Genomic DNA, 405,222 nt, shown 5'->3' with positions numbered 1-405,222 from the left:
TGTGAAATGTCTGAGCTCATATGTTTCTGGTTTTGAAGCATAATAACAATCACAGCAATGGATCAAACTTGTAGACTATTGATATGCACAATTTCAAGTTATATCTTCTTGCAGTTGAAAAGATAATTTGCTGTTGTCTTCATAGCATCCAAAGAAATTAGACTATTTTTCAATACAAAAGGAACATAATGACTAAAACTTGAGTATGTAAGTAAGGATGCAGATCAAGCAAAACAAGTCCTACTCATGTTCTTATTTTAGTAAATATTCATTTAGCAATTAATTTTCTTCAAATGAAGCTGCTGGTTTGCCCCTCTGGAGTTAAAACCCTCCTCACTACCATTTGAGATACCCAGTTTCTCTTCTGCTCAGCAAAGATCTGTACAGATGGTTACATGAGTACTCTTTTTCTTTTCATTTCCCTTAGAAGCCACTACCATTATAACCACCTTCATTTAAATTCCCTCAGGACCTGACCACACCAAGAATTATTCACCATACCCTCTCTGCATTTTTAAACCTATAGTGCAGAGCCTAAACCTTCTTGCAATGTATAAGGCACAGCTGCTAGATCAAGGCTGGAGCTGGCCCTGGTGGGCAGGAGGCCACAGGAGAAGTTCTCCTCTGTAGGCAGCACGCTGCAGGACTGTACCTGGGAATCACCAGCTTCTCTGGTTGGTGCTCCAGCCACTGAGAGCCTCATAGACCATATAAAACTTTATCTTGTTTATTGACACAGATTTTACAGAGAATCCCAGAATTACGGCATGAAGCTGCCATCTCCATCATCCGGAGCTCTCTGGAGAGAAGAGCTTGCTGTTTGCTCCTTGCTCCGCTCTCTCATAAAACCCTTGAACTCTTTTCTAGGGCTGAATTGAAATGATCAGGCTTTCCCAGTTTAGAATGTTAATGCTTTATCCAAGGCTTCTGCTATTGGTGCTTCTCTCAAAATAAAGCTACAGGCAGTTTTAGCTAAATAAATCAAAGCACTTTGTGCCTTCTTTTTTTTTTTATCATTTCAACTGCTGTAATAATTATTTCCTATGTATCAGGGGAGTCCCCTGAACCCACTGGTTTAAACACTGCTTTCTTCCCTCTTCTTCTGGCACTTTTTGCAATGGAAGCAGTGAGGTATTTCTGAATAGGTCAGGGTAGTTTCTTTTAAAAACTGAAATCTAAATGATTTCCTGATGTTATTTGTTCCCTTGTCCCTAGACGGACAGTTCTTTGCAGTACATTTAGTTCTAGGAAATTCAGGTCTTGTGTCTTAGAGACTGGCACTTACTTGTAGAGCAGTAGTTTAGAAGTGTGTGTGTTTATACATATATAAAAATAAACAGCTACTTATAAGTAGCAGCTAATCTTTCACTGCTCACCTCAGCTTCTCTCTAACATAAACAACATCTATACGGAAAAATCCACAGTAAAGAGCTTTCTGTCTATTCACAAACTATTTCACATTAGAGGCAGCAGCTCCTCAGATTGGCTTCCTCAGTGGTTCTGGGAAACAGCTAATTGAAGACAAACTGCTGCAAGTAAAAACACATTTGCCATAATGTCCTTGGATTTTCTCAGACAGATCCACATAACTGGAAGACAATTGTACCTGAAGTGTCTAGACCCTGGGATTAGGAGAGCATCTCACAGAGACTGCAGGCTAGGTTTAAGTGGAAGATGCTGTACTTATTTCTCATTAGAACATATTTACATTAAGTAAGTCACCCACAAATGTTTAAATATGTGTGCTGCATGGCAATTAGGGGCTTTGGGATCCATTCAGGATGGAATGAATAACGTTAATGGAGATCTAACACATCACCATCAGCCTCAGGTCACTGTCTTGAACGTGGGCAATAACCTGGTTCTTCACAGCCTGTTCACATAAAATCACCTTTGTACTGTATGTTGTTACTTGTACGCTCTTGCCCTGGCTTAAGGGCATGAATGCCAAGTGTACGTGGTGGATAGCCCCGAATTCCAGCAAACTTGTAGAAAGGATTTGTCATCTCACCACAGACTCTGGCCCAGTGCCTGCTCCAGGGGAGCTCCCTCATGCTGGTGGTTTCTGGTGCTTGAAGACAATGGGGAAGAGGGAGCAGGAGGGAGGGGAGAGAGAGAAACAGATAGAAAAGTCCTTCACACATAAAATGGAGCCTAAACACCGAAAGAAGTGATGTGGAAAAGTGCTTGACTGATACATTGTGAGATAAATAATACCATTGACATGAAAACTGACTCCAGCCAGCCTTCTGAATTGTGCAACTGAAGTGTGCATCGCGTTTACAAGATGACATGTACGCTGGTGTCCTTTTCTGCATCTTACTGTCACGTATATTTTGGTCTCTAGCAAAGCAGGGATTTGTTTCATTGTCCCAGATACAAATTCAGATAGGCACAAGTTGGTCTGCAAGAGCACTTGTACATTTTATGAGTTATGAGGAAGTCCCGAGAGCACGTCACATGCTCCAGAAGTGGAGAGGATGGGGACAGGAACCCTGAGTTACCAACGCACAAAGCATCCAGTTCAATGACAAATGCTGGCCCCCTCCAAAACACTTTCTATGTGATCCTGGGGCAGTGGATGGGCCCAGGGGAAGAGCTGCCTCCCCAGGAGCCAAACGCCTCCTAGAGGCAGGGCTGAGCTGAATCATGGAGCCTGACCTGGAAGATCTGTAAGAGAGACCTTTTTGTCTTGTGTAGCCATCCCAGCCTTGTCACCTGGAGAACACTGGCAGGTGATTGAGGTCCAGAGCAGGCCAAACTTCTTTCAGTTTGTAACTATAAGAATAGAAAACTCAAGGAGCCTGAGACCACCCTCCCTGTCGGGGAATTGCTGCCTGAGTTGGAGTTCAGCTTTTCTAACTGGCAAATGTGAAAGGCACAAATGATGGAGTGGTAAATTCAGGCCAGCTTTGACCACCACACAGCGTCCAACCTGTAAAGAACTAATTCAGCTGCAGAAATATTTCTGTAGGATCTGGAAATTTATTTCTAAAATGGGTGGATTTAAAAATAAAATCCACTTGAGTGTTCTCTCCAGCATCACTGACCTTGTATCAGTTCACTGTCTGAGGGCACAGAAAGGGAAAGACCTGCTCGGCTTCACTTTTCAGGACTGTTACATGTCCCACTAGTCATAAAGTATGATAAAGGTTGATTTACATTAAATAATCACTTGCATTGTTTCCTTCTTATCAGTGGATTGCATATCAACAGACATTAAGATAAATATGTGTTCATTGCATGGCAATGATATAATAAACTGCCACTGCTCAAGTGTCACTTTGAGGTCTCAGAATCTACGCATGACAACAGATTGCTTTCCAAACTTGTCATTCCTCATTTCTCCACCTCTCCCACTCATCCCAGGACATTCCAAGGATCAGTTTGTCCGTATTAGGTCCCGCCGCCAGTTTCCACCGACCCTGAGGAATGACCTTTCCCAGGGCGTGATCGGGCAGAACCAGAAGGCTGGTACACAATTGCACGTTTTGTAGAAACACAAACCCCAACCATTTGTTTAAAGAAGCGTCTTCCTTGTCCTGCATTCCTGTTACCCAACCACACCTCTCCTGCCCTCCAAGGATCTTACAAAACTGGGAACCTGCTTAACAAGTTCACTTCAGCCTTTTATTACCCAAAGCAAAGACAGTTTCTTCCTTGTACTTGCTCCTCCTGAGCTACGTGCTCCTTGTTCTGCCTGACACTGCCACACTCTCTTCTTACCACACACCAGAGACCACGGTACTTTATGAACGTGTTTTGGCTCAGGTTCTCTATCCAGGAAACTTGCTTCACTTTTGAAGTGCTCACAAATTACTCCCCACAGATCTCATGACCTGAGTTGTGAGTCATTTTTTTAATTAACTTTTATAACAACCAACCTACGAGTGCTCTTTCAGAAGAGCCTGACAGTACAGACTGTTCACATCAATGGGAAATGCAACCCTCAGGCCCTTACTGGAGTTCACAGTGATGGCCGTTTTAGTTTTTAATGGTGGCGAATGAAATACAGATCATAAGCTACATCACTGTTCCTTAACAAAATTGCCAGCCTTTTGCTGGGGGTTTGACTGTGTTCAGATATCAGTTAACATGTGGAATTAGACTGAACCAGACCCAACCTGCCTGCACTTACAGCAAACCAATTGTGTTCAGTGCATTTAAGAGTGAAATCCTAAAACAGGGAGTGTACTGGGCAGCTCTGATAAAACATGTAAGTGGTATCAATGTTACATATTCACGACGAAGCATATGCAGTGAACGATGAAACCATTTAGGAGATGCAGCTACAGCCAACGGGCAGCAGGGAGCTTGCATGTTTCCTCAGAGATTTGTGTCTTCTTCCTGCCAACTTCTTCAGGCTCACTTGGACAAGGAATGCAGCACTTGCAGGAAGTGAAAGCAGCAAGAGAGGCAATTACAACTTGAACAAATGTAGCAAAAGATTTAAAAAGCCCGATTCATGAACCTGATTTTGAACCTGATTTTTTGTCTTTTTGACAGTAGGCCACAGATTGGTGGGGGGAGTTTATAGTGTGATGGATCCGCACACCAGGTATCTTCTGGTGAACAGCGAGCAAAGTCAGTAAGCAGAAAAGCTCATTGCAGTCTTTGATACTCCATGTTTCAACAATGGGATCCTCTTTGAACCAAGTCCAGCTCTTCCTTTGACTTGACAGTCAAGCTCCCCATGAGATTTTGGCCCTACCTACTGAAAAGATCAATTTCCTTACATGCCTGTGATCTTTTACATGAAGGACTGTAATTCTGTGGATCAAAGTGGGAGCTGTAGATGTGAAAGGCAGCTTCCACATCACTAGCTGGAACCTAGCTCAGTTGTGCTAACAAAGACAGAACTAACTGCTGTCCTTACGGGAGCCCCAGCACTGCAGACACACACTCACATGCTTCACTCTGCGGGTGAATAGCCTCATTGAGTTCACTATGGCTGTTTACATGGGTAAGTTACTCACGTAACTATTTGCAGCATTTAAGCCAAAATGCAAAGCTAATTTCTTGCCTTGGCTTCCCCACAGTAAGTTCTTCATACAGACATGCTATATTTTCAGAGGCAACAGTCAAGTGGTTAAAGAAATCAACTGTTACAGCAACGACAACTTAATGGATCAGGACAGAAGATGTGTTCAGCTACACCTCTTCAAGAAAAGACCATTTACCCCAGAAGTTCAGTCTGTGAGATCTGAGCACACAGGCAAACAAGGTTTTACACACTCACTGTTTTAAGGCTGTGAACACTGAGCTTTTGCCATGCATGGTCTTCGAGGTGATGAAGTTCAGTATTTGGTTCAGATCTTGAGGGTGACTGGGGATACCATAGCATTGCAGGAGAGAAGACAGTATTTTCTAGCTCTAATTGATGGCCCAACACTCAACAAACCCATGTTTTGATTAAGTGCATGCATTGAAATGGTCAGAAAAAGTCTTATCAGACAGAGCCTGTCTATTACTGGGTGGTAGTAGGACTATTACTAAACACTTTGCAGACTTTCTATCTTAAAAGGCCTAAATCATGCTGAGGGTTCCAGGAGGCCAGTTGGTGCATTGCTCTGGCTTGCTCCAGCTACACTGTGTCCAAGTTTAACGCGGCATTTGCATTTACCCTTACTTTTTAAGCCCACAGAGCATAACCTTCTGTGGAAGCTGTTTCAACTCCTCAGAGTTGGAGAGCATTTAAGGATCATGTGAAAGGCCCTTTTTTGGTGAAGGGCTGCAGTAATCATGACTTGCTTATACTGCTGAGATGTTACTTCTCCCTCAAGCATAGGGAAAACTCTCAAAGCGGTAGCTGCACACCAGCGCATATGCTGGTGTATTTGCTCGGTATAAAGCCAGCATTGTCCAAAGTCCTTATCTCCTTGTTCCTCCTTCTACTCCCCTCTTCAAGGTGATCTTCATTTCTAGTCTTTCTCTAGTCCACTCCTCTCTTGGTTTTCTCTCTTTGGCTGCTGTGTGACAGGGTTACACTGCAGGCACGAGTTAGGATATACTGTATCTATAAATAGGCATAGTTTTGCCCAATGCTGTGGGCAAATCCCAGTTAAGTAGGAAGGCAGCTAGGACCACACAGTGACCAGAGCCGTGCTGAGCTGGTGGCCACCAGTACTCAGCCTGCACCTTAAGCACTCATGTACATTCACATCATCCAACTGACTTCAGCTTTCACTACCAAATCACACCTACAACGGCTGCAACAATAAACTCCCCAGAAGCACAGTTTGAACACGGCTGCTATAGCACTGCTTGACATGCTTGGAGGTAAATAGATACTCAGAAAGCAAGAAAAGGCCCTGAATCAACAGAAGCAGGCTAGCCTGGAACCTGCAGCTCAGTGAGGCTGCTTTTGCAGTCTGGCGCAGAGGACAGGGCTGAAGCAGCCTGTTAAAAGCGGTGTAAGTAAATGTCCTTTCCAAACACAGCTGCAATTACATCAGGAGCAGTTGTGATTCCATGTTGTGTATAGACATGCACTGATCTCACATTCAGTGTCGAGTGCAGCTTTCAAGACTTTCAGGCTGAATTAGTGGAACCCTGGTGATGTTTAACACCTGACTTGGAGAAAAGCTATGCCCTTAGTTCCAGCCTGTACCTATGGAGAACAGCATGTACAGAATTTACCCCTATGCAGATTATTAGAAAGTTTCATCTTATGCTTTATCAATTTATATCATTTAAAGTGGTAGGCACTTATGCTGCTACAAAAAGCCCTAAGACAGTAAATCTCATCTGAGCCTATATCCGTCAATGTCATGCTTATTCAGTCTGATTTACATTAACCTAGTTGGCTCAGACTGAAATAAGGGGTAACGTTCTCCAGTTCTTTATGTGTCAGAGAGTTGAGGGCTGCAATGAATGTGTATACAAAAACCACACATTGTTTACATATTGTTGATGGCAAAATTCACGATGAGCCCTTGAGACAGAGCAAGCCAGCCACGGCTCAGAGGTCACAATCAGTTGTGCTTCACAGTTCAGCTGGGAGTGGGGCTGAAGCGGCTTTGAGCCAGAGGATTTTTCTGTATCAAGGTTTGAGAGATGCTCACTGCAGGTCTATAAACATGCTCATACTCAAAGAAAAGGCAGTGAACTGTTTCAGTGTCTTCAACCTTCTCATGCACAGCTCTAAGGGGTAATGTGGAAGTAAGTTTTACACAGTCTGCTTGTAGAACCTGACATACACCTAATTCAGCTCCATCAATTTTCCATTTTTGCCCTCCCTCAGCTGCAGGGAACCTCTAACTGCACCACCTCCTCCCACTGATTTGCCTGTCGCATCTCATTTTTCTCCCATCAAATGAATGCATTTTTTTGTTGTCTTTTCTCAAGTATTTCAGCTTGACCTCAGTTCCATCCTAACCCTGGTCTCCACCTTGCTGTTGTCTTTTGCTCCTCCCTTTAAAGCTCTTCACAGTACACTCTTCCATGTCAGTGAGCTCACATGGGCCTATGTAACGCTTGAGCTTTTTGCCTTCCTAATATTTGTTCTCATTTTCACCTCCATGACCACTTCTTGCATTCAACTCCTGAAAGTTCCTGGACTCTGTTCAATCTGGCTTCTCTGTCAAACCACTTTCCAGAGGCATTTTGATTTCAGACACATGAAATGCAGGACCTCTCTCCACCTCACAGTCCTGAAAACTCTTCTTCCTGTGGTGCATACTTTTTACTTCTTTCCCATCTTTCATATCCTGTCAGTGCACTTCAGCAGTCCTCCCCGAAGCTTTCCAGCAGCGTGGGAGCTTGGAGCAGTCCCTAACTTCACATAGGTGTGCTCTTAGAATCAGGTCTATCTCCCCTGCACAAAGGTGTTCCTAGCCGTCAGCCATTGGCTTTATCAGAACTTCCTCCACTGTTTTCCTTCTCCTACCCACTTTTCTCATTACCATGCTTGCTGCCACCATCCCAGCCATCACTGATGCCAATTCCCTTCCAGCTGGACTTCTCTGCTGTACTTCTGTCAGTGCATCAGGTTAGTATTCTGTCAGGTGCTATAGACTGAAGAGGTATGGTTGTTACCAATTCGGCCAACTGACCTGCAACTGTCCCTACTATGGGAGAGAAAGAAGAAAATACTTTCAGTTAAATATATCAACATAAATACAGTTACTTAACTAGTCAGACAAATTCAGTCTGACTGCATCAAAATCCACTTGAACTGTGCATTTATTATTACCAAAAAGACAATGTTTTGCCTCCGGGTAATATTTATAATGGAAAATTCTGTGTTAAAACTCGAGTTTCTCCATTTCAAGCCAGTTTGCATTCATAACTACTTACTGTGACTTGCTCTAGTTACTATTTCAAGGTTAAAACTGATCTTTAGGACCCCTTATGTTCTCTGCTGAACGCACCTCACAGGCAGAGGCCCCGGCTTTATCCTTCCCACTCAGAAGCATCATCTGACTACTCTGACTGGATCCGACATACGCTTCTTCCTTTCCACCTGTAGCACTACTCCCGCTGGCCTTGCAACACACCAACCCTTTCACTCGGGTGCTCTGAGAGCCAGCAAGTCACTTACTAAACTCAAATTACATTTCAAAGTTCTTTATTCTTTTATTCCACCACTGTCAGGTACAAATCAGCATGGACAAAACCAACAAAAAAAGCCTTTATGTCTGGGTCATTACACCTTAGGATACCCTTGCCAGAGTCTGCAGGCTTTTCTTAACCCAGCTGAGCTGCCAAATCACACTGGGAGAAACACAGTCTTGTTTGCAGTGTGCTCTTTGTGGTTCAGGGCTTATCACCTGCTTAACGCTGATAATCCATCCCCTCCTTCCTGCCAGGGAGTGTAATGCTTAGCTCTCATTTCTGCTGTGATCCAGCAGTGGAAAGAGTATTTTCAGATTGAAAATAGCAATAATGAAAAAGCAATTTTTATATTGTTTTTTCCCCTGAATGCCACTGATGATCTTCACTTTTTACCAGGTCATTTCCTTGCTTCAGCAATCATAACTGTTCTTGCTGATTGTCACTGGAACATCTCAACCATCTTACATTACACAGATACATTAGATTTAGGAGTTCAGTAAATTAGGAATGGCTGCAGCTGGATTGTGGGTGGTCTGCCCAGCACTGGGCCAAAGACTCTCTGAAGTGTTCAGGCTACACAGAGCCTCCCTCATCTCCACTATGTCTCACAACCATCCTCCTTACCATCATCTTTCACTCCTCAGCTACACTGAACAGCAGATGCTCTACGGTACAGCCACTGCCCAGCTCTTCCTTTGCAGCCCAGAGTCTGTGCTCGACTTGATGAAAGAGGCTTTAATTGCTGTACAACTCTCCTTCCACATCAACCTTGTAACACAGGAGCCACTTGTCACCAACAGTACAAGTATATTGACACTTACAAAACATGGAGAACACATTCTTCTCTTGATAATTTACTGTATGGTTTGTTCAATGTTAATACATTTAGGAAACTTAATAAACAGAATATAAGAAAAATAGTGAGGAAGGAAACAAGGCAATGCCGTGGTTTCTAATAAGAACAGCTGAGTTGAGTAGCAGTGCTGGTTCCCTGCTGGGGAACACTGGTACTGCTCAAGTCAGTTGTATGCCTCATAAAAGCTGCACAACTGCTTTCAGAATAAGTAACATGGCAGAATGGAACTAAACAAAAGGAAAGATTGTTCCACGACGGATTTCAATGTATGTATCAAATGACTTTGTTTACATCTTTATTCAGTGATAACTTGCAAACTTCAGTAATATTCTAAACCCCTTTAGATTCAATTTAAAATAAACCACAGCAAAGAAAGGTCTTGGGTTTCTGCAGAAGCTGATAAGACTGGATAACATTTCAGTTACGACGTAAAACTATCCACAATCCAGCACCCAACCCTGTGCTTATCTTTGTGCCACCCACAAGAATGGATACAGAAAGTAATGACATTGGGCAGGTTTTGCCTTGCATTTAAAACTGTCAGCTTACCTGAAATAAAATACATGAATGTAAGCAGCAGCAGTGAGCTATAAGACAGGTCTGTCAAAGCACACAGAAATCCATACAGGAAAACTGCAGTTTCATATTGCTAAAGCAAAGAAAGGCTGAGAGCTTTCTGTGATGAACTCAGTCTGGAATATGATCCAAATCTGTGCAAATCTAAGGGGAAAAAATAGGAACCTGGATGTACTTTAATGAAACATTACCAGATGGCCTGTATATAGTGCACAGATTTTTGTCAGCCTTTGCTCTGAGTAAAACTCAAATGTGGAAAGTGGAAAATCTACAATTTGCATGGTTCTATATTTTCTGGGTAGAGAAATATAGAAACGATCCTTAAACTGTACATCCAAACCCTATTTGGAAATGTTCTTTTTTAACAGCTGTTTCACAAAGTTGCAATGATTTGGACTGTCCAGTGGTGACAAGAGCCCATCGAGCATTGCAAAACCGCAGGAGGTCCGTAGGAAAGTCAAAGCTAATCTTCAGTGCAGGGGAAGTGGAAGGGGAAACCACATTCAGGCCAACTTTAAGACATCCCAGCTGTCTGAACTGTTTATAAAGCAGCAATCTACTTGCTATAGGTTATCCCAAATGGCATATATCATCAAGTTATTTATTTTCAAATGAATAATTACAAAACTATGTCCATGGGAAGTTAAGTGCATGCAGTTCTCTGACAGAGCTCCCAGCTAAGCAGTCTCTCACCTGTAGCAAATACAGGGTGATTAAACCACAGAAAGACAGTAATTGCAAGTTCTGTACCTCTGGGGAGTTGTAATAGGGCTGCTATCTGGGCACTAGCTCTCTTTTAGCAGAGAGGCCCTAAAGATACAAGTAGTAAATTAGGCACAATGTTCCCATGGCTAAAGTTCAGATTAATAGATAGTTTCACTGCCTTAAATAAACACTTCCCCCCCCTTCCCCAAACATTGCCAGCCAGAACTTCTAAAGTAGTTGTTACTAAAAATAAGGCCCTGAGCACTCTCTGTGTTGTTCAAGATCTATAAACTAAGCCAGACTGTCATCCTTCACTCGGTTTTACTTTGCTTCCGAACACAGGTTTCTTTTTCCCTAAGAGTAAAAACACCCATAGTGAGATTTTGACTGTCTTTAATTTAAAGATTGTATTACAGAAAAGTTTAAGTAAGGAATCCTTATAAGGATTAACTCTTGACATTATATATTGCCAAGATACAGTGTAGCTGCAAGGGCTCTATGTGAACCTTCATATAAGTCGCTTTCTTACATACACAGTCGCTGAACAACAAAAATGGTATTTACCATTTATAGGAGAAGACAGTGGTATTTAAACAGTCCGTTCACCAGTGCATTCTGGTTTTCCCAAATTAGAAACACGCCGTATTAAAACTGTAAAATCCTATTATACAGAAAGTTGAAAGAGATGAATTTCCTAAAGATTGCAACTGATGAAACATTCAAATGAAAACTAAAGAGTGTCGATCATGTAGAATGGTTTCTCTTTTACTGGCAGGTCAAATATACTAGAAACGTACAAATATTTGTGATAATCTAATTCCAGATGAACTCAAAACACTGAAGTAACATACACAGGCTAAGAGAATTCAATACTGTTCCAAGGCACTTACTGAATCTCCATGACTAGATGAAAACCAGAACAAATTAGGTCTGACAATTAAACAGTATATAATATAAAAATAACCTTTTGCTTACAATTTACAAAATGTATTACAATCTTTATCTCCGCTAACCTGCAATTCCGGCTGTGTGTGTCCAGCAAGTTTGGTAAAAAACCCCAGAAACTATTTTCTAAAACTTCAGGGCAAATAATTTACAAATAAGGTACACAAAAAATTTAGCTCATGCAGAGATTTCTTACATCTTCTGTTAATAGTTTATGATTGCAACTTTATCAAATTATATACTTACTTGCCCTGTACATATACAAAATAATGCATACATGGTAATCAAACGTTAGCAAAAAGTAGTCCATAAACACAATCTGTCCAAAGTATTACTATATTAACATATGTCTACAAGCAGCGTGTAACAGGGTTAAAAGACATTAAGGCAATAATACTTGAAGTTACAAAATAAATCATATGTAATACTTTCTCCTAAGTGTAATAAGGCAGGTAGATGGCCCAGCAAAAAGTTAAGTTGCAATACTGGAATCCACTGTCGTGAACAATGTTTAAGGTTTTGCATGGGATGTACTGTAAGGGTGTACCATTTGGTAGCTAGATCTACACTGCTCTGTGTTAGTCGCCCCCCCAAAAAGTGGAATACTATTTTTGTCTAGTTCTCAGTGGCACTTGAATTTTCCAGTATAATTTATTGATAGTATGTTATGTCCATTGGTTCTTGGATCATGTCCATTCTGAAGGTGGCTCTCTTGGTCCTCTGGGCTTTCCACAGCGGTTACCAAAACCTAAGGAAAGAAATGTATTTAATACTTCCGTTCACTCACACAGTGCAGTCTCACATATGCTGGCAGCAGTCAAAAGGAGTACTATAAGAGATGTCCCAGTTCGTACAGAGGAGGTTTATTCTGAGACCTAGAAAAGGACTTTGTAGTATTAAGAGTTCTAAAGGTACTATGGCCATTTGAGATACAAACAAAGAATTTGTACATATAATTCACTATTTAAACCTCACTTTGACAGTATTTTTCAGTAAATACAGTATTGCAGCCTCTGTTCTCATTTACCCATTTATTTTTCCTCCCTTGCTGCACACCAAAGCAGTTTTCTCAGGTATTATTTCTGAAAGTTTTTAGTGCTCTACAGAAATCACATCCCATTTGTCTAATTCTGTGTTTGATACACCCTAAACAACAAAGTGAAGAATGGCTGAATCGCTCAGTCCCGGAACAACTCTTTCAGCAGTGCTGAGGAGACAAGGCAGGCTTCTTTGGCTGGGTTCAGCACCTCAGCGAGTTGGAAGGAGACAGTAGTATCAGCTACCACTAGTAGAAGCTACCCAAACTAGTACTGTTAATAAGTCTTCTGTTTAAATCATCTAGTGATTATGCTTTGAATGAATTGTAATTACCAATATCTGTTACTTCTGCAGGACATTCTGAAATCTGACCTCTTGTATCAGTGGAACCAGAAAAAGAAATCTGAGGTAAAACGTCAGTTGGTGTCTTGTTGCTTCTTTCAGGACGATCTGGAAAACACACCCACCCCCCTTACTGTAACATTCACTGAGTTAGCACTGTGTGAATGCTATTTTTTCATTACAGCTTAGTCCAGAAAACAACTTGCATCGAATGTTATTTACAACAATAAAGATTTAAAAGCCAATTTCTAATTTCTTAAAAACCATTACTTCAAAATTGCTTACGAGGCAGATGTTCAGTGCCAGCGACATATTCCTGTTTGCCAAATACGGATTATTACATTTTTAGAAGTTTTTATGGATATTTAAAATCCCATGGAGCACCTACGTATAGCAAGAGCTCACAGTACCATTTAATACACCGATATAAATGCATGTTTTCATGTTCCGTCTAAACTAAAGATGTTTAAGACAACACGAGAAGTCTCTATGTTTTGCATTACGTGTATCATCACCTGATCAGCAAATCTGTAATATTTCTGAAAACTAATTTATGTTAAAAGCATTTAATGTACAGGTCCAAATGGACTGTAAAAGCCCATCCAAGTGTATACAGAAGACACATGGCAGAAGTAAGCTTACAGCTGAAGCAGATTGCTGCAAACATCAGGTGATAGACCGTTCTTCTTACTGAAGCCTTTTCAGACTATCAAAGGCTTGGGTAAATAGTCAACATACATATATACACACATATACACACTGCTGAACTTATCTGAGGTTTACGTCTGTCTTTATGAAATTAAAGATGTTAATTCAGCAACCTTTACAATTTCTGTTGCAATAACATCAGAATGTTCTAACTAAGCGGAAAAAATATTGTTATTAATATATGCATTTAAATTCAGTATTTTTAGACTTCAATATTTTAGCGTACCCAAAGTTTATCATTAATTTGTAAATCAGACCTGTAACTTGCCTCCTTACAAACCTCAGAAGCTTTAAAAACAGAAGACCTTTTCAGAAATGCCATTTTTTTTGGCAATGCACTCAGATATCTTCAGAGCAAAAGCCAAGCTCAGGCTAAGTTTTGCTCAGTAGGGAAAAATGTTTTGTTTTTTTTTTGTTTTTTTTTTTTTTTTTTTTTTTTTTTTTTGGGGGGGGGGAAACTAACCCAAAAACCACCAAGCAAACAAACGAACACTTTCCCATCACTTACCGGGTAGTACTGGAGAAGTCATTTTGAAACCCTGTTAATGAGAAATATTTAAAATCGTTCTATAAAATCCTTCCAAAATACAAAAAGAACAGCAGAAATTAAAGAGGAGGAAAACATCTTCAAGAAATACACAACACCCATGGATACATCTACATGCTCCTACATTGCTGACTTGCTGTACCTGTCAAAAATGCTACAGTAGTTAATACAGATTTTGCTATCAGAGCCTTACTTAATGAAAAGTTAATTGTCACACTGCAAATTATTTGTAAGATGAGGTAGATTGGTTCTTATGCTAAATTTATAGTCCCTGAAAATTCACACCTATCTTTTTTGTCACATTTTTAAGTGGTGTCCAAAGGTGACTATAAAATGTATTGGAGGTGCATGTAAAAGACAGACATGAATGTAATGAGGACTTGATATGCTTTTAAGTTGTACCAGCTCTTTATGCTGGATGACCTTGAGTCATTAATAGACTGGTGTGAAAAGGGAAATCTGGTGGGCAGAAAGCAGCTTGTTTAAAATAAATATGGATATAAAGAAAAACTCAAGCAGGCAGTGACAGAGGTTGCGCATAGAGCATATGAAGTCTCCACTTCTGGAAGTTTTCAAGACCCAATGGATGAAGCCCTGAGCAGCCTGGCCCAAGTCTCTGCTTTATGCCACAGGTTGAGGCTGCAATTTTCCATCTTGAATTATCCTCTGATCAATTAAGGCCAAACAGTAAACTCCATAAAAGCAGCATATTTACACTCTTAGAGCCATAATTTAAGGTGTGTTAAGAATGACTTTCAAAAGTATTGCTGAACCTGGAAAACCAGATAGTTTTTTTGGAAAGAAAACATGCTCTTAACACATCAGCTCAGCAGCTCAGGCAGAGAGAACACTGGCCAGTTGTAAGTAACTGTGAAAAGTTACAGCTGTTGGTTATGTATTTTGCTTTTTGCTGTAGTTCCCAACTAAACAAGAAATGACTGATTAGTACAGACTTGTCTCCTGTACTTACTGTAGGGGCTGTCTGCTCAGGGAGATGCTGATCATGCAATATACTCCACTCAGACTGTGCAATCAGAACCGGCCTCGGCAAGGGTGTGCCTAGGAAAAATTAAATCAAAGTCAACATACTTGAGTCTATCCATGATGAGGCGTTAGAACACAGCATTAGAAATGTGCTATAAAGCAATTTCTAAAAGTTAAATGCTTGTAAAAACACAACTCTTTCTTCACTCAGAGTGTTCAAGGGAAGGGAAAACTCCACAACGTAATTCAAAGCACAAGACTGCAGTGTCTGCATTGTGGATGTTCATTTCCTTCCTTTGGGGGTTCCTAACCAGCAAGAGAATTAGCCTCTTTTTCAAGGATGTTCTTAAAATGGTATTATACCAGCTGCGCAAGGATAGCAGACCCGAGAAAGACACACTAAGTAAAGAAAACACCCAGGTCAGGAGAGCCATACCTGCCCTTTCCTGACATCACGCAAAAACACATTCAAAACTGATGTGGCTTTAGCGATTCCAGTTCCAAAGAGATTCTCCCCCCACCATGCCCCCCAAGAAAAAGCTCTGTTTCTTGTGTTCTCCCAGAGAAGCAGCAAGTCCATAATAGCCACAGAAAGGATCACTGCGATTCTGAGCTACCTATGCTATGTTTGCAAGCCTTCAGATGTTTTTATGCTGAAAGTTACCATATTGAGTTGAATTACATTAAGTGAATCATATTTGTTCACAAAATTTTGAAAGCTTCACAAAGTGACATTAAACAAAAGCCTCAGTAAACAACTATGCCACACTTAAGCTTTTTGGAAGATACCAAACACCAACCTAACCTATCACTTCAATTAATCTTTCGGTATTCTGCCATTACCAGTTTCATGAATTAAATATGAAGATACATGCACATAACATCTGGAAGTTCTCTCTTTCAGCTGATGAAGGCAAAGAGTAAGCTATGTTAAGCAAACTGGGCTTGTTCACTAGATGCAGTGCAGTATGAAATATCATCTTTCCTTTGCCCAAGTAAGGAGAATCAGATAAGCACTGTGTTTTCCCATTCCATACCCAGGAGCAGTAGGAAACAGATAGCTGTGGAATCCCCTACCTGTAATGCATTTCCCAACTGTATCTCATTTCCGTACCCTTCAGACTGAAAAACAGCTCCACTAAAATCAATATTGAAGTCTCCAATATATATAAATATCACATAACAGCATGCTTAGTCAGAAAGGGAGAAATAACTTAAGTCTTTAAGGCCTTGTGAAAGCTAAACCTCAAAATAAGCCATTACACATGCTAGATTTCATTCCAGTTTAAAGTCTGCTATATAACACAAGATGAACCAAGAAGCAGGGACATTCAAATACAATACCAAAATGCATTTCACACTTTATCTCCTATTACCACAAAACATTAAGGACTCACTCTGTTCACTTGCTAATACAAATGATTCTGGTGTTCTTTCTGGGAGCGGGGGAGAGGAATCTTCACTAGCATCAGCATCTAAATCAAACATAACATTCAGGTAAGTTAAATACACTGAAATTTTCCTCCTAGGCTTTTAGAAGTTGATCTTTTGATACATGAGATCATCCTAAACTTGGTATTAATTTTAAAGCAAAAGGCAAGTTTGCTCTAAATATTGTTAAACACTTTGGTTTACCACACTAACACCTTGTGAGCAACTTCATGATACCATACCTTCACATTAAGTGAGTTAGATCAGTTTGTGTTTTAGGGCAGAAAAAAAGTAAAATACATTTTCAGCCTAAATAATTTGGGGGGAAAAACCTCAAACCCTCAGCAACAATGAATACTTCTGCTTCATTCTTTCAGAAACAGAAGACAAGCAGAACAAACAGTCTGCACTGCAGCAGTACCCTTTGCTTCTTGAACAAGTAACTTGCCAAGAACTGTAACCATAGTAGTTACTGTAATTTAATTGCAGCTCATTACAGGTCAACTTGCAGCCACGGCAAGTGAGTTACGCTCATTACAACACATTGGCTTCTTGAACTCTTCTGCAGATACTTGTAACTTTACACAGTTGGGGCCTACCAGCTGAACTACTGATGAAGCTCCCAAACCATGGTAAGAAGTGTGTTGACAGTATGTACGAGCTCTTCAGCTGTGCTGAAGGCTGTAACTTACTGCTGATGAACAGTGATTTGCATTTTTTCCTTATGTGGCTCTCACCATACTTCCTTCCAAAGTCAACACAGCAAAGCTAGATTGCACAATGCAAGGACATTAAGCAACGCTGCTTTACAAGACTGCACTGTAGTTCAGTGAGTGCTATGGAAACTCCACATAAGCACTACTCTAAATCCCCAAGTCTCAATCTTGCTTCCCAAATTCATCTTAGGCTGGCTTCCACACTACTGATAAAGCTAGTGTAACAGTCTAGTGTGATGTTTACTAGCCAGAAGAGTAAATAGGAGCCAGAGGAGATGGCTGATGCTGGTGCCAGTAACATAGCCTATCCCCAGTCTGTTCCATCTCTGCTCTCAGGACTGTGCTAACACAAGCTGTTCTGGCAGCAAAAGCCCCACTCCAGCCTGCTAAGGAACTTGCAGTACAAATGAAAAGTTTAAAACACTTCAAAGTAGCTGCTGTTATAAGAAATCTCACCTAAGAACTGCATTCTACACAGGATTCATAAAAAGATGGAAGACATTTCAGCTAATGAAGCCATGAAGCTTGCCCTGCCAACATGCCAACAGCAGGGAAAGGAACTCCATCATGTTTTATGTCATTGTGTTCAAAGTGACTTCTCCGAGACCTACCCCATCTCAAGTTTACTATGCAGCATAAGAAAAACCTTCTTTTATTGAAACAGTCTCTATAAAACCAACAAGCAGTCACTATGGAGTATGCACCAACTGCAAGTGAGTTTTCTGGGGTTTGTTTTGGGGTTTTGTTGTTGTGGTTTTGTTGCTGCTGGTTTGTTCTATTTTTTTGTTTGTTTTTTTTTTTTAACCTCAAAGTACAATTACTTTTCAGTTAATTTGAATCAAAAAAAGGATTTAATTACACGGTAAGATCATGCACGCCAACAGTTATGGGTTAAGCAACTTCATTGATGATTATACCCACATCCCCAGCTTCAGCCGGGAGACTACTGAACAAGCATGGTTTAGGATCACCAGTACAAAGTGATCTAAACCTATATTCTCAACTCCAAAATGGATTAGAAGACCTGCAGCCTGAATATAAAATGGGAACAGTACGCTAGTGTGCAAAAGGGAATAGAGACACCTTTGATAAGAGATAAATTTGAAAAACATACAGATTTGAAGCCATTCCTGTGAAATTATCAACTTCACAGCAGCTCAAAGGCTGTACTGTGATTTCAGGATGTTTCTGATAGGCAGTTACATGAAACAAGTTCTTGAGTGACATTTCTCCCATTCTTTATCATGTTTTTGACATATCATTTTATTTGCACGTTCTTACAGCATCTACATAGAGATGTGTAGAGAGGTAATGATTTTCAAACAGTGACAAACAGTGCTTGCCTTGGAAAAGAAGGGAAAATAACTTGCTAAAAGCAGTGTTGGAGAAATACTCCACCACAAAAATCTACCAAAAACAAAATCAAGGAGGACCATTTGGTATGAACATTGGAGTAACTATAACATACAGGGTTTGTCTCCTATGCAGAGCTTTTTTGAAGTGTCACAGGGTTAAAAGCATACACATACATGCAAGTATTGCTTTGTGTGTCTACACAGTATCACAAAATCTATAGAAACAGATTGGTTTTAAACTGCAAAACAGTTCACATTTCTGAATATACGATTTTTTGGTGAAAGCTGAGTTCACAAAAGCAAATGTATTCAATTCAGCTGTTTCTGCATCTTGCCTCACACACAGAGCCTGACTTGACCTCAGGAAGTCACACAGCCTGCATGGACTCCTGAAGCAGGGCTGTCACTGTAAGGAGCTCCCAGCACAAGAGTCTGATGTAAACAGAGCAGCTCATGCTCTCCTTTCTGCTCTGCAGCCTTACTATGTGCCTCACTGGACTTTTCATAGGCCTGTTTTGTTCTCCCCTGCTATGTCCTCCATCTGATCTGAGTGTGCCAGCCTGACTGAAACCTGAATCTGCACGTTTTAGGGCCTGTCTGCCTCCAGTAAACGATGTTGTAACTTTCTGCAGAAACAGCCTTGGAAATTTGCCCTGCTCAAAAAATTCCCCAAAGCAGGAAAGGGTTAAAAGTGACTGAATAATTTTCAAAGCGCTACTGAAGCAGAATTTGGATTTTTAGATGAACAGCAATATTCATCTCCCCCCACCATGTACAGAAAGAGAGGAAAGCAGAACTAAATATTTATAATGCTGTTAAAATGCAGGAGCCAAGTCACGAGCAACTTCAAAGACTGATACACTGAAGGAGGTTACATTTTTATGACCAGCACATCAACCAGCAACCATCACTTTGATGTGTTTTTGGACAAGCCTGTTTAAAATACTTCGACTATCCAAAATTGCCATTATTATAGACGCCTCCATGAAATCAGATGTGAAGAAAAAAAGACGCACCAACCAACAACACAGAAACCTGCAATTAAGAATGTGTTCATATCCCACAATAAAGCTTTTGAAGCAGCTTATCAAGGTCTGTAGTAGCCTGTTACAGACATAGCTCACATGCAAACCAAAAACCAGGAGGAAAGGAGTTGCCCCCTCTCTGAAGCTGCCACATTGCACTGTTCAAATTCACATTTAGATAACTGCATTGTAAAGCAATTTACGCTGTCCAACTCTACAACTGCAACCAGGTTAAGGAGTACCACTTCTGAACCACAATAAAACCTACCTTTGCCATCTTCAGAACAGGTTACAGCTGTTAAGTCTTGCCTAGCAATAGACATTGGCAATACTTTTCTGGCACAAACATTTTCTGTATTAGTGGCAGCAGAAACTGTGGCACTTGCGGTTGAAATGTTAGACGCGCTTTTGCTCATGGCTCCATCAAAGTTCATCTCATCTGTGTCAGAATCATCTGAATGAAGAGGATTAGTAAAACAGAGGGGTGCTCGAACAGAAATAGTGGGATGGTCAATATTACCACTGGAAGGATGTTCAACTGTGGTGTTGGATACCAGAGAGAGAGTTTTAACACCATGACATAAGATATCTGAAGACGTGTCTTCAGACACCGGCGTACGCAGTGCACTTTCAGGCCCATGCAGTGACCACGTGGCATGTCCCTTTTCTGTCAGAGGCAGACGATCTGGTCTTGGTGGAGTATCAGAAGCCTGCTGACTCTGCAGGCTTTCTGGTGATGGTATTAAGGCTGTGTTAGACTGTGGCAAGCTGCATTCCGCACATGAGTTTTGAGAAGCGTCTACAAATGAATCCCCTGAAATCTGTTCTTGTGGCTTAAAGCTCTTATCAATTACACAGGATGACACAGGCTTCATTTTAATTGCATGTCCCCTGTTCAACAGAGAGTTCCCATCAAAGCTTCGTGGCCCTTCCTGGAGAGGTACCTTCTTGATCTCAAAACTTAAGTTGCGCTCCAGCCTTTTCTCTGCACGTTCACTGGGTTCATTCGTCCCTGAATGTTCTATTGACTTATTATAATTCTCATTGAGGTCTGTTGAGTGCTCTGATGAAACCATGTGCAAAACTGGCTTTGGATGGTATCTGTCATTGTCCTGCCACACAGTAGTGACTGTCGGATAAGCTGATGGGGGAGACGGTGTTAAGATTGGTGGTACTGGCTGAGGCTCTGGAGGCTGCAAGATTTCTTCTTTAGCATCTCCTTCTACAAGGCAACTGCGGAAATACCAAAACAGTTGTTTAAGTTTTCTGTGTTTTGACAATATTTTGGATGTCTATCCATCTATCTCTGCAGCAGTAATGCTTTCATGCCAATTCTGAACTCCAGGCAGCACTACCACTGCATACAGATGATGATTATAGAATATGACTAACAGGGTAGGCAAGAACTAAGTCAACACACTCAAAACTTCTTTCAGAATATCACAAAGAAATACATTCAAGCCACATCTAACCCTCACTGGTAGTTCAAAGATTGCTCACATCCTTTCCCAGAAGGATTTTTTCAAAGACTGTAAGAAAGGCCCTCTTGTGGCAAGATTTCAGTACTTCCTGCTTTCTTCTTTCTTAAGAAGTGGCTCAGAGGAACTCGACATTTGGAATTCAGTTTGCAATAAAGCCAAGAAAAAATTCTTAAGAAAAAAACCAAAACCTTCCAGCCTAACACCAAATATTACTTTTATTTTTCTGCGCATGCCTGGGAGGATTTCATTTTTGTATCTGTGTGTTTAATAGTTTCCCCATAGTTGTAGGGTTAATGATGCTGACCAAATTTAGCTGAGATGAACTGAACACTTTACAAAACCCATTCACTGTAGAATATGATTCAAATTACAGTCCACATTAGTGAGACCACAGCACTTATTATTACAGTTCCTCTTCAGCTACACAAAAGGAGAAGCTCTTCAAGCATACGGTCAATTTACTTTCAGATTAGATATAGAATATTTGACTACAAGCATTCTGCACAACTAAACGTCTTGTCTGCAAACAGGAATTGGGCATTTTCATCCTGAGCTTTTAGAGCTATTTCATTACATAAGACCAGTAACAGAGGTAGCCAAGGTGCAAACCAAATGTGTGACAAGAACAGAAATACAATTAATTAATTTAAAGAAATGACACTTTCAATCCGATCAGATAAATCAAAGCACAGTGGAGTGCAGTTCGCAAAGGAATGTGATTGGCCACATGCCTGAGCCAAGAAACCAGCCCATTTTTATGTACAAGGCTCTGATCGCTTCTTGCTGTTTGCACAGGCATCCTTCTGGGACACCAAGAAGGTGCTGGGCCTCAAATTGCTTCTCTTCCTCCTCTCCCTGCACTCGTATATTGTTATTTTGCTTTACATTAAGATAGGAGGAACACAAAGCACATCACAAAACAATCTAATCAAAAGTGATTTAGGAACTCTTTTGTCCTCTGGATGTTCTTGGAAAATGAGCAAGCTTGAGAACAAGCCACTTGCTTGAATTAGTAAAGTTAAGTGGAAAAGTAAAACAGTAACTCTTGCTCCAATTTAATACCCACTAAGAAAGAAAGGAGAATTTCCCTCGTCTTGGAGGGGGGATAACGCAGTGCAAGTATTTGCTTACACAAATGTTTACACGCCCCCTTACCAACAGTGATGCTCATCAGTAATCTCCACTGAATCCTTCTAGTGAAAATGAAGCTTTTCCCTTATTGACCCATTTTCCTGACCCAGAGTTACACGTGCAATCAGCAAAAATAATTACTTCTCTGGTACAGATGTACTGTTAAGCACTGCTATTAGCTAAACAAGTTAGCATGAAACTAGATATGACAAGATACAGGCCCAAAATGCATGAAGTTCTTCCCTGATCATGGTTTAATGAAATCACTCTCCCATTTGATCAACTAGTAAACAGAACCCCACATGTATACAAGTAGCCCCCTTAGAGGTATGCACAGAAGGGATGATGCAGGAAATACTGCACAAGGCAGCAACCCAAAAGTTGTTTAAATCATCATACACAGCTGAACAGAGCTGTTGAAAATGTTGCCCATCAGATATGAAGTTAAGTTTCATTCTTTCACTCTTAAATGAGAGCTTAAAATGATCAAATCCAAAATCCGTTATCAAAATCATTCTCTGCCTTATCAATAGTGAAGAATGTCCATCCTCAGAAAATGAGATGCCCAAAGAGCATTTTGATGTATTTTATTTTAAAAGGAAATAGATGTCACCCAGGATTTCCTGGTTTTCTTTCAACATGTAGCAATTTTTCCATTTTACTGACATCACAGTATTATTATTTCCACATGTTCTGCCTTGCAAATGATGTTTTTGTTTCTTTTCACAAAGCAGAAATATTGGGCTCTGTATACATTTAAGAGGTCTTTGTTTTGCAGTAGCTTTTTCTATAACTCTTGCCAGAAAATCCTAGGCTTTTGGGGCTGCTGCATAATGCTTTCTTTGGGCACTTCCTTCGACAGCTGTGCCTCATAGACACTTCTGCCGCCAGAGACAGAAAATTATCTGATGATGAACTACTAATATTATTACAAATAACAGGAGACCATACAGTAAAACCAGCCTGATTTATATTACCAGGAAGCCAATAGAAAGCTCATGAATGAGGATATGAGATGGAAAGGAGTCAGTGAACCAAAGGATGCCAAACCATTCAAGAAAGAGACGTAAGCTTTCCTGTATTAGATCTTTAAATTAACCCTGCATTGCTTTTATATATATATATATATATATATATATGCACACACACACACACACACAGAGTAAAAGCAAGCATTTCTCAAGTACATCTGTAAAATCACTCTCTGAATAAAAAGATGGAAAGCCTGCTTGTAAGTCTGCCTTCAAGTGTCTCTTACATACAACTGCTACTGATTATCTTTTAATTCCACTACCTCAGCACCTCCTCATACATAACTGCATACAGAATTTCCCAAGGTGATCAAGGCACCTTTTTCATATGCTTTTATTGCCACACAATCTGAGCAATGTGCTTACATGTGTAAGGATGTAGTGCCTTACCAAAGACCTCAAAGTAATGACTTCTCACCTCTCAGATAAACCATGGATTAGGTAGTATTTTTTAATGATTTATCAAAATAAAAAAATTATAATTTGTTAAAAGTACAATAATCTGCCAAAAAAAAAAAAAAAGCCATTACACAGGATTGCACCAAAAATATCGATATGGCAAAAAACACAACAGAAAACCCAAACCCAAAGTGACAGCTATACTATTTTTGCCTTTTCTACAATATGTTCTATTTTTTTTTTCAATGTTTTAAAACCTAAGCCTTTCTAGCTTTAATGGAAAAAGAGCTATATTATTCAAACAGGGCACCACAGGTTCAGATTTAAGTGAAACTTGGCCAGTGTTCAAAAGAGAACAAACCCGTAAGTAATCCATGGTTATTCTATGCAGCATACTGTAGGGTTTTCTTTTCAAATAAGAGTGATGCCAAGGTCGTGGAATGCAGCTGCTATGATCAACCAAAAACAGATACCAAGCTCTACATCCTCCCTCATAATTAAAATAGGAAAATTAAACTCCATGTAAGCAGGCTGAAGCTACACAACCACATTATTCTACTTAAGGATTAAATCACTGCCATCCACATGGAAGAAAAGCTGCAGTTCAGTGAAGCTGTCACAAGCTATACTTTCATATAAATTATCCGTAGTATAAAGAATGCATAAAAGTAACCATCTGGTGAATATTTCTGGTAAAATTTAGTTACATGAGGCTTTACGGGTTTTCTTAATTGCGACATACAAATCAGAGACTGCTAAGAAGGAACACCAGTCAATGGTTTTTATCTTAGCTTTGCAGCAGATGCAAAGAGAGGGTCCTGCAGGGCTTGAAATGCAGCAGAAATGCATGCAACCCTTGAAATGCATTTTAATGTTACTAGATTGAAGTCCAAGCACCATCTGAAGAAATGTTTAACTGCTGCAGTATTTCACCTTTTTCTCTTCAGACAGTAGCATGTGGCTCTTCATTACACTGCATACAAAAAAGCTGTTACCACGTCTTTTATGTCTCAGTTTCCCCATTCTTTCACATTGCATTTGCAATGGAAAGGAAAAGATTTTTCTATAACCAACCTGATTAAAATAAACCCTTTTTCCAAATACTTGAGAATGAACAAATCACACAAATATTTCAAGGACAATGCCTTAAAGGTATTAAGATCTGCCATCTGAATTCTGAAGCACCGATCTTTGCTTCTAGATTCTAAGACTCCAGTTGTACAGTCATGTAAAATCATGTACAGTCCTGAACTGTAAATTTAAAACTTCATCTTTCTACAGTCTTAAGTTTAATAATAAAGTCAAAACTTACATATACCCTTTTCCTGCCTTAACCTGAGAATGGTTAAATAGGTTTAACAAAGAACTCTTTCCACCCCCCAAGTCCTCCAAAGAAATTTCACACAGATATACCTTCAAGGTGACTTTCACAAGAAGTAATCAGAAACTGCAAAGCTAAGCAATTTCCAGAGTTAGGTGCTGATGTATGCACTCATGAGCTGCTCTTGTTTACCTTCCTAATAATCAAGGGGTAATATTATATCATTTTTTTATGTTGACATGAAATGCAGATAGACATTAAGCTAAATGACTACGTACACATATTGTACAGCAAATATGAACTACATTAAAGCATTACAAGGTGATAAAGAAAAGCAATACAGTTCCAGAACCTCTGCAGAACAAGCACAGCTGGATGCTTCATGGTGAGTGAATAAAAGTAAACAAAATTGCAATTTAATATTGATTTAATATCAACAGCCTAAAGATACTTGTAACTTCCGAGCAGAAAAAGACATAAAAGAAGCCTAGAAAAGTACAAACAGATGTTATACTTTGTAGCGCTTATTCCCCAAGACACTCCCAGGCCAAGGCAAGTACTAAAAAGATTAGTTATCCCTCTCTGAGTTAAGCGTCCTATCTTACATTGTGTAAACCTTTAGTAGCATCTCATCCTCACTAAGACGTGAGAGTGAACTTGATACTAGCTAAACTTTAAGAAGAAATCTACAAGTTTAAAAGCAATATAGAGATGACCTCTCCCACCACCCTGTCACACAAAAGAGAAGAGACAGGTCAGCAAGCCAGCTTTAGAGAAAAATTCTGTAATGCACTGAGTGATCAGCCACTGAAAAGTGGCATAGAGGAGATGTCACCATCCATTCCAAGCAGCCTCGGGGCATCAGAAAATAACTATCAGGAATAGTAAGCATTACTATCTAAGCAAACATAGCTTGGTCTGATAGCTTCTCTGAAGACAAGCACCCCGAGGTCAAGAGGTATAAAGCAATTCTCCTGCTCAGTCAGGATCATCTCAGGCAGATTCACCTAAAACCATGCTGACACACACATGTAGCCCTATAGCTTTATTAAAAAAGCACCTGTTAAACCTTCCCCTAAAAACAAATCAAGTTTCTTTACTAATAACACATTCTAGAGCCACTATGACCAAGCACATAAAAGAACTGAAAAGCCTCATTCCTTTTAAAAAGTATTAGCTTTAGCAACTTGCCTGTAGCTTCATCAGACAGGGCATGTACAACTCCAGTGCACATTTAGCTGGCAATCTAAAAATGTTCCTGAACAAAGTATTTAAAGCAAGTTCCCAGAGGAAATTCTAAATCAAACTAAAAGTGTGGGCTAAACCAGGCTGCTTCAGAGTACCTACTGAATGTGAGCTTATTGTTCAAGGCAATGACTCTGAGACACCACTTGGAAACATTCACTACAGAAAAGATGTAGACAAATACTTAAAATAGTTGTACCAAGACATTTTTAGTCACAGCAATGTAGAGAGAAATAATAGAAGGGACATGAAAAAAAGTCATAAGAGAATGGTTTGGGGAAAAAAAAAGCTATAGGGAGCAATAAGGAGATGTATCATGTTTAACAGTTTCCTTCTCCATGCAGGGATTAAATTAGCATCTTTCATAGGTTCCACTCTCCCATCCTCCCCAGGAAAAGGATGTCAGCTCATGCCAGAACATCCACAATACGCAAACCCTGGCTCTAAGTCCTAACTGAATCAGGCTGCAGACTTGTAAAACTACCTCCCCCATGAAATAAACCCATGCTCATTAGTGGGTATTGGGAGCAGATGTGACTAGCAGCAAATAAAGACTTTCCTCAGAAGCATCTTCCATGAGGAGTGTAATTAATTGTTTTCAAAAATAATGTGTTAGAAGAAGACAACTGCTTTGCTAAAAGCTTCCTTTTATTCACCTCTAAGGGACCAATCTTCCTGCCAGTGCTGGCAGATGGGAAAGTATGAATTTATGGAAGCAGGGCCAAAAAGGACCAGGCTTTATAAGACAGATTAAAAGATTTTAACTTAAAGCAACAAGAACAATGCAATGCAGATATCAGACAGAACAGATGTGTGCTGAAACATAGTTATGTATATATTATTATTACATGAATATATAAATTTGATTAAAGCCTAGGTACATCTCAGATTGTTTCAAGGAACACTAATAAGAAAATTACCTATTGGACAGAATCCACCTCTAAGTTCAGTGACTGAGTTTCAAGAAAAGCTTGGAACTCAGGAAGAACACAGGTTAACAGCCTCCTCTGCCATCACCTTTATCTACATCATTGAATACAATCACATTACCACTAATGTAAATAAGGTAAAAATTATATCACTACATAGCAAACTGCCATTTGGTTGTGAAAAGCCCCAACTCATTTCCATCTCTCTTTCAATGTCGTATTCTCCTTTAACTTCTGCCTGACATATTTAATGCCAAGTAAACCATAAAATAGCTACTCATATTCCCACTACCAACCTGAACTTTGCACTGCTCCAGTCTGATTACATTTTAAAGCAGTAAAGAAAGTATACTTTCCTGATATTACTGAATGTTATGGAGAAAAATTAACTGGCTGCTTGTTTCTCATAACATTCTACAACTCAAAGAAACCCCAGTGCCTACCTTAAATGTCTATTCAATTACAGGCAATGTAGCACAAGCAACATTATCTGCCAAAGTTCCCTTTCAAAAACGACCCAGGTAACATAGGCACTTCAGGAATGCTGCTGCTTTAGCCATCTATCACTCAGGTTGGGTACCCATTTTAGGCAGATGAACTTATTAGTTCTATTTACTTTCGGCTTCCTTAAAGTCGCCTACATATTTTTAAGAGCTAGAAAGGATTTTTTTTTTCCTCTGTTGAACAAAAGGATGGGTGAGACCAGCTTTTCTTTCCAACAAGAAAAGCATTTCATTGGCACACTCTAGTCAATAGCAGTACTTGCCTGTCAGGTAACATTTTATTGAGTAAACAGATATATTTCATTATGGCTGTGCCTCTAAAAAGAGAAGGTTCAGTCATCTTTTGAGCCTATTTTGAAGAATGTTTTGCTGCTATCACCTAGCAGAATTAGAGCACAAAGTAGATCTAACACATTTGACTACTAAAGGGGCATGCTTGTCTACCCACATGTAGTCACTACAAGCATATTCAAACACAGACTTCACAAAGATGTTAAAGATTGTATTTATAGACTCAATTAGAAGACTTCTATTTGCATTATGTATATTTCCATTTGTAACTAGGAAAAAACCCTTTAAATTCTTCATAGCATCAGTGGTTTTAGTCTACTATTTATTTATGAAGCATGTCAATCTGTCAGCTTAAAATACAAAGTATATTAAGACAGTTAACTACCTGCGGGTCCGTGGTGGCTTTGGTGGAGGAGAATCCTGTTTCTCAGCATCTGAAGAACTGACAGCATTCTCTGTATTATTTTCATCCTGATTAAAAGAAAAAAGTTTTCATTTATGGCTGTAAAGCTGAATCACACAATACTTAAACTGAAAGGCCCAAAGACCTGCAATGATACTTGAAAATAACACCCAGCAATATTACATATTTTTGGTTATCATACAGATCACTTTCAAAGTTCTACTTAAATTCACAGTATTGTTTTATAACTTCAACTTTTTCTAACAACATTGTTTCATCTGTAATTACAACTACAAAATTCTCAGAAGCTCATCTTTCAGGTTAGCAGTGAGCAAGCTCCCTTTTGCCCTCCAAATTATTCATATTGAAAGCATTTATTTTCCAGTCAGTCTAATAATCTTCACTTGCACAACAACTCCACTGAAGACTAATGTACAGTGCAGTAAGGAAATGAGAATTTCAGCTACTCTAAAGTGACAAGATTTAACACAGTGCTCCAAAACACTTTTAAATCATCTCCCATTTGCACACAATGAAGTTTATCTTACTCAGGAAAACATGAAGGTTTTATTTCCTTTTAGGAGGACCATAAGAGATATATATTTTACAGATGTATACATTTTTAAATACATGTATCCATCCACATTTATATGTATATACATATAACATTGTTGTGTGGTAACCCAGCAAGCAGCTAAGCACCACACAATCACTCTTTTCTCCCCACCTTCCCAACTTCAAAGGGGTAAGAGGAATTGCAAAAAAAACACTTGTGGGTCAAGATGAAGTTGTTTAATAAGCAGGGGAGAAGTGGGAGATGAGAGAAAGAAAACAAAGAGAAGTGATACAGAAGCAACCACTAACCACATCCCACAGCTAGACCTCTGCCCAGCCAGTTCCTGAGTAAAAACTGGCCAACTTCACCAAACCCTCTTCTTTTCCTTCTTTAATGCTGTGCACAATGCTGTATGGCGTTATGGAATATCTCTCAGGTTAATTTGGGTCATCTGCCTCGTTGTTCCCCTCCCATCCTCTTGAACACCCTTGTCTGTTCACTGGGAGTGCAGACTAAGAACCAGAGGTGGCATTGGCACTATGCAAATATTGTTCAGCAATAGCCAGAACATTAGTGTGCTATCAGTTACGTTTTGGTCACAAATCTAAAACACAGCATCCTAAGAGCAGCCATGAAGAATATTAACTCCAACCAAGCCAGTACAAATATGTATAAATGTATACGTACAGAAATTAAAATAGACTATACAAAAGTCCATATATACTATTTCCATACACATGCCACAGCCAAAGGTCATCTTTGGTTTTGTTGGATCTTCATATTATCTTGAATTTAATATGTATTTTACCTAACACTTTTCTTGCAGGAGTTTTCTATGGTTCTATCACTCTTTTGGAAAGCAGTATTAAAGAACCACCACAAACACCCCAAATCTGTGTCATATATTTCCAAGCACAGTACCAGGTTCATACAACACGGTCTACTCTCTGCCAGCCTACCTGTTCAGGCTAGGTGACAGAGACTAACCTTCTCAGTCTTATGAAACAAAACAGAAGTCCCTATTAATTTCTGCTTTAAATGTTGATAATTGCATTTGAATTTGGTAACAGTTTCAGCTTTGGAAGATAAATCATAACTAACACTCAGGAGGTTAATACTCTCACTTAAAATTAGATGCATTTAGTTACATGGTTTTCACTTCCACAAGTTACCATATCACTGCCTGTTAGCATGAAAAGTCTATTACCAAATTCTGTTCCTCAGTGTATTAAGTGGAGCTTTTCCTGTGAAGAAAAAATACTGGATCTTTGGATCTTTCTTATTGTTCTTTACTAACTTCCCCCATAACTAGCTGTCCAACACAATATTCCAGAAGTACTCCAGCAGAAACACCCCATTGTTCCTGTATCAATGGCTTGTGTTAGCCCTTTCAGGCAAACCAAAAAGGGAGTTCATTGTCCTGCTGACCACTGGCTCTAACTATCAAGTTTGGCCTTTTTGAGCGAGATACAATTAGCAGATAAAAGCCACTTAAGTTTAGATGACCACAACTGAAGCTCCCATTACAGTCAATCAAGTTTGGCTGGTTTTCTAGAATCGTAGAATAGTTTGGGTTGGAAGTAACCTTCAAAGGTCACCTAGTCCTAACCCCCCTGCCATAAGCAGGGACACCTTCCCCTTGATGAGGCTGCTCAGAGCCCTGTCCAGCCTGGCCTTGAATGTCTCCAGGGATTGGGCATCTATCACCTATTTGGACAACCTGTTCTGCTGTTTCACCACCCTCATTGTAAAACGTTTCTCCCATTTGTTGGCTCTCAAAGTTTACTATGAGCTGGGATTTTATACATTAATAGGTTTTAATAATTCAAAACACAAAACAGGCCTCTTTTTTTTCTAGTCAGTGATGGAAAGAAATATTACCATGGGACATGGACATCCAAACCTCTACCAGCCTTCTTTCAAGCAGACAGAAAAGCAATTTCAGCTTTTTGGCACCAAGTGACAGGTGACCATAGAGACCATTTTGCTCTCAACATACATGAAAGTGAGTTTCACTACCCTCATTCAGGCAGAGTACCATTCTGAAGGTTGGTGCCAAAGATGCTGAGGCTCACAGTATCCAACAGCATTAGCTCAGTTTCCTGCTCAATGGTTGTGCCATGCTCTTCTCCACTTCCCTGAGCAAAGTAAAACCCTCCCTGCTTCCTTGTGCAAAGTAAATTCTGAGTCTTTCCAATATGTAGCCCTTACTATAGACAGCACCAAATGCGCTGATCCAGTAACTAAAAAGCCCTTCTTTAAACATAAGCACTAGCAACTAGGATTAGCAACTAATGCAACTGCACCCTGAGAAAAGTGGGCCGTTTGCCTTATTTCAGCACCACAGTACATCCATGTTTCATAAGGCAAACAGATACTAGGAAGTGTGAGAGTTCACAGGAAGAGTTCCTTCCCCTTACCACCAACTTCTCCATCCTACAACAGATCAGGAAAGCATTCCAGTTCAGTTCCACCCACATGGAAGTTTTGAGGAACAGAGCTCTTATTTATGCACTCAGTTTTCTAAGAGGTACTAGCAAGGGAAAGGGTGTGCCTGTTGGCTGTGGTGTAGACTAACGTGTCCAGAAAACAAACCAGCAGCTGCATCCCCATCCCTCTATGTTTGTAAAGTGAAGTGTTTGTGAACAGAATGTTTCCTGAGATATGCTTTTCTCCCAGGCGGAAGAAAAAGCCTATTAAAGAAGCTAACATATGTTAAAGCTTTTAAGTTCTATGTATACAGCAAGCTCTTTCCAGCTGACACAGGCAGAGGTAGCTGAAGAGGCACTGCCATTTTTGCTACTAGCAATAAAATGTACAGATACACCTCACAAATGTGTATAAACTGTAATGCCTGAGGCACATACACAACCATGGAGAATTCACAAAACCAAGTAACACACACAAAATAGTACTTTAAAATTCAACCCCAAAAGAGAAGTCAGGGGTTAGCCCCAACTTCATACACTGGGAAGGCTTCAGGTAAATATGGGTTCAAAAGCTTTCACTTCTGCATTAGGATAAAATCAGGATCAGCTCACTTTGTTCTAGTTACATTGAATCAGGAGCAAGAATTACGGAATTTTTGTCACCAAAGAAGACGTTCTTCCCTACTTTGCTTAATTAGCTCAACACATTGATGTTTCTGTGAAGGCTTCATTTACTTTCAGACAACTCACTCCCCAGGAAGTGAAGGACTTTAACTTCAAAGGTTGAAGATGATAAAAGTTTAAGACAGTAACCAAATGACAAAGCCGTGCAGGGAAGAAAACAGTGCTCCTACCAACTTTATGCTGCTGCAGCATTTTTCAGTAGTTCTGCTCAGTTACTACTGGATCTTTTCTTGTTTTTAATCAAAGAAAGACTGTTTGCTGAACTATCTTTTACTCATTCTCAGTTGTGTCACAAGACAGAGAACAACCAGTATTTTCAGCACCCTTGAGTAATACCAACTCACACATTTCCCCTTCTGTCATATATCAAAATGAACTGGAAAACATACAGAACAACTAGCATGGAGCAGAACAGAGGTAGCTCAACTGTAGAAGTGAATATAGGGTATCTCACTGGGATGACCACATCCACTGAGACGAGCAGATGGCAGTATTAAGGAAAAGCCTTCCAGCCTTCCTAATCACAGCTTATTGGCATCAGTCAACACACTCTTGCTTCTCTGGACAGATGTTGAATTCTCAGGCAGAACAGTTTTATAAAATATCAGCTTAGAAAAACCAGGACAACATATATAGTTCATGAGGGTCACCATATAGAATTAGTCCTTCAGAAACATTGATTAACAAATGTGCAATTCAGTCAATTAAGTGTTCAGTGCAGCCCCCTGCTTTCTTACAGAACAGGCTTCTCACTGTAAGAAAATAGAAGCATTAACAATATGTGGGTAGACAAAAGAATAGAAGCTTTCGCCAACCTTTACCACTATATGCATCAACTGCTGAACAGTTCAGGAGTTCCAGTGTCATAGAATCATAAAATCATAGAATGGTTAGGGTTGGAAAGGACCTCAAGATTATCTAGTTCCAACCCCCCTGCCATGGGCAGGGACACCTCACACTAAACCATCCCACACAAGGCTTCATCCAACCTGGTCTTGAACACTGCCAGGGATGGAGCACTCACAACCTCCCTGGGCAACCCATTCCAGTGCCTCACCACCCTCACAGGAATGAATTTCCTCCTTATAGCCAATCTAAACTTCCCCTGTTCAAGTTTTAACCCATTACCCCTTGTCCTGTCACTACAGTCCCTGACAAAGAGTCCCTCCCCAGCATCCCTATAGGCCCCCTTCAGGTACTGGAAGGCTGCTATGAAATCGGTGTCCTCACTGATTTGAGGAAGCAGTTGCTCAGGACATGTGAAAATGATCATAGTTAGGAATTTCTACGTATTCTGTTAAATTACATACATACATATATATATATACATACATATATGTATATATATAAACTCTATATATGTGTGTGTATCTATGAAAGACTACAGTAACAAATGAAAAGACCACAAAGTCAAGTACTTAGAAGTGTAGATTACATCTACTCTACAACAATACAGAGTAACTCATCTTCCTGTGGTAATTCAGAGGAACAACGAATTCTTATGGCACACACCGTGTCTTAATTCAACTTACTAAGACGACCTAAATTGAGCTGTCATCTCCCAAAGGTGGGTCTTTTCCCAATGTACTTCCTCCAATGGCTAAATCACCAACTGGAGCTGCCATTAACATTGAGCATATAGAGTACCACAGTTTCAGACTGAGATTTCACAGACATTGCCTACAATTCAAAACCTTTTGCCCATGAACTGCAATGCATCATTTTCTTTTGGAACTATTTAAATGTTTCATGTCAGTCAGAAGCTTTCTGTACTGGTAATGTACTAGCAAAGTTACTGCAAAGACTCCTCCAGAAGTAATCTCATGGGTTCCCTTAAAAGGAATTGAGGCATTCCTATTGCCCTTATCTTAAAGCTTCATGGGAACTATAGAGCATCAGTCGATAAGAGAAATACTTCAGACTCGAACAATACATTCAAATGGTGCAGATTAAATAAAACTTTCCAAGCACAGGCAACAAGATAAATGTGTCTGAAGACATAGATGAGTTTTAGAATGCTATAATGGCCAAAAATGTCTTCCCAAGCTGCAAAACAGCAGGGAATTTGAACAGCAAAGTCTTTTCACTTTGAGTTTCTAACGTTTTGAATATCAACATTCTTCTTACAGCAGTCAACTCCTCCGCAGCTTCTAAAAGTGCAATCAAGCGCAGCAACAGAATCCTGTCACTTTCACAGGAAGAAATGCGAAAGACACTTGAACTAGCAACGCCATATTTTGGAGAAAGTATCTTAACGCAAGTTTTTATCATGGGATAAGGATAAAAAAAGGCCTTGCAGTACTGTAACATGCTTGTTACTGTCAGGAGACAAAATTCAACATGAAACATTAGCAAAGAGATAGTAATCTTTCTGTTGTTTGTCTTCTAATCAATTTTCCTTTCTCTACATACAGAATATCCGACTTGAGGGATTTCCATCTTATTTGGACTTTCCAAGATAACCGTAATTCACTTCACATCATGGAAGTGATCTGAAGTCTCTCAAGTAACACAGAACATTCTACTGATAAAAACATAACTAATATCAGATGATCAAGACTAATCAGGTCACGTACGTTTCAAAACTTCCAACCACAAAGCCAAACGTAGTATTTTCACAGCCGCACTAACAAAACCAATGCTGGCAAGAAGCACACAGCTGTTAAACTTCAAGTACATCGCAATATGATGAAGACATTTAGTGGGAATCGGGTCGAGTCCAAGACTCAGTTTCAATTTAATTTGATAATCTAAAGAGTCCTACTATGGGGTGGGGGGATAGTTCTGATTATCAAATTTAGCATCTGAGTCTTCCTACCACAAAAAATTGCTTCTGAGCAACTTTGTCTTTGCCCTGAAATTTGGCTACTGTGGGGACTACTGAAATTGCTATGTTATCTGAATAAAGTTTTTCTTCATATAATTTAATCTGCATACTTTGTATTATTTTAAGCACATTCATAGTTCTATACATTCACAGTATGCATAACTATATGGTAAGAAATACAGTGACTACACTATACTATGTCATATACGCATCAGACTACATGGTTTTGGAATCTTCTATCAAATTGTAATAGAAATTCTAAGCCTATTGTACGCCTATTTCCAAACACTTCATGTGGTTTTCTTGTTGACTTTTTACAGTATTGTTTCCAGCAGGGCAAAGCTGGCAAGTTCACAGGAACACACGTTCAGGATTGTGTCTAAGCTACTTCCCTATGAATACTGCTACTTGTTGCCAATCAGATTAACTTTTTACTGTGATGTTACTGGCAAACAGTGCTTACAAAGCTTAGATAACTCAATTCATTTCAAACACTGTTTGAAATGTGAAGAGCAATTGGACAACAAAACCATGAAACCGACCCTACAGAGTACACCAGCTCTTCAGAGTACTATCAAAATATAGAAGATGAAAGATTAAAGAGAATTTCCCCCTCACTTCAGTACTATCTCCTGTATAACTAAGAGTAACGTATCCAAAGTAGGCATGTTCTTTTATTTGGCATTGTTACCACTGAATATAATTAAAACCCTTCACATGTACACGACTCCACAGTTGCTTTAGCATCTGTCGGCAGAGTAAGACCTGGGAAGGAACCTTAGGATATTACACTGTATTTAATAAAGTTATTAGAAAACTTCCTGCATCAGAGTTTGTCTCCTTTAAAACAAAGGAACATTCTGGGATGTGTCTTAGTTAAAAAAACTAACTAGAACATTTCTGGGGAAAACCAGATGTTATATACAACAGATGCTACATAACACCCTTGGAGGAAAAAAGGGAGCATATTCAGAACAGCAAACAAACAGTTTCCAGTGAGCCTCAAAATGCTGAGAATGAGGTTACAGCTACAAGCAGATATTTAACCAGGTACATGGGTAGAATACCACCTAATAAAACCAAAACAGAAGCTAAGCTCACACCAGTTCATTCCCCGAAGGCAAATTTCCTAACTATCTAATGGATAGTAGCAAATTTGCTTGCAAGTACCAAATTCTTAGATACAGGAACTCTTTACTTATGAGACCTATTGTCCTCAATCCTCCTGTAGAAATGTTCAAGCTACAATATGAAGAAGCCTCATTTCCTAATGTAAAAAAGGCTGCACCTAGCTGGATTTAAAGATTCACTTTGTCCCATTTCCAGTCCTGACTAAAAGAAAACTTACAGGGAAGAATAAGGACAAAACAGACATGCAGGGATCCTTCCCCAGGATGTTCTCCAACAGTTTGCAACTCTGGAATTTCACAGGTCAGAGGTTGGGCAAATTCATGGAAGAAGATTCCAAGATGATGAGATATTCACCTCAAAGCGACAGGCTTTCAGCTTCAAGGAGCTCTGCAGTTTCATGTTGCATGGAGGACTACCTCCTTTTATATTAAGCCTGCCAGGTAACATCGATACCCTTTAGAAAAGGTTAATAGAAATCAGCCTTTTACTGTTACTTAACCTCTATCTTATCCAACTTCTGCCATTTCTCTTCTAGCTCAATCTGGCTGTGCTTTAGATGAAACCTTCTGACACCTTTGATCCTTGTCCAAATTTTTAATGCTTGAATTCTGTAATAGGCTTTTGAGATAAGCAGAGCAGATCTACAGACAGTATGCAAGCTGCAAGGTATCCAGACAATAACATTATGTTCTCTGCTCTTATTAGTTTCCAAATAATTGCTAAAATTCAATTTCCTTTACAACTTATTGATTATAACCAGAACCATATACAAGCAAAACTCAAAACTTGCACTCCGTATTCAGAGTTTGTATTTCTTGTGTCTCAGCCCCTGCACATTACCTTTCCGTAATTTATTTGTGCTTGTTTTATTACTCAGTCACTCAAATCCCATTCAATGTGCTACAGACAGCACTTGCCTTTGTTACAGACATAGTATCACCATGCTTTGTCATCTCCTTATTCAGATGTTCTGGAACATGTGCAAATAAGAGACAGTTTGGATTGACTGACACAGGTCAGATCAAAGTCAAATAACCAGTAGACTGATCTGCCTATTAGTTTATGACCAAGACTCAAGTAATTTGGAATCACTTCTGTACAAAGCTAATAAATCTGCACAGTCCAAACGCCATCATGCTCATTCCTCAAAATAAAATGAAAGTTCACAGACCAGCTATGCTGAATATGAAACCTGTAACAAATTAAAACAGCCTGCCCTAATCATATTCTGTTTAGTCCATCAGGTTTCTTACCATGGCTAAAGACCTCAGAACTATTGCACGTACTTCAACACAACATATGTGAACCCAGTCCTGCTCAACTACATAAAGGCTGTGCTGGACCAAGACCAAGACAGCACATAATACCCCAGTCTCAACTGAAGAGTCAGATCAATGCTTATCTATGGGTTTAAAATGGGGCCCAACACCACACCAGGGAGAAGGAGAAAATGTCTATGAAGGTTTTCCCTTTCAGGAGTTTAACCTAAACATGGAACAGATAAAAGTAATCTATATATTTTGCATACACACAGGTGCATGTGTTTATTTATATATGAATGCATGTGTATGTAGGCTGGAGTTTAATTTTTTATAGATTTTATTTTGTATATGTTCTTGCTCTGTATCACCCTTTAACAAGTAATTTGCAGAAGGTCAGGCTTAGACATAACTTCATGTGCTGCCAATAGATCAGAACTGGGATAAGTACTGCCAATCAAAGCAACAGATCAGCTGTCAACTACTGCCACCTCACCAAAGTAAGGGCACATTTCACAGTTCAAATATTGAGTTAGACTCCTACATTTCATCTATACTAGAATCTTTTCTGTTACTTCCCCTTTGCAATTGCGTCTGGTATAGCCTTTAATTATCTGACCCAACTTTTACAACGAAGTCCTCAAGTGTAAGCTGGGTACAGGCTAGCTGTCCCTACACAGAAAAACCCACTTTTAGACCAAACAAGTTCCGTATGTGCCTTAACACCGCTGGACATCTAACTTAAAAAACTAGACTTTACAGAGAAATCCGATCAGAAGCTAAATTAACAACTTCAGAAGGGAAAGGCACATACCACTCCATCTGCAATCTTCCAGTCCGCACAGCTTTCATACTTCTGCAGTTGTTTTTCAAACAGTTGTGCTATGGCTCGATGGACAAGTTCATACTGCTCCTGTGGTAGGGTAGCAGATAAAAATTAGTGCATGAGATCTTTACACAGAATGAGTGTATATTATCATATGATAAAGATTAATCTTAAAACAAACCATACCTTTGTCTGCACTGCAGAATGCCTTTGTGTCCTCATTTCCTGTATTAAATTAAATACATTGAATTCTTCAGGTATTTTCTGAAATACAGAAGGAAGTCAATTACATTGATATAACTTTGTCAGAACAGCAACACAAAAGCTGTTAGACATTCGAAAGTATGTTTAACTTTTACAGCTAAACCAATCTGTCTTCTCCACATTGCATCTATTCAACGTGGACGCCTCTCCAGAACTGGTTTTAAACATTTGATTTAGACCACATGAGAGCAGTTCAAGTAATTTGAAAATGAGACACACAACGAAAGAGTTAATATGACACTGCAATATTAATGATGCTTCATAACCTGAAAGACCCAGACTGAAGTTATCCCTGTATATCTGAAATATCAAGGTTTTAGGAGCTGCAAGATTTAGAGGAGATATTGAAAAAGCTGAATTCAAAAATCACTTTATATTGAAATATGTTAAAAATAAGAATTTTGTGATCACTTTTTTTAGATAAAAACTTGCAGTCAAAGGGAAGTAAGTTCATACTAAAGCATGAATGCAATGAAACTAAACATCCAAACTGTCAAAAAGAGTTCTGGAATGTCTTAAACATCTCACTGTTATAGAACATTTGGGAGCTCAGTCAATCACCATTATGAAATGATGGAATGCCACAAAGTTTCTTCTTTTAAGATTCCTTACCCCAGCTTTAAGCAAATTCCACGTATAATCTATGGCACAGATGGCTCCTGTTCTTCCACACCCTGCACTATGAATATAAACAGGTGTGTTAGAAATTATTTTCACTGGTTAAAAAACACACTATTAAGCTTTACTTCCAGAGTCCACATGAAAAAGTAAGTATCTAAATACCTTTCAGTTTTAGCTCACTCAACCCGACACGAGTGTCTTAAAAGGAAAAATGAATTGGCAGTGCAAAATGCAAAATGGAGCATTAAAGCTTTTAATGCAAGTATTTCACAGACAATTGGAACCGCTACCATGAAAGATGCTTCAATGCTGACACTTTTATTGCCCCTTTTGTCACATTACTTCTAGTTACCACTGCTTCAACAGCAGGGGTTTTGTCCAAGTTTAACGACAGGTATGTTAAATGGCAAACCAGAATACATTAAAGACTTCCCACATTTTTCTGTTTTAGTATCATGTCTGTATTTTCTGCTTTTTATCTTAACAGCTTAAATCTAAAAGCTACTAAAAATGACAGTGAACAATCACTTACTCTTCCTAATGAATTTCTTTATTTTACACATAAAGAGTTATAATGCATGCATATTTATTACATTATAATTATACTGTTGTAAAGAACCAACCTTCACAACTGTATTCAAGAGAAACAGGACAAAGTGAAATGGATTTCAGGGCTAAGCAAGTTTTTAATGGTTTTAGACCTCAATTGCTTCTTAAGAGTATAATCAAGCTCTAAAGAGTTAAGAAGCCCCAGCAATTTAACATTTCCTGGCTTGTAAATCTGAATTCAGTTCTTTCAACATATACACATTAAGTTTTGTTGCTTTAAAAAGTATTAAATATCATAAGCAAGAACCTTTGCTTTTGCTCAGAAGCAAAGACTTACCAACCAGAAACTACAGCCTGCTCATTAGAGACCCTTTTTTGTCATATTAGAAGGCAGACAGAAGAGTTCTTAGGTAGTGATGCACCTGCTATGTTGTCTCTCCTATTGAGAACGGAACCTTCACTCCCAGATCTGATTTGCAATGATCTTCAAAGTCTATTTTGTCCTAATGAGGGTTTAAATGTCTTAAGAACCACAAAACATTTTCCTTTTCAAAGACTAAGGGAGAATATCAATCAGAAAAGAATTAAACTGAAATAGAAGCAAAATTTCACTGTGGCATGAGTTTAAAGACAATGAAGGCTGTACAATTTTGAGCCAAGTTTTGACATGAAGAAATAGAAATATTCCTTTTTAGAAAACAAAAGTAGATAAATTCCGGTTGAGAATCAAACTAGTGCATCTCATACCAAAAGACTAGACTTCAAAGAAACATAAATTGAAAAAATAAAGATATCTGATACCTGCAATGTATGCAAATTGGTACATCTTCATGTTCCTGGTATTCTCTCATCAAGCTGATCATGTCCAGAATAGAATCAAAAGATGATGGGACATCATGGTCAGGCCAGTTAACATAATGAAATTGGTAGACACTACGAGTCTCCTAAAGGAGGGGGAGGGAGAAAGGTGAGGAGTTTCTGTGAAATAACTAGTTCTATGAACCCTCAATTTCTTGCATGATTAAGCGTGCACAAGCAAAGCCATTTACTGTATTAAAAAAAAAAACCCATATGTTATACCACTTACAAAAGCAAAAGGGAAGTTATGAAGTCGTAGTACTTTGAGTGGTGGCTAATGCATAGGAGAAAGCGCTATGGGATGCTTCATAGAAGACCCTGTCTGTAACATATGGGTTAAAGGACCCACAACTTTGCACTGTGTTAGAAGATTGTCTGTCCTTATGGTCTTAAACTTTGAAAGAGAGAAAAGACCAAATCGTTTTTCAACATAGAAGTTGGAATAATTTTGTATATTTATGAGTTTCAATTTCTTTTGCATAGAATTTGGTATGATTCTCCATTGAAAATTTTATAGAATTGACAAGACTTTCCATTATTCTGGAAAACCAGAAAGGGAACTTGGAAGGATATTACGTTACACCCCAAATATGTATTTTCCTCCACAGTTCAAGGCTACACTTAGAATTTTCAAAGTGAGATGAAAAGTCTGTAATTCACTCCCAAAGTATGTGCCCACAGAAATGGTGAAGCAAATTTGCTAAGTAAGTTTGAAGAAAGATCATTTTATCAGCTGCATAGGTTGAATATTAACATATCTTGTTAATCCTTTCAGACACATTACTCGTTAAAGGAATGCAAACTTCAGGCTCTTTGAAAAGAACAACAGCTCTAACTATAGCTTTCTTTTTATTACTTGGTTTTTATGTAGTACACAGGCATTCTATAAACATTAACTGGAACAGAATTCACAGAAGCAGCTAAACATGATTTGTATGTATAGTAGATGCAAGCAATACTAGCTGCAGTTTCTGAAGTAACCAGTTCTCATCATATTCAGCTATAAAATGTAATGTAGTTTCTGCTTCAAGGCTTTTGATACTTTTTTTCACTTCTGTTTTTAAGTGCACCGTTTCAGAAAAAAATGTTTCAGACCCCACAGTTTTTATGCAGTTCATTTCTGCTATCTAAAGTTTCATAGCACGATCAGGTATGAGCATTCAGGACATACCCAACAGAAACAAATGGATTTAGAGTTCATGAATCCTACTGCAAGCATCTAACAAGCTACTCCAGTAAAAGAATTACTCCCTCAAAATTACCTTCCTCATGATTCAACAGTTTTCCTAACTGGTGTAATACTAGTTGTTGAAACAGAACAAAGCACTATTAAACGAAACCTAACCATAAGTGAGACTAACCTGTAGTAAATAATTTCTTAATACAGGATGCCCATTAAAAAGACATTCTGTAAAACAGACCATTAACCTTCCTGGTTTTGCAGGACAGCTCTATACTCGTCTTTATTTGCTGATAGTTGTTATCAGAATAATGAGGTTACATCAAATCTGAAACTAAAATTTGCAAGAAAGGCTTAAATCATTCCTTCTTAACACTTATGTGAGAACTCAAGTGCTTTTATTTCACTGGAAATACGACAGCTTTCACAATAAACACAGTTTATTAAGTAGGTCTCATGTTTTACAGTAGTTCGTGTCTTAAGTTTTCACAATGATGAATAAATTCAACTTTGTCCAATTATCCATTTACAGTTGCCAACTTAAATAGTGTAAATTAACTGCTTTACCAGAATACTTGCCTGGTAAGCCAATTCTACATCTTGGACACTAGGATATCAAATCTTCAAGAATTCCTAAGCCTTGAGCTCACTTTTAAAAGGACATTTCTATCTCGACCCTTGAATATATTACATGCTACTCCCCCATGCAGAAGTTTTCCAAGCAAAAATAGAATGCAATTCATTTAGTCAAGAACATTCCACATTTCTTATATCTATTTCCATTCCAAAAAGATTAACTTTTTACAAGCTAGAGTGAGAAACTTTGGGAATAAAAAGAGTTACTAAATTGTTGTCATTCTGACTTTATTTTTATTTGGCAATAAAAATATATGAACAGGCATCAGAAATATCTTTTAACATTGTAAAATCCTCTTGACAGCAAATTATAGGGCAAATTCTAACAAGCACACAGACTTTACCCAAAAATAAGCTAACCAGAGAAAACAGGGTCTTTTGACAAGTTTGATTCAGTTTGTCATCATGTTTTCAGCTGGGGTAAACTGTGAAATTCTCCTAGGTCGACAGAAGCTTTCTAGTTGTTAACATATGGTATTGAAGGCCATCAAAAACTCTGGCTAACCAAGAACTTATATAAAAAGACAAAGGAAGAGTTTCACTACTCTTTTCTTTTATACTAAGCCTTTAACATCACTTGAAAACTTTATGATTTACATAGAGTCAGCATATTAAAAGGTGAAGACACTTTCATGAGTTTCCCCCACTGTATCATTTCAGAGACCTTTGAGAAACCATTAAAGTTGAGACCAGAAGTGACTATACTTACATTTTGAAATTCAAGTAATAATGTTCTAATGAAGTAATCTGTTCTTGCTTGCTCAGCTTCCTAAACATGAAAACCAGTAATGAATTGGGGGGAGAAATGTATGTCAATATGCAGCATAAAGGATAACTAAAAATACAAACTTGGCTGTCTTTAATTTACTGGTTTTGTAGCTACAATTTCTCCCCAAAATGGGCAATCAAGCATTGATTTTAAAAGAGCAACTTACCTTACTACAGAAAATACTGTGGAAGATGTTACTTTTACATAAAATAAAAATGTGAGTGCTCAAGCCAGTGTCTAGCCTGCTCCTGGAAGTATCAATAACCTCGTAAGAGTATTTCAAAGTACTTCTATTGCTTTATTTCTCCATACACTCATTTAATTTACAGATTGCCTCCCACAGCCATCCTTCTGGAACACTTCTGCGGTATAGACTTCACCCTGTTATCACCCCATCCTGTGACATCCCCTTTCATTCTCCCCCCCCCCCCCCCCCCCCCCCCACTACTTTCAATTAAGGGTGCATCCAAATGGATCATTTTAATTATCATGGTTGTGGCCAAAAAGCATAGCTTCTATGCTCACAAAATTTCAAATCTGCCTTTGGAACACCAATGACAATTTATACTGTAAACACCAAACAATATTGCCATACTTAAAACATCAGTGATATCACAATTTGAAGATGTTTTTAAAAGCTTAGCATTATAGCTTCCCACAGTGAATTTAGGAGACTGTACATATGCTTTAGAATCACAGAATGTTTGTGCCAGAAGGAACCTTAAAGCTCATCCAGTTCCAACTTCACTGCTACAGGCAGGGACACCTTTCATTAGAGTAGGTTGCTTCAAGCCCCATCCTACCTGGCCTTGAACACTGCCAGGCATGGGGCACCCACAGCTTCTCTGGGCACCCTGTGCCAGTGCCTCAGCACCCTCACAGGGAAGAATTTTTTCCTAATACCTAATCTCAGTCTCCCCTCTGTCACTTTAAAGCCATTCCCCCTTGTCCTCTCCCTACGTGCTCTTGTGGAAAGTCCCTCTTCAGATTTCTTGTAGGCCCCTTTAGGTACTGCAGGACTGTTATAAGGTCTCCCCTGAGCCTCCTCTTCTTCAGGCTGAACAAGCCCAGCTCTCTCAGCCTGTCTGTCCCTCACTTTTTGCATTCCTATCTCTACTAGGAATATACCATTTTCTATCAAGAGAACAACTGCAGCACCTTGCAGATTTAAAGGAGATAGTGCATAGCTAGCAGCAATGGAGCCAACATATACCAGTGTACCCAACAGCAATATTCAGCTGAGAAGTCAATTACAGCATACATGCAATCCCTTTTCACAAACACTTGCCAGGTATGTGACCACTGCCCAGTAGGTACTGGGCACAAAAATCCCCCATTAAAACCCAATCCCACAAAACAAGTTTTAAATCAATTTAAGGTAGGAAAAGGCTACTCAACCTTCATAGACTGAAATCTGTAAGTACATGCTTTCCTGACAAGATGAACTTGAAGTGTACTTAATTCTTAGTACACTATTTCAAAGCGGGATTAAGAATAGCTCAATAAACTGACATGCTAGCTTCTTCTGAACACCTTAAAGCACTTCAGCTAGAAAATGGCAGCAATTCCTATCCAAACCCACATAATTTTGCAGTAAGGAGAAGATAAAAACAGTTTTGAGATCAATTTGGAACAGATCAATTCCACTGTTTTAGAGTAAGTGAACAGCTAAGACCAATCATGAACTCCAGAGTAAAACGTTCACAATCAAATCACTTACGCTGAAGTTAATTTCTTCCATGTAAGTGGTCCCCTTTGTGAAATAGCAATTGCACCATTACTTCTTTTACTATCCCAGCTTTCTCTACTAAGATGACTGCAAAAACCCACCAGGGTTTCTCTTGTGTGATGCTGAGATGACAGGTGCCAAAAGAATGATTACTTTCAGTTCCTTGCTCTGCTGTGCTGGTGTAAGAGATATCCACAGTCCCTCCTCCTGCCTATTCATCTGCCAGAAATCCTTATGTGACCATTTATGAGCATATATCAAAAGTGGAAGAGGCTCTAGTAGTAATGGTCAGAGATCGGAACTCCCAATAACACTGACACAATGTGCCATGGAAACATTCAGGTTTCCACCATCTTCCTGGAATCATGGCTTACTTGACAGGTACCCCCCCGAATTCTCCAGGATAACACTGAGACCTCACAGTGATCCGCTACTTGGTTTTGACTTTAAAAGCGACAATAGAAGCAAAGGAAGTCATTTCAAATAAACCTGTATCTGTTACTAATAGAAAAAAGTTAAAAAAATTAGGAGCTCAGTTTCCATTTTCTTTATTCGTGCTTTCATAATTAACTTTAGGTAACTTAAGGAAAATAACCTGCTCCAGCATTACTCCCATTTCTCACACACATGCAGAACACACAAGTCATAACAAACAACTACATGAATGTTACTTTACTTCATGAGTATGGTACTGACATTCACAACTGCATCATGTAAAGCTAAAGAAAAGATACACAAAAGATAGCAGACCAAGGCACACAGATTCTCCACTTAAAAAAATGAAGTTTCAAAACCCTACACAGCTTAGATACACATATTGTTTTCCACTGCACTCCTTTGAGAGTCTTCCTGTAAAATTTGGGACTGAACAATTAAAAAAGCATTTGTTTTGTAATACAGTTTGTTGAACAGTTATTTTAAGTTACAAAAGCATAAATCCTTCACAACTAATTTATACAGCTTTATACTTACACAAGAAACACGAAATGGTCCAAAAGTTACAGCTGCTTCTCCATACAGAGGCCAGTAACGTTCACATTTTTTCTGTTAAAGCAAAGAACTCTAATTTAATTCACATGTAATGTGAATGGCGATTAACACAAGCAGAGCAGACCAAATGATAATCTCAAATGCCTTATTCTCTTCTCTTATCCGGTGCTTTTCCTGAACATCTGCCTACTGGTGCCTTGCTGGACTTTAAATACAGCAAAGTATTTTTGCTCTTGGATACCAATACGAAAACTAAAGACTCAGATGACCCATAAAGCCAAAAAGGGCACTTTGGAAATGAGGACATGAACTTCACGACTGCCTACACAGGCGTAAGCACACATGGCACAGAGGGACACGATAAGAGCTTATTTAGGTTTTGTGAAAGTCTGGAGTTAATAATGGACCGATTTCTCCTTTTTACTTTCTCCTCAGGTCACATGAATATAGCAGATTTGAAAGACATTGTTTTCACAGCTGCATCGATTGACAGGAAATTCAGAAGGACTCAGGATTTTGATAGTTGGCCTACATCCCACAAAGAGCAAGGCTTTTTCCATACTGACGTAACAGACCATTGATACAGTTTGGTTTACAAACATGTATGGTATGTTCCACTGACTGAGATGACACCTAAATAATAATGCAACGTTGGAAACAAGCAAAGAAAAGCAGTTGCATTCACTATTTTCTATACACACAAATAGAAGGGTAGGCATTCTCATTCAACCTGGCAGATTACATTTACAGTTACGGATTTGGCACATAGAACTTCACAGGTATCAGCACATTGCCCCACATGGGCAATGCTCATTTAGTTTTGTATTTAGTATACATACCCTTCCCATTTCGAACTCCCGACAGGCCATTACAATTATCTGAAAAGACAAAAAGATGCTTGAAGTTAGCTGGTTTTAGATCAAATAACTTCCACACTTTACTATTTGCTTTTGTCTGGGCCAAAATTGATAATTGGTTACTACTGAAGATACAAATGAAATCTGTTTTGCAAACTGCAGATGCACACCCTTTTAATAGTACCCAAGTTTTATTCCACACAAAATCTACACCACTAACACAACACTTTAAGGTTACTTGATCTGAGTGCATTGTAATCCTGTACAAACACCTTATTTATTCAGCCTGATTGTAAAGTCTAGATTTAATCATAAAAATATAGAACCATTTGCTGACTGGAAGAAATAGAGCTATATTTGCTTAAAATTACACAGCCTGCTTAAAATACATGCAAAAACACATTTAAAAAACAAGAATTAGATGTATCTGAAATAGCTTTGCCTAAGACATGAATGTGGATAGCACAGGTAAGGTATTTGTTACACGTAACGACAATTTAAGTGTCTGATAAAACACTTGGAAAATATATTCAGAAATAATTTGTTGAACATACCCAGTTTTGGCAGTACTTAAAGTTAAGTCCTGACAATAGCAGTAATTAACCCAAAATTAGAAACCCCAAAAGTAGGCTTTTTTGTTGTTTCACATGCTGCTTCTGTATCTGATTTTGTCAGCTCACTTAAGAGTTGTAAGGTCTCCTAGAGGACAGATGTAACCAAGTACCAACCTATTCATGATTTCATATTCATTCAATGAAATTGTTACTTTGAATTTACATTATTAAATTGAATAAATAACATAACGATATAAAGAATGCTATTTAAACTACAAAAGCAAGATTTGAGAAGTAAATGGACTAAACTGTCAACATTTTTATAGTAATAGCCAGCTCATGCAAAAGATACCAAATCACTGTGCTATGAAATAAGAAAGTACTCCATTTTGGTTTATAAGCAGGTACTTACAGCAACATTGTATTCCCATATCATCCTCCAGAAGTCTATTACTGTATTTGCTAATGGTCCCTGGGTAGCAACATATGCTTTTGGCCCATGTACTCCCTAGGATTGCACAAAGGAACCATTAATGCTTATAAAGAAAATTTATCTGCACTGAGTAAAAAAGGCTTGAGGTTATAACCATGTAAAATTAGGATATCTTTAATTTTTTGTTGATACAACAGGAAGTGTGAATATGAAACGAGTCCCACTCACATTAGTGGGAATTTTGCAGGTGATTTCAAGAGGGGCCCAAGATGGCAACAGCTACTGTGCTGCCAGAGACTAACAGAAAATATGAAGCTTCTGTATGTTCAATTTCAGAAAGTTCCCTTAAAGCCTGCATTTTCTTTAGTACCCAAACATTTAACGATGATAATTTGAAAATCTGCTGCTAAAAAGCATCCCCTTGAACAAATATAAGTTCCCCCTTGAAGTAATGCCACATTTCAAAACTCCAAAATTTTAACATTTATTTTATATAAAGTTTGAAGGCATTTTCATTCATCTTGTAATACTAAACATTCAGCAACTGAGATTTATAAGAACACCCCTTTCTGAATAAGCATTACTGTACAGAAGCACCATCAGGATAAGGATACAAGAAAAGCCCAAGATATTCACCCTCTGAAACAAAAGTGTAACATCTTCAGCCAAATTCTGGCTTCTCTTTAAGAATATTAGATACAATTCCATTGCCACACTCCTGCCATGAACTATAGGAAGTGCATGTTAACATAAACAATTTGTCAAACACTTCATTTATAATGCCTAAACCCAACTTCTCCTCAAGTGTTTTAGATTGGATATAAGGAGGAAAATATTTCCTGTTAGGGTAGTGAGACACTGGAATCAGCTGCCCAGGGGGGTTGCGAGTGCTCCATCCCTGGCAGTGTTCAAGGCCAGGTTGGATGAAGCCTTGGGTGGGACGGTTTAGTGTGAGGTGTCCCTGCCTATGGCACGGGGGTTGGAACTAGATGATTTTGAGGTCCTTTCCAACCCTAACTATTCTATGATTCTAAGTGTGGTATTTTCAACACTGTCAGTTGTTAATATAACAGTATCTGAATTTTCCTATGTATAAAGTTCCAGTTTGGTTGCCTGTCACTTCAAAATGAAGTTGTTTTATATTAGACTAAGATTAAAACCAAAAAAATTGTCTCAAAAATGGCATCATCTTTGCATTTTTCAGTTATAATAAAATAACATCTTCACTCACACCTTTATATTCTTATCTCAGTCTATAATATTAAAATTACACTGAGAGAAAATAAAAGCTTAAAAAGAAGTTAAGAACTGTTAAGACAGTAATACATACCTTGATAAAGTTTGCATTAATGTAGTCTGAATCTTGTGGGGGAGTTTTTAAGGTCAGTTTAACCCGGCTATGATCAACTAAAAGAAGAATTTTTTTTTAAATACAAGAATTACAACATATGCAAATCAATATGTAACAGTAAATATAATATATACAGTACATAGTATACGTATAGAAGAAATTAAGCATTAAAGAATGTTTCCCAAAGATAAGTCACAGAAGCAAGTCAGTTTATTTAATATCCCTCCCCTAACTGGAATTCCAAAAGCAACTCATCACAACGACACAAAATTCAACTGATCAGAAATAACCAAAATTATAGTTACACAATATTAACACAGACCATGATGGTCAGAATTAAAGCATAGCTACAGAAAGCAGAAAGAATTAACCACCAGTGTGTAGTTGAAGCAGCCACCAGGTCTTAAGAGTCTCTGCCACGGAGGACTCCAAGTATTTCAACACTGAAACATGCACTGGGGTTTAATGCTAAGGCACAGAATGACATCTCTGAACACAAGGTTTAGGCACTTTGCTGGGGCACTTCTTAACTAGAAGCAGCAGATTCCTTCATGTAGGAGTGTTGACATTTCAAGTTTCTGCCTTGAGCATTACTGTGTCAGGAGAAAGCTTCTTACAAAAACAGCAGATCTTTGGAGACCAAAATCCTCAGCAGTCTTAAAAAACAGCCTTTATTACTTGTTGACAGAATTAACATCTTGGAATTCTCTTTGGTGTCAAAAAAAGAAATAAAATTAATTGCATTTTTAATAAAGAACTTGATTTTTATTAAGAAGGAGCGTAGGGGGTTGGTAGGTTCACCAGTCCTTCCAGCTCTTCTTGATACCAACACTTCCTAGCTACCATATTAAAAAAAAAAAAAAAATCGGAAAAAAAAAAAATCATTCAAACTATCTGTACACTAGAGGCTGTTTTAGTTGGGATCAAAAAAAATTAGCTTTGAACGCTACAGAAACAGCATCTGCTTAAGTGATTCCTGTTACTTTCTGCTCCCAGGGTCAATTCCTCAACCACAGAACAGCTGCTAAAACTTTTATTAGAGCTAAATTCAAGAAAAAAATATAAAAGGGAGTCTATTTTAAAGAGGAAATATGGTTGGTTGGGTTTAGGGTTGTTTTTTTTTTTGTCAAAACATCACTGGTAATAGAACAGGGAACTGTGCCCACAAGTACATGTTGAGAGTTATTTCTGTACAGAAACCTTTTCCAAAAAGCTTCCAAGATACTTGCTTTGAAGACAGTGAAATTTTCTGCCAGAGCACTGATAACATACGAAAAATGTTTGTGTTACCATGTAATGCTTCCTAAAAAAGCACAAGTGTAGATTATGAGACATTTAGATCACAGATCTGAAGACAACACACTCTCACATAAAGGCCTAGAGAAACCCCTTCAAGCATATTACACCATATTACACTCATATATCTAACATAAAAGTAAGAACACTTCTAAGCATGCAACGGTGTCACAGACTTAATACTAAAAACTACTTTATAATGGCAGATCTGAAAGGGGGAGGGTGTACGTTAGATGTACGGAATAAATGCTTTACTGTAAGTGTAGTGAGGCCCTGACACAGGTTGCCCAGAGAAGCTGTAGCTGCCCCATGCCTGGCAGTGCTCAAGGCCGGGTTGGATGGGGCTTGGAGCAACCTGGTCTAGTGGAAGGTGTCCCTGCCTGTAGCAGTGAAGTTGGAACCGGATGAGCTTTAAGATTCCTTCCAACCCAAACCATTCTATGATTTTACAATCTACCAAAATGCCAGCATAGAAGAAAGAGTGTAACAACTTTTACTTTTAAGACAAGAACAACTTCCCATCTCTTTTTCCCTTTCACTCTAGTCACTGAACAGGTTTTCCTCCCAACTAAACCAAACACAAAAACCCCAATAATATTTAACAATTTTGCTGCAGTTGAACTTAGTATTACACTATTCTTCAACATATGTATATATGTACACACACACATATACACACACACACATAATTCTCCAGCAAAATAGGAACACCTGTGTCTTTCCTTCTCAGTGCAGCAGCAAGCACTATACCACCACCTTAAACAATCTAAGGCCTGTGGCTTTAAAGGGAAGTTTACTGCTGGAAGTGTTGTTTCAAGTGCTGGTAAACAGTAAAAATTCCAGCACTAGAAAAAAAGAGCATAGAGGTGTACAACAATCTGAAACACACAGTCACTGGAGTTTACTACTAAATCATACCCTGAAATTGAAAGCTAATGATGCTTAAACCATTTTCAACTTCGAATTGGTTATAAACCTCCAAACACTTCTGAGAAAGCTGAGCAGAGTGAAATGTATCTGTTGCTCATCTTCTGGGATATGAAAAATAGCATTTGTCAGACAACTACAACTGTCAGCTGTTCGTACTGAGAAGCACAGTAAGAGCTTCTGAAATACACTGCCCATGAGCTACACAAAGTGAGGTCGTAACATGCAGTCTTGTCTTACAGGTCACTGATCCATTCTAGCCACACAGTGGTGGCTTTAAAATTTAAATTCAGCTCTGACTCTTGTTTTCTGTGATTGTATCTTAAAGAAAATTTCATTTGGGCTCTACCAAAATACAAACCAAGCATAATCCAGCAGTGAAAGTTCAATGACACCACTTGCAGGATACAAACAAGCAAAAAAACCCGAACCTATTTTACCTCAAACTACAAACCTGGGTTCCTTAAGCCTCCTTAAAATTCCATCTAGAATTTACGCTGACACTTATTTTCTACCATGAATAACATGGTCCTAAGGAAAAAATACAGTTAAGCACCTAGTAAAGTTCTAGACTATTCTGAGCCAAAATGGAACCGTCATCTTGATACGGCTTGGGCCCTAGCACGCATTTTATCTTTAGGTAATAGCTCTCCTAATATATAAGTATTCACTTTGCTTTCCAAGTTAAAAATAAAAATTCTATGAAAGTTATCTTTCAGCAAATTATCTCCAATCTTGCCTGTCAGTAATGACTAAATAGTAAAATTCAGAATACATTAAGAATAACAAGCACTTTCCTTTGCCTTCTATTAACACATAAATCAGACTTACATGGCAATATATCCTTGTATCTATTCTTTTTAACATTTTCTTCTTTTTCTCCAGTGGCTGTTGGGTAGATCTTCTCTGTTCTGTATTTTGTTGATAATCTTCTTAACCTCTGAAATAGAACATTTATGTTATATTTTCAAGTCTGCAAATAACAAACATCACAAGGTATTAGCTTCACTGATGAAGTATAAGATCACCCAATAAAAACTTCTTTCTTCCTTTCACAACATTCACTATGATGACGTTTAATAATCTAATTATCCAGTACTTTCAGCTCATCACCAGTCTGCAGCCAACTTGAAGCTGGCTCTATATTTCATGAGACATGGAGCTTTGGGAAAGCCACTACAGCACCAGTATGGAATACAGACATTTTATTTAGGAAATACATTGCCCTGTAGGGAGTGACAACTGCATTAAGAATACCTGTGTTAAACAGCAAACCCTGCTCTTGCTCAGAATACCTGGAGTAAGAGCTCAGAGCAGGCTGGCTTGGGAGCAGTCATTAGCAGCCCGTACTTTGCTCTGAAGCGTGTGGCTTTCAACACTGACATCTGAACACAAAATCTCACTTTTAACAGGCATCAAACTCCTAATGCCCAAGTCCTATTGAGTTTCAAGCTCACTTAGAGAAAGAAGGTCCCTGCCTCTCAGGCACAAGGTATTTGCAATTAAGACGGTGACAGGAGGTCTGCTGGATTCACAACACATGTCTTTTCCCCACCACAGCTCCCCCACATCCATGTATTTCAAATCCTGGAAATCTGAGAGAGTCAAAACATCCAATAATAAAAACCAGTCCATGCCTTCCAGCAACCTTGGAAATAACAAGAGCAATACAGCTTGTATCATCGCACTTGTGCTAGGCCTTCACAACCTTAAAACTGAGGAGGAACAAGAGTGTGAATTCTCTTTGGAAGGAAAAATAAAATCGAAGAGGAGCCAGAAGGACTTGTTATTTTAGACTGTGTAGACATCCAGATTTAAAAAAGGAACCTGAAGAACTCAGAAGTTAATTCTGGCTTCTAGCTAAAGTAGGTGGTTGTAAAACCAGCTGTTCTATCGACACTGACATGGTGGTGGTATACAAGATGATCAGAAGGAAAACAGAACATAGCTTCCAGCAAGTTTAGGATTGCCATTGAATGGTATGCTGCACAAGCAGAAGGACAGAGGTTGTTCATGTTCCCCTCCATATTTAATGCTTGATTATCATCCTTGAAGACCCCAAAAGTTCATGACTTGCTTTCTTTTAGAGAAGGGGAAGAATGAAGGATGTTGGTTGCTAGTTGGAAATATAAATCCTGTTTTTCACTGACTTATGCAACAACATACAGGCAGAAGGGCAACATAAGACACCCTGCTTGGAAAGCCGGTTTTCTTCTTAAATTCTTCTATAACTACTGAAGCACTCATGAGACTCACTGCACACTTCAAATTTTTAAAGAAAAAGGGAAAATGAATTGGCAACTCAAGTCCTGCAGTAATTCTTCTGGCAAAAAAGAAAACAACAGAATTTAGCGTTTTTGCTGTATAAACACTGATAAAATTTGGATAGGGTGAAAACCACCACAGATTTTATATGCAAATGTAAACTGTGCATTAACTTAGTTGAATAATATGCATCTAATAATCCATAAAAATGGCATCCATCCCTGGCAGTATTCAAGGCCAGTCAAACCAGGGCCCTGGGCAACATGGTCTAGGGTGAGGTGTCCCTGCCCATGGCAGGGGGGTTGGAACTGGATGATCTTAAAGTCCCTTCCAACACAAACCGTTCTGTGATTATAAGCAAGTCAAGTACCACCGGTTTTCAGACAAATTTTCTTATCTTCTCTAAGGACTATCACAGATGAAACCACTGAATGCTAAAACCAGCAACAGAACTAGCACACAGGCTTATTTTCTCTTAAAATGCACTGCTCTTTAAAAACTTGCAGTGTTAGGCAATGAAAAAAGAGTAAACATTTGGAGGTGGGACAGTGAGTCCCTGACCACACAGGGACCCAAGTGCTAAATATATTATCTGAAAACATTGCTACAGTGAAGGACAGGAAGATTCAATTATTGAAAACACATGTGAAAAGTTACAGGAAGCTTCCACCCAGACTACCCTCATCTTTGCAACACTAAAAGCAAATTCATAACCTGTACACATAGCAAGCAAAGAAACCTGATTTGTAACATAGTATAGACAAAGAATACCACTGCACTGGGAAACACACTGTCCTATGTAACACTGCCCTTACATGTATCAAAAAATACTGCCTGTGCTAAGGCGGAGCGCAACCAAGAGTCTAGAAATAGCAAAATACGCACACCTAATTTAGCTATATCAGCTAAGAATTGCAAGACTAATAGTCTGAAATCATCTATAAGCCTCCAACTCAGAAAAACAAACAAAAAAAGGCAAAGAGAAATGATAGTTTCCAAGCACAGCCAACAATATGATTTTGTATATTGTTCCATATCGCAACCTGGTGTATGTTTTTTCCCATCATACTGATTTTTATGGGACAAACACCATAACTCTGCTTAGAAAAAGTAACAGAAAGAAGCTCAGAACAGAAAATAACCTTTAAAAACCAGGAGCAGAAACAGAAGTTATTCTGCATGAGAAAGGATTCCCTCGAGGGAGTCACACAGGGAAAAGGTTAGGTACCAAAGAGCACCCTTGGAAGATGATCCTTTTTGGTTTAGCCCATTTTTAAGGCATGCAAGAAAAAAAAAAAAACAACAACCCAACATTCTCCCAAGAACAACCTGGATCTACCCTAAGCCAAAAAGGCTGGAGTGACTAGTACCAACTTCTTTTTTCTAGAAAGTGACGCTATGAGAATTCAGCATAGCCTTCTCCCATGTGTCAGCCAATAGATGTACAATCTGCTGAACAGCCTGGAAACTAGGATAAGCACAACCAGCTCTGAGGCAAAGACTGGAAATGAAACACAGGTTGATTTTAACACACATATGTTCCTAAAATACTTTAGGATCCATGCTTTTAACGCATGTTTCTCAGCTGTTCTGAGACACCCGCAATAGAAGAAAAGTACGGTCCTGAAAGGAATCAAAAAGAGTAAGGAGTACTGTTTATAATTTGTAGCTACATAGAGTAGTATCTACTTCATGCCTTTGGAAGAGAAAGAATTCATTAAAGAGTAAGGAAAGAATTAAAAAAACTGAGCTTTGAACAAAGGAAAGAATTCTAAAACTGAGCTTTGAACAAAGTACCACAGGAACGGCAAAGTTCCAAGCGCAGCAGAACATTTTGCTCTACACACAACAGTCAATTTCTGCAGAAAGCTATTGCAACGCGCATCCACCGCCACTGTAGGATGCAAGAGATTCAGTGCTTCCTAGGTTACAGCCTGGAGTGACCAGAGAGAGGACAACGTACTCAACAGCAGAATGGGGATAATGACAGGGCAGAAGAAGAAAGAATTTAGTTCAGACTAAAGGAAGTTGATGACAAGATAGCCAGTAAGATCTGTCACAGTCCAGTCTCATGCTAATTCGTAACAACAGTCTACAGTACAAAGCAGCACTCATTAGGGTTAAGTCAGTAAACTGCCAAGTCGCTTCCCAGAAGATACTCAGACATCAACAGCAGGGACATTAGAAGATTGAGCCTGGTGGCTCTGCAGATAACAGTGGATGCTTCCATGAGACTTACGTATTCACTGAAACTGCTATTCTGATACCACAAAAATCTTCATTTATTTATTCTTTTAAGAACAAAATGATCAAAAAGTATGTATATACTCATGATTCATCATACTTAAAGAACGACATTCACAAGGCCTTAAGTTCCTTTCTCATTAGAAAAGCTCAAGTTTAATTCTGCTTATTCACTGCGTGACAGAAGTGGTTTGTGGGATGGTGACAAACACTTACCACATGTGACAGTGCGGAGATGAGCCTTTGAAACAATTTGAATTCAGAAACATACTTCCAACTTCCACAGTGGTTTTACAGTCTGTACTACAAATGTGCTTCAGTGTTTTTACAAAAAGACAAATCAGTTTTTCAAACCCAACTTGTGGAATCCTACCATATTAACAAGAACTCAGTCCAACCAGTCCAGGAAACAGATCTGACTTTTGCAGTCAATTTTTTCATCTATTTAACACTCTAGAAAGGCTGCAAAGACTCACTGCTTAATGCCATAGATATGGTGTTTGTGGATTAAAGAAAATTAAAGTAGTAAATAAAGAAAAAACTTATACTTCCCATTGAGATTTGAAGATTTTGCTTTAAAAGCCTGAACCTTATTTAAGATATGAAAGTTCTTGTGACTCCTTTCTGGGCTTCTTTTCAAGGAAAGCACAGCAAACACTCCACAGGGTCTTTACTTAAAGGCCTCAAGTTGTCTCCTAAGACTTATTTGACATTTCCAACAGTCAAAACATCAGTTGGTGAACCAGTGATGTTGGCTTTAGTCTCCTTTTTGACCATACCTGAGGAGCAGCATGTATCAGTGTAAAAAATCAGCTGCTAGAATACTCCACAGCACCCATGATTCATTTGCTATGTGACAACAGGTAACAGTAATGGGCTTCAGAAGCTCTACAATGGTTGGCTATGGCAGCAGGGTCATGATGTAACACCCATCAGACAAGAAACATAAGCAAATTTTTCAAAACAAATTAAGTTCATTAAAATACTCAAAAATACTGAAAATTAAGGAAAAGCTTCCATAAAAGTCACCTTAAAAAAATCAAAGCATAAAAGATACTAGGAAACACTAAAAAAAAAATGTACTGATGCATTCATTTTATGAAATAAGACAGCTATTTCTATAGTAAGCTTGACATCACATTGTTCTCACTAGCAGCCGGGGAAGAAAACCACATGAATTATGTTCAAATGTGCTCTCATCCTAGTAATTTAGATAAACATTACTAGAGCAGAATAAATTTCCTAGTACTGTCATATAATGAGAAAAATGTACCTGTCAGGAGCAACATGAACCAAGCTACCACAGAAACATCAAAATAACTATCTTCTGCTTAGCTATGGTCGGATTACACAGGTTTCAGATTCTGTACCAATACTGTGAACACAAAGATGCCAGAATGCCTTTGACATTCTCGGAAATGTCAGCTCAAACGCAGACTCAGATATATCACTGCTCAAATGGGGCTCTGACTTCCTAAAACTGCTTTGGTCCCAGAAGTGTTTTTTCAAGTCCCTGCAAATCCTACTGGAGTTTCCCTATACCACTTCCCTATCACTGAGGGCTCTGGGAAACACCAAGACAAGCCGATGCCAGTAAACTGTTGTAGGATGGACTGTTCTCAGTCAGGGTGCCTCTGCAACTCCTGGTTGCAGTAGCAAGGAATAAATGAATGGAGTGAGCTGGCTTTCCTTTAGTCACTCTGCCAGAACAAGAGCTGCATGGGGTAGAGTCAGACACAGTGCAGCTTAGCCCAGAGTTTCTGGGAAAGACAGATCCAGTTGGGCTGAATCAACACTGAGCTGTACCACATGGGACATTAGTTATTTTATTCCTCTGTTACGTAGCACAAATAATGCAAAATTTAATTTAATTTCAAGTTCATACTTGCATTTAAGTCCCCCAACCAGCTCTGTGGTTTACATTTGTACATTAAATGCTTTGCATTTGTTATTACAAATAAACACAGCATTAGAACATGAAAAACCCCATACATGTAAGATAATGACTAAGCCGACAATTAAAATTAGTTATCAGACTAATACTTAGTACATGCATATGAAATTACAGATAAAACTAATTCTTAAGACTACCCCTTTCACCACTTTGTCTTTGAAGTAATCGAAAAGCAGCATACACTTGTGACACATGTAATCTTCTCCCAGTTATTCCTGTCAGCTTTCAAACAATTATTTTTCAGAATTCCTAGTCCTCATCATGGAAGGAAGAAGCTTTCTCAAACACCAGTCAAGCATAAACAGTGAAAGGAGAATGATCCAATTTTGTAAAAGAAAAGCTTCACCATATCTCAACATTCACAGATAGCTTTGGCTGCAAGGAACAGGCCATCAGTCTGGATTTAACCTATTTCTCTGAAATAAAGGCCTGCAAGGAGATTGCAAACTGAACTGATTGAAAGAACATGATATAAGAAGGGAGAGTTTTCACTACCTTGGCGTTCTCCTATAGCAACACCCCATAACTCTCAAGCTCTAGGTGCTCTAAGGGAATCTCCACTGAAGTGATAAATAGACAAGCCTGACAACTGTGGTTCCTTGGGAACTCTTGTCTTCTGCAGTTCACAGCGAGACAATGATGGGTCTAAAAACCCCACTATATTCAAGGAAGCCTGTGTGAAATACATAGAAGAAAATCCCCTCAAAAATCACCCAGGGAATCAAGAACAGCATCACTTCAGTATTAGATGGCATAGTGTTTTCTGTAACATCTTAACTCCAGCTGGTAGCTTCTCAGGGAAGAGGGGAATTCCCATTACTTCACAAATTGAAGACTTATATCCAGTAAAGCATTAGTCAATAAAGACAACACTGGTACGCCATTATGCAGGGGAGGCCAAATGACAGTAGCAAAAGGAGCCAGTTAAGAAGTACATCCTACTTTCTTCAGTATCACATTAAAGCTGGGAACTGGTAAAAAACAAATACAGACACACACCCTCCAAAAAACCCAAACCCTAAAACCAACACCAACATAAAAAACCCCAACCCAACAGCACAGTCTCAAGAACTAGGCAGTGCCAGAGTAAGACCAATATTTTTCTTCTTTCCAAACCTATATTTTCCCTAACAAAAATGTTAGGACCAGGCATGTCCCCCACACTGCTAACAACTGAAGATAACTCTGCACACACATCAAAATATGGGCTGACTTCTCCAAAAGCCTCATTTTCTCACCCTCATTTCTGAAACTATATTTATACTATCTATATGCTAAACCCAGCCTACATTAGCAGTACTACCAATTACAGTTGCAGTTCATTTATGTTCAGCATAACAGTTAAGCAACATACCTACCACTGGTAATGGGCTAGTTTTACAAGGCTGAAGACTGAAGAGATCTGTGGTCTGTTGATGAGCAAGTAAACAAGCAGACAAAGCAAAACATTAAATTACTAAAACATAAACAGCCAAAAGCACCCTGTGACAAGCATTCAAAGGAAGAGCTGGACAGACAATACAGACTGGGAACAATTGATATAAATAAGCAGCATAAGGACCTAAAGGGGTCACAGCTAAGCCTCTAGCTCTGAAGAATATTTACAGTTTGTTTAATCATGTGCCTTCTCCCTGAGAAATTCCATAATCTGTTACCATCAAAACTTTCTTCTCCCCACAGGCTTTACCATTCCCTGGCTTGTAACTTCAATGTGTGTGGAATGAGGCATTAAGTTTCACAGAGAACATATCTCGCTTTTGTTTCTGCTCAACACTAAAAAAAGGAGAAAAGAAAAAAAAAAAAAAAAAGAAAAATGCCAACTAAGTTCTCCTCCCTCTTCCTTCACAAGATGGAAAACTCTTCCTCTTTTCCCACGCCTTGGAACACGCTTCCTTGAGGTCAATGTTTGTTTTCAGCCCAATTCATACCAGGTGGAAAAAAAAGGCACCACAACTGAAACAGGAAACAGTGAGCTTTCACTGCAACAGCAGTAAACTAGAATTTCCTACCTGCTGGTCCCCCATTACCAAAGCTGCCATAACTAAAGGCACAGGAGAAGATTTCTTAAGCTTTTTAATAAATCTGCATCCCCCTAAAAAGAAAGGTCTGCTACAGATGTTATGTTTTGCCTTGCAAAAAGGCATCAGGGCTTTTTACCGGCTGTGACTTGCCCATTTAGCTGAAACAGAGATCCTGCCCAGTAAGACTCGCTGAGTGACTTCAAGCTGAAAAGCTGGAGCCTAACAAATGCTCTGAGTAAAAAGCATAGCTGTTTGTGCAGTCAAGAAACACTGCAACTGCCGTCTAGTTTGGAGTACAAATTACCTTACTGAATCATCTTTGGAACTCCAAGGTGGTGCTGTTCCTCTCAGTTATGTGACATCCTTTAGCATGCAGTTGAATTGCTATGTAATGACACGAGTTCAAGTGTTAAACATGCTGGTGTTTATTGGACATGCAATTAATTCCAATAAAAACACACTAGTTTTATCTTTCCTCACAAGTCTGATTTTGTTTTCTTATTTTTCAGAAGCAGGCTTGAACCTTGTATAGAAATACAGTACCTGTAGAGACTTTCAGTAGTTTAGAATCCCCAGTATTCAGCAGGCACAATTAGGATATTGCTAATACAGTTATGTTAGTTCCTAATTGGCAAGTAGGCACCCACAAGTTTTAATTACTATTCCCTCCCCAAAAAAACAGCCTAAAACCTTTCCAGACAAATACAAGAAAACTTTTGATAAGAACTGAATCAGTACTTCCATGCAGTGACATATGCACACGGAATATGCAAGAGGATGTAAAGGAAAAAGAAGGTATCAAATAGAAAATACATTTTTACTAACTGGAGAAAACATGCTTACAACTATTTTCACCCCTTCTTTGAGGCTGTGTCTGGAAGCTAAGGAATGTGCTAGTTATAAAGAAGCCATTTATGATGGCATTCAACAGCATTTTAAAAGCCAGAAAGAAGTAGCCTCATTAAAGATACAAACTTGTACTAAGATTTCAACTGTAATAACCCTACCTAATAACCAGCACAACATTTATGGAGAGTCAAAGGAATTTTGTGTCATAATTGTTTCTATTTGTAGCATCTGTTATTTTTTTGCCGAACAAATGTGTCCTTGACAGATCCAAATCACACACCTTCCACCAAGATTATGCCCATTCTGGTTTCAAAAAGAGACAGAACAGTGAATGCAATGTCCAAAAAAATTCTTATAACGCCAGCAGAAAGAACTGTAGAGTAACTACCCAAATGAAATCAAAGCAGCCATGGTTGGAACAAAAACAGCAAACCCAAACAACCAGTTACTCACAAGCATGATTTTAATGTTTTTCTGTCCGTTAACGTTTTTGTTAATGGTTGAACATTCAAGAGTTGGAAATAGCACTGCAAAATGCCTGAACGACAGAAACTTTACCATTTAGCTTGTTTCTGCTGAATTTTAAAAGAAGTCCTTAAACCTTCTCCACACATATTGTACACAGTTCTCTTCTACAGGAGTAACATAGGCACACATGCATTTTCCATGACCATATCATAGTAACACTCACACAGAAAATGTTTCTTTCTTTCCTCATTTTGTGCGATTAGCCTCCTCAAAAAAAGGAAAAAACTGCAATTAATCTCAAATATAACTATTTCAAATGTATTGTTTGACATACCATTAACAATTTATGGTAACTTTAATCACAGGTGTCCTCAGGCCATGCAAACCCAAAAGTGACCAGCAAAAGAAACAGCTGCCTGCTCTGCAGCCCTATATCATCATTTCATTAGAATACCCTGAGACAAAAATACTGAAGTTACTAAAAACTAAACTGAAAACACTGTTTCAATCAAAAAGTCTGAAGTTAAACCTTTTTAAATCATGAACATTTTAGAGGACATTTTTAAATCTGAAGACTTATAAAAGCCTGCATCAATCTAAGTAACAAACGTATTGGGGTACATTCAAAACAACACTGAGAACCTAAATCCCTGATATTAAAATAAGCCTTTATATACCTTTTATTGTGTTTTGTACACCAAAGCTGCAAGTCAAACTTTCAGTCTGTAGGATGCCTTTATTACACTTAGAATGTATTTACTTCCCAAATTCTTCTTTTGAAGAGCAGATAAATGTTTACCTCATATGAAGTATACACTCAATCACATACAGGTTTCTAAAGCAGCCTCTCATTGATGTGTGTACCCTGCAGGCTGTGTGTTATACAAATCATTTATGAAGCAGTCTTTCTACTATGCCAAATTTCAGCAGATAAAAAGGTGCTGAAGTCCATTGATAAAACGAATCTGGTTCAGGCAAGTTCCCTGTCAATCAAACTGCTGATAAATTTAAAACAACCCTCAACTGTCATGTCTTTAAAAGGCTGACTATTTACAATCTAGAATGTAGAAGCTGATGGGTTGTTTGGTAAACAACAGCAAACCCTCACTAATTTGCTTCTATCTGAAATATAAACAACTTTATTCAACACCCCTGGCTTCTGGATGATAGATTTACTGCCAGGTATTTCAGAAATACACAGGGATACCTTCAGATCCAACCTCAAGATCCTTATCTATAATTCTCATCTATGTGGAATAAGTGACAAAGTAATAACACTCTACTTCCTTTCTTGGGAAAGGAAGCTGTTCTAATCTGGGCTTCAAGTAAGCATTTGATACAGTGCCAATTCAAAAGAAGAGTATGTGAATTTTTAGAAGAATCCAGGCAAGACAAGAGTCTCTTTAGTTTGTTTTTACAAGGAAAAATATTGATAAAAATGAATCATCTGACTGGAGGGATTTCACAGAAGAAGTTTCTCCAAAACTTTCCACGGCAATCAGGCATTTTCCCTCATGACTTCCTATGAAAAGCTGAGAATGCTGTTATTTGATGATAAAGCTAGAAAACAATCAATGGGAGGGGAAGATGGGAATCTAACAAAGCAAGCAGACAGACTTTCAGGGTAAAAGAAATAAGACTAAACTTAAAAAATGCCAAGTAACACTGCGTACTAGAAGCCAGCACTGAAGGAAGCACATATGCCATATTATCCCAAATTAAGTGGCAACTCATAAGTGTTTACAGTAGCCACCAAGGGACTAGACACAGGATATTTACTGATAAACAGCCTGTACTCAGTAGTGTGTCCACCATGCTGGGAAGTTTCTAAAGATGAGAAAATATAAATTCTCAGCAGCCAACAGGAGAGAAAGCTATTTTTCTTCCTTCTCCTTAATTAAAATAACAGGCTGTCAGTTTAATTTGCTGATGGATTGTATGGTCTTATTTTTCTTCATGGTCAGATATTAATAAAAGTGATTCAACTTGAAATTTCTCTCTTAGGACAGAAACATTCATATTCTACTTTATCTATTGCTTGGCACTGCATAAGTGCCCTTTAGCACAGAAAACATATTAGTAGCCTTTACATTATATTTTCACAGAAAACATGAATCATTTTTACGTTACTGTTTTTGGTTGTGATAGTCCGTTTTTACTTGAAGATACTTTTGCTGTATCCAAAGAACACTAGCAAACAGTAAAATAATCTTAGCTTCTTTCAGAAAAAGAATCAATGTTTTCTCTAGCCATGGAAGCAATCTGTTCCTTTTTAAAGACTATCATCAAGCATTTAAGTCTAACACTTTCATTCTAAGCACCATCAGCCTATACTTTCTCTGACTCTCTTATGATTAAAAGGGGCCTGAAAGGCTTCTTTTTATTTTAAGCCATAATTTAAGTGCCTTGAACTAACTCCTTTTTTAACCTCATTTAGAGAGCTAGTAGATGGTCAACAAATCCAAAACCAGTACCTTATTATTTAACAAACACTAGTGCAGAATGACTTAAACCATCCTAGATCAAGCACTGCTCTGCAGCAATGGTGTTAACTGCTGACAGGCACTGTGGTTTACTTAGTTCACTGTCAAGTATCTGATAGCAGAAGATGTCATGCTTAACTATCAAGGTTTATACAGTGCTTATTTTCTTTGATAAAGAAACCTGAATTTAATTACTTCAACTGAAATGTCTGGTTTTGTCTTTAAAGCAATACTAACATTTTGATGACTGTTTCCACAAAGTTTGATTTCTAAGCACTGTTCCCTACTTTGGAACATTCCTAGACAAATTTGTGTTTCTGCTACCAAGTAGCTTTTCCTACTACTTGGTTCCCAGTTAAACCAACAGATGTCTGATACAAGCTGCACAGCAGCATTATCACATTGTTAGGCTTCAAGTTTCATTGACAGAATAGGCCCAGAACTGAAGGCAACTTAGAGGCACTGCCCAGAGGTGTCAAGCTGGAACATCTGCCTCTTTTTGCCCTGCCACATGGGTAACTTGGCATCTTCACAGGCTGGAAAGACAACTGGGGAACACAGGATCTTAAATCACTCCATTGCAAGCATCTGAGGCCCGTGTGCAGGCAACCTGACTGCGAAAAAGAAAACCAACTAAAAGCCAAACCCCACCACCACCAAACAACAACCAGTTTGACTGCACAAACCCCAGAAGTTACACAAAACTGGCTAGGCTTTTTTACTCTGAGGATCTAAACAAAAGCACTATTTAGGCAGAAGTCGAGAAGAGAGAGGACCTTCAAGCAGCAGTTTGCTTGCCCTGTGTCTGTGGAACCCATCCACTAGATGTCAGTGTCCTCTTGGGCAGAGGAAAACCTTCTTGGATCCCAACAAAAAGGCGGCAGATTATAGTCCTTGGTTAATCAGGTCCCCTGTAAAGGAGGAAATTCTTATAAACCATCCCCTGGGCATCACCTGGGCTACAACAGAAGCAGGCAGCAACAATAATATTTGTGGTTACCAGACACAGCACATAAATATAGCAGAGACACAAAGTTTAGTCAGTAAGGTAAGAGGCTAAAGACTGAGAGCCCTTTCATGCAGCCTTAGTGACTGAAAGTACAGCACATTAGTCAACAGATCTTAAGACACGCTGAAAATGGGTGACAAAAAGGCTGAAAGATAAAGGTATTTCTGTTTCCTAAAATACCACAAAAAACCACTTTTGGACAAAAAAAAAATACTAGACACAAGAATGGGCTCTACCTTTACCAATCAGGCTTAAACAGGCTTAGACTCAGAAGCAATAGAATAAATTATTATAGCACAGTGTGATATCCCCTGTGATAGGTATAAAAACACCACACCCTAAGTAAAGGATAGAGCAGAAGTCAAAGTTCAGGCACATTAAGTGCCTGTGGCAGGAAGAAATGGGTAGGTGCTTCTAGCCACCTGCATGAAAGCCAGGTATCAGATAAATCATAAATTTAGAGTATATCAGATAGAAGGGACGTAAACCAATCATCTTATCCATCAGCCTGACCATTTCAGGGACGCCCAAATTTGAGTCTAAAAGGAGAATGCTGATACAAAATTAATCTTAAACTTGACAGCAGGACCACATGCTCAGAATCTAATCCTACCCCTACAAATTATGGAGGACTGATGGGCAAGGGCATGCCAGAGGGGAAGCAGCATCATACATTAACAAAAGCAAACAGATAAAGAGAAGGAGAGGAAAAAAAAAAAAAATCAAGCTAAGATTCTGCAATATATTTTAACACACCCAGGATTGTGCAAGACCTCTAGTATGAAGAAAGCAATCAGGATGGTGGTAGCATGCACAAGAAATGGGGTAGTTCTTATGGAAGAGATTAGGAAGGGTATGAAGCTGAAAAATAAGAAATCAAGAGTTTCAGAGGGGTACAAAGTACAGGTTTCTTTCTTTTTAAAGATATCCAATCAATTTCCCAGAGAACTCTCCCTCAATCCCCCAGCAAGAAAAACACTTTGAAGCAGACCTGAGCAAGTGCAAGACCTGGCTAAAGACAGAGCTCCAGAAGAAACAACTGTAGTTACTGCATACTTATAGCAGGTATCCTTGCCAGTCAGAAAAAGGCTAAAAAAGAAAATATAAATTCACCACAACTCTTCCCCTTGGAAATAAGAACTTTAAAGAAAAAAAGAAAAAAGAAAAAAGAGGAAGCTCAGTGAAAGGAAACTATACAGAGCTAAAAAAGGTAAAACATTTCCAAGCAGCAGAAGGCTTGTTTAAGGGCACCTGCCCCTATCTTTTATCTTAGATTGGATATAAGGAGGAAGTTCTTTCCTGTTAGGGTGGTGAGGCACTGGAATCGGTTGCCCAGGGAGGTTGTGAGTGCTCCATCCCTGGCAGTGTTCAAGGCCAGGTTGGATGAAGCCTTGGGTAGGATGGTTTAGTGTGAGGTGTCCCTGCCCATGGCAGGGGGGTTGGAACTAGATGATCTTGAGGTCCTTTCCAACCCTAACTATTCTATGATTCTATGATTCTATGATCCTGACTGTCCACATGCAGAGACAGCTCCTGGTGTCCTGTGAGCACCAGCCTCATACACACAGTCCAGGAGCTTCTACACAGAACCTGCCACCAAGAGAAGCTGGGATGACGGCTGCTTCATTTCTTACCTTCTTTCTCTCAGTATCCACCAGTCAGAATAAATTATTAGAGTAGCTGTACATCTAACAACAGCATTTTTTTATATATTCTGAAGAAAGCAAAGTATCATACAATTCTGAAATTTAGCTACTTCTTTTCCTCCCCCATTACCTATTGCACCATGCACAGCAGATGGTACTGCGCTGCCTGGAAAGGATAAAAAATAATCTCATTCATGTTATTGCTTTGTCCCAGACACCACAATTACAGTTATAATCACTTTAACTGTTCATTATTTTATAACAAAGTTATTTTTAAGGGACTGTCTGTCTTCTACCCAACTCCCCAAGTCTCAGACAGTTTTACCTTTTTGCTCTTCTGCTGCAAATCCAAAGTAATCTCAAAAAAACTACCCTCCACATGGAAATGACTCCAGGTTTTTCTTACCATATGTACATATGCTCTACAAGAATACTGTGCTTGCTGGTCCATCTCTTTGAGGCAACATGAACAAGGAGTCCTTTAACAGCAACACAGGCAATAAGGGAGCAGCCTGGCCAAATTCCAACTCTGGCAATGTTTCCTGTAGGTCTGATCACCACTGTATCTTCATCCACCATGTTCACATTATTGGTTGGTCAAATGCAGGTGTACTCAGCACCAACATAACCTATCTGTAGATTCACCTACTCATCTTTCTCCTAGTTATGAATACACACATTGTACCATGTGTGGCAGATTCTAATTTTAACACCACTAAAAAACAGAACTAAAAATGTCTATAACATTTGGAAATCCTTCCCAGGCAGCCTAGGACAAACTCATTCATATTCTTCCTTTACCCCTGAACACCAGAGTTAAAATTATTAATATTCAACTAATTTACTATGTTCAAGTAACAAGCCCATGACCTCACCATACAAGTAGCCTTTACAAAGCAACACTTCTTTAGAGGTATATTAATAATTATTAAATCAGAATTCAGTATTTAGATACCATCAAAACCCTGTGGATTTGGGGGATTGATGGAAGTCACAAGTTTCTTATTTTAAGAAATCAGCAAAAAAATGGTAAAGCAGCAAAAGCTGATTCTAGACCTTCCTGTCTTCTAGGGAAAGACAAGTAGCCACTGTGGATACAACTCTATGGCATACCTCAGATTTTAAAGTCTCCTTCTAACTATAACCTTAAGTGCATAAACTGCTATTCATCTGCTTCAATCTACAGAAGCTAACAAATGGAATACAGGAAAACAGTTTTTGACGATATACATGATAAGATGTGGATAGAGGGTTTTTTTCAGTTTGGTATGCGCGATGTTGCTTCATCAATGCAAGACTGTTCAACTTCTGGTACAATGAACCATCACTAGGACAGTTTCGTACTCACCCCTACAGATAAACGGCACAGGTTTTACGGTACTGAAGGGCAATAGTAACTATCAGTGATACAGCTATTTATATACTGAGGTTTTACATACAAATCACTTAGGCACTGCACAAGTTTAACAGTATTCCATTTGCTTTCATCTTATTTTCTAAGCCACTAATCTCCTTTATTGCATTCCTTCTCATATCAGAGCAGTGTCTGTATAGTAACCTGCTACTGACACTGGCTGCAGCCCACGCTTGCCCATCTAGGAACAGGAAAGTTGCTCAACACTAAATGAAGTATTTCTCTTTTCTCTGGTCACAGATACATTTTCAAAGAATTCTGAGAAAACACTACAGCTGTGGTCAGTTCACATCCTAATTCTGGAAAATCGGAAATCATTTCAGCAAAGCCACAGAACGAACAAAGTGACTGGGTGAGACTAGCTGCAGACACAAGCAGGGAGGCAGCTGCTGGATTAGCACCACAAAGCCCAATGCCTGCAGAGACCAGAGCCAGGCCTTGTTTGACTGTAAAATACTGGTGACAGCTCCTGGCACAGGCAGAACTTCTTCCACATTTTTACTGCCTCCTTCAGCTCAGTACACTGCTCAACATACATACTCACAGAGATGCTAACCTGCGCACAAATAAGCCATTAAGACCTTCCCATTTTAGCTCACTAAAATGCAATGTGATCTCCACAAAGAAGCTCCTGAATAGCTTCCTCCTAACTTTTACTCTTCACTGCTTCCTTCTCCAACGAGTTGTTTTTTTACCTCCCTCATGACAAATTAAACTCCATAGCATTTTACTGAGTACTGAACTTAGAGATCTAAAATTGGAGAATTGACACTTACACTTTTGGATACTGGAAATGTAAGTTCGTGAAACTTGAGTGACGGCTCTTCAGAATGACAAAATAAGTAGATGAAATACAGGAAATTAGGAAAGTTGCATTACCAAAGTTACTTCCCCAGATCTATCAAAGCCACTCTTGGGAAAGGCTAGATAACAAAGAATGGACTCTAAAATTTGTACAAAGTAAAATAAGAAATGCTAAAAGCAAGAAGCGTTTTTTTTTTTTTTTTTATACAACTGGGAAAGCGAGTGAGACTCCTCAGCACTGAACAACTTGAAAGAAACAGGTTGCACTACTGCTAACAGCCATGAAAACTATGTGGCTGGCTTTTCAGTGTGGAAAAAGATACATCTTTAGTCAGAAAAATAACCCCGAACTTCTAAATTCCTGCAGATGTGTAAGACTGCCTATTGAAGTATTTCTAGCTAGGAAATAGGCAAGATATTGCATGCAGTTTGGACTGGTGAGAAACGATGACCCTTTCCAGATAACTGAACTCCCCACACTTACTAAACGGAGAACTATTTAAGTACACCATAAGTAGGACACAAACCAAGTTTCTCAGTCTTATTTTCCTTTGATGGAAGTGGCAGCATTCCAAACAAAATAAATAGCTTTAAAAGATCTCAATTTATTTTCAACACATCAGTTAAGTTTAACCTCAAACCCAATGTCTGCTGCAGTTTGACTTTAAGGCAGAGTAGTATTTTTCTAAAGCAATGCCCTCTTTAATCGTTGCATTGTGCCTTCCCTTAAAGGCTACCTTCTTCTCATTCCCAGTTGCTTGCATTGTGCATCAGTATTCCACTGGGTAACCAGAACAGCTATTAATGCTAATAAGCCCAGACAGGAATACACATTTGTTCTAAAGAGACAGTAACTGCATGACAAGTGATAGGATCTCATCATTGCTAAATCCTGACTTTAAAATGCAAGATACAGACATACATACTCTACAGCCAAAGTGAATTAATTCACAGGAGCAGTGAAGTATCACAATGTCTTATCAGGATGCAAGTGGTTCTTACAGATGTGAGAAGAATCAAGTACACTGCTTACTAGAAGACTGCATCATGATCCCAGTGCAAGCTGCACTGCTATTCTCTCTCAATATTGACTGCATTGAGGCTGCCAGGCCTCAGCATTTATTTCAAGATACTCAAATTAGGCTTTAGTCTCCAGCAATCTCTGTAACAACCAAGCTTAGACAACAGTTCAATACTACAGTTACTCTTTTGAGGGATCCATAAGCAATATTACCTGATCCAGTACAATCCCTGAAATACTCATCATGAGAACTGAACAAACCATAACATGAAAATTCATATGGAACAGTCTGTATGTTTCCAAAGAACCATTCCTAAAGAGAATCAAGAAAGCCAGCCCCTAGACTTAGAGAGAAAATAGCATGCTATATTCAAAACGGTTTTGAGAAACCCTTTCAATCCCTGCAGTGGCTTTTAAACAGTTTGGTTAAGCCTCGATGTCCTGCTTCCCAGGCTTCTTGCTCTGCTGTGCAGACCTAACACACTTCTAAGATTTTTCTTATTAAAAAGTGTTGATTATCAGAGCTAGGTAACATTTGCAAACTTGACTTTCTCTTTAAAAGAATAATAAAGCCAACAAAATGTGTAGCTAAGCTATTCTGTTCTGAATTTAAGATCAGACTTAAACAGACCAGGTAGTTCTACTTTGATCATTGAATTAAAACAAAACCCAGCAAAAACCCCACCCATATACCCTCTTTTTTATTACAACCCAACAACTGATCTATCACTCAATGGCTGCACAGCTTAAAAGGGTACCAAACTACTCCATGGACAATCATTTGCCTTCAGTTCATTAAAACCATAACAACCTGCATAAAGCTCATGGCTGCTCTGAAGAGCTTCCAGTTTAAAAGCAAGGCAAAGTTCAAGATACTTAACTTATGCACATGGTTTTCCACTCATCATGCAATGGGGTCTGTCTTCCAAAACCAGTAATAACCAATGGTTTAAAAATGTAAGGAAATCACTCTAGCAGTACAGGGATAAGGTGGCACAAGCACAGAAGTAAATGGGAGGGAATAAAGAATAACAACACAAGAAAACCCACACCACAACAGAAAAAGCATGAGGAGCAAGATGAACAACCATCCAAGATTGATCAAAGTTGGTATGTGTTGAATCAAAGAAAATCATGTTGCAATTTACAAAGATCTGACAGAAGTACTATGCCCAGCGGAAAACTACACACTTTGCAGTGATGATTCCATTACTAGCTGATATAAATGCAGAATTCCTAAAGGGTACCTTGTTTATACAATGTCCAGAAGCTAGATCAAACAAGTTGAAGACAAACCAAAAACCAGCATGAATGCAAAAGGAAGCCCACACAAGCATTTCTTCTACCTTCTGTAAAAATCCGTCCTCCATGGCATTTCAGATACCCTTAAAATTCACAACATGCTTCGCATAATTAAAGTTCCCAGCTTTCTTCTGGAGGTTTTCCCAAGCCTAATCTATAAATTAAAAGGTTTTATATAACTAACTTTCCACACAACATGACAATCATGTACCTATCAAGCTAACTTACCACAGGAAGGAGAAAAGGTTGTGACCTCTACCCGAACAAATCTTCAGTTCAAGCATATAAGGCTAGTAAGCTACATTCCCTATAAACAGAACACTTCACATTCTCAGTTGTTACCAGCAAAAGCTAAATTCCAATACCACACTAGAATCTATTACTAGGAAAGAAAAAGAAACAAAACCACAAAACAAAATAAAACACAAAAACACCCCCACATCTTACAAGTAAAGATTATCTGCTGTGTTATTATCATTTATCTTAAGACTCATTCGCAAGGAACATCACCTGAAAATCTACACCACCTGTACATGCTTTGGGAAACTCCTGACTTCAGGATCAAGTTCTAGAGGTTTAAAAGTGGTAAATAATACTACAGCCCCATAAAACCCAAGCCCCAACACACCCTACAAGATCATTCATCTGACTAAAATGACTGTCATTTCTAGTTAAAAGGTACTGTCTGTCCAGAAGTATATCAGTTCACTATTTAACTATATCCATGCATTGAATACCCTTTTTACTGCACTGCTACTTTCCTCACTTCTAAACACATCCTGGCCTGATATATACTTCATACATCTGGAAGTTATCTTCATCCATCAGAGCTAGAAATATCATCAATGAGGTTTTTATATCCACATACTTTCTTCACTGGATGATCATATTGCCTCTCTTTACCAGACATGGAATATTTTTTCTATGAATACAGGAAGGGAAGCCTATTATGTATGCTATAAGACTGTACAAACAGGATGCTGGCTTCATTGTCACACAATCACCAATTTAAACAGTCCTAATGCTTTTTCTAATGCTAGTGCCAGAAAGATATGTTGCTATAGCTTTACACCTCAAATGCTATGGTGTTTGACAATGTATATGTTACCAAATGTAAGCTCTCATCCAGGCCACTCCATATTAGAATTAGTTACGGAATTAGCTAAGCATTTTAGAAGCAAATATTATTTTCCTTTAGGAAGTCACAGTTTACACATGGATTTATGGCAACAGCTTGCTGACTTTTTTTTTTTCTATGGTAATGGTCTCTCAATTTGTTTATTAATAGGCTACAGATTTCTGTGATTTGCAGGTTTCTCTGCCAGAGTTTCATGGAGTTAAGTTTCTACCTGTTCTTTTCAGAACAACAAAAATAGGAAGTTGACATCCTAAATGATTTGCAGGCTGCATTTGCGCTGCAAGAAAAACTGAAGTTCAAATTTTATCTTCTTAATCAAAACATGAAGAAAATATCTGGCACCAGCTGAAGCAACTGAAGCAATATTAACACAGAGCATCAGGACAATTCCCATAGCAGCTCTGTGGAACAGTCTTTGGAAACGTTCTTCTGTTTATGAAGAAAGTATAAAAAGGTTGTAATTGATTTGTGAGTGACCACATGGCTTAACATCCAGCTTAATGACAACTTATTTCAGGACATTCAGTTTGAAACCCAGACGCATACGCAAAGCTTTAAGTGCAAAGCTCCCATGTTCCAGTCTCATAGCAATAAACTGTTGAAGGAAGAAACCTAAGTTACATTTCTCCCTTCTGGACCAAAAAAAAAAAAAATATCTATAAAAAGCCACATTTCTTCACTGAAATAAATTCCAGTCAGTGCCTGAAGTATGTTCCAAGATCCTTCCACCTACCTAAAATTCAGTCATTTTTCTCCATTAACATTTACATATAGCTCCCTATATGTCCATTAACATTTATACACAGCTATTTTTAAGCAACCTCACAGGAAATGAGTTAAAATTAGTTTTTACATTTTAATTTGGTCATAATAAAAATCAGCACAGCTTTGTGCGGCCACATAAACTACTAAAAATGGAAGTCTTAGAAGCAACTGTCAAACACCTAAGAGCTCTCTGGGGAGACTCACAACATCTAAGACTATTTCCTCCCTTTAGCACTTTGTGCAATAGGGGTGCTGCCACATAGCCAATGTATAATGAATTAATTTCTGCAGGAATTCCAAGGTTTTTGAAGCAGTTAAACTAACCTACATATGCCCTTCCCTCCAGCACAGTGTTTCATTTTCCAGCTATATTTTGAGATAAATCATTCCCTTGAGTACTCCTACTGGACAACCATATTCTTTTCAATTAACAATTACCTATTTGCTAAATATATTAGCATCTACAACAGGGAGTAAGTAACTAGTGATGAAAGCATAGCTTCCAGTTGTAATTCTGCTTCCTATGCAAGAAGGCAAAGATTCAAGTAGAAAATAAAGGAAGAATTAAGACTTGTTTTCTACATGTGGAAAACCATTAAAATAATAAAGCCATGCACTGCAAAAATGCAGGACATAATATTTTTACCACAGAGCCATCCTCATGATCTGTTTTACCCACTCAGAGATCAGCTAGTCATCAACTTACAAACCCAACCTATCAACAGTTTGACTGCAGTGCACTATTCATTTGACTTGGTTCGGTGTTTTTCTGCTTTTTATGTTAACTAATTTCTGGTTTGTGCAGTAAGACTGTGCAAATGCTGGCCAATTAATCCAATAAGAAAACCTGTTTAAGTAGAAAACTACACCCAGTATGTGCTACCAGAACACTGAGTGCCTTGAGAAAACAAGACACTGTTCTTCTAAGGGTTATGCATTGGAGAGTCAAATACAGTCACATAAGAAGTGAAACATTTAGTACAGAGTGGAACACCATTCAGGCTTCCCAAGAGCTGTGCAGTTCCCATGGCAATCAGCCATTTCAACTTGATGCATAATCTACACTGGCAAATCCCTTGAACACTTAAAGACAAGAAACCCATGTAAGCACCCTTTGAATTAGGAACCCAGTAGTTCAAAAACAGCTTGTGTCCTCTAAGAACTATCAGAGGAATGAAAATGATACCATAGTAACATAAATGAAAGACAACATCTATTTAATCTAAAATGGAAAATTATATGAGAATTCTGGACCAAAAGCCCCCTGAAACTCTCAAATGTGGTGAGTAGCTGGGAATCATGCTATTGGTCTCTGAAGGCCAGCCAAAACCTGCATGAAGCAGAAACTTGTCAAAACAGCTGCTGACATCCAGCTCAGCAGAAGAAATGGATTTCTCAACCACGATATTGACCCTACAGTAGCTATAAAAGATATCAACAACTGCAGAGGTGCTAACTGTTCAAGCTCAATAAAAGCAGGAAGATGATACAATGCCACTCATATACCATATTCTTTTATTAGCCTCTCATTGATTGTCTTTTATTAGCTGTCCAGAAGAGAAAGTCTTGGCCTCTTGTTCCCACAGCAGCTCAGCTGCACAGCTGAAAGGTGGTCATCTCTCTCTTCAGAAGCAAAGAAAGAACTGCTCTCAGTCTCACTGATTCACGTAGAAGCTGTTCTTCCTGTGATCAGAGAGTACAAAACATCTGTGTGTTTTCAGATGAAAAACAAAAAGCAGATGTCATCCACATGAGACAGTAAGAGTGACAGGACAGACAAACACAGTGAGATGCCTTTGTTCCAGAGGACACCACTGTACTCTGACTTTAGAAGAGCAAACAAAGCCATCAACTCCTTACAAGACTACGCAAGGAAGTTCATGCAAAAGTTTTAAATTGACAAGTCCAGTATCATAACTAAGTAAGATTCAAGTACGTTTAAAGCAATATGGGTTTAACAAAGTTAACTTCCCCTTAGAGACTAATGATATCCAACCCATGACTTTCTACACCAAACCTCATAGCTACTATCGTACAATTAAAACTTATATGCTTCAGTAATGTTTAAGAATCAAGGCCTGGTTTCTGACATATAAAAAAATAAGAGCATAGCCCTTCCTCTAAAGGGGAGGAATTATATATCCTAAGTTATATGGACATGCTTATAAACATTTAACAACTGGGTTAGGATTTCTGCAAATAGCAGCAAATTAAAAATTGAACAAGCCAACTGATCCATACAGCACTTACAGCTTTCAGTCTACTAATGTAGTTGCCCTTGGCACATTCCTAACACAAGGCAATTAATTTTTTTTATTGAACTAAGGGATCTCAGAAGTAAAATAAATTAAACAAAAAATTAGCTGATCAGAAGCATCATGGTAGGATTTCCTGCAAAATTACTGCTGCTTCCTTCTAGAAATCTGAATGAATGAAACATGTATCTTTATTTGCTTTTGTTCCTAATGATACATCTGGCCCGTGAGGCAACATCATTCTTAGCTTCAGTCCTCTTATAACAGCTAGGTCTTCTCCCCCACTGAAGTAGCTGGCTACATCAGCTTGCTACTTTTTACAGCTGATAATTCAATTCTTCTTGACTTTTCTTTCACAAGACACTTCCATTAGAGCAAAACTGCCTTTAAGTCTTTCCATAAATTGATTACCACTAATAAAATTACCTTTTAAAGAAATTAAAAGTATCACTTTGTAAAAGGATAGATAGGAGGAAAAATTAGGTCAACCAAACTAGGTCATCCATTTATACCTCTATTTATCTGGTACCTTTTGGGAAACTAATTTATCTTTTTAGCTGTGTAAGAATTTTTTTATTCTGAAGCTGATGGCAAATAATAGCTAGAACAAGGCCAGAGATATAGGCAGTAACTCTCCCATGCAAACCTAGCAGTGACTGAAACATCCTGACATCAGTATCAAAAGATACTTTGAAACAATGGTTCCCAACCCAGAACAATGATCATGAAGTCTGTCAGGCCTCACTGTTTTTCTCCCCTTACAACTCTTTCCTTACTTGCTGTTGCACTCTCAGCTTCCCTAGTAAATCTACTACCTTTGTACTTGTATTGTCTAACAGCACTAGGTCTGAACAGTTTTGTCTTCCAAAGATGTAGAGAGACTTGAGGCAGCGCTCTAACAACACAGCTGCTCTCTGGGTCTCCTAGATCTGGATCAGAAGCTCCACAGCCGTACCAGAGCACTCTCCTTCCACGAACACATTGTGACTGTTCAATTTGAACAAATAATTCATAAGTTAAGTTTATATTGGCAAGGTTTATTGCCAGATGAAGCAGGAAAACAAAGAGCTTAATCTCCCTGCAACATTCACAAGCTAGTTAACAGAAATAGAAATGCATATCCATGCTTCATTTACAGCAAATATACAGAGCTGAGTTATCCGAGCCTGCACTGGCAAAACTGTAGCAATTGTGGAGTACAACAGGCTGAGGAAAACACCAGGATGGAAATGCCACACTTCCTAACAGCACAAAGAGATTCTGCTCTACCCAATTAACTTATGCTTTACTCAGTTCCGTATCTGACTTTTAACACTAATGCCTCTCCCTAAATGAGGGTTGTTTTGTAACACTGAGGAAAAAAAGGCCATCTAGCTTCTGATTTCAGTTTGACAAATGTGCACTCAAGATAACTACTTACAGTGTTGAGAAAAGGTGAAACTAACACATACATTACTGTTTTCCATATTTCCTGTGTGCTAGGCATATTACAGTAGAACTGCGGCAGTACACAAATCTCAAACAGTCACAGTGAAGAAAATCAAATAGGATTTGTTTCTTACATATCAATGGCTTAACATGAATTTAAAAGTCTCAGGCATTTGTTCACCTACTATTAACAAATGCATGCACATTAGATAAGCAGACATTCAGACTAACCTTTCCCTGCTTCCAGAGCTGATAATTTCTATTCACAACATCAAGGAAAAATACCCTGACTTACTGCAGTTTTGAGGTAAATTATAAGCACACCAAAACAAGAAATTTGTACCATTCAAATCAGTCACACATCTATGCAGAGAAGTATATAGACATACATCCAGATATATACATATGTATGTATACGCACATATCTCTGGATGTATATAGACCTACAGAACTACAGATTAAGGGCTAGGGTGGAACAACTATGGTCTCAAGAGACACATTTATATGTAGGTATTTATGTATCCATCTGTATATAACTATATACAGCAAAAGGCACTGTAGGACTGAGATCAGAATAAAAGCAAAGTATGTATTTGACACGCTATCTAAATCATTAGGAGTATATGTAGTATGTCATGAGGTGCAAGGTCAAGATTACTGTTTGCTCCTCCTGAACAATTCTGTAATATTCAGCAAAACCAACAGAATCACAGAATCCCAAGGGTTGGAAGGGACCTCAAAAGATCATCTAGTCCAACCCCCCTGCAAGAGCAGGGTAACCTACAGTACATCACACAGGAACTTGTCCAGGCGGGCCTTGAATATCTCCAGTGTAGGAGACTCCACAACCCCCCTGGGCAACCTGTTCCAGTGCTCTGTCACTCTTACAGTAAAGAAGTTCTTCCTGATGTTAACATGGAACTTCCTATGCTCTAGTTTACACCCATTGCCCCTTGTCCTATCACTGGATATCACTGAAAAAAGCCTAGCTCCATCATCCTGACACCTACCCTTCACATATTTGTAAACATTGATGAGGTCAACGCAACCCTCTACTCCATAAGAAACAGTAGACTTAAACATTGCTGTCTTTGGAGGCTGAGCAAACAGAACTTATAACCATGCAAGCTATTCGACACAACCCAGAGCACTGCCTGACTTGTTTTAGTTTCCTTTGCCCAAAAGAGCTACCGCAATTTCAGGCAGAGCTTGCAAGTTGTTATACCCCAGGGTCACTACAGCAGCTTTGTGGTTGTATTCAGTTGCCTCTATGAAAATTCAGAATGGCATCTTTGAAACAACAGGAACAGCACTCATTTCCTTAGAAGGGGACAAAAAAGCTGAATATTTGAACTGAATGGCTGTTCAAAGTTGTGGATGACATTTAAAGAACATTATTTCAGAAAAATTTCAGAAGCTTCTGAAGTGAAGGGTTACCAAAATTGCTATTCAGTCATATTGCTCCAGCCAGACGTAGTATATGTAAATGAAGCTTTATGAATGGCCTGGATGACTATCACTGCTCACAATGAAGTCATCTGTTGGTGCGTGTCCCTCCCATCAAATCAACAGCATCTAGCTAAAACGCAACTAATGGAAATAAAACTGCAAAAATATATTAACACTCAAATTAAAGCATAATATGAAATATGAGTAGCAACAGACTGATTTTTTACCCTAAAATTATAAAAAGGCTCAAATCAGTCACTAAAGTGACAGCTGTCTGACCCATTAAAGCATCTCTAAGAGCAGAGCTCCTTATAACAGGTCAGCTGTACAACATCCTTACAGGTCATTTTCTCCAAGGTAATCATCACACTTAAGGAAGAGAAGTGCTCAGAATCCCCAATTTATAAGAATATCATGCACATACATGATAAAGCATAAGCTGAGAGTTCATGTTGCAAAATACATATTACAAGAATGAAACATAAGTAAATGCTAGAAGACAATTTCCAAAACTGTCTTATACAGTTTTTTTTTAAACTTAAAAAATAATAACCCAGAGGTATTATAATCTTACCTTTCCTTACTGTTTTCAGATTGAACACTTGCCTCATAAATTTGAAAAACACCCTCTCAGATACTCAAGACTCATTATTTGAATCAGAAAAGTTTACAGACATGCCCACTAATATACAAATGAGCTTTTAAGTAGGGTGTTTCCCACAGGCTATGGTTGACTATGGTACTTGTGATATATTTAATGTTATTTCAGAATATACAGGAGTTAGAAGAAAAATCAATGTCACAATTGCCATTAGCACATGGACTTTCACTCATGGATCTCAGTAGCCTTGATCAGTGGTTTAGAATAGTCCAGACTGCCATTTAATTTCTAGTAGTGTTATGCATTTTAGAAAAGATACACTCTCCTGATTAAAGAACCCAAATGAACAACAAAAAAACACAGGGAAGGCAAGTTTTATAACATTTTATAACATCTGGTGTAGCACTGCTTATGATCAGCTTAGCTTTTATCCTTAGACTCCAAGCACATTCCCCCTTCCCTTTTCTTAAATAGGATTTTCACAAAACAAGGAGGTAGAATTACTTAAAAAAAAATTGAGAATAAAACCATCAGGAGGTTAAAAAAGCATAGAAACTACCTTTTCACCTGTTTCAAGCCAATGATCCATTCAAACCAGCCTTCATACTTTAAAAAAACAGCACATGGAGTTCTTTACTATCTCCAAACCTAAGAGTTCCAGCATAGATGGACTGAAAAGAACACAGATACACAATATTCAGTTGAGTTGGTTACCAGTGTCCTCTTGAATGACACGTGTAACAAGATCTGACAAAATCATTGCAAAGTTGTTAAAAATCAGGATTTAGACTGATGATCTAAGACATCATGTCATCTAAGATAAATGATAAAGGATCATTTGATACCACTACCTCCAGACAAGAGCTGAGGGTCCCCTACACAGTACCTACTGTGAAAACCACAAACACTTTCAGCTATTCTGTGTTCCATGACAACAGATTAGCCAAAGATATGACTCAAAAGGTTAAGCAAGAATGTCATATACCACAAAACATTTGAACTACAGCATCTGATTTTTTAACATAAAGCTTTACACCATCCTATTTCAGTTCTCCTATAACAATGACAATGTACATCAGACAAACAATAAAGAGTATAGCAATGCTTTTGATGAGGCTGTTGCACAAGAAAATAAAAATGTGTTGGTTGTAGATAAATTACATGAAAAAAACAGAAAAAATATTCAAAGTCTTTCTAGAATCTAGAATATAGAAAAACTGTTTTCTTTGCCTCCATATAGAGCTTTGACTTCCAACCCTTTTTTGATGTATGACACATGCTCACTATAGAAAATCAGAATCTAGACCATGCTGGTTGCATTCATACAACATGAAACACCCAGAGGAAGCAATCTATACTTACTTCCTTTAGCCCAAATAGCAATGTCAGCAGAAAACAAGGGAAAAGTATACTCTTGGGCATACTGCAACCATACTAGTAAAATCCTAACCAACATTATTTTAAGAAGAAGCCCACTTGCCCCTGTATCCATACATACACGCTCACTTGCAGAACACACAGACAAGCCTAGACCGCTTTCAAACTCTCCGCTTCATTTAAACCCAATTGTGCATGCCCATAGTTCTGAAGTGATCTACTAATAAGTCCTGCTTACTTTCCAGTGCAAACTAATTTAAATTAAATACATTTGATTTCCAGTAACAAACTTGCTATTGGTGCCTAGATTATACCATTTATCTTGTAAGTGGCAGCAGGGAGGGTGAATAATCAACTTTCCAGCTTCCAAGCAGAACACATTTTCAGGCATGTCAATGGCATTATTAAATAGCAGTCTTAGTCATCATACTGTGGGCTTTCAATAGCATCCAGCCAAACTAATCAGTCTACCTGCATGTAACTGGAGCCTCTCTACCCCCTCTCCCAGTGCTCTCTGGCACCTGCCTATCAAGTGCAGTTTAGTTCATTCACTAAGGTCTAAATATAATTCCATAAGCCTATTACTCAACACATTCAAAGGCAATAAAGATGCGAAAACAAAGAATTGTTTTCAATTGCATTCACCCACTATTCTGTTCCTATTTTAGATTCCATCTTGACTGGGAAATGAAGCGATGAGTAACAGCAATTCCTATTCCACAAAGTTGCCACAGCTTAGCAGCAACAGTACATCCTGCACCTAAACGAGAAAATACAACTTCCTCCCTTTCTCCCCTCCCAAATAATCTTTAATAAATCTTAAAAACAAAATACTGAAGCTTTTCACCCTCTTCACCTCTCTTTTCTTCTCCCTTTTCAATCATTTCAAAGAGGATCTAAGCATGCTCTGTTAAAAAAAAAACAAAAAAAAAAAACCCACATTAACATGTTACCCCCTTCCCTCTCAAAAAAAAAAAAAAAAAAAAGCAAACAAAATACCTCAACATGTTAATAATGTAAAAACAAGCCCTAAAATGTCAGTAGTTTGGATTCTTGTCACCACACTAACCTGTATCTGGCTTACTAAAAAGGTGAATGTTGAGACTAATGTAAGCATTAAAGCCATAGATCAGCACTCTGGTTTCCTGCTTTTCCTAGAATTTATTATACAAAATTTAAAAATTAAAGTTTGTAATAAAAAAGGTTAAGAGGACAAAAGAAATTTTGGACATGACTCTTCCCAAAGCATTTAACACTGTTTCAGGAAACACATCTTTCTCCCAAAATGCCTTGCCAACTAGTCCCTACAATCCTATTTACCCATTTTTAGCAGCATTCTCTTTCCTTGCTGCCCTGTGAAAGCAATGGGAAAGATTACTGACTATAGAAACAACATGCTGTCAAATACAGAAATTGAAACAAAAGCTATTTTTCCATACAGGGGTGCCACTACTTCAAAGGAAGACAAAACTACAGTATATCGTTCAACTAGAACAAAGCTAAACCATGAGGCTGCTTATCAGGCATGAAATGGTAGAAGTGGGTTCAGAGATCTAGTATAAAGTATTTAACATAAAAGCCATTAAAAAAAATCCTGCATTTTCCACTAGTCCAGGCCACCCTTTCTGTAAAGCACATGAACAAGCCAGACTCATCAGTACAAGCCGTCAAATTGTGTTTAATAGCAATCATATTACTAAAACTATCGTTTAATGAAATGGTCCTGTCAAAGTCTGCAACGTTTAAAATCTTGTGTAGATATCCTATTCGGCGAAACAGAAGCGTCCTATTGCTCCAGCGCCATCCTTCATCCTACATATTTCTCTCTTCCTTTCCCACACACTCAGATGTTTCGCCAGCATACTTTCAGTATTTGCAAAATCCTGCCCAAAGAGCGTGGCCGATTTCCCACGGGCTCCCACCCCACCCTGGATGAACTCGTTACTTCCCAAAGTCCACTTCCTCTTCCACCCCTGGACCTGCCAGCGCTCCCAACGCCCCTCTGCCTTGCGCAACATCCGCGGCCTCCTCCCCACATTTCAGACAATCCCCGATGCGACATTTACATCGAGATTTATTTTTTTGTTCCCAGACCACTGGCAAAGACTTGACAGCTTAAAGGGCTAAGGATGGGGAGTTAATCCCAAACACCACTGGATAATGAGACAAGCTACAAAGATACGCGCATACGGAGATGGCTAACCCCTCATCTTCAGCTCTTCTGTGGGTCAAACTGTATTTTGGTATTAAGTATTTAAACAATATTGAAAAGTGCCAGCGGCATCTGCCCAATCAACATTATTGCTCGCAGCTAAAGCCATCTATTCAAAAGATAAATCTTCTCAAACATTTTAACAGCCCGATTAAACAACTAAAATAAACGAGGAAAACGGATAATTCTCCAATAAATTCTTCCCCCGAGCACACACGTTAACCAAAGGCTGACGATGAACTGATCTGGAAGGAAGAAAGGACGAGGGATACAGGCAGGGCTGCGGTGGGGGATGGGGAGCGAAGGGAGATGTTGGGGAAGATGAATATTCCTCTAAGGATTATTCAGTACATTTAACACATCTCCTCGGAAAGAAGAGCAATCTCAAGCAGACAGCTACAGGGGCAGATAAAGGGGGACAGGAGGAAAGGAGTGTCCCATTATCCCCAGATGACATTATAGATGGCAACCCCGCGAGAAGAGGGGCTGTGAGGCAGAGGAAGCGCTAACAGCCCCCCCGCCCCCCAAGCCGCTCTATCCCCTTTATCTGCTCAGGGAAGGAATGAGCGGAGGGGGACTCCCGTTTATTTTCCAGCAGCCGATCACCCACCACCTCCTCAGGAACACAGAAGGGCCGGAGTCAGGGGCTGCGGTCACAAATCTTCCCGGGGGACGGGGCAGGAAGAAGGGTAAAATAAGGCAGCCACCTCCCCCCCCCCCCCATCCGCCGAGCTCAAAAAGTGGCGGGGGACACGGGGGAGCCGGCCGAGCTCTGGGGGCACACAATAGCAGGTCACTCCCAGGGAAGCGGCGCTTCCTCCGGCGCGCCCGTGCTTGCAGGGGATGGCGAAGGGGCCGCGGGGCAGCCCGGCACCCAGGACCCCCACCACCCCGAGGGCAGGCAGGAGCCCTGCCTGCCCGCCCGCCCCTCGCCGCCGCCCCTCACCATGAAGTCGCTGGCGAAGTTGTCCTCCCCATTGTGGTCCGTGTCCTTCATGGCCTGGACTCGCTTAATGAATTTCCTCAGGATCTCCTCCTGGCTCATCCTGCCCCGCCGGCCGCCCTGCGGAGCGGGAGCCCTAGCTCCGGCCGCCCGCCCGCTCCTCGCCTTGAGCCCCCTCCGCCACACGAGCCCGGCACCCGGCTGCTTTCCCCTGCCTCGCCTCTCTCACCCCCCCGGGCCTGCCCCGCGGCCTGCAGGCGCGGCGCAGCTCCCCACCCCGCTCACGGCCGCTCGCCCGCCCGCTCCATCCTCCCCTCCCTCTGCCCGACCCTCCCTGGACACCGCCGCCGACACAGGGACACGACGAAGTCCCCACCTCCTCCCCCCGCGCAGGCGCGACTCCCACTCCGGCAGCGCTTCCTACGCCCGCCCCTCCTCGGGAGCCGGCCCTCCCCCGCTTCCCGCCCATTGGCTCCCCTGACGGACGCCTCGTCCTAGTGGATGCTGGGCACGCCAATCAGCGGCTAACCCCGCCTCGAGGGGGAAATCGCCCCGGTCCGCTAGCCCCTCCCGTTTCCCACGGATGGGACTTTCCGAAGGGCGCCGAATGGAGCTCTGGAAGGGACCACTTGGAAGGTGGGGGGGGAAGAGGAAGGGAAGACTGAGCGGGGCGAAGTGCGGTTTCCCCTGATCGGAGCACAATGGGGCTGCGGTGGGTGCCTACAACTCCGCGGCCAGGAGGCAGCGGCCGGCGTTGCGGCGTGTCGGGACCTGTACCCGCGGCAGTGCTGCGGTCCCCGCGCTCTGCCGTCCATAGCGGGAGAGGGGCTGTCGCCTCTTCACGAAGCGCTGAAACGGCGGGAGGAAAGGGGGTTCCTGCCCCGGGTAGGAAGCCCGAAGTCATGGAAGGAGCCCGGGGGACCCAATGGTGGCGGTCACCGAGGCGGAACGAAGGGCTCCCCGGGGCTGGGTCGCGGGCGGTGCCGCTGTGGTAAACACCGTGCGGCGGGAAGATGGCGGGCGGGCCGGGGCCGGGGCCGGTGACGGGCCGGGGCCAGCGACGGGCCGGGGCCAGCTCCTGCGTTCTGTATGTGTATGGACTTACTAAGATGTCCGTTCGCACGCGGAACTGGTGCTGGCCGGTGCTGCTGGGGGGCCGCGGGGTGGGTCTGGTGCCTGTAAGCGACGCTGCAGGGAGTCCGGAGCAGGGTGGGCTCAACGCGGCCTGACGGGAGGAGTGAGGTCCCCGCGCCCCTCAGCACTGCAGCGGGGTTTCTTCGGGCCTTCCTACCAGAGAATACTGTGGGTTCATTTCCTACCTGATGGTTTGGCAATGTCAGAATATGACAAGAGTGCTGTTTCTGTCTTTCTTTTACGTGGAAAAGAGTTAAACATTAAAGCAGCATCGTGTTTGATGTCCTGATTACAGCTTCTGCTTGCGCAAAGTAATTTTAGAGGTGTGTGTATGTAGCCTTATAGCATAATAAATATACTAAGTCTTTTAAAGTATACTTTTGTTGGTGAAGAACTAAACAGCCTATATGGGTGTAGTTGATGCAATAAAATTTTATCACATGGACTAACAATAAAGGTCTATGAAGAGAAGCGTAACCTGGTTAAGGCACTCCTACTAAATCGCCCATTTTCTACTGTGTATCCCACCCAGTGCGGTATGTTGTGTTTGCAGTTGCAGCAGCACAACCACTTGTTGGACCAGCTCAGGGAGCTCATTCAGCTGCAATATAAGCCCATAGAAAAACTGTTTTTTTTTCTTCTTGGCTGTTTTAATTAAGCTGGCTTTGCTACTGAAACAAACCTACATAGAAACTTGGTCTTCCTGTGGTGGTGTAAGATGCTACTGTTTTAGATGACAGCCAAAGATTACCATGTCTACACCGGAATTAGAAGAATGGCATGTTACCACCTTCAGCCCAATTTAATGCCCATCAGCTCATCATCTCCCAAATGGAGGCAAGTTATGAGCTACGGCACAGGACGCTGAACTGTAGCTGATGGTGCATGGGCACGTTTCCTTCTGCATCTGCTGCAGAAGCAGTCATCTCTGGAGGCAGTGCAGGTTGGAAATTTGAAAGGGTTAGCATTCTCACAACTGCAGACTTCAGCCTTTTATAAAAGGGTTATTTTTTTTTAGCAGCAGATGTTCATGGAGCACAGCAGACATAAGGACATGTCAAGGAACTGGAAAAGATCATCAGTACTTCTGTGCTGAGGTTTATGGAAGCCTGAGCAGCCCACACAAAGACAGTGGTCAGAGCTGTTTCTTCTCCATGTCCTTTGCACCAGCCTCCATAAGTAAGCTGATCAGTCAGCCCTAAAGAGCCACAAAGGTGCCTGGCTTTTTTGCTTTAATCCCTTTCTTCTCCTTTTCATTCTCCAAGCCTCTTTATCTCCACTACCAAAAGCAGCATGAAAGGGAAATAAAGAAACAAGATAGATGGATAGATAGGGCAGAGAGACCAGCAAGGATAGCTGTGACTTGGATTGTCATGTAACACCTTTTCATGCCACCTTGCTTAATTTCCATCTGTTTCAGGAAGGTCACTGAGTTGCTCAGCAGTTGCTCTGGCAAACCTGCTCCCAGTGCCAGATGGCATGTAACTTTAGGAAAGTGATACCTGGGACTAAGCAACCAAGTGAATGTGGTATGGTTTTCTTCAGTCTGCTCATTTATTCAGACAACACACTTACAAAGGAGAGAAGGAAAGGTCATGATTTATTGCATTTGAATCTGATGTCATTATTGCCTCACTGTGAAAAAGGCCCAGCTACCAGTCTGGCCTGGTTCATAATCCATCACTGCGTTGTAATAAGCTGTTGTAGCCTAGCAAGTATAACAGTGACCTTTCATTTAGGTTAACTGATAAGAAGGATATACAATCTCAGAAGAAGAAAAAGCCCTCCACACCAGGCATGTGTCGCAAGCCAAAACAATGGCATGTATGAAACAAAGACATTAGAAATAGCTGGGTGGAGAGCTTTGCCTGGCATTGTTTGCATATGCATGTGTACCTGTGAGAGCTGTCAGACAGTCCTGAGCACAAACGCAACAGCACCAGTTCTATCTCCCACAGCCCTGCACATGTTGCATGAAGCTATCTCATCTCTGTGCTACGAACATAGAAACCTAAACTTTCCACAGCAAAAGCAGTGCTTTAACCAAGACTTTTGATTTGAAACTCAAACTGTCTGGGTTAACCCCAGACATCTGACCAATCTAGCATGTGTGCATGAGTGTGTATTTATGTAGCTGTAGGAGAGAGGCGGAAAAAGAGACACAGGGTGAATTACTCACCCTATAGATAGAACAGGAAGTTGCAACCTGAATCTGTAGAAGAAAACTGTGGTTATGTTTTAACAATCCATACAAGTATGGTTCTTGGACAAAAGCAAGTAGATCACCTGGAGCATATTTGCTATTAATCTCATTTTGCCTTGCTGTGCACTGCCCCAGCTGCTGCAGGGAAGGAAGACAGACAATTTTTTTCTGTACAAAGGTGGTTTCTCATGTTCCCACAAGGTAAGCATGTGTGAACTGGCAAATGTGTTTCTTAGCATGCCTACCATGATTATGCCCAGTCAATGGGCGGGAGTACCAATGTCCTAGTTTACCGAGCTTAAGAAATTTCCCTAAAGACTAAGGTGGAGCATGGGCTCGCCGCGAAGCTGTTTGGCTACAAGGTCTTTGTGGCTTGGAGCCATGTTCAAAACCCAGTGCATTTTCACGCAAAACTGTTTCAGAAAGAAATCAAGTAACTGGGTGTGAGGGAAGGCTGAAAGAACCCTGCACCTCTGAGTAAGGGCATTATCTCCTATTGTTTGATTCCTCCTTTGTCAGGCTACACTGGACTTTATGCATTCCTTTTCACTTGGCTACATTACAATGATAACTCACTTTGTCACCAATTTCTCCCCTTTCCAATTATCTACAAACTCTTAGAGTTTAACTACTTATTTGGAGCAACATGTTAATTGTGGTGGTGTGTAATTACTAACATTACTGTAATTATAATTAAATTATGATCAATATATCCCATATATGGAACCTCAATTAATTTCACCTATACCAAGAGTCTGAAAAGCTTGTGTAATCAAGATCATTTAGGATTAAAAAATAGATGCTAGCATTCATAGATTCTAAAATAACACTCCTGAAATATATTTTATGTGCAGTTGGTTGGAAGTTGTCCTTAAAATGTGGTGTTTCAGTGGAAAATGCTGTTTCTGTAAAACTTAAATTTACCACAGGAAACAATTTTTGCCAGTGTTTTTCTGCTTCTTAACAAAAACAATGCTCTGTTATAGTTACTGATGCAGAAATGTCTTTACCATTGAAGACAGTACAACTTGGGATAAGGACCCAGCACGTGAAAGTACTGGAGCAGGGAGCATAAATGCCAGGAAGCTGTTGAACAGCTCAAGGGTACACATAAAACCAAGTCAAAATGAAACATTTGCCTTTGATCTGAAAAACTGAAATGCAATGTGTCTTTCCACAAATGTCAAAATGTTTCATGCTGGCTGAAAATAGTTAAACATTCAGGAATATCAGCATCAAGTACTTTGTGTATACTCTGACCCTCAAAACGCTTTAGTATTTAGCCACTTTTGTTTCTGAAGAGGATAAAAATAATGTATTGTGTGGCTGATCCTCAGTTACATTTTGACCACTTACATTGTAAGTAACAAACTAGCAAAATACAATGGATTCTCATGGATTCTCAAAATACTAGTTTTGAACAGAAAGGGCATTATGGACAATAAATCTGGGGAAGATGATACATAGTATCCTTTGTATACAACAAATAACTTGAATTCCTGATTTAGACCTGAAACTAATCTCATTTTAAATGAGTCATGAAGACCTGATCAGTGTCTGCATAATATGTTCTATTCATATTAACTAAGTGCCATGTGACTGCTGGATTTCTTGACATTTGCTTCTATTAGTCTCAGGCGATGACAGGCTCCTCTTCTATAATTACCAGTGAAAATGCCACTACTACAATTTAATTTTACCTGGCTTCCTTAATCTTTATTTATTTACTTGCCATCTTCTGGGATTCATTGCTCAATATTGCTAAAACACTTAAATGTGACATTTCCTACACAGCTAATAAATATTTCCGATCATAATTACTGAGTTTCCTAATAAGTGCATAATTTGGATTCCTTTCAAACTGTAACATACACACAACCATTTCCATACAAAGAAATTTTGCTCTTGCTGCTGTAGTTATTGTACCAGCATTTAGGTTTAGAGTGGTTTTTAGGTACTGCTAACAGGCAACTGAAACAAAAATAAGTGTGTGCATCAACGTAATCCTCTACCACAAGCAGTTCTAACCAGAAAACAGCTGTGAAACACTGTCCATATTTGATTTTTCTCTGTTTAACTTTTAAACAATTCCTTGAACTTATACACTGTTGATTGAGGTGTTTTCTTTGGGTTTTGTGAATGTAAAAAGGGGCGTTCAGAATACAATGAATATTTCAGCAAGATTTTAATGGTATTAAAATAAATAGCATATGGGCCCCAAATAAATTGCTGTGTGTCCTTTCAGTAGCTACTTTTTGATAGTTTCATTGTAAATCACTGAGAGGCCTGATGGTTGTTATTTATACCTGTCATTCTTCACGCAGGAACACTGGTTTCAGCTGGATACCTACTTTGCAATATTGGACGTAAGACAGGAAAATTAGGAGCCATTTTCCATTTGTATCTTTTGACCTTATTAAAATTGGATGTAAGATTTCTGAAGCAGGGAAATTTCTATCTTGTGACCTTGCCGTACATTTGACATGACATAATACAGGTCTGGTTTGCTGCCAGCCAGCAGCCAGCTGCAGCACTACGGTGGGCTGCTTCACGGGAACCTCATTTGCCCCCTTGTGACAAAGCTTTCATCGTGGGTATTCCCCAGGCATGGCTGCAGCACATGTGAAATGGAAATACCAGCAGCAGAAGGTAAGCCTGTGCACAGGGCATGTGAAGTATTTGCCTTCTCAAATCTTTGCCTGCAAGAATCAGAAAAGTATCATTAAAAGACTTCAGCATGTTTAAAAGACACAAGGGAAGAATGTGGATTTTCTAATGGGAGGCACTCATTCCAAATTTGATTTTGAAAACAGGTAATTGAACTAACAGTAAGTTTGCAGTACCCTTAAAAATAAGCAAAGCAAACCAAAAAACCTGAGTACTAAAATCTTGCATCAAAGAATGCAAAAGATGTGTAAAATCTGAACAAGGTTCACACCGTTTATCATATTTAGCTTTTTTGTATCAGCCTCAAGAACAAAAGAATCTATTTGTTACCAGTTCTGTTTCAAGATTCTGATCCATTAGTGAAACAATATTTGTATTATCCTTAAAGAAATATCAGGCTAATGCTTGTCTCTATTTTTATATTAATCAATACGAATTGAAATATTTCCACTCCTCTAAAATGCATCTTTACTGAAAATAAAACTAAAAATTGTTTAGACAAAATCGGAGGCAAAATGATCAAACACAGCATTAGCATTCACCTGGCATTAGCATTCTCTGGATGTACATATCATTCCATTTTACTTTGAAAATCCTATTAAAATAATAACAAGGACTGAGACTGCTGCTACTAAAGCATTAGGTATGACGGCAAAACTGAGCTGTCTTGAGTTCCCTCTGCAAAATGCCTGCTGTTACGACCATTAGTAGTCACAGTGGCCAGCTCAGATTCTCAACTATTTTGTAGATTTAAAACAATATCTTTTCAATAGTCTCTTAAGGGAAATAAGGAGCTTTGTAGTTGGGAAACAAAACCAGATGGAAAATTAAAACAAGAAAGAAGCCTAAAGACATCCCCTCCCCCTCAAGCCCATGAAGATCATGCTACAGAGAGCCACCCTGTATGTGACCAGGTCTATTTTTATATTAACTTCAAACAAATAGAGGTACAGTTCTGCTTTAGTCTCTAATGTGAGTTTTCTCCTGCATTTCAGCGAGAGGTTTGCTGTTATATCTGTGCACATTTAGCGAAGTGACATAAGCCTAACCTATAGTTATCAGTGAGCACAACAATAGTTCTATTGTGTAGGGCAGCTCTTCTTGGAGGTGGAAGGAAGGCTGCACACAGGCTTCCAGAGTGGTCCAGAAATACGATGGTGACACCAGACTGGCTCATGTAAACAGGAAATCAAACCAGGATGTAAACTGGACTGCTTCCATATTCAGTAATACTCAGCTAAAAATAAGCAGATTGAATAGAGGTAGGAAAACCAATTCCCTGTAACTCCATTTTTCAACTTGAATTATTCAAGACCTAATAGAAAATTTCAAATAAAATTAGTTTTACTGTTATCAATATGTCTGTAATGAGGCTGCAGTTACATCCAGAGGGCCTACTAGCGTGGAAAGAGCATGGGAAGTCTTTCTTTCCAGAGAATAATAAGGATGTGGAGATGAAGGCTGAGAAACGATGCAACTGCTCTATAAATATATCATGGGATTAAAAAAGAATCAGGGGGAAAGAAGTTCTACTTAAGCTAAAAGACAACATTTTCATAAGAATAAATCAATATAGACTGTGAAATCTAGAAATGATTAAGCATCTTATTCTGAGAAGAATAAGGATGTCCCAAGCAGCCTTTACAGAGTGAGGAGGGGAAGCTGGGTTTTTTTTGTAAGAGAATTGTCAAATGCTACTGCCTTCACGACCATTGTGTGGAGTTCACCTGGGAGATCCCCTGCAGTCCTCGGTTCCTTATGAATCCCCTGACTGTTGACCGCATCTACCTCTCAGAGGGAAGTCTTTCAGAAAAGGAGGAATTCTTCAGAATTATTTGTGTGACATGAGAAATACACATTACACACAAACCATTACTGAAGTTTCCCTTCTGCAAAAATCTATCTGAAGTATTGTTCTAAATATTGTGATTTGATGCATATCATGTTCTTAATGACAGTGTTGAAAAAATGTGGCACTTCCTTTGGCCTTTGTTACTTCACCATCTCTGTCAGCTATGCCAGATGCCATACAGAGAAAAAAAAAAGATGTAATAGCATCACATACAGCTGAAATCTGTGGGACTGAAATTAGGCATGACTGTCCCTCAACTTTAGGAATAGATGAACATAGGATAAGAACTGGAAAGGAGTAGCAGAAGTCACCAACTCTAAGCTCCTGCCCTCACTTGTAAACCTGGATATAATCCAATTAATAACACTGTCAAGCTTCATCTCAAAGTAAATCACATTATCTGCCTCCACTGGCCACATGAGAAGACAGTTCCAAAACCTCATTGCTGTAACTCTGGGAGGCTTTTCTTATTTCCAACCTTAGTTTTTTAAGGATATTCTTTTCCTGTGCAAATATCTTCATTGCAGTAATCTTTGTCTTGCTATATTAGAGAAGCTGCATTTTTGCTCTCCTTTTATGCCATAAACTTCTAATAATTTCTAACAGGTCTTCTCCATAGTTGGAGAATCAATTATTTAAACTGAATCAATCTTTCTTGGATAAAGAAGGTTAGATATGTGCCAAGTTCCAGATTACTGAAAAACTTCCCTAACCACTGGGTCTACTTATCAGTGATGAAGGGTAAAAGACAGCAGTGATGAAGGGAAAGAAGCAGTCACAGGAGGAAGTTTTGGTTAGAACTTACCTGCTCAGTGGTAAGCAACAGCAGACCAGCATGTCACTTACAGGATCTATGCTTGCTGCCCAAGGACAACAGCAAAGGAATGGCCAAAGATGCCCTAATGGGTAGCTGTCATTATTCCCACCATAAACCATAAGTTGCTCTAGGAATACAATGCAGTTATCAGTAAAATATAGACATCCATAGCACACTCCGTTAATATCTCATGAAGGCAGTGGCATTGCCATGGGCTTTGTGACATTGACACAAAATCTAGAAACCAAGTAAGTCAACTGGTCCAGCATTCAAGGAGGGCTCTTTCTTGCTTCAGAAAACAGTTTGTATGAGTCAGTCTTGGCACCTCAGGCCCACTAGAAGTGCAGGATAAGTAAATAGATAAGGTCCCTGGTATTTTCTCCCCCTGAGTGTTGAAATTCCTTGAAAACCTGGAGGCTTTGGAAGTAGAAAAGCCCAGACAGACTTGGCCTCAGGCCGAACATCTTGGTTCAGGAACCATGTTTCTGACCAAGAGACTCACAAAGGACATCCTAGATGGCAGGGGCAGACTTTAGGTGGCTGCCATGAGAAAGAGGAATCACAGTGCAGTGGAGGTGGTGCATTCACATGCCAGCTCTCAAGGGGCAGGATTTTTACATCATCTAGAAGATGTAAATGCACACTCTGTGACAAAGGCCTGTAAAGGAACTGCCCTCCAGTGCAATTGAGTTCACTCTTCCACCCTATTCCCAGTCCTCATGTTCTCAAGGATTGCCCTTCTTCCATCTAGACATACTTTAGCCTCTGCCACAAAAAGTTTCATTAGTATATTCTTATTTTTGACTATTAATGAAGGTGATGAATAGAACCATTGAATGATACTGTGACCATGACTGAATTCTGAGAAATTCCACTTGCAAGTAGCAATCCAGAAGTTCTTCTTGCAAGGACAGCCCACTCTTCGCTTTAGACGGTTTCATATTTACCTTACAATTTCTGAACTAATCCCCATGTCCTTACCGTGACTAGTCCTTGATAAGCATTGCCTGTTTACAGAGGTTATAGTTATCTCATTTCTTTGGTTTTGTTTTGTAAATAAATGAGTATCAGCATAGAAGCTAGATGATAACATATGTGATCGTATAAAAAAATGTTGGCATACAGATTTGGCTTCTCTAACTGGACCATTATGATAGAATATTCTCTTCAAAAAGCTGGTCTTTGTCTGCTGGCATCTATATTGACACTTGATGAATCAAATTTGATGGAACAAAAGAATCCTGAGAATCAAAAATATTAGCATGCAACATTCATTTGTTCCATCTTCATAGTACAGACTTTGGGCTTCTTACTTTCATAACAAACTAAAGTGGATGGTAAAATCTATACATTTCTGAACTAAAAAGAGGAAGAAAGAAATGATTCAGTGGTGATAAAAGGAAATATGCTGAAAGGGTGAGGGTGGAATACAATGTAGCTCTTACATTTCCATACAATACATTTCAATACAATGTAGCTGTTACATAGCTGTTACAATTTGTTAGATTTCAGCATCACTCATCAAAGAAAACTAATGTGATGCTCTGTTATAATTATCTCTTTTCCTCATTTTATTTAGCTCTTACATACAAAAATGCAGCAACTGCTCTAATAAATTGGTCATAAAACTATTTTGCACATGTATTTGGCTATCATTTTTGAGCATGCATACTTGAAGGTGCTAAGATTTCAGCATTAACATAACTTTGTTGCAGTATTGATTGCATATGTGTTTTCTGGTTAATTATTTAAATAGCTCACTGCTTTTTCCTTACTGGGTGTTGTACCAATTTATATTTTCCATGAGTAGGGAACACCTCAATTTCCATTCATCACAAAGAAACTCTGCTTGATCAGAGCCAGGAATCATTTTACCTGGTTATATTTTCTAAGTGCAACGCGTTCTCTGTACATGGAATAAATGACGTAACTGCTACACTGCCAGGGACTTTGTGTTTATAAATTGAGAATGGCCTTCCCTCCTCTATTGGTATAATTTCACACACTAAACAAGATATAAATCATTACTAGGTATTATAGCATATACTAAGCATTTTCAAAGCACTATGTGTCAAAGAATGCAACTGGGTGGAAATTATTAACGTTGTGAAAGAGAAAGATAACATAAGCATGTAAGCAGAGCAGCAAAGATAAAGTTGTGCCTTTCATTACAGATAGCATCAAGCCAAATTGAAAGTTTACATGATGGAGAACACACTTGTGTTCTTCTATTTATGATAGCAACAATCACAGGGAGTATACAAAACCAATAAGAGCATATCTGTTCCATTAATGCTTTTTGAAATTACAGCACATACCCTGCGATAGACACTGCCCAGACTGTTGGAATTTTTTACAATGATGATGGTGTCACTGTGTTGGAAGGATATATCTGCTGAAGAAGTGGCCAGAATAGGACACATAATTGACAAACATTTAATAGATCAAATCTGCTATATATGCATTCAGGCTGTCTTACTGGAAATACCTGCAGAATCTGTTAGAAACTCTTTAGATTACGTTATTTTTCCCCCAAACAACAGATAACCCAAGAACCTGTAATATAATGAGCCCCTTTTTCCCATAATCTATGTGTCAAAGTCAATGAGTAGATAATATCACAGCTGAATGCTTTGAATACTAAATATAAAACTAGAGAAAACCAAACTACTGTCAGGTCCACACACATCTACTACAGCAGAATGCTCATGAAGTTAGCTGTAGTCATGGTTTAAATCTGCTTTTAATTTTTAGCCTTTACTTCCATTATACGAATCCAGTGAAGTCAACAGTCATAATACTGTAAAACTAGTAGAACCAAATAAAGAGTCTTTTAATATGCTCAGCAAAATCTGCCATTCCTGAAAAGCCTGATCTATGGTTAAGTTCAAATCTAGATGCTGTCTGAGTGGGGTATTTTTTTAGCCTGGCTTCATTCTAAGTGAAACATGAATGGTTTTCTTCTATATTGCTTGCAGAAATTGAGATCCACATAGGAGAGCAAACACCCAGCAGCATTTGTATTAAGAGGTTTCCCAAACACGGTGATCTGAGCAGCACTACTCAACCCATGTCATAGTATGGACAACACAGCATCTTGGAGTCATCTCCTGCGTGTACTTCAAAGGTGCAGAGCTCCAGATACTGAATTGTGTATACATTTAATACATCTCCCACAAAAGACAGCTCAGAGAAGCCATTGCTAACCTTAGTGTTTATTATTCTGACACCAGTTTTTAAGCAAGACTTTAGGGCAGATCTTCAATACTCTGGATTAATAACCTGTACTGGTTAAACCAGAAGAAACGATAATAAACAACAGAATTAGTGGACATCAAGATAAGTATGGTACAATGAAGAAGAGTCAACATGGCTTTTTTAAGGTGAAGTCGTGCTTCACTGATCTACCAAACTCCTCTGACAGAGTCAATAAAACATGCTGGCAACAGAGATCTCTTTGATACCATCTGCCTGGATTTCCAGAAGGCACTCAAGTTGCTTCCCCTGAGGCTCTTAAGAAAGCTAATCAGATGTGAAGAAATGTTCACAAGATAGGAAGAAGGGAGAGGAAGTAATCGTTGCCCTTCACAGTAGAAAGAGATCACACGTGGATTCCCACGTGGCTCTGTGCTCAACACAGATTACAGGTGATCAGAAAACAGTGTTGAAAAGGGATGAAAATGTTTGATGATGACACTGAATTAATCAGTGATGTAGACTACAGCTGATTGCAGACTCACATTAAGAACCTTATCCCATGTAGTGAATAGGCAACAAAAATTCACTGTAGAGGAATGTAAAATGAAGGCAAACAATGCTAGAAATCACCACAAAAGGAATCAAGAACAGAAAATATCCTTTTGCTGTTACATAAATACATGACACATTCACATCTTCAGTAGTGTTTGTACTTATATATCCATCTGAAGACAGACACAGAAGTACTGTAAAAGATACAGGTAAGTGCAGCAAGTATGGTTAAAGATATGGAGTGGTTACAGGAGTAAGGACAAAAAAAATTATGGGAGAAAAAGACACCAATGGCTATTCAATACAAACCCCCTGCATCCAGTTTAGGAAGCCCTAGAATAACTGATCACTAGATACTAAGAAAATATTTTGGGAAGGGTCTCTAAAGGGTGCTTATAATCTCAGGACACTCACTTGGTGGTCACTATTGAAGCCAAGGTGCAGAGCTAGCTGAAACTCTGATCTTACCTGTTTTGCTCTTACTCAGGTTTGGACTGAGGTTATGCACTGTCAGTGCCAAGTCAGCGTGGACAATAAAAGTCTCCTCTGTTGGATCTGCAGAATAAGCTTGGAATTTCTGAGCAGCGCCATCATACCGTGTACACAAGGCTGCACTTTTTGGGGAAACATCAAATCTGCTTTACACACAAAGCCACAATCTCCAATGTTGTAATTGCCCAGGGTTTACAAAACCATGTCAAGCCTCTGCTCACAGCTGTGCATGCTCATTGTGATTGCAAAACTGTCAGATCTACCAGGAAAAAGGCTGCTGCATACCTTGAAATCTTAGACAAATACAGAATTCCTCTGTATTGTGCCAGATATTTCCTAAGTGAAAGAGAAGACTTATTCATGAGAAAACAGGATTGTAGTCCTATTTGAACATCTTCTTTTATCTGGACTGAATGCGGCTTCCCTGACTTTGAAAGATAGATTTTATATCATTTGGTGGTTCTTGTTTTCATTGTCTGCAAATAAGCAGCCTCTTGTCTCTGCTCGGTGGGAGGATCTAAAGGTTTGTTAGTTACTTTTCTTTACCCTCATCATTTTTGTCGTCACAAGCTGCACTCATAATGAGAGGTGGTTGATAACACCTCAAATGTCTGCATTTTTTCCAAACTGATGATCTTCCTGGTCCGTATTACAGACGTGAATGAGGCTCTTGAATGCAGAGGTGTGGCTTTGCAGTGAAGTAAACCAAGATAGGGTCTTAATCATCTTCATTTGCCTTAGTGTTTGCTTTGCTGTTTCAACATAGCTTTCAAAGTCCATTGACCTCTGAATAATACAGGCTGCAAGCATGCCTATAAAGCTTCCATACCTTTCAAATATTTCAAATTCCTGAGATATTTAATGTGTCCTGTTATCTGAAACAACTTTACCATAGATGTTGGCTAATTCTGGCCTGTCGTGACTCACTTCCTTGCTGACTAACGGATTGCTTAGCTGAATTTCTTTAAAAAACCTAACGTAATAGTCAACTCTGAGCAGGTCCTGGTCGCCTCTGTTCAAACAATTCCACTGCCAAATGCTCCCAGGCTCTGCTGGCTGCCTCACAAGTGAGCACAGGTTTATTGTGCATTCATCCTTAATATTCTCTGTACAGTGAAAAAACATATTTTTCTGATTCTTGCATGTTCTTTGGTCAGTACAATACTTTTGGAAAGAGACAAAAGTTCTGAGGGATTTTCCCCAAATCTATGCATTTTCCTCAGAAGAACCGTTTATTTTTCTCCTAAGGCTAATCCACTTCCTACAGTCAATTCTCTGTTCTCATTCGAGATGTCCCTAAGAACTGATGAAGTTTTCTATGAGCCATCCAGAAGTGGTTTTGTTTCTTTAAAAGCACAGCACCGCTCCTCTCTCTGATGGATGATTTGTAGATTACGGTAAGTGTATTGTGCTCTTGTTTCTCCTTGGCCTTACATCTTTTACAACTTCTCATGCTGTGAAATGAAGTAAGTGAGACCTGTTTGTCAAAATGTAAGGTCAGCCTGCAGGCTTATGTTAAATTACAAGGTCTATTCTTCCACCTTTAAAGTCTTCTCACTGAAAAGTTGGCAATGGAGGTACCAAACCTCTCTCAAGGATATTTTATAGGAATTGCTTATACCATCCACCTTTCCAGAGCTTGTCCAGACTGTTACCCTTGCTGTCCTTATTGCTGTGGCTTGCTTGCAAGTTCTTGTAGACACGTTATGATTTTCATGTGTCTCACAACAAAATACAGAGTTTTCTTACTGTTACTCATATGACTTTCTACCAGGGGGAGGCTGGTGCTTTTGGCAGTTGCTGAATGACCACAGATAAACCTCCCATCAGCTACTGAAAATGTGAAATCTTTTTCTGCTTGAGCATAGTTCTGCTGCCCCAGCACCAGTGCTCTCCATTTGCTCCATTCCTGCCACAAGGCTGCTCCAAGGGCTGCTTATGAAGCAGCTTATAAACCTGGAGCATTTTCCCTTGTTTCACACATGTTCAGGAATAATCAAGCTTTCCAGCTCACCCTGCTGTCAGCAGTCAGCTCAGCAGAACCAGTCAATCACCAGAAAGCTGGAGCTGCCACTGATTTTAACTGCTTGGCTTTTCTAAAAGGAAGCATTATACATGGGTGTAGTTATTTATTACAGATTCCTCCCATTTAATCTCCTAAAGGCTTAAGCAAATGTAATTCATCAATAATGAACAGCCTAGTTTACATTTTATGAAGTCATATTTTAAACTGCACAATGTCTCGCATGACAACACTTGGTGATTGCAGAGACCCCCGGCAGCAACTGCAATACAGTTTCTGTGGGAGATACTTGGGCAGCCCAAAGCCAGAGAGGGCACAATGTAGGAGCAGATGTTGGTGGCCTTTTGCCCTATGCAGTATTTCTGCTAGAGGAGATCAGTCCTGCTTGGACTTTTTGTTCCAGCACTCCGTGAGGAGGAATGGATGTAGCCAGCAAGGACACTTGTATGGGTCAACCACAGGAAAAGAGGTACAGGGAATTACTGATGGAGTTCAGTCAGCACCGGCTCTGGCAGTTAGAGTATATAGATAGCTGCTGAATTCTGAATCCCTTCTTTGTGGTGCGGCCGCAAGAAATTAAGACTTAAGATTTAAGCTTAAAAATATTAATATTAGGGGCTTCTGATGTGCACTTTCATTCTGTCACTAGCAATAAGTTGCAAAGGTAAAAATAAAATCCATCTCATAAATACCATAATCCATTGTGGCAGAGAATGCACAAGGAAGCTTTAGCACTACAAAATACATTCAGCTTCTGCATGTAAACCTGTGAAGCATCTGTCTCAAAACCCTGGGGTTCTAAAATAGCTTTCTGAAACTCAGGGTATTTCTTTTTTCAATATTATTACTTCATAATTTAACTGGATGTAGGTTCCAGCCTATGAATGCTAAATACTTGATCCTCTTGCTCATCACACACTTGTTTAATGCAAAATTCTTAATTTTTGAAGTAGTCTCCGCTGTTTTTCACAGAAGAACCTGCCCTACAGAAATGTTTATGAGAATACATTTCAGCTATTCTTTTCTTGTCACTTGGAGGCCTGGTTGATTTTAATCCCACCTATCAATCTGAACAAGGCGTTCACTTTTCTCTATTATTTTGTGTAGTTTCTACCAACATACTCACATGGACTTTCTCCTCATATGGCCTTTCTGGTTTCAAACAGCACCTGGAAGGCTTCATTTCCTCAGCCTCTATCAATTGCAAAAGTAAATAAGGAGATTATTATTATTTGATTGTCATTCAGATGTCTGTAGTTACAGCATTAAAACATCTTTTCATTGTTTGTACTGGGTGCACAACAAGTCAAGAGAACTTTAATAAAAAATTGATGCATTTGCAGAGCTCCAAAGTCTAACTGGAGACAGATAGACCTGAAGGCCCTTTGGAAGGAATTCAAAGCTCAATTGAGTCTTTCTGCAACTCCAGAGAGCTCTGATGTACTGAGATGGCTTGGTGACTGTGTTGGATGCAAAGAAAAGTTTGCAGTCAAGGTTCTGCTGCAGAAAATGCTTGCTACTGGTTATAGTGTTCCCTATGAGGTTGATGCTGTTCTGTAGAAGGCTTCCTGCTTACTGCAGTAAGCACAGAATAAAGCTATCCCATCCCATTGCTTCTTTGTTTTGAGAAGCAAAGCCCATTTCAAGCAGAAGGGATTCTGTATGCCATGTTCTGGGACAACCAAATCTCCAAGTCTTTACTCTGGAAAACTTTAATGGAAAGTAACAGTTCAAAGCAAGGACTAGAGTAGACAGTAGACAGTAAATATCCAACCTTAGTGGTTAAAAATTCATCTCCAAAGTAAGGAAAAGAAAAGTTGGTCTGGCATTTTATTGAACTTTATTTCATTTGTGAAAAATGGAAATGATCAGTGACAGAAATGTCAGGGCTGACATTTTACCTGCTCTTTCTCCATTCCTTAGATATTTCTGCATATTCCACACAATTCCTTATCAATTTATTTTAAAAAAATATAAATGCATTTTATGTCTATTTTCCCAAATGTTTTGCCTCAAAACTTTCACGCATGCACTTTCATTTGCACACTAAAAGCCAATTTACAATGCAAAATTTCATACTAATTTTTATATGCAATTCAAATTGGCGGAACAATAGTGCATACATTAAGAAAGCCTGCATTTTGAAAATGTAATCTTATGTAGGCACTAGATTGCTATTGCAGCTACAAAAGAATATCATAAAACAGTAAAACATGTCTCACAAGTCATAGCAAAAGACACATTAGCACTCTAAGCAGTAGTTTGTTTGCATTAAAATTAGCACTGAGGAGTTTTACTGGGAAACTGAGTGCTTGAGGTTTCCATTAAGAATGCTGAGTGCAAGATGCAGAGTGATTTCCATTTTCTCGTTTCTGTTCTAGCACACATGGAAATACCCACTTACTTTGAATTTTCTGGAAAAATCCCACTGAATTTTAAGCAGAATACTTAGGTTTCTATGAAACTGTATGAAACTGATAAAAAAGACTGTGCTGCCTGGATGCCTTTGGGGAAGCTATCATCACTCAGGAATATGATGCTGGATCTTAACAGGGATGTTCAGAGCTGCAGAAAGGCTAGAGGAATACAGTGTTTCCAAGACACCTGCCCCAGTCACTTCTCAAGTAATACCAGTGGATGGTTTGTACAATGATAAAGGTTAGAGTCTGGACAGCATTTAACAAGTTAGATGATATTGCTACAGAAATATTGTAAAGGTGTTATTGCCACAAGACCTAAAGAAAGGCAGAAATATTCACACTTTAGATGGATAAGATAGTGCAGCACCAGTTCTGCATCCTGCACCAAATGGTTCCCATCAGATATTTTTCCATAACTATGAGGTAAAAAAATCCCTTTTTGTTAATGACTTTAGAAATTCTGCACAGTCTGAATTAGTTGATAGTCCCCATTAATGCCCCTTTAAATGACACAGATCCATTATACAGTCTGTGTATACGATAACCCTGTTTCAAAGCATGCAGGGGGGACAGAAGTAGTGAGACCTGCTGAAACGTACTTGTTATTTCTTAGAGTTAGTTCTGTTCTGCTGAGTTGCTCTTGAGCTTTTACTATTCCAAGCTTTCTATTGTCTGCATTTACTATGCTTGTACTAAGTTCCCTCTACACAGCCTGGAGCAGGAAAAGGATTACCACAGCCACTCTGTAGAGCTTCAGTTCAGAACTCACACCAAGACCACTGGGGTAAATACTTTTTTTCCATTGTCAACTAAAAACCACATTCTGTAAAGAAATTAGTATTTTCCATTTACACAGAATTACATGTTTCTGAAATACTGAAAACATTTTAAATTGATTAATCCTGTCATACACATTGAGGTCAAACTTGTTTTCATGGGCAGCAGTGTTACTAGGATTAACTCAGCAGAGCTCAGTTTTTCCATTCTATTACATGATAATACAATTTGGCTTTTAGTCTTTACAAATATTATAAAGAGGTTAAAACACCAAATCAAATGTTGTCCTGATCAGCAAAGCCACTGCAGTGGTTACAGGATTCCATAGTTCTGAGCATAGTTGGGTAACAGATTACTCTGTGGGATAAAATCTATGCCTGAGACAAAATCACTGAATACAAATACAGGTATTTGCCAGTACTCCAGGTCCTTGCTACATCTGCACTACAAGTATAAAGATTCATAGCAGAGCAAGATGTTACTGAATTTACCCATGGCTACACCAGCGCATGTAGACGCTTGCAGATATTCATCCAGTAGAAGGGAGGGCTTCTCTTATTGCAGAGGAGTGCTTGTAGACTGGCACAGAGAAGGGGGAGTGAGTCCACAGACCACTACTAGGTCCAACACAGCAAATCCTCATCCTTCCAGTATTATTGCATATCATTATATTAAAAAATTATGTATATTATTGTGGATTAAAAAAAAAAGAAACAAACTCTCCTTAAATGAAGTGCAGATGGTTAATTCTTACTCATGGCCACAAGAGAAAACCCAAGGAAAATGCTTTCCAACATAAAGGATTGTTAAACACCAAAACAGGTTAGCTCAGAAGGCCATAGACTAGGAAGGCTTTAGGGAACTGGAAGTTTTAAGAACAGTTAAGCATCATTTTATTGAGGACGGTCCAGAATACAACTGGCCAGCTCAGTGTAGGGGAATGGACCATGGATCTCTTGAGATCCTATTAAGCTTTTTAGCACTACTATTCCATAGGGGCCGGACTGCCCTCAGGCCAGTGCAGTACAAACAGTCCTGAAAGTAAACGACCAACTGAAAACAACTGAACAACTGAATAAATTCAAGGGAAAGGAAATGTCCTTACAGTTTTCTTACTAGTCTTCATCTCGAAGTTATGCATCAGATTGGGTCAGCCAAAAAAGCAAATACCATATTCTGATGCAATCCAGTCCGGCCTGTGTTGCCCACATCACTGTTTCTTTTTCCCTATCTTGATTACAGATCAGAGTAGTAGAGGCTTAAAATTGCAGTTGTCAGAACAAGAGGTCACTTGAGTCATTGCAGTTTTCAGAAATGTGGCTTATGGCCTCAGAATTTTCTCTGGGAACATTTTATTGCAAATGAACCATGTTTCACATCACTGTCTTTGCAAGACTCTCAGAAACCTTGGCAAAGTGGGGTAGAATGGCTGAAGGGTTTTTTTGACTGCACAAACATTAGAACAATACATTCCTGGTTTGGCCACTTTTATGGCTAACTGCCTGCACTTCTGGTAAAGAAACAGTTTAAGTGAGTCAAACTGAAAGCTAATGCCCTATTGTAGTCATGTTGTCTGCATCACCCCTTTAGAGAAGGCAAATCCTTTTGAGCAGCCAGAGCCCAGCCTCTGAACCAAATTCTTCTCCATGTAACTCCTTTGATGTGTATAAACCTGACTTCTGCTTTCTTTGGTTTGTGTAAATTTGTGACTTGAGTTTACATACGTATTTTTTTGTGGTTTAAATTATATTTGTCTATAAAAATCCAAACGCTGACCTGAATGCAGTCTTGGCCATCTAATACTGTAAAACTAGAAACTGAAAACTGAAATGACACGTTTTTACAGTCATTCTAATTAATATTAGAGGAAGCAAACCAAAAAACCCCCATCAGATAAACTTTACTAATGTTCCCCTTAAATCCTGATTTTATTCCAACCATCAAAATTACCTGTCTAGCTAGTGTCTGGAAAGCTAATAGTTGATTTTGAAATATGCATCCATACTTTGCCTGTAAGTGTGACCTGTAAAGATGCAAATGGAATGCAAATGTTACAAACACTATGTCAAATCCAGGTCCAAACCAAAACCAAATTATGTTCCAGTTTTGCACCAGTAAATGCCCAGGTTGTGCAGGTCAAAGGTACAACCAGTAGCCAACAGAATAAAAGACTGAGCAAAAGCTTTCCTGCACCAACTACACTGAAGCAGGTATAAAAAGTACTACAAAAAATACTAGTGGAGAGTAAGCTACATTTATTCTCTAAATAGCAGACAAAAAAGTGCACATTATTTGTGGTTCTCAGAGCATTTAGTGGAAATCTTTCAAAATTGCCAGCTGAACTGATGGACATCTTGTTTGTACATGTTACATTACCGAAATTGGGCATTACTATATTTAAATGAGGTTTTGTTGAAGTTTTTCACGTCCTACCAGTTTTAGACTAAACCAAACAGTGGTTTATTGAAACTGAAACATTTTCCAGTCAGTCTGGCCTGAAGACAAGTCTTAAGTGACTTTAATCCTGGAATTGTTTCAATTTAAAAAAAAGGAAAGTTTAAAGATGTTACACGAATCATGCTCATTTGGGTTTGCTGCACAGAGGTTTTTCCCAGCTTTTATATTTATTAGCTACATTTACAAGATTTTAATACCTGCTTCTAATTCTCTTTGCACTTATCCTACATTTTAGATGGGTTGGGAGAGGTGGAAACCTAACCAAAGGTTGGATTATGGTGTTTAGAAAGTGCGCTGTAAAATGTAACTCAGCTATATACTCATGGGGTAACAGCAGCTGAAATATGAATCTAGCATCTGGGACACTCTGAGACCAATAAGCCAGTTAATTTTCAACAACATTCTCTTCTCTGTTGGGCAAATAAAAACAGAAGACAGATACTGTGCTACTTACAGACCCTAACATATCTGCTTCTTACTGTTCAAAGATAGCTCATTTTAAGCAAGAAATGACACCTCTTACATGTGCACAGCTGTGTTAAAATTTGCAGCTTTATCTTTCTGCCCCAGCAGTAATTCCTGGGTTTTTCTACTTCTGGACATTTATAGCCCCGTCCAGTCCAAAACCACAAACCCATAGGAAAAGACCACAGGTTTCCCCTACCTTTATGAAGATAATTCACCCTTGCAGACTATATAGCTCAGCAGCAGGCACAGCTCCTGGTTGCAATAGTTTTGCTAGCTGAGTTCATTATTCTTACACATTGTTTGAACAGCTTTGTATTACAGGATTGATAGTTACAAAGCATCTGGAGGAGGAACAACTCTTTCCCTTCTTCCTCCACTGGCTAAACAGTTTAGTCTCTTAGGTAATTCTCAATGACTTAGATTATTTCATTAGCCTTAGCTGTGTTCTGTAACTTTCTAGACCCCACTGGAGAAGATCAAGCTTTCCACCTCATTATCATCCCCTTCTACCATGGCGATGACTCTTACTTCACCCTTTGAAGTAGCCACAAGTTTTGTGCATCCTGGACATCTAAGTGAAGTAATGGCATTTTACCTGAAAGGACCAGTCCACACTGACTAAACTGGTCTTCCAGGAACAACAGCATGTTTCAAAGCACTCAGCTTCCCCTGCTTGTGATGACTCTTACTGAAAAGATGGAGCAATTGCTATTGCAGGGCTGCAGCCCTGAAAGCTAGCAGACACAGAGCTACTCTTACAGTAGTGCAGTCCAACGACACAGGTGTACTCACACTGATTATTTGAAAGTGAGTAGTAAATCCTGTGTGTGTGGTGAGCCCATTAGGTGTGCTGGAGAAGTGGCGGCTTTACGGACTGATCAGTGCTCTGTGCTCCCCACGGTTTGGAGAAGTTGGGGTCTTGGGGATGCCATCTTTAGTTAAAAAGACACAGGATAAAAGGCTGAAACACATTACTCACCATCATTAGCTTCTTGGGCATGTGAGAACTACACAAAGTGCAAACAACTGGTTAGATTTGCATGCTGTGCATTTGCACAGTGCTCCTCAACGTGTTCCCCAGCGGCATGAGCAGAGCCCGATCAGCAAGCTGGAAGTGCAGCTCTGCGGGATGCTGCCTGCCCTTCCCAGTGACCCTGACAAGTGCACCTTTGGGTTTCTTTGTGGAGTAGATTTCCTAAATCCACCTAGGTTTTAGGAAAGGTTACACTTTTGCAAACCTTCCATACATTACATGGCTTCAAATCTTTCTAGAAATGACAAAAAGCAGGTCAGCAGTCAGCTGTATTACTTTCAACTGACTTCACTGGCTTCAGTTCAGGCAATTTGAGATGTACTGATATTTAAACTGACCTATGAAGCTGACCTTTACATTGAGAGCCAAAAATATTATTTCAGGATTTTGGGAAAAGCAGAACTGATACTGACACAGAGCATGGACCAGTAAATCAAGTGTAGAATAAAGAATAACACTGTGGTAATTAACAAAAAGTAATGGGGGTTTTTTTGAAGCCCAGGTTAGAGATAATATAAATAAAATGAGTTAAAATAGCAGTGTCCTTAAGGTACCTAAACAACTGCAACCTCACTTCAAAGGGAAGTCACACAACAATCAGACAATTAGAATTAGAGCATTCTTGGGTGCATTTAGCTGCTAAATTATTAACTTTTTTCTTAAGCTGCATTTACATTTTTGATGTAAATGTGTTTTTTTCCCATCCTGAGAATACCACTCAAGGCTATTATTCATGGAGTTCTTAAAATAAAATTGCACAGAAACATTCACTCTGCACAATATGGGATGTACAACTCATTGCCTAACCTCCTTAGGCTCTCAGTCCAGAAAGTAGTTCAGAGTATCTAATTTGTGGACCTTAAACAGTTCAGAACCTGAAAACTAAGCAAGCTTCCTGTTCCCATAACCAGGAGCCATGGCCACACTGCTTGTGTGCCCAGCACATTTCTCTACTCACAGTCCCCACCAAGAATGTGTGAACATGTAAACCCTACTGAATCTACATGACATTGCTGTTTTCTGTGGCCACTTTCTTCCTGCTGGGCAAGAGCAGGTAAGAAAATGGGTTTGGCAAGTAGTGACCATAGAATCATGGAGTGGTTTGGGTTGGAAAGGACCTTAAAGCTCATCCAGTTCCAACCCCTTCCATGGGCAGGGACACCTTCCACTAGACCAGGTTTCTCCAAGCCCCATCCAATTTGGCCTTGAACACTGCCAGGGATGGGGTAGCCACAGCTTCTCTGGGCAACCTGTGCCAATGCCTCACCACCCTCATGGTAAAGAATTTATTCCTTATATCCAATCTAAATCTACTCCCTTTCAGTTTAAAACCATTGTCCCTTGTCCTGTCACCACAGGACTCAGTCAAAAATCTGTTCCCATCTTTCACATAATCCCCCTTTAAGTACTGAAAGACCACGATAAGGCTTTCCTAGAGCCTTCTCATCTCCAGGCTGAACTCAGCCTGTCTCCATAGCAGAGGTGCTCCAGCCCTCTGATCACCTCTGTGATCCTCCTCTGGACCTACTTCAACAGGTCCAAAACATTCTTGAACTGGTGACTCCAGAGCTGCAGACAGAACTGCAAGTGGGGTCTCACCAGAACAGAGCAGAGGGGCAGAATCCCCTCTCTCGACCTGCTGCTGGTCATGCTTCTTGTGATGCAGCCCAGGATATGGCTTGTTTCTGGTCTGTAAGCACATATTGCTGGCTCATATCCAGGTTTTTATCCACCAGTGCTCCCAACTACTTTTTCACAGGGCTGCTTTCAACACCTTCATCCTCTAGCCTGTTACTGGTACTGTCATTGTGTTATTGATACGGGGGATTGTCCTGTCCAGGACCTTGTACTTGGCCTTGTTGAACCTCATGAAGTTCACATGATGCTGTGGTGTCATACTATGGGGCTGAGGAATTTAGTTCACCTTGATATTCTGAAGTCTTCAGTGTGAATGGCGCCAAGTAAAGGCTGTTTCTACAGTGATTTTGCTGTCCCCATGTCTACCACTCCAAACAGCTGCTACCTGCCCTGGAGCTAAAGCTAAAAGCAATGTGGGAACTCCAATTGATAATTAACATTAGATGGCTTTTGTGCCTGTTGAAAGCAAACCATTCATTTACATGTCTTCATATAAGGTACTTAAGGAAATAATGTATAAAATGGAAATTAGAAGACTTAGGTGAGAATTTGCCAAGCAAACAGGCATTGACCTATTGCTTGGGAACTTTATTACAGTATTAAAGATATAACTTATCGATGAGACTCCCAAGAAAATAAGACAACAACTAAAAAGAATAAGGCCTCTGTATCCCAGTTAAAATGTAGTCACAGAAAAACACAAAGTAGTGTAATAAGGATGATAAGATGTAGAGCATAGATTTCACATTAAGAGATATTAAATAGACTCTTTACCTTGGAATAAAGATGGTAGAGAATGAAGATGTGATAAATGTATATAAAATCCTGATCTAACCATCACAGGATTTTTTGGATGCCAGAAGAATGAATATATTCCAGGTTGTCATGACCCCTGATTTTTATGATCTGGGAGTTATATAAGAAGGAAATACAATTTTTTATGTTTTTATGTATACTTTCTGTTAACATCTATTACTGGCCACTGTCAGAGGCAAGATGCTGGTTAGATGGACTTTTGCTGTGACGGGCACAGTTAGTCTAAAGTTTTATGCAAGCAAACAATAACCCTTGTTAATCTTTTTTCCATGATTGGCTAAGATCATATTTTTGTTGTAATAAAAATACAACAGCAGAAGGGCCACAGAGTAAATAACAAAGATGTTAATATAAACTGATAACTTTAAAATAAACCCCAGGCTGTAGCATGAGTATATATCTGCAAAATTAAGACCACAAGAGATTTCTAGGAATTAAAAGATGAGAGTCTTTATCATAAGGTCAAGTGGTCAACACAGACTCTAATGACAGACTCATAAAAGGCCTAACAATGAGCATGATAAGACAAACAGCTCTGCCCATGTAAAGGAAAACCATCTGCCTTATCATCTGAGTGTGCTGACAAAATGGAAACATGAGTGCATATAACTTACTTGTGCTCTTTAAAGAAAGTTTTTCAAATGCCCTCTTCAGAAGACATCCAGGAAAGGCCATAAGAATGCTTCAGAGCATGGAAAGCATCTTCTCTCCTGACAAATTGAAAAGATTTATCCTGGTTAACTTAGGAAAGAGCACAAAAGACTGAAAGTGCTATAGGGAAGATCGAGCAGGAGTTTGCATTTAATTCAAAGCAATTAAATGATGGCAGTTTCTTAAATAATTCTCTTTCTTACTTCTCTCTTACTTGTCATGTACCCTGTAATTAGATTGCGGATAAAAAAGGTCATTCATTCTAGAAGTTAAAAAGGAATTAAACATTTCTATGGATTTCAAGAATATGCAGAATTCTAATTAATCTGAATATCCTGGAATATAAATGTCAGACTTTGAGGCATAAATCAGTCTCTGACTATTAGAGATCAGAATGAAACTTAATGTCCAAGACAGGTGCGTAATATCTTTAGTTGACAACCGCAGGGCTTCTTGCAATCTGTCTCAGAAGCATTCAGAATTGACCATTTCTGAAGGTACAACAGTGTGATCCATATGTATTTTTAAATACATTTTCAATTTCTGTACTCCTGCCATGACAAAAACAATAGAGTAGTGCTGTGGGAAGAGGTAGAATCAAGCCCAGCTGAAGCATTCCTTGGTTTAGGACTGATGGCATTTGTAGTGGAATGAGGAGCGGTTAGCACAAAATGAGAGAAAGAAGTCTTTTTGGTTAGACACCAGGGCAGCTGGGCAATTTAAGCATGTCAGATATGATGATTTCAATGCTTGTGTTTGCTGACTGGGGCTAAAGGGGAGGAGTGCACAGAGGAAAAGATGAAATAGGAGGCTGCTAGTTGTGCTTGTAGGGAACTTTGCACAAACATCTATGGCAGGCTGGAGATGTAGAAGGGAAGAAATGACAAGGTATGAAGACTGCTGCTGGTTGAACATGTGGGTCACTGGTCATTAAACATTACGACTACATGAAGGAGCTGGAATGGAGAGAAGGGCTGAACCCAGGTCTAAGAGAAGTGTTTAATACATGTGGAGTTTCATACAATCAATAACCAAGCAAGTCCTGTTGTAGATGCTGCTTCTAAGTATTGGCCTAGCTGGTAAGAACTGTCCTGGGGTCCAGTAACTGTCTCCTCTGATGCCAATAATAGAATAGGGCAGACATGATCTGCTTTCCACAATGGCCTTGGCCTGATCTTGGGAGAGGAAGAAAAGCTGAGCTTCAGCTTCCGACATGTTTGATAAAAGGGCAGCTCCTTTCTGCCTGTGACCCTACTGTTTGTGGGTCTTCAGAAGCAAGGAAAGATGCATGTGCTTCCAACATAAAAAAACAGTGAGTTGTGGCCATTACACTCATGGTGTGAAGAAGCTGGGAAAACTAACAAGAGGGGAAGGATGCTAAACTCTGTATGTCCTGTATGTCTGTATGTCTACATGATCTCCAAGCAAACCTCGAAGAATTTGTGCTAGTCATGATGATCAAGTACATCTCACTAAGTTTTTACAGGAAGACAACTACTGTTGAATGAAATGCTACCACTTGGCTTTGGGGAAGTATCTATCTACACTTTAGAATACCTGGAAGAATAAGTATGTTGTACATTGGCAACATTCGCAGGTTACCCATATTTTTTGGAAGTTTAGTTAGAACTATAAAAGAATACAAAAAGCTGCAAGGGCTGGTGAAACTAGGCTAACTGGCAGTACAGTCCAATAAAGTCAAATGCTAATAAATGCATCACAGTGCTGATTGGAAGGAACTCCTTGAATTACTCAAAAGCATAATGAATTCCACCTTTACCATAACTACTCAAGAAAACAGCCTAGGCATCATAGCAGACAGTTAACTGAAGGCACCTTTTAACTGCATGCTTATATTTAAAAGAACAAATCAAATACAGGAGGTGCAAAGGACCACCATATAATACACTAATGATTCAAGTATATAACACACATTCACCATGTACAATAAAATACAAGGAAATAAAAAGAAGTGGTTTAGATGGGAACAAAAAAAAGCACTGGGAACTTAAGAAAAAGCACCTAAAGAGTTGCACTCTTTCACTTTAAAGTGAGAAAATAAGAAGGGAAATTAAAGAGATATGTAACACAGTACATTTTGGAAATAAGACACACCAAGTATACCTATTTATAACCTTTATAATTGGAAGACTTCAGACAAACTGAAAGATAGTATACTGCTAAGAATGTTTTTTTGATAGACAGCACATTTTGTTACCCATCTTCACTAATGACAATATATTAGCTTGCAAAAAAAGTATCATCCCCCATCAGAATGAAAAATAGAAAATTACTAGGGACATCAACACTAATTATAGAGTTTTTTATTTGTTACAGAAGGAGATGCAAAAAATGAAGGAAAAAATTACCACTGTCATACTGTGCTGGTGTAATCACCTAACACTGCAACAATATTCTACTTAAACACAACTGTATGTTGTTGAGAAAAAACAACTACTTTATTTATTAATAATTGTTATGATTCAGAAATTTAGTGACTACTTTATTCTAAAACTATATGCATTTTCTTGCAAAATAAAGAGAGCTCAGTAATTTCATTTGCTGCTGAAAACATGTAATTACACTCAGTTTGTTGCTTTGGTACTGAAAGCAGAACTTAGCTGCATATTTTTCCCTTGGTTTTGTATTTATAACATTGTAAAAATAATATATGCATATATGACTTGATTCTGTGACATTTACCAAGTCCCACTGTGCTGGGAACCAAGCCTGCAAAATCATACTCATGAGAATACCCTCCCCAAGTCAGGTCAGTGAATGAAAGCTCCCCACATGAGTAAGGCTATAAGAATAGACTAGAGGAGGTCAAGGTCAGTGGTGAGTTTTGGCTGAGTCAGGGTTGGAGGATAAGGCCCTTATGAATCCTATAAATAGTTCATTGTTAAAAGAGGTCAGATTGAATTCTGGAATTATTTTGGAAAAAGAAATCACTGCGTGACTAATGACGTACACCTACCCGAGCCCCTCTGCGTATTAATGTGACATTTGTTTGGAATCAACACATATGATAAATAAAAGATATTTTTAGGATGTTCCAGGGGAATTTATGCAGATTTTGAGAGAGTAATTTGAATGTATTTAAAGTGTTTCACTGTATCAAAGGAATGGTTGTTACTGCATACAAATAAGGTATTAAAAACTAGCGTTTTCTATTGATCCTAGTGGAAATGCGAAATCAGGCCAAGGATACTAAGAATGGGATTTACTCACCTGATTTACATCAGCCAAGAGCTGATACCTAGACTCCTTTTACTGTAAGCTGAGAGAAGCAGTTGCCTCCATGGACAATCAACCCCATCCTAAGGCTGTAGTTTGGCAGAAGCTTAAACTGGCCTAACTAAGCACTAACTCCAAGAAAAGCAGTCTCCCCAAGGCTCAGCATGAGTTATTTGTTACCAGTTCTGTAAAGTATCTTTATTTTGTTAACATAAAGGTTCAGTAAACTTGATAGGTAGCCGATACTACTGAAACCAGCCCCTCCCATCACCTCAAGGGAAAAAGCAGCGGCTGGGGAACAGATCAGAGCCATGCTGGGCAAAAATGATTGCTTCTTTCAACTCAGGAGGTAGAGGAAAGCGTTTGGCAAAGGCTCTGAATAAGCCACACAGGTCTAACACTTCACTGCTACCAATACAGGAAGGTCTTCGGTTCTTCTGTTTCCCTCCCTGCTGCCAACTGCACGGTACCACCACTTCCCTTTGCAATGGCTGTGGCAGTTGTGAAAGCCTTCCATGACCAGAGACACCTACCAGAGACACCTTCATAGCCTGGCAGAAAATTAAGCCATTAAAAAAAAAGTAAATAGATTTTAGTGGGTTAGCAGCAGAGTTGGATGACAGGGATGTCAGATGTGCAGCACAGCTGGCAAACAAAGAGGCTGGATGACCTGGGAATGAGGGTAGGGAGGGAAAAATGAGAAGAGAAGGAAGTTTGGAACCATCCTTCCAACAATCACCCTCAGGGCTCCCTTCCATATTACATTGCACGTGATCTAATTGGAGGCAGACATGGAAAGGGATGGTCTGACTTTCCACCAGGCCTCTAGCTGCACATTCCCAGTACACGTAACTGTAGATGGGAAGGGACAGGATACTCAGCATTCTGGCTGGGGCAAAATGCACCATGAAGTGTCAAACCCAGGTTGAATCAACTGCCTTCTGGAGTTCTTACTTTCCTCATTAACTAGAGGGAGCCTAGACAAAACTCCTACTAGAATCTTGGTTTTAAACCAGCTGAAAGTCAGTGAGATGAAATTCAACTGATGCATTCATCTCATGCTGTCCCTGACTGTAGTCCCCACTTTAACTTGCTGTAGCCTTACATTTTGAAAGAATGCATTTGCGCTAAGTATTTCTTCTATATTTTACAAGAAAAGTGGCAATGAAAAGACACCTAAAAAGTGAAAGAAATTTGAACCAATCTGCTGATAAATGCATTATTATACCTGTTCCCAAACAAATTGCAAGCCTGTTGCAGTATACCAACACCGTCCTCTTGCAATGCTAAATGAAGTCAAAACTGAAAGATCACAAAGGAAAAAAGGGCAAGTCTCTAAACACTACGGATGAGTCCTAATGAGGCTGTAGCTGGAAGTATAAATGCAGAGCAAAGAGCTCCTTCAGCAGCTGTTGAGACAGTGTGCGCTCACAGAGCTTTCATCAGCGCTAGCAGGGGTTAGTCTGTGGAAAGAACAAAGGAGCCTCAGAGCCTTGGCCACTGAGGGACAACCAGCGGAAACAAAAAGGCCACTTGGATGACAGTCAGGGACTTCACTAGGTCCCGTTCTCTTCCCTCCCTGGCTTTGAGGAATACCTTAATTGTTTCAGAAGCCTCATTGAGTTGAAATACTTTACTGGCTTGAGCATGTTATTGACTTCAATGAAACTATTTAAACAGTGAAGGTGCCATATGTATGAGTTTGAATAGCAAGATGGAATTTTTTTCCTTGGTAGTTAAAACACTATTTCTTATGATTAATTATTAAACAAAGCATAGCAAAGCATGCCTGTGAAGCACTGGCATCTGTAACGGATGCTGACTGACTTCAGTGAAACTACTCTATTTTGATATTCTGTGATTAAAGACACTTGAAATGAAGGTATTTATTCCACCAACCTTGAATCACAGCCTTTATTTTTACTGCCAGCATATTTCTAATTGCATCTTACTTGTGTTTCCTAGAGGGTTCAATAAACATACCAGCCACCTCCTTGAGGACAACAATTTATTTATATATTTTGTGTTTGACTGGCTGAAAACATTCTTCAAGGAAACAACTGTCTAGACACGATGACAATAAACCCTCTGTTGCTGGAATGGCGGGAAAAGAGGTTGCCCTCAGTAAGCAGCGCTTCCCGAAGCAGTCATGAGCTGTTTGCCAGGCTGTCACGCGTTTAAATAATTATTTCAGATATTCATTCTTCATACGAACCCTCAAGTGTAATTTCCTGATGTGGAAGACATTGATGATTTATGGCTTTGTTGGTTTTTTTCCATGAAAGAAGCTTTGTTCTGCTTGAGACAGCTGAAAGGTAAGTTAGACTCATCCATGCCAGGACAGGGGGCAAACCCTCATCAGCCCCATGCTTGTTTCTTGGTGTGATTTTGTCATTGCTGCCACATGAACTGTTTGAAAAGAGATGGTGGGCACACAATCAGCACAAAAATTGTTACTAGTAGGAAAAAAAATGCTGATGCTGATTGTAGTGTGATCAGCAGGGCTGCTACAACTTCTGATGATTTACTTGACTATGGTCTAGACTCACTCCAGCTACAAATTCGAGGGAGAGTGAAGGCAAGAAGAGATTCCTGATTAAAAAAAGGAAAACTGTAATCTGTCATTTTTTTCTAGAAGCTTTAGTTTCATATCCCTGTCCTAGAGGTTGCTCCATCAGGATCAGCCCCTGTGCCTATACACAGTTTCAGCCTGGCTCTAGAAATGCAAAGTAACTGAGCATGATGATCAGAAAAGGAAACCAAGTATAAATAGAAAGTGAAATTCACAATTTGGTTTCATGGTGCAAGCAAAAGGAAGCAAGAGTCAGAAATGGGCTCTAACATTAATTTCACTTGGCAGAGATAAGAATTCAGGTTGTTTCATGCTGTTTTTTTTTTTTTTTTTTTAAACCAAGAGCTTCTTTCTCCATTTAGCAAAGCTGGCAGATGCTATCAAGAATACATCAGGCCCTCTGTCTTAATTCAGAGCCTGCTGAAGAAAGCATAATGGTGTTTTTAGATACTTACAGCGTTTGCATCAAGCTTTTATGTATCAGGGTTGAAGTGGCAGAATAAACTGTACTGAGTTATTACTTGAAGTACGCCGAATGAGTCAGCTTTGTGGTTTCTGAGGAACGTGTTGTGCTTCTAGGAATTCAACCTGGATCTCTGTAGATACGGCCTCTAATGTGCAAAGACAGGTGGACAGCTCAGGGAATAATGAGTTTTACGTAACAAGCTCTAGACCTGTGAATTAACTTTTACAGTTGTGAAGGAAATAGATATTAAAGGTAGAAGTGAGAAAATAAAACCAGCAGATAACAGTAGGAACATAGGAAGGGAAAGAAGAAACCCCATCTCCCTTCAAAGCACTAGGTGCTATTCAGGTGACAGCAGCTGTAGCAAACACTTTGTGGTAACCTGAGGAGGAAGAGCAGCAGTAGATTAAGTTTTCTCCATGGCATTACAATTTCTTACCCAAGGCTGTTTGCGTGTTCCTTAAATGTAGGACTGAGCAGCCCCAAAACTGTGACTGTCTGTTTCTTAGATACGGGCTACCTTGCACACACTCTTGACCTTCATTTTAAGGTTAATGCTGACATCAATTCTCAGCATTTTTTGATGTTTCCAGTGATAATTCAAAAAGTCTGACTGCTAAGGTTAATCAATTCAGAAACTGCATCACTTTCTCCATTTGCTGTGAAGCTTATTTATTTGCTTGGAAGTATTTCCTGTGTACTTCATAAACACACACACAGGCAGGCAAACCATCTGTTTTCTCTTAAATATATTTTTGGCAACTGAATGCAGATATATGTATTTTCTAAAATAAATCATGACTGTAAGTTAAGCTCTCAAAATAAGAAATTGCCAAAAAAGCATTGTTTATACAAGCTTAACTAGTTCTCTTTGAAATATCATTCATCTTGTAGTATACAGTCCATTTTCCTTAAGATTTGCCTTTAATTTTGTTCATAGCATGGATTACATTTCAGAAATGGAACAAGATACAAGTAAGACTGTTATCTAAACCAGAAGCAGTTTTATTGTCATTTTTAGATATAATTTTGCGTGGTTTTTTGAGAAAGCATAGATGATCATACCATGGAGTAATAGTGACAGGCCCAGGGGTCATCAGAAGTGCCAGACCTTTAATACTCACAAGGAAACCTTATCACTTGAACCAAAGAAACTGGACAAAGTAATATCTTGTCTTTTCATACGGGTAAGCCACTGAAAATAGTGGATTTCAAATCATTTGCTAGACAACAGAGAAATTCTAGAATCCTGAAGTCAATTCTGGGAAGACTGACCTTAGTTCTACCTAGGTTATAAACCTTTGCTTGTCTTTCCAGATTCCTTCTTCCTCATTCTCTTCTGTTCTGTCTCCTTCCTCCTGTCAGTTCCTTCAGCTCCTGCTGGCACTGATTTCCCCATCTCTACGTGGTTGCTCTTTTCTGTCTCTAAACCTTGACAGTCATCACAAATCACCTCATCCCTTCCTGTTTCTTAAATCTCTTAATCTGTTAGGCTACCACTTCCTTCTTCTCACTAAAAAGACAGGGAAACTTCTGAGAGAATATCTGTTGCCTCAGTTTCAGGGACTAACATCAAGGAAGCTTTCAAGTTGCTGGGATGGTGCACTGGAGGTGAGGTCCCACTCTATACCAGGAGTCTTGAGAAAGCATAATTATAAAATTCAGTGAGATAATACAAATGTATTGGGCATACAAAAATAATGAAGAATCCTTTGCAGTGAAAACCCAGGCTGAGAGGAAACTTTGTTAACTATTTCCTCAAAGGTTTTTCCTACCGCATATCTGACTGTGAAGTCTTGTACAAACACTTCTAGCAACCTTACAAACTCCTGCAGTTCTTTGCTGAATAAGGACTATAGAATAGATCCTATGCACAAGCCAAGAGTGAATTAATCTCCTCCACACTAACTTGCCTGTGTAGCCACTCATCAGCTCGCATCAACTAAGAACATTTACAACTTCCTTTAACCATGTTAACCAGCTTAAGCTCTACAGAAGAACCAGCTGGTTAACTACGTGCAGCTCCTACTGTCTGAAAGGCCTTTCACATATTGTGTAAGATACTCTAGAAGAACAGCACTGTCGTATGATTCTTGGTCTGTAAATATCAGAGAATAATTCATCCATCAGTTATGTGGGCTCTCTTTCAAGAACTCTATGACGTGCCTGATTTTGAAACAAAAGAACAGTGACAAGAGTTGTTTGGGTTTTGTTTTAATGCAGGACCATCAAACTAGGCAGCTATACTTCTTTCTTTTCCTTTTGCATTTGGAGTCTGCTGTTACAGGCAGCCTCTCTGTAACACATCTCCATATTTCTTTTTGTTTTGCTTTACAGCAGAAGCAAAAATTCTGCCAGTTGGCTTCATCCTGGCCTTCAATGTACTCTATAGCACTGGGCACAGGAGACTTACTCCATAAGAAAAATCCCCTTCTGCACATACTTGCAGAATCAGTCACCTCATTGGCTTCATTTCCCTCCTTTGCTTGCCTTCCGGCTGTGTCATTCCCAAATACTCATAATCATGGATTAGCCCCACCTCATCTCTTAAAGAATGCATTCATTTGGGACCTTTTGTCTGTTTTCTGCTTTTGCCTCTGAAATAAATATTCCAGTCACATTTTCAAGCTTTATTTCACAACAGTGAAAATATAAGCTGAAATTCTTGCAGAGTCATTTGATCCGAGAAGCTTTTAGAATGCTGATTATGAAACTTGTGATAAAATTGTAGAACTTGGCAAAATGGTTTAAGAGATACCATATGTCTGCGTTGCAATTTGATTACCAACTTGCCTTTCATTGGCACTTTGCAGACGTACCTGATTCTCATCTCATCTTTATATAGCTCGAAAGGTAGAAATAACAGGGAAAAAACTTGGTACTGGATCACCTTTTAGAGCAGGCTCAAGCTGTTCTGTACTTGGCGTACGTCTAGTTTGGTGTGTGCTCTTACCACATCTCCACTTTCATGCCACTTTTAGCTGGCTGACATCAGCCAGCACATGTCAGAAGGGAAATGGTAATTACAGGCAGGCTATAGATAGCCATGGAGTAGCATCTTATCAGTGTGACAAGTGTTTTCAAAAGGTAAAAGAAAACCAGACCCCAAACCAAGCAACCAACCACAAAACTCCCTAAAATCACACTAAGCTTTAGTTCCCTTGCTAGTAGACAGATGAAAAGCAGGATTAGGTCAGGCCTAATCTGAGAGGACATTCTAAACTCTGCCAAAGCAGTTTGCACTGAAAGACTCGACCTATTCCACATTTCAGACTGCATGGTCTTAGAAAATGGGAATGCTGCTTGGAATTCCTGAAAACACACAGCACTTCCAGGGGGAATGTGCGGGTCACAGATAATAGAATAGTCAGGGTTGGAAATGACCTTAAGATCATCAAGTTCCAACCCCCCTGCCATGGGCAGGGACACCTCACACCAAGTCATATCACCCAAGGCTCTGTCCAGCCTGGCCTTGAACACTGCCAGGGATGGAGCCTTCACAGCTGGGGCTTTCTGATCAGCAGACACCGGGGGGCTGAAGCCTGACAACAGACCTCACCCGCAGGTAACTCTTTCAGGCACTTTGCGCACTCCGCGCGTGAAGCTTCGGAAAGCATCACCCCTTCCTCCAGCATGCCCCGGGAGAAGCCCGGGCGCCAACAGGCAAACGATGCCTTTCGCGTCCACCTGAAGCCCCCCCGACATCTCACGCACCCTGCGCCCCTGGCGAGGTTCCGGGGCACTACCGCCGGTAGGAAGCGGAACAACGCCGGGCCCCGAAGCCGGACCTGCCCCCCCCGGAACCCCTCAGCGCGTCCGCCCGCCCCTGGCTGAGGGGGACGGAGGGAGGTGGGAGCGCGCCCAGCCACTCCGCGCGGCCGGCAGCTGAGTGACACCCGCCGCTCCCAATGGGCGCCGAGGCGGCCCGAGCGGGCAGGCCCATGGCGGCGGCTGTTCAGCAGAGATAGTGCGGAGGGCCGGCGGCAGGAGCTGGGGGGAGTAGGGCCGTCGGGACGCCCTAGGCTGGCGGGTGTGCTGCGTCCCGTGTGGGCCGGGGCGAGAGGAGGGCGGCATGCTGCTTCACCTGGTAGCCGAGTTTGATCTGCAGAGGGATGTGGTCCCCTGGCTGGCGGCGCGGGGCTGGGCCGCGGCTCTAGGTAACGCGCTCCCAGGGAGGGCCGCGCCCGCCGCCTCCGGCCGCGGGGGCTCGGGGTAATAGCGGCGCCGAGTGCCCCCCTCCGGAGCCGGGCAGGGGAGCGGCCGTTGCCCCCCTCACCCTTCCCGCGGCCGGTCTCCAGAGCCAGCGAACTGTGCCGGCACCGGGGCCCAGTGTGCGCTGGGGGTCGCCCCGCCGGTGGCCGGGGGAAGTTGAGGCGGGGAGGTCTTCAAGGAGCTGCCCTCATCCGAGAGCGGTCCTGCACGTCAGCCGCACCCCGCAGCCCGTCTGCTGCCGCTTCACACGCGTTTGGGTTCCCCCACCCCCCAGAGACTTTTAGCATGGCGCCCTCCTTCACTGCTCCCCTTTCTGTCAGGAAAGAAAGCCCCCAAACACTTCTTTTCTATGTGGTAAATGAGCATTAGTTAAAATTAGATAAAGTGTTAGCTGCCACAGGAGCGTGTGATGGTTCGCATAGCAGGGGCTTGATGTCATGTTTGGGAAAAACAAAGGATGACTCCCTCTGGCCTTCGTGGCCCTGTGGTTTTTTGCTTGTTTGTTCTCATTCATCTGCAGGGCAGCTGGCTTAGTTCTGATAGAAAACTTAGCCTAAAAAAACCCCTAGTGTAATGATAATTGCTTTAGTAGGAATAGATGTCAGTGCACTGTGTGATGAACTTGAAACCTCTGATCCTTTAGTTGCTTTTAATGAACTCAAAATGCTTAACTTGCTCCCGTGTTGAGGGGCTGTTATCAAATATTAGTAAGAATTTGGTAAAGGTCAACCAGAAAGTATCAGCTTTTTTGGTTTTGTAAAATAATTTACCAAGCCATCAGTTACAAAAGCTGTAAAAAATTATTTCATGTGTACTAGATTGCTGAATGCTGTTGAATGGTGCACTGAAGGGGTTTGAGGTAAAATTCTGAGATTCTTCATGCATTATCACTTAACCTGTAAATTTATCAGTTCATCTGTGATGCATTTGAGTCAACCTATGAATTTGTGTTATAACATAGTCTCAAAGTGGTGTTGACCTGTGTTTGGGAATGGGACAATTGTACTCAGCTTTTTAAAACATAATACAAACTCTTTGTGCAGTAGATTTCTCTTGTAATACAGAACCAGAAGAATCGAGGCTGGAAGGTGCATCTGGTCAGATACCAGCATTGCTATACTGCATTTCAACTTTTGTCTGTGTATACTGACTTCTTCCTGTTGTGTAGTCCTGTTGTATTAGGGATGTGGAGGTGGGAGGTAGGAATCTAAAAAGTTTCATTTAAATGTTAAAGAAATACCTGTGCACAGAGAGCAGGTGATTTTCAGGAGTTACAGTACTTTGTGCCAGTGGTTTCAGATGTTATTTATAGTTTTCTTTCCTGAGGACTTGAAAGCCCTTGGCAGCATATAGGAATTTCTAATGGCATGGGAGCTGGAAGCAACTGAAGAGAAGCGAGCTGCAAGTGAAATAAACCAGTCTTGTTCTCTTTATTCCACTTTTTTTTGTATGAGCTGCGTGTAATGGCTTTCAGGAAATCAAACCCTGCATTCTTCTGAGTATGTTGATAAGAGTTGTTTGCCAGGCAGGCAGGTTGGGTTGGTTCTTCTGCAGCCCTTCATCAGCTGGTCTCACCTGTGGGGATGAGAAAGAAGTTGTAATTCTATGTGCAGTTTTACTGCAAGACTTTCCAAGGGCAGAGGTGATTGCTATTTCTTCTTTGGCTCCCTATTCTCACTGACAATGTTCAGTGACATGAACTGTATCACTTCTGGTAGAGAACTTTTTCAACACTTTTAAGATCTCTGGATTAGGTGATAGAGAAATTTGTTGATACAGAGATGTCTTGTGGACCTTGTTCTCTACCTAAATTCTCTTCTGAGAAAGTACTGTATGAGAGAGAAGTGTGGAGACTCTAGTACTCATCTTGAAAGTTTGAGGTGGTGGTTAAATTCTGGGAAGTTTCCACTAAAAGAAGAGCTGAGCATATGGTTATCTGAGCCTTTCTCAATCATCACCAGCTAGCCCTACTTTGTAGTGTATTTTGAGCGATCTCAAACCAGTGATGCCTCGTTAAGTGTGCACTTGGTGCGTTGTTAAATGTGCACTAAGGATTTTTGTTGTCCTCTCACAGTAAAATATAGAATTTGTTTCCTTCTGGTAGTACTTGTAAAAAAAGCTTTTTTCTTATCACTGGGAGCTGTACAAGCCAGTTCATAATATCAGGCTTGTGAAACTAAGTTTCACATGTCTTCTATCAATGCTTTGTGATAACTGCAAAGTAAATAGTGTTGAACTTGACTAAATATGTGACGAGAGTTATGGAGAATTGTTTTTGCTGATGCTTACTGAAATGCAGGCTGCCTTTATCTTAAAACTAGGACCAGTTGTGCCTTATTAAGGGCAAAACTTCCACTTTTAGTGACACTTTTAGCCATCCGAGGTGAACACATTTTAAGTGGCTGCAAAGATTAGAAAATAGAAAAGCAGCATCAGGAAAGTTTGGGTATGATACTTTATAATTTTTTCTTGTGTTTTTCTTCTTATTTTGTGCTGCTTTGTTCAGATGTGCTTTTCTCTTTCTGTGTCCATCTTAGCTTCCATTTCATGGGTTTCCCTTTTAACTCTACTCTTTAATTCATGCCCCACGTCATATCTCCTGAGCTACATTGCTTTATTCTCTTGTACCTGTAGGTATGTTCCATATTTTTATATACGTGAAAATATGTTCCATCTATTTATATACATATATATATGGTGTTTAATCTTTTGATTCTTGGCTTTGGGTTTTTTTTGGAGGGTGGTTGTGATGGTGTTACAGTTGTAGAATAATCTCTGAAGATGTAGTTTGTTTACAGGCATTCTTTTGGGATGCTGAAGGGGCAGGTGGGAGTAAGTGACACTTTACTTGGGCTAGTTTTATCTCTTTGTAGTATTCTTAGGATTGGAGGGCAGCTTCACCGTTTGAACTGCACGCTGTGTATAATGAATACATAAGACTTTTTTATCCTCCTGTAAATGGAAGATACTGAAAAAGCATCACAAAAGGTAGTGACCATTAGAATGACAGGTATAATGAAGAGTTAGGAGTTCACATAACTAATTTATGTGTTTTGAAACCCCTTAACTATTTTGTATTGAAATTGGTCAGATTTAAATCGTGGTATAAGATATATTCTCTTTTTTCAAGAAGGGAATAATTTTGGCATGTACAAATAAATACTTAAGTAAAAATATATTTAAAAATATATCTTTGCATAAAGTGTGCTTAGGTCAAGCAGCTCAAGTGAAAATTCTGTGCCTTTTGATTCTTATCATTTCAGATACTTCTGAGAATTCATCAGCCCTCTACATTGTGAATGTCGAAAGAAATGGAAAAATTATTTATACCTGGAAGGTAAGTCTGTCTCAGAAATTAATGGAAATTTAGCAGAGAATAACTCTGTATGTGTATCTATGCCTAATTGGCTCCTTGTGAGGGTTAGAACATGAAAATTCAACTGATTGCAATTCGAGGGGTTGGGCAATGGGAAAATGCACATCTCCTCTTCAGACAAAGGTTACGAATAATGAAATGGAGAGTAAAGAGATTATCTCATTAAGTCCATAGGGGTTCTGCTGTTGATATTTTTGGGGGCCAGAGTCTCACCCTGAATGAAATGTGATTTCTTTAACAGATAAACTCTTCATAAGCAGCACATTCTTTCATCCTCAGAATTTCTCAGGGAAGTCTGATTATTAAATTCCTGGGCACTGCTTTAGTTAAATGTTTCCTCCTGCCAATATATATGTTAAGATGCCATTTAGCTAACATTAATTCTGCTTCTGCCTTTCTTCTTTGTTACTTAAAGATTCATCTACAGCAATTTATTGCAAGTAGTCTGAAGTAACTATTGTTTATTTGATGTCTTGAAGTATCCTGAGCCCTGCTTTTTAACACAGGATCCTGCTCTCTGTGGCATATGTATAGCTTTAGGTTGAAATGCCTGTAGTTCCAAGTGATTTTTAAATGGCTTGCGAAGGTTTCGCTTTGATGAGGCAAGTCTGTGCAACTTGGAGAAATTGGTAGACGCAGCTGGGTTTTGGAAGATCCTGGTTCCTGAAGAGTACAGATCGGAGGTAGCAGACTCCAGTAGGATAGGGCTACCTCATGTTCCCCTCCAGCTCAACAATGCTAAAACTCTCCAGCTTCCCTAGGGTTAAGGGAAGAGGTGAGGCCTTCATCAGGTGTGGGTGGATGTTTCCTTTAGTACAGGCAGAGGGAGGGGAGTCTCTACAAGACAACAGTAACCATAAAAACAACACTAAAGAATGTGTCAAAATATTTTTTTCATTGCTCAGAACTGTAGAAAGGCTTAATGAAAGTAAACCATGTAACCAACAGGAGATGTGGTACTGTGTATGTGTGATGTTGCTGCTTTCTAATGTCTGTGGAATCTCACCGAAAGCTTTTTTGGACTTCTGACAGCAAATTCCAACTGTCTTGTGTGCTGTTCAGGCTCTTGCAACTGGCACAAGGCATGAGATGTAGCTCAGGGTTCACACAGCTAGACCCAGGTCTGCCTGTGAGCTAGGTGTCTGAGCACCCATTGTATTCAGTGGGGATCTGGTCAAAACAGTTGGTAGAGCTTAGAGAACTCACCAGTTGTAGCCTGTACTTTGGGAAGAGGTGTGTGGGGTGTAGGAGGTGCCAGTATCCACTGGACTCTATTGACTGAATAGGCCAGTGACTCTAAGGAGCATTTCAACACCTAGGCTTAGTTCACTGAACCTAGGGGTAAAGGCTGCATAGGAAGACACTGAAAAAATTCTCTGTAGTTTCTCTTTCCAAATTTTGGGAATAAGGTGACCTCTGCAGCCTGTGTGGTAGGAATGGCTGAATGACAGAGTCTGATAACTGGAACTAGCAAATTGCACAGCTGTGCTGTAGTTTTCACCTCTCAAATGTGAAGGTGAAAGAGGAAGGAGATCCTGCTGCTGCTGCTTTTCCTGTTCTCTTACCAGGACATAGCCTGATCATTTTCTCCTGAGTGAGTCAGCCTGCAGAAGAACCAGCATCTGTTTATTCCTCAATTGGGAAGAATGCAGCCATATTTTGTTTGCTTCTACTAGACGTGTATTTTGCAGTTGTTAATGGGCAAACTGGAAGATACTTCCAGGAGATTTCTCACAAACAAATGTATCTTAAAGTGGTATTTCATTAAATATATGATGCTTCTCCCAGAAAGAAGTTGTGGTGGTACACATTTCTTTGTCGGGTCAGTAAAAATTCTGCTCATCAGCTGAAAGTGTTTGTACCCACTGAGGTGCTGTTGATGTCAGTGGGAGTCAGTACATCCACACTTGTCTGCATTCATGATAAGAATATGTGGGTATGTCAGTGCCAAAGCTCATGTTAGTCTAGGTGGCTTGTATATTGGTAGGAACACACGTGATGGCCCAGGCTGTGGCTGTGTAGCACTAGCTCAGTGTCCTGAACAGGCTAGGTCCTGAGCTGCTAACACTGGGCCTTCCCTGATATATATACTTTTCTAACTGAGTTATGTCTGTGTCAGCTGCAGTCACACCCCAGGACTGTGGTACCTTAAAGCAGGACTGATTTTCCCCCTACCCAACCCTCTTCCCCCTTAAGAGTAGAACGCTACACAGTTTTTGGGAGTATTGTGTGTCTCTCTCTTTTTACACTTCCCTACTGACTTAATAAGGATTCAATCCAAATGTTTCCTTTTCTGAAACAGTCTATTGACAGTGTATGGGTATAGTTCTGTGGTTTTGGGGTTTACTGCAAACATTTTAAGAGGAGTATCTATTCATATTTACATGGAAGAAAAAACATCTTGGTGTGTGCATCTTAGTGAATGATGAGTAGTTTGAGGCTCCAGTTTGACACTTCTTTTAAATTTTTACAAACATTCTAAAATATAAGTATTCTTTGTGTTTTACTATTCTGTTCTACTAATATACATCATCACACTGGAAGGCTTACCTGGGTGAAACAGACTGCTTTTTGTATCTGCAGTTAGTCCTTCTGTTTCCTTAAACTTATATTGGTGAAATCACAATGTAATTATAGCTTCTAACGAACTACAGACCTTGCTGAGTTGTTAAGGCAGTTTAATATCTCTTTCTTTCTCTCCTCCTTCATGATAAACCTTAACTAATGAGCTACCACTTTTGTGAGACACAGCTATATGTCTGCGAGCCTTTCCTGCTGGTTTTATAGCAGCAAACTTTAGCTGTGACATTCTCAGTGAGGACAGAGCAGAAGCAAGGATGTAAACTAAATGGAGCTGCCCTGGCTTGTTGCCTGATTGATAGATGGAAATAGAAAACAACAATTGTCTCCTAAGTGGAAGAAAATCCAGTGCATTCTGTGTGAAATCAGGGAAAAGTGAAGAATGAGCTGTATTTTCAAGCTTATTTTATTGTTACATTATACTGTACTTTTGACAGTGTCTATCTTTTGTGAGGTTGATAGTGTAAAGGAAGATACTTTTAACAGAAGTGAATTCCGGTGTCAGCAGTTCTGTTTTGCAAGGCAATATGAGAAACTTCAGAGAAAACATGAAAACAAGTGTTTCAGCTTATGTGTAGATACGGGCACTTATGTAGTCCTGTTACTTATAAAGTATATTTTTCAGTGGCTAAGTACGGAGGACGCTAGTGTTTCAGACACACTGGGAAAGAATGGTTATCTGTGAAAGCACTTGCTTAACCTTAAATTAGAAGGCCTGAAGCCATGTCTTGATACAAAGACATTTTGTTTTCCTTGTTTAAATCAGAAATCAAAGACTTTTGTCAGTGCCACAACAATAATGAGACAATCAGAAATAGACCCCTTAGGAAGAGAATACTCAGGCTTTTGTTTTAACTTCACAAAGCAAGATGCCATAACTTTGTAAATAACCACAGACTTCTCCCCTCTCCCCACAAGCTGTAATTAAAAACAATGATGCTCACTGTTTGAGTACAAGTGTGTGTGGCTGGATTACATTTCAACAATTCAGCAATTTAGTGCCTATACCTAGAGTATATTAATGGACTTCAGCTTGAACTGGTGCACAATATATGCTGCCAAGCAGCTTTTTGTCAAATAAATTTTGACTATTTACAGCATGGTAAAAATTACCAAGAAGAAAAGTTGTGATTTGTATAATCTTAGAAGTGCCACAAACAAGATCATTGTATGTTGTTACCAGTCAGCTAAAAAGGATGTGTATTATGCTTCTTTTCAAAGGCAGCAGGCTAAAGGTGTCATCTGAGCTTGTGAAATATATTTAGCCTTCAAACAATCATTTCCTAAGCCAGAGCTGAAATCCTTTTCCAGCCTGCAGCCAGATTGCTGGAAGCTGTGTTTGGTGACGTTTGATGTTTCTGTGCTCCCTTTTGGAGCAGCAGCCCACTGAGCTGGTGAGGTTTGTAAGACCAGCCTTAAACATTCCAGAAGCCGTAGCATCCCCTTTTGTTCTTGTACAGACATCTCTTGTCCTGGTCCGGCTGCCTATAACTATACCCAGTTTAGAACCAAAATGAGGAGAGGCACTTGGCTTATGCAATGTCTTGTGGGCTGCAGATTGGCCACATTTCAACTTTATCCCATGTGTTAGTTCTAAAAGAAAAAAAATAATCTTTGTTTTTTGCCTCGCTTTCTTGGCATTAGGTGATTAACTGCCTGTTTATAGGACAGGGGTGTGTGTGAGGATGGGTGTCAAGGGGCAGGGGGAAGAGGAGAGGGAGGTAGGAAAAAATAAATCAATGTTTAACTTTGTATATATTTACGTTGCCAGTGCTAATTTGTTTTCATCCATAGGGAAATCAGAGAAATACGCACATCGGATTGTACGATCCTCAAACTAAACAAAATGAGGTGAGACCATGGCTAGTGTTTTCCCTGGTCAAAGTGCTGCAGCATTTCAGATTTGGATGCCTTGCAGCACAGTTTGCTGTATCCTTAAGTAGTATATGCTTATTTGAAACAGTGGATACTTGATTGAAACAGAAAAGAGACCAGAACGGTATATGAATGATGCTCAGTAGTATTAATATGCAGAACATTACGGAACGTCTGAATGATTTGGGAGCAGTAAAGCATCATGTCTGCAGTCTTTACTTCTGAACAACCAGTTCAAGCCCTTTCTGCTCCTCTTCTTAGTGAACACGTATGCTAAAAAGTAAATTTTGGGGTTTTTCTTTGTTATGAAAGAGAACCTCAGTGTGGTTGCTGCTACAACTTGTAAGAAATTATTCTAAAACTGAATGTACTGCAATTCAGTGGCTGGAATCATAACGTGCTGTTGCAGGTGTCCCCATAACAGTATGAAATGGGTGAAATTTTGTGTTTACATAGAGGTCTGCTGTGCTGCTCTAGTGGCAATGTAGAGCTCAAAAGAACCAGTAAGAAGTAAACAAAGGAGAAAAAAAAGAAATGATACAATTGAGGCTTGAAATATGTTTCTTCTGGCCATGAAATTATTTGTTTTAAAAACGAAACTGATGTACTGGTCAGCAGTGTTTTGCTACAGAGAAGTAATTAGATGGATTTAAAATTAATTTATTAGCATTTATATGTTTCTTTATAGCACCTCTATATGTTTGAGAGGGATCTCCGCATCATCAGTTGTTCTGTCAACAATGAAAGGACATTATTGGGTAAATAGGTGTTTTATCATTATTTTTGTTGTGTGCTTTGTCTTTTAGTTTAGTAGGATGGTGTATTTGGGTCTAGAATTACTTAAATCTGTTTTGTTCCTTGTGTTGCTTACAGCTGTCTATGCATTTCAGTTGATCCGTCGCTAGATAATGTAGGTAACAAAGGCACAGCTGTAATGATACTGTCGTTCGCTTTCCCCTCTTTATACATGCTTCCTACATCTAGAAAAGCTTCTGTTCCTTTAATATAAATGCTTTTGGTAAAAAAAATTGTGCTGCTTGCTCTCCAAGAATGTTTGATAGGATTAATGTCAAATGTGCAAACTCACTGTGGAATGTTTTTGGTTTTTGTCTTTTTCCCCTTAGCGGTCAGCTTCCGTCAATATACTGAGGAAGAAAGAGTAAGTCAGCTGTTACAGTCAGGTACTGTGGATTGTTTCAATACTGTTTGAAATATTGCATTCTTTTGCTAAAAATTAATGTTACCTAAACCATGTTCTTTTTGCAGTATCCAAGTATTTAGCCTTGCTAATTGAAATTCATCCCATTAATAATGTGAGAGTCCTAAAGGCTGTGGATAGCTGTGTTCAAGTACAGGTAAATTATTCAACTAATCTAAATATAAACCTTTTTAATCCACTGTTCTAGAGAGGAAAGAGTGGTGGAGTGCAGAAATATCTCACCTTACCTTGCAACTGTTACAGAGTTTGTTTCATAGCATGAAAAAAGTGAGAAACTTCATAAAATGTTTGATGTAGGACATTTCTTTGACATGAAAGCTACTTTCTTATTTCTCTTCAGTCCCATGAAGCTTGCAATTATAGTCATTGGTGAGTATTAGTCTGTAATAATAGCTATTTTTATTAATTAAATATCATTAGTGTGCCTGTCTTAATTTAAAAATATGTAACTTTCCAGCTAACCCCACTGTTTTAGATTAATGTTCTAAAGTACTCTGGTTATTTACTTACTTTTGTTAAACTTTCTGTTTAGTTTCTTTATCCAGTTGAAGGCAGAAATGCTTCTACAGAAAGTCGCCTCTTGCTAGTTTCAGAAGATAAATGTGAGTTAATATTTTGATAGTGTGTATATACATATTCTTTTATTTTAAGATCCTCATTATAGATTACATTTTTGGTAGACTTTTGGAAAAGAACGGGAAAACAGAGTGAAAGCTATTGTAGGTATTGCAGATAACTGTATAATTTAATGGGATTTTTTTGTTTCAGTGTTAGCAGAATGGCCAGCTTTGACTGCAATCGTTTGCTTAGTTCATGCATTCATCAGTTACCTTTATTTCTAAAAATAATAACAAAAACTTTTATAGCTGTCTATAAATTTAGAGCAGATACTGACTGAGAGATGGATTGTGATTTAGTTGTGTGATAAGTGGGATAAGAATATGACAGTAGTTCTTCGAATTCAGCTAACATTGCATGTTCAGCCTAATTTAATGGGAGGCAATGGATAGAGGTGGACATCTGGAAAAGGCTGTTTATCCCTCTTGCCTTTCCATCTTATTATAGAAATTTCTTTTCCCATCTCTTTGGAGAGGCTGTCTTTGCTAAGCTAGACACGAACCGTTAGGTACTTTGACTTATGTGGGCAGAGTTCACCTACTAAATACATTCACATAGTGCTGTGAACTGTATCAGAAACACTTAGAACATCTGCTGGGTGAATCTTGCACTCTTCATGCAGGCAAATGATCAATAACTTTAGGAGTTTTGCACGGAAAAGGACTGTGTGGTGGAAGGAAGTGAAACAGGGTTGGGCACAGGCATGCAGCTCCGTGTGGCCTTTCTGTGTGTGCTCTTTAGCTTGGTTTGGCATGTTGCAGTTAGCATCCTCCTGCAGTGCTCCACTGATGGCACAGAATTTTTTCCACAAGATGGTATGGCTGAAGCCACCCTCAGCTCAGGAAAGGAAGAGAGTCCAGGTGTTTGCATAGGCACGTGGCTTCATGTATCACAGGTTTCCTCTTATGCTGAGTTGAACTTTCCTGGCCCTAATATTTTCTTACAGCATTCTAAGAGGTGAGAGTGTTTAATAAGCTGTATAAAAGCATATAAAAATGTATGTTTGTAATGACTTTTTTTTTTTCTGGTGTATTTTAAAGATATTGAACAATTTGAGATTCGTGTTGTTGCAGAAGAACACAAAGTGGTAAGACTTAAAATACGGGGCTGCAAGGGTTTTTTGCTTTAATTGAAAATTTAAATACCTGTAATTTTAGCTGACTGTTGTGTAGTTTTATACTTGGACACCACAAAGCATAGTAAAGAAAGTACTGATAAGATGGCAACTTAAGAAGCTAACCACAAAGCCTATTGAGAAACTTGCAAACTCTGTAATCTATGGGGAAAATTACTTATTTGATTATTTTTCGTTTGTTGTTGAATGTGTCTGCATGATAGAAATTGGGAGTAAGTGTTAAATAAATATGTTTTTAATAATTAAATAAATGCACATTTTTAAGCCATTTAAAATATTTGCAGTCACCTTCCAAACTTAGCCTTTTGAGTGTCTGTGTGTCCCAGTGAAGGATTCATTTAAAAAACAAGTAAACAAACAAAAGACATAAAACTTAGGTATGCTTCAAGTACTGTGAATATTCCAGTCACTTTTTTCCCCTCATCTTTTTCCTGTTTTTAATAGGAATTTTTCTTCAACAGATTGTGGATGTTTTGCTTAGAAGATTTATTATTAATAAACAGACATTTATTATAGTAAAGAATTGTGTCATGCAAGCCAATGTTTCACCTTATCTAGGCAAATGTAAGCTGGGAAGGAAAACATAAGGACTGATTTTAAGTCGTTTTGAAGTCTTTCATGGTTTTCTCAAAGTTTATCATTGCTTTTAATTGCAGATGGGTTTTATCTGCTACACTACAGTAGTGAAGACTGTCATCAGAAATAACAGATGAATCTGATGTCCTTCTAACAAACAGATTTGTTTGGTTGACAGGAAGTCTCCCTACATCTTTCAAGAGTGCCTTTATACAATCCCAATGGTTTTCTACAGTTCTAGCCCTTTCCCTAATGCCAGTACTCTCCATCATGTGGCTGAGACTTTGGACAGAAATCCTTTTGGAGCTAACATATCTTCCTTCAATAGTTAATGTGGCTGGTTCTGAACTGACTGTGGTATTTCACTCCTCTCTGTTTCTCTATGATGAAGCATGCTGTCTGCTTTTCTTAATTCACTTTGAGCAGCTTAAGTGGTGAATTTCTTACAAGCAAAGACATTTCAAAGAAAATACTTGGTAGTAGGTGTACCCTGAAAACTGTGCTTCTCGTTTCATTAAACTGAGCACCTTGCAAACAGCAAGGGTGGACTTTGTCCAGCTAAAAAAGAGGCATATTTGATACAAGCACCTTTTTACATCTCTCATTGCTTTTCTCTTTAAAGCACAGACTGTGTGTGATTGTTAGAGAATCTTACTTAATGACTTCTAATGTTCTTTCTTTTCCTTTAGGTGATTCAAAACTCAGGTCGGCTTCCAAGAGCCAGAGTTGCAGATGATCTCATTTGGGCACAATGGGATATGATGGAGCAAAGGCTGTTCTACATGGTTCCAAAGGTGAGATGAAAGTCATTCTAGTAGTTTTGGTTTTGTCTGTCTTATGACAGTAAAGTTTTGAGTGTGTGTGCTAATAATAGTGTGAGTTTGGTTTTCGTTATAGTTGTATGTCTTCTTCCTGCCTCAAATAACCTAAAGCAAAAGCCAGACTTACCACAACTGCTGTTTGTGCATCGTAAATTGCAAGAAGACTGGTGGTTTTAGTGATTCTTATATAAAAAAGGGTGGATTTCTTAGGTTTTTTGACTTTAGAAAGGCCTTTTGTTCAAAAGGATTTAAATATATCAAGAACTATCATGAGTATAATGTCTGTGTTCTAGAGAATTCGCATCTAGAAGTTATGTTGTACACATGACTTACTGAGTGACCAAATGAGGGCAGGTTCTTGGCTAGGAATGCTGAAACTCTTTGTATTTGTTTTGTTTTGCCTGAGGGACTATTTACACTTGATGTGTTTTACTTAAAAATTGATTTTTCTTAACTCCTTTTAGCCACCTAAAAAATTTGAGTATTAGGAAATAACAGGAAGCAAACTGTGATGGAGAAGTATATTCCTGGGTTTGTTTCTGAGATACCCTTTCTGAACTAGCCAAAGTAAGACACAGTTTGTTTTGCTGTATAGAAAGTTATGGTAAACATATTATTTTTCAGCCTTCTAGAGTGTGTGTGTCTGTGTGAAAGACATGTAATGTGGTGCTTTCAAGTGAGAGCCCACGCAATTATAGATGATTGGCAGATAATGATCTGAGACAGGAAGGAAGCTTGTCTTAGTGCTATTGTTGGGGGTTATATGTGGTTTTTAAAGTTGTATTTTGTCCCCTAACTTCTGCATATCTGTTAGCAAAGCAGGTTGAGTGTGGAGAATGATGTGGAGTATCCAGTCACTTTTCAGTCTGTGTGATATGCTTTCTATTTGACCAGTTACAGTACATATCCTTTTCATTCCAGGAATCAAAGAGTACTTTAAAATGTGTCCAGTTTTATCCTGATGAAAACTTTAACTCAATAGTAAGTCATGAATATTTTTATACAGTGGTTTTGAGTGGGATGTAATTATGTGTTTTCGGCACCAATACAGGGTCTCTTTCAGTGTCTTTTATTATTGGAGCTTATGCAAAGGAAAACTGTTCTGGTTTTTTTTTTTTCAGTGTTTTGTTTTTCGGTTTATTATTTGGGTGTTAGGGTTCTTTTTTTATTATATTCTTTTCAAGAATATATTCAGTCAGATTCAGGTTGTGCCATGGGAAGGTAACTTCAGTGGAATCACAGATATTGACCTAAAAGTAGGTGGTATTCATGACATACTATTCTTATACTCGAGTGTGAAAAGCTGGGTTATCAAATGTACGAGACAGAGAAACTGTGTACTGATTTTGTGTCAGTTTTAAGCAAGATAGGAAAATTTGCTGTGGCCAAAATGCAGACAACAGTACGTAAAATATACAGCTGTTGAACTTGTCATTGTTACTAGATTGATTTTGTCCCAGTGGCTGAAATTAAGTTAAATGATCTCATTATTTTTTTAAGAATCTATTTTATTGTTGTAGGGGTGATTGTATGGATTAGAGGAGGAAAATAAACTTGGTTAAAATTTTTAATCTCGTGAAATGTGCGTTTGACACATTTGTCTGGTCTGAAAAACTGATCGTAGCTTATCATAGTGTACTGACCTCACTAAACAGGTTTGTTTTCATTTTTGGTCAACAGCTGGAGTCGCACCTGGATATATCTGTAAGTGATACACAATTAAAGTAAGTTTTTTGAATGTTTTGTTTTCCTTTCTTTTTAATGTATCGGGTGATATTTTACAAATTGAACTAAAATTTGTCCCAACCACAGTATCTTTGTTTGCAGTTGCCTACATGGTACTTATAGAGTCATAGAATCATAGAATAGTTAGGGTTGGAAAGGACCTCAAGATCATCTAGTTCCAACCCCCCTGCCATGGGCAGGGACACCTCACACTAAACCATCCCACACAAGGCTTCATCCAACCTGGCCTTGAACACCGCCAGGATGGAGCACTCACAACCTCCCTGGGCAACCGATTCCAGTGTCTCACCACCCTAACAGGAAAGAATTTCCTCCTTATATGCAATCTAAACTTCCCCTGTTTAAGTCTTAACCCGTTACCCCTTGAGCGTAACAATAATACAACCACTGTGTCTGAATCCCCAGTTCCTCTTATTTTCATCATGGTGAACGGTAAATGAAATGTAATCCTCAACTGCTTTTTGGTGCCATTTCTAAATATTATTCATTAGAAGAGCTAGCTATAGGTTAAACCCCCTGAGTATTCTGGCCCTATTTAAATTAATTTGTTTTAATCTTGGGCATGTTGTAGTGGTGATGTCAAAAATCCTGTCAAGGGAAACTGCGTTTTTAATTGCTGTTACATGTTTTAGTGTGTAGTTAACCAGACCAGTAGCTCCAGTAGCCTTTGAGACACTGCCTGTACCCTTTCCTGCTCCAGCATGCTATTTCCAGCCAGCCTGCACTTTCAAAGGCTAAGATTCTGTGTGTCTGCTGTGCATGTGACTGCATCTGAGCTTGTCTCCTTAAGGCTCCCTTTTAACTGAGGAAAGCCTAGTCAGGATAGTCTGACTCTCAGCTGTAATTCACCTCATACTCATCTATCTTCAGTCACTTTAATTTACATTCTAAAAATGCCTGTTTCTCCTTGAAATGAGAGGCTAAAGCGACTAGGTCAGATACCAATAACTGAAGGTAGTTGAGTTACTTCTTGTCCAAACTCACCCTCAGGATGTCTCAGTGATAGGCAGAAGGCTCAGTATGGTGTTACAGCACTTGCAGGTTGCCCTAAAAGAACAAGGCATCCTCTTGCTGTTAGTACTGAAAAAAATCCAACTCTTCTAAAAGCTTCAATGCCATAATTCTTTTTTATTTTTATTTCTTTCAAAATTATTGCAGAGGAACTCGGGGAAAATCCTAACAGGATCAAAATCCTTTCTGTGAGAAGCCCAAACAAACAAACAAGCCAAAGCAGGCTGATTACAATCTTTTATTGTGTGTTCTGTATGGCAAAAATAGAACTTGTAGATTTAAAAGATATGTAAAACCATTAAAGCACAGGCAGCATGAGGCTGAAAAAGTATGTCTTGGTATAAAAAGTTCTGTGTAAGCGTGATTTTCTTGCTTTCATTTTTGAGTATTTCCGCTGCAATTACTGTACCTAACTGCAGATTGAAATGTAGCTTTACAGACATAAGAATGGTAGAGCTAGGCTGCAAAGCCCTTGGGTTCTCAGATATGATGAATGTTTGGATTTTCAGTACTTGATCAGAACTTGCTTTCACTTCAAAGTATAGGAACAGTTGGACAATTCTGTAGTTAAGTGAATATCAAGTTTGCAGATGTAAGCAGAATTGGTTTGTGATAGCAGTGCGCAGGCTTGGGATTCTCATTTCTCACATCATTGGATAGATCGGTTTAAGCCCAATGTAACTTGAGTTAGAGAACATTTGATTGTAATTTAATTTGTATGTTTTGATTACATAGTGACTGTGTTCATGATCTTTGTGTTGTGATGAATCTCTGTGGATAAAAAAGTGAATTTATTTAGTGATCCTTATTTGGTCTTAGGCTTGTGAATTTTGGATATGATTACTGTGAAGATCAAGATGTTGCATCTAAATCTTTGAATCTTCAGGTTTTTACAAGTAAAGCAGGTAATGAATAAATACAGTATATCGACACTAGTAATTATACAGCTTAATTGTAAATGGTTACTAAATTTCTTTGTAAGGCATTATATGTGTTTGTATTTTTTGTGTTGTTTTTGTATGAGTTTGAAATTTCATAGAATCACAGAATCATGGAATAGTTAGGGTTGGAAAGGACCTTAAGAGCATCTTGTTCCAAACCCCCTGCAATGAGCAGGGACACCTCACACTAAACCATGTCACCCAAGGCTCTGTGCAACCCAGTCTTGAGCACTGTGAGGGATGGAGCATTTACAGCTTCCTTGAGAAACCCATTCCAGTGCCTCACCACCCTCACAGTAAAGAACTTCTTCCTTATATCCCACCTAAACTTCCCCTGTTCAAGTTTTAACCCATTACCCCATGTCCTATCGCTACAGTCCCCAATGAAGAGTCCCTCTCCAGTATCTTTATAGGCCCCCTTCAGATACTTGCAGGCTGCTCTGAGGTCTCCATGCAGCCTTCTCTTCTCCAGGCTGAACAGCCCCAACTTCCTCAGCCTGTCTTCATACGGGAGGTGCTCCAGTCCCCTGATCATCCTCGTGGCCCTCCTCTGGACTTGTTCCAACAGTTCCATGTCCTTTTTATGTTGAGGACACCAGAACTGCACACAATACTGCAGGTGAGGTCTCACGAGAGCAGAGTAGAGGGGCAGGATCAGCTCCTTCGACCTGCTGGTCACGCTCCTTTTGATGCAGCCCAGGATACGGTTGGCTTTCTGGGCTGCGAGCGCACACTGCCGGCTCATGTTCAATTTCTCATCGATTGTATTTTTTGTTTTGTTTGGGTTTTTTTTTTTTTTTTTTTATTTTTTGTATTAATTTTGTGGGGTTTTTGTTATTTTTATATTTTTTGCATTATTTTTGTATTTTTCTCATCGATTTGTATTGCTTTAGAGTATATCTGACAGGTAACTGTGAGACATAGAAGGCAACTGTGCCCGGTTTTTCTTACTAAGTTTTTTGTACTCTCTGAAAACTGCATTCCAATATGAGCTGAACAGTACCAAGGGGTTTATATATCAACACTAACAATAAAACAGTCACCCAGAAATTATCTGGTAACCCAGCTTCAAAGAGATGGTATCATGCACTCAGATGGTGAAATATCTCAGTCTAAGCACGCTGTAGCATTTTCTGCTGGTTTCAGAACACAGGTGGTACCAAGGCATGGTTGCGAATTACATTAGAGCAGTTTAACGTTAAAACTGACCAAAAATCTGTTAGAAAGTAAATTCAAGGAAGGTTTTGGCTGGGAGTGTTGTCTGGGTATCTGACATACTCTACAGAGTGGACACACATAAACAGAGCATGTGCTGTACAGATTCGAAGAGATTCATACAGCTGTTATATGTAGAAGGTCCAAGTATGCCATACTAAACCTAGTATGTGATACTTAAGGATTTAGTATATATATGATTGCTTAAATCTAAAACATGCCTTAATCCTTTAGGATTTAAGGGTTTTCCTGCATCCTAATGCATGCCATGAGCTTTTTTGATTAAAAACTGGTCTTGAGGCATCTGTTCACCACAGATGTCTGCATTTTCAGCTTCTAAATTAGACCATACCACCAATCAGAAATGGTATTTGATTAACCTTTGAGTAATCTACAGAGTTGTGTAGGGACATGATGTGTTGCAGAAGCGGCTTTACCTCTCACTTCTTAAGGCATGATGTATGCGTGCAGGCACATAGCTGACGTATTTGGCTGTTGTGTTGAAATGACCATTAGTGCACAGTTTCCTTACACAGATTTTTTTCTTACTGAGGCAGACAGCATGCTTACAAAGATTAGAGGGAAGGAATTAGAAATAAGAGAAAGCCAAGTTTCTATCTACCAAATGTAGATTAGGCTACTTTTTCTCTATTGGCAAGACAGACTGTTTCTTATACAAACAGCCTGTCCAATAACGGAAAATGTTATTGATTTGTATATATATGTTTCAATTTAAACCTGTCCTCCCCTAGGGTTTGTTTGGACTGAATTACCTTCTTTTAGTTTAGGATGAAATTCAGTCTTATTCCAGCAAGACTCCTGTTTGGTTACCCTGAAGTAAAATGTTCTTTTCCATGTAGTAATGCAGCATTTAATTTCTGCGTGGAACCTTTTACATGCATTTTTCATTGTGCTTAATGTAAAACACATAATTTGACAATTACGCTTAATAAATGAGATTATTGTATGTGGCTTTTCATTAAATGTTGTTTGAAACTGAGGATTACTTTGCATAACCAGTTTTGAGTAATTAACAGTTTGGAGCAAATGGTTTTGGTGCTGAGACCAGACCTGGTTGGTGAAGGACACTGTGGGTAATCACACTGAAGTTCCCTTTTGTGCTCTTGTTTGTGATGATTTACAAAACCGAGCTGCAAGCTCTTTAGGGTGCAGATGATGCCTTCTGTGGAACTGCTAGCATGCTTCAAATATTAATGCTGATATCCCTATTTGTACCATTTAGACATCTCTGGCAAAGAATAATTGGCATAACTTCAAAATGGAATATTCCATGCAATTTCCCATTTAATAAAACTGTTATTGGCTACTGCCAGTCTGAACTCTGAATGAAATCACTCTTCCTTTCTCAGACTTCCGCAGTAGAAGAAAAGTAGCCCTGTTCTTTATACTCAGCATGGACAAAATGTCTCCAGATAAAACCCCCTATGTGCTTCTAGATGAGCTGAGATGAAGCAGTTCTAGTCTCAGAATTAACTTTGTCCAGAATTTGATGGTTATTTAAACAACACTGGGCTGTTATGTTTTCTTTTAGCGCTTTAGAAATGCTTTTCAGTTTAATTTGTCCAGTATTGCGAAGAAATGCAGGCAGTAAAATGACATAAAACCTGTATTATCATCACCTAATTTTACCTGCCTAAACTTTAAGCATATGGACTATATTTATAGAGAGAAATAGGCATCTCCAGGGGATGATTGCTTCTGTCCATATTTCTTCATTCATATTTTCTTCATTCACTGTATAGGAGCCAAATGAGAGATGTTTGGTTGGCTGCAGTTAGGTGAGGCATGTCACTCTGAAGCCAGTACAACTAGGCAAGATGCTGTACTGCAATGTAGTATTTGAATTATGACACCCAAATGCCATGTTGAGATGTTGGTACAGCCGTATGTCTTCTTCATGAACAGAAATGAGGAATTTGAAGTTTAAGTTTCCTGGGGAAAACTTCCTATCTTCATAGGAAATTTCAGTGTCATGATGTGTATTTATCAACTGACAAGAGTAGTAACTATTGTTTACCTAGTTCTGCTGACTGTATTGTTACTTGTAGCCCTCTGTTATCTTGTGTGAGTAGAAATGCTTTTAAATGTTTCCTTTTCTTTTTTACTTTGCTGTGGTTGAGATCTTTTTTCCCCTTTTATTTCTGAAAAGATCAGAGTACATCCAAATATATTTTCATGTTGGTCTTCTCACCTTGTGACATTTAGCTATAGCTCATACTGTTTGCAAATGATTTTAAAATGGATAGTGCGAAAGACCTGGTTCTACCTTTATATGAAACACCTACTTTACAAGTGCAATAAGATAACAAGCTTTCTTAGCATTAGCACAACCCAGCTCTAATTTGCAGAGTGCACTGGTAACGACAGAAAAGGAATTTGCCTTATATTCTCAGTCTCTGGCTGCTGTCCTGGGGTTGCCGAAACTATGCCAGATGCCGCGTTGCTTGGGCACTTGCCGATCCAAGACTGTCATGTTTCTACCTGTGTTAATGTTTGATATTTTGTGGAGTTTGTAGTGAAGTTTGTTGACATTTGGACCAGTATTCTGGAGCTGAAAGATGCGTGTCCTATTAGTCCCCCATAGCCACTGTTTTTGTGATCAGCTTGTATCTATTACTCGCTGACACTTCAGTCTGAACAGACTCACTTGCATGTTGCACAATTTACAGAACACTGTATACGCTAGGCTCCAGCACACAAGAAAGAAATCTGCAGTGTTGGAAGGGAGCTGTTGATAATAAAACAGCATTGTGGATTGCTGGAGCTTTTCCAGTCTTCCTCATGAGTCCTGATGCTGCTACTTTAAAAATTATGCATGCTCTGAAAGATGCCAAGTGCTCTGGCAAAATGCCCTGTCTGTTGTCTGAATGACTCAAATATCCAAGCAAAACTGTATCAAACAGTATTCAACCACCTAAGAATAAGCAGGAAAAAAAATGCATCTCAAAAAGTATTTACCTTCTCCAGCCATGTGAAGTGCCTCAGCCGTATCTGTATCACAGCTATGGTACAGCCTTGTGGTCTGAAGTGTGAGGCATTTAACCAAGTAAAACATCTTGGTAGCTGTGCTTTTTTTATGCTTGTACTTTTTCCACTCTCTGCCCTTTTCCTGTATACCTTGTATACGTAAACTTTCTGTAAGTATCTCTATTAGTATTACCTCCTTTTTTTTGGTTTTTCTTTTAAGTGATAAACTTCCAATGAAGGTAAAAGGTGAATGGTCATCGTGGCCCAGGTTTCTCAACTGCATTGGGATAATGTGTTTTGGAAGCTGTTTCTAACAGTAATGCCAAAGCAGGTAGCCAAAGCATTGGAGTAAGTGGATTAAAGTTTTTCTAAGGAATGGAGGGAAGGCTACTATCCAGTGGAGTCAAAACAGTACCAGCCTGGTTTAGAATTAGCCTGGGAGAGGGAAGCATTCCTGCACAGGGTACCTTGGCTTAAACAAGTTGGTGCCAAGGACTGGCTTTCCCCTAAAGAGGGAATTAATGGCTCTCTGGGCTAGAAAGGGGAGAAGTGACTATCATTTTTAGTGTGAGAAAGTTCTAGTAGTATATCGTGCTGCTGCCCATATGAAATTACTTAGAAAGCAAACAGACTGTGTCTTACTATGCTCTGTGCATATTTGACAGTCCCTGAATAGAAAATATTCAGAGAGATTGAGGCAGTCTGTGAAGAGAAAGGCTTGATCAGTTTGCTGGCTGCAAGCGTGTTTTATATGGGGAAGGGCTAAAAATGCACTTCTAAAGAGAAGAACTGGCCATGTCAGAAACCAGGTTTCCCTTGTGCTATATTCCCTCCTCTGCTCTCTCTTCTTTTATGTTTCACTAGCTAAATGGCGGTTAGAGATACGTATGTCTGTAATCTTTACCTTTTTTGAGAGATTATTTTTAGTTTCTAATTTGAAAACATCATGCTGAAGCTTTGTGCAGTGTGAAGATGTCTGGGTTAGGGTGACAAGTCAATTTTCTTTTCCTTTTTTGTCTCTTTAGGAGGCTTGTGTGTGTGTTGCAGTCTACCCTCTGATACTCCTGATGAAATAACATACTCCATATACTTCTTACATAAAGGTAAGCTTAACTTGTTCAGTTTTGCTTTATTTTGGAGAATGTTGATTTGCTGAAAGACTCTCAGAATCCCTTGCAAAACAAATAACTACCAAAATCTGCAGACAATAACCTACTGTGGCTGGTGTTTAAAGACAGCAGCAGCCTTTAGCTGCAAAGCTGACTCTCCTGCTGTACGCTTGACATCCTGCTGATGCGGAACAAGTAGCTTCAAACCAGTGGCCTTGTCAGTGGCTATTAATTTGGTCCCTTATTTCTAGCCAGACTTTCTGGCGAGCTGAGCACAAACATCAGAGAAATCTGTGGGAGCTTGCAGGTGTGTTGTACATATGCCATAAGCCATTTGTATGGGAAATAGAGCCAACAGCTCTTAGCTTAAATGTCTATTTAGATTTCCAGTTCAACATGTTATTTTCACAGCAAGAGGTGCAACACCCACTGGCTATAAGAATAGCTGCTATGTAAGTGGTGCTCTAGCTCTTGATTTTAAGACTTCTTTTTTTTTAATTGAAAAAAATAAAGAACATTGTTCTGATCAGAATAAAACTTGTCATTAATCTTTCTTGTTTTTTACATGAAGGAGAGAGGCAAATTATTTCTCAGTTGAGAAGCTGCATGTTATGGAGTAACCACGTTCAAATGAACAACATTCAAATGTTTGCTTTCTTGTATCGGGAACCTTTCCATGTGCCAGGGCTGCACTAACACGTTGCTTTGCTGCTGGAACATTGTGGGATCAGATGAACTGCATTTGTGTGTTCTTGAAGGCATTAACAAATTGGCAAAGTCCCTTCTGGGTGTGGCAGTGCTCTGCCTTGTACTGCTGTGAAGGGCTGATTTCCCCACATGTACTTGATGTGTAGCTGGAAGGTGACTGCATTGCTTGGAGCCAGCCATGGCCCTTGTACATCCCTGTCGTTACCAGGCAGAAACTGAGGATAAATATGGTGACATTGACCAGCTGCATCTCAAGTGGAATGGAGTTGTTTGGTACAGAGCTGTTTGTGGATTCATATAAGATTCATTAGTCCTATGAGAGAATTTTATGACTGGTCCTGAGATGATCCACAGAAGCAGCGATATATGAGGTCCATAAGCCACATTTTGGAGACATATAAGGAGTTCAGTCTGTGCTGCAGGATCTGTAAGCTCAGAAGGAAGCTTCCCGCCCCCTGTTAAAGCAGTTGCTTGATGTAGCACAGACGCAAATGTCACGATGCTGCGGTTGTAATCTGCAGTGCTGGTATTAGCTTGCATGTGTTTGCATTGGCAAGGAGCAGGGTGGTGATCATGAGTATACTGACTCATTGCAAGCAAGCTTCAGTCAGTATTTTGTATGAAAACCTGTTTGGTTTTGATGCCCTTTAATCTGTAGTGTTGCTGTTGGTCTTGGAGGTCTCATTTTTTAACTCCTTTTTTGCAGCATAGCTAAAGCATCTCTCTGCTAGGGTCAGGAATCAGAGTCCTGGATGAGTGGCTCATCCATGGCTCATTATCTACTTTTTTTCCCATTGTGGTCCTGTAAACTGTGGATCAATCTGCTTGTCTTGAATTTTCACACAGTATTAAGCAGCATCCTGATCATGACACCATTTAGCTTTTAGCATATTACAGCAGAGATTTGGAGGCCAGTCATTGACTCTGTATTTTAATCTTCAGCTTTTCTCAGAGACTGGGGAAGTTTGAGGGCTCTGTGTCATTCTTACTGGATACCAGAAGAAGTATGGTGCAAGTGTAGAATAAAACAGCAGCTGTGCTGATGCAAAGCCTGTGCAAACACAGCGGGTCCAAAATTAGCCTATGTTTAAACAGAGCTGAACTAAATTACAGCAATAGGGCATGCAGATAAACAGACTGGAAATTCTTTAAAGCAGCTGAAAGATCACCAAAATGTGAAGCACAGCTATGTAAAGCATTTGTGTTTGGCCTTTGGGGGGGGGGGGGGGGGAAGGGTCGTGTTCTTACACAAACTTGTTCTGGGATGGAATGCTTCTTTAAACTCCAACTTAGGCTGTGCTGTGCATAGCCAGTTTCTGCATACTGAAGAACTGCATTATGTGGGTGTAGGTCTACTAAGTATGCAGCAGCTCTCTTCAGGATGAAGTAAATCTGTCTGTGCAGACAAGCCTGTAAACCAGTCTAAAATATCCCTGTTTGGGTGTATTGGCGCTGCTGAAGTTTCTAGCTACAAAGTCATACTTGGCTTGTACCAACAGCTTGTAACAGATGGTGTTTATTGTTTGGGTTTTTAAAAAGTATTATTATTTTTCCCCAGGTTACAACAAAACTTTTACAGTTTCTCTAGAAAGAACAGAGCCTCATCAATTGAAGGAAGTGGCTTTTATAAATCTTGGTAGGTTACTTGTGTTACTTCCCTGTGTGACTGCCATTCCCTGTCCCCAGTAGGGAGACAAATGGCTAACCCTGCTCTAGAGGGAAAGGATTTTTTTTTCCTTGACTTTAAGTAGTTGTGTTATTTTGCTGCTTTTTTTTTTTTTTTTTTTTTGCTTAACTTCTGTATTTGGCATTTGATACTGCAGTACCTCACTATTAGTAAGCAGCTTCCTCTAAAATTGCTTCAGAATCTGCTCTGGAGATCAGCTGCTGAGTTCTTAAGTGTCTCAAGCACCTTGAATCCTCCCCTGGAAATCCAAATATATTGCTAGTGTTTCCTGTGTTAATTCAGCAGCAGCTTTTAATTAACTCCTTTTATATTTCCTAGATATAATCAATTCCATCAGAGAGAAGTGGGCCAAGATGAGAATCATGTGAAAGAGACTCTTAAAGAAAATAAGTGAACAAGTGCTAAACTGACCACTGTTATTTCTTTAAATAGACTATTATGTGGCTGCTTATTTGCCTGGCCAGTTCCTGCACCTCCTGAATATTCAGCATCCCGACCTGCTGTGCTATAGTTTATTTCTGACAGGTATGGTGTGACTGCTGCTTGAACTGATTGTATCGTTATAGTGGAAACTTTTTCAGATCTCTTCATATGAAAGTTGTGTTTTGCTTTATTGCACAGTGTTCTGAAGAAGAACAAGAGAGACTGAAAAAATACGAATGGCATTTTTGCCACTTTCTGTTTTAAAAAGAGAATCTGAAGTGACATTTCATACTTCATCTATTACGCACTTCTAGCTTGTTATGAAATGGAAGAAGACCTTTCACTGAATTTGCAATCCTTTGCCTTGGTTTCATAGTTTCCCTTCCCCCATCTTTGCACATGCTTCTCCGTCCTCCACTGTTCTCAAATTTCACATGGAGATGTAAATTTGATTTTACATTTCCTTCCTCCAATTGAGTTGGGCTAAATGTGTGTGTTTGGAGGGTGTGGGGAGAGGAAATCTGTGTTTCCTTCACCTGATCAGGCTGATGCAATTCGATTTAGAGTCTCATCTGAAAGGCACGTTATTACAATTCCAACAAATACATCTTTATGGGAAGTGGGTTATTTTTGGAAGTGGGGGGCTTTTGTTTGAAAACAGAAATCTGTTCTTCTGATTGGGTGAAGGAGAGGTAAGTAGTGGGAACTGGTGCAGGGGCAGCATCACAAGAACTAATACCTGTTGTATATACATAATGAAATATTAATCTGCTAGAAATGAGTGCGAAGCATCACTATTACATGGTGGGCCTGATTCTCTGATGCAGAGGTCCTGGAATCCTACTGTATAGTACTGTGGTGCTGAACCTTAGCACTAGCATAAATAAAGTGGTTTTGTTCTGATGCTTCAATCAGTAATCACAGAGTAGAACCTTCTTGTTCTGGCCATTGGGACTGATGGTAAGAGATCCTCCAATACCAGTTTGTATCATGATTCTGCACATCAGTAGTTCTGAACTGTACCAATCTGCTTTGGTGCCAGTTCCAGTGCTGAATCTCTATTGCTAGCCTTGTGCCCTTCTCTTTTTATCCGATGTACTCTAACTGGTCCTGTGATAGCATTGTGACTCTCAAATATACACATCTTTTCTTCTTCAGCAGTAGAGTAGGAAAGAACTCAGTATAGACCGTGCTCCTTATTTACTTGCTTTACCCAGCAGCTCCATTCCTTTTCCTCTTCAGCATAATACCAGGGCAGCTAGTACAAGAGCCAGACTGTTTCGTACTGCTGGGGATCTGGGAGTATTAAGAGTACTGGCAGCAGCCGAATTTTATGTTCTTAGTCCTTTTTTATTCTTAAACCAATGTTGTTCAGGTGAGGATGCAAGAATTGACATGTTGCAGAACTACTCTGTCCGATCCCCACTCGTTTCAACAGTCTTGGATTGCCACATAGGAAGTATGTATGCTGTGAGCATCAGTGAGAGCGCCTTACTACACCTCCTACAGAACAGCAAACGAGACAGCGAGAGATTGGCAGCTCTACATTGTGCCCTGTTATACTTCCAACACACGGAAGACTTGGAAATGCAGGTGGGAAAAGAGCCTCCTTACATTTTTTTCAGTGACTGATGTCTTATACAAAGCAGGGTCAGGCCATGAAGACAGGAAAGTCCCAATTCACATACACCTTTTGGCAGTGCTGGGCTGCCCAAACTGCTTTATTGGTCAAGGCTGTTCTGAAAACATTTATCTCTGTATCATTACTTCATGCAAAGTGTTGCTACCAAAACCAAAGTTTCTATAGTCTTTTACAGCACATGCTTAAACAGAGAGATGTGACGAACTCCCCTATTCTCACACTGACAGATTATTTGGTGGATTTCTGAGAACCTGTCAACATGTGATTCTTTTGACCCCATTCAAGAATTTATCATCGGTAAGTATTTCTTTTCCTGCGTACTGAATTTCCTTGCATACCCTAGTTCTGACTTAGGGAGAAGCCGCAATTTCATAAACTAACTCTCTTTTCAGACTTTTCGGTTATGATTTATGTTAACTGGCATTGGTGTTAGAGATAATAGCAGTAGTTTAGAAGATATGTAGATCTCTCAAAATCAGATTGGCAGTAAAACTTGTCAAATGCCTTCTTCTGTCTAGTAGGGCAAAGAGATTTACTGTTATTTTAGGTCACTGGAGAGTAAGTTCTCCATCTGGCTCCTATCTTGGGTATCTGGGATGTAAATAATTGAGATTGGAACAGAGGAACAAATCTCCTCTGGCCTAGCCCAGCCCATTTTTTCATAAGGATTTGGCTTACCATATTCCCTTCTAATAACTGATTCCTCAGTGAATGTCCTGTGCCTTGAGCCTTTTTGTACAAAGGACCCCCTGCAGCACTGAGCTGTAGCCAAGCAGCTGACCCAGCCCTGCAGCCATCTGGACTTCTCTTCCTCCTTTTGTGCACAGAATGGGACCAGTTCCACGGTGGAGGAAGCTGTTGCAGAGACAGCAGCAGGATTTGTCCCTAAAAAAGTGCTAGATAAGGAACTGACTCTGAAGCTTACTGTTGTTGACTGATAGTTTATACAATATTGCCCTTACAAATCTTTGTACATTGCATTCAGCCTCACTGTACTGCAGAATGTGTCCAGAAACTCACAACCTGGATAAACTTTTGCCCTACACATCACTGCTTGACTGGATTGGGGTAAGAAAACAGCTGGTGCTTTAATTAATAGCTAGAGGGAATTTGTTTTTTCTCCCTTAATACAGCCTTTAACTTGTATGCCTTATCTTTTCATAGACATTCCCTAAATCTATATCTGTGCTCTATGCCCATTTTATTTTGTCAAGTTTTAACTTTAGCGGCGTTTACCTGAATTCCTGTTTTTTTCAACAAATAAAAGCATTTACAAAAGGTCATCAGCTACTGTAATAGAATGGATGATTAAATCTGTCTGTTTTCGCAATGAGGTTTAATTTATTGCTTGTCATATGAGGTTTATAATGAATACAGAATATATTTAACCAGGAAAATCATGCAGTTATTTCCAAGACAAACAGTATCAACAGAGTGAAGATTAATGAGTAAGCTTGCAGAAGTAAAATAACTTTAGGCAAGATGCTACAGTTAGAGCAAATAACTCAATTGCTCTGACACTGTTCTAATGCATTACCTTTTTTTAAATGAGATGAATGAAACATCTTCAGTGTTTCTTTTTAGCAAAACTGAACGTACAGTTCTGGCTGGCTAGCTAATTTCACAAAGGAAACAGTGGAGATTCACTTAGATACCCAGAGAGGCCCATGTTTTATGCTAAATTATTAATATTCTTATAATTTGTCTGTATTTATAGATTATCCCTGGAGTAACGTGTGCAACAGACATTATTCCTCTACCTGTGTTACAGGTAAGTTCCAGTATAAAACCACATTTATATTTGCTATTAGGAGCTTTTTTTTGGTGGGGTGGGAGTGTGCTAAATACTAAGAAGCAGTGTCCCCACAGCCCTATCCAAACACAGGGCTGAACAGGAAATTGCCTTGTTTGAAACGGCTTATGCATTTACTAACATACCAGTTATTCAGGCTGATATTTGCTAGGTCAAAGCTGTATTTTTTTTCTCCAATTTTTGAGGAGCCTTCTCCCATTCAACAGGGAAGATCCTTGAAGACTTAGTTCTGCTTAAGAAATAGTTCTTCATTTTGTGACCTCATTAGCTGGGGGTAAACTTGGCACAACAGATGTGTAGGATTTCTACATATCCCTCCTTGGAGGAACATTTCATTGTGCTGCCATAGGTACATGACCCTCTCACTTTGTTTTGTCCAGAGCATCCTGTGATTGCAGTGATGTCAGGGCTTTGGCCAGCTAAGCTAAATCTAGACAGATTCCTGCACAGCCTGGAAAAGCCAGTGAGCTGGATGGGGAGAGTACACGCTGTTTGGGTAGGAAGTTGTTTTTTCCATTGAAAACAACGTGGGTGATTCTTTGCATCTTTCATTCTACACCTTCAGCTCCCGTTTAGAGAAACACTTGAAACTTTCCTAAGTATTCCCCTACAAAATCTCAGAGAGACTTCTAATAAAGCAGTTTGTTGTGGAGGGCTAATGGGAGGAGTCAGAGCTTGAATGCAACAGTACCAGCTCCACATGGGAACAGTCTCCAGATACATGACAATATTGTTTCATGCAGCACCTTAAATTTCCTCCCCAGTGCTTATAATTAGCTCATAAAGCTTCACCGTTCATGAAAGCATTTAAAATCGGTGAAATTACCGACTACTCCCTTGCTCTGCGTCACAGCTGTGCTACACATTCACATGACTGCTGTCAGGGAATCAGGCTTTGCATGCTCTGCTTGGGAAGGCTGCCCTGGGAGCTGGGACACCTGGGAAAATCAGATCTTGAGAAAATTTGTTGCTAGATAATCGCTGTAATTCACTGAGGTCAAAGTTAGGAGCCCTTTAATTTGTCTGAGATTGAACCTCAAGCCTCTGGGGGCACATGCCTTTAGCAGCTATACTTCCTGATTGTGGAACTCATTTCCTATTTTCTGTCTGAAACCTAAACAGATTGAAAAGGTCAGAGTTGAACTAAAGACAAATATTTCCTGCTACTTTTGACTGCAGGTTGCTCTGAGTCATAAGTGAGGACAAAGATGATAATACACAGGGTAAGGTTTAGTGCTTTGCTTGCTTTGTACCACTCCAGTGACACAAACCCATCACGGCTCGAGTTCAGTTGTTTGTGTTTCAGGTCGTGCATGTTGTTGGCATCACAGGCCAGACCCTGGTGATGGATTGGGCTTACAAGTAGGATTTCTTTTGCAAAGATTTTATGGCATTTCACACAAACAGTGATGAATTGTTGCTTTGAGAAGCTTTTCACAGTTCGCAAGTCCGTGAATTGTTGAGAGCCTTTGGGAAGGCTATGACCATATTCACAAAAAATAGTGCTGTTTGGGTAACAGGTGTATTTTAATCACAAAATTCCCATTCAGTAAGAGAATATACTGAGAGAGTCTGTGGGAAAGGGGGAGTAGTCTGTCCAATGGTCATAAAGCTTTACATACGGATTGCCGATTTAGTGAGTCTGATTTTTATTTTTAGTTCCATTTTAAACACAGAAACCAAATCCCTTCAGGGTGCAGAAAGGCTTGATCAGAAGGGGAGAAAGAAAGGGCAGGAGGAAGAAGGGAACTAAATAGGAGGATGTCCACGAGAAGAGTAAAAATGTGTGGTGTGAGCAGTTGTTGGAGAGATCAGCACAGGAAGAGGTAGCCTCTGCTGCATGCTGTGCTGAGCCACTGGGGAGACAAGTGGTGTTCTTAAGGAGAAGCTGCCTGTGCAGCTATGTAGTTAGTTACACAGCTTTCCAAATACCGTCACTGCTGGAGATACATAGCTCTACAGTTCCCCAAAGAGGACATGTGCCTCTTAAAGGTCACTGTCACCCTGCATCCTTTCAGAGGGGTATAGCAGAGAGCTTTCTTTGTCTTAAAAACATTACTTATAAAAGGCTGCGTGGGAGCTTTTCATGGATTGCAACCTGATAAGGCCTTGTTTTGACTTGGGGTAATATAACGTCTTTTGGGTATTTGTGCTTAGCTGTTGATTCCTGACTCTGTAGAAGTGTATGCAAAATAAACACCACCCAAGATGAAGAAGCCTTCTCTTTCTTGTCCTTGCCCTGATGATCCTCAAGAAATAACAGATTTAATTGAAATAGGACAAGGGGCAATGGGTGTAAACTGGAACATAGGAAGTTCCACGTTAACATCAGGAAGAACTTCTTTACTGTAAGAGTGACAGAGCACTGGAACAGGTTGCCCAGGGGGGTTGTGGAGTCTCCTACACTGGAGATATTCAAGGCCCGCCTGGACAAGTTCCTGTGTGATGTACTGTAGGTTACCCTGCTCTTGCAGGGGGGTTGGACTAGATGATCTTTTTAGGTCCCTTCCAACCCTTGGGATTCTGTGATTCTGTGATTCTGTGAATACTTTATTTTAAACTTTTTAATGAGATCTAATACCCTGTGGATTTTCAGTGGTGTCTGCTTTTAGTTCTGAAGTCCACCACTTCCTGTCACAGATTCAATATGTGAAGCAAGCTTGCTGTCTTGCTTCCCTGCTGCCACGATCAAACAAAATCCAGTATGTCCTGAACTCTTTCGCAGGGGTGATGCTGGTGCAGTTGCCTATATTGGTCACTAGATGATACCCTTACGCTTTGTATTTGATTGATACTGGTAACATTTAGGCAACTTACTGCAGTAGTAGGTTGTAGATCTTGTTAGTTAGCTCCAGCAGGGTGAACATATGGTGCCATATGCACTCCTAGTTTCCAGCTGCTAAATATAGCTAACATGAAGCAAAAACAAGGTTTATTCTTCTTTGCTGCAGCTACAATAATAAAGCGACAACCAGCACTGGCAGCAAGAGGGAAGTGGGTGGCAGGATTGAGTCTCTGCAATTTATTTTCCTTGGCAAATTGTAGTTTATAGTAGGAAGTGGTTTTAAAGGCTTCAGAAGTTTGCTTCTGAGGTTATTGGCATTGTAGAAAAGCAGGGGGGAGAGAGCAAAATCCAACATGCTAGTGCAAGAGGGAGGAATACTGTGAAGTCAGACCTCTCTTGCTTCAAGTGTCCCTACTGTAGTATCTGTGTTGGGAAACATACATAAAGGGGGCAAGAACAGGTAGTACCGTCTCGTTTCTTAAAAATGCCCAAATTAATTGCCTTAATCTCATCTCTTCCTCAGCAATGATCACATCACCCCCCCTTATAAACAGCGGCTTCGAATCTTTATACCCCGTCCAAGAACTAGCCCAGGAAACCAGTGTGTTTGGTTTTTTTAACTCCTGTGTGATCACAGCTGAGTTTAAATTTCAGTTTAGAGTCAAAAGCTTTAGAACAGCTATAGAAATGTTTGTATTTTGTTTCTTTTCTGCGATGAGAACCCTTACTTGAGGTTGGCAAACGGATGTTTGCAATGTAAGTATTAAAGCAGCTTGGAAGTAGTAGCAGCCTGTAGTTGCTGGTGTCATGACAAGTATTCCTCTATTTGGATCTACTAGAAACCCATAATGGGATTTATTTGACCAAATAGAAACATTTTTATTTAAGTCAGTTGCCTAAGGCTCCTTCTGCCATCAGTGGAAGACTAAAGAACACGACCAGTGTACTCTGAGGTACAGTTCTTCTCATCCCAAACATGCGAAATGGATCAGATGAATTATAACCTAGAAGTACTCATTTCTTCTGGTGACTAATTTTGCCAACTTAGGATCCCTTTATCTATATTACATTCACCAAATTTTGAGCTCAGGTTTGAGTAAGTGCTACCCCTGCCATCAAATCAAGGAAATAAAAGCACTGGGAAAAAATAGTGTAACTGCTTTTGTTTTAACTTTATTCACTTAGATTGTTACAAAGCTACCTTAATCACAGTTCTTTCCAATCACTTACGGGATGGTGCAGCCTGTGTTCATGCTTTCCCTGCAATACTTTACAGTTCCAAAACTCCAAAGACTTCTGGAAGAAACTCAACTCAAACTTGGAGAGTGTGAAGTATGCAGAGCCACACTTGCATTACCACAATAATGTGCTCAGGAGGGAATGGCGCAACCTTTCAGAAGAGGTAGATATGCATCGCTGATATATGCATGCACTGAAATAGTCTCCAGAGCTGCCTCTAAAGTGGGTATTTTAAAGCTGAACGTGGAAGAGTTGGCTGTTTTTACATTAAGGATAAAGAAATGGGGATCTATCTGATCATGGGAAGTGAAGAGACTTGCAGTCAAGTGATTGCCTGTAAGTCACGCTCTGTTAAAATAGTGCGAGAAACAAAACAAAAGCAGAGCTTGCACATACCTGTATTGTCATCTAGGTTAATGTGAGCGCCTATGGGGATGGGTGTTTGGAAGGTGCATTGAAGCCCTGCTGCATTATTTCCATTCAAAAGGAAAACCAGCTTAATTTCCCATCTTGATTTTACGGGGGAGTATTTTAATTTGCCTTCTGCTCTGTTCTTTTGGGGATTTCTGTTTGTTTGCAATCAGAGAGAGGAGAGACCCACCATGGCCTATTTGAGGAACATTTTTGAAAATGCCAGAAAGTAAGTTCTGTTTTCTGTTGTATTCACCTTTTCTTGTTTGCTTGAAATGTGTTGAAGGATTTGATATTCCATTTACATTAATGAGGTAGCTGGTTAGATATCGTACTTTAAATAAGATTATCCAGCTGAAAATCAATTATTGGAATCCTTGTAATCACTACAGTGTGATCTCAACTATCCAGGCCTCTAGAGCTAGGAAAGGTATGGTAGATGTGAAGGTTTATTCTTATGCAGATAGAATTTTTTTAATGCTATGTAATATCTTTACCAAGTGCATTCACATGTACAGTTTTTGGATTTCTTTAGCTGTCTTTGAAAGATCAAAGTGTCATTTAAGTGTTTTAATAGCCTTATGCAGTCCTTCAGAGTAATGCATATGAAACATGCTGACCTTTGTTTCAAACCCCAGGGTGCTTTCTCATCTGAACACTTGGGATTCTGGTAAGTGAAACTTGTCTTGTTGTAGGCCTTAGCTGTAAGGTTTGCTAGAATATTTCCATCTAGCTGTTGTTGGCTAAAAGTAAATGGCAGTGTGTGTTTTCAGTACAGAAGAGTCTGAGGCATTAAGATGGGTGGTTACTAAATTAGAGGAACATGTTCTGACAGTAGTGGCAGGATCATACACTGACTAGGAAACCCTTGGAAAAAAGTTTCTACTTCATACTGGATCAAAACTTTCTCTGCCAAAGGATTTCTTCTTCAGGCTTTTTTCTCCTGGAGAAGGGTATCAATGATGCCATGTTACTCTTGAGTCTTGTCCTTTTAGAATCCTTTGCTACTCCAGAGCTTACATACAGTAAGAGATGATGGCTGGTGAAAAATGATGGTGTAGAGGAAGCAGACATAAAGAATTTCCCTAGGAGCAGGAGGATTTGCAGTGCTCAGTTCCTCTGTCACAAATGAGTAAAACTCAATTTAGTAGTAAATTATGTTCCTGCTGTTCACACATCAGTGGCCTCTATGTGCCCTGCTGCTGTGTGCCATGGAATTACGCTTATCTGAAGTGCTGCTCACTCCTTTCATTGCAAAGAATTTTCAGTGCATTCATTTCCAGCCCCTGGCACCAGTCAGCTGCACCACTGCTGGTTGTTGCTGTGGGCTCTGACTTTGAGGGGCCTTGTATCAACTTTGTGAGCCTCAGGTTCATGTTTTCCACTGATAAAGAAGTCATATGTTTAACTATTACTAGACAGTGTATCTTCCCTGTAGGTTTGTCTCCAAGTCTTTTAAAATCAAGCACCCCAGGTCTTTGTGCTGCTAAGTGGTGGAGTAAATATATTTCCATGTGAGCAAAGATGGCTGGGAAGACCTTTGTAAAACTTCAGAACTGGGGTCTGTAAAATATTGACTTATGCTACATGATGAAATAGGAAATTGTTTTTCTTCCTTTTTTAGTAGACAGGAAGTACTGATTAGGAAATACAGGGTATTAAATTTCAGTTGAATTTAGTTAGAAAAGTTTTGTTCTTTTACATAGTAGTCTGCAAGTCTGAATAACAGAAGCAGGCACACCATGGGAGAGAACCAGGAAAGTGGGAGGTGATTCTGTGGGTTATTTACTTTGTGTCTAGCCATTTCCTTGGAAAACAGTGCAGCTGTTTTAGCGTGTTTGTTTGTAAATGACAAGATCTAAATAGTCTATGCATGTGCACTGGTGTTACCAGAAGGTTCTTGGTGCCTCTTTGCTCTACTGAATCATCACACTGTGATACTCTTACTTAAATATCAAAGAACAATTAATGCAAGTGAGGTGTAAAGTGGTGTGACAGGCTTGTGTTCCCCTGTGTTAAGCACTTGAGGGAGAAGGTGGCAAATACAGGGTTATTTTCCATTCCTCAGTTCTCTTTTCCAGTCCTTGATTCTTCACTGTCTTAATTTTGTGAGTAGATCAAATCACAACTTCTGTTTGTTTGTGTATGTTTCTAAGTACTTTTGAAGCTGGCTGAAGTCTCATGGCATTTCTGTAGCATCATATCCTTGAATGATTCTTGCTCTGTTTATTTCAGAGGAAAGGCTAGTACCTCTCTTTCAAGAGGAAGATTATCAGCAGCAGTTGCTAATGGGACTGGTATGTGCTTTTGTCAGTGTGCACTAGAGGACGCACAGCCTCAACAAATGTAAAGAGTAAGCTTATGAGTTGCGGTGCTGAGTGGAAGCTCACTCAGAGTAGCTGTGGGACAAACATGGTATTTCTTAAGTTTCAAAGTTTATAGTCATGATGTCATAATATCATCTTAACAGGTCATAGGGGAAAAACAGCAATGGAAAGTTGATTTTTCAGAATGCATTTTCCCGGTACAACTTGGCTTTGGCTAGAAAGTGTTATTCCATCCTCCTGGAGTTCATCTTCATCTCTGTTATTTTTAGACTACTTTACGTCCTTGAAACATGTATAAGTGAATTTCCCACCTACTACTTTCCTCAAAGAGAAGATCACAGATCTTGCAACTTCAATCTAACACCCTTTTTACTGTCTCCTTTTCCTTCTGTGGCTGTTCTGAGGTCCCTTCCTCTTTTGCACTGTTTTCACTGATGATTTCTTTCTAAAGGATCTACCATCCTTATGCTTCTGGGTAATAAATCCAGTCTCAAATCTTTACCTGTCCTCCCTCTGTCTAAATACACATCTTTGCTTATCTCTTGTTCTGTTCTTACTAAACCCAAATAAAACTCTTCAGCATGCACAGGGAGGTCTCAGCACTGCATCTATGAAGAGCATGTCAACACTGTTCTGTCTGCTCAAATCTTAAGGCAAATTTTCATTCTTTGCATTCTTGTCCCCTTGTTTCTAAGTTCTGCCTCAATCTCTGAAGCTTCTCTACGTTCATTCCCTGCAGCTGATTCACACAGATCCAAACAGCAGGCCACTGCCATCCTTTATCTGTGCTTTCCTAATACCTATATTGCTGCCCTGGCATACTGAGATCAATTTGCTTGGTAACTCCTTGAGTCAGAAGTTTTTGCTTGCCTCAGTTTTACTCTGAGCTATGAAACAAATAATACTTCGTAGTAATTCTCAGCAAAGAACCGGCACAGACTTGAGCTGCAATCCAAAGTTACGTGAGGCCAGGGAATGTTTCAGAAAGGAGGGCGTAGGGAGTGGCACAGGCTGCATGATAACAAACACCTTATTTTAAAGACTTTACAATTAATGTTTAACCTGCAGTTGCCATTAGTCACTCAGGTTCTTGGGTTCTTGGCTGTTACCACTAGTTGTGCAAGTTTTCTCTGTCATAAAATCCCTCAGGTTTATTTGTATGTAATGAATACTTACATGCTTAGGGTTCTGTGTTCATGTTAAAATCCTTCTTTGACCCTGTAGGAGCAATTTCTAAGTAATAACAGGGTTACCTGCTGGGTTTGAACTATGACACCCCGTTTCCTTGGCTTGGCCCAGAGAGACGCCAGAGCTGTAACCTTTTTCTCTTCAATGTCATTGAAAGTTCAGCTTAGCACTCATTTTGCTGAGTTTGCACCAGTAACCATTCTGAATATTCACATCTGCTGTTGAATCTGGCGAGATTGTATTGAGCTTGGGATCTCGCTCTGAACTGGGGTTTTGTAACAGGGAAACGTTTTGTTGTGCTAATGTCGCTTGATCAGGCCTTGCACCTGCTGAGCCTGTCCCATCTTTCTAAAGATGCCCAGGGACACTGAATCGTTGGCTTTTTCTTCCTAGATGGTTGCTCAGCTAAAGGATCACCTTATGAGACATCTGCAGTATGTAGGAAAAAAGAAGATTGACCAAATAGTTCTGGATTACGTCGCAAACCTGGTTAGTTTGATTTCATAATCACTATTGTGAGCAAGCGTGTATTTGTTGGAGGGTAAGGTCTTCTGTATGTACTGTGTGTATGTAGCACATATTTGGTGGGAGGAGATAGCTTTTAAGATGGTCAACTCTGTTGCTTAATAGTATATATATTGGTAAAGGAAATGATACTTAAGAAGAGTTGTATTGGTCACTCAGAATACAGAAGAAACAGTTCTCTTTACAGCTTGTGCAGATATGGTCTACTCCCAGAAGTGAAAATGTGAACTCCTCCTGAAAGTTGAAAGAATGGTCTTTAGATCCATTTTGTTTGGTGTAGAATGCATTGCTGCATATCTTGAATAATGAAAGTGCCATCAGGGACTGATTAAAATGGGAACAGCATGGCATGGACCAAAGCTCTGTACCTGCAAACAGTGCTGAAAAAAAATACAAGTGGAATGTTTGTTCTCCTTCTGTTCCCTTTCCAGTTACCATTTGTTCATTCTTAATATACATGGAGATAAAAGACGCAAAAATGCCTGTGCGGCCTTGATCTGCAAGACTAAATTATTGCAGACTAAATTTTACAATCAAAGCAAGTCTCAGCCCTCCCCAGCAGCAAACTCTCAGGATTAGTTAATTTTTGTAGCATCACTAAAAGTAAGAATTCTTTCAACTCAATTTACAGTCTTCTCATTCTTAGAAAAGCTGCTATAGGCAAAGATAATGTGTCTTTCAAAATTGCTCCTGCCCTCTGGCTGGTGCATCTCAAGTGCAGCTTCAGAAATTATTTCATTGTTAGAGTTATGTTTCCCCTCATCCTAGTCAGAAACTCTTGCATCTTAAACTTTCCTATAGCCTAGATGTTTGGAATATCTTCGGGTGAAAGAATTGTTTTGGGTCTTCTGACAGTTTTCTGTAGCATCATCAACGTGTAGCTGAGCTACTGAGTAATGAAACACGCAGAGACTTGAAATGACTTGCTTGTCTGTTTGCCGTCATGAAATATTTTATTACATTCAGGAGCAAAGGAGTGGCTAAGAATAGGGCTCCACAGTGTGTAGCCACTGTGTAAATCAATTGCAGCTGAAGTCGAAGCAGCCAACACATTGGGAGCATTGATAGCTCCTTGTGAAAAAACAGAGTGGCTGATTGGTGTCAGAGAGCTGTGTGTGTTTGTATACAGAGAAGTAACATGGGGAAGTGTGAATGAAATGTCTCGGTGGGATTTCCCTTGTGTGCCCAGGAGTCTGCAGAGCCTGAGCATGCCTGGGTACCAGTCCCATGCCCCCTTGCCCCAGTGGTTGTTCGTATGGCCATATTCTCTCTTTCTTCTGCAGTCACTTAACCTTAGCTTTACTCTATGTCTGTTTCTCTCTATTCATTTCAGTGGGGCAGGAAAGGGGGGAAATAACTTACAGAAGCAGCATGACATTTGCTGCTCTGACAGCAAGTGAAAGGGGAGGCAGAATGAACAGACAGCCTCGGTAGAAACTATTGAAATTGCTCTGAAAGCTGCTGCAGTGGCTGCACCTTTTTCGCTGATGTCTGTGGCTGGCTGTCGTCTGATGTGGTCTCAACTGCGGAGGTACAGAAGACACACACCGTTTGGATTTGAATTTCCTCAGAACTGCTTCATACGCCCTGCACAGGAGAGGATCTGGAAGAAAGCAAGGCTGTGTCTCACTCCCTTTTCTCTTTTGCTGCTGATTCTTTTCTTTGGTTGCTTCCATGTCTTTACTGTAGAAACATCCACAGGAGCTGAGCATTTGTGGCTCCAAATGATTGTAGTGGAACTTCAGGCTACTCAGCATCAATGCCTGAAAATGTAGATGTTTCAGGGTGGCAGGTTCTTTGCAAATGTCAGCCTAGGCCCTACTACATGCACTGTCTTGCTGCTGGCCAGGTATTCTCTCCTAATTTAGAGCACTCCAAGGAAATGGTTCCTGATACTTGCACAGAAAACACTCATTTTGTACGTCTTTGTTACTAAGTGAAAAATGGCTTGGCCGTGGAGCTGTAGGTCAGGCTCTTGGCTCCCAAGAGACCCGCTGCTGGCCTTGGCGAGGAAGCTGCCTGTGCTGCCTCTATAAACCAGATGATGTTTCCTTTCTCTCATGCCCATTAAGCTGTATGTTATGTACTGGGAAAAGTCTGAGTCATGGCTTCTCTTTCTGTACGTATTTTGTTTGATGTCCATTGTAGATGGTAGGTGCTGATGTCCAAAGTGGGTTGATGAGGGTGTCTGGTCACAAGCATGCCTATATTTAAGGTTTAAGTATGTTGACTGTGATTTAGGAAGTTGCCATCTTTCTATACCCTCTGAAAGCTGTAGTTTGCTGTGTTGTTAAGCACAGAATACTGATTGTGGAGTATCATACCCATGAAAACAATGTAGCAGAAATAATAAGGGTGACTTCAGAGTCTGTAAGAACCTTCCCTTCACCTCAACACTGATCTTCAGACTCAGCTGTAGCTCCTGATGCAGAGGTCTTAGCTGCACCCTGTGTGCTGGCTGGAGATGAAAGTCATTCCAGCAGCATGTGCAGTTGTTGTGACCCTTCTCTGAAAACTGGAAATCACTCATTTCTTGGAAAATGAGTGGGGAAAACTTGCCATACTCCAGAGAGATTAAACTGGAGCTTTCCACTGCATCCAGGAAGTATGAAGATGGAAAGTATTAAGTGGTTATTCTGCATCAGATAGCCGCACAAGGCTGGGTGAAGTGGTGGAGGGAGAAGATGCTACCTTGTAGAGCTTTCTGGCCAAAGTACAGTGAAGAGCACTCGGGAGCAACTGAAGATCAGTATTTCCGTTCTTGCCTCTGCATAGGAACCTCTCCTCTCCCGTGTGTCCTGTTTCTCTGTTGCTTAGAGCCTGGGACAAGTTAGAGTTTGGGAGGGGGCAGGGCCTATGAGGAGAAAAGAGAGTGGGGGAAAAAGGATTCCTAGATTCTGGACATCTTGGTGGGGGAAAGGGGGTTTGTAACTTCTCATGACACCTCTCTGCTAAAGAGGGTTCAGACCTGCTTCCTGAGAGTTCCCTGGGACATACAGATTAGTGCACTTTGAGGTCCAGAGATAAAAGGGGTAGAGGAAGCGTCTCAGTTCTGTTAGTGAGATACAGAAGTGGTTACACATGAAAACTATGAAGGGCTGGCTCGAGGAAGCTAGTTCAACTCTCTTGTGTGGTTTCTGTCCGTCAGGTGCAGAAGCTTAGAAGGCCCAAGTGAGAGCAGGGCTTATGACTTTTGTATGCTGACAGTCGGTGCTGGGAGCACAGAGAAGCAATAATATGGGCTGAGGGATTGTTTTACTTCACTAAGGACAAAAAGGGACTCAGTAGAGGAAAGGGAGGAAAGGCATTTGCTTGTCTCAACTTTCCTCCTTGCCAGGACTAGATTGGTGATTTCTCCAGCAGACTTTTCTCAGCAAACTGAGTATTTTGCTGTCTTCAACATCATCCAGTTTTGTTTGGGCCCTTGGGACCTTTCCTTGCCAAATGGGACATGCAGTGTTTGCTTTCATGGCAAACAGGTCTTTGAGAAGTTGGTGCAAGTGCGTGAGATCAGTTGATCCCCAAGAAGCACGGATGTGTTAAGATATTGTATGTCTTGCACAATGCTTGGATGAACTGAAATTTAATTTAAACCTTAAAAAAGGCAGTTCAGTTACAATTCAAATTTTTACCAATTTTACATTTTGTGTCTCTAGGGAAAAAAACAACCCAAAGATAAATACTGGAGTCTTAGTCTCATCAGGAGTTTTGAACATAAAGTGGTGTATGAAGTGAGTGAAGGCCAGGTACCTGCTGTACACAGGCTCCTAGAAACATTCTGTCTTCTTTTTTTCCTTGCAGCTGAATCTGGTGCATCAAATAATGAAAGAAGTTTGGAGAAGGCACCATCTTCATTCCTGCATCTTCTGCTTGTGAGCAAGTAATTTGTTAATGTTTTAAAATACGGGCGTATTAGTTTTGGTCTTCAACAGCACTACTTGCTTGAACAGTCGGCGCTTACTCTACTGTGAATGTCAGTATGACTGTCACGTACTCCTCTTAATGAGCCTGCTAGCCCTCTCTGAGCCAACAGTAGTGTTAATTGCATAGGGTGTCGTACAGCTGGAGTGCAAAGTTGCTGAGTTCTCAGTGGTCTGAGGCAGGGAAGTGGGTGTTAAATGCCTGTAAAAGCCAGGTCACTTACACCAGCACTCAAAATATTTCACCTGTTGCTGTTGATACCAGCTACTGCTGAGACTTGCAAATATGTAGGAACGAGGGGAGGAGGAAGGGGACATCACAGAGACTGTGTATGTCAACACTGAACAGCTAGTGCTGCTAGGTGACAGACACCTGAGTAGACTAGATAGTATCTCATGGCAACTCAACCAAAGTGTACATGTAGTACCACACCATAACCATATCTCCTCGAGAGTGCAGGCATTTCAGGTTCCTAATGTGTTACTGCTTTGTTAAATACAGCAATGAGAGAGGAAGTGCGGGAGAGTTTGCAGTGTTCCACATCATGAGTCGGATTCTGGAAGCTGCAAATGGCATGTGCCTACCTTTACCTCCTGGTAAGTCTTGCGTTTTGCCTTTTAATGGTAAGTGAGGAGAGCAGTGCTAGGAATTCCTCCCAGAGGAGCACAAGTTGCAGCACGTGTCAAATTAGCTTTGGCAGTATTGAAATCTATTCAAAACAGTTACAAAGGGGAAGAGCGTCATGAACACATGCAAGTGTAATGAAAGAAAACGGAATAGTTTCTATGAATAGAAACAACAAAGGTTGTCTCTAAATAAAGGTTTAGTTCTGTTTTCAGCTTCCACTGGAATGCTTGGGCATAGTCTCAGTTTAGAATGAAGATTTAGACTTTCCTTTTAAAAGAAAAGAATATACTTTTCTTAGACAAACTAGACTTTAGTATCAAGAGCTGCAAGGGAAAATCCTATCCTGGGGCAAAGAGAATGGTTTATCTCAAGCGGTTGCCCTGATAATGTTTTTCAGTTCTATGCTGTGAAAGGATTACCTCCAGCCTTGAGGGAAGTGCTGTTCTTGATAGCACTTTCATTTCCTAGAGCTCCTCATAATCCCTTAGAGCCTTTTCAAAGCATGAGCTTATTTCTGTTAGGGAAAGGCTTCTTAATGCTTTCTGATTCAGTCTGAATCTTTCAAGTTTGGATTTCCTGATCTGTCTTCAGTCTTTGAAGCTGCTTGTGGTTTGAGATTGTCCTTCAGACTTGCACTGTGGGGGCACAAATACTGCCATGTGATGGTGTCACCTGATGACAAGACCACCATCTGCCTGATGTGTGGGGATGTGTGAGGGGCAGCCACATACTGAGGGTGGTGAGGCCTCAGGTGTTGATTAATTAGGAGGAAAGAGGGAGATAAAAGTCAAAATAATAGAACAGTTCAGATATAAGGCAACAGCCTGGAGATGTTTAGTGACTGTGCATGACTGTAATAATGACTATTTTCAGTCCCCTTGGCTTTCCTCTTTCTGACAGGACTGTACTAGAGAGGACTTAAAGGATGCCTAAATAAGACTACATGACTTTGATAAACTGATTCCTCACCAACTAGCAGCAGTCAAGGAGAGAGTGGTGGTTTTACCTACAGTAATTCCAGTCTCTAATACAGACTTAGGAAAACAATAGGTATTGTTGTACCAAACAAGTTGGTTTCTCTTTCACAGGTTTTCACACTCTGCACTTGGGGCTTGGTGTTCGATGTCTTCCTCTGCACACCCTCCTGCACTACATTGATAATGGAGTCTTGCATTTGACAGAAACCTGTGTCAGGAAATTGCTGAAAGGTACAGTGAGTTTCATGTGTTCATTTGTTCCCAGCCAGCTAACTGGAGTGATGTCCCTTCAGCCATTCAAACGCAGACACAGTATTTACCACCCAGGAGACTGCTATTTTCAGTGTTGTTTTAGTGAGCACTGTAGCTGATGGTGTTGCCCAGCTGAAAGGAGAAAATTAGAGCTCAGACACCATGATTGCACTTTTCCATAGCAGACAAAGAAATACCTGTCTGGGGAGAATTTCAGCTTATAGTTTTTCCACTTGGGACTTCTATGAAAGTGAATACTGAAGATCACCATATAATTTGTTTGGGGATTTCTGTGACTCCATGGAAATGCACACCTATGTTTAAGGAGGTTAGTGTGCTATCCAGTCCTCAGTTTTTGCTTTAACTGTGTTTGGAACAAGAGGAGCAGGCCTGTCAGTCTGACCTCAGTGCCAGGGAAGGTTATGGAGCAGTTGAAGATGTCCTTGCTCATTGCAGGGGGGTTGGACTAGATGACCTTTAAAGAGTCCTTCCAACCCAAGCTATTCTATGAGTCTATGATCCAGTTGCCTTTTCTAGATCAGAAGGGAGGAAGAGGAAACTGTAGCCTATTTCCCAGGATGCAGCATGAACAGGAACAGATACTCCAGCAGGAATGCCTTTCATCATAGCTGCAGCCACATTCCAGTGTTTCTCCAGTGTTCAAGAAAATATGTTCACACACTATGCTGTCTGAATCTGTGCCTGGTCTTGATAAAATAAGTATAAATATGGCGAGTTCTATGTAGTCAAAACACATTGGAATTACTGTATAAATTGTTACATAGAAGGGTGCAGTTACATACAAATACACAGAAAAACATTTATGTAAATGATACAAACATGACCGACACTCCTGTTAGCCCTTACTTAAAATTAACATTTTCATTTCGTTACAGAGGTGTTTTTGGAGTGCCTTCAGTGAAAGTGGAAAGTCTTAGTCTTGTGGGGTTTTGGTTTATTTGTGTTTGTCTTGTAGATCTGGACGACACTGAGAAGAACGAAAAGCTGAAGTTCAGTATTGTCACGAGGCTTCCCGAGGTAACTAATGACTTTGGATGTTGTTTCTTGGATTTTGGAGCTTGTAGGCAGCTCCTCCCTGTGCATAGGATCAAGCTGATGCAACCTCTGTCTGCTGCTTGTGACCTGCAGGGTACCCTGATAACTTCAACTGCACATTTGTCCATAGTGTTTTACAGTGTCTCCAGTACCCTGCAGGAGTCAGACAAGACTGACACTGTTCTGCAGATTACTCATCTCCATAAAGCAATAGGGGGTTAATGGGGTTTAAAGAAGATTTATGAGGGGGGTTGTAGTTTTTAGCATCTGCAAATGCCTTTCTCACTCGTGACCTCAGCATTTGGTTTTATACATTGAATCAAATGTGTTCAAAAGCTGGTACGGTAAAAGCTGTAAAATCTGATTGTACCACAGCACTGTGGTGGGATTCAATTACAACATCTCCCCCTCTGTGAAATCTCCCACCTCACCTGCTGAAGTGACTCAGAACTAATTCCTAGTGCTCCATTAAAAGTTCCAACAGAATGGGAAGCTGACTTTTCCCCTTTTGCTCACAGTGCACACCACAGTGCTGCAGAGGAGGCACAACAGGCAGTGAGCAGAGGAACACCAGGGATTCCCCCTTGGGGAGGGCCTTGCTGTAGAACAGGCTTTTCTCAACATAAGTTACTTATTGTTTGCTTATTATGGGCTGTCCATATAGTTCACATGCCCAGAAGTGCCGCTTTGGTTTTCCTCGAACAAGGGCTTCTTTATTTGGCAGCAGTTTTGAGAAGGGGTGGGGAAGGATTGCTCCACAGGAGGTTCCTTGTCCTCTGTGTCTTGTTTTGGGCAGGGGTGGGTGAGCTGGGGTCAGTGTGGGGCCTCTCTGAGCTGCCAGCCCCAGGCCTGGTGGGCTGAGAGCACCATTCCAACCGTGCTTTGCTGCCAAGGGCTGAGCTGCGAGTGCTGCAGGGGACATGTACTGCTTGTTACATAGGCACAGCGGACTCTGTGCCCCATTATATCTATTTGCAGCTTTGGGAAAAAATGCAGAGGGTAGTTTGTTCGCCAGAAAGGACACTTTGGGGTGACTTGGGCTATTTTGAGCAGTCAGCATTCAGTAGATGACTTCAGTGGCATCAGAAGCAAGTATTTAAGCACTATTGAAACTGTACATGAGCTCTTCCAGTAGTCTGTAACAACTAAAAGTAAAGGAAACTCGCAGAAGATGGAGCTCATTTCACAATGTGTTCATATTTTTTTGCTCATTGGTTAGGATTAGAAGCTTTGGGACATCTGGGTTTGAGTCTGTTTTGCCTTTGGGAATGGGAATTAGTGGTATCCGTTCCCAGAATGAGGTCCTAAATAATGGGATGCAAACGATGTTCCTAGTATCTATCCGTGTTGGCATTCTGCTTTTGTAGCTTTCCTTAGGCTGAGCCCAAGAAGCCCCATTCTTGAAGGAGCACTGAGGGATGGGGCACCGGTGGTGTTCTTTGGGAGAAGACTGGATCTAAGCCAGAGAGTCACAGTAAAGGATAAACAGTCATTTTAAGCACCTATTAATGTTTAAGTACACATGCAAAGTGAGACAGAGGTAATGAGACACACCAGTTGATAGAAACTTACTGTGTAGCTCCGAGGGTACCGAGCAGCAAGGTTTGGGTTGTTTCCCACATTTTGAAAGCATGTTGTAACCTCTCAGTTACTGCCTATAAAAGAAAGGCCCCATGGCTAAAAGTGATGTCGCAGCTTGTCATCACTGTCTGAAAGCAAAGAATCTGTGTTATAGCTTGGATTTGACTTGGGTTTTTCCCTCCCTTTCTCCCTCCCAAGTTTCCCCTGTCCCATGTTTATGTTCTCAGGTTTGGGGGTTTGTTTTTGCTTACTAGGCTCTTGGTCAGAAAGTCCGACAGGTTTGGAATCATCCAGTCAATGCTAACCTAACAGCACGGAAATATGTGAAGCTCTTGCTTGAGAAGCTGGAGAACAGGCAGGTGAGAGCCCATTCTTTAATCCTTTGCCTTGACAGCGTTGAGGTTCCTGACCTTTCCTTAAACTGCAGCACACTCGAGGTAACACTGAAACTTGGTACTGTGCGACTCTGAATTAATCTGACATATTCTCCCTTACAGTGTATCAGGTTTGTCCCTGAGAGACTCTCGGTCCCTGTAGAGTTTTTGCCACTTAACTACCTGACCAGTATGTTGGCAGAGATAGAGAATCAAGGTAACGTTAATTCTGTACTTTGGAAGACCAGTAATTGTTACTTTTGATGATCACACTTGGCAGTACCCTGACTGTATTGACATAACCGAGTTCTACAACTGCAGTGATGCCCAGACGTGTAGGTTTGGTTGTCTTTCTGCTGATGGGAATTGTCAGGAGGCTTCTTCACCGCACATCCTCTGTGTGTTGGCTCTGTGATCCAGTTGGCAAACTTGCATTTTTGAGAACATGTGTAGTGAATTGTGGTTCATGTACAGCATGATGGTAGCTGTTATTCTGTGTTCACATGGGGAGCAGGGCTTGTTCCTTTTTTATACACTCTGGTGGTTAAGAGGCAGCCCAGATCAGATCTGCCACCTCAGAAAAGAGCACCCACACCACTAAAATAGGAGGTGCTCTGAAGTAATATTTTCATCTCAAAGCTGTTCCTGTTTGTGAAATACGGTTGGTTTGGGCACTTGCTTCAGACAGTGAACATCAGCATCTGAAGACTTTGAATTCTACTGAAAAAGCAAGGTGTGCTAAGGGAAGCACTGTGCTGTTTGTCGTTACTGGCTGTGCCTGTACTAATAAGCAAAATAAGGTCAGGATAAGGACCTATAGGGTAAAACAAGATTGTCCATGTATGGATATATTCATATTCCTTTTTGGGAAGGAAAAAGAGGTACAAGTATATGGGAATGTGCTCTGGTCCTTGCTATGTACTAGCACTATCTTGGCCACTGTGCTTAAATCTTGTTTTGGATCTCCTGTGTAGAATTCATGTGGAAATCCCTGGCAGCCCCAGAGGGGCTCTGGGTTTGCTCTCTATGAGTTATCATTTACTTAACCACACTGACAGGGTTTTTTTTTTTTTGCCATGGTGAGCATCCAAACAGCTCTCTGAAAGCTGTAGGTATTCTGTGTAAGTGAAAGCACAGATCCACCTATTACCTCATCTGTTGTAGATGATGTTTATAACTGACTGCAGGGCTGAGGGTATGACAGCACTTACAATGGTGTAAATACTGACTCTCTCATGATGCTTCTCTAGGTGTGCAGCCACATGAGAAACAAGACCACGTCAATGTAAGATTTGTGGAGGAAACAGCACTCAAACACACTATGATGCTTTTGGGTCTCAAATATTCCTGAAGTCGCCCCTGTTGAAGGCTGCCCAGCTGTGGGTCTCATCAGAAGTACTCACACAGAACCCAGTGTGCAATCAGTTTTTTCTTTGAGACTTAAATGTCATGTTGTTTCCCAGGTCACCTGCAGTTTTGGGTAGCCACCGTTATAGACATAAGCTACTCAAAGCAGTGTTTGGTCCAGTGTATTAATGGTGCAATTACTGACTTTGAGATACACCTTACAGAAATGCATCTGACACAAGCCTAGGACTGAAATATGTCTGTGGTTTTGTTTTGAAGTGGTCAATAAGTGGAACTACAGCAGGTATCAAAACATGCTGTGACAATTGGTATCAGTGTCAGTTAATTAACCAGCTAGACAGTCCTGTGAAAGGTCGTCCAGTTGTCTTGTACTGTAACAAGAGGCCAGTAACTGTTTACTCATTTAGATGAATAAAACTATTTCTTGGTGTGATTATGTAAAGCAGGTAAGAATAACAAATGATGAATCAGTTCTTGTATATAACGCATCAGTCAGTAATGATGTGTTCAGCCCTCGTGGTGGCTGTGTGTTACCATATGGTACTGCTGCCTTTGGAGCTGGGTTCTAATATATTCAGTTTTATAATTAGCACAAAATATAATCTCTTTAAAGAGCACGAGACATGGTTCTGTTGTTTGTTGGTTTGTTAAGAAGACAGTCTGGGTTATTCCTGCTTCAGGTAAAGGCAAACCCACTCATGGGATTGCTTTTGCTCAGGGACCCGGATATACTTGGTGGGTAATGCAGGAAGATGGGGAAGTCCGATGTATACCTCAAGGGGATTTGATTTTAGGGGAAAACAGCCAATGAACTTAATTGTATGCTGTTGCCTGCTATGTAATACTTTTATAGCCCATCAACTAGATGTCAGGTCACCAGCAACTGGCGGTGACTTCCCTCCAACCATCATCCCAACAGAGAATGAACTTTGCTAGAACCAGATGAGTTCTGCAGTAAAGGAATGATCAGCATCAGCAGGCAACGATCCAACACTGCACACAGCCTCTCCTGCCCCGAAAGACTGTTACAAGGGATGGAATCTGACATCGTGGACCGAATGGACTCAGCAGCTTTATAGGGATTGGTCCATGCACTAAGGAATGATTTCTCTGTGTGTGTGTGTGTGGATGTATATGAAAGAGCGATGGTATACTGAAAATGTAGGGTCTGGGCATGACGTGAATGGTATGGAATAAGGGGTGGATACTGTCCTGGGCTCAGCAGTAGCAGTCATTTTTCTCCTTCTTACTAGCTGGTGCAGTGCTGTGGTTTTGACTTTCAGCCTGGGAACAGTGCTGGTAACACCGATGGTTTTAGTTGTTTCTCAGTAATGTTTGGTCTGGCCAAGGACTTTCTGAGCCTCATGCTCTGCCAGGGAGGAGGGGAAGCCGGGAGGAAGCAGAGACAGGACACCTGACCCAAACTGACCAAAGAGGTATTCCATACCACAGCACGTCATGCCCAGGATGCAACTGAGAGTTATGCAGAAGGGCTGGCTCACTGCTTAGTCAGGCTTGGTATTAATGGGTGGTACTGTATTCTCTTCCCTTGTTATTTCCCTTATCATTATTATCATTGGTGACAGCAGCAGTGATTTGTGTTATACCTTAGTTACTGGGCTGTGCTTATCTCAGCCCGTGGGAGTTACATTCTTTTGATTCTCCTCCCCATCCCTCCGGGAGCAGGGGGGTGGGGGGGGGGGGGGGGGGGGGGAGTGAGGGAGTGGACTCTGTGGTTGACTTGCCGACGGGGTTTAAATCACGACATGGAGTCACTGTGCTTTTGACATTAACAGCTACTTTGTGTTCAGTATTTAATTTGGCTGAAGGATCACAGACATGCTTTCAGTGTAGTGTAAATGCTGTTGACCCTTGAGATTCAGCAGCCAGCGATGGTCTCTGCTGCCTCAGGTGCTGCCTATTCAGACTTGGATTGGCTTCACCGCAGGTTTCCTGATATGCCTCATGTTTGCCCCAGGCGCAGTTGGTTTGAAGGGAGCCAGAGCACCGTAGGGCCGCGGCAGCGGGAGGCTGTGCTCGTCATTGGGGATGTAGGAGGTGGGCCGTGGCTCGGGTGTCGTGCGGATGTAGCCGGGTGCTGCAGTTTGTTCCTCTTCCGCAGCGCGCTGTGGAACAAACAGGGGTTATGTACTTTACACTGCGGTGCTCTCTTCAGCCAGTGTACAGGATGCCTCACAGAGGAAGTGCCTTGTCTAATCCTTAGCAAACCAGGATGCCCAGAGGGGGATTAAAAGAAAAGTATGAGTTCCTGACTACGTAGATGTGAGTTTGTCCTTTCAAATACTAAGCAGTTTGAGCCTTTAATGCTTTTGTTATTTGTGAAGAAAACAGATTAGATGAACTTTTAAAACTTGTAGGAAGTGTCACAGAAATCTTGGAACAAGATGATAGTTTTGATGCTTCAGAATGGCTTTATTTACACTGACATACGTGCATACAGTTACTGCTGTATCCACAGCACTGAAAGGAAACTGAATCATAGCATGAGAAGTAGTGTTAATGACAGAGAAGTTTCTTATCCTAAACCCAGTTTTACTGCAGCACTTCTGTGTGAGTTCAGGTTCTTGTAAGTGTATGCACAGTGTGTTCCTCTCCCAGCTTTGTGCACCTTTCAGGTCTCTTGCAGTGATGAGCTAAAGGAGTCGTACAGCAAAGCTAATTTCCCATGAGCGAGAGTTCCCTCTGTATGCGCATCTCTCCTTGATACTGCTTTTTCTTCTTTGGGACCACTGATGGTCTCAACAACAGAGGGAAAGTACCCAGCAGGGTACAATTTGAAGCAGTGTTTGCTACACTGCCCTGCCTCCCCTCAGTGCCTTGCCCAGCAGTCTGGTTTCTTGCTACTTCTCATCTGATGTTCACTGCCTCTGGTGTGTGGAAGACACTAAATTCGTTTTTCCTGAAGCCCACAGCCACCTTCTGCAGCTTTACCTTGAAAACAAGTGGAACACAGGATGCGCCCTTCAGCCCTAAACAGCATCTCACAAATTACTTTAATAACTGAGAGTGAGTTTTAGTGTATTCTCTCCCTAAGATTCAAGGGCCAGTTCTAAGTGGTGTTGCTGGACTGCAGTGTACCACTTCAGTAGTTATCTCTGCCTATGCCATCATCTCCAGAGTCCTGGAGCTCTGTGTTTGGCAGCAACCAGTTATGCAGCAAGTGAGCACAGCTCTTTCCAAAAGACAAGCTAGAGCAGTGAAAAGAAATTAGTTGTAATGTGTGGCAAAAACTTACTTACTTTAGCTCTGGCTTCAGCTGCTTCTTTTTGCATCTTCTCATTGCGTAGTATCTTCAAACACTCGTTCTCTATTTCTTCAGGAGGGGGAAGGCCTTGATCTATCCTTGACGAAACGATCATCAAAAACTGTTCCTTGTCTCTCACTTCCTGCTGCAGTTTAATGGCAAGCTCTTGCTGCATGGATAGCTCTGCAACAAGAGCCATCATCTTCTGGGTTCTTGCCTTTATCTTCTTCTTCATGTCGTTTGTCTGGAATAAATAACAATTGCATTTTCTTCAGGGCTTCACTAACAACACTTGCTGGGCAGGACACTCGGGTAAGTGTTAGCTATGTGACAAGTCCAACCAGACAAGGTTTTAGAAACCAGCTCTATATTGAAAATTACTTAATGCAACAGGTCGTGTGTTTCTGTGTGCACCTGGAACCACAGCAACTTGCAGCATTGACTCCACTACATGATGCAGAGAAGCAAGTGTGTAATTACCTCCTGCCCTTTCCAGCTGAGCAGCACAGCTCCCGCTGCCCTCAGAAGCCTGGTACTCAGATGCTCATTGAGTTTATGCACAATTAACTTTGTAATAAGGGTGCAATAAGCCTGATCCTTACAAGATAATTGAGTGATAATGTGGACACAGTGGGGAAGTTCTCCTTGGCAGGGAAGCGAACAGAGCGGAAGGGACAGGAATCCCTGAGTCTGACTGGAGAGGATTTAAACAACACCTCCCCAAAGAAACGTACTCTTTTTTTAAGTGACTAATAGGGAATTGGGAGAGTCAGAGCACTTTTGAGTCTAACTTCTGGCATGCTGCTGGTTTTACAGTGGTTTATTAGCCCATGGCCTTGATTTCACAAACCCAAATAACAGCTAAGTTGTTTCTCTGTGGAAAATTAAAGCTTTATGATGAAGATGTGTTCTGTGCCTTTCTGAGTCTCAAACCTAACACCTAAGGAAAAAAACCAATCAACCTCAGCCTTGTTTTACATGAATTGCTCAGCATTTTTTTCTGTCTTTCACTCAGCTCTACTCTTTCTCCAGCTTTGTTTTTAAGGGGGTGGGGGGAAGAGGATTTGTTGCTCTTCCCCAACCAGTATTGCAGGCGGTTAAAAGGAAATAGCTGTAACTATATAAAAGCAACTGCTGAAAATGAGTTTTCTTTCCTGTGTAGTTCTCCCTGCCTAAATGACAAACTGAGCCAGACACTGAGTTTTTGGTTTTGTGTGTTGGAGTAGAATCCACCTGGCTCTTGCTATTTTAGCTTCAACGTGTTTGCTATGGCAAGGCTGTTAAGTGCATGTGCAAAAGGAGGATATTACCTGAGAAAGAACTAATCCTGTATCTTGGTGAAAGGTGCTACTGGTGGTGCAGCTTTCAAAAAGCAAGTACACTCACCTAATGCTTTTGGTATGTCTGTATTTCCATCAGTGCTAAACGTCTGTATGTTTTGAAGGCTAACATGATTTGCCTGTCCATGTTTCCAGCTGCTTTTGTAACTCACAAGTGAGTCATCTTACCTCTTGCCCAAATACTGCTCCATTTAGTGTAGGTTGGCATGCGGAGCGTGTAGTGCCCTTCTTACCCTCCTAGCTATCAGCAGTGTGTCCTGCTTCCTGTCCTCTGCTGCGGCATGGACTCTGCTCAGCAGCCGGGAAAGGTGCTCGTAGAGAAGATCTGTCTCCAGCAACTTCTTCTCCTTCTGCCCCAGCTCTATCTCCAGCTGCAGCGGAAGAATGAGGCAGGGAGAAGGTTAAGGAGAAGGGAAGGTGCAACACAAGGTGTGATTGCTTTGAGAGCTGCTGGAATAATACTGGTGAACAGCCGTAAGTCATCACTTCACCACCAGCTATCTCCAGAACTTTTACCCTCCCTGCCAGCTATCACCCCAAGTTGGTTCAGTTGGTTACTGTCAGTTCTTCAGTACCAGACCAGGTCCTCTTGGGGGGCAGGAGGATACAGCAGCATTATTAGAGCCTTGCTGTGATTTTTTTCCCTAGTGATATATATATAATTTTTAATCTTCCAGGTCCTTGAGTTGCACCATAGTGAGGTGGTTTAAATACCTTTTCCCTCCTGCTGCTAATAAAAAGAAAGTAAGTATAGGCTCCGAACACTAAGAAGTAAAAAAGTACCATTTTTCTACTTAAGAAGTAGAGAGTAAGTACCATGCAACTAAAAGAACTTTAAAATCACATGGAGGTTGAAAAAGAACATTTGAATTTATCTTATGACTGCAAGGAACCCACCCCGTCGTCCCGTCCCGTCCCGTCCCCCCCCATTGTAATGTGCAGGTTGGTGCTGTGACTGGCCAGGCTGGCAGAGGTTGCTGCAGAGCTGGGGAAACTGCACAGAGCTTGCCCCTCCAGCCCCTGCTGCAAGAAGGCAAAGTTCCCATTAGCCAATCATAGTTATTCTCACACATAATTATTACTCTTACAGAAAGCTTACTTTTAAATGAAAGCTACCAATTGCCTAACTAACAGGTTAAATACAGTGGGATAGCTTGGGATGTGAGAAGGGCTCTTACCTGCTCAATCTTTTTTAGCAGCTCAGGTGGAGACGGGTCCTTCCCTCCCAGGTCTCGCTTTCTGCTCTCATTTGCGGGGTCAGCAGAGATTTCCTCCATCTGTTTAATCCTGTCCTTGCACTGGGAATGCTGGAAAATGAAAACCCACAGCAGTTATTTTGACAGACAAGAAGTGAAAAGCGTGACCAGAGATGGAAGGCCTCTGTATCTCACACCAGGATAGCCACACCAAAGGGACTGGCATGGCTGCTCTGCCACCACCTAGGCTTAGAAGTAAGACTGGCCTTATATGCTTTGGGGGGGTGTGTGGGGGCTTGTGTATAAATCTAAGCAAAATGATGCTGGTCAAACACTGGGAAACACTTCCCTGCGGCACTGGCAGTGTGCAGGCCTCGTTCTCCTGTCCTAGCGCTCATGAATGAGAATTTGAAAAGCAGCAGATTTTGTCACAGAAAGTCATCCTATAATGCACAAATACAAATCAGCTTCATCTTACGAATGGTTTAAACCATTAACCAGGGTCTCAAACACTTGTTCCCTTGACTCCTCTTCCGTGTGCAACACAGCCATCTGAAACTGTGTGTTAATTTAGCCACACAGAAGAGGTTTTTTCACTGAGCCACCAGGAATCACAAGAGCCCTGTACTGGAAGATGATTTTCACCTTCTGAACTGTTTAGGAAGCCAGAAAAAGGCTGTTCCAGGCAGCGATCCCTTCCTCGACCCCTGCTGGGTGGCCTGCATGAAGACCCATGGGTGATTTGCCCCGAGCTGCAGTGGGGTGGGCTCAGGGCCGCTGTCTGCAGGCAGGGGACGGAGCCTGGCTGCTGGGGTGAGCTGAGACCTGCCACAGCTCCAGCTCCATCCTGAGGAGGGAGAGCAGTGCTGGGAATGGCGGGAGCCTGCGCCGGCGCCGCTTCCGTCACCCTGCCTGGTGTCTGCAGCCTGGTCCAGCCAGTGCCTCCAGCGTGGAGGTGGCTGCATGGGGCTCCGCTGGGACTCAGTGGGAGCCCATCCCCATCTACCTCACCCCCAGAGCCTGACCCACAGAATTCACAAACAAGGTTTCCTTATACTGCGAGTGAGGGAGGGTAATATGGAAGATCATGAGATGTTCTTAACTGGATTAATGCGAGCTCCATTTTGACAGCTGCAGGACAAAGACCCTGATGTCTGCCAGAAGTTGAGTCCCACCAGCTGAGTCCGTCCTCAGACTATGTTTTTATCCTCAGGAATACATCAGACTTTTAGGATGGGGTGTCTTGCTTTATTCCTTGCAATCTTATGTTTGATCAATTTAGGGATGTAGGAAGGATGCACGTGCCTGACAGTTTGGTCGCAAGTTAAACCTGAGCATCCTGCTTCCCCACGAGTTAACACTGATGCTCCCACCCCTGCAGGCATCCAAGTTTTCTGTATTAAAGTTCCAGGCACGTGTCCTGAAGTGACTCAGTGGTGACACTGAGCAATGTGTCACTCCCAGGACCCGCAGAGGCAGGTGTTCCCTGACCTCGCTGATGTGAGACCTTCCTATGGAATATCGCTTCCCAGAACACACTGGATGAATCCATGCTTCGCATAAATATTTCCTGAAGGAGCGACTGGGAACATTTCTTCATGTTTGCACTTGCAAAACAGCAGTGGGGTTTTGTACTTGGACATGCACCTGGCTGTCTGTCAGTGCGTTGTCATTGCAGCCACGATGTATTGGCACTGACATAACACAACCCAAGTACGTTGCTAGGAATGCTAACTATCAGAGACTATATTAAGGAAATAAGTGGTCACCAGCTCTCAAGGTTAGGAACAGTCACCAGAAGTACAAAAGCAATGTTTAGATGTTGCTGCCAGGATGGTTTGGTCCCTGTAAGTTTGCAAGTCATGGAAGAGGGAAAGCTGACAGATCTTCTCGGGTGGTAATGGACCATTACCAGAGCACTGGTCTTAAATACTGCTTGTTATGGTAAAAACGTGTCACGCAGCACTTTCTTTTACACGTGGTCTAAGACAAGGCGAAGGAAAAACCTTCAATGACTGTAATGAACAATTACCTCGGCAAACCATGATTCAGTGTGTAACCAGATACTGGAAGATTTGTTTTAATTCTGACCAACTAAAACTCAAGCCAAAGAATACATGCCAGGGGACAATGTAAAAGCAGGACCAGCACAAATTAGAGGATGCAGCTGTACTTCCAGTGATTTTTCCTAGCTGGGGCCAGATTTCTCAACCACTCGCTCAGGTGAAAATGCGTTGTGGATGCAGTGATGCCTTTATGAGATTAGGGACAGTTCACCAAGTAAAATATTGCAGGACTGAATAGCTAGTTTAGAGCAAAAGGACTAAACCAGCAAAAACACTGTCCAAAATGGAAAGAAATTCCATAGAAAGTTTCATGCTAGGCTTCAATTTAAAGGCAATATGAGTTGGAAGTGATTCGATGCAGGCTAACCCTAAAGTATGGAAAACAAAGCACATCTAGAGATAACCACGCTATTCTGTGACTGCTTAAGTGATGCGACCATAGGCTTCTTTCTTTATTTTCTCCTAATTTGTAGTATTTTTTTTTGGACAGAACTTGATGTGAGTTCTAACAGATTCTAAGTCCCAAACCAAACCAAACGAATCACTTCTTCCTTAGGGTGGATTTGATACAGGGGATAAGAAAAGGCTCTGTCAGAGAGGCTTTTCTACATTTGTTTGTAATCAGCCAGGAGGAATGGTTGCAGGACAGACAGACAAGAGGGAACACATGCCTAGATAAAGGGATGGGTCTGAAGAAGTGGAGGTCTGCTGCTTATTTTGGAGACCTCAGAGAAGGTAGGTGAGTACATTGAGCACTAGAAAGGGGCAAATATCACACCAAGGCTTTAAAACTGGGGGGTGGAAAGGAGCTCTAGAACTATAGATAACATCACTTTCTGAAGGATAAATCTGGAGCAAATAATTAAGCTTTCTTTGCATGAAGCTAGAAAAGCAGAAGGGACATCAGAGAGCACAAGTGTCCTGGGTCATACCAGACCTGACCAGTTCCCTACTATGATAATTTACAGGTGTGCGGGCAACAAATAGTGGGTATCATATGTCTTGATCTGACACAGCTTTGATGTGGTTTCATGTGACATTCTCACAAACAAGCCAAGGAAATGGGTTCTTGATGAAAATATGAGGTAAATAGCCAGTTAAATTCAAACTTATCCTGGTCTGAAGACAGCGCTGAACAAAAGACATAATATTAAATAACAAATGCAGGGCCCTGCATGTAAGCAGGAAAAACTGTCTGCACAAGTACGGAATCAAGGTCAACCGATTAGATACTCTTTCTTTAAAAGAGGGTCTGGTTGTTACCTCTACATGAAGATGAATCATGTCATGTTGCAAGGAAGGCACCATTGTACCTGGACACATAAGCAGGAATGTAACCTGCAAGATGCCTCAATGAATCCTTTCACTCTCAGGCACTGGTATTTGTGGTGTACCTCAAGAAAGAGACCAAGGTGCCAAAAATAAAAACAGCGCAAAAAAAAAAAAGGATGATCTAAGAAAATCTGTGAGGCTGACTGGAAGATCCAGGGCTGTGTAGCCTAGCAAAAGGATGGGAGAGGAATGTGATTAACTTTATTCCAGTAGCAGGAAATGCTGCGGGGAGGAAGAGAATGATCCGTTTGTCATGTCCCTGGTGGACAGAACACAAATCAATGTTCTCACGCTGCAGCAAGAAAGACCCAAGCTAAAGGTTAAGGACATCTTTATGATGCAGTGTGGAGATTTTCATGGGGTTGTACTAAAACTTGGACAAACACTGATGCCAAATGCTTCAAATAAATTGTCAGTCCCTGTACAGCAGCTGAACTCTGAGGCATGAAAGTCCCATCCTGACAGCTCAGCACGTCTATGTGTTGGACTAATAATGATTAATGCTAAGTATTTCTCTCTGGCGCATGAAGGCAGTTTAGTTTTCATGGGTCATTCCAGTCAGTGGGAACAGCCCCTTGCTGTGCAGTCCCAATCTGAAGTTACATAGTTTTATGCTCAGGGGAAACCACCTTAGCATCTCACCAGGTATTTTTTGTGTCAGGCAAACCAAGTACCTGCAAATATTTCTGGGTTTAATGCTTTACATTGATAGTAACAAAAATGCTCAGGCCATGTCACCAGCACTTGCTTAGAAGAGGTCTCGTATTAAGACAATGATGGTACTTCATTAGCTGAAACTATTCACCTGTGTTTCTCTCTGCTGTGGAAATAGGCAGCTTTGGATGGAAAGTGTACGAGTGGGACATAGATCAGTTTGATGATTAAGGAGCTCATGTGGAATACAGGAGACCCAGGTGAAATTTTTGCTCTTGCTGGCACACAGCCCTGACTTGTGCTTTTCCCCTTCCCAATGGGCACAATTGCCACCGAGACAGGGATGCAGCTTCTGCAGCCTGTTGAGTAAAACATACTCATTCATCCCACTATTCCATGAGGTGCATCTCTAGCAGAAATATGTATATCTGTTGAATAATCATTTGGCATTCAATACTGGAAAGTTTAGTTCACCTCTGGAGTGAGAAAAAGGAAAAAGGTTCTGGGGAAATGGGAAGATTGGGAAATGCAGGAGAGGAGAAAAACAGGACAGATAAGATGTCAAAGTCTGAAAAATTCCCAAGAATTAAAGAGACATGAAAGGTAGGAAAAAGGGAGAAGAAAATTTAGGACATACATGATTCAGCTTGCCTAATTCAGATGATCTATATTGTATCTCAATTGTAGATGCCTTTTGAAGCATCCTGACATGATTCAAAGTTCTCCATACCATCAATGAAGAGAGGCAGGTGCTTTGAGAATAAAGACCCCCAGGAGGAGTACTGTGCTCCCAAAATCAGGATCTCCCTCTGGAGGCAGACACCCACTTCTTTCTATTAATAGAGACCTTGTTCACCTATCTGTATAATTTTTGCTGTGGGCTCCTAACCCGAAGTGAAGGTTAGGCACCCTGGCTCCTACATAAGGTCACAATGGAATGGAGAAATAAAGATGAAGAGGAAAACTTAGAAAGCATATTTACAGTCTGTGTTTTAGGAGTTCTAAAGGTCTCTGATAGAAATCAGGATTTCATAGTCCTGTGGTGCACTGAGACTCCCTCTGAACATTTATAACTATCTATCTAAACTGAAAGATAGACAAAGAGTAGCCCAAAAGGAGCTCCTGCTACCACCTCTTCTGATTTCAGCTTGGCTTCAGAGGTTGGTTTCATAGACAAGTGATTTAGATCTTATTCACCACACCAATGCAAAGTCTTGTGCAAATGATCACCATCTAAAGATCCTTTGCATATTATAACCGAACAGATGCCAAGTTGGGTTTCAACATGGGGCCAAATCTGTAATCAGTACAGGAATTAGCAATCTGAATTTGGAAACCAACACCAGAATTCAGGTTTGGGCTTATGGCTTTTATTTAAATCATGGAGATAAAGCCAAACAACTTGAAGCTGTTTCTCCCTAGACATAGTGGCTATTGGGAGTGGGAGGAAGAGTATAAATGCTAGAACAGTTGAGCATAAGGAGATGGCTGGGTTAATGGCCGCTTTGAACCATGTAATATATTCAGTACCTACAGCACCTAGTTACATTTTGAAAGCTGGTTAACTGGTTATTTGCCATTGTTCACTGGAAAATCTCTGATTTGGGAACATTTATGAAGACTATTCCATCTGTAATATCACACCAATCTGTATTTTCCTGCTTTTTAATTTTATTTCAATGTCACAGAAAGATTAAAAGCACCTGTAACAATAACATTCCTTTAACAGTGGTTTTAGGCTTCACATGAACCATCATCACTAAGGGGAAAGACTTAGAAAAGCAGAACAGAAAAAGCAAAGCTTTGTGATTGACTTACTTCACAGAAATCACCTGCACTGTGTGACTCAGTGCTCAGTGACTCCCAGTCTCTTTCCAAATCTCACCTGAAAACATGGCACTTTTTCTTTTGTCTATTGTCTATTTTTCATGCTCATTCGATTCCTCATCTCAATCTGTAACAGCACTGTAAAGTCCTTTGTGGTATGATTTTGCGTAAGGTAACGTGCAACATTTTAGTCTCTTAGCAGAGCATACAGCTTCCCAGAAGCAGCAGGATAGTGCAAGCACTATTTAACAGTGAGTCACAGCTCCCATCGATGCCATTACGAAAGGCGATGTACACCCTAATTTACGATTTTGTGCAGGCACTAACAGAGTATGTATGGAAAAAATTACCATCTGGAGATAAGGTCAGAAGTAAATGAGCCATTTCAGAAAGCAAGGAAAGAATGTCCCGAACACTGCAGTTTGCTAGTTGTTTAATGTCATTTTGTAACTAGAACTAAAACTTACACTGTTTTTGTGGAGAAGAAAATCTATGCGGATTATATCATTGTAGGCAGCAGAGTTTCCAGAGTAGGCTCAGGGTCAAGTGTGAATTGAGTTATTATTTTAGGAATTGAAGGACTAAGTATATCTCCCACCCCTTCCACCTACCCCCATCAATACAGTTTTAGCAGACTTTATCTACATGGCCATTTTTTCCCCATGACTCCCATTCTCCAGCTTAGTCACACTGACATTTCATGCTATGGGGAGGGTTAGCTGAGATTCCGTTTGGAATGCTTATGTGCATAACAAAGTGCATCAGCCTGTCACAGACAAGTTTTACTAGACAGGTCTATTACTGAACTATCTGTTTAAATAAACCTCGTCAATCCACGCACATTTCCCTGGGAAATTACCTGAAGTTTTAAAATAAAGAACAATACAAGCCAAAACCAAAACTTGCTTTCCCACCAACCTGTATCTGAAGCATCACCAGCTGTGCATCCAGGGCTTTCTGTACTGGGAGTGTTCTGAGCAATGATTCAATCTCTCTCTTCTTCTCATCTACCTTCACCTTCAGAAATTTGATCTTTTCATCCATAACTTGAATCTCGAGATCTCCATTTCTACGCAGCATCTCTTGTGTGTGTATCCTTTCATATAAAATGCATAGTTCTTCTTCCCGGTCTCTGAGAAGAAGACCCCTGGAATAAGCCCCAAATGAAAAGGTAAAGTTTAAAAATTGTGTGACTCATATTCAGTGTATTCCATCCAAGAACAGAAGCGGTGACTCGGGACAATAGTAATAATCTGGGATAACATACAAACCTTTTACAAATGCTACTTTAATATCACATTAACCTTTTGAATAGGTAACAAAATCATTACAGCGTGAAGATCAGAGAACAAACCATTGCAGAGGTTACTCTAGTCTCTCATATAATTCTAAAAACTCTGCTGGCCTTCCACAGCATTCATTTAAAAGATGGATTAAATGAATCAGGGAGCTTTACATCTTCTGCATTTTTATATATTACCTGTGTACAAAGGTAAGATATAAAGCAGGAGCCTACAAGTTCTCAAGACATTCAGCAGTCAAGCCACCATATGTTTTTAACAGTAGATCTGAAGTGTGAACATCATCAGCAATGGAGAACCATCATCTGTGTGACACAGAGCAGCACTGACACTGCACCGAGGCAGACTGCTTAGGGAAGCATATTGAGGCTTTCATAATCTTTCAGTATCCCTAACTAGGAGTGCTCATAAGCTGTTGCTTCATGAATGTCAAAATTAAACAGCACATTATATCAAATTGCTACGAATACCTCTCATTTTGTTGCTGGAAAGCTCTTTCATATCTTTTGTGTAGCTGCACAATCTCCTCTTCAATTTGGGCGACTGTATTGGTAAGTCTCTCAAGAACCAAATACCGCTGCTCTTTCTTCTCTTTCATCTCTTGCATGGCTTGTACAATTTTGAGGCAATCACTTTTGAGACTGTCTATAATCGCTATATTGTTTGTATTCTTCAGCTGTTGTTTCTGCAATTTTCTTTAACATAACATAACATAAAGGCAGGAAAGTTTTTAGCCCTTTCGATTTGAAAGCAATTTCAGCCATTAAAAGCAGAGCTTAAACTAATTCCTCAAATACACAAAGGATCTTCTATGTCAGTCTGCTTCACAGATGCATTACAAGAATTAGAAAGTCTCTCTGAGAATAGCTTCTTTCTCCAAGCTCCTTACAGCTTGAAGAGAACTGGATTATGGCCCAAGTAAAATGCTACAAATGGTGCACTGCACTACATCTCTTCTCTACTGGGTAGCCCAAAGGGCCATAAGAAACAAAGTTCAAGAGCAGAAGCATAAAATGTGATGCAAAGTCTTAATGTGTAGAAATCCTGCCATTCTATTTAATGAGACATCAATATGTAAATAATTTTGTGGTTGTAATTCAAAGCTCTCCAAGTTTATAAACGAATGTATCACAACATGCACACAAGAAAGAAAATAGTTGGTTTCCCTGTCTGACAGATGAGATAAAATCATAATGAAAGGTTCATGACAAGATCGTACTAAAAAACCACAAAACTGAAGAACAGAATGCATCATTTCTAGCAACCTTGGTTGCCATCCTCACTTAAAATACAGATTCTTGTTGCTATACAGATTGTTCATTTTCTTACAACATGGAAGTTAGAGCTACTGCATTTAATCTGTGGTAAGTATCACTTCTTGATCAAGATACTATTTATCTACATTAGGAATTTGTGTCAACATACAAAAGAGGTAGTGAAAGGAGAAGCATAGTCTTCCCTTAAGATACAGAGCTGCAGACGAAATATCCACCTCCCCTCATGGGCTCCATCGTTAAATTGCTGCATCACCACATAAAGAGCAGTGAGCTGTTTTCTGGTTCATTTCCCCATGTGTGTAACACTTCTGAGTTTCCACATGGTGTTGCTAAATTGAATTAAACTTTTGTAAAGCAAGAAGCATGACAGTAGTAAAGAGGTGTTATTAAATATCTTCTGATAAACCTTCATCTTATTTGGACTGATACTCTATCTGTCCTCAAAATTGTGCAGACTGCAGACAAGTCAGTGATGCTGTGATACTAAAGTCTCTTACTGGGATTAAATTCTTTTTTCCATAGGCACTTCCATTACTAAAAATTCAGTACCTCTTGCTATTTTTAAATCTAGATTTGCAGAGATCAAAATGACTGTTAGACCAGAGTAGGGTCATCTATAATTAGATATGTCTGGTATCTAGACAATACAGATCTGCCTTCTTAGTCTTTTTTCCTCCTTTCATCAGAAATTGACTGGGAAGGACTCAAAAATTATTCCACAAAATGTCAGCATCATGGCAAAATCACTTAAACCACTGACATTCCAGTTCGTTTTTAGCTACCCCCAGCATGACTTTGAGATCAACCTACTTGGAGATTCGCCATATGCTTTGAGTGACTGTAACCTGAATGCATTCTTTGGTCCAGTTGTGCAAATTTGTGGCACCAAAAGACAAAGTTTTGGGAAAATCAAGTTATTTTTGAGCTACTCAGTTTTGTCTGTGCTGTTTTCTATACACAGCTAACTCTCCATTACCTTTGTAGTTTCCCAGCTACCGATTTCAGAGACGTTGTCATTCTGCCTATATTGCAGAATATCATCACTAGGATGACAAAAAGATGGCAGAAAGATTATCCCCACTAAATAATGGTCTAGGAAAAAATTAGAGCCACAAGCACCACTTGTCTGCCTCATCCCCTTTGTTGTGAATGCTTAGTTTGACTAGGATTGCCTGGAAATTGAAACCATGTTTCATTTTATTTGAAATAAATGTTTTCCAATAAACTTCAATTTGAGTTTGAACCAAGAGACCCAGTTTGTTTTAATTTAGTAATTACACAGTTGAATTACTAGGTAGTGACTCATCTAATAGGATCATGCACCAGTCCACTGTGGAATTGTATATACGTTGGACCTCTTTTTTTCTAAGGGTAGAAAGTGTGACTACAACAGTATTGTTGATATTGAATGAAAGAGCATGCTAATGCAGATTCTAGAGGCTCACAAGAACTGTGACCAAAAGAAATGCGGTGACACTTTATCCTTTCAAAGGATGAGTAGCCAGACAAACTTCAGACATGTTTTGTGCCATGCAGTGATGCCCGAGCTAATTGTGAAGTGTTAGGGTGACCAGAAATTAGATTATGTAAGGGTGTTGCTGAATGCCTTTGTTTGAATCAGGTTTTAGAAATCAGGATAATGACTATCAAGCATGATAAAAGTATAGTTGAAGTTAGACTAGATTATCTCTCAAGATTCTTTCTAATCTTACATTTCTGCAAATGTGACCTACAGCTTACTTAAACTCACCTTTCCTTGGTTATAAGAGTATTCCTTAAATTTTCTATTTCATTTTCTATCAATTTTACCCGTTTTTTAATTTCATTTGCTTTCTGATGAGCAGCATGCACCAAATCTATACATTTACTCCTTTCATTTTGAACAGCCTCATTTATTTTAGCAAGTCCTTGGAGTCTGAAGAAATGACAAATGTGAAAGAAATAATTATTAGAATTTTATGCATACACTGCTTGGATAAAAATTGCATTAAACTACATTTTTTAGCTAATGTGTTGTTATTATTATTCTCTTACTCTTTTTGGATTTTTCTTCCCCTCTTTTCAAACTCTTTTATCTCAAGATTCTTTCTTTTTAATTCTTTAATAACATTTTGGAGTTGTATCTGAAATTTAAATAGAATTCAGTGAGCACTTTAGATATATCAAAGAAATGTCTTCAAAGAAATGACTCAGAATAGCTCAGAACAGGTACTAATAAACCACTGTAAAACCAGTCAAGGAAAATATATTGAGATGAGAATATTCTAAGAATTTATTCCAATTATAATTTAATGCTTTTATTGCAACAACATTAAAGACCACACTTTTCCTATGTACATTAAGCTTACAACAAAAGTTAATGTAGATAATTTGATGCTGCATCTTAGAAAGATTGGTCCCTTATATCTCGAGTTCTACTGTTTCCTCTCAGTTCCATCGCTGTGTAATTATTTGGCATATGCACCACTTCTCAAATAAATTTTATTTTACTCTTTTCTGGCTTTTAAACAAGCACTGATGCTTGAGTAGAATGACACATTCTCATTCTGTTAGGGCTCTGGACCTTTTGATTTCAGTTGTATTGAGTCCTTAATAGCTTGTATCATTAACCATCTATGGACAGGTCTTTTCTCTCTTCCCACTCATATCAGGAGGAGGAGGAGGCTGGCATTAGAAAAAGCTGCTGGATGCTGGGCTGCAGCTCTGGGCATGTCTGTGTGTTGATTAATTTGTATTGTTTATTTATATTTGTTATCCTTTTATGGACTTTTATTGAAGGAACAAAGCATGACATGTTTGCTTATTCTATTTTTATAGACAGTCAAAGATGCCTAAGGTGCTAGGAGGGTACCTTATCTAACTTGTTTGAATACAGACATACGTTGTGGAAGCATGAGTAGTTTGTTCCCTTATAGCCACTCGGCATTTAATGTATACTGTGCATATTTACAGCACATATATGGTAAAGCCAGAAAAATGCAGGCAACAAACCAGCAAACACAATGACTGCTCAGTAAGAAAAGGCTTATTTGCCTCTTTTTAAAAATTAATATAATGATTTATACTTTGAAATGTAACAGGAAAATAAAAATTACTTCCTGTCCTTGGACTGAGTAGCAATTATCTTTATCTTCCAATGGCAGTATGTCTGTAAAATAAAACACACGTGTACTTCTGAGAATTTCAGTTGAGGCTCTCTGCTTTCCTGCCTCTTTCTTTCAAAATTGTTCATTTTACTCCATAGGCTTGAAAGAAAATATCCTTTCAAATACCTTGTTTCAACTGTGGTGTGATATTTTAATATACTGTTGCCCTGCGCTGTAAATTGACGATGAAAGTGAGCTTCTCGTGTTGTGATGGAACTTCAAAGTGAGAAATGAGAGTCCATAAGGATGCCCTCACCAGTAATGTTATTTCTTCTTATACCAGCTTTTACTTTTGAAAAGTCTTCCTATTATATGAGATAGGTAGATTTTTACCTGGACTTTCTGAACATCCCTAGATTTCTGTTCTCTCTCTTCAACTTTGAGCCAAATCAGATGTGCAAGTCTGGATAACTCTTTTCTGCTTTTTTCCAGCTCTTTGTAAAGCAAGCCTTCTTCAGCAATGCATTCTTGTAACACACGGGCATCCATACCTGATATAGTTTCCTAAAGAAAATTAAGTTAAATTCCTTATGCATTGATGCATCATCGTTGGCAAACCCAAAATCGGAGTACTTTGGGTTTATCTGTAAAGTGAACATGTATACAGACTATGTGGATTTAAAAAAATAACCCCAACCCAACCCAACACAAACCAAACTGCTTTAGAATTACAGCTGGACCGCCATGCACAGTCCTTTTAATAACATGTCCAAATATTTTATCACCTAGAAGCATTCCTGTTCCTCAGTCTAGCATGTCTTTCAGCTATTATTCGTTGGGCAGAAAGGTTTCTTGTGGCCATATAATCTTTAAAAGATTTTACTGTCAGGTCTTGACATGTCCACACTGCACAATGGAAGACACTGACTGAGCTTTCACATTAAGAGACCAAATTTAGACAGTTAAAATGGAGCAAAGTATTCAGATGCCTAAAGTTGTTAGAGATTCAATGAACTCTAAAAAGCTATCTGTTCTACCCAGTGGAGGTTAACCTCTTTAGAAGGTGAATGAATGGCTTCTTAGGCTTCACTGACTACAGGACTAGATTGTTACTATCATGGCACATTAGGTACATACCACATACACAAATAGTGACATGTAGATACAGAACATATGTGTATTCAAACACAAGCTGAATCCCACCTGATAATGCTAGCGAATTCAAAGACAGCACATGTTTTATCACTGGAAAGCTGCACCTAGAAACTCCCATAATTTTTTTCTTCAGACAGTCCCTTTACTCTCATGATTGAAAAGCAACTGTAACAGTGAAAAAGCATGAGAAAGCAGAACTCAGCACCTGTTCTATTAAACTTCTCTTGATCACTTCAACTTCTTTCTGCAGTTCTTGTCGTCTTTCTAATAATAATCCACTACTTTTAGCAATAGCTTCTGCCTACAGAAATAAACCAAGCACATTGAGTGATGCAAACAAAAGATGTGAAAGTATAAACTGCAGATAATATATTTGAAGTAGTTACACAAATTAAGAACTGAATTTTCTGTCTTACAATACCTAGTCCAAGAGTTCTTCATTGAGTGGAGTTCCTCAGCAACATATCCATGCTTCTCAAGATTTTCTTTTGAGAATTTAACTATAAACAGCAATCTTCACAAAGCCCAGTTTAACTACTGAATTTCTAAGGGCTATGTTTTTTGAGCAACTAAACTCATTAAAAAGGTAACAGTCACCAAGAGAGACCATTAAAGATGTCACCTTCTAAATTCACAGAGGATTTTCAGAGTTAAATTCTCACCTTACTGAAGGAAAACCAAAATAGATCTACTACTGATTTGAAAACAATATTTCACGTCTGTGTAGATTTGTTCTCATATTTTTTGCTTTTCATTAAGTAGGATTTTCCTGTTTCCTTGTTAGGCTCTAGGAAGTCAAAACTAACAAAACAAACAGTTTTGTACTAGTTTTTTCTTGTACTTTATAGAAAAATTTGTTTATTCGATCACAAGTGATGAAGGAAGACACCTTAGAAACTACCTTCTGACTAAAATATGTATGAACAATCCCATTACAAATATTTGCACGATGTAACTTGTAAGGCAAAAGTTGCATTGGCCCCAGAGTCATTAACTTCAAACTTCAAGATTCTTTGCAGTTATAAGTAAGAGATACAGCAGATTAACTATGCAGGCATATGTTGCCTGTCTGTAATTGAAAACCTGTAATTCACATAGGTGGGAATAAATGACACTCAACAACACATCTGGAAGCTATTCAAAGATAATATATGAAATGTTGTAGTATCTCTCAGATCTCAACCAGATGTTAGAGTATAAAACACTATACCTCAATATAGATAATGAGATGTTTTGCAGTTGTAGTTTTCCCTTCTGTGATAATATAAAATTAGATGTTCTCTTGCATTAACGGAAAGCAAAACAAGAGGCACAGTAAAGGTCAATCTGTGGAGTTATTTTAGTTTCAGCTGCCAAGTCTGAGATTTGATTTGACTTAGGTTTGCTAAAATGTCAGTAAAACTTACTCTAAGCAAGTTACTTTCACTCTTGTCAAGACAGCAAACATGGCTTTTCTGTGTAATATATATATTAATTACAACTGCTGTGTAAAAAGGCTGTAGTGTCTCTAAGTAGGCATTTCTACATTTTCAAGATGGGATTCTAAAGATATCATCAAATTCTTGAGTCTAAAAGTAGAAAGCTCATATAAACATCTTTAATCCATTAAGGACTTTTGTTCACATAACACATGACTAAACTTAGGCACTTTTGGCTGTCTCTGTGCTGGCCTGACCAAATTGAAGGCATGCATGGAGACGAACAGCAGTTCTGCCCTAGGCTGGCAACAGCCAGAGCGGCCAGTTCTCTTTCACACAGAATGTTGGCATTTAGCAATAGCTGACCTTTCACAACTTATTAAGAAGAAAAACACATTTGAAGAAAGTGTTCCTGTAATTTCCTTCTTCAACAAACCAGTCATTCTGCACTTAGCACGTGATTTAAAGTAAGAGAAATTTGAGGAAGCACACTGACGTACTGCTGCTTCTGCAATCACATTTTTTTACTAGCAATTCATTCTTGTGAAACTTGGAATCCTAACAAATAAATGTAAAATGTAAATGGTTAAAGAAACTTTAACTATTTAAAAGTCTTCCAAATTTGAACAGTCTCAAGATGGCAAAACCAAGCAGAATTAAGCTTGCCACTCTAGTCTTTCATACCTAGTACTTCATTTGCACTGACTGTGCAGAGAAGTGGTGATTTCACATTTGCAATTCTAAAAACGCCACGAAAGGAATCAGAGGAAACACAGAGCATGGGCTAAAACAACTATATTGCCATGGCCTGTTTGTGTTAGGGTAGCATCCTGCAAATTCTGGAGTAAAATTCTGCTTAGAATTCCACTTTTTCCTCTACTGGCATTCCCTTACTACCACTCTTCATAATGATACTACCTGCAAGACACATACAAGCCTGCAGGATAACCTAGTGTTAGTGCTGAGGGAATCCGTCGCAATGCAACTTAAACATTGAATGTCTTATTACAGGTCTCACTTTTTCAGTGTGAAAGGGTTGAGTTGGGTTTGGATCTCACCTAGGACTGTGAATTCTAACCACAGCTGTCAGTGAATTACGGCATTTGATTTTAGCATTACATGTCTTTGAACAACCTGGTTCTCCCTCCAGGAATATTTCCTCAGTAGGAATAAATAACATTGCCTGGATTTTCTTAGCTCATGCTGAACAGAAACTCAGTATGAGCTCTAAGATTAAAGTCTGGAATGACTCAGCCCTTTAATCAGTATTTGAGGAAATTCTATCTGAAACTTTTTGTATAGTTATAGAGCTTTCCTCCCTCCTCCTAAGTGGGCTTATATTACTTGGTAATTAATACATGTGAATTCAAAAGGAATTTCAGGGGAGATAAAAAGATATTAATATTTAAAACCACTAAATATCACTGAGTAATGATTAGAGTTTAAACAGCAAAACTAAGTATGGATGAGTTTTGATATCATATAGTTATTGTTAAAAACTTCACACTGATATAAATAAGATTTTTTTTCTGCCCTGAATCGCTGAGGAGGACCAAGAAAAATTTCAAGGGTGCTGTGTCAAGGTAGGAAACACCAAGTTCGGTGAAAAATTATTCACTTGACTAAGCAAGATTAATTTCATAAGACTGACTTACAATTTAGACTAAACGGGGCTAGTTCAGGCGAAAAGCTTAAGAAAGATAATGGAAGAACCAGTAACGAGAGGAAGAGAATACCAAAAAGACAGAAAAAAAGAAATTTAAGAAAGACTTTTACAGGCAAAAGAAAGGAAATGTTTTGAATAGACAAGCGGAATGAGACTGCCCTTTAAAATCAGCATAATAGAAGACAAAAATGAAACTGAAAAGAGTAAATCGGTGTGGAAAGAGGAATGGGTGAAATAGTAATGCAAGGAGAAACTGCAGGTGAAATTTTAATGGAAAAAAGAGAACATGGGGAATTATTTCATATTTTTTAATACAAAATTTATATAGTGTTAGTTTCCTGTTTCCTGGACTATAGTTAAATACGTTATAAATTATTTGCAGTAATGTACAAATGGCCTTCAAATTTTAAAAAGATAAAAACATCTAAAACATTTGGAACAAGTCCAGAGAAAGCCACAAGGATGATCAGGGGACTGGAGCACCTCCCATATGAAGACAGGCTGAGAAAGTTGGGGCTGTTCAGCCTGGAGAAGAGAAGGGTGCATGGAGACCTCAGAGCAGCCTTCCAGTACCTGAAGGGGGCCTATAGGGATGCTGGGGAGGGACTCTTCATTAGGGGCTGTAGTGATAGGACAAGGGGAAATGGGTTCAAACTGAAACAGGGGGAGTTCAGGTTAGATATAAGGAAGAAATTCTTTACTGTAAGGGTGGTGAGGCATTGGAATGGGTTGCCCAGGGAAGCTGCGAATGCTCCATCCCTGGCAGTGTTCAAGGTCAGGTTGGACAGAGCCTTGGGTGACATGGTTTCGTGTGATGTGTCCCTGCCCATGGTAGGGGGGTTGAAAACTCGATGATCTTAAGGCCCTTTCCAACCCTAACTATTCTATGATTCTATGATTTATCATTTCATTATCTGGAAATCAGTGAGTACTTAGCTCTATTTTTCTGATACAAATTTCTTTGATGTCTATGGGCAAATCACTATATTACTTTGATCATTAATGACCACAGTTCCACCATGCTTTAAAGGCAGACATGACACCACAGTGCCCATATTATCTCCCAGTTCTCCTTCATAGGATGCTCCAACCCGAATTCCACTTCTGAAGAATAATCCATATGTATCTTGATGCAGTATTTTTATCACAGCCAGAGAACCTAGGCATTTCTTTCTCAGTTGTAGCAACACTCTTGACAATTTTACATGTGTAAGACTCCAGTCTTCTCCTAAACTGCCTTTTGGGACCAGTCAAAAGATTTCATTGGAAGATTTCTTAAAAGAAAATTTAGAATCCTTATGGTCAATGCATTCATACAGACCTCTAATTTGAGTCTTTTATGCTGTGACTTATCTTGTTCCAAGGCACCAAAAATCTTATTCAATTGTAACTCCATCTTTTTTAAGGTTTTCAGCTCTCTGTCCTTCTGTGCTTGCTTGTGAATGAGAATATCAGCTTGCTCTTTTTTCTCCAAGTCACGTTTATTCAAATTCTTTTCCAGAGCCTCTCTGTATAGATAGACACAGAATTTTAGAAACAGGCAACTTGACCAAGACATGAATGGAAGCAGACATGATCAATTTAAGGGGTTTTGAGAACTGCATCATTATGGCTGAATAGCAAGGTAAACTCATAAACTACTGGCACAAATTGCCTAAAAATATGGCATTTTTATAACTTTAACCAATGATAATATTCCTAATGATGTCAGTGAGGTCTCACAGTCTGTTCTCAATATGCTGGAAATTCCAGAGAAACTTTTACTTATAAGAAGAAAACACATTTTTTTCGTATGAGGAAATATTTACATGTATGCTTCACTTAAACATTTCAATTTAAAGTGCCACTATCCTTTAATACAAAACTTTAAAGTCAAAAGCATTGTTGCTGAGCATATGGCCATGATTATAACTATACATCTTCCTCTGCAAAGAAGGAATCATTTGAAGCCTTCAATCAACCCAACAGTTTATTTTACTTTAACAAGTTATATAAGCTCACAAATCAAGGCAATATTAAAGAGATGAGCAACTGGTCCCCACTGAAACTCAGGAGCGGGTGCAGAAATCTATGATCCTCATTTGAAAAATTAAAATACTGACATATTCCTTTTCTTGTTCAATTTACTTTCTGTGGGTTACACAGAAAACAAATATCTTTTCACTGGAAAGAGAAACCCTCTTAAAAATTACCCTCTCAGAGCAGAATCCAGTTCTACTCTCCCTGCATTTTATCAAGTGGTAATGTTTTCTGATGTTCTTCAAGCCAGATCCTAGATTGCAGCAGTTTATATAAACATTTCTGAAGTCAAAACCAAGCCTGATAATTTCAATTCCACACTGGTTGCAGCACAAAACTTGAAAACAAGCAATACAGCAGGAAAAAAGAGAGATCTTTGAGAAAACAGAATTGTTCACACATGCTACATGGCTTGTGTCTAACCTCTCTGCTACGATCACCAATTCTTTCTCTCTGTTAATTTCTAGTAATTTTGCCAAAGTACTGCATTCTTGTTCTTTGCTTTCTAGCAAAATTTTTTTCTCATCCAATTCCTTCTTTATATCTTCTCTTTCTTGCAAAATTTCTTCAGTCCTCTTTTCAATGGCTTTCAGGGTACTATTCAACTCTCCTATTTGGTCATCAAGGGCTTTTTTCTTCTTCTCTTCATTGCTGTGGATATATTTCAACAAAAGAGTAGGGGTTAACATTTCCACATGCATATTTAAGTGCAATGTTTCACTTCATATACTATGTTTTTCAGTGCAGCACATGGACTTCAAGTGAATTATAGATGCTTTTTCAAATGCTGATCCTAATTTTAATCAACAGCTATACTCAGTCATCTCAGTAACAAACAGATGAAAAGAAGCCACACATATGTATTTATCTATATATAATTATTTATAGAAGCATACTTTTTCTTCCTATTTATTTTCTCAGCTTCTTTTCCAAGTTTTACTGGAACACCAAGGATCCTTACTAGCTCATCCTAGTGACAAAACAGAAAATGTAAATTAATAGCATTAAAATCTGCTGACATTTCATAGAAGTAATATTCACCTACAACTGCGGCAAAAATGAACAGGAAATATATTTTGAATTACTTCAGTTTGTCCCAGGGAAATATAGCTGCTACTTCTGAAATTAAACATTAATAGTTACGATTTCATTATGTCTGCAAGATAAAAATTATACTTGATTATTGTTAATACATCTGATTATGTTACCTATACCATGTAAAGTGGCAAAGACGTGGGTATGTTTTTTAGTTGTCTGCATATATCTGTATTAACTTGGATCTGGGCATATGTTAGAGCAGCCCACAGCAACACAACATAGCAAACACACCATTTTTTAATCAAAACCATGACTATTATTTCCTAAAGGAATAATAATGGATATGGAACAGCAGCATGTTTCATGCATATTGAAAAACGATGTAATATATAATGTAATGCCATCTAATGAATTTGGAATGACAGAACAGCATCCAGAAGATTAACTGTTTCCTTGGACAAAGCATGCATCCATAAACACATACACACAAGCACACAATTTTGTGTTACTTTTAAATTAGCCTGCTTCTCCAGAAGCTTTTCCGTTTCTTTCTTATCTATTAACATCATCTTTTTCTTGGATGAAACATCTTCCTTTATTGCATTAATTTCCGCTTTCCTTTGGTTTACTTCTTTGCAGAGCTCTTCACAATTTTCTTTCAACTGTTTAATTTTCTTATCTGTTCCCTTTAAAAATGAAGTAACAGACAAGATTATCATTATTTTCCCTGTTAAATTTTACAAGCTTGCGGTGTTACAGATTCACTAACACTGAACAGTGATAACAGTTTTTACAACAAGGTATGAAATATAATCTTTCAACAAGATGTGTGTTTCTGCTATCAATAACCAGCAGAATTTTATCTCCAACAAAACCATATGTATTCATCAGAATTTATGACAGCAAATGTATTCTCCATACTCTGATCCCAGAACCATAAACCTGTACCTACCTTTACGTGCAGTATCCATTTGATGAATATAGTAAAAAATTTTCTTGAGTAAACTTAAGAAGATGCAGATCTTTTCTGAATCAGCTATTCATCGCTTGCCCTAGAGTTATCAAACCTGAATGATATGATATAGGCTCTCCTACAATGTCTACCTCATGTTTACTCTATGTATTTCAGATTTTAAATAAACTCCAGAGCTACCCATTGTGAAAACATTTTCATATATTTGCTGACAGAACATACACCATGGCTTTGCTCATGTTTTGTACTTACCCTGTGTTTTGGAGTTCTTGCATATTCACTTTCCAAATGACTTTTTTCTTCTTGCAAACTACAGGAAAATCAAAACAAAACTAAATATATTGGAAATACAATAAATCTTACTATAGTATAGTACATAGTAAAAAAGTTTGGAAGCCTATCTCATGTTAGACTAAAATCTATGGTGAAATATCATCAGGGGCAATTGAGAAGTGTCCAGATTTAAAGGAAGGCTGCTGACTGGTAACTGCTAGTCCTGAAAGACAGGTTGTACATATGCAGACTTTTTCTACAGTAAGCACATCTAAAATTTGAACCTGATTATTCTTGGTCTCAACACCTCTTGCGCAGATGCATTTATGCCTTATTCACCCTTGTCTTTACACTATCATGATACACCCACAGTTTATCCCAACCTCAGAAAACAAAATGTAAACATGGAAGGGAGGCAAAAAGAAAGAGGAGGTGGGTTATAAATACCCACAAAACCAGCACACACCAAAGAAAGTGAAGCTGCTAGTGAGAAACTTTCTTCTTCCTTTGAGTGATTGCTCATGCACACATTCACACTATAAACAACTGCAACTGGAGCTCCTCAAACTTCAACAGGGTCCTGTGAAAAAACATCCTGAAAAGAGTCGTAGACTAACTCAATGGGGTACAGTAGAAAACTAAACTGAATAGCCATGGCGATCTTAATCTATACCCAAAACTATGTTGCAATTTAAATTCAGGCAACAATACAGACTGGTGCCGAAGGAGGGAAGAAGGAGGAAAGGAAAAAACAGAAAGGATCTTAGATATTCTGGGTGTGTTTTTAGTGATGCTGCTCTGAGAAAGATGAAGGAGTGACTACAAAAGTGGAGCTGAACCAGCAAGCCTGTTGGACATACAACAGGAGCTTCTTTGTGGCATTAGCCCTAGCGAAGAAATACACTGATAGATCCCCAGTGCATGTACAGAACAATCCTGCACCTCCAGGAGATAAATGGGCTATAGCAGTCTGCATGTCATCACAACAAAACTGAGCTTAATTAGGTCATTGTGCTATTGAGCTGGAACAAGAAGGCAGGTTCTCGCAATGTAATTAGAACCTCTGCTGATATTTCTGAGTCTCAGGCTATAAAGATTGCAGCCGGGGAATAGGTGGAACCACCAAATCCTATGTCCAGATATAGCAAAGAATCAACTTTGGCACTTAAATTTGTTTTGAAATTACAGCTGATGTATGTGCTGGTCAGGCCTCCTTGAGACTTGGGACAGTCTGTTAGAATAAATAACTAATTAAGGGGAGTATTAAGAGAAGGGACCAGGCTTTCATGGAATAGCTGTGTCACTTGGGGCTACAAACAATGCATGGAGTCCTAGGCAGCCCCAGAAGTCAACTTATGTACGCAAAGCAACTACTACAGTTGCTTCTGAATGTGGCAGACACTGAAGAGAGGCAGCTGGTTGGTATATCTTTTTTTCTCTGAAACTTTTCAGCATCAGCCTAAGACTTCTCATGGTGGTGGTTCAGGTACCACAAGGTGGTCATGGGAGAGAGATTAGTCTCCTAGCAGCCAGCCTTACAGAGGATCATCACTAGGATCTTGTGCTCATTTCTTTATCAGTGCTGACACAAGGTGCAAACCCACTACCTCCTAAATTTTTTTCTTTTATTTTGGTCCTCCAACAAAAGAAGCAAAGCTCATACCTGGAAGCCTCAGGCAACGTCTTTCCAATCAAGGAAAGAAAACAGTCAAAAACAGACTTGGGTTGGTGGTGTTGTAATAAGAAAATAATAAATAAAAAGATAATGAAGAACAAGCTCTGGCTGAGATGAAGAGCAAAGAGAAAATAAAGGCATAGGGTAGATGTTGCTGATTTACTGCACATATGCATATTTGTATGTGCAGAGTACAAATATTCCTCTTACAGGGACTGCTAAGTCTAAAACTAATTTGAATGTGAGTGTTTGAACACCAACGGAGTGAATGAGTTTGCAAAAAAAATCTTTCTAAGAAGAAGGTTGAATATAGATCAGTCTTCTCCCCCAAATGATAAAATTATTTACAAAAGAAAAAATTCTATGGCATAATCTATAACTTAAGAAATTGCACAGAAGAGTGAAGAAAGACACAGGGGTATTTTTGGAGGTACACAATGCAGGTGCATATGAATTAACGAAACACCATAAGGCGATTTCTTCTTTGCTGCAGTGTGTCTCAGGAACTACTAGTTTTACGTTCCACTGTTTAAAGTCAATAAGAGGGATCAAACTGCATTTAAAACTGAGCTACTTCAATTCTGTGATGGCAGCTTTGGTCTGCTCCTGTGTATCACACCCATAAGCTGCAACTGAGTGTGTTGTATTGGAATGCCATGTGGGTCAAACACAATGCTTGCACTTACCAACAGGTTGTCAAAATGCATAAATATATTAATAAGGATAATTCATAGTCCCAACACATTCTGGCAGGACTCCTAGTTGAAGTCCTTGGGAATGGCATAATCACACTAATTACAAAGAATTTCCACTTTGCACAAATACCCATAACTGACTGCCACAAAAAATTAAGTAAGTCTTGTGCAAACTGATTAAAGAGATACTGCATTGCCTGTCACCAGTCCATGCTGTGCCCTCTTTAATATCATGCCAGATGATCAAAAGAGAATCCCGAAAACCAGAAGGGAGAGCAAAGTTGACAGTGGCTTTTTTTTTTGTCAAATTCCTCACTCATGAGGACAGATTCCTGTGGAGCCATTCCAGTTTCTCAACAAAGGCTTTTCCACCCAGCAAAAGTAAAACGATTTGAACACCTCATTTTCTGTGACATAAACAAAGGCAACACTAACAGCAAGCACCAAGTAACCAAGTTACCTTAAGCAGACCAACTACTTCCACTCACAAAACAGTGAAAAGTTGAAAAGAAAAAGGTGGTAAAAGAAAAAAGCTAAATCTCTCTCTTTTGAGCAATGAATTTGGTCCAGCTGCCCACATTCAACAATTAGTTAGGTGCCCTTGTGCTATTACCTCCAGGCTTCCTTACTGTCAGGGATGAAAACAAGAACCTCCAAAGGGTAGGTCATCTGACATCCCACTTGCCTATTTTAGGATGAGATAAATGAATGGCTGAAGATAGCATATTTCTCTCTGTGGACTCTAAAGGGAGACCAGGATGATTAACTCAGATTAAGAAATCAAATAAGATTCTTCACAGATTTAAGTTCAATTTCTAATTTAATAGCTATATAGACACAGAAGCTTAGTGTAAGCAGAGAAAATTTGGTCTTTTCATTTAGCATTCAAATCTTGAAATCTGTGATATATGGACATCAGCCTCCTGACTGTCTATAAAATAGACATCGATCACAAGAACAAACCAAATAGCTGCAAGTGGCATCAGGCATTTATAATTCCCATTGGTTTATAGCCCTTCTCTGATAAGTGTATATTTCAACACCATGTGGGCTTTAATATTATTATTATTATACCTATAACATCATACATAATGAAAAAAAGATGAAACCCTGAAGTTTAAACATTAATGTTCACAAATGTTTCTCACATTGCTTTACTTATTTTCATGAAGCTTAATAGCACTACTGTACATGAAAAGCTATCATGGATGCAGATATAATGAGTTAAAAAAAGTACTCAGAAAATTGGACCATTAATAAAAATACATTCCAGCCTTTTCCCTGAGAGATGTCTACAGCTGCAAACTGACACAGAAATAAAAAGATTAAATCAGAGAGATTAAGAAATGTAGCGGTAGTTGTCAGCAGAGGTTCATTTCAGGTCCTTAGCTCACAAAATAGCCAGGACATTGTTATCATTACAAATCCCATAATGCAAGGAAGCAAATTCCTTCAGATACTCTGACACATAGCTGGGATTGCTGAAGAACCCATAGAAGATGCTCAGCACCTCATAGCTAAAATGCTACTGACCACAAGTAGAAGATATCACAGCCAATAAGCTGCCAGCATGAGATTTCTGCAAAGCTTTCAGCTGTAATTAGTTTGCATGTACTGGAAAACGCAGTCATAAGACTAGCTGATAACAACATCAACTGCAACTCTATTCATTTTACTTATGACTTGGAATTCTTTACTAGAAAAACTATGGACAAGAGCTTAACATTTCACTTTTTATTTCTTGGGTGACTAACTCTGAAATAATTATAAGCATTGAAATAATTTTCCATATTTGCAATGCTTCTACAAGGACAAACTCAGTTTTGCAATCATGACTTGCATGCAATAGCACATGCTACTTCAGCGAATAGCTGATTTGCTACCTGCACAAATGACTGTGAGGGCTGTAGATTGGACTCAGGCTTTAAAGAAAAATTCTTTTCAAGAATTAGGCACCTTTAATCTCACAAATTCTTGTAATAGATAATTTCATTACAATGTAATTGCTCACTTTAAGGTATATGGTTTAGATGATAAATTAATTTAGACGATATATTTATTATTTCTCAATAATAAACTGTTGTTACTATTGCCTTATAAAAAACCCCTGCTCTTTATTTGGTCTCACAAACCAGGACTGTAAGCCTCACATGGACATTAAAATGAAAAGTTTCCTCAAGCTAGAACAAATCCTTGTGATCACACTGAGCTTTTCCTTGCATTAATCTGATTTTTTGGTCTATATTCTTCTTTATGAAGGCTTGTTCAGTCCCAGTTACATGGAGAAACTTCACGACTCTGAATGCAGCTGTACCAGAACTGAACTGGGATCTCTATTTTTCTTTTTACTTTATTACACTTGCCTCACAGTTTTGGAGAAGAAGAATACTCGTGGAGTCAGCTCTGACTTTGGGGTAGGAACCTAGAATTTATGACCTCAGTAAAATCCTTCCAACTGCTCTTCCCCTTCCTTGCTGAACACTCAGGCAGACACACTAGCAATGAACCCAGTACAGCAGAGCAGAAACACAAACTGGAAGAGGAGGCACACCACAGCCATGAAGCCACCCTCAGCGTGACTTCCCTGACAGATGAAGTGCATCAGAGCTGGTTCTGAATACCTCATGTACCTATTCAAGCTATGAAAAAAGTCACAGAATTCCTGAAAATCTGCTGATACTACAGTGCTTAAATAAAGAGTTAAAGCAGAAGGTGAAATATCACATTCACCTGTTGAAGTTATCTGATCTGGAAAAATCGTTTACAGAGGCAAGCTGACCGGAAATGAAATATGGGAAAGAGACTATAAAATACTAAAGAACCTCAAGACAAAAAATAACTTTGCTGATGTTATGGTATATCTGTATGACTCTTCAAGAAAAAAGTTTACTGTTGTCAGATTTGAATCTGAGTGCAAAAAGGGTACTAAGCAAAAGCAGGAAGTAAAGGCAGCAGAGACTAGAAACATGCTTCAGAGAGAGAAAGGCTTACAGAAATGGAAGCAAAAGATCTGCCGAAGCTTGCTCTCACTCCCAGCTCAGCAGTATTTCTGTGTAGACAAGATCCAAGACTTCTAAGAAATTGGTAAAGCAATAAATAAGAGACACAGATATTCCCTTCGAAAGATTTTCCCTTCCATAATCCCCACCTGCCATACATGTAAAGGTAAATAAGCAATGTTTGTTTTCAGACTAAACAGCCATTAGTCATAATTCCCAGAGAGAAGTATACTTGTAAGTGCCAAGCACAGCTGGGACCATATTAACACAGTTGGACAACAAGGGAAACTGTGCTCCAGAGAGATTAAGGGCCAAAAAAGGTTGGAGCATGAGTTTCTAGCCTTTTGAGAAAGAAGGAAACCAAGCAGTTACATAACAGCAGACTTACTTATAATATCTTTGATTTAGCTTCCCTTCTGCCTGTGACACCACCCATGCTCACAGATAAAACTATCTGGCATATAGATCTTCATTTTACATCAGTGTTACTATTAGATGAACTGTACTTCACAAGTCCATTCTGGACATTCATTTTGACTGTCCTTCACAGGCACCAAAACCATCTCCTCTTTATAAACATGTATTCACATCCATTATCTGTTTTCTTCATATCTCATTTCTATTTCCCCACTACATTCACTCATCTGTTCTTCACAGTCCTGTTCATTCCACACTCCTTCAGCATTAAACCCCCTCTCATTTCTGGAAAGCACTATCTTCTCTCCTGCTAAACAAATTGTCCGCACATAACCAAGGCACATCCTCCTCACTCCACACGCACAATATGCATAAACCCCAATGCTACTACCTGGCATGAAAGAGATTCCAAGCAAGGAGCAAATAAATAATCTGTAGCTCTTCAGTTTAGAAAGTTGACAAATTAAGGGGAGGGGAGTACAAAATATATCAATCAAACTATCCTGTAGCAGTGAAAATTAAGATCACTGTCTCATCCAGCACAAGAACTATAGGTTATGAAATGAAGCTGATTGACAGGAGCTGATAGGAGTCAGGTTCAAAAAATGAAGGTGGTGGCACCTCTTGTGCTGCTAATCTATGGAACCCATTGCCCAGTGTGTTGCAATGCCAGAAGTCCATATACTAAGGAGGAAACAGAAGAAGTACAAGGAAGAGAGGTCAACTGAGGACTCTTAAATACAGAAAACTACATTTGGCTCATAAAATCCCTGAATTACAAATGTCTGGGGGCTGCACTTTTGGTTGCTGTTAGATACTGCGCCATATGGACCTCTGGTCAGACTGTACAGCTGGTTTTGATCTCATGCAATACGTAACACCAAACAGAGGAAGTTTCTTGTTAAAATGAAAGAAAATTTTTCACAGCATGACTGACCCAAAACAGTGACTTTTTAGTCTGCAAGATAGGATATTTAATTCATATATAAAAACTAATGCAGGAAATGTGCAAGGGTAATTGAAACAATGCCTAAACTGTGTGATATGTAGGACAGAAATCTTTTTGTCCTGAGGCAGAAAATACAGTACAAGTAAATAATCATATAAATATATAAGTAACCATATAAACATATAAATAGCCATATAAACATATAAACCCCCATCATTTTTTGGAAAAGTGATGCAAATTCAGTGAAAAATGTTCATGAGATATGAGCACAAATGGGTAAAAACCATGATATTTTGAAGAGCTCATTTCTGGACTGCTTGGAAATCGCAATAAATTCTGTGTTTAATAATTATTTCAGGAAACCATGTTGCTTAGTTATCTCATAACAAATAATTTTTTCCAGATGCTTTCCATGTGTCTTTATTTCTCCCACTCCCAATTTGCTGCTTTCTCAAGTTTCTTTCCCTCTTAGAGCAAACACTTGGCTCTAAAAAAAACCAAAAGCAAGGAAAGACTGCCAGAAGAAAATGTGCTCTCTGCAGTCAGTACAGTGCCCCTGCTCTCCTTGCAGAAATACAGCTTTAACTGCTGAGCTGCTGACATCATTTCTTTGTATTTCTACACGCCAATTGCACTACAGCTGGACTGAAGACAGATAATAACAGCAAGCACCCCACAAAATGAAAATATGAGTTCATCTCCCTATTTTTATAAATGCAATAGTACTGTTTGTAATTTTACTACAAAAGCTTCAAGTGCAATACGCTCATATATGCAGATATTTAAAATACATACAATATCAAGCTTGTTCTGTACTTTTTCCTTTTATAGAAATGTCAAGTATTCACTTCTTTCACAGCAAATTTCTCATTTTTCTAACATGCAACTATACAAGTACTTCTCCTCCTTTAAGTACCTGAATAGAAAAACTTGAATACTCATTCTGATGTTAAAAATAGTGTTGGCTCTATTTATGCCATTGTTTCCATAAAATCCCAGTCACCAGGTCTCTGAGACAGTTTAATCATCTGTATAAAAGGTGTCCTAGACTAGAACTGTTCCTGTTAATTTTGCTTAAATAAACATTAAACATGCAATGTAGTAAATTTTAAGCAGCATTTCAAAGGATACCATAGCATGTTCTAAAATGAAAATTATCTACAAATCTCACACCAGGGTAGTTTTATTCATCACTAGAAATGTTGCTGTTTCTAGGGAAAGTTTGTGGCACTTTATTTAACAACAGCTATCAAGAAACGTGTTCATGTAGGATGAGAAGGAGATTGAACTATATTCTATGTCAGTGTCTTTCTGGGTGACCTATGATAAAAATAGCAATGTTTGACTACTATCACCTACCATTTTATCTTGTACTGAATGTCAGATTCTCTTTCTTTAATAGCATTGTATTCATTTTGGCGACTAAGAAGTTGTTTCCTTATTTGTAAAACTTCACTGAAGGATTCTTCAGGGAACTGTACTGCTTTTTCCAGCTCATGTTGTTGTTGTTCCAGTTCTACACTAAGATGTTTGGCTTCTTGCAACAGCTGGATCTCAGATTCCTGTAAACTACATTAAATAGAAAAAAATTAGAACTAGGCAATGAGAAGCATCAGCTTTGTATTTATACTTCTTTACCTACTTACAATATTAAATTCAAGGCTTTCAAGATGAGATGGGATTAAATCCTGAATAATCTGGTTTGACCTCTTAGTGGACCCTGCCTTGAACAGGAAATTGGATCACAGACCTCCTGAGGTCTATTCAAACGTGAATTGTCCTGTGATGCCGTGAGAGCAGTGGAATCTCATGTGAGGGGGGGTTCTTCATACCTAGAGCTGGAGTAGGATTCATCTCATCTAATTTTAACCAGATAAAAGACAGCTAGTTAGTCTAATCTATTTGCCTAGCACCTCCTAGAACCAGTGAAGGGACAGAGAATCCATTTTATTCAAAGAAGTGCCAAAGGCTAGACCTGAATCAGCATGGGGACCAATAAAGGGGAAGTACTCACCAGGGCAAGGCCCAGTATAGGCTCTGTGACACCTTTAAGTTCTTAGTAAATACCGGCACACCTACCCTCTGGTGAACTGCATGTTGCTATTGCTGTAGTGTTAACAATATATGAAATAACTCATTTAATGATACAGAAGCATTGTGGAATCTTACTATAAGGCTTGTAGGCACGATCTGACTTGTATCACTGAAGTCTAGGTTCACAGAAACAGCAAACTGTAATATTCTATTAATGTTAGGAGACTGGTATTCATAATATACTTAGGAACCTACGTGTGATAGTTGAGTAACAGATCTGAAAGGCTGTTAGTATTGATTATTATGGAAAAGTATTAAAGCGAACTACAGTATGAAAATTCATATGCAATACACAACATATAAACCTTAGAAATACTAAAACATACAAACATATATAACATATAAACAGATGCTAAAGAAATAATGTGTATATCTTCATCTTTTCAATATTATGAAATTATAACTTTTGTATAATGGTATACTAAAATCAGTCAGAAATGGCATGGAGGAATAAAGAACACTATCCTTTGCCTTTTAGTAACTAAAAATACAATATTTTAAAAAACCCCAAATTTAGACTCTTCCATACTGAAAAATAGTATACACAAATTTTATCTCAAAGATTACATTTATGGCTTAGCAACAAAACAAAAAATACATATGACACTGAATGATAGAGTTGAGATGGTAACAATAAAAACACAAAATACACAACTGACTATACTGCACAAACATAGCTGAAATAATATAGCAGAAAAAGTTTCATTTTCTGTAACATTTCCATTTAGATAACCACTTCCTTTTTAAACCAGAAAATAAGAAAACCACAGAATTCAACAGGAAGCAAGAGTGTGTCTTTATCACGAACAAATATCTTCATGTGTGATGTATTTACACAGTAACTTTTTAAGGGAAAAAGAAATTACTTATTGACACAAGTTCCCATGCAATATTTAAATTCAGTTAAAGACAATGAACACATAACTGGGCATCTACCTAATGTACACATCTGGAATCATATGAGTTCTAAAGTAGGCTTGCCAAGTCTGATGTGGCAGCTTTTGAATTTGCGAAGTGATTAATAATTTAGTAGAGGCATAAGAAGGTAAGATTCTCAAACTATCAATGAACTAGCATTATTGCCTGCATTTCTTACACCTTGGTGTGTCAGAGTATTCATATTGGGTTCCTAATTGAGATAATAAAAATGCAAATTTACAACTGAGCCACATGATTGTGTGACTAAACGGGTTTTCAGCCAAATATGAGCTCAGACACATCAGCTATAGATGCAGCCTCACTGCAAAGCGGATGGGTGAGACAGCACCAAAACAGAATGACAGCCTGTTCCCAGAATTACAGCTGTGCAGCAAACAGGAATTCAAATGCACATAACACTTCGAAGAAACATACCAAAGATGTTATCTGCCAGGCGCTATCTCTCAGCTTTACAGTGCAAAACTGAAACTAAGAAATAAAGGACTCTAGATACCTACTTCAAATGTGCATGTTTACTGATATTAACATATGGACAAGTGAATCCCAGTTTTGATGTCTGAAAAGTCCTTAAAATATACTGGAGATCATGATCAGGTTTTAGTAATTGATTCCCCTTGCTTTCTTTTAGCAGAAAGAGAAATTTATCTGTGCAAATTAGTACTCATTCATGCATTCACATTTTGCTTTGATACATGACTAGATCTAAGTAAAGAATGTGACATGATTCTCTCCAATTGACTTTCTTACAGAAGTATGACAAATTTTGTACTCCTGTGGAAAAAATGAGAGATGTAATCCACCATCTAACATTTTCATGCTTTTGGTGCATGGTGTTTTATGTGAGACAGAAAAGACAGCTGAGTCCTGTTTTCACTCAGCCCATAGTTAGGGTAGGAAAGGACCTTAAGCTCATTTAGTTCCAACCCCCCTGCCATGGGCAGGGACACCTCACACTAAACCATGTCACCCAAGGCTCTGTGCAACCTGGCCTTGAACACTGCCAGGGATGAAGCATTCACAACTTCTTTGGGCAACCCATTCCAGTGCCTCACCACCCTCACGGTAAAGAACTTCTTCCTTATATCCCACCTAAACTTCCCCTGTTCAAGTTTTAACCCGTTACCCCTTGTCCTATCACTACAGTCCCTAATGAAGAGTCCCTCCCCAGCATCCCTATAGGCCCCCTTCAGATACTGGAAGGCTGCTCTGAGGTCTCCATGCAGCCTTCTCAAAGAATATTATATAAATATAATATGAAATATGTACTAATATGCTTGTATTCTTTCCAACCAAAGACGGGTTTCAAATTAACACTGATAAAAATCAATCAGGTTCAGCAGCTACTGGATTTCTGCATCAGTTCAGTGAACACCAGTATGGTAGAAACCTTCTCAGTTAATCTAAAAGCCACATAATATGGTTAGTTCTGAGCACTACAATGTTTCTTGCATTTTCTAGGGAGTCGAACTGATTTAGGAGTGCTAGTTTTAATTCTGCTTCCCAAAAATATTTGCCATGCAGTACTCTGAATAAAGTCAGATGACTTCATACAGACTCAGAGCCATAATCTAATTCCTCATTTTATTAAGATGAAATTATAAGACCCAGCTAACCTCAAGAAAAGCTGTGTTTTCAGGATTTTGTGAGCCCCTTTTCAAATTACTGTACATTATTTAGCACTGGTTGCTATTCAGATTGCCAGGAGGCACACCAAATTGCAGCATAACCCAGGTAAGTTGGGGTGACTTGAATTAGTTTTAGAATCCTTAAGCTTGGCTTTAGCTTCAATGACAGAATAGCCATGGTTTTATAAGCAGAGTTGCCATAAAGGTTTTGATGTCGACTCTCAGGGAAACTGGGCTGAAATATTGTTTATATGGTGGATATTATGGTACATACTGCAGAAAGATCTCATGATGCAAAAGTCTCATGATGCTGATTCATGACATCATGAAAGTCTCATGATGCTGATTTTACTGATATTATTATGTGTAATTATGTGTATACCTCAAGTAATGTCACAATTATTAATCACAAATAATGACGCAGCATTGCACTACTTGCAATAGGATTGCTCACCCAGTACAACTGCAGTACTGCATCCCACTTTGCCCCTTCCCCTTTCCTTTCACTCACACATGCTCTGCTCAAGCCTAGCACTAGGCTATGAGCATGATCTCTCTCCTCCAGCAAGTACCAGAGCAGCACAGACCCACAACTACTACACTTGGAGTTTCATTTATACTTTGAAGCGTAATGTTCTAACCTTCTAAATTTATTAGCAGCCTGTCTAACATGACTGTCAATATTCTCAGAGGGTAAAATTCACACCTATTTATATGTGACAGTCTCATTTTCCTCCTTAGAAACGAGCCTTTAGCTTCTTCAGTGGTTCTCTGTGATGTTAGCTCAGCAAGTCCTATGTTACAATTCGAGCTATATGATCTGCAAATATATATTTATTTTAAATTTGTATATTGTCTGTTGCAGTTTGTGCTTCCTTCCTCTGCCATTATTATTATGATTACATTAAAAAAAAGACATGGTTCAAACAAGTATTTAAATATCCCAAATTACCCTGAAAGTTTCTATTAAATAATATTATTTTCAATGTTGTGTTCTTGCTTCCTCTTTATGAACAATCACCGTAAGAAAGTCTTCAATGATAATTAGGCCATAGGATGAGCAGAAAATTACTTTAAATACGTAATGTTTTGGCTTCTTAAAGACTAAAAAGGAACATTATACCTTATCACAGTCTTATGCAGCAGGGTGTACTTTCCCTTCAGCTCTGCTACTCTGGTGCATGTGATTTTTCCAGCAGAAAACAGCTATGGAAGGGAAACAGACAGTTATGAAATTTCCTAAGAACTAATACTTTCATTCTGCTGCAACTTTTTCTAACTATAATTGGCAGCCTTTTAGTTTATACAGTCTTTGGTAACACACCAAATCAAATACACAACCAAATCAAACACACAACCAAATCAAACACACAGATGAAAAAATGCTTATTTACATAGCAATTTAAAGCATAAATTTAAGATTATAAAGAATGTGTCTGTCGCAACTACAGTGTTACCCACACCACCATATCTTCTCTGATTTTCTGTCTGTATTAATATTTCATGATAATTCTGTTTTGACTTTGAATTCAGGCTCTGAGTCACCCTTTTTCCATATTGCTTAACTGGTTCAGTTTGGGTATATACCAGCTGGCCTGCACAGGTGAAATTGAGGCTTAAAATGTCTCCGCATGCAATATTGTTGTAACAAAGATGAGTTGGGCTCAAGTTGGATCATCCACAAGCCACAGAAAGCGTTCCCTTACATACCTGTGCAGGCCTTTGGCAAACACCATGATCAAACTGCTACACATATTTAGTACTACAAAGCCCACATGTGTCTGATGCAGCCTACCCATCTCTTAGGCAATTCCTCAGTTGTCCTGAGGGCAGTAATTTTGTCTGGTGAGCAAGTCCTTAATATAAATAGGAAATAGGGCTAGCAGCTCAATTTTACCACTGCAAAATATCACAGCAGCAATAGGACAATATCTTCTGGGATCATAGAATGAGAATCATTTAGGTTGGAAAAGTCCCTTAAGATCATTGAGTTTGACAGTTAAGCCAGCACTGCTAAGTCCACCACTAAAGCATGCCCCTAAGTGCTACATCTATACATCTTTTAAATGCTTCCAGGGATGGTGATTCCACTTCCGTGGGGAGCCTGTTCCAATGCTCAACAACCCTTGCAGTCGATAAATTTTTCCTAATATCCAATCTAAACCTTTCCCTGGTACAGCTAGAGGCCATTACCTCTTGTCCTGTCACTTGTTACTTGGGAGACCAAACCCCATCTTGCTACAGCTTCCTTTCAGGTAGTTGTAGAGAGCAATAGACTGTCTACAAGGAAAGGCCTTGTAGAGGGGGGAAAAGCCTCTTTCTAAGCTGAACTAAGGATCATTAAAGACATTCATATGTGGGCTTTTCTGTAAATGCCCCTTTCTTCAATATCCAGGAGAAACCATCCAGGACCAGTCCTATGGTCAAGAATCAGAATCCAAGTCAATATGCCAAAGGAAGTATATACTTTGTTGATAACTGATTTATAGGGGTTTTTTTAAGATCCACTGCAAAAAATGTCATGGTAGCAAAGACCATCTTTGATGTCAGAGGCCCTGAGAAAAGGAAAGGAGATCTGTCGTTCACTTGTTTGCATGAGATTAAAGATAAGCAGCTCTTAGATATTTATTTTGGCATCCCGTATGATGCAAAGATACTGTTCACTTAAGTTCACAATACTAAGTAGTTCTTCTGTGAGAAAGAAAATACTTTTCTATCTCAACCTATTTATTTCTTAGCCTCATGCAGACATGGTTGTCCTATTTGTGCGCTACCTCACTAATGCCCTTTCTCCATGATCCTCTCATTTGTACCTGTGAGTGCCAGTTTTTGTTACTGCTTGGCTTCTCACTGCAGATCTATGCCATGTTTGACAATGTTTACGCAGAAATACATTTACTTGTGCTCAAGACTATGTCTTCTCCTTTATCTCCACAAGCTTTTACACTTAGTACAATTTATTTCTTAGTTCAGTTCAGAGCTAAGAGTTCTATTCTGATAAAGCTGGTCATATACAATGTGAAGACACATACCTGTGAGAACTACATAAGACAGACTGCATGGATTTTCATACCACATGTCAAAGGGAGTGAGACTACTGTGAAAGCTATGAGCACCAGACAGATCCCATTACAAACTTTATTTGGAGAGCCATGAGAGAGTCAGCGCTGGGGTACCCTGATCCCAGAATTTGTTGTTAAAGCCCAGCACACTGTTTTCTCCAAGATTTTTGTAAAGGCAGAAGGGAAAGAGGCAACTGCATGACAGGAAGAAATAGTTGTGAAGAAGGGGGAATGCATGAGCCTATGGTAAAAAATTGTGTTATCTGTGGTGATAAAATAGATATATACTGCTTTCAAGGCTGCCATTCCCGCATATGTGATAACAGGTGATGTGTAAATTGAATGGTTTTCAGAAGTTATGTTAGCTGAATCAGTGGATGTTCCCAGAAATTCACTGAATACCTAGAATGGGGTTAGCATCTGATTTCCTTACACATTTCTATGATGCCGATGAATATCAAATTACCAGTCCCTGAATACATTGCCTACTGGTAATAAAAATTAGAGATAGGACTGGAATGACAGTGGGTGCCCACTTAGACCTGGAATCATGGTTGGGCAGTCAGCAGAAAATGAGTAACAGCTTTTTGCAAAAGATACTGTAAACAGGTAGGAATCACCTTCTGTTAGAGCCACTACTTGATTGCTGACTTGTTTGCCATTGTGTGGGCTGAGAAGTAAACAGTTTCCCAGCTGGGATGACTTTGGCTCCTATGAATACTTAGAACGGAGTTAGAGCCAAGGTATTGATTGGCCTTCCATCTTCTTAGAAGGTCATTCATAGTCCTGAAGCAAACCACCTCTTGTGGCCAGACATCCTCCAGCTCAATGGCAAATTACAGTAACTATTATAATAATTTTTCCTGTATCGCTTCCCTCTATTTTACTCTTTATTTGATTACATGGAAACAAGCACATTTGGCTTTCTTGACTTGTAATCACAGACCTTGCCTATACTCTATCTGTGCAGATATGCTTCCGTCCCTGACATTACATTCCAGATCATTCCCTCACGTATCTTTATATACTTTAGTTTAGAGGACAAACATCTTACGGTAGAGAACAGCATTATCTACTCAGTTTCCCTTTAGCCATCAAAATAGGATTTGGAAAACTAACGACAACAACCAGATTATTTTAGCTTTATAAAACTATTTGTGTCTGTTGTATCTACCAGTTATTAAATAAAATTTATACTATATTCATAATATCCATTATAAAAGGCACATATGGTAGTCAGCATGACACAAGCCAACTTAAAAAAATCTAATTGAAATGGATTAAATGAATACTCACTTCACTGATGCTTTTCACCTCATGCAGAATAAATCTGATTAATAACCTGAATAAATCTGAAGTTATTGATTAATGTCAGCTACTCATAATCATTGTGAAAGTGAACCACTTGAAGGTTTCCTAAGAAACATGTTATTCCAACAGCCCCTAGAGCCTCTGCATGTTAGAGAAATGATAGGGCTAACATGTGTTTCTAATCATGTTTGCAAATGCTGCAAAATCACTGAAATCTATTCTAAGCTGGAATGGATGCTGGTATTTTGCAGACAAATTATAAATATGCATGACAGAAAGGAGGAGATAACTTGCACAACGTACCCAACACCTCAGACTTTCAGAAGAGAGATGCTTGCCAGACAGCATTAATGTCTTGTGCAACAGTCACTATTAAAGTTCCCAGACTCCTGTGAAACCTAGTGCCATGGGTCTTGCAAAGATTACTCAAAACAAAATAATCTCAAAATGGCCCCTCTTGCACATTTAACACAAGACCACCCTGAATAATTTTATTAATTCCTATTAAGAGCAACATGAAAATTCAATGTAAAATATAGAAACTATTCCTAACTTTTATTATTTGTAAAAACACTTAAGTTTAAACAACATATGTTTGAATATGCTCTGGATTAATTCAAACCATGTTATACTTTGGCAGCAGTGACTGTAATGAGTATTAGAGCTTTCAGATTTCAAACTTAGAAAAGGAAGTAAGCTTGCAAACTAGTTAAAAAAAAAAAAGTCATCATTCAGAAACACGCAAATAAAGCAAGTAATGACAAAATAGCCAGCAGTATTTTTATATATATATATCCATCCACACACACAGACATAGCATTTCTAAAGGAAGGTGTGTGAAAATTTTTGTCTGGTCTGTTAGATCTGTGTTTGCCATGTTTCTATTAAAAAATAAAGCTGTGTACAAGACTAATATCCTAAGTATAAAAAAGAAGATACTTTTCACTCCTCCTCTTCCTCCCAAGACACACTCCTAGTTCATTTTATTGCTTGGAAGCTCTCACATTGCTGGAACAAGTGAAACGGTAGTTCTTAGTTCAACTAAGTACACTGCAGCACTGAAAAGGAAAAGTGAATAAAAAAAAGAGCTTGTGAATGCAACTAAGGATGTCTTTTTCAGATCTGTGTTCATTATAATCGACCTGGAAGGATCTGAGATAATTTTGTTATACTGGAGTTTGGAGTACAGTCCTATAAAATTCTTAAACTCTTGAGTCTTCCAATCCCTTTCCACATCAGTTGTACTTCACTGTATTTTGCTTTTCTTAGCTTTTTCTTCTCATTATACAATGAGCTGGGATGCCATATATTTTTAAACACACTCAAAATTGGTATATCATCTGGATAAACTAAAATAAATTTTCCTTATCTGAATGTAGAATTACTGGAAAGTTGGATGAAGATTTGGCTGCTAATGGATGGTTGCCTGGCAACTTTTGACAACGGATGGTTGCCTGCCTGCTTTCCTTTTCCCCATATTCCCAAAAATGTTATCAAATACAAAGTATGGAAGTATGCATCTCATTAGTGGATTTACTTGTACTTTTTCCTTTTCATTTAAGATTTCTGTTACGTTTATTTTACCCTATTAAGTTACCCTTTCTTTTGCTTTATACTCATGTTTAGCTGATTAACATTTCAGACTCTGTTACATTTTTTCATGTTACCTTGCTATTTGAAGTTTGGCTTTTCTACCAGAAAAACAAAACATACCAAAACAAACCCAAACCCAAATTCCAAAACAAACGTGTTTCTTTCTAACAGTAAAAAGAAATAAAGTACTGGATAATCCTGTCCTACGATAAAGACTATGGAGGAAGATTTTACTGAAAAGGGTAAAGGGAAGGACATATCCTTCATATTTTTCTAGCAGAAAAAAAAGTGGATTTTCTGGCCCTGGGTAAGAACCTTTTAATGTAGGAATCCATGAGAACAAGAGAAAATGATTATGCTCGCTTAGCAGTTCAGTACACCTGCTTAACTTATCTCTACACTGATACCAGTTATAAGGTCATACTTGCTTGACACCAACAGCTCCACATCTGAGCTCTCTTCAAAATGTCTTAAGGAAAATTCAAGAAAAAGTGAGCATAATCTGAGGTTACATGCAATATGAGGGAGCTCCTGTATATCCTTCCAGTTTGACTTCAGGTCTACTGGCCCCTAGATGTAGGTGGTATGTTGGTAACAAAGAGGTAAAGTAAAACCACAAAAGGGAGAGGACCAATCTGATAAATGAAGCACTCTTCCATGTGAGCAAAACTAAATCTGAAATCTCGCTCTGACTACATCAACACCTCCTCACTCCCTCATTAAGTGCAGTATGCTTCTGCATTCTCCATTTTAACAGATTATATTCAATCCTTTCTGACAGCTCAAAGCAATACAGCAAGGAACTCATCTGGAATTTCAAAAGAATTTTTCTGTAACTCAAATGTGATATAAATAAGAGCTCTAAGGATTTTGACATTCCCCACTCTGAATTAGTGTCTTTTTAAGCTTCTTTTGGGACTCTCCAGAAATGAATAAAATTAAGCCAAATTTTAAACTTAAAAAGATGATACAATGTGAAAGTTGGTCTAAATCCTCACACTCTTTTGATAAAAAGCATCAAGAAAAGCACAGAAAATGAATATAGCCACCACCAATAAATTACTGATTAATATCAGTTACTCATAATCATTGTGAAACACTTGAAGGCTTCCTAAGAAACATTTAATTCCAACAGCGCCTAGAATCTCCGTATTTCACAGAAATGATAGACTAACATGTGTTTCTAATTATAGTTGCAAATACTGCAAAATAACTAAAATGTATTCTAAGATGGAATGGAACAATAACACTTTCCACCTCTTCATTCTAAACTGTGGGTTTGTAATTATAACAAGACTTTGTGACTATGCTTAATATTATTTCAGCCTAAAGAATATCCAGCATTTTGTACTAATTTTATTTCAAACATCTGAAAGGTCTTGTCAAACAACTCTTTTGCCTCATAATAGGAGACAACATAAAAATATCAAGGGATTAATATATTTTACAGTCTGTATACAGTCAGGGTTTCAGTATAATATTACCCGCTTGGCAAATGGCTCTTTTGGAGAGTCTGCTATGTGAGGTTTGGAATTTTCTCACTGTGCTGTTTATTTGAAGAACTTTTCTTACCTCTCTGGATAACATTTAAATGCTTAAACATTCAGGGAAGAAAAAGGATAAGTGCTCCTCTTTGAACAGAAAGCTCTGTACATTCTGTGAAAACCCTCACTGAGCCCACACTGTTTGGACACTTACCACACAGCTTAGGTGCTTCTTAGTCTGGGGAGAAGGTAACGCTGTCTCCCATTGACTTTTCAGGAGTTATTTCTACATTGTAGGGGGGCAACAGGTACAAGTATGCAGAACCCATGCAATGACTCTTGCATTTCTATCCATATTGGTGGCTACCAGTCACCACAAAATCTATCTCACCCCTTAAAAGAGGTGAGATAGGGATACGTACTCGCGTTTGGCTTGCCTGTGCCTGATACCTCCAAATTACCTAGACAAAGGCTAGATAATTTGAACCATGATAATGCGCTAAGGGAACTGAAGTTTTCCCCTCAAGTATGGTCAAACAGTATATTTAAGATTCTGCTTCTTTTTAATAATAAAATTTTACTCATTAAATTATTTCTGAGTGCTGTCCAGTATTTATAAGAAAGAAACATCCTCTATAAGGCTCTTACTCACTTACTTAGACAATAGAGGGAGCCAAAGATGACTAACTCAGACTAAGCACCTCATGTTTAAATGACCTGAACTCTGTTATTAATGTGAAGTCTTGCATCACAATTTATGTATGCCCAGTATAAATAATAATTATACTTTTTATTCAGTCATATACATCACTCATTTTTCAATATATGTCAAATATTCATAGAGTTATGGAAGACTAACACTTCTAAAATTATCTAGAATATCTCTAATCAACCATATTTCAGGCTTCAGCACATATTCTAAGTATTCTAAGACAAGAAGATAAAAATCACTAATTTAAGACTGTAAATATTTAGCTAGGCCATAAATTGCGGTTAGAAGTATTTTGATGCAATTCTGCATTTCATTTTGTAGATCGTGGAACATTTCATGTACAGACAGGAACAACCATACTACAGATATTTAGGGAATGATATGCCTTGTTTAAGTCATTCCAGAGAAAGATTAGGATGGTAGAAGCTAAAGAAAAATGCGGTCTGATTCTTAAATTAATGCTGTCATTAGAGTTAAAAAATAAGTTGGAATCCCTCTCATCTGTAACAAAATAGATACTGACAGGCAGATTTTTTTTCAGCTAAGTATGGGAAGTCCTTGGGGAAGCATATTTATTAGCCGTTCAAGTAGAAAAAGATTTGTCACTGGGTTTTCTCAACATTTAATTTAGGTGCTAAACAACACCTGAAACCATGAGGCTATTGGTTGTACAAATGCAGTCAGGCATTTCTCTCCTGATGTTTATGATGAGCAGAATTATAACAAAATAACAAGCACATTTGTATAAAATTGCATTTATGTGTAAGTCTGTTTTTCCTTAAAAGTGTTATTTTTACACAAAGAAAAATCACCTTTCAGATCCATTTCTATTCGAAGCTAAGATAATTTAAGTAATTTAACAAAGTAGTCTTTTTGTATTTCATGAAGTGCCTCACAAATTATTTTGCCTTCTTTCTTATTCCAGTAAAGCTATAAATACAACGAATAAGAAGATAGCATTCACTTTTTTAATATAGAATATTATTTCACAAAGTGAGGGCGTAAGAGTCATGTTTCCTTGAACTTTGTTGTCTAAAGGAAAGTGACTTGAATGCATTGGATCCACATACAAGAAGCCAGTAACTCAACAGACAAAAGTCAAACACTAAAAAAAATGAGCATGATAAATTGTTAATATCTACTCATTTTAGTTAGATATGAAGTCTTCTACACCATTTAATCACCGAAAGGCTCATAGTCTACAAAGTATTTCACATAAAAATGCTATATGCAGATCATGCTACATAATCAAGACATAACTGAGAGTGGGAATAAAGGCATACATGAAAAACATTAATATACCTACTTATGGTAGGTATAGCACTGTATTGCCTTACACAGAATTTCTACAGTTTCACTTCTTAATTACATATGGATCAGCCAGGCATCTTTTAATGAAAAATAAACTGCCAAAGGGCCCTCTAAAACTAAAAAATAACAAGACCAAAGATAAAAAGAACAATTTAAACAGATACAGAGAATCCACACGGCTATTAGTTCTATGTAATCTGTATCTCAATAAGAATATTAACAATACAAATCGAATGGAATAGGATTGCCTTCCTTTCTGTGCTCTAAAGTGTTCTCACAGACACAAGGAAGTTGAACAGGTAGTCCCATGATCCACTGGGCAACATAAAGACTGCTTGCATGAAGAACTACTGAATTAACAAAGTAAACAACCGAATTAATAAAAAATAATTGTAAATCAGAATTTGTTCCTAGTATGGACTTACACATACATTCCACATTGTGGGAAAAATTGAAAATTAATTACTTTTCATCCTTTTTCACAGGAAAAACATATCACAGAATCACTGAAGTCTACAAAACCCATCAAAAATATCACTGCAGCACATGAATATTAACACATCACACCTCCGCTACCAATATGAATGAGCCCAGACGTGTTTCAGGTTTGTTCATACCAATCATTTGAAACGCTTACACGAACTTGGGTGTTATGAAGCAACTCTTCTGCAGGAGATAGTACATCCCAGCACAAAGCCAGAAACCAAACAGATGGCAAGCTGTCATGTTTTAAATTGCCACAGTCAGTAGTTAAATTAATATCTGCCTACAGTCTTTGCTGTGTTCTATTTGACCTACATTCCATTATCTTCCAGAAAAAAAAACAAACCTTGCTGTAAAAAATCATGGGAACTGTTTCATGCTGCTTTTGATAAAATTAAAATAAACAATCCCCAGACAAGTCTGTTAAACCAAATTATATTACTTCTTTAACCTTGCAGCCACTGGGTACTTCTGGGAACAGAATGAACATCTTCAGTAGAATCTGAGAATATCATGAGCCCCCAGTTGTTTTCTTTATCTTTCAGAAGATATGCCTCCAAGTTTAGGATATCTTCTTAGTCTATAGAACGAAAAAGATTCCTAAAAAGTAAACTAAGAGAGATGGAAAACCACAAGAAAATGACCATTAACCAAACAAAAGACCTTGGTAGAAAATTTGTACTTGTGGTTATCAGCATTACTCAGATCCTTTCACAGTTGAAAAAATGTTGGCTTTTGGATTTTGTGATTGTTCCACTACTTTAAAGTTTTAAGCATTATACTCTAGGGATCTAGGAAAGCCCCATCTAGGAAGAAGCTTCATTTATAAATAAACTGCAGTTCTCAGTTTTGATCAGGTCCAATATTTCTGCCATTAATCAAGTTGCATTGGCATTTTCTGTTTAAGATTGCTCAGTGTCCTTTCTAGGAGAAGATGTATGAAAAATTCAGTTTTGAAAGTTTGCTTCATTTATCCCAAGAAAGGTAAGAGGCATGAAAACATGAAAAAAGCTGTGGCATACTACACTGAGTACCTGAAGGAAGAAGAGAGACCTGACAAATTGTTTTGAATAGATATTCCCTGACAGAACATGAAGAAAAAACAGTCCTCAATTACAAGACTTCTCCAGGTAGGGGAAGCATATACATATCTGATAGAGAAATAGGTTTTTCAGGCTCAAATAGACTGCCGATACACTAATAACAAAATCAAGAGGATAGCAGAGCATCTCAAGATTACAGAAATCTCATCCAAAGGAGGAAGCAAATATCTCAAAGTGAAAGCATATAATGGATCAAGGAATGAATGTCTCAGGAAGAAGATGTTTGAAAAGCTCAGATACCTCATGTTGTTATCCAACATTACTATTCAATATTACTAGAAATTGCTGCCCTTCTTGAAGTTACTATGGTCTAATGCTGAATATATGACAACAGTCATATATTAATAACAATATTTGAGATGCATTTAAACGTGTCAAAGCAATTCACAAGATGTGGTCTACCAAGGATAATTATTGTTAATTTTACAGAAACAGAATAGTTTGTCCAGTCCAAAGTTCCACAGCAGATAGTGGAGTTCATTGTAAACTGAACAGTGTGGGGAAATTGTGGCTTCCCAAATAACAAGGATTTAGAAATTATATTTTAATTCTAAAGCCCCTCAAAAGAGGCTGGCGCAGCTTTCCCCAATTTGACAGTAGCAGCCATGCAGGAGAACAAGGCTCTGTTAAACACCTGGTTTTAAATGGTAGAAAAATAGTTAGGATCCTATTAATCAAATCACTAATCTTAAAATTTTTCTCACAAATTAAAATCATGCATTTCTGCTGCTACAAACATTTCGGTTTTGATACATTTCTAGCAAAACCAAGGTGACTTCAGTACCTTACACCCAAGTGGGGTGTCTTTCATCTCATTGATAGAGTACTACTTATGATGCAAAAGGGAGGGATAGACAGTTTTGCCACAAAACTAAAAGCACCATGGCACGTTCTGGGATGTTCATTTTTAGAGTATGGGAAAGGTAGATTTAAAACCCATTTCCTAAGAAAGTGCCCAGACCATCGTACTATGCAAGAATCTGAAGGAATTGTTGTAGCAAGTTAAACAGATATGGGGTTTTTGCCAAGTCTCTCTCCCGTACTATCAATATAAGCCTGTGGTACCTATAAAAGCTAGTAACATCCCAGAGATCATAAACTTACAGGGAATGTATGTGAGTAATGCCTGTTTAATGTTTAATCTGTATTACGAATAACTTCAGCTAGGGTTTAGGGAAATATATTATTCAGATTGGACTAATTAAACAAGAACTAGTGTAAAAACCCTTTACTCATGCAAGGTACTTGGCTCTTGACTGAGCTATGAATACTTGAAGACATATCCATGTAGCCATGGCTACATATCCATCCAGGGCACAAGAAAAATGGCGTAAATCACTAAAACTGCACAGGCACCACGTGAGAATGGCAAAGGTGGCTGTAGAATAAAAATGACGAAGTACATGGCAATTGTCACCTAGAGCTGAAGTAATTTTATTTGGTGTGATTAGTCATGGGAAGTACATTATTAACTCTGAAAGGTGATACAGAGCACAGTAAAAGGAAGAGCACAAACCAAAATCAGGAATACAGAAGGGAATACCCCAAATCGATGTGCCCAAGGTCTTTTCTAACCTTGCTGATTCTATGCTTCTATGCCTTGCTTTAGTTTTAGAACTTGGGACATTATTCAGAACACCAGGATTTGCTTTCAGTTTTCTGAAGAATCAGTCCAACAGCTAGGATCAAGGAGGGGTGGAGACAGAAGTATCTTAAGTTCCCTTCCCTTCACTTAGAAAGGTTCAGTAGTAAGCACTCAGAATCAGGTAACAGCAAATAGTAACTGTGATGTGCCATACAAATCATGAATATTCCAGATAACTATTTTAAGCAGTGCCAGGCAAAACAGGAATAACTAAGTGCTGCTCATCCTTCTTAGCTTGTGTCTCTATCCTGAAAGATGTTTGGAACCAAAACCATATGTTTCAACGTGCTTTGGGATTTAAATACTTTTCAGGAATCCATCCCTTCAGTTAAAAAAAGTTTTTAGGAAGAAGGGGACTGAATATCAGCGAAGCCATTGCTGTGATCCTCAAACTAGGAAAGGGGCTGCTTTTCACTTTTTCCACCTGCTGTGGTAAAACTAGTCTGGTTTTGAAAGCAGTGCTAGAACACTAAAATGTTAAGAAACAGATGTTAGAAGACTGTTATAACACAGAGCTAAGTGATTAAATGATTTTTTTTCCAAAAAGAAGAAAATCCATGTCCAACAAGGAATGAAATTAAACTGCATAAGTGATCAGCACACATGCATTTCATCATTTTGCTTACATACACTCGTTCTGAGTCAGGAATACTCTCTGAAATGTGCTATTCTTGCAAGCACTACCTACTTTGCTCTGCTATTAATCACTCGTGATGCAAGCACTCCCACCCATTTCTGAGAACAGTGTAGGCTGTCTGATAACTCACAGGCTTCAAGCTGCCCTTATAAAGTTGTTCCACTTTCACATACTTCCTCATACTGCTGGTTTCGCTGTGAAGATGAAGCTGCTCATTTACTTAGTCTTGCTGAAGACAGCTCTCCTTGCTTTAACAAATGTCTTTGCAGTTGTTTTAGAAAATGAAGAGGATGCTAAAGAAGGAAAAGTTACTGAAACTTGTCCTGTAAAGCTCAAAAGTAATCGGAAATGTGATGATGGAGAGGATTGTCCATATCAGATAAATCTGCCTCCAATGACCATCCAGTTACCTAAAGAATTCAGACTGCTTGAGAAGACTCTCAAAGAAGTACAGACCCTTAAAGAAGCAGTAAACAAGCTGAAGAAATGCTGCCAAGATTGCAAGCTGCAGGCAGATGACAACCAAGAAAGAGACAATAGTAATGAATTCCTGCTACCTAATGCAGAAACTCCGGCAGAAAATAGCAAAATCCAAGATAACAGAGTAAATGAACTGCAGAGCAAAGTTAACAGAATGGCAACCAGCTTAAAAAATGCAAAGAGTCAGATTCAGACACTGCAGGGTCGGTTAGAGAAGATGAGCCTCATAAATATGAACAATGTAGAACATTATGTTGACAGCAAAGTTGCAAATTTGACATTTGTTGTGAACAGCCTTGATAACAAATGTGCTTCTAAGTGTCCAGCAATGCAGCCAAGACCTGGTATGTAACCTGTTAATTCTTCCTGCCTCTATAAGCTTTCTGTGCATTTTACAAAAACTGGGTAAACAATTTTAAATATAACCAAATCGCTGTGTTAACTTCACAAGTATTTGCTCTTTTAGTGTTTATTTATACTCCTGTAAAACGTTTCAGCTGCCACTAGAGGGTTACTGAGAGCTGCAGGTGTTCAGTTCCTCCTAGAACAGGACTATTATGGAATTTTAAAAGTGAATTTTTGAAGGACTTTTCTTTGTCAATTCAATTACTAAATATGAAAATTTAACTTTATTTTACTACATTAAGGATATTAAACTGTTATTTTCTCATTGGATGAGAAGGGGTAAATTTTCTCTAGGTGTGCCTTAAAAACTGTGTGGGTTTTTTTTCAATGTGAAACTACAGCTATTCTGAAAAGGTCTGCAAGACATTATGAAACATCAAGTGAATATTTTTGACACATGGGTAATAAAATAAATGTCATCACAGCACATATCTGAAAGGCTCAGCTAAAGAAGTTTATTAACTGTATTTCGCAAGTGGGTAACATACGTACCATGAATTTAATATAAAAATCTTATATTAATCTAATATATAAGCAATATAAAACAGAAAATAGGTATTAGCACTGACAAACACTTTTTTCTTTTACTTTTCAATTGTCCTAATTAAAATCAAGAAATAGAACTAAGAATTTCTTTCTAATATTGATTTTTATTAGAGGAAGATTGAGGGGGGTTTAATATCATGAAGTTGTATTACATGTAAGAATCTCTGAAAACAAGAACTATTCACTAGATTGTCAGTGTATTCAGCCACTCAGATACCATACACACAAAGATAGGCTCTCTAGAGGTAAAGCAGAGAAAGAGCAGGCTGCATTGTAGTTTTTAAACTTCTGTTACTTAGTATTCAAGTTTAAAATATAGCTGTTCTTCTGTCCATCCATATTGAAAACTGAAGGATCTGCAGATGGTGCAGTCCATGTACAGCTGAAATTCTTGAAAGTTTGAAAAGAACATATTAATAATAATAATAAAAGTAATGCTTCTATTACAATCAGATATTAATAAGTATAAATGAATTACTTTAATTCACATATAAAGCATCCATAAAAAGAATGAGCAACTTGGTATAGTGGTCATGGGCACTTAATCAGATTCAAATAAGGTACTCCGTAACAGACTAAAGTAATTTTAGGTATTTCTCACACTTACTGGAATGTTGGGTACTGTTCACAGCATACGATCATGTAGATATTCCTTACACTTTACAGTAGGTGCTGATAAAAGTGTTTGCAGCAGCAATATATAGATTATGAAAACTAGCAAGGATAACAGCTGCAACTTACTTCTATACAGGAGCTACTCCTGCATCCACTGAAAACAAGAGCAAAACTTTATTGAAATAGGAATTGAATCAGGTTATAAAAGCATTTTTTTCTAAAACGTATATTCGCTGTCAGTATCTTCTCAAAACACAGTCCACGAAATATCTTACACAAAGTTGAGCAAAATAAATGAGAATGTATTGTGGATTTAGTTTTGAGTTTTAAACCTTTGGCTCTTATACTCTGTGTTGTCATAAATGTCCAGTTTTCTTTACTGGCAAACAAGAAGTCCCGAGTCTCATTCCCTGCTGCAGCCTGAAAACACTCCTCCCTTTCAAGAAGTAAATTAAATTTTCTAGGAAGAATATGCAACTCAAGCCTGTAAATGAACAAGCCCATAAATTCAAATCTGCAATAGGAATGACCATTGTGGTTTTGACTCTTAACTAGGAACTTCTGAGAGCACTCTCTACCACTTAAGAACATGTAATTATAATGCCATGCTGTTGAACACAATGTTATTACTGGATGACACTGTGGATAAAACATGTTTTTTTGACTCTGCAGGAAAGACCTGGGGGTATTTTTCTTCTGAATAAAATATATCACCCACTGGTGGGAAAAAGCTGTGTTAATGGTAGATGCGAAAACTTTTCCTTATTGTAAAGCCAGCAGTGCCAAATAAACAGGAAAGCACCATCACTTTTCTAGCTTCGTCTTTCCAGGAATCACAGCACTACTACAATAAATGGACAATTTTATTACTCTTTTTTTTTTGTTGTTTCCTGAAGTGCAGTCAACATTAACACGTGAAACATTCCTAATGATGGTATGCTCTGTATCGAATTATGTTCATTGAACAATAGCCAGGTTGAAGTCATTCCCATATGGACAAAGCTTTTTCTCTAACATACTGCCAGATGAAGATTTGAATTGTAGACGGGGTGTGATGGTATACATATAAACACAAAAAGCAGCAAGTTTATGATCATGAAGCATTAGAAATACAGACTGAAGAAATTAGGCTGAATTTACAGAAGGTAATGAAAGGATAAAGAGTAGAGAAAAGGAGAGAAGGGAAAACAGACAATGAAAATGCCCTCATATTATGCAGGTTTTATACAAAAAAAGTAATGGGGTTTTTTTGCACAGCTATCTGATGCAAAGATCCTAGGTGGCATCTATTACGAAAAAAAATGTTTCTCCCTAGAACTGAAATTGTAGTAACACTATTTTCTATGTAGATGCCTCTTCAACCCAAGTACTGTAGGCCACATCAGTCTGGTCAAAAGTATTGTTTATTTTTATATTGAAATGATGTTTATTCTAACACTATCTGTTCTTCCACCAGTTATACAAATAATGCAGAGAGACTGCGCTGATCATTACACAGCAGGCAGAAGAATTAATGGAATCTACAGGATTAGTCCTGACCCCAGAAACAACAGCTTTGAAGTTTACTGTGACATGCAATCACACGGAGGTGGCTGGACAGTGCTGCAGCGGCGTCAGGATGGTAGCACTAACTTTAACAGAACCTGGAATGACTACAAAAATGGCTTTGGAAACCTCAGCAGGGAGTTTTGGCTGGGGAATGACAAAATTCACCTCCTGACAAAGAGCCAGGAAATGCAACTAAGGATTGAACTCGAAGATTTCAATGGCATCAGAGAATATGCAAAATATGAACACTTCTATGTGGCCAACGAGTATCTCAAGTACCGTCTAAGTGTTCACGGCTATAGCGGCACGGCAGGAGATGCCCTTCACTATAGCAGGCATTACAACCACGATCAAAAGTTCTTTACAACTCCAGACAGGGATAATGACAGGTATCCTTCAGGAAACTGTGGAGCATACTACAGCTCTGGCTGGTGGTTTGATGCATGCTTGTCTGCCAACCTCAATGGCAAGTACTACCACAAGCAATACAAAGGTGTTCGCAATGGCATTTTCTGGGGCACATGGCATGGTATTTCTAATGATATTCCCAGCGGATATAGGCAAGCTTTTAAATCAGTAAAAATCATGATCAGACCCAAAAGTTTTGTGCAGTAATTCTACGCCCTTTTCTTAACTAGTTTGCGTTGGATTGCACTCAAAATTGTACTTATTCAGTATTATACTCAGAATTCAAGTATTCAGTTATGTTTGGCATAAAATAGTTCTAGACAAACAACATATTTCCATGTAATTTTTTAAAGATGGTTTGACCCATATAATGTTTTAAAACCAGCATGAATGTGTCTGAATAGTTATTGCTAAAACAGCATGGGTTAAGTCTTGGTATCGTTATGTAAATAGTCTAAACATTGCTTTTGGTGCTTTTACTGACTGTGATATACATTTTATGTTTTAAAACTTTTAAGTGGTCTTCCACAAATTGTGTCTGAATGAATACCTACATTTTAACCTGAAAATAACTCAGGAGGTATAACTGATAACATATAAACATATAGATTTGTCAATGTTTACAATGCAAATTAGTCTCTCTGGAACAGCCTGAATTTTTCTATCAATCACCTATCCTTCCCAACTTCAAAGGTATACAACGGCAATACCAATATAAGTTAGGGAAAATACTATCAATTCTTATTTTTAAAGGACTAGAAAATAGAAGGCCGCATAGTTTGCCCAAAGACACACACATACAAAGTCTTGAAGAAAACTTAGAAAATTAAGATGATTCCTCAAGTCTTATCTCTTTTATCAAACATTATTCAAAGAAGTTGGTGGAAGAATTGAATAAAAGCAGTGGAAATGATACAGGGAACAATGCAATGCAATAAAAGACAACATTCTTGCTTATTTTGTTTCCTCTGTTCAAACTCAATGTCCTGTTTGTCACTTGTGGGAGAAAGGAGCCGATACATAGTTTATTACATGTTTATACAGGCAGGTAGATAGGTAGGAAGAAGACACATCAAGAAGAATCTATGTCTTAGTATTAACGCCTCTAAATACATACAAAAAGAGTTTCCTGCACCATTTTGCTTTCTCCTGAATCTTTTAAGTTTGCCAAATGTTACAAGATGACTTGTAGAGACTCAAGCTCTCAAGTATTTCTCACTCCATGTAGCATTAGACCGTAATATTATAAGAAAGATTACAAATATTTTGTTACACATGAAAACATTGAATTCTCCTCATTTTCTGAGTATCCCTTTTGCAGTCACAGAAACAAGAACAACCCACTGGCAATTACAGACAGAAAAGACAATATGTGAAAGACTTTTTCATCTAAATATGACTAATGAAACAATCTAATTTTTAAGTACTTCAGGAAGTGCAAATTAGAAATACTGTTATTAAAGCTCATGTTGTAGATAGTAAGTACAAATTTGACACCTATCTATTGCCTACCCTAGAAAAGACGTGGCTTTATAATTACAGTGACTAACATTCTAAATGGAGATGCAATTATCTTAGCAAGAGGCTATTTTGTTATTTTGCTTATGCCAATCTTGAGATGCAGATAAACGATGCTAAGACTGTATTTCTTTATCAGATTGGTCTTTGCTGGCATAGCCTTTTTGATTCAAAGAGACATAACAAGAAAAATATAAGTATCCATCTAACCTAATACTTTACAAATACAACCTTTATTGGTTTTTAAGATTATAACAAGAACTACTATGGTTACAAGTATGCAAATTAGCAATGGTGGCAGTTGGTAAATTGTAAAATATTAATATATACATTTTATGGAAGTAAATACTTTGACGGGTATTTCAGTGTGAAGGGTAATTTGGTTTATCATATTTCAGTTTGAAAGAGCAATGGAAAGTTCTAATTGCAAGATGTATAATCTTTGCTTGAGAATATGTTTTGAAGCTATAGAATTTTTATTTTGGAATAAAAAAGAATTGCCTTAAAATAAAAAAAAAACAATTTATGAAGGATTGATTAGAAGAGCAAATATCTAGTTGCATATGATTATACTTAATAATTTTGCATGAGATACACAATTTGCTCCTATTCAATATATGGTAACTATCTAAGTAAGACTTAGTGTATCTACAAGCTTCTACTTGAAAATGTCTTTTTCCTGCTAAACTGTTAGAAGAGAAACTGTTCTTTCATAATCCTATTTAAAGGAAACTTTGTAAAACACAGAAATTTTAACAGAATAAGCAAATGTGACTAATATCACCTACAAAAACCTTGTCAAATGGCTTTAAAAAAAAGATGAAAAAAAGATAAAAAATAAGTGTAATGCTGTTACACAAACCTGAATATTGCCTGCCTGGAACTGTTGTAGCTGAATTACCATCGGTATGTACTAGTTTTACAATATGTACACAGTTTTACAAAGTGTAACTCCATCTACTTGTTGCAAGCATTATTTTTGTTCTTCCTTGGTGCAATAAAATTAAGTCACACTGTTAAAGCTGTGCTGGTGTCGTAGATATTTACAGGAACTATGAAAAAAAAACAACTCATCATTTTTTTAAATAATTTTCTGTAGAAAACATAAGAAAACACAGATAACTTCAGGTGACCAACAAAGACAACCACATGACATGCCAGGAGAGTGATTACTACTATGTTACTGAGAGATCCATTTTATGATACTTCAGCTGTCAGTTAACACCAAAGGCTGAAACCTCAGACATCTTTTTGAGACTATTTGGAAGGAGAAAGGTAATTGGCCACTCAGGAGTTCACACAACCTATATCTTTAATGTGAATGAGAAGAAGCAACCTAATCTGGCTTTTTTGTGTTACAACTGTTCAGATCACATGCCAGTTTCATCAAAGCATATGAATAGAAATAATACCCCAAGTTAAAGCAAACAATTTTTTTAGAAGCAAAAGCACTTGGTCTGTGCTTAAGGCTTACTAATTCAAAACATGTCTTTCAGCTTACAGAAAACATCTATGTAACACTGATTATCATACAAAAATACTTGTGGGTTTGATACTGCTAATATTTAAATTGAGAATTTTAGTGAAGAAGATTACTAACAGCAGGTTTACTAGCAAAATTCTTATGGGTTGTTTCCAAAAAATAAAGGCACAAACCCATCTGTTTGATGTGATCAGCCAAGCAGACTGTAATGCCTTGGCTTTCTATGCATTGTTTAAACAAAAAGGAAGGAAAAAACCCCAAACCTACATGGAAAAAAAAAATAAGATTTAGCATTTTGATTTTGATTTTCTTCCTTTTCTTTTGCAATTATCTGTTTCCTTAATGGTGTTTTTGGGGTGAACACTGCAGTCAAACTCAGAGTGAATTGCAAGCAATAGGTAGTTTGACAATTTGGTGGAAAATAAACTTGCATTTACGTGATTATTTTCAAAGGAAATTAACTTGGTTCTTAATCCATACCTAGGATACCTTGTTTATACCTTAAACCAAAATCAAACAAAGGAAAAAGTGCCAAATTTACTTAGCTTCTAAGTCTTACATGTCATATGAACATCAACAGGAAGGATGTGACTTTTAACTTCTCATATTAAAAAAAGATGAGGTAAGAACTAAATACTGGCATACCAAGAAAGAATTTTAAATACATTTTTATAAATGTGTTCTGTGGTTTGTTCTCTTTTACGGGAAATAAGAGAAAAATGAGATGATATATATAGGCCTGAAGATACTGACATAAATTTCGAAGAGAAATGGCTGAGCGGTACCATCCACAGACCCTGCTAAAAGCAAACATTCCACTTACTAAACTGATCTCTTTCATTCACAGCTTTAATGAAATGTTTATGGAGTTATAATACTTGTGCCAGAAGTTAATTTGGCTGTCACCCTCAAGGGGAACCAGAAACAGAAAACAATGGTTTAAGATGATGTGTCAAATCCAACCCTCATACAAGTCATGAGAACAGGGTATGAATCAGTCTTATTAAGTCCTTGTTCATCAAATCTTTCTAAACTCAGTAAAGGAAGACTCTATTTGGAAAATAATAGCTGGAAAAAGTATTCCCAGTCCCTAATTGTGTTCATATATTCAAGACAAACTCTAAGTCTAATTAATATTTCACTTCTACTGAAATAGTAGACCAACATTTAGAATTGTACAGTAGAAAGTAAGTGTGTTTTACACAGTTTTAAGCAATTACATGGAGTCAATGAGTTTTATGGAGAAGTAGGACCCACTTTCAGAAACAGAAATCCTCATTTCTTTCTTTGGATAACGTATAAAATCCCCCCTGCTTACTCCTGCAGCTTGACCTCTATTTGCAAAACCCAATGATAAGGATCCTTTCTCACGCAGATCTTTGAGGCTCTGTTCCTTTAGTATCTGGACACAGGTGTTTTTGAATAAGTGAATACAACCTAAATGCCTTCAAACATGCTTTACAGCATAATCTGAACACATTCGACAGCTTCCTGGTCTTTTTGCCTCACAAAGTCACCTGCGAGTGGTAAAAAGAATCTCACAATAGGAAGAGCTTATTACACTGGCTTTGTTTCTACTCCTGCTGTTTAAATGCACCTGTAAATTCATCTCACTCCTCTACAGCTTTTTATAGATGTTACCACCAATTGCACCAACTTTCCGATCGTGACCACTGATCGGTTTAACGTTCACTATGCAAACTATTGCTTGCTTGCTGAAAGTTGCTGCAAAACCGCGGTCTGGTTTACAGACACATTATCATCCCTAGCTGACGCCCTAGGTGACCATATAAACAAAGCTAAAAAAGGTTTATTGAATTAGCAGTCAGATTCCTACGGGTGGAGGTGGTGGCAACATCTGTCTTTGCTCTCTGTGCCCACATATTTATACAGCTTTTTTGTTGTGCCAGGAGCCTTTGAAGCACGTAATGTGGAGTGTGCCAGGATCAGCTTAAGTTTGAAAATGTTTGCATTCAAGAGCTGTGTTAAGAGTTTTACAACTTTGGTAGAGCATACACGTTTGGAGAGTACTGAAACAAATTATCCACTGCTATGGTTACCATGCACAAATCTATAGTTGATATAAAGTATAATATACTTTATAAGAGTAGAAAGCACACTACAGTATGTGTAGGTGAACAGAAATTAAATTGGTGCTCATATAAAACCCATAAAATTTCTAAGCAGGCCAAGCTAGCTTTTCTAGGAAATTTTCCATGTAAAGATGTATCAACATTTCTAAAAATGGTAGCTGCTTACACCTACCATTTAACCTAAGTTAGGAGAGAATTAAAAACCCGTTTGTTAGGAAAAGAATTTGGGAAAGGCTGTATTTTCTAGATTGGCATTGTTAGACATTGGAATGTCATTGAAGAAATACATGAAATACTGATTCTTAATATTTATATTTGAAAGTTGTGGCCAACCTTTATGTGACTTTCTTTTCTTTCCTGCAGCACAAATGAGAAAATAAAGAAAAATTAAAAGCTTAAGCCACATTCAAACATTGAAGATGCGCATCTTTCCACGACTTTAAAGTTCTTACAGCTAGCAGATCCACATGAATCAGCATCAGATCAGCAGAAGCAGTGTTCGCTTGAGAAGTCTCTGTTAACTGTACTGTTCATTTTTTGGTAAACATGGAGACTTTGCTCTGTGTTTCCAGTAGAACCAGAATTTTGGTTGACACCTTTTCAGCTGTCAGAAGTAAGAAGTTCATCAATCTCAGAAAGACTCCAAATTTTTAAATAGTAATGAAAAATATTAATGAAAAGTTCTTTCTGCTTCCCGATGGATGGTGGCAATAGGATGCTTGGACTCCAGCAAAAAGAAAAGTGGAATGATAGTGACAATTTCCGACACAAAAAAGTAGCGCAAATAGAAGTTGTAGTTGCTGGTATCAGACAGTGAACACAGTCCATTTTATCTTTCTAGGGTACAGAGTGCAACAGTTTGCATTAGGCAAATCAGAGAGATTTCCCAAAGGAATTTATCCTCCTGCAAGTTTAGGTTTAGCACATGAATATAGAATGTTCATTAGCAGAAAGGGATTATTGTGGTACCTGCCAAACAAGATACCCTCTCACTGAACATGGTAAATAATAAAGCACTTTTTATTCACAAGTACACTACAGAATAAATATCTCCCTCATAGCACCCACCAAAAAGACAAGCAAAATAAATGTTGCAGAATCGTTTTTCTGGTATTGCGTTAAAAATAGATGTATATGTCTGAGTGAACTAACAACTAACTCTAACCTAAGAACATACCAACAAAAGTAAGAGAAAGAAAAAGCACAGCATAGAGAAGCTCAGAGACATCAGTCTTGAGTGAAGCCTAACAAGAACTGCTAATCCAATACTAACTGAAAAAAGACCTCCCACCATTCAATTTCTCCTTTTCATTTTTCATAGAAAGAAGAGTTTGTAATTTATAAATAATTTATAAATTTATAGTATATATATTTTTATATGTAATTTATATATAATTTATAATGCTAATTTATAAATAAGCAGAATTACCCATACAGAATTAAAAGATATTAGGCTCCATGAATGATTACTCCTTCTAATTGAAAAAAAAAAAATAAAATCCTGAAGAATACTAGGTTTTGAGTAATCTCCAGAATCAAAAAGATGAACGAGCAGATTTTGTGAGCAAGTCATCAACTTCATCAAATCTTCAAAATTTTGCAAAGATCAAGCGGATTGAAAACTGCCTGGAGGGTAGCTGTTGATGATTCGCTATCAAGTTGGAAAGATGTATAGAGTAAGGGTCTTTTTGTGTCTGGGATTGTGATTTGGGTAGCAAAACAAAAATTAAACAACAGAAAAGGATTTGAAGGCTATAATAACTTATAAATGAAGCATCAACAGCATCATTATAGAACTGTTGTTTTAGTAATTTATGCTCCCTTTAAAATGGGAAAGCCTGAATCATGTGAAGGAAAGGGAAGAACAACTTGAACTTTTGTTCAAACCTCTGTCCAGTTTTTCATATTATTACCTAACCCCCATGGCTAAACAACGTTACTGTTTGTTATTTAAAATGAAAGAGAGAGAGAGTGCGTGTTTGACTCCTTGCTATTTATATGTTTGACTACCTGCTGTTTGCATGAGAAAAACAAGACTGGCTGACTGGAAAGTTTACTGCTAGAAAGCATAAATCTGTTCTGAAATAAGTCTTATAATATCAAAAGGTGTTCCTTCTGACAAGTGTTTGCTGCTGGCAGGCATAGATGACCAGCTAGTAAACCAGAGATAATATGATACAACTGTGCTTCTGTGGAAAAATTCCAATAGCTATTCCAAGAAGCTAAAGCCACTGTCACTGCAAGAACCTCTACAGTGACCAAAGCCATATATTTACCTCTGAATTATGTATAAAGTTCAACAAAGGAAGCAAATATGTCAGTGGAAGAGAAAAAATGTGAATAAGTGATGAAAAGCCAAATGAAAAGCCGTAAAGCACAAGTATGAACTGTTAAAAATTATGGTAAGAATGAGTCATAGTTCCCTTTTAAAAACTGACAAAATCACCAGAAGACCCCCTTTATGAAATCTATGCAAATTGCTTACTTTGGTTTTCCACTGCACGTTTTTTTCCTGAGTTGGGAACAACATCTAATACTAAGGTTACCCTCTATTTCCCAGTAACGGCTTACAATATTATCAGAGTTGAATAAATTTGCCTTAAATTTGACATGCAGAATAACATCTTTGGAAAGATTTTTTGGAGGGCCAAGTGAACTGATCATTTTCTAGGGTAAGTACAGAAAAAAAAAAAAGTTTCACTAATTAAAAATAAGGAAAACAAAGCAGAAATGTAGAATATATTTTAGAATGTTAAATCATGTAGTTTTATTTTATGTGGGGAAGGGTGGGTGGGGGGGTAAAGATTTCTTGTACTAGGCATATGCTTCTTGTTGACATAACAAATATTCTACTACAACTGAAAATCTACAGAACTATTGGGAGTAGCTGGAAAATAAAAGTACTCTCCAAAGTGCAGTTTCCATACTTTCAGTAGTCACGAGGATTTCTTTAAGGTGAGAGGTCAAGCCTCTTTGAGAGTTGAGCTGCCCTGGACTTTTGCAGCTGCCTTGGACTGAGAAGAAAGGGGTTTTGTGCTACAAGAATACTGGAAGCTGTGGACTCACCATATACCAGTATTGGATTGAAATTGAAAATCTCTCCCTCCTCTATACTGAATGCACAAGAGATTAGAGAGAGATTGTGCAGCTTCATGCTATGTTCAGTATGATTCAATAGCAGGATAGGAAAGGGGCAGTCCTATTTTCCTCTTTACCATAAACTCTTGCCCTTTCCTTTCTTCTGACTTGAAGTCTAAGGCAGAGAGAGAAAGCTGGCCTAGCAAACCTACCAGACAGATCCAAGCTGGAAAGAGCCCAAGGTAAAGCAACTTGAAGTAGGAACTTCAAGCAAAACATGAAGTATAAACAAAGCCTGCTTAGGATGTAAGAGAGATGCACATTTTTATTCTACAAAGGGCAGAACTTGATTGCTCTCCATTGTCACCGTGGGAAAGGCAAGAAGAAAGCTGCATTATTCACTCCAAAGGAAATTTAAACTGGGATTCAGGAAAAACTTCTTTTTTAAAAACTTGAGCTTTGATGAAAAGCTGGAAAATGATACCCAAAGAGCTGTCTCCATCAGTTAAGGTTTTAAAGAACAAATTAGACAAGTATCTGCAGAGAATCTACTTCAGTGTAAATTTTGGATTAGATGATCTCCTACTGTCTCTTCTGGCATTACACTGCTAATGATTTCATTAGATATGTATTTGAAATCTTAAATTCTAAAATATTTTTAGTATTCTAAAAGTTCCCTTAACATAGAAAATTCTTCAAAAGGAACTGAACTCCAAAAGCGTCCTTCTAACGTCATCAGTTAGTGCCTCAAGAGCCACTTACCATGGATTTTTCCTGCACCTATTGAGTCTTTCTAAAACTCATGATGCAATTACCTCTTGAGCTAGAACACCACAAAACCAAGACCTCTCTTTTCTCATTCGCCTTAAGGCCACAATCACTGAAAAACAACATGGCTATCTCTTCAGCACACCATTCCCAAAAAGAATAAGCCCCATGTATGTTTCTGCTTCACAAAATGTTCTTACCATTTAAAAAAAAAAAAGAAAAATCAGAGAAGAGATAGGGAAGCTACAGAGAGCTGATGGAAACAAACTGCAATTATTAACACCAAAGTATACATTTTAGATAAATTGATTTGGACAATATATGCAGTTATAGATAGAGAAATCTGGGGTATATGGTACCTCATCTAAACACTGAAATGCAGGACTTGCTGTTACATCAGTGGATCCCTCATCTTGGCTATAAACTGTTGGAACTATACCACAGATGGATTGCTCCTCGATTGCAGATTCTGCATCACTGGAACTGGAACTTTCTTTGCCAGCCTCGCTCATCATTTGAAGTTCTAGAAAGTAACAAAACCAGCAAAATACAGTTGATTATGTCCTGGGATATATATATATAACTGTGCAAGACAAATGTGTAAAGAACACAAATTTGACATGTGAGACCCATGTTCAACAAAAAGAGTCACAACATGAGCAAACTAGGCGGGTCTACAGTTACGGCTTCATGAAAGACCTGTAAGAGGCTGCACTACTACTCTATAGCTTGAGTGTTTTTAAAAATCTGCTAGTAGTTGGCTATGTTACTGTCACATAAATGCTAGACAACATGCAAAACAGTATTTCTTAAAGAACAGCAACTGAATAATAGGTTTAGGCCAGAAAAGGCCTCTGGGGTCACCTAGCACAGTCTTCTACTCAAAGCAGAGCTGACTTCAAAACTAAATTGACTTGCTTAGGGATTTGACCAACTAAGTTTTGAAAATCTGCTAAACCAAGCAGCCCAGCCACTGCTCTCAGGCAGGTCCTTATAAAGGAAAACTCCAAGTGGATGATACTCCTCTAGTTAGAACCACTATGAAATTTTCTCTTTCATTTCCATAAAATGTTTCCCCCTTCCCTCTCCATCCAACATAAGCCCACCCTTCATGGTGTCCCTTGATGTTGCAGGGGGGAATTACATGGAAAAGGAACTCCTTCACAGAATACAGCGATACTGAGGACAAGAACAGGTGCAACTTGTGTGAGTAATATCATTACAGTTATTCATGTCTGCAAGTGATTGCATGGCCATACTTAAAAAAAACCCAACACACCAAATGACAAAACCAAACCCAACAAATAAACCATGAAACCATACAAAATGGAAAAATATAATATAAAATCTGAGATTAGGAGGTAGAAAAATACTGGGAAAAAATAATTATTCTGACAAAAAGGTCTTCTGGCACAATGGTATCTTAAGAGTTTCGCATATTCAAATTGTTTAAAATACTGACCTTTTGCATGAATGCATCATGAAACAAGACAAAAACTTTACAGGAGAAAGATACAAGTGATATGAGATGACTAAAGACAGTAAGCATCTTACAGAGGGAAGACAGGGGAGGAGGACTTCAGAAGCACACAGAAACCTTGACATGACAGAGCAAGATAGGGGAGCCATACAACATTTGTAGAGCAAAGCACAGCAGAAAGTAGAGATGGAGCATACATGGAGGAATTTAAGAATTCCTGCACAAGTTCACTGAAGTTGACTGTATGTGAAATTAATGGAAAAATCAGTATCACAGTATTTTAGTTCAAAATTCTGAGAGAAAGACTGTCAACTTCTGCAAGCATTCACCAGAAGCCAGCAGGTCTTTCTAGATTAACTATTATGTACAATAACTATCACACAGAGAACATTGTATTCTGCTGTAGGACAAAGTCATGATAAAATCCAAAGTTGCAGAACCCACCTCAAGTTTGTCAGTCTGTATATCACAGAATCATAGAATGGTTAGGGTTGGAAAGGACCTTAAGATCATCTAGTTCCAATTCAGCCTTTCGCACAACATATGGGAGACCTTTCTCTTTTAAAAGAGAGCAATTATAAACCAAGGACAAACAAAATTAAAACTAATAAAACTGAAAAGAGATTTTGAGACTATTTCAATAGTATATACCAGATTTCTCCAAAGAAACAATCAATTTTGCATTTCAAATCCAGAAAGCTGACAGTTAAGAAAAATATAATTTCTTGTTATAATTGTGAAAAAATAGTTACAAAAATGTTGTGCTGTATGTATCCACCTTTTGAAATGTCACTTGTCTATAAAAGTAATGAAACTTTAACAGGCAAGTTTATGACTTTCTTCACTGCTGTTTGGAGTTCCTTTGGGAACATTTTGACTTTTGGAGAGATTTCAGCAGCTCTATTTGCTTATGGAAAAAAAAGCAATTTCATGATCCCTCCTGGAAGAGTCAAAATATTGTGAAACAACTGTAAACATCACAGAGGCCAAGAAATAAACTCTGAAATACTGTACATAAACATGTATGCACATTTATCAAGAGAGAGCAATTTTTCATCTATAAAGAACTGCTGAATATTTTAACATATGCATTTTATGCTTATGGCTGCTGCTGCTACTTTATTTGCTCCTCTAAACATATTGGAAGAATTCAGACAGAGGGAAAGCACAGTGGCAGAAACTCTAAGCAGAACAATGCCAAACACCAAAACTCCATGGGTGTAGGCATTTTTATCAATACTTGCATGTGAAACATACAGTTCACACCAGTCAAAAAATACACTTCCTCACAGTAGGGTAGTAAGAAATAGCCCTCACCAAGATTCCAATTTGCTGCACAGGGAGAAAACGAAAACAATCTTCTGAATCCTTAAAGTTTATAATATTATGTGAAGACACAACTATAGACAGCTGAGACAGAGGAAAGCAATTAGCCTTAGCTAGTGTGATAAGCACTAGCCTCAGCTCCTTTTTAAGACGGAAGGGGATAGCCTGTAACAAAAGACACTCTCCAGTCACCTATTACATAATTAGATTTAAATTCAGCTTATACAAAATTGGATACATTAAGTTCAAAAAGCAAATGTGAAAATTTGTATTTCTGCAGTATCTGATAGTCTGAATAGAAATGAAAGTTGGTAGGATTTCTAAGTTTTCAGAACAAATATGGATGTTTTCAAACTGTAGAACTGAGAATAATAGCCTTGATCCAACACAGAATTGCAATGGAAGAGAATTACAGGGTCTATTTTGGAACCTGTGTCAATTCAGGCTGAGAATTGTCTTGTGAAACAGCTTCAGGACAGCAATAATAATAAAAGTCTGAACTCAGATTCCCAAGACTAATGCTAGCAACTTTCCTTCAGTATCTCTCTAACTAACAGTAATATTCATACACAAGTCAGTGCAGAGTTCACATAGGTGATAGTAAGCTGCATTGACTCTTTCCAGGTGACAGATGCAAAATGTAGTAAGATTTCATTCTGATCAAGAAGAGATGCAGCTCCGCATATGAAGCTGCATCAACCAGACTACTTAAGATGACACAGAAATATTAATCTTATAATAAACCAGCACTACCAAGTCCACCACTAAACCATGTCCCTAAGCACCACATCTACATGTGTTTTAAATGCCCCCAGGGATGTTGGCTCAACCATTTCCTGGGCAGCCTGTTCCAATGCTTGACAACCCTTTAGGTAGAGAAAGTTTTCCTAATATCCAATCTAAACCTCAGATTTATCTACAACTTCATACCATCCCCTTCTGCACACAAATCTTAAAAAAAACTCAAAAGACAAAACAAACCCCAAAATCACTCTGAAAACAGGACAACCGACTTAGCATCCGACTTAGTTGAATTCTTAGTAGAATGGCAGTATCTACTCAGACCAAAAGCTCATTTAGCTTTGCATACTTCCAACCAACACCGAATGTCTAAGGAGGGACAGAAGAATCTACCAGTCACATTGTGCTGATGCTTCCCTGAAGTCATACCCTCTCCCCTTGAACTCAGACAAAATTACCAGTACCTGCAAAATCCTGGGGAATGGAGATTTTCATCTTACTTCTGCGTGACATGAGTAACTAGTGCTTTTAGCTTGTTTTGAATCTGTCTCCTTAATGTCACCTAGCTCTTTTACTGGATAGGTCACTGAATAATCACAGCCTTTCTATGCCACTGTTCTTCTCTAACATTGTATCTTCATTTGCTAATCCTTTTCTAGGCTAAAGAAGCCAATCTACCTGCCATCACTGGCATGAAAACCCTTCTCTGCTTTCTATTGTCATTATCATCCATCTCCAAAACATTTAATTCTACTGATCTTCAAGAAGGAAGGAAAGAGATGAGACAGACGATATTAATAACATAGGAGTACCATGGATTTATTCAATCACATAGTGATGTTCTTTTCATCCCCAAAATTGTATTTCCTAAAGTTAAAGCTTACAGTCTTGTAAGCAGCAGACCTTCTGTTTTAACTGGGCAATGCCCATGCTTCAGCATGAAGGGGTGTATCTTTGAATGACAAAGCTTTGCCAACATTAAAAGATCATTAAAATTAAAATGATATCATGTGCAATAGGGCACTAAAATATGCATGTAATTCAGAATGGATTGTTTTATTAGTCTGTACAGCCTCACAGACAACTACTTATGGGAGTTGAACGCACACCACATACCTTAACTGCTTAACAATTTCTGTTAGAAGTTCCATAGTTTCCCCTTTTTTTCAAGTCTCTGATACTTGGGATGGAATCACCCTGAGCCACACAGAGATTTATCTTCTGGAGTTCTAATTAGATATGGCTGAGATAGGGAGAATTTGAATGTTAAGATTTGCCACTTCCCTTTTCATGTAGTTTCTATGAGGAACTTCATTTCCTCAGAAAATTTCTGACATGACATGACAAACAAAAAAATCCCCAAATTCCAAACCATTGTGTGCTTTGGAGACTGCCTCCCTCTGCCATTCCTGAGAAGAAATGGTTACCATCACTACATACACACATTTCCAAGACAAGTCTTGAAAACTAAGAAGGCTCAAGGAAACAGCTCAGAAATACATCCCTGAAAAAATACAAATGACAAAATACAAATAAACTAAAATAATACAAATATTTTGTAATAGAATCATGTGACAATCTTTAATAAACTTGGAAAAAACATCCTGGCAACAAAATTCTTAAGCCTTATGATAGGGAGCAACATGGATACATTGGGTGTGATGAACCTTGCCCAAATGTTAGATATTAACTCGAAAAGAGGTGGTCTTGCGTCTGCAGGCAGGAGCCTCACCATGAGTGTAACACCAGCAAGAATACTCCTGCAGGGTGGCCCTATTTTCCTGAGCAATGAAGTCACATTATTTCTTCATTACAATTACAGCAAATGGATGAATTTAATCCTGCTCGGACAGTCTAAGTTCATACCCTGGTCTTATTCTATGATTCCAAATGTAAAGGTTGGAAAAAATTATTCCTCCTACAGCCTTTCCTGTATGTCCTTTTTATTTAATTCCTCTTCCTTTGAAATTTCTCACTTACTTTAGCCTTAAAATGCCTCTAGTAATGTTTTGGCTTTAAAATTATTTTGTAACACTTTATAAGGTCTAGTTTTTGTTATCTTTTACATGAAATACAGATTATTCTTTGTTATATAGCAACACCGTAAGCAAATATCTGGCAAAATGGCTAAGAAGGAATCACACAGGCATCTTAAAATCTTCAATTATAAATTTGATATAGCTTTCTTCTTCTGCAAGTGACAAGTCAGGATATTAAAGATTAAAATAAATCTCATTTACTATTGCACTATGCTACATGCCATGCCAGCTTATCTGTGATCAGCTGGAATTCAGTCAAGAGTATGAAGCTGAAACTGAATTAATATTACAGCCAAAATATAGATGGCATAAGTAAAATATTAAAAACATGAGGCTTCATATGTATGGAGAAAGAAGAACATCTTCCTAGCAATTACTTTTAATCTGTTTTCTTCAGTATTTTTAGCCATACAAGTATGCTTAGACTGTATGTACTGGAAAAAAAAAACAACCAAACAACACAAACCTGTAAAATAAATACTAGATAAGGCTTAAGCATCTTCAAATGATTTTTTGATCAAAGTTCCTAATTATGCAAAACTTGACAATATTAAAATGGTGCATAGCATAGTACAGAGCCCAATCTGATAAATCTCTGCCTACACCAGGAGCCTCAAATACCAAGACGTTGGAGGAAAAGGGGCAGCACTAACATTTAAGACAAGTTAGGAGAGGATGATAACGAACAGCATCACTGACTCGAGGGAGGAAGGGCTGGGAGTGGTCAGCCCCCCTTAACCAAAACGGGATTCCTTTCAACAGTTGGTTAACAGAGTTATTTGTTGAGCTGGCTGTCACCTAGCGGAATTACAGCAGATTGCACCACCCTTACAGCTCTGGAGCTGTTTCCCTGACAAATTATTGAACATTTAAATTTGTTATTTACTCTCAAGAGTGAGAATTTTGTATTTTTCCCCCAAATGGACTATTTCTAAAGACTTGAAAAAAATGAAATTCTATCCCATCATCTCCCAAGATATTTCTTGATACAGTTTTGTCTTTCTAGAATTCATCTTTCTATACTAGATGGTCATGTGGCAGGCTGGCCCTTTTTTGTGTTTCATCGAATGCTTGTTGAGATTGAATATGTAAACCAATGAAAAAATTTAACTTGAAGAGCTTTAGTGAATCTGCGTTAAACTTTACACAGTGAAAATTACAGGCAGACCAAAAAGCCAGAGCCATCTTCTTGCCTCTTGGACACTCAGACCTCATTGCAGATTCATAAATAATCAATGCCAGACAGTGCTAAAAATGGAAACAAGGCTAATGTGATGAAAAGAGGTTGATGAGCATTTGTCATATTGCATGGCTTGCACGGTTATTTTTGGAAAAGAAGAAAAACAACACATGGAGTGCAACAGGGAGCAAATCAATAAAGTAACAGCCCCAGATTTCATTATTTCTTGTGTTGCAATGTAGCTGAGACAACGCACCCTTCTGTGCATGTTACACTCATTTTTGGCAGTAAACTACATCCATGACAAGAATGCAGCCCCTGACTTTACATCATTATGCCCACATCCCCCTCTCATCTTTTATTAATTATATATGACAATATTGGGGGCTATAAAGTCCATAAAAGTTTTTTGAACCGAATTCAGTAGTTTCCCACTCGTTTGTTAACCCTGTAAGGAAATTGTCTCATGATGTATTTATACAGAACTCAGGAAAATATGTATTTGGCTGACTTTAGAACTGCTAGGTTGCTGAAAAGCAGTCACACTAAATAACATGTCAACCAAGCTATCCTGACAGAGGGCAAGTTTGGAGCTCCGCAGTACCACTTCGGAAAAAAACTGTTTTTCCAGCACATTTGCCAAACCACTGCTTCATCCTCTGACCGAGGGCATTTCAACACATGGAGTCTCACTCTAGGTTTCAGCATAACAAAGATCAGGCTGTCACCCACAGTCACGCCATTTCCCCCTTCCCATTCCTTCCTTTTCTCTGCCTTCTCCCGGCAGCTGTTAAATCCTGAGGCTGCTCCTTTTCAGGTAGCTGAGCGGGCTGAAACCCAACCAGCACGGTTCCTCCACTGGAAACTAACGCCTGGCGGCACCAGCACCAGCCCGAGAGGGTCACGGCCCCCACGCCCTGAGGTACCCCGTCTTCTCACACACGACAGAGCACGACCTCGGGCCCGTGGGGGGGAAGACTCCCGGCACCCCGGGAAGGGTGGGCCCCGGCCCTCCCGAGCCTCCTCAAACCAGCCTGAGGCGGCGCCGCTGGCCTCGCTTCCCACCTCTCCGTTGGTGCTGCTGTTTTGCCTCCCCCGGCCCCGGCCGCAGCAAGCCCCTCCGGGCAGCGCAGCCCCAGCGCCGGCCCCGCCGCAGGGCCCTACCTGCGCGGCTGCCGCCGGCCCCACCGCGTCCTCCGTTCCCATGGCGACAGCGGCTCGAATACCCCAACCGCCTTCCGCCCTCTCCCTCGCTTCTGATTGGCTCTAGCATCCCTTCCAGCTGCCCAATAGAAGCCGACCGAGGAAAAGCTCCTCCTTCGCTGATAGGCGGATGCGGTCGTTCCGTGCGCTGGCGAACTACGGCTCCCAGGATCCTCTGCGCGACCGGGTGGGGTTAGTGTCAGTCACGTGGCTAGGCGGGGTGGGGTGACGCCTGTCACCCGTGAGGCGTTGCTTCCTTCCCGCCTCGGGGGTCTGCTCGGGGCGCTGCCCCCGCCGGCGGGATGTGGGCGCTGCGGGCGGCGGGCAGGTGCTGTGGGCCGCCCGTGCCCCGCCGCGGTTGCAGCGGCGCCGGCGATGCCGGCGGGCGCAAACCCCTTCGGGAGTGGGCGCTGTCGGTGAGCCCGCGGGGCCGGCTGCGGGTGCGGCTGCCCTGCCAGGTGAGCGTCCGCCCGCTGGACCCGCAGCGCTACCCGGGCGCGGACCGCGTGCTGGTGGCTGTCAGCGGCGCCGGCGGCAGCCCCCCGCCCCGCGGCCCGGAGCGGGACCGCGTCCGGGTGGAGTACGACGAGGCGCTGGAGCAGATGGCGATCGTGGCGGACGGCCTGGACAGCAAGGCCGCCGTGGACGTGAGGACACCCGTCAAGTTCGGTGGGTGAAGCGGGGCTGGAGAAGCGGCTGCGCGCCTGGCTGCCGGGCCTCTCCTGCGGGCATGGTGGCCCACAGAGCCCGGGGGCAGACGGGGTCCCTGCGTCCCTCCGGTGGCGGCTGGAAGCGCTCTTTTTTCAGCGATATTCCGCAATGGCATCATGACTCCTTCAAGTAAGGAGGTTCAAAATGTCCCTTTTTTCCCGTGTTTCCTGACTTCTTAGATGTTTAGGTATATAATTTATTGTTGACATTTTTGTCAGCAACTGTTAAAGCTGAAACTTCTGCCATGCAGTGTTAGTCACAACGCACACTTTTATTTTTTCTCTTGACATCTGCCGTTCAGGGGCTGTTCTCAGCAGGGTTGTTGGATCTACCAGCTCCGGTAGTGGTTGTTAGGCTGAGTGATCAGCCACAGGGATCAAAAAAACCTAGAAGGCAGCAATACAGATGAATTGACGGGAAAGCCTGCCTTGTCTGGTATAAGTCTTGCATTATGTTTTTGTGCACAAGGTAAAAATCCGTGTAGGGTTTCTAGTATGGGACCAATAAACAAATCGGGAGAGCAGCTGTAGTGCCTGAAATCAATGAAGAACTGTGCTGGACTGATAGTGGCTCTTAAGTTTAGGGAGGGAAAAGAGCAAGCTTGCTAGGACAATGCCCTTCTGAGCAGAGCTTTAGGAAACAAACAGATGATGTTTTGTGGAAACAAACAGATGATGCTGGAAAAAAGACATCCTTTGGTTTGCTTCATGTGGTTGTCCAGGACTGCTGCTTTTGTTTCATTTGATGCTCTGCTGCAGTTGTGATACGGGAAATAGTGACCAACCTCATTCTACTCAGGTTTCATCAATGTTATCCATGACTTTTCTAGAGCACAGTGTTCTGTTGGTTACCACTTTTTCAAAGCCTCCGAGGAAGACATTCTGCACCTTTTATTTTCACTTGCTTTCCCCTCCCCTATATCTCGAATGATACTATGTAACCTTTTGGTTTGGTTTTGTTCACACACACAATCCCTCCGCAACACACACGCACACACACACCTTGTTTTCGTTTAGAAGGACTAGCATTCTCTTTCAATTTATAGTCTTATGCATTCACTATAATTTACTTCTTGTTTTTTGTTTTGATGGGGTTTTTTAACCCTCTTGATAACTGAAGGGGTGTGTACATATATATATTATATATATATATATATATATAATATATATATATATATATGTTTGCCAGAGCTTGAGATCTCTTTTTTTCCCTAGCAACTAATATATTGAGAAACATTCTGTAAATAAAATCGGGGAAGGGGGCAGGGAGGGAGGTGCTCTCCCCCTCCCTGTTCTCAGAGTGCTTTACTTTGTCTGTGTTAGAATGGCTGTACTAATCTGTACCATTCTCACCCTGGGTATCCCCAGCAGGGTCTCAGGCTTTAAGTCCAATATGGTAATTTGTCTGAGTGGTACAGTGGTAGAAACCACTAGCTGCTCCAGCTGATGCCTGCGGGCAGGGAGGGACCCAGAACGAAGAAGTGCCTGGGCCTTTGTACCCAGTGTACAGTCTGTGCACCCCTTGTTCATATGCTCTTCATGTGCCTTGCACACACTTCTTGGTCAAATGGTGATCTTTGGTCTTCTTGTTCCTTATTGGAGTCTTTCTCTGTCTCTAGACTGGTCTCTACCTGTTTCTTATCTGGATGGGGGTTGCATCTTCTCCTGATAGTGGCTTCCTTCCACTTTGTACTGCCCTCAGGGCCTCTCTTCACCTAACCAAGCAACAGTTCAAGAGAAGTTCGGTCTTTTGGGGCTTGTGGCCTCAGGCTTCAGCAATTTTACTCATACTAAGCAAAGCTACTCAGACATACAGTTAAAAGAATTCATCTAACTTCATTTACAACACCGTGTCTCCAGCTAGCCCACTGTCCTGTCTCCAGCCATCATAAACAGATGCTCAGGGAAGAGTAAGAACAAGACAAACGTAAGTGATATTTCATCTCAGGTTTTTCTTGGCTGTCAACTGTTTTCAGCTCATGGGATTTTCTGAGCCTGATACAGCTCAGCACCTCAGTGGATCTCTCTTCCTAGTGTCCACTCAAGTAACCAGTTTCATGATGAGAGCTTCCTGGCAAACTCCATGCCTCTTGGCAGTTTGTTCCACAAGGCATATACCATCCATCTCTTCAAGTATCCATTCAAGGATAGATACCACTCAGATATTTTTGGTCTGATGAAACTGTGTAGGCTTTACCAACATAAAACCCTTAAGCCTCTGATGATAGCCACCAGTCCAGTTTGCCGGGTTTTGCACTTTTACATTCCTCAAAGTGTGTCTTAGCTTACTTAAATGTAAGAAACATATTGTTTGATTAACATCTTGGTCGCATTATCTCTCTTGGAAGTCTTCCATGAAGAGGCTAAGAAAATAGTATCTGCAAATAAAACAACTTTCCAGAAAACCTGCTTATCCAGTCCACCTCTTCTAGCCCTCTTAGGGAACTGTTACCTTCAAACACAGTCTGCATCCTTCTTTAAATTTAACCTCTTAGCTTACTGTGGTAATAAGGCTTCACTTTAGCAGCAAAAATAAACGTGTTTTAGCTCTGCCTCTTGGATTCTCCTGGCTTGCCAAGTGACAAAACTTCCCTTTGTTGTTAATTGAAGCTCTCAGTCTCTCATCTTCATGGTTTGCAAACTGCTGCTGTCAAGGTTCCAGCGTCTGTCCTGAGCAGCTGCATGACAGTGTTGATCTTCAGCCTCCAATGTGTCATGGATCTGCCTTGGGGAATCTTGTTGGGGTAGAGCTTGTTATGCATACTCTGATTCTTCTCATATTTCTGGTAGCAGTGGCAGACAGTGGAGGTAAAAGAAAGACTCACAGGCACTTAAATGAAGGCTTCTTTGCCAGATAATCTCCTTTTCTTTAGAGAGTAACAGGCTCACTATCTGTTAGTCCTTCAGTTACATGTCTTTCAGCAAACACTTTTCTTCTTTCTGCCTTTTATCCTTAGAAGAGCAAAACCACTTGTTTCCTCTCCTGCCTTCACTTTGTGCAAGTTGTTATGGTGGTCATTACGGTAAATGATTCCTAATATAGTCAGAATCCCCAGACTGCACATTCTCAAACTTCTTCCTTGTCCTTGTTCTTTAAACTTAGGTGTGATCCTGAGTGGCAGAAAAATATTATTGCTTCTCCTTTGTGAAGCACTATGAGCCCATGAATTATTCACTTGATAAGAGTTATCTACAAGACTTAGTGATTTGTTTTTGTGAGTGCCTATGAACAGTAATAAGGTGAGCTGATTCAGATTAGAGGCAAACATGCTTCTTCAAGTCAGGCCTTCCAGAAGCCTAGGGAAGCATGACACATGCAAACGCTTCTACAGCTGGTTTTGTGTTAGACTGCTTGCTAGTTGAAGCAGCATAGGTCTAAAACCAGACCTGTGTATTTGTGCTGTTGAATCTTATTACTCTGGCCTCAAACAAATTGCCAACCTTTCCGCCCCAAACCCCGTGTCAGGATACCCAAATGTCTCTGTAGAGTTGCTAATAAAATTGGCGATTGGGGTAGCTATGAGGTGGAGTTCGGGAGTAGGTTAATAAGGAAAAGAAAACTACACTGAAGGACCACACCCTGCTGATTCCTTGCCAGAGGTTACAATCACTGTGCTGCCTGTTAATGTTTTCTCTTTGAGGTAGATGGCTATACACAGGCTTATAAAATTTTCAGTGTTGATTGTTGATCATGACTTGTCATGCAATTGAAACTGTGTGGCCAAGCCTCACAAGAAGGTTCTTTAGTAACAAAGAAGCTGCTTTTTTCCCTCCTGTTTACAGTTACTATATAAAATTATCAAGTACTGTGTTAAATAGATCTGATTATTCTCATTCTGTTGCTAATAAAACTCTTTTAATTCTAGACTTGGATATCAAAACATCAGGGACTGGCTGCGTGAAGATTCAGAAACTAGAATGTGATAACTGCAAAATAGAAACAGAGAAGGGGACTAGTGTCCTGCAGTCAATAAAGGTACAAAGAACCCTCCTGCACTCCACCAGTGCTTTAAAAGGGATCGTGGGTGGAATATAGTACAGAAACTTAAATACCAGTTCTGGAGATAAGTACTCTGATATTTCTCAGTGTTACTATGTGTATAGCACCTCACCTTTATTTATTGCATATAATCACAACACAAAGTTACTAACACAAAATAATGTGCAGTCAGAAGTCTAGATACCATTGGTGGTAGCCAAAGTCAGCAGAAACAGTGACAGCAGTAAGCCTAATCTTTGTCCCCCTGTCCCTCAACAAAAAAAGCAGACAGACTGGGATTTCCTGTCTAGTTGCATACTTTGCAGTATGTGATTTATATTTTGTGTATGTTTGGGTTTTTTTTAATAATTCTGATATGTAAGTGCTATTAACAAACCCTAGGTTAATTTTCAATCAGAAGTTACACATTCTGTCCAAAATACCTGACTGGAATATATCTGATAAATACTGTACATATCATGGTCATGACCTTGTTTTTTCAATCTTTAAGACTTCAGCTTTACTGACATAGGCTGTTGTAGGAATAATCAAAGTATATCTGACTTAGGTGCTGTTTGGAATCAAATTTATTTTAATAGTTAGGATTGTGCTTGCAGGAGTAGTTATAAACTAAAAAAAATAAGAGCTTTTCATATAGGATAGTTCCTAAGTTTAATTTATTTTTTGAGATATGAAAAATCCTTCAACATTTTCTTTACCATGGTGTAAGAGATGATTTTATAGCATGCCTATGGGAAACTGAATTTAAAGGGAGATTTAATATATGAGAAAGCTAGGTTTACTCTGTCTTCAGTGAACTACAAATAACTTGGATCTTCCAGATTCTGTGTGACTGACCATTTTACTCTCAAAAAGGTAACTGAAATGTAACAAGAAGTTAATACTACTATATGTGTTACTGCTGTCTAAAGCTGGTTAAAAATGGCTCTGTTAGATAATAGTAGCAAACAGCAGTACATGAGAAACTACATGATATGAGAAAACAAGGAAGTTTTGGCCAGTAATAGTGACAGCATGCCATCACAATTGTCAAGATTTATTTTAGTTTTTTGTGGTGTCATGGAAAAAGAGGATTTTGAGGAAAGACAACTAATTTTGTGGGCATCTTTTCTCATAAACAGTTTGAGGTGTGAAAAATCTTGAGTTTTAAAAATGAAAAAATTCTATTTTCCTTGAGACTTCAAATAGCAATGAAGCAATAAACTGAAAAGAAGCCTGCAAAGTCACGTTTGGGGCTTTTGAGATCAGCTCCTCTGTAGTCCTCCACAGGAGGAGGCTGGTGTTGCTTTTTTACTTCTGCTAATTTCAAGCCTTCCTCAGTTCACAAAAATGTCAGGAAAAATACAAGTGTAAAAGATGATCCTTCCCCTGTGCATGCACCTCAATGTGTCCACTTCGCTGATGACCACAGAAGGCTTCTTTATTCCCTTCAGCCTCAGATGACAGGAATGGCATAGTCCCAGAAAGCAAAACAAAGCTTTGGTGGATTATAAGGCTTTGGCTTTTTTTTACCCCGAACAGTTACCCTGAATATTCTTTTAGGTTAGGAGTATTATAGTATCTCTCAGCCATACAACCAACTTTTAGTCTAATGTTATTAAGTACTATAGTTCTAGTAAAGCAACTGTAACTCATTTCTTCTAATACAGGTTCAAGAATTATACTCTGGATTATCAGAGAAGCAGAATTATTAACCCTTGGTTTGGTGGGGGTTTTTTTGTTTTTTTTCACAAAGCTGCTGAAAGTCTTACCGACTAGATTCCATAATGCAGCACAAAAGCTTATTTTTCGTTAGGGAATGTGCTTACTTGAGGAAACTGAAGTGATACTGCCCTCCCCTGTATGCGTTAAAGAGCTGTTTAATGATACTTTGCTGTCATGCTGTCCACAAACCTCATAGACTAGCAAGGCAGAAGACTTTATTGTGGAGAGCAAAAGGTCGTTGATTAGTGACTTGAATAGTCCCCACATGACCATTTTTTTTTATTTAAAGAACATGGCAAACAGCTTCACAGCTGCTGATTGCTACTTTGCCACAGACAAAGTTGTTTGTGTAACTTGTAATTAAAAACTTGGTTTTTGGGTATGGTGTCCTTACAAAAGACCTAAAAAATTGACATCCACTTTCCTTAATCATGAATGCTAGCAATAGAACAGAAAAGATGAGTATTCTGTATGAGTTTTTTGATGGACTTTGATACTTTTGGTGTGATAGGCATTATCTAGCCAGTGAGATTTGTTGAGGATTGTTCTATTGAGATTTTTTTGGTGGTGCTTGTTTTGTGATTGGCTAAAGCCCTGTTTACCCTATCCTTTCCAAGTCTGCAGGTCAACTGATTCCAAAATAAAGCTAGAACTTCTAGGTCTTCTTCAGGTATTAGTTATTCCCAAATTCTTTTTTGAGAAAGCAGTGCTGCTGCTTCTTAATTTTTAATCCTGCTTTTTATTACAGTCTTAGCAGTGACATTGGGACCAAGGAGATCCTTGCATTTTGTTTCTATGTTCAGTGATTACTTCCAGCTTCCTGACTGTGCCAGTGATGACAAGAATTCCAGGTGTCTTCCACACAATCTGTGGAAGACCTGCAATGCTTCCTCACCAGACACTGTGTCTGAGCATGATTTGTTAAAGTCCTGTATCACTGTCCTTCCTTTCTTTGAATTGAACAAATTCTTCTGTTTTTCTTTTAATGTCTTTGACTTCCTTGGCAGCCTTTTACCTCTTCCTTACTCATCAGACCTTTTCATGTTGCTAGGAGAAGCCCTGTGACAATTTAGTGTTCCTTACTTTCAGTGAGTGGAATATTCACTTTTAATGAAAAAGCTATTTGATCATTATAACTTGCTTCCTCTCAGTGAATCCTGCTGTCTATTAGATGTCTTGATGCCTACCTCTGAAAGTTTGTGAGGTTTATGGTTTTGTTTTGGGGTTTATTTTTGTGTGTGTTGTTTTGGGTGGTTTTTTTAAGAGATATGGATAGTCTAATAATTCATGGGGGAGGGAAGTTGAGACATCTGTATCTTATAAAAACTTTTTTGTCCCAAAAATTGTATAGAAAAAAAATCCTTTTTTTAAAAAAAGGAAAGAAAAATTGAGGAAATAAGTGTGTATGTCATGGTTTTATTTTGCTTAACTGTCAGTGGCTATACTGGTAAGTCACTGCTCTACATTAATTCTTCTTATCTTATGAATTCCTATATTTTCCTGGTGTTATGTGCTTGGAGGATATGTTCTTTAACCATTGTTACGGTAATGTGCCAGATGAAACTGCCTTGAAAGTGGATGAAACTGCCACAACTGTGCTGTCTGGCTGAGGCATCTAATTTAACTTTATCCTTTTTACTCTATATGGAGAGAATCATCTGTTATTTGTACAGAAGCTTAACTGCACAGCTGAGTTATTTGCAGCCTTTAAAAGGTCTGAAGCACTGCTGAAGTCTCAAGTTAGGGCATTGCATTTTACTCTGAAGACCTGTTTGGATTGTGAAAACCTTGAGATTGTAATGCAGATGTATGCAAAATACCTAATTTGAATTAGTATCTGGAATGAAACCAGGACCTGGTTCTACTTGCAGGCCTAGGGTTTGCACTGGTATGCACCCATATTGGTTTATGGCTTTACATACTACTCCAAGCATAAGTAGTTTTACAGTGTGTTTGTATATCATTGTCCTATAGAATTCTGTGAAACTGTAAGTTTCAGATCAGTGGAAGGCTTCAGTTTGTAAGTTCATTTCTCGCTGCCAGCTTGTTTGTCATGTGCTGCAGCACTGGGTATATACATACCTTGGTTTCTGGAGGGAGCATAAATGAAACACAAAGTTTTCCCTTCCCTTTCCTTGCCTGCTACTTTATATACTGAGTGAATGTTTTTCTAGTTATAAAAACCCAAACCACCCCCCCAGAAAAACCACTTGTATTGAGAGTAAAAGGTTCCTCAGCATGCTTCTTTCTCCTGTGTTTCTGTTTACAAAGAAAGGTGACTGGTTTTCAGTTCGACTACATTGGAAATAATCAAACACATTTGGCAATAACTTGAGGAGAAAGCTTCACAGTAAAATGGAGTTTGTGATCCAAGGTGGTTATTGTGGTACAGCTTGAAAACCAAGATAAAAGAGATAGATTCTCGTTATGATTATCCTAACCATAGGATTTTTGAACTTTTTTTCCAGAGCCATAAAATAGATATACGGACAAACGGTGGCAAAGTAATTGGTCTTGGAACACTTTATGGAAATACAGATATTCATGCAACAGAGAAGGGTGTAAGTAAGATGTAAAACTTTCTCTCTGGCTTATTGAGGTTGTCTGCATAATGACTGAATTTTGAACAATGTGCTGAAGTATGTGTAATGACCCTCACTGTTTGATTGTCATTTCACTGTTAGCATAATTAGACAACTGTCAGTTATCTTATTTTATGTTTAATTTGGAATAGTGAACAGGCAGCACAGAAAGAGCAGTATGAAGCATATGATCATTCCATCAGCACAGAGGCAAGCTGATAGAGCTCATTAGCTCTAATTCTGTCGACCCTCACAACACTCTTAAACATTTTATGTGGCTGGTATCTAGACATCTGGATTCTGCAGTAGGCCCATTAATTTATTTTAGCATCTCATTAATAGTGGCTCAGTATTTGTCCATGCTGTACACTTACAGCATTATATGATTGTAAGAATGGGAGAGTAGAAGGTTTTGTATATTTGTAGTTGAGGAAATAAAATCACATGTAATCTTGTTATGAGGTGCAGTGAGAAGAATGAACAGGAAAAGTTTTGTAGAGAAGTAGCTGGCTTTTTTCAGCAGATGGCAGTATGAGACTGACCTCATACTACTCTAATCTCATTTTGCTTCTTGGGATAAATAGTCAATTCTCCATTATTTAATATGTTGTAGAGCTGGGCTCCCTTATATAATACTACAGTTCTCATATCCAGTCTGGCTTTTAGGCTCAACTTGAATGTATAAGCATTGTAATGTTCATGCAACTGGTTGCATCAGGATTCATTACATCTGAACCAGTATTATATGAATGTGTGGAGCCAAGCTGAGTCTGGAAGTAGCTTAGATGCATGCAGTACTCTCTCAGAATCAATAGGTACCCTTAAACCCAGCAACTCTGGGAAGAATTGGAAAGAATGCAGGTAGCTTTCCCTAGCCAAGGATAGAATTGAGACCAAACTGTTAAGTTCTAGGAGTCCAAAACAGCCTCTGTGAAGTGCTGTTTGGCACTGTTACATGTAGATTGTGTTCTGAGATCATATGTTCTGAGATCATATGACATAGAGCCAGCTGTCAGCTGTTCTTAAGGTCTTGCTGTAAACTAAGCAACTTACCATTGGATTTTCCAAGAACTGTTAATGTTTAATTACCTGCATTTTTGTAGTGGGTGCTAGCTTGTTTTTTATGTACAAAAGAGCTAGAGACTGTTGTAGCTGTATTGTTGTTGGGGGTTGTTTAGCCTGGAGAAAAGAAGGCTCAGGGGAGACCTTATTGTTCTCTACAACAGTCTGAAAGGAGGTTGTAGTGAGAATGGTGTCTATCTCTTTTTCCCAAGCAGTAAGTGATAGGATGAGAGGAAATGGCCTCAAGTTGTGCTAGGAAAGGTTTAGATTGGATGTTAGGAGTTCTTAATCTAGAAGGTTGTCAAGCATTGGAACAGGCTGCCTAGGGAAGTGATTGAGTTACCATCCCTGAAGGTATTCGAAAGACTTGTAGATGTGGTACTCGAGGAGATGGTTTAGTGGTTTAGATGGTTGGACTTAATGATCTTAATCATTTAGGCTGGAAAAGACCATTCTATAATTGATATATTTTCATGAACATTATTGCATCTGAGCAAGACCTCCTACCATAAAGCAGAGTGGGTAAGGCCTGACTGTGGTATGATCTGATGATGCCATAGTTGGATTACTCAGTTCTAATTCATTGGCAGTTCTGTTGGGGCTATTAGTAGTTAGTGGAGTTAGGATCTACCCTAAGCCACTAGCAGCCACAGGGAATGAATAGGGCAGAGGTAGTCTACACCGTTCTGGATGTATCCTCCATCTTCCCAGAAAGGGTTTCTGTTGGAATGATCTGAAAACTGGAATCATTGCTTTCTACCAGTGAATAAAACTGTATGATTCCTGTGGAGTCATGCTGCTCACAACATACTGGCATGGTGGTGGTCTTTAGAGCTGTGCTGTTAGTCATTTGTGGCAAAGTAGTTTGTTACTCTAGTGTAATGCATAGCATTCATTTCAAATAGCATCTCACTGGAGTTGATAAAAACAAGTGGATGGTAGAAAAATAATTAGATCTGCATTTACATGAAAAATTTCATGAAAATGAGAAATACAGTTATTTTGCTCTGAGTCTTTAAATGCTGTTGTCCTTTTGAAACAATAAAACAAACTTCATGCAGATTGAGTTGGGCTGCTTCTTTGTGGTCATAAATACAAATATTGCTAGAATTCACTCTTAGAGTTATAGTAACTTCAGTGAAATAAATCATTTTAACAGGAATTTACAGCCACGGAACAATCTTTTGGCTTATGTTGTTCAACTTCCTAATAACAAACTTTGATGTATAGTTAAGAAGGAGAGTGTGAGATTTCTTTTCTCAATTGACCACTTCTGTTAACAGTCAGTCAACCTTACATCTCCTGTGTGTGTTTGTATGAGATGTTTCTTCCACCAGTTGTAGTCATCATTATGTAATTATGGCTCTGTCAGCATTTCCAGCCCCCTCCTGAAGGTGGGGAGGGAAAGGATGTGGTAAAAGACACTAAGCACATGGGAAACAGAATATTTTTAAGGGAGAAAATGGAGAAGGCACTAGTAAAATATTTGAGCAAGGATAGCACAAAAAGGAAGGCCAAGAAGAGGAATGTGTGGGGAAGGTGGTGTTTATGTCTTAGTTAAACATAGCAAGATGTGTTCAGGTGCAAAACCAAACATTCGCAGTCTGATTTATGAAGATAGACTGACACTTTAAAGGATAAGAAACTGGAACTTAAGCATGTGGTTAGTCTCAGTAACTACAAACTCCCAAGGCTCTACTCTCAAGGGGAGGAATTTTTCCGAACAACCTAGTGGTTCAGTGGACAGAAATAATCAAATTTGTTTGACTGGGGAATCATTAGCTAATCTGTGACACAGGGACTTTTCTATAATGCTTATTTAACAGAGCCAAACAGCTATGTTCTGCCAAAAATTCATAAAAGTTTAAGAATTTGGGATTGAAAACATAGTCTGAGTGAAAAGTAATCCCATTTTTTTTTATGCTTTTCCTATCTAGGATAATTTTTTAATTTTGTACTTGAGCAGTCTGACTCCCCTACCTTATTTCAGTTATTCTGAAACAAATCTTCATTGTATTGGTGGTTGGTTTTGCTTTATTTTTTTTATAGTATGCATGTAAATTATTGTAAGTTAATGTGTCTTGTTACGTTATTGGAGACCTACTTTGTAGTGTAGCATGAACTTCTCTTGTAATTTTCTTTACTAATCAATTTTCTTTACTGTAAGGGTGGTGAGGCACTGGAATGGGCTTCACAGGGAAGCTGTGAATGCTCCATCCCTGGCGATGTTAAAAGCTGGATTGGACAGAGCCTTGGGTGGGATGGTTTAGTGCGAGGTGTCCCTGCCCATGGCCGGGGGGGTTGGAACTAGATGATCTTAAGGTCCTTTCCAACCCTAACTATTCTATGATTCTATGATCAAGTCCTGAGACAGTAGTCCAATCAGTAGTCTTAGGTGACAAGATGGTGTAAAGCTCAGTATGCATGGATTGGTATGGTCACAAATATGGTTACAAATATGTAATTTGGCTGACATATAGTCCATACTAAACCAGCCTCTTTAGCTCACTTTGGGGCACAGTACAGCATGGAGTTTGTGAAACACTAGTTGCTGTTTGTCAGAATACCTCATACTTCACCCATAGCTTATTCTTAATATAATAAAACACTGGAAGGGTCAGCAGACTTTTGTATTAACTTTTTTCCCCAAGATGACAATGCTAAAATGAAGTGGATTGAAAGTGTTAAGTAGTAACTGTTGAATGATTTCATCGTAAATCACATTTAACTGGGGAATAATAGAGTTCAATTCATAAGGTAGTTGCATAATCATGTAAGTTACTCTGGTTTGTTCACATAGGTTGTCACGTGACTGGCTACTGGCACACAGATGAAATCATAGAGTCACAGAATAGTTAGGGTTGGAAAGGACCTTAAGATCATGTAGTTCCACCCCCCTGCCATGGGCAGGGACATCTCACACTAGACCATGTCGCGCAAAGCTCTGTCTAACCTGGCCTTGAGCACCGACAGGGATGGAGCATTTACCACTTCTTTGGGCAACCTGTTCAAGTGCCTCACCACCCTCTCAGTAAACCTGACCTTCCCCTGTTTTAGTTTAAACACATTACACTGTGTCCTATCACTACAGTTCCCGAGAGTCCATCTCCGGCACCCTTGTAGGCCCCCTTCAGGTACTGGAAGGCTGCTATGAGGTCTCGATGCATTTATCACCTTTTATTTCCCAAATCTGTCCATAGTGCAACTTTTGAAATCTTATCCTTTATCTCCATTTCTATTGAAAAGAAGTCAAAACGGATATCTATCCCTCATTTTCAAGGCTTTGTATAGCTTAAGGCTTAAGTCCAAGAATAAAGGCCTGACTGAGATAATATGAGCAACTATACTGAGGAAAAGTGCAGCTGCGTCTTTTTTTGCAAACCTTCACCAAAGCTATGTCTACAAAGTGACCCAGTTAAAAATCTGCGTAAATAGCTCTATGTAACAAAGACAGTGGATGTTTCGGTATGTGGTGACAGAAAACTGATTATCAAAGCTTTAAGCATCATAATGCTGCATGAATGTTATGTCTTCATTATTACAGCTAATCTGTTTGTTTACTTCTAAAAATTAAGTGTTGTTTCTTAAAAATAGATCATTTTGTGACTCGGTTCTTCACCTGTATGACTTATGTAGTAATTCATTGGAATGTTGTAATGAATCATGAACTTTTTGGTCAGAGCTCTTGGATGTAAAGATTTTTTGTTTTGTCTTGTGTAGCTTTTAACTAAGAACTTGACTCTGTTCTGAACCAACAGCTGCTTTCCATTTGTTTTGCCTCTTAATACTATTACTTCCCTATGCCTTTTCAAACTGTGATGACAAGTTTTCCATTATGTTCATTTAAGTTTATTTCTCTTAGAGCGTGAATATAGAGAAGCTGCAGGGGACATCCATCAACATATCTACTGAAGATGGGCTGCTGAAAACTAAGTATCTCTATGCAGAATCATCATATCTGTCTTCAGTAGCTGGTGATATTCTGCTGGGAAGTATTCATGGTAAGAAGAAAATACTGAGCAAATTTGTCTGCTTTGAAGGTGTCTATAATGTTCACCATAACAAATGGGCTAATGCTATAGACTACTACTCAATCAACTGTGGGCAGTGTATGAACAAAACAATTTGGTCTGTTAGAGACCGAATTGAAGATGATTAACTTGTATATAGTATGCTGCATTTATTTTTTTTAAACAACTTTGTAAGCATACTTATGAAGTAGCAAAAAGTGTATTTTGTAGGAGAGAAACATCACACATACTAAGGATGTAAACCTATTTTAAAGTTCAACAATGAAAATTATACTTAGTAAAGAGGCTTCTCTTCCTCTCTCTTCATCCTTTATTTTCTTCGTAGAAGAAATAGCTCTTACTGCATCTGCTAAGAACTATGGTAGAACTTGGTTGTATTTAGTTTTTAGCAGAAATAGTCTGTCTCTGCTGGCACGCTATACTAATAAAGTGGTGGCAGTTTCTGTTCTGTGATTGGGAGTGGGAGGAAAGTCTCTAATCCATTCAATGTCCTTCACCTAGAACTAAAACCAACTTGATAATCTTTTATTTAAACAGCACTCAAGGTGAGAGTCTGGTGAGGTTTTCTAATTTAACAAAGTTCCCACTGAATTCTGCCTGTGCTGTAGTGTGGGTTTGGTGATTTAACATTAAGTAAAACAAACTGGGGGATGTACAAAGAGTGAAAATTACGTAGGTCAGTCAGAGTTCCAGATTTCCAACTGTATGCCTTAGAAACAATTTGCTCCAATTTTGTAGCAGTTTTGTGGAGTTGTCTTGCTTGAGAAATGACTCTTCCTTAAAGGAGAAAGTCCTTTGTCCATTTATAGTAAATTTAAGAATTGTTTCTAAACCTGTTAGGTAAAGTTCACTTCAGCATGCATAGGTAGAAGTAACTTTTTTTCATGTTACTGTGGGTTTTTTTTTTTTTAACATGCAGTCTGTATTGTTACTAATACTTCTGTCCCAGCTGTTTTGGTTTGGTTTTTCTAATTTCAAACCCATATAATGATTCTGTGGACTGATCAGTGTGTGAGGATGTTCATGCCTCTGTGCACAGCCAAAAGCTTATTTTGACAAAAATGATATAACTGCTGTAGTTGGTGACTTCCTTAGTAATGCCTCATTGTCATCTAGCTGAAGAACAATATGAAAACAAATAGAATTGTGTCCAAATTACACAGACGTTTCTTATGTCACTTCAGGATTATTTTTATAAGCTTTGTATGAAATGGGTCTGGAACACCTAATGTTATTTTAGCTGTTTCTTTTCAAAACAACTGCACACTAACATTAGCTTGGCTCTTCTATTTTTCAGGAAAAAAAAATCCTGCAAAGCATCATGCTCCTCAGTCATGTTTTAATAGTAAGAGCAAATACTTTTAAAGTATTTTAAATTATTATATTACATACATATATGCACACAAATGCATAAATACTGCTGGAAAAGATAAACTCCTTTCATAATTTTATGTTAGAAAACAAGTGGCCACTTCTGGTTTTTGCTCATGAGGTAGCGTAATTTGGTTTGTAAACACTTGCAAAGATTGTTTCTTGGGCAGTTTAGTCCACTGTTTCCTTATAGCTGACAGGATGCTGGTACTATAGTTGGCAGTAGTATGCTTCTCAATACCCTTCTCTGACCTCACCTCAGTACCTCAGTGTCTTTTTTTGACTGGGAAGAACCAGTGTGGACACAATACTCCAAATGCAGTCTCATAAGAGAATTTTACGTGCTGGATATGCTTATCATACAGATAGTAATTTGTGCAGAAGTTGGTGTATATCACAGTGCCCAGGTCTTACCTGCAAAGCTTCTTTGCAAACAGCAGGCACTCAGCTTTCACTGCCTTACAGGGTTGTTTTGTCTCACGTGCCGGACTTCATGTTTGGATTTGATCTGTTCTTCTGTCATAATCTAGTAACTAGTTCAATATAAGAGAATCACACTGGAAAACATAGTTATTGAAGTTACTTTATATATTTACACACTAATTAGTATATAGGAAAAGGTGACTATATAGCTGCCTTATAGTGACCTGCATAAGACAAAACAGAAAATGTGCAATGTTTTGAAGGTAGTATGGTATAATGCTTGAGCTTGGCATTCCGTAATCCCTTCTGAAAAGAATCCGATATACCAAAGCATGTTCCATAAATTTCAGCTATGTTTCTGGATTTCAGTGATTGTGGGGTTGTAGAAATTAATTTCTGTCCTTTTTAGGCATGACCGTACTTCTGCCTTGAAATTTAAAATGTAAAGTCAAAGTAGAAAGAAGCTCTGTGGTGGTTTGTTTGTTTCTTCTGTGCCTCAGAACCATGCCACCTTGAGAGCCTTCAAAACAAATTGAAAGAATGGAAATAATACAATGTGAAGTGATGCCATCTTTTGCCCCAGTCCTATACTGATCCTGTCTTCCAGCAGTTTGAAGTAGTTTGAAGTTTTATAGTGTTTATGGAGAAGTTTATACATGATAGAAGAGAGAACTGTTTCTTCAGAAGCAAGCCAAGAACCAAGCTGCTGTCATCAATATTCTGTTAAAACTATATTATATTTTGGACTTCATAGTATTGCACTACAATGCTGAAGTCAGTTGGATGTAAGAATCAAACTAGTAATTACCTCTGGTCAGCTCTTTCTCTTTGTCCTTGATATGACCAAAAAACATTTGGCTAGCTTAAAAATTGCAAGTTAAGCATTGGCCTTTATGGGACCACCGCACGACCAAAAGAACACTTCTGTGCACTGTCATAACACAGCAGGACATTCCTATCTGCTTTAAAACCAACATTTTTTAGCTAAATATTTGAAGTGAGCCTATCACACTAATACATTTACATTTTGCAGCATTAGTTGTATCTGCCATATAAGTTTGTGGTTAATAGGAGTTTGATTTCAACATGTTTTAATATTTTTCAAGGACCTGCTTATTAAAACAGAAAGCAAAAAATCCCAGAAAAACAAAGGACAAACCAGAAATCCCCAAGTCCCAGGGGCTATATGCAGGCAGAATGTAATCAAGCTTCAGCTCCATGGAAGCTGCTGGCTGACAAAACTGGAGGCTTTTTTGTAGCCTGTACAAAATTAAGTACTAGTCATGATAATATGGGGAAAAGGGTGGGATAATTATAGTGTGTCTCTTAATAACAGCAAATGGTAAAGCCAAACGTCTTTCAGGTTCATTGAAATATGGTTTTGTTTCAACTGATTTTTCAGAACCCATAAGTATTTTGTACAGTGTGTGCTTGAAATGATGAAGACTATTCATGATAGGCTGCTTTTCTAGCTTTCAGCCCACAGAGGACTAAGAAAAGCACTACAGGTCACATGCAGTGGAATGTATCTTATCCTAATGGTTGTTTGCCACTCTGTAATTACAGAAGATAGGAGCAAAGCTTGATTCACATGCCACTTTTAAAGGCCAGCTCTGAAAGATCTGAAAATTGTTGTGAATAATGTGTATTACTAACTTGGACTCGGTTACTATTATCAACCTTTTATTTTGCAATCTGTTCTCCTGGGAGGATGAGAGTGTGGCAGGAATGACATGTTGCGGTTTAGTTTTTAAAATTAAAGCATTTGTTGAGGCAAATTTTTTTTTCTGCCTTTTTTTTTTTCTCTGCCATAGACCACTGATTTCTTTGGCTATTTTTAAAGTCCATTTTGTCTATGACTCAGTGATAGCCATTTGCATAGACAGGTATAACATTAGAAAATCATTTATATTCATAGAAAATGGAAGACATCTGTCCATGGTCACTAGCTATATCCTTTTACTGGGGAAAAGTAATGGTTGTAAGGGGTGGCATGGTTTAGTGTGAGGTGTCCCTGCCCATGGCAGGGGAGTTGAAGCTAGATGATCTTAAGGTCCTTTCCAACCCTAACTATTCTATGATTCTATGATTCAATTATACATGTGTAGCATACACGTGGAACTATGGAAGTTACTACAAACTTTATTAGTAGGTATAGATGGCTTTTCTGTTATGAGGTACATCTGTCATCCTTCCAGATTCCCTTGGTTCCACAGGTAAAGGGGAAGACTATTCATCTTGAGATTTTTGAGGCTAAAACACCACTGCCTGTTCAGAGTAATGCAAGTTCATTGGGAGACCATTTTGCGTTATTCATGACTCACTTTTGTTCTCCAGTTTCTCCAATGCACTCAGATCTCACTGAAGTCAGTGAGAAGCATTGACAAGAGATCATCATGCACACGAGAATAAGTTTGGAGAGAATAGGTAAAGTTCAGTAAGTCCAGGAAGCAGCCTTTGCAGAAAAAGAAAGGAAAACAACCAGCCAACCCATCCTCAGAGCGGGGCAGGGAGAATATACATGTGCCTATATCTATAGACACACATATATTTGTCTGTGTATGTGTCTGTCTTATCTATCTATCTACATATAAAAGGGGAAAATAGGGACTGTTATGTTAATCCTGTTGAGCTGCTTAAATCATTTATAGTGCTGTTGCAGGCATCAGAGAAACACCAAAAATTTGGCCCAAAATAAAATAAGAAAATACTGGGCTTTAGCCTCACAATGCATCTCTGCTTTTCTCTGTCTCACATCCGGTCTGTGTCTTTAAGCTTTACTCAGAGTTTTTCTCATCTGGAATCAATTCATTGTTACCCACATGTGTTGAGATTTTTGTTTGTAAAGCAATAATATTCGAGCAATATATCTGGTGTGTGTATTTTGCTTCTATATGTAAATGAGAGAGACTCCTACAACTGTAGCGCCCTTGTATAGGTCCACATTACTTTAGCCTTTGTTACAATTTCAGAAAGCAGTGAAATATGCTTTTAATGTTTTTTCCTTCTCTTCTTAATAGGTAACACCAGCCTTCAGACCAAAACTGGGAGTATCACAGTAGGTAGGTTCTGCCTTCTCTTAGAGAGATATTTCTTTTTCTCCCTCTTTACTTCTCCTTTCTAAAAGCTAAATGTTCACAGGGAAAGTGAAGAGGTAATTCCTTACAGATGTTTCTGCCTTATTTTCAGTAGCACTGATAGCTGTGTAGCTGAAGGAGATTCTTTCCAAACTTCACTGTCAGCCTTTTGCAGTTGGGCAACTTAGACTGCCTAACGTTTGATACCATGGTACTTACTGGGCTTTGCGCAAGTCACACTGAATCTAGGTGCCATCTTCTAGATTAAGATGTGATAAAAAGACACAAGAAAACAGTAACTAAAAGGACACAAGAAATGCAATATTTTTGCCTTTAGCCTAGTTATCTTACATTCATTGATATTGATGACTAGCTGTGTTTAATTTTTATATCACGAAGCATTGATCATTGATGTGTTACATATTTGAGGAGGGGAAGCTTGTGATGATAATAATAGTCTCCAAACTATTCTGCTGATCTTTGTTTTCCCTTCAGAAATAAAAATGGCTCATAAATTTTCTTTCAGGAACTTGAACAGGATTTACAACAGGATAACTAGGAGTTATCTATTATGGTACATATTCTATCAGTTGGTAGTACCTCAATACAAAAGTAAAAAACTCAAATTCCGGTTATTTCTATGACAGAAAATTGAAGTAACAATCATAGACAAGGCTCAGTGACTCATGAATATACGTAGAAGGATTTCCCATTCTGTAAATAAGTTGATTATGGGCCCGAATCTCAAAGACTTCTGCTAATGGTAGTAACCATAGTCACTCATTAAGCATTGTTCAGGGACAATCTGTACTGTCAGAACTCTTCTTATGTTTCTGAGCAATCTATATTAACTTTCCTGGAAAATGAATGCAATACACATTCTTCTGAGTTAGTCATTAAACCACAGAATTAAATTAAGCTTGCTAGTCTGTTTTTCTTTCTTTTAAATAAACTCAGAGTATGAAGAGTGTTTAAATAAAGGTTTCTTACCACAGGAGATAGCTTTTTCCATCAACTAGATGATAATAATTTTCCTTAATTAACCAGGTTCCGCTTAAACATTGACACATCTTAGAGTTGAATAAATTTCAGTTTCAGTACTGAAAGCACTAGTTAGACTTAATCTTTTCCTGAAGAGCATTAAACATACTTTAGAGTTTTATGGCTTTTTCCAAAGGTAAAAGACTTCTAACATTCAGTGGTTCAACTCTAAACTTGAAAAAGAAAATGTAAAGTTTTAAGTGGAAGGTTTTTGTGTATGACAGACACATGCTACAAGATAGCTTGTTGGATTGTCAGGAGACCTGACAGGGACTTTTTTGATAGAAATAGGAAGAACAACTAAAATCTTCCAACTTCCTTGGTTGGGTTTTCATAGGGATATAGTTATTTACTTCACTGGAGGTAGAATTTTATCAGTTTACAGAAAAAATCAGTTTGGGGATGTATCATCTCTAAATTTTGGGGATGTATCCTTTGCTTTTGAAAGATCTATTTACAAGTCAAACTTGAGAGTGATGGATATTTTCTTTTTCTTCAAAATGTTTTGGGGAAAATATAAGCTGCTGGTTTGACAGTTTCTTAATCTTATATAAGTCTGCATTAAAAAAAGGAAACCAGTGCTGTTCTCTAATCTTTTGCTTTTGTTATTATTCATAGAATATTTTTATTTCTTTTATTTTGGTGTTATTAGTCACTGACATTGTTTTCCAACCATGTATTAGAAGCTTCCTACTTGTATCATATGTTCTATGGACTTTGAATGACTTCATAGTTCGAAACAACCAGAGCTATTTTTACTTCTAGTTCAAGTCATGATTGCTCCATCCCTGGCAGTATTGAAGGCCAGGTTGGACAGAGCCTTGGGTGAAATGTTTTGGTGTGTGGTATCCCAGCCCAAGGCTAAGGGGATTGGAGCTAGATGATCTTCAGGTCCTTTCTAACCCAAACCATTCTATGATTCTAAGTTGCTGTTTAAACTAGTCATTATAAACCTGAATTATCTTACAAAGAGTAACTGAGTAATTAGTATTTAGAACTAGCTTAATCTTTTAACTTTTTATTCAGTAAATTCACAAGAAAACTCGGGTTGGAAGAGACCTCAGGAAGTTGCAGAAACGTAGAATGTTTGAGGTTGGAAGGGACTTCTAGAGTCTTGTTCAGCTCCCCTGGTCAAGCAGTGTCTAGTCTCCAGCCTCTTGCTCAAAGCCATGTGAGCTGTGAGGTTGCTCAGGGCTTTATCCCATGGTTTGGAAAACCTCCAAGGATGGAGACTGTACAGTGACTCTGGCAAACTGTTCCACTCCTTGGCTGTCCTCAGGGTTGAAAAGATTATTCTTTCTACCTGGACTAAAGCTCTCTTTTTTTTCCTATAGATTTTTGGCTTGTCATGTTCTCATCATACACCACTCTGAGGAGTCTGGCTTTGTCTTCTTGATCACCTCCTTGTAGATACCAGGGGGCTGCTGTCAGGTCCTGAAGCAGTCTGTTCTCTGGGCTGGGCAAGCCCCTCCCCATCAGGAGAGGCTGAGGAGTGGGGTGTTGCATAGCCTGCCTGTGTCGGTGCTTCTCTGCTGGATTCACTCCAGTTTATTGATGTCTACCCTCTTTTCGGAGCCCCAACACTGGATGCTGTGTTCTAGGTGTAGTGTAATAAGTGCCAAGCGTCATAATCCCTCCCCTTAATAACTGGCCATGTTTCAGTTAATACTGCCAAGGATACTGTTTGACTTCTTTTGTGCCAGGGCACACTGCTGGCTCATGTTCAGTCCTGCTAGAGTTTGCTTATTTCTCAATGTTATTGGTATGGTCTAATTATGTATTCTCTACTTTGCTGCCAAGACAAATTTTCCCCTACCAGCTCCAAACCCCATGGCTTTTCCTTACTGGATTACTTATATTTATCCCAATTATTCTTTGTAGAAATGAATCCTCTGTAGTTGGAAATCATAGAGCTTATGGTGGTTGTTTTGGAGGGGAAGAAACAATCTTAACCAGCTTATGGGCAGCAGGGACTTACTCTGACAAGGAAAAAGTAGAAATATATAATTAATTGGTTTGCAGAGATGGTTAACATGGAATGATAGTCTGTGGATAGATGTGGACAGCATGGATAGATACTTGAGGAAGATCCCTTATGATGTGTAGTAGGTCAGAGGCTTATCAAGAGGAAGATGTACTTGGCATGTTGTATTACAATGAAGGATTGAGGCATATAATGATTTTTTTCAGAACAGAGTAAAATACCCAGAAAAGACTATGGCCTTTAAAACCAACAGGTACAACTTTAAAATCAAGGTAGAAATTGGATCATTTAGCAGTAAAAGGATCATCTAGACAGTTAGCAAAGGAATTGTTTTTATGAGAGATTCCTTTGCTTTCTGTGTTACATCATTTGTTTTGCCAGGTCCGGATGATGAGTATGGTAAGGACTGCTAATGATAATTTAGTGGTATGTGAAATTAGTCTATTTAACGTACATTTCAGTTTCTCATTTTTCATGTGATGGTTTTAGAAGATTGTTCTAATATGAGAAAATTAACCACTCCTTATCAACACATTATACTGGACAGCCAGTTAAGGTGAGTAGCTTGAGAGAGGACGCCTGCAACACCGGAGCGGAGAGGGGAGAGATCAGCGTCCAGGAGCCTCACCTCAGAGCGACAAGAGCCACTGAGGAGGGAGCCTCAAGTCCTCAACAGGACTTGCCCAGGACTCGGAAGCTCAGCTCCCGCGAGGGGCTGACTCACAGGGGGCGGAGCCAGGAGGAGTGGCACCAGCTGGGAGTGGCTAAAAAACCTTCCCAGGGAGCGCGGCGACCAGGAGCGTGGCGAACAGAGCCGGCAAACAGAGAGCGTCGAGGCAGAGGGTCGAGGCAGTTTGCGCGGCAGTTCGCGCGGGCAGGCGAGCGGGCAGGCGAGCGGGCAGGGGAGCGTTCCATCCGCCTCATCGAGAGGACTCGCCTGGAGTACAGGAGGGGGAAGGAGTGCTGAGGGACGTAGACGGATTGATTGACCAGATAGATCATGGTTACAACACGATCGAAAGCTGCAGTGAGTACTAATGTGGGTATCCAGACTGAGCCTTCCTGCAGACATGCAGCTGTGCAGGTCTCTGGCTGCAGCGAATGCCTGAGCCTGGCACTTGTATTGGAGGGAGCCAGTGACACTGCTTGTGTTCGCTGTGAGCAAATAAATGACCTGCTCAGGCAGGTGGCTGAACTGAGGGAGGAGGTAGAAAGGTTGAGAGCCATTAGAGAGTGTGAAAGTGAAATAGATTGGTGGAACCACACCCTAAGGCAAGGGCAGAGGGAAGTGGTTCCACAAGTGATGGATCCCCTTCCCTCCTACCATCAGACAGAAGGAGAGAGCTTAATGGACAAGGATGGATGGAGGGAGGTTCCTCCTCGGAGAGGTAAGCGAAAACCCTCACAATCCCTCCCTCCCTCCCAGTTGCCCTTGAATAACAGGTACGAGGTCTTGGAACTTCAGGGCCAGGTGAATGGAGATGGTGAGGCAAATCTATCTAGTGAGTCACCCAGGGCTAGTCACTCACCCACATACCTCAGAACTTCTCCAACCAAGAAGAAAAGAAGAGTAATTGTGGTGGGTGACTCCCTTCTGAGGGGAACAGAAGGGCCCATTTGTCGACCGGATCCACCCCACAGGGAGGTCTGCTGCCTGCCTGGGGCTCGGATTAGAGATGTTAAAAAGAAGCTCTCTGAACTGGTGCAGCCGTCTGACTACTACCCACTGCTGGTTTTTCAGGTTGGCAGTGACGAAATTATTACGAGGAACGTAAGGGCAATGAAGAGAGACTACAGGGCCCTGGGACGGCTGGTTAAAGGGTCTGGAGCGCAAGTGGTGTTTGCCTCCGTACCTGTTGCAAGCGAGGGTGAAGGGATATATAAGAAGACTCTGCAGGTTAATGTATGGCTACGTGACTGGTGCCAAAGGCAGGGGTTTGGGTTTTTCAGTCACGGGCTGCTGTATGGGACACCTGGTTTGCTGGTGACAGGCGGGATACACCAGTCCCAGAGAAGAAAAAGGGTTTTGGGGCAGGAGTTAGCAGGGCTTATTGACAGGGCTTTAAACTAGTTAGGAAGGGGGGAGGGGATTTAACAGGGCCTGTTGGGGACAAGCCCAAGAGGAACATGCTAGGGATTGAAGGATGGCGGGCTAAGGAGGACTATCAATCTCTTGTTTCACTTGTGGGAAAGGATAGCTTTTTAGACCCTGTCCCGCAGGGGAAAAAGGGTACTAGGACTGGCTCCCTGAAATGTCTGTACACCAATGCACGCAGCATGGGGAATAAACAGGAGGAGTTAGAAGTCTGTGTGCGGGCTAAAGGTTATGATCTAGTGGCGATTACAGAGACATGGTGGGACAGTTCACATGACTGGAATGTGGTCATGGATGGCTATGTCCTTTTTAGGAAAGATAGGTCAGCAAAGCGAGGTGGTGGAGTGGCTCTTTACGTGAGAGAGCAACTAGAATGTATTGAGTTCTGTCCGGGGTCGGATGAGGAGCAAGTGGAATGTCTGTGGGTACGAATCAAGGGGCTGACTGGCACGGGTGATACAGTTGTGGGGGTCTATTACAGACCTCCTGATCAGGACGAAGGAGTTGATGAGGCTTTCTACAGGCAACTGGAAGTAGCCTCGCGACTACATGCCTTAGTCGTCGTGGGGGACTTTAATTACCCCGATATTTGCTGGAAGACTCACACAGCCAGTCATTCACAGTCTAGGAGGTTCCTCGAGTGCATTGATGATAATTTCTTAATGCAAATGGTGGACGTACCAACTAGGGGAGCAGCGCTGCTAGATTTAGTACTCGCCAACAAGGAGGGTTTGGTCGAAGTGGTGACGGTCAATGGCAGCCTTGGCTGCAGTGACCATGAGATGGTGGAATTTAGGATCCTGTGTGGGAGGAATAGAATACCTAGCAAAGCCACAGTTCTGGATTTCCGAAGGGCCAACTTTGGCCTCTTCAGTCAACTGCTAAGGGAAGTCTCATGGGAAAGTGTACTAGGCGGTAAAGGGGCTCAAGATAGTTGGTTAGCATTCAAGGACCGCTTCTTCCAAGCTCAGGATCGGAGCGTCCCAATGAGTAGGAAGTCAAGTAAGGGATCTAGGAGACCGGCGTGGTTAAACAAGGAGCTGCTGGGCAAACTCAAGTGGAAAAGGAGAATCTATGGATTATGGAAGGAGGGGCTGGCCGCTTGGGAGGAATATAGGACAGTTGTTAGAGGATGTAGGGAGGCAATTAGGACAGCTAAGGCCTCCTTGGAACTCAATCTTGCTAGTCGGGTTAAAGACAATAGAAAGGGCTTCTTCAAATACATAGCAAATAAAACTAACACAAGAGGCAATATAGGCCCACTGCTGAACGAAGTGGGTACCCTGGAGACAGAGGATATAAAGAAGGCAGAGGTGCTGAATGCCTTCTTTGCCTCTGTCTTTACTCCTGCAGACTCTCCCCGAGGGCCCCGGATTTCTATAGCCCCAGAAGGAGTCAGGACAAAGGAGGAGTTTGCTTTGGTAGATGAGGATTGGGTTAGGGATCAGCTATGCAATCTGGACATCTGTAAATCGATGGGTCCGGATGGAATGCACCCACGGGTGCTGAGGGAGCTGGCGGAGGTCATTGCTAGGCCACTTTCCATCATCTTTGGTAAGTCGTGGGAAACGGGCGAGGTGCCTGAGGATTGGCGGATGGCAAAGGTCACACCAATCTATAAGAAGGGCAAGAAGGAGGACCCGGGTAATTATAGACCGGTCAGCCTTACCTCCATCCCTGGAAAGGTGATGGAACAACTTATTCTTGACTCCATCACTAGGCATATCAAGGATGAGGGGGTCATTAAGAACAGCCAACATGGTTTTATGAGGGGGAAGTCATGTATGACCAACCTTATAGCCTTCTATGAGGAAGTGACTAGGTGGAGGGATGATGGTAGAGCGGTAGATGTAGTTTTTCTTGATTTCAGTAAGGCATTTGATACTGTCTCCCACAGCATCCTCATAGATAAGCTAAGGAAGTGTGGGCTTGACGATCAAGTAGTGAGGTGGATCGAGAACTGGTTGAAAGGAAGAAGGCAGAGAGTTGTGGTCAATGGCGCAGAATCTAGCTGGAGGTCTGTGACTAGTGGAGTTCCTCAGGGGTCGGTGCTGGGACCGGTGCTGTTTAATATTTTCATCAATGACCTGGATGAGGGAACTGAGTGCACCCTCAGCAAGTTTGCTGATGACACAAAACTGGGAGGAGTGGCTGACACACCAGAGGACTGTGCTGCCATTCAGCGAGACCTGGACAGGCTGGAGAGTTGGGCGGGGAGAAACTTGATGAAATTTAACAAGGGCAAGTGTAGAGTCTTGCATCTGGGGAAGAACAACCCCATGTACCAGTACAGGTTGGGGGTTGACCTGCTGGAAAGTAGTGAAGGGGAAAGGGACCTGGGGGTCCTGGTGGATAGGAGGATGACCATGAGCCAGCAATGTGCTCTTGTGGCCAAGAAGGCAAATGGCATCTTAGGGTGCATTAGAAAGGGAGTGGTTAGTAGGTCAAGAGAGGTTCTCCTCCCCCTCTACTCAGCCTTGGTGAGGCCGCATCTGGAATATTGTGTCCAGTTCTGGGCCCCTCAATTCAAGAAGGACAGGGAATTGCTTGAAGGAGTCCAGCGCAGAGCCACAAAGATGATTAAGGGAGTGGAACATCTCCCTTATGAGGAGAGGCTGAGGGAGCTGGGTCTCTTTAGCTTGGAGAAGAGGAGACTGAGGGGTGACCTCATCAATGTTTACAAATATGTAAAGGGTAGGTGTCAGGATGATGGAGCAAGGCTTTTTTCAGTGATATCCAGTGATAGGACAAGGGGCAATGGGTATAAACTGGAGCATAGGAAGTTCCACGTTAACATCAGGAAGAACTTCTTTACTGTAAGAGTGACAGAGCACTGGAACAGGTTGCCCAGGGGGGTTGTGGAGTCTCCTACACTGGAGATATTCAAGGCCCGCCTGGACAAGTTCCTGTGTGATGTACTGTAGGTTACCCTGCTCTTGCAGGGGGGTTGGACTAGATGATCTTTTTAGGTCCCTTCCAACCCTTGGGATTCTGTGATTCTGTAATTAAATCTTCCTCGCACATCAAATTCATTAGAATCTTACATTTTTTCTCTCTTTAACTGCACTGTAATATTTTGTGTTTTCCTGTTGAAAACCAGTTTTCTCACTGATTTTAACATGAGGAAGGTCAGTTGTTATGTGCTATTAGGAAAAGTAAATATGTTTTTGCTTAGATTTTAGGAAAGATCACTTTTTAATCCTTTCTTCAGTACTTCATAAAATGAAGGAAGAAGAGATACGAAATGTTGGAAAGGATGCTTAGTTTTGTCACCCTTGTGGACTTTCTAGTGATCTTTAATTGCATAGTCTTTCTCAAGTGATGTGACTTAGGTGTTTTTTTTCAAGCTGTATTTATTTTCCATAAAGCTTAACAAAAGCTTGTCAAGGACATCTTGCTTCAATGCTTTTTTCTCTTCCTGTACTAGTAAATTCTTAAATAGCCGAAGTTGCTCAAGAGTGACCATCTGTTCCATTCCCAGTAGAACAGTTCATTTCCCCTTGAGCTGTCAGTCCTTAGCAAAGCCTGAATTCAAACTATATGCTTTTTTCCTTGCTTTTGCCTTCAGTTATTGCCATTGTCCTCAGCTAACACTGCGTATATTATTAAAAATAAATTGCCATAGGTTTGTTCTGTCATAACTGTAAAATATTCATTGTCTCCTTTATATTTAACGTATTTTATCCTACCAGACTGTGTTACTTAATATAGGGTAATTTTTCTTGTTGAAGTATTTATTTAAATTTGGCCCTTTTTCTTATATAACCTCATCTTCGCTGTTTTTAATCCATTTCTCTTTTTTCCTCCCTTCTCATTTGTTTACAGTTAGACACCAAACTTAAGCATCATCATTAATAGATTTGCAGAAGTGATGAGTAACTTGTCTTTTGACATTCTTAGCATTTGTATTTAATAATCGTATCCATAAAATCCTCTCCATAACTCGTATCCAGTTGTTTCTGTAAAATATACTTTGTTATCTCCATAGATGAAAGTTAGGCAGGTATTGTAATGTCAGCTTTAGTGTTTGGTTAATGCTGCCAAGGTTCTTGAAACTTTGCTGTAATTTCTTCTGTCTTAGGAAGCTTTCTATTTAGTGGTACGATCTGGGAGTTGAAATCTGGCAAGTCATCCTCCCAAAACAGTGTTCCCCAATGGAAAGGCATTCTGCTTTTCCTCAAGAGTTGTTTTTCTTTGGTCTTTGTGGTTGTTTTTTTTTTGTTTGTTTGTTTTGGGGGATTTTTTTGGGGGGTGGTTTTGTTCTTGATTTGTTTTTTGGTTGGGTTCTTTTTTTTCACTTTACAGGTAAGTCTGTGCCTTGGTGAACCTGTACCTACTCCCTCTTCCTTCGTCCTTTATTTGTTTGTGCCGTCTGCAAACAGAATCCAGTCTCTTGCTAAAGAATAACTGATATGTATATAAATATTTACATTTATTATACATATATATATAAACTGAAAATCTAGAAAACACTTTTTTCAGTCTTGCAGTGGGGCTGCTAGATTTGCAAAAGGCATCTTTCCACTGTGAAGAATCTCACAAGAGCTTCTTTTGCATGTGAAGAGTAGGAAGAAGGATTTGCACAATAAACATTGGACCCTGCAGAGCACCATCAGCTGGTGGCAGTGTACTGATTGTTAGCAGTTTTTCTGCCTTCAGAGGGTTGTTGTCCTATCACTGGGGACTCTTCTTTCTTCCTAGTGCAGATAAAGGAACTAATTGCATGTTTTGTTTAAAGCAGAAGAGTCAGAGGCTGAATATTTCCTGTTGCCAAAAAAAATCTCTGTTAAGATTACGTGGAGGCCCTGAGATTGGCTTTTAAATTTGATTGGGAATATCTGCAAAAGTAGCTTTTATAAGAACATGTCAAGCTATCACTACTAAAAATACTCAAAAATGTTGATTCATATCAAATGTTGCTGTTTTAATGACTTTACCTTTCAAATATACCATGAACAACCTTTTTAAAAGTGATCCATAAATGTTCCATTGTCACACAAGAAAAACCTTTTTTCCAGTTCATTAATTTTCAATTAATGAAGAATTAATGGTTGGGGGGTTTTTCTTCAGATTTGTAACACAGCTGCTTTAATGTAAAATGCATTGAGATGGCAGAAACACTCAGTTCTAGTTGTCACTGTGTTCTTTTTAGGCAAAGACAGTCTCTCAGCTTCTCAGCTGACTAAATATGGATTGGCTACTTCTGAATTACTTTTTAATTACTTTCCTTTCCAAAGAAATCAGTTTTAGCTGTTGGATAATAATCCTTTTCCATGTTTTTACTGTTGTATATGATACACTGATCTTCAACATCTGTGCTTGAGATCTGGAATCAGAAAAGCACCAGATGAGTTTGTTTAGGGTTGAAACTAGGTGGCAAGGGTAAGGTGTTAACGCTAGATATCCTTGTTATGATTCATTAAGTTAATTCTTTCATGAATGTTTTTACTTTCTAAAATTGGAAGTGTCATTCAGGTTTGCTTTTGTTATTTTAGTTCTGAAAGCCTGACCGTGTTTCTTTTTCTGTGCACATCCAGAAGCTAAGAAAAACAGTTTCTATGAGTATTTCAAGACTTCTTGCAGATACTTTCATTTCTAGCATTGTATCTAAAAAGATATTTCACTGACTGCCTTTTGCTCAGGTACATAGTTAATTTTTTATGCCTCTCTGGTGTTCATTCATGATTTCTTTGTAATTTTTATCAGCCATAGATCTGTTCAGTAGTGCAAAAAGTCGATTCTTTAGAACTTCACTGTAATTTTGTAGGAATTTGTATATTTAAAACTGGAATGCATTGCAAGTAATTAAAGACTACTTCTCAAGTATACAGTTCAGGCTTCTTAAAGGCTTTTTAGTTGTAAAAAATGTTTCTTCAGGAAGTATTGTTATAAATTTCAGCTAGTAAGGTATAGAAGAAAATACACGCATCTCTGTTCCAGGGCAAAGAACAAATGCAGGTTTCCTATGTATATGAAAGTGCAATGGTTATCTCAAACATTCATTTAAAACACATATGTGTAGTGAATGAGACTTTACAATGCCTGACACACAGTTCTTCTTTGTAAGGAGATGTTATAGTGCACAACTGCTTGTTGTTTGCATGGGTAGAGTTCTCCCTGTGTAGAGGATGAGCAAATGAACTCTTTCGGCATCTAAAATAGATCCGAGTGTTCAAAGTCTGTGCTTGATCTTTGCACAAAGATAAATTCATCCTTGTAGAAAGAGGAAAGTGTTACTGTGGCCTTGTTGATGCTACAAGTCCAGTAGCAGCTGCAGGGCTATGGCTCTGGGATGTGTCTGTGCCACAATTCTGGACTGTGGAGATCAGTTTGGCTCAGAAACCTGTTTTTCTAAGAGAAACCTGACATTCAGTAAGTATAAGTTACTTCTCAAACACAGAAGAACTGTCAAAATCAAAATACAAAGAAAGATTCTGGTAAATGTTTATTTTAAAGGATGAACGATAGACAAGATTCTAATTTATTTTATTTTCCTTAGATTCATCAGATGGAAGTCTAAAAGCTTCTACACATCATGGGATGATAGATGTTTATGTCAGTCAGTTAAGAAAAGTGGATCTGAAATCCCAGAAAGGTTAGGAAACTAAAAGATTTTCTTGTTGTTGTTGCAGCTTATGATGTAAAATAAAAAGGGGCAAGGGTTGGGTTTGGTTTTTTTTTTTGTTTGTTTCTGTCTGTCTGAGAAGCAACATAGTTTGTGGTTGTTGGTTATTCTGTTTTACCTCATTATTAAAAGGTGTATATACTGATAATACAGTAATCTCTAAGGGGCAATGGTACTTAATATGGATTATAGAATATTTGTGTTTTTCAATGCTTTCTTTCCTGGCAGTGTACCCAGCAGAATCCTGTAGAGTTGACTTGTACGCAGTCATCTTTTGCCTTGAACAGTTTATTCCATGATGCTGATACATATGTGTGCAGAGTTACAACTGACACATATTGACATTTCTTTTTCCCACCTTTACTGGTTAGAATGTCCTGTTCCTGAAATTGGAAGGCAGAAAAAGAAGGATGAGAGGCCTTACCCTACCAGTCTTCCGTTTTTTTTCTCCTGATTACTCACTAGAATTACACTTCTTACATAAAAGCTCATGCCTAAAGTTAGATTCATAGTTTTACCATGCAGGAGATATGATGCTGTAAATGACCAAGCCCTGAATACATCTTGTTAGTCCTAGTTTTGAAAGAAAAAGCCCACACACTACAGTGTTTTTATACTTTAACATCAAGTCAGGCACTGCAGGTGTTTTAATTGAATATGGTATTTGGTACTCTTCTCTTGTCTGTGAGACAATGCCTGTGCTCTGTTAAAACCTAGCAGTTACTCAGAATAATGAAGGAAATGCATTAAAATAACTTGTGTGCCATCTTCTGCACCAGCTGTTCTGTTTTTTTTTAGTGCAAAGTAATTAATTTTTATATTATTTCTTAGTTACCTTTTGAATCACTTATTCCTAAGTTAATATTTGAGTTAGTAGGAAAGACAAACATATTTCATAAAAGCTAATTAATGTTATTTTCTAAACATTGCCTGACATCTTTTCTGGCAGCACGGTTTAGTAAAGACAAAGTTGATAAAGTTCTGTTTTCATTTAGCCAGTAAATTCAGTGTAACTGCTGACAGCTGCAGTGTGTAGAAAATGTCCCATTCGTGATAAATTAACTGCATGTGTGTTGGATTTTATGAGTCACATCACTGAGAAACTCTCCAAGGAGGACCCAAAGATGAAGACCTTTCTTATCCTAAGTCTTTTGTGACTCCAGCAAAATATAGGCCCAGCTATACTGACAGTTACTAGTTCATCAGGACTGTCACAGGCAAGTGATTCTGCTGAATTTAAATTGCACAGCTAGGGTTGCTTTCTGACCACTAGTTGTTACATCAGGGTTTTTAGACCTAGAGCAGGTTACACAGAAACGTGTCCAGGCAGGTTTTGAATGCTTCCAGAGAGGGAGACTCCACAAGCTGCTCGGGCAGCCTGTTCCAGGTGCATAGAAGCACATATTTAGGGGAAACAGAAGTCAGAATTTCTGGTTTTAACCTCAAGCATAGAATTATTCATGTTACCAACGCTTCAGTTTTGTCAGTAGTTTACATTTTTGTGATACGTAGTCTAAACTGGTTAGTCACTTTTGAGACTGCATCTGTTCAAGGATGTGAACAGCTGGCCCTGGGCAGTAAAGCAAAGACAGTTGCAGCATTAACAGTGTGTAAGCAGCAACTCATCATTCCAGAGGAGCAATTCCTTCTTAATGTGCCATGGATTAATCATCAAATCCGATCCTGTCCTTGCTCAGGAGTGTAAATAGGCAACTAGAAGATGAAGCTGAAGTCATAATACTTGTGAGGTGTATTAGATTTGCTTCCCTTGATCATTCCTATAATAAGATCCTCTACCAAGAGCTGTTGCTAGCAGTATATGTCAATGTTAATTTTCATGTCTGCCAAGGGAATACTGTGACACCACTTTCTCCATGTGACATAGAATCATGGAATAGTTAGGGTTGGAAAGGACCTTAAGATCATCTGGTTCCAACCGCCCTGCCATGGCCAGGGACACCTCACACTAAACCATGTCACCCAAGGCTCTGTCCAACCTGGCCTTGAACACTGCCAGGGATGGAGCATTCACAGCTTCCCTGGGCAACCCATTCCAGTGCCTCACCACCATTACAGTAAAGAACTTCTTCCTTATATCTAACCTGAACTTCCCCTGTTTAAGTTTGAACCCGTTACCCTTTGTCCTATCACTACAGTCCCTAATGAAGAGTCCCTCCCCAGCATCCCTATAGGCCCCCTTCAGATACTGGAAGGCTGCTATGAGGTCTCCACGCAGCCTTCTCTTCTCCAGGCTGAACAGCCCCAACTTCCTCAGCCTGTCTTCATACGGGAGGTGCTCCAGTCCCCTGATCATCCTCGTGGCCCTCCTCTGGACTTGTTCCAGCAGTTCCATGTCCTTTTTATGTTGAGGACACCAGAACTGCACACAATACTCCAGGTGAGGTCTCATGAGAGCAGAGTAGAGGGGCAGGATCACCTCCTTCGACCTGCTGGTCACACTCCTTTTGATGCAGCCCAGGATACAGTTGGCTTTCTGGGCTGCAAGTGCACACTGCTGGCTCATGTTCAGTTACGATAACTGCATGTAACTGTATGATAACTGTATGACATGCAGTATCCTGGTTATGATAAATGGCGTTATCTTCATTTATCTTTCCAGAGACAAAAAAAAAAAGGCTCTTATAAAAAAAAAAAAAAACGCAAAACTCCGAACCAAACAATTTGATTCAAGTTAGCTGAATAATTGCCTGTTTTGTGCTTTGATCTCAATGTTAAACTAACTAGCTTTCATTTAAATTTATACCAGGTTCAATTACAATCAAGGTACCTGCCTCTCTCAAAGCCTATTTACAGTTGTCTGGAAGGAAAGTGGATGTGAGCTCAGAGATTCAGTTAAAAGAAACACAGAGTGCCTCCAAAGATGATCACGTAACTATAAGTGGTAAGGCTTACTAATCTTGGCTTCCAATAAATGTCTGTCTGGTCTTAGTCCAAGGCAGCTATGTTTCCTTAAGAGTTTATTGCTCTTGGCTGCTTCTTATTTCATCTGTTTCAGGTTCAAATGTTTCCTTGTGCCATTGTACTCCCTATGTTACTAGATGACTTTTTCATTTTGTTTAGTAAATGACTTGTGAATGCTAACAACTGCTTCTCTAATAAAAGCTTTGGAGCCAGATTCATTCTCAGCATTATTCCAGTGAATTTATGGGAGGTAATCCAGGGCTGAATTTGACCCATTGCTTTGTTGGCTTACACTGTCACATATAATAAATTGCCAGGGAATGTTTGTTAAAAAACATAATGAAAAGTTTCTGTCTGTCTCTGTTGGGTGGGAGGGGGAAGTAAAAGGGGTATACAGCATATTTATCAATGTACAGTATCAAAGTTAAACAGTGCAGAAATGATGGGTGGGAGATAGCTAGGAGAAGAGCAGAAGAAGCCGGAGCATGGAGGAACGGAGTAAACGGAAAGGTGCCTATGATTACTGGAAACATTCTTCTAATGAATTTAAACTTGAACATGGGAATCCCAAGTCTTGCTGTTTCCTGCTTTAGAAAACAGTTGTACAATTCATTGTCAGGGTGTGTATTTCTCTCCCCCTCTCCGGACGTGTCTATCTAGAAGTTGAGGCTGTTGCTGTAACCAATTACTACTCAGTTTACTCAAGAGAAAACGTTAATGCAGTGTGTCTGAAGGCTCCAGCTTTGTTTTTGAACGTGTTATGTCATTATGACCTGATGTGATAGCAGAGTGGGTGAGGCTTTGAGTTTCATTTTGGTTTTAAACTGAAGAAAATATGTACAAAACTTCTTTTCCTCCCCCATGTTAGGTGATAATCTCAAAGTCGGGAAATGTTGGAAGTGTGTGTACACAATTTCAGTATAGAGTGATAGAATAGTTAGGGTTGGAAAGGACCTTAAGATCGTCTAGTTCCAACCCCCCTGCCATGGGCAGGAACACCTCACACTAAACCATGTAACTTGCTTGTATAAAATAGTAGTCTTGCAATGTATAGGCATAGACATATATATCCTGCCTTGGAGAGTAACTAGCATATAGATGTACTAGTGGTTGTTAAAAACAATAGCTTTAAAAACCATGGTTAGAAGTTCTCAGGCTAGAAATCTGTGAAGGACCCCAGATACAAGCAAGGCTTTATAGAATGAGTTGTCTTAGCGGTAAAACAACATTTCTCCCAGTGAATAAGGACCACTGGCCGGGTAATCATCTTGTTACCCTGGCAATGTTAAAGATAAGAGTGGTGTTTCAAATATCCACAGCTGAATGGCTTCTCTGGTTTCACAACCCAGCCAGTGTTTGTGTAGTACAGTCATCGCTGAGACAGATGCAATTTTTCAACCACTATTCTGTATGGAAATGATCTTGGCAGTTGAGGCCAAAAGCAGCTCTGATTAGTTAACCCTCAAACATATTTGGATTATGCAGAGGATTATGCAGAAGGAATAGTGTTAGGCCAGTGATTATCAGTTGTTGATAATCATTGCACCAAAAATTTATTAAACATCGATCTAAATTGATTGTAATGCAGGTGAATGAAAAAGAGACCCTGGAATGGATTTTCTGCAGGATACAGTTCAGCTAAACTAGTGCTGGTCTGAAGTAACGTATCTTCATCTGTCTCTATACCTGGCATTTAGCTTTCAGTGTTTTCTCATGTAATGCAGCCAGTGATGTTCTTCTCCCCTTTCTTCGCTGGTCAGGTAGAAGCAACAAACATGAAGAGTAGCTGGGTTTAACATGTGCTTTGCTCCTTTTCTTATTGTTTTGAAAACAGTTCCACCTCTTTCTTAGCAAAGAAAGAGGCAGCATTTGGCCTTTCCTTAGGCATGGTGAGGGAGATGCTTCCTGCTTCTCCTCCTCTTTACCTTAACCTATGGGGGTAGCGTATTTCTACTGCACAAGCACTTTTTCCCTTATTCTCAGTAAGCTTCTCAAAGTTGGTATTTGAGAATTTCCTTGTACAAGTAGATTCTGAAATAATTAAAAATCATTTAATACTGCTTCTATATTGTGGAAACATTATCCACTGCTGACATTTTAGGTAGAGTCTGTAGCTGTCCTGCTGCTGCAACTGAAGAAATACAAAATGGAGAGAGAAGAGGGGTTTTGCAAGGAGAAAAACACTCAATCACAAGAGCATGGCAGTTTAGACTTTTATGCTTCTGAGCTCAAAGGTTAGTTTAAAAATAGATGATTTTTCAGAAACTGGCCAGTTCTCATGTGGATAACACAGGAACCAGCTGCTTTCAGGAAGCTTCACTTGCCAGTGGGAATATTCTGAGAGATGTTAGAGAGGAGACTGCAGTAGGAAGACAGAGTTCTGTGAACCGGGTAGAAATGCACCTGGTCTATGACCTGCTGTAGGAAAGCCTTCCCTTCTGCTTTTACAGCAGTTATGACTTGCATCATTACCTTGCTTCACATGTCCCATTTCCACACTGACTGGGGAAGTGGGTACATTACAGTCCCACAAGCAGCCACATCCAGGGTTTTGCAGGGTAGTCAAATACTAGGGTGGGATTTAGTCAAAGCAGGAAGATGAAAGCCTGGAGTGAATGCTCTGGAGGCAGAGTGATGAGAGTGTGAAAAGGTGTTTTGCTCTTTTAGAAAAGGAAGGAACTTTCCTGCAGAACTAGGACATTTGCTGATACATAGAAGGAGTTGGAGAGCAGTGCCAGGGAGTTTATTCCTCAGAGTAATTTGCAAGGACAAGGCATCTGTTTCCATTGACATCAGCATGCACTCTTAGAAGTAATATATATGGTATAATGCAATCTGTTATAAAACCAGATTTTTCATGCTAACCACTGGTCCAGTTTCCATCGGTGAAAGTGTTGGTTCAGCTGTCTGGTTTGAGTGCTTGAGTAACTCCTTTAATTTCTGGTGGCAGTCACATCAAGGCATTCTTTTCCTTTCCCTGGTGAAGAGGGAAGCCCTTGCTGCTCAATGTCTGTGCCTTCCCAATGTCTCCAGGTCTGCCTGTATTCTTAAGTCAGCTGATTGTAGAGATCATTAACTATATCTGGTACTATATATGGTAAGAGGAAAGGTAGCCGACTAAGAAATGACAGATAATTAAGCAGAAAGGGAGCTTAGGAGACTGTTGTGTTAAAGGGCTTACAAACATGTTGAAGGATGAAGTTGAAACTCCAATAGATAATCTTGATTTGTATGCTTTTTAGGCCATTTTTCCAGTAAGTCGTTTGTTCTGGTTAATTCAAAGTACGAAGATAGGAATAATGACCTGTGTGGCTCCAAGAGGAGGAGTATATCAATAAAAACATCATTAAACAGGAAACGATAGCGTTACACAGCTGAAAAGAAAATAAACAGTATATGAGCATGACTGTTCTGTAAAACTCAAAATAATCCCTTGGCTTTACATGCATTAGTAATACTTTGCTGGCATGTGTCCAGTTTCGAGTACTGTACTTCAAAAAGGGATGTGGACAACTGTGGAGACTCCAGAGGAGAGCACATGATGAGAGGCCTAAAAGCATGATTAATGAGAGAAGACTAAAAGAAATTTTGGTTTTGTCTAAAGAAGAGAGGACTAAGGGAAGATAGATGCATTTTTTTCCAGTATGTAAGAAATTGCTTCAGAGATGAAAGAAATAATTTGTTCTCTGCCACTGGTGATAGGAATAGAAATTATGATTTGACCTTACGGTAAGGAAAACTTGGCTAAACAGTAAGATAAACTTTCTGGTGATAGGCACTTGTCTGGTGAGGCCAATCCCAAGTACGGCAGACTGTGAAGAAGAGGCTAGGGGAGCACGTTGGGTTAGATACAGTGCATCCTTGGTTAGGTTGCTTTCAGACCTGTTTTCACTTGTCTGAAGTTGGTGGGAGCAGATGGTCATACCCACCTTGCAGTAACTCAAATGAAGGTTATGAGGCATGGGGGTGGGTACATGTGGGGACTGAATGAATGCAGATAGTGGGCATGCTTCTGCCCACTTCCACTGCCAGCTCGTGTGCTGACAAGTAAACTCACTGGAAAAAGTCTTGCAGTCATTCGGAGACTTTCTTTAGGTCCTTGTAGCTGGTGGTACCAATTCTGAAATCTAATTGTCTGTCAGGAATATAACCCCTTTCTTAAAACCATGTAAATATTCCATCTTTGAGTGCTGCCAGGGACTCGTCTGATTCCAGATCTTTCCCCATGCCTAGCCCCAGTTCTAGTGCCGAGTGAGCTTTTAACTTTGGCAAGTCACTTGCTCCCTCTGGTTTTCAGTGCTTGTGTGAGTTTTCCTTGGTGAAAGTCCCACAGGTGCTCCTCAGAGGCTGTGGATATTTGTCTGTGTAGGTTATTGTGAATTCCTGTTGTTACTTTCAAGTTGGCAAGCCAACTTCTCTGTATGTTTCTGTCCTCTTACAAAGAATGTACTCTTTGGGAATTACTGTCTTCTTCCAAGCTGAGATGTGCATGCTCCCTATGTCATCCAGTGTGACAACAGTTGCAGCAGTTAACAGCATATTTAGCTTTTGGTGCTATCACACCCCATCTATAGCACAAGAGCTTCACCGAGCCACACGTGAGGAGTGCTCTGCTCGGAGCCATGCCTTTGTGGTAACCATGCACACAGGTACTAGAGTGCTCTCTTGCATGTTAACTTACACCTTCCAACAAATGTCTGTCCTGAATATGGACAGGAATCCCCTGTTGTCTTCTCTAAACCCTTTTCTCCTGTGAAAGTTTCCAGATAGATGTTGCCTTTACCTTATGGGTTGATCCATCATCCAGTTACTCTGCTGATCACCAGGAACATCTTAGATGGCTTTTCTCTTCATGTGCCTCTGGAGAGAGCCTGTCTAATTACCAGATCCCCTTGAGAAGATGGACATTGGTACCACTGTTCTTTCTCTGACATGTTGGGCTTCTCTTAATAACATACTTCAAGTCTTTTCACTCCATCTGGTTCTCTAGGTAGATTGTGGTGAGGAGCACCTTATAACAATCATGTGCTCAGTCATGCACTGAAATAGTAAGAATTTAAGTCTGGCTGAGGTTAGATCTGGATTCCCCTCTGGAACCCAGGGGATTTAGACAGATGCTTCCTACCTTCAGGAATAACATATTTCTCACCACTCACACAATGGCTCATCCTGGGAATGTGGCCTACAAAGTACTGTGGACTTAGCCTTTAGGATTGCTTCAAAGCCAGTGTGCAAGGAGGGAGCTGACTGCTGAAGTCTCATGTACAATGTGCAAAGCTTTACGGGTGTGTTTGTGTGCTTTTGTTATCAGAAATTCTCTATTGTTTCCTTTCAGGTAATGTGTGTGTGTTTAGCTACATGGAGTGCCAGGGTTAAATATAAAGCTGAAGGGGCAGTGAGTAATGTGAGGCAAACAACTTGCCTTTAAAAGGGAAATAACTGAAAGAGCCTGTATTGTCAGTCTGCTGAAACCTAAGTCTTTCCTGAACTGTAACAGCTGTCCAAGTGCAGCTCTCCTCTCCCACTGTGCATCTGACTCGCATTCAGTTACGGTTCTGATCCCCCAAGTAACGCTATCCTTTGTCATGTCCCTCCCTGTTTTCTCAAGGCACTTCAGAACTTTCCTTCTTTCCTAGAAGAAATTTTTATTGACTCTTTGCCACTAGAGCTGAGTGGGAAGAGCTTTGTTTTACAGTGTCCCGTTAAGCATTGTCCCTCTGTGAAGCCTTGATCCTTAAGCAGTATCTTGAAAAAACAAACAAAGACCCAGGTTCTATCTGGAAAAGATTACATTCCTTCAAGTCAAATAGAAAGTTCATCCAACTTTTATAAAACACATGAGATGAGATGCTGTCCTACAGATTTTTATTGGTTTCAGCTTGCATTTAACTCAAGCTGCTCACAGCCTTTTTGAGAGATACCACAGTCCTAACACCACCAGTGAACAACATGTGAAATAAGCTGCTCTGTGTGTGTTTTAGGAGATGAAAATAAAGATCTCCTTAACTTCTCTAATCTCTGGGAAGGGAAGTGAATAAACAGTCAGTACTTGCCTGTGTAAAGTTCTCTAAAGGCGTTCCCTGCCTTTAGACACCAGCACGTATTGGAAGGGGACATGCACACAGCCCCTTAAAACAACAAAATGAAACAAATGGGAAAGGTGACCATGCAGCAGAGTGGTGCATCTGTCTTGTCCTGAGCTCACATTTGTTGTATTAACTAGTTGGGTTTGAAATTAAATCCTTTAATTTTGATATCCCCCCCTTCTGAATCCAGCAGGCAGTTGGCTTTTGTGATTTAATCATGCTAGCAAAGTGATCCTCAGAATCCACTCACGCTCCACAGTATTCAGGGTACAGGCAGTGAGTACAGTTAAGACCAAACTGTCATCAACAGGTCTCCAACCTTTTTGCTTGATTAGTGCTTCATATACAAAGTTACTTAAATACCTTAAGCCTGAGTTGATCTGCTACTGAGGATAAGCTTAACAACCTAAACTAGTTAGAAGATCTTAATCCCTGGGGACTGGAACTTGACACCGACTTTCCTTTAGGCAGTTTGATATTTTCTGCTTTTCCTTCACAGGCAAATCTCCAAGAAGAAACATAAGGAACAAAACATTTTCCTAAGTTCACACAGCAGATGCAAAATGAGAAACAGAGCTCAGACACCAACTGGGCTTCACAACAGCTCATGTTAATTTGTGCCTGTGTTTCTTCAGAACACTTTAACTTTTTAGGCAGGGTATAAGCAGTGTGTGAAGGTGTTCATATACAGGGCTGACTGTGTTTCAGGGTTTGTTCCTTGTATGGAGGTACAAGCCGCAGTGACAAAGACCTGAGAGAGAGAAACTGGGACCAAGCACTCCAGTGTATGCTTTCTGGAAATATATTGGTTGTGTCCTCTTTCCATAGAAAGAAAAGCCGTACTTTCCATGCCCTGCAACTCTGTTTAAGGGGTCAGCTGAAATTGTCCTTTACAATTCTTTGTTAGTTTGGGGTTTTTTTGACACCTGGAGGCTATTTGCTGTTTGAAATTCAAACTGATCTAATGTTTTAAGGGCTACCTCTGCTTAAAAGACAGATGTTGTCATTTCTGTTCTAGATTTCCTGATGCAATACCATTGCAAATTGATGGGTCAGGGAAGCTTTCTGAGGAGTTCAAGCTTCAGATTTTAACAGATTTCATGTACCATGCGTTTGTCCAACTTTGTGATGATCATCTTAGACTGGTGGTGTAATTAGGCAGGGAGTGGAACTGTGGATTCTGCCTTACAGTAGGAATGATCCCGAGACTGACAGTGATTGAGGCTGCTGCTGCCTGGAGCAGTTGGGAGTGCAGAAGTTGTACTAGGACATCCCCATGTAGATCCTTGAAGGCATGGTGTAGTCTGGACTCTGAAAATCGCATACTTCTAAGCGGTACCTCAGCCTGCTGGTGAATTGATGTGGGCTTGGACCATAACCTTAAATTAATCCCACTTAGAAGTACCAAAATACTGAAATGCTATTGAACGTTCTGGGACAAAGGCTGGAGTTGTGGAAACCGATGCAGTGATGTCAGTTGGAGTTTCGCCACTGTTTTGACGTGGCCAAAATTTAACTTCAGCTGTGTTACAGGTCAGAGCAGAGCATGTTTGCAAAGTTGCTTCAGAATCTGCTTTCCTGCCATCCCTTATGCTATTCCAGGCTGAAATTAGTTCTAAACTTAGAATTCACTCAGTCACACGAACACTAAAGTAATAATAAGCAATATTTTGTGAAGATAGATAAACCAAAGTGAAGGTTGATCTTGTGATAAAAGCACCGATTTGGGACTTAAAAGATCCAGTTTAATTCCCAATTTGGTCATAAATCTTTTGGATAAATTTGGAAAGTTGTTTATTCTTTCTTGACCTCAGTTTCTTAATTGTAAAATGAGGGTAAGTTGAACTTCTTCCTTTGTCTGTTACATTGTGAGCTTTTCAGAGCATGAGCATGCATACTAAGTTTATGTGAGAGGTGAGAAGACAGACAGCTCCCGGTGAAAGCAGTAATAGTAACAACATGTCTGGTCATCTGGAAAACCAGGTCTTACCCCTGTCTCTCTTCTGTGTTTATAATAAGGATCAAAACTTCAAATTACTTAGTGAGATTAATGTCTAATGTGAGGAGTCCTCCCCCGAGGGGGAAGGAGCAGCAGAGACAGCGTGTGGTGAACTGACCACAACCCCCATTCTCCATCCCCCTGCGCTGCTGGTGGGGAGGAGATAGAGAAGTTGGGGGCAAAGCTCAGCCTGGGAGGAGGGAAGGTGATTTCAAGATCGGATTTGATTTCTCATTATCCAACTCTGATTTGATTGGTGGTAGATTAATTTCCACAAGTCACATCTGTTCTGCCCATGGCAATAACTGGTGAGTAATCTCTCTATGTCCTTATCTTGACCCATGAGCCTTTTGTTCCAGTTGAGGAGGGCAGTGATAGAACGGCTTTGGTGGGCACCTGGCCTCCAGCCCATAGCAAAAACTACAGAACTATGTAAAAAACCCCACAACTTTATTGAAATAAAAATATTATGGGGAATTATATTAGTGCAAAAAAACTGCATTAAGAATGAAATGTCAGAAGCCCCTGTTAAAAATACATAAATTTTACTAAAGAAAAGTCATGTAAGTATTTCCAGGGAGCTTGGAAAAATGGCACTGTGAAGATGATATGTTTATTGTGTGTTAAATTAAACTGAACAGAGCTTTCTTTTCCAGGTCACATGAATCAACGGGATGAAACAGACAGATGGATTAAGGCTGACACACAAAATGGCAAAGTGTGTCTTAAAAGCCAAAGTTGGATCCAGTCTGTCAAGCTGAAGAGCTCTTAAAGGGGAAATAGGCCAAAGAGATTGAATCAAGAGACTGTAAAGGAACATTTCTGTAAAATTATGAATCTTTTTTGACATATATTCATAATATAAGAGAGAAACAATATTAAAAATGAGGGCGCTTTCACCCAAGATTTGCCTGTGACTGGCTGGTGCTTAACACATCACTTTTAGTGCCTTTTGGGAACAACGCAATCTTGTATATTCAGGATTTGTATAACTTGACCCACTCACCGTGGCAGTTCAAAAACTGGTAACTTTCAAACAAAAGTTTGGAGTAAGGGAAGAGTCCACATCACTGTTCCCTTCAGGTAAAAGCTGCCACAAAATGGAAGTATTGGCCTAATAAACGAGAACTGTGATCTGTTTCTTTGCTATGTTTCCTTTGACTGTCAGCCTTGCATGATGGGACTGTCAGCTCTCGGAGGCAGAGGAAGTATGTGAGGGAAGGAGGCATGTGTGATTTTTGTGGAGGATTTTGTGTTACCACAATGCAAACACACAGTAAAGTAAATGGAGCTTTTAAAAAGCCTTTCCATGCATGTGTATGGCACCTTGTAAAAGTAGTACTGAAGTTTGTGGTTTAAAACTGAGGAATTTCCTGCCAACTGAGTGTAGCAAAGAGGACTTCAGAGTGTTGGCTCAGGTTTTACGTTGTCTATATGTGAGTATGTACTTTAGTTCATAAGGGTACATTATGAAATGAACTCTGTTCCCGCAGGATTCCCCAAGAGGTGTAATTGCCCCTGGCTAATGGCTTCAATAGTCAAAGGCAGCATTTTTACTCTAATTCAGGGCGGTTAAAACCTCAGTGTTCTTTGCTGTTGTGTGTACTGTTTGCGTGGATAAATTGGGCACAGATGTTTATGGCAAATTTGTATTTTTAATATAAACACTAATATATAGCACATTGCTAATATTATTACTAAAAGCAATACATTGTTGCTAGTTACTTGTCATTATTATTCTTCTAAAAGATACAAAGTTAATAAATGTGTAATGGTTTTAGAGTTCCTGACAAACTGTTGGAACTAATGATTTCTGTGCACTGCAGCAGTCAAAAGTGTGTGAAGCCCCTATAAAATCACACAGCATTGACAAATAAAACCAGTCTAGTAGAGATTTCACTAAATCAAATGCATTTAACGGTTCCATTACTCACCCAGCGTACAAAGCCTGTCAGCCTATGATTCAGTTTGTGCGTTTTGGGACAGCTGCATCAGCAGATTTAAGGGAAAGCACTGTAAGAAAGCCTGTTATTTCTTCCCTGTTCAAAAGAAAGCAAGCTAAAGCATTCATATCATAAAATGAGCTGCAATTAAGCATCAGCATTGCTAGTTACTTGCTGAAAGAAGTTTAAATAAGCTGTCAGAAAAATTGTGCTGCTCTGCTTATATTCTTTCCAAGCTAGTAAATGTTGAGACCAGCTAGAACTTTCACATAAAGGTCAGGAATGAGCTGAAGAAAGACAAATCTTTGGGAGTTTCCCCAAAGGCTTTTGTGTAATGTCTTGTTCTGCCCTAGTGAGGTGAAACTTCATATTTTCCTTCAGGCAAGGGAAGAGCAGGTAGGTTATCAGTAATTAGGATTTGAATGACAAATCCCATGTGTGCTCACTCTTGTTTGTCTGTTTCAGGAGAAGACATTCTCATAACTGGAGAAAACTTTTCCTTTAATACTTCTCTTATCTGTGCGCCTCTCTGTTTGATCCTCCCGCCTCTGTCGGCCACCAGCCAGCACAGTTCAGATCTGCAAGTGTGAAAATGGGCTCGCTTAGAGACCTGAATCTAGGTGAAGGGCATTTATGAGAACTGGGGCTCTGTGTGCACAGGTTGAGATGTAGAGAACCGTGCTCAGATGCACACACATAGCTGTGCTGAGGAGCTGGTAGTCACTGCCTCTGCACTGTTCTGCTCAGGAACACTGTATTGATGAGTACTAGCTGCGTCAGTTGTGATGTTCTGTGGGGAGTCAAAGTGTTTATGTCCTGGAGAGGACTCTCATGGCAAACAAGAACCCTGAACACATGCAAATATAGTTATTGCTCACTGCAGGGGACTGCAAAAGCTTCTCATTATTGGAAGATGAAGACAGCTCAAAGCGAGATCTGCAAGTTAGCAAAGCTGTTTCAGTGTGACTGCCTTGCTTGGAGCCAGACTGTGAAAAAGATCTGTGGTGCTTTCTTCCTAATGCAACAAACAGCCTTTTATCAAGTATGATTAGTTTTAATAAAAACCATAGAGTGTTCTTTTGTGCCCTGGTGAAAGCCCTGGAACTGGAGAAGATGTTGCACAATTTCTTCATTTTTCAGTTTGAGGAATTTGTTTGTTCAGGCTCCAGTGCATGTGTTTGGGTGAAGGTGAGTATGTTGCCATCCCGGTCGTATCCGAGCCAGGAAGGAGGGTCAGCATCACTGTGTTCTTGTTTCTCCAGTTTGGCTGTGTATTTCAGGACAGCTTGTCTGCAACAGGAGTTAAAAAAGAATGAATTACTAAAGTAAAATAAGGTTTGCAGAGGCTGTTTCTCCAAAGACCACCACAGGCTGTTTCCTGAGCAAAAGTTCCTGTTCTGATGAAAGCTACCAGTATTGTAAGAGGTGTTGTGGAAACTGCAGAAGAACATAATGGCTTGGGTGTTAATCACAGAACAAACCAGGTTGGAAGAGATTGCTGGACATTGCTTAATGGATCCAGCTACACCAGGTGGGTCACACTTTGCTGGCTGAGTGTCCCTAGGACTGAAGGTTGCTCAGCCTTTCTGGGATCCTGTTCAAGTGTTTGATCAGCCTGATTAAAGAAAATAGTTTCCTTGTATGTGATCAGAATTTTACATACACCACTTGTTCTGTTGGTGCATCTTTGAGACAGTCTCTGTCCTCTGATCAGTTACAGACAGCACCATGGTTTCCTCCAGCCCAAGCCTGCTCTTGTGATTGAGCAAAGCAAGTCTCAGCCTCTCCTTACATGTCACATGCCACATGCCACACAACAAATACAAGATTAATAAACCAGTTACATCAAAAGATATCCCAGTCTCAGGTTTTTCATTGCTGTATGGGAAGGTTATAGTGGCTGTGCAGGTCCCCATCTCTGGTTTTGTCTTTGAACAGTCTGGCACCTCCATGTACTTTTATACTTTCCTGGTTCACCTTCTGCTTTCTTTCTGACTATCTCTGCACTTGTAATTATCTTCTGTCACCCTCCTCTTTTTCAAGTGTATTGTTTCTGAAACAGACTTGGATACAGAATAGGCAGAGTTACAGAACCTCACTGTTACCTGAAGAGAATGGCTTATGCCCAAAACCGCCCATGACTGCTCTGATCTCCCTCAGCATTTGTGGCCACTGTCTCTTTGCAGTGTTAGAACACAAAACCAATGAGCTAGAACAAAGTGACAGAAATAGGAGGAAATTGGGCCTCCTGAATGCGACATCCTAAGAAGATGTTGAAGGGCAGCTCCCTCCTCTCCCTGCTTGCAGGCAGCATCAGCCTTTCCTGCCTTCCTGAGCTGAAGAAACTCAACCCAGCACTTCCAGCCTTCTGAATGTCTCTTTCTTTCCACCAGTCCAGCGCTTGGCTGTCAGCCTGCTCCTGCTGCGCAGAGCCCCGGCCTCCCCATACAGGCTCCTGCATTCCAGAGAGCTCCCCTTGTGTGCTCACTGGGGAGAGCTAGCTCCACACCTCCTGTCTTCTTCAGGAGATCCAACCTCATCTGGTGCCACCACCAGAGCAAGGCCACCTTCCTCCCTGCTTGGCCAGTTTCCGATGCTCTTCAATAATGTAATACACAGCATCTGGATGATACTAGTTAAAAACCCAAACTGAAGTGGTCTGTTAGCTGCCAGTAATGCTACTAGGGAGCATCTCTTTTATTCCCAAAGTGAAAATGCTGAGGGTTGTGGATGGTTACAAAAGAGGCACAGCTGTAACGTAACCACCGCAGCAGGACGGAGGAAGTGGGAAGGCACGGAAAAGGGACAAAATTACAGACACAAGAAGGGCTCCTTTTCGACCCCTGCAGGGTCTGAACACTGCCGCACTGCATGAACGCACCAACACAAGGCTCTATCTGTTTTTCTATTAGGGAGGCCTGTGCCGTTGAGGAATGTGTGCACGATTTATATGAGCTATAAGCTCTAAGCTATAAAATACAAATCAATTCATCCAAGTCCAAATTCCTGTTTTCCGTGGAAACTGCAATGTATGGCAGCTGGCTCAAGCATGTATAAGGGGAGCTGTTACTATTCTTCTGGAAGCTTATGCTGTCCCATGCCTGGAGCTACAGTTGATTAGTTTGCCAGAAACAGCCATTCATGAATCACCACCACATGGCAAAATAGGTCATTTAGTTAAGCTACTCCGTACTATGGTGGAGCCTATGTATTTATTTATATACTGTCTTAAATTAGCACATTGATGAATAAAAGCATTTTAGCAAATAATTATGATTATCTTTGGCAAAGCACTTGGTATAAGTCAGAGAGAAGTGTTGGCCCAAACACAGGGCTTGAGCAGCACTGGAGTATATAATTGGATCCTTAACTGAAGTTGTAATCCCTTTTATTGAGGGGGGGTAGGTGGGAAATACAGCTCTGCATCATGGTCTGCATCCTGAGCCACTCCAAAATTCAGAAGTGTTTGACTGGGTCAGTCATAACAAAAAGCAGAAGGTTTGAACAGGGCTCTCTGAGATGAGATTCCAAAACCCAATCAAGAGTAATGGAAAGTACAAACTTAATCATGAGAGGACTGTTTGTAGTGCCACTGCAGGGGAAATAAAGCTGAAGCAGCAAGTGGAGGCAGGCAGCTAAGGGGAAAAGCATGAAGCATCCTACAAGCATGCTCTGGGTTACACGGATTGATAAGAGCACATCAAATCTGATGTATTCTGAGGTCTGTGTTGGCCGCAGCAGTGTTATCATTTGATGGCATCCAGTTCAAGTGCACACGATGGCTCAAACATGGCACTCCAGGAGCCTCCATGTCCCTTCTGAAGAGCGACTTGCAGTCAGTGAGAAGCCAGTACTATGATATTTTTGTTGCTTCTTCAAGAGAGAAGAGTAACTATTCTTAGTCCTTTACCAAATGAGGTGTAGGCTGTCTTCATTTCCCTTTACATGTGTGTTGGACTCCCATATCCTTCCTGGTTTAAGACCTGAATATTTGGATAACACCTAAGAAATTCTGCTATTCAAAAAAGAGTTCTTGCAATCTCCTGTTTAACCACCATCAACCATCAGAATACACAATGACAAACGAAACCAATACCAGAATGTTCTCCAAAAGAGATACTGGAGCTAGTACGGCGCAGTGTCGTCTCCTTTCAAAAAGAAAACTTGCAGTAGTATTTGTTGATGAGTCACTTGTTAACAGAGTAGCCGTGAGTTTAAAAGAAAAAGCTGCTTTCATATTAGTGTGGACAAGGAAAAAGGAAGCACCTAATTTTGCTTTCCAAGAACGACCTTTGGTGGAACCAAACTGTTAGGGACGAGCTGCAGTTTGGTGGGAGCTCAAGCCTGGCTTCTCAGGCAATGGAAGATTCCCGTTCTCATTTTGCACCCAGAAATGTTAATAGAGCTCCCCACCTTTCAGCGCTGGAGCTGACTTCAAATGGTGTTTGTGTTCTGAAGTGTAAGGAGAATGTTTTACAGGGAAGTGTTTCTCTAAAGATGCCACTGTGTATTCCTTGTAGGATTAGTCCCAAGTGAATCAGAACTGATACAACCTTTTCCTGCAGAAGACACAGCTTAAGAAGCAGTTAGCTTTCTTTTCCTCTAGCAGAAGAAACCATCTGCACCAGTATCACGTACTCCCACAGGTAGTTTATCCACCAATCTTTGTGGCATTTAGAAACTGGATTAATCGAAAGGTCATTAGCCTCTGGATACAGAAATATGCAGCAATCAGGCCATAGACCTTTTTTTCTTCTAGCATTTAATAAACTTGGAACCAGGCTGGAATGTTGGCAAATACAATCACAAATGGTACCTGATACTGGAAAGTATGGACAATTTATACACTCGTAACTGTTTCCTATGAAGCTTCACTGGACTGAAACAAAGAACTTTGTGGCTCCATATGTTTTCTATTTCAATCTAACAAACCAGTAAAAGTAAAACTGAATGTGACACAATGCAAGAGATATGTCTCAGTATTTGCAAGGCTCAGTCTATTAAGACATGTCTGCTAGGACTGGAGAGTATTTAATAGTAAACAATGGGGAATTCCTTTGGCAAAATGAAGTATATATGATTCATAGATTTTGTAGGGCAACTTTAAACTAAAACCACATTTCTTCTATTGCTTATTGAGAACCTAAACCACTAGCATGTTTAGTTCTCCAGATTAAATTGATTTCTACATAGGTGTCCTCTTCCATCTCCTTAAACAGGGAATGAAATGTCTCTGAATTGTAGGTTTCACACCTGCAGAGCACGAATTACACCTGAAACCAGCATTTCTCTACATCCTGTGAAAATCTAAGAACCTGAATAAGGTTTTAAGAGTTGGTCTGAAATAGAGAATCAGGCCCTAGTGTTCATTTTTCTGACCATCTGCTGTTACTAAAAGCATACAGGTTGCGAATGAAATACAGTCTTATAAAATTACATTGTGACATATCAGTGACAGCACTGTCATCACTTTTGATGTCACTGAAAGGCTACTCCAAGATGACTAGCTTTAGAATCCCTGTTGTGGTTTACTGGGTAGTTATTGGCAGAAGATATTTTTTTATCATCTTTGCAATATTAGCCTTGAATTACAAGAAAAAATAGGTTTTTCTGAAGTGTGACGCATCCAGGATGTGGAATATCTCTGCATCGAGCTGTGAACGCCCTTTTGTTTTCTGAATATTATTCTATGTAATGACAATTTAGAATGTGATTGCAAAGCCACTCAGATCTTGACATGGTCAGTCTATTCTGCAGCCTGCCCAGGTCTAGGAAGGCTCTTCAGACCTGTCAGAAGGAACAAGTGAAGAATCTTCAGTGCTGAATTACTCAACATGATCAATCACCTGATAGCTTTTGTCCCAGACTCAAATGGCACCGGGTGGGATTTTCCTATCATTAAACATATGGTGCTAAGAATTAGAGAATGAGGCTGGCAAGGAAAAGAACCATCCGCTGTCACATATCAGACATCAGGCTCAGGAAAGCAAAACTGGTAAAGTTTGCCTAGTTCCAAAAATCACAATACCATAAAAAGGGCAAAGATAACGCTGGGTGGAGATGTGTGTCTCATGGTTCTGTTTTGCAAAGAGCCACAAGTCTCCGGGGCTTTCTTTACAGTAAAAAATAAATGGTTGGGAAATTCCTTGGCTGAGTCAGAAGGGTTTAATAAAGACGTTTGGAGAACCCATTGCATTGCGAATCTGAGGCAGAGGCATCATCCGGGGTCACACCACAAAGGCGGTTTTCTGAGAAGCCATGCCAGCTCTTTGATAATGGCTCACAAACTTAACTGGAACTCACGGATTTCTGTTCCTCCTACATCTCACCTCCATGGTAAGATGTGCAAGCAGCCAAAGCCTGGAAGGCATGACGCAGTGTGTACTGCTCTAAACAGAGATAAGAAGTCATAGAAAAAGCAAGTGAACAACAGTAATCCAGGGGTAAAGGAAAATCCCTTGAGGAAAGTTATGAGGAGATTAAATGTATTTGAAATATCTTTTGCAGAATGAGCTGTGTGCCGCAATAGCAAATAACCATCAAACTGCTAGTGTGTCCACAACTTCCTCAAGAGGGACAGCGGTGGTGCTGATCTCCTGTCTCTGGTGACCGGTGATAGGACACAAGGAAATGGAAACAAGCTGCATCTGGGAAGTTCAGGGAAAGGTCCTTCACTGGAACAGGCTCTCCAGGGGAAGCTGTGACAGTACCAAGCCTGTTGAGGAGCATCTATATGATGCTTTCAGCCATATGGTTCCGTTTTAGGTTGTCCTGCAAGGAGTGGGGAGTTGGACTTGATGATCATTACAGGTCCCTTCCAACTTGAGACATTCTATGAAATCATTCTATGATTCTAAACCTGACCAGAACTGAATGGCATTTAAATACCATGGGGTACCAGGAGACTCAGTCCATTTACACCAGTAGGGAAGTTGGATTCATTAGTTGTGGTCAATGACCTGTTTTTCCCAATTGTAGATACATAACAAGTATGTTTCACTTGTACTTCATGAAACTCTGCTTATGATACCTTGTCTCATTCACTGTAACTGTGATGTATTTTGGGCCCAGGATCACATCTACTTCTGCTGTATACTGACATTCAGCCCCTGGGCAGCAGGCTCCCATATGTCCTCAGAGTGAGTTCAAGCACATAGTACGATGGCTTTGCATTGGATAGCTTGCACTGGGACCAGTCAGGCTTTCTCCCTCAAGTTCCCATGTGCTCTTAAGGTGATATCCTGCATCTGCAGAAACTTCCCTAAGAGGACATTGATTGCCATAAACATAGATGGGGTCACTGTTTCTCTTCACTTGTGTCTGACACTAGAATATGGAGATATCAACACTAGGCCACAGCAATCCTAAGGCAGCAATGTGACACCCCTAAACAAAGGAGCAAGATGGCTCAAGCTAGATACCTAGCATGGCACTGTGATGCCAGTGAAGGAAAAAGCTCATGGTTTTGGATTTACGACCACCTCTGATTTAAGATTAGGAAATATTCTCTTACTTGGTAATATTTCTACAGAACAGCATCTTGAGAACCTGGAGTTGCTCACAACCTTTCCAAAGATACTTCAGTGCTTTGTCAGTAAGATGAATGCAACCAGAGACATCCAAGAAGTGGAGATAACGGCAGGCTGCAGCTAAGTATTTGATACAGGTATCAGTCATCTGTAAATGAAGCAACAAGACACAGAGAAGTTAGAAGATTATTGACTAACTGAGAGAGAGAAAAAAAGGAGCACAATTTCAGTGTCCTATTTGTGGGAAAACTATGAAACTGTGTTTGAAAATACTTTGTGGAAATGGAGTCTCTGGCACAGCAGAATTCCCAATCTCTCTGCAAGAAGCTCTACAGAAACTGTGATTTAGGTATCAGGAGGACATTAGGCATTAGTTACCTATGATTCCAAAACAGTCTGAAGTACTGTTGGATGTTTTTTACCTAATCTGAGTGGTTTAACTTTGCATATAGCACACTTAAGCCTTACCTGCTGTTACATTGCTCTCCCTAAACTATTAGGCTGCACTTACAATTTAGTTACATCAGTTTTGTGTCTCAGTTCTCTGTTACAAATGAGTGTCTCACACCAAGACCTTTTAAAGGTACAGCTGGTTTTCTTTAGCTCTGACGCTGCTCAGTTTCACCTCACAATTCAATTTTTCCGAACTGACACTCATTGCCGTTAGTGCTGAAAGTTGTATTTGAGAAGAACATGAGACACAAAGTCTTCAAGGTACATAAGCTATTTAATGGCTCCAGTGACCTCAACAGAAACAGTTAAGAATATATTATGCACATACTTTAATTACCTTGTTCACTCAGGGCCAAAAGAGGGGACATACAAAAGACCTTTCAAAGATACTTGATTAAAATCAGTGGAGTGGAATGGTGGCGAGATGAGGCTTTCATTTGCACTAAACAGCCAATCTCACGGGAATCTAAAGGGACAAGGAGGCAAGGTGAAGCTGAGAACTTGGGCTGTGGGAGCGAAAATTAGCACACTATCTATCTCATGACGCAGTCCTCCTGGCATACATAAGTAATTCTGTGCTTTGTTTATTTCAGATTTAGCTATATGCTCAATATTAAAACCTGCAATAGATTAATAAATAGACTGAAAGATAAATAAGTAGATTAATATTCCTATTGAAATAAAAGGAAGTGGCTGACTCTGAAGTCAGTGATCAGCATTTAAGAGAAATCTACGTTCATCGTACACTCAAACCTATTGCCTTTACAGGACTGAATTACAGAACTCATTGTCCATCAAACTGTGCCTTTAGAACTTTGCTGTTTGCAGAGATTTATTTTCAAGTTTTGCTGTATTTTTTCATGTACAGGATGTGTTTCCCACAGCAACTTCATTTTTTTCCTGTGAAATAGCAATTACCCTTGAATCAAGCTCATTCCTTGAGTAAGACTCAGAACCACACTGCTGAGTATTTTACAGCATCAGCATTTGCAAAATGCTGTGTACTTGTCCTAGGTATGCCGAAACATAACAGGAGGCTCACTGCACTTTCACCAAAGCCAATGGAGCTTGTACAAAGACAATTAACTTGCTCCAGTAGATATGATTAAAGTAGTAAGCTCTTCTAATTTTAGAGTAACCTGCACAGCACATGCCAACACATTCTTAATGGACATGGATTTCTATATTGATTTTTTTTCCATGTTCTCTTGTTATGATGTTTGTTTGCAATTCTTATTTTTAATATAATAGAGCTGATGCTGCAGGACATGAGTGTCAGACATACTGACATTTATCCTTTGGAACAGGTTCATTCTTACTTTAATCTCTTGACCATTTTAAACAGTCTCTGAGTGGAAAATATTTCCCTTCTTAGCAGCTGGATCCCCTCAATTTACACCAGAGATTGCCAAAGGGTTTTAAAGACCCATTACTTTTAACATCCACAGGTGTACTCATCTCATTTTGTGGAGTTGCAAGCTGGATTCAAGTCAGAAAAGGACTTGTAAACCCAGTGTAGCTTTATTATGAAGAATCTTTATGTTCTTTTCTCAAAATAGTAGGGTATTAGCAGTTAACAGGTTGGCTTCATAACCGTTTACAGAAAAGACCATCTAGGAACAAAGTGTTGGAAGAAAATTACTAGGTCACTGAGTCTACTTCTTGTTCCCATTTGCAAGAACTGCAAAATATGGCCCCGTTCATTCCCTTACTAAGAGCCATCCTAACATTAATACTTTGCCCCTGTCTCCCTTCCCAGGATATTGGTTTACAAGTCACTGCTCTGATAACCAGACACTCTTCCAATTTCCAGCCTAAATGTATTTATTGCCATTTGTTTTGATTTGTTTTCCTGTGTCAGTACGTACGGTGAAGTGGAAAGCATGGCAGAGAAGACTGGTTGCAACACTACCTAACTTCAATTCTCTTGGGAATTCTTCATTCACAATCTCTATTACCACTGCTATTATGGACAAACAGATTAATATCCATCTAAAAGTGAAGGATACAGGAGATCGAGACCCATATATATAACAATTAATAATGTGCAGTAGGCAACTGTAAGATATAAACCCAGGACTATTGTAAGACACGGAGCAACTTCCTTGGCCCACCAGATCTGAAACACAGCCTGTAGATTTTGGCCTAGAAGCTGAGACCCTTATGAACCTTGGGAAGGCAAACAACTTGATCAGAGCCTCTGTAATTTCAGGCTGGCTAAGCAGTCAGCCAAGTCATCTCAAACTACTTGGCTAGGTGGCTGTGTTCAGCCACTGCAGTGAATAAGAGGGCTGAAAGGATAGTCAAGGGTTATGGAGATGGGTGCTGGAGAGGAGGAAGGCAGGGACAAGCAATGCCTGCAAAAATTGTGGAAGGAAATAGAACATGGGCACTTCAGTGGGATAAAGAGGGAAATGGCCCGATGAGTATGGTGAAATTTTTAAGAATAGTTCAAAATGAACTTTTCCAAAACTGGTAAGAAAATTGTTCTGCTCGCTTGAGAGTGATGAAGCAACATCGCCACAAGTATTTCTATTAAATTAAAAAGAATAAATCGGCATTTTCAAAATTGCATTTGAAGCTTATTGCCAAACTGCAGTCAGTCTTTGTCTGTTGCTATTAAATAAAATACTTAAAAGCATAGAAATACCTAAATGCACAAAAACCAGACATATGAAGTGAGGAAGTACAAGAAAGAAGATTTAGGCCTTTATAACAGCACTCATTTAAAAAAGGAACACACATTCTGATACAGGAAAATGATCATTGAGATGTGAGACTTTAATAAAAAAGAAATGATATCAAAAACGAGGAAACAAAAATGCTGCAGGATAAGCTCATGGTAAAGGGGAACTATGTTTCACTATAGATTAATCTTAATCTAAATAAAGTAATGTCTGGAAATAATTGGGGGGGGGGGGTGGTTGGATATCTGGACATTCTGAATGAAAATCATTTGAGCAGCTGTCCTGGAGAGATGTTAGTTACCTGAAAATGGCTGCAACTGCCCATGGCTTTATTGGTAATAAATACTGCTAAACACAACACACTGCATCAGACTCACCAAAGCACACTGTTGACACTGGGAACCACTAGCAAAACCGTCACATTAACTTGGATATGAAGGGAATATTGATAGATCCCTGGGATGACTATTATTCTGAGCATCCTTCTAGGAGTCAGTAGAGAGACAGGGCTTCTCAAAGCACTGAGGAAAGGTTTCCTGACTGTAGGAACGCTTCCCTCCACTGACTGTAAAAAAGCAGCCTGAGCCTGTGGAAGACTCTCCTCCATAAGTGTAAGTTACCCAACTACCTCATCACTTTGTTTTCCAAACGACTTACTTTCTTAGGCTTAGAATCTTCAAAATAATTCATCATGGATTTACATCTGAGTGCATCAGCTTTTTAGGCACTATTACTATATTTAAGGTAGCCACTGCCCTGCCAAATTGTTTACAAAGAGGGTGGTAAAATACTGGCACAGATTGCTCAGAGAGGTGATGGATGCACCTGGAGATATTCAAGGCCAGGCTGGACGTGGTTCTGGGCAACCTGATCTAGTTGAAGACATCCCTGCTTATCGCAGGGGAGTTGGAGCAGATAACCTTTGAAGGTCCCTTCCAAACCAAACTATTCTAACGCTTCCATAAAGCCACAGTTATGAAGTTCTTATGTCCCAGTTTATGCTGTACCTGGGTTCAGAAAGAGCAAAAATGCCAAGAGTTATTAAAACAAAGACACCACACTTCAGACGCACCCAAACCACCAGAAGCTGAGAGAGTATTTGCAGGAAGTGTCACTAAAAGCACTTCTCTCTTCACCCTTCCCTAGATGTCAGCCCCTGGAGAAACAAACTTTTATCTGATACAGCACAGACACCTTTATGTAACTGCAACCATTAGAAGAATGCCAAACACTCTCATGAGCCAAGCCTCAGAAGTTCAAACTCATGGAAAGGCAGCTGAACTTAAGCTCTGACTTATAAATGAGTTGAGTATAGTGTAGAATTGTGACAAAGACACAGATGCCAGCAGGTCAAATTTCTGCAGGAAACACTAAGTACTTCTTTGCAATAGCAATCCCAGAACTAATGCCCCATTTCTTACCCATACCTTTGGGCAACCCGCTAGGTTGACTGATGTTAGTCTCTGGCAGTGAAATGCCAATGTCTTCACAGCTTCATCCGTCAGCTGAGGGCAGCAGGAGACATGGAAGTGCTCCAGGTATTTTGTGCCCTTGCAGAACTCCTGAAAGAGGGACAAACCAACTGATCATTCTTAGGTGACGTGCCTACTCTGTTTTTTCTTAATTTACAATACATTTACACCAATCCTTTAATCCACTCCAGGCATTTTAGTTTTCTACTAGTGATGACATTATTTAGTAGTGATGACATCAGCTGCTGGATGTGACTGTCACTAGAAAAAGAAGAGATGCATTGAGAAGCTGTTTTCCATTGCTTTTATATTATACGATGTGTTCATTAGACTAACATTCACGTAAGTTCCACTGTATATATTAAAGTATGTTGAATTTGTATTCTTTAGATTGAATACAACCCACAACATAAAGGTTTGTGCCTAAAGGACTAACCCCAAATACATTTGTTTTTCTACTCTCTGAAAATACCCATTTTTGTGTCTATTAACTTTTCTCTCTTTTTTTTTGGGGGGGGGGGGGGGTTGGTGGGTTTTTTTTGGGGGGGAGTTGTTTTTGGGGGGTTTTTGTTTTGCTTTGTTGTTTTTTTTAAATGAACAAACATCTGTATCTGTATAAATGACATTCTTTTCTTAGAAATCAATGGGTAAAAATCTCAGGACTATCACTCGGGAGTTCTGGGTTCTGATTCGCTCTGTGGAGTTCAGGCTAGTTAACTGTGGCTGAAGTGCCCTGCAATTCCTGCTGCGATACCTGTGGGCTACACTTTCTATCCTCATTTTCAGGGTGAATAAGCACCTGCAGATCCAGCACCATTGTAACTCGAGTAATTCACTTTTTTGTACACCCTGTAAAAGAGATCATTTGCCTGACCAATTTGGTGGCCTTCTATGATGGGGCTGTAGAACAAATAGACAGTGGTAGAGCAGTTGATGTCATCCACATGGACTTGTGTAAAGCATTTGACACTGTCCTGCATGACATTCTTGTATCTAATGGGAGAGACATCAATTTGATGGATGGACCACTCGGTGGATAAACAGCTGGCTGGATGGCCGCACGCAAAGAGTTGCTGTCGATGGCTCAATGTCCGGCTGGAGACCAGTAACGAGTGGTGTCCCTCAGGGATCGGTGTTGGGACCGGTCTTGTTCAACATCTTCGTCGCTGACATGGACAGTGGGATTGAGTGCGCCCTCAGCAAGTTTGCCGATGACACCAAGCTGTGTGGTCCGGTTGATACGCTGGAGGGAAGGGATGCCATCCAGAGGGACCTTGACACGCTTGTGAGGTGGGCTGATGCCAACCTTATGAAGTTCAACCACGACAAGTGCAAGGTCCTACACCTGGGTCGGAGCAATCCCAGGCACAGCTACAGGTTGGGCAGAGAAGAGATTCAGAGCAGCCCTGCAGAGAAGGACTTGGGGGTGTTGGTCGATGAGAAAATGAACAAGATCCAGCTTCAGTGTGCGCTTGCAGACGAGAAAGCCAACCATATCCTGGGCTGCATCAAAAGGAGCGTGACCAGCAGGTCGAAGGAGCTGATCCTGCCCCTCTACTCTGCTCTTGTGAGACCTCACCTGCAGTATTGTGTGCAGTTCTGGTGTCCTCAACATAAAAAGGACATGGAACTGCTGGAACAAGTCCAGAGGAGGCCACAAGGATGATCAGGGGACTGGAGCACCTCCCGTATGAAGACAGGCTGAGGAAGTTGGGGCTGTTCAGCCTGGAGAAGAGAAGGCTGCGTGGAGACCTCATAGCAGCCTTCCAGTATCTGAAGGGGGCCTATAATGATGCTGGAGAGGGACTCTTCATTAAGGACTGTAGTGACAGGAAAAGGGGTAACGGGTTCCAACTTAAACAGGGGAAGTTTAGATTGGATATAAGGAGGAAGTTCTTTACTGTGAGGGTGGTGAGGCACTGGAATGGGTTGCCCAAGGAAGCTGTGAATGCTCCATCCCTGGCGGCATTCAAAGATGGGTTGGACAGAGCCTTGTGTGAGATGGTTTAGTGTGAGGTGTCCCTGGCCATGGCAGGGGGGTCGGAACTAGATGATCTTAAGGTCCTTTCCAACCCAAACTATTCTATGATTCTATGATTCTATCTTTGCAAATAACAAAGAAAACCATGCAGTGAGATTTCCCAGCTTGTAAAATGGAGTGGAAATTATGAAATTGCAAGAGCTGTTTACAAAGCATTTTGGTGACCTGCAGATGGCAAGTGATAAATAGGTGTAAGGCAGTGTTATTCTTACTACTATTGCTATTAAGATATTCCAGCTTCTACATGAGGTTTTAAATTTTTGCATAAATACTTTGCTCGCTTTTACAACGCCAACTGAAAAGACCAAAGGAACAATTTAACCAACTCAATGCGTTCATGAGTTTTTCATCTTAGGTTTGATACTTGCACCTCTTGCAGGTGATCGTATGAATAATTTTTTTGGCAAAATGCACATTAAAATATATATTTTAAATAGCATCAGAGAATCCCACCTAAAACTTCGCTTTTCATGAAACATGAATAGTTATAACTTTGGCATACTATGCACATTTATTGTTTGTAATTAAACTTCTATGAAAGGCCACATAGATTCATAAAATACACTTTTCTCCTTTTGCACTCTGCAACTTTCTTTGCCTTTTGGCCTGAATCTTTTTCAAACCTGAAAACATCCACTTAGGCCTACAGAAGAAGGAGAAGGTAGACTAGTTTGTGTTTGTGGAAACCTTCCCTTCAAGAGCCTGCAAAATTGTTAACTCAAGAACCAAGCGACCTGAAATCATATTTTGTCACCTAACAGTGCCATGATGTGATCACCACAGAACATTCTGCAGCTCAAACAAAGCTTTAGCTTCAGTGAGAATATCTCCTGCGATGTCCATCTTCTGTCATGTCTACCCTAAGCCCATGGTAAAACGCCTTAAATTTGCCACTGAGCTGATTTTCCAGTCCTGCTTATCTTGGCCTAAGGCCAGTGTAATCTGTCGTTTACTGGAATGGAAATTCCACCTCTGTAGGCCAAGAAGGAAATACTTGTGTAGTAGTGAATAAAAACCAAACACTGTTGCATGAAGCTTTTCAAAACTTTCAAGAATTAGTCCTGAGGTAAGCAGACGAAAGACCACATGGAGAAACAGCACACGTGCATGCACATGGAGGCACGCGAATCCACATATCTATCATGCACAAATATTACATATTTATCATTCTGAAAAAAATCCTGTAGATTATTGCCTCTGACACATACCTATTTTTCCTCGTGAACAGCAACTCGGACAGTAACATATGAATGATCACTGGAAAATATTCACTTAGTTATGGTCAAAACCGACATGATTCTGTGTGATTTTCGTGACTCTTACCCAAACAGATGCAAAACCCCTTAGTAAGTCAGAAATTCGGTTCATAGACCAGAATTCGGAATTGTCAGTGGGCAATTCAGAATTTATGTTAATTGGCTTCTGTACCTTTCCTACTTCAATCTTAGCTCTACAGGCTGTTTGTTACCTGTAACACAGAAACACTCTAAACCCAGTAACTGAACTGGTTTTATTCATGTATAAGAGAAAATGCACTCCCTTCGGAATTAGACCTCGGATGTGATGGCTTAATCACAACATTCTCAGCTAGGGTATGTAACACAAGCTGAAGCCAAGATTTCAGTGCCTGTGTGATACGTTTATCTTGTTTTTACTGGCATAGTTTTCCTACAGACATATTTAAAATACCCTTCAAAGTTACATTCTGAATTTGCTCTTAACTTTAAGTCTACCCCAACATTATTTTGCAAAGAGCACTAAAATTATATTTGCAATCAAAGGGAATGGAGCTTTGTTTGCTTTCTTCATCTCTGTATCCTATGTCTATAAAGAAAACAATGGAAGAGGTTGCGAAGATAAACAGTGTTTGCAAAACGTTCAGACTACAAAGAATCAAATACCATATGAAGGAAACAACATAATTTTCTAACTTATTTACACAATTGGAATTCCGTGTAAATAAGGCCTGAAGACACACACAGACATCAAAGGAAATATGAAATGCTAAGTTGCTGCTCATTAAGTGACCATTACCTGAGTTATGCATAAGCAAAGATCCTATTTACAAAATATGTGATCACATAAGCATTTACATACTGTTATAATGGCTGGGGATGAATACAAGAATTAACACTGTACAGTCCATGTTATTCTGTTTATATAGTTTTCAGTTATATTACTTAACTATTTTATAACTTTCCAGCAATTTACCTTCACAGTGTTAGGAAACCTCTCTTACTATGCATTTTCTTTTCACATAATTTAAATATTCTTTATATAATCAAAGGAGAACCAAGTCATGCAGCATAAAATGGGGTTACTCTCTACAAATTTCCATAACCTCATAACATATGAGAGGTTATTTATAGATTCAACTTACAAAAAAGGACTTAACATTTTGTTTTGGGTTACTTCATACCTCTTCTTTCTCCTGTCCTCCCTAGATCCATGACAACATGGCTTCTGTAACTTCTGCATGTACACCCTGCTGCTGCTTTCTTCCTCAAAAAGTTTAAATTTGTATGTCAGACAAGGAAATAATAAACACTCTGTTTTCCATAGTCTTTGTTTGGAACTTACTTTATACGGTAAGACAAGTGAAATAGCTTCTTATCCATAAGCACAGCACAATGCAGAAGTGATTATTCTCCTCTGAAAGCATTAGCACTGGCATTACATGACTTCCCATGAGGTACACAAGATATACATACTTAGTCATTCTTCCAGTTAAAAACATGGAACTCTTTTACACAGAACATTCACGAAAGGCAAGTCAGAATTATTCCTAAAGAAGCAAATCCTAATGGCCTGACGTGTATGTTGAGTAACAAGATTCAATCCAGATGCATCCCTTGTGGTACAGCAACAACTGACTCATTCTTATATATATGGCAATAAAATTATGAAGGCTGCAGCTTTATAATGGAAAAAATGTAGAAGCTGAAGACTGGGATTATGTGATGGGATTGCCTGTACCTGCAGCCTCATGATCTGCAACTGTTTATGGGCATGAAATCCATACAATTAAAAAATCATGACTTCAGCATTTCTGTTACATATGACTAGGAACAATTCTCAGTTACAGAAAAAAGTGCTCTTATTTGGATGTGAATCCTCTCTCCCTCCTAACAAGATGGATGGCTCTTTTTTCTACTGCAAAGTTACTGACTAGTGTTTATTTCTTATATTCTTCTGAAACACAGCAGTAAATCTATGCAATTATATTGAGTTTGTCAAATCTCCATAAGGATTTAGATGAAATTCAACCAACCTGTGATAAGGATAAGGAATTGCACAGTTTAAGTATACATTTTAGAAACCATGCTTTTCTTCATTCTGAATATTCAAACTAGGTTCATTACCTGTCCACTAAATTATGTATGAAGTAAACAGCAAACACTGACCCCTTTCCACCCTTTTCATGTCACTTGTGGTTGAAGAGATCACAGTGTATTCCCTCAACCATCCCCTTCCCAGACCGCAGGTTCCTTGCTTACTTATCTGTTCCTTTTATGGAGATTATACCATGCCTCTGATCATCCCTATTACCCTCTCTGCACCTTCTCCAGTGTGAATGCAATGCTTTACCCATAAAAAGAATTACAGTAACATCAAATAACTAATTTTACCGAAACAAGAGAATAAGCACTACTAAATCAGAATTTAGCATGTAGTTACTGCTGCTATGATAGTATAAGTCATCTAAGCGTAGTTACTGCTGCTATGACAGTGTACATCGTCTAAGTGTTTGGATGGCGAGTCTCATTGCTGCCACTCACTAAACAAAAGCAAGAGTCAGCAAGCAGAAATATTAAAAACCCCATAAACATTGTAAAATGAAATTCAAATTTTGTATTAGTACTAACATCTCTGTGATAGCTGCTGATTATGCAAAAGAGAGAGCATTTTCTCACTGTGTAACTTTTTCAGTTATCATCCACGTAAATAACTGCTTTTGTGGCAACTTCCATCTGAAAGTTGCCTTTATACAAATTAAGTAATTTCCTGTGTGATTACTTTATAAAAATTATTTCGAAGCTCATAGGCTAAATATGAGAGCAGAACACTACAAAAACGCATGGTTTAATCTAGTCTTTAATATCTGGGTTTATATTGCACAGATCCAATATTTAAATTTCAAACCCACTGTATGTAATTTTAAAAAGAAAAATAATGGAAAAAAAAGAAGTTTAGTGAGATTCAATCGATGTCTTGCTGTGACCATGATGAGGATTTTAGAATAAGAAGTCAGTATTTCAAACGGGTAGCTTAAAATACATGTAGTCCATTTTCTAGCAGATTAGCTTGATATCAATTTGATTAGATATGATTAAATTACTCATTTGATGCTTCTGTAAAGGTTTTATTCAAATAATGGCACAGTGCAGTTTGTGTTATTTTTCCCATAAGACAGCTAAGACATTTATCCAATGTACATGCATTTCTTACTGAGATATATTTTGGGGTTTTTTTATAACAGTAATTATACCATTTATACTAGTGAGAAATATGCCATTAGAGGTAAATTGAGACGTACGTTTGTGTCACTACGAGATAATGATGTGCAGTAAGGTATCAGCAGCCCATGAGGAACCAACATTTGAAATGGTGCGGTCACACTCATAGGTTCATGATCAACCCCCACATTCAAGACTAAATGTAATTCAACTATTCCATTGAGCTAGGCATGCTGCATCATCTGAATATGGCATTCAACAAATCAGTAACTAAAGAAGCAGAAAGCAAAACCTGAAAACCAGTGATGGGAAAAGTTTGGTTTAGATAGATAGACATTGGTGAAGGATTTGTAGAGCAAGAAGGAAATAATTGCACCAGCAACTTAGACTGCAGTTTGCACAGTGCAATTCATTAGAAATTTAGGCTCCTGTAGAGTGAATTTCAGAGTCAAGAGGGATTCAAGATGCATTAAAGTTCCTGGAAGAAACGAGGAAAATACAGAAACGAATTGAAGTAGAGCAAGAGTGTTGAACAGTGTAATGAAGAATGAATGATGAAATAAGATCAGTTTTGAACACAGTTAATTATAAGCAATAGAGAGGCTCCCAGGAACCACCAAGAGGAGAGGTGAAGTCTTACCTGAATCCCAGTATCACTGATGTTTCTGCATTCTGATATAGAAAGTTCCTTTATTTTTCCATGGCAGCCAAGAACCCTCAAACCCTAAAAAAAATCCAGATAATCTTAAAAACCAATACATGCAAATTATATGTAATTATGTCAAGATGGTCAATAATATATGGTGCCTGTATATTAAAGCTTCTAAGAATTACAGCACCTTTAAGACATCGTCCTCAGCAGAGTGCTTATAGTTTAACCTCCTGTTTTTGCTTGAAGTATGTACAGGGGTTTAGAATTCTTTGGAGAAATAATTTAATTGAAAAGGCAAAAATTAGGTTTTCCTACCTGTTCAGAGAGACAGAAACTGAAGAAAAGTAGCAGGGTGTGAAATACTCCCACAGGACACAGACCAGGACTCTCATAAAGGAAAACACATTTACAGATCTCCAAAATTTGGGATTGAAAGAACTTTTCACATTTTTTTCTTGTTGGAAGAACAAAACACTATTTGCTATGATAATATCTTAAAACTGCTGCCTTTATGATTTGCTTAAGAGCCAGGTCTTCATGGCTACAGCTGTGGTACAAGACAGTGTCTGAGATGGTGCAATCACACCCACAGGTGCATGAACAACCCCAAAATTGAAGACAACAGGGAGGTGAAAACATTGGTAAATTCCTATTTTAGGAGTGCAAAAGGCTCTGAAGAGGCTTTGTGATTTTTACTGCTTGTACATCAGGAAACAGGACCATGTTCTGGTCCTAAACTCTCTAATCTGAGAATTCAATGCTGATTTTGTAGAATGTATTTTGATAGTCACAGCAGAACATCTCTGGGCTTCAAACCGATAAAGTAAACTTTACTGAAAAACAGCGTTATCACTTTAGTCCATATGGTTAATAAATTATCTACAATTAGGCAGTGAACAGCAGCGCACAGAGAGGAAATATCATCTTGAAAAAATAAGCTCATCTAACTAGTGTCTGGAATCCAGATGTGGACTGCAATGATAATGCTGGAAGAGTGCGGCTGGAGTTCAGATTTTGCAAATTCCTGAAATCTCCCAGGCTGAATAAAACCAAAATGGAACAATGAAAGAGATTTGCAACCCTGGCTACTTCTGGAAACAAAGACATTTGCATTTTCCTCAGCAGATGCGGTTACGTGGTGAGCATTACTTCCAACAGCTCCATGAAAATCTACAGCTGTCAATTTCTTGGTGACCAGAGCAAGACAAAAAGCCAGTTATGTATTTAAACCCCAAACGGGTTTATGTCAGAACTTGAATTTCTTACAGCAGAGACTGATAGTGATAGGTGTGACCTTATGGACATGATTTCTTCTTGCATTTTTCTTTGTTTAAAAGTGGCACCACATTAATATAGTTGGTAATGAAACATTAAAGGATATTATAAAGATTCATGACAACTAATGCTGCTATGAATTAATTTATAATCATTTTATATGACTGGAGTGGCACTGATTCACAGAACAACTATTTTTCTTTTTCAGTGAAAATCAAGGTTTCCTTTGAGGCATTTCATTAATAATTCCAGATCTGAGAAGGGAAAGAGTGAAGACAAGGAAGACAAGGAATTTCATTACAAACTGCCTATAGAAAAACCATGAAACTCTGATATTTCCAAAAATAATCTTCTTCAAACAAGCCCTACACTGGAAGTCTAATCTATATGACATTTTTAACTATTCTTTTTGTGTTTAGCATATATACAAAGCAGACAATTATCACTAGTTTTATCAGACTTCCTGAGTTGTACAGTAGTGTTCCCTGATAAATACTATCAGTATCCCCATCCAGGATTCTGACCTACTTCTGTACACTTTTATTTTCCATACTAAGCCTCCAGACATTTTTGAAAGATATGGTCAGAGTTATCATATCATCATTGGAACTCCTGGAAATAGATGCTAGCAAAACAAATACTGCGCGACATACAGATTAGGATCACCCACTCTATGTGTCTCCAAAAACATAGTTCCCATTTAACATACAGAAATCACCGTGTGTATTTGGATCAATCTCTGTTGCCATGGAGAAAGAGAAGACTTTTTGTCCTTCATCTTTTAGAACGTATATTACCATTTCCATTTAGAAAACAACTTTAAAAGAAACTTCTTATTCCTCACCAAGAGCTTTTTTTTTTTTTCAAGAAATTTTTACATTTTTGTTCTGTTTCATTTACTTCATTACATGAGGCCTACAAATAGTTGCGGGACATCACTTATTATTCCACCATGGCTTTTGTAGATGAGAAAATTAGTATCAGCTGTACCAGGTGGTGAGGGTCTTCACTTGCAAGAGTCATCTGTGGCTATGGCATACCAAAGAACAACTCTTTGTCATTTATATTCACAAGCTGCAAGTCTCTGCCTTTCAAGTGCAGACTGCAAAGAATGTACCAACTCTGGCTAACAATAACCATGTGCTACGCTATTTTCAGCTTCTGAGTTTTTTGTTCACATTTGTAACCTTAAAGGTCAGCATCTGTAATCTATCTTTATGTTCCAGAGATAATACAGATGCTACTTCCTGTTCATACTCCAAACCAACAGGTTGAACTCAAAGTGACTCTTGGAAGACAGCTCTTAAGAGGTATCTCCTACCTTCAATTTCTGAGCCTTTTCATATTAAATAACTCAGCTTATCCTCTAAAATGCTCAGATTTCTGCACAGATTAGCCACAGTCAGACACCTGTTTCATGGATCAAACACAAGAGAAGATTGTAATTCCTATCATACAGTATCATTTTTCTAATAACAATACATATGTGGCAGAATGAAGTTCAGCTCAGTTTCAGATAGCAAAAACCTGGAAAATGGTTAAGTCCTTAGGCAAATGTAGCTATACTGTTTCCAATACCTGAGCTAAGATAAGGGTGGGTCAGATCTGTTTGCAGGAACTGTAGAGACATTTTTGTACTGCAGTGCAGAAATCCCCCTAGATGACTTTGTGTATAATACATGCTATAAAAATGATTTTCTGTACCCAACACCATTTGCAGTTGGACCAGATCGTAACTTCTGGGATACGGATGCCAATGTTTCTTAACACTAGCTCCAGACAACAGGGCATCCACTGTAACAAAATGTCCTATAAAGACATTGAGACCAATTTTCATAATTGATAAGTACCTTTAATTCTTACTCATTTGCATTGGAACTCAAGGTGTTAGCATATCTGGCATTGATTGTAAAAATCCTCTATGTTAGCATTTCCTGTCCTTATGCAGAATTAAGCTTCTAAGTTTCCAAGCTAAATTATCTCTTTCTCTATCCTCCCAAGCAAACTGGAGTGCTAACATCTGAACTTGAAGCCCACTTTAACATACTTCAGCATTTCCTTTTCCCTGCCGTGGGAATGTGTGTGATTTGTCACGTCTTTTCCTTTGGAAATCAAATGCAACCAATTCGTTTGCAGTCTGTTGCTGGTTATATCTGCTAGACCTGCTAATATTATTTTCTTAACCTTTACAACACTCTTCCTCAGTCCTGGCCTAATTTTCTAGTAGACCAAAATGTGAATCCAGGCTATGGGTCAACTCACTGTTGACTCAGAATCCCATGAAGAGTGCAAAGAAATTATTCTAGAGAACTGTGGAAATCCAAAATGTCACTTTTAGTTTGGGGTTTTTATTATTAAGATATCAGTAAATATTTATGTTGAAGCCAAGCCTTCAGGACAGCCAGGATCTGAAGATCATTAAGTACAAACACATAAGAAAAGAAAGTTGAGCTAGCTGTTTATACAGCTATATAACCACTACTCCAGAGTTCCTAATGAGAAATTATCCTCAATTTAGAGAGTACTTTACTTTAAAAAGTAACTACACACAAAGCACACAAAAAACCCCTGTGCCTGATTAGCTGACTTGATGCCACAAATAATTCTTGAGGAGGCATTTTCAACCAGAAGTAAGAATTGGGCCTTAGATTATCACAAGAGAACTTCATGTATGCCAGTCATTGCAGAAGAAAATGCAAAAGCAAAAAATATTTCTCTATATGCTTCATATTTTCTTTTTATCTTTGATTTCAGAAGTGTATTGAGGTTCTTCACATGTATTCTACCTATTTTTTAGGTTTTAGGCTATTTTTTCTCTCTCATTATTACACTGTATACAATTCACCAGTGATATTAAGCTTCTCTGAGTCTGTGTCAGGGCAACTACAGTTTTTTGTTGCTGGATACTCTACATAACTCAGGAGTTAACTAAGTCTCTTTAACAATTCCTGCTATTATTCTTTGCTACACTTTTCTGTCTAAATCCTGTTTGATTTAAGACACTTTCTTCAAATGTCCTGACACTTCTATACTTATTTTTCTTTTGAATGTCCCAAGAAGATGGGTGGTCCAGGCCATGTGCATCAGCAGCTTGTGTTGGAATGAGGAAAGCCAGGCAGCTGCACACTTCCAGACTCTCATCCTTGAAGCAAAGCTGCCAAAGCTGCATCATATAGACATCACAAAGAGTTCAAAGTATGTTAATAAAAGTATGGACAGTATGAGAATAAAGCTCATGGAAGCATGGGAAACTCCTGGAAGCATTTCCACAGAGTCTGCTTTTAAAGGAAAGATAAATAGGTTTGGGTTCTAAATGCTAATGTTTCCAGCTCCGCAATGGAAGGTTGAACTCCTTGTATATATTGTAAATAGGTTCAGAATGATATCTAAAATAACTTGTGGCATTACCTGTGCATTCATGAACATGTTCACCATACTCACAATTTAAAACATTGTGGTCCATATTCCAGGGAGTTAAGAAAAGCAAAATGCAAGGGGAAACAATGGGGGGTCTAGCTAGAAAACAAGGGAATTTGCTCAAAGAATTTAAAGGGAGCTCTTTCAAAGAACTCGACAGCTTTGCTTTGTCATTGTGGATTTTTCCAGTGCTGTCACTAGGTTGCAAATCTTTTCATTTCCAAGTGTCTTTTAAGTTGTTTATAACGCTAAGAAAGCAATTTCTAGTACTTCTGGAATGACAAAAACAGAACCAATATCATTCACACCATTAAAAAAAGTTATTCAGACTTGAAAATGGGTTATTTTTTAAAAAAATCTATTTTTACTAAAGGGGGAAATATTTTCTAAAATGCAAAAGAATGAATGCTGAAGGAACTGAGCGAATAAATTAATAGTTAGAATGCAATTGTGGGGTCTTTTATTTAATGCTATATTTTTTTTGAAAGTAAGAGCAAGGTAGTCAAAGTCCTAATGAGAACAGAGCAGTAACTTCTTCACTATGCTACTGGTATCTCACATGCATGTAGTTGATATCCTCTTCAGTGAATGATATTGGGTTTTGTTAATGAATGGTCTTTGACTTATCCAGCAAGACGCTTAAACACATACAACTTAAACGTGATGAATTACGTGCCTTATTCTAGCTTGTGATCAGAAGTTTGCCTAGGCATATACTTTCTGTGTAAATTGCATAACTTTCTACACCATATTAAAATGTGAATATATGCAATTATTATTTTTATTAGATTTCCAGTCTTTTTGTTGAGGAGTAAACTGAGGACAAGAATAAAAAACTTCTCCAAGCATGAGAGATACCTTTGATATATTTCTTATCAGCACTACAGTTTTTAATTACTGTGAGTCTACAGGGCATTGTATTTATTTATTTATTTTATATTAACAAGGATCTCTTGTCAGGAGCAATTTTAAGAGTTAATGTATTTCATCCAAATGCAACAAATTTCCTGAATGAGACAAGATTGCAACGGGAACATTCACTTATTTGGCACCAAATAATGCCTCAACTATAGAAGAGGAAGGCACCAACAGTGGAAAAACCCATTTTGATTAAGTCTGTCATAACTTACTGTAGTAAATTCTGCTCTGCTTTGATGGGCAGAATGATTCTGCTGTCATTTGAAAATAAAACAGAAAGGAAAATTCTCTTGTGTAGTGCAAATCTATGTTGTACATTCTACATTTTGCACACTAAATAGCAAGACAGCAAAAGCAACAGAGATCTACTTCACAGGCTGCAGGAAAGCGTATGAGCCTTACCATTCTTCATCAGCATAGAGTAATGGTGCTGATTACTGCACGTAAAACATTGTGCTACATTTTTTAAGCAATACTTACTAAGTCTAAATTGAAAGAGATCTTAATACAACTTTGTATGCTAATAAAACATATAATATAAAGTCTAAGCATACAAATAGCAGCTTCTTACAAAGCAGACTTCTAGATTTTCTTTAATCAAATTAATGTTTTAAGATTAGAGAATGTATTTATTATGTATGCATGCATGCTCTATACCCAAACACAGCAAACAGCAAAGTCCGTAACAGTTTTGTAGCTAGTACTGGCAATTGGAACAGAAATTACAGAAATGGATAAATGGACAGTTTCCTGCTTAATTTATCTGTCTTGTGGGAGAGAGAAAACTGAAAGCCTCAGAAATGCAGTATAAGCAAAAGAGCTTGGCTTATTGCCGAGGTCATGAGTTGTGCTATGTGAAAACTAAAGAAGCAAGACAGCATTTTAAAAGACTAGTTGTAGCAGGCAAGGAGAAAGAGAACCTTTACATTGAAATATGGTAATTCAAGGCAGCACAAATTTCATTCAGATAAAATTTTTCTGATCTTGGATTTCCCAACACTCTTTGTTGAGCTTAATTTTGTTTTTTATTTTCAGGCCTCTCTAAAAGATTCAGGCGTTTTAATTACTTTTGCACAGAGCACAAACTCTCTATTGGAGACAAATAATAAAGTTCTTGGTCAGAAATCTGCTTGAATTGTGGCTGAGCAAATAGCCCCCATGGTAAGTTTTCTCCATGAGATTTCTCCTTCATTTCTGTGTTCAGGCAAGTGTTTGCCCCAAAAGTAGAGGAAAGAGCAGAACTGGCTCTGAACCCTGCACACAAGCCAGAACCTGCCAAGAACATCTAATGTGGAGGTCTGTGATGTTTAACCTGGCTCCCACACTCACTGTTTTGCTTTCCGGAGTGTTTTCATCTTGACACATTGAAGATACCATGTTAGTAATTCTTTCACTAGCAATTATTTTCTAGATCACAGTGTAGAGCAGTGACTCAGCTAGAGCTAACATGCCTGAGCTTGCACCATAAAATCTAGCTAATGGAAAACCCAATTCTTACAAATATAAAGGTTAAAAATAGTTGTTTTCCCCTAGTTTTTCTCAGGCCCAATCATCCTGGAGCAAAATTATATCTCCTTAATAAACATTCTTTTCAGATTAGCTTCATAGCAGCCAAACTTTCTGGCAGTTTCTGTTTCCCTCTTTCAAATGTCCAAATTGTCCGACTCAAGAAATACCTTTTATTTGTTACTGCCTCCACCTGGGCTAATACTGTACTCTACATGTTTCTAAAATACTTTTTAATGGCACTGCTTCATATCCAGGCAGGTTTTTAAATGGGTTTTTATTGCTTCTTTGTTTTTTTCAGGAAGCTTAGATAAACATAAACACATTCTTCATTCTTTAATCATATATATACCGTATCCGAGATTCTGGTTCCAGAGATATCAAGGGATATCAATGACAACATATTTCCCAAGGCTTCGATTCCAGCATCAGTCACATTTTCACAGTGGCACAGATTTAGGTAGGTCAATTCATGACATCTAAAATAAAGAACACAAGTGTCAGCTTTCTGCTTTTGTTACAGCAATGTAGCATAGTAAGTTCATTTTTGTAATAACCTTTGCTACGTTTTTTTCAGGGGACCTATGAAAATAACACTCTAAAGTTTTGATACCTAACTTATATAGGCATTTCCAAGGACTCCACTCTTAATGCACAAATGTTTCAAACCATTTGCACTCACAGCCCAGAAAGCAAACCATATCCTGGGCTGCATCAAAAGGAGCGTGACCAGCAGGTCGAAGGAGGTGATCCTGCCCCTCTACTCTGCTCTCGTAAGACCTCACCTGCAGTATTGTGTGCAGTTCTGGTGTCCTCAACATAAAAAGGACATGGAACTGTTGGAACAAGTCCAGAGGAGGGCCACAAGGATGATCAGGGGACTGGAGCACCTCCCGTATGAAGACAGGCTGAGGAAGCTGGGGCCGTTCAGCCTGGAGAAGAGAAGGCTGCATGGAGACCTCATAGCAGCCTTCCAGTATCTGAAGGGGGCCTATAGGGATGCTGGGGAGGGACTCTTCATTAGGGACTGCAGTGACAGGACAAGGGGTAATGGGTTAAAACTGAAACAGGGGAAGTTTAGATTAGATATAAGGATGAAGTTCTTTACTGTAAGGGTGGTGAGGCACTGGAATGGGCTGCCCAAGGAAGCTGTGAATGCTCCATCCCTGGCGGCGTTCAAAGATGGGTTGGACAGAGCCTTGGGTGAGATGGTTTAGTGTGAGGTGTCCCTGGCCATGGCAGGGGGGTTGGAACTTGATGATCTTAAGGTCCTTTCCAACCCTAACTATTCTATGATTCTATGATTCTATGAACAGCAATATAATGAAATCAGAATACGGAAATCAAGGAGCTGTATTTCATAAAAATACTTTTAAAATTAGCTTTATTTTCCCCCATCTCCAAATCTCTAACATCTAGCAAAGGAATTTACAAGCTCAATCCAACAACATAATACAGGACCCCATGCCTGTACCCACACCCAGCTACAGCCATGCAAATAATGGTATGCAGCAAGAAAAAACATTGCCAGGTTCTGCAAATCAGCACTCACTGACTGTACACGGAAAACTGAATTTTACTGTGTATATAAGCACTGTAAACTGTATCTTCCCATAACCAAACCTGAAGACCTAAGATATGTGACTCCTCAAGTACTATTATCAGATTCTTAGGGGTAACAATCCATCATTAAAACAGATAACATATTCCCTGGCTAACTAGCAAACATGCAATGATTATTCACAAGTACTGTAATGAAAACATAAATGGGGCCTACTGGGGGATCTAGAAAGGAGTGGAGTGACTGACTCCAGTCTTCTCTAGGGATTTAAAAATGGTCTTTGGATTGCCAATACCAATGCTCTTCTGAGGAACTGGAATTGAAGAGGTGCAGCAACAGAGAGCTTTTTGTTTCTGCAGACATCAGTACTTTTTGAATTTACAAAACACAACACATACATACTAATCTTTTAATGCAGTTGTGTCATTGTTAACCATCATTTAAGCACTTTTTTCCACCCCTGAAATTAAGTCTTACCAGGTTTCCATATTTATATTGATCAATTCCCCTTTATATAATGGATCATTTTTAAGAGATGCCAAAATGGATTAATCCTTTATCTAGTACAATTTTTTATATACGATTGGCTGTATGATTTTACCGATTTATTAACATACTAAGAACTTTAGAAACATTAGAAATATACTGCATATTAGGAATATTAGAAATGTACTGCAATTCTATTGCACTAGAAAAATATTGCACTGAACGATGTTACCTTCGTGCTATTTCTGTGACAGAAGCATCAGTGACATGAATACAATTAGTCAAATTCAGCTCTCTTAGCTTAGCTCCTGAAGAACCTTGTACAAATGGCACTACACCTTCATCACTGATGCTAAAAGAGAAATGTAGACAATATTTGTAACATGTATTTTTTCTACTTCATACAAGTCGATATACAAGCTGCATCCAGAAACCTAAAATGCAGATAAGCAGAACTTAATAATGGTATTCTTTAAACAGCTTTTTGAACCCCCAAAAGAGTCAGAATAATTAATGGCTTGATTAATTGCTCTTTGGAACTGCTGAAAACCGGAACTCACTGAAAACAAAGTCTATTTGAGATATGAGAATATATCTCAAATATGAGATTATGAGAACTTCCATTATTTCCAACACTCAGATATGACAGCACTCCAAAAGACAGAGTTTGGAACCTGTTTAAACATTTCAGAGTAATATTTGTAGTAATATCTTTGTTATTTTAAGGAGCTGAATTAATTTAAAGGAAAATATATCTCTAGCACGGAAGCAAAGTCATAGGTAGTGTAAGTGTGCATGTAGCAGCTGTTTTGTACACATAAGTGAAGAATTGACCTGAGTTTCACTTGCAGCTGCATAACTCACATATAGCTAAATTATAATATACACAAAGGTTATAAAAATTAAGTACATAGAAAATCTGTCAGCCAAGTTGAGAGGGTTGGAGAGTTGATGATAACTTGGGCGTTTCGATTCAGTTCATATCTCTGGTATGTTTAACATTACTGTACACTTAGCTTCTCAATGCATTCCCAGTACTTCTTCTCTGTTCCCTGATGAATAAAAAATTAATCCCAGAATTCTGTAGGACAGAATCATATTTTGGCTTGCACAGTTTGTTGCAATACAAAGAATCGTGGCAAATCCCAAAGTCCCAGAAGCATATGGGTAAAGAATAGCACTTCTAATAAAATAACCTGAACAGAGCCTCACTGTGTGACAACAAGCTACAGATGAAGCTATAATTCGTAAAGTGTTAATCACTGCATTAATTCAACCACTGTGGTAGTTTTGGCGTTATCGCACAATGCAGTAGGTTTTCATTCGAGATAAACTTAAGAAATATAGCTTCAGAATAGTTTACTTGTATAAAGTCCATAAGGAATGCAGAGCCTGGCAATACAGTCAATTATACATAGAAGTCCATGGAGGACGGACTCCTGTGGGAGGGACCCCATGCTGGAGCAGGGGAAGAGTGTGAGGAGTCCTCCCCTGAGGAAGAAGGAGGGACAGAGACAATGTGTGATGAAGCGACCACAACCCCCACTCCCTGCCCTCTGCACTGCTGGTGGGGAGAAGATAGAGAATTTAGGAGTAAAATTGAGCCAGGGAATAAGGGAGGGGTGGGAGGAAGGTGTTCTAAGATTTAGTTTTTATTTCTCATTATCCAACTCTGATTTGCTTGGTGATAAATTAATTTTCACAAGTCACATCTGTTTTGCCCATGACAGTAACTGGTGAGTAATCTCTCCCTGCCCTTATCTCGACCCACGAGTCTTTTGTTGTATTTTCTCTACCCTGTTGAGAAGGAGAGTGATAGAGTGGCTGTGGTGAGCATCTGGCCGACGACACAAGTTTAGATGTGTTACAGTCTATAGTTTTGTGAATGTTGAAACTTTCACAAACGTCTGCAAAAGAAGTAATAGAAATACAGAGTTTTACAATAGCTTTACAACTACATAAAAAGTTTTGTTAACGTAATTCAGGATTTCTTTAGCAGTAGAGACAGTAGACATGTGCAAACACACAGCCTAAGATTTGGCTAACAGGCTGGAAAATCCAGCCTTCTAAATGTTAAACCAGAAAATGCAGGCAGCTGTCCCATCTGCCCAGCTGAATCACCACCATGATGTCATGGTATTACTCCAGCACTTCTCAGCACATCTACATGCGATGTTATCAGATTTTTATGCAGGCACGGCAGTAACAGGCACAAAAAGTACTTTAACGACACATTAGAATAGAATCTAAAACTCCACATGCAGCAGAAATTTAAGACAAGCAGCAATTCTGCTTCTTTGTATTGTCTTATAGGTCTGTTGATTTTGAAATGTTTGGAGGTTTTGCCTGCGCTGTTTCTTCCCATCCGTGACTCCATCACCATGCCACAGACAGGGAACAAGCATGCAGCTGCCCTATCATTTATCTTTCTTTCTACTGATACATGACACTCCTGAAGTGGAAGTCTTCACGTAAAATACATCCTTCCTCTACAACACAATTTACAATGTTGTCTTGGTAATTGTAAAATATTGGCAGTTTTGTTTATATCTTAGTACTTTATCATTTTGATAGTCACAAAATTAAACAATATCTAAATTTTAATAGAGTTGTGGCATTGGAATTGGCTTTCATTATAATTTTCATCTTCATAGCCACATTCCAGCACTAAAATATGACGTGGCTATTAAGTAATGTTATATCTACAGTAAATTTTTTGCTTGACCTGGAGTAATGAATGGCTTTTTGAAAACATGGTGCAGGAAAAAGAATTACTTGTAGAATTATTTTTTTTACATATTAAGATACATGAATTAATACTCTAATACTTCATTTTTTGAACTGAAAGCTGTGTTAACAGGATTTATTATGAGCATAATTAACTTTACTAAAATTCCTTTGCAGTCATTTGCAGAAATCTGGATGTGATACAGTACCTTATGCAGTCTGCTATATTCAGTACAAGAATATGCTTCAGTGGTGAAATCATCCTGAGACCAGCATCTGTAATCCTCTGGCAGTTAGCCATATGAATGTGCCTGATGTATGGGCAGCATTTACTCATTAACTTGAAACTTAAATCAGTAATTTGGTTATTCCCTGTTGAAATATATGAAGATGTAAGTTAGCTACGTATCTGACATACATTAATGGCCTCATTCAAATGCTCACTGAAAAATGTATTTCAAATTATCTGGATGAATTCTAGAAATACATTATCTTAATAATTTTGTGGGTTATTATACTAACCTTCAATGCTGACCTTGACCAGTTTACATTCAGCAAGGGCTTTGAAAGTTGTATCAGAAAGATGCGGAGAGTCAAGAAAGACAACAGATGCTATCTGTTGGCATTTTTCAACCACAGCCTTTGAAGGGAAGAAGGTGAAATAAAATATTCATATACCTATGCTGTCGTGTAATAAAAGCTGAGCAAATATTCTGCATATAATACCAAATGTTACAATTTCAAACAAATAGTTACAATCCATTTTAACAGTAAATTTAGCAGTACATAAATTATTGAAATTCTCCATATATTTATTAGGTTTGGGAACACAAGGAAAAGAAGTTAAGTAGCTGGAGACATGAAGTATGCAGACACCTTAGACAGTGATCCAGTTAACAATCACTTTTGCAGAAGCCTGAAAATTCTTTTTTGATGGGCAAAATCAGTAGCAGAATGCTGTTGCCATATATTGTATTTGTTTTAACGCTGAAAAAGCTGGAAAACTCTCATTTATAAACTGGAAGACCATAATTCAGCCATACCTAAGTAGCAAAAGAAGGTAACTGCAATAGTCTGAAAGTGATTGCAAGTGAGCAAGATACATATATTTTGGTACCAGATTAAAAAAATTTCCTCTTAAATTGTATCTGCATAACTTTCTGTAAAGTCAGTTGGGGGGATAACTCAGTTGCAGCAGCACAAAGTTGTTCAAAGTACGGACTTATTTTCAGTTTCTTACTTGAATACATCTGTCTGTAAGAGTTGGCATTTGGTTGATCAGCAAATTCTGAATCCCAGTGCAGCCGCTGGCAATATTTCTGAAGCCGTCAACTGAAATCTAAGTAAAAAACGAAAGAGTTGCGTCTTAGCAAGCCTACAGTCAACACCATTTATGGGAGTGGCAATGAATGTCATTGTCACGTCCTTCTACATTTGTTTTCCCAACTTTATAAGGGAAAATGGCAGATGCTCAAATCAGGTTTGAAGCAAGGCTGGAATGTAGTAAAATATCCTCACTGTTTTTTTCCAGATCCATAGTAAAATGCATGTTAAATTCAGATGGTTTGCTTTGTATTTTCAGGCTGGGGTGGCCTTTCTTTATAAATTGCTTTAAATATTTTTTATTGAGTGTCTTGGCCCTCCTTCATAAGGGATTGTGGCACTCTTTGCACTTTTTCCCTTGTGCCAGGGAGTGTCAGCACTAGAGGGGAACTGGCTACATGTCTGTCAAATGTGTTCTGAGGCTTGAAGTGTTTGTGCAGGTCCCATGTCCAGACAGGCAGAACATGGCGCTGCTCATGACACACACTGGCACCGTTAGCACTGTGGATGCAAATAAGACAGAGTCCAATGTCTTTTAAGCTCAGGATAAGTGTAGCATAAATGTTTTACCTACAGCGGTTCTGTAACAGACTGCATAATGACAGAGAGAAAACCCTTCCATCAAAATAGCTATAAGAAGTATTTTACAGGTAATTTTACATGATGATGTAAAACCCATCGAGTACACTCTGTCAGCTGCCTGTGTTCAAGGTCAGGTCTGATATGGTAGAGCTGTGTAACCCTGGATCAGGCTCCTCTGAAAACAGCTGTATTTTAACAAGGAGCTGAAGGAAAAAGAGCAAAATCTTGGGAGGCAGGAGGGGAAGTTGCAGGAAAGGATTACACAGAAAGGTAACCATCTTGTAACCACAAGGAGGTCAGAGCTTGTAGAGCCTGTTGGTGCACCCCAGCGTCTAACACCCCCTCCAACTGAGACATGTCTGCTGCACAAAAGGACACCATAACTTTGGGAATGTGGCTGATATGGGTAACACAGATCTCACCTATCAGCATGGATATGTTGAATTTGCCCACCTCAAAAGATTGCAAACAAACCAGTGCTAGTGTAGGGCTGCTATGTCAAAGGCATTTCAACTGGTAGTGATCATCAGAAGGTAAAACACTGTCATGGAAAGATGGGTCCTAGTTCTCATGACAGCATATGAAACTCAGCTGTACAAATTCTACGGTTTTGTACTCCCTATTGGTATATGTAATGTAGGACAATGTAATTCTAACTGAAGTTTTCTCAGGCCAAAACCTCCAGTATGTACGGCAGGGATTAAACTGTGAACATCATGCAAACAGTTGCCTGAAGGAGGTACTGGACGATCTCCATCCTCTGCTGGTCAAAAAGCATTAATTGCTTTAACATGGCATGACTAATTTGTTCAAATAAGAGTTTGCCTAACCCTGTAACAGGCCTCCTCGTTGGCTTTCAAGCAGTGCAACAACAGAAGACAGCACATTTCTACAACATGCACCAAGTAGTTTAATATGTTAAAGTGAAACAAACCACTCCCTAGAGTTCAAGAGGTGAATTTCTGGTAACTGAGTCTCGTTCTTGGTCTATGTACTACAGAGTGTAAACCATTCCCAAGAGAAGAAAGAGTATGTTACATCATACAGTTTGTTGTAATGCATGGTGATAACACTGTTCATTTTAATCTCAACATGATGCCTTTTCAAGACTGAGGTTTTCACTCAAAAATCAGCCACAGTTTGTTAAGCAGTTTGAGTATGCTTTAGCTGTTGTGACAGTAGTATTTCCCCTTGTAACTGCTGAACAGGTTTGCTATTGAGTAACTCTAATCCTAAAGAACAGTCACTCATGCAATATTGAGCTTGTTCAAACTGAAGAAATTTTGTAAGACCCAGTTCAAATGCATGCATCAATTGTAACCAACTGCAACTTACTCCTATGACTGCTAATCGAAGGAAAGCATGAGGCTTAACAAAGCCTGCTGAGAGCTGTTCTTGGGACTCTTTTTTTACTATGAACACACTGTTAAGAGTACCTATCTAATTTGGTGATGACAGTTACAATACAGAGGTAAGATACCTTATGTCTAGGTACCAAAAATTCAGATGCAAATATGATAAAATGATGGATCTTGGTTAAATTACATTACTTGTTGTTTTGGCTAAGATTTTAAAAGTGTCACTGAAAAAACCTAAATGCAGAATCAACGGCTTGTTCTGATAATACATATTATTTATATTTTAGATATATATATACTACATATATATAATTATAGAAGAGGAACCACAGTTTTGAGGACTTTCAAATCAGGGGAAAATGCTGACTCAAGAAGGTGCTAATAATACTGATGCTGTTTTAAAAACAGACTGCAAAAACAGACTGTTTACTCCACTGAGATTAGAAATATAACTGAGGTGTCTATTTTAGACAATTATGAAACCTGGGATCTCTGTATAGCAAAGAGCAAGAAAGACCCCAAGACAGGTCAGACCTGTTTTCAGTCTGATCACCTCTGGGGACCTCTCTCCCTCTCTAATTATTATACAGATAAATTAAAGTAAGTTTCTAGGTACTACCTTATGTTAGAGGCCTAAAATTAAGTGAAATACCCATTCTCAAAAGGATAGATAGTAGGTAGCAGGTAATCAGATCAAACTCAACAACATTTCTACTTGACAGAAGTAGAATATCTGTTTCTGGAATCCTGTAATGATTGCACAACGTTACTGCAGTCTACAGGACTTTTAATCTCTTTGTCTGGAAAAACACTGTTTGCTTAACATAGCCATCTGATACCACAAATAGCAGCAATTCAGCGTTTTCCTCCGTGCAAGCCAAACCAATTATACTGAAGTAACTAATAATACCCCTGCACAGATTGTTTCAGATTATTTTTTCATCTGAACTGTTTTTTAACTTAAAGCTGGAAAATGGATTTCAGACATCAGGTTGAGAGATTTTCAGTGCAAAACGTGTGTTCAGATATGATTCAATCCGATTAGTCAACATCTAGATGCTGCTGCAACATCATATGTATTTGTCTTATATTGCTTTATTCCTAAAACAACGAAATCTTAATCTTGAATTTCTTCTCTAAAGCCCCTATGGATTATCTATGAAACTTCGGTCATTATTGAAGCTAAGGTGAATAAATATCACATTTTTTTGCACATTTTAGTAAACAAATGCTTTCTCAACTCACTTGGACTTTCAGTGTTCAATAGATAGCCTCAAGACTGAACAACTTGACCTAAGAATCAGTGTTAGGATACATAAGGAATTTAATTTAATACTGCATTAGGTAAAATCCCACTTAAATCTCCTTCTTCAAAACAATCATGAGGCAGGATGTTTTGAAGGTTATTATGAGGCTTTGATCCTATAAAGTTCTGCAAAACAGACTTTTCCTTCATGACTCCGTAAGATCATTTTATAAACGTATTATTTAACAGAATCAGAAGTCAATGCAATGATCATATATAAAATATCATTCTTTCTGATGACCTTTCAGTCTAATAAGTAAATGACTGATTTGGGGTTTTTTCTTAACTGTATGCTAGTATACTGTCAGTATACTAGATCTGAAATGAAAGTACATCAAAACAACAAAAGCTTGTTTTCTAGGAGCAAACTACAGCTGAAGATTTGTACCTACAGATTTAGACAATAAATGTTGCCAAATGACGAAATGCTTCTAGAATGTCAAAAATAATATAATAATTTCTTTTTTTTTATGGTTTCTTAATTCCAAAGAATGGGAACACACAGAGTTTTTATTCAGCTTTTGAATTATTTGCCACACGCACAGTACTACTTTAAAATTCCTTATTTCTCCCTTCGAACTGATTGTATTTGTAGAATCTACCCTGGAAGGCAGAGTGCTATCTGCAGCGCAGAAGTGATTTTGAAGAAACACTGTTCTATGATTCTAGTATTGTCAATGCACTGTGAGCGCAGAGACTTGAAATACAAAGTTCAAAATTGAGCAAGTGTTCTTCTGGTGCACAAGGAGCTACCTTATTTTTCTGTTCTGTGTTTGTCAAGAATGATAAAACAAATCATGACATCCTTTCAGATGTTTGGCTCCATTACACTGATGGTTTGCCTCCACGTGTTATTTTCCTTCTAATTTTCTACTGTCCAAAACCAAAAAGGATTATGTTAACATACTCCTGAATTAGCATATTTCTAAAAATATAGAATACTGCACATGTGACTGAAAGTGTTCTTCGGTTATACAAGTTTGTACTCAGGAAATGTAAGCAATGGGTCCTCTCCTTCAATAAATAAAGAACGTGGCTCACATTTTCTCCCCAAGGAATGGCCCCTCTTTAAGAAAGCCAACAGGATGCTGGGTTACATCAACAAGGACATAACCAGCAGAGATAAAGTCACTATCCCACTCTACTCAGCGTTTGTCAGGCCACACCTGGAATACTGTGTTCAGTTTTGGTCCCCTCTATACAAAAAAGGATGCGGACAAGCCACAAAGATGATCCAAGAACTGGGAAGCCTGCTGTATGAGGAAAGGTTGAGAGAGGTGGGTTTGCTCAGCCTGGAGAAATGAAGACTCAGAGGAGATCTTATCCCCATGTTCTAGCATTGAAAGGTTTGCAACAAAGACAGCGGAGATTCCCTTTTAAATGAGGAGTCACATGGAAAAAGCGAGGAGTAATGGACACAAGTTACTCCAGGGGAAATTTGACTGGACACAAGAGGAGCATTTTTCCCAGTGAGAACAATCAGCCACTGGAATAATCTCCCCAGGGAAGTGGTGGATTCTCTAAGGTTGGACACTTTCAAGATGCAGCTGGACAGGATGCTGGGACATCTAGTCTAGGTCATGCTTTGCCCAGAAAGGTTGAACCAGATGATCTTTGAGGTCCCTTCCAACTTGGCATTCTATGATTCCTTTTTGCTGCTTGATACATCTGAAGAAGTCAGAATTTGCTAGTAGCTGCCAAAATGAGATGTCCCCTAATGAAAAGAGAGCAGGAAGAACTCAGATGGTGAAAACTGGTGAAGCCTGCATGTTTCACAGAATCACAGAATCCCAAGGGTTGGAAGGGACCTAAAAAGATCATCTAGTCCAACCCCCCTGCAAGAGCAGGGTAACCTACAGTACATCACACAGGAACTTGTCCAGGCGGGCCTTGAATATCTCCAGTGTAGGAGACTCCACAACCCCCCTGGGCAACCTGTTCCAGTGCTCTGTCACTCTTACAGTAAAGAAGTTCTTCCTGATGTTAACGTGGAACTTCCTATGTTCCAGTTTACACCCATTGCCCCTTGTCCTATCACTGGATATCACTGAAAAAAGCCTAGCTCCATCATCCTGACACCTACCCTTCACATATTTGTAAACATTGATGAGGTCACCCCTCAGTCTCCTCTTCTCCAAGCTAAAGAGACCCAGCTCCCTCAGCCTCTCCTCATAAGGGAGATGTTCCACTCCCTTAATCATCTTTGTGGCTCTGCGCTGGACTCCTTCAAGCAATTCCCTGTCCTTCTTGAACAGAGGGGCCCAGAACTGGACGCAATATTCCAGATGCGGCCTCACCAAGGCTGAGTAGAGGGGGAGGAGAACCTCTCTTGACCTACTAACCACTCCCTTTCTAATGCACCCTAAGATGCCATTTGCCTTCTTGGCCGCAAGAGCACATTGCTGGCTCATGGTCATCCTCCTATCCACCAGGACCCCCAGGTCCCTTTCCCCTTCGCTACTTTCCAGCAGGTCAACCCCCAACCTGTACTGGTACATGGGGTTGTTCTTCCCCAGATGCAAGACTCTACACTTGCCCTTGTTAAATTTCATCAAGTTTCTCCCCGCCCAACTCTCCAGCCTGTCCAGGTCTCGCTGAATGGCAGCACAGTCCTCTGGTGTGTCAGCCACTCCTCCCAGTTTTGTGTCATCAGCAAACTTGCTGAGGGTGCACTCAGTTCCCTCATCCAGGTCATTGATGAAAATATTAAACAGCACCGGTCCCAGCACCGACCCCTGAGGAACTCCACTAGTCACAGACCTCCAGCTAGATTCTGCGCCATTGACCACAACTCTCTGCCTTCTTCCTTTCAACCAGTTCTCGATCCACCTCACTACTTGATCGTCAAGCCCACACTTCCTCAGCTTATCTATGAGGATGCTGTGGGAGACAGTATCAAATGCCTTACTGAAATCAAGAAAAACCACATCTACCGCTCTACCATCATCCCTCCACCTAGTCACTTCCTCATAGAAGGCTATAAGGTTGGTCATACATGATTTCCCCCTCATAAAACCATGTTGGCTGTTCTTAATGACCCCCTCATCCTTGATATGCCTAGTGATGGAGTCAAGAATAAGTTGTTCCATCATCTTTCCAGGGATGGAGGTAAGGCTGACCGGTCTATAATTACCCGGGTCCTCCTTCTTGCCCTTCTTATAGATTGGTGTGACCTTTGCCATCCGCCAATCCTCAGGCACCTCGCCCATTTCCCACGACTTACCAAAGATGATGGAAAGTGGCCTAGCAATGACCTCCGCCAGCTCCCTCAGCATCCGTGGGTGCATTCCATCCGGACCCATCGATTTACAGATGTCCAGTTTGCATAGCTGATCCCTAACCCAATCCTCATCTACCAAAGCAAACTCCTCCTTTGTCCTGACTCCTTCTGGGGCTATAGAAATCCGGGGCCCTCGGGGAGAGTCTGCAGGAGTAAAGACAGAGGCAAAGAAGGCATTCAGCACCTCTGCCTTCTTTATATCCTCTGTCTCCAGGGTACCCACTTCGTTCAGCAGTGGGCCTATATTGCCTCTTGTGTTAGTTTTATTTGCTATGTATTTGAAGAAGCCCTTTCTATTGTCTTTAACCCGACTAGCAAGATTGAGTTCCAAGGAGGCCTTAGCTGTCCTAATTGCCTCCCTACATCCTCTAACAACTGTCCTATATTCCTCCCAAGCGGCCAGCCCCTCCTTCCATAATCCATAGATTCTCCTTTTCCACTTGAGTTTGCCCAGCAGCTCCTTGTTTAACCACGCCGGTCTCCTAGATCCCTTACTTGACTTCCTACTCATTGGGACGCTCCGATCCTGAGCTTGGAAGAAGCGGTCCTTGAATGCTAACCAACTATCTTGAGCCCCTTTACCGCCTAGTACACTTTCCCATGAGACTTCCCTTAGCAGTTGACTGAAGAGGCCAAAGTTGGCCCTTCGGAAATCCAGAACTGTGGCTTTGCTAGGTATTCTATTCCTCCCACACAGGATCCTAAACTCCACCATCTCATGGTCACTGCAGCCAAGGCTGCCATTGACCGTCACCACTTCGACCAAACCCTCCTTGTTGGCGAGTACTAAATCTAGCAGCGCTGCTCCCCTAGTTGGTACGTCCACCATTTGCATTAAGAAATTATCATCAATGCACTCGAGGAACCTCCTAGACTGTGAATGACTGGCTGTGTGAGTCTTCCAGCAAATATCGGGGTAATTAAAGTCCCCCACGACGACTAAGGCATGTAGTCGCGAGGCTACTTCCAGTTGCCTGTAGAAAGCCTCATCAACTCCTTCGTCCTGATCAGGAGGTCTGTAATAGACCCCCACAACTGTATCACCCGTGCCAGTCAGCCCCTTGATTCGTACCCACAGACATTCCACTTGCTCCTCATCCGACCCCGGACAGAACTCAATACATTCTAGTTGCTCTCTCACGTAAAGAGCAACTCCGCCACCTCGCTTCGCTGACCTATCTTTCCTAAAAAGGACATAGCCATCCATGACCACATTCCAGTCATGTGAACTGTCCCACCATGTCTCTGTAATCGCCACTAGATCATAACCTTTAGCCCGCACACAGACTTCTAACTCCTCCTGTTTATTCCCCATGCTGCGTGCATTGGTGTACAGGCATTTCAGGGAGCCAGTCCTAGTACTCTTTTTCCCCTGCGGGACCCATAGCTTCTCTGTCATCCCCACAAACACTGAAGGATATCAAGAAATGAAAGGGTTAAGCTTACTATTCCCAATGGCTTGTGATCTCTTATCCAGCTGTCGTAGACGATAGCAATTGATGGACTGTTCAAGCAAATTTTGGGCCAGAACAGTTCCAGTCTGAAAACCAGCCATAAATGTTGGCAACACAATGATTTCTTTCAGAATCTCCATGTTTCTATTTAACTGAAAATATCCCTCACCAAACTGTTCTAGTTACGTAATTACAATCTAAAATGTAAGTAAATGACATGCAATTGCTTTATAACCTTCTGCCTTTTCATTTTTTTGTCTAATAGCAGAAAATTCTTCACTTACACTGTTTAGCTTCAGAAGCAGGACAAAGAAAACTTGTGTTTTCTAGGTAATTCTCTGATAATATCAGTGGTGTACCAGGACACCTTTTAAGCAACGCACAAGAGAATCTCAGTATTTTTACGAAAATACCTTGAAACTCATTAATGAAAATAGTTACCCCTCATGTCATAACAACACAACCTCAATTACTGAGATTTTATGCAAACCCCCCCCCCCCATGCCTACAATTCATCCACTATTATTACCATGTATTAATATAACAAAGGAAAAACTGCCTTGTTTTATGACAATGGACTAGAAAATGTGTGCTTAATACCCACTTTTTCTGCCTAACTATGTTTTAACAAGCTGTTTAAATGCCCTGGCACCCATGTTGCCACTCGTAGAATCATCAGCATAATCACCTGTTTTACAGGTGGGCTTGAAAAATAGCTGTTCAAATCCTACAGTTGTAATAATGGTAATAGTAGAACCCATGTAAAAAACCCTTGTGATGTTAAAATGAAGGGAATAATAAAAAAGGAAACATGAAGTAATGGGAATAATACATACTCTGTCCTATAGAACACTTTTTGGCGTAATTTAAATGTTTATACTATAGCTTCACTACATTTTTCTAATTTGAAACATCAGCCTTACAGAAGTTCCCTTTGGCTTAGTTCATCCAATGAAGAAGAGAAAAAAAGAGAATTCTATCTGATTTAAGTGCTTTCTGCAACAGTGATGCAATTTGATGCTCTTTTTGGTTTTAACTGTTTACTCAAGTGCTCGGTCATAATCATTAAGCACTGTTCCAGGGTTGTGGGGAAACCCAAAATGGAGGAAGCCGTGCAATCCCTTTCAGAGCTCTCAAACACATTGGCGAGCAAGCCCACTTTCCTCTGGAAAGGGGAGGATTGTGGTTTTCCTAGTTCAATGATGATCATTTTTCTCTGACTTCTATTAGATCATGCTTTCTAGAGGCAGATCCTTACAGCCCATGATTGCTCTTCTGAACAAGCAGGAATGTTGCTTTTGGAAAAAACTAACCAATTCCTGGCATTTTGAAAAAGAAACTCAGAGGTAGGTAGATCTTAACTTTCCTCTAACCTCAGCCCTCATTTCAAATTTCGTGCTGTCACCACACAATAGTGTCAGCATGATTCTCAAGAACAAGAAACACTCACAGTGAAGAGCAGTCAGAACAAGCCTGTTGCCCTATCTGCTTTCATCCTTGGTTCTGAAAAGGTTTTGCTAGATGGAAAGTTAACCCATTGTATCCTTCGGACTACATATCATCTTTATCATTTCACATGTGTTTTGTGATTTGGAGAAAGAAATATATGTGGGAGTCTTTATTAAAACCTTGGCAGACTTGTATTGCCTTACAGTTTGGCATTTCATATCGCTTTTGTAGTATTTTTCAAGATACAGTATATGTTTGAAAGCTTCTAAAATCGTACCAGATTGTAAAACCTTGGTTTTCTTTAGAAGTTTAGTTGGAGACAAAAATAGTCCAAAACATTAACTATTTTTAGATTGCAGTTATAAATTCTACTTAAATCAATGTATTAAACCAATATAAAACAGTTACCAAAGCTCACTTTTTAATTATTTATCTTCTCAGGAAATCAAATGTAAATTCATATGTTTCCAGTGCAGAGTGGCTTTTATTTTTTTCAGATCTTAGTAAAACCTGCGTTTTCAAAGCTCCTGATTTAAAATTCTAACTAATGGCATAAAATTGGTCTATTTATGGCTACAAAAAGCAAGCCTTGTTCTCATTATGCAGTAAGTACTAGCTGTTTATAGATCTGACAGTTTGTTGGAAGTGAGCCAAACCTATAGTGCTATTATTCCTTAGTAAAACTTAAACAGCTGTAGTCATGTAATTCAAAACCCTGGAAGTCTGCTGCAGGGCTTGTTCTGCTTCAGTATACCATGAATGCAGGATGCAGCCAGTCATATAAAGGATACTCTTCTTCACAGAATGAAAGAAAGACGTGATCTACAAACCTGAATGCAACCTGAAAGGTCCAAATAGATGAGCTTGTGACAGCCTTTTCCGGTGCCCAGGTATAGTAAACCTTTGTCTGTGAATTTTCTGCAGTGAGCTAAACTCAGATGCTGTAAATTGGGGAAGCTGGTTTGCAAACAAAAAACAAACAACCAACAAAACCAAACAGAGAGCAGATTATTACAGGGGTATCTTGCAGAAACAAAAGAACATAAAAGAGTTAAAGTATTCTGAAAACTGCTGTAAAGATGTTTGATATGAAATAGGATTATCTTCTTGCTGAAGTTTGAAAGTCCCTTTCTTCTGCTGCAATTTTCCCTCTGCTGTATTGCAAATTACTGGGGAATAGTATTATCATACAACATATTTCATCGTCCGAAAACAGTATCATTTTAAAGTTATATCAAATAACTGCAAAAGCATACTTTTTTTAAATGGGATTTTTGTGTGCATACTTTGAAAGGAACAGACTTTTCGGTGTAAGTCTGCTGAACTGTCTTTGCCATTGATTTTGCAAGCAGTGCCTGCTGGAAATGAAAACCAGAACTCTATCAAAGGGCACTAAAAACATAAAAGTACAATTACAGCTTCTCAAGTCATATAATTATTTAGAAGAGTACTATTAAAAGAACACAATGAATTGAAAGAGAAACAAAAGGGAATTATCCAAAAGAAAATCATCCAATGTTAGGTTTTAACCAGTTCTTTTGGAAAACATTGCTTTGTACTAAATGCTAGTTAAAAGAAAATGAAATGTATAAGTGGAAAATGTTAACAGTTTTCTGTAAAAGCAAGAATCTGTAGCCTGTATATACTTAAGTTTCCATCTGCAACTTTGGTTTATAACATACTGAAAACTATTCATTTTCATGAACTACATTTCTAACTGGAGTAAATAACAATTGCCACAAGCACCACAAATGAAAGCGTACCGAAAATCAAAACCTAGAATTAGGACCTACTGCTCTGGTAGACATTTAGTTGTAGGGATATAGTCAGGCAGTTCTGCAAGTCAGCAAAAGGCATTTTGAAGAAAGATGGGAACACCCACTGGGGAGTTGACTGCTTAAGGAGTGGCATACATTTTTGGAACTCAGTTTATACTTTCAGTATAGCGTAGGGAAACATGCTAACTTGAACTGAGCACAAAAGAAAGAAGAAAAATGAACATGCATCAGAACCAGATATTAGAATATAAAGGAATGTTTTGTGATGTGGGATTTTTTTAATGGAAACATTTAATTCATATTAAATATAGGAATAAAAATATTCTTCTTTGAGAAGCATAAGCCTTTTTACATGTTAGTGACATATTCCACAGAAATGGGTGGAACTCAGAGATAGTACACTTCCAAAATTATCTGATAAAATTAACAATAAATTAAGAGACTGGGTTTTATACTCTGCTAGCTCTAAGTCTTTTTAAAGTATATGTTGTTACAAGGTCACCCAACTTAAGACACAGGGAAGCCTTTCTTACTGCATTTTGAAGACTGGGGTCACATCCCTGTTTTGTGTTACAATTACATTCTGCAGGAGTTCTGTCGTAATGGTTTTTCAATTAATTTTGGCATTAGCAATGTCAGGATCATTGTTTTAAAGCAATCTGACAAAATGACCTTCTGATTTTTATTCCTGATAGACAATATTCATGTCTACCACATGCAAGAGAACTCTTCAGAGGGAAATTGTAACTGATGATCTTGTGTAATATAGAGGTTAAAATGGTTGTATGGAACACTAGGAGAGAATCAAAAATGACCAAACAGTTTTGAGCACACTCAGCCTACACTTCCTTGTTGCTTGTTCCAGTAATGGACATCTGATATACAATAGCAAACTTCATGTGCAGTATTATGAAATGCAATACTGCCACCTTTAAGAACTTTCTATTAGTTACCTTATTACACAGGACTTGTGGAGAGCTAATGCTTTTGAGATGGCATATGAAATGTTCATGAGATTTGTCTGTTATCAACATCTTCACAAGACATCAACTTTTTGTACATCCCCATCTCAGAAACAATGAGCTTTGCTTTTTATCCAAAAATTAATAAAACCACTGGTATCTTATGGGTTTAAACCAGAAGCATCGTGTGTGACTGGATTCTTTTTTATTAGGGAGGTACAAGTTAACTGCAAAATATATTTTTTCAGTGGAGAAATTTTCCTTTAGTTTCAAAAATTTTATTGCATTGAAAGCTTCACCTACCCTGTAGAATTCTTTCCTTGGGTACAAGCTATTTACACAGCAACAGAAATGAACAGGTCTGACTTTTGGTGGCAACAGCATGTTCAGGTAACCAGAATAACATAGGCTGATATTACCTATAGAACAGCTGTTCCAAACTTCAACATAAATATAGGGAAATTTAAAAAGACAAAATATCAGCTAACACGGAGAAAGCACAGATTATGATAAGAATAATATTGCTGAAAAAATTAATGGCAAGATTGGGCACACTAAAAGGAAAACTTTGCCAAAACAAATGTTAGTTACATGAGGATATGGCATTCTAGACTAAGTAAAATAAAGGTCAAAATGTACCATACAGATGACAAAGAAAAACATGTTTCTGGACTTTGTGGGCCTGCTTTGAAAGGAAGACATCAGTTTTCCTCACATTAAAGAGAAACAATGTACAGCTATCTTCAAATCTATGTACGTCTTTGTGATGCTGCTATCATGGATGAGCACACCTCTTTTCCTTTATGACAGCTTTTAATGCAGCAATTCTACCTATCAGGCAGACTTCAAGACGCATGGAGGGATACACCTAAAACAGGAATGGCAGATCTCTGTAAGAATGTACGTTCTTCACCTTCAGCTCACAGATCTTCCAAATAAGCACTTGGACTAACTCTTTTTTTTGCAGTTGTCACACAAGACCTTGGCTCACACAATACACCTACCCACAATCCTCTCTTGCAAAAATAAATTTCTAAGAACATACCTAACTTGCAGACTTCTTGCATCACCACAAGAACTGGACATGCCCAGGAAAATATTGGCTAGCACATTCTTTTAAAAGTTTCTATAAATCTCTATGATATATAGAGGGTATTTTTAAATATACCAAAAAAAGAAGTGCTTTCTAAGTCAAATGTATGCGGCATTTGTTTCATTTTGAATAGCAGACAGAATCCTGTAAATCACTCAAAAAGAGTATTTCTACTACATATGCTTCTAAGTTTCCTGCAAGATTACAACAAACACACTTTCATATTTCTGTTTACTTTTACCTTGGCAATAGTCGTAGTGTTCCATTCATAATATCTGTATAGGACAGATTTAAATAGAGAAGAGATCTGCAGCCTTCTGATATGATTCTCATCGATTCATCCTGAATAATAATTTAAAAAAAATCAAGAATTACATTGAAATTATATTTGTATTGCTATCTTACATTTTTATGCTGAGTAACAAGGGGGAAAAACATGAGTAAGTATCTTTAAATCATCATAATAATTTTATGATGATTTATGTTGACTACCACAGCCATTTTCTTTGGAAGCTTGAAAGTAGAATACTGAGCTACACATGATGCTACTGTTACTCAACTGAAGTGTGGTAACATTCCAGTTCAAGGAAACATGATAAACTACACAGTCCTACAGAACACAGGGGACTTTTCACATGATTGAAGGTTAGCACATTTACATGTTTTGCTAAGATAAGATTCCTGTTAGCTAATCCTGGTATCTAAAACCACTGGTTAGTTTTCTCCATGAACTCTGGTACACTTCTCTGACCAGTAATATCTTTTACAAAAAGCCTTCTGTTTAGTTCTAACCTCTAGGTGGAATATTAGGTTTGATTAATTATAAGGCTTCCAAGTTTTATTGACCTGCAAAATTCATACTACCTATATTGTTCTATATATCATTCCATTCCATTCCAATCCATAATGGGAACAAATCTCTTAGTATGAAGAATGTTTCACAATAAAAGTCAACATAATAGAAAGGCAAAAGGTCAGCACTTATACACAAAAATGTTATAGTTGAGTGTGTATCTCTTGCCACGTCGTGGTCATCTTTCTACTAAAGGATCATCAAGATAGCTGGAAATTTGATACCAATCAGCTTCAAGGAAGAGTTTGTGCTTTTGAAATATATTCCTAAAACAAAGGATTTCAGAGAGGTGACACCAGTAAAAATAGGTAAGTTGATGGAAGATAACCATAACCTGAAGAGAACAAGTCATAAATGGTGAGAAAATATTTAGTGGATGGCACAATAGGGAAAACTCTCCATTCCATATGAAAGCAGCACAACCAGGGGACCACCTGAATTGTCTGAACACAAACACTTGTAGCATGGGAATCAACCAGTAGGGATGCAGAGGTGCAGAGCAATGCTTTCATTGGGATTCCAGTGATGCAAAGGTGTAGTACACATAACTGGAGGGCTGCAATTAGTGTTACGGAATATTTAGGAATGACAGCCCAGGAAGGTGAAGACAGGTTGCACTCTATGCCATGGAGCATTGCATTGGAGGGTGTCAAGTCAGTTGACATCTTATTTGTAAGGATTAGAGGTCAGACCTATGAGGATTGCATTGTGGTAGGTATCTATTACAGACTGTTTGACCAAGAAAAGAAGGCAGATGAAACACGTGAGCAGCTGAAGGAAGCCTATCCTGGTTACTCATGAGAGACTTTAACCACTCTGATTATCTGCTGGAAGAAGAATATTGTTAGGCTCAAACAATCCAGGAAACTTCTAGAGTGTGCTGAAGACAAAATCTTGATCCAGGTGGCTGACAAGTCGTCTAGGGAACATGTTCTTCTGGACTTGTTTCACAACAAGGAATATCTGTTCAAGGATGTGAAGAACCAGAGTGGTTTTGGTTACTGCAACCATGAAAATGAGAACTCTAAAATCTTGAGAGTAGAAAATTGGACAAATTGTAGGAGAACAAGCATAATTTGGCTTGTTTAGAGATCTGCTTAACAGTATCTCTTGGTAGACAGCCCTGGAAGGCAAAAGGGCCCAGGACAGCTTGTTGATCTTCAAGGCCAAGGTACTGAATGACTTTTTTTGCCTCAGTTTTTATTACTAAGGCTGCCCTGCAGAAGCCTACTAACAGTATCTGTGGGAGTGAAGCAATACCTATGATAGAAGAAGTGAACGTCAGGGAGCACTTGAGGAAATGGGATGAGAAAGGATGCATCGAAGAGTACTAAGTTGGCTCCTGTCACTGAGAGGCCTTGCTAATTTTTGAAAGGTCATAATGAACAGACAAGATTCCTGATGACTGGAAGATATGAAATGACACATCAATTTACAGGAAATAGAAGAAGAAGGATCCAGGAAATTACAGGCCAGTCAGCCTCACCTAAGTCCTTAGAAAGGTTATGTATCAAATCCTCCTTGAAGCCCTGCCCAAGGAGGCTGAAAAAGTAATAGTGAACAGCCAGCAAGGATTTACCAAGGGCAAAGCATTCCTCACTAAGGTGATAGTTTTCTATGATGAAATTACTGGATCTATGGAGAAAAAGCAGCTGTTGTGTCTTGAATTCAGCAAGGCCTTCGGCACACGCCACCATATCCTTTATAAATAAAGTGGTAAAATAGAGGCTAGATCAGTGGACTTCAAGGTGAGTGAAATTTGTCTGGACTGCCAGGCCTAAGGGCTGTCACCAGTGGTGCTAAGTCCCATTGGTGGCCTGTGGCAAGTGGCATCCCTCGAGGGTCAGTATGGGGGCCAGTACTATTAAATGTCTTTATAAATGTTTTGAGTGATAGGAAATGAGCATATTCTCAGCAAATTCACAAAGTATTCCAATCTGGGGGAAGTGTCAATACACTGGAGACTAGAACTGCTATTCAGAGAGATTTAGTCTGGAAAAATGGGCTAATGGAAACCTCATGAAGTTCAACAAAGGCAAATGCAAAAGTCCTGCATCTGGGTTAGAATAACCCTGTGCATCAGTAGTCTAGACACTGGTCAGAAAGCAGCTATCAAACACACTGACCTGAAAGTCCTGGTCAGTAATAATTTCAATGTATGTCAACAGTGTGTTCTTTCAGGAAAGGTGACCAACTGCATACTAGGCTGTATTGGCAAGAGTGCAATCAGCAAGTCCCTACTATCCCATGAACCAGGCCCTGCCACCACCTAGGGATGTGCTTGCTGGTACATATCAAATGTATATAAGCAAGCATGTTAAAAAGCAAACCGAATAGACAGTTATGAATGTGTTTGAGTCTTTATAAAGCCCCGGCCCACTCTAACTTCTTGCTTTCTTTCAGGAACAACAGAATCAAGGATCAAAACAATCATTGAGAAGCATACAACCTCTAAATATTGCACTGTAATTATATTATGTAGCAGAGTCAAACATTGTTTTTCCATCAGAGAAGGGCAATTGAAAAACATTAGAGAGAATTAATGGAAGCACAATAAAACTGAAAACGCTAAAGGAAAAAGAATGGGCAAATATATAGTGGTGATGGTGATTGCATACTTAGACACCTTTCAAGTAAAGGGTCTCACAAATATCTAAAAATATAGTGAGAATTTTTTAGAGCCTGAGTGAAGGAATAAAGGAACCTGAAAACAACACAGGATTGAAATGTGTAATTGTTGCCAACTACAAACTTAAAACACACACAAAAAACCCACCCCAGACTGGTAAAGTTTTGGAGCATGTTTATTAAAATTAATTGAGATTGAATATATCAATTTGTATTAGAACTGTAGAAAACAAATGAGAACTTCACTGAGTATCTCTGAATTCCATTTTCAAAGTACTTGAGATCACAAGTCTCTACTTTCTATCAGGAAGATATGTGTGTCCAAATAAACACGGCTCTTTACAAATCTTCCTTCTCATTAGAAATTAGAGTTCATGAGAAAGGTCTGAAGTACTTACATTTAATCCCTGGCATTCAGAGAGATTTAAGTCTTGCAAATTCTTACATGCACCTAAAAATAATAAGAAAGTCATATTAAGAGTGAACAGTTCAAATTCTCAGTGTACAACACAAACATAAGAATTCATATTACAGATTCAGTCCATCAAGGCCTCCCTTAAACCACAGCCACAGCAGATTGCTGAGAAGAAAGCACCGAAAACCCCAAAAGCAGAATACAAAGTTGAAGAAAGCTGTCCTGAGGAAATGTCTATTCTTACACTCCATCAACGAATGGCACACTCGGGAACCAAGCTGTTTTCAGTCTTACGTTACCAAAGGACCAGAAAGCTACCTAATTAAGCAATCTGATGTTAGGAAATGCCAGAGTTAAGTTTTCCATATAGGTTTATGAGGTGGTGCCATCAGACCAATTGTAGGAAAAGCCCTGCTCATCTTCTGCAGGTATTGAATTTCAGAGAATTTCACTGCCTGAGTCAGTCTCTTCTCTGTGGATATAATTATTATTTTTAGAAACTCTTATTTTGCAGAGATTCTTGCAATTCTAACAAAATAATGGAAGATAGATGCCTGACACTAGAAAAAACACTTACTTACACATCCTTTCAGCCACTCTTCTGCCAAACTTTGAATCTATTCTCCAAGACGCAAAACCCCCTATTAAACATAGTAATACCTTTTGCCTTAATCTAATCCTCAAAATAACTGATCTGTTTAAACTGAAATGATCAAAATAGGCCTGATATACAGATGGCTGATATGGGCAATGCCGTATGAAAGTTTTATACAGTGAAAATAAATATATTTAAAAAATATTTAAAACTACATTTTCACATGGTAAGAAAAAATGCATGTTTTCAACTACAATAAGCATTAGTACAACAATAGATCTGTATGATGTTTTCTACAGGGACTGTGTCTTCACTGATATCCTGATATCATCCTTAAGGCTGCTAAGCCACAGAAATTACATAGCTCTTACATGGGTGTTTTTGCCCTAGAACTAGAAAAGACACAGTTATAATTTTACGTGTGAATGTGTACGTGCTACTAAAAGCAGTTGCTAATTTTGGTATTATAGCTGAATATATTTTAGTTAGCAGGCAGAAATGTAATACTAGTAAAACAATCCAGACTCAGGAGATGGAAAGGAAGAGGAAATATTCCCATAATTTTTTATTACCTTTCCTATCCCAAGTTCTTTTTCTATTTCCTAGCTCTCCTGGATAGAATGAGCTATCACATTACCAGAACAATTAACAGTTCAAAACAACACAGAGGATCCCAGTTATGATTCAAGTTATTAAAATACATAATCAACTTACACTGACTAACATATAGCTGCCAAAAAGTTACAAATAAAATGCAATTTTTCATGTTAACGGATAAAGTTGTTTATGCAAATATTCATTCACACTGTGAACTAACAGAGACTGAATGAAGACAGACAACTGGTAACTACAGGAACAAAATGGAGAAACCAATCAATGAGTTTTCAAAGGTAATAACAGGAACCAGCCACACGGATTAGAGGGACGCAGCAACAGGTGTAGACAAGATTGCTCCATCTGCCTAATAACTGCACAAATACCTAGAACACTCTATAGTTGAGATGTGGTTTAAATTGATCTACCAATTTGTTTAAAAATTACAAATCTCTTTGCTTTCAAAAGTATTTTACCTGATATTAGTTCGTTTACTGTGCCACCTTTCCTCCAGACAAAAAACAAGTTTTTTGAGCCCAGATCAGCAGTGTTTTAGAAACAGAACATCTGTGCAATGATCTGCACTCAAGATCAATACCTTGCCAGATGCTAAAGTCCACAATCATAGAGAAAAACTAAGTAGTTACACCAAACAGTGAAGAATGAGAAAAAAGTTTCAGACAGGATGATACTGATTAGCAAAAGAGATTTGTGAGTTTGAAACTAGTTAGAAAATACAGCAAGCTGAGGGGTTAAAATGCTTTTAAGGAAAGATGACCTTATGGCCAAACTTCACTGAAGATGAAGGAAAAGGGCAATACACAGGAATACTATGGGAAATTCAGGAGGGAACACAGGCTGAAAAATTACTAAAAATACTGAGACATTTTAGACTCGATTGTGGGCAGCAGTCCTTATCTTCCTCTAACAATAATTCCTCAAGACTGTGTTCAGCTTTTGGGCTGAAAGCCCATGGCTTACCCCTCTGTACTGTTCCTCCATTGGTGGACAGACCTGGAACTGGTTTAAAGCACACCTTGGCCATGACCAGCAAGTTCTCTTCTGCACTCTGCCTACACTCAGATGACATATAACCTGAGAGGCTCTTGCTGGTGGTCTTTCTGAGCCAACTTTGTCTACCTGACATGGGCCATAAGAGACATTCGGTAGTATGCAGGGCTAGTAAATTTGTATGGTAAATACATAAATGGTAAATTTGGGCTCAACCTGAAAACAAGACTGCATTTGAGCATAGTCTATAACTGAGGAGTCGATAGGCACTAGATGTGTTCCAGTGGGTCGACACCCAGAAAGCTGGAAAGTATCAGCTTCAAGGTCATTTTCCAGGATGAACTTAAATACAAAGAAGATTCAGCCTGATGCCATTTTCCTGAATACATGAGAACCTTTTAATAAAGATCAGTTAGAAATGGGTCCATATAGTTTCCCATGTTTAATAAAAATGAATAACAGTAAACTAGAGACAGTAAAAACCAGTAACACACACACACAAAAAAAGAAATAGGACATTAAATCTTCAAAGTATTCCTGAAGCTCCAAGTAGCATGATGATTATTTGACTGAATACTGTATATTACGTTCAAGCCTCTATGAAAATGCCTGTTTCATCTGTTGCAATGTTTTACTTCTCTTCCAGCACAGGGATCCCACATACTCCAGCTGTGTTTCCTCAGATCTGTACAACACTGATTAAGACTATCCAAAAATCTCGACTGTTACAGCTGTCACAGAAAATAGCTGGGTCCATCTGAATGTCAGGATGAAAGTAGTTACTATTATACTACTACTAATTCTTTGTAAAGCATCTGACAGTAGGAAGACAAGGAATAGGAGTTTGAGAAACAATGAAAGGGAAAACATCTTAAGGAGAGCATCTAGCACTGTTAAGCGCAATGCCCAAAGCCTACCATGTGATATATACACTTATCTTCATGAGAAATACCTAGATTGTCAGGAAAGAAAATTGATTTTTGTGGCACCTGATTGGCCAGAGGATTTAAAACACATGCTGCTAGCAAGAAACAGGATTCGTAAACTGAAGAATAATATGTTTTCCAAGTATAAAGCACTGAAAAGTCTGGATTTACAACAAAATGATATATCAAAAATTGAGAGCGAGGCTTTTTTCGGTTTGAATAAACTCACCACACTCTTACTTCAGCATAACCAAATTAAGAGTTTATCTGAGGAGATTTTTATTTATACACCCAGTCTAAACTACCTACGTCTTTATGATAATCCCTGGCATTGCAACTGTGAACTAGAAGCTCTTGTTACAATGCTGCAGGTTCCAGCAAACAGGAATTTGGGAAATTATGCCAAGTGTGTGCATCCAATAGGACTGAAAAATCAAAAGCTAAAGCAGATAAAAGCTGAACAGCTATGTAGTGAAGAAACCAGGCAGGACCCCCAAAATATAAAACGGGAAAAGCCTGAAGCTGCCAAACCAGAATTTGATTCCTCTTCATGCCACATGTATGTGTTTCCTGTACCAACTCTCAACTGCAGAAGAAAAGGTTTGTATCTGTCCTTGTAATTGAACTAATGTTTTTAATATTCTTTAATATTCTTGCTCCTTTACTACATTTATTCACATACTATTTACAGCAAATTAATATAGAACTAGTACCCACCTTACTTTAAGTACTTCTGTTGTTTTTTTCTCATAACTACAGTCAACAAGTAGGAGTTTTTTCTGCATTCTACCTCTACTCTGCCACCCTGATTCCACAGATATTCTTTAGTGCTCTGGTATAAGATATCAAACAAAAGTCAACAGGAATAAAATTAAGCACTTACTTAAGTTACTGAAGGACCAGCACCTCACAAGTTACCAGTACCTCATAAGTCTGATTTTACATCTATAAACATACTAATCAAATTACAGCTGTGCTGAAATTATTGCACAGATAGAGAAAAGCACAGTGTCTTTTCTTCTTTTCTGTGTACAAACACAAAAATAACAACAACTTTGACAGAGGTGATCTGTGAAGCAGGACTGGAGCAGCCAGCTGTGCTTACAGTGCCAAAAGAAACCTGACTGCAAAGGACAGCTATTGCATCCTCACATTTTCTGTGCAAGATTTCTTCTACTAAGGGAACAAATTGTATGATTTTGTTCATAAAGAAATAATTCCCCTGTGTGCTTCTTCCCAGCACCCAGCAAACATTTCAAAATTGAATTGCCTTCAAGAAATGTTTTTCAAACACTTGGATCCATTCCATTCCTAAATCCTTCTCAGGCTCTTAAAAGCCACAGTTAAGCCTTAAGGGTAGACCAGATGGGGCATAACTCAACACGAAAGTGTACATTTATTCATCTTTAATTTCCCATATTTTATCCCATGATAAAACAAAACAAACAACCAAATATTGAGAAAAGAGTCATTCTTGAACACTACAAATCTGAAACAAAAAGCATTACTAGAAGCAGCCAAAACTGGGAGGATTTTTCCCAAGTTTTGCAAAGCATAGCCTGCAATACCGGATCACTGCACTATGGTTTGCCCACTTAAATCTTGCATTGTGTTTGCTAAACTTCTATTTGCTTAAACAGTGACTTCAATTTATGTAACTACTCTGTGCGTCCTTACTCTTGGACCTTAAAGCCAGCTCCAAGCTCAGAAGTCAGTATAAGGTGACAATACCTAAATATAAAGATTTAAGAATTTCAGTATTTGATTTCATGGTTTATCTACTATGTATGGCATAAAAAAATGGTCCACATTTTTACTTTTTTCCCCCTGTTAAATTCCCTTCTTCTTCCTATGACTCACTTTTCTCTTTGTCTTACCATGCATCTTTCTCATTAATGTTTTATGCTTTTTTAACTGGCTAACATCTACTAATTTCTTAATATTCACATACCTTACCTTTCCTTGTAAATAGGATCTTAATTATTAGATTATAGATTATAGATTGCAATCTTAATTATCCTTCATAAAATCTAAATTATATCATTATTACCTTACATCTCCACTAAACTGTTCATATATTAAAATCTTAATATAAGAGAAGGCTGACCTTCTGGCTCTCCCCATCTAGTGCTGCCAAAGAGATGAGCAGAACACATGAATATTTTCAAAAAAATTCAGCAAGAAAACTGTTACTTTTTTCTCGAAGTCCACAGAAATATTCAATGTGGTCTGCTCTTTATGGGAGTTTCACAGGCTTTTACGGTATTTTTTAAAAAGCCATCTGCTGTCTTTAGTATTAATAATGAAGGAATAAAGTTACTTCAGCCTCTACATGAGTGAACTAGACTACATGAGAGTACAGGGACTCCCTCCATCAGGTCAAGAAGTCCAGCCCAGGACTTCCTGAATGTCTAGCACAGAAACATTGAGTACATTCAATATTTTGTAGTAAGTATCAGATCTACTGTGCATACGCTTGACAGCTGGATGCAAATATCCCATGGATATTAAGGATTTCTGAACATAACGTAATCTTTGATGAAAGCACTGTACTTAACTGCCTTTGCATATGATTACTGTGCAGCAAATGCACAATTTCATTGGATTTTTCATTAGAAATAGGAATATAATCCACATGGACAAGATTTCAGAGTCAGAAAAAAGGTGTATCAGTTTCCCAACCTGTAAGATGACATGAAAAGCAGCAATCTATTATTCCCTTACGATGGAGGGAATGAAGTGACAAGCAGTATACCAGAACTATGTATCTCTAAGGAGATAAAACAGGCCAGCAGCTTTCAGTTTATGTCAGAAAGCTCATGAAAGAAACATCTTAAAAATACATATAACCATGTGTACGTTCTCCTTTTTGAAGAACTTGTTTATATTCCATCAGACCAGTGATACACACCAGATCTTTCAGTACTTCAGAATGAATCTTATGTCTTTGATTCTGTTTTATCAAAAAAAGCAACAAAAGGTGGATACAGAAGTCATTTCTGTTCGCTTTTCCACAAAAGAATCGGTATTTGCAAGAACAGCTGAAAAAATCTGCTTTCTAGTACCGACAAACTCTCAAAGTCTCAAATTCAAGCATTATTTTCATTCATTTGCTGATAAGTAGGCCCTGAAACTTTGACATCTGCACTAGCAGGAAGCACTCCAACCAGAGCAGGCTGGAGTAGTTATAATATTTATGTGTTTAGAATACCAAAGCTCTGCTCAGAATCAAATATGAGGCAGGAAGACTCTGACATGTTGCTTTAGACATCTTCAGAACTTTAGAAGTACACTGACAGCACAGATTTCAGCACAGATCCAGGAGCTAGTTGCTTTCAGTCAAACACTCATTTTCTTGTAGCAACAGCCAGGATTATAACACTCATTAAGTAAGCATAACCCTAGAGATTAAGTTTATTAACATTATGCTGTGAAGATTCAAACCACAGTCTGCACTTCTCAAAAATCTGCCCTTACTACTAGACTAGACACTATTCCTTCTGTAACTCTCGCAAGGAGCAAGGAACATTATAGGGATACGCACACAGTCCTTGGATACTTTGGTAGGGAGAAGTAGATAGACAGAATGCCGCTATGATACCTGTAAGTATTGCAGCAAATATAAAGTCTTCAATATTGCTAAAACACTTCATACACTAACTACAGAACTATAAATATTACTATATTTTAATTGCTGATACAATTTTAGAACATTTTACCTTTTGGCAACATAAAACAAAGGATGTAAAACAGCACACTATCATTTAATTATGGAAGAACCAATGAACATTTACCAAGGAACATTTTTTTATATAATTACTCTGATTTCTTTAAATAATCAAGCCCTTAACACACACTTTTTATTAGTATAGCATTTTCACTACTCACCCCACCCCTATGCGAAAGAATAGTACAGTTCTTTTAGAGTAAAAATATAAACCACAGAGGCTTTACTATAAGCACTAATGAAGAGAGCAATTTTCAGATGAAATGTAAAGATACGAGTGAACAAAGCAATGAAATTCAGAAGTTGAAGAAACATATTGACACCACTATTGAGGATAAATGGGAAAAGACACGAAACAATGCTAGACTGACAAAATTCTGTGATACCTAAGCAGTAAGAAGACTCTGAAGCTAACAGTTGTTTCCTTTTCATTTTTTTAAGATTTAAAGAAAGTTCCAGGTAACATACCTCCAGATATAGTTAAACTTGATTTGTCCAGCAACAAAATTAGACAACTACGAGCCAAAGAGTTTGATGACGTCAGTGAACTGAAGATATTAAACCTAAACGGTAACGGAATAGCCTACATTGATCCTGGTAAGAATAATTTAAAACGGTCATTAAAAAGTGATTGGTGTTATTAAATTTAAACTTTAATAATGTCTATCAATCAGATATAAATGTGGGGGAAAAGGATTTTAAATTTAAGAATGTAGTTCAAATTTTACCTTTTGTACCACTCAATTCATAGAGTAAAGGTTTGCACTGAAATGTATTCATTATGGAAGTCAATGAAGAGACACTCATTTCAGCTGTCCTTTCTTAACAATAAACCAAGCAAGTGCAAAATTTAATTGTGCAGACTGAAGGCTAACCACTTCCCAAAATGCTAAATAGCTGAAGGATGTTTTCAATATCTTTGCTGAATCTAAGAAAACTTGTCACATAATGAGGCTGCTTTTAAATTACATTGGACAATAACGTAAAAGACAAAGTATTTAAACTCTTTCGGATTAAAAATCACAACATATAATTGCTCATAATTTATATATTATTAGAACTCAAATGGCCATTTTGGCAGTTTGCTTATAGCCTATGTGTATTCAGTTTTTCATTATGAAAGCGACACAAGGAGACAGGTAGCAAAAAGAGCCTTCTCTAGTAGCGTTTTGGCAGTTAAACAACAGTAGTAATCAGTACACTGGTACTTACAAAGTTTAACATTACGGGTAGTCGATTTACTTAAATTAAGACTTCCCCCATTAAATGAAATGGTATATTTGCAAAAGTATGAACTGCTCTCTGAAATGTGACTCAGAAGCTTTATTATGAAGCAATATGTTATTATCTTCCGTATCTTAAAACACATTAAAACACACACATGTACGTACAAACACTATTAGCCTTGCACAGTAATACATAATCAATTCCCATTTTTCTACTGTATCACAGCAATAACAGTTGACTTCTATGAGCAAATAAAGCATTCATTCACCTTCACTGTACCTATCCTATACTCATGCATGCCCATTAAGAATATTATAACCTTACCAGCAATACAACTCCCCTAATGTCAATAGATTTATACCAATACATCACTTCTCAAGGTTCAAAACAAATTTTAAAGTTCAGAGTTTGAAAACTCTTTTTTTTGTAGCCTTTAGCCCCTCCCAAATGAATAAATGTATAATTACAAAAATGTTTCTCCTGTTGCAGGTATGCATGGGTTTTTTCTAACTTGCCTTTATGAGGTCCCAATAACCATTTTTCTGTTGACTAGCTGCTTTCTCAGGCCTCAATAACTTAGAGGAGCTGGATCTATCAAACAACAGCCTGCAGAATTTTGAATATGGAGTACTGGAAGATCTTTACTTTCTAAAAATACTGTGGCTGAGAGACAACCCTTGGAGATGTGATTACAACATTCATTATCTGTTCTACTGGTTGAAGCATCACTACAATGTTCACTACAATGGCCTCGAATGCAAAATGCCTGAGGAATACAAAGGATGGTCTGTTGGAAAATATGTTCGAAGTTATTATGAGGAATGCCCAAAAGACAAGCTGCCCATTTATCCAGAAACTTTTGATCTGGACAAAGATGATGAGGAATGGGAGCGACACAAAGAACAATCAGTTCAAACAGTAAAAAAGCATGGTGTAATTGTCACTGTGATAGGCTAACAGGGGAACCCCTCCTTTCTTTCTTTTTAGTACATTCAAATGTTTGATACTTTGACAAAGAAAAACACGCTGTTTACATTTTTTGTTAATTGTATTGATTCTTTGTAGGACTATCTGCCTACAAAGATTTCTGTTTATTGCAGTTAATTACAGAAGGGCATTAGTTACACAGCGTCCTTCATCAAGTAATTGTTTCTGACCATTTGTTCTGGACATTCTTGTGAAATATTTCGGCAAGTATTTGAAACTATATGGTAGAAATCGATAGACACAAATGTACATAGTGTGGTGGGGAGGAGCTGTCTTATGCATGAAGACAGCTTTTGTGCTGTCACGGAACTTCCTGCAGGATTGTGACCAAGACACATTTTTCTCAAATGTATTGTCAGTCCTTTGTATCTATCACTTTCCTGAAGTATTCCCAGAAAACATTTCTAAGATTTTTGTATCAGCTTCCTGTTGTTTTACTGTATACAAAAAAAATCAAACCGAAGAGTAACTTTAAATACAACTCTAGAAAAACACAAATAGCAGTCTTTATACTGATTAGGATTCAAACCCAGAAGCTGGGTTCTACCTGCTGATTTACCAGTGTTCCTGCTCAGTTTTGAGTGAGTAACTCAGCCTCTGCCTCTTCTGTACCTGATCTGCCTGAAAGCCATGAGCAGCCAAGACATAGCTGGTTCCCAAGCCCTAGCTCAACGTGCTCACATTTGCCTTGTTCAGTTTCTGCAGTATCAGAGCTGAAGTCTTCTAGGAAGTATTTCAGGTTGTCATGTCAGTTTGACATAGATTACATGATATCACTTTGAAGAGGACCATGTGAACATTGCTGTAGACTGCATCCCACATGCTAGTGCCCGTCCACACTGCAGGTAAGTAAGTATGCTTTTGAGTGCTCACTAAATGTGCAGGAAATTCCCAAAGTCTGCCCTTCCACCCAGCTCATTGGTAAAATGTGCATTATAGGACCTCCTTATCACACAACTGCCTATGTGAATATACATTCATTACAAAGTGTCTAACTATTCTAGACAAAGTGTCTAACATAGTCTAACACTATGGTAACTGAGCCGTACAAATGCCTCAGCTAAGTAGGCAATATCCCTAAAGATAAAATCTCTTGCTATATAATACAGTGGCTGAAAGTTCTTTTTAGGAAAAAAGAAATGTGTCTACTGAAAGACTGTTCCTAATTTTTACATAATAGCTCTGGTTTTTAATTTCTGCATCAGTTAATATTGAACTAGCAGAACTAGTGCCTCTTAAAGACAGATATTATAAACCTTTTTTTACACGTAGAAAGCATAATTAATTACCCAAGTTCACATGGAGGGCAAGTAGAAGATGCTGGGTTACAACCTGGTTTACAACTTCAGTATTCCCAGCTCAAACCCAAGACGAATCTCCTGCTCTTAGATGAGTAAGAAACACCTAAGTGCGTATCTGTTGGCTATCATGGAAGAAGTTCTGGAATACTTCAGGGAGAAAATTTGCTCGTTTAAAGATATGCACAAAATTATGGCATTGTGGTTTTCACTTTTGCTTTAGCCACAAGCCCAAAATGTCACCCATTTTGTTTTAGAGGTGCAATACAAAGCACGAAGTGCTTCTATGTTGAGAAAAACAACATAAAGGAAAAATTCAGAAGTTACTAAGGGTGGTAGGAATGCCAAAAGACCCTTAAGCAAACACAAGATATTATTAACTCCATTCCTTCATAGAATGGCTTGGTTTGGAAGCGACCTCAAAGATCATCTAGTTCCAACCACTCTTGCATGGACAGGGACATACTATTCATGTCCTAAGTGGTTCAGATTGTGAATGTACTTAATGGTGCTTTACTGATAAACTGAATAATTTCGCCATGTCTTCCAAAACATCTTTTGAAAACTTCATAGCAAAACCAACAGTATCTGACTCATCCCTGCTCCTGGGAATATCTTGAGCATTATCTTCATTATGTAACACAGATGAAAATCCCATTTGGTCAGTAATAAATAAATGGGGCATTTTCTAGAAACTTGAAAGTGACAGAAGAAAAAAATCTCTCATAAGCAGTAGCCAGCACTAAGTGAAGCTCTTCTCCTCCTCCTCCTCTCAAATTCCAGGGAATTACTTCAGTACAGAATGGAACTACTGAGCGTGATTGAAAAGGACAGACAATGGAACCACTGCAGAATATCTGTTATTAGCAGCACAGCCAATGGAGAAAAGCTGAGTAGGAAAAAATGAATTTAACATAGAATCATAGAATTTTTTGAGTTGGAAGAGACCTTAAAGATCTTTCAGTTCCAATCCCCCTGCTATGGGCAGGGACATATTCCACTGGACCAGGCTGTTCCAAGCCCCATCCAACCTGGCCTTGAACTCTGCCAGGGATGGGGCAGCCACACCTTCTCTGGGCATCCTGTGCCAGGGCCTCACCACCCTCACAGAAAATAATTTCTTCATAACATCTAATCTCAGTCTCCCCTCTGTCAGTTTAAAGCCATTCCCCCTTGTCCTATCACTACATGCCCTTGTAAAAAAGTCCTTCTCCAGATCTCTTGTTGGCCCCCTTTAGGTACTGAAAGGCTGCTATCAGGTCCCTCCAGAACCTTCTCTTCTTCAGGCTGAAGAAGAGGGCTTCAGCCCTCTGATCATCTTTGTGGCCCTCCTCTGGACACACTTCAACAACACCCATGTCCCTCTTGTGCTGGGAGCCCCAGAGATGGATACTGTACTGCAGGTGGGGTCACACAAGAGTGGAGAAGGGGAGAGTCATCTCCCTTGTCCTGCTGGTCACGCTCCTTTTGATGCAGCCCTGCATACAGTTGGCTTTCTGAGCTGCAAGCACACACTGCCAGGTCATGTTGAACTTCTTGTCAACCAACACCCCCAAGTCCTTCTCCTCAGGGCTGCTCTCAATCCAGTTTCCACCCAGCCTGTGCTTGTGCTTGGGTTTGCCTTGACCCAGGTCCAGGACCTTGCACTTGGCCTTGTTGAACTTCATGAGGTTTGCACGGACCCACCTTTCAAGCAGCACATTCTTTAAGACTGTATGAACTGGAAAAGCATAAAGGAACTATGAAGATAGCACAGGAGGAGGCAGCCCAAGGAAAAAGACAAGAATATATTTGAAAAACACATATGGAGACAATGACTAACAATAAAACCTTCAGCATTGCAGGGTTAATTACTATTTCTCTGAAATGTACTGTAAGTTGAGGTAAACCGTTCATGAAACACCACAGCCACAAACCACAATTTAATGCTGACATTTCTTTCTTTCTGTACTAATTTAATCACAGAAACCCAGAAGCCCTTCCACGTCTAAAAGAAAATCATGGGCATCCCTCTTCCTTTATATGCTTTGTAAGTCCTTTCAGTAATTTCTGTCTTGATTCTCCTTCTTTCTCTCTCCAAATCCAGGAAATAATTGCATAACTGATAGTACATTGTCTTTATGATATGCAGTATATGTACTGCCTTAAGGGGTAAACTACAGTACACTACAGGCACAGTGCCCTTCTCTCTACACAGCACACATGAAAAACAGAAAAGACTCTTTTGACCCATGTTTTGCCATGAGAGTGTAAGAAAAGAGTCAGGTCTGTCAATACTGTGACCACTAGTGGCAATAAAAAGCTTCAAAAGCCTCTGAGGAAATTGTAACCCCTGCCCTATGCATATGAATGGCAGCTTTTAAACACAGTTCCCAGTCACACATGGAAGTCAAAAGATTCTCTAAAATCACCCCGTGGGTGGAGTAATACCACAAGCAGCTGAACTGCAACCTATGCATCTCATACACTCATTTTTTCTTAGCCAAAAGAACACATTTATTTCCCAAAGAGTCTGAGTTGGAATTGTGTAACATTTGTATGTAGGCATTAAACAATGACTATTATTGCATGCACACACCACACAGCAAAGTTGCAGTACATGAAAACAAAATCTAAAACTAGCAGCTAATTAATTTAAAAAAGAATATTCACATGATTAGCCAGCTGAACAGACCTAAACCCCAATTGATATCATGGCTTTTCACCATTAACAATAAAAACAGGCTGCCAAAATCTGTGTAATCTTGGATTTATTTGAAAAGATGAGGTCAGAACCGTAGCTTGGGGAAGTTCTAATGGAAAGGTTCATCACATCTGTAGCTTATAACTGAACAGACAGTTCAACGCCGTTTGTTAGCTGAAGAAATGTCAACGGAACAGAATTTCAGTAGGATTTACAATCGCTAAGAAAAAAAACCCAATATAGTCTTGCAGCAATTTTAAACCATCCACAAGAGCTTCAAAGGAATGGCAAAAGTAGGCTGTATGATCAATGAGGTTTAACAAAATAAATATGTAATTACCCTAAATAGCAATACTACACTCACATAAATGTGTTTCATTCTTAAAAAGAACTGCTGGGTGTCTTCAAAGTTGGAAGAAACAGCTTTATAAATCGATGTTTTTAAAAGCCCCTGTGGACCATCACACACGATTCAACACAATTAGTTTAATAACACTGAGTAGATGTAAATAGACAAAATCTTTGATTTTGAGACTACAGAAAAAAACTAAAATTATCAACAAAAATGGAAAAAATACATAATTTGTAAATACACAAATTTAATTTAGTGTGTTTGATATGTAAGATAAATGGAAATGGATGGCTATCGACAGGCTGATATTCCAACTGATATAATCAACATGCTGATATTTCTAAGTTAAATTATTTTAATACATTAATATTAATACTTATTCTTTACTAATTAATATTAACAGTTTAATATGTTTAATTTCAGTTACACAATGTGATAGAAAACAGCGTGTGTATATAAAGTTTTGTTCTACCACAACTTTACATGTTTTTAGCTTGAAATACAATAAATATTATTATGGTTTTAGCTTCGTACTCAAATACATAAGGAAAACAGAATCATAACAGGTTTTAACCTTTCTAACTACAGCCCCCATAATGGAGGCAATGTGGCTGTGTATGATTTGTCATCCTTGTTTTATTAGTTGCCAAAGTTCATTATAACATTAAATTAAATTATTTCACTAAACAACTTGCATGCTGATATCATTGAAAATGTTCTTTTCTCCTGTGATTTAAAAGCCAAGACCATGATCAAACTCTATTTTAGTCAATCGCTCTTTTCCGCCACCACTCTAGAGAGCAAATTGTTCTCACCCATAATTACACAGTCACTTTCTAAACCAAAAGAAAACACACTGAAATTGTTATAGGCTGCATCAACAATTTCAATCATGTGCTATCTGATTAAATAATAAATGCATTATAGCTTCAAAAAATCAAAATACAATTTTGATTTGGTAAACAAAGGCATTTTCCTTTTCTATGCATTTGCATTCAGTTAAAGTGTAGGCTAGAAAAGAGTCAATCAGTAACATTTGCCTGCTTCAGAAATCATAGAATCATAGAATAGGTAGGTTGGAAAGGACCTTAAGATCATCTAGTTCCAAACCCTCGGCCATGGGCAGGGACACCTCCCACTAAACCATGTCACTGAAGGGTCTATCCAACCTGGCCTAGAACACCACCAGGGGTGGACTGAAGTTAAGCTGTGACAGTAACCAAAACCAAAATCTTGCCTAGTTGTAGCAAGAATTTTTTCTCATGAATACATTACCAGGATGTTTTAACACTCTTCATGATAAAATGTCTGAGTGACAGTGAGGATGCAGGTTAATTCCTAACATATGAAGTATACTTTTACAGCTAGCACTGACCCTCTAACACTGACCATAAAAGCTTTTATTCTCCCTCCCCACTTCTCTGCGGGAGAGTACAATTGCATTGAGAAGATTACTGACTGAAACTATTCCAAAATGCTGTCTGATCACATGGTCACATGAACTTCCGCACATATTCTCAGGAAGGACTAAGATGCTTTTCTACTTCCAGAGGGACTCTTGTTTTGGCAGCAGAATCAAGTACTATTATTTGTGCTAAAACTGAAACACCACATTAATATCTTGGATCATGTTTGGACTCTTTTTTTGTGTGTGTTTATGTCTGTGAGCTTCTTGTTTGGGACCAGCAACAGTACACCCTAGGGGTCAATACTGGGTCCAGTTCTGTTCAACATAGAATCACAGATTGGTTAGGGTTGGAAAAGATCTTAAGCTTATCTAGTTCCAACCCCCTTGCCATGGGCAGGGACACCTCACATTAGACCATCTCCATTAATGATCTAGATGATGAGATAGAGTGTACTCTCAGCAAGTTTGCATATGACACCAAATGGGAGCAGTGGCTACTACACCAGAGGGTCGTGCTGCTATCCAGAGGAACCTTGATGGGCTGGAGAAATGAGCTTGCAGGAATTCTATGAAGTGCAACATGGAGAAATGCAAAATCCTGCACGTGGGGAGGAACAACCCCATGCATACATGCTGTGAGCAGCCCAGCTGGAAAGCAGCTTGGCAGAAAAGGACCTGAGGGTGCTGGTGGACACCAGGTTGAACATAACCCCGCCGTTTGCCCTTGTTACAATGAAGGCAGATGGTATCCTGGGCTGCATTAGGAGGGGTATTGCCAGGAGGTTGAGGGAGGTGATCTTTCCCCTTTACTCAGCGCTGGTGAGGCCACACCTGGAGTACCATGTCCAGCTCCAGGCTTCCCAGTACAAGAGATATGGACACAGTGAAGTTTGTCCAACAAAGGGCAAAAAGATGATTAAGAGACTCGAGCATATTTTCTGTAAGGAAAGACTGAGAGAGCTGTGAATGTTCAGCTGGAGAAGGCTGAGGGGGCTCTTACCAATACATATAAATACATGAAGGGTGGGTGCAAAGAAGATGGAGCCAGGCCCTTTCAGGAGTGCCCAGTGACAGAGGAGACAAAAGAATATGGGCACCATCTGAAACACACGGGGTACCATCTGAACATTAGGGTGTATGTACTTCTGTACTATGAGGGTGACTGAGCACAGGTTGCCCAGGAAGGCTGTGGAATCTCCATCCTCAGGAGATATTTAAAAGTCATCCGGACACAGGCCAGGGCAACCTGCTCTAGGTAGCCCTGCTTGAGCAGGGGGTTTGGGCCAGGTGACCTCCAGAGGTCCCCAACCTCAGGGACTATGTGATTCTGCGACAATTATCTCAGTAGAGTTGGATTCTGGCATTCGGATATATTTAAGCACATTTGCATTCCGATCTTATTTGTCATATTACAGCATTTCACGCACAACATAAACATTCTATTGGCATTGTAGCAATGTTCAGTCATATGGAGATTGCTGGGGCTGGAGACTGTCATGAAGGAACGAGCTGCATTTAAAGTAATTTTACACATCTCATAGTCACATTGCTTCATCATGGCTGTGCACATAGAGAAGAATATAGGCAGCAAAAGCGCACACAAAAAAAAACACAGAGTGAAGACACAGTTTAAAGAGGGGATTAAATTTAATAAATACATGTAATACTTACTGATACTTTTAAAAGTAGAGCACTGAAGAGAAGAGCAACCTCGAAGATTCAAATGTAAGACATATGGACACCACTTCTGCAAAACATTCACTACCATTTCATCCTGAACTTTATGCCTCACTGAGGAAAAATTGATCTAAAAAATTAAACAATTGATTTATAATTCAGTTCTAAAAATGGATAGTATACACAAAGACACATCATTATCAAAATCACTACTGAATACATCATAGTTATGCAAACACTGAATCAATAATCAGCAAAACACAGAAACATCTGTGTATTACATATATAAAAATCTAGACCGCTGACTGAAAATACTTAAATGTAGAGGATGCTTGTGTCTACAGTATTTATGGAGCTGAGACAAGTCTTGAACTACCAAAATATGACATGTCAGAATATTACATGCAAAGAAAATTGTTAGACTGGAGCATTTACTTCATGAAATCCTAAAGTTGCCAAAGATTTTTTTTTCTAGCTAATGGTCTGCTGATACACTGAGATATCAAGACTACACAATCTACCACCTTACTTTTAGTAGAAGAATACTTAAAATTACCTAAGTTGCATGCTGGGGATATCTAAATCCTTGACTAAAACCATTCTTTTTCTAAATATCTGTCAGAAGTTCAAGAAGTTTTAACAAAAAATACTGGAAAGTAGTTTTAACAGTCTATCTACCAATACTTATTATTTCTTTAATAAGAAATATCTCCCTTTTGGAGAAGACTTTCATGTCTTCTTTCAATTTGTTCATAAAAAGGCCAGAAAAAGCTTTTTTCCCCCTTTTGTATAATCTGCTAAAGCCACACCACATCTGTTTGTTGTACATTTCATAATACATGTTTATTACCCAAATACTTTGAAAAATCAATTGCTATTATTTCTATTCAGAAGGCTGAGAAGTGGTTAAAATACCAGGAACTTCTTATGGGGTTTTTTTTCATTTTCTTATAAGGATTTTGTTCTTATTTCATTAAAATTAACAGAATTTTTAATACCAGTTTCATTAAGATCATTAATATATCAGAGACTTAAGACCAGACCTAGTGCCTCCAGGCACTACAGGCTGATCTTTTAGGTGTTGATGCCCAATGGTAGATTCAACAACTCAAATCTGAGCAAAGACTCTATAAAACATATATGTGACATCAAAGCACATCAGAAGGTCAGTTTAAAGAAACACACAGAGAACAGGCAGCTACTTAAAGCCAGATAGTATGACATGCAAGCAGAGCATTGTTGAGACCTCCAGAATTTCTTTCCCTCAGTCAGAAAGGTAGACACATATTGTATGTGCCTATAGTGCTATATCCCACTTAGGGAACATGTAACTCCCAAAGAGCAAATACGGGACTTCAGATCTCTTAGCCTTGCAAGGCACAGCTCTGTTCACCTTCTGGATCCCAAATGGATCTTAAGCCTAAGACACTTAACTGTCTAAATTAAGCCAAGCCTTAGTAGCCAATTCTCTTTCACTTCCACTGATTTTAGAATGGTAAACCACAGACAATTTTATTTGAGTTGCTCATGTTTTTTTCTTCATGTTGCTGAGTAGAACAAGTCATATTTGGGGATAAAACTTTTAGCATTCTTATATTACCTCCTTGTCTCACTCTTGTTTAAATAAAACTGAAATAGAATATTATGATTATCTTACATCACTCCATAATGAACTGTTCTGAGTCAGCAGCATCCACATTTGACTAACTTGAGCACATCTTGCCAGATCAACCAAATTTATGTAGCGGAAAATCTATATAAGACAAACAGACACATATGATATTAAAACCTATTCAGTAAGAAGCACTGATGTATTAAAAAATACATATTCACCTATCCTAAACAATAAGAGCTATTTAAAAATTAAAAACTTCTTTCTTAGGAGTTTAAACATACCTTTTATAGCAGAATGTCAATAATTATTAACAGCCTTAACAAAGAGTTATGAAAATACTGCTTTGCTCAACAGCTCATCAATTCAAGCTACGATAAAGAATGAGAGCGATGTTTCAAACCTGAAGATTTTTCATGCACTACCAGCAGTTTTATTTCACCTACATGAAAACAATACTTGTTCAAACACCTTTCCTAAGCCTACTTGAGACAATATAATTTGGACTAAAGCTTTGCAGACTAACTATAGTACTTTTAAATTCAATTTAAATTACCTTTGAAGAGTGTTTGTAGTTTCTGCCTCAGAGGTCTTTTTAACTTAAGTAGTTTAATTTGGTAAATGTATCTATAAATCCTTAATCTCAGAATATTAAAATCGATGTGTTATGGTAGAAAAAATAAACAAGCTATACTGGTAGTCCATTTTATCTAGGTAAATATTTCAAAATATACTGCTACCACTAAGCAACGTATTGAAAAATTAAATTATAGCATCTTAAAAGGTCTTGTCCTGCTAAATAATCATTGACACAGCAGTGTCAGGCCAAAAGAGACTGAATGAAAAGGACATTTGGCAAGCTTGTGCTATAGCTCTTCACCTGCCATTTTTATGACCAATTGTCAAACGGCATTTCTGCCAAGAGAATGCTAACGTTTTATCTTAGAAGTAACTTGGTAAAATTAAATAAAGGAAAATACAATAAAACTGAACATCTTTGCTATAGAAGCAGACATGCATTATATTATAACCATCTGAAAATGCAAGATGCATTTAAGACTCGAAGACATAAAGCATATGCAGACTTTTATATAAGACAGCTGGATTATTTACATACTAAAAATTCCCATATCCATAATCACTTGCAGAACAGAAATGCTACATCATGTGTTGAAATACCAGTGTCTGACATGAAATGCAACACTTAAATGTTCTGAGTATGAAAAAGAAACCAGATGAAAGGAACAGAGTTAATACAATCCTAAGTGACTTTTCCTAAAGCAATTTTTCTGTAAGGAAAACTTTATGCTGATAATGTAACTAATTTTCTAATTGCACTATCATACATCTATGCAACAGTTTAAACCTGGTATGGTAATTAGTTGGTAGTGAAAATACAAAAAGAACTTTCTAATTTTCTCCCATAACCTGTCACTGAAGAGGAATTTTTCATATTAATACACATTTTCAAAGAGCTCAGCACTTAATATATATATACTTTAATAGCAAGATGTCAGAGTGAAAACATAGCAAAGATGCCAGTGTGTTTTATAGAATATAAGTTCTTCCATATTAGTTATACAACTTTCCATACAATGATGCATACAATAAAACCTGGTTTTCATTATAGCAGTATATGAGATATGATTTGAAATATGCTTCAGAAAAAAGAATGCATACTCAGTACAGAGTTCACTCAGACTATACTGGCACAAGAGAAGTCTTGAGTCAAATAGAGGCTTTGAGACTTGAATGTTGTACTCAGAAGCAATACACATAAAGTCTTTGTAAAAGTAAGGAGGTAATTGCAAATTTTGTTTCACTTCTGGCAATCAACATAGCTAAGTAGTGAAGAAAGAGTGACTACATGTGTAGAGTTTGACACTGTCCCACATGACATCCTTGTCTCTAAGTTGGAGAGACATCAATTTGATGGATGGACCACTCGGTGGATAAAGAACTGGCTGGATGGCCTCAAGCAAAGAGTTGTGGTCAATGCCTCAATGTCCTGCTGGAGACCAGTAACAAGTGGTGTCCCTCAGGGATCGGTGTTGGGACCGGTCTTGTTCAACATCTTTGTCAGTGACATGGACAGTGGGATTGAGTGCGCCCTCAGCAAGTTTGCCGATGACACCAAGCTGTGTGGTTCGGTTGATACGCTGGAGGGAAGGGATGCCATCCAGAGGGACCTTGACACGCTTGTGGGGTGGGCTGATGCCAACCTTATGAAGTTCAAACTTAAATAGGGGAAGTTTAGATTGGATATGAGGAAGAAATTCTTTACTGTAAGGATGGTGAGGCACTAGAATGGGTTGCCCAGGGAAGTTGTGAATGCTCCGTCCTTGGCGGTGTTCAAGGCCAGGTTGGACAGAGCCTTGGGTGAGATGGTTTAGTGTGAGGTGTCCTTGCCCATGGCAGGGGGGTTGGACCTAGATGATCTTAAGGTCCTTTCCAATCCTAACTCTTCTATGATTCTCAGATTACCAGAGTTCATGTTACCGTGGTTTATTTTGGTTATACTGAAATGCACTCTATAATAAATTAGTCACTAAAAAATTGTCAGAATCAAAAAGGGATTTTCTAATAAAAAGGATGTTTCACTAAGGGAAATACTCCTTCCTTAGGAGAAGCTTTTATCCTGATTTATGTTCTGTGCAGCTCTACTGAAATGAACAGGATTAAAAAGCATATCTGCTAGAACCCATTTTTATTACAGAAATTAAGTTCAATTAAAAGAAATAAGCAGAAATACCAAGAGTATTCTATCAAGATTTAAAAAGAAAAAATTGTTTCAACCTATAGAAGCTATCCAAGGGCTATAATTTCTTTAGCTAGACAAGGACAAATCAAGTAGGAAAATCACTGATAATGCGGCTTTTACCACTAGCATTTAATTGCATAGGTAATGCATTCAAGCAATTTGCCAGCTCCTCAAAATATGCGGTTGTCTCACAAGATGTCCCTATTCACTTCATATACACCACTTAAAACAGCTCTCAAAAATCAGCTTTTCTGGCTGTATGGTTTTTTGTGGAATCCTAGAAGCATGCTACAGCCATACTCATTTTAAAGATATTTAGGTAGTTCAGAATGCAGGGACTTACAACGGCTTTTTAAAGAGCAGAACTGCATAGGTCCTTTTCAATAGCAAATTCCTTCCATACACCACACGCCTTCAAATACTTACATCCCATGATAATCATAGTCAGATCCATCACAGGCTTCTCTAACGAAGTCTGTTTCATTTCGACACGTGGATTATTTCCTTAACTTCAAAACTCAATCTAATTTAAAAACCTAAGGAATTTTGATACAGCTCACAAAAAGTATTTGAATACATGGAACTATATGACTTATTAGAATAAAAAAATGAATATTGACTGTACTATTATTCATTCATAGGGTTTAGTTTCATATCAGAACAAAAGCGAGGCTTTTACTTTGACACTGTCTCACTAGTAACCTTTTGAATTTTCAGCTCTGAAAAGGTCTGTTGAAACATTTATTTCATGGTAGGTCAAGCCCACAGTAACCATCTTTAGAGCACAGCAATCATTTTCTGTCAATAACTCAATGTCAGTGTACTGTGGTACCTCTTACTTCTTTAGGAAACTGCAATCTACAAAACAAATGGTTTCCTGCTGGCCCTGAGGACAGAGCTTGTCCCCTCAGTAAATGCAAACTGGTTTTTGCACAGACGCAGAACAGAAAGCTGCAATAAATGACAGCATGTTAATAATGATATTTACTAAATACCCTGTGATTTTGAAATGATCCATCACCAAATGTCATCTACAATGCCAAAGTCTCTGTATCATCCACTCCAAAACTTTGAGAAGTCCAGGCACACTTTATTTTTCAGTCTGTGAATGCTCAGAGCAAACACAGGTCTGGCCTGGAGGAGACAGCACCCAGTAACAATCTTCTGTGGAAGGAGATTGTATCTACATCCTGGATCCACAAAAAGACAGCATAAGGGTATATCCTCTTTTCACAGAGGGAAAGGGGGAAACAGAGAAAGAGAGAAAGGGAGAGACATAGAAAGGAGAGGATGGAGAAGAATGAGAGGAAGGAGAAGAAGAAAGGAAGCAAGCTCTTTCTGCAGCAAATGGTTAGGCCCTCAGCAAGAATGAAGCTCTGGTCTGTGCCAGTAAACAAGAGTTCTTTCTGCACTTCCTATACTAAATAAAATGGAGACAGCTCAAGAAAAAGAAAGCCAGGTGACAGCCACACTGATTTGCACTTCTCTCTGGATCAAGGGAGCTGCATTGTTTTTAAATACAAAATGGAAACATTTTGGCAGGCTTCCTGCTCTTCTGTAATAATTTTTGTTCCTTCTGCACTTTACACATAAATAAAGCCATTATTTTCTGGCCTGCCCCAAAGACCCACAGCAATAGTTTCCAGCCCACATATGTAATCACTTGCACGACTTATCCCACATACACAAAAAATACTTGCAGAATTACTTTCAGCACAGCTGGCTCAGCCTGTTCTTTTTCTTGTGCCTGAAGAAAACCTGACAGAAGGTGCTCCTTAGCCCTGGATGCTTCCATGCATCCCACCAACTCCCTGCACTGCTGCTGTTGTCCTTTTGTTGATCCCGGTCCCTAACCCTCCCAACCCCAACACAACCCAAGAGAATTCACTTTCATTCCCTATGGCCAACTTCTCTTGGGATCACTCCCTAGTAAAACCAGGGAACTGCTGTACAAGATCTTTTAAACACAACAGCAACCACAGCATATCCCATGACAGCTCAGTTTGCCTCGCCACTGCACAGAAAAAAGAAGATGGAGGTAGCAAAGCCTGAGCCCTGTCTAGCACACCATCCAGCTGACACAAACCCCCACCCTGTTCTTGCCTTGGCTATTGTCTTCATCTATATCCCAAACCTGTGTCCTCATTATCACAGAGTAACGTTATTCTTTTCATTCTGTTAAAGATATAAATTTGTAGTCCAATTTTTTGGATGGGGCATAGGGAGGAACATACAGGGAAGGAGGGGAGATGAAATGCTGCTTAAGATGCAGGATTTTCACTTTTCTTTATCTTTACCTGTATGCTCAGTCACAAGAAGAGAACTTTGACAAAAAAGGCAGATTCCTGAATGGGCATACTGCTAGTTAAAGATCTTTTAAATTAATCAGCAGATTTGAAATACTCAGAAGATGTTGTTCTCACTTATTGTTTCCTAAATATCCAACAGATACTGATTGCTCTGCAGTGAAAACCTCAACATCATCATTACCAGAATGAAGTTTTGACTAACGTTCCCAAATACACTCACCTTACCCTACTGTTGTTTTCAATTTTATTACCTCTTGTGTTTTTTCCACTGCAGTGAAATAATTAGTTTTGATTTCTTTTTTGATATACAATTTCCTTAGCTGTAGCTTTTGGATTTTAGGAATGTAAATGCTATTTAAATACAGACTAACAAATATAATTCCACATCCTACAATGATAAATATATGGGTGGAAATATGGCTTGAAATTTGTGTGGATGATGCAATTTTCTTTTTTCTTATTCTTTAGGTTATTATTTCCTATTCAAATCAGTAGAATTCTGACTTCCTACTTCATTCTCCCCAAACCCACACATTAACATATGCACTATGGTAATATATACAAAATCTAAACTGGCAAACTACCTTGCTTTTCAGCTCCAGACCTCAGAGTTGGAATTGCTCTAGAAATGGAAGATGTTAATGTTTTCTGCTAAGCCACTAAAGTAGCACTGACAGTATATTTGATTTATATAGGCTATAAAACTAACTTTACATGCAAAAAGAAGAGAAAACTATATAATGTATTTTTACAGTTGCTCTGTAGCTTTAATAAAAAAGTATGGCTACATATTTCAGAACGGCTGTCATTCTTTTTGATGTGTTAATATCCAGATTCTGCTTTTTATGTGCATAGACTTTATGCATATAAGACCTGATCCTTTGTGACAGTGGTGCATGTAACTGTGAACATGATGTGACCTCAAAAAAGGGCAACTTAAAAGGATAGCTTATGATGTCACTATATTTTGAGCTCACGGTTTGGATGTCTGAAAACCAAGGCTCATAGATTAAGATAAACAGATTTCTCCCAAGCTACAAAGAAAGGAATGATACCGTCAATATTGTTACAGAGCTAACAGAAAGATTACACCTATTTCAGGAGGTTTAATGAAGAAAGGATGCTACTACCAACCTCAGAATTCCTGAATATTTGAATAATTATTTATTTATAGGTGTGACAACTTGCATAAGTATGGACACAGGTTAGGACATGCAGATTATGATTAGGTGCCACTAAAGGTAAGAAAGCATTGTCATCCTTCAAAGGATTCCACCTGACTTAAAGTGAACAATTAGAGATGTGTGCACATCTACGAGGGTATGATATAATAGGCATCACAGAAACATGGTGGGACGGCTCCTACGACCGGAGTGTTGGAATGGAAGGTTACAGGCTCTTTAGAAAGGACAGGCCTGGCAGGTGGGGAGGGGGAGTTGCCCTTTATGTTAGGGATAGGCTGGAGAGTATGGAACTCTGTCTGGGGGCAGGTGAGCAGCTTACAGAGAGTTTGTGGGTCAGGGTTAAAGGGAAAACAGCCATGGGAGACATTACTGTGGGAATCTGTTACAGGCCGCCTGATCAAGGAGAACCTGCGGATGAAGCACTTTGTAGACAGATAGGAAAAACCTCACGCTCGCAGGCCCTTGTTCTCATGGGGGATTTCAACCACCCTGACATCTGTTGGAACAATGGCACTGCACGGCACAAGCAATCCAGGAGGTTCCTCGACTGTGTGGAAGACAACTTCCTTCTGCAAGTAATAGAGGAGCCGACAAGGAGAGGTGCCATGCTTGGCCTCGTGCTCACCAACAGGGAAGGACTTGTTGAGAATGTGGTACTCCAGGGCAGCCTTGGATGTAGTGATCACGAGATGGTCGAATTTGAGATCCCCAGGACAGTGAGGAGAGCGTGTAGCAAGCTCACTGCCCTGGACTTCAAAAGAGCAGACTTTGGCCTCTTCAGGAGCCTGCTTAGTAAGGTTTCATGGGATATAGCCCTGGAGGGCAGGGGGACCCAAGACTGTTGGTTGATATTCAAGGATCACCTGCTACAAGCTCAGGAGTGCTGCATCCCAACTAGAAGGAAGTGTGGCAGAAGGGCCAGGAGACCTCCTTGGATGGATAAGGAGCTGCTGAGGAAAATTCAAAGGAAAAAAGAGGCTTATAAAAAATGGAAGTAAGGACAGGCGGCCTGGGTAGAGTACAGGGATGTTGTCTGGGAAGCTAGGGACCAGGTTAGGAAACCTAAGGCCCAGTTAGAATTAAACCTAGCCAGGGATGTTAAGGATAACAGGAAGGGATTCTACAGGTACATAGCAAACAAAAAACAGACTAGGGACAAAATAGGCCCCCTGAGGAAGCTTTCGGGAGAACTGGCTACACAGGATTTGGAGAAGGCTGAGGTTCTGAATGACTTCTTCGCCTCGGTCTTCACTGGCAAAGGCTCTGACTGCACCACCCAGTTCTCAGAAGGTAGACGCAGGGACTGTGAGAGTGAAGACCTTGGGCCCACTGTGGGAGAGGATCTGGTTCGAGACCATCTTAAAAATCTGAACGCACACAAGTCCGTGGGACCTGATGGAATCCATCCGCAGGTCCCGAAGGAGCTGGCGAATGAAGTCGCTAAGCCACTGGCCATCGTATTTGAAAAATCATGGCAGTCCGGTGAAGTTCCCGACGACTGGAAAAAGGGAAATATAACCCCCATTTTCAAGAAGGGGAAAATGGAAGACTCGGGGAATTACAGACCAGTCAGTCTCACCTCTGTGCCTGGCAGAATCTTGGAGCACATTCTCCTGGATGGCATGCTAAGGCACATGAAAAACAACAAGGTGCTTGGTGACAGCCAGCATGGCTTCACTAAGGGGAAATCCTGCCTGACCAATTTGGTGGCCTTCTATGATGGGGCTACAGAATTGATGGATAAGGGTAAAGCAGTTGATGTCATCTACCTGGACTTGTGCAAAGTGTTTGACACTGTCCCACATGACATCCTTCTCTCTAAATTGGAGAGATATCAATTTAATGGATGGACCACTCGGTGGATAAACAGCTGGCTGGATGGCCGCAGACAAAGAGTTGTGGTCAATGGCTCAATGTCCGGCTGAAGACCAGTAACGAGTGGTGTCCCTCAGGGATCGGTGTTGGGACCGGTCTTGTTCAACATCTTTGTCAGCGACATGGACAGCGGGATTGAGTGCGCCCTCAGCAAGTTTGCCAATGACACCAAGCTGTGTGGTCCGGTTGATACGCTGGAGGGAAGGGATGCCATCCAGAGGGACCTTGACACGCTTGTGAGGTGGGCTGATGCCAACCTTATGAAGTTCAACCACGACAAGTGCAAGGTCCTACACCTGGGTCGGAGCAATCCCAGGCACAGCTACAGGTTGGGCAAAGAAGAGATTCAGAGCGGCCCTGCAGAGAAGGACTTCGGGTGCTGGTCGATGAGAAAATTAACATGAGCCGGCTTCAGTGTGCGCTCGCAGACCAGAAAGCCAACCGTATCCTGGGCTGCATCAAAAGCAGCGTGACCAGCAGGTCAAAGGAGGTGATCCTGCCCCTCTACTCTGCTCTCGTGAGACCTCACCTGGAGTATTGTGTGCAGTTCTGGTGTCCTCAACATAAAAAGGACATGGAACTGCTGGAACAAGTCCAGAGGAGGGCCACGAGGATGATCAGGGGACTGGAGCACCTCCCGTATGAAGACAGGCTGAGGAATTTGGGGCTGTTCAGCCTGGAGAAGAGAAGGCTGTGTGGAGACCTCATAGCAGCCTTCCAGTACCTGAAGGGGGCCTATAGGGATGCTGGGGAGGGACTCTTCGTCAGGGACTGTAGTGACAGGACAAGGGGTAATGGGTTAAAACTTAAACAGGGGAAGTTTAGATTGGCTATAAGGAGGAAATTCTTTCCTGTTAGGGTGGTGAGGCACTGGAATGGGTTGCCCAGGGAGGTTGTGAGTGCTCCATCCCTGGCGGTGTTCAAGGCCAGGTTGGATGAGGCCTTGTGTGGGATGGTTTAGTGTGAGGTGTCCCTGTCCAAGGCAGGGGGTTTGGAACTAGATGATCTTGAGGTCCTTTCCAACCCTAACTATTCTATGATTCTATGATTCTGTTCCATTGCACAAATATATTCTTTTCAACAAAATATTATATATACCCTTTATGAAATATACATATGAAAAAATCAAAAAGAACATCCAACTATTACAAACCTGTAACAAGGCTTTTTCTGGTAAAGAGGATGCTTCATGCCTGATGGTAAGATCATTTGATTCACAACATTCTTTCTGATTTTCCTTTGCCAAACTCTGAAAAAAGATAGTACAACGAAAGCACAATCTTAACTTAATCACAGGTTCAAAGTTTCAAATACATTTAAGTATTTTAAAAATTAAATTATTTTTTCTAAACTTAACTAGACTTTTTCAAATCCCAGATAGTTACACCTCTATGAACATTTGTAACTGCTATTACTGAAAATAACTATAGTTTAGGGTCCACTTCACGATTTTCCATCATAGCAATACAATATAGAAGCATAGGAGACTACCTGCATTTCCAAACTAAAACATCGTGTGCACACTGTGACATAAACACACAATGGCACATATGATTTTTTCAGACAAGTCTTCAAAAGGTATTACTAAAATCTCCCTGATGTCATATTGTATTCAACAATGTATACGGCATGAAAGATACTGAAGTATTTTTCATATATACTCAACATGGGAGCAACACTGAATCTCCTTTTATTCTAGCTCTAGAAACAGAGGGTCAGGGGTTATAAAAATGTTTTTTATTTAAATACTGCTACAGGGAAGAGAGGAGAAGAGGAAAGAAAAAGAAAATACGCAGGAAAGAGGAATTAGGAATAAAGAGAATGGGATGGAATAAAACAGTGGGATGGGAAAGCCAGAAAGAACCAAGTAAATAGGAATAATGAGCTTTAGATTGTAACTTCCCATTCTGAAAATGTATTTGCCCTTTAGCAGCAATGTGAGTTCTTCTGGCCCATTTAGTTTTTTACAAATTCTAATCACTGACGGTTTAATTCTGCATTTTAAAACCAATAAATGTTATCTTAGATGCCCTGGATTATCCAAGATATCCACAAAAGTTTGGAAGATATGATACAGGGCAGAGGATTCTTGCATTTCTTGAGCTTTAAGCTGGAGACCTGTCTGGTCTAGCCTTGCCTGAGATATCCCAGGGCATGCCAAATTACACTAGAAACCTGTGCTTAGGTGACATAGGTGCACCCAAAATACCTACAGAACTGTACACAATACAAAAGTACACAAATAAAAAATTGATTCAGTTATATTCTTTCTGTTCTGAGCATTCTAATCCAACTATGGAAGTCAAAACAATCCTTTCATCTGTTACTAAGAATGGAAAGAATTTAAGAATATTATTCCCTAAGAATGCCCTAATACACTCCAGAAACAGGACAACTTTTATGCACTCAGTCTAGTCAGACTAACATTTTAAGTATTTTAAGATAGCAGCAAGAAAAGACGATAAAGAAAATGTATGAGAGGGAGAAGAAACAAAAATAAAAATGAGAGGTTAGCAACTAATTTGGGAAACCAGAGAAGCAGCAGCACTAATGACAGCTTTACTCCAGAAGGGATTTTAAAACTGGTGTCTAGGAGCCAGCAAATGATAAATTGTCCCTAGCTGGTTTCCATTCTGACCATCCTACAGTAGGGCAAGAAGAAGGAGCTAAACAGTGGGAGCATGATTTTGGAATCCCATGCTATTAGCAGCATCCGATTCTTACAGCTTCCATTTCTCTCATCCCCACGTGGTATCTGCTGAGCATCAAGCTATAGTATTCTCTTCCTTGGCAGAAGAAACCTTCCCAGAAATGAGAAAAGCCCTGTTTCTCACAGTGAGACCAGATACGGCTGATGGCAAGGGGGCATATGGGGCTACCTATGTGCTGCCTACTCTCAGATGATCACAATTTTGGTTACCCTACACTTGTTAGGAGGAGATGAGGTTACTGAGCCTTCTCCTCATTGTGCAGGAGCCTACACCTATTAGATTCTGGTGGCAGGGATACAGAGGCATCATCTTTACTGGTGATCGTCTCAATTGGTAATACTACCCCTAGGACATCAACTACCTGATCCAAGCCAGCTAGATCACTGTAATATCCAATCACACTCAACCTGTTCTGCTGCTTAAGATATGATCAAACTTTTACTTGCAGACTAGAGAGGTAATGATCTGCTGCTCATAACACCACCAGTACTATAGAGCAGTATTAGTAGTAGTAGTACTAAAATGCTTCATCTAATATTGATAGAGCGGTTTTCCAGTTGGAATTAATGGAGTTAATCTTTAAACATTAAGCTTACTATATTTGAAGTGTTATACTGCATACCTCAAAATATGCTTTTGTTTCCGAAGAACTGTGGGCCTCTGCATGCCAAGCCTTCAGCACAACATTTAAATATAATTTATTAAAGATCTGTTGCAGTCTTGTCACTGCCACTGAAAATATACATAATTATAACCAATCTGAGGACCACAAGTAAGAAGTATGTCATTTAAGTGCTTTAGATGAATGACTATCAAATTACATTTCAATAAAATAGATAATCAATTCAGGTTCTGTAATGAAATAACCTTTTACAATAGATATAACTAAGACCATTGTAATAGGGTTTCAAGTTAGCTGGCAAGGCATAAACATGACATATTCCCAATATGTTAGAGTTGTGTATAAGACATTACCGATGTACAGTTTGATCTACCAAATTACCCAGTAATTGCACAGAGCTTGGAGATGTCAGATGTATACAGACCTCAGTGAAATAAAACACAATTACAAGACTTTAATAATGATTCAGATGGCACATAAGTCATTGTAAGAATAAATTCAGTAAAAGGTGCCTTGGCTGAAAGTAACATTTAGAAGAGAATATGAAAAAAAAGGAGTCCCTGAAAACTACCTAGGCAAGTGAGACAACAGCTTGAGCCTCTAGCTCTGTAAGAGGAATGTTTGAATTATATGTAACTGCCTGAGCCCAAACTCAAACCTGTAGGTAGTGATTTTGGCCCATTGCTTACTTTAACGACACTTCTGTCTGGGTGGACTCAGGTTAACAGAGTATGGTCACAGCTGTTGTTCACATTTAAAAAACCTCATGCCCACGGGATCGAGGGAATGTGAAGTCCCAGGCAAAATGCACATAGTATTTCTTTTATAGTTTCGTCTGATTTTTTACGTTTTATTTTGATCTTCACTTCTTCACTCCTTCCCCACCTCACATCATGCATTCCCTCTAACTGAAGCCAAGACTCCAACTCTGTGATTCCTTCTGGTTTATCCCTATATCATTGCACTCTTCACCTCCAATATAAGCATCCTGATTCACTCCACTCTGGACTTCTAACATACACTTCACTTCCCTAACACCCCCAGGCCTTCTTTGCATCAGCATCACTGCTCAGACTTTAGAGAAGAGTACCAGCACCATCTGTCCTAAGAGCAAATACAGGGAACTGCCTCTCATGGCATTCATGGTATCAAGTTGACACACGTCAACCAGTGAATGGTATCCTGCAAAAAGACAGCTAGATAAATAGTGGGACCAAGCATATTTAAAGTATACAGCATAGTTTTCTTTTATACATTTTTTGTCTTATGCAAAGCAGCTATACAGACTTACATGTCCTTTTTTGCTTGTGAATATTCACCCACATACTCCACTTCTGTATAATAACTCTTACTATTTGCACGTTATAATGGTCTATTGCCAAAGCCACCTTCTGCTCTGCTTTTTGTCTTTTATTCTTTTTCAGCAGGTGATATTTTAACCATCCTCTGAAATGGAAATCAGAATGAACAATTTAATACGGCTCCTGGCCTGAACGAAGGAAAATCTATAGAACTCTGCAATTTGCTGTGAATTACAAAGCAGTCAAGCTTAACAATATAAACTTCTGAATAAAACTGTTGTTTGTTGTTTATAAGTTAAATAAAATATATATGATAATACTTTTCAGTAGTAATCCACTCATCTTAATAAAATTTCTACTTGTCTGTCATATTCTACAGAAATGAGCAATAAAAGCTTGCCTGTTTCCCCTATCATATTCTCCTGCTGCTGTCAGCTATACTTTAATGTATAGATCTGTATTATGGGATGACACTTGAATGCTTATAGAAAATAATTCTAATGTGCTAGATGCATTAATTTACTTAAATGTTACTTACATTTTCTTGGCAATACAAATAAAAATTAATGTAATAGAATATAAATTCCATTTATATCATAACAATTCTAAACTTTGGTAAAAAAAATCTCTTCTAAGTTAAGTAAAAAGAAATAATAAGATTCAGAACAAAAAAAATAAATGCATTTCAAATGGATCATATGTTGCTGATATATTAAAATACACTATCTCTCTGTACCTGATTTGCTGGAAAAATTACTGAATAAATAAGATTTTATATGACTATTCTCATTTGCCAAAATAGCTCTCATTTCAAATTAAAAAAAATAATTTCATTTCATATAGTTGGGAGCAATCAGAAATGGAACATTCTCCTGTTCCAGTCCGACTCCTGTAATAATGAAACAAAACTGTTAGCTCAGACAGTCATCAAAATGCTGCTGTAAAGGAAAAAGGAATAATCTTCCATGTCTCTGGTGTGTAAGACAAAAATTAGAAAAAGGGGAGGAGGGGGGTCCTCTTACAGCAAGGAAGGTCCAGATATTAGTGAGATATTTCTAGCAGAAGGGATTATGCAGTACCGGAATAAACTGCCTCCAGGGATTGTTATGTCTCCAACACCTGGGATTCTTAAAATGGCTGAAAACAGCCTAGGCAAGTGTTCACCAAGGCTAATCACAGAATGGCTTGAAAATCTTCAGCTCCCTATCAATTCTGTGATTCTGTGATGCTCAGTAAGGATTTACACCAGTATTCCTGGTGGAGTTGTACTTCCTGTATAATGAGCATTGCACACTTTTCAGTGCAAAATAGTCCAAACTTACCTATTCTAATTGGAAGATCATTAAATTTTGATACAGATACCTTCAACAAAGAAATCAGTGAACGTGTTTGTTTATTGTGATTAGATTTTCAAACATAGCTAAGGAGCATCCCCATTTTTAAAAGGGGAAATTTGATTACATAAAGCATGAGTAACCTAATCCCAAGCAAACGGGAAACCTAAAAGCAGAAGAGGACACAGATCTTTTACTTTCAGAACCAAACACAAGTTATCCTTTTATTTCTGGGCATACTACCATATGACTAGTAAATAATGCTGATTAAAATACAGAAATGTCAAAGGCCTTTGTTCAGTCTGGAACAAGTAGGAACTCAGAAGTGACTATTTTTAACATAGAACAACATTACTGAAGAAATATAAAGCCAAATCTAAGTTTCTAATCTCTCTTCGCATTGATCTATTAAAATGAAAACTTTTCCCTCCCCTGAACTATGGAACAACATAAATATTGCTTTGGTGAAATATTTTTTCCTAAGTTGCTCCTGAGGTATATGTAAAATGCATACACTTACCCAAAATACAGCTTCATTAAGTTTCTGCTGTAAAAGCTCCATGCTTTGGCACATCCTTCAGTTACCTAAATAAATCATTTATGACATTACTACACAAAACAGTGCTGTATTATTAATATTTAGAAATCAGACAAAAGTAGGAAATCTTGTATTTTCCATGTTGATTGGTCCAAATTAAAGTATCTATTCTAAAAAGATGAATATTTAAGTATAATTTTCTGTTGTCTCCTACCAATTCACACTTTTGGTTTTACACACAGAATTTAAAGTAAAAGCAAAATTAGCATATGTAACAGAAATAGCATGTGTGCTTGAGGGAAAGTTCAATAACTGAAATTCCATCTTTCATCCCTCATATGCACTCTTTTACTGATCAGCTGTATCCCACAATTTAGCACGTCAAACAAATACTTTAGTTACTCTTTACAAAAATATTTTTATGTTTCATTGCTATGTAAACTATTTACATTACTCTAATTCATTGGTATTTTAATAAACCTGCTTGAACTTGTACAAAACCAAAACTGTGTAAGACTATGAGCCAAGAATATCTCTGTAAAAGAAAATATGTTCCTTTGAATGTACCAATAGCAATTGGGCCTCAGGAAATACTGGGGGTCATCTTATTTATTGTTCTTACTCCTAAGAAAATCTGTAAGAGGATTTGACTGCAACCCATTTGTATATTTATACATATACTGTATAAATCAACCATGCCACTCACAGACTGATAATATTTGAGTGGTTTGTAAAAGAGGAAACTGCTGAAATGAAATTGCAGTAAACTCACAGTACAGATGGAATAAGACAGAATTGAGTACAGTTATACAGAAGTAATTAAATGGAAGATCTGGTCACACTGCATGCCAACTTACTGACTAAATTGCTTAGACTGCTTCTTGCATGGTCATACAGCACGTTTCTCCTTTGAATGTTATAAAATAAGAGTTTTTCTTCTCTACAGGTGGACTTTCTGGATCAATAAAACCAAAATGTTCACCTCCTCATTGCTTCATGTACAATAATGCTGTAACTACTCATTATAGTTCAAGTGCAGTTTTAGGAACTGGCCTAAGTAAAACTAAATAACGCACAGAAAAAACACACTACTGAAACTAGACCTGTATTTATGGGGAACGCTTTTTAAATTATGATCAAATACTTGACTACTTGTTCCCCACCACATGCCTAGATGTTATGCTCACCTCTGATTATATTAAGTTTTGGATACAAATCAATATCAATAGAAAGAAAAGCAAATTATCGTATTCTTCACATCAGCTATAGAAGAGTAACATGAGAAAACTTAAAAACAGAGTATGAATATTCTGCATTAGAAAATGTGTTGACAGCATAGAATTAATGCAAATGTTCAATGATTTTTACCAGTTGTTCAACATCTAGTCCAAAAACAGTGTTCAGGTATGTTTCTGAAATCCTCTTTAATTTTGGGTGTAAAGACAGATCTGTACACATATGCCTTCAAAAGAGAAGTAAATTATATTAAACATATTAGTATCCCCAAAAGAAAATGCATCTTTTCTCTGTACCTATTAGATTAGCTACAGTTACAGTTTTATAACATTCAAAGATTATGATCTATATCACTTTCATTACAAATACATAGAGCAGCCGTTTTTAAATGTTTACAAAATATGAAAACTAATTATTATATTAATATCTGCTACTCTTAGAACTACATTGAAATACTCTGTATGTCAGAGCTTAATACATTCCATGTAATATCTATCTTGGACATTTCCTGACAGATTATAGTATTCTATTTCTCATCTTAATATTAACTGAACAGCCATTTGAAGTTGTCTGTAGCTGGAGCAATGTTTCCTGCTATTGCAAATAGGCCATGTCTAGGTAGGTAAACTTCTGTTTTCATTACAGAAAAAGAAGACACACTACAAGAGACAAATCGATCAGAAATGAGTATGCTGCATTATAATTCTATGAAAAATATTGAAATAAAAAGTATTTAACAGAGGACCAAAATTAAAAGAGAAATCAAGTCAGATTTCAACTTCCAGGAAAGACATCATAAATAATGTAAAGTAAACAATAAGGCTGATCTATGAGTGCACACAGAGTAGTTGGGGTTCAGAGATCTCTAGAGATCTCTGCTTGAGTGGGCCCAAAGATAAAGGAATCATTATTCACCTCCTACTGAAACTTCAACCAGAAGCGACAACTGCACAGAACACAAAAGCAAGGTAAGTACAGCATCTTCACATCACAAAAGATGCCAATTTTCCTAGCATTAACCATGTGGTTCGGTTGATACGCTGGAGGGAAGGAATGCCATCCAGAGGGACCTTGACACGCCTGTGAGGTGGGCTGATGCCAACCCCATGAAGTTTAACCTTGCCAAGTGCAAGGTCCTACACCTGGGTCAGAGCAATCCCAGGCACAGCTACAGGTTGGGCAGAGAAGAGATTCAGAGCAGCCCTGCAGAGAAGGACCTGGAGGTGCTGGTCGATGAGAAAATGAACATGAGCCAGCTGGAGTGTGCGCTCACAGCCCAGAAAGCCAACCGTATCCTGGGCTGCATCAAAAGGAGTGTGACCAGCAGGTTAAAGGAGGTGATCCCGCCCCTCTACTCTGCTCTCATGAGACCTCACCTGGAGTATTGTGTGCAGTTCTGGTGTCCTCAACATAAAAAGGACATGGAACTGTTGGAAGAAGTCCAGAGGAGGGCCACGAGGATGATCAGGGGACTGGAGCACCTCCTGTATGAAGACAGGCTGAGGAAGTTGGGGCTGTTCAGCCTGGAGAAGAGAAGGCTGCGTGGGGACCTGCGTATGGATGCTGGGGAGGGACTCTTCGTCAGGGACTGTAGTGACAGGACAAGGGGTAACGGGTTAAAACTTAAACATGGGAAGTTTAGATTGGATATAAGGAAGAAGTTCTTTACTGTAAAGGTGGTGAGGCACTGGAATGGGTTGCCCAGGGAAGTTGTGAATGCTCCATCCCTGGCAGTGTTCAAGGCCAGGTTGGAGAGAGCCTTAGGTGAGAGTTCAGTGTGAGGTGTCCCTGCCCTCGGCAAAGTGGTTGGAACTAGATGATCCTATGGTTGTTTCCAACCCTAACTATTCTGTGATTCTATGATTCTATCGTCCCATTATACTGCCTTCCCTCTTTTTTCCAGTTCTCATTCTCTAAGGTTTTCTAGCTCCCATCTAAATAGATCAGCAGCATCTTCTGGGGGCGGTTTTAATCTAATGATGAACATTGCAATTTTCTGACAACAGTGAGGCATTTTACAGAAATCAGTATCTCAACAGAAGTCACTCACTAAAATGTTGCATTAGTGACAGCACACCTACTTACCCAAACTCTAAACGTATATTGTATAAACTTCACATGTAACACAGAATTGAACTGATACTGAACTAAGGTTTTCCATCTCCTGCCTGTACAAAGCTCTTTCACTTCCTAGCAGTTTTTGCCTCCAGGCATTCTGACTGGTATGAAATTTTGTTCATCCTTTTTCTTATTTGCTTACACTACAATCTTAGCAGAAGTTCTTCTCAATATTTAAAGTTTTATTGCAGGTTCATTAATCCTGATGATATCCTAAAACATCAGGATTGATTATGGCACAACTGCGACAACTACAAGAAACTGCATTCTTGGATGAAGTCCATCAAGTAAGAAAAGAGGGTATTCCCTCTTCTCAGTGATTCATGCCAATGTAAATATCATTATAGAGTGTTGCTCTTCCCTCTACACCAATCGAAGCCTTTTTCCTGATATTCAAAACTTTCAGAATTTATAAACCTCAAGGGTGGCATATTTACATAACACAACTTTTCATGAAGCACACCTGAACAATGAAATTACTTCATCGTATGTGCAAATTAAAGCAAGAAGGGAAGTAACTCTGGTATGAGCTGCACATTAGCCTGTTTTAAAAGTCCAAATTCAATATTCTAAACTACAGAGCACACACACAATCATTTCATATGTACCATAAAACAGTATCTAATCCTTTTTCCATTATTTCTCTGAGCTTTTCTTCTAAAAACTTAAGTGGATCTTCTGGACGCATACCAATTACAGCACAAAGCAGCACCTGCAAAAAGAAACTGCAAGTTAATGCCCCTATGTCAACAGCAAAGTAACATCTAGATACGAAACTGTTAAAATAAACACAAGTTTACCTGCATCTTTGAATTTTGTAAAACACAGGCATCTCTTTTTATCACTTACCTTCCTTTTCATTCAAGTTTTAAAGGCAATATTGCATGTATTAGCATATTTCAATTGCTAGACTTCAAAACAATGGTTTTAGGATAGTAATAAAATACATGGTATTTCTTTAACAATTCCTACTAAGGATTGCATTGCTTTAAATGTGCATTAAAGAAAGAATATATAGAATATTGGATTTAAAACAAGATGAATCCTGTGAAGTAAGAAGTATGTTGAATGGGAAGCATTGCCAGAAATTGATCTTGTATCCAGTATTGAACACAAAATGCAGTTTTAAGAAAGGTTTGTTTTTCAGGATTGCATTATCACGCTACTTTGCACTATCTTTTAGTAATATTGCATAATAACTGAGGAACCGTTTTTACTCATTTGCCCTTTAGCTGTGTTTAGCTAAAGGACATAGATCATTAATTTCTGGATTGTGAGCTCACATACAATGAGGATGTCCGAAGTATATTGATTTTTTAAAGTATACAGGCAAATTGCATTTCTTAAAGTGACTATTTAATGGAAACTATAAACTAGAAGTTTTTGTGCCTGGTAAAAATTTCAAAACATGACTGTGTATCTTTAACTAGACATTAACCTATATTACTGCAGAAGATTCTGGCCTGGGACACACTCTCTTGTTTGTATTTCCCTCTGTCTGTTACAAAGAAACTACCTTTGATGAGTTATCACAAACCAACACCTGAGTTTTTACATTTTCCTTCAGCCCGGACCCTTAGAGAAATGCTTTTCTTTGCCTCTGCCCACATTTCACTACCATCACTCCCCATGGTGCTGTTAGATGGTGCACATCTAAATTTTGCCATCAAAGTTCTGCTCAGACCTCTATAAGCTCATCACCAAATTTCTGACTACCCAATCTCACCATCCACTTACATTTAACTTCCCAAATCATGGCGTTTCACCTATGCACTCACTGGGTAGAAATACTTTCTTTGTTTTCTAACATCCACATTGATCCTGACTTGTTATCATTGTCATACAACTGGTTTATATAAACATAAAACTAAATTGTAAAACTAGGAAACACCTGAAGCAACCGCTACATGTTTGATGGATCAAGACAACACAACAATATAACGGTTTGCTCACTGTACGAATTCAAATGATGCAATACTACTCTCAACACATGGCCTCTTGCTATTAATAACGTGGAGCATGTGCTTGAATTCTTTTCAGGAAGCATGGTGGGAGGTTAAGGGAAAAGAGAAGGGCTCTAAATCAAAACCATGCTACGGATACAGAGCAAAAGCCATGCACAACAATAGCGGCAGGAAAAGGTGCTCTCTCAAGTAGGGCCTCACTCTGTAGTGGCAGAGAGCAGGGCAGGCAGGGAGAGGGAGCAGCCTGTCATGGTAGAGAGGCCTCCCATGTGCTGATCAGAACACCACATAGAAACAGACTCAGACAATAATGTAAATTGGAAGGGATGTTTGAAGGTTGTTGAACAGAAGCTATGGATGCCTCATCATTGGAAGTGTTCAAAGTCAGGCTGGACAGACCTTGAGCAACCTGATCTAGTGAGAGATGTCCCTGCTCACAGCCGGGGTTGGACTAGATGACATTTGAATGTTCTTTTCAGCACAAACCATTACATGATTCCATGATTCTAAGTTAAGATCAATATGAACAGTCAATATAAAAGAATTTTTATTTATGCACAGGCACAATGAAAGGCAACTGTCTCTAGTCCAGACACCTTGAATACTTCAAACACTAATCAACACACTGATTCCAACCTTAACATCTCTTCAATCTTCTTAACAAAAACGTAATTTGCAATGTATATCTTGATGGCTGATTATACTAAGAAAATATTATAAATCCATCACTTATCATCATAATTAAAGAGATATAATATTATTTTAAATACTTTACAGGCTGTTAAATTGCTTTCATCACGAATTTTCCTGTGGACAGATTTCCCAAAGCCAACCCCAACATTGGTCGGCAACTCCCTCTGCTGGATTAAGCCAGTACGTGTCTGCCGTATGAAGGCCATTGTTTACAAGTTTTGTTTACCTTCTTTTCTCCTTTAACAAGCAAACACAAAGAACTTTTTTCCTTTGGATGTTCTCAAATCCCTCCAACATTCTGAAATCCAAACGATCCAACCATGTACTGGAAGAGCAAGGCCTCTGCTTAACCTTTGAGAATTCTTTTATAAAACTCTAATAAGGGATAAAACTGGAAGACTTGGTCTTGCGATCCCCATTCAGATACTATTCAGTGATACTTAGGCCAGTACAAGTCTGGCTATTTCTATTAGGCTTCTCCAAGACTCTCAACAATCCAAAAGAATCATCAACAATTTTTCTCAACCTGTAAGTTTTACTTATTCATAACATTAAACAACTGAAAGCATGCTTATATGTGAAATGAGTAACTAACTACCAAAAAACATGTGGAATAATGGGAGAAATTAGAGACCACCACTCATCCCCCCAGATCCTCAATATTACAGTATTAAGCATATTTTAGGATAAAATGCAGCTGTGACTTCCAGGATGGAATGCAGTTGATATGTACAGAATCTACCCCATGGTAGTTCCCTAGGAAACCTTAGCATATACCAGGATAAACTGAACAGAGAGTGGAGCAGAGTGAAGACATCGTGGTCAGGCTCTGTTATATTCCCTGCAACTGCAGGAACTTGAAGGAACCATGTACTGATAAACCACAGAGCAGCTGACAAACAAGGATTGTAAAGCAAGAGAATTTCACACCAATCATTAACAAAGTTTGTATGACAAGCACCACTCAGCTCCATAAGCCATATAGTCAGACTCCACAGGTATTCAGTTAAAGCTCCGTGGGTATTTAGTTAAGAATTTGAAACCTGCATTACTATCAAAGAGCCTAAACAGATACAAGGATCTCTTCAAGGGTCAGGAGACCTGAGAAACAACAGTGATTTACGATGAGAACTGGTAGCCAGAGAGGCTTTGGCCTTGTGTAGGTAGGCTAAGAAAAACACAACTGAGAACACCAGGACCAAGAAAAACAGGACTAATGAACCTCTGACCAGGAAAGACTATCCTTGAAGTATGCCACATCCTGACTACACCTGGACATTCATCAAAATACGGTTTCACAAGTCAGCATAGTGTTTGCAGGGTTACACACTTTTTATGGAGACTGTTTAAAAGTAAATCTGGATGAGAACTGAAAGAGAGAAATCAGACAGGAGTGAAACGCTCAGATGCAGCAGTGAATCCCAAACTGTTCGGACACAATTATTTGAATCCCAACTGTGTTTGGACCATGTCCAAACCACAACCTAACCATAAAAAGACTTAAATGGCCATTTTAGAACTCTCTAACTTTGAGAATATGTGTACAAATGTTCATGCGTCTTGGCTTAGCTTTGATGTTCCTTAATACATGGACGAGTATGATCTCACACCAAGCATACTGTAACTTCATAAAGAAATTAAAATGAAATAAAATATGGCTAGATATCAGCAAGAACCAACCTGTAAGAAATTAGAAAAAAACAACAAAACATAGAAAGGTTTTAAACTGGCTCTTTCTTTAAAGAAACTCCCTTTAATCTTAACCCTATTTTTTCTTTTTTCATTTTTAGTTGACTCAATACCACTATTGCTACAAAGGTATTTATAACTTTAGCTTGGAAATGTAAATATAAGCTATTGCAGAATTGAGAAATACATCTTTTGTTTTTCTGTGCTTAAAAAAACAAAGAACGGACAAGAGACAGACTCTGAGGAGAGTTACTAGGTCTGCCTGGCAGTGCTGCTCTATAATTATTCTAATTGTCTCAAGATTTCTTTATTCATGTTCCCATGGAAATCCTGGCTGCAGCAGCTGCCTGCAAACACAGTCTATTTTTAGTAGCTTAAAAGCATCAGGATGTCTCTTAAACTTGCATTTGTGCACTGTGCCTTTATTTTAAGGAAACTGAAAAGCTGCAGGTTTTGAAGTAGGCAAAAGTGAATGTGACAAATGGGGGAAACTAAAGAAATACAGAGAACTGGGTCAGAAATCCACCAACTCTGTTTTCCTCACCCCCCATCCCATCCTTTTGACAAACTGTTCTATTCTCTAATGTTTCATGGAAGTTTATTTATTCGCAGACCAATAAATATCTAACCCACCAATATATGAAACGTGGTCTGCTGCCATCGTTACCTTTGACAGGCCATTAGAAGATGGCACACACAACACTCGGGAAGCAGAGAAGTATCCAGCTGAAGTCTAGAGGTGCTTTCATAATTAAAACTGAAGAACTATGCAAATCTAGTGAAGGTACAAATGTAGTTTACTGTGTTTGTCTTCCTTTCCCCTGTACTGGGCACTGGTGAGGCTGCACCTCAGATCCTGTGGTCAGTTCTGTGCCCCTCACTACATGAGAGATATTGAGATGCTGGAGTGGGTCCAGAGAAGGGCAATGAAGCTGGTGCAGGGTCTGGAGGACAAGTCTGGTAAGGAGCACCTGGGGGAACTGGGGTTGTTCAGCCTGGAGAAAAGGAATCTCAGGGGAGTGCTGACCACTCTCTACAACTGCCTGACAGGAGGTTGTAGCAAGGTGGGTGTTGGTCTCTTCTCCCAAGTAACAAGCGATAGGACAAGAGGAAACGGCCTCAGACTGTGCCAGGGAGGTGTAGATTGGAGATTAGGAAAGATTTATTCCCCAAAAGTGTTGTCAAGCACTGGAACAGGCTGCCTAGAGAAGTGGTTAAGTCACCATTCCTGGACATGCAGATGAGGCCCTTAGTGACATGGTTTAGTGATAGACTTGGCAGTGCTGGGGTAGAGGTTGGGCTCTATGATCTTAAGGGTCTTTTCCAACCGAGATGATTCTATCATTTCAGTCATCATTTAAGTATGGATTAAGAAGTGGAATTACCTTGTTCTATCTCTGTTCTGTCTTTAAAGTTTTCACAAACGGAAGCAAACCATTAACACAAGGAGCAGAACAAAAACATGCCCCGTGCCAGCACAGCCCAGCATCAGAGCGTGAAATACCCCGGCCAAGCCTGAGGGACCCAGCGAGCCACCTCCAGGGCACTGCTGAGGGATCAGGGGAATGCCCTGAGCGGGGAGAGGGAGCCCTCCCACCAATGGTACCGGGGAGTCTGTGGTCCCACCGGCTCCAGCGGGGACCAGGCTGACCTCCAGAACGACCTCCGGCCGGGCGGCGGGGGCCAGGGGCGGCCATGGCGCTCCGGACAGCACCGACCGCAGACAGCGGTGCGCGGGCCAGGGGTCCCGGCGGGCACGGGGGTGGCCGTGGGCCGCTGCTCGCTGCAGCGGGGGACGCGGTGTGTCTGCTGCCCACCGATACCTCGTACACGTCGAGGAGGTCGTGGCGGCTGAAGTAAGCTCGGAGCTCGGGGCTCGCCGTCCTGAGGGACTCCATGGCGCGCTGGACGCACTGGCAGCGGTTGCGTAGCAACGGGGCCGCGGCTGTGAGCTGCCCAAGCGCCCCGCAGCCCCGGCGACAGCGGCAGGACTGAGTCCGCCCCAGGCGCTGGTCGCTCCGCACCAAGCGGGCATGGAGCGGTGGAGGGGCTTTGGGGTAGTCGGGGGCAGACAGAGGAGCATCTCCCCGTTACCGCTCGAGTGGCGCCAGGATCCCGGTGTTTTGGCTCCCACCAGCCTGGCTCGGAGCCGAGCTGAGCGCTGCCGGCGTTTGCTGCTGCCGCTGCCGGTGTGCGCCGGGGAGGCCCCGCACGTGTGAGGTGCGGGGTGTCCGGACGGGCACCACCTGAGAAATCATACCCTGGAGCTCGGATTAAAGAGGACGAGCACAGGCAGCACCAGCGGGGTGGGGATTTGCCAGCAGGTTCATGCAACCCCGAGGCAAGCATTTCCAGCCTGTGTGTTTTTAACACATTGCTGTGTTTGTCAAAACACTGTAACTGTTTAAGGAGCAGCTTGTGTGTGGTCTAATGAATGTACTTGTAGATGGCTCCGTAGCCACGAAAAAGCGCACGTTCGTCCTGCCCCCAGAGAACGATGCACACCGGGGCCGCCCTCCCAGCGACGCGGGCCGGCCTCGGCAGCGCAGCGCGGCGGCCGCAGGAGGGCGGGAGCCGGCGCCGGATGGGGCGGAGGCTTCCGCGGGCGGGCAGCGGGGCCGCGGGCATGGGGGAACGGCGGGGCGCGGTGGCGGCGGGAGCTGCGGCCGTCGTGCTCGGGGCGGGAGCCTGCTACTGCCTGTGGCGGCTGGCGGCGGGCGGGGCGGCGCGGGGCCCGCCGCCAGGTGAGGGGCGGCGAGGGGCGGCCGGGGCGGCGGGTTGGGCCTGAGCCCGGCTCCGGCCTTCGCCGGGGCCCTGCCGGCGCCTCAGGGGCGCGGCTCCGGGCTCCTGCCCGCTGTGTGAGGGGCACCACGGCTCTGCTCACCAGCCCTCCCACGGCAGCAGCCGGGCGGCGTTTTTAAAGGCCTCCGGGGCACGTTGTGTTTTTAGAAAAGCCTAATTTATTTCTTTAAAGCCCCCTAAAGCGTACTTCCAGCCAGTGTATTTACTTAATGGGCTGATTTGCTGTTCTGCTATTAAAGTTGTTTGTGTTTCCCCTGTAATCCAGAGCTAAACAAAGTGTTTAGATGAGGATGAAAAATAATCTTGTTTTCCAAGCTAGTTCTTGGATTACCATAATTACCTTTGGCCTCCCCCTAGAATTACTGTGGTGTTTGCCTGCTGAGATGGTGGCAGCAAATACATGGAATTGTAAAGGACTGGTTAGCTTCTACAAAGTCACCTCAAGTCAACTATGACTAGTCCTGTAGTCACAGCTCCAGTCTTCAGGCTGTTCAGCTGGCTAAGTAGATCTGCCTCCAACCTGGCTGAAAATGGTCTTTGATGGCATTTGTGTCACCCTTTTATCAAAGGCAGGGACTCCATAACATCATCCTGACTCAGAAACTGCCTTTCTTGGTTGGTAGGGTGATGCCATGATGGGCAGCGTTCTTGGCATTGTGGCTTTTGCTTTGTCAAAAGGCCCTCAGGGTGCTTACAAAACGTTGTTATATGTACTGTAGGTTACCCTGCTCTTGCAGGGGGGTTGGACTAGATGATCTTTTTAGGTCCCTTCCAACCCTTGGGATTCTGTGATTCTGTGATTCTGTGAAGTAGTAGTCTGCAAGTCAGAAGTTTTGTTCTCATGCAGTGTCCAGGTGGATTTCCACATGGTAGTTCAGGGAACACAAGAAAGTAAAGTTTGGTGAATATTTCTAATAATTTTGAGAGGGAGGTTTGCTGTTGATTAGCCAATGAGTAACGTACTTAAAGCTCTTACTATGTGTTCCTTTGATTTTCTGCTTTAAAAAGAAGTAGTCAGAGGACTCGGGGGAAAAGGACAGAAGTCTCGCTGTTGTAAAACAGACTTTTTGCCATAATATGAGAAGTGGGTGCGATCAGTCTTAGAACAGTGTGTCCTGCAACTGAGAGCTAAACCTCAGCATTGTAAAAAACGTTAAGTGGTAACAAAGTGAAATGTCCCAAACTTGGTATCAAGTATTTAATTTTTAAATGCCAACAGATAACAGCCCTCCAGTGTCAACCCATACCATGGACGCAGATGCTCTACAGAAACTTATTTATTTGCTGCATGCCACAGATGATCCATTAATTCAAGAGCAAGCTTTAATCACTCTCAGCAACAGTGCTGCCTTCTCTGTAAATCAAGTAAGTATTGTTCTGCAGAAAACAACAACATTTCAATACCAGTCAGCATGGAAGATGAGATGTGCTGTTTTGCTGAAGAGGGAAATGGAACTGAGAGCTTGTATAGCTTGTGTTCTGAAATCCATTTTATGTCTATGCCTCAGTTTCTGCTAGCCCAAATAATAGAATTTACTAGCTTCACAGAATTTATCTAAGCTTAATGTTTGTACAACTTAAAGTCCGTACGGAGTTCTGTATTTTAAATGTACTGAAAATACATATTTTATTGCTTATATTTAATGAAGGGGTTGAACTGGAGAAGAGTTTATGATGAGATCTGAAATTTACTGAGATAATTGAAATTATTTTTACAAATTATTATCTTTAATTAATTATCTTTACAAAGCTGTATGCCATTTGTATCTTAGCATCTTTCCAGCTATCCATGTCTTTTCAAATCAGTTGGAAATAAGATGCAGAAAAGCTTTAAGCTGGATGCAGATTTTCATGCCTTTGTAAAGGTTTAACCTCTAGGGCAGGTCCACCTTTTTAAACTACCCGCCCTTTTTGTATGGCGCTTACAACAGCTGCCTATTCTGGCATCTCAGAACTGTTTTCTTAATATAAATTCCTCAAAATGTAACCGAATCCAAACACACATTGGCCCATTTTTCATTTTCTTGAAATCAGTACACATTTTTTCCAGTGATGGTTTGAGTCTAAGTGAGAAAGACTTTTAAAAGATAAAGTCTAATGGAAAAGATACAGTTTTAGAACTTCTACCATAATAATATAAAGCTGCAGCTTGAAATTCTGTTCAGCCAGGACTTCTAGGTACTGTTCTATAAAGTCATTAAGCAATAATTACCTTTGGTTCTTTATAATCTAAAATGCCATAAGCATCCTTTGCAGGCCAGATTTTAAACAGAAAGGTGTTGTGCCCTTGTTAAATAATGTCATATAATACTCTGGCCCTAAGCAGGACTATTCTTAATTTCAGTGGAAGCAATAAAGCAGTATCTACTAACACCATCTCTTTAAACAAAGCAATTTATTCTGGAAGTCTTCATTCACACGTTCCATTTGTGTTAAAAAATGAAAACTTTGAGAAAAGCCTTCAGCATTAAATCTGGATCTTTAAAATGTTATTAAATATCTGGTTTGCATTACAGGATATAATCCGGAATTTGGGTGGCCTTTCTGTTATTGGAGGGATGCTCTCAGATTGCGTTCCCAAAGTTAAAGAAAAAGCACTGAATGCACTTAATAATTTGAGTATGAATATTAAAAATCAGGAAGAGATACAGGTAAGTTTCTTAAAGGGAAAAATCAAAGTAATTGAGACAAAGGAGACAGTAGAGGGCTTTCAGCATATTTGTTAAATACAAACCAGGATGCCAAAATGTTTTGATGTCAAACATAGGAGCCAGCATATCTGGGTGATCTGTGTGTCCCAAGGCCCAAAGGATAACATAAAAGTCCACTGCATCACTGGCACTTACTTTTTTTAAAAAGACAATTAGGAAACTAAGTAGTTTGTGTCCAGTTTTTACCAAACACTATGAAACAGAGATTGTGCTGCTAAGTTTATAGTAAAATTATGTGAGGCACGATGATTTCCAAACATACCTAGAACATCAGCAGTGGTTGTTTAACAGGATGAGCTACAGACTGAACTCAGCATGACTTCTTAGGCAAGGCAGAAGAAAGCAGTAATGGATCCTCTGGGTTTGTATGAGACCAGTTTTTCAGGGTGATACTTTCATCTTAAAAGAATAATGTAAAACCTGTAAATCCCACTGGTAAATTTAGGGGATGCTATGGATGTGAAAGGACCAACTATCAGAAAGCATCCACTTTAAATGGTTAGCAGATTAGTAAGTAGACTAGTAAATGTCCAAGCAGTGACTTGATGCAAATTTGAAGATTCTTCCTAGTTTTCTCATGAGCTTGATAAAAAGGCAGTTTGGTTCTGTGGTAGTTTGTAGCATCTTTAGCACAGAGGAATTTTTTTTCAAGTAGTGCTTGCCAACAGCAAGTATTTATATAGGCATATAGGAAGAAAACAACTCCTTTGGTAAAGGCAAAGTAGGGTTTTTTTCTTAGTTAGGACCCCCAGCTTTCTTGTATACTGACATCCAGAAGAAAATTTGGTAAATAATACTTGTTAATGTCAGTTGTCATCACTGTTCCCATGGAGGAACACTCTAGTAAATGGGCCATGTGGTTGGAAGAAAGGATTTTGTTCCAAGACTTGTCCTTAACTTGTTCTTAACATTTAAGAAGATGCTAGTTGCTGTGATTTATTTTAAGTAACTCCTCAAAGCAGCTGTGCCACCTCTGAGATGGAGCCAAAGCAGTTTGGGTTTTCAGAGCAGTTGGTGCTTCAGGAAGGTTAGCGAGCATAACTCTGTGACACCCACTTCTCTCATGGCAATAGAATGTTTGAATGTATTCAAAACAAAGCAACCAGGTACTTGTTTCCAAGAACCTTAATCAGGTTATGTGTTCAGCCAGCAGTATTCAAGAGGTGTTTACACTCCTGTAGCTAGGTCACTGCTTATATAATGACTTCTCTTTTTCCCCAGGTATATATTACACAAGTGTTTGGGAATGTTGAGTCGGCTCCCCTGAACTCTGACCTGCAGCTAGCTGGACTCCGATTGTTGACCAATATGTCTGTTACCAGTGACTATCACCATAAGATGATAAGCTCAATTCCATGCCTGCTTCGTTTGCTTTCAGAAGGAACTGAAAGGACACAGGTGCTGTTACAAACCATTTGTGAAGCTGCTTTACTTGCCTCTGTTTTACTGATTTTGTAAAATGGTTTAGACTCTGCTTAGAAAATCAAATAGTCGTTAATGATAGCAGATAGTGCACAAAACCTGTACATTGCTTTCTCAGTGTAAATACAGAAAGAGGGGAGGAAGGGAATCTTAATAGTAGAACCATTGGGCTAGTGCTCTACTACAGCAGTGCTGTGTGCACTGCTCGTCCTGCGCCTTTGCTATAGCAACTCCAGAACTCTCTCCTGCTTGCTAAACATTGCCTGCATCAAAGAGCAAGGAGAATGTGTGTGTGAAAGGCTTCACTGATGCGTCAGTCTCTCCAGGGAAACAGGCCAAGCGGCAGTATCCTAAGTTATGGATCTCTACTCCTTTATGCTTACTGCATCTCTTGCAACCACAGTGACTGCAGAGGGAAATTGCATTTATTTGTGAACTACTGTAATATTGAAAGAAAAACTTCAAAGAGGGATCAAATACAGTGTTTATTCAAGATCACAGAATCATAGAATGGTGTGGGTTAGAGGGACCTTAAAGCTCATCCATTCCCAACCCCTGCCACAGGCAGGGACACCTTCCACTAGACCAGGTTACTCCAAGCCTCGTCCAGCCTGGCCTTGAACACTGCCAGGGATGGGGCAGCCACAGCTTCTCAGGGCAACATGTGCCAGCGCCTTACCACCTTTGTAGGAAAGAGCTTCTTCCTAGTGTCTAATCTCAGTCTCCCCTCTGTCAGTTTAAAGCCATTCCCCCTTGTCCTATCACTACATGCCCTTGTAAAAAGTCCCTTTACAAATTTCTTGTAGGACCCTTTAGCAGTTTGACTGAAGTCACAACTCATGATGTTAGTTGACCCATTCTACCTTTTCCTCTCCAACTCAACACTGATATTATTGATGGCCATTACTGCTGTACTCACTGGTTTTGGAGCTTGCAATAAACTTATGTGTTCCTCATTTCAGATTCAAGTTTTGAAAGTACTTGTGAACTTATCTGCAAACCCAGCCATGACAAGACATCTTCTCAGAGGTCAAGTAAGGTTCTTGCTTTTTCATTGTATTTTTAGCATTTCTACACGTGTGTGCATGTAGGTGTGTGCATGCATTAGAATTTTAATGTATTAGAAATATATATGCAACTCCAAGGTAAAATCCTAGGCAGTACCAGGTTAAGATGTATAGCTGAAAGTGTGCATTCTCTCACAGGGTAGCTTTCTTCCAGAGATTAGTGTAATACAGATACTGTATGTGCAGAGGGAGAGTCACAGGGCCTATGTACTTGGGGACAGTTGGTCCTGCCTCCTGTGTACCATCCAGATAATCAGTCCAGAACTTGCAGAAGCCTGTTCTCATCTTCCCCTTGCACCAAAGAGGTAGTACCATGAACTTTTGTATGCAAAGTACCCAAAGCCTCATTTCCAGACATGCAGTCAGCATGTAGATTGAAGACTGGGTACAAACATCAGGTACACTCAGTACTGTAAATGAACCTTCTTAGCAGCTGTTTCTATGGCTAACACACTGTACTTAACCAAATTCCACTGAGATCCTCACTCTTTTACTCAAATGCAGCCATAAAAATGTTGTTTCTGAGCACTGTAAGTGAACTTTCCCTGTGCGCTGATTTAGATCTTTCTGCAGAACTGTATATGACATTGACTGTTGCTGGCCTTGGCATACAGGTTTATATTTCATATTGTTTCCTCATATCAAAACAGTTAGGGATGGAAATGATGCTGCATCTTCCTCCCCAAAGTAAGTTTCTTAAAACATGCAGTGCCTTTTATTTTTGAGCTATCTATCTGCTGTGAGCAAAGCTTGTCTAGATACTGCTGGCTTCTCATTATTAAAACAAGATTAGGGTAGCTAAATACTCAGTCCTGTCAAAAGTGTACCCTTTTCTCATTTATCAGATGTGCTAACAAAAACATTCAGAGCACTGCAGAGGGCAAAAGCAACATCATCGAGCAGGAAAGCAGACCTCTTCCAAATGGGAATTTTCCAGACAGCCGTGTTTGATGATGAAACATGTTTTTTCCAGACAGCCGTGTTTTGGAGATGGAACATACAAAGCATTTATTAGCCTGCGATGCACAAGCCAGTCCTTTCACAGAGGAAATGTGCATGCTGGGCAAGTTTCTGGTGGTGTTTTCACAGCACATGAAGTTCTGGTATTTGACAGGGTTTCTGGTTTTGATGGTTTAGGTGTAGATTTATTTTAGTTTCATTTTTTGTGATTAAGATTTAGTTGCATGTACTTAGTGCTGGTGATTAAGTGCAGATTATTTCTTGTGTATCCTAGGTGCCAACATTGCTGTTACTTCTTGACAACTATACAAACAGAGATACTCTGCTTAGAGCCCTGGTGTTTGCAGCAAACTTGAAAAAGAATGCGAACAACAAAGATGGCACCATGGACCAATACAGTGAAAGTTCCATTTTCTTTACACTCTGTGGGGACTCTACTGCATTTGCTCAGAAACTGGCATCTTTGTTGCATCACCCTGATGCAGAAGTGAAAGAGCAAGTTGTGAGGATATTAACACAGTAGTGATTCCTTTTTTAAAAGGAACAGACTGACCTGATAAAAATACCTCACTTTAGGAATGATGGGCTAAAAAAAAACCCCAACAAGCAACAATAAAACAACCCCAGAAATACTAAATAGTACCATATTATTAGGCACAAATCATAGAATAGTTAAGGTTGGAAAGGACCTTAAGATCATCAAGTTCCAACCCCCCTGCCATGGGCACGGACACCTCATACTAAAACATGTCATGGAAGTCTCTGTCCAACCTGGCCTTGAACACCATAAGGGAGCGAGCATTCACAGCTTCCTTGGGCAAACTATTCCAGTGTCTCACCACCCTTACAGTAAAGAATTTCTTCCCTATATCCAATCTAAACTTCCCCTGTTTTAACCCGTTACCCCTTGTCCTATCACTATAGTCCCTAATGAAGTGTCCCTCCCCAGCACTCTTACAGGCCCCCTTCAGATACTGGAAGGCTACTATGAAGTCTCAATGCAGCTTCTTTTCTCCAGGCTGAACAGCCCCAACTTTCTCAGCCTGGCAAATCAATTACTACAAAAGAGAATTCAATGTTTTTAATAGAGCATAACATTATTTTTTTAATGAACAAGATAAAAGCAATAGCTTAATACTGAGAAACCACTGGACAGCTGGTACATGTACACAAAGGGGAGGAATAGTTTAAAACTTGAACTTCAGATGTACAGTGAACATCTGAAATGGAGAAACTAATTAAAATATTCTCAGTGTCAAAAAGAATTTTTGTTACTGTATTTGCAGCTGTTGAATAAATACCTGTATAGAATGATGCATTGAAGGTTCAGCCATTAGAGATTAGGCATTTACATTTTGTTAATATGACAGCTACTAAATGGGGGCAGGCAAATCTTAGAAAATAATAACTAAAACCAATGCCAAACTAGTAATTGCAATGCAAACTGCTTATTGAAGTTCCCCAGCCTGTGTTTTTTTACCTTACCTGCACGATATATATGAAACTATGTTCTCGTGTACTTAGTGTATCTGTCCCATTTAGCTAAACTGCAGTGCAATCAGCCACAACCGTCAAGGTTTTTACACTTGAATAAAAGCAAAAGAATTTTATCTTGCTTTAAAATTGTCACTTTAAGGAAAGCATATGTATTTTTCAAAATATTTCGTTATGAGTCAAAGCTTATCTGCAATTGCAATTCAACATTCTTACCTTTATTTAAAAAAATCTATACTAGAGCAGTATCATCCACATTTTTACATCAGCTTCTTGTCCTGTAACAGCCCCTGAACCCGTTTTCCTTGGGGAGTTTTACTCCTTTTTCTGTGCAGCTGGAACATCATCAGAATAAGACCCCCATAAAGTTTTAGTCATCAATCTAGTGTTAATTCAAAATGAAATGGAGAATTTACAATCATCGTGTAAAAGAACCTGAAGGAATCTTCACTGATGAACATAAAACATACTAGAAAATACTCCATACTAAACCAAGACTCTTAAAGCTTCCTCAATAGCGCATCATAGAGCAAGTAAGAAGTGTCAGCTATAAAGGGTAGAAAACAAGCTTTCCACCCTTGTACCATTTTTAAGAGCTGTGTTGCCTATACTTTTACCAAATGCTTCACCTTGCCATGTTACTGTACCCAATCTGCTCTCACTGAATTATTACTCTCTCCTCTTTCTGAAATTCAATAGATATTTATTTTCAGTAGGCAACTTTGCAAATAGCTAAAGCTGCAAGAAAAATGTGACCTTGATAATACAACACACCCTGATCAATACGGGGGTAAAGCTACATGTATCCAGTTCATCTACCTGGGTAGTTTTAACTCATCAGGAATACAATCAAGATAGAAACAGAAGTTGGCCTGATTCCCAGTCAGAACCCTGACGATTGCTGCGTTGACACTGAATGTCCCTTTCTCCTTCCCACTGCTCCAAAACCACTGCTCATTTTGGAATAAGCAAGTTACAGTTAATGCTTTGCGACTTTCTGTAGGTCTGGGTTTTTTTTTTCTGCTTCTGTATTTAACAAAGAAAAACAAATGCTAGGTCAGGCACAAAGAATTTACCAATCTCGCCTCTCGCTTCTGACAAGAACTTAAGACTAGTCTGGACTAGTCTGTTCTAGGTATAGCTGATACATATGTGTTTTCTTAAGCTCAGCAATGAAGATGTTCAGATGTCCCTCTCTGTTCTGTGACCTAAAAAGTTGGTTTTCAGGTATCATCCTTTTGATAATTATCCTTTGACAGCTGTCAGAAGCAAGTAACCACTGCCCCTTTTCTAAAAGTACATGAAACCTTGTTACAGTAACTGCTTTCTTCATAGAACAACACTGTTAATGTTTTGAAATCATGCAAGGTTCTCCACCCTGTCTTCACACCAGAATGTTTAACTTTTTTATCCCACACCCTAGATGAAATCTTACCAGCACCAAGCCAAGTGTAAGAGACACCATTCTACATATAAATGCTGTGAGCGAATAGATCCAAACTGAAACGTATGCCGTTACTGACATTCAGTATCTGACTCTCATAAGTCAGTACTTCTCTGCTCTGTGGCTGCTTATCTGTGTTCTGTATTTTACTTTAATTCCTTCTTTCTAAAGTACTGAATTTTACGGAAGAGTCTACTGATGTTTCTGAAAACAGGAAAACAAACAAACAAAACACTTCAGTTTTAACCATGCCCTTCACAGTACTCAAAGCATCCTGCACAGCTTAGTGTCTTTCACATTATTATGAACATGAGATGCATTATATTATCCAATTTGTTATTGAAGCTATTGTTTAAATAAGAGGCCCAGTAGAGACTTCACCTGAAATACCCTCCCAAAATGAACACCAAATGATTGAGAGTAGTTTTAAACCAGTTCTGAACAAATTGTGGTGAATACATCTAGGCCATATTAGAATAACCTTTTCAAATAAAGAAATCTTTACATTTGTCAAATATGAATCTCACCAAAGGAATATAAGCTACGTTTTCTGACATGTAAGTGTAGCCCTCTGTTCCTGAACCCTCTCAGCATGAACTTGGACTAATGGATCTTTACCTCCTTGTGCTGTTTTTTGCTAGTATTAAGGTCTTTAAGACTTGTAGCACTTCCCAACAGTTAAAAGATTCCTTCAGTTTGCTCATAGCATAAAATCTCATTAACTGGTTTGAACTGGTTGCTGGAAGTTCATGTTTTTAAATAGCAGGGAAATAACGTGTCTTTTTATTTAGATTTATGGATTCTGAACATAAAATGTAATGCACTGCAAGAACAAAAAATAATACACATCCCCCACAGACCTAAACAAATCATTGACAGAAAAATCATTTGCCAGTGAATCATGAAGGAGAATAACAACCCCTTTTATTGGCAATAATAGGCTTTAATTCTGTAAATTAGCATGGCAATTTGATTCAGATACATTTAGCCAAGTTTTACAATAGTGAGCAATGTTGTCATCTCTCATTCAACTTAAAAATTACAGGGAAGCCATAAGAAAAAAATACCACAGCCCTTGCTAAAGATATTTCACTTAAAAATACTTAGTAATAGGCTGAGTCAATGTAAAGACAAGTGCCATTAAGGGATTCTTCCATTTCAGGTACTGCATTTAACAAGAAGATCACTTCAGACACATTCCGGCCTAACTTAAAAACATTGACAAAACAAAGAATACCCTGGCCAGCAGTTAAGTGTTACACGAGTGACGCAATATTAAACTATGTCTCTCTCTGAAAGGCACGTTTCTTTAGATCACTGTAAAATGCAGCTTTTGTGGTTCGTCAGTATATGAAAATGTAGAAGCAGTCAGTAAAATAATTCTTTTACTGTGATTGTGCTTAACAACACAGCTGTACTGGAAGACTCCACCCCACAAAACATACAGTGAAGCTATAGAGGTACAGGGCATAACCTGAAGATTAATGACCAACAAGTGGGAGATGACATTCTAACAAAAACTAGTTCAAGTCAGCCATTAACTCTTAAGAGTATGTCCTGCACTGAGGTTATTATTGCTGCTGCAGGTAAGATGAAGAGTTCAAAAAGCCCCCAAAACCCCAGTAATTTATCAGTGGTGTACATAACAGCTGAAACTGCAAGTTTCAGGCAATACCAGTTCTTCGATCACCTCAAAATTTATAAACAATATAACTAGTGAAATTTAGCATGAAGTTGGTATGCAAGTTTTAGTTTTGTAACCAACAAACCCAGCATCTACAAATCGAATTCACCCCCCAAAAAAATCTACTTTGCAAGTACATCCTAGTAATTGTAACATTAATTGCTAGCTCAAATCAAAGAGGGCTTACAGGGATCTGCTACTGTTCCGTTATTCAAACCCATCATTTGTACTCAAGTCCCGTGATTCTCCATGGTTTAAGACAAAGAAGTCGTCTTTTTTCAAGCCGTATCTTTCAAGAGCTTCGTTCAGTTTAGCTGGAGGATCCAGGTAATACTGAAAAATAAGAATAACATGAGAGAAAACATACCATTGCAGTATTTGGGGGGTAGGGGGGGCAGGGTGGGGGAAATATCACTGTTCTGCACAAGAAATGGATTACATTTTAAACATCTAAGAAGGGGGAGAAGGATATTTGTCAAATTAAAGTGTTTGGGTTAATTTTCAGTTTTTAAACTATAAGAATATTCATTTACAGTTGCAGAGTAACTAGCAAGGGACAACAGCCTGACATCCAAAATTCAGTCTTCAGCGTATTGACCTAGATCCCTGAGAAGCCGATACAGCAGAGGAGGAAGAGGTCGCAAGTCAGCAGATGGCGCTTTCTCTCGTTTAGTAAAACGAAGTTGTCAGCTTCACTGTTTCAAAACCAGTGCCAGTTCAGTGAGGTGCCCTTAAGTTACTTCCATTGTGTTTGTTACTTTCAGAAAAGGCATTATCAGGGAGAAATCATCCAGGGTTTGGTGCTTCTAAATACATAATAGTGTTTGTACCGTGGGTGCAAGTGACATAGCTCATTGGCAGCACTGTGGATTGAAAATGGTGCATCCAAGTCAAAGAATGCATGACACACCAGATGAATAGAAATAACAGCATCAGGCCTGAGCTGTAAGATAAAGTGTTGCAACTGCTGCACAGAGAAAGTTGGAAACCAGCTAACAGATAAGGTGTGTCAAGTAAATGAGCACTTCTTTCTCACTGCATTTCTAGTCACTGTGAAGGTACCTTGGGTAACCTCCTTATTACAGCTGGGGACTGGGAATGGAAGGGGTGGTTTATAATAATGTTTCAAAAAAATTAGCAACTCAGAATTTTCAGTTTTTTCATGTTATTGCTGGTATTTAACTATGAATCTACTATTAAAAATACTATGCAATTTATTTACTAAATACTGTTCTGATATACGGGCATGCAATTCTTACTTCCTGCATATTGCACACGTATACCCACCTTGCATGTTGCTCAGCTGTCAGATATCAGAAACTCACATTTGTTTCAATAACTCTGTACTTCAAATTAATCTTAACCATAGACCTATTTTACTTAATTGGTTATGCAAAGCTAGGCATTGTTCTGAACAACAGTACAAACTGTAATAACTTTTCACTCATGCCAAGATTATGCTTTAAGTATACATTTACAGGTATGTAGTTTAAACTGCATGAGCAAAGCTTCATCAGTGCCTATGTGCTCAGGAAATCTGAACTCATTTATAGTGTTGAAATTTACCTCATTTGCTAAAGCGAAGGTCCCCCAGTGAACTGCTACAGACTTCTTTGCTTGAACATCAATGTGGATTCTTACTGCTTCTTCAGGATCCACATGCTGGTATTTCATAAACCACCTATCAAAACACAAAGTAAACGGTTTTGTGTCACCTAGTTCAGTGCAAGATTTCTTTTTGACTTTCACTGGCTATGTTACAAAGTATCTAAAACCAAACAAACAAAACCCAGAAATACCAATGCATGTATGTGTGAAAACACTCAAAATCAACAAGCTGGAATATACCAACATATCCACAAAACAGCAGTTCATGTATTTCACTCCCTTTTTCAAACAGATTTTTTTTCAAACAGATCTATATTTTTAATAGTCTAAGGACACAGTAGGGCTTCCCAGGGCAGTGGTGGAGTCACCATCCCTGCAATTGTTCAGAACACATGTAGAAGAGGCCATCAATGACATGGTTTAGTGGTGGGCTTGACAGTCCTGGGGTAACGGTTGGACTTGATCTTAAAGGTCTTTTCCAACCTAGGTGATTGTATGATTACTGGTGCCTTGAGGCATTAAGGCCATAGATTTAAATTATCCCTGAAAAAAATTCATGCTAGCAGTGCACACCAAAACGTGTGCTTCAGAAGATAGCCTAACGGAGCAGTCGGAAAGCAGAGGAGGGAACCTGATAATTCCTAAAAGATGCCGTATTTTTGCCATGTTGTTCAGATTCCTATCTTCTTTTCCCAGCCCATGCATGCTTTGATTCCAGCACTGTGTGTGTCATCATCTAAAAGTTTCAATACCCCATCATAAGTAGGATCCAGATGCCTAAACAGATCTTTCACACTCTATACAAAGGAGTCATCTTTATCTCCAGATAAGCTGCAAAACCAGCAAAGACTCAAGCAAGAGTAAAATGCAGCAAATTGCACACATTAAGTGGGCTGGATTAAGTGATGGTATCTCAGAATAAAAGCCACAAAGTAATTCCAGATTTTTACTCAATGTTTTTCATGGAAGAAAGGCAGCTGATTCAGCCTTGCTGTGCTTAAGAGGAAAAAACTCTCCAAGAATGTCACACATACGCAGGCAAGTACCCTAAACATTTCAGCTCCATCTGAATGGGTGGCTACAAAGAAGACGAAGACTACCTTTTTACAAGGAGTCACATGGAGAAGACATGGGGTAATGGGCATAAGTTACTCCTGGGGAGATTCCAACTGGACAAAGAGGAAAACTTTTCCTGGTGAAAACAATCAGCATTTGGAATAATCTCCTAGGGAAGTGGTGGACTCCCCAGTGTTGGATAGCATGCTGGAAGATCTAGTCTAGGTCATGCTTTGTCCAGAAAGGTTGGATCAGATGATCCTTGAGGTCCCTTCCAACCTGGTATTCTATGATTGATCTTCCCATTGCCTGCTTTTTTTTGGCCATTTCTTTCACCTCAGCACTTTCTTTCTTTCACCTCTACATTCTATTATATATTCTTAATAAAGCATCACCACTGATGCACTTCTGGGTGCATTTTTTCTGTCATCAGTATATAGCTTCATTTATGTATTTTGATCAAACTTTGATTTTCATACCTTGGCTCATAAGCTCCAATGGAGATGGCTGCAAGATCGAAAGGTCCAAACCTTTTGCCTATCTGTTCAAAAGCAACACAATATCCAGTATCTCCTGAGAAGAAAAACCTGTTCCATGGTCCTAAGACAGACCAGCTGCCCCAAAGAACCTTGTTATCATCTATCACAGTCCTTTTGCACCAATGTTGCGAAGGGGTGAAGACAAAAGTTACCGCATCATGACCAGGGACACAGTTCTCTTCCCACCAGTCCAGTTCTATCACATTCTCACAACCACATCTCTGCATCCAATCCAACAGCCCTAGAGGCACAAACCAGCGCAGCTCACTCCCAAAACGCTCATTCAAACTCTTTACAGTGTTGTAGTCCAAGTGATCATAGTGAGTGTGGCTGATCATGACTGCATCTATCTTGGGGAGCTGCTCTACGGTGCACGGAGGTCCTCGGAAGCGCTTGGGACCCACGAGCTGAGAGGGGGAAGCTCGCTGGCTGAAGATGGGGTCAGTAAGGAATATAAGTTCATCCATTTCCACCATAACAGAAGCATGTCCCAGCCATGTGACTCGCAGACCGGTTCCTGTCTTCCCAACAAGTTCTGGCTTTTGAACAAAGTAAGGTTTTAACACAGGAAGCACTTTATCCAGTTCCTAGCAAAAAAAAAAAAAAAAGAACACAACATGCATGACAGGTTCCAGAATGTACCCGCTGGGGAACGAAAACTGCATGAGAGGCACAAATCATTACAGTCAGGACTTGCACTTTGTTCAGTGTTTTCAGACAATTGCAGAACTGCACCACAAACTAGATGCCTTTTTAACGACCATTTTCCCAACTACTCCCTCTTAAGTTCATCTTAGGTTTTTGTGACATTTTCACTTCTCTGTTGAGAGAAGACAGAGCTTGAGAGTATCCCATCGGGCCAAGAGACCTACTAACAGAGACAGTCCAACAGCATCGTGGTGAAAGCACCGCAAGGCACAACAGCATCCTGGGAAAGGCTTTGTAATTGGTTGGCCTTCCCGACGTGGAAAAGAATAAATACAGATACACACACACACACACACACTGTTACTGTAACAAATGCTCAAGTTTAGCTTCTGCACTAGAAGATGCATTCCCTAAGTCCTAGCACAAGTAAGTTGCAAACCCACAGATGAAAGATAATGCCACTTTCCCATCAGCACTCCATAAAAGCTGTTCTGTTATCCTTTATCAGACCCTCTCTGTCTCCCCATTACATAGAGAAGCAGCACATGGAGGTTCACCTCACTTGGCTGATGAGGGATTTTACAGTTCTCTCTTCCCATCCTGCCAGTAATCCAATGAACATTCAAAAAACAAATTCATTTTTAAGATAGACCTTAAGGCACTTAGCTGTGCTTCTCGTGATGTTTTATTGAAGCCTTCAATGTAATTAAAGATTAATTATTACTGAATAAATCACTATACTGATCTCTTTGTATGTTCAAGATGCAGTCCCCACAAACAACTTCAAATCAATCTAAATCCATACTCCAGCATAACAAAAAAACCTTCCTCCACTTGCCCTCTTGTTCCACTGTGAATACTTGCGCAGTCTTCACTTAAGTCTAGCAGGTCAGAGAACTGATCCAGCTGAACATTAATCCAAAGGAGGAAAACAGACAGATTTCAGCTCAATCAGCTTCCAAACTGGACTCTATGTGTAGCTTCAAGTTGACACAAAGGGGGCCATGGCTGCATGTTATCTATGGAACATCATCTCCAACAACCACTCATCCTCTTATTTTGAACTGGAGTTACGTTCCTGCCTCCAGTTTGGTTGAGATGGTTGTGCACAAGTTTTGTTTGTAATAGGAAAGAGTTTTCCTCATCAATAATAATAATGACCACCACCACCGCCCCCCCCCCCCAAAAAAAAAAAATAAAAATCTACAAACAGAAACACCAAACCAAACCAAACTAAAGCAACCAAACAAAGTCTTCTCGGAGTTCCTGACCACCTCCTCCAGTGCAGCCACAGCATGGATAAGGCTCTCCTCCTAAACAGTTCTGGTATGAACTCCTTGTACCACTTCAAAAGATTTTACCTGTTCTGGCAGCTTCTACATACTCCTGACACTCTTCTCTCCCTGGTCACCACAGATGCACCAGCACTTTGGTTCCCAGTGAAGCCCTCCCTGCAATGGTTGCTGCTCTAGTTCTTTAGGTCTAGGGTAGCAGATTAACACTATCAGCAAGCTTATGCACAGCTGACTTCCTGCTGCCTTAAAAGCCCAGCTGATGCTGTGATTTAGAGATTCTAGGGCTTCCCTTGCTAAAACAGTTCTGACAGCTTCAGGAAAGTTATTTTCTACACAATATTTTATTGATTTGGAGGGCATATGGTGGGAAACACACATACACACCCCTCCACCCCCCTGAAACTCCACTATACGTAATAAAATATTCATGGCATTGCTTTTTCCAAGAGCTAATGGACATGACATGTCTACTGAAAAAGTTTCGTTACTGTCTCCAGGAACGAGAAATAGTTTATAAAACTGAATGTAAGGTTAGCACAATACAATCAATTCATATAAGAATAAACAAAGTATGAGTATTAGACTGAGACAAACTGCTGCTTCTCCAAGAAAGAAGCATCACTTTATTTCATTCTAGGTACATGGGAATGACACCAGCAGGAGAAATCTGTAGAACAGTGTGTTCTATCGTGATACTTCAGCGCAAAATAAGTAAAAATGTTGAAGAGACACAAAACTCACATAATACTCCAAAATGGGAGTTAGGACAACCCACATATTACACGTGGTTAAGTCAACAAATCGGATTCTATCAAAGAAATTAAAACTCAGATATGAAATTTAATAATTAATTGTCATAATGCAATTTAGGTCAGCAAGCACATTTTTAATGGAAAATGTTTTTTTTTTTAAGGAGCTAGTTTTAGAGGTAGACTAGAAATCATTCTAAGAACTTCAAACGAATCCACTTTATTTTTTCTGACATAGACACAAACTAGTTTGTAAAATTAGCATCATGCAATAGATCAAATAATACCAATTGGCAGACGTGAACAATAAGTTCTTCACTGGGACTCAAACATACTGCACCAATTTCATCTGGGATAGAGTTAATTCTCTTTCTAGTAGCTCTTATGGTGCTTTGGCTTTGTGCTGAAAACTGTGGATAACAGACTGATGATTTAGCTATTGCTGAAGAGTGCTTACACAGCATCAAAGCCAGTAGTCTGGGGGTGCACAAGCAGCTGGGAGGGGACACAGCTGGGACAACTGACCCGAACTGACCCCAGGGATATCCCACATCATGTAGCATCATGCTCATATGCATATAAAGCTGGAAAAGAAGATGGAAGAGGGGTCATACAAAGCGATGGTGTTTGTTTTCCCAAGTAACTGTTACATGTGGTGGAGCCCTGCTGTCCTGGAGATGGCTGAACACCTGCCTGCCCATGGGGAATGGTGAATTAATTTCTTCCTCTGCTTGCACACTCAGCTTTTGATTTACCTGTTAAACTGTCTTTATCTCAACCCACAAGTTTTCTCACTTTTAGCCTTCCAATTCCACCAGTGAGCAAGTGGCTGTATGGAGGTTAGCTGCCTGCTCAGGTAAAACCCGAACACATTTGCACTATTAAAGGCTTCGCAGGAATGTCAGTGGCATTGACACCATTAAGTATTTTGAATAGTTGATTTAAAAGTAGAACTAATCACTACAAAAGGCATTTGTAAAGGAACACAGGAAGACTGATAACTAAAGACTAACGCAGTTCAAATGACTGGTATCCTGATATATTTAAATGAAATTGTGTGAACAAAAGTTGAAGGCAAACCGGGAGCACAAAGGCAGCGTAACAGGGAAAGCACAGACTCCATATGATGATCTACAGGTTTGTGGTACACAGGCCTATGGTCCAAATCAATGATTCCTTAGAGATTTTTGTTTCAATGATTCCTCAGGCACTTTGTTGAGCTATCACAGTAAATCACACAGGGAAACAGCTAAAGAAATTCCTTCTCAGTGCATGGACTATGCTTGTTTGGGTTTTTTTAAATATATTAAATATTTATAAAATCCCCAGAATTACCTTTTAAAGCAATAAGGACTCACTACTCAACTTGTAAGATTTCAAACTAAAACACAATTTCTATTGGCAGTATACTGCATACAAAATTCTTAAGACTCATACAACAGAATACAAATAAAGAACAAAATACATGAACTTATGGGACTTTAATCTGTTCTCTGTCAGACCAACCAGAAACACATTAATACTACAAGAATTGTAACAGATCTTTGAATTATGGCATTCACATTGAACCAGCTACCAACAGAAGCAAAACATGCCTAATACTGGCTTATCTTCATCACTAGAGTAATACCAGAATTCCTTCTGCTGTGCCCTTTCCCCCCTCCCGTGTTCTTCTTCCCTTCCTAATGCAAAGCAAGAAGAAACACATGACAGGCTTTGGTAAGACTAACTAATTACCTGAGGATTTTTTGGTGCTTAGTGCATACTGGAATACCACTGGATTTTAAAGAAATGAGAACAATCTAAAAGGCTGATCCAACAACCACTAATTAAAGATACTCCAAACAGCACTGAAAAGACTTATTAATAAAGCCTGTAATGAAAATACAAGAAACCTATGCATTCTGGGCAATGATACACACTTGTTGTGAAGGCATGATTATAATACATATAGCTTTCACAGAGTGAAGTACACATCCTGGATAATATGCTTTTTTCCATATGCAAAGCACTTGGTACAGATAAACTGAACCTGCACAGCATTGCATGGTAGTACTAGGAACGCTCAATGTGGAAACTGAAGTAGGAGTCTGCTTGAAGGACATGCTAGCTAGCAATGCTAAATAAGCTATGGAGTCCTTAGTCTGAAGCCCTTAGTCTGAATTTTCAACAAGCTCAGAAGCACTTTACAGGTTGATTTAGGCATGGAACAAATGTAGCTGGAACAAGCATCAAAATGGCTGAGGTCTCAGGAGTGCATTTCATTGATCCCTATCTAGGTTTTCCCATTTCTGATTTATTTCACTGTCTCCTGAATAATTGCAGACATTTAATTAAAAATTTTCATATGCAAAGCAATAAAATTAGTTCAAAATGAATCCCAGCTGGGTCAGAGAGACAGCTTTACAACTGACACAGTGTAGATTTCTTTGTAATCATCCTTTATTGCAGGGATAATCTGTAAATTAGAGTGCTGCAGTTGTCCACTGCCATCAGAGAGCTGTATATCCTGCACTCTGTAGTACCTTAGCACTGCCTTCTAGGTACTTCAGTCACTAACCAGGTTTTCCACTGGTGCTGGCAAGATAGGAAGCCTGTTTTACACATAGGGAATAGGGCAGTGGCTCAAAGGTAATTGAAAATGACAAGGCATGAATTCTACACAAATGGGGCCAAAGTATGAGAATGCAGCACACTGCTTTGAAAGCAGTACACACTGAGGCACAACTGCTGTTACTACTACAAGGTGCAGATAATGTCTAGAAGCAGGACTCTAAAACAGTAAATCGGTGTAAGGCACACAAGACGGACGTATGTTTGCTGTGCTTCTCTCTGAAGGTAAATTATTATTACAATAGAACAATTATACCTGAGATTATTTCTCTCTTAAACATGTTCCATGCCACATATCCTTAAGAAATCCCCAAACCTCTGACCATCATGTGGTAGTAAGATTGCTTTCCTGTCCGTAAAGTTGATCAAATTCCTTCTTTTGCAGGTAATTCCATAAGATAAAAATTAAAAGCGTAAGCTCTTTTCTAAATACTGACTGAGATTTATAGCTTATGCATGCCTTCCTAGATGCTTAACAGCATTAACAACACCTGTTTGTCCACAAATGCTTTCCTTGGCTGTGCATCCTTCAGCACAGCTTTTCCAAAGTGCAGTCAACACATCAGAAAATACACTGAGAAGTAATCCCAATTGTCCAAGCTGTAGCCACCATAATGCTCCTTGTGGCCACAAAGATAACCCATGGCTTTCCAGTATCTACAACTCTTCATGGAAAAGAAGCTTCTCTCAGAGGTTGCTTCCGTACCTCCTTCTTTATATACAATATCTGACAGAAACAATACAGCAAGAACAGATAATGATGTTTCCCAGTAAACTGGCTCTGTACTTTTAGTATCTCAGAACAAATACTTGCTCAGGTTCATTTTAACATAGGTATTTTTTTTTTCCTGGTACACTGAAGCAGAAAAATACAGATTTGAAAAACTTCCATAAGTAAATGGCAGCAACTAGTTACTACATTTTTATTTAAAAATATAAAAAGAGATGTTATTTATGTAGTATATGGCAGTCAGAAAAAAAAGGCAAAATGTGTAAAATGAGATATGCCACAGCTACTGCATGCAGTACAAATGATGTTTAGCAGTATGCTTCCCAAGGCAACATGCATTAAAAAGGAAAGAGTATAACTGTAGTTTATGACTCAGCTGGGGAACCATTTTTGCTGGTTTTGTAAATATAAACTGAACTGGATAAATCAAAGGGTGTGGAACTAACAGAAAGGAGAGAAAAAAGTAGAGGCAAAACATATTAACCCATCTTCTGAAAGGGTGATAATAAAATCAGAAAAAGAAGACTTGGAAAAGTCTCCAAAAGGTGACTAATATGTATTAGTTAGAAACTGTTCTATCTTACCAATTAATAAACATAATTAATAAATAACAGCAGTCTCAATCAAGAACAGAAAACATGCAAGTATTTACCTGCTTCGAGCATGGCACGTTGCTGTTATTTTTTTCCATGAAGGACCATTTCAAAACATTTGACAAGGTCGGTGATTTCCACGTTGGCCATGGGTTGACAAACTTCCCATCTTTGCCTCTCTTTGATTTAGTGACATCCTCTTCCAATCTGTAGTCCAGCCTGAAGCTTTTCCTGGAGGTCCTGGAAGAATCACTGCCCCTGGAACCCTGACCCGAGTTCTGACGTCTCCTCACTGCTTCTTTAGGGTACTGGCTACATGCAGTCAGAGGCTGCTCTTCATCCGTTTTCTTATCCATATCTTTTTGAGGAGAGCTAAAATAAATTGCAAATTAGTCAATCTTTTCTTGGACTAACACCAGTGTTCATCAGATTGAATGTTCTCACACACATCAGAAACAAGCCTGCCCTTCTCAGTTTATGATCCACTGCAATTTTTCCTCAACAAAATGTGCTTTAAAACAGTTGCTATTACACAAAAGACTTCAAAAACATGCTGTGGCAAGTAGACACGAGATCTCTTTGTAGTTCAGGCAGAATTTTCTTCCCCGGTATGCACAGCTTCAGATACTAGCATTATTATCTGCAAGAGCGAGGGGGAAGGGTTCCTTAATTTACATTTTGGAAGAATAGTAAATTCCTCCTGAAACTTATGACATTTAGTGCCTGATGTAATATGATCCTGCAAACCTCCCCAAGAGACACTAGAACTATACAGTACCTTGGGATTTGCCTATAGAGTGACTTTGTTTTGCAGTAAGAGCAGCAGCCTCATGTAGCATTAATAACACGTTACTTCTACCAACAATATGCACATACATGCAGAGAAGTCAGAACACACAAGACATTTGGTCCTATTTCGTATTTTGTCTAAAACAAAGGAAAAGCTTGTTGAAAGAATAGTAATTGTTTCAAACACAATTTTGATACACATTTAAGTGAACTCACTAGCAAAAGAATATAGAAAACTGGAACATCTCAAATAAATCACAGCTGCAATGTCTGCTCTTAATTCCACTGCAAAATATTAAAAAAGTGAGATAATAACTGAGAAAAGCTTATTCCTGTAAAGTCACAATTCTGGCATATTTCTTAGACAATTCTGAGTTCAGTAGTCAAGGTCTCTCACTCCAAACTGCACTTGAGTGTTGTGCAGTTCAGGAATATGGAGAACTACTGATCTCATTATACACAAGGTGAAAAACCCCAATTTCCCTATTTTATTTTAAAGTTGCTGCAGCAATGCAGTTGAATCTGAATGCGTCAGTTTCCATTGAGAGTAAATATACTGTTCTGAGAGTTTTTGAATAAATAGGTTGCCATTTCAAAGAGTACTCAACTTTCTGGCACTTACAAATTCTACCTGATAAAAACTGTCAGATAACCAGTAAGGAACACACAGTGTGATAAACTGCTTAGGAGCAGGAATATTATTAATAAGAAATTGTGAAGTTTGCCTTGTGGAAAACCTCTCTCCTATTTCATTCACTCAAATACTCAGACTTTAACTGTATACCTATGAGAAGCACTGGGCTGAGGTACCAAAGCTAGGTCACTTGAACAACATTTTCATAGAACAAAATTAAAGCCCAAAGTTTTCTTAGAAACTGCGTAACTCACCATGCCCCTCGTAAGTTCATGATTACAAAGAAAAAGCAGCATACTGGCACCACAACATGACAGCTAAGGTTTTAGACACATATAAAAAGTGTTATCAAATTGAACACAAAAGCATTTACTGGTGAGGATCCAGCTTCAAATGCAGAGCTCAATGGAACAGCCACCCAGCTCCCAGCTTGCTCTGTGCCATCTGAAGCAGATAAATGGTAACAAAAGGAATAAGCGTCACAAAAAGGCAGACGGAATACCCCCAAAATTGTAATGGATATTTTAACTGTTACTTTAGCTTAAGAGAATTGAGATTTCTTTGCTATTCCTCAAGAGCATTTTCAATGCCAAGTCAGCTTATTAGTTTAGCAAAGCATGCAGACAGGGCATAAAACATCTACTCTGCTAGAAAGCATCATGAAAACAAATCACAAAAGTTTAATCAGATAGGTGCTTAATTCCAGGAAATTCTTCTGCTAACATCTCAGATGTCTGATTTTTAAATATATATAACTACTGTAATTATTGTTCCTACAAGACATTTTATATTAGAGACCAGAGTGCCTAAGGTTTTTAAGTTTCTGTTTATCCATTCATCTCTAAAATAGGTGAATTCTACTTTTGCTTAAATTTTCATATAAACCTTTAATCTTATTCTGAAAGTATAAACCTCTAGGGGAAGCAGGGATCAACTATGCTGATTAAACAAAGACAATGCCAAAGCATTTAAGACGCTGCAGGTATCTGTCTGCCAACATATTTTCCACATGATTCACATACATTACTTTCATTAGCATTCCATAAGCAACCAAAGGGATGAAAGATCTCACAAAAAAAACCAAAAAGCAACCCTTTTACATGCATAAGGAAGGGACACATTTACAAACAATTAACTGACAAAGTATTCTTGATCAACTATAGATTCCTTTGAAGCATCAATCTTGCCAGTTCATTTCTGTTTCATTTAAACTGGTAAAATACATCCTAGAATATTCATGGAATACAGTAAAAGAAGTCTTATTTTTCTTACATAAAAAGTTAGATGATCATTTCTTGAAAGCCACCAATGATTAGCTTAGAGTAAAACTCAACCACTTATTAGTCCAAGCAGATTCTTACCCTTTTGCAAAAGAAAGCCTTGCTAGACAGGAGATTTGGCAGGTATATTTTAAATATTAGAAGATACCCAATCAGAAATTAACTGATTTTTCATCTAGCTTCCCTGAATTCTTCCCCCCTTCAAATAACAGTTTGGCACTTGAGAAATAATTGAGCACTGGATTACCAATGAAATTATGAGTGATAGAGACTGAAATCAGACTGGAGTAGAGTTGTGTTCACCCTGGATCAACAGTGGTCATGTCCTTGGTGAATATTTGTTACTGTAAGGTTCCACAATAAATCCTGTCTTTTCCAGACTTTCAAAGAGAGAAAATACTATTCTACTAAAAAGCATTTAACTGCTTTTTTAACAAATGGAATCCATCTTTCAGGATAAGGTTACTTACCCCCAAACAAGGGCAAGTGGATCACCACCACCAGTAAGAGGGGCTCAGGCAAGATGCAATGCAAGCACCTTCCGTACTTTACAGCTTTACAGCTTCAACTGAGTTCAGGAAAGAACATGGACCAAGACATACAGACTACTAATGGAGACCATTAGTGATGCCAAATCCAAAAGGCCAGAAGGTATTCTAGATGGAAGGGAAGAACACCACTGGCTGATGAATAGGATTGAAGCCTAGTGTGAATCAAAACAGAGCTCACATAACTGGTTTTCCCGCACCAAATACAAAGATGCCCCTAGTAATCCACAAAGCAAGAGAGAAGTTGCAGATCAGGCAAGAGGTAGCATGGAAAACTCATGTCTTACATCCCACTGAACAGGCTTATACACCTGTAAACAGGATATAGCCTGCAGGACAACAGGTTTGGGATCAATTGTTTATTTTAGCATTGCTTGGAATTGGATATAATTGAAAACTTGGATATAACTCTTTTGGCTTTCAGTATTCTGTTTATTTAGGAAAATAACTAAAAGATTAAACATTTTAGTACTTTCTGGAAAAGAAGGCTGGAAACGGGATGTGTTAACATTACAATAAGCACCCTGGCATAAAAAAATCCAGTTTAAAATGGTCTTTCAACACAGCAAAGCTTCAAGCCAAATTATATTCACTTTATTTGAAGACAGAATACATCAGCATAAAATCTATTGTGTGAGTCTCCACCTTTTCCACCCAGTTTCCTGTAACATCTGCTACTATGAAGCTATGGTTTACTGGAACCCATCAAAATCCACAAAACTTTACACTTACCTTGCAAACATTCCATAGCTTTCCAAATATCCTTAATTTTCTCTATTTTTTAAGCCAGAGATCTGGTTCATTTCTATCACCACATCTCTGTATAGACTAGATCCAGAACTGGGCTGCACTACACATCACCTAAAAGGGACAGCACACAGTTGCTTGCAAACACGCACCACTGTAGCCTTACCAAAGCCAGAACCTGAGCTTTCTGCAAGCTACGCACTGCTACACAACTCCGAAGTTTCTTTTAAACATACATATTTTTTACGACTACAAAAAGCACACTTTTTGGGCTTGAAAACTAAGGGGGGGGAGGGAGAGAGAAACCAGCTAAAAGGTATTTGCTCGGGCACACTCAACCATCAAACAACTGCCAGAAAAGTTTTGGCTGTGCTTTTATTTTTCCTTCAGGTCTGAAATTGTTTGCTTTAATTAATGAACAGTTTGAGCCTGCAAAATTCTGAACACATTTAAACTTTTATTGTGCAGTACTCCAGGCTGTTCATTGTATCACTGTCCACTTAACAAAGCCAGAACCTGAGCTTGCTGCAAATTGGGTATTGCTGTGCATCCTGGAAGTTTTCTTTCACTTTACATATTTTTTAATGACTGCAGCAGCAATTATTCCAGACGGTCCTGGTCTTAGGATTTCACACAAAGAAGACCTCTCAAGCTTGCAACCAGTTGATCTATAAATACTTTTATTGTTTGAGATTCCTCATTAAAAGTTGCAAGCAAGAACAAGCACTGCAGAAAATCTCATTCAAATTATTTGGTATTTTAACAGCCAGCTTGGGATTCTGTGTGGTATCCTATTGCCATACATCCACAAAGCAGAAAATTCATGTCAGTACAGCCTTTTTCCATTCTTGGATGTACTCATTTCATAGAAAAGCTATAGGTTGCCAGCCCAGTTCTCTGTTCTCATTGGGTCTGTAAGTACCCTGATTCCATAGTGATCTTGCGTACTGTTTATGAAAGACAACAAGTGAGTTGATAACAGAAACAGAAATAGCTCTCTCCATAAACAACCTCACAGAATTAGGATTAATCCTTCACCATTCTTGCCTAGTTTTGAGGATCCAGAGTAAAACAAAGTTTTATTTAGACATAACATAAAAAAAAAAATTACAAATAAAACATGAAGCACTTTCCCAGGATCGTCTGTTCTTAAGCATATTCTTACAACAGCTGCCTTACTTAAGCAGCCACCATTATGAGCCAATCCATTTCTGCCCTCATTACTCCCCCATGCTTGCCAAAACAAACATTTGTGTCCACATAATAAATTAGTTCAAGAAACTGATCTAGCTGATAGTCATCTCTTACCTTCCCATTCCTCAGAGAAGCACTTAATTTTCACCTGCATCACTGCATAACCATGCAAGTGTTTATACCAACAAACTGGCTAGGACAGGGAAGGGTGAGAACAGGAATATACTGCTGCAAACAAAAACTACTTATGGCAGTGTTGCTATTAAAAAAGTAATTCACTAAATATCCTCCATTTAGAATTCACTCAGTGTAGGTCAGTTACATACACCACCAAGTTAAGATTCAGTGATTCCTCCTACCCTTAATATATTTAATTTCCAATCTATCCCCTATCTAAGATTTCATTCACATTAGAACTGATGCTTAAACCCTCTGGCTGCCTCCTCCAAGAACAGTGTTTCATACTATAACAAGCAAATTCAATAGCTACCTCCCACCCAACTGGCAGCCCACTCCCATTACCACACGTTCTGACCTCTACTACCCTGGCATTCAGTAGGGAACTAAACCAACAGGAAGCTATTCATAGCCATTACAAGTGCCTATCAGCCACACAGTTACATGCCCCCGGATACAAATGCAAACAGGCTTTATTTAGAGTCAGGTCTATTAGTACCTGCAGCCAACTATTCTCAACCCTGGGTTAAATCTGATCAGCTATGGGCATTGTATTAGCTGCATAGAGATGCCTCTTCCTGGAACAATACCTAACTATATTTTCCCTTTGTTTCCAGGTGCTACAAATGCCTGTCCCTGTTGCTGATGTGACGATAGTTGTCTGTAAGGATCACACACATTAACAGAGGTACAGATCCAGTAGCCAGTATCTTCAGCTATACAGGCCTATTAAAATAAGTTATTTCCTTCTCTGCCCTCATCTTTTACTGCAGTCTTGAATAAAAGTATCCAAAAGCTGGCATGTGGCCATCACATTTAAAAGAGCAGCCTAAACTATCATTATGATTTAACACGGGAGCAGTATAATTCTGTGCTATTGCTGAAGCACTCACCAAAGGCAAGCAGAAGCCAAATTTCCCTACAGTGGAACAAAGAGTGCTTTCCTTTGCTCTCCTAAACAAGTAATTTCATAAGACTACACAGTGAAAAGGGAGGAATGTTGAAAACATAAGAGCTGAATTAAAATTTTCTTACCCGCTCTGCAGGATTCAGGCTGACAACATAGAGAAGCGAGGTTTGTGCATTACAGCTGTGTTATGGTATGCCAGACAGGAGCCGAATCACAAACCAAATGCAGACAAATTTTAAATCAGAAAGAAGAGAAGATGGCACATGCACACAGCTGGGCAAATAAACTGTGGATTCCAACAGCAATGATAATCTCTATGGATGGCCCTTCACATTTGTACAGAATTTCAATAAAGCTTTTCCAAAAGAGCAAAGATGAAACTTGTACCAACCCAACACTATCTGGACAGCAACTTTAGGGTTCCATCAGTAGCTCTACTCCTGCAAGTATTTGTGCAGATCAGCAGTTCATTGTTGGTCTACTGTTGTGCCTGTACTTAATAACAGAGGCAAACCTTTCTAGACTGGGACTTAACTGTGAGAAAAAATGACCAGTCTTTAAAGTTTAGCATTTGTGAATCCACTTTAGCCAGTCCCATGAATTAACAGCTTATGCATCATGGGTTTAGTATTTTAAGTTATTATATCATGTTGAAGCTGATAGAACAGGTTCTTCTTAACTAAAACGAAGTTTTAAAATATTACAAGCTCGCAATCAGTCCTGAGGGTAAAGGCTCCCCATCTAACATCTTAACATCAATTAGATGTGTCTGAAAAGAAATACTACTACATGTTTAATGAAACTAAGGCTCCACTTGAACATGCTATGGCAGAATCTGATTTACTTTGTAGCACATGGCCATAAAGGCAACGCAAGAACTGTTTCCATAAAAGTGCATAGAAATCATGTTAAAACCTTGGTCCACAGGATCCTTGTGGCAAAGCAGGACCTGAAGCAGTTCCATTTATAATAAAGTCTGGCACTTTAATGTCTGCAACTGCGCAATTGCTATCTCCACCTCACCCGCAAAGCCTTTTTTAATTTGCTGCTTCCTTTTCTCCCTATGCCAGGAAGAAACAAACTCGTATGCAAACTTTTTCTAGACTCACATTGAGGATAAACCTTTAAAACACTGTAAAGCCTCAGCTGCCCTGGAAGCGCAGCAACACCCAAGCGCTAAGCTAGTTTTTATTTTTAAGTCAATACATAGTCACAGTTTTGTTCGTGTACATATTTAAATGCTGTGTATTTGATTCCCTCTCTTCAGTTCAAAATCCAAGTACATGGGACCCAATGTCATTTCTCTGCAATATAAAAATATTTCCCTAAATTTTTTCTAAATCTACTTTATTTCAACATAAGCTTAGCTTTTGCTTCTCTGAACACATTCTCTCTCTCTCCATCTGCCTGCATATGTATGTACACACACTCCATACACATATTTACTTTACAGAACTACTTATAATATTTGACTTCAAATTTATCAAAATCTAAACAAATAACTTTCAAGGCAGTTAAGATAAGGAAATTAGAAGTTTTTTCTTTGTTGAAAGATATGTTTTTCTTGCATGTAAGTGTTCAAAGACCATCTTTCACATGAGGCAAGCTAAAAGGTCATCAGCCTTTCCAAACACGAAAGTTTTGAATCTCCAAAACCTCACAGTGGAAAGCTAGAAAGCATACACCATACAGCACACTTATGCTTCTTTAACTGAAACACAGCTGCTAAAAAAAAATTTCAAGTGGTAGGACATCAGGCACCGCAAAACACAAATACCCATGGAAACTGTTAACATCAAAACACGTTAACATTTTTTTCATGGCAATCCTTCTTCCTATATTTAACCAGCATTCTACTCCACCTCCACAACTCTAGGTTATGATGTCTCTTCATGTACTCTGAATGAAATGCAAAGGGCTTTGGTTATTAGTCAACAACAAAAGTGTTAATATTAAAAGTTGTTTGTTTTGTTTTTTTTTTCTCATGGAAGAATCAAGGCACATTTCCAGCACAAGTATGAGCCATCTACTAATTTTCAAGGCTCCATTCTAAATATGTAGGTGTTTTAAAGAGACAAAGTGTTTTGTTTGAATACAGCTAAATAGACACACATAAACAACTTGTTATTGCCACAACCTCTTTTTCAGAAACAGCTGAACCTCACTGAAACTATCCCTCAAAAACCGGCTCAAAGCACAGCGAATTTCTGCCTAAACAACTGCAACTATTTCCAAATACTATAAGCATTAAAAACAAATCTTATCATAAGCCTTACTCAGCAGACAGTAGCACTACCAGCTCCAACCATGGTAACAGGTCTTACACAAGAAAATACAAGATACACATCTCAATATACATTCCTTCCCACTTTTCACTCACACAACATCTTACCAAACCTTGTTTTCCACACTTCAGACAACGCAGTAGTGTTTTCATAGTGTCATTTAGTAATGCCCAGTTCTCTTTGCCGAACCTTTATAAGGTTTATCTGCTTGGGCGTAGTTGTATGCTATTCAAAACCCTTCTTTATACAGGAGCTAAATACTAAGATACTACATGCAAACAGTAAACATCATGTAGCTACTTTCCTAGATTTCCTAAGGATATTCAAACCAAGTGCAACATCTGGTTTACTGAAAAATCCTTTTTACTCAAAGCTGCAATTAGACATAAGATGACCAAGTGATTTACTCTATCCTGGCTCTGAGTGTATGAGAAGTAGGATTCTTATTACAGTGCTACCCAGCATACTGCAAGCTACATACTTACAGCGACAGACTAGAAAAAAAATCAAAGTGAGATCAGGAAGGGATTCCTCGATGTGACAAAAGAAAACAATTTCACAGCAGGTGCTACATATGAAGGCACGAATTAACATGGTAACATTTCCTTTTTCCTTGTTACAGACAAAACAATTGCCTTCCCATTTGCAGAAAATCACTTAAAAGCTATTTCTCTACAGAGAATTAGCAGTTTTGGTTCTATCTTAAACTTACAAAGGCTGAGAAAATAGCAGATTTCTGCTGAGGCAATTCCTCAAATCTACTTAGTTAAAACAAGAGAATAATAATAACTGCTTCCTTTTAAAGGGACTGCAGATCTCTCTTGATCAGGGACAAGCTAATGCAAATTAACTTATTTATATTTGGAACCGTTTCACTGTCGTCCCTTACTTCCCCCTTTCCTCACTGTGTCCGCTCCATCACAGCAAGTGAATCAGAGAGGACTTTCTAATCTCCAGGTGATAAAAATTTCCATTATACTTGTATAATAGATATTTCAATTTCAGATCATTTGGGGCATTTTTAAAGCATCTAATGCAGTAATTCTTACATTAATAAGATAAAAATCTTATTTCTTCTTGTCTTCCTTAAAGCCTTACCTACAAAATGAATGAGGCTTCCTACTTTATTAAATGATAAAGCTGCTACTATGACTTAAAAACTACACGACTCTTCAAGAGTCTTTTGCCAGGAAACAGGTTTGATTATCCTGTCACTATCTTTAATTTTTTTATATCACTTTGGTTGGTGTAGTTTGAAAAATACAGAAAAACACCTATAGTAGTTTCCTTTAACACTGAAAACTCGCTTCATAATCGCCATTTAGCAAAGCAAGGAGTAAGAAACTGTAATCGTCACTAGAAAAGCTATTTCTGCAGAAGTTTAAGATAAACTTGACTGCATACCGTCAACACACTCAAGACATCCTCTCCCTAAACCCTTACTAGAGATAATGGCCGGTCATTGGGATTGTTTGACTGAACTAATTACATTAAAAGACTGTTAATGTCTTCCACTTCGCACCAAGCAAGTCAGGAACATCTGTTCGCGTCCCCCCTTCAAAGGGAAACACTCGCCAAACCGTCAATACCATGAAGCGTATTAGTTTTTTACAGGCGATTATATAACTTGTTTCTCTCGGAGCGCCGCTGCAGCATATTTTACCGTCAATTTACGGGAAACGAAAGCATCGCCGCTGGGAGGGCGGGGGGAGAAGGTAGGACTTCTTCTTCCAGGGCTTCCTTCGTCGGTGGGAAGGCTGTCCGCGTCCCCAGCTGTTTCTGGAGCTTGCCCGGGTCTGTCACCAGCCACCGCGGCACCTTTCGGGGACTGGCGGGACACCGCAGGCTCCCGGGCACGGCAGCCCCGCCACCGGCAGTGTGCGCGCACCGCAGGGGCCGAGGAGCGCGGGAAGGCGCCGGGCTGCGCTGCCGCTCCGGGCCGGGGGCCAGCACTCAGCCGCCCCGGCACCTCGCCCGCCGCTTAACTTTCCCGAGCGGACGCCGGCGCTCGCTCTGCCCCGCTTGCTGCCGCCTCCCGCAGGGCTCAGCGCGGCACCCCCGCCACACTCACCCGGCGGGACTCCCGCTACCGTTCCGCCTAGCGAGCCGTGCTCGGAGCAGGTGCGCAGCGCTGCGCGGCTCCGGGTGCGCTGCCCGCGGCCGCCGGCCAGGCTCTGAGCGCGGCGGGTCGGACAGGTGCCTCTCCTCCGGGCCGGCGTGGGGCGGGAGCGCCGCTCGCCTCGGTCCCTCCCTGCCCACAGGAGGGTGCAGGGCAGCGACCCCCCCCCCGCGCTGCCAGCCGCCGAGAACCGCTCACCTCACGGACTGCTGCTGCCCCTGAGGAGACTCGTCCTCCTCCTCCTCCTCCTCTTCCATGGTGCCGCTCCACCCCCTGCGCGGCGGCTCCGCGGCTCTCCAGGAGGAGCCGTTGAACGGCTGCGGCGTCCTCCCTCGCCCACCCGACGCTGAGGGCAGCGCGGCGAGCTGCAGGCAGCAGCTCCACAGCGCCCTACCCCGCACCATAGCTGGGGGCCGTGGCTTTCCGCCTGGCGGCGCGTTACCAAGATGGCGGCGGGGGGGCCGGTGCTTGGGGAGACGTGGCGGCCGGACTCCCGCGGCTCAGAGCGATGGCGGGGCAGCCGCGCACTGCCGCTGGAGGCCGAGCTACCCGTCGGCACCGGGAACAGGGAAGCGCTGGGCTCTGCCTCTGGCCGGCCCCGCAGTTGGTAAACACTCGGCACCACGAGCATACGCCGAGCACGCACCTGGTGCTGCAGCGGAAAAGTTTCCTAGACTCGGTTTCCTCAGGAACCCGAAGCAGTGCCGCCATCACTGGGGATACCCGTGAGGCCACCCATGGCCAGCGGCTGCCCCCCCGCAGAGCATCCCGTCGCGCAGATCCCGGTACCCCCACGGTCACTCCCCTGCTTCAGGAAGTTAACACTCCTGTCCAAGTTTCTTTGCGCGCCGGGTTAACAACCGCCCCCTCACCTCCTGCTTACACGTGTGAGCAGCTCCCATGCGACTCCGGCTGATGGGCTGGGAAGTGAGGGATTCTGCAGCCCCCAGTCCAGAAAAAATAGGGTCTCAGGAATAAATGTCCATTTTTTTCTCAATACTTCCTTACCTCCTTAAGTACGTAATAGAAGGTAAAGGACTAAGTTACGCAGCTATGGTACGAAAAAACATATGTCCTACATAACAGCAGTATGAAATCCAAGACTTATCTGGATCTCCAATAACACATTTACATACATTTTATCTTGAAGCTT

General features: G+C 39.5%; 10 protein-coding genes and 2 long non-coding RNA genes across 29 annotated transcripts; 5 read left to right on the top strand and 7 right to left on the bottom strand.

The window, feature by feature from the left end:
* Positions 1-11,069: 11,069 nt before the first annotated feature.
* PTPN12 (protein tyrosine phosphatase non-receptor type 12) lies at positions 11,070-84,119 on the bottom strand. Of its 4 annotated transcripts, XM_065666831.1 has the most exons (19): positions 82,896-82,984; positions 78,920-79,031; positions 52,076-52,184; positions 49,001-49,077; positions 47,650-47,745; positions 46,666-46,704; positions 45,809-45,880; positions 43,048-43,107; positions 40,466-40,608; positions 39,107-39,173; positions 38,417-38,494; positions 38,219-38,317; positions 28,501-28,586; positions 20,053-21,017; positions 16,655-16,732; positions 15,244-15,332; positions 14,235-14,265; positions 13,010-13,126; positions 11,070-12,386 (listed from the first exon to the last, which is right to left on the bottom strand). In XM_065666831.1, the coding sequence occupies exons 2-19, from the start codon at positions 78,947-78,949 to the stop codon at positions 12,325-12,327; spliced, it is 2,298 nt and encodes a 765-aa protein (XP_065522903.1). In that variant the 5' UTR covers positions 78,950-79,031; positions 82,896-82,984; the 3' UTR covers positions 11,070-12,324. The 4 variants fall into 4 exon arrangements, with proteins under 4 accessions (XP_065522903.1, XP_065522910.1, XP_065522886.1 ...); XM_065666838.1 differs by lacking the exons at positions 78,920-79,031; positions 82,896-82,984 and adding an exon at positions 83,998-84,119; XM_065666814.1 differs by lacking the exon at positions 78,920-79,031 and having other exon boundaries at positions 82,896-83,106.
* Positions 83,410-85,707, bottom strand: LOC136005955 (MAPK-interacting and spindle-stabilizing protein-like). The gene is made up of 2 exons (XM_065663855.1): positions 85,683-85,707; positions 83,410-84,080 (listed from the first exon to the last, which is right to left on the bottom strand). Exons 1-2 carry the CDS (start codon positions 85,705-85,707, stop codon positions 83,410-83,412), a joined length of 696 nt encoding a protein of 231 aa, XP_065519927.1.
* A 27,614-nt stretch (positions 85,708-113,321) lies between these two features.
* LOC136007092 (uncharacterized) lies at positions 113,322-114,713 on the bottom strand. The gene is made up of 2 exons (XR_010609468.1): positions 114,355-114,713; positions 113,322-113,736 (listed from the first exon to the last, which is right to left on the bottom strand). It is a non-coding gene; the product is annotated as an uncharacterized LOC136007092 (long non-coding RNA).
* A 3,562-nt stretch (positions 114,714-118,275) lies between these two features.
* GSAP (gamma-secretase activating protein) lies at positions 118,276-165,311 on the top strand. 2 transcript variants are annotated; one of them, XM_065666787.1, is made up of 31 exons: positions 118,276-118,522; positions 121,841-121,914; positions 126,328-126,384; positions 127,097-127,166; positions 127,533-127,589; positions 127,675-127,763; positions 128,160-128,229; positions 129,286-129,332; positions 130,646-130,750; positions 131,699-131,758; positions 132,458-132,501; positions 134,354-134,439; positions 139,704-139,781; positions 142,054-142,131; positions 142,615-142,707; positions 143,981-144,198; positions 144,475-144,544; positions 145,233-145,315; positions 145,965-146,018; positions 150,122-150,247; positions 150,669-150,724; positions 151,134-151,165; positions 152,731-152,792; positions 154,404-154,499; positions 158,337-158,407; positions 158,958-159,052; positions 160,172-160,291; positions 161,289-161,350; positions 163,204-163,308; positions 163,447-163,540; positions 164,574-165,311. In XM_065666787.1, exons 1-31 carry the CDS (start codon positions 118,438-118,440, stop codon positions 164,672-164,674), a joined length of 2,538 nt encoding a protein of 845 aa, XP_065522859.1. In that variant the 5' UTR covers positions 118,276-118,437; the 3' UTR covers positions 164,675-165,311. The 2 variants fall into 2 exon arrangements, with proteins under 2 accessions (XP_065522859.1, XP_065522869.1); XM_065666797.1 differs by lacking the exon at positions 118,276-118,522 and adding an exon at positions 121,243-121,565.
* LOC136008055 (uncharacterized) lies at positions 119,984-127,557 on the bottom strand. The gene is made up of 2 exons (XR_010609960.1): positions 127,496-127,557; positions 119,984-120,152 (listed from the first exon to the last, which is right to left on the bottom strand). It is a non-coding gene; the product is annotated as an uncharacterized LOC136008055 (long non-coding RNA).
* A 1,158-nt stretch (positions 165,312-166,469) lies between the features above and the next one.
* CCDC146 (coiled-coil domain containing 146) lies at positions 166,470-236,259 on the bottom strand. 4 transcript variants are annotated; one of them, XM_065666747.1, is made up of 19 exons: positions 236,184-236,259; positions 228,613-228,776; positions 203,094-203,176; positions 198,672-198,881; positions 190,557-190,614; positions 189,841-190,017; positions 189,190-189,263; positions 188,717-188,944; positions 187,596-187,782; positions 183,396-183,491; positions 182,429-182,599; positions 180,984-181,072; positions 180,700-180,864; positions 178,143-178,367; positions 177,290-177,518; positions 170,475-170,603; positions 169,530-169,667; positions 167,952-168,200; positions 166,470-166,817 (listed from the first exon to the last, which is right to left on the bottom strand). In XM_065666747.1, exons 2-19 carry the CDS (start codon positions 228,766-228,768, stop codon positions 166,614-166,616), a joined length of 2,868 nt encoding a protein of 955 aa, XP_065522819.1. In that variant the 5' UTR covers positions 228,769-228,776; positions 236,184-236,259; the 3' UTR covers positions 166,470-166,613. The 4 variants fall into 4 exon arrangements, with proteins under 4 accessions (XP_065522819.1, XP_065522827.1, XP_065522835.1 ...); XM_065666755.1 differs by having other exon boundaries at positions 177,290-177,503; XM_065666763.1 differs by lacking the exon at positions 228,613-228,776.
* FGL2 (fibrinogen like 2) lies at positions 215,388-221,852 on the top strand. The gene is made up of 2 exons (XM_065666732.1): positions 215,388-216,135; positions 218,814-221,852. Exons 1-2 carry the CDS (start codon positions 215,388-215,390, stop codon positions 219,518-219,520), a joined length of 1,455 nt encoding a protein of 484 aa, XP_065522804.1. The 3' UTR covers positions 219,521-221,852.
* A 180-nt stretch (positions 236,260-236,439) lies between the features above and the next one.
* FAM185A (family with sequence similarity 185 member A) lies at positions 236,440-279,076 on the top strand. 4 transcript variants are annotated; one of them, XM_065666681.1, is made up of 8 exons: positions 236,443-236,891; positions 240,799-240,908; positions 245,105-245,197; positions 250,143-250,281; positions 255,126-255,167; positions 266,802-266,897; positions 269,695-269,829; positions 278,591-279,076. In XM_065666681.1, exons 1-8 carry the CDS (start codon positions 236,525-236,527, stop codon positions 278,704-278,706), a joined length of 1,098 nt encoding a protein of 365 aa, XP_065522753.1. In that variant the 5' UTR covers positions 236,443-236,524; the 3' UTR covers positions 278,707-279,076. The 4 variants fall into 4 exon arrangements, with proteins under 4 accessions (XP_065522771.1, XP_065522780.1, XP_065522764.1 ...); XM_065666699.1 differs by lacking the exon at positions 266,802-266,897 and having other exon boundaries at positions 236,440-236,891; XM_065666692.1 differs by lacking the exon at positions 255,126-255,167 and having other exon boundaries at positions 236,442-236,891.
* A 489-nt stretch (positions 279,077-279,565) lies between these two features.
* Positions 279,566-371,910, bottom strand: FBXL13 (F-box and leucine rich repeat protein 13). The gene is made up of 21 exons (XM_065666717.1): positions 371,795-371,910; positions 366,234-366,337; positions 363,640-363,733; positions 362,254-362,318; positions 360,390-360,544; positions 359,099-359,208; positions 356,919-357,014; positions 347,682-347,777; positions 346,019-346,154; positions 329,523-329,575; positions 325,885-325,985; positions 322,641-322,767; positions 312,299-312,397; positions 311,581-311,698; positions 311,268-311,430; positions 308,564-308,683; positions 306,637-306,763; positions 299,157-299,240; positions 291,974-292,108; positions 287,391-287,554; positions 279,566-281,167 (listed from the first exon to the last, which is right to left on the bottom strand). The coding sequence occupies exons 1-21, from the start codon at positions 371,867-371,869 to the stop codon at positions 281,014-281,016; spliced, it is 2,376 nt and encodes a 791-aa protein (XP_065522789.1). The 5' UTR covers positions 371,870-371,910; the 3' UTR covers positions 279,566-281,013.
* On the top strand, positions 321,589-339,104 carry LRRC17 (leucine rich repeat containing 17). Of its 2 annotated transcripts, XM_065666668.1 has the most exons (5): positions 321,589-321,707; positions 322,614-322,700; positions 332,386-333,265; positions 336,834-336,989; positions 338,173-339,104. In XM_065666668.1, the coding sequence occupies exons 3-5, from the start codon at positions 332,509-332,511 to the stop codon at positions 338,574-338,576; spliced, it is 1,317 nt and encodes a 438-aa protein (XP_065522740.1). In that variant the 5' UTR covers positions 321,589-321,707; positions 322,614-322,700; positions 332,386-332,508; the 3' UTR covers positions 338,577-339,104. The 2 variants fall into 2 exon arrangements, with proteins under 2 accessions (XP_065522740.1, XP_065522733.1); XM_065666661.1 differs by lacking the exon at positions 321,589-321,707 and having other exon boundaries at positions 322,511-322,700.
* Positions 371,911-372,582: 672 nt separating the features above from the next.
* ARMC10 (armadillo repeat containing 10) lies at positions 372,583-380,543 on the top strand. Its single transcript, XM_065666650.1, has 6 exons — positions 372,583-372,715; positions 373,993-374,138; positions 375,290-375,424; positions 376,706-376,882; positions 377,869-377,940; positions 379,208-380,543. Exons 1-6 carry the CDS (start codon positions 372,598-372,600, stop codon positions 379,454-379,456), a joined length of 897 nt encoding a protein of 298 aa, XP_065522722.1. The 5' UTR covers positions 372,583-372,597; the 3' UTR covers positions 379,457-380,543.
* Positions 380,544-382,793: 2,250 nt separating this feature from the next.
* On the bottom strand, positions 382,794-405,020 carry NAPEPLD (N-acyl phosphatidylethanolamine phospholipase D). 7 transcript variants are annotated; one of them, XM_065666636.1, is made up of 5 exons: positions 404,953-405,020; positions 393,446-393,758; positions 386,699-387,345; positions 385,122-385,236; positions 382,794-383,888 (listed from the first exon to the last, which is right to left on the bottom strand). In XM_065666636.1, exons 2-5 carry the CDS (start codon positions 393,740-393,742, stop codon positions 383,763-383,765), a joined length of 1,185 nt encoding a protein of 394 aa, XP_065522708.1. In that variant the 5' UTR covers positions 393,743-393,758; positions 404,953-405,020; the 3' UTR covers positions 382,794-383,762. The 7 variants fall into 7 exon arrangements, with proteins under 7 accessions (XP_065522708.1, XP_065522662.1, XP_065522651.1 ...); XM_065666590.1 differs by lacking the exon at positions 404,953-405,020 and adding an exon at positions 404,716-404,885; XM_065666579.1 differs by lacking the exon at positions 404,953-405,020 and adding an exon at positions 404,268-404,699.
* Positions 405,021-405,222: the final 202 nt, after the last annotated feature.

The sequence above is a fragment of the Lathamus discolor genome, chromosome 1 (assembly GCF_037157495.1).
Source record: "Lathamus discolor isolate bLatDis1 chromosome 1, bLatDis1.hap1, whole genome shotgun sequence".
NCBI lineage: Eukaryota > Metazoa > Chordata > Aves > Psittaciformes > Psittacidae > Lathamus > Lathamus discolor.
The sequence above is the reverse complement of the archived record's forward strand: the minus strand, read 5'-3'. Positions and strand labels throughout refer to the sequence as shown.

What these genes read in the sequence shown, in the direction of transcription:
- ARMC10 (XM_065666650.1), top strand. Translation starts at nt 372,598, where the DNA reads ATGGGGGAACGGCGGGGCGCGGTGGCGGCGGGAGCTGCGGCCGTCGTG. An exon ending in GGCGCGGGGCCCGCCGCCAG is followed by an intron (nt 372,716 to 373,992) that starts GTGAGGGGCGGC and finishes AAATGCCAACAG; the next exon opens with ATAACAGCCCTCCAGTGTCA. An exon ending in CTGCCTTCTCTGTAAATCAA is followed by an intron (nt 374,139 to 375,289) that starts GTAAGTATTGTT and finishes TTTGCATTACAG; the next exon opens with GATATAATCCGGAATTTGGG.
- FGL2 (XM_065666732.1), top strand. Translation starts at nt 215,388, where the DNA reads ATGCAAGCACTCCCACCCATTTCTGAGAACAGTGTAGGCTGTCTGATA. An exon ending in AGCAATGCAGCCAAGACCTG is followed by an intron (nt 216,136 to 218,813) that starts GTATGTAACCTG and finishes TTCTTCCACCAG; the next exon opens with TTATACAAATAATGCAGAGA.
- CCDC146 (XM_065666747.1), bottom strand. Translation starts at nt 228,768, where the DNA reads ATGATGAGCGAGGCTGGCAAAGAAAGTTCCAGTTCCAGTGATGCAGAA. An exon ending in TTCCAGCAACAAAATGAGAG is followed by an intron (nt 177,519 to 178,142) that starts GTATTCGTAGCA and finishes GGCTTATTCCAG; the next exon opens with GGGTCTTCTTCTCAGAGACC. An exon ending in CACTGCTGATAGCTAGGAGG is followed by an intron (nt 168,201 to 169,529) that starts GTAAGAAGGGCA and finishes TATTTATTCCAG; the next exon opens with ACAAACGACATGAAGAAGAA.
- FBXL13 (XM_065666717.1), bottom strand. Translation starts at nt 371,869, where the DNA reads ATGGAGTCCCTCAGGACGGCGAGCCCCGAGCTCCGAGCTTACTTCAGC. An exon ending in CTCTACTTTTAAAAGTATCA is followed by an intron (nt 329,576 to 346,018) that starts GTAAGTATTACA and finishes TATTATTTTTAG; the next exon opens with GTGCATGTAAGAATTTGCAA. An exon ending in AATATAGCAGACTGCATAAG is followed by an intron (nt 308,684 to 311,267) that starts GTACTGTATCAC and finishes TTTCTCTTTTAG; the next exon opens with CATCAGTGATGAAGGTGTAG.
- LOC136005955 (XM_065663855.1), bottom strand. Translation starts at nt 85,707, where the DNA reads ATGGATTATGAACCAGGCCAGACTG. An exon ending in TTATGAACCAGGCCAGACTG is followed by an intron (nt 84,081 to 85,682) that starts GTAGCTGGGCCT and finishes GACTCCCTGCAG; the next exon opens with CGTCGCTTACAGGCACCAGA.
- PTPN12 (XM_065666814.1), bottom strand. Translation starts at nt 82,994, where the DNA reads ATGAGCCAGGAGGAGATCCTGAGGAAATTCATTAAGCGAGTCCAGGCC. An exon ending in TATGGGAATACAATGTTGCT is followed by an intron (nt 46,705 to 47,649) that starts GTAAGTACCTGC and finishes TTGTCTTTTCAG; the next exon opens with ATAATTGTAATGGCCTGTCG. An exon ending in AAGCCACCACGGACCCGCAG is followed by an intron (nt 21,018 to 28,500) that starts GTAGTTAACTGT and finishes GTATTTCCGCAG; the next exon opens with TTGCCTTGTAGAAGGAGATG.
- NAPEPLD (XM_065666579.1), bottom strand. Translation starts at nt 404,473, where the DNA reads ATGGTGCGGGGTAGGGCGCTGTGGAGCTGCTGCCTGCAGCTCGCCGCG. An exon ending in GGGCAGCAGCAGTCCGTGAG is followed by an intron (nt 393,759 to 404,267) that starts GTGAGCGGTTCT and finishes AATTTATTTTAG; the next exon opens with CTCTCCTCAAAAAGATATGG. An exon ending in ACGTGCCATGCTCGAAGCAG is followed by an intron (nt 387,346 to 393,445) that starts GTAAATACTTGC and finishes TTTTTTTGCTAG; the next exon opens with GAACTGGATAAAGTGCTTCC.
- LRRC17 (XM_065666668.1), top strand. Translation starts at nt 332,509, where the DNA reads ATGAAAGTAGTTACTATTATACTACTACTAATTCTTTGTAAAGCATCT. An exon ending in TCTCAACTGCAGAAGAAAAG is followed by an intron (nt 333,266 to 336,833) that starts GTTTGTATCTGT and finishes CATTTTTTTAAG; the next exon opens with ATTTAAAGAAAGTTCCAGGT. An exon ending in AATAGCCTACATTGATCCTG is followed by an intron (nt 336,990 to 338,172) that starts GTAAGAATAATT and finishes TCTGTTGACTAG; the next exon opens with CTGCTTTCTCAGGCCTCAAT.
- GSAP (XM_065666787.1), top strand. Translation starts at nt 118,438, where the DNA reads ATGCTGCTTCACCTGGTAGCCGAGTTTGATCTGCAGAGGGATGTGGTC. An exon ending in TTGCAGAAGAACACAAAGTG is followed by an intron (nt 129,333 to 130,645) that starts GTAAGACTTAAA and finishes CTTTTCCTTTAG; the next exon opens with GTGATTCAAAACTCAGGTCG. An exon ending in AGCAGTTGCTAATGGGACTG is followed by an intron (nt 152,793 to 154,403) that starts GTATGTGCTTTT and finishes TTTTCTTCCTAG; the next exon opens with ATGGTTGCTCAGCTAAAGGA.
- FAM185A (XM_065666681.1), top strand. Translation starts at nt 236,525, where the DNA reads ATGTGGGCGCTGCGGGCGGCGGGCAGGTGCTGTGGGCCGCCCGTGCCC. An exon ending in GAGGACACCCGTCAAGTTCG is followed by an intron (nt 236,892 to 240,798) that starts GTGGGTGAAGCG and finishes TTTTAATTCTAG; the next exon opens with ACTTGGATATCAAAACATCA. An exon ending in GTGTCCTGCAGTCAATAAAG is followed by an intron (nt 240,909 to 245,104) that starts GTACAAAGAACC and finishes CTTTTTTTCCAG; the next exon opens with AGCCATAAAATAGATATACG.